Source organism: Canis lupus, chromosome 1, assembly GCF_048164855.1.
Source record: "Canis lupus baileyi chromosome 1, mCanLup2.hap1, whole genome shotgun sequence".
In the NCBI taxonomy this organism is placed as follows: domain Eukaryota; kingdom Metazoa; phylum Chordata; class Mammalia; order Carnivora; family Canidae; genus Canis; species Canis lupus.
Window position 1 is genome coordinate 26,906,215 of NC_132838.1, and position 576,716 is coordinate 27,482,930.

A 576,716-nucleotide genomic window follows, 5' to 3' on the forward strand; every position below is an offset into this window, starting at 1 on the left:
TTGGCTTACATACATGTATAAGATACTTTGTATACAGTGACACTCTAAACTGGCTGTCCCAGTGGACAGTCAGGTAGAAGCAGGCTGGATAGTGGGACTGAGGTAAAGATGATGGATAAACTTTTCATGTATACCCCATGTCAATGTTGGAATTTTGTTTTACTTTACATTTAAGATGCCATAAGATTGCTATGGTATTTTTTAAAGTGAATAATGTGACAAGATAAGTAAAATGCTGTGTGAAGAAATGGTTCTGGAGGAACTTTCTTGGGCAGGAAAGTTTCACCATCTCATATAGTTTCACCCATCAGCGGTGCCTTGAAAATACAAAGTACTCACTTGTGAGATGGTAAAAACAATGAGCTGCACCCAATGCCCCTCAGTTAAAAGTGTTTGCATAAAGCAGGGGATCTGCTGCCCTGCAGGGAGGCAGAGATAAGCAGAGAGTTCTATTCCCAGAAGTGAGATGAGAGACAGAAGTCTAGGGATCATCTCAGAAGGGTGAAAGAAGTCTGGGATATTTGTAGCTTTCTGTGTTTGCTGCTTCTGTATTCTCTGCTTTCCCTCTTGTCAAGAACAACAAACCAGGTGAAAGAGAAAATATCTTGTACCTCTGTGGCAATATGGAGGAAGGCAGCCCTGAGGACCTAGCTGGCTCTGCAGCACATCTTGGTTGGGGAGGGTGTTGATGCTGAGGAAGATGTCAGGAGACAATGGGTTGAGGTGGAAGAAAGGAGAGCACGTTGGGGTCCTGTGGCTTGTTAAAAGGAGGGGAAAATGCCACCCTGGGATAGAGAAAGGGTCCTTGCGTTTAATCGTCCCATGTTTGCCCTCTATCCATGAGGCCCTCGTGATAAATCTTTGTTTTAGACTTGTTAGACTTCTGCTCTCTGGCCCCCTTTTGTGGGTAAGAACTACCACGACCTCACTGCTTTCTGCAACCATCACTCTACTCAGTACCCCTGCTCCAGTCAAGTTCTTCCTCCCCATGAAGCATTATAGACTAACCAGTGGGTCTCCAGGGCTCTCCAGACCACACTTGGGAGAAAGTCTGGCTCCAATGATACATGAGTCGGAAATAAAACACAGTATATCAAGTAGCTGTCCTCACTTATCATATCCAAATGGTGACAGTTACAAGGAAAAAGTACAGAAAACTCAGTAACACAATATACTTGCCTCAAATATGACATCATCTTTCAGGAAAGGCAGCCCCATTTTTGTGATGTATGGGATGTATCTTAGTTAAGTGAGTTCTTTGCCCCTGGGTTTTGAGCTGTGGTATGCCATGGTTGAAAAATGAAAGTGTAATAGGTATTTCCCTGTACCCAGAAATGTGTAACATCTTTTCTCCTAATTTGTGGGGGCAATTTTTGTACAATTTCCTTTCCTACTGGTCAAGAGTAAAGGCACTTCTGTAAAAACTATGAAATTGCATAGTATGGTTATCCTAGGCCATGTTGTCAATAATAATCTGGTTTTTAGAGAAGCTAAAGTTCCCAGCTTTTTTGTTCTATAACATCTAATTTGGACGCATACATGAACGGAATTATTTGTTAAAGTGGGCTTTTTTTCATCAATAACATCAAGGAAAACATGAAATAGTCTAGAGAAATGTATCAGATTTCCACACTGCAACACACAAATGCACAGATTAATTTCCAAGACTGTAGTTTATTTCTGACAATGTATATATATGTATTTGGAGAAGGTATACGAATTTGTCAGTTCATGTGGGGAAGAGAATTTTTCCTCTGCTGGTAGATAAACAACATAAATATCCGAGATCTTGTTAATAGACTACTATGGACTGAATTGTGTCACCTTAAAATTCATACGTGATAGTCCTATTCCCCAATGTGACTATATTTGGAGATAGGGTGTAAGGTGGTAATTACTGTTAAATGAGGTCATAGGGTGTGGTCTTGATATGAAAGGACGAGTGTCCTTATAAGGAGAGACACCAGAGACCTCATGTTTTTCTTCCCCCTCTTTCTCCCTCTTTCCATGGGAGCACAGAGCAAAGGCCATGTGAGTTCACAGCTCTCTGCAAACCAGGAAGAGAGCTCTTCCTGGAAACTGACCCTTCTGGACCTTAATCTGAGACTTCTAGCTGCCAAAACTGTGAGAAAGTACATTTCTGTTGTTAAAGCCACCCCGTCTGTGGCATATTGTTGTGGTAGCCTAATTAGACTAATACACAGGCCAAATATAGTCTGGGAGATAACAGAATCCTGTATGAATCTAACTTCACAGGCATTTTAAAATCTTGTGCATTTTAAGCATTTTGACAACACAAAATATTAGCATTTAATTTTTATTTTAAAATTTGCCTTGTGTAAGTTGAAAGTGTTTAAATATAGCACCTTCTAGATAATCCTCACTCAAGAACAAGTAAGTTTACTACATAATTTACCACCTTTCTTAGCTTCTTTTTAGGGAAGGCATTCTTGGAGAACTATCATAGAGGGCTGCAAAGATCCGAGGTGAATTTTGTGTGGAATACTTTCAGCAATGTTTTGGCAGTAACTCCATGGGGTAACCAAACTAAAGAGCCTACACCTCATTTTTCCCATTTAAAAATATTTTATTTATTTATTTATTTGTTTAATAAATAAACAATTTATTTAGAGAGAGAGTATGGAATATATAGAGAGAGATCACAAGCAGAAGGGGTAGAGGGAGAAGCAGACTTCCCACTGAGTAGGGAGTTCCACGCAGGGCTTGATTCCAGGACCCCGAGATCATGACCTGAATCAAAGACAGATGCTTAACTGACTGAGCTATTTTCCCCATCTATGAGTATTTACTACAATAAGATGAGCCACTGAGAGCTCCAAGAACAGATGCAATCATTCCAAACTTTTGACTGAATGATTTGCTTCTCAGAGCTTTAATAATGCTTTTCAATCTTAGTACAATTCGTTTAGTTCTGTTAGCTCTTTTTATATTCATATTTCTTACATGTAGTAGGTTGTGTCTATATCTTTATCTCAATTTCTACTTTTGCCCCCACATCTGCATCCTCCTCTGCCTCTATGCCTGCATCACATGAAACCATTTCTTAAACCTGTTTTCCTGGGAGTTTCTGGTGTCTATCTTTTACGCATGCCATAACCCTGCTCCTGCTTCATACCTCACTGGATCTGTTGTCTATTTCATCTATAGGAAATTGAAATCTTCAAAATAAAATGCAGTTTGGTGACTTGCCACATATTCTACAAAGTGTGACAAAAGAGGGAGAAATCGGAGGCATAAAGAAGCTTGACTCATACTGTCTCAGAAAATTGTTTTACAGCAGAGCAGCCCTCAGTGGGATGGTTGTTTGATTTTGAAACCCACGTACGTCTTAAACATTAGCTCCATTTTCCAGTTGAGGTTTACATCAATGCATTGCTGATTTGAAAATGCATCGATATCTCTAGACTCATGTTGGAAGCAGCAAAGATCTGGAATCCTTCTTTCCTCTTTGAGGAAAGGGGAGTACTCCTTGTGCACTGGCTGTGACCAATCAAGTTTTGCTTGATGCCAAAAAATTAAACATAGTAAGGCCAGACCCTGTCAGCAACGAGTTGATTGCTTTAAATAAGGGAGATTTCCTGAATGTTTAAATTGAAACTTCGACTTTGATTAAAGCAAAGAGAAGTACCAGGATGGCTTCCTAACTATTTAGTTCCTAAAATTCCTGTGAGGTCTGGAGATGACAAATTCAATTCTGATGTGCTGTGTTTTACACTCTGCAGACTGTAGTAAAAGGGAAAACTAATCAAGCTTGGGTTTCCCATGGGCTGAGCTTTAAAATGTTTTCCTATTTAAAGCCATGGAAATATGTTAAAACCCACATAGGCAGGATGAAGTTTATACAAGGCAAAATCTATGTGACCATGTTTTTGCACAGTGTGCATATTTTGACTTTTCATTATTCTTGGTTTGCTTAATCTTTCATTCTGCTTAAAATTATATTCCTACTGCTTTCTTATTATAAAGATGGGAATTAATAGTTTAAATACATTATGCAAAAATAAATTATATATATTGCAAAATGATTTTATTATCAAGCAGAACACACTAGCTTGAACTTAAAATTTGTATTAAAAAGAAAAATTAGAAAGCTGATGAGTGACTGACCAGCATATAAATATATGGCTACAAACCCAGACATGCCAAGATAAAAATTACAATTTATTTTCAGAGCCACTGTCCTTATTGTGTAATTAAAATATTAAGTACTATGTAAAAATCATCAAATGAAAACCAACAGGCCAGGAGGATTAATGAATCCATATGCCATTCAAACAAGCTAGGCATTTCATACACAAAGTATTGAATTATATATAAAGCACTGTTTGCAAAAAAAAAATCATAATTAAAAGTAGCACTTTCCATTAGAAGATGAAGCGAGGAATTTCCATTCGTGTCTCTATTCCCTTTTAAGCTGGTTACTAGGCTGGATTCTCATTAAGTCTTAATGTCTATGAAGTTACAGGCAAAGCCATAAGAAAGTTAAAAATGTTATATGTGTATGTACGTAGATACACTCTGCCTATCTCTATCATCTATCTATCATCTATCTATCTATCTATCTATCTATCTATCTATCTATCTATCTACATTTTTGGAGGATAGTTGTTTTTAGAATATTAGAAGAATGACTACCCACATTGAAATTTTATGCCATAGGAGAATGGAAATTTCTTCGTAAATATACAGTTACTAGACTTAACCTTTGACTCTTTTCTCAAATTTAACATACAAGTAAACACAATAAAAAATAATTGTCTTGTCAGTCTTCAGAATATAACATACTTAATTTTATGCTTTGGCAAGAATAGTATTCAACTTTTGGAGATATATTAATTCTTTCAGACCATATAACTCAACGATTTACTCTTGCCCACTGAAATGGTGGAGGAGAAATATAGATTCGCTAATCGCTCCCATAGATTCTCTATCATGCCTCTGTTAGATCACAAAGTAGATATATTAGACAATGAACAACAATTTATACATTTAAATAATCAACCTTGGAGTTTTTCCTTTTTGAATGTCAGATTTGGAAGAAGCAAGACAGAGCCAACACTGAATTAAATTGGATGCTTAATTTAGTGGCAGAATCAAACAATTGCTAGCCTTTCTAGAGACAAAGCAGATTAAATGAAAACTCTTTGAAAATGCAAAATTTCTTTGCTAAGCTTAACAAGTGACTAATCTTTTAAAATTTTTACCATGGTTTCCCTGGTAATTTACAGAACATAAGAAGACTGGAAGCTGATTTATTCTTATTTTCAAATTTTATACATGAGGAAATTGAGACCCAGAGACTTGAAATGCATTCTTAGTCCTGCAGCTAATCAGCGGGAGGCCAAGTTCTGGGCTTCCAGCACTGATGTCCGTCACTGTTCATCGCCTCTCTTGCCATGACTGTTCAGCATTCGTCATTAAAACCAGGTAGCACAAGATAAGATAGCGCCTTAAAACATGAAAATCATGATGGAAAATTCAAAATTCTTTTGGAAGAGGTTTTGTTTTTCACGAAAAAAAGTCTTTATCAACAGTTTACATAAAGGGTGGTTGCACAGTTACTACGGGGTTGCCTGTATAATCATTTTACATTTTTCTTAAAAATATAAACGTTCTTAAACAAACAAAAATAAAAGTTCAGTAATAGAAAAATATCATTTTGACAAACCTTTCCACTATAGTTAAGTATAAACTTGGCTCTTGTGGTCTTTGAGGAATTCATACTTGTGTTAGAAGGGAAGTTAAGGACATATTTATGTGAATTCCAAATTAGCTGTTTCAGAAACAAACTATCTTTTCGAAATGAGAATGTTTGAACATACGATTATATATCTGGTTGGTTTTGATCTTTGGAAGTCCGTGGTGAATTGCATTGCATGTTCTCCTCCTGCCAAACTACACCAGGAACTGTTGTTACTGCTGATGAGCAGTTTGACTTTGGAACCATAATATAAATGGTAGTTTAAAGGTCCTTATTTTCTTTATAGGCATGCTCATTTGAATTGATAGGAGTGACTGCACTTCACCCAGAGAACTGGTTGGTGGAATTTTTGGGTTTTGTACACAAATATTATCTGGAGTTGAAAATACTTCAATGACAAAATCATATCAAATGTTTAGGTAATTGGTAAGGAAATATTGTTGAACATTAATTACTTGTTGAATTTAACTGAAGTTTGTTCTCAGATCATTATAATAGTTCAAGCTTTAAATTGGATTATCTTATCTCTTTTCTCAAGAAGTGTGGTTTTTACCATTTGAAGCTTATTTAAATTATATAAAAATTTTCATTACTACTTGGTTCTTCGAACCAGGAGGTCAGAACTGTTAGTTTGATGGCAGCATCTCTGGCTGCATTAAGAATTCTGTAGAGCGATGCTGCCCAGTAAAACAGCCACTAGCCACGTATGACTAGTAAATTCTTGAAAGGTTGCCAGTCCAAATCGAGATATGCTGTGAATGAAAAACACACACTCGATTTCAAAGACTTAGTAGAAAAAAGGAACACAAAATATTTCATTAATTTTTTTAATATTGATTACATTTTGAATTGATAATTTCAAAATATTATGTTAAAACATAGGGTTAAATGAATCTCTTATTTGTCTTTACTTTTTTGTAATGGGGTTACTAGAAAATTAAAAATCATATGTGTAGCTCACATTGTATTTCTGATGGACAGTGATACCTAGAAAATTTTAAATTACATATGTGATTGCTTGATATTTCTATTGGATAGTACTACTGCATGTAATCCATGCGGTAGTCATGAATCTTTGTCACTTCTCCCTTAGCATGTTCTCAGAAAAATGAACTTGGAGTTTAATCATCTGAGCTCCATCTTGGAGTATGCATAGGCATTACATAGAAGTCAGTGGGTACTCTATCCATACTTGAGAGTTGAGTTTTCTTTTCTTAATAGGTCTGTTTTTATTTTTATTTTTTTTTTGATTGAAGATTTTATTTAGGTAGTCCTGAGACGCACCTTAATAGGTCTGTTATTAAGAGAATCATTGAGTTAATTCAGAAGCCAACATCAGTGGTTGCTTAGTCAGTCTTACCTTTCCCCAGATTTTTCTTGATCAATCTATGAGAATTTATTTTTGGTCAAATTAGATAAGTTTTTCTCTGTTTTATTCCCCCCCAAAACAGAACTGGCTTAACAGACCACTGTATGTCATAATAGATTCTCCTATCCTTGGCAAAATTAGAATAATTGTTGCCTCACTTAAAATGGCTGACAGGAAAGGTAAGTTATTTAGCTGCAATCCAACTAGTCCATAGAGAGTCCTCACCCCCTTTTATTTTCAGAAGATGGAGAAGAAGAATCATCACATGACAGTATCTTCTTAGCGGGAAACACAAACCAAGGTAAACTGAGAACCAAATTAAAAAATTATCCCCAATTTGTCCATCCCTTTGAACTTATTGATTCTGAAAGATGATGACTATGAAATAAGATGTAAGATCTTATGGGATATCTTGTCCATCTTTATATTCTTACTAATCCTAGCACCACACCAAATATACTGTAGGAGTTAAGGAAATTGGAACTTACTCCGAAGTATGAGTCAACTTAATGCAAAAAATATCTAAGGGAGATTATTTATAATAGAGTAAAGAAAAGGAACTGAGAGAGAATAGGCACCAAAAGGTGAACTTACTCCTGAAGTGTATTTTTAAACAAACTTTTATGGATATACTGTATTTTCTTTAACTAGCTTTAGTTTGGGTAGAATAAAGAGGTTTCTATGCTGTTTTGAAGCTTGGATTCCTACTTAACCGGAACGCCAGAGCTTCTGTCAGAGCTTTTGCACATGCAAAATTTATCCAGTGTATTATTTGACATAGAGGTTACTCTGTCATTACTAACTTGAGTCTGCCAGAGAAATTTTTTTTTTTTTTTTTGCCAGAGAATTTTTTATGGAAGTGTGTGCTGCCAAAAAAGAAGTGTCTCTTGATTGATTGCCACAGCTGACCTAAAAGCTCAAGGATCACTGTGTAATAACCCTATTATCATATATTAACCACAAAAACCCAAGTCCAAATCGCAGTGAGGGTTTTGTTCAAACCCACAAAACTTTGGAAATCCAGAGCCCAAGAGGATTTTCATCCTTTCTGCAACCCATGACATCTCACAGCCTCTGTGTGAGATTGGGTGTCTGATTTGCAATCTCTGAGAACAGATACAACTGAAAAACCTTTTGAATTAAAGGTTGTCCCATAATCCCAATATTTCCCTCTTTTCCTTTGGTTTCTCCTTTTCAAAAAATCCATTTTATCTTAAAAATGTGAGGCATAATCATATTTCAAGCCATAAAATGATTATACATATAGATTACTGGGAATGTAAGCCAGACCAACAATATGTCATGAAAGTGGTTTATATAATTTCATTTCCTCTTTTATTTTGGTAAATGCCAGTGGAAAAGGGGGGCAGGGAAGAGTGGGAGTGAAAATCTCCATGCTTTTGAAGTATAGGAGAGTCTAGAAGATCGATCGTAATGGCATCTCAAGCCTATATAGTCTGCCATGTATTATTACATTTTTCTTTGTTTTTTAAACTACAGCTGCACTGAAAGGACCTAGGGGGACTCAGAAGGGTTTAAATCAGTAAGACCTCAGATCTGGTTCTTGTATTTTTTGGAAAGAAGTGTCTTGTAACTGGGTCCTCAGTCAATATGGGATTTGAGATATTAATATATTATCTAATATAATAAATATTATATAGTATAATTTATATTTGCTAAATATGTTATATATTGTATTTTATTAATTAAATAATTATAAATATATAATTATATTTTATATTATATATATCTGATAACTAAGCTGATTTCTGAGTCTATGTTCTATTTAGGAATAAAGTGCAAGGACTGTATATTAGTGTTAGTCTAATAACTGTCAAGTAGAAAGTTAGTTATACAATTGTATTTAGGACAGATGAATAAATCATAGAAGCCTCCAGAGACTATTTTTTCTCTCATCTGTCTGCCATTAGGAGTATGGTGTTTTGTTTATTTTGTGTTGTCATTTGGTAGAAAAATCATCTTTCTAGAAGTGAACAAAAGGGCAAGGTCAGTAGCTCTCAGTGAGAAAAGCCAGTTATAGTATGAGATAATGTCAGCAGTACTAGAAAAGGCTCTCCAATTTGGCCAAATTCTTTAATTTGCTGACTAGTGATTGAAACTTTATCACTACTTCATTTCTGTGGATAAAGGCTTTTCTTTCCCTTTTTATAAAGATTTTATTTATTTAGTTATTTAGTTATCTATTTATTTATTTATTTGAGAGATAGAGATATAGCAAAGAGGGGGGAGGAGCAGAGGGAGAGGGACAAGCAGACTCCGTGCTGAGCTCAGAAGTGACTTGGGGCTCTATCTCAAGACCCTGATATCATGACCAGAACAAAAATCAAGAGTCAGAGCTTTACACCCAGGTGCTCCTATGGTTTTCTTTCTTTTGAATGCTCAATACTGTCCTCACCTCCATCATGGGGAGTAAAGTAGGAATGAGTGGGAACCTCCTTACTTATGTTTTCCTTAGGTTTCAATCCTGAGGGAAGGTATTCATGATGTAGAAATGGACAAGAGAAAAACGTCATGCCTCGGAAGGCATGACAGATGGAGTCATGAGAGATTGGTTGCAAATTTTGTGAAGCAGAGTAAGGTCGATCCTAAGGAGAGGTATCTACCAAAACCTCTTTTATAGGCAGGGAGATGGGTTGACCGCAACCATGACATCTCATCCTTATGGAGATAAAATAAGTTATTCTCAGAATGGCATCACATTTTAAGAAGACACAAAGAGATTCAAGTTCCTACCTGAGAAAAGAGAGGGAGGAGAGAGAGCGGGAAGGAGGGGAGAGAGAGAGAGAGTGAGACAGAGAGAAAGAGAAAGAGAAAGAGAAAGAGAAAGAGAAAGAGAAAGAGAAAGAGAAAGAAAGAGAAAGAGAAAGAGAAGAAAGAGAAAGAGAAAGAGAAAGAGAAAGAGAAAGAGAAAGAGAAAGAGCAAGAGAAAGAGAGAGAACCATAGCCTAGATCAACTTGAGAGCAGTAGAATTAAATGGTGAAAATCTACAAAGAAAATTCTGAATGCACGTGCTGGGCTGATGTGTTCAGGTCTCCTTGGAGGTAAAGCCTACATTTTGGTCTTAATTTTTATTTCAAAAGGATAAGGGAGTGTTCATAACCAGCTATGTTTGGCATTGCAGCTTCACACTGTCATCGATGGCACTAAGTATTGGTTAAGTGCCCAAATACCACCAAAGACTCTGTTATTATCTTCCACTCCCTCTAGCTAAAGAGCCAACATTCTGACATATTTACATACTAAATAAACTTTTTTAAAAAGAAAGTTACAATTAGTCAATCTATTTTCAAAGATTAAGTAAAGACATTTAAGGCTGTTAGAGCTAGCCCATTAAAAGGAAAATCTGTTAGATATTAAGATGATTCTTAAATTTATAGAACTCTTGGCTGAGTTTGTGTAGGCAATTATGCAGCAATTTGTTAGCTGTGCCATAGAGTCTCTTTTTCTCCTGTCCGTTACCTACACTCCCTCCCTGGTTATCAGTGGACAACAGATGGGCAGTTATATGGTCCTTGTCTTTGCTGATTTGCTCTTTTGTTGTCAGTTATTCATGGCCTGACAAGGCCTGAACCCTACGTAGGGGACAAGGAAAGAGCTGCATACCTTGGTTCAATGAAATCCTAGCCTTAATTTGCCATCTGATATCCAATTCCCAGCCTTGACAATTGCTTAAGTATACCTATTCAGGTTTAACAAGAAGTGACCATGTGATTTCAAAATCTGTCGTGAAGTTCAGCTAGATCATGGAAAAAAGCAAAAGACAGTTCAGAGTCTATTCTATTATAGGTTACACGAAAGAATACTGAACTTTGTTTGGCAAATAAGCTCTTAGTAAGATTTGCTTCATTGCCAATTTTTCACTAAACAATTAAGCATTACATTTCCAATTATTGATTTGGATGACCTATCTGAAACAAATATTAATGAAATGAGCTCTAATTATCAGTTTCATACCCACCATATGTCTTAAAAATAGACCCTCCATTGTCTTGCCTAGTAATATTATAAATAGTAAGATTTCAGAGGTTGATCTCTTATAGTACTTAGTGTCTATATACAAACTTTGGCATTTAATGGTACTGTTTTATATTATTCTCTTAATAGTTCACATGTCTTGTTTTCCCTATTATGATTACAAATCATCGCAGGTAAGATTCTGTCTTTTATTTCTTTTTCTTCTCTTAATATCCACAGAGACTCAACATACTGCTAAGGACAGAAGTAAGCTCTGGACATGCTCTTGTTCAATGGAATTGAAGGGTTCATCCAGTTTTCATACCTGAAATTGCTCTCCATGACCAGATTTCACTGTGGTATGTGATGCCTTGGTTGTCATTTTGAAATGTTGATCCTCCTCCTCATCCATCAAGACCAACTTATGAATCACCTCTTCTGGACAGCTTTCTCAGACCACTCTGCAGATAATTAGCCACTCCCTCCTCTGTGCTCCACTGTGTTCTGGTGCATGCTTTGATTATTGTGTATACCTCCTCCTCTGTAACTCCCTATTATTCATTTAAATGCTCATTTTCCCTATTTAAATGTGAAACTTTGTGAAAAGAGTCTATATTCTTAGTCCTTCATTGGTCTTGGCACATTACAGGTTCAATAATACATTTAATCAGTAAATAAACATGTATCATAGGGCTAGGTCACCTTTGATAAACTGCTGTTTATGCTTATTGATATGCTTTTAGTGAAAATTCCAGCAGACTTTAAAGGAAATTCCATATGTTGTTTGATAGTTAAAGGTCTGTGTTGAACTTTTGAGTATTTATTTTATGTTGTGCCTTGGCACCAATATCTGTCTACATTTACTTCTTTTTTCTAACATCCCCATGAAACTTGAGTTCCTCAAATTTCTCCTGCCTTTGCCTTCCAGTTCCTGCTTTCTTCACTTGCCCTTTGGGGTTTAAACATTCTCTTTGGACATTTTTATACTTGGAACTTTTGAGGGACTATTTCAAATTCTACTTTATTTTCTGTGCTATCTAGAAAGAATAAAAGAGATCTCTGAAGAAGAGAAAATGATTTGGAACTTTGGAAGTTGTATGAACATCTTAGCTCTCCAGGCTATTTGGGAGAGAAGACTGCTGTGAACAAAGAAAAGTGCGAATGAAAACAGAACTTAGAAACAAATGAAATAGGGGTCATATTCCATGATCAAAAAAGCACCTTCTCCTCCAAAATTATTCTCAGCATGGCACTTTTTGCATCTATTTTATGGAGGTCAGTTGATACACAATTGAATTTTCCAAAAAAATACTTTTCAGCAATACAGAATAATAAGATTTAGTCCCATAGCGGTATCAGTAATCTTGAAAAGCTGTGCAATGTTTTGAGTTTTTCACAAGTTGCCTTTCTTAAAGTAGTTGGATATCTATGCATTAAAAACGAAAATCATGCCTGTGACAAGGACATGGTTCATATCTCCACCTGATAGAAGCTTCTATGCTTCCTTGGAGACAAGGATAGAAACTTATGTTATTCTTAATGAGGTTAAAGCAAGAATGACGGGAAGAACTGAGAGGTCTCTGTGGCGGGGAGAAGGAAGAGAAGTAAATCATCATCTAGACTTGTGACTTTCTGAGCATGGTTCCATTGCTATGTTTGAGGCTTTTTTTTTTTTTTTTTGAGGCTTTATATTATTGATTTTGCTTTCATCAAGTTTCTTTTTTTTATTTAAGTTGTTAAAAGCCTTGTCTCTGGAAATCACAGTTTTTAGATATTTCTTTTTTTTCCTCACATATGTGCTACCTTTTGGGGAAAGATACTTTCTTCTTCAGCCTGTATAGTTTCCCTGTATAGTCTTGAGACATCAAGATACTGTGTATCATTTTATATTTTTGTCTTGCCTAGGGTAGACTTAAACTTTCCTCCCAGGTGAAGTGTATGTACCTTGGGCCCCTGCTGTTGGCTTTGGCAGAACCTGACAGAGCACTGAATCAGTTCCCACCATCCTTGTGGGTGGTTTGCCAACCAGCAATGGTTTTCTTTGTGCATCATACTGGGCTGGATGCCTGAATTCTGCTCTCAGAGATGGGTATGCCTGGAGAAGCAGCATTAAAGCAGCAGCAGACCCAAGTACTCATTCTGGTCCAAAGGCTACTGACTTTTTCTTTAAGTTTGCATTGAAAAGGTTTTTCATTCTCAATCACACAGTTTCTAATGACACTAAAACCAAGAAAAATAAGATAGTGGAGAAAAACTAGTGCTTTCCAGAAATAAAAGAGCTGATCTAGATTAAACATGCATATGTTTCCATTTCCTTAATTTGCTGTAAAGTAGCTGTTAGTTTGGTGAGGAGACTTCTAGGAAGTAAAAAAATGTGGTCAATGGCTTAGAAGGTTTGAAACAGCAGAGGACCCTGTGGCTGCAGAGAGGATGTTTGTTTCTAGGGCTTGCAGGGAGAGAGGAGGCAGGAGGTACAGAGGCCAGACCCTGAGAGGATATATGTCTCCCTCAGCAGTCCAAACTTTGGTGACAAGGAGCCTTTGAACAATTGAAAATGGAAGGAGTTGTGTTGTGGTGGAAAGATTGGGAGCTTTGGAGGGAGCAGGTAAAGAGATAGCCAGATAGTCTACTTAGCTGCATGACCTTGAACAACAACAACAACAAAATCATCTTCAGTTTCCTTATCTGAAAGGTAGATATAATAATAGTGTTAAGAATTTCATATATGCACACAGGCAAAGCATTTGCCCAGAACATGGCACCCAAACACATACAAGCAAATTAATATTTGTCCAAAACAAATGCACACAAATAGGTACTTATTCTCCTTCAATTAGAAATTTGGGTGTTTTGGTCAGGAGAAAGATATGCTTGGCTAATCTGTCCCACGTGAGTTGGGAAAACGCAGGCCAAGAGGTAATACACTTCCTCCTCAACAAAACTAAAAGGCACAGAGAGTGTTCAACATGCACATAAAGAAAAATACCCTAAACTTACACTGGAAAACAGAATGGCAGTTTCACCATTCACTAATTTTCTGGAGACTGAACAAACTGTTGTAAGCAGACTTGCCAGTTGATTCATTTGTTTCAGTGACCTTGATGTAGAATACGTTAATATTTCCCTACTCTGGCCTTATAGCTGGCACTTGCAAGTGACAAGGAACCAAAGGTATGATCAGAAGTACCACCAATGGCAGGTATAGAAATTACCATGTTATAAAGACTTGATTGTGGATACAATGTTCTGGTAATGGTCAAAACTTTTGAAAAGAATTGCACTGAAAATAAAGACGGCCCAGAAAATAAAGACGGCCCACTGGCCAAACAAGTTGGTAGAGTGGAAAAACAGTGTAGGTCCTGGAGGAGCTGACTTCCAGCCAGTATTGCATGTTGTAAGCTTGCATAGATTGGATCACCTATGACCCTCAGTTTCCTCATCTGTAAAATGGTAGAGTTGATCTAAATCACTGAAGTCCACTTCAGGACTAACTGTGTATTTAGTGAGTCTAAATTCATATTTCTAGATTCAATATAGTGTCATCACGCTGACCCTAAGACTTGTCTTCTTCCCCAGAGTCTGATCAGTCACCAAGTCTTGCTCAGCATTTCTGTTAGAAACCCAAGCTTCAGAATCAGAGAGACTGTAATGCAAATCCCAACTCAGTCATACATATCAGCATAGGGAAATTCATCTTTCTCTACATTTCAATGTCATCATCCACAAAGTGGGGCAACAATAGTATTTATAGCATAGCCCCTAGTGTGGATTGAATGAGGTAATGAATGTGAAGTCCTTAGCACAATGCCTGGTGTCAGGTAAATTGTAACTATATTTAAAACATCCTTTCCAAACAGCTCTTGAATGTGGTTCTTCCTCTTTGCCAGGAATACTGAAATCAAATTGGTTTCTTTAACTGTAGTCCAACTGTTTGCCCTGGCTGAGAGGTGATCTTTCAAAAGCACATGACATTACAACCACCATAAGAAAGCCAACAGGGTGATCACAGAAACGGAACAGAAGATGCCTTGAAAATGCTTATGGTATAATGTTAAGTGAAAAGCAGGGCCTGATTTGAACAATTTGAGAGCAAATTTCTTGTGGTCTTATTTAAGGGTGACAGAAGTAAAGGTCTTCTTGGACTTTTCAGGCCATTTTAATGTATCAGGTTGGAGTCGAGTCGGTTATGGTGGGACAGTGTTAGGACCCTTAACAAGGATCCTCTGCACACAGCACTCTGACTTCCTAAATTTTTATTCTGAAACCTAAGACTTGCTTTGTCTTAGAGGAAGATTCATCTGTCTGCGGGGCAGATGTGTGGTTGTTTGACCTCTGCGGCCACTGGCTTTTGGTCAGCTGGGGAGACAGGCTTAGGTAAGGGATGAAAAAGCAGCCCACACCCTGACACTTTGCCATGTGATTTGGAGCACAGCATGAGCTGCTCTGGCACATTGCTAGAGCTTCGCTTCCCTGCGCCTTCCCTGAGATGAGGGAAAAGCAGCTGAAAAAGGAAACTGTGCTCCGAATACAGCATGGGTGATTCCAGTTAGGCACCAGCATTTCCTACTATGAGTCCTGACGTAGTGTCAGAAAAACTAATTGGACTTTTCATTTGGGAGAAGAGTTTCTCTTGCCTGAAAAATATGATGAATCTCTCGCTAATACAAATAAGTAAATAAAAGTTTAGCTTTCATAACTGACCTGCTGGGAGTCTGGTTCATCGTGGAAAAATATTTAGCAGGGCACAGCTATCTCAGAACTCAAGGGGGCAGAGAGCATTAGCGCGACACCCAAGAGAACTGCAAGCTTTTAAACCCCTTTCAATTGCAGGCCAGTGGTAGTGACAGGACCCAGGAGTGGGGAGGGGCCGGGGGCTGTCCAGGCTGATGGGCGTCACATTACAGGGCAGGAGCGACTGGAGAAAGGGAACATTTGGCTCTCATTACAGAACAAAAGGACAAGGTGCTAGAAAACAGAGTGAATCTGGGTCAGAGGTACCTGACTCTCCCACAGGTGCTGTAGTCAATTTGCACACCTCCACTAGGGAGGGAGCATCCCAAAGCTGTCTCCCCACCAACCGTATTTGCCAACAATAACACTTTACCAGGACCACAACTTGTCGAGACCAGCACTGTAGCTGGAGCAGTGGCATGATGAAAATTGTGTTTGCTTAGGGGCAAAGCTCACTGCTGTTGAGAAGTTAGAGGTGTTAGTATGTGATTTTCATGAAAGCTCCTCCAAATATCCTAAATGTTGGTGTGATTTTATTTTTTACAAATCCCCTTTTCATAAATTCTTTGCTTTCTCTTGGAGGGGGTTGGTGAGGAAGGAAAAGACAAAATCTGTGACTCTTCTGAAGAATAGGTATTGATCATAATTCAAGATCTAAACTTAATATTTTCCTTAATTGTGACAGAATTGCAAACAGGTTGACATCGCACCACCTTTTTTTCCTTCCATTTTTTGTTTCTAACTCATCACTCCATTATTTTTTTCTTTCCAACCTGCCTTCTGATGAAGCAGTAATTTGAAAAATCTAGATTTTTGGCAATGTGACAACTGATCAGAGTTTTTAGTGCTCCCTTGACTTCTGGTTATTTCTCCCTTTCCTTCATTTTTCCTTCCTTCTCTTTTGAAATCATCTCCAGGCTTTCGAAGGGAGACTCTTGGATGCCACACTGACAGCAGGTTTGCCAACTTACCGCTCGAAGCTTGTAACTGTATTTTCAGTCATTAAGGACGAAGCCCCAGAAATGTTGGCAGAGGGTATGTTTCATCTGAAACAATATAAAGTATACAATGAGAGAAAAGCAGGCCTCAAGTATTTGCAGGGGTCCTGTTATGTGGTGGTTGTGATGAAAATAAGCTTAGTGACTTTAACAGCTGGCAATTTATTAGCAAACCTGGTTCTACTAAAAAAATATGGAAAATCAGAATTGATGTAGAGTGTTAATCGCAAATCCTTTGTATTAGCGAGACTTCTGTATTGTGTTAACTTTTACTATTGCGGAGAGCAGACATCCTTTGGAGCAAAAGGCTAGGCCAATGAACTTCCTTTGTCAAATAGGGCTCTGTAGGGATCCAGGCCACGTCTGCTTGTAATGTTGGGTGTAGAAGACAAAACATTTTCCTTTAGGCGGATTGGTACACCTGAGGGAGGTGTTCAGGTTTGGCTATTGTCACTACTGAGAATCCCTTCTTAGGGCATTGTGGAGTTGTCCAAGGACAGTTGTGAACTGTCCTTCCAGCTACACTTGTGGTAGCTCTTTCTCTAGGTGCATCATCCTGAAAAGCTTTCCCTTTGGCTGAGTTTTGGACACAGTAATTGAAAACAACACATTTTCCGCTGCCAACTGGAGACACCAGAGCGATCACTCTCTCTTTCTACTTTGGATTTAACAACGTGGCGGTGGATGAGATGGGAGACATGCTCTCAGGGTTCAAAATGAAAAACACCAGAACACAACTGCTATTTTATGAAAGAGGCTGGAATATCGTTAGTAAAAAAATTGCAGATGTGTTTCACAGATGAGGGGGAAGTAGCAGGAGTACTACTACATCGGAAGATAGCATAAGTACAATCTAGTCCTCATTTTTACCAACAGATTACTTCGGGGCTTACTGAGCTTGATTAGGGGGTTTATTTTCACTTTGAAGGGTATCTCTGTGTGTGTGTGTGTGTGTGTGTGTGTGTGTGTGTGTGTGTGGCTGCTGGTGGGGGTGGGGGTGAGGTGGGATTTTGATCTTTTAGGGAAACATAATGGATAGAATCTTGACCTTGGTTCTTTACCTGTAGCTCCACTAAAGGAAACTTGATTAATTATGGAGACAACTACCCTCTCCAATTAGAAATTATCTTTTTGAACTCTTGTGCAAGAAGAGAAACTCAAAAGCATGAATATATTTTAATGGTAGACCACTCCAAATAGACCTGTTTTGTAAAAATTGCAATCATGAATTGTCCACTTTTGCCTTAATTTTGACTCTCCAGAAGATTCGTTTTTTGAACAAAAAGACTGTGGCTTGTTTCACGGGGCTAGGCCACCAGCAGGCGTTCAACAAATGCCTAGTTAGTGAATTAAGTATATGAAAAGAGTGTGAAATGTTACAGATGAAATTTCTATCCCTTCATCTGTCTAAATAAAATTTTCTTTTTTTCTAAATAAAATTTTAAAAGAATCTTTTATACTTTATTTCTTTGACTGAGCCTTTATGTATATTTTAGTGATTATTTTTCAGATAGTTTAATTATGTGTCTAAGTGACACAACTGGTTATTATGGTAAAATAGACACATGCCAAGTTTAAAATCTCTTAAATGATTGTGGCTGATTGTCATCCACAGCAAGTGACACCTAAGAATTGTTCTGTGCTCTGACAGTTCCAACAGTCTTGGAAGAGAGAGGAAAGTATTGCAGGAATAAGAACAATATTTGGGGGGTTTTGTTTGCCTTATACAAAGTGTTTTAAAATATATTTTAAGGTAACTAAATTTTTGTAAAAACGGATGTTTTGGTTCACCTCTGTTGTTGAGCACCCTTTTTATGGGACTTCATAAAAAAATGCTAAATATTCTAATTCCTCATCTATTGCAGATGTTCAGTTCAGGACATTAGAATAATTGTAGTCATTTTATTCTTACTTAGCCTTCATTAAAAGAATGTTGATGAACCTCTTCAAGAGAGGAATAATCTTTTATTTTTAGTTTACGAGTGCATATATAATGTTCACCTTATGCTGGGTGCTGTTTTAAGCACTTTACAAAACTTCACGCATCAAGTTCTTATAACCCTATGAAGTAACCACTTGTATCATCATGCCCATTTTATAGATGAGAAAACCAACGCATGTAGAAGCTAAGTAAATTAGTAAAACTAATGGCCCAGCAGGTAGTAGGTGGACGTGTAGGCTTTGATCCCACGCAGTCTGACATGAGAATCCTTGCCCTACTTCCTCTAAAACACTGTTGTCCAATAGAAATATGTCAGTCATATATGTAATTTAAAATTTCTAGGAGCTACATTAAAGAAGCAAAAAATAACATTGAACTTCCATAATATCTTATGTCATGCAACAGTTCAAGTGAAATGCAGTATTTACCAAAGCAATACTATTGTGTGTAACAAAAATATGTTTTATACGTTTTAAAATTTAAATTCATTTAAATTAAGTTAAATAAAAAAATTCAGTTTCTCCGTAGCACTAGCCATGCTATAGTGCTAGCTATTTCAAGTGGCCAATGGCTACATGCAGTTTACCATAAGGAACAGCCTAGCCATAAAGAACAAACATTCCATAGAAGTGCATTTCTTGGAAATAGCTCCAGAGAACAAAATTAAGGCGAATTGCTTTCAGGAAGTTTTGTTTTCCTTATTACTCCAGGCTCATTACCATGACAGAAGGAAAAGTAAACATGGGTTCTCAATTTCTGACTTATCAGAGGGCTCAACACCTTTGGTTGGCAGGAAGATATCCTCTGATGGGCTTTCTGGTGGATTTGTGTTCTTAAAGGGGCCGTTCCCAACAGTGCTCAGGCTATGGCTTATCCAGGGTGGTGGGGATCTTGTGCCCAGCTGGAAGCACTTCCCTCTTGAGAAGAAACATTAATACCACCAACCACAAATGGAGAAAAGGAGGAGAGGTTTAGCTGTTCTGATTCCCCACTATCCTCAGGCCCACCTTCACCTGGTTTTACCGGTGTTTCCACCATTCACACATTAACAAATATCTGAAATGATCTCAGTATGGTTTTGTAGTCCTTTCTAAATATAGGCATAATCAGTAGAAAAAAATATATTTGGAAGTTGGGGATGTTAAATCAAATATGAGTGACTAGGCTGACAGAGGATAGAAGAAAGAACTTTTGTTTTCTCTTGATCACTAAGAATTAAAAAAATAAATCAAGGTAAGTATATCCTACACTTAATGTGGCAAATCTGCATGCATTTTGCATTTCCTAATATAAATTTAACTTTGCTAGAACTATTAACGTCATTTAAACTGTTTTAATGATAATGGAGACAAACTTTCCATTCAGATAATTTACTATTAAAAGATAAAAGTTTTCATTATTGCATGAAAATAGTTTTGTAAACGGATGTCAATAGTACATCATTATGATTATTTTTATTTTTTTTAAAGATTTTATTTATTTATTCATGAGAGACACAGAGAGAGGCAGAGACATAGGCAGAGGGAGAAGCAGGTTTCATGCAGGGAGCCAACGTGGGACTCGATCCTGGGTCTCCAGGATCACGCCCTGGGCTGCAGGCAGACGCTCAACCACCGAGCCACCCAGGCTGCCCAATTATGATTATTTTTTAAAGTTTTGTTTTGTTTTGTTTTTATTACTGAGGGGAATATTTTTAAATTGTCATTTTTACCTTTTCAATTTTTCATTGGGAAATTCTGTGGAGTGTAATAGAAAGAGAAGGAGGTCTGGGGTTAGCAGACATCGATTTTAATCCAGGAAAGCTGAATTTTAATCCAACTTCTGCCACTTAAAAGCAGTTTCTCTCTAACCTTGAATACTTTACTTAATCTTTGTGAGTCTTTAGTTTCCTGCCCTGTAAATTAAGGACAATAATGCATATTTCTTCAGGCTGTTAGAAAGAGTAAATGAGAAAACATATGTAAAATGCTAAGCCTAGTGCTTGACACATATTAGGAAGCTAATAAATGTTAAATCCTTTTCCATAGTTACATGCACATTCTTTCATATGAATGGATCTCAATTCATCCAATGCCTCAAAATTTTATTAGCAAAAATGCTATTAAAATTGGTTTATGATATCTTCTCTTAAAACTCAAAATTCTTAATTGTGTCCTTTTTTTCCATGAGAAGTTTCAAAATTGTGCCTAAATTAATTATTATAGAGAGCTCGAAACTGATTAAATGGCAAATCATTTAGGCCCTGAATTTTTTACCATTTTCTTTTCTTCTTTCTTTCTTTCTATCTTCCTTCTTTCTATCTTCCTTCTTTCTTTCTTTCTTTCTTTCTTTCTTTCTTTCTTTCTTTCTTTCTTTCTTCCTTCCTTCCTTCCTTCCTTCCTTCTTTTTTCTTTCTTTCTTTCTTTCTTTCTTTCTTTCTTTCTTTCTTTCTTTCATTTCATTTCATTTATTTATTTGAAAGAAAGCAGAGCCAAAGGGGAAAGGGCAGAGTGACACGGAGAAGTGGGCTCCCTACCAGGCAGGGAGCCCAATGCAGGGCTCTATCCCAGGACCCTGGGATCATGACCTGAGCCAAAGTCAGACACTTAACCCACTGAGCCACCCAGGTGCCCCCCGCCCTTTTTTTTTTTTTTTTTTTACCATTTTCTAGAAGAAGGGAAGGCAGAAAGTGAACCAAAAAAGGGGAGAGAGTAAAATCTTAAATGACAGTATAGTAACTGAGTGGTAATATAATGATAATTGAATGAACAGATATTTGCTCTGGATTAAACCCTGCCAAGGGTTCTTCTTCGTAGCCTATCAGTAAGGGCTGGAGAGCCACTGACCTCATGTCACAATGTACACAGTGGGGCTATTTAAAGGCTGCCATTCCATATCCAAGTTTCACTCCCTTTTGACGTCTCTTGCACTGTTCACGTGGCGCCCTTGGCTACACTTCAGCAGATAATTTGTATACTACATAAGAATTTAGAAAAACCCAGACTTAAACTGGGGTAAGAGTCATCGGTGACATTTATGGTTACTGAGCTCTTCCCTATGCCACAATGTAGGTCAGAGGGTGCATCTTTAAGAGAAAAAGACTATTCTTTCAGTGCTACTTCTTTCACACTGATGAGACAATGATTCTAGCCAAATTCAGGCTTGACCTCATTTGTCAAATGATTTTGTCAATAGATTTTTTTTTCTAGATGCTAAACTCTCTCTCTCTCTCTCTCTCTTTAAGTCAGAAATTCAGCATTGAAATTATTTGATCACAGGTAAATTTTTTTTTCAAAGTAAGAACAATGTTTTGTTGATAAGAATTTAATGGGAGGAGGATCCCTGGGTGGCACAGCGGTTTAGCGCCTGCCTTTGGCCCAGGGCGTGATCCTGGAGACCCGGGATCGAATCCCACATCGGGTTCCTGGTGCGTGGAGCCTGCTTCTCCCTCTGCCTATGTCTCTGCCTCTCTCTCTCTCTCTGTGACCATCATAAATAAATAAAAATAAAAAAAAAGAATTTAATGGGAGGAAATTAGATAAATGTATTGAAACCAAAAGAGTGCAGTAAACCCCTTTTAGCTTAATAGATAAAAGAATGTTATGGGGATTTTTTTTTTCCTCCACAGGGATGGAATATGTGTTCTGCTCAGGGCAACCAGCTGTCATGCCACTTCCCAGAACTCGGGGGAAACAGAAACTTGTTTCTGTCCTGTTATTAATGTATGAGGGTGTGCCCGGAGCAAAGAGCGCAGTGCTATGGAGGTGCGGGTAGTTTTATGTATTTGGAAGGGCCTCAAGGAAACATCTTCCTTTGTACTTATTTACTCCAGATTGGGCAGTGCCAGAAATTGGCGCATTCAGCAGCACCAAGGGACGTGGTATGCATGGGGCAAATACCTTCACTGCTGGCACACTGTCAGAAATTGCAAGCTCAGCCAACACCTTTGACCCCACCGTGCAGCTGACAGCACAGTTGGCAGTCTGTAGCTTCCATTTATCCTGGGTCAGCTTCTGAGGCCTCAACCTAAAATCATATAAAGAATTGGGCAGTAACTTCAGAAACAAAAGTGGAATGCTCAATAGTTTGCTTCAGTCCACTTGGGCAGAGAACCATTTATTAAGCTGGTAAAGATGAGCAAATCAGATTCATAGGAGAAGCTGCTCAGGGTAAAGAACTAGGGCATCAGATACCTTATCTAAAGATCCAGATGAGGAAACCACTGCTTTATAACTGTCAACCAGCTGATCGCTTCAGTTGGGAATGCCACACAGTTCAGCGGGAAGACTGTCAACTTTCATAACTTCAGTGTCCAGCACTGTGCCTGGTAATTGGTGCTCACTCAGTGAGCATTTGGGCAATTAATGAGTGAAGCTCATGAGTGCTGACTGTCATTAGGAGCAGGGAGCACACCAATCTTGCGGATGTGATAGGCTGTGGTTCTATAGATAAATCCTGTGACTTAATTCGTTCACTTTGAAATTATAGTCACTGGTATGTCATCTCTAAAGTAATACTATTGAGGGGTGCTTGGGTGGCTCAGTCAGTTAAGCGTCTGACTCTTGATTTCAGCTCAGGTTATGATTTCAGGATCCTGGGATTGAGCCCCTTGTAGGCTCCATCCTCAGCAAGGAGTCTTCTTGAAGATTCTCTCCCTTTGCCCCTACCCCCATTCTCTCCCTAAAAACAAATAATACTATTGATCATAAAATGCATACTCACATACCTACATAGAAGTTCATTTTGCCATCAACTAATTGGACCAGGAGAAAACTTATCTAAGCAAATAATATAGATACATATTATTTATATGTGTATGTGTTTACATACAATTATTTTTTTCTAGTTCATATATACTAAGATGAAATTCCCAAGTCATATTTTCTGAGAACAGGACGGGGAGGAAGGAATTCATATTTTTCTTCCATTCCTAAAGCATATGATATTTGAGTTCTGTGCTTTACAAAAGTTCTTTAACTTCATCTCACAGTGACCATTCCAAGAGAAAAATCAATTCCCTTTTGTAGATGAGGACACTGAGGCTCAGAGAATGTAAAACTTTCTAATTTTACATAGTGAAGAAACATTTGAGCCAAGATGCAACCTGCTATCTTTGATGCTGAAGTCTGTGGGTTTTTCTCTTACCTAAAACTTAAAATGTCATCAATTATAAAGCATTTGAAAATAGACACTGTATAGAAGGAGATAGTCTTCAAGAAGTATATGTTAAAATCAATATAAAAAATTAATTTTTCTATGTGTTGGAAAAGATCACTTAGCAAAATATAATAGATTAAAAAGATCTCTCTCAAGAGATACAAAATATACAAAAATATATACTAATTTGGAATGAACTTATAAGAAAAATGCAGAAACTGGGATCCCTGGGTGGCGCAGCGGTTTGGCGCCTGCCTTTGGCCCAGGGCGCGATCCTGGAGACCCGGGATCGAATCCCACGTCGGGCTCCCGGTGCATGGAGCCTGTGTCTCTGCTTCTCTCTCTCTCTCTCTCTCTCTCTGTGACTATCATTAAAAAAAAAAAAAAAAAAAAAGAAAATGTTTAAAAAAAAAAAAAGAAAAATGCAGAAACTAATGAAAACAAAGCTACAAAGCTTTCCTGAGCAAGAAAATATAAAATCATAAATCTTGGGATAGATTTTGTTTTAGGATAGGAATTTTCAACATTGTAAGTTGTCACTTCTCCCACATGTTGATGTATACATTTAATGAAATCTACCAAAGTCCACAAGTTCTTACTCAGAAATTTGACAACTAATTCTAAAATTCATCTGAAAAAATACATAGAAGAAAGGAGCCAAGATATTTTTTAAAAGAATAGTAATGAGGCACGTTTACATTATCAGATATTAAAATAAATTATAAATCTTATTACTTAGAACACTGTGGTATAGCCACTTGAATTTATAGCAGATCATTGGAAACAAGGAGATGATACATACATGTAAGTAAAATGAATATGATATAGATGAAATTTCGAATCAGTGAAGAAATAATTGATTATGCAAATAATGATGAGGTAATTGCTTTAAAAATGCAAAAATGAGTCAGCTATTAAAAAATTTATGCATGTGGTTTATAGAGCTAACTATAATAACTTAAAGATGAATGTCAAGCTGATCTTGGAATGAAGTGCAAAGGCTGAAAACAAAAGAAAGTATATATAGATTTAGGTAAAAAAATCATAAATAAAAATCAAAGAACAAACTTTGTGGTTTGCATAACAAATTCATGCAACATATTGTGGAGAGATTGTTAAATCTTCAGATTTATAAAGACTTCCTTTTAGGGATGTCTGGGTGGCTCAGCGGTTGAGCGTCTACCTTTGGTTCAGGACATGATCCCAGGATCCGGAATCGAGTCCCACATCAGGCTCCCTGTGAGGAGCCTGCTTCTGCCTCTGCCTATGTCTCTGTCTTTCTCTCTGTACCTCTCATGAATAAATAAGTAAATCTTAAAAAAAAAAAAAAAAAGACTTCCTTTTAAGTAAAAAGAATGAACCTTACAATGGAAAAAAGTGATAGAAAAGGCAAGTCCCAAGAACTATAGGATCAAACTCTAAATCGTCTTTTAAATTTAGAAATAAAAAATATGCTACTTAAAATAAGACATCATTTCCTGCCAATCGAATTCTTTTTCCGGGGGCTTTTTTGCACTTGCAGGTTTGTTCTAGAACTTACCTCCCCTTCTGCTATTGCCCTAAGTCAGCCTGGGCAGAGCTGCCTTTTACTCACTCAGCCTTTGCTGGAGACCTTTTTCTCCCACCCTACCTGAGACATGGAGAACCTTCAGATGCCAGATACTTCTTGGAGCTTCTTGGATGAAAAGGCTATGACTTGTTTCCCTCATCTGATACCTTTTGTTGGAAGAATATTTGCACCATCCTTTTTATTCCCCAGGGGCTTATTAAGTTTTATTGGAACAGCTTTTCATGGATTCTCCAGCTCTTTGATGGACTAAGGTATGATTTTAATAAAGACCTCACCAGAGAGACAAATCCTGGCATTGGAACCCATATGGCACTCAGAATCTGGAATAGCAAATCCCTTTCAAGGATAAGTCTTACTTAGAGGTTACTTTGCTGGAATTTTCTCTTAAGCTTCTTTCAGATAAGCTGAGATGAATCCCAAAGACTCCAGCCTGTCTGATTTGCCCTTAGTGTTGACTTTAGACACTCCCTTCTTTTGGATCATAAACCCTTCAAGTGGAGTTGATTTTTTTCCTTCTCTATGCTTTTAAAATGTCTCTAAGTTTCTCTCATGATCTGGCACTACAGCTACAATTTTATAATGTTCTTTTAAGAGTAAATGTTATAAGTATGGAAAAATGCAAGTTTTATTTCGTGAATTCATAGCCCAGAATTGATCCTTAGCAACACCATTTCCTTGAGCCAAAGATTAAAGTCTGCATTTTGCTTCAATCCAGGAAGGATAAGCAACATGTACAGATACTTTAAATTGAATTAAGGCTTTAGTTTGTTTTTTAAATGCCGAGTTTTGTTAGTCATCTAGCTTTTTGCATTTAAATTATAGCTAAGACTGTTGAACACAAACTCATAGCTTACCCCTGGCATGGAATAATTCCATTGAGGATTTATTTCAAAATAAAATAGAATATTTTCCATATTCACTACCATTATGCTTCCCACAAAACACGTAAAGGATATTTGAGGAAATGTTTCTAATTTTCAGAGTATCTCCTAAAAGCTGGTTTGGACACGGAAAAGAACTAGAGCCATAAATTTTTTAAAGGTGTTTATAGGCAACTACTAATTTATTATAAGTTTACATTTCATATATTAAAATTCTATTATGATGACAAAGTTCTTGACATACATTGTAATATTTATACTTTAAAACAATTCTCATGTGAACTGGGTATTTATTTATTCCCTATGATTTGATTTTTAAAAATTCTCTAAGAGCAAAGATTATGGACCTGTTTGTTTTTCAAGTATTCCTTCCTTGTAATTAGCTGTGCAATTGGTAATGAAGTTATTAAACAAATCAACCAACATGAATTTACTACTACTATTTATTATGTGAAATATTTAATAATAAGAAGTGAAAGTCATTTAAAAGAAAGAATTTTAGTGCATTATACATAATCACTTGAGGAAACAAAACATACACACACAGAAAAGACTATAAGACAACACTGAATGTTAACAAATGACACAGCTGATATTGATTTCAATGGATAAATATCCACACTGAGAAGCAAAAATGATGATGATGATGATGATGATAATCTCTGACACATAGTAGGTGCTTACAAATTGCTTTTGTTTGAATGAATATTTGTTTTATTTATCCAAAAAGTGCCTATTCCATGTCCCTTACCTCATAATAGCCCTGAAAGAGGACTTCATTAGCACTACCTTTTAAAAAGTATTTTATTTATTTATTTGAGAGAGAGAGTTAGAGAGAGTACAAGCAGAGGGAGGGGCAGAAGGAGAGGGAGAGGAAGAAGCAGCTCCTCACTCCAAGGACCAGGGAGCCTGAGGCAGGGCTTGAACCCAGGACCTTGGGATCATGACCTGAGTCAAAAGCAGACTATTCACTGACTGAACCACCCAGGTGCCCCAGTACAATTTTTGTTGAGGAAGAAAATTGATGGCCAGTTCATAGGCTTCAAAGTGGCAGGTAGAAAAGGAAGTTTCATGCTCATATTTGTTTAACTCCATGGTCCATGTTTCCCTTTCCTCATTACATAGTTTCTTGCAGAGGGAACACTGGCATTGTGGCCACTGTGAAAAGGTGGATCTGCCATTGTAGACATGTTTATTTATCAAGCAATTCTTACAGCAAATATCACTGACCACTCACTCTGTGCTACGTACTGAGCAAAACTGGTCAATGGCCTCAGAAAATTTAAAGCCTATTCAAAAGATAACAACAAAAAATGCCACAAAAATTTTACAAAAAATGTAAAATTGAAATTCTGATAGTACCAGAATGAAGATATATATTCAACTAAAGAGCTTATAATAGGTAGATTTGATCTAGTTTCGGGGTTGGGATTCTAACTCTGGAAGGTAAATAAGGTAGATTTGATCTAGTTTGGGGGGTTGGGATCCTAACTCTGGAAGGTAAATAGGTTTAAACTCCATAAATTGGAAAATAAAGAATACTCAAGACCTAGAGGATTTGGAGCAAGAGGGGAAAACGGTGATTAAGAAGGATTAATGATGGCCAGCAAAACTTAAGCTGAGAGAATAAAAAGGATAGTAGTAGAAGATGGAGCTGAGGAAAAAGAGAGGCACAAGATTATTCTGGGTGTTATAAACCATAGGGACTATTGGTCTTCTGAGAGCAATGGCAAGCCAATGAAAAGTTGTAACTGAGGAGTTGTAAGGGTGGAAGGGAAGAAAACATCTGAATAAACGTGGAGTTGGACTGCACGGGGGCAAGTGTGAATTTGAGTAGACCAGAAAGAAGACATTTTGTAGGCCAGCTGAGAGATGACAGTTGCTGGACTATAGAGTTGGTAATAAAGATAAAGAAAAAGGAATTGATATCAGAGCTTATTTAGGAGATAAGTTAGCATACTTTGGTGATAGATTAGATGTGGCAAGGATATTATTGAAAGCTAAGTTTCAAGGATGAATTCAAGCTCTTGGTTTATGTAACTTACTAGATGTTAGTTCCATTCACTGTGACAGGAAACGGTCATGGTTTGGAAGGGAAGATGATGATTTTGGTTTTCAGCATAGAGGATTTGTGATACATTTGAGACTGGCTGGAGACTGTGAAATCATCTGTTGGATAGAGACACATGTAGCTCAAGAAAAGGTCTTAGTTACACAGATAAATTTATGGATAACCTGAGCTGATGCAGTGACTAAGGATATAAGTATAAATGAGATTACCTAGGGAAAGATATAAAATGAGAGGAGCGAAAGACCAGCAACTGAACACTGAGCAAAGATAGTATTTAATGGCCATGTGGAAGAAATGTACTTCTTCAGGAGACAGAGAAGTGACAGAAGGCAGGATAGTAGAATATCTGGGGACCAAAGAAAATGGTATTACAAGAAAAGAGTGGCCCTAATAATGTTGAATGCATTTGCAAGGTCATCTGAAATACTTTGTGCTGAGCCAAAGAAGAAAAGGAAAAGAATTTCTGACTGCCTATTCTCCTGTCCCCACCAAATTGAGGTGGACATCTAAATTCTTCTTTTCTAAAAAAATAAAATAAAAAAAAAATAAAAAAAAATAAATTCTTCTTTTCTTACTTTAAAAAAGTGAGGGGAAGGCAGAGGGACAGAGAGAGAGAGTCAGAAAGACAGAGAGAGAGAAACTAGCCTACTTCTGAATAATTGTTACTTAAGGAGACCTTAATGAGAGCTATTGTATTTACTTCCTCCCACTGTTCCCAACTTTGTCACCACTGGGTTGTTCCACAGAGATAGTACTTAGAAAAGTTATACAATGTTTAATATATTTCTCCAAGGATCACTTACACTATTTAAAATAAGTTGTTGTTGATTATATTTGCAAAACTAACCAAAAATCTGTTGTTAAGTTCTCAAAAGCACAGCCATTTCAGGATGAGAGTTTTGAGGCAAACAAAACTTATAGAAGGCTTCTTAAATTTGCTTTAGTTGGAAAGCCCATGTATATCCTCAAAGAAATTTAAAACTCTTTCCAAACTTCTTTTTTTTTTTTTTTTGGAAAAAAAAAGTATCTTTGACACATTAAAATAGGCAGAAATGTCTTGTAATTTAAGAAAAACCTTTAAATATATGCATCCATTTGGAATTAAAGTGATTTGAGCAAGTGAAAGAATAGACCGTGAGCATCTCATAGAAAGATGATCTGAAAAGTAGAAAAAGTGAAAGGGGATTACTAGATGGGATGACTTTGCAATAGTCCAGGAAAGAAGCATTTGCTGTTCTCCTCATCTAGAGTGGAAGACAGTAGTAGGAAAAACAATAGTTTCTGGAATGAGGTAGAAAAATTAAAATGATGCTGTGACTGAATGGGAGGGGAAGCATAGATATGAGCTTCCACCAATGTTTATTTCTCACTTTCACAAGTGAAAATTTTGTGGAAGAGGAAGCTCAGAGATCCAATAGGCTGTTTTGGGAAACTCTTTAATAAGTTGTAGACCTAGAATTTCTACCTAAGATTTCAAATACAAGTTTTTTTTCTGATATAAAACCATAACAAATGCTCCCAAAAAGAACTAAAACAAGTAATAAGAAGTTTCATGAGAAGTACAGTGCTGTAAAACAAAGCTGATGAACAGAATAAACCAGAACTCTGTTTTCAGATGGAAAAGTAGCTTCTTCTAACAATGTCCTTCCTGTAGAGGCCTCGGTAATCACTGCCAGTCTTTGATGGCAGATGAAGAGAGTGGAGGAGGTCCCTCTCTTTGCAAGTGCTGTGGTCCCAGGTGATCATACTGAAGAAGCATATCCTCACAGCTGAATCAGTTTGGGTCATTGTGTTCACAGTTGCTCATTCCTGGTTCCCAGTGACCTGCCACGCTAAACACATGAAATGATGACCATTGAGTGAATCATGCCCAAGCCCTCAAATTTCTTATCAAAATGTTTCAGGTGGAAAAAAAGAAAGCAACCAAATTTATCATTTGCTTTTTTTTTTTCTTTTTAAGCTAAAGAATAAAGGCTGTCAAGAAGGATAGACATTTTGCAAAGAAGTGGAAAGTGAAGCCTTTAAAGACATTGTTTATACACCCCAAAGAAATCAGCTCTTATTTCAGTCAGGATCACAGAAGACGTGGGTATATTTTATATTTTCTTTTCAGAAGTGTAAAAAAATACTTAAAAGTGTATATATAGACTGAACATAGATTTATTGCCAATGACTTTTGTAAGGCGGGTGGATTGAGGCTGCTAATGTAAGTTTATGAGTACAGCTGGTCCATTTAACGGCAGGTTTATAGGCACACCTCAAGAACTGCCCCGTGTCTGTGGAAGGTATGGTATCAAACAAACTCTGTTGGACATATGGGCCCGTCTATGGGCAATGTACTATAAACCCACCCATAACTACTGCAGCTGTGATCATAAACCTTTTTAGAAAACAACTAGAAAAATCTAACTCAGAAATGTGTGCAGTGTTTCAAAAAGGCAAAGTGGAACATACAACGTGAGTGCCGATGCAGTGGCTTGGGTGAAAATATCACAGGCGCAGGTTAAACCAACAAAACCAACTCCACTCTCACACTGCATTGTGTTCATAAATCTCAATTGAAGGATCAATGGCAATTAATTTTCTGCTTTTAAAATGCTAAGTGCCTGAGACCTCTGGTATTCCACTAAACACCGGGGTTCCTCAAATAAGTAACCAGGATGTCGGTACTTACCTACAATGTTGGTACGGCGTTTTATTACACAGGCATACCTTCAAAGATTTGTCTTCCCTGTAATGAAGATACATTTCAAAGTTGAGACTTTTCATTGGTTAAAAGGGCATTTTGCCTTTTCTCTGACATTTTGAGATATTTATTTTCAAAACTATTTTATGGAAAGGGCCACCAGTGGACCAGCTAAGTGCATTACAAAAACTTATAGAAATACTATGACTGGATTTTTAAATTTTTTTTACAAAACATTGGCAGATGAATGCAAGACTCTTTCTCTCTCCTGAGATCTGCCATGGGGCCACACAAGGTAATAAGAAAACAATTGCATTTAATTTATAACAAATAATAATAGAGCTTTGAAGCTCTATCCATTTTTGTACTTTCATGGTTTCTAATGTTAGGGCTTGCAGAGTAGCTTTTGTTGTTTGGCTAGCAGAATACACAATGATTTCATATTAAGGGAGGACACACACAGAGAAGTATTTTTACCTACTTATTCACTACCAACAAATTGTCATACTGCTTTTCCTTCTTCTGGATTATGTTGACCAGTCTAGTTGGTGATATTGACATCTTTCTTTTCCATTACCTACTTAAAAATATTTTTAAAAATACGTGTAAATATCACTTATGTTTTATTTACTATTATTTGAAAAAAAATAATAGAGAATAAAAATGTGTGTGTGTGTGTATAGCCTTAATTTTGAAACTGACCTGATATCTGTTTTTTCAATCAGTTACTAAACTTATTATTGATTCTACTTAACATACATTTTGAGTTGTGGTGATAACAGTTTTTGGTTAAGTAACATCGCTTGCATTAAAGGAATCTGTTACTGACTTTATTTTTATTTTATTTCCAACGCTATGCTTGAACTCATGACCCTGAGATCAAGACCTGAACTGAGATCAAGAGTCAGACGCTTAACCAACTGAACCAGTAACAGGTATTCCTGACTTTACAGTGTATTATAGTTAAATAGTGGGAATCATTCCTTTTTAAGAGAGGGAATACTTCTTATATTAGACCCAAATTTTTGATATTTACTTCTCCAATTGGCTCCCTTGCTGGACTTGCGGAATAAATAATAAATAAAATAATAAAAAGGCTTTTAAGTTTTCAATTATCATATCATTGAGTTAGTTCATAGACCATTACTGGTTCTTGAATAGAATAAATGAGTGTGGCAAAACTCCCATTTTCTTTAGATGACTGTTTTTTGTTTGTCATATTTTATATTTTGGCCTCTCTGAATCTGGGTGATTAGAAGTCGGGGAGTACATCAATATGTCTATTATTTGGATGTAACTGGATTTCTCAATGAGAGTTAATTTCAAGATGCCTTCCAAAACATCGGGAGAAAGTGTAGACAACTGTCTACTTATGTGTTTCAAATGGAACATCCACTTTAAAATATTGAGAGTCCAAGCAGTTTAACATATTCAAAATTGGCTCTCGTAAAATTGATCATTTGAATAAGATTTTTTAAAAAGTAAGTTATAGAGATTTACATAATTTAAATTACTTTGACATATTTTATTTCATCTACTGTTCACAATAATCATTGGAGGTGTGCAGGTCAGGTACTATGTTCCCTTTTACATAGTAAAAGGCTCAGTAAGGTTAATGGTTTCCCATCAGTCTCACAGCTGGTTAGAGATTTACTTCAGCCCTGAACACAAGTGTTAGGTTCCATGATAAAACTACAATTGAAATTCACATATTGCCTAAGTAGAAGAGGGTCACACTTTTGATAATATTATTGCTATTACATTGGAGAGCTGAAAAGAGAAAGCCTTATAAGGAACAGAATACATGGCAGGTACATTTATTGTAAGAGGGTTACTGGATATTTTGTCTTTTATAGCATTGGCTTGGCAGGGCAGAGTTAAGTCACACCCTGGACAGCTGAAGGGAGGGGCTAAATGAGCCCAAGTGATTGGGTATGGGCCGTCAAGAGGAAATAGACGAAAACACAAGCATCCCAATTTAACCAGAACCAGTGCTATGTGAGTATCAAAATGAACTAGAGCGACTGTAGAATATAACACTAGAATATCTTTCTTTTATTTTTAAAATTTCCTTGTATTATTAAATATATAAAGTGATGTCTCATCATGTTAGCAACCTTGGGCAGAAGATGGAAGTAGAAACTGCATCAGAAGGAACTATTTTATTCAGCCAACCACATCTGTTCAAGTACAACTAGGCATTCCAAAACTCTTTTGTGTTGGTTTAATCGTGCCAGATAGTCTCTGCTAGAGGAGAGGGCAACAAACCACCTCACAAAATATTATCTAATTATCTGAGAGCCTAATCTAGCTTAATTTTTAGATGATTTGGTGATAATAATATTATTTAATACTCTCCAAGTTTACAATTTAATCTTAACTAAATTATTTTAAATATAATACAATAATATAGGTTGCTTCTTTTCTATTTGGATAATATCTTGAAAAATTAATGGTAAATAGTCTCATATATATATATATATTCCTATTCCATGATAAGAATTTTGAATCTAATTCTTAGAAATAAGGAACCATAGAAAATCCTTTTTATTCAACCTATTTTACTATTTTGTTACTTGCTTGCCTTATTATATTGATCAAGTTCCTTATTCCTTTTTTTTCTTCCCAATGTAGTTTGGAAGCCGAATAGCCTATTTCTACTTTATTAAAGATCAATCTTAAAATTTAGCATGTATTGTGCTCGTAAAAAAATTTTATTTTCTCAGAGATTCTTCTTTTTTTTTTTAGATTTATTTATTTATTCATTAGAGACCCACACAGAGACAGAGGCAGAGGGAGAAGCAGTCTCCCCCAGGGAGCCCCAAGCGGGACTCAATCCCGGACCCCAGGATCAGGCCCTGAGCCAAAGGCAGACACTCAATCGCTGAGCCACCCAGGTGCCCCGAGTTTCTCAGAAATTCTAACTTGTCTCCTAGTCAGGAAGGGATCACTGGAAAATTAACTCCAGCATGTCTCCTATATAAAACAGTTATCTAGTATTTTAGTTCTACTTTATGTTTATACTCTCAATCATTTCAAAAATACAAAGGCAGGGGCAATTGGGTGGCTCAGTTGCTTAAGTGTCCAGCTCTTGATTTTGGCTCAGGTCATGATCTCACTGTTGTGAGATCCAGCCCCAAGTCTCCCTGCACTGGGTGTGGAGCCTGCTTAGGATTCTCTGGCTCCCTCTGTCCCCTTCCCCTATTTGCACACACTCTCTCTTTCTAAACAAAACAAATACTACAAATATATGTTTGGTTTCTCTTCTCTTAAAAAAATATAGCCAAATATTTAGAATTACTTGTTGACCAAATTCATTTCACACTATTGCCCCTTGCATTCTCCATATTCCTTCTGGGTTCAATTTCTTTCTTAAAATGCATTTTTACTTATTTTATTCAATGATGATTTTGCAAATGATAAATTGCCTCGTAGTTTTTGTCTCAATATACCTTTAAATCCTCTTCCCTGAAAAACAGTTTTGTTTCCAATTATTTTTATTCAGTACAATGAATTTGTTATTCCATTTTCTTCTGACTTTATTATGGCTCTGGGAAACCCACTAGTAGTCTAATCATATAGTACCTTTATAGATGGTAGATTTTTTCCTTATTTTTCTTAAAGATATTTTCTGGGGTGCCTGGGTGGCACAATCGGTTAAGCTTCTGACCCTTAGTTTTGGCTCAGGTCATGATATCATGGGTAGTGAGATGGAGCCCTATCCTATGTCTGGCTCCCTGCTCAGTGTGGAGTCTGCTTGAGATTCTCTCCCTTTGCTCTTCACCCTACTTTCTCTCTCAATCTCTAACATAGAATAAAATAAATAAATATTTTTTTTAAAGATATTTTCTTTATCTGTGATATTCTGTAATATTGGTACTATTTGTTTAGGTTTGGAGTTATTTTTATTTATCATGCTTAGAACTCAGATTTCTTCAGTGTGAGGACTCAAGTCTTCAACAATTTACAAAAAGAGTCAGGAATTAAATATTTAAATATTCTCTTTCTCCTATTCTCTTTTTTGCCCTCTTCATCTAAAACTTATAGACATGTGTATCTTCTCATCCTATGTTCTGTATTCCTTCATCTTGTTTACATTTTCTGACTCTTACTCCTTATCTCTGCTGTCTTTAGGTTAATATGTTACTTCTCTCTTTTTTAGAAGAAACATAGCTATCTTACAGTTCATAAAATTTTGTTTTGTCAGTGTCTATTATTTGATCCTTTTTCAAATGTGCCAAGGTTTCTTTCATGATGCCCTTTGGTTTCTGTGTAATTTCAACTCTGACTTTTATGCTTTTAATTATTTTTAAAAACACTTATTTTGTATGCTGTGTCAGACTGTTTCTATTATTAATGTTATTGGGGTCTAATTACTCAGTTTGTTATGGTCCCTGAATCTTGGTCATGGGGGATTATATCTCTGGTATTTTGTAATGTTGAATTATAAATCCTAGACCATAGCAGCTACAACAGCTTAGGAATTAAATACTCTGTTGTCAGTTCTCATTTTATTCCTAAGCACTTAGGGAAATCCAATTCTTTTTGTGCATTTCTGCTATCTATCTAAAATAAAAGTTTATTTTATCTTGAATTTCTAGGTGTTGGAGGTAGGAGCGTTTACAGGTTGTTAACACTTCGTTTCATGTGGATGAAAGAGGCATAAACTTGCTTCTTGTAGGCCCTTTAAGAAAATAAATAAAACTAGAAAGGACTATTTCAGGTTCTTGTCTGTTTTTCTATCTGGTTCTCAGACTACTGGATTATGGACTAAAGAGATTATTATAGTCATTATTGAATCTCCAAGACAAAAAAAGAAAAAAGAATAAATTACTCCCAAAGTAAGAATTTGCTCAGGATTTAATGAAACCTCATTCTCACTGTGAAAGAAATAACTAATCTGGTCATTTTTCAGGGTGATTTGAAAAGTTACATTTCAATGAAAAAATTTTGGTGCCATATGTTTGTTCACTGTAGTAATATAAATATTCCATTGGGTGTCATTTTAAATTCCAAATTAGGTCACCTTTCATATTATTGCTAAATGCTTATCCAGATTTAGGGGCCGTTTTGCTTCCTTTCTTGTGTAAACCAGAATCAACCTAATCACGTGAATTATTTCTTTATTAGGAAAAAAAGTAAGATTCATAGTTTTCTGTAATTTTCTTTTTTTGGGATTTATCAGTTTTTCATTCTTCTGTAGCATAATTGAAATAAAACTGTGAAATTACAAAGTTGGCCCAGAAATGGAAGATTTGATTGTTTCCTGCTTATTTTACATCAAAAAATATATTTTATTTTAAGGGGGAAAAGTTTAGAAGGTTTCCTTTTTTTCTTTTTTTAAATTTTATTTATTTATTCATGAGAGAGAGAGAGGCAGAGACATAGGCAGAGGGAGAAGCAGGCTACCTGCGGGGAGCCCGATGTGGGACTTGATCCCAGGACTCTGGGATCACGACGTGAGCCAAAGGCAGATATGCTCGACCACTGAGCCACCCACGTGCCCCAGAAGGTTTTCTATAGTAGAATGACTAATTTAATATACTCTGGGGAAGCAGTAATAGTCATGCCAAGAAATTATGAAAATTTTATAACCTATGGTCTTTGCTTTAGTGGCCCTTCTCTGAATAGCAGAATAACGTTGGAACCACATGAAACATATGGTCTATCACCTGGGTGGCTCAGTGGTTGAGCGTCTGCCTTTGGCTGAGGGCTAATCCCAGAGTTCCGGAATCAAGTCCCACATCAGGCTCCCTGCACAGAGCCTGCTTTTCCCTCTGCCTGTGTCTCTGCCTCTCTCTCTCTCTCTCTCTCTGTGTTTCTCATGAGTAAATAAATAAATCCTAAAAAAAAAAGAAACATATGGTCTATAAGTCAGTGCGGGTGTGTATGCAATATGAAAATACATGTAGTAGGTATATGTACATGAATACACATATATAAGAGACAACTAAAACTAACAATAGAACTATGATTTAAAACAACACTGTAAATCACATGATTATAAAATAAATATTAACGTAAATTTAATTTATATATAAAGTGATTTTATATGTAAATGACTACCCAGAGGAAAAATTACTCATTTTTTATATACTACTCAGCCTAAGTATTCAGAATTCATTTGTACTTTTTTCTTTTTTAGGATTTTATTTATTTACTCATGAGAGACACACACATACACACACAGAGGCAGAGACATAGGCAGAGGGAGAAGCAGGCTCCCTGCAGGAAGCCCAATGTGACTCCATCCCAGGACCCCAGGATCACACCTTGAGCCAAAGGCAGACACTCAACCACTGAGCCACCCAGGTGTCCCTCATTTGTACTTTAAATACAAATCAAAAGAAATTTGCCAAAATTGTATTTCAAAGGAAATATGTTATTATTATTACTGTATTGGTCTTACCTATTTAAAAAAATTGTGCAAGAAAATTTGGTATTCCCACCAGTTCTGCTCAATCCAGTTCTACCTGGATTTAAAAATAAACAAACAGCAGCAGCAACAAAACAAGAAGAGATTCAACTTGCTATAGCAGAAAAACAAGGAACAAAAATTAAGCTTTTGATTTTTAAAACAGGCAATTGAATAAGAACGTGTTTTTCAAATCTGAATAGTCTGGCCTTAAAGATCAGGAACAAGACTATTTTTTCTGAGCTGTAGGATTGATAAAGATGCGTAGGATTGGGAAGAGAAGAAAGATCCAATCAATGGAATGTGGTTGGAGTGATGTCTCCCACTTCCAGGTCTGGTACATAACAACATGCTACTTGGTCCTTCATAGTGTTTCTTTGGTCTGTTGGCAAGATGTAAATGACCAGCCAAGGACTCATGAAAAGGAAAAAGCCAGAGTACTTGAGGAACCACACAGAAAGCTTCCCCCTTACCAGTATAGCTACTTTGCACTTAACACAAGTGAGAGAGTTTGATAGATTTAAGCCACTGGGATTTGAGAGTTTGTTATATTGGCTAGAATCATATAACAAATAAAAATAAGCTAAAATAAGTATCCCAAACCTACATATCCAGCAATCAGAAAGTTATTCGAAAGGCAGATAATTATAAGTTTCAGATATAAAATAATTTATTTTAATACTTTTTGAAGCTCATGTTAATAGCTAAGGTGAAATATATACCCTAAAGATCCCTGGCTTTGAGGAATAATGGCTTGTTCGTTCTTTCTTTCTTTCTTTCTTTCTTTCTTTCTTTCTTTCTTTCTTTCTTCTTTCTTTCTTTCTTTCTTTCTTTCTTTCTTTCTTTCTTCTTCTTTTTCTTTCTTTCTTTCTTTCTTTCTTTCTTTCTTTCTTTCTTTCTTTCTTTCTTCTTCTTTCTTTCTTTCTTTCTCTTTCTTTCTTTCTTTCTTTCTTTCTTCTTTCTTCTTTCTTCTTTCTTTCTTTCTTCTTCTTTCTTTTCCCCTTCTCTTCCTCCCCCTCCTCCCCCTCCTCCTCCTCCTTCCTTCCTTCCTTCTTTTCCTCCTTTTTTGAATAATAAGCTTCTTCTTCTTTTTTTTTTTTTTGAATAATAAGCTTCTTAAAACCACATTTCAAGGTCGAAAATCTAAATAAATTAATTTAGGAAACAGCAGGTGCTCAAAAACTATTTGTTGAATAAATTTTCCAGTAATTGAACTGGACTCTGCTGGGGATTATCAGTCAGAGGATGACAGTGTACATTGCATTAGATACCTATTGCTACATGACAAATTACTCAAATCTGTGCAGCTTAAAATAATACACATTTATTATCTCTCACAGTGTCTGAACTTTGCTGGTGGTTGTGGCTCAAGTGGCTCCTCCATGAGGTTGCAGAGAAGGTGCTGGCCAGGGTTATAATCATCTGCACATTCAGCTGGGGCTGCCAGATTCACTTTCACCCTCTATAAGAGCTGGCAGGCCTTAGCTCTCCTTCACCTCTCCATAACCTCTCCATAGGGCTGCCTCATGACATGACATGAGGGGCTTTCCCCACAGCAAGTAACAAGGGAGAGGGAGAGATGGAAATCGAAAAATAATAGATGATATGTAGAGAGAATCCTGACAAGGAAAGGTCAATCTTTCACATCTTATCCTCAGAAGTGATACACTTCCCTCCTGCCATATTCTATTCTCTTAGCAGACCAACCCTGGCACAATGGAGGAGGGTGATACACAAGGGTCAGGGTATGATGAAGAGGCGGGAATCAGTGGGGCCATCTTGGAGGCTGCCTACAACTTGCACATCAGAACTTCTGAGAGATTTATGAATGGAGATTATCATTGGTATTACCAAAAATGTTAAATAATGTTTATTTCTATATTACAAAGAAACCTATGTTCTTTGTTAAATAAGGGTTTTAAGTAATATAAATGTGTATAAGAACAGCAGATGTTTCTCTCAATGCTTTTCCTTTGTCCTATCTTTCTTCTTTATTTTGTTTAATCCAGAGGCATGTTTCCCCCCAAAGAGCCTTCAACAGACAGAACAGGTCAAAGAAAGATTTTTTGAGGATACTCATAACTCAATTCTCAGTTAATAGAAATCCTAACAGTCCAGGGTTATGTTTTAACTGTCATTGTTCTTCCGAATCATTTAACACAAGGTTTAAAAATGGTAAGAACTCAGTAAATATTTGTTGATTTGAAGTGAATTTAATTCAAAACAGTAACATATATTCTCAGTGTACGAAACAAGAAAATTACATGGAACTTTTTTTATAAGAGTTTTGAAATAAAGCTGTTTTTCAATAAATCCATTAAATAATTGGAAATAAAGAAATCCAGACCCGAAGATATATAGCAAGTCCCCGTTAACTGATGCTAAATTAGCTGAAACGTTTGTACTGTAGTTCCCTAAGGACTTCCAAAGATTTTTGGCCTGAATACAAGGCTCACAAAATACTATCAGCTGGGGACCTAGGGCATGTTTTCTAAAGGGCTGCCTGGTTCCCTATTCATGTAAAACTTTGTTTATCTAAAAGCTTCGTATGTACATTGCCCTACTCTACCACCTTCCTAGCATCTAATGACAGAACAATCTACTTAAATTTTAGTCTTAGTTAACAAATTTTTTTCTAATTTATTGAGGAATAATTGACATACATCACTGGATATGTTTAAAGTGTACAGTAGGATGATTTGATTTACAGATATTGTGGTGTGATTACCATAATATTTAGTTAATACCCAGCATCTCATACAGATCTAATTAAGAAGAAAAATGTCTCCTTCAGATGAGAACTCTTAGGAACTACTCTTTTAACAACTTTTTTGCTTATTTTTCATCACTATTAACTATAGCGGTTATCTGTATCTTATATCCCTAGTACTTACTTATCGTAACTGGAAGTTTGTACCTTTTGACTACCTTCCTGCAATTCCCCTTCAGGTAACACAATTTAAACAATGCCCTAAATGACCTCCTTAAATATTAGTAAGCTGTATTTTTACATTAACCAAACTCAGACCAGAGTATTGTATTCTATATTTGGAACATTTTTATGGAATAAGCTTGAAATAAACTGTGCAATTTATGTATGTCCAATTTCTTGGTGTAATTATTCATAACTAACAAGTGTAAACACTGCAATCAAAATCTTTTTCATAACCGGTATTTATAAGCTTTTATTCTATAATAGGGACCAGTCTATCAATTTATTTTAAAATTTACCCTGGAGAAACAAATATAATGCAAAAACACTTTAATTTCAGAGACATTCTGATAAAGGGATCCCTGTTGCTTAGAAATGGATCTCTTTTGGGGCACCTGGGTTGCTCAGTTGGTTAAGCATCTGACTCTTGATTTTGGCTCAGGACATGATCTCAGGGTTGTGAGATAGAGCCTATGTTGGGCTTCGCACTGCGTATGGATTCATCTTGGGATTCTCTTTTCCCTCTCCCTCTGCCCCTTGCCCTTACCTCTCCAAAAAAAAGAGTTGAGGGAGGGGGAAGAAGTGGATCTCTTGTTTTCTGCTTATCATTCAGGCTTTTTAATTTGAGGTGCATGAAGCATAGATTCACCATGTAATCAACGTCAGTGTGGAATATTTGGGTAGAACTTTGCTGTAGAAATAGTCCCAGTAGTTTGAAAAAACTCCCTCATATCACAAAGGTTCTTGTTATTTTACATCACATAGTTATTGTGATCAGCATGTGATTTGTGTTTTTAATAACATGATCATTATTTTTCCATATGTAGCATGCAACTGTGGGTTGCCAACTCAACAGCTATTTTATTCATATTTCTTACCAATGCAATCCTGATTTTTTTTAGATATTAGGCAATACTGCACCCAGAGAAGATGAGTCCCTTGTCCAAATCCAAAGGATAAATTATGACTATTCAAAGCCAATCCTTGCAATCCATTCTCCTTTGTTGGTGAATTTTATGGGTGAACATATGATCCATTTCTGGCTAATGAGACACAGGGGAAAAAATAGCATAGGGTTTCTGGGAAAACACTTTTTTCCCTGATAACAAGAGAGATGTACAAAGGATAACTTCTTTTTTATTCTTGCTTTTGGATATACTGAGAAGTTATGACTGAAGCTGTTGTAGGCAACATACGATCATGAGAGGAAACAAATTTCCCTCCAGTCCTCTGATCTTTTTAAGCTGCTGAATTAACCAACCTAAAATAATTTACTTCTTGACTTTTTGTTATGTGAGATATGTAAAAAATGCTACTTGGACCTTTACTTGAATATTTCATTATTTGCGCCCCCAAGCATCTTAACTAATGTACCATACTATTAACACTCTGTGTTTCATTCAAGGCATCAGTATTTATGCAGCTAATTTATTTATACCCCTCCTGGTGGTATTTTGCTTGGTTTCATAATTGTTAGTAGTGGCAATTGTGAATGATATGTTATATTCTCCTAAGACTTTTCTGTGTTTATATTTTTATAAAGTAGGCAATATCATCTCCATTTTGCTAATGCCAAAATAGAGGCTTACAAAGTAATCACGTCAGTTACACAGTTGGCAAATAATAGAGCTGAGATTGTATTCTTTCTTTTTCAATGTTTTATTTATTTATTTATTCATAAGAGATGGAGAGACACACACACAGAGAGTGAGAGAGAGAGAGAGGCAGAAGCAGGCTCCACGCAGGGAGCCTGATGTGGGACTCGATCCTGGGACTCCAGGATCACACCCTGGGCCGAAGGCAAGTGTTAAAACCACTGAGCCACTCAGGGATCCCCCTGAGATTGGATTCTTGATGAAAATGTTTAACTTTGAAAACTGTGCTCTCAGACGCTGCACTACACTGCCTCCCTCATGGACCAGGATTCCTGCACTACTACTACTTCCACCATTCTAAACCTTTGGGTTTTTTTTTTTTTTTTTAATTTTTTAAATTTTTTTTAAATTTATTTATGATAGTCACACAGAGAGAGAGAGAGGCAGAGACACAGGCAGAGGGAGAAGCAGGCTCCATGCACCGGGAGCCCGACATGGGATTCGATCCTGGATCCCCAGGATCGTGCCCTGGGCCAAAGGCAGGTGCCAAACCGCTGCACCACCCAGGGATCCCAAACCTTTGGGTTTTTAACTCATTTTTCTTGGTTTTCACTTAATGTTTTCCCAATTGTATTTTCCCATGTTATTAAGAAAATTTTCAAACATACAGCAAAGTTGACATAATTTTGTAGCAAAAACCTATGTACTCAACACCTAGATTCTACCATTAACATTTCACTTGCTTGATCACATATTTATTACATCTTATTGTCACCATTCTCCCTTTTAATTCTCTTCTTTAACTTTAGTACTTTTCTAACATATACACATTTCATTAGCAATGGAATTAATGGTCCCTTGGAAGCTGATTTAATTCTCTAAGATCTGGTGTTTCAAGTAGTCATTGGAGTAAATGATGACTCTCCTTTAATACTATTTTTCTGTTTGTTAAAATAAGAGAGCATTATCACTAATGAATTTTAAAAAATCACCATGATAGCCAGTACAGGTCTGAATCTGTTTGTTTTAGTATAGAGAAGTGTCAGGGGTGCCTCAGTGGTTCAGTTGGTTAAGCAGCTGCCTTATGCTTAGGTCAGGATCCCGGGATCTTGGGATTGAGTCCCTGCATCAGGCTCTCTGCTCAGCAGGGAGTCTGCTTCTCCCTCTCCCTCTGTGCTGTCCCCCTGCCCTCTCAAGTAAATAAATAAAATCTTTTAAAAAAGAGAGAGAGAAGTGTCAGGCGATGTTGCTATAATAGATTAGGGTTGTCTTTCATTTCCAATTATATTTATGCAATGGTAAATAATGGTGTCATTAAATAATCATTGAAATAGACAAATTATTCTTATAATGTTCTTGAAATATTTCTGATTCAGAGTGTTCATGCATGCCTTTTCTAATTTTAAAAGTTTGAAGTGGTTGCTCTCTTGATTTACCAGTGAGAGTCTTCTGTGTGTTTCAGTGTGAGAGGGGGGTAGGTGCGTGTGAGTGAAGCCACAGGCCGCTGTCTGAGGTTCCCCTGTGCCCTCTGCCATGTGTTTCTATTTCTGAACCTCTGGCCAGACTCACTTATGCCAACAGAATAATTCAGTGAAGTTCTTTAATTCAGTTCTCATAGTCCAACTGGGAAATATAAAAGAAACCAGATTTGTAGTTTGGGTCTCCGGCCTCTTCTATTTCCATAGTTTATAAATCCTTGGCTTCTCATGGCTAAATGCCTCAGGTATAGACAAGTAGTGATATTTTTAAAATTTATCTTCATCTTTACTATCTTAGTACAGAAAAAAGGGAAAGGTTCTTTGGGGGGTGTTAAATATTCTATATAATAAAAATAATGAATGTATGTCCCTAAATCCCAACCACTTGATGCATAAGATATTATGATCTGGTTTTTATTTAGTATTTGCTATCTTTTCACCTAGGAGGAAGGAATGCTACTGTTTAATTTTTCTGTGGTTCCTTTGCTTGATATTAATGCATTTCTCAGTGTACATTTTGTTTGCATATTAGAACTATTTTTTTAAAAAGATTTATTTATTTGAGAGAGAGAGCACACACAAGTTGGAAGGGGAGACAGAGGGCGTGAGAGAAGCAGACTCCTCGCTGAACAGGGAGCCTAATGCAGGCTTCATCACAGGACTGAGGATCCTGACTTGAGTGGAAGGCAGACACTTAACCCACTGAGCCACCCAGATGCCCCTAGAACTTTTACTATTCTCTTTCCTTAGAATGCATTTGTTGGCCAATGGCTTGGTTATGACTTATTTTTATTCTTTTTAAATGAATGTTTGTTGAAGTCTTTTGTGTCAGATACAGTCTGGGAAACAGATAAATTGTCTTCAGGCAGCTTATATCTAATCACAGGATTAGCTGCTAATTAATTTATCTTCTCTTTTTATCTAATTTGAAATGGAATTTGTAAAATACGTTTGTCAGTAATATTTTTCTAAAGTTGTGTTTTCCTATCCTTTGTCTCCCCCACCGCTAGATATGTTTGGTCTCCTCTCAAATATTTGATCTGTATGTGAAAATAGGATTTATATATTGCATACTACTTTAAATACTGAGCCCTTAAACATTTCAAGAAACAAGACCTAACCTGCAACAAGTCCTGGGAACGTAAAGTGGAAAACCCATTTTGGCCAAGTATGTTTTTAAAGCAGCATCACTATGATTCTCCAAAGCCTCCCTAAGGAGTGGGTTCTGAGGTTTTCACACATATTCAAGGCTTACTAAAAATGCTAACCCTGCTAAATGAGAAGAATATACTATGAATGTCATCCTCTGAACAACTGCGTTTATCTGAGAGAAGGCAGTCCTGGTGCCTTCTCACTCAGATCTTTGTTCAAAGGTCTCTTTTCAGTCAGGCGTCTTCTGTCTCCCTGTGGTGGTCTTCTCTGTGCCCCTCTGTCCCCTCCCCACCCAGTAGAGTCATCATCTCTCAGATAAATGCCCTGAGGGAAACGGGGCTGAGTGATCTGAGAGTAACAGGAAGGGGACTCACTAGGCTTAGGCTCATCGTTTGTTGCCTGTCTCTCCCTGTGGAATGTGACCTCCAGGCAAGCAGAGACCTTTCTTTTCTCATTTACTGTGGTGTCCCTCGTATCCACCTACAACAGTACCTGGCACGGGAAAATCATGCTATGATTACTGTTGCTATTTTTAACTTCTTGCTGAGGGATACACTCTGCTTTCCTACTTTGCAGAACAGTACAGTACATGGGCTTCTCAGATTTTATCACAGGGTGGACTCACAGCCATGTGGTAACACAGACTGCCTTCAGGTTTAGACAATTGCTTTGTTAGGTTTAGTTGATTAACTATTTCATTGGGATGGAGCCAATGGGTATAATAGAACCAGCAGGTGTTTATTAATAATACAACCTTATTTCCTCTTGCTGTTCAGGACTGCCAACTTCTAAACAGGGAGATACCTGAGCCTTTTGTGTGCCACATGACAGTCTTGTATTTTTTTCACAGGTGTTAAAACAAAACAGGGATAAGCAGATTTTGTAATCTTGTGTGTCCTGAGCCAAGCAGAAGTTGTGCGACCTGTTTTCATGACACAGCTCAGAGTGGCTGGCCAGAAATTAAGTAGAACATCATTGGGGGCAAAACATATTTCCATTTATTTAATTAGATCTGTGACCAAAGATCTATTGAAAGTGGGTGGCAGAGTAATAGAAGATATTTTGAAATCTTCTAGATCTTCACCTTTGCCCAGTTACATCAGGGCTGGTTTTTAGGATTTATGGTATACAACATAATTGTATACCATAATTTGTTAATGGAACCAGACTTTAGGCCTAAAAAAACCTACAATCAGGCTTTCAGGGGGCCCATTTGCATTTCTTTGAGAAATTCGTCTTTTAGACTACTCAGTTTAGGGATCCCTGGGTGGCGCAGAGGTTTGGCGCCTGCCTTTGGCCCAGGGCGCGATCCTGGAGACCCGGGATCGAATCCCACATTGGGCTCCCGGTGCATGGAGCCTGCTTCTCCCTCTGCCTGTGTCTCTGCGCCTCTCTCTCTCTCTGTGTGACTATCATAAATGAATAAAAATTAAAAAAATTTAAAAAAAAGACTACTCAGTTTATAATCAATTATTATCAACAATTGATATAAAATGCACATTTATGGGTTTGCTTTAGTTTCATTTCCTTATTTCTCTTAGACTGAGAGATACACTAATATATACATCTAATCTTTCAATGCTAAAGATAAATTCTAAAAAATTTTTTTCTAGTTCCAGAGGCACCTCTTACAAAACTCGAAAGCTTGATGAATGCAGCATTTGACATGACATAAGATCAGAAATGCTGATTTATAGAACCCTCATTATCTTTTAGGTATTGTTTCAGGTGCTATCTTATTTATATATGTGTGCATATAATACTATATCTTAACTATAATCTAGTCAACACATGGTAAATAAATAAATTGAATCTCAGAGAGGTGTGGTAATTTGTTCAATCACACAGCTTAAAAATTGCAGCCCTAGCGTATAAACATTTTGTATGACTCCCAGATTTCTGCCATTTTCATCACATCAGGGTACTTCTCAGAAGACAAAAATGCTCAAAATTCCTTTTAAAAAAGCATTTGAATATAATTGGTAAGACAAATGACATCAAGCCAAATTTGTATAATAACATGAGGCTCAAAATGGAATCCCAAGTAGTATTTAAGAGAATGGTTCATAGATTCAAAGTGAGAAATTTCAACAAGTACAGGCAAGGCTGACACAGCTTGATGTCTGATGGTAATGGCTGTATTACTGGCAATTTTGTAAAATTTTCTTTGAAGCCGCATCGAATTACAATTTGAAAATGGAGTTCAAGCTTTGGTCCATTTTCTTGGATCTAGAGAAATCTGGGTGCACAAAAGGAAGCTCTGGCCTGGCGAACCTATAAGGGGAAGAATAGAGTGTCCCCTTTTTCCTACCATCCATTATGTTTCAGTGTCTGAGGAATGCAGAACCTGGAACAGATTAAGTAATCCACAGCAGCATGGACTTTGTTCACTTCCCTGCCCTAATCTCTTGGGCAGCCACTCTTTTCCTTCCTTATTCTTACAAGATAAAACAAACCTATTTGGGTCCTTCCGTGTCTCTTCATCTTAACCTCACTAGTATTTTAGCCATTCCCCACATTCCCAGCACCACTTACTACACACCGCACACATGCACACACACACAATTGGAGCAAAATTGAATTTCTATTCTTTATTGTCACTCCTTACCATGTGGGAAGTTTACATTTCATTTTCCTAACAAAGCAAGTTTACTCTGCTAATTAAGGATAGGCAGTGTGAAAGCATAGATGGCTTCTATGAAAAGAAAGAATTTTGATAGCTAAGAAATGAAACTGAAAGTGTGCGTGAATGATGCTTTCAGGAATTTTTTCTGAAGTTATTCATTTATGCCTAGCCAGGTTCGGCTATCATAGCTTCAATTTTGAAATGATGTATGTTCCATACACAAATAATTTACAAATCCAGAAAAAAAAATCATTGGGAAATTATGACTTCTAGGACTAGAGTTGAAACAATGCCAACCCCAGAGTTTTGTAAATTGGGCTCTAAGTGTGAAATCTTTCCAGCTGTTAAATGCATCCCATATCAAATTGTATTCAGGGTTTTTTTTTTTTTAATATTTCCTTCTGTATGAGACCTCCTAAAGACACACATACACATACAGACACACACACAGACACACACACACACACACACACACATATATATACACACATACATATATAAGCTAAAATGGAAATATCCTTTTAATTCTTGGAAGATTATGAGAAAAAGCATATGTAAATTTAGTGTACACATGTCATATTTTTGGATGGCTTGTAGTTTTGTTGTATTTATTTATTTGTTTTTATTTTTTTCTGTATGGCTTTCTTAGTTTTCAGAATAGTTCAAATACAGAATTAACTATCACCTATAATCTGCCCACTTGATTGTTTTAAAAGTTCCAAGCATGGACACTCTGTGATCGACACTAAAAAAGGGATTTGTCTTTGACAGATAGACACTTTTCCCTGTTGATACAGCAGCTCTATGGTGCTGACAAGTCCCTCGGAGGAGGTGATGCTCTCTCCCTTTCCCCTTCAGCTTCAGCTAATTTAGTCCAAATGGAACCCAGTCTTGGGATGCCTGGGTGGCTCAGTGGTTGAGTGCCTGCCTTTGGCCCAAGGTGTGATCCTGGGTCTGGGGATCAAGGTCCATATCAGGCTCCCCGACGGGAACCTGCTTCTTCCTCTGCCTGTGTCTCTGCCTCTCTCTCTCTCTGTCTCTCTCTCTCTCTCTCTCTGTGTTTCTCATGAATACATAAATAAAATCTTTAAAAAAGAAAAAGAACCCAGTCTTGTACTCTCACTTATAGGGTATAACTGATTGTCAGTCCAAATTCTCAAACTACCTTTTCTCTTGAAGAATACAAATTTTAATCTGGGCTGATAAGAAGCATAAGATTCTGTAAACTTTAAAATCTTTGATTTTCTGATAATTATTTTCTATTCACTCACACTTCTGTGGTGAAATACCCCAAAGGGAAGTATGTATTCCCCCAGAAGAATATATGATAATTCTTTCCACCTTACCAGATGCAAAGAAAGAAAGCATAGTGAATGGAAACTTTCCTAGTCACTTGCCTTGTGGATGTTTTCTGACCCGTTCTTAGGGGTCTGTCAAACTCAATGAACTGAAGACATACACGTCTTTAAAAGTATTAACTAAGTCCTTCGATCTTGTACTTATTTTCATCCAATTTACAACCATTGTGATACAAGCATTAACATAAAAATTATTATGAAAGACTGTATAAGCTACTAAGAAATGTTGATTGGCTTATCAAATCATGATTTATTTCTTTTTATAGTTTGCATCTTAGTTCTGTGTTATTTGTGAAATCCTCTTTTTGCCTCTTGTGCCACTTTAATGGCCATTGGGAAACAGTGCTGCTGGGGTCAGGGGAGGTGCCAAGACTACTTCTTTGCTCCTTGTAGAGGATATTGTGTTCTGGCTATAAAAGTAAAATGTATTCCTATGCTCCTAGTGTTTATTTATAATTATAAACAAAAATAATTATCCATGATCTTGCCATCATTAATATTTCAGCAAGTCACTTTCTCTTCTTTCTCCGCCCATTTTTAAAACAGAAATTTTGAAATATGTAACAAATATGAGCAAGTCTTATAAACATAGAGATTTGAAACAATGAACACCGTGAAGTGTTGTCATTATGTAAGTGTTGATTTTGAGTCCTTGCCTTTCATCTTGCTAGTACATATAATTCAGAATTCAGAGATGACCAAACACTCTTATTCATGCACTGAGATGATTTAGTTTATAAGACACTCATGGAGCTTGTCATATTGTAATAATAGATCTATAATAAGCTACGGTTTAAAAGAAGCTATACAGAGATGCCTGGGTGACACAGCCCATTAAGCCTCCAACTCTTGATTTCAGCTCAGGTTGTGATCTCAAGGTTGTGAGACGGAGCCTATGTCTAGCTCTGTGCTCAAAGCAGAGTCCACTTAAGTCTCTGCCCCTGCCCCATGTGCTCTCTCTCCCTGTAAAACAAATAAATAAATCCTTTTTAAAAAATAAACAAAATTAATAAATAAAATTAATAACTATACAGAGGTCTCCACTAAAGAAATCACCCTATATGTATTTATTTTGACATTATATCATCAACATTTATACAAACACAAAAAAACAAAATCACAGCAGATTATCCAGGTTAGATTAATTTACATGTGATAATAGCATTCCTTTCTTTCATTCATCATTCATTTGCTTAACAAATATTGCCTGAATGCTTACTCTGTTCCAGGGACTACCTAAGAGCTTAGTATATGTCAGTAAATAAATTCCTTTATCTTTGTCCTTGGGGGAATTTGCTTCTAGTGAATTCCTCATTTCTATTGTCTAAGCTACTTTATTTTTTTAAAGATTTATTTATTTTTGAAAGGGGGGGGTCAAAAGGAGAGGAAGAGAATCCCAAGCAGACTCCCCACTGAGCTCAGAGCCCCATGTGGGGCTTGTTCCCATGACCCTGATATGACCAGAGCTGAAACCAAGAGTCAGATGCTTAACCAACAGAGTTATCCAGGTGCCTCCAAGCTACTTTAAATAATAGAAATTTTCATTAGCTTTTTGGTAACTCTGGGTCCAAGGGGCACCTGGGGCAAAAGATCTGATCCAAAGAGCTACTGTTTACCCCAATGTCATACAGTAAGCTAAAAATTCTGCCCAGATAGTTGCCTATTTCTATTTTACTTTAAAAATTAATTTCAAGGAGATAATTTTACACCAGTGTAGGCATCAAAGACAGAGACTGGGATAATGAATTTTGAATAATACTCCTGAGGCATTTCAGAGACTAAAAGCTACACAAGCAACTAAATTAGCACATTCTCTGTTTGGTCTTGTGCATGTTTGAAAAACCCTGATCTCTGACAGGTTCATGGAAAAGAAAGATACTATAAGGGCTACTGAACTTGGTTCCCAACTGGAAGGTGATTGATTAGTAAATGAGCCATCCATTGGGAATATCATATAATGAATTTCTTCCCCAAGTGTGTTGCCTCTTCCCAGGCATGCTAAAATGTGGGTGCACACAAACCAGATCTAGTGGAATCTCTTTTCCCTCATAATTTACCTTCTGTGGTCAGCAGAATGATGTCCACGGATGCTCATACCCTAATGGAGCCTGTGATTATTAAGAGAAATAGCAAAAGGGATTTCCAGAGGTAATGGAGGAGAGAATGTATCCTGCATTATCCAAGTGGGTCCAATCTAATCAGGTTAAGTCCTCAAAAGCAGAGAAGCTTCTACTGCTGGAGGTAGGACCTAAGAGAAGGTTAAAGAGTTTGAAGGGTGAAAAGAACTCCCAAGACTGCTGGCTTTGAAAATGAAGGAGAACATGAACAAGGGAATATGGGCAGCCTCTGAAAGCTGAGAATTTTACAACTGCATGCCACTAAATTCTGCCAACAACCTGAGTCTGGAAGAGTCTTCACAAGAGCCTCCAGATAAGAAAAGCCAGGCTAGAGGATTCTTGATTTTGACTTTGTAAGACCCAGAGCAGAGCAATCAGTAAAACTCAGACTTTTGATTCACTCACCAAACTGTAACATAGTAAGTCTGTGTTGTTTTAAGCCACTGAATTTGTGGTAATTTATTATGAGAGCAATAGAAAACAAATACACTGTCCAATGTAATTTAATCAGTCAACACTAGGACTTCAGTCATATTTTTGTTAGAATAAATGTATAAATTATCATATCCTGGGGTTTTGTATTAACATTTTGGTCAATTAGTAATAATTTGGCACTTACACGCTCTTCTGCATTTCCTAAGTAGTTTATCAACATCTTTTGTCCATTAAGTCTTTACCCAGGTACAGAAATAGTATATGCTTGAAGAAGTCCCTGCTTAGTGGTTCTTTGGTGACTGATTCCTCTCATCTATGGCATGGGAGCCTATTTACAATGCTGAGTGCTACCTGGGGCCATCCATGCTGTTACCAAAGGCTTGGCCAACAAGGACCCAAATGAGCTATCTGAAAGGTTTGTATACATATAGCCTGGGTGGGAATTATAGATTTACTGAGAAGCCCCAGTGTGCCAGGCTGAGTTCCTTCTTTCTTACCTAGGACATCCTCAAGTAGGTGACAAGTATAACATAACCAGAAAACCTAGTCATGAAGAAAGTTGACTTGATCAACACCTGAGAGCAAGTCAGGTGAACCAGAGGGGATTTTTACACCTTTGTCTTCAGCCTGATTGTAAATCCAGTAACATGGTGCAAGCCATTTCATCTGTATGATTTCACAATGAAATCTAAACCATCTTTTTTGGAAGACTGCTAAGTATAGTGCCAAAGACATACTTTTTGTGGTTAACTCTCTCAACTTTATGCTCATTCCATTGCTATACAATTCTAAAAATCTGATTCCAAAACAATTACCTTGGCTTCCAGGGAATAATTACTTTAATGATCTTTTAAATATTTTCCCCATAAGATTTGACCCTGCCGTAAATTCTTTATTGCCTATTTATATGGTGATAGGGGATTAGGCAGACACCGTTCTTAAGTCTTTATTGAGCTAAAGGAAAGTGGCCGATAGATGGCCTAAAAATCATGGGGAAATTTTAAGGGGGAATGAAAATTCAATATTTCCAGAACCTACAAAAACAACCAAAGTCAATGATAAAAACAGATGTACTGTGTCAAATTAACAACAGAGGGAATGAGAAAATGTCAATTTTTGCATTGAGACTTAGAGTTGGCAACTTTAGTTGTTTACTGATTATATAGATTTCAAAATAACTTTACTGGTATGTATAAATTAACTAATAAATGAGTAAATTAATAAACTAATAAGATTAAAAGAAAATGAAAGGTGGAACTCTTTTGTACAAAGAGATTTGTCCACTTAAATAGTAGAGATGGAAATCATAAGGACAGAGTTTAAGCCAAAAAAAGTGGATTGTTTCTTATATGTAATATATAAAAATGTCTAACAGTTATGTGTTAAGGAGTAATAAACCAGATAAAGGCTTAATAGTCTTTGTAGTAGCAATTGGTCTTCTAAGTTATATAAAATTTAACCACAATGAATATACAGGTTTTTATGGGAAAAAATTTAAAACCTACTAAACTACTTAAAAGAACACCTGAATAAATAAACGGTATGATATGTTTGTGAATGGGAAAGCTTAACATTTTAAAGATATAAATTCTTCCCAAATTATTCCAAAAGTTCAATACAATTCCAATACAAATTTTAGTAGGTTGTTTTTAAGAACTTGACAAATGATTCTAAAATTAGTTTGAAAAAATACAGGTTTGAGAATTGCTAAATCAGTCTTGAAAAGAAGATTCATTATTGAATCTACATGTGGACTATAGTTCACAGTAAAAAAATGTACCTCTCAGAAGTCTGCTCAATTGACCCATCCCCCAGCTGCTTCACTTTAAAATCCATTGCTGTTTGCACTCAAGGACATACTTGCTCCCTGTCAACTATTAAGCATGGCAGATACTATGGACTAAATGTGTTCCCCAAAATCATAGGTTAAAATCGAATCCCCTGTGTGAAGGCATTGGGAGGAGGGACTTTTGAGAGGTGATTAAGTTGTGAAGCTGGAGTCTTCATGAATGAGATTAGTGTCCTTAAAAGAAGAGACCCTAGAGGCCTTGCTTCCTCTTCTGGTTTCCACCATGTGAGGATACAAGAGAAGATGGCCATCTGCAAACCAGAGAGCAGGCTCTTACCAGACACCTTATATGCTAGCACCATGATCTTGGACTTCCCAGCCTCCAGAACTATGAGAAATGTTTGCTGTTAAAGCCACCCAGTCTATGTTATATTTGTCATGACAGCCTGAATGTTGTAAGACATAAGGGATACTAGGGCATGCCATTACTGGGAGACATCGAATGCTTCTGGTGGCCAACTTTGGTTCCAGGACTCTCAAATAGCCTTGCAAAACTCTCTTTAGAACTACATGGCAGCTTAAGAGCTTTCTTCCTTACTTCTCTTCTGCATTTGAGGTGAGATTGGCATTATAGTTTGGTGGCTCTCCCACTCCCCCATTTTGGCATCTGCTTCTTATGGATCCAGACTTAACACATATTACATAGTTCTTATTTTTTTGAAAAATCAGAATGACATTAGCACAGAAACAAACAGAACAAAGCAGAATAAATCACTCAGAAATTAGTCTGTTTTTACTTGTAGTTGATACATGATTAAAAATTGGTACCACATGGGATGCCTTGGTGGCTCAGCAGTTGAGCATCTGCCTTCTGTTCAGGGCAAGTCACAGGATTGAGTCCCACATTGGGCTTCCTGTTTCTCCCTCTGCCTATGTCTCTGTGTCTTTCGTGAATGAATTTAAAAAATCTTAAGAAAAAAAAAGTGGTACCACAAACTTGTGGGGAAAGAATAGCTTGCTAATTGAATGTATTGAAGGAAATTAGTTCATTACAGAGAGAAAGTTAAAATTGTATGTCTTCTTCACAATGTGTACAAAAATAATTCCAAACTGAATTGAAGACAAAATGTGAAAGAAAAAAATTGTTAGGATACTGAAGTGAGAAAGATTTTACAAAAAAAAAAGACTCCAAAGTCTCAAGTCATAAGAAATGAATCAGTATATCAAAATTAAGAATAAAACAGGTGACAGGCTTAAAGAAGATAATTAGAATATTTAGAAGAACAGATATTAATATCTGATGCGTAGAGAACTTCTGCAAATCTTCTGCAAAGAAGAAAGTGATGGAGAGAGGAGGGAGGAAGAGAAGAGGGAGGAAAATAGGCAAAGTAAATAAATTGGCATGTCACAGAAAGGGAAACTCAAATGGTTAATGAGATGAGATTTTATACCCATCAGATTAAATAAACTAGAAAATCATATAATACTCTTTTGGTAAGATTATGGGCAAGTAAGCACTCTCATGCACCATAGGTTTGAATGTAAGCTAGCTATTCTGGAGAACAACTGACAGCACTCATAAAACTAAGGATTCCGTAGGATCCATTAATACCACTTGAGCATTTCTCTAGCACAGCTCCATATGGAGACATGTTTGAAGATGTTGGTCATAGGATTTGGTGTAGGAAGAGAGTGTTGGAAGCTACCTGAGTTCCAAAAACTAGGGGAATAGATAAATGGTATGTTCAGCAACATTCAGCAACAGTGAGAAACAACAAATTAATAGTACTACTGTGGCTAGATCTTTAAATCACAAACATGATAGAATAAAATTGGAGGGATCCCTGGGTGGCGCAGCGGTTTGGCGCCTGCCTTTGGCCCAGGGCGCGATCCTGGAGACCTGGTATCGAATCCCACGTCAGGCTCCCGGTGCATGGAGCCTGCTTCTCCCTCTGCCTGTGTCTCTGCCTCTCTCTCTCTCTCTCTCTGTGCGACTATCATAAAAAAAAAAAAAGAATAAAATTGGAAATAAAATAAGAATTATTACACAATATCAATCATATGAAGTAAGGGCACACACATACAATAGCTCAATAACACTGGACTCTTATGAGGATCATTACACAGCCAAAGACATATAGCACAACATTAAAGAAGGTGCCTGGGGAGGGGAGAGGAATCTGAAATAAGGAGAAAAATAAAACAGGATGGAAACTTGTGCAAACCAATGACGATGGGTGCCATGTACTAGGAAGTAGAAAAAACTGATTTCCCAGTGCTTGATGTCCAAAGCAGATTTTGGAGTAGGACGAATACGAACAGATTTCCAACAAGCATGTTTTATTCTAGTTAAATCACTCTGAGCATTCTGTCTTCTGTCTTCATGTTTCCAGCCACTATAGCATGCAAACTCTAGGAATTCAATAGAACCAAAACTGTAATGTTAGAGTGCCTTGGACAAGTTTCCTTTTATTCACAAGTTATGACAAATTCAACTAAAAGCAATATGCATTTATTATCACACAGTTTCCATGGGTCAAGAGTCTAGCCATCAGTTTAACTGGGCCCTTTACCCAGGGTCTCTCCAGGCTAACCTCAAACTATCTGTCATGGCTCTGATTTTGTCTAAGGCTCAGGGCTCTCTTCTGAATCATGGTTGGTGGCAGAATTCAACTTGTGGCAGAGGACTGAAGCCCTCAGCATCTAGAGGCCATTGGCCATTTCCTGTCATGTGACTCCTCTGCACATCATGGCAGTTTACTCCTTTAAGGCCAGTAGGAACATCTCTACTGCTCCTGTAGAGTCTCTTTTAAAGGGCTTATCTGCTGAAGTCAGGCCACTTAAGGTAATCTTTCTTTTGATTAACTCAAAGCCACCTGATTAAGGGCCTTAATTTATCTGCAAAATTCCTTTGCAATCTAACATAACCTCTCCACAGTAGTTAAATACCTTTGAGATAGCAAGGCAAATATTCATCCATGCATTTGACACATACTAATGGCCCATCCATTATGTGCTAGGAATGAACAAAATACTTGAGGATGAGGAAGATAAAGATTAACAAAATAAAATAGTTGGCCATAAAGGAGCTCTTATTCTAGTGGTGAAGAGAGATGTGTATTCATTTAATTAAAATAGAGTAAAATAAAATAAGATGGAAAATGGTGGCTGGGGTTTGGAATCTGGCATCAAATTGCCAAATCCTGACTGTTGCTTAGTAACTGTGTGCCTTTGGAAATGTGCTTAAATATGCTATGAAACAAAGTAAGGGAAATAAGGAAGAAGGAAAGAAGGGAGAGGGTAAATGGGGAAAACTTACCTCATCTTTTGTAAAGATTGAATGAGTTAATAGAGTTAAAAAATTAGAATGGCACTTGACACAGCTCTAATAATAGAGGTAACTATAAGGTCTTATGGGAGCACAGAGGAGCAGACAATGATAGCACTTTATGGATTTAAAAAAAAAAAAAGAGGCTCAGTGAGTTAAGTGACTTCTCTTTATTCACAAAATTAGTGAGTTAATAGAACCAGGAACAGAAATGAGTTAACCCTGACACCCAATAGTTTAAGGCATTATACTCAGTAAACAAGGTAATACTGGAGGCCAAGAAAATTAAGGCCATTCCACCTCAAATTTAACGTTAACACAAGTACAGCCATCTCAGGCCCCTGTGAATAAGAGCTGAATTTTACAGGAAAAACTGCAGAACACCCTTGACAGAGATGGTCCCATATCAGAATGAGAACAGAGCTCAGAACGCCCTTGACAGAAAGTCCAGTATTGGAATGAAAACAGAGCTTAAGAAATTCCTCCCCCCCTTCTGAAAGTCCCCTAGACCAGCCCATAGAAACCCAACTGTAACCCCCCTCAGGGTCCAAGTCCCTGCTCCGCTGTGTCGGGTGCACTTGGACCCAAGCTCGAGCCTGTAAATAAACCCTCGTGTCCTCGTATCAGTGTCAGCTCCTTGGTGGTTTTCTCGGATTTGCAATCTTGTGCACAACATTTGGGGGCTCCTCCGGGACCGAGAGGCCCCCAGGACCCCATCCGGAGGGTTTCACGCCTGGTGAGTACTCAACTTTTTCCACCTTTTGTGCGCATAGTCTCTGAGAGCTCTAAACTGTATTTTTACCTGTAGGAATTCCAATCTGTATTAGGTCGACATTGGCTGAGACAGACGTGCTGGCAGGCGATCCACCGGGGGTCTTGGGAGACGTCCCTTGGCCCCGCCTGGAGGACGGGGTCCCCATCTGTAAGGAGGGCCGACTGCCAGCCCTTCGGGTTACTTTCTGTTTTGTCTCCGCGGCCGCACGGGAACGTTTGTCTGTGTTACTGTGTCCTTGTTAACTGTGCATTTGTCTGTGTTACTGTGTCTTTGTTAAGTGTCATAACTGTCTGTGCCTTGGTATGGACTGGGGACATAATGGGGCAGACACAAACCACCCCCCTGTCTCTTATGCTCTCCCACTTCTCCGACGTTAGGGAAAGAGCTCACAATCTGAGCACAGACATAAGGTGGAACTTTCCACCTACCTATTATCTTACAGGTTAAGGCCGTGATCTTCAGGGATAAACCGGACCGCCACCCTGACCAGGGGCCCTACATCCTGGCCTGGCAGGACATGATCGAGAATCCCCCTCCTTGGCTAAAACCATTTTTACACCCCAAAGCAGGACCTACCAAGACTCTAGCCCTGCCAAAGGCCGAGAAGGAGACTGACTCTAAGACTTTTTTTTTTTTTTTTTCCAAAAATCCCCTTTATCTGGTCTTGCAGGATTCCTCCCCAGAGGACCTGATTCTCCCACCGCCCTACCCGACGCCCCCTCGGCCTCCCCCCCCATCAGAGGCACCGGGGGCTGCAGAAGGGGAGCCACCCCTCCCTGATGAGGGAGTCCCTGTGTAGGGGCAGGCAGCGGAGACACGCTGACAGACCCACCGGGCGGCCCCACCCCCTAATGCAGGGCCAGCCAACTCCACCGACCCTCCCCTCCGCCCCATGGGACCCCCGAGGAGACCGGTGGACAGCCAATGTTATATTGGCCGTTCTCCACCAGTGATTTATATAATTGGAAAACCCAGACCTCCTAAACACTGCCTTCCCCTTATCCCACCCTACCTGGGACCACAACTCCAGCTGAAGGTAAGGAGAGACTCCGGGTCCACCGCCAGACTCTAGGGGCAGGTCTCCAGGAGTCCGCGCACAAGCCGACCAATCTGGCCAAGGTATATGTTGTGAGACAGGGTAAGGATGAGAGTCCAGCAGCCTTCTTAGAATCATAGAGGCTTTTAGGCAGTACACACCTATGAACCCAGAAGCCCCAGAAACAAAGGCCGCAATTATCATGGCTTTTGTTAACCAGGCCACTCCAGACTTCAAAAGAAAACAAATGGGATTAAATTCACTGGACATCTAGGTCTTTTCCAAACAGGAAAAAGTGCTGAAACGTGCATTTGAATCTGTTGGTGAACATGCTTTGTACTTAACTGTTTCATAAATTTGCCATCTAAAGAATTCTGGTGTGACAATTCAAAATCGGTTACTCCTTAGTTTTCACTGGAGACTAAGGTTTCTAAGAATGAGAAACTCTGCTAAAATAAGACTGATGACTGAAAGGAAGCAACTCTGTATGTAGGAAAGGAGATATGTAAGAAAGATATAAGGAATGGGAATATATTTTTGTTCAAGGTAAAGAAAAAGAATTTCTAAAATTTTTTAAAAGAAAGCAATTTTGTCCTAAATGAGTCTGTCTGAAAAAAAAATGGCTTGGGACAAATTCTGAATGCAAAGGAAGGTGTAGAAGGTTTTGTGTGTGTGTGTGTGTGTGTGTGTGTAGAAGGTTTGTGAAGGGAAATCCTTAGAAAAGAATTTTAGATATGGTCAGGACAGACTATCAGATATGCGGGGGCAGCCGTAACCACGGAAAGGGAGATCATCTGGGCAGAGCCGTTGGCAGCCGGAACATCGGCTCAATGGGCAGAACTGATCGCACTGGCCAAGGCGCTGGCCATGGGGGAAGGTAAACGAATAAACATCTACACCGACAGCAGGTACGCCTTCGCCACTGCTCACATCCACTGAGCCCCCTACACAGAGAGAGGGCTTCTGACAGCAGAAGGAGAGACTGTTAAAAACAAAACAGAGTTCCTTGAACTCCTGAAGGCCGCAGACTCTAGCAACATCCTGCCAGAGGAACTAGGATGACGACTCCTATCCAAAATGCATCGGAATACTCATATGGGAACAAGAAGGATGGAAGACATCTTACCGAGGTATGGTTTTCCTGTTAGAATTGGATCAGACAACGGACCAGGATTGGTCTCTAAGGTAACACAGGGAGGGGCACTAGTACTTGGGGCAGATTGGAAATTACATTGTGCATATAGGCCCCAGAGCTCAGGACAGGTAGAGAGGATGAACAGAACATTAAAGGAGACCTTAACTAAATTAGCCCCAGAGACTGGTGGGGACTGGGTGACTCTCCTCCCCTTCGCCCTATATAGGGTATGAAACTCCCCACATAAGATGGGACTGACCCCCTATGAGATCATGTTCGGTATTCCTCCACCTATTTTTCCTAATTTAAAACCTGAGGTGCTTGCTGAATTTGATGATCACCAACTCCTTTTCTCTCTCCAAATGTTACAATGAACCCATGAGCAGGTGTGGCCTAAGCTGAGGGCCCTCTACGAGACTGGGCCATCCCCGGGCCCCTATCGATGTCTGCCAGGTGACTGGGTGTATGTCCAGAGATACCAATACCAGACACTTCAACCACACTGGAAGGGACCCTACATCATGATCCTGACCACTCCCACCACTATCGAAGTCGACGGGATTACTCCTTGGGTCCATTACACCCACGTCCAGCCAGCTGATCCACACGCTGTTCTCAAGGACTTTGTTCCAGAATGGAAAAGCCAACCCGACAAGGACAATCCCCTAAAGCTAAGACTACATCATTCTCATGTACCCTGCTAATGTTACTTGTGCTGTATCCCCTCGCGGCTAAAACCAACCCTCATCAACCACTAAATCTAACTTGGCAGATCCTCACCCCGAGTTCTATGGAAATAATCACCCAGCTGTCAGGAATACACCCTAGGGGAACCTGGTGGCCCAATCTAACCTTTGACTTTTGTGACCCAACACTTTTCCGGGGCTGCCACAGCCCCTCGGCTCTCCTTGGCCAAGTACCATGTGCCAGTGTGTGGAGCTTAAGCTCCCTCTGTGCCACTTGCTTTTAGGCATGCCTGGCCCCCTTTCTATCTGACCATAATAAGGTCTCCAAATGTGGAGGCCCCGAGGATTACTACTGTAAAACATGGGGTTGCAACAAACTGGGACATGTTGTTGGCTGTCACAGGTTCCGGACGGCCTTATAAAAATCCAACAAAACACCACAGGCCTCTCATGCTCAGGCATTATGGGAGCAAACTCCCATCTCCTCTGTAACCCGGTCACCATTTCCTTTATGGAGGCTGGGAAACAATACAAATTGGGGAATAAGACTCCTATGGGGACTCTGGCTTTATCTACACGAGCACGATTATGGAGTCCAATTCATGATCAGGCAACTTGAAAAGCCTTTAAGTCAAACTCAAGGGGTAGGCCCCAACCCTGCACTAGTGCCACTAGTGCCATCCCAATCTCAGGCAAAAACAAGGCCACTAGTGGTCAGAACTGCTGTACCCCCTTTAAAATCCTCCTGTAACCCCTCCGATGGGGCTACCCCAGTTCTGACTTGCCTTCCCCTCGACCCCTCTCAGCACCCTCTTTTGACCCTAATGTCCCAGGCTTACAAATTCCTCAACACAACTAAGCCCGCTCTTACCCGATCCTGCTGGCTGTGCTATGACATCCACCCCTTCTTCTATGAGGAATTGCAATAACAGGTTAATATAAAACAACCTTCAGTCCCAATGACTGTAGATGGCAGCAAAAGACTCAAGGACTCACTTTACAATCAATATCAGGTCAGGGGCTCTGTATAGGCACCCCCTCACCCCAATACCAGTCCCTATGTAATGATACCAAATCTATATCCAGCCAGGACTATCACCTACCTCCTCAAAACTGTTGATGGGCATGTTCTACAGGCTTAACCTCCTGTTTTCATGGCTAGACACTCAATCAGACAAAGGGCTTCTGTGTATTAGTTCAACTACTTCCTAAAATTATTTATCACTCAGATGAGCAGGTGCTTCAATGGTTTAATGCAGGCACCCACAAATGAGATAGAAGAGAGCCCATCTCAGCTGTCATCATCGCTATGCTGTTGGGACTTGAGTTAGCAGATGCAGGGACAGGTATAGCCTCACTAGTCGCTCCAGAACTCCACTACGACAGTCTTAAAGCAACAATTGATCTAAACATGGAATGGATAGAAACCTCTATCTCCCACCTCCAAAATTCCCTAACATCCTTGTCCAAGGTTGTCTTTCAAAACAGAAGAGGATTAGACTTAGCCTTCTTACAACAGGGAGGGTTATGTGCTGCCCTAAACGAAGAATGCTGTTTCTACACTGACCACTCAGGGATAGTCCGAGAATCTATGGCAAAGGTCAGGGAAAGTTTGGCTAAATGAAAACAATGATGACTGTGAAGATGATGATAATGATGATGATTAAAATTTGTCAAACCAAGAAAAATTTTCAAAATTATAGCCTCATTTACTTCTTAAAAAAACTGATAAATGTCTTTCATTACAAGATCTCCCAAATTCGTTTTGGGGATCTAGGGAGATAATAATCTTAACAGTTCAAAACATATTTTAAAGGGATCTGTGTGTGCTATCTAAATTCTGCTCCATTGCCCAAAAAACTTACTAAACAAAACAAAAACAATGCCAACTACATGCCCATTTATTCAATATATGATTATTATTCAATATATGATAATGAACAACTATTTTGCACCAGGTATTATGGATACAAAAAGAATAAGACAAATTTATAGCATCTCCAGGCAAGAAAAAATTCCAGCTCTTCACCCAACAGGGGCATTGGCTGCAGTAATAACAAGATTCTAGAGAGATTGCTGGCTGCTTTGAACACCAGGATAGCCTGCAACTGCTTAACTGTCCTCACCTGTGCCTGTCATGGCCCACACTGAAATGAAAAGTTATTACTCGGTATTTTCTGGGATTAGTTTGAGCATCTGTTTATCCTGAGCAGTAGATAGAAAAGAATTGTTACAAGTTAGTGAAGTTTGATCAGCTTAATAAAATCAGCAGTGCAATTCAATTCTACCTACCAGGCCAACTTTTAAATTCATACCCAAATTAATAATAGAAATGTACAGTTAAAAGATGCTTTGATCTTAAGGATTCCAAAGGCTTTGCAAATTTAGGTGGTTGATATTCAAGAATGGAGTTTACACACAGCTGTTTGAAGTAGCAGAACAGCCTGGTAGTATCTTCCACTGAAAGCAGAGTTAGGCTCCTAAAAATTCCACTGGGCCTTGAGGAAAATAGGATTTGGGAAAATAAAAACAATATTCTATGAGCAGTTTTATATTCTTGCAATGAAACAATAATGGTAGTCATTAACCAAGTAGATTATCGAGGAAATCTAACACATTAACTTTTATGAATGATTGGTATGTTATGGTGATTTCTATTTATAATTTACATACCATAAACCTTCATCCTGAATAAAATGTAAGGAAGGTTGTATTATTTTAATACATAAGTATGATTTTTCTACCTACTACTCCACCCAAATATCTATTTAAGGTGTTCATATTACTTGTCATACAAACTGACAGATTTTGAGAATGAAATGAGGGACTTTCAATCATTATGCTAGGGTGACAGATAACTAGGGCTGTCCTAACCAGGACATGTGTCTATCCTCTTATTAGTGGGTTTGTGTTTTTTTTTTTTAATTTTCACAATGTTGACTCCTGCATTCTGGGCTATACTTCCCATATCTCTGAATTCCATCTCCCCTCATCTCAGATTTTTCTCTTTCAGCATTTTTCCTATGGACCTCTGTCCCCTCTCTCATGTAGTCAGTAACTATTTAATAAACTTGTTTCACATATCAGATATTATTCTGATAACTGGAGATACAGATCTTGACCTTTAGATGCTTATATTCCAGCCTTGGAAGGAGGTAAACTTTAACTAACAACATAATTACATGTAATTACAGTTTTGAAGAGCTCTGTGGAGGGAAAAATCATACAGTATCTGAGCTCCCATGATCTGTCATTTTTAAAATATTTTATTTATTTATTCATGAGAGACACACACATACACACACAGAGGCAGAGACATAGGCAGAGGGAGAAGCAGACTCCCTGCAGGGAGCCTGATGTGGGACTCGATCCCAGAACTCTGGGATCACAACCTAAGCCAAAGGCAGACACTCAACCGCTGAGTCACCCAAATGTCCCACCCATGATCTGTCTTAGCTGGGACAGGTATAGCTCTTTCTTTATAGCTGCCATCTAGTTTAAAAACTGGAGAATATATTTGCCATTCCTCATCTCAGTCAATTGTTAGGACCACACTTTTTGTTTTCTGCCATCATCTCCTTCTGCATCCCCTTTCTTGTAATTATTCTTTTACATTTTAAAATTTTTATTTTTTCTTTTTCTAATTATACAGTACAGTATAATTACACTGAACTCTCTTTCTGCTTAGGATGAGATACAAAATTAAGTTAATCAATACTCCAATTTCACACAAATATGTAACAATGCAAGAAAAGATACCTATGCAACTCACAGGTAAGTTTGTAAAGAAGAATTTTAAGAAGCTTGTCTTAATTAATACATTGATACTTGATGCCTTTGTCAATTCCTGGTCTCCTTCAGTCCTTTGCTCTTAATGCCTCTTCCTTATGCTTCCCTATGAGTCAATGTTTCCTATCATTCTGTTCTTAGCCTTCTTCTAACTTATTTTGGTTGGAAAACTCTTCTTCCATGACTTCAAACACCACCTCTCTGTAGATGACTTTGAAAACACTCTCTTCCACTGTCTAGAGAGTTTCCTACAAAGAGCAATTTTGCATATTCAACTGGGTGCCAGGTAGTGTCACAGCTCAATCTACCGAATGCCACAGCTCAAGCACAGTAATCTCCCATCTCGAATTACTGCAATAACCTCTAACTGGCTTCCATGTCTCCAGCCTATCCCCTAGTTGATCTTTCTCAACTGCATCTGTTGTCTTAAAACCATTCTCTGGCTCACCGTTGTTCTTTAATCAAAGTCCGAGATCTTGACATACACTGATATATCCTGAAAAATCTGACCTCTGGTTTTCTCTCTAGACTTGCTTACTATTTCCAATCTTTACCCCCTTCTCTAGCCCTGAAAGAACTCATACTTTCTCTTAATTCCAATACATTGCACATGAATTTCCTTCTTCTGGACATCTTTTTCCTCTTTTAACTGACTTCCACTCATCTCTCAAGGCTCAGTCTCTTGGAAGCTTTCTAGAACCCCAAAGTCTGGACAAGGTGCCTTTGCAATGTGTTTTCATAATAGCTTTTCTGTCTGTTATCATAACCCCATCTTATTCTTGCATTTTATGTTACCCACATTACCTCTTGGTTGTCAGTTGCATCACTGTATGCAATGTAAATACTGCCATAGAAAGGTAAGACTGTATGTAGGCACTCAATAATTATTTGTTTCATATAAGGACCTTGAAAGTGGTTAGACTTTGGTAGGAGCTATGTAAGTCTAAAGAAGGAAGAGTATTAGCAAAGATGTATAGAGAGATTGGAAAATACAAAGCAATTATAGTTATTAGGTCATTCTGAGTAAAACATTAGTTTTTACAGGAAAATGAGAGTGAAGGCTTGAACAGCGGAGATCTTGAATGTCAAATACAGGCATTTGATATTTATTCTCAACTCACTGCTCATTGGATTCACCTGGGAAACTATTTAAATCACCAATACCTGGGCTCCACCTCCAGAGATACTGATTTAATTGTAAACCGAGGCAGATATTCAAGCACAATCATTAAAAAAAAAAAAAAAAAAAACCTTTCTAGGTGAATCCACTACAGTTGAGAACCGTAGATCTAGTAAACAATAGGAACCCACTGAAAAATTTTTTTTTACCATTATCTGGTATGTATTAAATTATTAATAAAAATGTATAAATAAGTGAATATTGATGCTATACATACCAGTTCTCCTTGTTATTGGTTATAAAGATTTGTTCATGTTTTATAAAATAGATTTTTTCATTTAAAAAATGCCACAGAGATCTTATTTCCCTTTACTAGGTAGCACATAATCATTTAACACAAAGCAAGTTGATTATATCTAATGTCCTAAATCTGTTTTTCTTTTTGTGTGAACACAAGTACTTTAAACATGATTTGAACAGTTTTTTTAGAATGTACACTTTTTTCCTCAACACTTGCTAATGTCTAAATGTTTTAGGTAAAATGTACTATTTCTAGTGATGCTCTAAAAGCCCTGGCAATGAAAGAGGTAGAGTGTTAGTGTATTCTAAATGCCACCTTTTCAAATCCTTTACTCATTATGAAATGTTCTCCTAGCTCTATCCTTGGGCCCTAAACTATAGAAAACCTTCCAGTTAAAGCACAGAGAATGATGATAGAATCCCATAACACAGTATCTCCAAAGAGTAATTTGTACCAGCTTCATCTTCATGTTTGACAATCTTGATTTGATCCTGAGATTAATAGAGACTTTAGAACACAATTCATATATTTAGTATATAGCATGAGCTTTGTCATGTTCTTAATTTATAAAAATTATAAATGTATATATATGCTAATCTAAGAATTCCTTGTTGATAGCAGTTACCTCTAAGATACTCTACAGATTTTAGTCTCATTTTGAAAAGGAAGCTAGTAACAGTATACACTGCTTTTCTCAAAATTAATAATTCTCGATTCAATATGGTATTCTTGACAGGCAGGCATGGAAATTACAAGATATAATCACAAAACATGATCAAAGAAGTAGATACAGTCATTTCTTAGATTGAAAGTGTTGCAATGATTACACTATTGCAAAAGTAGAAGGGAATAAGAATTGTCATTATCCAGTGAATTAATATAGTCATTAATCCACTTGAGAAAAAAAATGTGTTTTTCTGAAAATGTCCAGCATTTATGTCCCTGTAAAACATATCCTAATATTGACTCTTTTGCTAGGAACCAAGGATGTAATTTTTCTTTAGTGAGAAGGAAATTGGTTGTAAGAAATTCATATTTAGGGAATAGATTTAAAACCCTTTATTTAAAAAAAAAAAAAAGCCTTATTTTCACCACATTTTCCCTAATTTCCATGCTTTATCTTTTATTTTTTATTATATTTCCAAACATCCAATAAAAAAGAAAAAGATGCAATGGGAAGCTCAGAGCCCACAGTCCAATCTGATTATAAGTAATCAAATAAAAATCAGGTATTTATGCTAGCCAGAGCTGAAGTTTATTGAGAGATTCTCTTAATGTAAGAATTCTGGTTGTCCATTCAGTCATAAATAAAGGCAATAATTATAAACCTTAGGGGGAAGAATAACAGAACATTTTTGAAAATATACTGTTTCATAATCTAATTGAAGATAAAGAAAACTTTTTGTAATGTATGATTATATATAGTTCTGTGTGACTAGTGAATGACGTCTAGAGGGATTGCTCAAGGTTAAAGAAAAACTCTAAGGAATTCTTGCAGCAACATCCTGAAATAAGAGCTCTCACATAATAGATTCACTGTGGTTTCCTACATGAAGCAAGCCTGAACGTGGGGAACACGCAACCTTTAACTCTCCAGGATCAGGGAGAGAATTGGCTCATACATCTGAGTGCTTTTAGCTTTAGTTTACCCTCTGTTTAAAAAAAGAGTTATGAGATTAGCTAAACTTGATCATTTTCCTTTTCCCTTTTGTAATCTCCTGCCTGTACTGTAAGATATATGATGCTTCCTTTTCCCTTCAAATGGAAGCTAAAATGCATTTTCCAGGCATACAATGTTATAGATGCAGTAGAGAATTTGAGTAAGTGATCTGAATCTACAGCATGTACATGTAAGAGTTAAAAGAAGACAAAATCTTTCTCATCATGAAGAATGTGAGTGCAATAAGGATGAGAATGTTCAGTTGTGTATGGGTGGAAAATGGGGAGATTGGTATTTTGGCCTTGAATCCCGAAAGTGGGCATTCATCTACATCTACAGTGGACATTCAACTACAGTTTCTCTGTAGTTTTGACTTGATCATCCTTATCTTTTAACCACTTTACCACGATTATTTTAATAAAGAGCAGCACTCTTTCTACTGATAAGAGCCCTAGTGTTGTGAAGATGGCAGTTTTTCTCAAGTTAGATTATTAATAGTACAAATCCTAGTCAGATTTTCTTGAATTCATAAGCATCCAGAAGAATAAAAAGGGAAGAAATCAAAGAAATTTTTGAAAAAGAAGAATGCTGGGGGACTTGCTCTACTGGCTATTAAAACCATAATATAGAACTATAATAACACAGCAGAGTTTCCTAGGTTCAAGAATCAAAAGGCAGATCAAAGAGATAAGAGATCTAGAGACAAATCTCAATAATTGTAAGTATTTATTACATGGCATAGTTACCATCACAAATAAAAATAAGCAAAAATAATTCTAGGAAACCAAATTAAATCATTTAATAAAACTAAAATTTTAAAATAAAATAAACCACACAGGAAAAAAATTAATGTATGATTCTGTGAGAGCAGGTTAAATACACTAGATCTTAATATTACATCCAAATGAATTTCAGATACGTTATAAAGTAGTGTCAAGAAATAAAACTCACAAAAAGAAATAATTTATATAAATAGTAATCTGAGCCCTGACTTTAGAAAAAAAGGAAGTAACCACCAAGGGAGAAAAAAAATATTCAATATTTTCGAGTGCATAAAGTACCCAAACCATGATATATCAAAACCTATCATAGGCAAAACTAAGGAGTCAGCAATAAACTTGGAAAGCATTTTCAGAAAAATGACACAGGATTATGCCATTACATATAACTCATGCCAATTAGCAAATTTGCCAATAAGATATTGGACCAAAGTTTGAAGATAGAATTTATTGATAGGAATATAGATGTGACTAATGAATACAATAAAACATGTTTGCCTTCACTACCAAATACATTTTAACTACCTATCAACTTAAAATAAGATAGCACCATGACCCAGAGACTAGTGGGGTAGGGGATAAGGAAGGTACAGTGGGATTTCATGCATACCCAACCCTGCCCCCAGACTATCCCTCATAAAAGAGGGGTTTTGTCACCCACCCTTCCTTAGGAGTCCCTAGTCTAAGAATGATAGAAGAATTAGTCAAAGAGAAGAAAGAGACAGCACAGGTGCTATAGTATATGAGCAAGTTTATTTTATGTTGATGTTTCAATGTAGTACTGGGCCTGGAGGAATCGTTTTTTTCATCTCATCTTTTATCAGCAGGATCATGACTCTTTGCAGTAGATCCCTTTCCGACCTCAAAACTATGATGAAGAGGAAAAAAAAAACTAAGATGGTGAAAAAGGAGAACTTTTTTTTTTTTTTTTTTTTAATTCATGAGAGACACACACACACACAGACGCAGAGACACAGACAGAGGGAGAAGCAGGCTCCATGCAGGGAGCCCAACATGGGACTCGATCCTGAGTGTCTAGGATCACGCCCTGGGTTGAAGGCAGTGCTAAACCCCTGAGTCACCCGGGCTGCCCAGGAGAACTTTTTAAAGTCCATCAGCAATAACCTTCCAATGCACAGTTGGTCATTTAGGAGAAAAGTAAAAAGATGTTCTTATCATTTTGTGGGCCACTTCTGTGTGTCACATTTTCTAAGCCAAAGATGATCTTTCTAGCAATGGACTTGTAAGCAAGAGAGGATGGTTAAGAAATTATCAGAGCCTTTCTGAAACAATCACTTATGATGTAAATGAAAAAATGTTGAGGGAGTCTGATACTAATATTGGTCACTTTAATTGTTTCAAGCTTTCTATAAAGCATGTAAGGTAGTAAGAGTTTTAAATTTTTTAAATATATCTTTTTGACCCCTAATTGCACTTCTAAGAATTACTCATTGAACAAACTTTTTTTGTTTTTAAATGCCTCCTTTGTGCTGGATGTTTTACTAGGAGGTTGTGATGGAGCACTTAACAAGGCAGGCCAGGTGTTTGCTCTTACAGGACTTATATTTTCATGGGGCTGGGGGGAAAATAGACAATAAACATGTACATAAATAAACAGACAAGATATTATAGAAAGTGATACATAGAATAAGGAAAATAAATTTGTTAAAGAGTGACAGGGGATTTTCAGGGAAATTATTATTGAAGAGGTGATATATTAGAGTTGTCCAGAGAAAGAGAACCACTAGGATAGAGATCTATCAGCCATCTATCTATCTAATGATCAATTGACCTTATTTTTTTTTTAAGATTTTATTTATTCATTCATGAGAGATGCAGAGGGAGAGGCAGAGACATAGGCAGAGGGAGAAGCAGCCTACCTGTGGGGAGCCCCATGCAAGACTTGATCCTGATCCTGGACCTGAGGATCATGCCTTGAGCTGAAGGCAGACACACTCAACTGTTGAGCCACCCAGGCATACCATCATTTGACCTTCTAAGGAATTGGCTGATATGCATGTGAGGCTATCAAGTCTGAAATCTTCAGGGAAGGTGGGAGACTGAAAACCCAGGGAAGGGTTAATGTTGCAGTCTTGAGTACAGAGGCAATCTGGAGGCAAAATTCCTTTTTTTTTTTTTTTTTTTTCTGGGGACCTCAGTCTTTTCTCTTAAGGCTTTCAACTAATTGGATGAAGTTCACCCATAATGAGATTTAATCTGCTTTACTCAAAATCTAAATGACTTAAATGATAATCACATCTAAAAAAATATCTTCACAGAAACATCTAGACTGATTTTTGACCCAACAACTGGGTGCTGTAATCTAGCCAAGTTGACACATCAAATTAGTCACCATAGGTGGTATTTCAGCCTGACAAGTTAATGACAAGATGTAATCAGCCAAGTGTGGTCCTAGTGGAACAGATGCAGAGATTCTAAGGTAGGAAGGAAAGTTTGGACACAAAAACAAGACCTCTATGCTGGGGTTCCAGTTGCATGCTGGAGCCTCCTCATATTGTCTCCCAAGAGCTAAATATAGGACTCTCTTTCTAACCCCACATTCAGTGATATGATGCTAGCAGCTTGAAATCATTCAGAGAAATCAGCAAATGCCACTAAACAGGGCTTTTGATTACTCCTACTTTTTAAACATTTACTAGCATAGTACTGAAAAATGGAAAGAAAGAGGTAGACTTGGGCCTTAAATGTCATGTTAAAATATTTCTATCTCAATCTAAGTGTGAAGATTGGCACCTTTGAGTCATTCAATGAGTCAAAATGACTCTTACTATATTGATGAGGATGCTAGTGAGAAGGTGATTGAAGCAATCTAGAGAAGAGATGTTGGGGCTTGGGCTAGAGTTATGATAGGCACAAGGAGAGTGGTGGACAGGTTTGTAGGACAAGATTCAGGAGTGCCAACAGGTGGATGTAAGAAGGTGCAAGGAGAGAAGTTCAGAATGATCCTTGGGATATTGACCTAAGCAACTAGGCCCATTTTTGGTCATTTTATGAGATGGGAACACTTGGAAGGGAAAGGTTCAGCAAGGAAGTGGCAGTGTGGGGTGGGGGTAGAAATCAGTTGTAGCTTTGGGTCCATGGATGTTGAGATGCCCACTAGACTGAAATGTCTGAAGTTGTTAAGGGAAAATTTTATGTGAGTTTGGAACTCAGTGGAAAGGTCAGGGTCAGAGATTAAATTTGGAATCATCTCTATGTAGATGCTCACTTTCTTAAGGAAATATTCCAAAATTCAGAGAAAGACTTAAAGATTGGGATAAAAGAAAGACACAAAATGTGTACACTATATGACTAAGAGAGACACAGGAGGTAATAAGTCAACATATTAACAGGTTTGCTATGATTAGTATAATTATAGGTAATTATTCTTAAGAGGTTTTTTTTGTCTTGTTTTTTTTTTTTTTGGTCTTTAAGAAATTCACTACAACAAACAAATCATTCTTGAAACTAAACATACTCTTACTATGTTATCTAGCAATTGTATTTACCCAAATGAGTTGAAAATCCTGTCCACACAAAAACCTGCACACAGTTGTTTATTGCAGTTTTATTCATAATTGTAAAACAATTTAGAAGCAACCAATTTGTCCTTCAGTGGGTGAATGGAAAAATAAACGATGGTACATCTAGACAATAGAATATTACTAAGAACTAAAAAGAAATGAGTTATCAAGCCATAAAAAAGCATGGAGGAACCTTAAATGATATTGCCAAGTGAAAGAAGCCAAGCTAAGAAGGCTACATACTGGATAATTTCAACTATATGAATTCTAGAAAAGGCTAAACTATGGAGACAATAAAAGGATCAGTGGTTGTCAGGAGTTAGAGGGGAGAGAAGGATGAACAGGAGGAGCATGGAGAATTTTTAGGGCAGTGAAACTACTCTATATGGTCCTATAGTGGTGAATGCAAGTCACTCTACATTTGTTCAAACCCATAGAATGTACAACACCCAGGGTGAACCCTAATGTGAGTTATGGACTTTGGTGGTAATGATAAGTCTATGTAGGTTCATTGATTGTAACAAATGTACCACTTTGCTGTGGTATTTTGATAGTAGGAAAGGTTGTATATGTGTGGGGGCAGAGAATATGTGGGAAATTTCTGTACCTTCTTAGTTTTGCTATAAACCTCAAACTGCTCTAGAAACTAAGCCTATTTTTTAAAATAAGAAGAAAGTCTTATTTTTAAATTTTTATTTTTAAAGGAATGTAAAAATATTAGATGCATTAATGATAAAATTAAAATATCAAATATAAGTAACTAAAATCACATCTAGCCATTAGTTAACTTTTCTTTGACCTAAAGAACATGCAGTTATGTAAGTATGCTATTTTTTATTTTGTTTCCCATTACTAAAATAACACATGGCTGTAACAGACAACTTAGAAAGTTAAAAGAATAGAGGGTAATAACAATTCACATATTATTGGATATTTAGTTTTGTTTGATTCTATTTAAATGGAGAATTCAGTAAAATCCAAAGTTTGTGATATATTCCTATCTTTTAATTGTAAAAACTACATGTTATTAGTCCCTTAATGGTGCATTTTTGTCAGAGGTCAAAAAAGGTTCACTGCTTTATGTGGTTTTACATCTTGTGATATAATCTGTAATATTTAGCCGCTATGATACTGCTGTAGTCTAGTGTTTCACTGGAATTTTTCATTTTCACTTCAGTGCCATAAAGCTGCAACCTTGAATTTATTGCAATATTTACATATATGGCAGCTGTTAAAACTACAGTAGTTGAAATACACTTAGGGAATAGTTACCAGGGCAAATGTGTATACACACACACACACACACACACACACACACTTTCATGTAGGTCACTTATTGTAAAGTTGAATTTCTTTATTCTCGTGGCCAAAAGAAAGGGCAGATGCATTGATATTTACGTAATAAATTTACCCAGTTCCCTGATTGCATTCCTTCATTTCTTTAGTCATACCAATATTCATATGAAGAGCCTATTATGTGCCAGGCAGTGAACCAAACACAGCCATCATGGAGAAAAAACACATAAAAGAAAAACAGTATTGCCATATGGGTGTGGGACCCAGGAAATCTAACAAAAATCCCCTACCCCTGGACAAGCAGAGCAGGACTAACTCCATTTTGTGCTACACCCGCCATCTCATGTAAAACCCCCCACACGACCTGCCTATTGTTTAAGGCACTCCCTCACCCTAGGTTAGCTATTAAGCACACCCTTACCAGAAACTAGCACACATAGGAATGTGGGACCTCTGACCTTTAACCACCAAGAAATGAAAACCCCTCTTTTGCCCGCCAAACCTGCGCACCAATTCTAACCAGAATAATAGGCTAGTTCAAATGGTCACTATAGGGTGAATCATAATTCAATTGGCCACCTGTGTGTGGACCGACATGACTGTGCAACTTTCTGCGTATGTTACAATCTCATTGGCCATGGACCCCTATAACACTACTATGCTTCTTAGTCTCGGGATCCAAGTCCCTGCTCCACTGCGTGGGGTATACTTGGACCCAAGCTCGAGCTTGTGATTAAACCCTTGTGTGATTACATCGGTGTCGGCTCCTTGGTGGTTTCTCGGATTCGAAATCTTGGGGACAACAATGGGCAAGAACTGCTGTAAATCCGAGTCCTTTGGAATCACACGGGGGGATGGGAGTAGGTGCCCCTTGCTCTGGGTGTGAGTGGATGGATGCATTTCTCAGGCCCAGGGAATAGCATTTACACCCGTGTAGAGCTGTGAAAGGAGGAAGAACAACAGGAAATAAGCTGCAAAAAGAAGTTTGGATTAGCTTGTGATTAGTCTTGTGTACCGAGCTAAGGAATTTGGAGTTTGTATTGCAGGTCATGAGAAGTCAACAGAGGCTTCTTGGCACTGGAGACTGTCACAATCAGTTTGGCCTGGGGAGCTCATTCTGTAGCAATGTGAGGACAGATTCCACTAGAAAGAAACGTGATCAATGGGGGCTGAGTTCAATGCAAGAGATCAGGAGGGCTGCAACTCTGCCTCAAAGGATGGAGAGCAGTAAATTCATGGATCAGCAAACATAACAACAGTGAATGATTGATTAAAGGGAGAACAGGTGGGGGAGAAAGAAAATAGAGGATCAAATTTTTAAAAAGAAACTTAGTGTAAAAATCAGAGAAATTGGGAAGTAATATGAAGAGGGGTTAGAATGAAATAGATTTTTTTTAAGGATAAGAGAGATTTGAGCATGTGAATTAAGGAGGAGACCCTGGGAACAAAGAGAGTGATATGCTTTTCCAAGTTGAAATCAATGTGTTTGAAATATTTAAAGTTTGCACTTTTCTTAGTAAGAGTGGGAGAAAAAAGGGTTGACAGATCTACCTTCATATAGACTAAATAGATGCTCTGCAAGAAAGGGTAATGGGAATCTGAAGATGGCAAGAAGGAAGGTGCCCATAATGAGATAAATAACTTGCCCTTTCTCTTCTCAGACCAATAAAAGAATTTCCAGGATGAGCATAGAACTCAATCTGAAGCAGAAGAATGTGTTGGGGTCTTTTGGCTTTACAGTGAGATATGCTTGACATTGCCAAGGCAGACAAGTGCTTCCTTTGGTGTATACTTTTCAATAGTGTCATCACTTCAAGGTGATATGCAGACCTTACATAGGACCACTGACCTAAGAGTAAAGACTGTGTTCTAGTCCAGACTCCACCACTTTCAGCAAATATGACTTCCAATAAGCCACCTAACTTTTATTTTGTGAACCTCCAACCTCATTATGTATGAAATGGTGGCATGATCTCCCTGCCTACCTCACTGGGTTTTCTCAATAAGTAATAATGCTAAGAGAAGGGCATTGAGAACTGTCAGTTACCATTCAAATTCAAGATATTCACATGGTCACTGTCATTATTACCTTCACCCAACTAAGACCTTAGGACCAAAAAACCTGAGAGAACTTACCACCAATACATGACTAATTTGATTTTGCTGCTCAAGAATCTTCAACTTGAATGATTCAGTTTTTCCAATCACTAGTCGTATATTGTGTACAGGATAAAATGGGGAAATATGAGACTTCAGGTGTAACTCTTTCCATCACCTCATAGTTCCTTCTACTCATCCAATCTTAACTCTTAACCTGATGGCCCTTGCAACTAGGTCGATATTGCAAAGTAGATTTCATGAAAGAATTTTCAAAATTGTGTGCTCTGCTTTTCAGAGAAAAGGAAAGAGGAAAAAAAAAATGAAGAAGCTCACATTCATACCCAAATCCCTCCCTAACAATTTTCTTAGCACCTCCTATCTGATGGATCACCCCCTTCACTTTCTCAGCTGCAGCCCCATGGCTTTCATGTCAAGCTCTTTCTTATCTCAGTACTGCTCACACCTCCCTGACCAAAAGGTAGGAAACAACAGAACATGACCAATTCCTACCTTCCTTGCCTGGCTTCACAACATCTGATCATCAGCAGATATAAAATGTACTTGTATGTTTCTTCTCTGTCCACTTTCATGTCACCGTAAGCTCTGTAACAATAAGACTTTGTCTTATTTACCATTGTAACCCCTAGCCTGATACATGAAGGGCATTGCTGAATAAATGAATGAATGCAGCCGTGAAATGGATGTATCAGTTTCAAATATCCTGAGTCTTTGGGAGGATTTTAAAAATTAAAAATATAAAGTAGTATAGGGACTGTTGCTCACGGTTAAAAAAAGAAATAAAGAATGCAAAATTCAGGCAATGGATGGGCTTTGAAGAGAGACCACTAGGGGCAGGGCGAGCAAAATAAAGAGCTAGCATAACAGGTAAAACAGTAGGGTCCATTTGGGCCAACTTATCTCCAATCACCTAGGATTTTTCCAGTTTTAAGACTAGAAATCTTAAAAAATCTCTCATCCCATGCAACACTTTGCCCAAGGCAAATTCGGACAGTTCATCACCTTGGCTTTTAAGAGGCCCTCATGAATTTGAATTCTCTATTCACATCTATTACCAATATGACTTGGGGCAAGATATACTTACTCTCTCTGATTTTGGTTTCTCATTTGTAAACATTCATAATTGGGAATGGAAATATCTGGGTCAAAGTTTATAGGGATTTCTTAAAAAGGAATATATAGAAAATACTTTAAACATTTCCTGGTACAGAATGATTGCTGATAAACAGCAAAGGGTATTGTTAATTAAAGTGCCTGGCTTATAATTGGTTTCAATAAATGACAGCTTAACGATGAGGGAGGATGCTAATTCTGGACTATTTTTTGTGACTTGGACAATGAATTTTTTTTAAAGATTTTATTTCTTTATTTGAGAGAGGGACTGTGTGTGTGCAAGTGGGGGGAGGGGCAGAAGCAGAGTTCCTGCTGAGCAGGGAGCCCTCCCCTTGGGACTCAATCCCAGGACCCTGAGATTATGACCTGAGCCAAAGGCAGATGCTTAATGAATTGAGCCACCCAGACTCCCCAGTGACTTTTCATAACAGAATTGTAATATCTCTAAAGGCTTAATAAGGAATGTTTTGTGGCACACTTTTAATATTAAATTTGCCATTCTGTTTGCTGAGCTTTATCATCATTTATTCATTTAGAAGGAAAGATTTTTTTGGTCATAGTCTTTGTTATTTTTTTTAAGACTATGTAATGCATTAACAAAATAAAAAGTAAAAATTACAAGAACATTTATAAAATTTCAGGCATTTTAAAACATTACTTAAATATTTTGTATCTGTCAGTACAAATAATTTACTCAAAGTCATTCAAATAAGATTGGTATAAGCTGGGAATACTATATTTTAGGAAGGCATAACTCTTCTCATCAACAAAAACAAATGTTCCAACTAGTTTTATGAAATAAAAGTTTTTCAAATACTCACTTGGAGTTGATTTGGGAGGGGGGAGTTCTCTTGTCTATTTCTGTTAATGCCCACATGAGTTTTACTAGTTGCAACTGAAATCACAAAAACCAGATCTTGATGCTTAGCTGGCAAAAAGCCAGGTAATGAAATTAATAACATATGCTGAAGAACCCATTTGTAACAATTTTTCCATTAAAAAAAAAAATGAGGCAGCTCAAAGTTATAGACAGGGCTTTTTCCCCCTGCCCCTGCCCCTGCCCCTTTATTTTCTTTTGCCTTTAATATGTCTGAATATTGAAGCCAATGGTTCTTAGTTACTTTCACAATCCACATGACTTGAACATTAAGCAACCCTGTAGCTGTTAGTTTATTTTTGTTGTTTTTGTAAGATTTTTTTTTTTTTTTTTTATAGATCAGAGTTGAATTATTTGAATCTCAGGCAACCACAGATTCTCTCCAATTTGCAATCAAGCCCTGTGCTAGGAACACTTCTTAAGACACCCGTCTCGGTCATGTTGGCTGGTCTCACCTGTCAGCAACCTGTCATGGAAGTTTTCTGCAAGGTAACTCTCAAATCACAGAGCCCATGACCAAAGATATACACATCTCATTTAAGAGAAGAACCTCTGAAGATCTCTCTTAGGACTTCACCCTCAACTTAGGCAGATCCTCAGCAAGCTTGATAATCTAATTTTCAAACATATAATAAATTAGAGGTAACAAATTAGGAGAAAAGAAACAAAAAAACTGATAGTAGCAAAAAGCACTAACTGACAGCTAAGCATGAGTCTGGACATGTTAAAATCAGGCATTGGAAATAAAACAGTGCTATCATTAATAGAATAAGATTTTTACCAGCTTAATAGTATGGGAGAGCATCACAGAATTTCAGGAAATAGTAGGGTCTGAATTATTATTGTCTGGTGATGGTGATAGGTGTTTATTGTAGATACACCTAAGTCATAAGGAAACATGAAGTTCACTATTCACTGTTGAAGAATGGTTATGCATTTTTTCACAGGCATTAAAATAAAGATACATTGTATATGTACCTCTTTATTATAAATCAACTCATATATTATAAACATATTTGTATGATTACGTATGCATAGAACATGATCAGAAGGACACACGACAATAATGGATCTCTGAACAGGGTACTAGAGGATAAACAAGAAAAGAAGGCCTCCACTTCATATAATTCTGCTTTGCTAAAATTTTTGAAAGAAGCACATATACCTTCATAATAAATATATTCAAATATTTTCTAAGAAAGCTAAAGCATTATTACATTTTGACCTATAAAACATTATTTTATCAGTCACTGTAAGCCAGTAAGATCTTGAGGGATAGGGTCAATATTCATCCTTTCAATGCACACACATTGAACCTCTGTTCTGTGCTGTATCTTTGTATGATATCTCTGTTCTATATGCTGGGAGAAAAAAATAAATGTTGCTCAGTCTCTCAAAGGACTGATAATCGGGTAAGAGGCTGAGAAAATAAGAAAAGTGTTATGTGTAGAATGGAAGAAGTAAGGACAGAAAGCCTTTAGAGCTTGAACATCATTTGGCCTTGAACATCATCAATCATGACAGTGATGCTAGGAGGCCATGGAAGCAGGGGAGCATTAGGGAATGGGTGGATAGAAAAGGGGCTTTGCCAAAGGGGTAACAGGGAGGGATGTGAAAACAAATTGCAATGATGTTAGAATGTTACAGAGGTCGGAGTCATCTGCACAGTGGCCCCTTGTGTGGGGCCTAGCTTATTATTCCATTGAAGGTAACAGTAATAAACCCAGATATCGCAAGAAAGTCCTTGACAGTGTATCAGTGGGTTCTCCTTCCACTCACTATGCTCTTTGTAGCCCTACTCCCTCTGCTATAACCAGACACTAGAGCCCTGGAAGGCAGTACCAAGTTAGTGCAAGAGATACGGAAGCATTTAATGAATGCTCTTTTAATATATACATATTTTTAGAAAGCATTGGTAACTTGTAAAGGGTTGATGTTGTAGCTCTGCCAATTATCTTGCAAATAAGACACTTAATATTGCTATCCTCATCATCAGCTAAACTCTTTTGCTTTTCAATCCAGTAATAAATAATGACAAAATTCAACTAAAGATTCTTCTGGTCTAAGAAGGCCACCATATTTGGCTAGAGGGTCTTATGTGCCTATCACCTTATTTCAAAGATAAGACAGAAACGAACTGTCAAAAGCATGCCATCATCCAGAAGTTTCTCCCTACACTGACTTCGGGAGTTGATATGGCTGTACTCTGTGTGTGTGTGGCAGGGCACAGGATGTTGGGGGAAAAAGTGATACTTATTTGAAGGTTGTTACCATAATGAGTCGTAGACCTGTTCATTTTCTCTAATTCAGAGGGGACCATATGCATTTGCTCTGTAGCACAAATTAAAAAACAGCATTTTATGAGTGCTGTCTGTTGTAGTGACAAAAGACTAAACATCACATAGCAAAGATTTTTGGAGGAAATATGCAAGAGTCACTGAGGACATATGGTTGATTTCAGCAAGAAAAATGATATGACAAGAGAAAGGAAATCAGCTGTGTTGTGGCAAGGTGAATGTACAGAAAGAACACAGAAACTGAATGACATTAAAAGTCAGTGAATTGGCCATCCCGAGGTACTTAAGGGGCACAGAAAACTAGGAGTGTGGTGAATGATGTGTCAGTGAACAGTTTATAGACACTGCATGTTACAGCAGGTAACTGAGAGCAAGAGTACCAGGGAGCAAAGAGAGAAGCTGTGCATCACAGAACAAAATAAAATGGAAAGAAGGATCTGTGGCACCAGACTTGGTGGATTGAGGTTATAAAACTCAAAATTGCTTAAATATTTCCATGAGGTCCTTAAAAATCATACTAGAATAACAAAACCTAAGTATGTTTTAAAGCTGTTGAGGAAGAAAAAGTTCATTTACTCTTAACTGGGACATTAATGTAGTGAAAATATAAGCTTGATACATCTGAGATAATAAACCAATAAGGAAGCAAATCAAGGATTCTTGTAAACCAGAAAAAAATCCAGAAACTTGTAAAGATGGGAGGAAAGCCCAAATTTTTCTGTGAGTTTGTGAGATAATAAAAAATGTATGTGTTGATCTCTGTCCCCAGTTTCTGGCACAGAACTCCTAAAATCTTCATTATTTTCTATGTGATGAGAGCACTAGGAGCATTTTTTGTTCTATTCTGTGTGGGCTCCTAGACGGGAGCTGGTCATCACAAAGACCAAGCCATGATTAGAAGCTTGGATTAGAAGCTTGGATTTCCCAGAGAGGGGAGAGGGGCTAGAAATGAAATTCATTGGTCATTCCTACATGAGGAAGCCTCCATAAGATTTTAATAGCAGGGGGTTTGGAGAGCTTCCAGATTGATAACACATCCACAGTGGGATGTTGACACCCTTCAGCTCCACAGAGACAGACCCTCCCAGGGCTTGCCCTATATGTGTCCTTATCTAGCTATTCATCTGTATCCTTTATCATATCCTGTAATGGACTGATGGATGTTAAATGTTTCCCTGAGTTCTGCAAGTTGTTCTAGGAAATTAATTGAGTACGAGGAGGAGGATCATTGGATCTATGGCCAGTTAGTCAGAAGCAGGGATATTAATCTGGCTCAAGACTGGCATCTGAAGTGAGGAACAGATAGTCTTGCAGGACTGAGATTTTAAGCCATGGATCTGACACTATCTCCAGTCAGTAATAGAATCAAGTAAAAGTGTAGGACACCTGGCTGGCATCAAAGAGAATTGCTTGTTGAGGCGGAAAATCCCCACATATTTGGTGGCCAGAAGTGTTGGAAGTAAAGTGTTCTGTGTGATTAGTAAAAGAGACTCACAGGAGAGAAACCCAGAAGGGAAAAATTGGGTTTTTCCTTACACAAATGGAAAAATGGTAGGGTTTTCCTTTCTAGAGTTTTTTCAAAGGAATCTGTAGCACTCAAAGCAAAATCTGTGTAGGAGGACAGAGTGTAGAAAATAAGAAATACAATCAAATAAGGCTTCATTGCCAAAGCAAGAAAGGCCAGGATATTTTCAGTATGTTTTATCTTCCATATTGACAAACACAATATGATGTTCCAAGCACTCTTCATAGTACTCTACAAGCACAGGATCATGGAATCTATACACAGCCTTATGAGATAATTATGCTATAATCTCACTGTCTGTTGCCCTGAAGTAGTTGGTTTCTAGGAAATGCTGGCAAAATCATCACATCTGTCTTCTGGCCTTCTGCTGAGGCCCACATGGCTTCCTCTCACGGCAGGAGCCATATTGGACCTTCCTCGCCTCTGCCAGGAAAATCACACACAGGGGCCTCTGCCTAGCAGACCTTAAATTGGAACCCGGTGGCAAGAGCATCTGGGAAATGTGGGTTCAGGCCTTCAGTTCTTTCAGTAAAAGAAAGAACAAGGAAGGGTGTGGAAGTGGTTGCAAGATGTCAAGAGACACTCAAACACAAGGGAAGCATTTTCGTTTTCTCTATACAAGTTTTTTTTAGAAAGGGAAAACTCTTGTGTGTTCGAATCCTGTGTATTAGAACTATATTTCAGTCTTTCATTCACAGATGTTAAACTCCTTTTTATGTTTCAGAGCTAGTTTTGAAAGGATAATAATATTAGAGAATTTAACATAACATGTCTATATTTGAGAAAGTACACTTAATTGGGGGGTTAAGATTGATCTGTTTCCTAAGAGGCTTTGAGAACAAATAAATATAAAAGTCATTAGATTCAGCATGGATGCCATCAATCTACCACTTAACTGGTGGGAAGCAACCAGTCAATGAAATAAACCAATACAAACATGTAATCCCTACCATTACCAGCAATGGTGGCCTTTGCCCTGTCTCTATTTTTAGCTCCAGCCTCCCAGGGAAAGGTTAGTCATATCAGATACCCAATATTATTGATTTTTGAGGGGGAGGGGGAAGAAGCGTTTGCTCAGTACAATGGAGGCATTTTTTTTCCCACTTTGCCTGAATTCTCTGGTTGTTATTATTTTAAACCATGGCTGCAATTTAATTTTAACAGTTCTTGGTGACTTTGTTGCTTTATCACTCACTGTGCTGAAGCAAAACATAATCTAGGTGTTCGTATATAGGGAGGAATTCAGTGAAGCAAGTACTGTTGCAGATCTCTTTGTGTAAATAAAACAATTAGGAATCTAAGGCAATTCATAAAAGCCAGCCCCCACCACGGTCCACATATAGAAACAGAGGTTGTGCAAAAGCACTGGTACAAAAGTCATTTTGGGTCAGAGAGCATGGCCAAATGGTTCTATAGAACCTAGTCAAGTTTAGTAAGTCTAGGCATCAATGGGAGCACTCTGAGCATGTTCACCTCAGCTGTGTCTTCTGAGGGGCTGAGGGCAGAATGCAAGCATTTTGCTTTTATTATGAATGATGGGCACATATTTGTTAATGTTTACTAAAAATAGTGATAATAACTGTTACGTAATGTTACTTATCAAACACTAAGGAGGAACTATTAGTATCCACATTTTACAGATGCACTCATCTGTGATGTAAATAAGGTAATAAGTTGCCCAAAGTCATAGGTAGAAGTAGTCTGGTTTCAAAGCTCAAGTTCTTAACCAATGTGGTGACATATGGTTCACAACTGTAGTTATTTTGACTGCCTCGGCACACATGAATCATTGGCATATGTGTCCAGGAATATCATTCTTACTAAACAAATTTTTATAAAAGGAGATGATATCAACCACCTTAATCCTTGTTCACAATCCTGTATTAAGGGAGTAAGCTAGCCCTTGTCTTGAGTAATTCCTGTCCTTGTTGGAAACAATTGGCTTCCTATTACAATTTCCAGTTAATTACCAATTACCAATTACAATTAATTAGCCTTTAATGAGACTTTTCTCTAATGACAATTAGAAGATAAATATGAAAAGTCAGTTTAGAGGGACTGGGTAGTTCTTGGGAGCAATATATAATTTTGTTACAAATGACTCTGGCTATGTGACTATAATTTTAATGCAAATCTATCTATATCTATGTAATATGCCAATGGGAAAGCACTAGTTATAGTGCAAAAGATCGGAATCAACATGAATGTTCATTAATAGTTTCCTGGTTAGATAAATGATAGTATGTACTTATAAATGTGCAATTTAAAAATTGGTGGAGAGGTTCCCTTAAGCAACCAATTTTGGCTCAGGTCATCATCTCAGGGTCATGAAATCAAGCCCTGTGTTGGGCTCCACACTGGGTATGGAGCCTACTTAAGATTTTCTCTCCCTCTCCTTCTGTCCCTTCCCACCTCCACTCTCTCTTGCATATGCATGAGTTGTCTCTCTGTCTCTTTCTCTCTCTAAAAAAATAATAATTACATAAAATAAAAATTGGAGGAACTCTATTTTTTTAAAGTTTTTTTTAAATTTTTTATTTATTTATGATAGTCACAGAGAGAGAGAGAGAGAGAGGCAGAGACATAGGCAGAGGGAGAAGCAGGCTCCATGCACTGGGAGCCCGATGTGGGATTACGATCCTGGGTCTCCAGGATCGCGCCCTGGGCCAAAGGCAGGCGCTAAACCGCTGCACCACCCAGGGATCCCAGGAACTCTATGTATTAATGGGAAGCTATTTGAAATATACTGTTAAGGTTTATAGAAATGGATACACTACTCTTTATATAAAAAAGGTAAGAAAATGGAGAAGCTATAAGTGTATTGGCTTACACAGGAATAAAATTTTTTTCTGGAAGGATAAACAGGACAATATCAATAGCATTATCTGTGAGTGATAGAGATGAAGGTGGGGAATAGGATGGGAGAAAGACTCTTCACTACATGTCATTATATCTTTTTTAACGTCTGAACCAATGAAGTATATTCCCTATATTGCAAATTGATTAAAAAATTAAAAGAAGCATTTACTGCATACTTGGGCATGGACCATTCCAGCTAGGCACTATGACTGGGAGGTATAGAAAACACAAGGTTCTCAAAATCTTTATTTGGGTAAACAAAACATATACCACTTAACACTTACTTAGTAAGCAACATGTAAGGAAGCACAAATTAGGACAAGACAAACTGTTGCCCTAAGTGCTAAGGGCATGCAGAGTAATGGCATGCAGAGAATGTGCTGAGTATAATCAGAGATGTCTTCCTGAGGGAATTGAATTGCAGGCCTTGTTGAGAGAACAGAGATATGGTGTCATAAACAGTAAGGCTTTGCACATGCAGCATTATGGTAACTACCATCAAGTGTGGGGAATCACACTAAAGTCGTGAAAGTCATTGAGTAAGATTGAGAGGCTGGTGCCTTGAGGGGGTAGAACACTGGTAGCTCGAGTCTCTCATGACAACAAGAAAAAGGGGCTATATTCATCTTATTTAGGTAGGAATTGAGCTTGGTCTTGGTTTATACTTGTTTTCTACTGGGTTATCTCACCAGATTCTATTATTGTTTGTAATAGCTTTTAATCGACTCTCTTAGATCTTCTGGGTACATATATATGCCATTTACAAAAAGCAATAATTTTACTCCTTTCTTACCAATTTTTTGTGTCTCTGTGTTTTCTTTTTCTATTTTAAATGCATTGCCTGGTAGCTCCAATACAATCTTAAATCATATCGTGGATACTGGGTATCTTTCTTATTCCTAACTTAGAATCATCTAGTTGGCTATTGAGATAGAACATATTTTATTATGTTAAAGTGCAGTATAATTAAGTGCTTAGATTTTAAGTGGTTTTAAACTTAAGAATAGCTGTTGAATTGTGTCAAATGACTTTTCAGCATCTACGGAAATTATTGGATTTTTTTTCTTTTAGATCTATGAATATAATGGATAATTATAATAAACATAATATTGAACCATCCTTGCATTTCTAGAGTTATCCACACTAGATTGTATTCTTTTAAGGCACAGCTATATTCTTCTTGCCGATATTTTACCCAAAAGTTTTATACTGATATTTATAACTGAGAAGTCCATATACTTTTCTGTCAAGGACTGCAGTGGACATACTTCTAAGGTGCCCTGGTGGTGTTTTTACCTTTGTTTAATTACAAGTTATGGATCCAACCAATACAATATGGCCAAGGAGATGGGATATAACTTCCATATTTAAATTATATTATATACATCTTTATCTTCCTAGCAAACTTTTTCTGGAGTCTCTCACTCCATTGGTGGCTTTGAAAAAGCAAGCTCCCATGAATTCTACAGCCACAAAGAAGTGAATTCTTCCAACAACCAAAGTGAGCTTGGAAAGAGATTTTTCTCTTATCAGGCACCCAGATAAGAATGCAGCCCAGCTGATATATTTATGGCAGAGGGCCAAGGTTGGCAGTGCCTGGACTCCTGACCCATGGAAAATATGAGATCATAAATGTGTGTTATTTTTGGTTGCTAAATTTGTGATAATTTATTATGCAGCACAGAAACAAATATAGGGACAATCTTTAACAGGCTTTGTTCTCAAGATACTTTATATTTTCTGGAAAATATTTGGAAGCTTTTCTTTTTTATTTATATTCTAAAACTGATTAGATAACATTATCTTCCATAAGTTTGGTGTAAATCCTCTCTTAATCTGCTTTCATTTGGTTTATTTTGGAAAAAAAGTTCTCTGACAGTTTTCTTTCCTCTTTGTAATTAGATTTTTCTATTTCTTCTGGAGTCAGTTTTGGTAAATTATATTTTCCAATAAAAGTATCCTTTTCATTCAGATTTTTTCATTTATTAGTATGGAACTGGGGAAAATACTATCCTAATTCTCTTAATTTTTTTCCTCCTGAACTTTTAAAAAACTATCTCAGTGAAAGCTTTAATCTAATTTTTCCAACAAAATCAGCTTTTGGATTTATTTATTGTTACCATTATTTATTCGTTGGTTTATTTTCTAACTAATGTCATCTCTGTTAATGCTTTCTAATATTCACTTTTTATTCCTTTTCTTGCAAATTCCATTTTTTAATCTTTGCTGCTTATTGATAAAATATTTAAGACTACAATATTTTCTCTGAACACTATATTTCACATTAGCTATATTTCATATACTCTAATATGAGGTGGTTTAATTATTATCATTTTTTAGACATTTTACAATTTGAGATTAAATATTCCTTTTGAGTGAGCTGTGTTTAGGACTTTCTAATTTCTAGAAAGTGGGGGCATTTTATTGTTGCTTTTGTTAATTTCTAGTTTTACTGCATTGTGATCAGAGGATGTTTCCTGTATTAATTTTACTCTTTGGAGTATACTGAGGTTTTTCTTCTTGCTCAGTGTGATTGGTATATATGAAAGGTTTGTAAACACTTGGAAATAAATGTATTTTTTTTATGTTTATGGTTCAGTACTTGGTATTTATCATTTGACTTCCATTTATTTTTTTAAAGTTTCTGTTTTAATTTCTAGTACAGTTAACATAGAATATTATATTAGTTTCAGGTGTACAATATAGTGAATCAACACTTTCATACAACACTCAGTGCTCATCACAACAATGTTCTCCTTAAGCCACATCACCTACTTGACCCATCCTCCCATCAGCCCCTCCCTCTGGTAACCAACCATCAATTTGTTCTCTATCATTAAGAGACTGTTTCTTGATTTGTCTCTTTTTTCCCCACTCAGTGCTCATCACAACAATGTTCTCCTTAAGCCACATCACCTACTTGACCCATCCTCCCATCAGCCCCTTCCTCTGGTAACCAACCATCAATTTGTTCTCTGTCATTAAGAGACTGTTTCTTGATTTGTCTCTTTTTTCCCCCTTTGCTCATTTGTTTTATTTCTTAAATTCTGCATATGAATGAAATCATATGGTATTTGTCTTTCCCTGCCTGACTTATTTGACTTAGCATTATACTCTCTAGCTCCATCCATATCTTTGCAAATGGCAAGATTTCATTATTTTTTATGGCTGAATAATATTCCATTGTATATACATACCACATCTTCTTTATTCATCCATCTATTGGTCAATACTTGGGGTGATTCCCTATTTTGGCTAATGTGAATAATGCTGCTATAAACACAGGTGTGCATTTATCCCTTTGAATTAGTGTTTTTGCATTCTTTGGATAAATAAGTAGTAGTGTGAGTACTGGATTATAGGGTAATTCATTTTTAACTTTTTGAGGAACCTCTATACTGTCTTCCACAGTGGTGTTTCATGGTTTGCATTCCTACTAACAGCATATGAGTGTTCCTTCATCTCCACATCCTCACCAACATCTCTTGTTTATTGTATTCTAATTTTGCCATTTGAACAGGTGTGAGGTGATAAGTCATTGTAGTTTTGATTTGTGTTTCCCTGATGGTATATGATGGTGAACATCCATGTGTCTGTTAGCCATCTGGATGTCTTCTTTAGAGAAATATCTGTTCCAGTCTTCTGCCCATATTTTAATTGGATTATTTGTTTTGATGAGTTGATGAGTTTTATAAGATCTTTATATATTTTGAATACTTTATTGAATATGTTATTTGAAAATATCTTCTCTAGTTCTTTAGGTTGCCTTTCACTTTTGCTGATTGTTTCCTTCACTGTGCAGAAGTATTTTATTTTGATGTAGTCCTGATAGTTTATTTTTTAGTTTTTTTTTAAGATTTTATTGATTTATTCATAAGAGACACAGAGAGAGAAGCAGAGACACAGGCACAGGCAGAGGGAGAAGCAGGCTCCATGCAGGGAGCCCGACATGGGACTCAATTCTGGGTCTCCAGGATCAGGCCCTGGGCTGAAGGCAGCGCTAAACCTCTGAGCCACCCAACCTGCCCTGATAGTTTATTTTTGCTTTTGTTTCCCTTGTCTCAGGAAACCTAGCTAGAAAAAAGTTGTTATGGATGACACCAGAGAAGTTACTGCCTGTGTTCTCTCCTAGGATTTTTATGGTTTCAGACCCACATTTATGTCTTTAATACATTTTGAGTTTATTTTCGTGTATTGTGTAAGAAAATGGTCCAATTTCATTCTTTTGCATGTGACTATCCAGTTTTCCCAATAGCATTTGAAGAGACGATCCTTTTCTTTTGGATATTCTTTCTTGCTTTGTTGAAGATTAATTGACCATATAGTTGGGAGACTCATTTCTGGACTTTCCATCCTGTTCCCTTACTCTATTTGTCTATTTTTGTGTCAGTACCATACTGTTTTGATTAGTACAGCTTTGTAAAATAATGTGAAGTCTGGAATTGTGATGCTTTCAGCTTTGCTTTTCTTTTGCAAAATTGCTTTGGGTATTTGGAGTCTTTTGTGGTTCCATACAAATTTTAGGATGGTTTGTTCTCATTCTGTGAAAAATGCTATTGGTATTTTGATAGGAATTGCATTAAATGTGTAGATTTCTTTAAGTAGTATGACATTTTAACAATATTTGTTCTTCCAATGCATGAGCACGGAATGTCTTTCCATTTCTTTGTATTGTCTTCAATTTCCTTCATCAATGTTTTATAGTTTTCAGAGGACAGGTCTTTCACCTCTTTGGTTAGGTTTATTCCTAGGTACCTTATTATTTTTGGTGCAATTGTAAATGGAATGTTTTTCTTAATTTCTCTTTCTGCTGCTTCATTATTGGTGTATATAAATGCAATAGACTTTTGTATATTGATTTTGTATCCTGTGACTTTGCTGAATTTGTATACCAATTCTAGTAAATTTTGGTGGAGTCTTTCAGGTTTTCTATATACAGTATTATGTCATCTGCAAACAGTAAACGTTTTACTTCTTTCCGGAGGGGCTCGGGCAGAGGAAGAGGCTCCGTGAGGAGGGGGCTGCGCGGTTCCAGGAGCAGCTCGGAGGGGCTCGGGGGCGGCTCCGCGGAGGGGGCTGCGGGGCGGGAGCGCGAATCCACCAGCGCAGGCTCCGGAGCACAGGGCGCCGGGACACAGCCCAGGATCCCGCCTCCCCCGGGACAGGCAGAGGCCGGGAGGGCCCAGGACAGCAAGGACGCTCCTGCTCCAGCTGAGCAGATCAGCGGCCCCGCCCCAGAGCCTCCAGGCCCTGCAGATGGAGTTCCTGCCGGAGCTGAATCCAGGTTTCCAGAGCTGGCCCCGCCACTGGGGCTGTTCCTCCTGCGGCCTCACGGGGTAAACAACCCCCACTGAGCCCTGCACCAGGCAGGGGCACAGCAGCTCCCCCAAGTGCTAACACCTGAAAATCAGCACAACAGGCCCCTCCCCCAGAAGACCAGCTAGACGGACAACTTCCAGGAGAAGCCAAGGGACTTAAAGTACACAGAATCAGAAGATACTCCCCGGTGGTTCTTTTTTTTTTTTTTTTTTTTTTTTTTTTTTTTGTGTGTGTGTGTTGTTTTGTTTTGCTTTTTGATTTGTTTCCTTCCCCCACCCCTTTTTTTCTCCTTTCTTTTTCTTTCTCTTTTTCTTTTTTTTTTCTGTTTTTTTCTTCCCTTTTTTTTCTCTTTCTCTTTTCTTTCCTTCTTTCTCTCCTCTCTTTTTCTCTTTTTCCCAATACAACTTGCTTTTGGCCACTCTGCACTGAGCAAAATGACTAGAAGGAAAACCTCACCTCAAAAGAAAGAATCAGAAACAGTCCTCTCTCCCACAAAGTTACAAAATCTGGATTACAATTCAATGTCAGAAAGCCAATTCAGAAGCACTATTATAAAGCTACTGGTGGCTCTAGAAAAAAGTATAAAGGACTCAAGAGACTTCATGACTGCAGAATTTAGATCTAATCAGGCAGAAATTAAAAATCAATTGAATGAGATGCAATCCAAACTAGAAGTCCTAACGACGAGGGTTAACGAGGTGGAAGAACGAGTGAGTGACATAGAAGACAAGTTGATGGCAAAGAGGGAAACTGAGGAAAAAAGAGACAAACAATTAAAAGACCATGAAGATAGATTAAGGGAAATAAACGACAGCCTGAGAAAGAAAAACCTACATTTAATTGGGGTTCCCGAGGGCGCCGAAAGGGACAGAGGGCCAGAATATGTATTTGAACAAATTCTAGCTGAAAACTTTCCTAATCTGGGAAGGGAAACAGGCATTCAGATCCAGGAAATAGAGAGATCCCCCCCTAAAATCAATAAAAACCGTTCAACACCTCAACATTTAATAGTGAAGCTTGCAAATTCCAAAGATAAAGAGAAGATCCTTAAAGCAGCAAGAGACAAGAAATCCCTGACTTTTATGGGGAGGAGTATTAGGGTAACAGCAGACCTCTCCACAGAGACCTGGCAGGCCAGAAAGGGCTGGCAGGATATATTCAGGGTCCTAAATGAGAAGAACATGCAACCAAGAATACTTTATCCAGCAAGGCTCTCACTCAAAATGGAAGGAGAGATAAGGAGCTTCCAAGACAGGCAGCAACTAAAAGAATATGTGACCTCCAAACCAGCTCTGCAAGAAATTTTAAGGGGGACTCTTAAAATTCCCCTTTAAGAAGAAGTTCAGTGGAACAGTCCACAAAAACAAGGACTGAATAGATATCATGATGACACTAAACTCATATCTCTCAATAGTAACTCTGAACGTGAACGGGCTTAATGACCCCATCAAAAGGCGCAGGGTTTCAGACTGGATAAAAAAGCAGGACCCATCTATTTGCTGTCTACAAGAGACTCATTTTAGACAGAAGGACACCTACAGCCTGAAAATAAAAGGTTGGAGAACCATTTACCATTCGAATGGTCCTCAAAAGAAAGCAGGGGTAGCCATCCTTATATCAGATAAACTAAAATTTACCCCAAAGACTGTAGTGAGAGATGAAGAGGGACACTATATCATACTTAAAGGATCTATTCAACAAGAGGACTTAACACTCCTCAATATATATGCCCCGAATATGGGAGCTGCCAAATATATCAATCAATTATTAACCAAAGTGAAGAAATACTTAGATAATAATACACTTATACTTGGTGACTTCAATCTAGCTCTTTCTATACTCGATAGGTCTTCTAAGCACAACATCTCCAAAGAAACAAGAGCTTTAAATGATACACTGGACCAGATGGATTTCACAGATATCTACAGAACTTTACATCCAAACTCAACTGAATACACATTCTTCTCAAGTGCACATGGAACTTTCTCCAGAATAGACCACATACTGGGTCAAATCGGGTCTGAACCGGTACCAAAAGATTGGGATTGTCCCCTGCATATTCTCAGACCATAATGCCTTGAAATTAGAACTAAATCACAACAAGAAGTTGGAAGGACCTCAAACACGTGGAGGTTAAGGACCATCCTGCTAAAAGATAAAAGGGTCAACCAGGAAATTAAGGAAGAATTAAAAAGATTCATGGAAACTAATGAGAATGAAGATACAACCGTTCAAAATCTTTGGGATGCAGCAAAAGCAGTCCTAAGGGGGAAATACATCGCAATACAAGCATCCATTCAAAAACTGGAAAGAACTCAAATACAAAAGCTAACCTTACACATAAAGGAGCTAGAGAAAAAACAGCAAATAGATCCTACACCCAAGAGAAGAAGGGAGTTAATAAAGATTCGAGCAGAACTCAACGAAATCGGGACCAGAAGAACTGTGGAACAGATCAACAAAACCAGGAGTTGGTTCTTTGAAAGAATTAATAAGATAGATAAACCATTAGCCAGCCTTATTAAAAAGAAGAGAGAGAAGACTCAAATTAATAAAATCATGAATGAGAAAGGAGAGATCACTACCAACACCAAGGAAATACAAACGATTTTAAAAACATATTATGAACAGCTATACACCAATAAATTAGGCAATCTAGAAGAAATGGACGCATTCCTGGAAAGCCACAAACTACCAAAACTGGAACAGGAAGAAATAGAAAACCTGAACAGGCCAATAACCAGGGAGGAAATTGAAGCAGTCATCACAAACCTCCCAAGACACAAGAGTCCAGGGCCAGATGGCTTCCCAGGGGAATTTTATCAAACGTTTAAAGAAGAAACCATACCTATTCTCCTAAAGCTGTTTGGAAAGATAGAAAGAGATGGAGTACTTCCAAATTCATTCTATGAGGCCAGCATCACCTTAATTCCAAAACCAGACAAAGACCCCACCAAAAAGGAGAAATACAGACCAATATCCCTGATGAACATGGATGCAAAAATTCTCAACAAGATACTGGCCAATAGGATCCAACAGTACATTAAAAAAATTATTCACCATGACCAAGTAGGATTTATCCCTGGGACACAAGGCTGGTTCAACACCCGTAAAACAATCAATGTGATTCATCATATCAGCAAGAGAAAAACCAAGAACCATATGATCCTCTCATTGGATGCAGAGAAAGCATTTGACAAAATACAGCATCCATTCCTGATCAAAACTCTTCAGAGTGTAGGGATAGAGGGAACATTCCTCGACATCTTAAAAGCCATCTATGAAAAACCCACAGCAAATATCATTCTCAATGGGGAAGCACTGGGAGCCTTTCCCCTAAGATCAGGAACAAGACAGGGATGTCCACTCTCACCACTGCTATTCAACATAGTACTGGAAGTCCTAGCCTCAGCAATCAGACAACAAAAAGACATTAAAGGCATTCAAATTGGCAAAGAAGAAGTCAAACTCTCCCTCTTCACTGATGACATGATACTCTACATAGAAAACCCAAAAGTCTCCACCCCAAGATTGCTAGAACTCATACAGCAATTCGGTAGCGTGGCAGGATACAAAATCAATGCCCAGAAGTCAGTGGCATTTCTATACACTAACAATGAGACTGAAGAAAGAGAAATTAAGGAGTCAATCCCATTTACAATTGCACCCAAAAGCATAAGATACCTAGGAATAAACCTAACCAAAGATGTAAAGGATCTATACCCTCAAAACTATAGAACACTTCTGAAAGAAATTGAGGAAGACACAAAGAGATGGAAAAATATTCCATGCTCATGGATTGGCAGAATTAATATTGTGAAAATGTCAATGTTACCCAGGGCAATATACACATTTAATGCAATCCCTATCAAAATACCATGGACTTTCTTCAGAGAGTTAGAACAAATTATTTTAAGATTTGTGTGGAATCAGAAAAGTCCCCGAATAGCCAGGGGAATTTTAAAAAAGAAAACCATATCTGGGGGCATCACAATGCCAGATTTCAGGTTGTACTACAAAGCTGTGGTCATCAAGACAGTGTGGTACTGGCACAAAAACAGACACATAGATCAGTGGAACAGAATAGAGAATCCAGAAGTGGACCCTGAACTTTATGGGCAACTAATATTCGATAAAGGAGGAAAGACTATCCATTGGAAGAAAGACAGTCTCTTCAATAAATGGTGCTGGGAAAATTGGACATCCACATGCAGAAGAATGAAACTAGACCACTCTCTTTCACCATACACAAAGATAAACTCAAAATGGATGAAAGATCTAAATGTGAGACAAGATTCCATCAAAATCCTAGAGAAGAACACAGGCAACACCCTTTTTGAACTCGGCCATAGTAACTTCTTGCAAGATACATCCACGAAGGCAAAAGAAACAAAAGCAAAAATGAACTATTGGGACTTCATCAAGATAAGAAGCTTTTGCACAGCAAAGGATACAGTCAACAAAACTCAAAGACAACCTACAGAATGGGAGAAGATATTTGCAAATGACGTATCAGATAAAGGGCTAGTTTCCAAGATCTATAAAGAACTTATCAAACTCAACACCAAAGAAACAAACAATCCAATCATGAAATGGGCAAAAGACATGAACAGAAATCTCACAGAGGAAGACATAGACATGGCCAACATGCACATGAGAAAATGCTCTGCATCACTTGCCATCAGGGAAATACAAATCAAAACCACAATGAGATACCACCTCACACCAGTGAGAATGGGGAAAATTAACAAGGCAGGAAACAACAAATGTTGGAGAGGATGCGGAGAAAAGGGAACCCTCATACACTGTTGGTGGGAATGTGAACTGGTGCAGCCACTCTGGAAAACTGTGTGGAGGTTCCTCAAACAGTTAAAAATATACCTGCCCTACGACCCAGCAATTGCACTGTTGGGGATTTACCCCAAAGATACAGATGCAATGAAACGCCAGGACACCTGCACCCCGATGTTTCTAGCAGCAATGTCCACAATAGCCAAACTGTGGAAGGAGCCTCGGTGTCCAACGAAAGATGAATGGATAAAGAAGATGTGGTTTATGTATCCAATGGAATATTACTCAGCTATTAGAAATGACAAATACCCACCATTTGCTTCAACGTGGATGGAACTGGAGGGTATTATGCTGAGTGAAGTAAGCCAGTCGGAGAAGGACAAACATTATATGTTCTCATTCATTTGGGGAATATAAATAATAGTGAAAGGGAATATAAGGGAAGGGGGAAGAAATGTGTGGGAAATATCAGAAAGGGAGACAGAACGTAAAGACTGATAACTCTGGGAAACGAATTAGGGGTGGTAGAAGGGGAGGAGGGCGGGGGGTGGGAGTGAATGGGTGACGGGCACTGGGGGTTATTCTGTATGTTAGTAAATTGAACACCAATAAAAAATAAATTAAAAAAAATAAATAAAATCTTTAAATAATAGTCAAAAAAAAAAGTTTTACTTCTTCCTTAACAATTTGGATGCCTATTATTTCTTTTTGTTATCTGATTGCTATGGCTGGGACTTTCAATATTATGTTGAATAAAAGTGGTGAGAGTGGACATCTTTGTCTTGTTCCTGTCCTGGGGGAAAGCCTTCAATTTTTCCCTATGCAGATATTCACTGTGAGTTTCTCATATATGATCTTTACTATGTTGAGTTATATTCCCTCTAAATCTACTTTGCTGAGGGTTCTTATCATGAATGGATGTTGTACTTGTCAAATGCTTTTTCTTCATCTATTGAAATGGTTATATGATTCTTATCCTTTCTCTTAAGGATTATCATTTGATGTCTGACATTAAATATAGCTGTGTAGATAATATGAGAAGTTGGGTTTTTTTTTCTCATTTCTCTCATATTTCCCAGCTGCCCAAAAGATTCATTTTTTTTAGATCTAGTAACTTTGCTAAAAATGTGCAGCTGTTGAACATGTGTAACACATAACTGCTTTTTATATTTAGAATAAAGTGTTTTTGTTTAATGTTTTCTTGAATTTTATCTTTAAATATTCTATCTATCCCATTTCCCTCTTTCATAGATTCCAATTATGCATATGGTGTATCTCCTTTTCCTATTGCCATTGCTGCATTTATTTAAAAAACAATTTATAGCAAAATATTTGTTTAAAATTTAGTCTCTTCCAAGACAATATTTCTTTAACTTGGTAAGTGATTTTGTTAGTGAATTTCACTGTTTGTTTCTTCCTATATGCTTATGGCTTCTCTGCACAGATGTGTGCTAATTCCTGCTTATGGTTTATTATTATGAACTGAGTGTTTGTGGACCTGTTATAAGAAGAGTCTCCTGTTAGTGGGATGGAACAAGACAGGGCTCTACAGTAGCTGCCCTTTGTTTTTGTTTTTGTTTTCTCAGTTACATAGACCCTGTCCTATCCTTAGCTATCACAAACCTAGGCTGCTACCTGCAAATATGGCTTTTTAATTCTTTTCTTTTTGTAAATCCTTCTCTACTCTTTCTGATTTAATCATTCTATTTGGTTAGGGGTGAAGAATAGTGGCTTCTGCCTTCAACCAGCTCACTCTTGTTTCTTCATCCCCTTTTGAAGATACAGACACACCTTTTGACCTTCAGTTATGGTTCTCTCCTCTATGCAGTGTATTTCAGTTACATATTCAGAAATCTGCCAGTGTCATGTTCCTATTCTCCACTGTTCTCCACTCTTTCCTATGTAGCTTCTGCATAAACCCTATCACCTGTGGCAAAATTTAGACATTTTGTGACTTGAAGTGTTGTTAAAAATGGAATTTGTGCTTTTGTTTTTAAATGTCAGTTGTTTTCTTCTTGACTGTACCCAAGAAAAGAGGAGAATCCTGAATATAAGCTGCCACATCCATACCAGAAGTCAAATGCTCCTTGAGCTATTCTGACCAGTAACTTCTAGAGAAGTGATCTTCAACAGAGTAATTATATATTTACTGTATCATGGCAAACATCTGGTTTTCTTTATTTTTTATTTTTTCTGTTCTGCTTTTCTCTCCCTCATACTGTGATTATGATGGGGCCATCCATTTCACTACCATACTTCCTGGATACAAAGATAGGCACATGATTTTACCCCTGTAGGTAAAATACTTAGACCTGTTCAGGCACGTGACACTAATAGTATCAATCAGAGCTCTTTGGGGAGATTATTTAAGAGAGTGGGAAAATGATCTTTCATCTTTCCAGATTTCAAGCTATACAAATCCTACAAGCCTAGTGCTGCTTGGAGGAAAGGCTTGCCTGAGAATGAAGAAATAGAGGGGGAAAAGGACAATTTCTGATAAAATCACCTGAGTGCCTGGATCTAACTATGCCTGAAACCAGTTTCAGTTATTGCTTTATGACCCAATAAGTTCCTTCTGCTGTTTGAGCCAATTTGAATTGAAATTTTGTCGCTGGCAACCCAAGCGGTCATAACAATTCTAGGGTCTTTAAGTTTTTCAGATTTATTATTCATTTATTCTAAACTTTATTTTTATTTCTTTTTTTTTTTTTTTTTTAAATTTTATTTATTTATGATAGTCACACAGAGAGAGAGAGAGAGGCAGAGACACAGGCAGAGGGAGAAGCAGGCTCCATGCACCGGGAGCCTGACGTGGGATTCGATCCTGGGTCTCCAGGATCGCGCCCTGGGCCAAAGGCAGGCGCCAAACCGCTGCGCCACCCAGGGATCCCTTTATTTTTATTTCTAAAATTCAAAACATTTTCCCATAATTTTGATCCATGAATGGCGTATCAAGAGATTTTAATTAAATTATATCTTCAAAAGTGTACTTTATTTTTAAATTTATTTTTATTGCATAATTAAAAATCATTATTTTATTTCTACAATATTAAATATTGCTAGATATTTGCTATGTTAAGACTGCAAACGTTTCTGAAACTTTTTTTGTGAGAATGTCAGATAGTCTGCCTAATATTTTTAATTCTTTTAGTGTGTTTCCTCAAATGTAGCTCAATTTTCAGGGCGTATGTTCAATATTTTGCTACTAATTAAAAGGTAGCTTGGTGACATCATTACTTTCAGAAAGAAGAACATCATACAGCCTTGATTTCCCAGGAGGTAAACTTGCCTTTGCTAGATGCACGATGCCAGACCAGTGGTTATTTTCATGTGATGTTAGAGCCAGATGAAAATATTTGCAACTCTCTGGCCACAAAAGGCTTTAGCAATTGGGAATGCTGAAGGTCTAATGACTGGTAGAAAGTGCCAGCTTCCAAGATTTGAGGATGAAAAGAGACTTGTATAGGAACAGTGTTCTTTATTGAAAAGTAAGATTTACAATTCATATATTTGGTTTTTGGTCATTAAGCAAGGACTTTTCTATGGCCAATGCAAACAAACTTGTACTTCAAAATCAGATAGGTCTTAGATTAACATTATTTCCACTGTCATCATAAGGTATCTCACTAGTAAAAAAAAAAAAAAAAATGCCTTTTCTTTGAAAAGTGACTCCCTGTTAAGCACACTAGCTTTTGCATGATTTGTACATATTTTAATTAAAAATATGTCTAAAATGAAATAGAATTTGACTAATCTATAATATAAAAATTGCATAGAGTACTGACTCTATGCCTAAACTCCCCTACTATATCAGACAATAATCCTTAAAGAAATTATCATTTAAAAAACTTTAATAACATAGTACGCATATATAATAAATGTGAATGTCTTATTCCTTAGAAATATGGAATGCTGAAATAAATGATCATGAAAACAGATTATCTATTATTAATGAAGAAATGCTGTTTTTCACAAATAGAGATAAAAATTAATAATTACAAATTTACATTACACCTTACCTAAAACAAAAAATAGACCTGGTAGTGATGCTAAATTCTGGGAAGTTAAGCTTTCCCAAGCATTCCTCAAATTAGAATGATTGTCCTGAGTCCTACAGCGTAAGTCTGGGCTTGAGCTATGTCTCAGGAGGAACTCACTATGGGGGAAAGGGAGCCCCGGTCTCTCAGCCACCACTCTGTAGCTACTCTTCCTTTCCTGTCTTCAAGGCAAATGGGTATATTGCCTTCCCCCTTACTCCAGACACACCATGGATACTCATATTCTGATTAATTTCTCCTTTGCAGCTGTCCACAGTGTTGAATTTAACTTGGTTTGAATTGATAAATATGTTGGGGCAAGGGAGCATAGGCCATACACAGGAGCACTAGCGTGGCTCAGGGTTTGTCTTGTGCAACATTTTTGGATAATGATATGCATGACTCAGGATTTGGATGGGAGATTATAATAAAAGAAAATATTTACTGGGTGCTAACTGCCAGGCACTGTTATTAGCACTTTACATCTACTTATGCATTAAATTAAAGTACCATCACTAAATAATATAAGATGAGCACTGATATTCTTCCCACTTTACAGAGGAGGTACCTGAGAGGTAAAACAAATTGTCCATCTTCACACAACTAGTAAGTAGTTGATTGGGAATTCAAACCCAGGGAGTTTGGCTTCAGAAAGCAGGCTTTTCATCACTGCATTCTATTTTCTACCATGTGGGGTTTGATTCTCTCACCTATTATATTAAAGGGCTTTTGAGGAGGAGATATTAAGCAATATTTGAGAAAAGAAAAGGACCATTGACCTCTAAAAATAAGGTATCAGGGAACAAGAAAGTGTCACTGAGAAGGAACTGAAAAGTGAATAATGAAAAAATTTGTTTCTTTCTCCCCCTCTTCCATCTCTTCTCTCTCTCTCTCTCTCTACCTCTTTCTCTCTGCACCCTCTTCCCCCTCTTCTAATTCTCTTTCCCTCCCTGTCTCCTCCCTTTCCCCTCTTCTCTTTCTCTCCTTCCCTCTCTCTCTCTTCCCTTCCCATTCTTCTCTCTATATTTCTTTTTTTTTTAAGATTTTATTTATTTATTCATGAGAGACACAGAGAAAGAGAGGCAGAGACACAGGCAGAGGAAGAAGCAGGCTCCACGCAGGGAGCTCGATGTGGGATTCGATCCCAGGACTCCAGGATTACGCCCCGGGGCTGAAGGCAGGCACTAAACCAATGAGCCACCCAGGGATCCCCCTCTCTCTATTTCTCTCTCTCTCTCCCCTTTCTCTGTCTCTCTATCTCCACCACTCCCACCCCTGCTCCCACTTTCCCCTTTGCAATGAGCCTGAAGGTATTAACACAGAGGCAGGTTCAGATGGAGAAGTGAACAGAGAAGAGGCAAAAGATTAAGGCATTATCTTTCACGCTCTTGACAGTGAATTTCAAAAATAAATGATTCAAAGCCCATCAAATCAAACTGAGAAACCAAGCCATGCGGTAAGTCACCAGAGAGGTTAGACTCATATCCACTCAAAGATTTGATTTGAACTCAGAACAAAAATAGCTTCCACAGTCAATAAACACAAAAAACTGAAAATCATCTTAACGCTATATGCAAAGTGTTTCTTATTAAATTTAATGGTCATATATCCAGCCAAATGAATATAATTTAGGAGAAGAGAGTTTTAACACAGAAATTAAGCTTGTGTTAGTTAGACTTATCTTTGTTTAATGTAAACTTCTGACATGAAAACGAACAATTTGTCTTTAACGTTTCACACTCTTGTGTGGTGGAGATGTTCATTTATGTTTTGATCATCAGTATGTCATTGGCCATTTTAATACTGAAAGAATCAGGTGCAATCAGGATGAAAATGATATGTACTACCTTAAATGTATTTTAAGGTAATTCGAGATTCTCCTTTGCTCTGGTGAAGAAAAGAAAAAAAAAATCTTTTGATGTTGCTAACAGTATTCCAGGCGCTTCTAGCAAGCCTAAATGATACAATGGAGTATTCTGAAGAGATGATACTAATATTGTTTTGGGCAGAGCACCTAGGAATGTCTGAATCATCTGCGAGATCAATAATCTCTCTGGGGGAGGTCACTGGGAGGGGTAGTGTACAAGATAATGACTGACCAAAGCAAGAATTAATACTTATTATTAGCTGGCCTAATAGTCTAATGCAGAACTTCAGTGAGTTAATACACAGTCCTTTTCTCTTTAAGGCTTAAAAACAAAGCAGTTCATATGTGAGTTTTGTTTACTTCAACTCTAAAAACCAAACCCAAAACTCAGACCTTAGCACTGCAAAGCATGAAAAGGTAAATCCAAAGCATATCCTTCGGCTCCAGAGAAAAGAGAGAGGGTAACTAAAAGAGAACTTCTTGGACAAGGACAGCTGCCTTGAGTTTGGCCCATTAAAGAATAAATGTTCCCAAGAGAAAGAATGAATAGCCTGAGCTACTTAGAGCAGTCCTAGATTTCTTATCAATCTAGTTGAATAAATGAAACAGATAGCTGCTCAGTGCTATGAAGAAAATAAAGCAGGCTAAGGTGATAGAAAGCAACAGGGTGGTGGTGACTATTTTAGATACTGGAGGCAGAAAGGGAGTCTCTAAGGAAGTGACATTTAAGTAGATACCTAACTCAGCAGGAGGAATTCCAGTAAACATGTGGAGAAGAATATTCCCAGAAGTAGGACTATGGCATATCAAGGCCTTGATACAAAGACAAGCTGGAGTGTTACTGGAGGAGCCAGAGTCCAGTGTGGCTGTAGTGGTCTGAGGGAAGAGAGAATGCTAGAAGATGAGCCAGACGAGGAAGGTAGGGGCCAGATGCAGGGCTTATAGACCTCACAAAAGAGCTTGAAATCAATCATTATGATAACGGAAAGTTGTTGGCAGGCTTTTAAAGGGGGTGTGATAGGAACTTACTCTTTAAAAGATCACTCTGACTGTTCTGCTGAGTATAGATGCTGGGAGGGAAGAATGAGATTCTGAAGACCAATAAGAAGGGAGTTCCTGCATTCATTTTAAAAGATGTTGTGGGGGGCGGGGGTTGGTGCCTGGGTGTCCCAGTCAGCTCAGCATCTGACTCTTGTTTTCAGCTCAAGTAATGATCTGATCAAGGGTTGTGAGACTGACCCTGAGTTGGGCTCCATGCGGCATGGAGCCTGCTTAGGATTCTCTTTCTCCCTCTGCCTCTACCCCACTTGCATGCTCCCTCTCAAATAAATAAATAATGTTGGGGATGTGGACTAGCAGTTCAACGTTCAACTAGAGATGGGGCTGTCTCCCTTGAGAGACAAATTTAGCAAAGAGATGTCAGACCTGTCCCACCAGCATCATTGTGGGGCTGTGTCCCTAGTCTTTGGCCAATTTGTAGCCACAGGGAACCAACGGAATGTCAGTTCAGTCCCCAAAGCCTTTTATAAATGCCTGTTTAATGTCACATCCAGAAGCTTCTGTTAGTGCTCAGCATATAGATATGAACATTCCATCAAAGCACCATTATACGGCACCTCCAGTTATTACCTTCCATTCTGTCTTCACCTTGATTTGTGCTCTGCTCTAATTCTGCCCCAGTTCACTACAAAGGGCTAAACAACAAGCGCCAGATTATAACAGCCCCAGTAACACAATGCCAACATCATGTGTCTGATGTTTCCTGCCACCTTAATCAAATCTAATAGTACAATTCCTTTTGTTACCAAACTCTCACAGATAAAGCCCCTATACCATGAATCAAACCCCTCTTTTCCCACAAATAAATGTAATCCTCCCAAAATGAATCTTCCCTCCCTCAATCACTGAGCAATGAAGGTCTACACTATTAAAGTCTTCATACCAAGGCCACCCACTGCCTGTTCTTCCTCTTCTGTCACGGGAGCCTTTGCAGCAACTTCAGCAAATGACAAAACCAGATCATACCAACTCCAAGCGCCTTCTATTTTTCACTTTTCCAAAATTCTGCAGGATGCAAAGCACTCTTAAGTACACTGCTAATCTAATCCCATATATATTCAATGCTACATACTAAATCGCTCAAGTGTCAATGCCATTATCGAATAGGAATCTTCTACAGTAAGAGCCTGGGATCCACAGATAGCCTATGAAGCTTCTCATCAGGTTCAGAATAAAATCACCCCAGGGGCCGCCATCCCTGTCTAACTTTCCAAAACCATCCTCTGTCACAGTTTTCTCATTTGGCATGTCTGGGAAGTTATAGGGTGGCCAGCATTTCCCACGTTGTCTTAGCAGCCAAGGTCACATGTCCTGAGAACCCCCTCCATTCCAGGCAAACTGGGGCAGACGGTCACCTTACCACAAACTTATTTTGTCTCACACATGCAGGCTGGCTTCTATGCATGGGACATTCTTCTCCAGCTCTCTTGTTCTCATCATTCAGTTTTCTATTCCAATGAATCTTCTCAGAAAGGCACCTCTAACCACATGCATCATTATTGGTAACATTTATCATCATCTGATATTCTTTAATTTTTCCATTTAATTATTTATTGCATGTCTCCTCCTCTAGCATGTATACTCAACCAAGGACATTATCTTCTTTCTTGTTCTATGTACACCTCCAAGAACAGTCCCTGACACACAAGAGTCTTTCCAAACATATTCGTTGAGTGAATGATTTTTTTTATTCTGTTCTAGTCATCATCCTAAACCGTAACATCATAATCATCCGTACCAACACAGATAGCAATTTTATTCATTCATTCAAGAATAAAAATTTCAAAAATCAGCAAACTTTTATGGACCATGGCAAGCCAGCAAGTGGGGGAGTCACAGAATCCATAATGAAACGCTTCACCAGATGGATAAACTCTTTAAGTGGTGCTTCGTGAAAAGGTTGCTTTCCTTCGTTTCCTTTTGGAACTGTTGTGAATCATCTTCGTCACATGAATTAGTGCTTTAATGTGGAAGTACTACCTTCCATGGATATTGTCTCTAGTCCTGCACAGGGCCGAGGGCTCACCCTATCCGTGAACCCGCATTTCTAGCATACTCAGTGCCAAATGTCTAAACCAAGTTCTGGACACTTCCTCAAGTACCCAGGGTTTTTGCTGCTTATTTCTAATTCTAAATCTTCCAAAATGGAATTGGTCCCCTACCTACAGATTTGTTCAGCTCAAGTTACCTTGTCAGGCCATCGAGAAACACCCCCCACCCCCGGTTCTCACGCTCTTGAGCTCCTACCAGAATCCCTATATACTGGGAAGGTAGAGGATTTTCCAATCAAACTCCAAGGAATGTTCGGCTTGAGAGAATGGAGCAGAGAAGTCCTCTTCTACTTTAAATTCCATTCTTCTGTTGCCAGGTCCAAGGCTTGATGACCCAAAGTCCTTCCCAGCAGCGGAGGACTCCCCTCATGTATGATCCTAATTGAAATCAACATCGCCCAGGCCGGCCCTTCCTCAGCCTTACAGATCAATGGACAAGAGGCCGGAGGGGTGGAGAGGTGGGGACCAGGTCCCCTCAGCCCTAGAGGGGTTTCTGGTGACTTCTGCCCGGAAGGTAGGTGGCGGCCCGCCGGGACAGACAGGAACGGCCTATTTTAAAAGAGGCGCCTGGAGCCTGGCGACAGACCGCTTCCCGCGTGCGCTCCCGGAGGGGCCTGAGGGGGCGGCCGTGTCCCGGAGGCCCGCCCGCGGAGCCGCCTCCCGCCCTGCGACCTTCCCGCGGCCGGGGGTGCGCTGAGGGAGGGGTGCACCCACCCCTGCGGGGCCGCCAGGGGTCGGGGGTCGGGGGTCGGGGAGCGCACGAGTTCGCTTCCGGTTCTTTCCGACGTTCCGGCGTTTGTGAGCGCAGGGCGTGCTCCTTGTCCCCGGTCGGAGGAGGGCGCAGACAGCTGCGGAGGCACGGCCCCGCCGCCCGCACCCCTGTGGGGACGGCAGAGATCGGGCTGTGCGGGTCTTCCCACCCCGCAGAGCTCCGGGGTTGCAAGGACTCGGCAGCCCCCGCCCCCTCCGCGTTCCTCTCCTCGGCCTCAGGGGCTTTGGTCTGCGCTGCCAGAAGTGAAACATATTTCCTAATGTGTTTTCTTTCTTTTTTTAATAAAAATATCAAAGGCATACTTATCAGGGGCTGAGGAGGGAGAGCCGCGGCAAAGGCTGCTCTGCAGAGGAACGTGCCGGGTGCCGTGACCCACTCACCCAGGGGCGGCGGAAGATTGATGGCTGGACGGGGGGGGGGGGGCGGGGGGGCCGATGGAGATCAGAGCGCGGCCGGCGGCGCGGAGAGCGGGGCTCCGGCCCGGCCCGGCCCAGCCCGGCCTCGGCCTCGGCCTCGGCCTGCAGCGCGCACAGCGGGGCGGGAGGCGCCGGGCGGGGGGCGGGGCTCCGTGCGGCCGAGCGCGCAGCCCCCCCGCGCCCCCCGCCCCGCCCCTCCCCGGCCCGGCCCGGCCCGGCCCGAGGGCCTGACGTGCAGCCCCGGGAGTCGCCGTCTCCAGGCGGAGGGGACCCGCCGCCGTCCCGGGACCCGCGCGGGGCTCTCGGGCCTGCCCGGCGCGCGGGCGGCGCTGGGAGGCCGGAAGTGCGGGGGCGCTGCCGGTGCGTCCCTCGGTCCCCATCCCCAGGGTCGCAGCCGGAGTTGAGGCTGCTTAGCCGTCGTGCAGCGCTGCGCTCGGACAGAGGCGTTTTTATTTCATTAGGGTGTCGGTTTACAGCCATTAGCCGAGCGGAGCGGCCAGGATGGCAGGCCTCGGGTGCCCTATCGCCAGATCTCTCTTCCATTATTCAGGTCTTTAAAAAAAGAGAGAAAGGGAGGGAGAGCGGCTTTAAAGACATTATGTTTTGTGACTTGTCTCTATCCTCCGGCCCGAACAGTCTAAAATAGGTTTTATTAGAAATCATCATTTAAATTCCTGCCCAGGAGCATATCGATCTTTCGTGGATAATGGTTCCCAGATCACGGAAAGTAGCAGAGAGGGTCTCCAATGGGCCGACATAATGTCAGTGACAATTCATTTTTTTGCCAGTTAGGACGCTGGTTTAATATCCTGAAAAAGGCACTTAACACCACCCTTTCATAACATCTGTCAGGGCCCGTCCAGTGGCTTGTTTCTCACACTGCGGGCTCCCGGGCAGCGTGGGGCCTTGCTCGGAAACATGCTTCTCTCCCAGGCCTCGGAATTCCTCAGCCTCCAGCCACCCCCGCCCCGGGGCCCAGCACTCGCAGACCAGCTGTTACGACTTTCCAGGACACTCCTAAATTTTCTAAATGTGTGCCATATAAAAATAAAATTTAGGACGGTGAGTGCCCAGGAGCTTTGTATGTAAGAATATAACTCATCCCGTGTCTCGGGGTCCATTATCCCCACATTCTTGCACAGCCCTGGCAGCTTCCTCTGGTTTCAGAATACTTCGGCGGGAATCTCGAGACTTAAGATTTGGGTCAAGAGATCATCGTTTCCTTTTTCTGCCTGCAAAGTCTCGTTTTTTATTTGGAAAAAAAAAAAAAAAAAAAAAGAATCCTAAACACAAAAATGTTGAGAGAAAATGTGAACACACCCTTTCCTGGGATTTAGCGATGGTTAAGATAATGGCTCGCTTTCTCACTTTTCTACTCATGCTCACACATTCACACACCACCCCACATAAATTCACACAGACACGCACAAACAGCAGCCACACCTGTGGTGAGTACAGCCTACAGTACAGGCTTGTGCAATCGCTATGGCATACACCTGAAACTAATGCAATATTGTGTGTCAGGTACATTTCAATCAAAAAATAATAAACACACACTCATGTACAAAACCACACTCGGGCTCTGCTGTACACACACACATGCACTCATGCAGTGTTCTCTGAACCATTTGAAAGTAAGTTGCAAACATCCTGACTCCATTTCTAAGTATATCGGTGAGCATTCCCTAAAAACCATATAACAATACCTTATCATATGCAAAAAAAAAACTAATAATAATTTCATGATATACTCTACTATTCACTCCATATTCATATATCTCCAGTTGTCCCCAATGGACTTTTATAGCTATTTTTCCCCCGGTCCAAAATTCAGTCAAGATGGGTACATTGCATCAGGGTGTGCTTTGTTTTTATTTTGTTGATGAGGGGATCCCTGGGTGGCTCAGCGGTTTAGCGCCTGCCTTCGGATGATGATTTGTTTTAAGACTCCAGGTCAGTTGTCTTTTAGAATGCCCCTACATATTTTTGGTAAACTTTGTTATGGAAATATAACATACGATGAGGTACACAAATGGTAAGTGAACTGTTAATTTTTACAAAGTGAACACACTTATATGACTTGCACCTGAATCAAGTTAAGCACAACCTGGATCCATGAACCTCACTCAAGCTGTATCCCAATTATTGCCCTCAGCAAAAAGTTACCCCTACTCTGGCTTCTATCACCATAGATTCATTTTCTCTCCCTTCACTCTCAAACTATGTTCAGTTGATGCACCAGGAGGCACGGGGAGTCTAGCCGGAGTCCTGATGAGATCTTTTAAGGCCATAATTTACAAAAATTAATCTCTCGTGTACTTTAGAGCCCTGGTATAAACCTGTTTTTAAAAACAACTACGCAGGGGCACCTGGGTGGCTCAGTGGTTGAGTGTCTGCCTTTGGCTCAGGTCGTGATTCCGGGGTCCTGGGATCGAGTCCCACATCAGGCTCCCCACAGGGAGCTTGCTTCTCCCTTTGCCTGTGTCTCTGTCTCTCTCTGTGTCTCTCATGAATAAATAAAATCTCTTTAAAAAAAGAAACCAAAAAATAAAAACAACTCTGCAAATGTCTTGATCTGCATGAGCCAGTGAAATAAAAATTTTAAGAACTTGTAATATTATTAGTGTTTTAATATTGTTTCTCAGTTGGATAGCTCATGAAGATATTATATTAGTTGCATTGGATTCCTGGCAAGTTTAAGTTGGAAAAAAAAAAAAAAAAGTAAAACCTTAAGAAACCTGAACCCCAGGTTGCCTTCTAAGTGCTCTTTCCTTACCTTTAGGGAATTAGATAATAAAACAAAAAGATCACTGAATGGAATCCATCATTAAGTTATAACCAAAAAAGTATCACTTAGAGCAATTGGAAATAGATTCCTCATGAGTAAGCAATGAAAGAAATACATAACAGCCTTCAGTTAAAGCTATGGCGTCTCTATTGTGTCTTTTAAAAGTGATATTCTAGGGGCATCTGGGTGGTGCAGTCGATGAAGTGTCCGATTCTTGATTTCAGCTCAGGTCATGATCCCAGGGTTGTGAGATCCGCTCCAGGTCAGGCTCCACACTGGGCACGGAGCCTGCTTAGGATTCTCTCTCTTCCTTCCCTCTTGCCCTCCCCACACTCTCTCTCCCTCTCTAAAAAAAAAAAAATAATAAAATAAAAGCAATATTCTATATTTTTAATAGTTGTGGAATCTCTCCTCTTAATATTTGGGGAGATATGAAGGGATTTTTATACTAAAATTTTAAGTATCAGGGCTAGCTGATTATTTTAAACACCCATTTTATATTCAGGCATTTGTAATCAACCTCTGTCACTGAATTTGACCACAGAGCGATGGTAGTTGCCTCTTTATTGTGGTTCTTTCATTCCCTGGCAAATCCTGTCAGTGTTTTGGCCTGCATATAATCTTATTTTGGAAGCCTCGTTGTAACACATTGGGAAAAAAGCTCAGAGTTGGCTTGGCTTCACTCACAGTCTTTGTTTGAATGCCACAAATTACAGTATTTAAGAAGTGGACTTGAGTCATCATTCTGAAGGAAAAAACAATGACAGACTTCAGATAAAATTGGAGCAGATATTAAGATTTGATGTCACATTCTTACAGGGAGGGTCCTGAAATCTTTAAGGCAATAGGAGTTTAGGAAATAGGGTTTACCTTCTCATTTAAGTCATGGCCTCTTCAATCACATTAGGGAGTTTAACCAATTTCCAATTTAAACTTGATATCAAACACTACAAACTCCGTCCGATCATTACACATTCTCCACACTATCCAACACAAATTTGTTCGTGATGTTTGTAGAAATCCCAGTGTGGCTGCAGTTTTATGAATTGTTGCTTAGCTCTTCGCATTCAAGTCATGCCTCTCTTCTCACTGCCTCAACTGGTAACTGGTTTCCTTAAGAAAGTGAAGAATATGCAATTATTCACTTTTCATGCAAACGCTTAGAAGTACAATTTTCAGTTTTAACTTTGGTTAGGTAAATAACACAACAATTACATCTACTCTTACCATTTCAATATAATTAATTTTTGATTATAAGCAAAAGAAGTTAACAAAAGTACAATACAATAAAAATTATTTAAACTGTTTCAACAAGCCCGAAGTCAAATGCTACTGATAAGCATATGTTTGTACAACTCCTCTAATAGTCGCATGTTGCAATATATTGAAACACTTGCAGAAAACAATGATCTGTAGTTTTTAGTACACAGTGAAACAATTAAGATCTCTAGTGTGATTTCATATTAAATGTGTTTTTGTTTAGCTATTTTATAATAAATATACTTCATTTTAAGACTAGAAATGTGTTAAAAATATAGCGAATGTATTTCCTGACAGATATAATGTTTGTTACTTTTATTATAGATTATTTGCTGTAAAACACTGATGTTCAGTGAAACAATCAGAAAAAGAGAATTGAAAAATGCCACTTCCATTGAATACTGAAACTTACAAAGAGTCTTTCAAATATGAAATTGATGTTAATAAGAATAGCTAATATTTACTTAGAAAATGTTCTCTTAGAAACATATTACTTACTCTTAGAAAATATTAATCTTAGAAAATGTTCATTAATATTTTATTTTATCATCAGAGACATTAAGATAATGTGATTTGACCAAGTTTAGATAGGTAATAGAAACTTTGAAAATCTGTTCATTCAACTAATAGTTCCTGAATGACTACTTTGTGATATACACTGCACCTGGTCTCCAGACTCCTAATCCTTTGATTTTTCTTCTATTCTAGAAGAATGTTTTGGTTGCAAATAATATAATTTCAACTCGGATTGGCCTAAAAAGTAAAAGATACTTAGTTTCTCATGTGACTAAAACAATTCTAGAAGAAGCATGGTTATTTTATCTATTTTATCTCCTGTATTGTTGCTTCATACTTTAGCTGGCTCCCCATAATTTCAAGGATAGGTGCTTTCTCACCTACATTGGGGAGAGGTGAGGGAGTGAGAAAGAAAGAGAATCAAATTGGATTATACACCTAACCCTAGCTCTACCGGGTGGTCATAAAGCCTAAAAAGATTGTTTTGGAAAGAGATATTTGCTATTTCTACAACAAATTTTTCATGAGTTTAGAATAAAACTGTAAGTTAAAATTTAGTCTTGTATAAATGTGGGTTTTTTTGGGGGGGTTGTCAGGTTTTTGTTGTGGTGGTGGTGGAGATGGTAGTGCTGAAAATACAGCAGATCAACCCTTTAGAGTTTCTAAGTCTATAACACAGTATTAATTATAGGCACAGTGTTTATAGTACATCTCTAGAACTTGTTTCGTGTAACTGAAACCTTATGCCTGTTGATCAACAGCTTCCTACTTTCCCTTCTCCCTACGCCTCACAACCATTTACCCTCTATAAGTTTGACCATTTTAGATAACCCATTCAATGGAATCAATGCCCTTCTGTCACTGCCTTACTTCACTTAGTGTAATGTCCTCCGGATTCATCCACGGTTTCACAAAGGGCAAGATTTGCTTCTTCAGTAAGACTGTATGATATGCCATTATAATATATGCTGCATTTTTTATCCATTCATCTGCCAATAGATATTTAGATTTTCATATCTCAGCTATTGTGAATAATGCTGCAGTAAGGGAGTGCAGTTATCTTTCCAAGATTCTGATTTCAATTCTTTTGGATACATACCCAGAAGTTAGATTGCTAGATCATATGGTAGTTCTATGTCTAATTTTTTGACAAATAGCCTGATTTAAAAATAGGGAAACACACTTGAATAGTCATTTTTCCAAAGAAGATGTACAAATGGCCAACAGGTATATGAAAAGATGATCAACATCTCTCATCAGCAGCAAAACACAAGGCAAACTCACAGTGAGGTAAGACCTCACACCTGTTAGGATGGCTATTATAAATAATAATAATAAGTGTTGGAGAGTATGTGAAGAAATTAGAACCCTTGTCCACTGTTGGCAGGGATGTAAAATGATGCAGTTGCTATGGAAAATGGTATGGGGGTTTCTCAAAAAAAAAAAAAAAAGATACTTGTAGTTCTATATGTCTCTTTAATTCAGCTACCTCAAGTACTCATCATGAATATCAAAACAAGCAACAATGGAGATTGAGAGGCATATAAGTGTGGTGTTTGAGTGGGATAAAGTAGAAAGTTAAAAAGGAAGGAGGAGAAGAAGGAAAAGAAAAGAAAAACTATCTGGGCAAACCAAGATAAAGAAGCAATTTGAAGTAAATTCAGAATTTATGGCCATTAAATACTAGAAGCAACAACTGTCATGAAGCCTTCATAGATAAAACCAACAATACTTTCATTTAAATTCAAATCATGGGCCCTGGGTGGCTCAGTGGTTGAGAGTCGGCCTTTGGCTGGGGTCCTGGGATGGAGTCCCACATCAGGCTCCCTGCTCAATGGGGAGACTGCTTCTCCCTCTGCCTGTGTCTCTGCCTCTCTCTGTGTGTCTCTCATGAATAAATAAATAAAATCTTCAAAAAAAAATTCAAGAATCATTATTTTTTTACTTGCTTGTGTTCTAAATCCAATCATAAAAGACAAAACAAAAGAAGAAAAATTGTTGATGTAACCCTACTACACTGAAATACTCATGGGGACCAAACCTCAAGTATACATTTTATGCAAATACTTGCCAGAAAATAAAGATAAATTTTAATGTCATTATCTTTTCCCATCAAAATAAAAATTTCCTTGAAATAAATATATTATTCCATCAAGGGCAAAATTAGTGTAGGAAATATTTCAAGTTAAATTACTTCCCAGCCTTAGATCCTCCAGCTCATTCAATCACTTCATTTTCCTATGTGGGAGAACAACAAGGCATTAACGTGAGAAAATAAAAAGGAGAAAAGACTTTATGCAGAAGGAAGAAAGTGGGGAATCACCATGGAGGACATATCTGAACCACTTTCATTGACCATTTTCATCCAAAGGCATTCTCCAAATTTGAAATATCATCTTAAGTTTCTTGTCATATCCATCCCTGCTCCTGTGATAATTAGGGTCACAGAAACGTAGCGGATCATGAACTTGTTTGATTTTTTTCAACACTATCTTCCAAATACTTTTCTCTAAAAGTAGTTTTGAGGAAGTATTTAAAAAAATGGTGTGGTTTAGTTTTGAAATGTTTTTCTAAATGTTTTCTAAATGTTTTTCTAAAGCAGTATGGTTTAACCGGAGTTTGAATATATCTCATTCTTTAACTCTCTTGCTATTTTGTTTTCAAGCCCAAATATTAGGAACTGTTCTCTCAAAAATTACGAGTAATCTAATCACTGAATTCTGAGGACATTCCTTTACACCCATCCTTCTCACCTTTTTTATTATTGGGGGTCCTCAAATGTGACTGCACACCAGGAGATTCTAATGTGAAACCGACATTGAGATTACTACAGTAGCTGTTCACAGCAGTGATCACCTGTATTCTCCTGAAACTCTTTCCATTTTTTGCTTTGGTAATTATGCCTTTGTTCTTCTGTTCTAATTCTAAATAATTCCATTTCTATTGCTTCCTTTGCAACCCTAAATCTTAATCACATCTGTTTCCTCATCTACACTCAAAGCTTTAAAAATCTTCTTCCATGTCCACATATTCTGTTCTTGCTTCTTTCCAGAATTCCAACTACTATTTCTTATAACCAGCTAGAACTAGCCACCTGGGTATTTTAATAATCTTTCCAATTATGACTTAGCATTCCTTTGCTCATCAAACCCATGCTTTCCTCCTTACTTTCTTGATTTTCCTTTTAAAAAATACTTTAACAATAAGAAAAATAATTTAATAATTTTAAAAAATGGATATCAAAGCCCTGAGAGAGACAACTGAAACAAGAATTTTGAGGGTAGGCCTGAGCATCAGCATTTTTAAAGCCTCTTCAGTGCAGTATCTGGATGGCTCAATTGGTTAGGTGTCTATCTTCAGCTCAGGTCCTGATCTCAGGGTCCTGGGACTGAGCCTTGCTGCAAGGTTCCCTGCTCAGTGGGGAATCTGCATCTCCCTTTCCCTCTGTCCTTCTCCCCTGATTGTGTTCTCTCTCTCTCAATCTCAAATATATAGATAAAATCTTTTATAAAAAAAAATAAAAGCTCTCCAGGAGTTATAATGCAAAAATCGAGAATATTACTAACCAAAATTCAATATTTCATAAACACACTCTGCTTCTACTCATGTTTTTCTTTCATTTAGAACATGACTCCTCCAAATGCCAACGATAGAAATACTACATATTCTCCCAGGAAGTCTATCTCAAACACTCTGTTCTCAAGAACTTTCAGATTCTATTTGCCAAGCATAATTTTTCCCTTTCAAAAATCTAAATAGTACTTTCCAACTTTCCCATTACATAAACCAAGTTATGCCACATATCACAGTAGCCTGTTAATTTATTTTTTCATTGAATGGAAGTTCAAGAAGTAGTTCTCACACTTTTGGATACACAAAACTTTCTGGGAAGGAGTTAAACTATATATTTCTAGGCCAAACCATCCAAAATTCTTATTCAGTAACCTGGGTATTGCTCAGGGTATTGAGATACACATAAGGCAGCTCTGCTGTAGGTGATCCTAGAATCACACCTTGAGAAACATTTGCTCCACCCAGAAATCTGTGTCTTTCTCCTTCTGTTCTGTATATCCAGCAATAGCCTGCATGCTCACTGAATAGCGAATAACTGACTCAACATTGATGCTTGTTTAATAAGATCACCTCTCCTTAGTATAATGAACTTTGAGGCTCTGTCCTTCATGGGTTGACTACATTTCCACAGACCTCAGAACTCTTGGTGAAATGCTTATAAGAAACCAACAAAGATAGTGCCCCTCCAGCCACTCCCTTACTGTGCATCATTCCCTAATGCTATTCCCACAGAAGTGTACTTCCAAAATCATTCAGTCTTATCCATGAAATAAGTTGAGAATTTCTCACAGTGAGAAACACTTGACTTTGTTACCATGCCAAAGTTCTCTGAATGAATCACACTGTCCACAGATTGGAATAGTTCCACCAGTCTGGATTTCATAGTTATTTAAAGCTGAGCAGACAAGAATTGCTCAGCTATGGAAAAGGAACTCACAGACTCTCTGAGGCATAATCAATTGGATTAGGAGTCTCTTCTGAAGCTAGTTCTGTAAGTCTGTCCCTTCTGAATTTTCCTACTCACTAGTCATCTGACCTTTCAAGCTCAATTGCAGAGAAGGTAACTTGCACACAATTCAATAGGTGAACATAATTACAATGCAATTAACAGCAAATTTAATTGTAAAAATGATATTTTGGTGTCAAATCAAAACCTTAAAATTATAGACCTATCTTGCTTTCAGATTCCTTAGAGAGTAACGAAATTGTTTTCTTTTATTTATGCTATAATGCCAAATGCAATGCTATGTTGTTCTTTATATCACCATGGCTTAGTGTGAGAATGTTTTCATTAAGGTAGAAAGCAATAAAGAAGGAAATTTGAAAAAGTTTGGCCAGATTGTATTACCACCCCTTTATCCTCCAGCAGCCTTTTTAATTAAGAAAGAGCAACCATTATACAAAATCAAAGTGGAAAAACCAGGAAGCAGGAAATATTTTTAAAGCACTGTGTTGTTTTAAGATTACCTAAAGAAAATATGACAAAATGAATTAAAATTTAATTATACTATTACTGCTAGAAAGAGGTGCTTTTAAGTTCGTTTTATTTCTTATTAACAGTTTTATAGATTTTTTTCCACTTAAAAAAGTTTTATTTCTTATTAACAGTTTTATAGATTTTTTTCCACTAAAAAAACTTCATTCTAACTGCAATAATGTGAGAACTAGGATACTTGAGCTGTATAAACATCATCTCACTGGGCTCAAAGAGAGACAGAAATCTAGATGATAGAGACTGTAGAATAATTTATTGATGGAAAGTATGATGTAAACCTGTTTCTCCTTTTTATGAAAGATGATTGGATGATTCCTGGGATGATTTTTACCCTCAGGACATCCTTAGAACCGTAACAATAGCTGCTCTTGTGAACCAGCATTTTATATAAACGATTTATGTGTTCACCTTACTGGTCTTGAGATCATACATTTACTGAACAAAAATTTATTGAATTCTGCTGTCTCCTGAGGAGATAGCTGAACAAAGCAGAGTCCCGCCCAGAGCTTACAATCTAATGGAAAACAGGTTAAGGGGACGCCTGGGTGGCTCAATGGTTGAGCATCTACCTTTGGCCCAGGGCGTGATCCTGGGGTCCCGAGATCAAGTCCCACATCGGGCTCCCCACAGGGAGCTTGCTTCTCCCTCTGCCTGTGTCTCTGCCTCTCTCTCTGTGTCTCTCACGAATAAATAAATAAAATCTTTTTAAAAAACAGGTGAAAAGATAAATGAGTAATTTCGATCCTTAGAGAGTATAATCATTTTGTCTTGAATAGGCTATTATGAAATTACAGAAGTGGTAGGGCCTAGTTCCTTGGTGAATTAGGAGAAAATATGACAGAAGTGATTTGAACTGAATGTCACAGAGATAAACAAGTATCTGCTTGACATGTAAAAGAAACCAAGGCAAAAAAAATCAGTGTTTGCCCAAGGAGGAGCTTCAAAAACATGTGATTTCTTGAGGGAACTTCAAGTCATTGAATGATAGGAACACAAGTCATGGGTAGAAGAATTATAGGAGATCGTATCTTAAGAAACACTGTGTCATACCAGGAGTTTGGCTTCTATTAGGCTATGCAGGCTCTGAAGAATTTTAACTGGAGAGGTGACATGATCCCATTTATGTTATTATTTTTTTAAATATCTTTGCTGAGGTTTTTATTGACATAAAATAAACCATTTTTTGCATGAAATTATATGTACTCATAACCACAATCAAAGTAATGAACATACATATCCATCACTCCCAAAATTTCCTTGAGCACTTTTATCATCCTTCCCTCTTCTCTGTCATAACAAAACCTAGGAGACAAATGAACCACTGTCACTATAGATTAACCGTGGCCACTTTCTAGAATTTCGCATGAATAAAATCAGACAGCAAGTACTCATTTTGTCTGGTTTCTTTCATTCAGTGTAATTATTTTGCAATTTGCCAATGTCACACGTATCGATAGCTTACTCCTTTTTATTGCTGAATAGTATTCCATCATATGGACATACGACAATTTGTTTATCCATTGCCTATTGATGAACGTGTGGGTTGTTTCCAATTTGGGTATGCAACAAACAAAGCTATGGATATTCATATCTTTGTGAGGACATATGCTTCCATTGTCTTGAGTAAATATCTAGAAATGTAATGGGTATATTGCATGATAGGTCGTGTTTAACTTTTTAAAAAATTGTCAAATAGTTTTCCAAAGTGATTGTATCATTTTGTATTTACAGCAGTAGAGTATGGAAGTTCCAGTTCCTCTGTATCTTCATCAACATTTGGTGTGGTCAGACCTTACAATTTTAGCAATTATAAGAGGTGTGTAGTGTTATATGCATGTGGTCTGAACATGCATTTCTATAATAACTATTGATATTGAGCCTTTTTTCATGTGCTTATTTGCTACCTATATATACCTTCTTTGATGAAGTGTCTATTCAAATCTTTTGCACTTTTTAATTGAGTTTTTAGTTTCCTTATTTTTATACTTTTAGAGTTCCTTAGATATTCTAGATGCAAGCTTTTTATCAGATATAATTTTCAAATATTTTCTCCCATTGTTTTTCTCCCAGACTTGTTTCGTGAAGAATCAATGTTTTTTAATTTTTATGAAGTTCAGTTTTACCAACTTGTTTTCTATGAATCATGCTTTTATTATTTCTAAGAAATCATTGCCTATTCCAAAAATCACAGAAAAAATTCTAATTTTTTTTAGAAGTTTATACTTTTAAGTTTTATACTTGTATGTGTGATCCACTTTGAGTTCACTTTTGTATGTTGTGCTGGGTGTGGATAGAAGTTCCTTTTGTTTGTTTCACACATGGAGATTCAATTTACCAGCACTATTTGCTGAAGATATTTCCCCTCCAAACTGAATTGCTTTTATGCCTTTGTCAAAAATCAATATTTCAACTTAGCAAACATCTATAGAACACTCTACCCATCAACAGTATAACACGCATTCTTCTCAAGTACACAAAGGACATTCCCCATGATAGACCATACATTAGGCCACAATACAAGTGCCAATAAATTTATAAAAATTTAAACCTCACAAAGTGTCTTCTCTGACTACAATGGAATGAAGCTGGAAATCAATTTTGTAAAATTCACAAATAAGTGGAAATTAAACAACACAGTCTTAAACAATCAATGGGTCAAAGAAGAAATCCCAAAGGAATTTAGGAAATGTTTTAAGATGAATGAAAACAAAAACATACCAAAACCTATGTGATGCAGCAAAAGCAATGATCAGAGGGAAAAGGAAAGCTGTAAATGCCTATATTAAGAAAGAAGAAAGATTTCAAATCAATAATTTAACTTTACATGTTAAGAGGCTTTAGAAAAAGAAGAGCAAATCAAACCCAAAGCTAGCAGAAGGAAGGTAATAATTGACCACAAAATGCTGAAAAGGGGAAACAAAAGTGTCATCATCCTGAGGAAATCTTATTGTAGGATCAAAATAATAATAGATGTGTATCTCCTATGTACATAATAAAGTTGACATTTGTATGTCATTTATTATGAAAGAGACTATGACTTTGGAGAACATAGATTTAACATAACATAACTTGACCTCAAAATTCTACACATGCTGTTTCCATAGTACAGATGTTCACTCTGAGATTGTAGCTTATTACATAATGTACCAATGGGAAAAATATTCATTTCAACAGTACGTGGCCAATGTTATTCACCATAAAATTCTGTCAGAGCCAAAAGTCCCTGAAATATACCTTATTTGTGCATTAAAGGACAGACTGGAGCTTTTAAAGGAAAATTATAACGTTGGATTCAAGAAATTTTCTTTGAAAGAAAAGCATAGAAATTGGTGGACTTTCAACCTCAGAATTTAAGAAAGTGTGATTTTACTCAAAGAACTTTGAATTAACATAAAAATGAAAATTACTCCACAACTGTAGCATATGGGGAGAATTGAACAAAATCCAGTTTTATATGTATAGGAAATCATTTGTTACTATTCAGTTTCTGAGAAGAAAGAAGCAAGTTTGTGTGGCTGATATTACTAAAAAAGCTTAATGATTATCCTGAGACTGTCAGGAAAACCACTGTGAATTGTTATCCTGTCCTGTAAGATTTTGAGACATTTAAAAAATACAAAAACATGCAAAAAGGGGTGAAGTTACATAACAAGGAAACCAAAATTAGTTCCTTCAGCTTTTCTGTGTGCAGTCTCATTCACACAGTAGATTATTCCTAGTTACCAGCATAACACCCGACTACCTCTGCCCTCCACACTGAATTCAAAACATGACTGAGACCCAATGTGGTAAATCACATGATAGTGCTAGCTTGATATTAGGTATCCAGAGAACATCTAATATGAACAGCACAAGGAAACCTAAGAACTGATACAGCCAGAGGGTCAGAGCAACAGCATTTCTAGTAAAAGTCTGAAGGAAAATGGTCTCTGTAATAAACAACTTGATTTCAGAGCCATCAGGCATTCTAGACTTAGAATCTAGAGTCTTTACTATCAAAAACTTTTTAGCATCCATCCACCTTTACATGGATAATCATCTTTTCCCATGAGGTGAGAAGTCATCTTATGGTGTGAATTCTTAAACAAAAATAAAAAGCAAAATATTAAATAACCCATTGTAGAAACTCAGGAAATTCAGGAAGACATAAAGTTAATTAAATCTGGAATGGGAATGCCATAAGATTTAGATAGTATCACATTCATCCCTTTATATAATAACCAGTTGTTGAACACTGTGAGTGTGTGAGATGAAACCAGTTTTCCAGTGAACTTCTCATGTGAGGAGGGAGGCTGAGAATACTGGTCTTGTCTGCATTGAGAATCTGAACCTAGTATAGGATTGGGCTGGAATGGTGACTGGCTATGGAGAATGCAAAACCACAGAGCTGTCCAAAGCATAACTTCTAAAGGGGAGATAAGCACACAGGCAACGACTCAAGACTTAGCAGAGAGATAGGACTACAGCAAGATAGTGCAGGCAAGACCACAAACACGTGACAGAACCAAAGGAAGAGACTTCAGGGATTAGCATGCAGAAGGGAGACTTTCTTTAAAGAGAACTGTCCCATGCAGCAATGCATAAAGACACTAGAAGTCCCTGTTTTTCCAGTTCATTTTTTTTTAACTTTGATTTTTGTGTTATGGAAACCATAGACCTCTTAAAATCTTTTCCATTGACTCCTAAATCAAAATCTTTTGGAAATGGACTCTTATATATTTAATTTTGCCATCCCAGCCACCCACTTGGCATTTTACAAGCAGGAAGGGCCTAATAATTATTTGGTGGCTTCCAATTTAAATTCGTTATACAAATATTGTAGCAGTCCAATATATCCTTGAAACACCTGACTATGACATAATTCCTGGATATCACTGGCAGGTGAGTAATCATAACTACCACTTGCTAGATATGTATTGACCCCAGGGTTTCAGCCTGAGAGATTATGAACACTATTCTGTTCAGCTTGTTCTTCCTCTTGTAAAATCTATATTGAGACTTAAGTCAGCAGTCAGTCACTGATTGAGTTTTCTGCCACCAGAACTAGAAGTTAGTGGTGTCTAAGCCCTTTCTTGCTGAATCCCCAGGATGTAGATTTCTAAATGCATTATGCGGACAATATGCATTTGAAAATCTGCCTCTTTAATATTTTATGATATAAAAAATGTACTTTAAATTATCTTAAAATCGCCAAAAGATTTCCTGCTAGGAAAGACAGAGCTGATGATAGATGACCTTACTGCCTATCATTGACCACAGAAGTTTTCCTAAGAGCTCCATACTTCTGTTGAGGATTTCAACTCATATTTTTCTTTGATATTTATTCTATCTTATTGGATACAAAGCTGAAACTTTAAGATCCCCTAGAAAACATAATTGAATAACTCTAATAGATTTCTATGGCATCAAAATCCTTTATGTTTATATTCAACACAACTCCTCTTCCTTTTTCACAAACACCTCTCCCCAAACATCTACAATAAGTTCTTTGAGGAGGAAAGATGGGCTCACACACAGAAAAAGCTCCTTAAAAAGGGGAATAACAAACCACATATAGGATTGTGCCTTACCTTGGAGCAATGGTGAACATGAAACTCAAGTCAGAATGACCATAAGCACGTATTACAGGAGAGGTCAAAAGTGGTACGTAATTAAACAATCTGCTTAGCTGTGTTTGAATTTAACTCTTTCGTGAAAAAATTAGACCTACTTTTTCTCTTCTATCTTCCATTCCTCATTTCTCTCTCCCAGAATACAAAGACTCCGCCCTGGCATAATGGACAAGTTGGTTTAATTACTGTTTTGTTTTGTTTCTCTGGCCAGTAGATCACAGCTGATAATAGGTATGAAAATGCAAAACCCAACCAAAAATATTCTTTATTATTAATCTCTGAATAAACCTAACGCTTAAGCCTATGTAGCTCTGTATTCTCCCAAATAACCAAGTTCAGAGATATAAGATCACTAACATAGCAGAGTTCATCAGTGACAATGTAGATCTGACTTTAGAATATTCTTCTTTTGCTACTATGTTTCATGAAAAAAGTGTCTGATTATATTTGCTTTAGTAATAACTATATTTGATGATTGCATGATGTTTTACACATTTTTACCCATATAAAAACAAGCTCAAGGGTTTATAAACAGTATTATCATACTGGAATATACATCACAGACAAAATTAATGAAGGTGTGACATGCATCTCCAATGCCACCAAAAAGCATAATAAATCCTGTCATGTCATGTCTTTATTGCTTTCTAGAATGTTAAGACACAGATTTTCATCCAGAATCAAACATTTTCAGAAGTGCTAGCTTATCATAAGGCTTTAATGGAAAACTCTGCTTTTCCTTTCTAGGAAATTATAGTGATTTTTCTTCATTGTTTGCTTGAGATATTTTGGTATATAAAATTATTACTTAAGTTTCAGAAGACCACCAAATGCATGACATTTGAAATTGAGTAGCAGGAAGAATCAAGGGGAAATTGATGAAATTGAAAACTTGAGGGGTGGATGCTTACTGGATTTAGAATTTGTCCTGTGGTGTGATATAGATGCGTTATCTAGACAGAAAAATCTGAAAAATAGATATTAGAACTATCTAAAGGCAAACCACTTTTATGAAAGTTGTCAAGTCTTTTTTTTTTTTTTGAAACCTAAGAATTTGCTTTGACAAAAATCAAATAATTTCTTGAGGATAGCTCTGTCATAATCCAGTTGTCAGTTGATCACAACTTTTTTGTTCTATTCAATAAGTGACAATTTCATTACTTAGGAAGTGATATATCTTTAAGAAACTAAGACCAAGTGTTCTACTAGAACTAAAAACCACTGTATGGACATCTGTGTGAAGTCACAGTACCGGCTGTAAAAATGGTCAAGGAATGCAGTTTTATCATACGCAATGGTAGAGGACCAGGATACCTATGCTGATGGTATTTATAGCAATGCTGTTCAAATAACACATCACAACTACAGTGGCTTTCTCTACAGGAGAGGATGAATTGGAGGAAGAGAAAATCTAAGCTTTACTTCTCTGTGTGATCTGGCAATGTCTTTTTAACTGGGATTTCAAAAACATCTTCAAAGGAAACTTCCTATACTTTCATCCATTTAATCTAAAACATTAATCCAAAAGATCACATTCTGGAAAAATAATCTCCAGGAATCAGTCATTTGAATGTTTTAGTTCTTTTACCAGTTTTTCTGAGGTATGGTGACCCATCCTTAATATACTTAATAGGAAAAAATGGCTGATATATTTTAAGGCAGACTTCACCAAAAGCTAAAATAAACTTTTGAACAAAGACCAAGTTGGACAAGAGCCTTTTTAATTTTGAAAATTTTTGTGGGAATGTCTGGAAATAAAAAATGACAAGTGAATGAGTTGGAAATTACTACAATAATTATACAACTTTGAACTTACCATCATAAATTGTAAATACTTGTTAGAATGCATACTACAGTTTCAACAAAGCAATACTAATGGGCATAATAAATCTTAAACTGGAGCACTCAAGAATTTAAAACAAGCACTAGACCAACCAAAGAAAATATTTTAAATGAGCAATGCTAAATGCATCAGGTCCTTTTCAGGTAGCACAGGTCTCCTGAATCTCATGGTCTGGAGCATACCAGATGGCTTTTGCACATGTTAAAATCCTATTTGTGAGTATTAGTAATGGGGCAAAAAGTAATAATGATATAGAACATTAAGGATGTAATAGAAGTTCTAACACTGTTCTGGCCAATGATATGGGGTAGAAAATTAGGAGGGTGTTTTTAAATGGAAGAGTAGGGAAAAAAGAATTCTAAGACAATGGGGTCTTTATTACAAAATCATCCATACAAAAGTAGTCATTTCTTTTTTTTTAAACCTGCTACAGAAATAAATCTAAATGTTTCAAAATAAATGATGGCATAATTACTAAGTATTGAAAAGTAATAAAATAAATCTATAGTATAGATATTATATATAAATTATTGAGGCAATAAACAAGATTCAAGCATTTGGCATATATAGTGTAGTCATTCATTTCTTTAAAAACATACTTTCTTCTGTGGTCTCTTTGTGCTGCTGACTAGGATACAGAGCAATTGTTTTGAGAATATTAAAATGGACTAATAAAAACTAAAGTCTGCATAGGTTGTCAGCACCTTTTTTATAGATGCAAATAGAGCATAATTATTTGGTCTGTTTGCATTTCCCATTTTCCTTCCTTACCAATATAATGGAATGGCTATTTTATACCATTTAAATCAACTTTAGCTATTTCCCCTCTCAAGCTATGTGTTATGATGAGAAATCTGGCACAGGTCATTGGGGAGGTTTACATAGTTGGCAGACTCAGATGCTCTCTTTAAAGTATGTGTCAGGGGTGGGGGGTGAGGAGTGAGGGCAGTATGCATGGGTGGAATTCATGATGCTGAAAATTTTAGAAAAAAAAAAGGGGAAATGCCTTTGCTAACTCAATCATCTTCTGCTGACAGTAGCCTAGCCTTGGGGAAAAGGAATGCATTTATGTGAATCTTTTCTCTATTAACCTTTAGGCTGATTCAAACGTGGATTTTCCTTTTACTCAACAGGGCACAATGAGCCTGATTTCCTCTTTCTCTCTGGCGGACCTCGGCGGTTCCCATGCCTGATGAATCTATGCAAAACAGCCCTGAAGAATAGCAAGAAGCTCTCCTAGAGCTTCCCACATCAGGTCTTATTTTCAAATGACAGAAAAGAAGAACAAATAGCTTATTTGTTCTTTATACTTTCCCTCAGCTGTAGGGGAAATGCTCAGGGACCCTCTCTAAAATTCTAAATCTCTATATTTCTATACATCTGCAAGTGTACAGAAAGAAGTGCACTTTAATGCCATGAAAGCGATCAGAGTTCAGCAGTATTCTTCCACTGTCTCTTGAGTCTTTCATTTTTAAAAGACTGTATTTTTTAAGACTAATTTTAGGTTCATGGCAAAATTGAGAGAAGAGTACAAAGATTTCTCATATAATTCCTGTATCTACATATGCATAGATCCACTATCAAATATCTCTCCTATTATCAACATTTGTTGCAATTGATGAACCTACTTGACACATCATAATCACCCAGAGTCCACAGTTTACACTAGGATTCACTGTTGGTGCAATCCAGTCTATGGTTTTGGACAAATGGATAATGACATGTATCCATCATCATATCACATAGAATGTTTTCACTGTCCTAAAATCCTTGCTCTTGAGTCCTTTTTATCACCAGCTCAATCCATATATGTCATGGCTCCTTGAATGTTATAGTTCTTAATAAATATATAATGAGTAGATAAGTGAGTCTCTAAAACACCATAACAACGTGCAGGATGACTCAGCAAAGATCAGCTAGGTTACTAACATTATGGTTCAGGACATCTCAGGACAAATGGATCTAAACCTTTTCTCTCTGAAGTACATGAGCTAGGAAGGGTCTTCACTGTGTTCCTGGTACAGTGATTGAGAAATACACAGAATAGGTGGGAGTAGACAGAGTCTTTTTTGTTGTTGGTGTTATTCTTATTTTTTATCTTTATTTTTTAAATTTTATGTTTTTTCTTCTAAATTTTTATTTAGATTCTAGTTAGTTAACATCTAGTATAATACTGGTTTCAGGAGCAGAATTTAATGATTCATCATTTACATATAACACCCAGTGCTCTTCAGCACATGTACCCTCCTTGATGCCCATCACCAATTTAGCTCATCCCCCACCTGCTTTCCCTCCATCAACTCTCAGTTTGTTCTCTATCCTTAGGAGTCTTTTATGGTTTGCCCCTCCCTTCTTTCCCACACCACCCCCCCCCCCCCCACCTTCTCACACGTTCATCTGCTTTGTTTCCTAAATCCCACATATGAGTGAAATCAACATGAAGACTCCTAACTCTGGGAAACGAACTAGGGGTGGTGGAAGGGGAGGAGGGCGGGGGTGGGGGTGAATGGGTGACGGGCACTGAGGGGGGCACTTGACGGGATGAGCACTGAGTGTTATTCTGTATGTTGGCAAATTGAACATCAATAAAAAATAAATTTATTATTAAAAAAAGAAATCATATGGTATTTGTCTTTCTCTCACTGACTTATTTTGCTTAGCATAATATATTCTAGCTCCATCCATTTGTTGCAATCCTGAAAAAAGAAAAGCAAAGAAGAAGGCATCATTATTCTGGACCTCAAGAGATATCACAAAACTGTAGTAATCAACACAGTATGGTACTGGAACGAAAACGGGCACAAAGCTCAATAGAACACAATTGAAAGCCCAGAAAGGGACCCACAACTAATCTTTGACAAAGCAGGAAAGAATATCCAATGGAAAAAAGATTCTTCAACAACTGGCGTAGAGAAAACTGGCAGCAATCTCTTTGATATTGGCTGTAGCAACTTCTTACTAGACACGTCACTGGAAGCAAGGGGAGTGAACAAAGCCTTTAGGAAGCACTTCCATGTGATAGCCCCTCTGGCTGTTGTCAATTCATCACAGTTAATGTCAGGTGGGATGTACTGGATAAGTGGTTGTTATGACTAATGACTTGATGATTACAAAAAATGGGCAAGGGTTTCTAATCAACAGTTTATTATTGTAACCTGTTGAATTTAACTCTAAGCCTTTATTATTTGAGAGATTAGTTCTCAGGAGAATAACAAGGAAGTCACTGGCACTCTATGGGTAGCAGATAACTACAAGTAAAGAAAGCTTTCTCAAACAGTTCAGCGCTGGACCTGTCAGGGAGAGGGCCTGGGAGGGTGCTAGTGGGATGTTGGCAAGTCATTCTCCTCTGAAGTTGTACTATCATCTGCAAGGTTCTTACCATGTGTCATGTCTGAAAAGTCCAGATCATTTTGTCAGAGAATTCTTTGCAAATGATTTTTTTGTCCCATCTTGAATCAAATTAGCAGCTGATTTTTATGAAGCTGTGATTTTGTAAAGTGAAATCCATGTGATGCTGACATCCTTTTCTCAAGGGAATACCCATAAAAAACAAGTATTATTTTTTAAAGATATCTAAAGAGCATCATAATGAAAAAATGATCATAGTTAAAAGTTATTGCTTTATGGGAAGAAATCAGAGAGGGAGACAAACCATGGGAGACTCTTAACTGAGGGGTACTGGGGGCGGGTGTATGTGGGGGATGGGTAACTGGGTGATGGAGGGCGATGTGATGTGTTACAGGCAACTGATGAATTACTGAACTCTACATCTGAAACTAATGATGTTCTATATGTTAGCTAATTGAGTTTAAATAAAAAATAAAAATAAATATACATTTACAATTTAAAAAATAAAAAATAAAAATTATTGCTTTCACATTAATGTTAAAATGTTCCACATTTATTCTTGTTAATGTATTGAGTATTTAACTTAAAAGAAAAAACTGACTTAAGGCCCAGAGTCTCAAATTTTTGTTGTATCAAGATCTTATATGAAATGTCAAAAATTCCATAAACTTCCACATTATATTATTCACGAAACATTTGCTACTCCTTGATTGGGAACCGACATAACTGAAAGACATGAATGAATTCAGGGGTGTTTTCAATTGTCAGTATTTTGCAAATCACAGCAGAAATTCCTTATATGTGAAACTGACATTGCACAAATGTGCAAAATATATTATTCATCCATTCAATAGCAAATGCTTGACTTTATTGAAAAATGTATTTGTAGACGGTCTCTGTAATAGCTTTCTGGCCCACTGGATTTTGTGGCCACAGCTAGGCACCCACTAACTTAGAGAATAAACCAGCTTGTGTAAGAAAGATCTCATTGGTATTTTAGGAGGTCACTAGGTAGCCTTCTGAAGGAATAATATAGGAAATACTCTTTCTGGATAAGCTTCTATGCAGAAGGCTGTAGGTCTGCACAGTGGGGATGGTGAGTAGACCACACTCTGTATGAGCATTTGAAGGCATCAGTCATAGGCTTCTCACCTCATCTATCACTGACAGTTTGCTACCATGACGAAAAAAGCTCACATAAACCTCTGTCCATTTATATCAATTCAAATAATTTGGGGGTTCAATTCATATTTTGGAGAGGATGATTGGAAACATTCTTCACAATAATAAAGCACACACACACACAACACACACACACACCAAGGATTTGGGGTTAGTTCTAGCCTGTTAGTGGGACTAATTAAATTTTACTTCATAAGCTATGTATATGATACTAAAACAAATACCCAAAGGATAAATATATTATCTATGTCACTTTTTTAGAGATTTAGAACACATCTTATACTAAAAATATGAAACATAAAGGTAAGGTTCTCTATAACTACAGATGAAAAAAATCTGATGAAGGGGCTTATTGAAATATAGAATCTCACTGAGGCATTTTGGAAATATCCAATATCCAATAACATGCCTTTAGGTGCATTAGTGACCTAAAATCTGTAGCTAGCAAATATAATAATAAATAAGAAACTTTGACATTGCAGATTTCATGCTTTAGAAGAAGTTTTATGTATTTATATAAGTTTCTATGAATAAGAAAGGATATAGGATAGAGTTTAAGAATTTGAGAATATGATTTATAAGAATAAATATATGCTTGCAAAAAATCCAATAAAAGTAAGAAATACAGACCCAAAAACAGTTTCATTTGGCTCATTTATCATTAAAGTAAAGGTTTTATTAAACTATTAGCCTGAAAAATTGAAGATTAACAAAATTGCAGTATATAATCTTGGCAATTTATCTTCCCTTATAATGGCCATTGTCTCCATAATTAAACTAGCTCACTTGGGAAACTATTCTAACAAAGATATCTAGCATCCATGTAAAGTCTTAGATTTTAGTGAGTATATCAAACACAATTCAATAGCCAGCTATATTAAAAAGCTAACAGGTCAATATAATTTTTCATAGATTTAGAACAGTTATATACTACATGGTACATACTAAATGCATGTGACACTTTGTAATTTATATACAGTAAATCTCCAAGTGCATATAATATTTGCACTTACTTAGTGCGAATTATGAGAAATTTAGATCATGAATACAAATGAGAATTATTCTACAAAAAGTTTTCTAATTTCCATATTTTCCCTCATTTTAAAGTACCTTGTATTAATTTTATATGCATTCTAATACTACATCATACTTGACAATAGTGAAGAGATTCTTGCTTTGCAGGTATGATTTAAAAACATAATCTAGTGGGGGACCTGAGTGGCTCAGTGTTTCAGCGTCTGCCTTTGGCTCAGATCGTGATCTCAGGGTCCTGGGATCAAGTCCTGTATCCGGCTCCCCATAGGGAGCCTGCTTCTCCCTCTGCCTGTGTCTCTGCCTCTCTCTCTGCGTCTCTCATGAATGAATGAATGAATGAATGAATGAATAAATAATATAAGCTAGAAATTGAATTATAATTTTATACCTAAGAAAATAGTGTATTTAAAATTATTAATTGAGACTTTCACTCACTTACTCAACAAATATTTATTAAGTTTCCACATAGTCCAAGTATTTTGTGACTGGAAATATGATTAAGTCATATGCTTATATGGAGTTCAGGTCTTTAAGACATGACAGATACCTCAAGAGAGAAACATAGAGCAAGATAAGTTCTGACACATGTATGTGTGGGGCCTATGTGAACATACCCAAGATGGGTCGTTTTCATACTGATAAATTCTCCACAAGTGCTTGGATTTCCATCAGGGCCTAGGAGTATTAGAAAACGTTCATACCTACAAACACAACTAGAAATGTTTAAGCAAAATGTGAATTGCAACATCAATAAAAAGAAAACGCAGCTGAGTGGGAGAAAAGATTTGTAAACCTGATAAGGGATTAATACCCAAAATACATAAAGAGCTCATACAAGAACTTAATAGTAAAATACAATCTGATTAAAAAATGGTCAGAAGATCTGAATATCCATTTTTCTAAAGAAAGACGTATACATGGCAAACAAGTACATGAAAGGATGCTCAACACCACTAATCATGAAGGAAATGCAAATCAAAGCCACAATAAAATATCACCTCATACCTCCTAGAATGACCATTAAAAAGAGGGAAAAAAAAGACAAGAAATAACAAGTGTTGGTGAGAATGTGCCAAAAAGGGAATGCTTGTGCACTGCTGGTGGGAACGTACATGGGTGCAGCCACTAGAGAAAACAGTATGGAAGTGCTTCGAAAAATTAAAAATAGAACTACCATATTATCCAGTAATTTTACTTCTGATTATTTATGTTGGAAAAAAAAAACTAACTTAAAAAGATATATGCAGGCCCATGTTCACTGCAACTGTTTACAATTGCCAAGATATGGAAACAATATGAGTGTCCATCAATGGATAAATGGATAAAGAAAATGTGATATATATATGTGTGTGTGTGTTTATATGCATATGTGTGTGTGTGTATATATATATATATATATATGAAGAGAGAGAGAGTTGAATACTATTCAACCATAAAAAAAAATGAAATGTTGTAATTTGCAATAACATGGGTGGACCTTGAGGGTATATGTTAAGTGAAATGCCAGAAAAATACTGTATGATCTTATTTACATATAGAATCTAAAACAAAAACAAAAACAAAAAATACACTCATTGATACAGAGAACATACTACTGGTTGCAAAGGGTGGGCAAAATAGATGAAGAGTGTCGAAAGTTACAAAGTTTCAGTTACAAAATAAGTAAGTCATAAGGGTGTAATATATAGCATGGCGACTATAGTTAATAATACTGTATTGCATATTTGAAAGTCACTAAGAGTAAATCTTAAAATTTCTCATCACAAGAAAAAAACAGTGCTGTACCATGTATGGTAACAAATGTTAACTAGACTTAAATGAGGTGATCATTTTGCAATATATGCAAATATCGAATCTTTATGTTATACATCTGAAACTAACATAATGTTATATGTCAACATATGCTATATGTCAATTATACCTCAATAAAGGAAAAAAAATGAATCCCGATTGGGCCAAAGTTAGAGTGGTAGAGAGGAGCCTTTCTTTCTTCCTTCCTTCCTTTCACCTGGGAGCCACTGTTGCAGCTGCTCAAGGCTTTGGAATGTTGTCATTATATAACTTAATACCTGTATTGTAATGGGATTCGTTCCTCTTGCTCAACAGTTGGGGAGAGTGGATTCTATAAGCTATATTTCCAGGAGAGCTGGAAGTAATCCCACTCTCTTATCATTCCCATAGGACAAGACTTCTGGTGTTCTGATTTACATAGGTGGCAGGCCACTGTTGTTCTGCCCATCACTGTGGCCTCAGGCACACCTGTCCTGCTCAGTGCCTACCATTAGGTCTGGTGGAATGCTAGAACACCAATTTATATGTTGTTTTGTCTTTTGCTTTTCTTAGTTTTGGAAGAATGATGAGGTGCCAAAATGCTTAATCAGGTAAAAACAACCAAAAACGTATACATTATACATTGTTAAGGGAAAGACAAAACTTTAAAATAAATAGAATAATGACAGAAAGGAGAAAAAATTAAATTTATTTCACAATAAGCTCTTAACTAAACTTTGATTCAAATTGCAATCCTTAATTAATCGAATTCATTTTCTTTAAATTGCTTTTAGGAGAAATGAGCAAATCATAAGAAGACTTAGAATGCTCCCAAATCTGACTTCCATGGTATGTACTCAACTATATACCTTTATCCTAAATTCCTACATTTCCTCTATCTTCCTTTACAGTTATAGCAATAGAATCATTTGCTACTCAGAACTCTGAGTAATTATAAAATATATATTCATCAAAGAAAAATCATTAGTATTCAGGATTGCAGTGTTTTTATATATATGGTAACATATTTTACAAATATTTTAAGATCCAACATTGAGATCTATCACTAGAATGTTTCACTTCCCAATAATCCCAAACAGTTACAGTTTTATTATATATGGATCTTGTTGAGAATGCAGCAGAAGAATAAGTCCTGATCCATTTTTAAGAATTTATTACTAAAAAAAAAAAAGAATTTATTACTGTGGTATTTCTATTATGATTAGAATCGTACACCTATCACTGGCTTAGAGCTTTTGTTTTTCAGTCCATTTTAGAGGGCAAAGTCAAAATGATGTTTACAGATTTAGGTTACAGAGTTTTGATTCCAAAAATCTACTTTATAAAAGACTGTTCCCTTTATAAATGGATCCATTCATTCAGCACATATTTTTGAGCATTAACTGCCAGGTACTCTTCTATGTGCTCATGATAGATCAGTGAACACAATAAACTAAGGTCCATGGCCTCTGAGACTCACATTCTAGTGGAGTGAGAGAGATAGCAGAACATGATAAATAAGGAAATTACATGTGTGTTAGACGGTGATAGGAGCTATGAAAAAATGTTGGGCTTGAAGGGTGTTAGGCGTCCTGCGGTAGGGAGGAGGGTGAGGAAGGATGATGGATTGGAGTTGCCGACAGGGTGGGCAGAGGGAGCCTTGTAGGGAAGACGGAAAGTGGGCAAAACTTGAAGTAAATGAGTGAACCACATGGATATCTGGACGAGCAGTGTTCTGGGCAGAAGGAAAAGTGGGCCAAATATTTTGCTCTAGCAGGTTCTTAGGGCAGCTTCAACACTTGGCATTCACCTTGATATTGGCTTTCCCTAAAAAGGAAAAAAAAAAAAAAAAGAGTGTCTTTTTCAGAAAGACACCTGCTTTTAGTCACATTGGGTAAAACAGAATCTAAGGATCTCACAAAGGCTATCGCCTTTCACCATTTTCGCTGACTCCTTTATTCCTATGCAAATCAAGCCAAGAAGAATCCATGAGGCACCACCAGGCAAAGATTCAAAGATTCACTTCCCCATGTTGGCTAACCTAGAGACTTCATTTCTCTTAGCATGAATAGCTCCCACCGATAACAGTTAAACCTGCGTGATCTAATTCTTTCAGTTGTTTACAATTACCTCAGATCCAAGCTAAATTTAGAGTCATCAATCCCCACATTGGTATTTTGTTTGTTTTTTTTTAGTTTGCTATTACACAACCTGTTGCAAAAAACTTAGATCTTTGGAAAGAATATGGGGTAATATTCTTTACCAGCTAAAATACAGGATGCTAAAATAAAATAAATAATTGTTTAGTATAAGTATATCCCCAATATTTTATGGGCCATACTTATACTATAAACATATTTTTTGTTTACCTGATATTCAAATTCAAACTTTTATTTGGTAGATCTGGCAACTCTAAGTAGAAATAAAACCAACAGTGTGTTTTTCTTTTACCTGGAGATAAATTGAGATCTGGATTAATTTCTGATTTTGGACATGAGCAAAAATTTCTGAGCTAAGGCTGTTTACAACATATCATGAGACTTCATACCAACTTTGTGTGGACAGCTTTCCATCAGATTCTAAGCTGATACCGATACCATCTGATGGCCTGTATAAGGCCCTTGTTAGCCATCAGGTATGAATGAGTTCCAGTTCCAGCATCTCCCAGCATTGTCTGGAATAAAATCAGCTACTGTCCTCTGAGCTGAAAGGATGCCTTTTTCTTTATTATTACCCAATCTCTTGAAGCATCCAGTCCCTACTTCCTACTCTTTACAACAGTCAGCATACAGTACTTTTTGTTCTAACAGGTGTATAATGATGTATCTGATTACTTATCATGGGCATTTTGTTTTTCAGGGCACTCATAGATTGCCTGTGGAAGGAGCCTGGTCCTACTTCACCATGTACTAAGAGTTTTTAAATCCTTAAACAGAGAGGGTTTCTGCTACATGTGTTTTAGTTTATTGGAGATCCTATGCACCAGGCACACTCTCCTTCTTTGATTGCCTATTTTAACAGCCAAACCAGCTTAGTGCATAAGACAAGAGTCCTTGTTTAAGCCTGGATAAGAACTATTGACTTTCTACCTATTCGATTAAACAATAAAGTTGTACTTACATTTCATTGTGTGTAAGTGAAAACCAATTACTTTGTAACATTATTCTTACCATTCAACAAATATATAAATAAAACCACCTCTCTATCGGAGCAACAATGGTAGAAACATGTCTTTATGACAGTGCAATTTCTACATCCTATGTCTTGAATTTCAGTAAGAGAGATAATACCTGTAGAAATACAAAATCAACGCAGAATAGTGTTGGCATGGGGCAGTCCGAACATTTGTCTCCAGAGGTAGGATGCAATGCTAGGTTAGAGGCTCTATGTTAGTAATCAGACAATATTCATGCTGTGTGGTTCATCATCAATAGATTTTGGGACTTTTTCCAAATGTCTATACATACACAAGGAAATTCATGGTTTTGATTTTTTTTTTTTTTTGAAGAGTAAGGAAATATATCTACTCACTAGTACTTTTACCAAAAATAATGAGTGTAAATCTTTTAGAATCATAAACATATGTAAAATAGGCTTGATTCCACCTCCCAATTTCAGATATACTACTTTTGAGAGTATATACTTAGCCACCCTCCCACCCCACTTAGTTAAGCTTTTGGAAACAATGTGTTGCTACTTTTTGTGAAACCCAACAAGTGCTCAGAGACTTCCTCAAAAAATATATTATAAAATTTTTGCATAGGAAAATTACACATGAAGCATATATACATGTTAAAATCTGCCACCTTTCTTGTGAAGTAGAATATTATTAACACTTAGAAGTCCCATGCATACCCCTGAAAGATATCATTGTTACTTTCCTGAATTTTAAAATTATCACCCTTGTGTTCCTTTATGGTTTTACCACATATGTATGCATCATCCTCCCCCCAAATATTGCTTGGTGTTCTTTATATTTATCTTATCTTTCTTATTAATAGAGTTTGGGTGGTTTTAAAATTTTTATAACTATAACCAATGATGATAAGAATTTTGTGTACATGATTCCTGTGTCCATGTAAAGGTATTTATCTGTCAGTGAAAATGCTCCCAGAGTATGAGCATTTTAAACTCCATTACTAAATGCCAGACTTCCAAAGTTGTTGCATTTATTTTCCCAATGGCAGTTCAGATGAGTTGTCATTGCTCACTATCTCTTGACATTGTCTGACATTTAAAAATTTTGCCATTCTGATGGGTGTAAAATAATATCTCAACTGGATTGCCTGAGTACTAAGGAGATGAGCATCTTTTCCTATGTTTATTTTTCTTCTGATTTTATTTTCCTATGAAATATTTGTTCAAGTCTTTCTCCTTTACCTGGTTATTTGCCTTTTTAAAAAATCAATATGGGGATGCCTGGGTAGCTAAGTTGGTAAGCTACCAACTCTTGATTTTGGCTCAGCACTTGATCTCACTGTCATGAGATGGAGCCCAGGTCATGCTCTGCATTGGGTATAGATTCTGCTTAGGATTCTCTCTCTTATTGCACTGTTGGGGATTTACCCCAAAGATACAAATGCAATGAAACGCCGGGACACCTGCACCCTGATGTTTCTAGCAGCAATGGCCACGATAGCCAAACTGTGGAAGGAGCCTCGGTGTCCAACGAAAGATGAATGGATAAAGAAGATGTGGTTTATGTATACAATGGAATATTACTCAGCTATTAGAAATGACAAATACCCACCATTTGCTTCAACGTGGATGGAACTGGAGGGTATTATGCTGAGTGAAGTAAGTCAGTCGGAGAGGGACAAACATTATATGTTCTCATTCATTTGGGGAATATAAATAATAGTGAAAGGGAAAATAAGGGAAGGGAGAAGAAATGTGTGGGAAATATCAGAAAGGGAGACAGAACGTAAAGACTGCTAACTCTAGGAAACGAACTAGGGGTGGTAGAAGGGGAGGAGGGCGGGGGGTGGGAGTGAATGGGTGACGGGCACTGGGTGTTATTCTGTATGTTAGTAAATTGAACACCAATAAAAAAAAATAAATTAAAAAAAAAAGGGTTCTCTCTCTTCCTCTTCCTCTGCCCCTCCCTCACTCTTTCTCAATAAAGAAATAAAATAAAATTAAAAATCAATATGTAGGAATCCTTTATATATTTTGAGTAACAATCTGTTGGCAAATAAAAATGTTGTAAAAAAATGTTGTGAATTTTTATTACTAGTTTGCAGCTTGTCTTTCCACTTTCTATATGATATTTTTTGATAATAATAATAATGATAGGGAACCCTGGGTGGCGCAGCAGTTTAGCGCCTGCCTTTGGCCCAGGGCGCGATCCTGGAGACCTGGGATCGAGTCCCACATCGGGCTCCCGGCGCATGGAGCCTGCTTCTCCCTCTGCCTATGTCTCTGCCTCTCTCTCTCTCTCTGTGACTATCATAAATAAATAAAAATAAAAATAAAAAATAATGATAATAATGTCTGATTTAATATTATCAAATTTATTAATCTTTTCCTTTTTAGTTTGTGCTTGAAGTGTCTTATTTAAGAGATTCTCCCTTGTTTCAATGTTATAAAGATTTTCACTAATATCTCCTAAAAGTTATCTTAAAAGTTTTGTATTTCATATGCTGTACGTTTATAATTCATCTGGAATTTATTTTCATTTATGGCATAAGTCAGGAATCTTATTTAGTTTTTGTTAACATATGGATAACCCACTGGACTTGTTTCACTTACTAACTTTTTCCCTAGCAATCTGCTGTCCAGTCTTAGTCCTATACAACGTCTCATGAATCCACAAGTCCAGGGAGGTGTCTGTTCTGTGCCATTTGGCACTGTGTTTATCCTTGCCCCACATCACAGTTAAATTATAGATCCTTTTCTATAAGTTATGATCTCTGTTAGTTCTTTATGGGGACAATCTGGACTATTCTAGTCTTTTTGCTCTTCCACATGTATTTTAAAATCAGCTTGGCACTTTAATTGGAGTTAAATATCTTGATTATTTGGAGAGAGCTGATATTCTTCAAAATATTGAGTCTTCCTGCCTATAAGTACAGTAACTCTATTAATCTTTTCTTAATGTCTTAGAGCAAAGTTTATAATTTTCTCTATAATGGTTTTATATATTTTTCACTTGATTTATTCCTAGGTACATTGTATTTTAAGTAATATTATCTTTAAAATTTTATCCTCTATTTTGTTGCTGGTATATAGAAATAAAATTGAATTGAATTACTGCTCTTATATCAGCAAAAGAGCTAAAAAATTAATTCTGTAAATTATTTAGGATTTTCCAGATAGCTGATCATAATCTATGACAACAATGACAATTTACTATTTATTTTCCAATCCTTGGTATTTTGTTTATTTTTCTCACCTAATTATATTTGTGAGGTTTTAAAATTCAGTGTTGACTAAAAGTGATATAGCAAGCATTCTTATTTTGCTCTTTTTCAAAAAGATTTCTTTATTTTAAAGAGAGCATGAGCACAGAGGGGAGGGGCAGAGGGAGATGGAGAGAGGGAATCTCAAGCAGACACTCCCTGCTGAGCAGGGAGCCTAGAGCCCAACCAATGGGGGGGCTCCATCTCAGGAACCTGAGATCATTACCAGAGCTGAAATCAAGTCAGAGGCTCAACTGACTGAGCCACCCAGGCGCCCTTTATTTTGCTCTTGATGTTAGAGAATGTTTAGCATTTTATCATTAGCGATGTTTACTATAGACTATTTTTAGATATTGTATTTACTAGTTTGAGAAAGTTTTTTTTTTTGTTTTTGTTTTTTTTGTTTTTTTTTTTTAGTTTGAGAAAGTTTGCCAAGAGATTTTAGTTTATCTTTTTGTCTTAAAGCAAGAATGATATTGAATTTTGTTAAATGTTGTTTCTAAATGTGAGAGAAGCATATGTTTTTCTTTTAATCTGTAGAGTGGTAAATTACATTAAATAATTTTCTACCATATTAAATTAACATTGCTTTCCTGAGATAAATCCAATTGGTCATAATAAAGACTCTTTTTATACATTATAAATTTCGTATGTTAATCTTTTATTTTTATTTTTCCTTCTATGTTCTCGAGTGACAATGTCCTATAGTTTTCTCTTACTTCCTTCTCTCTTTTTTCAATCAGGGCATTCCTTATAAAATAAGTTTGGAAGTATTCTCTCAATTGTTTGGTCTTTGAGGAGGTGGTAGAAATAACTATCTCTCTTTGAATATTTAGTAACTCATGACTAAAATCACCCTATACTGGGATATTTTCCACTGGGAAGATTTTCTTTTTAAGATTTTATTTATTTATTTGAGAGAGAGAGAGAGACAAAGAGAGTAGGAACAGGGAGGAAGGGCAGAGAGAGAAGGAAAAGCAGACTCTGTTGAGCAGGGAGGCCGACAAAGGCTCTGAGCAGAAGGTAGATGCTTAGATCGACTGAGCCACCCAGACACTCCTCCACTGGGAAGATTTCAAATGACATTAATTTTCTAATATGATAAGACTCATTTGAAGTTGTTTCTTTATACACAGTTTTAGATAATCACATACGTTTCCTAAAAATTTCAATGAAGTATTCAAACTCACTAGCAAAATAATCTCATATCTTTTTATTCTGTACTATGAGTGAAATCATTTTTTAGTTCTAATTTTGCTGTTTCTTCTCCAGTTTGTATATTTATGCATGCATACATGTATCTTCTGTCTACTAGTTTAGACACTCTATGCTCCTTTTCTATTCTATTAGTGCTTACTCCAGAAATTTTTAAATTAATAATTGCCTGAATACACATTTAAGCCATGCATTCCTTTCAAGCAATTCTAAAATTTTAGAATGTGTTCTAAACCCCATTTCTCCAATTTATGTTATTCTTTTATTGTTTTTAATGTTTTTTTAACCTCATAGATGACACAGTTATCATTTTATATAATCGAATTCTGTATAACTCACCCTTACATTTATCACTGTCTTTGCTCACTATTCCTATTTGCACCTCAAGCTTTCCTTTTGGGAACATTTTGTTTTTCTTGAAGTTTATTCTTTAAATGTTCCTGTAGAGAGTGCTGGTTGGTAATAAGCTTCCTTAGTTTGAGTGTAAAATAGTAAAATATTTTTATAGATCTTTTCAAAGATCATGTGGTCTTCTAGATATTTTTATTCCTATTGAGAGATCAGCCTAGTTTTCATTCCTTCATAAGTAATCTCCTTTTCTCAGTACTCTTTGCTTTGAAGGTCTATTCTTTTACTACAAGTTGTCCAAGTATGGATTCCTTTTTATACATCCTGTTTGGGATTCACTGAATCGTCTCCATCTGAACTTTTTTTTCTTTTAATCATTCTAGACAGCTCTTGGACATGATCTCTTTACATATTGTCTTTCCCACATGTTCTCCACTCTCATTCTAGAGTTCCATAGTTATGTGTTTCACCTTCTTGCTGGACCTTATTTGTTTTATTTTTAACTTATCATTACTATTTCCTATCTCTGTTCTACAAATTGGTTAATTTCTTATACATCTTCCCATCTGTAACAACTTGCTTCAGTTATGCAAAATATTTAATTTAGTCTGCTAATGATAATTATTTTTTTCCATTTATAGAGATTCTATTAGTTGAGTTCCCTCCTCCCCCAGATATTCCTGAATGCATGGGATAGTCTCTATTCCTTTGTCATACTCTTTCTACCTTTCTTTTTTTAACACACTGAGCTTATATATTTTATAAGTACATCTGTAGACTTGGTACACTTCATTTTTTTTGAATTGAGATCTCATATTTGTAACATCTTATAGGGATACTTTTTGTGGCCCGAATAAACATGGACTTCCCCAGAGAAAATAACTGTTTCCTTCTGCCAGGTGGCTAGAGGCACTAGCAACCCAGGATCAGTTTATACCAAATTTTTATCTTTAGTGTTTAGACCACACAAATAGAATGAATTCTGGCCCAGAACCTACATAATGCCTTGCCTGTGGTTACAAATTCTCAGGAAAAGCTTTTCTTCCCCTTCTAACTGCAGCCAAATTCTTTAGTGTTTTTTGTTGTGGTGGTGATGGTGGTGGTGGTACTTTTTCTAGTTTATTCTTTACTAATGATGTTGCCTTTTGAAGGTTCTGGCATCATGAGGATGATTATAATTAAACTTCCCACCTTGATTTGTTCATAGCTTTATCATCGATAGCCCACTCACTTGTTCCATTGAAAGAAAGCTTTGGGCCACCAGGGCCTGGCAGATGTCCCCCCCTGGGCAGATATCCAATTTAGTGCTATAACAGATCTCTGGATTTGTGCTTGCTTGTTCTTTTTGGCTTCTATGAATCTGTCTCCTTTATTTCTTGCCAGAATAGTTAAGCATTTAAAAAGATGGATTTTGTTAAATTTTATCCAGCATTTTTAGAATTTTTGTACAAAGAAGTTTGGGATTTTTTGTAAAGATATCTGATCTGCATACTGTCAGCAATAAAAGTCCAGAAACTATCCATGCAAATAATTTAATAAGGCTCTATTTATTCTTAAAAACATCTAAAGGCAGTTTTATATTAATAGTTCAAGAGATAAGAAAAAGGTTGCTAAATCATTGTGCTATGTTGCTTAAATCATAAATATGAAGGTACACTCCATGTCTAAAGTTTATTTTCCTGTAAATATTTTTTCTTATGTTCCATTATGAATTGCTTTTTCAGAAATGTATATGGAACTCAAAATAAAGTCTATTACATGTTCTGATTCCCACATAATTAATAAGAACATATCACCTTATCACAAAAATCAACTCATTTTTCCATCTACTCCTGAGAATTTTTATATTTCAGTCTAGATTTTAAGTGTAGGTAGTGGGAAATTTGATGGAGGGCTAGCAGTGCTGGGGGTAATTGAAGAAGTTAATAATCAACATGTATTCAAAGCTAAAGATTTCAAATCTTCCTAAGGCAATTATTATTTACTTCTGAGTAGGAATAAAACATTCACTATTTTTTGGCATAAATTATAAATTCCTTGCAACTCTACCTTATAATAATCTCCCAGAGGAACTTCCAACATTGAGCTATATATGTGTTACCATTGTATACCCCAACTCTACACAATGAATCAGGATTGACTGTACTTTTTAAGAAAAATTTTCAGTCAAAAATAATGAGGATATCTCAAATGAAAATTAAACACTTCCCAAAGTTTAGGATCAAGAATAGGGCAATAGTTGAAAGGACAGAGTAGTAGAAAATACCACTTTTTCATCCAAGTTTTGTTTTTTTCCCATTCTTATAATAAAACTATTTTGCCAGTTAAACTCATCTAAAGTAATCACATAGGCTTCGCAATTAGTTTTACTTTCTAAGTTAAGATCATTTTTAGTAGATCTTATTATTTCATCAGGAAGCTACCTAAATGCTAAATTAATCTTCCAAAGATGGAAATACACATACTGTAATATTTCATTTTTATGATTTTGTCCGGAAAGATCTGTACTCTGAAAATTCTAAGACACTGTTGAAAGAAACTGAAGAATCCATGAATAAATGGAAAGATATATCATACTCATTGATTAGAAGAATTAATATTATCAAAATGTCTATAATACCCAAAACAATCTATACAATTCAATGCAGTTCCTACAAAATACCAATAGTATTTTTCACACAACTAGAACAAATAAGCCTAAAATTTGTATGGAACTACAAAAGACCCTGAATAGCCAAAGCAGTCTTAAAAAAGAAGAACAAAACTGTAGGTATCACAATCCCAGATTTCAAATTATACTACAAAGCTATAATAATCAAAACAGTATGGTATTGGCACAAAAACAGGCACATTGGTGGAACAGAATAGAGAGCCCAGAAGTAAACCCACATTTAAATGGTCAATTAATATTGACGAAGCAGGCAAGAATATACAGAGGGAAAAGACAATCTCTTCAATAAATGTGCAGCTACATGCACAAAAATGAAACTAGACCACTTTCTTACACCATACACAAAAATAAACTCAAAATGGATTTAAGCTAAATATAAGGCATGAAACCATAAAACTGCTAGGAGAAAACATAGGGAGTAAACTCTTGAACATCAGTCTTATCAATATTTTTCTGGATCTGTCTCCTCAGGCAAGGGAACCAAAATCAAAAATAAACACCTGGAACTACATTAAACTATAAAACTTTTGCACAGAAAAGGAAACAAAAAAGAAAAGAAAGAAAAAGAAAGAAAGAAAGAAAGAAAGAAAGAAAGAAAGAAAGAAAGAAAGAAAGAAAAGAAAAAAAAAAGGAAAGGAAACCAATAACAAAAGAAAGAGGCAACCTCCTAGATGGGCAAAGATATTTTCAAATGATATATCTAATAAAGGGTTAATATTTGAAACATAAAGAACTCTTACAACTCAACATCAAAAAACAAATAATCTAATTTGAAAATGGGCAGAGGACCTAAATGGACATTTTTCCAATGAAAACATACAGATGGCCAAAGATACATGAAAAGAAAATTCACATCATTAACTATCAGGTGGTGCAGTCACTATGAAAAACAATATGGAGTTTCCTCAAAAAATTAAAAATAGAAATACCATACAACCCAAAGAAATTGGGTTGGATATTTACCCAAAGAAAATGAAACTGCTAATTTAAAAAGATATGTGCACCTCTATGATCATTGCAGCATTATTTATAATAGCCAAAATATAAAAGCAACCTAAGTGTCCATTGATAGATAAATGAATAAGGAAGATGTGGTATGTGTATATAATGGAGTATTACTGAGCCATAAAAAGAATTAAATCTTGTCCATGACAACATGGATAGATCTGGAGGGTACTATGCTAAGTGAAATAAATCAGGCAGAGAAAGACAAATGCTGTATGATTTCATTTATATGATATATGGATATGTGAAATCTAAAAAAAAAAACAAAACAAATGAACAAACAGGAAACAGAAACAGACTCAAATATAAAGAACAGAGGGGGTGGGAGAATGGGCAAAATAGATGAAGGGGATTAAGAGGTACAAACTTTCACATATAAAATAAAGAAGTCTCAGGGATGAAAAGTACAACATAAGGAATATAGTCAATATAATATTGTAATTACTTTGTATGATGACCAATAGCCACACTTATTTGGTAATGTATATAATTGTGGAACTTCTATGTTGTACATCTGAAACTAATATAATATTGTATGTCAATTATACTTCATTTTTTTAAAAAAAAACCAATGTGTTTTTTAAAATCATAATTTTTCAAGTTGAATATCTTGGATTTTCCAGATTTATACCATATATATCCTAGATACATACATACATTTTGTATATACACAAAATTATGTATCTATAATATATATTCAAATTCTACTTAATATTTTATAATCTTGTGCTGTATTAATAACTCCTCAAGAGCAATATTAAATAGCCAGAAAAAATTGAGTTATGTGAGATGCCAGATGTGTTAACTAACCTGATTGTGTAATCACTTCACAAGATAAAAAATGTATCAGATCATCATTTGTACATTTTAAACTCACACCATATTATACTTACACACTATTAATTAAATCAATAAATCTGGAAAAAATAATGTCAGGTATAGCAACCCTTCTTGTTATATTTCTAAATCAATGATAATACTTTGTTTCACCAATAAATTAAACATTTTAATTGCATTAAGACATCTTTTTAATCCTAGTTTATCAAAGTTTATTTTTCATCCAAAATGAGTGTAAAATGTTATCAAATGATTTTTTGAAAATTTAAGAAAATTATCATGTATCTTCTCCCTTTGAGTTCTTACTCTGAGGCATTTTAGAAATGGCTATCTAAATTGAAACCATCACTAAATTCTAAATTGAAATCATCATTGTTAGATTGTACTGTAATTTCCTTTAGAACCTAGTCAGTCCCTTCAACTTTTCTTGTCCTCATTTTTAGTTTGATTTTTTTCTAAAAATGATAGTTAAAATTTATTTCCTGCTTGCTATTTTATATGCTTTATCTCATTTAATTCTCACAACCACCCTGAAAGTTAAATACAATTATTGTAAAGTTTGGGAATTAGGGCATGAGGTTCAATGAAAGTAAAAAGCTTACTTCATGTCTAACCACTGGTAACCAGAATTGTATCCTGCCCAAATTTGGGCTCACCCCAAGATGCTGAGCCTAGGATGAGGTCACTGGATGGTAATATTTATTTCAAAGACTTCTTGGACTCATGTGAATATGAACTCCACTGCTCTTACTCGCCAGTGGCCAGACTTCTTATCCCGGCTGTGGTGTGTGCTCCTCACCCATGCCCTCCATCCCATACACACACTCACACAGGAATATCCATAGCTACGGGGAAGAAATACAGGTGAAACCAATTGCTTTTCCCTATGAAGACCAGATAACTATGGAAACACCTGATCAAAGTCCCTGTTCCCATTTTATTTCTTATATCCTCGACTCATTCTTGATCAGCACCTGCTTTTTCTTCTCCTCAATTTCTGCCACCAGACCTAGCTCCTCTTAATCACAGAAGGGGATTCATTCGTACCATATCATAGTACTAAGAAGTACTAACATCCACCAGTTCTTTTTTCCTAATTCTAGAAGTTCCAACATCAGCTACCTTAATATGACATATTCTCTACTTCCAAGTTGAAAATCCAAGTAGAGTTCCAAAAAGCCAGAAGTTGAAGGATTTACCCAAAAGTCCACAAAATTTAGTGGACTAAAAAAGTTTGTTCCATAAAAGTTTGTTCAGGTAAATAAAAGGCAGAGCATAAATAGTTAACTAAATATAAAACTTAGTGTAAATAGTAGATTTGTGGCAGGGAAAGGTAATCTTTTATTATGTCCATCATGTTCATTAAGGTTGGAAGCCATTCCGCGAACCTTTTAAAAAATATTTGTGTCAAAAAATGTTTTTAATTAAAAAAAATTTAAAATTTAAAATTTAAAAATATTTGTGTCTATAGGAAAGTGAATAAAAACACTATCATTATTTAACTTTCTTTGAAAAACAAAATCAAACATGGGAATTGATATATGAATACCTGACTTCTAATTCGAGTGGAATGCAAAAATCTGATTTTCAAACTTGATAAAATACATAGATTTTCTTTGCCTACATTGAGCTTCTAAGAAGACTGTTTCTGTCTTATAGGGTAGGGAGTAGGCCAGGGCAGGGTTGGGTATTGAGGGGAAATCCACAAAGGTAACAGACAGCTGAACAACTTAAAATACAAAGGAAACTCCAGAGGGAAAAAAAAAAACATGTATATATTTCATGTTGATAAACAAATAGCCCCGTTTCTGTCACCTTTACCTTTTTTTTTTTCTTCAGATTTTATCTTTATTCATGAGAGATACAGAAAGAAAGAGGCAGAGACATAGGCAGAGGGAGAGGCAGGATCCCTGCGGGGATCCCAATGGGGGACTCAATCGCTCAATCACTGAGCCACCTTTACATTTTCAGTCATACAAGTATGAAGACTATATGCATTAGGGCCAACATTTCAAGGAGACAGGGTAATTCTCTTCTAGTCCCAAATTATCTGAGAGCACATAATTCTGCTTCAGATCACCAAGCGCAGGAGCTACTTTAATGAGTATTTCCTTCAATTTCTCTTCATATTCATTTCTACAACACTCATAGAGGCTAAGCATCTAGGATAAAGAAAAGTAGTTCTGGTGACAGGTATAGGACCTCAGCATTTTGAAAGTGTCATGTAGAAAATAAAGCATTAGAATGGCAGGACTCTGAAAGGCATCCACCAGTGCAGCAAACAGTACTGGCACCTCTGAGCAAACTTCAGTAGAAGATGCATAACAAGCAATGGCAAATCAAAAGCTTCTATTCAAAGACCTGTGTTCATTCCAACTGTGTTCACTGAAAAAATAGATGCATAAAACCCAAACTTGGCCCTCTAGGTGTTAACAGAGTGCAATTTATAAATCTATTCCCACCTATCTTCAGGTTTGGAAGGGGGAAACTGTTCATGCCATAAAGGGAATCAACAATATCTCATGATGAATTACAGAAACAAAAGCGATAATATCAAGGCTAGCCAAATAATCTCTAGTATTTTCACCAAAGAGCAAATTAGAGAAATAACATTTTTTGCTCTTTGTAATTTAAGAGCAGCTTACCGTTTTGCACAGGTGCACACATCATCTTATCAATATTTTGTAAGTAAATATAACCCTATTAATAATATACATGCTCTAGTTAATTTACAGAAAATATGTACTACCAAAAAGTGAATGTCTTCATATCTTCATGAAATTTGAATTCTTGTATTTTGAAAAAATATATTTTTAAATTGCAAACGAGGAAAAGGTTTGGGGCCCGAAACAAGACAGAACACAGTCAGAGTAGAAATAACAGAGCATATAACCAGGATTTCATTCTGTTAGAGAGAACCCAGTAATCTCTGTCTATTAGTAAGAAGTTCTGTGATCTACACAGGTAGGTCTTTTAGCTTCTCTGGGTCTCCTTGACCAGAAGAACATGGAGTTAGATTAGTTGTATCTCTCTAGCTCTTTCCTTTTAGTGAATTTTATCACCTGCGGGACATCATGCCTTAGCACAGAGAAAACGGCTTAGCCAGAGACAAAGGCTCTGAGTTCCAGTCCCAACTCTGCAGCTAATTTATTTTGTCACGGTAAACGTCCTTAGGCCTTAGCACTTACAAATATAAAATTATGTAGTCGAATTAGATGATTTTTAAGACCCATTAAATGTCTGCCATTTTATATTGATTATGAATAGTTGGAAGTGTATTTCAGGGTACAGTGTGCATTACTGTGAGTCAATAGGGGGAGCTCTCACATTGCCTTTTTAATGAATCCCACAAATAATAGAATTTACATTACCTTTATTGCAAACATTGGGATGGATTATTTCATTACAATCAGGTACTTCTGAACCAGAGGAATCTTATTACCCACCACAGCAATCCACTCAGCTGTGCCTCTTTAACTTAGAGAGCTTTTTCATCATCCATCAAAGAACACATTCGTTAGTCCGTGTAAGCCATTTCAGAAGTTGTTTTGTTTCTGTTTGTCTTCTGGACTCCAGCTCCAGATGAAGTTAAGGTTTATGTTTGATTTGTATTCAAACCTATAAGAGTTAAAAGCAGCAGGAAAGGTTTATGGAGATTACAAAGCAAGAAACCATTTCATTAGGTCTGTGCTTCTGTGGGTTGCATTTGCTACACACACAAGCTGACATGTGTACTTAAATTATTATTGCTCAATTATATATTTCAGGGGTTGGCATCTTCTGTAATATTTTTTTTCTCAGTGTGTTATATGTAATTTACGGCCATAGCTCACGGAATATAAAAGCAGTTCATCATTGAATCTTTGGGAAATTCGCTTTCTTTAATTGAAACAGATCTCTTTTATGTTAATTAGAATATGAAACATGGGTTGTTAACTGTTGGCTTTCAAGTGAAACTCATACATTAATGTTCAGGTAAAATGAAAATGGGACAACGCAGTTTTAATAGTTCTTCAATAAAGTTGTGGTTTATGTTTAGGATGGAATTTTATTGCTTACTGTGATTTATACTTACTTTATCTAAAGGTTCATGGTGGCCAACAAATAACGGCCCATATTTTTTGGCCATTTTTCCCTGAAAACATAACTACATTTTAAAATATGGAAAAGTAATTTATAAGGGAAATGAAAAAAGCTTACATGGAAGATTACATAAAATACATCTGTCTTTTCAAGCCATTGAGATATATAAACAACTCGTTAAAACCTTAAAATGCCAAGAGGAAGGACAAAAGATTCTTTTATTGCAATGAACTTTTGAAAATATTTCTTTCTTTTTTTACTTGAAAGGAGTAAGATTTTACTTCACATCTAAATAAAGTTCCTGATTAAATGTGTGTGCGTGCTTATATTTTTAAATAATATCACTTGAAGGCCATTCTTCAAAGGGATCAGTGATAGAGCAAAAACAAAGGAAAAATAAACATGTTTGGCAGCCAAAATGCTTTTTTTTTTTCAATGCAAGTACAGCCTTTTGTTTTTGACTGCAAAGGTTTTTCTTTTTATGTCAAATGAAATTTTAAGATCACCTCTGAGTTTGGAACCGAATCCTTTACTGCCAAATCTGATTCCAATCCTTAAAATCTGTTTTTGTAATACTGCCAGCAATGCACTAACTTTAAATAGGTAGCCAGACATATTGGCAAAAAAATATACGTGGTTAATCAAATAAAACTATGTAGCAGTTTGGGAACAATCAATCAACTTTCAGAATCTTTTAAGTATGAAGCTGCTATGAAGACATCGTGACTTGCAGTGAAATACTGCGATCAAGCTGCATAAGCAGCTGCTTTTGAATTCATCTCCTTTGTTTTTAAGTTTTCATAGACCTTTCTTAACTATGAATTTTATAAGGTTTGAAAGAAAAAACCTGGCAGGCCTACTAACTTCAGCTAACAAAGCAGCGAGAACCGGTAATACATTGGAGGCTGAGTGCACTCTGAGAACTGCCAGCTTGAACGTATCTGGTTAGCTATTACTGTATGGATTGCACTTGAAATGTCTTCTGATGACTGACATTATTTCATTGAAAAGGAGCGTACGTGTGAAGAGACTGAAACACTTTGTATTGTACTTCATGACTTGATCAGGACTCTTTTCAAAGAAAAGATAGCATTTCCTCAAAACAAGTTCTAATAACATTTTTCATTCTTTACAACATTTACATTTCTGTTACATGAGACAATCATCTGTGTCCTTTAACACAAGCCAATGCCACAAGAACACTACTTATTTAAAAAAAAATGTTTTTGTTTTAAATCAGGAACCAAAATTTCATTGTACAGATGGTTATTTATGAAAACATTCAAGGCCCTGTAGTTAGAATGTTTTCCTACTTTTATTTTTCATGCATTCTTGGTTTTTGTAATCATGAATGTAATTCATTGGAGCTTTATTTATTTATTTTTAAGACTTTGTTTATTTATGCATGAGAGACACAAAGAGAGAGAGGTAGAGACATAGGCAGAGGGAGAAGCAGGCTCCCTGTGGTGAGCCCAATGTGGGACTCGATCCCAGGATCACACCCTGAGCCAAAGGCAGATGATCAACCACTGAGCCACCCAGGTGCCCCAGATCCTGTGCTTACGGATATTAAATACTGGCATTACATCATTAGATCCTGTAATCCTGTCCTTCCCAACTGCATTATAGGGGTAACCCCATTGTGTGCTAACAGTGATTACAAGGAACTCTCCGAGTGATTAGAGTCAGGCCCCAATATTTGCTTCCAGACTGTCCCTTCCCTATTGATACTCTACTACTGATAATAAATCCATTTTAGATTTAAGAAATTCTTTTGAGTGATGTTTGTTCTAACAATTAGATCATTTTCAAGTCTTTGTCTGATAACCTGCTATTCCTGTTAGAGGGAGAAGCAGGCTCCATGCAGGGAGCCCTATATGGGAATCAATCCCAGGACACCCGGGATCATGCCCTGAGCCAAAGGCAGACAACTCAACCACTGAGCCACCCAGGCGCCTCTCATTGGAGTTTTGAAACTTGAAATGCTAGTGAACAATTTGGTTTTCTCAAACCAAAATGTTAGATCTGACCAAATATTAAAGCATTTTTAATATTTCTCAACACTTAAAAAAAATTCCTCCTTCTTATCGGTGGCTGAGGACAATTTTGTTGAGTCTTAATAGTGGCTAGTAATATTAGCTCCTAACATGTTATGTTTCTATGTAAGGCTTCTGTGTGTGTGTGTGCGTGTGTGTGATGGGCTCCCATTTTATTAAACAGCCTTAGTATGTTTTTTTCTCATATGTTTTATTCAATATCCTCAGATTTAGTCGTAGATGAAAATCTAAGGATTATTTCTGAGGTGGAGATGAATATATATTTGGAAAATACACGGCTTACAGTGATAAAGTTTGTTTTTGATCATTGTTCACAAAAGCATTATAACACTAGATGTAATGCTGAATTCAGAGCTAGAGAAAGTCAAAGGGTTGAAGAATAGTTCATCATAAAGACAAGACAAAATAAGAAAAAGACTAAACCAATGGCTTATCCCATACTGTCCCCCACCCAACCCTTGGCGGCCCTAACTCCTTTGTAATCTCTAAGGTCCATGAGAGAAGCCTTCTCTGCCCAGATCTGAACACCCCTTCTTTGTCTCCTCAACGTGGCCACACCTTCCCCAACCATCTCATCTAGGTCAGGAAACCCTCTTTTGCATGCTTAATTCCCCTACTGTTACCTGTATCACTGCACTTGCTAGTTTTATTTATCTTTAAGGTGTATTTCTTTGTCTCCAACTAAATTATAATATGGAAGGTAGAACTGCCAATTATCTTAACAGCCCTAGTGTTCCATGAAAGGCTTGCCGAGGAGTCAAAGGCAGAGAATGCACTGTTAACTCCACTTTCCACCGGAAGACCTAAGTGCTCACAAGTTCAGATGCAGAAGCAATATTGGTCAGTTGGATGAATAAAAAGCTAACTATGTGAAGAGACATGAGGGCCATAAAAGAATGACAGCCCAGTCATTTTAGGATCAGGCAGGAGGTTCAGGCAGGAAACAGTACCTGAGTTACATACAAATCAGGTCTACAAGCTGACCCAGTGCTCAATGCCTGACAGTTTTTACTACGAAGAAACATTAAGCGCAGTATTACCAGAGCTCGAAACTTTTCAAGTAATTGAGAAATTTTGATTTTTTTAATGTGGAATATTCCAGTTTTTAAATTATGGTTTGATTTTTTTAAAGACTTAATTTAGGTACTTTAGAGAAAGAGAGATAGTGAGTGAGTGCTGGGTGATGGGAAGGGGCAGAGGGAGAGGGAGAGGGTACCTCCAGCAGACTCCATGCTGAGCACACTGGGGTTCCATCTCAGAGCTCCCAGATCATGACCAGAGCTGCAACCAAGAGTTGGAGACTTAACGACTGTGCCACCCAGGCACCCCTATGGTTCAATACTTTTTTAAAACACCCTATGAACCAAGAAAATGTGTGAACAAGCCATAGATGGCAAGTGGGCCATTAATGTGGCCTTTAAGCAGAAAAAAAAATGCTGTAAACAACTTTATTGAATTAAAATAGCAATGGAAATCATTAAAAAACCTTCCTACCAAATTGGAAAAATCCATGTAGATGTGTATTTACATTTGTTTATATTTATATTCAAATTTACACTCAATCTTATACATAAAATGAGACTTTATACATGAACTTTTATTTAAATGTAAATGATACATACATTTATATTTGTATTTCTATGTCTGTGGCAGCTTCGGTGGTTAGGGCTCAGAATGCAGAAATGTAAGGTCAGTTTAGCCCTGGATGGCACTGAGAAGAGTACAGTTGTAAAAACGCCGGCCTTATTACTTAGGTTTGAATCCAAATTTGCAGGCAGCTTGTTTTTCTGACCTTTAAAACCACCTCTGAATCTCTGATAAACACAACTAAGCTGAGAAGAAAAGGTATTTACAACACCACCTTTGGATAATTTTAAAGCTGCTCAAGTATTTTTGCAGTGACCGGAGGGGATGGAATGCTGGGAAAGTAACAGCGCTGGAGACAAAGCTGACTGGTTTTATCTCGACTTTTTATATCCAACTGAAGCACACTTCACCTGTGAATAGTGATTATTAAGTTTCTTTCAAGGGAACGGGGCCTATAATTCATGAATGCTGCAGGTGTGAACACCTACAAGCCTTTTCTCTGAGTGAAAGAACGTTAATCATTATTCATGGGTGAGATAGTCCATTTATTCCACCGCAGAGAAAGAATTCCTTTTTCATCTTCTTAAAACATGAGACCTTCAATTTTATAAGCTTCACAACAATAAAAGATTCCCTCTTAGAACTATATTTATTAGGACTTTTCTTACCTCATGCTGTTTTTTAAATATGTGGATTTGTGTAAGTTACTAAAATGTCAGTGAGAAGCTGTGGTTAAAAACAACAATTAACTAATGAATTATTCAATAAAATTTCCAAAAGACATTGGTTATTCTAGACCAACATTTACATCAGTGAACAGAAGTAAATCCTATCAAAATGAAATCCAAGGAATGGTTATATTGGGTTTTATTTGTATCCAATGTTGCTTGAAATAAGGAAATCATTGGCTGGAGCTCAGAAATGTTCTATGTAAAGATTTTAATTTGTTGTGAAAATCAATTGACAGCGTACATTCATAAGTATTCTATTACTTGACAAGGTTTTAGCTAATATTCTGATTCCTTACTTCATACATGTCACCCTTTTTCTATTCATTTTTTTCAAATATATAAAAATACATTTAAAATTTATATGCTTTTGGCATGCCTGGGTGGCTCAGTGGTTGAGCGTCTGCCTTTGGCTCAGGGTGTGACCCTGGAGTCCCGGGACCGAGTCCCACATCGGGCTCCCTGCATGGAGCCTGCTTCTCTCTCTGCTTGTGTCTCTGCCTCTCTCTCTCTCTCTGTGTGTCTCATGAATAAATAAATAAAATCTTAAAATATATATATGCCTTTTTACATAGATATGGCTAGTCTTGTTTTTGTCATCAAGCAATAGAATGTACGTGATATATATTCTTGCAGTTTATGTGGCCAGCAGATTGATCCTGAAAACAAATCAGGTACTTTATGGTTTTAAAGCATTTTTCGGGATGCCTGGGTGGCTCAGCGGTTGAGCATCTGCCTTCAGCCCAGGGCGTGATCCTGGAGACCCAGGATCGAATCCCACATCAGGCTCCCTGCATGGAGCCTGCTTCTCCCTCTGCCTATGTCTCTGCCTGCCTCTTTCTGTGTCTCTCATAAATAAATAAATAAAATCTTTAAAAAAAAATAAAGCATTTTTCATTTGCCTTTAGCACTTTTAAAAATCATGCCAGATTAAAAAAAAAAAAAAAAAAAAAGCTTTACTACCTAACCAGATTATATTCAGAATATATGCTGAGTAGCCAAAGAGATTATTTTCTCCTGATTGAGGTACAGATTATATATGTGATACAATAGAGAAATTCGGTCTTGTCGGCCAATAGTTGCATAAAATTATGTGATGTTGGCAGAGAAACTGTAATTATTAAATTGATGACTATAACAACTAAATGACTACTGTATTCAATTTAATCATGTTATCTACTTATGCAGCAGAACCAAAGCCTAAAATGGGAACTCTTTTTCTTTTGAAACAAAAAGACACTAGAATCCTAAATTTCAGAGAGAAAATAGGGAGATTTTGGTTAATATTCATCCAGAAAGATGGACAAGATTTGTTCTATAGTTTAAATCTACAGAGATTTTATATTGAAACTAATCTCAGTAAGTAGGAAACTCAACTAGATTTTCTTTCTTTCCTTCTTCTTTTTTTTAACCTTATTGGAAAGTTTCTCCAAATATTAGCCAATACACAATTAAAAATTTGGACAATTTTGTGAGAAGATTACAATTCTTTTAGGAGGAGGATAAGAAATTTAGTCACTATAAGTTCAGAAAAATACTCATTTTTCATTTATTGGAAAGACTTGAATCTTAGCCTCTTCTCCCTTGGGCTTGGGGCAAGACATTCATTTAATATTGTTGGGAGAAATGGCCTCCTATATTTTATCAATCATCGGAGTAAAGAATTATAAGGTAATCCTTATGGCCGTGTCCAGCCTAAGGACCTAAAGCCAGAGACAACTCATAAATCATAAACTATCAGCCAATTATTCCAAAATGTGTTTCTATTTGCTAAGCAAATGTGCCCCTTAAAATTTGTAGAGAATTGAATCATCTTCCCCAAAGTCAAAGATAAATCAGGCACTGCAGCCCTACTCATTCATCAACTGTAACATAAATATAATAGCTTCAAGAGCCACCGTAAGTCAAGCTGACCTCTTACTTTCCCCATCTTAGTGGCTTCTTGGGGCCCTTACTGGTTTCTTCCCTAGCTATGTGGTGCTGCTTCTTCACTGCATCCTTGGTGACATGAAACATGTTTACTGCCTCTTGCTTGCCCGCTCTCCTTGGCAGTGTGAACCAAATTTATTTTTAGGTCCTGCCTGTTCTTCAGAATGTCTCAGGCCTTGCCTAGGAGAAGACCACTATCCAGATTGGGGTGCCGTTAGAGCACCCCACCAGCGTGTCTGACGTACACTTTCCCCTTCACTGAGAAACCTCCTTCCCATGAAAAAGCAAATTCAGGAGAAGAAAATGTATTTCCTTGTTACATCTTTCCAAGCTTCATTAAATCCCAACACAAATGAACTGGATTATTAAATTTAAATGCTCAGTCTGTATTTCTCCAGAGTTATAGGAAGAACAGTGCTGAACTGCTTCCCCAACACTTTCTCAAAAGTGAAGTAGAAATTGCTCTCAAATGCTAGTTATAAATGTGTAATCTGAACTCCAGTCACTCCACAGGGCTGCAGAAGAATTTACGATGTGCTAAATATTTCCTTTGTTCTTCCCAGTGGTAGCCTGCTGTAGCAATTAGAAAGCAACTGACTCCACATGTAAACTGCTAGAATTTTCTAAAGAATTGTTGATAACTGTTCAGCAGGCTCAGTGAACAGGATTTTCTTATTGTGCAGAATTCTGATTTTTTAATTTCCTTCCAAGGTTGTGTTTTCTGAAATATATTCTTAAATTTTCTCCCTACTTTCCCTGGTTCCTTTCCATTGCCCCTTACAAGGAAGGAGGAGAGGTCAAGATGACTGCTATAAGCTAGTGGAAGTCCAGATTCTCAGACTCCTAACACTGCAACATTTTTTAAAGCCTTATAAAGGTCCATTGTGTTGCTATCAAAAACACCTCTGACCTCCTCTTTCTTATTTTCATAGAAAGTGACAGCCCAGTCCCATCCTTCATAAAAAGGAAAAAAGAAATCTGCCAATACCATCCTTCTTCAGAAGCCAGACACTATTAATCAGCAGCAGGAGGCAGTATGGCTTCAATTAGCTACATAGTGTACAATAAATTCTCAGTTATTCAATGTGTGTGTGGGGGGGTGGGGGGGCTTACTCAGTGCTGGGCACTTTTTAAAATGCTTTACATGTATTAATTTTATGAGGATGTACTACCGTTATTTTCATTTCAAAATTGAAAAAATTAAAGTATCGAGGAGTTAAATAACTTGCTCAAAATTGTGTAGCTAATTAGAGGCAAGATCAGAAATGGTTTAAAATGAAGCCCTGTGGTTAAGAGGGCAAATGTCTTTGAGAGGCAGTTGGGCAAAATGGTTAAGGACTAGATTGTAGCATTAGTCACTTAGTTGCTACATAATTGCAGGCAAACTCCTGAGTTTCTGTGTGCCTCAGAGTCATCATCTACCAAATGGGATAATACTAGTACCCAACTCACCACAGTTTTCTGAAGATTAAATAGTATTAAGCACTTAAAACTGTGCCAGGCACAGTGTACAATAAGTGTGTATAATAAGAACAATGTAGATGAGTTCTTCCTTTTATTTTCCATACTAATTTTTCTTGGAATAAACCTTGAAAAATAGGGGGAATTAGCCACATCCTTACCTCTAGTCTTTCTATATAACACCACACACTGAGCTCATTACAAGAGATCTGAGATGAATAAGACACTGTATCCAACCTGAAGATTCATAAAAAAGTAGAATGCACATGACAACACATGGATGTGACTTATTCTTTAATAGTCATGCCAATGGGATTATGAACTCCACTATTCAGAAGGGAAGTAGCATGTTTAGGGAAGGCTCCTTGAGGTGTGCTAGACATACCTATGTATTCTGGACATGAGTAAAACTTATCTGGACATGGTAAGTATTGAAGGAAGAGTAGGAGTTAGTCATAAATGAGGCAGAGAAATTCCCAGAGCATGAATTAGCATCGGCAAGGGCAGAGACAGGGGAAAAGGGAAGGTGAATGTAAGCGCTGCTTGGTTACAGTGTACATGTGGATCAGCATATAACACACAGGGGGAAGGAAGGACTAGAGACCTTCAAAGGCTGATTCACACACAGCTGCTGGATCACTCTTGCTAAAGTGAATTCTGTTCCAGACCCTCCTCTATGACAAAGCCTCCAACATTTTCCTACTCTTATAGGTTGACTCGTGCCCCTCTAAAATTTTTATGTTGAAGTCCTTACCCCTAGTACCCCAGAATATGACCTTATTTGGAAATTGGGTAGTTAGAGATACAATTAAGTTAAGATGAAGTCATGTCGGAAGAGGGTGAGCCCCTAATCCAGTATGATTGCTTACAAAAGGAAGAAATGGACACATAGACAGACATACACAGGGAGAATACCATGTAAAGATAAAGACAGGCATTGCATCTACAAGCCAAGGAAAGAAAAGGAATGCTAGGAAACCACCAGAGTCTGGAAGAGAGGCATAAAACAGACTTTCATTCACAGTCTTCAGAAGGAAACAACCCTGTCAACACCTGGATCTTGGACTTCCAGCCTCCAAAACAGAGGCAGTGAATTTCTTCTGTTTAAGCCACCCAGACTGTAGTATTTTGTAATGGCAGCCCTAGCAAACAAATATACTCACCAGTACAACATAAAGACTACATTTCTAATCTTTTTGTTAAGTTTCCTATAATCATTGGTAAAGGTAGTAAAAATTAATAGGGAGGTAACAGGACTGCATGTATACTAGCTCAATTTCTGACATTTTGAACTGATACACCTTCTTCCTGAATCAATGTATGGCACTATAGCACTTACCACTCTTAAAACATATGCTTAATTCTTTTGCAACCTTGCATTTATTCTTGATAACTTCTAACAACTAGAATGTATTTTCTGGGCCCCATAATTATGACTCAGATTTCTACTCATCCTCAAATACCCAGCTGAAATGTCCCTTTCTCCACAAAGCATTTCTCTAATCCCAGCTCTTAAATTTTCTTCTTCTTTATGTGGTCTCATATATTCTGTCTTAAACCAGACAAATAGCAAAACTTCTACTTGTCTTATGCACCTGAAGGGACTGTTAAATCCTTTAGAGCAGGGCCATTGGGTACCTTACTCTTCATTTTTTATATGAATTATTATGGTATTTGACATAAGGTAAGTGATGAGTATTTAAGCATCATTGTACTTTAAATTGAAACTATACCAAACATAATTAGTGATTTATAAAATGGATTTAGTTCTGCATATTGTCATTGTCCTCAAATTACAAGTACGTTCCTCTACTTGACAGTATCCCTCATTCACTGATATTCTGTTGCTTGAACTCTGTAACAGCTATTAATGTCCTTATGTGCTAATTCTATCATCTTTGTCATTGCTGGGTCTGTTTTTATTGATTGATTTTTCTCTCCACTATGGATTGTATTACTCTTCGTCTGCCTGGTAAGTTTTGATTAGATGTCAGACATTATAAATTTTGGGTTTTGGTGCCAGATTTTTTCTTTAGTCTTTATTATAGCATACAGATAAATTTTTGGAATCAGTTTAACATTTGCTGTTAAGCTTTGTTAGGATGGATACAGATCAACCTTTAGTCTCAGGGTAATCTTCTTCACTACTGAGGCCATACCTTCTAAGGATTCTATGACCCATGTACTAGGTCTTTGAATTATTGTTGAGAATACAACCTATTCCCAATTTTACATGACACTTGGGTGGATTTTTCCCAGATATTTCTTTACAGTAGTTCTTTCTTTGAATTCAGGTATTTTCCTCTCATATATTCATATTATTCAGCCAATAATTTAAGGGACACCTCTGTAGACCTCTGGAGTTCTCTTTCTGTCCAGATCCATTTTCTCTGATTCCACCACTCAAATTCTAGCCACCTTAGTTTCCCCAAACTTCCAACTCTCTTTTCTCAATTCAAGAAGACCATTAAGCTCTGTTTAGACTCACTCTCCCTCAACTGTGGTCTGGCATCTCTCTCCCAGCAGAGCCTCACTTCATCTGTTTCCCTTCTCTCAGGAGTCACTGACCTGTATTGCCTGCTATCTAGTGCCTGAAAAACCATAGTTTTAAAGATGAAGTCTGATTTCCTAGTTGTTTAAGGTGGAAAGGTAAATTCAACCCTGATCAGTCTACAATAGCTGATAAAGTCCCTATGCTGTTGTTCTTGTGAACACTAATTAGAAGGTACTATAAAGAGTAAAGCAACTGAGCTAAATGAATTTGCTCTTGTGAGTAAATATATGGTATTATTTATTGCCTCTGAATCTTTCACTTTACTTTTTTCTTAAGGAAGGACTATTTTAAATAAAACATGGTTGAAAGATCAACAAGAGGTGGATAAACACAGCTTTGGAGTTATGGAAATTTATGTTCCAATCTTGATTTCACCCCCCTCAGGTGGCATAACCCATAGCTACTGACATACTCCTGTGCCTCCCTTCTTCAGTTGTAAAGCAGAAGCTAACACAATAATCCCACATGGTTATTATGAGGATTAAGTGTCCATCACATCTCTACAGCTTTTATGATGAAGCTTTATTCTGAGATCCATGCAACAGGGGATCAAAAATTGTATGTGAAGTTCTTATTAAAGTCTACCTCAAAACAGGCACCCGATAAGTTCCCTTCCACATTTCCTTCCCCTCCATATAACAGGAAACTTATTGTATCAGGATGTGGAGGAATTGGAGGTCTAATCTTTGTTAACTTCTGAATTTTGGTGTATTTTCCCAGGCACTTTTTTGCTCGAATTAATAGGTAGATAAACCTGGTTCAACCATTTACCACTCTACATCTCGAATTTGAAAGTTCAAAGTATAATGATGAATTAGTTCATTTTTTCATTTTGACAGGCTTTCTTCATATTCTTCCTAAATTCTTCTTTCAGGCAGCTAGCATATGATTTTGCCTATAGTTGAGCCAGGTTTTCTTTTTCATTTTATTCTCTTTTATTTTGCTGTGTCCTCCTATTCTAACATCCTTCACTGGACTTCCCCAAAGATTCACTTGTGATCTCTATACAATATGCTAATAACTCAATATTCACTGTAATTCTGTCTTTGAAATTCCCACTAGTACCATTTAGTTATCCTTTATCACGGCTTTATTCTCAATGTCTCATTGTTTTCACTGTTACCACACCGTTGTTTTAGTCACAAGGACTCACACATCTTCCTCCAATGTTCTTTTATTTAAATTCTCATGCTGTCGAGCCCTGATGACTACTCCTCTGTGAGACCTCACTCATAGGAAATGCTTTCTCACAAGAAGTAGTTTGGTGGCAAAGTGGAAAGAGTATAGAATGTGCTGACTAGAAATCTGAATTTGAAATGTTTGCTGCACATTGTGACCTGGGGTAAATTCATTAAGCTCTCTTCCTTCAGTTTCCTCATTTGAAAAATAAGGATAATAATAAGCTTTTAGAGTTGTTATAAAAACTAAAATTAGATATCCTATGAAATGCTTATCAGAGTAATCAGCACACAGGAGATACTCAATGACTTCTACTTTTCTTCCATACTCTGTATTTCCAAGTCCCAAAACCTCATGCTTGGGCTTTGGTAATAATTTTCTGATATTTTCTTCACCTTTAAGCTTTTTATTTTATATTTTTATTAGCAGAGTATATTCATCTTGAAGAAGGTTATTGAGGATCAAATGAAGTATATAAAAATTGTTATGTATGTGTATTAGTTAAGATAAATTTTGCCATCAGTAAAAGTAAAAAGAATTAGTTCACATAAGGAAAAGCCCAGAGATGGTGCAAGGCTTCTGGAAGCTTGATTCAGCAAGTTCTTTCTATATCTCTTTTCCTTCAGCAAGTGTTGTTTCATCCAAAGATAGATCCTCTCGTGTCAGAAATTGAGGTCATATGTTTCTTCTTTATCCAATGGGAAAGGGAGATTGGTTTCCTGTGACTTTATGAGACTCCAGCAAAATTTCTTTTGATCTTTTTACTCAGGTTTGGGTCATAAACCCCTCTCCTCAAGCAGTCATTGGCAAAAAAGAGTTGCCTTTAGCTGGATTGGCCCATCACTTGAGTGGAGAAAAATTCTTTACACTGTATTGCTGCTACTCAGTGCAGGAAGGGTAGAAGGGATGCTGGGAGTCAGTCTGAATGTTTACTGTCTATGTTCATAATGGTATAGGCTTATTTTGTCTGTTTTCTTGGTGCTAAAATTCTGCTTAATTCTTGGTGCCTGAAACAGTAAATACTAGCAGGTATATGAGTCATTCAGAAAGTAATTGCTGAGTGAATATCATTATTGGCCCTGGATGACTTCATATCTCTTAGAACCATATTGCTCCTCTAACAGATCTAGTAAATAATTGTTGAATGAATTCCTCATCAAATTCCCCAAATTGTGTGCTTCTAGCTTTTCTACCTATTAGGGCTCACTTTCTTCTCCATGTCTGACTTTTCTCTTTCCCATCACATACTAAGATGGACTCAACTTGATCAGGGTTCATGAATCTTCCACATGCTTTGCTTTTGTGCATTTTTCCAAAGTTGGAATGATTTTCTTGTCCTTAAAACAATATATCTCCCTGAAGGCTTCTAAGATCAAACATTTCCAACTCTAGTCACTGAATCCTAACAAAACTTCAGAATTCTGTCACATTTCCTTTATCTTTTGGAATATTTGTAGGTATTTTTCAGCCTTCTTTTTCTTGTTCAGTCAATAGTTAGCTCTGGAAAACTGTATCTATTTTGGGCAATGTATGACCTACAGGACAGTAGGTATTGATAGGATATTAATATTTGAGTGGCATAGAGATAATTAAGATAAAAAAGATACTATTAAGGCAAATGCTATTTCTTTTAATGTCAAATACATGGAGTATCAAAACTCTAGGGTATTAGATAGACATAAGAAACTTGCCTAACCTTCAGATTTCATACCCCATTTCCAAAGATTCTGATTTAGGTCTAAAGTGGTACTGAAAAATCTGCATTTTTATCAAATGTCTCAAATAAAAATTGGATGAACAACATTTGGCTGAATAGATACTATTCAATCAACCCCTTCTCCTTATATCAATACAAGAATAAAAAAAATAAGGCTTAACTGGGTGATATATGGAATTGTTGAATCACTGTATTGCACACCTGGAAAAAATGTGGTTTAATGTCTAATGCTAAATGAAAGAGTCAATGAACATCCCTGATCCCAAGAGTAACTGCTAATTAGAATTACTGGAGTATTTAATAATATATTTAGAGAAAGTGCAGGGACAGAGAGAGAAGGTACTAGATGGGAAAACTGATTTCTGATTGTGAGGGATTTTGATTGCTATGCTAAGAGGTCTGGATTCTTCTGAAATCAGTGGGGAGTCTTGGAAGGTTTCTGAGCAGGGAATAACACAATATAATTTGTGTGGTAGAAAGCTGACTTTGTCTGTGTATGATGGATTGGCCAGAAAGGAGAAGCTAGAGGCAGAAGAAAATCACATGTGATCAAAACCACAAATGGTTTCTTCAGACCACAGAGACAGTTGAGGTCCCTGGGGCTTAAAGGCCGATGCACCATGAATCAACCTAAGGCAAGTATTGTGAGTGATTGCCTATGATTTCCATGTAGAGACATAGTGATTCATCTCTCTGTGAGGCAAGTGACCACTAGTGGCTGCTTGGTCCAGAAAATAAGGTTCTCAAACCTGAGACACTCTATGCTGGGATTCAAAATACAGAGGCACCCCAAGGATACCCTTTTTCACTTATTTTTTTTTCACCCCCTCCCCCTCCACTTATTAATAATAGAAATTGCAGCTTAAACCTAGACACTTACAAGGAACAGCAGATATTTCACTTTAACAATATGTAATTAGCACATGTTTTAAGAAAAAAAAATTCCTAAGTTGAAAGAATGGCTGAGACATATTGTTTACATGTAGAGTTTATATTGGAATAGAGACCCAATCTCCCAGCTGGCAGCATCAGGGTCAGGTGTGAGGAAAGCCCTGGTACTCTATATTTAGAGCCCAGGAAATAGGCCATTAAGAGTGGCCAGGGAAACAGGCCTTCTCTTTATGATGAAAATATTCTCTGCCTTTGCCACAAATCTCTACTGACACTTCTCTTTCAGCATCTTTCCAAGGAGTTCATTTGCTGGACAAAATGCTAGATGGTAAAACTGGAGACACGAATTAGTTCTTTCCTTTGGAGAGGGCAAAAGGATGAGGGAAATTGAATATGTGCCCAGAAATAAGTCAATAAGAGCCAAAAGTTATCAGGAAGTCTGAGAATATTAAATGGGAAATGAACTAATTTTCCCCTTCCCTTAAATGCTAAAGACAATCTTTTAAAATCTGTATAACTCAAACCAGTGTCAGCTCTTCCCTAGTCCTCAACTTGGAGCTTCCTTCCAACCCAACCCCCATTTTAACCCTTACCTTAGCCTCAGCTTTCCTCACATACACAAGTTCACTTCCAACAAAAAATTAGCAAGAGATTGTAGACTTCATTTTAAGATGAAGCAGGAGAGAATCTATCACTGAACTATCCCCTTTAGACATTTCTGCAATGTCACTACCTCTTGAGCTGCCTGGGAGGTCTCTCCCCCTCTCCCTTTGACTACTGCAGCTGCTCAGTCTCCCCACCCCAAACCCCATTTCTTCAATTGCACTGAGCAATTCTCCACAATCACTCCTGGTTCTTAGCAAGGCAAGGCAAGAGGTCCCAAATTTAAAGGAAGATAATTTTTCTCTTTATTATTTATCTGCATAACCATTGTTTTACCTATATTTCCTTCATTTTTGTTATCAGTGAATAAAAAATTATATGGAATTTAAGTGAGGAGGGCATTATTTTCATAGCTATATTTGCCATAAATGGTGGGAATAAGGGAAACCCAGGATTTATTGTTCACAGGCTCCTTGGTATGTTTACTCCACATGGTCACTGTGTTGGGTGCTGGCATCTTCACACTCAAGAAAGTGCCTATAGGGATCCCTGGGTGGCGCAGCGGTTTGGCGCCTGCCTTTGGCCCAGGGCGCGATCCTGGAGACCCGGGATCGAATCCCACGTCGGGCTCTCGGTGCATGGAGCCTGCTTCTCTCCCTGCCTCTCTCTCTCTCTCTCTCTCTCTCTCTCGCTCTCTCTCTGTGACTACCATAAATAATTAAAAAAAAAAAAAAAAAAGAAAGTGCCTATAAAGAAACAAGCCAAGCCCAGCATCCATAGATCTCATATTCTCAAAATTGATATTTTAATTAAATATTTCACAGAGGGTCCTTAGATGGCTTTCCCACATGGTTCTAAGAACCGTCATGTGAATGTATTACCTTTAAAAATTGTTGAAAACATGATATATTAGAATTTTTCTCCAGGGTTGAATGACTCTTCTCCCCCCACAGCCAGCCATGGTCTGACTATGTACTAACCATGGCAAAAGGGAACATAAGTCCATACTTCAATTGCCCTAGAATGAATTTGTCAAGCCACAAGATAGAGAAGAATCTATCAAGTAGTCTTTTACTTGTGATTTGAAAAATAAACTCAATTCGGCTATGGAATTCAAAACGGAATCAAAGGTAGTAAAGTGACAGGGCTGAGTACATCATTTGTGGGGCCCAGCACAAAATGAAATTTGGGGGCTCCTCATTTGAAAGTAAGGAAAAAGCATTGCTAAAGTTCCTAAAATATAAAGCTTTTTCCTTCTTCTACAGTCTCTCTCTCTCTCTCTCTCAATTTATCATGGTGTTTTTAAAATTTACTTTTAATGTTCTAAGTAAAGAAACATTAAAGTTTTAAATTAACATGAATTTTGCCATTCATCTTTACATGTGACAGTGTCAGGTCTAAGTGCAGACCTAAGATCCTTGACTCTATGTGAAATCACTAAAGTTGCACAATTCATATTTCATAGACTGTATGTGCATATGTATTTCATTCTTACTAGAACAGCAGAAGTGCACCCAAAACACAACTGTATCATTTGTCAATATGCACACATTGTTACCAACAGTCTTTAAGTCTTTACCTTTCCCTTATTGATGGATAAGGAGACACTGAAAGGAGAAGGACTTAGCGGTTGCTCTCTTTCTCTCTTCCTGTCTATGTCATCATTTTTAGCTTAAATGGTTGGCTAATTCAGGGAGATAACCTACGAAAGAAAGGATGTGAGAGAGTTCTTTGGTTGTGATGTTTCTTAGAGCATTAATGTGTTTTTCCGTGCTTGAAGTATGTTCTGGTTCTCAGGGAAAGCACGGCCTCTTGGAGCTGTCAGCACCCTGCTCACTCAGTTGTAGACATAACACATTTAGCTTATACTCAGAGTGTCAAAGAGCTCCCACACTGTGAGTCTCCCAGAATTCTGCACTAATGGAAAGCAAGGAACAGTGGACGCACATAATGAGCATATCTCTACTCCTGAATGCTCAGTTTTCTCATTAGATTTCAGTCGTAAAACACAAGTTCAAAAATAAAATTTAGAATTTCAAAATGGTGAAAATAGAACGTGGACCAACTGTGAGATCCTTTTGGGTGTGGAACCTTACAGATGGCATGCCCAGGAAACCAGTCCTATGCAGTGGCCATGCTATTTATCCCTCCCACCTGACCCTCCGACCTCCCGACCCCCCAACCTCCTGACCCCCTGGGTAGCTTCACTGCTACTGGCACCTACTAGGCCGTCTCCTCAGAATTAGCAATAAAATCCTGCCTTCCCTTTTCTTCTTCATTTCCATGGTTCTCTCCTTTTATTATTTTTATTTTTTAATTTCTATTCTTCACCTCAGAAGCAGGCTCTTCTCATACCGGTTGGCAATCTTAGTCCATCTCTACCTGCAAAAAAAAAAAATGGATTAGAGTGGTTTGAGAGAAAGATCCCCACTCTAACAGACATTCTTCAGGGGATATTTTAGAAATATCAAGTCTAGAATGTTGAAGGTGAAGGGTATGTTATGATGTTTTTGGAGCATATTCTGTGTTAGAAATCACTGTTATAAATACAGGTAATGAGGAACCACAGAAGACTTAAACTAGGAAAGAAAATGTTAAAAAAATAGAAAATGTTTCATTTTAGAAGTCTTTCTGGCATACTGCATAGTCTTAAATTCGGGGAATCTGGACTAAGTCATGAGGACTAGTTAAAAGGAAGCCATTGTAAAATGACAGTTGCCCAAGACTCTAGTTTTGAATGACACTATGATTCTTTGATTTTACTGACATGTAAGGGATAGAAGAGTCAAGAATTAATTAGTCAAAGCTTCAGGACAAGGTGAAACTTTCCGTCAACTAGAAGCCACTGAGGGCAGAAAGGGGACAGAAGGCAGGTAACTCTTTCAAGAACTTGAGAGAAGAGAATGTTTGGGCCAATGGGCTTGATCTTCACAAAGTCAGCTGGCAGCTAGGGCCCTTCATGAAGTTACAGAAGCATGGGGGTGGCATTAGAGTTTGTTGTACTGAAAAATACTGGGAATCCCTTAGAAGTTTCCCAAGGCCAGACCCCTCTGCCCCACTTCCAGGATGAGTTGTACAATGCTTTCCTGCTTTCGAATTTTTCCATAATGGTTCAATCTACAGATGGGAGAAAGTAGGACGAGAAAGCCATTATAATTCTCTGTAAAATCTGCACAAATTCCTAGGTTCTTTCAAGCCTACTTTCCTGCCCAGACAACTGAATCAACTGAATTTTTTGTTCCATCCTTATTAGCACAGAAAGGAATCCTATTAGTTGGCAGAAGCTGTTCCATGTAAGTTCTGACCTTACCCGAGTATTTTTGGTACAGTTTTGAATGTTGTTTTTTGGCTTGAGCCTATCTTCATACAATGGTACAGGGAATTCAGGGGGATTTTCTGGGGATAGTTAACCTGTAGTCAGCTGGTGAAATTGCTTCTTATTTGAATTAAAGCCACATGTGGAAGACTGAGGGTATTGCTGGGCTCTTGTGCATACATTAGGATTTTAAGAAAGTTTAGGTAGTTTGTCTTAAATAACAATGTCAGGGTAAAAGGAAACAAAACTGTGAATGCTTAATGTTTTATTTTATGTCACTTTTTCTTACTGTCAGCATACTGTAAAAACTGCTAGAGAAATATCATATGCCTGCTACCTCATTTGGAAATTCCCATGTGGCAACTCCAAGTTAACATTTGGAAACAAATAAATACAAATAAATCAAGCTTTGAAAGGTAATGTGTCTTTAAATTCTACTTTTAAATGTGTAAGTACGTCTAAGTCTCTCCCCTATAAGTTGAGACTTAAAAACACTTTAAGAAGTTATATTAAGGAGGTAATATAATTAGAAAGACCCAGAACATTCTTTCCTCTAGAGGTAGATATTCTCAAATCTAGAAATAAAATTAAAACACTAGCAAAATAAAATTTTATTTTGTTATTGTCCATTCCATAGAATAAGAAATGAAATGTATGTACTTTTGCAAAGGTTTTCTCAAACTGTGCCCCCAAAGTATGTCAACTCCAGATTGATATTAGAAATTGAATAGTAGGGCAGACCGGGTGGCTCAGTGGTTTAGCACCGCCTTCAGACCAGGGCCTGCTCCTGGGGACCCGGGATCAAGTCCCACATGGGGCTCCCTGCATGGAGCCTGCTTCTCCCTCTGCCTGTGTCTCTGCCTCTCTCTCTCCCTGTGTCTCTCATGAATGAATAAATAATTTTTTTTTAAAAAAAGAAACTGAATAGTAGTTATAATTATTCCAGAGTCAATGCTACTCAAATATTTCAAAAGTCTTTTCAAAATTGCTTTACAAAAGTAATTTTAAGATACAATTTTGACTATACTATATTTAAATTGTTATATTTTTTTACATATATGTACAGGTATTTGGCAAGTCATACAACTATCAAATAAAAGTAGAGTAGTGGATCTCTTTTGTACCACATAGACATCAGTAGCTTGTGACACTACACTTTGTTGATTATAATTGTACTTTGTCAGACATTTTTGAAAATGTCTTATTGTTTTATATCATCAGCACAGACCCTAGCAAAGTACCCTACAAATCTTTAAAGACTGCTAAGCTGATAGGCATTCGCAGACCCCGTCTCTATAAGAATCAGGAGGTCTGATTGACAAGAAAAACTGCCTCTCTCTCTTCTGGCTGTCGCTCTTGCTCTCATTTTCTCTCTCTGTGTCTTTAATGAAGCAGCTGCCCTTCTGAATTTGATCTCATATGGTCCTGTTTGAGGAAAGAAAGGGAAGAAATGAAAATCAGTTCTCACTAATTAGAGGAAAATTGTATGTAAATAATTGAAAGGTCTTTTCATTCTTATGGCTGACATTTCTACCAAGGCCTTAATTGACTGTTGGGTCTAAAGGGTTACATGCTTTTTTTAAGTGACATGTGCTCCTGGCCAAGTACTCGCTGGGACATGCTGAGAGTAGTTTTAGATCACCAGCAGCTCTTGCTATTTTAGTCCGTGTCACTGCTGGAAGTTGTAATTAATTTGGATAATACTAAAAATCATAATTATGACAGTCTGGTATTTTATAAGAATAACTTACATTCAGTCTTGCCAAGAAAGTTATGGAACGTTTAGCAGAAGGGAAAAAAAATCTATACAGTGACAACGAATATCGCACATAGAAGCAGACCACAGAAGCCTTGATAAGACTTAGCTTGTCCTTGTAAGTAATTTGTGGAATATTCCATGCTTGCTAATTAACTGTTCTGTGTTTAAATTGTATTTTCTATCAGTAGTAATGTGTGTTGTATTTGTTTTTGTTTCTAATTCTAAAAGTTCATTCATGGACATTATTTATAGCCAAAGCCAATTTTAAATTATTCTTATACATAGAAATGCTATGTGTGCCCACAGAACACAGAGTTTCATTTTTTCCCTCAATTAATACTTTGAATAAAAAGCCCCCCAAACCTGGCATATTGTTAGATCCCTCTCTCTTGCTCCTGATTTCTTCTTCTTCTAATTCAGTTTTACTTGTAACAGCTAAATTTTCTAACAGGTTTTCTAATTCTTCAAACTAGAAAAAGAGAAAATATGTAAAGAAAAGTTTTGAGGAATTAATAGTGAATGTCTAAGATGCTGAAGTAAGATCTTTTTCTGATTTGTTGTGTCATTTGAATTAAGAACACTGAAAAAATATTTTGCACGTATAAACAAGGTTTTTACAAGCCCTGAAAATTACTCAAGAATTATACTTTTAGTATGTGTCTCTATTGGGTGGTTAACAGATCTTGTAATAAATTATGTTTTAGAAGAATATTTATTTGGAGTCATTGCAGTTATATATGCATGATTAAAGGAGGTGGAATGTAATTTATATGCCGAAGTTTTGTATTTAATATTGATTGTAGTCTGTATCAGCTGTTTGATTTTTGATAAATTATTTTCTTTAAAATTCAGATTCATCCTTAAAATGAGGATAGGAAAAATATTAACCTGATCTACAGAGTTGTAATGAGGACCAAAGAGCACAGGGATATTAAAGTGTACATTTACAGTTTGTATAAACCATTAGTCAAGAATGAGGATTCTAGTCCATAAATGCTTCTTGCTTAATAGTGTTAAGGGGAGAAATGACTAAATAAAAGGAAAAATATATAAGCGAATCCATCTTTTTGTCCTTGCTGAGTTTTCATTGTTATTTTTTTATACTTATTTTAGAAAACTTGGTAAGCAGCAATACTACTTTATTATGACTTTAATGACTAAGCAGCAGTTGTGAGGAGGTAAGGAATGCTGGACTTAAGGACTGTATTCTGTTTTTTCCTATTGCTAACTGGGTAAAGTCAGATAGGAGTCTTTGTACCGCCCCATAGTAACTCTGGTGGTCCATCTACAAAATGGAGCAATAAGTGTGGAAAATATGATCACCCACATAAACTTCTCCTGGCTCTCTTGAACCACAGATGGGCACACTCTTCCAAGGGGTCAGGACTCATCTGCAATGAATACTGGCAGGGGCATGAGTGTCCTGCGTCCTGCTCTCCTCCCTGGTCCCTGATGCTTTTTCTGTTTTCTGTTTGTTCGTTTTTTCTCATTGGATAAACTTTTTTTTTTTTTTGTCCTTTGAGAGAAATTATTTATGGTTTCTTGTTCCATTATTTTTTTTTATGGTAATGTGAGTAGTTTTGTACTCCTAGAAAGTTAGGAAGAGCATTGTACCAGTATACTGTGTATCATAATAGGCTCCAAATGAGAGGGAAATTTGCATTTGTTCTATGGATTAATGTAAAAGTATTTTTGGGGAATCTGATGTTTCTTTCTCCAAAGTGAATTTATATATAGTATTAACTTCAGTTTTAAGAGATACTGCACATACCTGAAAGTACATGTTTTTACTTACATCACTTTTGACTCTTGTTTTTTTTTTTTTTTTTTTTTAAGATTTATTTATTTATTCACGAGAGACACAGAGAGAGAAAGAGGCAGAGACACAGGCAGAGGGAGAAGCAGGCCCCTTGCAGGGAGCCCAATGTGGGACTTGATCCCAGATCCCAGAATCACACCCTGACCAAAGGCAGACATTCAACTGCTGCGCCAACCAGGCTTTCCTGATTCTCCTTTAAAAACTGGTAAAACCCTCTAAATCAAAACTTGATATATTTTAGTGGTAATATGTTATCCTAAAACATGCCTTTGAATCAATGCTTCTCCAGAATACCTTCCAGATTATAAGCACCCCACAACTAAAGGGAAAAAAATAAAAAAAAAACCAAGAAATTAAAATGCTGTGGATTTAGGTTTTTGGTTGACATTGTAGTTCTTACTCCCCCAAACTTTTATTTTTTTCTAAATACTTTAGATTTATAATATGATTTGGGATGGGTTGCCTAGATATTAACTAGATATTAATTTTGGTCTACTTTGTTTTTGAGGCTTGTCCCATAAATATGTCTTAAACAGTCTCAAATAAAATATTTTGAAAGCACACTATCATTAAAAATATATCAGCTAAATTGTTCAAAATTTCCCTTATTTAAAAGTATAATTCATGCTTCTAAGTTCAATATTTCTCTCTATGTTCCATTTTTATTTCCCTCAGATCACACTGCTTTGTGTTTCCTTCTCTCAAGCATACCTACAATAAAGCCATCTGTTGTCCAAGGGGTCATTCCTACATGAATCATGCTCTGTCAAAATTTTGAGGTTATAAATGTTCAGCTAATTGAGCAGTCTGACTAGCTGAATACTTGTAAGTGCTTTATAATATCTTTCAACACTTCAAAACCCTGGCCCATTTAAAACTCCAGAATCCCAGAGCAAAGGGGACAAGTCATTCACATGGATTCTTGCTGATAAAACTGAAACATGTTTATGAATGTCTCAGAACTTGGAATAAAATAAATGTATTTCTACTTTTAAATATTTATGTTTGAGCTCTATTTTATGACAAATCAAGCTGCTGGGAAGTGAAAACTTATTCAACTAGGCAATTATTTTGAGTACTCTGTATTAAACAACTAACTGAACTTGTTTTTCTCACCAAGCTGATGTTTTGGTATCATGGATGCTTACAGTTCCTAAGAAAGAAGTCACTCTCTCTTTCCCTGCATCTTCCAATTACTTTCTTTTCCTTTAAGAGACTGCATAGTGGTGAGATAACTGAAAATGAATGCATAAATGAACACTTGTATAATTACAGCTAGCTCAATCCACTCAGCTGACGTTCTAAGATTTCTGGGGGACTCGTATTTTCATGGTCTCTTCCGGCCTCAAGTGCCAGAGTTCAGGGATTCCAAATCTCACTCCTACATCTCTTCCATCCTTACTGCTCTACATGATTTCAAACATGGAACTCAGCCCTGTTCCTTGATTACCTCCAAAAAAAGCATTTCTAACAAAAAGTATCTGTCTGTGTCCCTGACTTTACTGAAAGTTTGGCAAGACTAGAATAGTTTACTTAGCAATCATACAAGATTTTCAATATTGGTGATTTCTCTACTTAAAAATATGTTGGCCTGCCGCTCTATATCACATGGACTAAACACCTTCTTCTCCCTTTTAGGATAATTTCACTTTCCCTAACCAACCCCAAACTCAGCTCTATGTTTCCCAGTCACATATGAGGACTCACTAAGTGTGCTTCTAAAGCTCTGCTTCAGGTGCTACCCATTCTCTGTCCTTGGCCAGTCTCTGGACAAGGAAGTGAGATATAGAGAAAAGTTTTACTCTACTCTCTGAAGAAATATTCATGCCCAAATCACACACACACACACTCACACACGAGAGTGCATACCACTCCCCACATTCCCATTCCACAGAAGGCAGAATTATCTATAGTCAGTTCCAGTTTTAAGCAAAAATTCCCCTCAAATACATTGATATTAATATTTAAAAGCTCTTAGTTGTTGTAGATATATATTTCAGTGGAAACTTTTAACTTGTTCACCAAACTGGCCCTTGCCTGTCCCCCAGACTTTATTCCACACTAGGCTACACAGGCCTTCTTGCTGTTCTACACAGGGCAAGATCATTCCTTCTACATGACTTTCGTACCTTTCTATCTGTGTGCCTCTCAGCAGAAATGGTTTATTCTCATAAGATATGCCTTTGCCCAAATTTTTCCCTTTTAGAAGTGACCATTCAATCCATAGCAACACCTCCCTTGGCCAAGTCATATTACCCAATAGTCTCCATAAAAATCACTGTCTTGTTTCTTTAAAAGAAATTAATCACACTCGGGAATTATCTTGATTTTGTATTTATGTATTCTCAATTCTCTATCCACGAGGACAGGATCCTTTTCTATATTGTTTACTGCTGCATCTCCAGGATCCAGAAATCTGGGCAATACTCAGTAAAAGCTTCATATATTTTCAAAAATGAATACTTATATCCATTCTTAAAAAATGAAAAAATAAAATTTGCTTAATAACTTTAAAAAGTATGACTTCAACATACTTCAAAAGACATCATATTATTTATCCTGTAGTAGCTAATATTAACTGAGTAATGATTGTAACTATTGTAATAATGAGGACTTCCTGATGCTAAGTTGATGGTAACACCACCATTTACTGTGCTCATATTTAGAATGTAAATGTTCAAATGAAATAGTATTAGCCTGGGAATGAAAACAGCCTCATTAAAGATTAGCATCATGGAATTCTAACCCAATCCTCTCATTTAATATTGTGTCAACTGAGACACAGAAAAAACTATCTTGCCTAATATATATTTTTAAAGATTTTATTTATTTATTCATGGGAGACACAGAGAGAGAGAGAGAGAGAGAGAGACAGAGACAGAGAAGGAGAGACAGAGAGAGAGGCAGAGACACAGGCAGAGAGAGAAGCAGGCTCCACACAGGGAGCCCGACATGGGACTTGATCTCGGGACTCCAGGATCACTCCCTGGGCCGAAGGTGGGTGCCAAACTGCTGAGCCACCTAGGGATCCCCTATTTTGTCTAATATTAATGGCAAATGTAAGTCTGGAATTCAGGTTTCTTGAATCTCAAATAACTAATTTTTCCCCCTAAACCATGTTCCCAGTCCTAATCTAAGAGTAATCTTCATGTTTCCTTTATACAAAGGACGTGAAATTGGATAATTTCTGAGCATTTGCTGTTCAATCACTCGTTTTCTTCCTTCCCCTCTGCTCATCAATTATCCACAACTCGACTGGAAGCAATTGCCTTCAATTCCCACTCATTGTCAAGCTCCTACTCACTGATACCCTGAGTCCCTAACCACTCTCTATGTCTATTACTCAGGGGTAGTTGTGTCATCTGACTGGTCGCTGCTGATCCACAACACAGCAGAATTTACAACTACTGCATCTATGCAAGTTGACAAGTAGGGATGGTTGACCATTTGCATGTGCTTCTCTGGAGCACTTTCTGAGTATCAAAGAATAAGGCATAGCCAATCAAATACAATGTAGTAAGGTAAATTATGACACAATGAAGTTAAAGTTGCATTTATTATAGACCAAAGTTAAAATTAAAGTACCATTGTTAGGACTTTTTTGCTAACAAATGTATGATTTAGAATTAAATTGCCAAAAAAAAAATAATTAAATTGCTTACAATTTAGGGGGTTGTCCTAGGTGTTTCTTCTTTTCTTAGTGGTAATATTTTGTGCTTTCAAGTAAGACAGATTACCCACAAATATATGTATAAGAATATTACAGACTAGAGAAAAATCTTATTCTCAGATGTAAAAGCCCCTAGATGAATCAAGTTTAGTCTACCCTAAATAGATTGCTATCCAATTTATTTTAATACCTCACTAAAAATTATAAAATCTACCAGATAGTTCAAAGTTTTGTGTAGTCTAGTGAAAATTGTTTTTAGAAGGAAACTGGATTAAAGTACATTTTCTGAACAACTATGTGAATTCAGAACCTTTAGTTCTTTTTGTGATTTAAGATTTTCAAATACACTAAATAATTTGTCATTTCTTTAATGTGTTACCCTTGTGCCTGAAGAGGAGTCCTCTAACACTGGTTATACAAATGTAAGGAAAAGAGATAATGATATCTCTTATACATAGACATATTCCCTTACCTTGTTCCTCAATTACTCTCTATAGTATCTGGAGCATTTGGCTAAATCTGCATTGATCTAACCACAGGAAAACAATAAAAAGGTGTAAACAGCATGTGGTAGAATAGGATAAAATTTGGGGGCAAGAAATCTGAGATAAATTTCAGATGAAAACGGAACGATTGAGATTTTTATGTTTATATTATATAATAGTGTTGATCTGGGATCTGTGGACACTCCTGGAACATTCAGGAGGGTTCATACATCTCCAGAATTTTAATGCAAAATTGTGAGTGCGTGTTTTTTGGAAGGCGAGCAATAATCCACAGTTTTCATCATATTTGCAATGGAGGTCTGTGAGCCAAAAAGGCTAAGAGCATAATATTGTTTTAACACATTATCATAGAACAAGCACTATAATGATGGCAAACAATGATTTAATATTAAATTAGCATCTCTCCTCTTCCCATCTCCAGTTGTATTTGACATTTTTTATTCCCCAACTTGGAAATTAATTTCTAGGTTAGGATTGTAAAGCTGAAGTAGATGAGAATAATTTAGTGAAGACTTAGGGAAGAAGGCTTAGGATAGGAAAAAGGTAAGGACCTAAGATTTAGTAGAAAAGAAAACAAAAAGATGATTTGACTAAATGGTAAAAGAATAATGATTTCTATAGGTAGAAAAAATTAATATAATGATAGGAAGCAACTGTTCCTCATCCTCTATTAGTTGTTGTCTTCATTGGTAATGACAGCCAATGTTTATTGATAACTTACCATATGCATTAGATAGTGTTTAAGCATATCTTTTTTTATATCAAGTTCTTACAACAAATCGAAAGGCCATTTTCCCCTTCATTTTCAAACAAGGAAACTATACTCATCCTGGAAGATCAGGAAGGAATTTCAAGAAGAGATGACATTTAACACTGGATTTCCAAAGATCAGTGTGTACATTTTGGGAGTAATGTAGAGTTCAGAATGGAAAGGATTGAGTAGAAGATTGGCAAAGGAACAGAGGAGGAAGAGTAACAGCAAGGTTAGATTTTACTTAGATATGAGAAGACAATTCTTTTGAAAGAGATCTGAACATAGGAAGAGATTAATAAGGAAGGCTTTGATATTTTGTTTTGTAGAGGCCTTCAATAAAAGAGAGTTACATTGAATCAGGATGAGGCTGTACATAAAGGCTGGGGAATGGACACCACATTTTGTGGTGGATTTTTTCCAAGATTCTTCCAGCTTTGGTTCTTCAAAAGCTAAGACTTACATCTCCCTAAGCAAAACAAATATTCAGAATTTAGAAATAGAGCAAGAATGGTAGACCATCTTAAGAAACCTCTTTCCATTGTTTTTTAAGAGATTTTTTTAAAAGAAGATTTTATTTATTTATTTGACAGAGAGAGAGAGAGAGCACACAAGTAGGTAGTGCAGCAGGCAGAGGGAAAGGGAGAAGTTGGCTCCTTGCTGAGCAGAGAGCTTGATTTGGGGCTCAATCCAAGGACCCTGGGATCATGACCTGAACTGAAGGCAATCTCTTAACTGACTGAACCACCCAGGTTCCCCTGTTTTATAAGAGATCTTATCAATGTTTCCAGGACAAGGAGAGTGTGTTGGCCATCTAAGGGGTGGGTATGGTGATACCGAGTCCCTTAAAACAGCAACAATCACCTTTAAAATATGAAATAAGCTCATGGGTAGATCTGAGAACTTATTAAAAATATATGCAAAGAACCAAGAAATTGTAAGCACAGACTTGAATAGATATTCAATAGATATTCGTTCACCAATATTCACAGCAGCATTATTCACAATAGCTAAAAGGTAAAAGTATCTCAAGCATCCACTTATGGATGGCTGAATAAAGTGTCCATTGATAGTATATGCATACAATGGGACATTATTCAAGCTTTAAAAGGAAGAAAATTCCTATGCATGATACAACATGAGTGAACCATAAAGATATCATACTAAATCAAATAAACCAGTCATAAAAGGACCAATAGTATATGGTTCTCCTTATCTAAGGTATTTAGATTCATCAAATTCATAGAGAAAGAAAGTAGAATGTATTTCCTGGTACTGGCAGGGGTGAGTAAGGACTTATTTTTTAATGGGTACAGATATTTTTAATAGGAAGATAAAGATTTTGAAGATGGATGACGGCAATGGTTACACAACAATGTGAATGTACCTCCTGCCACTGAACTGTTTGCTTAAAATTATGAAAATGGTAAATTTTATATTTTGTATATTCTTTCCATTTATCTATCAAAGAGATCAGAGCTTATGTTAGTTTATTTGATATTTCTAAAGCATATTTTTGCTCCTAATTTTTAAATACATATATGCAATTAAATTCTATTCTGGAGAAGGCTAAGTTAAAGATTATGCATTTGTAGAACACAGTAATTAATAGATTTATGTATGTGAGATCAATATAAATGTTTTGCCCTAAATTCCTGTATGTTATATAGCTTAATTTAAGTATGCTTAAAATATTATATGGTTAATATTATGTATCTCTATTATTTATTGAGTACAGTCAACTTAGAATTTCATTATCCAAATTGAAAATGTTTGACATGGTTGATGACTAGTGGCTGATGTGGTAGGAAAATATTTTACCAGGAACTCTTGGCTAGTGGGAAATCCAATAAGATGTATTATCAACACTCTAAAATGGTAGTATAGTCATAGAGTATGCAGTCTAATAGATGGCTAACAATTTGACAAATATCATTTTTAAAAAATTAAATATACTGGAATGTCTCTATAATGTTTTCCAGGGATCTGGGATTTTTTTCAGTGTTACATGATCCTCTTTGGGCCCCTAGCCAGCCCTTTAAAAAATGAACATTAGCTGCAGGAAAATGTTAAATGAAGGCATATTGTGATGAATTTCACTGTCTAGTATTTATTTTAAGGGTTTAACCTAATATACAACAGAGTGAAACTTTGCTTTCTCATACATAATGTATTAAAAAAATTTAGTCCCTTAGAAAACATTACCAACGAGTTACAGTGAATAATAAATCCATATATATATACTTAGAGGTAGGATTTTTTTCAGTACAGTTTATTTTTTCATAGCTGTCTTGAATGGATATTTTAAACTTAAATTGGTTCCATTTCTCCTAAAATAAAGCATCCTTAGAGGAGAAATTTTAAGAGAACAGATGAAATTTCATTACCATGCATGTGGTCACACCTTGTCAGAAGTTAAGTCCTAAATTTCACTGTGATATTGATATTTGCACACATTTAAAGTGACATTATTTGGCAAAAGAACAAGCATCTAGCTTGAGTTAGTGGTGCACATGGTGATGACTAACCACGTACTACAAGGTTAAAACAATTTTTAAAATCACTTGTTAATGTGATAAGACTAGGATCATGTTTTTCCTAGCCTCATTTTCAGTTGGCTTTTTTTGTCCAGCCCAGCCAATAGGTGAATAAAGGTTTGCAATTGACATATACATTCTTTACTCAAATGAAAAGGACACAACGGAGAGGGGGGGCACTCCTTGGTGGCTCAGTTGGTTAAGCATCTTCCTTCCGTTCAGGTCATGATTCCAGGGTCCTGGAATCAAGTCCCATGTTGGGCTACCTGCTCAGCAAGAAGCCTGCTTCTCTCCCTTCCCCTGCTTGTGCTCTCTCACACTCGCTCTCTATCAAATACATAAATAAAATATTTTTAAAAATTCAAAACAGAAAAAGACACAAGGGCAAGATATTAACTAGAAAAGATTAATTGTTTCACACCTTTGTTGACATTGATTCCTTATTTTAAAATTGAATATTGCTTTTGGCATAATTGTACCTACTTTGACTCTAACCCAAGGATTCCACTTACATTGATGGACTAATGGAGGTGATCTTGTTGGAAAAATATATTTCTGGAAGAATTCTGTTTTAGAGAATAATTTATTGCATATAATTATCTTAGAATTTCTCTCCCTTTTTCCTTTCACTCTTCCTCCTGCAAGCCATCATGCAACCAAAAAAAAAAAAAAATCTGTTAAATTGAGTAAATTCCTCTAAATTCTTAGACTTTACCTTCCTTACTATCTTTACACTCCAGTGGTGTTCTTCACAATTAATAAGACTTTTTAAAAAAGATTTTATTTTATTGTTTATTCATGAGAGACAGAGAGAGAGAGAGAGGCAGAGACACAGGCAGAGGGAGGAGCAGGCTCCATGCAGGGAGCCTGATGTGGGACTCGATCCCAGGACTCCAGGATCATGCCCTGGGTCAAAGGCAGGCACTAAACTGCCGAGCCACGCAGGTATCCCTTAATAAGACTTTTGGATATGGAACTTAATAGATATTTATTTAACAGGTTCTATTTTGATTTTTCTCAATAAAAGAAATTATTTTCTTATTTTTTTATGGATTGATATTGTCAATAACTCTTAATAATTATTTAAGACATTTTTAGTTTTGTTTAATCACTTGAAGAATCAAAGCCTGCCATGGTTATTAGTCACTGTGACTATATATTATATTCACTTGTGTGTTCTATTCACCTCATTTTCCTTCTACTCTTTCTTGTTTCCTCCCACCCTCCTAATGCAGAGAAAACTCTGAAATCTTCATCACTGCTCTGCCCCACAGGAGCTGTTCTCTGCTCCATGTGGAATTTAAGCCATGTCCAAGGAAGCAATGGAACCCCCATGCTTACTTAGCCCCACCCAACTGAGTAACTGCCTCAATAAAGGGAACCTGCCCCTCAAATTTCACCTTCTTCTACACCTCTGAAGTCAGGCAATTGTCTCCTCAGCTACACCAAATTATACTTCTACTTGGGCTCTAATTTTATGTACTCAAGTTCAGAAAAGATAAGGCTCATTTCAGGCTTTTCAATTCTCTCGATAGTGACAGTTGTTGACTGTCAGTTGTTGACCTACCTGAGGCTTCCAAAGTATCTATCACAAATTTCATCCATGTTTATGTTGATTAATAGCAGGAGGACAATTCTTTTAGCAGTTACTGTATCACAATCAGAATTGGAAATCCTATAGAATTCTTTAAAAAGTAGTTTTTAAAGTAGTTTTTAGATAAAATTCATGTCATAAAAGTCTATCCTTTAAAGTGTATATTTCAGAGGTTTTTGTTATATTCACAAACTTTTGCAACCATAACCACTACAGAATTTCAAAGCATTTTCAACACCCATCCCCAAAAAAAACTTCATATACATAAGCAGTCACTGACCATTATTCTGTCCCTTTCGCTCCTGGAAACCACTAATATTCTATTTTATGTCTCCATAGATTTGCCTCTTCTAGACTTTTCACTTAAATGTATGCATGCATTTATCTGAAACCATGCAACATGTAGTTCTTTGTGACTGGCCTCTTTCATTTAGCATAATGCTGTCAAGTTTCAACTGTGTCACAGCATTTATTGGTATTTTATTACTTCTTATTGTTAAATAATATTTCGTTGTATGGATATTACATTATTTATCTGTTAGTTGATGGTCATTTGGGCTATTTCCACTTTTTGACTATCATGAATAATGCTGCTGTCAACATTCATGTAGATGTTTTGAATGGATATATGTTTTCATTTCTCTCAGGTACCTACCTAGGAGGAGCATTGCTTGATCAAACAGCACTGCTTAGTTTAACTTTTTAAGAAATTACCAGACTGTTTTCTGAAGAAGGTACACCACTTTATATTCCCACCACAGTATCAGGGTTCCAATTTCTCCACATGCCTGTCAACTCTTGTTACTGTCTTTTTGATTATAGCCATATGATTGAATGTGAAGTGGTATTTCACTGTGGCTTTGATTTGCATTTTCCTGATGGCTAATGAAGTTTGAGCATCTTTTTGTGTGTTCATTGGATTTTTGTATATCTTCTTTGGAGACCTATCTACTCAGATCTTTTGCCTATTTTTAGGTGGGTTGTCTTGTTATGGAGTTTGGGTATTTGTGTATTCTAGATATACAGGTGTATAATTTGCAAATTTTCTTCCATTCTGTATGTAGTCTTGTCACTTTGTTGATGGTATCATTTGTACCACGAAAGTTTTAAATTTGATGATGTCCAGTTTATCTTTAATTGGTGCTGTTGTTATTCAAGCTTTTGGCATCATACATAAGAAACCACTGACAAATTCATGGTCACAAAGATTTCTACCTCTTTTCTTCTAAGAGTTTGTAGTTTTACAAAACTTACATTTGGATCTTTAATCAATTTTGAGTTAATTTTTGTTTATGGTACAAGTTAGGCATATAATATTGTTCTTTCGCATGGGGCTTCTAGTTTTCCCAGCAACTTGTTGAAAAGACTACTCATCCTCCATTGAAATGTCTTGGCACCCTTGTTGAAAATCATCCAGCCAAAATGTGAGGGTCTATTTCTGAACTCTCAATTCTATTCCTTTGGTCTTTATGTCTATATTTATGCCAATACCACACTATCTTGGTTATTGTAGCTTAACAGTAAGTTTTCCAACCAGTAACTGTGTGCCCTCCAAATTTGATCTTTCTCAAGATTATTTGGGCTATTCCGGGTCAAATAATTTTCATATGAATTTTAGCATCAGTTTGTCAATTCCTCAACAACAAACAGCAGCAATTTTCATAGGGATTATGTTGAATCTGCATATCAGCTAATGGACTATTGAAATCTTAATGTTGTCTTTTAATCTGTGAATATGCTGTCTTTCAATTTATTTAGGTCTTCAGTTTTTTTCAACAGTTAGTTTTCAGTGTATACATTTTATGCTTTTTTTGATTAAGCTTACATCTAAGTATTTTATTTTTTATTCTATTGTAAACTGAAGTGTTTTCTTAATTATTTTTTGGTTTGCTCATTGCTACTGTATAGAAATAGAATTGGTTTTGTACATTGGTCTTGTATCCTAAAATCTTGCTTAAATTGATTATTCTGATAGTTTTCAGTGAAATCTTTAGGAATTTCTATGTATAATATCATGTCATCTTCAAATAGACATAGTTTTACTCCTTTTCTAATCTGAAGGCCTTTTATTTCATTTTTTCCCTAATTGCCGTGGCCAGAACCTTGACAACATTGAATAGTAGTAGTATCTTAAAGTTTCCCTATCTCCAGCCCTGCCTCCAGCCCCAGAAAAACTAATCTCTATATTACATTCAGTAAATACGGAATTTATTCAGTAAATATTGAGTGTGCACGATGTACAAGGCACCCTTCTGGGGGTTCTTCTATCCTTGTGTTCATTATAAGCAGTTCTCTTTATAAAACATAAATCTAATTATGACATTCTTCATTTAAAAGTTTTAGTGATGGGGCCTCATTATTATTAGAGAAAGAAGTAACTTCTTACCAGGGCTTATAAGATCCTGCCTTTCCTGGCACAAGTATAAACCTCTAAACTTCTTGTCCTGCCTCTTCCCTCCTGAAACTCTTACCTAGGCAAACAGAATTTATATTAGTTTTTCAAAGCTCACTATGGTTCATCCTCATTCTTTGTGGATTCTGTATTTGTGAACTCACCTACTGGCGAACATCTATTTGTAACGCCAAAATCAATTCTCACAGTGTTTTTGCAGTGATTTGCAGACATGCATGTGCGAAAAGCAGCAAAGAATTTGAGTCACCAGAAGTGCACATTCCCAGTTGAGGTTTGAACAATTGTTCTTTTCATGATCTATCTTATGTGATGTTTTCTCACATTCATTGTGGTGATGGTTTTGCTTTATAAAATGGCCCCCAATTGTAGTGCTAAGGTATTGTCTAGTGTTCTTCAGTGCAAGAAGGCTGTGATGAGCGATATGGAGAAGATATGTGTGTGAGATAAGTTGTATGGAGGCGTAAGTTATAGTTTTCTTGGCTGGGTTCAGTGTTAATAAATCAATAATTCATATCAAAGAAGGTGTCTTTAAACAGAAGCACACATAAAACAGTGTTAGATATTGTTCAGTAGATGAAAATATTGTGACTAGACTTGTGGGAACCTAACTGTATTTTCCCTAGGGGTAATGGTTCAGTATTTGTTAGTTAAGTGTTTGAAGGGACTTTTTAGAATATAACTACCATAAATAACAATAATAATCCTCTATATAAAATGATAATAATGACAATTATAAAAATAGCTAATATTTACTGTCAACTATGTTCCAGGTACTGTGCTAAATAATTTTCAGGAATTAACTTGTTTAATTCTATTATCTCAGGTAATTCATGAAGTAGGTATCATATTGACTCCATTTTTTTTAGATGAGACAAGGCTTTAGGGTTGTTAACAGGCGTCCCCATAAGGCTCATATTCCACCCGCCCCCCACCCCCCACCCCCAGCCCCGTACACCGAATTTAGAGCTAGGTTATCACAGATATTTCTTGAATGATAAATTGCTTTCATGTTGTATTCCATTCGATTTAATTTAGTAAGTACAGTCTTTAATATATTTCTTGGTCGCTTTCATTTTGTTCTTGAATAATAAGAGGAAGAAGCTATAATTTACTAGAACTGTCACTGATCCAGGCTAACCTGCATGTTTAGCAATTTGCAATTTCTGTGTTCAGTTGTGCCATTTTAGAAATCTAGACTTGTTGTTCATTCAAGAATATGTGAGGAACACCTCCTTTGGGGGAACAATGATTATTAAGTACCCGATCAAGTCCTTGGTGACTTCGAAAGTGGCAGATGGCCTCAAAAGATGGTTTTGTCCATCTGTAAATTAGGAGAATTTTAAGCTCCTTATCAATGCAGTGATTCTTTAAAAAAAAAACTTATTCAGGTTCAGGGAAACAGAAGATTCTTGGAAAATGTTAATTTTCAATTATTTTCCCATTAATATTTCAATAATTTGAAGTACTGTCCAAATAGCATAATGAAGAATTGTTTTAGATTTTACTGATAAAGAAAACATGAAGGTTAAGTAATCTTCTGAAGGCATTGGATATAGATATAAATGACACCAAGTTCTCTTCATAAATTTAGAGTTACACAGTATTATTCTCCTATGGTGTTCATGTAACATCACACAAAGTGTCATGAGGCAGAATTATAGTATTTGATTAACACTGGAATTATTTATCTATAAGCCCCTCTGTGATTTGTGATGGAGAAGATGAGGATTACCTTAAGAGGAAGATTATGATAAGCCTCAAAAGGAAGAATGCCTTGAAAACTGGAACCAAAAAATATATGATCTTCAAAGAAAAATTTCATCTCTTACTTAGAATTCTGTTCTAGAGATCTGCTAATTGTAATTGCAGATACTTATAGGGGGAAAGGGTGTTCCAGAAGAATGCTTCTAAGACTCAGGGCCAGGTTAGCCTAGGAAAGGTGGAGTAGCCCTCTCCTAAGTAATAAGAAGTCCCAAACACACATCAGTTGATCAGACTTCACTTCTAAATTCGAAACAGCCTGTTGACTTAAGGATATGTGTTGTATTTCAAACTATGAGGAGCCATGTGTCTTCTTTTAAAAGTGGGGAAATTAGTTGTAGGAAGGAAAAGGCATTACAGGAGTACAGGATTAAAACCCTATAGAGATTAAGCAACATTTTTGTTGAAAGACAAAAGCAAAGTTTTTACTGTCAAGAGGAACAGATAATTCAGAAAGGAAAGAAGTTGAATACCTCCAGTTGACTTTGTAGACCTTGGTTTGAGGCCATCTTTGCTATCTTTGACCAAAAGAAAGAAAGGAATCCCCCAAGATTGAAAACTACTGTGGGAACTGTTGTCTCTCTTGCAAACCAAGAGAGTAACAGGTCCCAGAAAATGAGATGAAAACAAGTGGCTTCTCTACTACATGTTCTCCCCATAGAAATAGTGCTGTTTCAACATGTAGACAAAAATAAACACCGTAAGTATTCCATTATAAGAGCTCAATATTCGCATGGTAATACTGTTAAACATACAAAGAAAAGTCAACATTTTAAACTGGTATTAGAAACATTCAGTAGAATTTAAAATGCAGGACATTTTATACTATTTTATTTATTTCTCAGTTCTCTACCATGTTTTTTAACTTATCAGCAGGATTTCTAAAGAACACATTCTATTTGGGGTGCATGCCATCTCTTTTACTTAAAATTTTTGTGATTTATACTTTGGTTATAATTTCAAATTCTTTGAGGCATTTATGCTTGGGACTGTTTCTATAGTTTATGTTCTTAAAGGTTTGAAGAGAAGTATCAAATAATGGTATATGATGGTTATTCATTGGGTATTTATGGGATAGGTGAATGGATGAACACAGCAAATTATTTTCCCCAAATAAAATTTATCTTTGAAATAACATTATTAATTGAAACTCTTTTGTAATTCAAATATAATATCACATGGTCTTATTGAGAAACCTTCACCATCTGAAATCTGTATAGAATGAATGTTCTATTTGGGTTTAATCCCACTTCCTTCCTCCCATTTTCAGCCTTCTAGTGAATTGTAAATGAAGAACTAAGAAAGACCGTATAAGACCACCAAGGTTTGCAGGGAGAAAGATATACTGTTCTAAATTATTAGGGCAAGTTTAATTAAATTCTACGTCACTTGGAATAACATCAACATTATTTTCGATTAGGTCTAGCCCTGGGAAAATTGTGAAATAAGCAAAGTTGGTTTTCAGATCCTACCCTCCAGCTTTCCATTTTATATCCCAGAATCTCCTTCTCTCTTCTGTTGCCTGCTTGTGCCTGCCCTGATCCAGCCCTTTGAGGTATCCACAGCATGCAGCTGTACCTATGCTAGCTCTCCATCTGGGCATACTGTGCTCATAACTCTTTCAGGTTCTCTGCCATCTTCCCATCCATACCAAAACTTTCTTGACAGGTCTCATCCTGTCATGTATCCACTGTCTGCTTTTCAAGGAGATTGCTAACTAATCTGATCAACCTCACTGATGTCATACTTAGATTAATGTATTGTAGAAGAGATCTTCCTTCATCCTTTTTGAAAAATTATTTTACTGAAGAAATAACATAAGTGCAGAAAAGTACACTAGTCATAAGGGTGCAACTCAATGAAGGCGAGCACACACATGGAACCAGCATCCAAATAAAAAAAATAGAACTTACCAACAGCCCAAAACCCCTTTACCAAGCACTATATTCCTAAGTCTGCACTATTCTAACTTCCAATAAATATTGGTAAAAATATTGTCCATTTTGTACATCACTTGAATTGAATCATACCATACTTACTCTTTTGTGTCTGGCTTCATTCACTCAACATTATGCCTATGCAATTACTCTACATTGTTGCATGTGTTTGTGAATTATTTTCATTGTATATATAGTCCTATCATGTGATGGCGCCACAAGCCACAATTTATTCATTCTACTGTCAATGGTTCCTAGCATTTGGGTAGTTTCCAGTTTGGATATTATGAATAGCCCTATGAATATTCTTCATGTTTTTTGTTTATTGTTTTTGCTTTGTTTTTTTGGTGAACATAGCTTTGTGTTTCTGGAGTGGAATTGCTGGGTCAGAGAATCCATATATATTTAGCATTAGCAGAGACTCACAAAAAGTTTTCCAAAATGGTTAACCAAGATAGTGCTCCCTGTAGCAGAGTGTTAAGAGTTTGGGTTTTTTCCAAATATTCCCCTATATTTGTTACTGATTGCTTTTTCCTTTTAGTTGTTCTTGTGTATCTATAATAATGTCTCACCATAATTTTAATTTGTATTATGTTTATGACAATGGAATTGTACATCTTCTCAGTATTTATTGGTCTTTCTATATACCATTCTTTGCAAAACACATATTAAAGACTTTGGTTGGTTTTCTGTGATTGTCTATTTCCTGCTGATCTATAGAAAAAAATTATATTTGAGAAAGGAGTTCTAATCATTGAAGCATGGATGTAAGTGAAGTGTAGAAAACCTGGGCGAGGTGCCTATACATAGCATTGTTTCTATTTGTCTCAACCCTTGAGCGTAACTTTCTAAAAGGTAACACAGGAATACAAGTCTTGTCTTTAGCCACATAACCACTTGAAACAATATCCTACCTTAGAAAATGGATGACATTTACCATCCGATTTACACATTTATTTTATTTTTCATCTTAAGTTGGGTCTGGGAAAAACCCAGTTTGAAGTCAATATTCTGATGAGTTGACATCAAATATCAAAACCCCAATGGGGAAAAAAATGCAGAAAATGAGAACAAGTGAGAGTGGAAAGGAATAAACATCCTAGTCTTAGCTGTGTATCTCTTGGCCATGGATGCCACTGTGGTAGTGTTATCCCACACATGTGGTCATAGTAACCAGAAGGACAGCATCACTGAAAGACACCCAGAATTAACTAGCCCACAGTATTTGAACCAGCCCAAAGAATTTTCCCATCAGTGTTCCTCCTAAGAGAATGCAAGCAACAATGCAAAGAATAACAATAATGCTGAATTACTAATGCTGTCAGCTGGATTTTCCATTTTCTATGAAATTTCTTACTTAGCCACAGGTCTACTATAAGTTCCTAGGTTTGGCAGTGACATCTTAATTCAATTTGTATAACCCATCAGTCTGTTTGGAAAGTTACACACAAATGCTGGTTACTGACTGACAATTGCAGTTCAGCCTGAATGTTTTTATACGATTCCATAAATGCCACAGTGAGTAACTATCTTTTATTTTCATTTTGGTCTGTTTGTTTTCTTTTCACCAATGATATGTGCTAACCAACACCCTCGACTATAGTGAGCTATCTGCCAGAGTTGTTTGAAGATCCATTGCCAGTCTCATTAATGTCAATTTGAAGCAATACCATGCTCCTTGCTTTGCAGAGTGAGCTTGACTAAGTGACTTGACCTCTCTAAGCCTTTATTTTCTCATCTGTAAAATGGACTAAAAATTGTAGCTATCGTACAGAGTTGTCAGGATTAAAGGAAATTATCCACATAAAACATCTGGAAAGTGCAAAAAAAAAGTTGGTTAATGCTAATACATACTTTACTACATAAAGATTACTACATATTTCTTTAAAGTATATTTCTCTGTATTTTTAACCTTACTAGTATTTTGGTAGTGATTCTTCTTTCCCTACCTGCTCTTTAGCCATTGAACTTTCTGGAAGCAGAGACTAGGAAAAGTAACTTTTTATCTCTACTTTAGACTTGGAGAACTCAATCAATTTACCTGTGGTTATTCTAGTTTATAAGTGCACAGAATTAACAATAAAACTTGGATTCACAGAAGTTTCCAAGTGGTATTAGTGTAAAGATAATGTTTTAAGTACTAAGAATCAGAAGCATCATATTATCAAAAATAACCAAGATGTAAACATAAACCAGCAGCAGGCTCTAAATAGAGCAAGAAATTGACTAAGCATGTCTTTTGTTATTCTCCTTTTGTTTGACTTTCTTCCCTTGGGGTCTGAGGCTCCTCTCTTGAACCATTCTGGTTCCAATTTATCTTCACTGTGCCACTTCTCCCAGACATATGCTTCCCCAGCCATTCAAACACTGTATCTCCCTAGCCCATATCAAAACATCTTTACTATGTGACACAATTAAAGTGTGACCCACTTTGCTATCATCACACCAGAAAAAGAAAGTCCCACTAAGATAGCTTAAAAACATTTGGAACCACCTATCCATAGATATGTCCACATGAACAAGTGAATCTTGGCTTAACTCAAAGAAACCAGTTCTTAATAGTGGAATGTTAGGAATCCTTCACAGAGCTGTCAGTGAGACATTTTAGGAGAAAACAAATGTTCTTAATAGATCATGTCAGTCAAGACTATCAATGACTATATAGCCCTGTGGGCATTCCCAATCCTAATTAAACACATCCACTCATGTGTTATATTCATGTGAGTTTAATTGATTTTTCCCAGTACTTTTTTCACTACGTGTTATTATGTCTACTAACATGACTCACTTCTTCCCCTCCTCCCATCACTTGAAAGTTGTTACAGGACACCATCTGAATAACAGCCATATTCACACACCCATGATAAGCTGGACCTGAAAAGTAATTATCCTAGATTAGCACAGGTCCTCTGATGCTAAATTAGCAGCCAGGACCATGTACGCAGTTGCTCCCTGACCCTCAGTTACTCTTCACAGAAAATCTGCAGAAATACGAGTAGAGTAGTCCTTATGCTATTGGTTTAATTTACTTACCATTTATAGACCTGGCCTCAGTTGGGAAACAGATTTATTTAGTCACTAAGAAATTCATCCAACCTAAGTACATATTAGGCAACAATTAAATGCTTATTCATTGGCTGGCAAACAAGGCAGGGGGAGCAGTAAAATCAATGCAAAAACAGGAGCTGGTCTTTAGAAATAACCACAGAGCTGCATCCCCCTTTTCTGCAAATTAGAAAACTGAACAGAGAGGTTAAATGTCAACAAGTGGTGGCAAAAGTAGACCTGGTACCCAAGACTCTGGATTCCTATGTATTGTTTCTTCCACTATGCTTTCTGGTCTATGTATTCAAAGGCAAAACTAAGGCATAAAACACAGCATGATGCTGAAGCTATAAAGTTTGATCACCCATTGATAGGAAGAGCTGCATATCCCAATTATAGATATACACCTTAAAATATACTTCATTCTCTGACTCTGTGACTGTGTGTTTATGATAGCTTCGACTCTTACAGAGTTTTCATATATGTATTTAATAATTGTTATTTCTAGTTCTAGAAAGAATCACAAATTTGTTTGTTTGCAGCTGGATCAATAACTGGGTGATGAGATAAACCTAAGTGTCCTGGGATGGAAGAGATTTCTATATGAGAGTCATCACCTTGAGTCATTCTGCTTGCTATGTGTGCCAGTAACAATATAATACACGAAGTGTTCAGAACAGGTTCACCAGCGATTCAAGTATAGAAGAAGCTGACTAATGGTGTTACAGGCGATGCCAAGAATCAGAAAATTGAGGAAATCAAGTGTGAAGTGATTAGTCTGGTGTTGGTATGATGTTATTTGTACTGAAATTAAGATTTAAAAGTTGGAAAACTGGAGAGCATGGTGGAAATATTTGGATAAAACACTGAAGTCCACCAATTTGTATAGTGCATATCATATCTTTTTAAAAATTATTCTTTGTTTTGCTTTTTTGTAAAGTATGGATTCATTGCCTAATGCCAGGATACAACAGTTAGTTTCGCACATATTGATGATTCCTATTGGCTCACTAGTTTGAATCCGTGGACTTTAATATTAAGTTACCTTTCATTTTGATTTCAAGGGCATTAATATTTGATTTCAAGGGCTATAAATCATGGTTCAATTAAAACCTGATTTATGTAAACTTTCTAGTAGGAAGCAAAATTGAAACATTCTAATCATTGAGGGAAAATACTCTGGTCCTCTTGCACCTGTTGGAGACTAAATGAGTCCCTCCTAACCTCTTTCTGTATAAAAAAAGACAACTCTGCCAACTAGGAGGCATTGGTTTTGCATCTTTTAGGGAAGTCTGATAAACACATCAGGGATTAGTCACAGCCAGGCACAGGTGGAATTCCCAAAGTGCTCTCTGCTCTACCTAACCATTACACCACTTGCCCTTGCCTTGTGTGTGCTGCCATTTCTATGACTTTTTACAATAACCACTTCAAAATGGAGGATCCTCAGGAATGAAATGAAAGAGTTAAAATGGGCTACATCCAAATGAGAACCCAAAGCATGGAAATTATGGGTTTGGGGAAAATGTTTTCTTGGTTTATTTGATTAACACTTTGCCACTGAGGAGAATTTTCCTTTGAGGTTTCTTATTCTGGATAGTTTTAAATGTAATTGGTTTAAGTGATACTTTACTTAAATATATCTTAAATAGAAATCTGCCACTAACTATAAAATTTTCATGCTCAGTCCAATTGACTTCAAAGTCATCCAAAATGCTTATTCCCAAGTGACACCTATCAATCTCCGACTGTGTTCCTGATGGAGACTGACATCTGAAACCAACAATTAAAGTCACCTAATGCCAGGACTCTTTAAGGACTGAAGGGCTTTGCAGTACCCTATCAAAGAGGCTCATAACCAACTCATACTATGATTGTTTCTTATAAGTGTGGTGGGAGGACTAATTTCTTGACACTCATTTAACATTACAGGAAAATAATTTTCAGAGCCAAAAGGCCATTCTTTGCCAAATCAACACATTCAAAATAGCATGTTTTAATGTAAAACTGAAAGTATCATTAAGGCTTTGACTATTTTTTGTGTATTTTATAATCATCCTGCCCTTGTTCTCTCATTTATTTATGTGAGATTAAAGGATATTAAATTTAAAACTTGCCTTTAAGTAATAGAAGAGCTACAGAGAGGGTAAGAAAGAGGGAGAGGGGCACCTGGGTGGCTCAGCAGTTGAGCGTCTGCCTTTGGCTCAGGGTGTGATCCTCGAGTACCAAGATCGAGTCCCATATCTGGCTTCCTGCAGGGAGCCTGCCTCTCTTTCTGTGCCTCTCATCAATCAATAAATAAAATCCTTAAAAAAAAAAAAAAAGAATGAGGGAGAAAGAGAGAGAGAGAGAGAGAGAAATTAGATACGTTCCCATTCAGATTGAGGTATAACAAAGCAATTATCTTGGTCTGTGATGTAGAAGTCTCAAAACTCATGCAGCCATGACTACCTAAAATCTCAGGAAAGGTGGTTTCAGGGGAACCAAAAAAAATATCATTAGTATTAGTATCATTAGTATTAGGCTCTAAATTTAAGATTGTATTAATTTATTTATGCAACAAACATTACTATTTTCCATGTCCTAAAATGATGCTGAGACTATGAGTTATGGATGATGTCAAAGGAACTCTTGCTGAGAGCGGGAAGTGGACACCTTTACCTATGACTACAACTTGAATCAACATGTAATTCTTTTATCCAACCCTACCTCTTTCCCCTCTACTTCCTACCAGTTAGGCAGCCTCTTATCCTCTTTCTTCACCTGGTGTTCACCCTTAAGAATAAGTTACCAGGACCACATCAAATTGATTAGAAAGATTTAAAGGAATTTTAAAATTTTTTTAAAAGATATTTTATTTATTTATTCATGAGACACACACACACACACACACAGAGGCAGAGACACTGGCAGAGGGAGAATTAGGGTCCTCACAGGGAACCCGAGGCGGAACTCCATCCCAGGACCCCGGGATCACTCCAGGATCCCGAAGGCAGATGCGAAGGGACACCCTAATCTGTAGCGAACTGATGAATCTTAATTTCCTGTTACATAAGCAAAAATAGGGCAGCCCGGGTGGCTCAGCGGTTTAGCTCCACCTTCAGCACAGGGTGTGATCCTGGAGACCCGGGATCGAGTCCCACGTTGGGCTCCCTGCATGGAGCCTGCTTCTCCCTCTCCCTGTGTCTCTGCCTCTCTCTCTCTCTCTCTCTCTCTGTGTGTGTGTGTGTGTGTCTCATGAATAAATAAAATCTTTAAAAAAACAACATAAATAGCATATAAAATTACTGTTAGGAATTTTGGAGAAAGAAGCATACCATTTTTTTGCTATTGCTTTTGTTTTGGGAACTAAATTATTTCTATATCAAAGATTTCATTGTAAATAATAGGTTTTATTTTGACATAGAGAAAAACTGACTTTCAGCTAGAAAACAGAATAGGATAAATGGCACTTTGAAGTTTAGTATCAAACAGGGTACTAACAGAGAATAGATATAATATTTTTGAAGATGAACTAGAGGGAGAAATTTTCAGTTAAATATCTCATTTTTTTGATGGTATTAATCCATTCCCATTTGTAAAATGTCAAGTAAACATTCAGAAGGATATTTTAAGGCCATTGTGCAGGAAGAGATTTATGGATATGAATTTCAGGATGTGAATTGCAAGGCAATTGACTTAGCAAAAAGTACCACTATCACTACTTTGAGATGATGACTTCTAAATTGTAGGTCACAGTCCCAGAGGGATAACTGTTATAATTAGATTATTTATGAAGAAATAGGCCCAAATGCTGGTGAGATATCACAAAGTATTTTGTTACACTATTGATGTTGCTTAGAAATATATTAGAAACATAAGAGAAATGGTTGTTCTATCTTTGCCCAGAATTATGATTCATCAGCATCGGGAATAGGATTGCAGTTTTGGTGACTATACTCCATGAAAAATCTGATGAAATTTTTGGGAAAGTCTAAACAAAAGGCAATTCTGGTTGAGCTTGGTGTTCTTGTCCTTGTTTTATAAGATGATTGGACTCTTCAGTTTGTTCACAAGAAAATTCTTGAGGCCTCTTCATAGAACTTCATCAAGTCATGCAGTTATGAAGAAGCATTTAAGAATATTTTAAAAAGAGAACAATCTTTGCAAGATTGCAACAATCTTTTTTATTAAAGTGTGAACTAACTCATATAAATAATGAGTATTAATAACTGAGGTTTTGGGGTCATCTTAATAGGCAAAATGGCTTATTTGGTAAGCTATTCCACATCCTAGGTTGTTACATAAATTTTAAAATCAAGAAAAGAGCCACAAACATTCACTTTTAAACTGGTGTACCATATTTGAAAGTATAGTTCCATAGGTACTGAGCTGAGTAATCCTTTATGAGTTTCAATATGAAAAATTATTCATCATCACTACTTTAACAGAAATGCTAAGGACATTAAAATAATAGATTTGCTGTTTAATGATTTGAGGGATCTAAATGAAATACAGATTGCAAAATTGAAGAAACAAAACATTTTCTTTTATGTTTGATCATGAAGGGCACTAAGGTACAGTTTGTAGACTTCATAACAAGCAGTAAAGCTAAACTAGGAGTTAATCTAGCTAGTTACCTATAGTATACAGACCACCGATGGCCATGAGAAGCTATTTCTTATAAGCACACTTTAAAGTTACAATGACAGGAAAAAGGAGCTAAATCAAGTTTTTACTTGTTTTGAAATACAACCCTCAATGAGGCATTGTTTGCATATTGAACTAAATGTATAAACAATACGTTGTGGGTTTAATTTGTGAAATGAATGTAAGTCTTGATGAGCTGTGATGTTTGCTATTTGGAAATAGAAAACTACTTTTAATTTTACATTCATTTGAGGATTGACACAAGCATAAGATATTGAGGCTCCCCAAGTTAGCTTGAAGTTTGACATTATTCTAAGCAAGAATTAAAATAATAGCATAAAAACTGATTAAAGGTTATATGGTATAGGTTATGAAGTTTGATGGAAAAACACCTAATGAAAATATTTTTAAATGCTATGATGATAAAACTACAAATTAAATATTTTCAGTTGTTGACAATGGGTTCCTAAAGCCATGCACAACTGTGTCCTCAGTCAAGATTACCACCAGTCCTTCACTGGGTGTTATGCTATGTGTTGGCAAATTGAACTCCAGTTAAAAAAAAAAAAAGATTACCAGTCCTTGTGTGTTGTATATGTACCATACTTTGTTTTCAGTTCGATAGCCTTTTATGTTAAGTATCACAGCAATGTGTTCAAAATGTATTTAGCATTGTTTTGCTACTTAATATAAATATATTGATAAGAAATGTTATCTAATCATAATTAAAATATATTACAAAATATAATTTAATTATAAACTATAATTCAGTAATAGAAGAAATAAATTTGAATATTTATATAATATTGATAAAGCAGTCACATTATCAAACATAAACATCTTTGAGTTTTGTTTTGATACTAAAAATAAAACTGTAAATTCAAGTCATGCTTTACCTCAAAAATAATATGAATTTTAAATTAAAAAACAGTATTTTATGCACACACATAACACTTCTGGTTTGTTCTTATTTGTCAGTTGCAATTTGCTGCTCAATTAATATCCAGCTTCTTATTAATAAAAAGGGTAGGTCACAGTCTCTTGATTCCTGAAATTTGATACCATAATAAATGGATCTAATCATTCCATCTTTGTAGTAATATTTTGAATTATATACTATGGGAAACTTATACCAAAAATTGTTCTATGAGTTTCCAATTTTATACAGAAAATAAAGGGTGCTACAAAGAATTGATCTGAAAAAAAGAGTTGGAAAGAAACTGGGGATACGGGAGTCATAAAAAAAAAAAGCGAACCTTGTCAATTATGTTACTTCTCCATTAGTTGTATATTTTATAAAACTAATATTATATTTAGTGTTCCTGTTCAAAATGTGTCATCCACAGGCACAGTAATACACACATGTTATGCTCAGTAACTTTAATCAGTGTGGGAAGAATTGAGAAACCTCTGTTCCATTTCCATTTCCCCACATTTAATGAGCAAACAAATCACTTAACCTCTCTTCAACCAGAGCTTCATAGCTAGAGAATAAGAAGATTGGGCTACACTATGACCAAACTTACCTATAGGTTTATAAAAGCAGTTATTCTATGACAAGTATTATCTTACTGTTACTGAAAAAAGAAATGAAATCTATTACCTGGAACTTTCAGGTGGGTTGCTGACAAGGGTAGAGTGGGCAAGTTAGAGAAACAGTGGAAGGAATTCATAAAAATGAATATTTTTTTTTAAATGCAAGATTCCTAAGATTCTGGCCCTGGAGATCCTTTTGCCCTATTTTAAGTTACATGATCATTCAAAATAGTATGGACACTTTTAATAGCTATTTATGTATAGGAGGCTTATATGGATAAAAATATGATTAAAAAATAAAAGTGGGTAAGAAAGAAGAAAGATAAGATGGGGCCGTAAGTGGTATAAGACACAAGACTGGAACAAAAGCACATTCCATAGCAACCTATTCATACCTTGCTGGAGATGAAGCCCAAATGTGGCTTTAGACTTTTTAGCAGGAAATCAAAAAGAGAAACTTGATTAGTTACACAATTCTCAGTGCCTTCAAGATGTAAACAGTCTCTAATTCTGATGATACCAAAACTTCTTTATCTTCACACACACACTACACACACACACACACACACACACACACACACCAGCGTGTGATGTCATAAATGAATTCTCAACAAAAGTCTATGAATTAGATGCCATAACTCCTTCTATAGCCTATTGTCACTTTTAGGCTTTCTTTTTTCTCCCCCCTCTTCTCTCTCTCTCTTTTTCTTTTTCTTTTTTAAATTATAGCCATGCCAATTAATACAAAGGCATATTTCATTGAGACCTAGGTAATACAAAAAGGCTTAGACAGTATGTATGTAGTATATTTATTAAAGAACTATCATTGATTTATTCAGCCCGTTTTTCTGTCTTGCCTCCTGAGTGTAAGATTCTACATTAAGCACTCCGAAGGACCCAAAGGTGAATAAACTAAGTAGACTGTTATCCCCATCTAACACGTAACCATGGAGGAGTTCATAAAAGAGCAAAGATCATCTGTGGTGGGGTGGCTGAGAGCAAAGCAAATAGTTCTGGAAAGAGGATGGGACGAGAGAGTGGAAGCTCTGGAATGTGAGGACAAAGGTTTATCTGCTTCCCCCACCCCCCAGTGCCCCTCCACCCCAGCTGCTCTGCCAAAAAAATAAAGTAGTGGCATGAACAGAACTGTGTTGTAAAATGAGTAATCTGATAGAAGTGGGCAAAGGCATTAGAAATGGGAAAATCAATTGTATGGCTATTTAAATAGTCTCTGTGAAAGTAAACGAAGCAGAGATTAAGTTAGCATTAAAAAATACGAAGGAAGGGATAAAGCAAAGCTTATCACATGAGTGAGACCTCTAGGATTCAGCAACTAATTGGATGACCAGGGCTAAGGAATGAAAGGACTCATTTGTACCTCCAGGTGGCTGGGAGGTTATTTGTGCCATTAACAGGTAAGGGAACACGGGGAGAGGAGTATCTTGTTCTGGAAAAGGCTGGAATGAAGAGACAATGGCTTCTGTTTTTCTTGTATTGAATTATGCACATTCCTAGGCATAGACACTCTTCATGATCTAAAGGCCAGGTCTGAATGGTACCTCCTTTATTCCCTCAGATGAAAGCAAACTCTCTCTGTTCTGAACTAAAGTAGTATGCTTGTCGATGTTTCTCTTAAGAGGCTTGACACTTTCTCTCTCTTGTAATAACTATTTTTAAATGCCCTAGTTTCTGCTCTAGACTAGAATTTTCTGGAGGACAGCAACTGTGTCTGGTTCATCTCTGTACCTCCTTACATGGGGTAAGCACGCTTGAATGCTAAGAGCAGATGCTAAGGGACAGCAACAGTTAAGTGGCCAGAATGGATTCAAGGCAAGGATAAGGGAGGAGTTAGAGGGCTGGAGATGACCAAGGCTAGAGTTGAGCCACAGAAGCCAAGGAGAAGAAAGTTCCAATGAGAAGCTTGTCAGTGGGGGCCATTCATCAAAGAACAGGTTTGCAGGGAAGACTGGGGAAAGGATCTGACAGTGAAAGCAGAGGGGCTTAGGAACTTGATATCCTGAAACCCAGGGTGAAAACCAGGCCATGCCACCAGGCTCTGGATTCCCTCAGGACTGACGTCCTAGGTGGCTTCAGTCCTGGCTGTCAGGAATAATGTTTTGGCAATGCGCCAATATGGGGGAAAATTACAAACGTTTATGGGTTGCTTTCTTTTAAAATAGCTTCATAGGCTCAATGGGGGCAAAAGATCCATCGTTATTATTTAGATTGCCTCTTATTTGAAGGTTCAAGAGAAAAGTGCTATGCCATTTTAAGCACTCAACTGTTCAAAAGAGGCAGAAATGAGGAGCAACAGCATGAAGACCTCCCCAGGGCTTTGTCTCACGTGACTGTATAGTACTTTATAGACCACAAAGTTCTTTCACTTGCACTGGTTCACTTCATCTTGAAACAAAGGAATGTGGGCTCATCCTTATATTTCAGAAAGACAAACTCTTATCTGTGTGGTGGATTAATGGAAGAGAGTGTAGAGGAGGAGGATGGCAGTTATGTAGAATCTGGCCTGGGGAGGCAGCAGTGAAAAAGAAATTGAAGGAAAGATAAGGAGACACTGCTAATAAAAACAAACAAACAAACAAACAAACAAAACCTTATCTTGCTGACTCTTTGTATACGGAAGGTAAGAAAGAGAGAGGATGAATTCAAAGTGTAAGAAAGGGTGAGGACGAATTCAAAGTTTAAGAAAGAGTGAGGACGAATTCAAAGTGTTGGGCCTCTATGAAGGTGGTGCCATTAACAAAATTAAATCAAGAAGAGGAGTCAGTGGATGAACCATGCATTCAACTTTGAGTATGTTCAGCTTGAGATGCCCAGATCTTTAGGAAGAAGATTTATGTTCTAAAGTTGCCTACTTACATGAAAAGAAGGGATTATAGAACTGAATGAAATTGAAAAGAAGAGAGGAAATAGAAAAAACTTACTATTTTTTTTTTTAGCAGAATTAAGAGAAAAAAAGGAAACTCCATAGGGACTACAGAAGTATAATCAGGGGATAAACACAGAATCATGGAAGACAAAAGAGGACAAGGCTATTGTAAGTTAGGAGAAGGCTGTCAATACCAAATGCTTCCCGGAAGTCAAGAGTGATGAAGAAGAAATGACCATTAGAAGACCACTGATGATTTTAAGAGAACAGTCTCTGTAAAGAAAAGAGAATGAAGTCAGATTTTTAGAACTTAACAAGGTGGAGAAATAGATGCACTGAGGGCTGACCGCTTATTTTGAGATGGTTGGTAGCAGAATAAAAGAATCAGGTGAACGGGAAAGTCATTTTTAATGTGTGTTGGGGGCAGGGGTGAGAATATAAAGCTAATATCAAAAAATATTGTTTAAAGATATGGTTTCTAAATGTGCTCTAGGGCATAGTGAAAAGAACAGACAATTTTCAGTTGTATTAAAGTATTTCCATTAACAAATATTCAGACTAAATGAGTAGTTGCAATTTAGTAGTTTTTCTAACTTTGAGATTTTATAAAAGAAATAGGAGTAGGACAATGGAGGTAATGGAGTTGACAATGCCAAACACATTACCTTAAAATTTTCAAATTGATTTATTTGACCTTCATAATTTGGGCACTTTGGAATTATAATCGTTAGACTTTGGGGACTTTGGAATTATAATCAGTGGTCATTTTTTATAAGTAGATGAACATCAAGAGGATATGTAATAAAGAGTTGCATAAAAAATCAATTAGATCTTTCCTTATTTGAAATGTAGGTAGTTATAAGCCAATGAAATTAAGAGGACAATCAAGTGATATTGTTCATATATTGATTATTATTATCATTTAGATCTATGCATTTGAAGTACTTGAGAAATCTAGATTGTTACAGTATGCCAAAAGGAACTCTGAATTGAAAATAGAGAAAAAAGTTACATATAAGTTTGTTAGAATATGAAAGTAGCATGAGTTGGTGGGAATTTGCAATGAAGCCAAAACATAAGGCCATAGAAAAAAAAAAATTTTTTTTTGTTCTAGTATGCTTGTAAGACCACACCTGGAACAATGTGTTCAATGTGGGATACGTCTTAACAAAAAATGAACATCTAGGAAACTGGAAATAGTTCAGAGACAAGCAATAAGAATGATTAAGGGCTTGGAGAGATTTTGCTGAAACAAGATTAAAAGGCCTTACACTTGTTTAATGTGGCTCCCAGAGGACTAAAAGTGGGCGTGATATCTGTTTATAAACATCTGAAGGTTGGGTGTAAACGTGAAAGATAGAGCAGAATTGCATAATATGATAAAAGGATTTAACCTGAGAAAAAAATTTCAAGAGAAAATTTAAAAGTAAATATAATGAGTCTGTCTCCCAGAGTGTGCGTTTATTTCCCTTTCTTTAGCGACTTGGCCAAGAATGAGGAAGTTGAGTAGAAAGCCCTACAGAAGAGAATGATCCAACAGGTCCCCTGCAGATCCAATTTCTTCACTTTCACAAGCCAGTAGAAACCTTTTTAAGCTTGATCTGTTTGTATAAAATTACTCAGAATATGTGTTTGTTTACAGATTTTAGTAAACCAGCAGCATAGAGCTTTAGATTCCCAGGCAATTGTGTCTTATTCTCATTTGTTCCCATAATCTGTCTTTGGTAGAGTCCTTGAGCAAAACGGTGTTAAACCTAGTTCATATTGATGCTGCCCTCTGAAAGGTCGTTCTCTCAAAGCTTAAATGGTTTGCTTAGAGTTTACTAAGAAACAATTGAATGACTTTGTTGTTTAAGCATTGTGTCTACTTCCAGCTGGAGTTCAAAGGTATACCAACAGAGTAACTCAAAAGATCTATTTTGGGATTATTTCTATAAGCATCCAGTCTTCTGTTTTCATTTGTTGGTGACTGTAGTGTCTTCTTAAAATTTTTTAGCATAAAGTTTGTTCTGACTGAAGTGATGGAATGGTTTTCCCTTAAGGTTGCTTTGAAATGAAATTAAAATAAAAATTATGTTTTGGATTATGAGCTCCTAGAGGGCTTTGTCTTCTATAAAACCCAGTGCCAAACAGCACTTTGCACACTTGAAAAATAAACAAATAGTAGATGACAACTGCAGAAGCATCCCATCCTGGAGGGGTTGGCTAAATGAATTGCTAATAAGGGAATCTTAGATTTCCACTGATTTTCACTATAAAGCCGCATTCTTTTTTGCTTCCAAACAAATGTCTTTTTCTCAGATTAAGTCGGACATTTATGGATATTCTGAGGGCCTGATTCATGTCATGTAGGATCTGCCAGTGTTTCTGAATCGCTTCCAGAATTTTCCAGCAGATTTCAGAATCTTCCCACCCGTCTTTTCAGGCCCTTTGACCCCCTCTCATTGTTCTACTTTTTTCCTTTCCTCTTCACTGCCTTGTAGAACTTTGTTGCAGTACCGGTCTGGGCCAATAGATGCTGCCACCTCAGGAGGTTAACAGTTGGAATGTTGCTTTTTCAGAGGTTAAGGCCTAAGATGAAGTGTGAGTGTTGAGGGAGCAGAGGGAAGGAGAGGGTAATGGGTAACTGATATAGAGTCTCTTTAGAGAGTAATTTGGTTTTTAATTGCGTGCTTATGAGTTGTTTGAATTTTGCCACAAGATACTAAGAAAAACAATAAAAAAATAAATTAATTTTAAAAAGACACCTCAACTTCAGACTCTTCCAATATATCTCAGGCAAGGAAATCAATAATTGAATTAAAACAGAATTTTAAAGGTAACCCCTCAAAGCATCTTGGATTCAACACTTCTCTATGGTAACGGAAAGGAAAGGCTTGAAAATATGTTTTGGAGAACCTGAGGGACATAAGGAATGTATTTCTTTAAACCAGTGTTTCTCAAACTGATGTGTGAAATAATTTTAGGTAGTATAGAATAAATAATTTTTATTTATATAATACAGATTTATTTGCAAGGTCATTTTCCATTTATGGTAAATTATATTGATTTTCCATTTGTGATGATGATATAAAGTTTCCTTTGTCAGATACAAATAGTTTAAAGAAAAATATTAAGTTAAAATATTACAGATGATCTAGTAATAATTATAAACGTGATATTCAGTAGAAATGCTGGAAATAATGCTTAAATGGGCAATACATTTTACCTATACAACCTCATAATTGTTTCCTATGCTCAATTTTTTATTTCAAACTTGGACTGAAATACGCCATTTTATATCACTCCTTAGTGTCCATGTAATATATGTACATTTAAGACTAGAGGGACTCAAAGATAGTAATAAGAAGTTGAATACTATTATTGTGATGCAATTATAGGTTTTTAAAAATAACTTCTATGAATACATTCTTCTAAAGATGTATAAAATATCACATGGGGAGCAAAGTAAATTGAAAGCAAGGTCAGTGTTGCTGAAAATCTGATTTTAGAAGGGAGTAAAAAGACATGCTAAAAATAATTATATGAACAGTATGCTAAAGTATGAAATTATATTGTATCCAAATTGTGCATCTCCCCACCTTTAGAGGTCAAACTAATATAATATTTTATAACAAAATGAAGTTCAAAAATTGTGGTCTTATGGGGAGAGTATTAAATTCAGCATCGCACTTACTTTTTGCATATTTGGTGTAGTCACTGAAACACACACTGTACTAAAAATATTTACCATTTTTCTGACTACTCCATTAATAATAGCATCACAATGGCTAATAGTGGTCTTTAGCATTACACAGAGGCTGGTTGGAATTTTAGGTCTGCCATTTATCAGGAAGCTGCTAAAAATTCGAAGTCCTTAATTTTCCCACCCGTAAAATGAGGGAAAATAAGATCTGCAAAGTTAATTAACTCTTCCTATTGATATTTCTGTCTTATGTGTATATTAACTGACATCCTCTTCAGGCTTCAGCTCACACTCCAAATCCTTTCTGCACCAAATCCACCACCAGAACGCTTTTCACCTTGAAAAGCAGAAAAGGGAACATGGTGCCTGGCAAGTCTAAGCCTTCAAAATAAATCTACAAGCAAGATCCACACCCAGTGAGAAGTGAGAGCATCAGTGAGTGCCTTTATCAGTTTAAACTTACAACCTCACCTTTTCCATTGCCTGTTCATAATTGTGGGTAATCCCCCACTAATTAAAAAATAAATTGTACCTACAAGAATTCAGTACTGGTTTTTGCTTTTGAACCTGACAGTTTTCGTGTCGGTTGCAAAAGACCAAGATGAAATAAAGAGGGAAATATTTTTCTGACTTTTTACAGAAAAGTATTTAAGTTGACAAAACATTAAAGCTCAATTTTCTTTGAATAGGAGTAAATTTTACTAGTTACCTTGTAATTTCTTCTGCCACATTTAAGGCAATGTGGGGAGGTGCTTGTTAAATTACAGGCTTTGTGGTTAGAGTCCACTGGGTCGTCAAGTTACTTAGGTTTCTTTGGGCCTGGTCTCCTTATCTCTTGTATAACCATCATACAATAACCCCCTTAAAGTCGTGAAAATTAGATGAAGTTACACCTACCAAAAGGGACCGGTATAATGACTGACGATAAATTTTCGGTAAATTAAAACACTTATTATAATCTATGTGACAGTTCAAGAAGATGCTCCTAAAATAGACAAGAGGTTTCAGGGAGAGGCAATTAAATGGATGCAAAATCTATGTGTTGTTTATTGACTACCGTGCCGCAGCCTCTGGTTGTGATATACACGTAGGTGGGTTCGTGCAGAATATTAAATCCTATGTGGGTGCATAATGCATGTGCCGAGGGCTTGGGCATGAAATGTCACTTCAGCAATGTGCCTGGGGAAGCTCTGACGCTGCCTGACCTTTGGACGTCTGGGAGGAATGCCTATACCTGTGCCCAGCGCTGGAAGGGGCCCAGGCCCTTCCCAGCAAAGCCTACCCCCAGACTGCCGACTCGCTCCCAGCGTACATCTTCACGCGAAAGGGTATTTCGTCCCTTCCGACTGGCGTGGGTTGGTTTTTCTTTGACGTCGTTGCAAGCAGGCGAAGTCCCTTCTGCCTTGTCCCTTGGGGTAAGTGGAAAGGAATCCGGCGGGGGCCCGAAGTCGCCTACACCCCGGAGCCGGGCAGCGGCGGAGTGGGAGGCGACTTCGGGCGGCCCCGCAGGAGCAGGTGGGGACGGACGGAGGCTTCCCCGTCCCGGGACCCGAGCGCGGTCGCGGGTCCCTCCCCTCGTCGCGGGCGGCGGGGGCCGGCGCCGGGCCCGTGGGGGCGGGGCGGGGCGGGGGCGGCGCGGAGGGCGCGGAGACTGCTGCGGCGCCACCGGGGACGCCGAGGGTCCCGAGCGGCCCCCGCGCGGGACCGCGGACGATGACAGCAGGCAGGCGGCGAAGTCGACTGAAAAGGAGTCGGTCCCCGCGCGCCGCCGCCCGCCGCGGGGCCCCCCGGCGACCTCCAGTGGCCGCGGGCGCCGGCGGAGGCGTCCCCCGCCCCCCACCCCGCGCGCCAGTGCGAGGCTGCCCGCCGCGCGGCGCACGCTCCGCGGCTCCCGGCTTCCGCGCAGCACTTCGAGCCGGTCCACGCGAAGCCGTCGCTCCCGTCCAGAGGCGGCAGGAGCCGCGGGGAAAGCGGGGCAGAGGCGACAGCAGTGGCCGCGCGCGCGCTCTCCTTTTCTATTCTTCCACTCCCCCCCCCACCTCTTAGTCCGGAGTTTCGGCTCCCCTCCTTTCCTCCTCCCCCTCGGAGCCGGCTTCTCCCCCCGCCCCGTTTCTCCCCCACTGGTGTACGCTGTTTGCCGGGGGGTGGCCGAAGGGGATGTCCTGTTTGCAGCAGAGACACAACGCGAAGGGGAAACTCCGACGCTGGAAGGAACGCGAGTGAATAGCTAAGTCCAGACGCACGGGGCTGCGGCTGGGACAGACACTCGAACTTCAGATCCGAGGCGGTCCGGGCTGCGGGAGGTGAGTGCCCCTGGTCCCCGTCCCGCGGGGCCCGGCTGGCGGGGATCCTGCGAACTGGCTCCCGGGAAGCGCGCGCGGCTCCTCCGGGGGCGCGGAGCTCCGGGAGCGGACGGGCCGTGGGCGCCGATGCCTCGCGGGCGCCGGGAGGCGGACGGAGGGAAGCCCGCCCGCCCGGGGCCCGGGCCGCCGAGGCTGCAGCGGTTCTCCCTGCCCGGGCGGGCACCCCGCGCCCCGGCGGTCCTCTCCCAGGCTGCGGGGCTGCTGCAGGGCCGCGACGGGATGGGGGAGCGCCGCTGCCTGCCGGTGCCCGCCCCCGGCTCGCAGCGTCGCGGGCCGGGGTCTCCCCTACCTTCGTCCCGTGCACTTTGTGATTTCGATGCCCGCCCCCCGACACACACACCTAGACAAGCCTGACGCTGGGATGCTGACCCGGTCCGGCGGAGGGCCCAGGCTCCCGGCGGTTGCCCAGTGCGGGCTGCGTGCGAACGCTCCCTGCATGTGCCTGGCCTCGAGGCAGCAGCCGGCCTTTTAAACCGCGGCCATCCCACGTTAATAGTTTTTATGCGGCGTGGACCGAATGCTTCCTGCGGCTTGCCAGGGTCCCTGAAATTAGAGGCGCCTTGTCAGAGGAGTCTTGTTCATTGGCTCGGGACGCGGTGCCATGGAGGGATTATAGCTTCTCGGAGCGGAGGGAGCTGGCTGCGGGCAGCAGGTCTTCTCTGGGTTTCACGCTCTCTGGGTCTGCGGTGGCCGTGGCGCTGGAAAGGGCTGTTTTCGCGCGGTGACGCGGGAGTCGGAAGGAGACCGCGCGCGCTGCCTGTCTGGTTTTGCGCCACACGCCGCCAGAACTTTGGCTTAGTTTAGTAACGCGTTAAAGATGTTTCTTTCTTTGTAAGGATTGTTTGAACAGTCTGGGAGCTCTAAGGAAACGAGCGCACCGAGCGCCAGGGCAGGGCTGCAGCGAATCCGGAGAGCAGCCCCTGGTTAGGGTGGCAGCGTCTCCCGCCCCACCGCCTCCCCTGCTCCTGGAGGGCTAGTGGGGTTTGTGCTCTGGGCAAGTGTGTGTGTGTGTGTGTGTGTGTGTGTGTGCGCGCGCGCGCGCTGGAGGGTAGTGTTTGGAGACAGTCTCTTGTCACTCGCTCCCCGCGCCTCTCTCCCCTGCACCGGGGAGCCGCGGGTCGTTCAGGAATCCTAACCTGAGGGCAGGGCAGGAAGGTGCAGGTCCCCGGGCTTTCTCCGCTGAGGTGCAGAAGAGCGACGGGGGCGTGTGTTTTGGTTTCCGAGCAGTTCCACGTGGAGCATCTTCGTGTGCGTGTGCGTGTTGTGTACTTGATCTGTGAGGAGGTAACAGGAGTCTGGTGTTCAAACCCAGTGGGCCGTTGGCCATTAATTCGCTTTCCTGGCTGTCATTACAGACACTTCCAAAATCCGATACCCAACAGAACCAACAGGTTAGGTTTCACATTAAGAGCTCATGCTTAACAGTTTTCTTTCTCCCTTACCCCTTTTGGCTTGGCACCCTGGGATCAACGTAATTGATGTAGGGAAACATATCTTCTCGAATATGGCATTTTGTTGTAGTTCTGCGCGGCCGCCTTTTGCAGCCTCCTGCAGTTGTCAGTTTCTGGGCGGGATCCTTTGGGACTTAGGTGGGAGCCTTAGGAGCCTTTAACAACCGCCCGCTCCCCTTGAGCAGCTTCTGAAGTTTCATTTACACGGAGGTGACTGGCAGTATTGAAAGTCGATGATGTTTTTTGTTTGTTTGTTGAGTTGTTTTTGTTTTTATTTTTAAAACTCCCTCAGGACAAGGATTGTACCTTAGTTTTAAGCAGAAATGTTGCTGCTGTTGCTGCTGCTGCTGCTGCTGCTGCTGCTTTTTCTTTTTCTTCTATTATAATGTTTCCTTGTGGCAACAAGGAAAGGGGGAGGGGAGAGAATCCTAAAACAAAATATTTGATACATGTGTGTTTTAGGAAACTGCACTGAAAGGCATTTGTGTGTGTGTGTGTTTTAAATAACATTATCCCAAGAAATAAGTAACAGTAGTAACAAGAGACAGTTTTCTGTGGAGCTAGACTGCCAGAATCTGATTTTTATGGCAACAATACCAAAGGCAGATATAACCGCATCCATTTTTATTGTTATTATAAACCATCAAAATAGTTTATTCCATCCGATTAAAAGTTGTAAGCCATTCGGAGTTAAACCGATTTTTAGCAATAACTGTACAAGAAAGTTAAAGCTTTTGATAGGTACAACTTTGAAAGTAACATAATTAGATTATTTGCAAGCTGCCCTTTTTCTGATTGTTAGGGACATATCCTTGTCTTTCATAACAAGTGAAGGTTTAAAATCAACGTGGTTTACAAAAGCCATTTTCCTTTGTCAATTTCCTGAGAAGAGTACCCTTCAACATTTTAAGCCCATCATAGAGGTGGTTTCACAATTATAACTGAAATAAAAAGATTTATATTTTTATTAGGAAATATTTATTTCCTTGGGTATTAGGAAACTCAATTTCTCTTTTACAAAATGGAAATCTTTGTGTGTATACTCATAGGTAATATTTAAATTGTGTTCAAATTTGAAAATCAAAAAAAATAAGCCCTAAGATTTGTATAAGAAGAAATTGGTTCAGGAACAATCATTGTTCTTCTTCGAAAATACAGAGGATCTGCATTCTGGAGGATCTGTAGAAGCTAACTGAAAAAAAAAAAATTGCCTTTCATAAAAGTTTCTTTTTTGAAGGGAGGCTGACAGATGAGTCGTTTGTCATTTTGCTGTAATTTGTTTTTTCTTCTAAAAAATCTCTTTGAATTAAAAAAGAAAACCCAGTTTCCCGTTTCTAAGAGTTTCCTTTATATTTACGTTGTGATTTGGGGTGTAAATAAATTCTACATACCCATGGGAAATAGAGTGTCCAGTTTCATGTTTTCAGTCTCTGTTGCAAGCTCTAAATGACTGATGCCATGTCTAAAAATATATTTATGTGGCTTGGTATTTCATTTAAAAAATTTATGTGCTGAAATTAATTTATCCAGGATTTTTTGAAAAATAGAATGGGAGAAAAGCCATAGCTGTTGTTACGAACAGTTAGGATGTTGGAAAGCTCACATTCTAAATTTCAAATAATAAAATTATTTTACTCAATGAAACCTCACATTTTTATAGAGAATTCAAGAAGAGGGGAGATAATCCTTTTCAAGACTTAGTGAAGTGTTAAGTAATTTAAGAGCTCAGGTATTTATTATGTTTTTTCATTATCTTTTTTTTTTTCTATTAGGTAAATTCAGGAACACTGAACATTCAGTAAAAACAGGCCCCCTTTATAAGGACTTTATTCACCATAGTTCTGTATTGCAGCTGCTGATCATATTTCACCGAGCTGTTAAAGCACTTAAAACCTAAAATTAGGTACTGTCTGGTTGTAAATATTTCAGATCACTTATTTAAGAAACAAACAGAAAAGCGTGGTATTAAAAACAGAAGACGTCTTGAATCTTTTCACTGAAGAACTGAACAAACCTCTATCAAACACCTACTTATTTCAGTGAGAATATAATCACAGCAGTTTCTTTCTTAAATGGATATTATTTGTACATATTCTAAACTAACCTCTTATAATGTGTCTTCCTATAGAGTATCTTAAAATAAGTGTATTCAGAAATACAGTTGGGGGATTTTATTACAGTGGTTACTGGGGGAATGAAATCAACATGAGAAAGAATGGATGATGTTGCAGTGTACCTGCTTCTCTCTTGAATTTTTCCCAGTGAACTAAGAAACGACATGATCTTTCAGGAATTTATTGAGGAGATGGATGAGATGCAGTGGTGTATTTACATTCAGTTAGATGTGTTTTAATGTGGGGGGCACTGAATATTCATTAATTTGTACATGGAGCCAAACTTGGCATCATTTAGTTTGAACTTGAGTGGAAGAAAATAAGAATCTCGTATTCAAGCACAGTACAAGCAATTTTTGATTGCTTTTAAGAGGTTTGAAGACTTTGTAAACATTACTGTCACCTAATATTGCTCCTGGTACTGCACATTAGTATATACCTTGGTGATACCCCATTTTACTCTTTGTGATCCTTGCGCGTGTCCAGCTATGTTTCTACTAGTAGAGAGGTACTGAAAATGAATACCACTACCCTTACTGCCCTAACTCCTTTTCTGTCTTCCAGAAAAAGAGATGAAATGGATTAATTTAAAAATAGAAACCATTTTGAGTTATCAAAACCACATTTTTATGGTGGTTTAAAATAGTTTCAGAGAGTGCACCTCTGAGTCTCACTGTAACCTTTTCTGTCATTGAAAGGTGCTAATTGATCTTAGGTCACTGACATAATAGTATAGTTTGATATTTGAAACCTTTCAGCATTGGCCTGGCCCTTTTCTCACCCTGAGATTTCAATCCATGGGTGATGAATAACACCATATTAATGTGTCAGGAATTCTAATTTTTTTCTCCATGTGAAACATTTTAATACAACATGATCATATTTTTAAAACTTTTATTTATGGTTAAGTACATTTATTTTGGTGTACTTTTGGGCCATGGGAAAAAGACCTATATTATCATGTTAGGATTTTTTTTTAATCTTATTCATTCACAGGTAGATAATTTTAGATTAAAAATTTTAGGCACAGTTTGATTGCTGTGATCACATTGGAATACTTTGAAAGTGAAGTTGCATTAAACCAATATTGAATAGCTATTTTGAAATTTCACACCTCATGCATATTTTCTTAAGTATATTCATATCTTAAAGAAGTATATTCTAAAGTAGAAATTGTCAGATTCATTTTTATACACTTGTAATTTTTTCTGTGTAAGTCCTCACCATTGTTGTCATCAATCATTACCACTGTCAATCATTATCATCATCATAACACCATAGCTGACATTTCCTGAGGCTTTACGCAGAACACTTTAAGGTGTTTACGTGGATTAGCTTAATTTTATCTTTTCAACTATGCTATAAATTTGTTTCTTTTATTATTACCATTTTACAGGTGAGGAAACTGAGACCCAGTTATGCTCTGGAATGCAGTCAGGATCCCAATCCTGTAGTCTGACTTCAGAGTCCTTATCATTAAGGGTTACAATGGGCAGTTGCTTCCACCAGCCAGATAGAAGTTCATTTCAGGTGGTCTCCAAACAAAAATTTTATTTTTATAATATTAGTTATGTATTTATTCCTAAGGGTATTAGAAAAATACATAAAATTTCATATTAAACCTATACTTTCACAGATAATATTGTGGAAGAAAAGGGCAAAAAAAAGTATTGAAGTAAAGCAAATCAAATTTTAGAAAGTCCCTATTTAAAGAAGCAGATGAAGTAACAGTGAGCAAAGGCTTGGCTGAAATAGCCAAAATCATGAAGGTTGGTGGCAAATGACTGAATTTGGAGAACGCTTCTCAAATGTCAGGAACGTATGACCGATTTTTTTTTTTTTTTTTTTTTTAGTATTTAACTTCTATGTAGAATTTTCCTCTGCTTTTCAAGTCTCATCCATTGGTAGATGCTATCAAGGTTACAGAGTTTTGGTTGCTGTTGTTGTTGTTTCAAGCCTGAATGCTGGTTATGAATCTCAAATCTACACATTTATGTTGAACCAGCTAATAAGAACCGCATAATACATTTCTAGAGGCAAGTTTAAATTATAATGGGGTCACCCATATTTTGGAAATACTTTTAGTTTGCATGGATATCATATCAGACTTTACATTTTTAGGGTTTTCTCCAGGTTAATACTTTTGTTTTGCTGTTGATAATCTGTTTTATAACTTGCATGTCTTTTTTCACTAACACAGTGGCTTTCATTTTTAATTTATTTGTGTATTGAGCCACAGCCCCTTTATTCAAGTGAAAACTGACACTGTGCCCACTGGAGAAATATTCACTGCCCTCCCTGAGTGAAATAGAATGTGGGTGGCCCGTGAATCACTCACTAACGCCCTCCAACCATTGCTGGTTCCCAGAATCTCTGTAAGGGTCTTCTAGTGTGCGAATGTGTGAAAATCACTGCAAAAGGGTCCTTGAAGAAGGGGGTCCGTTCACAGTACCTGCTGTAGTATGTTAACATGTCATCTACTAAGAAACAAAATAAAAATAACTCTCAAATACCGTAAAGTCTCTCTAGTGTAATAGGTGGGCAAAAGGTATGTCTAGTGTAATAGGTGGGTGAGTTATGTTGAATTTCCCTTTTGCAGGTTTTCTGTATTCTCATACTTTGCTTCTAGTAGGTAACTTAAGAATGCAAGCCTCAAAAATTCTGTGAAGAATAGCAGCACTACTAGAATAGCAGCACTACTAAATTTTTTACATGAACTTTCAGGTGTTCAGATGATGCTACTGTTTTTTTTTGTTTTTTGTTTTTTTTTTTACCTTAGTATTACTTGAATATTCTTATCAACCAATCTGCAGCTTTATTTCAGTTTAGGACTTAGAAAATAATAAAAGTAGTCAGTACGTTTCCCGCATAGATGTACAGGTCTGAATGAGGCCCATCACAGTCTTACATACAAGATACTCTTATGAGTATCTTTTTCCCTCAAAGACTTTATGAAGAAATATTAGCAGTGGCCTAAATTGATGTGACCTTAGTTTTTCATGTAAATTATTGCTGCTGTTTCTGTGATTCTTTCCTCTTTTCTTTCTAAAATGAAAGGGACATTTCTAGTGAAGGCTACAATTAAATCATAAAAATTTATATTCATATGCTATTAAGTTTAATTCTACTCACAAAAGCAATAGCATTCGATTTGAAATTCTATACTTAATCAAGTAAGTGTACCACATGCTGGGAGAGCTTATTCTCCAGAAGGTCATATACACAATTCACAGACCTCTGCATATACCCCATGGAGTGATCTATTCATTACAGTTCACCTTTGACTCTGAACTCCCCGATGTTAAAGAATTTGAAAAGACCTAAATGTTCTCAGAGATTGAATACTTCTAACCTAATATGTCCATTGTGTTGAAAGTGATGATGACTTGGGGAGTCAACAGGTTTCTGAATTAGCTAATTCTTTTCACTTAAAAGTTTATATTTAAATGCAAATATATGTTCATGTATGATTATGACTCAAGTAATTCTAGCCAGATTTAATCACAAGTGGGTGAGTCATGTTCAGTTTCCCTTTTGCAGGTTTTCTGTGTTCTCAAACTTTGCTTCTAGAACGTAACTCAAGAATGCAGACCTCAAAAATTCCATCAAGAATGGCAGCACGACTAAATTTTTTACATGAACTTTCAGGTGTTCAGATGATGCTACCGTTTTTCTTTTTTCCTTAGTTGACCCAAAAAGAATTTTAATTAGGTCTGTTTTGTCTCCTTGATCATTGCCTTTAGATTTTCCAGGTTTCATTCATCAAGAGACCTAGCAAAAATCTGGGTACATAGACATGCTTTTTAAGTGCTTTCTTATTTTTAGTGTTGCTAAAGACATGCAAAAATTAGAGTGAGACTGGGATGCCTTGGTGGGTTAGTGGTTGAGCATCTGCCTTTGGCCCGGGGGGCTTGGTCCCGGGGTGCTAGGATCAAGTCCTGCCTCCGGCTCCCTGCATGGAGCCTGCTTCTCCCTGCCTCTCTCTCTCTCTCTCTCTCTGTGTGTGTGTGTGTGTCTCTCATGAATAAATAAATAAAACCTTTAAAAAAAAGTTAGAGTGAGATGAATAGGTTTTCTTTATGTTAATTTTGAAGACTTTGAGGCTGCTAGTCTCTTAAAATAAGTTTTACTTTTTCTTGGCATATACCATTCACAAGGAATGGTTAACAATATTAACTGAATTAACCATGATAACCAAGATCACAGTTTAATTCTCAGATTATCATATTAGCTTTAGGTGGACACATGTCCTATACACACTTGGTCATACTGTCTTTGGTTTAGTCCTGAGGGACCGTCCTGGACTATACTGGAACCATTCCAAAACTCTTCTCTCCATCCCTTGAATGTTCAATCACATTTGTTCACAGTTTTTTTTTCAGGTCACTCCTTGACTTAAAATTCTTCAAGAAATTTTCTCTTGCCTCTAAGATAATTCCAGAATTCTTAGCAGGGAGCACAGGCCCTTCCATGCTGAGAACCTTGCTCAGGTTGCTATTCTCATCTGTTAGCACCTGGTCACAAGAATCTCTAGCTGTATGGAGAACTGCAGTTCTCAGATAAATACACTCTCATCATTTCCACCTCATTTCTTTGTGCATGTGATTCTTTCTACCTGCAAGACATCTCTTCTGCCCCTGAAACTTTATTTTTTACTTCTTTTTCAAGACCACAGACATAAAATGTTACCTCTTCTGGTAAGTTCATCTGTCTTCCAAAGGCCGAGTTGGATGTTTCTTTCCTTTTTGATGCCAAAGCACTCAGTTTCTACCTTTAGCACAGCACTTGCCACATTGACATGTAATAGATTACATGAATTTAGATCTTGCTCTAGACTGAGAATTTACTGGCATTTGTCATTTCCATATCTCCAGTGAGTAGGGGCCAGTAAGTTTCTGTTGAGTGAATGCATAAAGAAAATGGGGATGAGGGGCAGCCCTGGTGGTGCAGTAGTTGAGCGCTGCCTGCAGCCTGGGGTGTGATCCTGAAGACCCGGGATCGAGTCCCATGTCGGGCTTCCTGCATGGAGCCTGCTTTTCCCCCTGCCTGTGTCTCTGCCCCCCCGCCCCCCTCTCTCTGAATAAATAAATAAATCTTAAAAAAAAAATGGGGATGAGAGCTGTGATGGTGGCACTGGGCATCCTCTGCCATGAGATTGGGAAGAGTGGGGATAGCCATGACCGTAAGACTACAGGCCAGCCTTAAGAAGAACCTCAGGGATTTTTGTATTAACCCAGTAGAATTACAGGTCTGAATCCAGGCCCAGCTTATATGTATGTGTGTATGCATGTATTTATTTTCCATATGACTTTACCAGTGAGTAAGCCAAGGATCCTGAAGATCTCTGAAGATACAAGTATTTTATAGCACTTGAAATCCAAGGGACTCAATTCTTTTTATAGCAAGTGGTTAAGTACAAAGAATATGGAGCCAGGCTGCTTGCATTCAAACCCAAGCTTTGATACTAAAGACTCTGGAGTGATAAGCATGTTACTTAAATTGGTTTTGTTTCAGTTTTCTGATATGGAATAGAACATACTTTATAAGTTTCTTCTTAGAATTCAGTGAGTAAATATATGTGAAGTACTTAGAATAGTGTCTGAGTATCAGCTATTATTATTATTATTGTTATTCTCCATTAATCAAAAATTTTCATAAATATTTAGAGCTAGAAGTCATTTTGGAGTCCATAGACTGGGGACTATAAACTTGGTCCAGGTATGAATTTGGCATTCTTGGGTGATCTTGGCAAATCTGAGGCTGTATTTGGAGCCCAAAGAGAAGACATTAGAGGTGCTTGAAACTGAGGTTTGGCCATTTATGTTGCACAGAATTTCTTAACAAATACTTCTACATGTAGTAATCTAGAATTTTGTGAAGGGTTTGATTTATGGAGTTCCTCAACTTCCCTGAGCAATTTTGAGTACATTAAGTAATGGTACTTTTATTTTATAGTCCATATTTAAGTTTCCTCAGTTGCTTTTCTCAGCCTGAAGGTACCAATTAAAATAATTTGTATATTTTTCAATTGACAATAGGTTTGATGAACTTAATGTAAACTTAAGATAACTCTAAATAATGCTATGATTCTTATCTCTGCAGAGACAATAGGGGGTTATAAGCTCCTCTGTTTCTAGAATTTATCACTCCGTCCTTAGATTCAGATATAATGACTATATAGCAGAGTGGGGTTGAGTGAGGAAAGTAAGTTAAAATTATTGGTAAGGCCCTGTTTTTAAGGCTTACCTGGAACTGCCAGATGCATCTGTAATTTAAAAACATATACTAATATTGATGTTATGCTGGAACCTACAATATATGCAGACCAGTATTTCCAATAGTTGATATACAGTGTTTCCCAAAGTTGTGTTTCCCAATAGTTGACATACAGTATTACATTAGTTTCAGGTGTTTTCAACCTCTTATTATTGATGTTTTGGGCTCAATAATTCTTTGTTGGGGGTGTGTGTGTGTGGCTGTCTGCTATATTATGGAGTGTTAAGGAGCATCCCCAGTCCGTACCCACAGCAACACCCCTTCCCCAAGTAATGACAGCATCTCCAGACATGGCCAGACATCTTCTGGAAGCACAATTTTCTCCAGTTGAGACCCCACAACCAAAGCAGATCTTAAGACCACTTGTTAAAGCCAGAAGATTTCCAGGCATCTGTATGAGAGAATTGTTCTACTTCCAGGCAGGCGTGGAGAATCTTTATACCTTCCTCTTAAGTTTAAGTAACAAAATCAAACAACTCTCTTTGGTCTGTGTAGATAGATAAACTTTATATAGAGAGGATTTACAGGTGAGCTTTATACAGATTGACTATTTTCAACATATTTATTTTTCCAGGAATAATATACGAGTGGGGAGAGCAGAATACCTAGAAAACTATATAAGATGTAGATGTTTGTTTGACTCACCTTAATATCTATTTTTTTCTATTTTTAAAATATTATTAGTAGGTACTTTTGATTCATTTAAAAAAAATTTTTTTAAAAATTTATTTATGATAGTCACACAGAGAGAGAGAGAGGCAGAGACATAGGCAGAGGGAGAAGCAGGCTGCATGCACCGGGAGCCCGACGTGGGATTCTATCCCGGGTCTCCAGGATCGCGCCCTGGGCCAAAGGCAGGCGCCAAACCGCAGCGCCACCCAGGGATCCCTTGATTCATTTTTAATAATGACAATTACTTATTTTTCCAAAGATAAATAATTCAGTAATAAGAAACTTTTATTTATAGTCTGTAGCATCAGAAAAAGCAAAGTTGGCTATAATCGCAACTGCCTAAGATTATAATACTTAATAAAATCATTTGTTCATTTGTGATGGAACATCTTCCCATGAAATATGTCTGAGCTTTCAGTTTGTACCACAATTTCAGTATCTTGAGTTCAGTAACATTGGCACAACCTGATGAAACTGAAAATAAAAATATCACATGTAAGCATTCCTGTGATGAATTACCCAATTCAAACTTATGTTCTAGAATTCTTTAGGTTTAATTTTGACAGCCATTTTATCTATGACCTGATCTGTAGTTGACTGTAAGTAAATGTGACTGGTCTGAATACCACCTCTGACCTCTGCCTAGGGTAGGCTTCCATGAAAAAATGTTTGAAGATGACTTAAAGAAGCAAAATGGAAAAGTAGAATGTTAACATAAAATTAGGGAGGATGACTTTACCTACATGAGTTTTGGGTTGAATGTGAAAGTTATTTTGAAGTATGAAACAATTAGTATTCTAAGTATGTGATTGTACTAATACTCGTATGAGGTCTAAACAGTACATAATTTTTTCCATCTCATTAGTAAGTGCAAAGATACCGGAAATTCCACACATATATATTGTCTGATTTAGTGGTTTTATTTATTTATTTTATTTTATTTAAAGATTTTTTATTTATTTATGAGAATGCACAGAGAGGAGAGAGAGAGAGGCAGAGACGCAGGCAGAGGGAGAAGCAGGCTCCATGCACCGGGAGCCCGATGTGGGATTCGATCCCGGGTCTCCAGGATCGCGCCCTGGGCCAAAGGCAGGCGCCAAACCGCTGCGCCACCCAGGGATCCCTGATTTAGTGGTTTTAAATTAGGCAGGTAATCATGTTACCTGGAAGCAGTCAAACTGACATAGGGATTTCACATCATTTACTAACTGATGCTCAAGCAGGCAGGGCAGAGGTACTTAAAAACATACTCTTTCTGTTTATCTCATACCTCTCTTTTCATTTATGCTTTAATTTTTGAAATGTAGTTTTAAGAGGGGAAAGTGGCTACAAAAATACCCTATTGTATGGATCAGAGTGTCTTTCTGTTTTCTAAGAGGAGAGTGACCTTGCACAGCTACTTGTTAGCAGAGAGATAAAGGTTCTGGGCAACCCCGTGACAGGTGGGGGGCCATTCCAGGGGACTTAAGGGACGGTCATAAGTCAGGGGCTTACATTGTGAATCTGCCCCATGCACTGACAAGAAGTCCACAGAAGGCAGAGCAAAACTCAAGTCCATTCAGACATTTCATGCCTGATGTTGAATAAAAAGCCTGTTCATTAGAGAACAGCCAACAAACCAGAGGGTCTATTTTTCCTAAGGAATCCTTGGATTCATAAATTAGGGACTCTCCTCCTCCAAGAATTCAGGTCACATATCTGCTTTCTGATATGTGAAAGCAGAAAGCATTCTTTTTAGAGTGGGTCCTAATGTAAGACTTAGCTATTTTTGTGAATGCTCTATGTTATAAAATACAATTAGGCACTTCCTTTTTTTTTCTCCCTGGGGTACTCTCTCCACCTTTGCCTTCCACTGCTCCAGCTCCCTTCAACTAATTGCCCCTCACTCTTTTGCTGCCTACCTGGACAGAACTCTACTTACTTTTCACGGCTTAGCTCAGATGTCACCTCCTCTGGGAAGCCTTCCCTAAGGTTCATGCAGATTTCATTTTTTTCTCTTTGTAATACACCTTTTGGGGGGCTGTTGATATAAAAGCATATTGTGCTGAGGCTAATTATATGTGAATCGGTCTTCTAGAGAGACCTGGACTCACAGAGGGTAGAGATCCTATCTCTGTGTCTGCAGTGCCAGCACCTGGGCGTTTCGGTAGAAATTCACTAACTGCACTATTCCACGTGTGTCTTCAAAGGGCTCGCATCCGAAGCCAGACAGCTACAAAGAAAATCCTGCTTATAGTTTGGACACTGATTCTTTATTCCTTATAGTTTTGGAAGGAATTTTATTGGTTATTTTTTATGCTAACTTATTTAAAGCATCATTTGTACTAAGGTATTAATTGATTTTCTAGAAGAAGAAAAGATATATCCGGCATGAACTTGAATTTTGAATAAACAAATCAAAAAGACAGATTCTAGTTGAGGTTTATAGTCGTCGTACTTCTACTTCTCTCCAGCAGCAAACTTTGGCCTCTCTGGCTGCTTGCTGCGGAGACACACTTCATGTTATTTTGAGGAATTTCTAACCCTCAGAATTATGGATTTCATCTGAGAGCAAGTGTGTTCTGTATTTGTTTATGTCATTGTTTCAAAATATGGGGTCCAGAAATCCCAGATGTGTCTGTTAAAGTATGTGTGGCCTTTTGGTGAGAGAAGTTAGGTCTTTTTCCAGGCACAATTGAGGAAGGAAAATTTTTTGTTTAGTTTTTAGTGGTTTGTTTTTAGGCATTTTCCACAAAAAGATGAGCAAGACCCTTCAAAACCACCAACTTGCTTATTTAGGGGGAAAAAAACCCTCCTGTGTCCAAAAATAACATTAAATTAAAATTATTGTTTCCAATAGTTTCAAAAATTGTGGCTGTATTTCCTTGTATGAGTCACTTCTGAATGCAGTATGTGATTGCACTACATCATGAGGAGGCGTCTTTGCTCTCTAGTTTAGTGGGTCACATTATTTTCAGAATCACATCAGAAGAGGAATTTACCTCAACTCTATTTTGCAGTAAGGGGTTGAATTAGAGACGTCAAGTGATGTATTCAAAAGGGAGCTAAAAAGAGGACCTCGTCCCAGAGACACCCTGGTGCTCCCAACTTTCTTGTCTTACTTCCTTTATTTTCCTTTGGTTCTGACAAGGAGTTGCAAATCTTGGACGCAGACTACATCTGTGTGTGTCGGCTCCTTGGAGGAGCCTTGGGGAAGTTCTTACGGAGCTGCCGTGCACACAGGGGTAATAATAGCTCCAGAGTGTGCACACAGGGGTAATAATAATACTTGCCTCTTGCCTTGTGGAGTTGTGAGGAATAACTCCGTTCGTATAGGAAAGACCCTGAAAATGTTCAGAATATACTTTATTTTTTTTTTAAATTTTTATTTATTTATGATAGCCACACAGAGAGAGAGAGAGGCAGAGACACAGGCAGAGGGAGAAGCAGGCTCCATGCACCGGGAGCCCGACGTGGGATTCGATCCCGGGTCTCCAGGATCCTGCCCTGGGCCAAAGGCAGGCGCTAAACCGCTGCGCCACCCAGGGATCCCCCCAGAGTATACTTTAAATTGATTTCTTTGAATAACCTGCTGGGTGTATTTAACATTCAAAAAAGGAAACTTGTGCTGCTGAAGCAATATTTTTTTTAAATCCTTTTTTTTAAAGAAAAGAATTCATATGCTTTGTAACATATTAAAACAGATATGAAAAAAAAACCCAGATATGATAGAAACTATTTTGAGGGGAATGACTGGAAGAAAAGAGGCTCCTGGTATGCAGATAAATGGTCTTTATCATGGTCTGATTGGTACCATGAGGTTGCTTATTTAGTATTTATCAGCTGTGTACTTTTGATTTATGTATGTTTTATGGTAATAAAAAGCTAAAAAACACAGATGTATTTAAAGTAAAAAGTGGATGTCCCTCACTTTATTGATTTCCTCCATATTCCACAAATTCGAGTTAATCGTTACACTTTAGTGCACTTCCTTTCAGACTTTTGTTTCTATACATGTGTAAGTGTAAGAACTATGTGAGGTTAAAATTTATTTTTATTTTACACTTGTTTTTATTTTGATACTTTGTATCTTCAATACTTTCCACATCAGTGCATATGATTTTGGATCTCCTATTTAATTAATGTGTATGTTTTATAATTTAACTGTTCTCTTTTTAGTATATATTTAGGTTGCTTGCAGATTTTTACTATTACAAAGAGTGTTGCTGTGGTGGTTTTTATATAACTCTCTGTGTATCTACCCAAAATTCCTGTAGGTAAAACTCTAGACATAGAATTAATAGGTGGAAGAATATGTGTATATTACATAGATTGTGCCAAAACATTTTTTCAAAAAAGTTACAACACCTTGCATCCCTATGATGATGCTTGCCTGTTTCTCATAAAAGCCAAGAACAAAAATTTATGCTTAATTGAACATGGTAATTGTGCTCTGATTCATAAGGAGGCTTATAGTATAGTAAATTCCTTGAGACTCGTACACCAATTGGAAGAGTTCACTGATGAGAGCAAATAATTGTATTAACCCCATGTATAACAAATCTAAGTTATATATAGTTAATATCTCACTTAAGAGTTGTTAGAACTGAGTTATATGAATAATTATTGTATATATTCATACTTCTTTAATTGGTAGGAAGAGAAAAACAGTAACTCATGTTTGTGACATGTTTTCACTTAGTATAAAATATTATAAGAATTATTAGGAGAAATGGCTCTAACTCAGATATTGTTGATGAGAATTTATGAGGAGTTATGTATTATTATTCTATTAAGAGCCAACTATGTGCCAGGCATGATTCTAATCACCTTACTTTTATTACTATAGTTTTTTTTTATTACTATAGTTTTTAACATGTAAGTGAAAGGTATTGACATTGTATTATTAGAAAAGAGGTTACTCCGTTCTGAATATATGTGGATAATTATTACTGTATATCAAAATATTGGTTTTCTTATCAATGTATTAATTTGCAAATCTCTGAAATGTTATAATCTGTTTAATGTGCAAATTAAAGTTAATGTATCAAAGTCCAGAGAATTGCTACTCAAGTCCCGGCTAAAGTCGTATGATACATGAAGTTTAAAATGAAGTGTATTAATCAGTTGACTTTATTCTTAGAGTCTACACTGTAGAAAGTTCTGTGTCCAGAATATTTAGCTCCTACAATTTCTGGTTAATTAAGATTCTGGTTAACCTTTAGTGGTTATCTATTGCATTAAAGGAGTAATCCAATTCAAAATAGCTAACTTATTCCTCTAGCATTGGATAAATATGACTATCAATTTTTGTGGGTTTTTTTCCCGCAGAATTTCCTGTTATTCTAAGGGATTCAATAGGACTTATGCACATAAAACTGAAAATTATATTACTATGGGGAAACTTCTTTGTGCCTTTGAGAAGGAACTCTCTTGCTAACTTAAGTACTATATGTGTGTAGAATAGCTAACATTTTCCTCCCAAGAAATTTCATGTATGCAGTTAAAACACTCTTAAATTGATTAAGGATTTGTTATATATTTCCAGAAGCACTCAAGAGTACTTTTATGGTTATAAGAGTAGAGTGCATTAGAATGCCAGAAACCAGCGAATACGCTAGAGGCCTTCAAAACCATGCCCAACATTCCTGACTGTACCATATAAACATGTGGGGGCAGCCTGGAAAAACAAAACAACTCCCTACCCCCCAAAAATAGGTAAACCTATGATGATAACACTTCAACTGGCTTGAATATTAATTTGACACTTTTTCTGTTAGAAGTAATTTTTATGACTTAGCAAATGGAATGGAGAAGTAATAAATATGACTGGTATTGATTTTTCAGATATCCTTTTACATTAGATTTGACTAGTTACCTTTATACTTTTTGGAAAGCGTATTATGCAACTACCGCAGTATTTTGCCTATTAATCAGGGAAGCTAAAAAAAATTTTATAAATGTTGAATCAATACCGTCACTGCTGTGAGGGAATTGAATTTCAAGCAATATACTCTTTTTATAGGGTGAGAAACTGAAGTATGGAGAAATTACAAGGTTTTCCCAAAGCCATACATTGAGTCATGGCAGGCATGGAAATCTACGATTCCATTTGCTTGATTGAACCTGCAACTTCATGAAACTGAAATTATCTATTTCCTGACTTGTGCCTTAGGAGTGTTTCCTTATTTACCTATTTGTTTATTTGCTAGTCCATTCATTCACTCATTAATTTATACATTATATAGGAGTCCATGTTTTTTCAAGATACAGTCTTGACATAGGGAGTGCAAATAATATTTGAATTTATATATCTTAGATGTTTTCTTCAAAGAAACATTGTATTTTTTTCATGACCATGCAAGAGAAAATAAGGCATTAAACAATAAATTGGACTATCCAAGTGTGTGCCACAGAAGTTCTATGAGAAGCACCTGAAGCCTCTTAAGGAACTAATATAGTTTGGGGCTTGAAGAAGGAGTAGGCTGTGGCCCTAGCGAGGCCTGGAGCACAGAATGATGGCCAGAAGAAACCACACTACCCTTCAAGAGTATGGAAAGGACCAGTGTCCACATCCCTACAATCTCTCACATTTAGTTTGATCAAGAGGGGGCAAATTATTCTGCTTCTCTGTCATTTTCTGGAGTTTCAAGTCTCACACTTTTAATTCTTATTTATTGTGATCTTTTCCTTAATAGTTTAACCAGTTTTTTTCCCAAGCTTTCTTCACTCCCACTTTTTTCCCCCTAAGCTATAAGAGTCATATTTAAAGAAAGTAGTATTTTTCTGGGCCAGACCTCACTTTTCTTTGATTGAACAGCTGGTCCATAAGTAACTTCAAATGAGGAAAGTATCCAGTACCTTCCCCCAGCACCATACCCCTGTAAGAAAGGATCCAAATAATACACCATCTGCCCTCTACCTCTTCTACAGAATTTAGTGACATTTTTTTTTTTTTGGTTGGCTTGTTTATTTTCTTGTTCTTAGCTTGCGGCCCTGAGACTTAGTACTCAGACTTAGCTCCAGCCTTATGGCTCACTAGCTCTTTCCTTGGAAGAGTTCTTTCCCAGGAGGCTCCTCAGGCCTAAGAGCATTTGGAACCCTGGGAGCCTAACCCATAGATTTTACAAACAAGCTCAGGCACATCCAAGTCTTGGGCAAAGTAGACCTTCCAGTAGCTTAAACATTAGTTTTTTTTTCCTTTAATTTTCCCAAAGAATAGTTAGGTCTTCAACAAACCAGCAAACATGGGGATCCCTGGGTGGTTCAGCAGTTTAGCGCCTGCCTTCAGCCCAGGGTGTGATCCTGGAGTCCCCGGATCGAGTTCCACATTGGGCTCCTTGCATGGAGCCTGCTTATGTCTCTGCTTCTCTCTCTGTGTGTCTCTCATAAATAAATAAAAAAAAACTTAAAAAAAAAAAAACACCAGAATCCTAAGGTAATTTGTTCTCACTGCTTTGAAAATTTATTGCCATTAATTTCCATTTCAGCTAATTGGATTTCCTTTTCATTTTTGTCTGGGTATAAATGTGATATTTGGTATACGTTAATGCTGATCTGTAATAATTTAATGTCAATTTATAATTGAATGTTTTAAAAATAATGATGCCCTATGACCTGGTTCATATCTGTCTTCCATTTAATGCATTTCCTAGGCAATTACACATTTCCAGCGATTGTGGCTGAGTGCGTTCTCCCATAATCCCTGTTGGGAAACAAGGACTTTATTTTGTTAAAGATGTGGTCTTATTTTTTTTTAATCTTTTTTTTTTAAGATTTTATTTTATTTATTCATCAGAGAGAGAGAGAGAGAGAGAAAGAGAGAGAGTGAAAGCGAGAGAGGCAGAGACACAGGCAGAGGGAGAAGCCTGCTTCTCTCCATGCAGGGATCCCGACATGGGACTCCATCCCAGGCCTCCAGGATCACGCCCTGGGCTGAAGGCGGCGCTAAACCGCTGAGCCATTGGGGCTGCCCAAAGATGTGGTCTTATTAACTAGGGGTATTTAACTTGAAGTAAAAAGATTTAGGGGTGACGTGAATGATAGCGCTCACTTAATATCTAACAGCCTGCCATATATATATATATTAATATTTTATTTATTTATTCATGATAGAGAGAGAGAGAGAGAGAGAGAGAGAGAGAGGCAGAGACACAGGCAGAGGGAGAAGCAGGCTCCATTCAGGGAGCCTGACATGGGACTTGATCCTGGGACTCCAGGACTGTGCCCTGGGCCAAAGGCAGGCGCTAAACCGCTGAGCCACCCAGGGATCCCCCAGCCTGCCATATATATTAAAGCAGGATTCCGCTTATGCTTTGTGTCTCTGGTGGGTGGAATAGAGTGGAAATTCTGAAAGGTAGATTTAAAAACTAATATACAAGGAAAAATGGAAAGAAGGAAAGAGAGGGAGGTGGTTCTATTACTGGTACTAAGATGTTTCAAATATTCTATCTATAGACACTCATATGATCAATTTGTAAATAAACCACACTTATTTTTGTATTACTCATGACCCCAAGACCAAGAAATAAGATTTTTTAGATTCCATTCATATCCTCTAAGTTTCTCTTGAAGTCAGAACATAGAGTAAGGAAGCACAATATGGAATTGAACAACACCAATTTTATTCGAGATATTGTTTTCTGAAATCTATCTTTACCCTTTAAAATGTTCTTGGATTTTTAGAAGCTATAATGACAGTGTTTTGTTAATGTGATTCTACTTTGAATGCAGTTATGAAGCCAGTGGAATGCTTTTATCCTCTGATGCTAAAGGGGAATTTATTGAGAGGGAAGAAGGTATTCTAATTTTTGTGGATCCAGCCTCAATTAAAACTCTGTAAAAAAAAAATTTCAAGTGTCTGAAGTTTTAGGAAGGCAAGTGACATCATATATAATTAAATCCCTAACTAATATTCACTGTAGACACAATTCAAACAAGTAACTTGGCTCTGGATTAGTCAAATTTTTTGTAAAATTTTATATCTCTTTGTGTTTACTTTGTTATATATTGGGTTCTGTACCACCCACAAAATAAAAAAAAAAAGATGGCTCTAAGTTGTCACACCTTGATTCCTGAGAAATTGGTAATGTGGAAAATTTGAGAGAAAAATGAGTGTTTATGTTGTTATTGTTTGTTGCTATTAATTTCACTTAAGGGTCTGGATACTGAGTATTTTTGTTAATTTATTTACATCTTCTATTTTGCAGATTTGCTATGTAAGTCATTCATTTCTTTTTTAAGATTTCAGGGCATATACTAAGAAAACATTTTGTATAGCTTTTCCCCAAGTTTATGTATTTATTTTTTATAGTGTGATTCCTTCAACTTTCTTTCCTTTCCTTCTGTCTCTTTGTTTTAAGCATACTTACATTTTTCAGATTGTCCTATAATCTTAGATTTTGAATCCCAGTTTCCCTGTTGTTGCATCTGCTGTCTGTATTGTGTTTAGTGTCTTTATGTAGCTTATCATTTTTGATGAATTTGAGAATTTTGATGAATACTCTCAGAATCCTTTCTGTCCTATGGGATAATCTTGCATTTACATCCCCTGGCGTCTAGGGATTTCAAGCCTCTGGATCAGTCTTGATTTTAGTTTTTTGGTTTGAGGTTTCCATACCAGAAATGCAATAACAATTTAGAATTTGCATTTGAGCAAGACTGAGGGTTTGATTTTTTGATTTATCTCAAGTAATTATTTTCTTTTACTCTCTTCCCAAAGATTCCATCATAAGACAGGCTTCCTCACTGAGTCAGATGGTGGGCTGAGTTTTCTAGCCTTCTTTCGATAAAAGAGACAGAATTCTCAGATTTTCTTTTTATACATTGCCACTTTTATTTCCTGCCCATCTCCATCTCCATCGATGAAGATAATGACAACAGAAACAACACACTAACAAAAATATCTTTTCCTCTCATCTTTTCCATATGATACATTTTTCAGGAACCATGGTGTGACACCAGCAAGTTATATTTGCCTTAGGAGTCATATTTATTTCCTATGTCCTTTTGATTTGTCTTTAATGTTATCCTGCATATCCACCTTTTCTCTAGGTGCCTTTCAGCCATCACATCAGTTCAGATTTGCTTGATTTCTTATCTAGATCTCTGTAATGGCCTTCAAGTTGCTCTTTAAATTTGATGACTATTAATCTTGTTTTTCAAAAAATCCAAAGTAGATATGTTGTAATTTTATGACACATCCTATCCTGTGTTCACATTTTAGTGATACCAAAATATAGTAATAATCAAGATTTGTTCACTAATAATCTAGTTTCTCACTCCTGCTTTAATGAATTCAAACTTCTTTTCTGAAAATATTTTCCTTTCTCTTTCACACACCCATCTATAATTCTGTTACCAGAAGCATCAATCTCTCAACACTAAAGAAACTAGTCACAACTTTGATGTTATGTAGAATGGCAAACTGAAAAGCAGTAAATGGTAATAATGTAGTTAAGATGTTCATTTTTATAAACTTAATGTAAGTTCAGAGAATTGGTCAAGGACTGGTGACTTTTGACTACTATCTAAATATATAGGTAGTTAATGCATCTTCTGGAGATCACTGATTAATATAATATTCTTAGTAGAGCAGAGTTAAAATCATTACATTTCCATAAGAAATTGTACTTACTGTACAGTAAAAATGTTAAAATGTTTTAATTCATTATATAGAAGGCAAAATAAAAAAGCAAATATTTTTCTCACTCTGTCATGAGTAATCAAATGGCTTGTATTTTTGAAGTACTGATTTTATTTAATTTCAACAAAATATAATACAATACATAAAATAGGAAGAGAATAATATTTAGAGGCATTCATGACCTATTGTAAGGCCATACCATTATCCAGTGGTAAAACAAGGACTCAGTACAGACTGTTTTATTTAGAGATGTTTATTCGGAATCACTACATTTATATTCCCACTAAGAAAACTATCTTTTGTACCTCTAGGATATCAAGAGGTGAATACTAAGTTTAGGAGCTATGTTTTTTTTTTTTTTTATTTTATTTACGATAGTCACACTCAGAGAGAGAGAGAGAGAGAGAGAGAGAGGCAGAGACACAGGCAGAGAAGCAGGCTCCATGCACCGGGAGCCCGACGTGGGATTCGATCCCGGGTCTCCAGGATCGCGCCCTGGGCCAAAGGCAGGCGCCAAACCGCTGCGCCACCCAGGGATCCCAGGAGCTATGTTTTAAAATTCTTTCAAAGTGTCAAATTTTCCTCAAGAGCGGCATAAAGTCATCAGATGTGTGTTAAGTAATACATAGGGTCAATATATTCTTCATCAGAAAAGTTTCCTAGGTATGGAAGAGAGGTTTATGGCTGAAAAAACAGACTATTGGAGCGAAAAGGCAAAAGTAGTTTTCCTGCCAGGCTACAGGTCAAACAGAGCTAGATGAACCATTACAGGGTACACACACACACACACAAAAAAAGCTCAGCAGAATAATAGTGAAGTTTGGTTGGGAGGAGCAGCAGAGGCAGCACCTGAGCCTGCAGAGTCTGCCCAAGTGTTTGTAGGGGTAACAAGTTGCTCAAGCTCAGATTTCTTTCAGTTGTATCTCTGGGACCATCCAGTTATATGGGTCTGTGTTTCCTAGGATAACTAGCCAACCAGCAGCAATTATCAACACAAACAACATAGAAATACTTGGCTGGCATTGTTTGTCGGAAGTCAAGTGATCATCATTTATAATTCCAGGAAGACTATTGCCAAAAAATGAACCTATCTCTAATGACCCAGGTGATGATCATGAAATTAAGCTGGTGAGAATTATAGCATGAGAAATCAACCCCATTATTATTAAACATTTTGTGTTAAATGTGACTATTTTGCAAAGTTCACGCTCTACAAAACAGTTCAACATAGCTTGGCATCTAGTTTTTAGTTTGGTTTCATGGAAGGCAATTGAAGCTGCACAGAGTGCTCATTACTGTTCACCCAGATCTGTCTCTTGGACACCTTTGCTGTTTTCCTTTTGTGCAAGTAGGGACAAGGGTCACGTGCATAGTCAAAGAATGCGCATGTCCACCTCTGAACAGTTGGCCGCAGGATTAGAGCTGCGTGTTCTTTGTTCTGTTGGCTTTCCTCATGGGCCTGCTGCCTGAGCTGCCGAGACCGGCCAGGGCTTGTCTCTGCTTCACAGACACATCAGTGGCATTGGAGGGCAGTGGAGGTACCTTGCTGTGCAGTATGTGAAAGCAGTGCCCTCTGGACAGTTGGCTCCAGCCATGATATCTGAATGATGTCAGGATATTGTAAGTTGTTAGACTTCCTGTACAATCGCAGTTTTATGTCGGGCAATATGCTTAATAAAAGAGGGAATTTAATTGAACACTGTGAGGATAGCTCATGAAATCCAAGGCAGAATTGAATAGCCAAGCAGCAGGAAGGGCACAGAAACAGTTGAAACTTCAGGAGTAATAAGATCCAGGTCCTTCAGTTTTGCCAGGACTTACTCACCATCCTCTCCTTTGCTGCTCTTTCTGGGTCACCTTCCTTCTGTTGCTCCCTCCCTAACAGACCAGGTTTTTCCACACATCTATAAAGAGTGCCCAAGTTTGTTTGGTTTTATAAGGATTTTTTATATTTATTTATTTATTTATTTATTTATTTATTTATTTATTTATTTATTTAGAGACGGCATGAGCAGGGGTGGGGGGAGAGAGAATCTTAAGCAGACCCCTCACTGAGCGAGGCGCCTGATGTGGGGATCCGTATCATGATCCCGAGATCATGACCTGAGCTGAAATCAAGAGTCAGATAGCAGACTGAGTCCCCCAGGTGCCCCAGGAGTTTTATATCCGAGTGATTTTGCCACTAAAGGAGGACCACCAGCCTGTTACATTCCCAGGCTCACATCCTAAGCGATAGGAAGGAATTGTGATGCATCATTAGATACAAGTAATTTGGTGTAACTGGAAAGAACTGTGTCGTCTAAAGGGTTATGTACTGAATTCCAAATTTGGATCAGTGTAGTTATAATATGGGCTCATGTGGGCAAACACAGTATGTTTTTGGAAATGTATTTGCCCTTTGAAAAATCTAAAAGTGAAGCCATAGATTAGCCATTCTGAATGACAGAATGTAATAGAAGGATACCCTCTCCTGGCCCAGGAAATTTTGCACATGCACATAGATTATTCAGTGCCCCCACCTAAGTTTAAAGGGGGCTTTGTCAATAGTTATGGGTATCTATCCATGCACCTCCCTCCACATCTCTGGATCTGCACTGGGTTTGGGACCGGAGTTTGGGCAGCCATGTAAAATGCGGTCTCATATCTTTCCCTAAGGCATGTGGATCATGGGTAGGTGTTATATTCCTTTCCCCACTCCCTTCTTTGTGTGGCAGCAGAGCCTGTAGTGGGCATATACCGCCCCCCCCCCATCCCCCCCGGAGACTCTGGGGCAGTCCCAGCCTTTGACTGTGAGCTCTGTGCTGTGTGCTGATTGTGTTGGTAGTGCTAAGGATAAGGGAATGGCAAGTACAGTGGAACGGAGCCCAGGGAGAAGGAAGGTGAAGCTCTCCCACTGGGGATAGGCAGAAGGCCCTAGGGAGCAGAGACAGCTGACTAGGGGTTATCTTTCATGGGATTCTTCTAGATACAGCCACAACTTCAGGTAGGACCAATGAAAGAATGTCTGGTTTATCCTAAAGGTAGGGTAAAGCTCTGACTTGTTTTAAGAAAATCCAATTATATCTCTACTGTAAAGCATCTCTCTGGTGGCACTGTGCAAAGTCAAGTCCAGGGAGCAACTCTGGAGAGAAGGTGCTGCTCAGGAGGCCGTGGCTCCCCTCTGGGCAAGGGCCATGGATGGCTTGTGTTGATGTCATGGCAGTGAGGAGAGAAACATGGAGAGATTTGAGTGAACTCTGTGGGATACTGACAGCACTTTGTAACTTAGGGAATTGGACAGGGGTAGGCAAGGAGTCTGTGACAAAGCCCAGGTCTCTGGCTTTAATGGCTGGACAGAGGCTGTGCCATGTGTGCACATCATCCAGAGGTGTAGTATTCCCATGTGCGGCTGTGGTCCTTGTCCCGTGCCAGCCTTGGCACAGAGAGCCGCCCCCTTCACGTTCATGTTTACTCAGCCAGAGGAAAGCAGGCCTGGACAATCTAGTTTTCACTGAAGCTTTTGTTAGAAAGGCAGATCTTGAGGGTGAGGGCTGCATCACACACTCTACAAACTTCTCACATCTCTCTCAACATCTTCTTTTTCCCTTTGCTGTCTCCACCACCTGGACCAGGCCTCAGTACCGTGTTCCATTTCTGAGGATTTTCCTATGACTTGAGAGATGACTCTCATTATATATTTAAACCAGAAGAATTGTTGGTTTTTTAAATTCTAATTGTCTAAGACAGAAGACTTTTGTAGCTCACTTCTAGAGCAGGGTTGAAGAAAATGATATCATCATCCACTCTCTCTGTATACTGAGAACCTGACTGCAGGAGAAATAATCTAACATGAAATGGGTGGGGTTGCTATTATTCCTTTTTGAATTCACCTTTTCTGGGGGAATGGCCTTGAAATAGAGCTGGGAACTAGATTATTGCCTCATAAAACAGCAAGAGGTTATTGTTATTCCTTAATTTTATATCTTTATTATGAGGTAATACTTCTCTTACTTGATTTGAAGAGTGTTCTTGTCTTTTTCTCATATATTTGTGAAAATGAAATGTTAAGAGATTTAGCATAACAACCATTGCTAAATTATGATGTAAAATAATACTGTGTCTGCAATTAGGCTAGGTAGTTTTACTTGGTTCAATAATATAAAATCACTGGGCTCATAATATTTTAGTACCTTAGTGTGTTTGGCAAAAAAAGAAATTCATGTTACCGTAAAGAAGTTAAACTAAGTAGCAATCTCAAATTTAAGGAAACATAAAGCAAAGTATTATGTTGTAACATGGAACATTAATGCAAATAGCTCCCCAACTGGAACGTTAAATAGATTCTCAATGGGCGGTTAACAGAAAAAGGCTGGTTTTTTCTTAAATCTCTTATGTTCCAACATCTTTACTGAAGTCTTAATTTTTAATTTCATTTGAGTTATTACCAGTGTCCTGAGATGGTAGTCCTTCCAGAAAATGATTACTTCTTTCCTAATGATCCATATTCTTAATTTGTTAGCTATCCTTTATGAAACGGATATGACATTTAAACCTTGATGACGTCTTAAAAATCATTTTAGTGTGGTAACTATACATATGTTGTAGGTTGAATTGTATCCCCTAAATTCTAACCCCCTTACCTGTGAATGCGATCTTACATGGAAGTAGTGTCTTGGCAGAAGGAATTAAGTTAAGATGATGTTTTAACTGGATTAGGGTAGATCCTAATCCAATGGCTGGTTACTTATGGGAATAGGAAAGTTTGCACACAGAGGCACACACACAGAAAGCCGAGTCAAGAGACGCATGGGAAGAATATTGTTGACCATAGAAGCAAAGATTGGAGTGATGCATCTACAAGCCAAGGGATGCCAATCTTGTTGGCAACACTAGAAACTAGGAAGAGACTAGGAATGATCTTTTTCTAGAATCTCCAGAAGGAGCATGGACCTGATGGCACCCTAATCTAGGACTTCTTGCTGTCAGAACTATGAGAGAATGAATTTCTATTGGTCAGAGCCACCCAGTTTGTGATACTTTTTAAAAATAGCAGCCTCAGGAATGCTTGGCCAGTCTGTTAACCAGGTAGCGAGGAGAAAATGCCTCTAAAAGAGATGACCTGCACAGTTCCATCTGGTAGGATGGAGGAAGAGTTGATGAGGTGGGCTGGTGTCAGTCTGAGCAAGGTCAGCATCAGCTGCACTTAACTGGGATGCGCCCACACCCAAGGTGAGCCTGACCTTAGTGGTCTTGGTCTCCTTGAAGAGAGGGGGCAGTACGCAGGGCCAAGGATGGGGACGGAGGACTTTAATGATAGGAGGAGCAAGCAAGTGCCCAAGAAGAATCAGGATGAGGATGAAAGACCCAGATTGGATGTGGGGAGCCAGTCCTTAAGGAGCAGGGGAGAGGGGAGATGAAAGACAGCAGAGACGTGAGGCAAGAGGCAGAGCCCTGTTTTCCAATTGCCATTTCTCATGCCCATCCCCAGTACAAAAATAGTGTTGGTAAATCTTGAACTCCCTGCCTACTTAACTTCCTGAGTCGAAATGCATGCTGCCACACCTTTCACAGTGCTTCGTGTTTACCCTTCCTTATCATTTCATATATGCTGTAAAATTGTGCTGTTCTTTTGAGCGATGCTTTTCTGGTCTTGGAGTATACTTAATCAGTGTCATATGGAGACTGTCACATTACATATATACAAGTTACATCACTGTTTTATGACTTTTAACTCTTAGGATTGAAAAAAAAACCTTTAATCTACATGTCTGGGTGTTCTGTCCATAAAACAATTTAAAATTATACTTCTAATTTCGTTTGTGATTTAAAAAAAAAGATTTTATTCACTCATGATAGACACACAGAGAAAGGCAGAGACACACAGGCCAAGGGAGAAGCAGGCTCCCGTCTGAGCAGGGAGTCCAATGCAGGACTCGATCCCAAGACCCCGGGATCATGAACTGAGCCCAAGGCAGATGCTCAACCATTGAGTCACCTAGGTTACACCTCCTTTGTAATTTTTAAAATGTCTTTTATTCTAATAAGGGAATTAATAGGGTTGTTGTAGAAAATAATTGCAACACAGAAAAGAAAGCCATGTCTACCTGGCTTGTAGTAGGGAATGTAAATGAATGGATGTATGTAAAATGGAGCAAAAAACCATCATATGTTGAATTTCAGTAAAATGGGGAAAATGTTTCTGCAGGACACTTACTAGAATACTTTCACTTAAATTATATCTTCAGAGAATTCTGATGTCACTAAAACATTACTTCAAGTGTGAGTTTAGTAGTTTATATCTAATTTATGCCCATAAGAAACACCTTTTTTTACATAAATCTTTTTTAATCTCATATTCTTTTTATTTTTAAAATTACTATTTAAAGGGCCACAACTGTATCATTGCTATTTTAAATTGCACTTTATTTATTAATGAATTTGAATATTGTTTTGTGGTGGTAGACCATTTTTCTGTAGAGGTGTGTGTGCATTTCTGTTTACATTGTAAGAAGGAGCATTAGCCTCTTTTGTTTGATATTTGTGCAGATACTTCTTTTTGTATTTTCATGTATCTTTTAATTTTATTATTTTTTGATGTGTTGTGAGGTGATTCAAGAGGTTGTTTGGCTCTTTTGTTTTATATTCCATTATTTTTATGAAATTCTTTTCCATTTAGGAATTAAAAGAAATTATGTCTATTTTTCTAGAGTTTTTTTACACTTCAGTTTGCCTGGAGATTTTTAAATATATGGTATGGAGTAAAGATGAACTTGTTTTAAATAATTAACTGATGGTCTCACTAGGTTTGTTAATGAATTGTCCTTCCCATATATGTTTGTAATGCCATCTTTATTGTAGTAATGTTATTTTTGTTTCCTATTTAAAGTTGAGCATGTATTTTATGAAACTGAATAATAATCATCTGATAATTCAGACAAAATTTCCTTTATAGCAAGCTATAAGATACACACTGTATTTTCTCATTTCACATGCTTTAGAAAGTGAACAATTAATGCGAACTTTAATTTTTAATCTGCCAATTGCTTAATGGCAGATCTCTTTCAGCAAAATAGTGTATATTAAGTGTTTATTGCAGACTGTGTCTCCAAAATTGTCCTCAGATGTTATTGTTTATTTGTAGTATTCCTTAGTAGCTGTTCATGAATTCCAGTTTTACTGTGATTTTCAAGATCATTAGGTCTATAAAATATGGAGATAATATTAATGAGTTTTGTTCTTTGAAAGTAATCGATTACCCACTATTACATAAATCATAATATGCTTTGGTAATTTGAAAATAAATAAAAAAGATAAATTTTTCAGTTTTTTTCTTTGTTTCCCTCTTTTTGTTTTAGATAGTCCACTTTTAATTGAAAGAAGCTGCTTCTACCTGGGGGTGGCAGGAGAAGTGAGAAAACCACATGGAAGACTCCCAGGACTTAAATGAGCAATCAGTAAGTCTTAATATGGTCTCAAGTTTGCTGACAAAAGTTGTGGCAAAACTACTCAAAATCATACTAAAAGAAATATATTATAAAAATCAAGAGCTTTGTTAAAAAATATATAGAATATATATAAATATATATATTCTGTATCATATTATTATTATTGTATTCTATATTATATTATTATTATATATTCTATGTTACATTATTCTACATTATATATATATGTATATATTCTATATATAAAATGGCCTTGAAATCCCTTCCAAGGCCATAAAACAGACCTTTGGAAATGTATCCGGTTCCTGTTTAATGATGTCACATTTTGAGGACTCCCTTGATCATCTGCTTATAAAGCCAGTGATAGAAAGACTAGGGCATTTAAATCATGCTAATAAGTGTTTTCGATGATCTAAACTGTTTTGCACACCTCCTTTATTTGGTTTTATTCCAAAAGTGCTTTGATAGCGTATATGTTGTTGACTGTCAGAAGCATAACAGGAGAAGGTGTATTACCAGCATGCCTATTGCTCATTTCAAGGATGGCAGCCATAGTCCTCATGTGCCCTCATGGGCTTCCTTATTTTGCTAGTTCTTTGTAGAGTAAAGAACACACAAGATTGGTGGCAGCCACTCTAAGATTCTGATTTTTCAAAGGGAAAGCGTTTATATGGCTTTTGCTCCTAACTCATTTAGTAGTGTCTCCATGGAATGAATTCTTTAATGTGTGGAACTGAAGTCAGCAGGAGGTCTTTCCTCACACTCCCACACTACTGCCAACTGTGGCCCAAGCTCCTCTGGGATCCCACAGACAACTAGTGATACCACGAGTAAGGAGAGGAGACATGGGAGTCTACCAAGTGTGTGCTATGCAGATTGATGCTATTCTTTAGTAGCTTCGATGACCATGACTTGATCTTAGAGTCTACTGTTTCTATTAAGTAACAGAAGACAGTATGTTTGTGTATAATAATGTGGTTCCAGAAAATACTTCTATGATGAACTTAGTTTTGAAATACAGAGGAATATATATGCTCTGGTGTATATATGCCATTTCAAGTTAATTTTTTAAAAAGATTTTTAAATTTATTCATGAGAGACACAAGAGAGAGGCAGAGACACAGGTAGAGGGAGAAGCAGGCTCCCTGCGGGGAGCCCGACTCGATCCTGGGACCCCGAGATCATGCCTGAGCCAAGGCAGACGCTCAACCACTGAGCCACCCAGGTGTCCCAAGTTAATTTATTTTTTAAAATATTTCATTAAAAAGATAATAACCAAGTCATTAATTTACAAACTGACAACAACCATTGTCTAATTTCATTGTATATTATCTTAAATAAAGTAAAATTATTTAATTTTACATGGCAACATTATAGAAAAATGTAACACAAAATATAAAACCATAAAAGTACTAAAAAAAAATCTATCAAATGGTAGAGATGTTCTTCTTCAAAAGTTGCCTGACTAGACAAAGAGCTGTTAGGAGGCAGGGGCTTCAAAGTAGTTATATTTTAAAATGCTGGTTATCATGGTGTGGACGCTAACGTAATGGATGATAGCATGATGATGTCACCCTGCCATTGCATGTTTATGGATCTTGGTGGCCTCAGGTCTGTCAGTGAGACCTTGTACACATCTGAGTGAATAGTGTCATTTAGTGGTGCTGCTTCATGAAAGGGCTGCTGTTGATCTGTTGATCTACACTTTGTTCTAACACACTGAGGCACTGAGCATTTCTTAGTGGTTGGGGTGTGCATGTGCGTGTGCGTGTGCGTGTGTGTGTGTGGTTGGCCAGCTGTCCCTGTTATCCAGAGACTCTGGGGTTGCCTGGGACATGGAACTTTCAGAGCTAACGCAAGTGCTGTCCCTGCAGACTGGCATGGTTGATCTAGTTGTGTGTGCATCCTCAAGAATGAATACTTGTTTTCAGTGTAGTGGAGGTTAAAGAGAATATGTTTTTATGTTTAACATTAGAGTGAGGTTATTACACAAGATGCTTCATAGGACCTTTTACAAAGTGAAACCCAGTATTTGTAAATCCTACATAGTTTCCTCCAGTGTTATTTTAGGGTTATGGCACTCAGCATTTAAATTTTCTTTTTTAAGTTCCTGGTGTTGGTAATGTGCAGCCAGGTTTGGAAACTAGAAATGTAGTGTGACCTTCTGGCTTCTCAGCTCAAACTCAGCTACCGAATTTGTAGTGAGAATGGGGGAGATTTTGAGAAAAGGAAAGAATGCTCTACGCGCCCCCGCTCTCACCACCCTGTCCCCCCCTCCCCACTTTACATTGAACTCTCCACCTGAGGGTTATCATCTCAGAGTCAAACTATGAGCTCCTGATCTGTGGAATGGTTTGATAGGCCATCAAAGAGCATTTACTTCTGGTTAAAACACAGGAAGCTTGTAGTTTGTGTCAAGTGTTAATGACTTGGGGCTTTGATACTACAAACATTGTAAAGCCTTTCTCCTTTAGCGTCCTTAGACTCAGAACATATAGGCAATCTGTGCATCTTGTACACAGACAGAGGGACCCTGGGGATTGTTAATGGCTTGCCCATGATGCCATGGCTAGTAAACGGCAGAGTTGGGACTTCACACAGATCTTCTGACTCCAAGTCCAAAGCTCGTTCCAGAACACCAATATGCCTTAGGGCTTTGGGGTTTTCGTATTTTGACGTTAATCACTATAGAAATGTCAAAAAAATTTGAATCAACCCCTTTACATTGAAATGATTTCTATTTGAGTGACATCTTTAAATGACATTAAATATTACAGAATATGTTTCAAATATTTTGAAAAATGATAGTTAGCCTTTATTAAGATATAGAAAACATAGAATAGAGTTTTAAAAAGTTCATAATAAGATGAAAGAGAATTTGCTCATATCATAGAAGAATTCTTTCTCTAGGCATAGACATAACAGTGGTTGCCAGTTACTGCACATAGAGACTGAATCTAGCATTTTCCATATTCTTTCTCCAATCCTTATTGTCTTGTGGTGTAATTGTTATAGTCACCATTTTACAGATAAGGAAACTATGGCTTGGAGAATATCAAGGTCACACAGCTGTTATGTAGCAGAGATTAGAACTGAACCCACTTTTATCTGGTCCTAAAACCTGTAATGGATTTTGCATGATACAGCATAGTATAGTGGGTAAGGACTTGAGGTGAAATCAGAAATCCCTGATACTTAAATACTTTGTAACCATTAGGAAGGTACTCAAACTCTTCAAGTATAATAAAAATAAGTTATATGAAAGTTATATGAAAGGCTTAGCAATAGAAACTTGGTAAATGTTAGCTGTTGTTACAATTATCTGACATACTCAAATGGTCTTTAAAGAGTATGCATTCATTCTGGCATATCAAATTACCTTCTGGCAGACAGCCCTGCCTGGAGGTACATAGTACATAGGTTTACAATCTCAGCATATGAAAACTGAACTCACAAGCTCTCCTCTCTCAATTTTTCTTCCTTTCTCTTTTACTCCAGTACTTCTCATCTCTGAGGATGCATCCTCAACTATAGAGTAGATTAAGTCAGAATGCAGAGATTTGCCCTTCTTTCCCTCATCCCCATTTCAAACTCCTGTCTATTCTTAATTTTTAATATCTCTCAAAGCTGTTCTCTCTGCTCCAGCTCTTATTTTGGATCTCTGTTTTATCTCTTGACTGTCTTTTTCCGCTTTAAGTTTGCTTCTAGAGTGGTCTTTCTGAAATACATAGCTGATCATGTTGCTGCTCTACTTACTATCCTTCACAGGCCCTGCCTTACCCTCAAGAGAAAGTCCCAAGTGTGCAGTAAAGCACACAGACTCAGTTGCGTATCTGTATCTCTCCAGTATTATTTCTGGCTTCTTTTGGTTCTTGGAATCTTGCAGGTTCTCTGTGCCTTTGCCAGCCCTATAGCCTCTTCCCAGAAGGGCCTCTGTTCCACCCAGGAAGTTTGTAAATCTGGAAGACTCAGGATGGGTTTCACTCCTTCCGACATTGCCCCTGTCCTCCCCAGGCTGCTAGCCACACTGGGTCAGGGGCCTCTCCAATGTGCTGCCCATGGCATTTACCTCTATCCCAGGACTTAGCCCACAGAACTGAAATCTTATCTGTTTATTTACCTCTCTACTGGATTATAAACTATTTAAGAGTAATAGTCTTGTTCATCTTGTATCCTTCTTAGCACAATTCTTGCTGACACTTAATGAATATTTTCTTCAAAAGCTTTTATATATTGTTACATACTAAGGTATGTTATTGAATAGCCTGATGAATTTTAAAAAGCCAAAATGTTATTCTCATAATGGATTACTGACTCATGAATTCATGTTTCACTTACATTTAAAAAAATTTCACATAACATATGATACTCATTTAATAGCATGTAATCAAAACAGAGTTGGCTCTTAAATAATTTTTTTGCATTTTATCTGGATCTTATTTTGCAGTCTGGCTGAAAGCATCTAGGGAATTTTAAGAGGTCAGCAATTAGAGTAAGGTTTAGTTTTCATATCTGTCTGAAATTCCATATTAGAACCTCCTAATTATTTAGGAGTAATTTTACACCAATTATAGCTTACTACAGTCTTTAAGTAAGTGTTGTTAATAGAAATAAATATGAATCTAGGTGATACATAGTGCTATCTGTATTAATAAACCGTGATACTGGGAAATATGTTCTCCGTATTCAAATAAAGGCTGAGCAATATTTATTGTTTTTATAGCTTCTATACTATGCTTACATATTGAGATATTTTGAAGTCCTGTTTTGATGGTAAATATTCACAGATTTTTTTTCTCATCTGATTCATTCATATCAAAGTGAGAGGGACTATTTCCTAAATTTATTGTCAAACTATAAGTTTGGAAAAAAACTACTGCTTGTGAATTTTAAGTACTGTATGTTATGGAGGAAAACATTAGTGGCTGCTGAATAGAGTGAGGGAGAATGAAGAAGTTTTTTTTACTGTAGGATAGCATTTCCTAATATTAGACATTAAGGGCCTGAATATTCCTACATATGTCAACATGTTACACTTAACTTGAATCACTAAACTCCTATTATTGATAATATATTTCACATACATTGGATCCCTATTATATAGATGTCGCAGCAGTATTTTTAGAAGTTCATATATATTTGTAGATACTAATAATATTTATTTATTTTTGCATCAGACCTGCTAACTTAATAATACAAATTAAAATTCTAGAGTTGGGCAGCCCCGGTGGCTCAGCGGTTTAGCGCCGCCTTCAGCCCAGGGCCTGAGCCCGGAGACCCGGGATCGAGTCCCACGTCGGGCTCCCTGCATGGAGCCTGCTTCTGTCTCTGCCTGTATCTCTGCCTCTCTCTCAATCTCTGTCTCTCATGAATAAATAAATAAAATCTTAAAAAAAAAAATTCTAGAGTTAATTTAATGAATTAATCTCTTTTCTCAGTTTTATCTCCCTTAGAATATTAAATGATTTTAGATTATTCCTCAGCTCTCTGTTTTCAGAGATTCTGTGGGTCATTTTTGATAATAGCCACTAGCCCATCTTTAAAACCTGTGCTGTTTTCGAGTCTTTTGGACAGTTTCTAACTGTTGTATGGATGAGTATATTAGTCAAATTATCCTTTAGACAGAGAGCTTCAGAATCACCAATTTGTCAATGTTTCAACACCATGCTATAAAATAATTATTTTGATTACTTTCAGCCTAAATCAGTTTTTCAATTTTGATAATGTGGCATTGTCAAAATCCTGGAATGCCTTCATTTTATTGCTTTTTTCTTAGATACTCAAAATCAATTTGAGCAGCATGCATGCAATGTATTTTATTCTGATCTAACCAAAATCAGATTATTTTTGAGGCTACAAATCCATTAGGAAGAACTTGGCCTTTAAACTGGTTAAGAGAATCATGCTCAAAACATGTATTTTTTGTACCATCCAACTGGAAAGTGTATTTCAGAGTTCAATGGAATTTTGCTTAAAGCTAAATAACTTTCAAAACTGTTGTAACTCCCAGTTGCCAATTATATCTTTACTTTGCAATTATATAATACAGTACCTAGATAATAGATAAATTTAATTTTTAATTTTTTATTGGTTACTAAGGCTTACTCATTTATTTTGCACATTTTCTAACTCTGAATTTCTAAATTTTTGCATGAGTTGATAAGTATTCATAAGAAGATCCCATGAATTATCTTCTATAACCTTCTAAAATTATAATTTAATTTTATTAAAACCTTTCCACAAATTTTAGAATACACTTATATACAGAGAGAGAGCGCTGCATATTGTGCTGAATATGGAGTGTGATTACATGCTCTTGGCCATGATCTAGAGAGTAAATTTTAGGTTTTTCTTCTGTCACATGTGATCAGTTGGTAGCAGTTGCCCCTATTAGGAAGGAACCTAAAGCTATACCTCTTGACTCAATGGGAGGGAAACATTATCAACATAGTGCAATCTGCCATGGACTTGGTAAAGAGGAGGGGTGGCACAGAGCCTCACAACCTGCCAGTCCTGGGCTGGATAGTTGTCAGCAGCTTTGAGCACTTGGTTTGGATGTATAGATGCAAGTAAGAGCTATAATATCTTTAGATAGCAAAGGTTCTAATCTGAATTTACAACTTACATATAGTATTCAGTTGTTTTATAATTCCATCTTAACAATTACAATGAAAATAACTGTTTATGATATAAATGTAACCTATTTCTTTCATGTTTTAATGATTCTGAGAAATGGGAAAATTAATGCAATATAACTTTTGCTGTAAGATATACAGCAAGTAGAAAATGTTGGCTGATGAAAAGAGCTTGCATTCATTGACAGTGCTTTATGTGACTCATCTCATTAGACTGCCCCACATGGCAGGCTCTGTCATAAACACCTAGTCTAAAGAAGAGGACACTGAAGCTGAACTTGAAGATCTTATTCAGGGTTGTGACAGCTAGAATGCTGTGCTGATGGAACGAGAGCTTACATAGCTTTCTTCCAGAATCCATGCTACTAAACATATTATCTTACCTATTTTGATCAACTTAAATGGTTTTCAAACCCTTCAATACATTTGATGTCTTAAAATATGGCTTAAAACTCAACTTGATCTTAGCTCATTCAAAGAAAGAGCAAATGTTTTAAATACCCTGGGTCTTAGTGAGAAATAGAAGTTATTCTATGATGATTACAAATCCACTGTACAATCTTCATTACTAAATATTTTATTTTTAAAGATTTTATTCATTTATTCATGAGAGAGAGAGAGAGAGAGAGAGAGAGAGGCAGAGACATAGGCAGAGGGAAAAGCAGGCTCCATGTAGGGAGCCCGATGTGGGACTCGATCCTGGGACTCCAGGATCATGCCCTGGGCCAAAGGCAGGTGCTAAATTGCTGAGCCACCCAGGTGTCTCTCATTACTATATATTTTAAAGACAGTCATAAGATAGCAGAGTATATGAAAATTAAATGACATTTCAAATTCAATTAAAGAAATATTTAAAGATTCCTTGCTCTCTCTCAGGCACTTTGATAAATGAAAGATTAAAAGATAAATATAATACCATTTCTGTCCTCCAAATTTTGGTTTAGTGTAAGATTGTAAGATGTTATGTCAATTTCTAAAGTTATTTTCTTTTATTTTTGTTTAAAGATTTATTTATTTGAGAGAGAGCATATGTGTGCATGCAAGTAGGGGGAGGGGCAGAGGGAGAGAATCTTCAAGCAGACTCCCCCCTGAGCACCAAGCCTGAGGTGGGCCTTGATCTCACAACCCATGAGATCATGACCTAAACCAAAACCAGGAGTCAGATGCTTACCCAACTGAGCCACCCAGGACGCTGAGTTGTAAAGTTATTTTAAAATGAATTTTGGACAGTGGCAACTAATTTATTCAGTGAGTATTTGTGAAGAAGTGCTATATTTGGAGTGTGGTTTTAGATATTAGAAATCTATGTTAAGTAGAATGGACAAATATTATTCTAGCGAAGTTTATATTCCAGTTGGGGGAGATGAATAGTAAACCAGTAAAGTATGTTAGATAATAATAAGTGTAAGGAGGTAAACCAAATAAAGTAGAGAGAAGGATGGGAAGTTCTGAGGGTAAGGTAGGTGGGTAGGGAAGGCTCCAGTTTTGGAAGAGGAGTCAGGGGGATCTTACCAAGAAAATGGCATTTGTGCAAAGATTTGGAGAAGGTCAAAGAGTGAGGCCTGTGGGTATCTTGGGGAAAGTGGTTTTGGCTAGAGGAACAGCGACTCTGAAACTATGAGGTGGCAGCACACCTGGTATGTTTAAAGGATAGAAAAAGGCTGATGTTGGTGGCTGTGGTGGAGAAAACAAGGTGGACACATAGAAGTAATCAGGTTGGAAGTGTGAGGTGGAGGAGTACAGATTATGTAGGGGTGTTTAGGTCATTTTAAGAGCTTGACCACCTCAGTGACCTGTGAAGCAGGTGGAGGTTTTGAGCTTAGGGACAGCGTGATATGATTTAAGTTTTTAAAGGATCACACTGTCTGCTGTGCTAAGAATGCTAGTATGATGACAGGAATAGAAACTGGGCTATTGAAAGCATCCAGATGTGAAAGAGCAAGATATCAGTAGGGAGGTGATGTGAAGTGGTTGGATTCAGGATGTCTTGAAGGTGAAGCCAGAGGACTTGCTGATGGGTTGGATGTCATTTGTGAGAAGAAGGAGTCAAAGGTGACTTCAGGGTCTTTTTTTTTTTTTAATTTTTATTTATTTATGATAGTCACAGAGAGAGAGAGAGAGGCAGAGATACAGGCAGAGGGAGAAGCAGGCTCCATGCACCGGGAGCCCGACGTGGGATTCGATCCCGGGTCTCCAGGATCGCGCCCTGGACCAAAGGCAGGCGCTAAACTGCTGCACCACCCAGGGATCCCCTTCAGGGTCTTTATCTTGAGCAACGGGAAGGATGGCATGGCATTTACTGAGATGGGTTAACTTAGAAAGAACAGATTGAGGGTAGAAATCCAGGGCTTCAGTTTTAGACACATAAGCAGAAACATTACTGTGTGTTCACCAATTCTGTTTCATACTCCTCTTTTATGGTACATTGGGAACTACACTTTCTAGCCTCCTTACACGTAGATAGGACCATAGGACTAATTTTGACAAATGAAATGCAAAGGGAAGTGATGTGTGTTTCATTTCCAGGTAGAAACAGTGAGAAGCTGCTGTATGATTCTTTGGTCTGTATGTTCCCCTCCCGTGAAGAATGAAGAAGAGGCTTCAGGTCACGATGCAGGAACCCCTCAGATCAGAATGATGCTGGATCGCTGAGACACGGTGTAGAGGACAGACTTCTGAGAGAGTATTGGGCAACTGAGTGCATAGAGCTGTATTAAATTTCGCCTGATATTAGACATGAATAGAAATGTTAGGAAGTCAGTTAGATGTAGCCATTTGGAACTCGGGAAAGGAGGCTAGACTCAAAATAAAAGTTTGGGAGGCTTCAGGGTATCAGTGATATTTAAAGAAATAATATTGGTTGAGATCACCAAGAGAGTAAGCCTAGGTAGAGACAAAAGGACTGAGTTCTGGGGCACACACATTTAGAGGTGAAGGAGACTACAATTTACTTAAGGTGGCTGCTTGATCTTACTACCATAATAGCTGTTAAGTACTGAGTTACACCACACAGTAAGCTTTCTTTTGATGTACTTTCTTTCAAATCTTTCAAAAATCACGTATTATCTCTGCATTACTGGTTACTAGATTGGCCTTTCTCAAAGAAGAGATGTAGCGAAGTAAGTATTGAGATGTCATTCAGTTCTTTGCATTTCGATCCAAGTAACAAAGCCATGAATATTTAGAAATCAATCAACAAATATTTATTATTTTCTGATTGCTCTGTTTGTAGATACGAGGTTTCTAGGCATTACAGATTAGCAAAGAATTGACCTACCTCAGGGTTTCTGTTTTAGCATTATTGACAGTTTGGGCCAGATGGTTCTTTGTGGTGAGAGACTGTCCTGTGCACTGTATAATGTGTAGAAGCATTTCTGTATCTACCCATTAGATGTCAGTAGCATCCACTTCCCTTCCCTACTTTCTCTCTAATGATGATCAAAAATGACCATAGATGTGGATAGATGTCTTCTGGGTGGAGGCAAGAATCACTGGTCTTTGTTATGTCTGCCTTCAGTGAGTTATCTGCTTATGTATTTATTCCCTGCAAAATATTTGAGGAAGTTTATCTGAACATTTACTGTAATACACTATACTAAATTATTGAGGGAACTGGGATGAAAAGGCAAAGACATGATCATACAGAATTTAGGTAAGAAAGCAAAACAACCTTGCCAGGTTTGCAGTGGAGAGTAAGAAGTACTGTGCTATTAGCAGTTTAAGAAAGGTCAAGATCCTTAACTGGATCTTGATGAGAAAATTGTATGGACACAAGAAGACCTATCCTGGCCTGGCAGATAGCAAGAATGAAGACCCAAAAGTGTAAAATATAAGACAATAAGTTCTGTACAAAAACTGTAGATGAATTAGAATTTCAGAATCAGAAGCTTTGTGGGGATGAAGGTGTAGAGCGTTAGGAAATCTAGCTGAGAAATCCTGAGACCAGACTAAAAACAGATCTTTGAAGTCAAGCTTAGGTATTTACATTGTTGCTCCATGTCCAGCCTGATGTTTGTCACTACATGAAATATTGAGATGTGTGAGATACCCTGCTGTCTTTTGGGACTTTTATCTTGGGTATAATGAAAGTTACATGATTTTTGAGGAAAAGAGCAATATACTTAAAATGATATTTTAGGAAAATTAACCAGATGGTGGGAATATTAGGGAAGATGTGAAACTGGGCATGGAAGATGGTTTGAGAGATTTTGAAGCAATTTATGTGCGAGCTAAAAAGGGCTAAACCAGGGGAGGAAACATTTTTGTAAAAGGCAGGACAGGAAATAATTTTGGGTTTTCTGGTGATCAAATCTCTGTACAACTACTCACCTCCACTGGTGGAGTATGAGGGCAGCCATAAACAATGAATACATGGATGGTCATGTTCATAAACAGTGCATACATGGATGGTCATGCATACAAGCTCTAATCAAACTTTATATAAACATATGGCAGACTGTGGCCCATATTTGGTCAACTCCTGGTGTAAACTAATGATGTGACAGTGGAAATAAAGCAAGGAAAGAATCAAGGAAAAGACCTTGACGAGAAAGCCAGAGTTAATAGGAAGGGTGAATGGTGGATGTGGAGAAGGAAAAGGCAAAGATTATTCTGGAGTTTCATGCATAGGAGATACTAGTAAGAGGGTACAGGAGTGTCAGTGACTTAAGGAAAAAGAACGATGTTTTTGAATTTAGCACAGTAGAGAGCATGTCAGATTAGCAATGATAAAGCTCTCTTATACCATGGAGGACATGTCTAGGCCGGCCATGGAGAGCAGAACAGTGTTTTCCTTGAGGTGCTGTATATAGGAGGAAATAATGTCTGGTTTATGAGGATAAACCTAGGAGAATACCATGTTTCTGAAGCAGAAAGTGGAAGATGGATCAGGAGAGACAGAAGAAATAATTAGAGTAACAGAAGGAAGATCAGGATAATACTGTTTTCAGAGCTAAAGACCTAGATAATTTTCAGGAGGAATTGGTCATCGCTTTCTGACATTTCAAGAAGTCAAGCAGAATGGGGACAGAAAAAGGCTCTCAGTGGTTGATTAGAAGGTCATTTGTGGAACTTTGGAATACAGTCTCACTTGAGTTGTGAGAAGAGACATCTCAGAAGCTCAGCTCAGAGAAGAGGAGGAAATAAGAGGAAGCTTGTGTGTTTAAAGAAAAACAGACAGTAATTGAAGGGAGCACCTTTTTCAAACAAGAGGTGGCTTGTGTGTGGTTGATGACAGGGGAGAAATGCATAGTAGGCTCACCTTGTTGCAGAAGTGGTAATGGAGTTCAGTAGAGGTCAGAATTAAGAAGATAACATTGGGAAATGGTAACGAATTCCTGTAATTTTGAATATTCCAAGGTGCTCTCCCTTTGATGGCATTTTTTTTTTTTTTTTAATGTAACGCAGGAGGGAAGTACATTTGTTCAGACAAGATCAGGAAGTGGATGGAAGCATGGTAGGATTAAATACTTAAGTGGTATAAAAAAGATTAGCAATGGCTATTACTTTGAAAAATGGTAGGTGATCTCTTAGAACTCAATACATAGATTTCAATTGAGAGAGGTTTTCAGTTTTCCTTCAGCAAAATAGGTCATTTTGACCAGGACTTAAGACTATGTGTTACCATTTAAAGGTGTTTTTTTTTTTTTTTTTTCCTCTTTGAAACCATTAAAAAGAGAAGAGAAAACAAACACTTTCGTGGTTAATGAAAATGCCTCTCATCTCTGGAAGAAACTGCGCGCTGTGTTTTCTTTGGCTATCAGTATTATCAGCGAAAAGAGCCTATTTATTTAGATGTGATTGTGTCAAATTTGCCAATAGAGTCAGACTGAAAAAGTACATGTCTCAGTGTACATGAAATTCTATACTTTCATATCTTCTTGGGTTGAGGATTGATTTCTCTGTCCAGATTTCTGTAGAATGTATATACCCCTAAAAGAGTTACTATGTTAAGTTCACATTAACTCTCTTGGCAGGATCCAGGAGAACAGGGTAGAAGGTCTGCAGAAACAACAAATGAGTTAAAAGAGGAAGGACAATCATTTCCTACTTTTTGTTTTCATTGCCTACTTACTTTCCTTAGAGCTTTCATTATTCTGCCCAAAGTGCTATAGAGGACACACATGGCCGGCCAGTGGATTATAACTAGATGGTGAGCCCCAGATTCTCAAAGCTAGAACTTAGATCGTCCTCACTTGGGCTTTCTAGTGCTTTATGTATATTAACTCCATTAGTTCTCATGGCTTGATGAGGTGAGTGCTATTATTATCTGCCATTTTATAGAGGGGGGTCACCTGGCTAGTGGGGAAGGGGAGAGCAGGATTTTAACGGCAGCCTGGCTCCTGAGCCAACAATATTAACTGTGAGGTGCATTTGCTGGGAGAATGCCCTATATTTTTTGGTCTTCCACCCTGATTCATGCCTTTAACAACAACAATAAAATTTTGAAATGTTGTAAGTTTTCATACATAAGAAGAAAAAAATTTAAAAAAATTGTGTTCAGTTTTTTTCTAATAGCATTTTCTTTCTAGTAACATTTTTTTATTAAAGATTTTATTTATTCATGAGAAACACACACATACACAGGCAGAGACATAGGCAGAGGGAGATGCAGGCTCCCCGCGAGGAGCCTGATGTGGGACTCCATCCTGGGACTCTGGGCTCACGCTCTGAGCTAAAGGCAGATGCCCAACTGCTGAAGCTACCCAGGCATCCCTCTTTCTATTAATATTTAAGTCACACAAGAAATAATATGAAGGAGTAGACCGAAGATGAAAAAATCAGATGATAAATCTACTGATTTAAAAAGGGGCTTGTAACAAACTTGTGTGGTGACAAATGGTAACTAGACTTACTGTGGTGACTTTCATAATGCATATTGAATCACTGTGTCATACATCTGAAATTGAGTTATTCTTCAATACAAACATGGCTTAGGTGGAATTTGGGGTCTCTGCTGGTTTTTCTACACTAGAATCTGTGGGAAGACTCAAAAGTACACTCACATTTCTTTGGCATTGTATGTCCCCACTTTATCTCCTTTGCCTATTACCATGCTTGATAGGGGAGACCGAGGGCTTGTTCTACAGGTGATGGGATCTTTGGAGGTTACACTGGTCACATCCTTTATTTTACAGATGCAAAAAAAATGCATGTTTAGAGGCTGGAGCACCTTATCAAGCTAAGAGACTGGAGCACCTTATCAAGCTAAGGCCATTACAACACTGTGTAGTGAAATGAGATTTTTCTTTTTCAAACTCAGCACTAAAGTTTGAATACTTTTGTATACAGCTTTTTAACATGTTGAAATTAAAGTCTGCCCCCTGAAAACTGCAGTTGCATTATTGCTTTATTTAGAAACTCAGGAAATAATTGCCTGCCTCTGAGGTTGTATTGAAGTTGGTAGCTTTAGGTCATTTAAGAAAGCTCAAGCAAAGGTGTAAAATACTTTATTTTACATGTTTGTTTTCCTCCTAGTTATTATTTACTGCTCAATCAGCATTAACAGAAGAAAAATAATTTGGCTGCGAAGTTACTTTAGTATAGGATTTCAAAGGACCTTATTAGAGAGAGATGTAATTTCATCCTCTGGGCCTTTTATATAACAGAGTGCATATTTGGGTTACTTCATTTTGACCCGGAATTAAACAATAGATTAAAGCCATGCATAGGAAGTTAAACTGTTTATTCAACAAAGGCTGAAAAATATGGGTGTTTTTTTATATTACTCAGGATATCTTTTATCCTTTATAGCTTTATACCCTTATTTTAGCTAACTCTTGTCTGCCTCAAAATTTTCTTATTTCAAAAATTTTGTAAAATATAGGTATTTGATAATGACCATATATATGATCAGTGGTTGTTAAATGCATAACTTTGACAGGCTGATAGACATTATATCATTATATGTTTTTCTATATTGCTTAACTGTATACAGCTGTACCTTAGTGATGGCATTCAGTAATGAAAAATACAAAGGAAGTGTCACAGGTTGCCACAATGATTCAAGTATCAACATTAAGGGAAGTAAGCTGGAACATCCATAAAATAAAATAAGAAGTAAAATAAAAAGCCTTTACAACTTCAGTTTTGAGAGCATTTACATAAGATGAGAGACAAATAATGTCAGGTACTATTAATTCTGTGTGGCAGTGCCTATGTATCTTTCATGAGACTCTTCCAGTCACCCAAAGATTGACTACTCATGCTTTCTTTAGTACTCTATTTGCATAATAATATTCACATTGATCCGTGTTTGGGATAATTGTTTCCATCCTCACTGTGAGATTGTGAACTTCTTGTTTTTTTTCCGTGAAATAAGGCTTCATTGGCTGGGGTCCCAGCTACAATGAGGTGTTTTTGTTTTGTTTTGTTTTTTTAAGATTTTATTTATTTATTCTTGATAGACACAGAGAGAGGCAGACACACAGGCAGAGGGAGGAGCAGGCTCCACGCTGGGAGCCCGTGGGATTTGATCCCGGGACTCCAGGATCAGGCCCTGGGCTGAAGGCAGATGATAAAACCGCTGAGCTACCCGGGCTGCCCTGTTTTGTTTTGTTTTCATTTTGTTTGTTTAATATCTTAGATTTTGAAAGTCATTCAAAATTAAAGAACTTGCATATTATCCTAGGAAAGTAATTTGTGATTTGCATACCTTTGTGAAAAATCAGAAGTATTTAATATTCAAGTAACTTGTTATCACTGCTCAGTGGTCTTTCTGGAGTGCTCATCTGCTGAGCATTTGTATGGTACTTACGGTAATGATATTTGTTCATTTTGTGGTTGATTCAGACACATTTTGTTGTACCTTAATTACTATGCAGAAGTAAATCCGGAGTCATCAGTGATAATTTCAGATTTTGCGTAATTATTTTAGAGTGTTAAATGAATTTCAAGGGAGTAAACTGCACACTGAACATTTCTGGTTTAATAGGTTTAATATTTGGATGCTACACTAATATTTTCCCTTTGTTTATTTTATTGTTTTTGCCTGTCATTGGAATTGGATGTATGTTTTTTTTTTTTTTCATTTTTGAACAGTTAATGTCAAGCTTGAGATTTAAAGGAATTGATGGAAGGATTTCAGGATATTAGGGTTTGTGCCATGAACATGGCTTGAATGTTAATGTTGGGCTCTTAACCTGGAAGTTGCTTTCCTGTTAGATTCTATTAGGTTGAGTGTGTCAACCTCTATGCAAGGAACTGGGAGGAAAACATAGTCCTAGTACTTGGTTTTCTCTGTTTTTGGGACAAGTAACACATTTAGAAATTGAGAGAGAAGGACAATTTTTGTGTTGTTAATTTTTTTTTTAGATTTTGAAACATTATTATAAAATATCCTTTGATGTCTGGATGTATATTAAAAAAACTCCTAGGAATATAAGTATTTTTAGTTAGGTAGTTTTATCCTTTTTGTAAGTGTTGTCCCTTTGGCACATTCTTTGCTTGTTAAAGCTTAAAGAGACTATAGAGACCAAATTGTCTGACTCTATCATTTCGTAGATGTAATCAGAGTAAATCAAGGATGAGTGACATGAAAGAGGTTGCTCGGGATCCCATAGCTGGTTGGTGGTAGAACGATAATTCAAGCTAGGTCTTTGATCCCCAGGCTAGTCCAGCATAGTTGATTTTTGAATGTTCCAGAGCTCTCAGCTACAACATTTGTTGAAGTTTCTTTTTTTTTTTTTTTAAGATTTTATTTATTTATTCATGAAAGACACAGAGACAAAGAGAGAGAGGCAGAGACACAGGCAGAGGGAGAAGCAGGCTCCATGCAGGGAGCCCGATATGAGACTCAATCCCGGGTCTCCAGGATCACGCCCTGGGCCAAAGGCAGATGCCAAACTGCTGAGCCACCCAGGGATTTCCATTTGTTGAAGTTTTGAGTGTAGGAAACTTTTATTGATGCATTTTTTTTTAAATCACACAAAAATCTTTACTAAAAATTTCAGACTGATTTGAGTCCACATGAATCCCCACCACATTCAATTTCCAGTATTTTATAATACAGAGAAAATGATTAGTCAGGATGTCTCATTCTCATTGATGTCTCAAATATATTGGAGGCTTCTTACACTAAACCCAACTATAGTGCCCTACTGCAGAGAGAATGTGAACTAATTTTAATTGTTTCTGAAGAAAATGTCATCAGTAAGAAGTGAAATGATCTTGAGAAATGATATAATAAGCATTGCAGCAAAAGTGACTAATTCATATTCTGTATTGTCCACATCAAGAACTGTTTAATTAGCATGTTTTCCCTTCCATTTTTATTTCTTTAAGATTCAGAAATCATTACATGCTCAGTGGCAGCAGTGGGTTTTCAAATGTGTTCTGGCACACTTCACAATTACCAACACTGATGCCTTGCTCTTTTTTTCTTTCAATTTGTCTTAGGTTATTTACCCTTATTTTAAAGCAGATTGTGCTATAAACGACCAGGGATGCTTGTTTTGAGAGGAGGGAGACTGTGAATAAACATTCCTATTCATACTTCTTTAGTAGAAAATAAGGAATAGAGAGTTAAGTAATGTAAAAAGCTATTCAGGATTTCTATTTAAATAACTAGTCAACAATTGTAGAAGACATTTTCAGTTGCCTACCAATCATTTACTTCTTCCACATTTTCAGTTGCCTACCTGTCTCTTTTTATTTGTTAACAGAATCCTGATTTTGTTGAGGACCACTCACTGTCCTAGATATCTTATTGGCTGAAGCTAGATTTATGGTAATCTTAGTCTTCTTTGACAGTGATTGGTCTGCTATCGGGCAAGTGACTCAGGGGACTTCTGGGAAAGATCTTATTTCATCTAAATAGAGAGCCACAGGAAGGAGGACTCTTTTTTCTCATGCTGCGTTGCTTATTGCTCTGGAGGCTGTTGCAGCAGAATGTGATGCATTAGCCATTCTCTGACAATGAGGTGATAAGCCTAAGAATGAAAAGCCAAAATGCTAAAGATGGCCAAGCAGAAGGACAGAGAGAACTTACATCCTTGAGGAAATTATTGAGCTGCCAAGCCTGACACATCCTCCTTCCAGGCTGCTTGCTTGTGAGATAATTATATTTATGAATTGAGTTATTCGGTTATATTTGCTAAGCCTTGTGTGTGTGTGGTTTTAGTCCCCAGGTGGAAATGAAAGAAAAAATAGAAGTTTTAGTTCCTGACCTTAAGGATCACATAATCTCATGCTTCTCACAACTAATTTTTTATTTTTTTATTTTTTTTTATTTTTATTTTTTTTATTTATTTATGATAGTCACACAGAGAGAGAGAGGCAGAGACACAGGCAGAAGGAGAAGCAGAGACACAGGCAGAGGGAGAAGCAGGCTCCATGCACCGGGAGCCTGATGTGGGATTCGATCCCGGGTCTCCAGGATCGCGCCCTGGGCCAAAGGCAGGCGCTAAACCGCTGCGCCACCCAGGGATCCCAGTTTTTTAAGTGAAATAAGGATCCTTTTAAAACTAGAGATTGCCTTATTTAATATTTTAATTTTTAAGTTTTTATTGAGGTATATTTTATATATAGCAAACTGTGTGTCTCTGTATTCTGGATGTAAATCCTTTATCAAATATGTACTTTGCAGGTATTTCTTTTTTTCCAGTCTAAGTCATGCATTTTCATGGTCTTAGTAGTTTATTAATTATATAAAGAAAAAACCTTTTATTGCCATCACATTGAATCTGTATATCAGTTGAGGAAAATTGACATCTTAACAATGAATGCTGAGGCTTCTGACCCATTTATATGTCTTCTTTAACTGCTCTCAGTGGTATCTTATAGTTTTCAGCATATAGGTCTTGCACAGCTAGTCAGATTTCTGCCTTAGTCTTTCATATTTTGATGCTATTGTGAGAGTTCTTTGTTTAATTTTCTGATTTTTCATCCCTTATGTATGGAAATAGGTTGACCTTTGTATATTGATCTTTATTATGCAACTTCGCTGAATAATTATTAGATCCAATGTACTCCGTCTTCTGTGTAGACAATCATGTTGTCTGTGAATAGTTTTACATTTTTACTCCTCAAAATGCCTTTTATTTCTCCATTGTCTTATTTCAGTAACTAGGACTTCCATGACGATGCTGAACAGCAACTGATAGAGTAGATCCCACTTATCCCTCTTTATATCAAGTTAAGGATGGAACCTACAGAAGCCCTTAGAAAATCTCAAATGAAACTTCATGGAAGGCTCAGGATTGATTTTGAAAAAATTACTCACATTTTACATTCTCCTCTGTCATATATCATTATATATGAAAACATAAAGTAAAATTTGAAAACTTAACAGTTGAATTCTCACTTGAGCACTGCCTCTCCCTTAACCCCAAACATAGTTGAATCCCATGCTCCAGGAAGAGGTGCTGTATTTAATCCTGTGATTTTTGAGCATGTTTCTTAAACCCTAATTTGAGAAGCAAGATAACATAATAAAATATGAGTCACTTGGAAAACATATCCTAAAAATGCAAAGCAGTATAAAAATGAGTGCAAGTTGTAGAACACTGTACTGAGTTACATTGTAGGCTATGTATTATTTTGTTAATCTTAGGCCTCCACATCTCTATTGTAAGTTTCTTTAAGGCAGGCCAATGCCTCACTCTTTATCTATTACAGCCTGTAGGATGGTGCCTTCTGTAGAATTTATAGAATGCCTTGTTTCACAAGTACTTACTCAACTTGCATATTTGGAGATCACTGGAAATAAGAAAGAATATGATTATACCAAAATGATTAGGGTAGAAACCAGGTTAGAAGAAATAGAAGTGTGAGTTGCGGGTCATGGTTGAACTGGAGGACGGGATGCCTCTGAAATGGAAATGACTATATGTCCATTATGACTGACAAATGATACCAAACAGTGTTTCTCATGGTGGAATCTGTATACCCAGGGGTCTGTAGGTGTGTTTCTTGAGGGAGTGGGGCTAAAGTTCTTTATAAAAACTTCAAAAGTATTATATATTTGAGCAATTACTAAACACATTTTGGGTCCTGTGCATGATCCAGGGACCTTATAACCAAGTATATCTATGAAATTTTAGTACTATGGCTTGCATTTTAAATTATATTTTATTGGTGCCAACTGATCACACAAGTGTCAACATTTATCTGGTTAACCTAATTATTTAATATTTCTCAAATTAGTTTCCATAGATCATACTCTTAAAGGTCTTAGTCCAAGAAACACAGATTCAGGTCAGTGAGCCAAAACAGAGTGGAAGAGACTACAGAGTGGTACCCCAGAGGACTATAACTTCTATACCTTCTATTCTCCTGAATCTTAGAGCTTTCCAAGATCAGCAGGTAGGAACTACTGTGCTCATGAGTCAGTCCATACAGCTTCCTGCTTCTCTGTTCTCCTCTGATCTTCAGCATGGATCTTAGAACAGGAGGGCACGGTCCTCTCCTCGCACTGCTTTGCCTTACACTGCCACATTTTTTTTTGAGTTACTGCTTCCCTATTCCACAAACAATAAGGCAGTTACTACGGTAGATATTTATGAACTCCTGGAGGAGGTTTTAGAGTGAGTACAGTGAAATAAATATGAGAAAGAACTTGAGACTCTCTGTAACACATCACAGTTTATAGAAATTCAGTGGTCATCATTGGTCACTAGCCATCTCTCCCCGGAGGCCTATATTTTGCTCTAGATTCCCGTGGTCTCTCTCTGACTCTTTCTGCATCTCTACATCTTCTCTAGGTATTCTGAATTTCTCTTTGTCCTCAGGATCCTCAAGTTCTCTCACTTTATTTTTGTAGGAATTCAGTTCTGTCTTTGTCATGTCCTCAACCTCTAATCTGTGACCAGAAAACTATGCTATTTTTTATCCAAAAGTCCATTAAAAGATATCAAGGTCTTTACTTATTTAAAAAAAAATATATGCCTTGAAAGGGAATAATGCCATCTTTTATGAGGCCCTATCACCTGTAGCACTACTTTTTTCTTTCTATTATAATCCCCACACAGATATGCATATTGACCTAATAGAGTGTATATAATATACATACACGCATGCATTTTATAAACTTTATTTTCCATTTTTTATATGTAAAATATTTGAGAAATAGGTAAATTTTCTGTTATCGACAATCTCTCAAATGCTTGATGATGGAATACTCTGGTTATAATTTATGAGAGAACAAGAAAAGGCAATAGTATTTTAGGAGGAACACTGACTTAGGGTCATGACTCCCATCACAGACTTCCAATTAACCCTTCCAATTAACATTGCTTGTAGCAGCTAGACTCCCTGAGCCTCCTTCCTCACCTGTGACCTTCCTCCCTGCCTGCCCCACGGTGGGGGCAGAGAGACTGTGCATTCTAAGCCATAAGCTTTTCTGTAAATATTATTGTTATGGCATTGTGGAGATCACCCTCTATCATCACCATCTTCTAAACTAGAAGGGTCTTTTTTTTTCCTGTAAAATATTCACAGGCAGGCTATTCACAAGCAAATCCTTGCAAGTGATTTACATGTACTTGAATTCACAGTGCGGGACCCAGACTATGATTCAGTCCACTAGAGAATAAGAAGAGGATAATTGTTGGTTACTTGCACTGAAATAAACTGCCTATTATTAAAAAAGAAGTCAGTCTTGTCATTTTAAAAAGGACTATTCAACATTGTATTGATTAAACATTTCTTAATTTGGTCACTTATTTGAATATCCAGAATAAATGTTTTCTGCTCTTGTGTAATGTAACTAGACTCTGAAACAGTGTGAGTAAACATTGATCATCCTCCAGAAGATAGTAAGTATAATTCCAAATATATTTAAAGGTTTTTAATGGTTTCAAAGTTAATATTTTAACTTCTTTATTTTATTAAGACTTAATTTTTTTAGTTTTAAGTTCACAAAAAAATTGAGTGGAAGGTACAGAGATTTTCCACATCCCTCCTCCCCGGCACATGCATAGCCTCCCACATCGTTGGCATCCCTCACCACAGAGGATCCATTTATTACAGTTGATGCACCCACATTGCTCATCATAATTACCAGAAGTCCATAGTTTGGAGTCATTATGGTTCACGCTTGGAGTGATACATTCTGTAGTTTTGGACATATATATAATAACATATATCCTTCATAATATCATACAGAGTATTGTCACTGCCCTAGAAGTCTTCTGTGTCCCACTTGTTTGTCTATTTCCTCCTCCTGCTCCCAGCTCCTGGCAACCACTGATCTTTTTACTGTTGCTGTATTTTGTAATTTTCCAGAATGTCATATGATTAGAATCACCTTGTATGTAGCCTTTACAGACTGGTTTCTTTCACTTAGTAATTGCATTTAAGGTTTCTTCATGTTTTTTCATGGCTTGATACTCATTTCTTTTTAGTCCTGAATGATATTTTCTTGTGTAGTTGCATCACAGTATATTTATCCGTTTGCCTGCTGAAGGGCATCTTGGTCGCCTCTAAGTTTTGGTGATTATGAATAAAGCTGCTGTAAACATCTAAATGCAGGTTTTTGTGTGGACATAAGTTTTCAACTCCTTTGGGTAAATACCGAGGGCATTACTGCTGGAAAGTATAGTAAGAATATGTTTAGTTTTGTAAGAAACTGCCATACTGTCTTCCAAAGTGGCTGTACCATTTTTGCATTCTCACTAACAGTGAGTGAGAAAATTTCTCTTGCTCCACATCCTCACCAGCATTTGATGTTAGAAGATTTGATTTTGGGGTTATAAGATTTTGGCCATTCTAATAGGTGTGTAGTGGCATCTTGTTTTAATTTCCATTTCCCTGCTGGCCTGTCCTTATTTTCCATCTGTATTACGTCTTTGGTAAGATGTCTATTAAGGCTTTTGACCTATTTTTTAATCTGCTTGTTTTTAACTTCTTGTTAAGTCAAAGTTTGTAATATTCTGTGCATGGAAGACTTGTTTGAGATCAAAATAGTTTTTAACAAATTACACAAAATTAATATTTGCTTATTGAGCATTTATAATTATAGCCCACAGGGCTTTATATGACATATGATTTTTTACACACATTAAATATTTGAATATACATGTAGTTTTTGTCCTTGAAAAATTGCAATTTTAATTTAGACATTTACATTCCCCTTTTAAAGATGAGACAGTGGAGTCTTAGGTTAAGATTTTGCCCAGATTCACATAGCAAGTGACAAAGACAGGATACAAATCCAAGTCTGCCTGAACCTATGGTTTTTGTTTATTCTGCTAGATTGCATTTATTTACTGATGAATTTATTAAACAAATATTAACTGAGAACTTACTATGTGCTCTAGGCACTGTTACAAGTGCTGAAAATACTACAGTGGGAAAAATACACCTCAAGTTCTCGCTTTCAAATATTTTAAATTCTAGCAAAAGAAAGAAAATATATACATGTGTCCTGCAGTGATAAGTGCTATTGGAAAAAGAGTGTAATAAGTTAGAAAGTAATTAAAAAAGAGGCGTGCATACATTTTTCCATAGGTTGATGATCAAAGAAGTCTCCTTTTGTAAAACTGAGCAGAGGTCTAAAGGAAGTGAAAGGATGAGCCATAGGAGTATATGCTAGAACACCCTTAGATTGAGGGAATGACATGTGCAGTGCTCTGAAGATGGGGACTTGCTTGGCATGGTCATAGAACAAAATGAAGCTATTGTGCCTGAAGCAGAACGAGTCCAGGGGAGGAGATCAGATATGATATCAGAGAGGTGGTGTGGGGCCAGAAATCTGTAGGCCTTGGTCATGAGTTTGGCTTTATACTGAGGAAGATAGTCATTGGAAAGACTTGAGCATATGTTTGACATAGTGTGACTTATATTTTAGATGGGGAATAGACCATAGTACAGCAGGGTAGGATCTGTGAGACTGGTTAGGAGAGTATCACAGTCATTAGATAGGAGATGATGGTGCTTAGACTGGGGTAGTAACTGTGGAAGTGATGAGAAGTGGTAGGGTTCTAAATCTATTTCAAACACAGAACCCAGGATGTGGGGTGAAGGGAAAAGAGAGAGGAGGATCAGTGATGACGACAGTTCTGTCACCCTAAGCACTAAGATAAAATCTTTAAAAGGAAAGATTGGGAAGGAAATCAGGAGCCCAGTGTTTTTATGATGTGGGGTAGGTTTTTTCCTCCCCTAAGTGGCTAAGCATTCTTAGCACATTTATTGGCTTTCCTTCTTTTTCACTTGTAACCTAATATATATCCATATATATCCATTAAAATAGATGTAATTGTGTTGTTTACAGCTTCCATATTACTGGTTTTTATTGATTAATCTTATCAGTTTTTTTGGCAGGTGGGTGTGTATGTTTATCATTGACTATTACTGAAATAGGCATGTTTCAATCTCTCATTGTGATGGTGGATTTATCAGTTTATCTTACAATTCTACTTTGGCTTTATACATGTTAAAGTTATTTTACTGGATCCATGCATATTTAGAATCGTTAATTCTTTCTTTTTTTTTATTTTTATTTATTTATTTTTTAAATATTCTTTTTTAATTTTTATTTATTTATGAAAGTCACAGAGAGAGAAAGAGAGGCAGAGACACAGGCAGAGAGAAGCAGGCTCCATGCACCGGGAGCCCGACGTGGGAATCGATCCTGGGTCTCCAGGATCGTGCCCTAGGCCAAAGGCAGGCGCCAAACCGCTGCGCCACCCAGGGATCCCCGTTAATTCTTTCTGATAAATTCTTTCTTTTGGTTAGTGTTCATGTTCTTGTTTTTGAGCTCATATTGTTTTGAAATTTGTGAGAATCCTATGGGACTTAGATTTAAAATATGTTCCTTCACAGAATTAGAATTTGCTCTTGCCAGATGCCTAGAAGCTCTATCATCTGGGGTTAATTTAAACTAAATTTTGATTTAGGCTTTTTTGGCAATCCGTGTAGCTTGAATTTTGATTCTTAAATTGAGTGATTGAGAACTTGTGGTTAGGAATTCTCCAGAAAGTTTTATCTTATTTTCCCATCCAAGTCAAGGTCAGGATAGGCATGTGGCCCCATCCTAGCCCTCTGCAAGATGGGGCTTTCCCTGCTACATCACTAAGGCAGCCATTCAAGGATTCCACCTTGATGTGAATGTCCCAGATTTTAATATCTCATTCTGTTTGGACTCCTGGCTTTGCCTCATTTAAGCCCGAGATTGAGTCCACTGGGGGCTGACTGACTCCAAGGCAAACCCCAGCCTGTGCTCATTAACCCTTCCAAATTTTCCAGTCTTTATTTTCATCCTCTGAGGAATTCCCTTACTTTCCTGCCATCTCAGCTATGCTTTAAAAGATACTTAAATTTTAATACAGCATTTTTTTGCATGTGCCTTACTAGGAAGAGTTTCTCTAAACATCTAGTCCACAGAAGTTCTTGCTGGTGCACCAAGTTGTAAACACATGAGGGTTGAGACCAAGCCCAGCATTGTGGTGTCTGTTCACCAGCTTTGTGGGGAAGATACATTTAGGCTGCATGAAGATCCTCTTTCCCAACAAACTTTCACTCAGGGGGTTTGCAACGACTAATGATTAGTGCCTGAATTTGCAGTTCTCCGCAGGACTACAAATTGTGATTTTTAAGACCTGTTATTTCTTCCACATGTATTATTTGCCATTTTTCTGTAAAGAAGAGTTTCTCCTCTGACCTATCTACCTTTTTTCTCTGTGGTCTCATGGATTACTTCTAATTAAATATATTTTAATCCTTTATAGTTAAATATTTTTGATGCTATAACTATCCATAATTGGTTAAGTGGCTACCCTTCAAGCCAACTCCTGTGGCTTTTTGACATACCTCACTGAAAGTTTTGGGTCCATCATTACTTTTCAGAGTAAGATATCCCAGGTTTGCTTTGTATTACCCTTCAACTAGATCTGGAGCCAGCCAGTTTTCTCAGGAAACCCTGCTTTTGGTGGGAAATGACATTTGTAAACAAGATCAGAGTTCTAGATGTGCTCATTGCTACTGGAATGTCATTGGGTTTAGGACCTTTCAATGGAAACAATTAGAAAATCTAATTTTTAATATCTTAAGTTTATGCTGATACTCTCAACTTGTACTCTTTGTTCAAAAAAATAAATCTCAGAGATTATGGCATAGTGGTTAATAATCCCTACCTGAAATGTACTGGCTATTTGACTTTAGCCAATTTTTAAAACCACATTGTGTCTTAGATTGCATATTTATAAAGTATTTGTGAAAAATGTATTAATATATGTAAACTCAGAACTGTTCCTGGCTCCCAGTATGCACTTGGCAATTAACCATTTACTAAAAAACAGTGCATTAGACTGTATGGAACTACCACTATTGGATCATTTTTGACGCACAAAAATGATAATTTCATGTGGTTCAACCTAATAAATGTATCAACACCTTCATTTTTTTAGTGCCTTTTAGGGACCAGACACTTAAGAATAAAGACGAGAGTCCCTGCCCTGAAGAAGTTGAGAGATAAGCAATAGAGCCGTAAACGTGGTTTCTCAACGTTTTTATGTAGAGAGAGAGTGAGTCAGGACTCCCGGCGTTATCAGCATCAGAGTGAGGCAAGGGACAAAGTCTGGAAGACTAGAGAATAACAACCGTGGGATTTTAGATTGGACATCCCAAGACTTAAGGTGGGAATTCCTATGGGATATCCTCAGGGAGTAAACCAAAATAAATAAACCATATATGTGCAGTAATGTAAACAGTTATACAAACAAATTCTAATAATCATTAACCTATTTCTATAATATCATAAAAATTAATATATGCATTAGAAACTTACTCTTTTGTTGACTTTCAAAAAATTTTTCATTCCATCTCTGATAGATGACACAAGCCCAATCCCACGGTCATTTTTTTTTTTAATTTTATTTATTTATTCATGAGAGACACAGATAGAGAGAAAGAGGGAGAGACACAGGCAGAGGGAGAAACAGGCTCCATGCAAGGGAGCCCGACGTGCGACTATATCCGGGTCTCCAGGATCAGGCCCTTGGCCGAAGGCGGCGCCAAACCGCTGAGCCACCCGGGCTGCCCATGGTCGTGTTTTTATTATTGAATGGTACTGTTAATATGAAGCTCACATGTACTGATCCTTCACAAAAGCACTGCAAAGAGAAATTTATATGATGAATATTAATAGTCTTCTCATCTCTTATTCAATGTTAATGTAGTGAAAATAACAGAATTAGTACAAACATGTGGCTGAAGATACCTGATTTTCTTTAGGAAGTAGTGTCTTTTACTGGCCAGTATTTAGTTAATCTCCGTATTAGTCACAGGTATTTGTACAAAATGTAACTTGGTTTCTCTTAGGAGTGATGCATTCTTATACTGGCTGCTTCATTTTCAGACATGCTTTGCTTGGGAGAATTGCCAGAATGGAGGAGTATCATAAGTACCTTCTCACGAAATAGCCTTTTAAAATTTTTGATGAACACAATAGATTATTCCCATACTGCTCTGTTTGCTTCTGTATTCTGTATGTCCAATTAATTTTTTCAGTGATTGTAAAATTAAAAGCAAAGTTTTTGCAAAATTCTAAGAAACGTCATCTTGCTGAAGGCCATCTCTTGCTGGGTCTTGACTTTTCTTACCATATGTTTCATATTTTTTCACTTTTGACTATAAAGAGATTGGCATATTCATTTGAGTCATGCTATTGGATAGGATGTGTGTGTGTGTGTTTATGCTCTGAAGAAGGGTTTTGGAACATGTGCAATTATTATAAGAATTTATGAAACCATCTTGATAAGAAACTTTAAATATGTAAACTATTCATTAAAGAACTCTTCAGAGAGAAATTCCTTGAGGAAAACATGATGAATTAACGTTTATCTTTTAAATATTATACTATTGTATCAATAACACATGAGGAAAATGTTAACCACCACTGTCTTTGGCTGGTTAGTTTTTTCCTTTGTGTATATTTTGGATTTTCAGGTTTTCCCTTAGTGCACCAAGACGACTTTTATGACCATCAAGATTTTAGTGGATTCCTGGATGCCTTCAGGGTTCTTTTTTGTTCTTTAATTTTCTGAATAGAGCAATATCCTAATACAAAGTAAATGAAAATAGCTGTACATAAGACAATAATAGCTATGTTACTGCATACCTGGCATCATATTAAATATTTGCATTCTTTTATTTAATCTTAATACAACCATGTAAAGTAGATACTGTTTTTATCTTTGTTATGTGTATGAGGAAAACTGAACCTGGAGGTATTTAATAGCCTGCATTGTGTAAAAGCCAGTAAATGATGGAGCTGTATTTGGACCTGCCTTCAGAATTCAAGTTCTTACCCATTCTCTTATACTTGATTTATCCTGTTGGTTATCATTGATACATTCATTTGTGCAATAGATTTTTGGTCAGTTTGCACTTCATATGAGGAAATTGCTGGACTTCAGAAGCAGACAGATGATTATGATATGTTTGTTGCTCTGAAGGAGCTCACAGTCTACTGGGTTGTAACTATGTGTACATTCATGGAACTCTGAGTACAGAGAGCTATGGGAATGAATACAGAGGAGCATGACCAAGTCGGCTAGGGACAAAGATGGGGGTTAACTTCTTAGAGGAATAATATTAAGACTTAGCTGGCATAAGAGGAGAGGAGGGTATTCCAGAAACTGAAGACATGTGCAAAACGGTGGTTTTGCAGGTGACTCACAGGCCCAAGTTTAAAAGGGTTTGGATGCCTGGTGAAGGAATTTTCATTTTTGTGTGTGTGAACTATGGAGAACCATCAAAAAAGTTTAAGCAGCAATAGAATTATATTTTCTTTCTTTCTTTCTCTTTCTTTCTTTCTCTTTCTTTCTTTCTTTCTTTCTTTCTCTCTTTCTTTCTTTCTTTCTTTCTTTCTTTCTTTCTTTCTTTTTTTTTTTTAAAGATTTTTATTTATTTATTCATGATAGTCACAGAGAGAGAGAGAGAGAGGCAGAGACACAGGCAGAGGGAGAAGCAGGCTCCATGCACCGGGAGCCCGACGTGGGATTCGATCCCGGGTCTCCAGGATCGCGCCCTGGGCCAAAGGCAGGCGCCAAACCGCTGCGCCACCCAGGGATCCCTCTTTCTTTCTTTCTTTCTTTCTTTCTTTCTTTCTTTCTTTCTTTCTTTCTTTCTTTCTTTCTTTCTTCTTTCTCTTTCTTTTTCTTTCTTTCTTTCTTCTTTCTTTCTTTCTTTCTTTCTTTCTTTCTTTCTTTTTTCTTTCTTTCTTTCTTTCTTTCTTTCTTTCTTTCTTTCTTTCTTTCTCTTTTTTTCTTCTTTCTTTCACAAAATTTTCTCTAACAGTTGTGTGGGAGTTTTGTTGGGGAGTTTGCAGTTAGGGAAACCAGACTAAAGACTGTCAGGGCTCCACGGCCCAGGTCTTTCTGGGAACAGGACAGAAATAAAAATATCTGAGCTCCTGAGATTTCAGTTTAATATTAGAGTTGTAGTGCAGTGAGTTGGTTTTTGGAGCCTAGACTATGTATTCTCATGCACCAAAATTAATAACATATTTTACAGCTTATTCACTAAATAGTTGTTTCACAGCTGAGTGAATTTGGACTTTATTCAACCAGAAACCTTGACATTCTAGAAACAAATTGTTCATTTAAAAATGGTCAATTATGCTTGTTTTAATTTTTTAGCCTAGCTGTTAGCTTCTGCAATGAAGTTGAAACTTTAAAGAACATATATCCATACATGTATATATGTATATACATACATACATATATGTATATACATACACACAAGTGCATACATTTACACAGCAACTTACTATTTACTTGTTTATAGTAAATCCCAAATAGCTATAAATTTTAAAAACTAAGATCTTAAATCTTCCTGAACAGATGACAACACTATCACCATATGATGATAATAAGTTTATTAGATCAAAAGTTTATGAAAGTTCTTTTTTTTTAAGATTTTATTTATTTATTTGAGAGAGAGAGAGAGAGCATGAGCTGGGGCTGGGGGGTAGGGGGAGAGGGAGAAGCAGATTCCCCACTAAGCAAGGAGCCCAATATGGGGCTCAATCCTAGGACCCTGGGATCATGACCTGAGTAGAAGGTAGATGGTTAACCAAATTAGCCACCCAGGCACCCTAGAATTTAGAATTAAAAGTCTTCTATAAAGAACTATTATATTGGCTAGACCAGCCACAGAAAAAGATTTATATTATTAGATTGATCCAGAGATCTGCTGTATAGGGACTGGTTAGTAAATGTTTCAGGCTTTGTGGGCCATACATTCTGTATTGCAGTTAAATTCACTCTACTGTTGTTGGGTGGAAGCAGTTCTAACCAATATGTAAATGAGTCAATGTGGCTGTGTCCCAACAAAACTTTATTTTAAAAACAAGAGATAGGATAGATTGGGCCCACAAGGCAGTTTGCAGATTCCCACTGTATAGCTTTGTTTATGTGTTTGCTTTAGATGCTTAATTTTATTACAAGATCCAGGCTTGCACTACACAATTGTTGCATTTGGGCCTAGTACATGCTTAGTATAAGCATATTGGTATTCAGTGTTTTTTCAGTGATTTTTTGTTTTCATAGCAACATAGATTAGTTTTATATTCGGTAGAACTAGACATGTTAATTTTTTTGTTTTGGCTTTTGTATGCTCTTCTGTTTGGAATGAGTGAAGCAGTTCTTCATGGTGATTTGACTATGGTTTGTTGAGTTTAATTATTTCAGATACTCAGACAGACACAGTCCGATTCCATCAAAAGTCCAAGGTGGAGGTGGGTGCCACAGAGCTAGACCAGTGTTTTCCAGCCAATATTTTATAAGATTGGAGAGGCCAATGTTTGTAGGCTCCCTTTCTATTGCTTCCAAGATGGTCACTGTAACCAGGCTCCATTCTTTTATCCTATCTGCCTTTCCCCATTCCTGGGGTCACTTACAGAGATTTTGAATGTTTTACGAGCCATTTACAATTTAGAAACACTAAATTGTTTGAGTTTCTGTAATTGGATAGAAATGTGGAAGGAAGACAGGGAATCCTGTGGCCAGATGAGGAGTGGAGACAGGGGTAGGTTGCAGTTTTAAATATAATTGTCAGGGAAGAGCTCTTTGAGAAGATGACATTTTAGTAAAGACCTGAAAGAGGCAGGGGTCCAATCAGTGAGGGTATCTGGGGGAAAAGCATTCCTGGCAGAGGGAACAGCACATGCCAGGCAGGCCTCAAGATGGAATGTGCCTGACACATTTGAGGAATGTAAGGAGTTACTACAACTGGAGCTGGGTGAGTGAGCGATAGGGGATAAGTTCATAGAGGTACTGTGGTCCAGAGTTTGTAGGTTGTTCTTGGATTATTGCCAAGACTTATAGTGAGATGAAGCACTGGGGGGGTGGGGGAGGGTTGGGTAAACAGTAATAGGTCTGACTGTTTTAGCACGAACACTTTAGCTGCCATTTTGAGAATAGACCAAGTAGGACAAGGTCAGAAGAAGGAAGACCGGTTAGGAAGCCAGCGGGGTAGGAAAGGAGTGGTGAGAAGTGGTCTTTGCAAGGATGAAACAACTTGTAAATCACTTCAAATAGCGCCTGGCACCTGGTAAGGCAACCAGTGAATGCTTAGCTACCATTGGTTGTTAAAACTTGTAATGACATTCGGCAGAGGGGGTTCACAATGCCCTGCATGTGTGGATGAACATAATGAACATGTCCTTTTTTGAAGCTTTGAGTAAGAAAACATATTCTATTATCAGCTGAGACATGGCAGCCTAACCTGTAAACAGCTGCCAGGAAGAGTTAAGCAGAAGGACCAAGGGGACCAAGAAGGTAGTTACTACAATCTGTTGAGCATTCACACTGAGCTGGTGTTGTGTGGGCTCTTTCAATGTGTTTTCTCCTTAATTTTCCCAGTAACCTAACATGGCAGCTATTGTTACACCAGCAATATGCTATGCCTATGCTTTAGATTAGGTTGTTGAGGAAGCTGAGTGTCCTGTTGTAGACCACAGAATTGGTAAGTGGCAGACTCATGTTTGGAAACCATGTCTATCTTTTTCTACTAGGTTAGATTGCCTTCTATCTATTCAAAATTTGAAGTAAATAAAAAGAGGGAGGACATATTCATACTTCTGCCATTATTCATAACTCTTAAAATAATGGTTATCTGCACTTAATAAATGTTATTGTGTGTGTGTGTGTGTGTGAGTGTGCGTATGGGTGTGTGTATTTATTCTTCTAGATGGTGTGTCTCAGATAATCACAGTGAACACAGGGTTAAACAGAAACACTCTGGCAGTTTTAATGATGTTGTGAAATTCTGTGATGTTCTTAGGTCCTTCTCTTTGTCAGATAGTATGTTAACATTGCATGATTATTATCACAGATTACAAAAGCAAGGAGGCTAGAGCAAGGAGAGGTTAAATGGTTAAATGCTTTGGTGAAGACACTTGCCTGGGTTAAGTGGATGAGTTTAGATCAGTACTGAACATATTGGCACCAGATGGAGTAGAATAGGTTTCCTATGGCATAGAGCATCAGAAGGCATGGACATTGGTATATGGTGTTAGAGGGGACCTCGTAGGCAGAGCTCCTCATTTTACATGTAGAGAAAGTGGGTTCTGATAGTGGAATTACTTGCCATGGCCAGTAGCTGGGCAAGCCAATCCTCTCATCTGTGCCTCCCTCCCCCCTCTCCTAGGACCCTGCAGCACTTTAACTTGATCAGCATTTCTCGGGGTGAAAAATATATTCTCCAAGGGGAAAAACAAATACTTCTTTTATACTCTCAAAGCTTCTGAGCAACTTCGTTTTATTGTGGACATTTATTATAAACAGAATCTTTAATTTGAAATCCAGGCTCATATTTTTCTGTCATGTTGTATATTTATCCATACAGATGGTTGGAATGTTCAGAACCTCTTGTTTTTTGCATATTTGTTTATAATATTTAACATTTCAAAAAGTGACACTATCGCTGTTTCAGTAATTACTTTATAAATCAAATGTAAGTGATAAAATATGCCTTATTTATAAACTGCATAAATTTAAATCATAAAAGAGCTGAACTGGACAAAGATTCTCAGTAGGAACTTGAAAAAAGAAGCATCACATGTATTTAATCCGCACTTTCACTGCAACAAAGCAGGGGATGATTTATGTGTAAGAAAAACATTTTTTATTGTTTTTGTAGTGGGGCATTTATTGCACACACAGTAAGTGTTATAGTGAAAACAAATATACAGTTGGGACATTGTGTTTGAATTATCTTCTGTCATGTACTATATAAACCAACAATAGTTTGAAGTGTATTTAAACTACCATATGGGACAAAGCAAAAACCAGTCCGGGATCCAGCACATGATAAATGTGAGCTGAGTTTCGTTAGAAGCCTCCTAGCACGTCTCTGCATCCTGAATCATTTCTTCCACGGTTTGAAAGGATTCCAGCATCCGTCCTAGCTCCCAGAGGTTTTGAGTGTTTTTAATAGATCATGACATTTTTTTTTCTGGCCTCATAAAGAACTAAATCAATGAAGTTAAACATTACTGCATTCAGATTTCCTTTTAGTCTAGAGAGAGAGAGTTCAGGCTTGTGTCTTCAAAGCTTCAGCAGAACACCCCATCTGATGAGAAGTCTTACTGAGATTTGACAGTTGGGAAGGAGCAGTCTTGCTTTTAAGACTTGACCCACCTGAATTGAGAACCTGCTGCCATAGGGATGCATAGCTGTACCCCTGAAGTGCTGTGGGCTGGAGGCATTTCAGACCAGACTACTGATCAAGTGTTCTAACCCACGCCTGACCCGCTTGTAAGCCTGCCTGAGTGTTTTCCTCTCAGGACACTGTGTGTGTTGCATTTATCCTACGTAATGACATCTGCACAAACAGTGATAGTTACTGGGTCCTTACTATGTACCGAGCATGGCCTTAAGCACTTTATATATATGATTTCATTTATTCATTACAGCAGTCTTATGAGGTAGATAGACCTATAATCACCATTCTGTTACTTATGAGGAAGCTGAGTGCACAACTATGTCACTTGCCCAAGGGGACGAGGCGCATAAGTGCTAGCCTTCTAAATCAGCCCTCACAACAATGCAGATGCTGTCTCTGTTTTCTCAGATGATATAACTAGGATCCGAGGAGTTAAGCGGCTCTCCCAAATCATAGATCCAATGCATGGAAAAAGCAGGAATTGGATCCAGGGCTTCTGATTCCAAATTCAGTAATTTTAGATGAAAACATGTTGTCTCACTTTCAATAACTTGATATTTTTGTACCTATAAACTTATAAACTTATATAAACTTATAAACCATATGGATATGGTTTTCTGTAGCTACGAAACTTTCTAGTTGTACTGGAAATGTGCACCCTTAAACAAAATGTAACAAAGAATATGCTCACAAAAGCATCTTAGGTATTGTTTGAAGAGATGTAAGTATAGTTTTCTTACAATATCTGATATAATATAGGTTCATTTAGTAGTCATGCTAAAATATATATTTTTTGCTTTTATTAAAACAATATAATGTCCTTTTATAGACAGTGAAAAAAATTACCAAACCGTAGAAATCAAAGACATTTAAATTGAGATTTAATGGAGATTCTACACTTATTTTTAGGAAATAAATTTCAGTATATTAGAGTTTAAGTGAGTCTGATAATGGTTATATGATGATCCAGAACTGCAGTAATTTCAGACCAGAGCCTTGAAATTATATGATTTTAAAATAAACTAGGCAGTGACATTGCAATAATAAATATTTTTAAAATATTCAAATTTAACTTCTTAGTTATATCTTTATGTGTATATGCAGATGTGATAGAAAAACATAGTGGGGGAAAAAACCATAGTGGGTGTTTTGTTTTGTAAAAAAGTTCTGTTTTAAAGCCCCGCAGAGAAAAAAAAAAAAAAAAAAGATCCCTGCAGACATTTTCAAACAAATCTTTGTTCCCCATTCTGACTAAGGTAGTACTACTCCAAAATAATTAGGAGTAGTTCTCATTAATTTGCTATTAATACTACCATTCTCAAGTTCTTTCCACAATAGTAAACTAGTAAAACCATTTACCATATTAAGATAATGCACTAACATGCATATTTGCTCTGAAACCAGATCTCTTTTTCTGGTTTGAAATGTGCCAAACTTGGAGTTCTCTGGCACAAGGAAGCCAAGTGAGGTTAGCCTGTAGGAAGAAGTCTGCACCATCAAACCCTGTGGTTATATATGGACCTCGAGGGTGAGAGCTTCCTCTTTTTTCTTTGGTTATGATACTGTATCTTTATTGATGAGGAAACTAGCAGGAAGAAGGTTTGGGGATTTGTAGGAGAGTAGGAAAAAGGGAAAAGCCTCTATGATTTGCTGATAATTAGCAAGTCTTAAGCAGAGAAAATCTTCCTTCTGTGTGAGGTTTTATGATAATGAGTAAGGGAGCCACAGAGCCTGGCAAGTAAGTAAGTACATTTTACTTACTTGGTGATTTAAAGTGAAAAGCCTGTGTGAAAACACTGTGCTGTGTTTTGATAATTCCTGCTTTACAGGACCTCCGATAATTTCCACTTCCAGAAGGGAAAAAAACGTTTTTCGTAGCAGAATATTTACTGGTGAACAGGGATTGTAGTGCCTTATTTCTCAACTATATTATCTATTGTCTAATTCTGACTTGAAAACAATTTAACTTTATATAAATAAATATTTGTGACTCTGAAGAATTCATTTATCTCCTATCAGTATGTTACTGCAACATGTGTCTCCTGCTCCCTTCCTTAATCCATTGGTTGTTAAACATAATTTTAATACAGTATGCTAGGAAATAAACTGGTTTGTTTGAATTTTAATATATTTTTTCCAGCTTTGATTGAACCATTAATACCATTGTAAAGCAAAAACGGTAGCATGTAGTTGACATGGAAGATGGCTATCAAGCAATCATTGATAGTTTTCTTTGGACTAATGAACTTAGATGTGGCACTGAGATTTGGCTAATAGTATTTTCATTGATTTCCAGAATTTTGTGATGCTAAAATATATTTAAAGGAATCCTGAAGAAAAAGAAATTTAACAACCCTGAAAAAAAGATGTGAAACATCCCAGATTATAACAAAATCTTGTGATTTAGATGTCTAGTATAGCCAAATTCAAAATTCAAAAATAGATTCTTGAATATGAAAATGTTGGGATGATTAAAAAATCCAATAGCTAGCACTAATTTTGTGGGAAACAACTGCAATTTTTATCTTTGAAATCTCCTTTACTATGTTAGATTTCTAGAAGATCATTTATTTCAAAATTTCCATTTCTTAGAATCTTTTTTTTTTTTTTTTTAAAGTAGGCTTCACTCACAGTATGGAGCCCATCCCGGGGTATGAACTCATGACCTTGAGAGCATGGCCTGAGCTGAGATCAAGAGTCAGACACTGAACTGACTGAGACACTCAGGGGTTCCTTTAGAATCCCTCTTTTGATGACTCTGAAAAGATCTCAGACTTCTTTCTCTACTCATATTTGAAGCTTTATTATTTAGTTGTCTTTTTAGTTCTTCAGACCTAAAGGTAAGTTTTCCTATTTTCCTCTTGCACATTCCCCATGTCCAGTTCATTACCATTTTCAAGGTCTAGTCATTTTATCACCATTATGTGCACAGTCTGTTCCATCTTTCTAACCCTACTGCTGCTTGCATATTTGCCCCTGTCAGGCTGCAATGATTCCTTTTCTGGACTATTATAGTTGTTTCTTGCAAGTATTCCTTCCTTCCCCTCTTTCCTGTGTTTGTGTATTCTTTATACAATGGAATCAGTAAAATTTTTAAAATTTAAGACTAGATCATATCCCCCTGACCCCCAAATGTCTTTAGTAACTTCCTGTGGCACTCATCTAAAAAATCCAAACTCCTTACCATGGCCTGCAGCCTTGTATGATCTGCCTCTAACCCAGTGGAGCCATTGATGGTCATTCAGGAACATTTATAAAACTTGTGTACAAGGCAGGCACTGTGCTGGAACTAATGGACATAGTTGGCAACCAGTTGATAAATAAAAATGAGAGAAGAAAAAGGAAAAAAGTAACATGTGGAACCTGTATGCATGGAACGTACTGTCTAGCGGTAGGGTAAATATTAACCAAATAATCACGTGTAAAAAATCCTGTAGAAATACAACACTGATGATAAATACTATGAAGAAATGGGTTTATGGTTTAATGGAAGCATGTAATAATGAAATCGTTCTGAGAGAACCATGGTTGAGGTTATGAGTAGTAGTTAATTATGTTGAGTGACAGGGTGGGATGTTTGTGCAAGAGTAGAGGGGTGAAGGAGATATAGAGGATGAGTTTTTCAGAACAGAAGAAGAATATGCCAAAAGCTTGTCATGGCAGAGGTGAACCATGGCTGGAAGACATAAGAAATGACCATTTCTGGGCCACCTGGGTAGTGCAGTTGATTGAGTGTCTGACTCTTGGTTTCAGCTCAGGTTGTGATCTCAGGGTCATGAGATTGAGCCCCATGTCAGGGGCCATGCTCAGCGGGAAGTCTGCTTGAGATTCTGTCTGTCTCTGTTCCTTCTCCCCACCCCTAAAATAAATAAGTAAATCTTAAAAAAAAAAACAAAAACAGAAAACAAGGAGTGACCATTTCCGCAGATGGTGGTGGGTTTTATTTATTTTTTATTTTTTAAAATATTTTATTATTTATTCATGAGAGACAGAGAGAGAGAGAGAGAGAGGCAGAGACACAGGCAGAGGAAGAAGAAGGCTCCATGCAGGGAGCCCGATGTGGGACTTGATCTCGGGTCTCCAAGATCAGGCCCTGGACTGAAGGCAGTGCTAAACCACTGAACCACCCGGGCTGCCCGGTGGTGGGTTTTATTTAAGAATCTTCTAATGGATTAAATATAGGGATGATGAGGAAAAGAAGAATTAATGGGTTTTTTATTAAGTGGAAGAATTAATCGGTTTTTCATTAAGTGCTTGGGTAGATATTGGCAGACATAATTAAACATTTGGAGATGTAGGTTCAAGTCTCGGTGGTGCCGCTTACTTGCTGTGTGTAGGAGGGGCAGGGAATAGAGAGACACCAGCCTACCTTAGGCAGATCATTTAATCTTTTGAATTGCAGATTCCTCTTCTTATTTGTATAGCAGACATAATAAAAATAGTTAACTTATTGTGGTGAGAAGAAAATGAAATAATTAAAATACTTTATAAATTATAAATTGATACATATATCAATTTGTATCTCTATATCCATTCTTATCTGTGTCTGCCTATCTGTCTATCTATATATAGGTTACTGTTGTTACTGTTACTTACACATTTCTTTAAGTCCCTTAATATTCATTTCCAGCCATTCTTCAACTAGATTGTCACTTAGCTATTCTTTCTAGATATTCTTTCTCACCATACTGGTGGCATTTGCTCATTGCCTTTTTCTTCACCCAGGGCAAACTGTGCCACTGCAGCTCATCCTTCTCCTTTGCTTCCATCTTTCCTGCCTCTGTTACGTTTATCTTCCTTTCCTGTTTCTTTTGTGTCATCCTCCTCATTTCTTTTTTCTTTTATAAAAAATTAAATATATACATATATAAATATTAAAATTAAATATATAAATACATATTTAAAAATAAATATATATAAATATATACATCTTTTTAAGTTGGCATGGAGTCCAACATGGGGCTTGAACTCATAACCCTGATATTGAGACCTGAGCTGAGGTCAGGTCTTAACCTACTGAGTCACTCAGGCATCCTTTTTTCTTTTTTTCCTTTTTTTTTTTTATTGGGCTGTCATTTTCAGAATATGACTTTCTTTCATTCCCCTGTAGCACTAAGCATACAAATATGCTTTCCTGTGTTTATTTCTATTCCCTTATGGGATAAGGGGTTTAAGATTAAGTATCAAGATACCTAATCTTTTTAAGATCATTCACATTTCTTTATATTTATTTTCATATTTTTTTATCAACTAGATTTTCCTGCTTTAAAACCTCTCCCAAAGCTCATGTCTATAACATTTATTTTATTACTTCTTAAAAGATAGAAGCTAAATATTGAATTTATTGTATGTATAAGTATGTGTGGTATTTATAAATCTGTGTATGTGAGTCCATATGGGTGTAGGAGAGCTCTATTTGTTCCATTTTGTTTTAGAGAGAAGGAGATGCCTCCTTTCTTTTAGAATAGGAGGACATAGTCTCTCTGCCTTTGAAGAAGGGAAGTTATCTTCAAGCCAGGCATATCTCCTTCCTTGGGAATGAGGAATACCTATCTGCCTATGTCTGCTGTCTAGATTGCCCAGAAAAAGTTCTCAGATAGGTGGAAATTGAGGATCTGTGCACATTATTTACTTCTTACTCCAATTCGTATTTAACATTTATTGTCTTTATTTTGGGGGAAAAAATCAATTAGCGTGAAAAATCCTCCATTTTTAATTTTGTCTTCCTACCACAGTTGATCTACAGTATATTTTCTAGGATATTACAGACCTAGATGATGATTAAGTTAATTTAATGAAACATAAAATCTGTGTGAGGTTAATTGTTGCTGTTCCAATAAAGAAATTTACATACTTACTTATTTATTTATTGTTAAAATGTGGTAACCAAGATCCTACTATACAAATACACTTGAGGCTACATAATTTATTTATTTATTTTTTAGAGTTTTTTTTTTAAGATTTATTTATTTATGATAGACATAGAGAGAGAGAGAGAGAGAGAGAGAGAGGCAGAGACACAGGAGGAGGGAGAAGCAGGCTCCATGCAGGGAGCCCGATGTGGGACTCGATCCCGAAGACTCCAGGATTGCGCCCTGGGCCAAAGGCAGGTGCCAAACCGCTGAGCCACCCAGGGATCCCCTATATAATTTATTTTTATTGCAAACTCCCTTTTTCATTCTTTGTTTCACAAAAATCTACAATAATCCTCTGGCTTCTTTTTTTATACAGTTGTTAGATTGAGACTGTTTTCTGTCACCTTCATTCATTTTATTATTATACTTAAGCCAACCTACTGAGGAATAATGTTAGATAATGTATGTGAATTATCTCTCCCTTTCTATGAGGATCTTTGATTTTTAAAAAAGATTTTATTTATTTTAGAGAGATAGAGATCAGGGGAAGGAGCAGAGGGAGTGGGAAAGAATCTCAAGTAGACTCTATGCTGAGTGTGGAGCCCAATGCAGGGCTCAGTCTCTTGACCCTGAGATAATGATCTGAGCCAAAACCAAGTCGGATGCTTAACCAACTGAGCCACTTAAGTGCCACATGTGAGAATCTTTCTGATGTCTTATTTTTCTGAGAGAAGGGTGTTTTGACTTTGATTAGAATGCTAACTTTTCATCTTTCAAAATGCTTTTTATAGAATTGAAAATGTCTAATCCCCAATATAAAGTTACAATTTTAAAGGTATTGCTCAATTTTAAAAAACTTAATTTTTATAAAGCTTGTAGGTTCTGTGCTAATATCTGAATAAACCTATAATATGAGGCATCCTGTGGTTAGAAGAAACATGAAAATGTGAATGTGGCCGAATCATTCATCTGGTATAAATTACTTATGAGTCTCCGATTGCACGTCAAAAATGGAAAGATAAGTTGAGCATTACCAGTTAAATGTCATGCCAGGAGAAAAACATAGGTGAAAACACTAAGTATAAGTAGCACAGTATGAGCCTATGTGTGACTCTATGTTTGTATATAGAAACTTGGGTATTACATGAAAAGCCTGTTAACTTCTGCAAAATTTATATTATTTTACCATTTTCAGCTTTCACCATTATTTTTCATTTTCTTGATTTCGAAAGACTATTTATATATGTACTTAAATGAAACCTAAAGATAAATTTTAATTTGTAGAATAATCAGAAACATCCCATGGTTAAATATTTTTTGTTTTAAGATTAGCCATAGGTGGCTCATTTCCCATAGTGTGAGTGATGGAAAGTTAACTATTCTGGGTATAAATTATGTGAAAATATACATTTACATACATGTTTCTGGTATTCTAATTTATTGAATGGATTAACTCTCTTTCATGGTAATTGAACATATTTTGTTTTGTTTAACACTGTTTTTCATCCAGCTACATAAAGCACATAAGTCTCTATCATAAACTTGCTTTCTGCATGAAAATATTTCAGTTTTCCAAACATATATCCCAACTAAAATTTAGTTAACATAGCAATATTACAATCATTAATCAAAAGCTAATATTTGTAATTAACTTTTATTTTGAATTTACTTGCCTCATCATCCTTAACTGTAAAAAACATTTTTATTTATCTTTTTTATTTTTAAAGATTCATTTATTTATTTTAGACAGAGAGAGTGAAAGAGTGTATGTGCACACAGGTGAATGGAGGAGGGGCAAAGGGAGAGGGTGAGAATCTTAAGCTGACTTGCTTGAGTACCTTGGGAGTTGGTCAGATGACCTGAGGTCATGACCTAAGCTGAAACGAAGAGTCAGATGCTTAAATGACTGAGCCACCTAGGTGGCCAGAAACATTTTTAGCCCATAAAACATTTTATATGGTAAATGAAAGTAATATATAGCTCTTTCACTTGAGCAGTTGATGATGGGAACTATAAATCAATTGGAATATCTAGGTGAAATTAGAATCTGTATGAACCAATATCAGAAATCACTCTGATTTCCCTGGATATCTAATATAGATGTACAGTTTTAGGTGGGGACTGATTTTCTAGCACATCTTTTTTTTTTTTTTTTTTTTTTTTATGATAGTCACAGAGAGAGAGAGAGAGAGAGAGAGGCAGAGACACAGGCAGAGGGAGAAGCAGGCTCCATGCATCGGGAGCCCGACGTGGGATTCGATCTCGGATCTCCAGGATCGCGCCCTGGGCCAAAGGCAGGCGCCAAACCGCTGTGCCACCCAGGGATCCCCTAGCACATCTTTAAAATAGCATTCTCTATAAATCTTTCTTTTCTCCCAGCAACTCTCAGAGAAAAAGACATGCCTAAACTGAGGCGTAATCCACAGTCATGGAAAGGATGAAACATAGTTAATGTAGTCTCTTCAACAATAAAGATCTGTGGTTACTGAAATGGCACAGAATTTCAGTTTTCAGGCCACTGAATTGCACTTGGGCAGCACAGCTGTATAGTTGAAGGAAGCTGCAGATAATACTCAGGAACAGCAACCATAAAATCTGGTTGTTTTTTCTTATATATTATTTTCCCAGTGCTTTTGGAAACTCATCAAGTGTTAAAACTAAGTGTTTTATGCTATATGTTTTTCTCTCCCATTATCACTGCGCTCATTAGGCTTCTAGGGCAATGTTGAATGTGGAAGCCGAGAAGAATCAAGGCCATTCCACTTCAAGTTTAGCGTTAGCACTAGTACAGCCCTCCCAGGCCCCTGTGAGTAAGAGATGAAATTTACATTACTTCAGTTAAAGGAAGAAAACAGCTTACAGCTTAACGTCCTAGAAAGCCCCATATTAGAATAAGAACAGAGCCCACTCCAAGGGCAGGAAGCCCCTATTAGAATAAGAACAGAGCTCAATGCCCTTGAAAGCCCCATATCAAAATGTAAACAGAACTTGAGAAATTCCTCCACCCCTTCTGAAAATCCCCTAGACCAGCCTATAAAAAACTAAGCTAAAACCCAGCTCGGGGTCCAAGTCCCTGCTCAGCTGTGTCGGGTACACTTGGACTCAAGATCGAGCTTGTAAATAAACCTTCCTGTACTTGCAAAAAAAAAAAAAAAAAACAAAAAACAAAAAAAACAACAAAAAAAAAAACTAAGTGTTTTCTGGGAAGGTTGAAGATTTTTCTCTTCTCTTGTGATGATTTCAAGCTTGAGGAGAAACATTTCCTTAATAATAAGAAAACTACATTTTTTTACTTGAGAAAATTACATTAAAAATAATTTTCTGGGATATCATTGATCAAGAAGGAAAAATTTATCTTTGACATTTCATTAGCAGATACACTTAAATTCAGGAAATTGGCTGAAAATTCTCTTCAATAGTGGTAAAGAAGTTTCATGAAACAATTGCCACTGATAGAAAGGTGGAAAGATACTAAATAAAGGTTAGGAATAGAAGTGATTAGGGTGACTGAAGCTAAGTCTTAGGGTCTTGAAATAGAAGTCAACATTCAAACAATGTCTTGACCCAGTCAGAAAGCTCGTGGAATTGAATTATGGCGAAAACATAGTCTAGAGTAATGATCAGGAAGTATATTAATTCTTATTTTAATTCATCTAGAAAGTATTTTTCTTTCTTCCATGGCTAAGATTTGTATTACTTTAAAGGTATTTTGCTTCCCCTAAGAGAAGTTCATTTTGGGAAAAAGTGGCAGGCGTAGTGTAATTTTTAAAAAGGGAGAAATGTAAAATCGACAGCAACAGTGTTTTTTGAAAGTGTCAGTGGAAAGGTGTGGCTAACTAGACAAGCTGTAGGACGACGCAACACACAGTCTGGAGGGCACTTCAGTCCCACAGGGCATCCCCCACACCCTGGCAGACTCAGGGAGTGTCTTTCAGCCCTTGTTCACGTTGCAAGTCCTATGTGAGTTGTATTCTTTTTTTTTTTTTTAAAGGTTATTTTTTTTTTTTTTTTTTTATCTATGATAGTCACAGAGAGAGAAAGAGAGAGAGGCAGAGACATAGGCAGAGGGAGAAGCAGGCTCCATGCACTGGGAGCCCGACGTGGGATTCGATCCCGGGTCTCCAGGATCACGCCCTGGGCCAAAGGCAGGCGCCAAACCGCTGCGCCACCCAGGGATCCCTGTGAGTTGTATTCTTGGTGAAGAGGCTCTCTCTAATTCTTGAGCTGAAAACTTCCTGGTTCTTTCAAAAGCCTAGCAAGTTTACTTTTTCTCATCAAGTAGTTAATATTCATGAAGGCTTATGTAGAGACTTCTTTAATATTATAAGGTGTGCAGATGAACATATAAAAAATGAGCTGCATTAATGTGTTCCCTTAAATTCTTAGGTACAGTGTCTCCAGTATGTATGATTATAGGCCCCAAGGTAAAAATCTTGCAGCCTTAAGTATATAGTTATAACCAATATAGTTCTATGATTAGCGACTTAAATAGGTTTTAGCTTGGGTTATTTTGTTAAGGTAAATGTATACTAGAGCAGATCGTGCTGGGTAGTGAAATTGTTTTCCAGTAGATGTTGATAGATGCTTTTTTAAAAAGATAATTTGATAATTTAGAAAATGAATACTTAAGTGCTTCACTGAAATATTACCTTAGCCTACTAATTCTACCACTGTCATACTCGTTGGTAGTTAGTTACCTTTCCATGGATTTTTTCACTTTACCCTTCTCTGACCCCTCCTTACTTATACATAGCTATTCAGTAATACTGTGCTTTGCCTCCCACTCGTCCCACACCAACAGATACATAGAGTATCTGTCTCCGTATTTTCCTCTCAATTCACTATTTTGATCTGGCTGGCACTGCTTCTCTCTGTCTTGTACAAATGAGTTCAAGGTGCCTGTCAGTGGGGGCTAAACTTCCGACCACTTCTAACTGCCTGTTGATGGCCTTGCTATGTATGCAACATTCAGGCCCTCTGGTAACTCTCCTGTGTGCTACTGGTTTTGTAGCATTTTCTTCTTTTGGTTTGCATAGAAGCCTAGGCTTGCTTGATTTATTTTGGACCACTGGGGCCTTTAAATTCCTTGTTCATTTTGAAACAAGAAGGAAAGTGGCAAAGAGAGACAGAAGTGGAGGTTAGAGGGACAGGGGTTATACTAGATGAATGTCACTACCATTAAGCACCTGCTCAAAACCATATAGCTCCATTCACTCTCTTGGAATATCAAAAGGTCAAAGGCTCTAGGTGTTCAATAAATAGATATTTGTAGGCAGCTTATTGCAATAGCTAATGGCGCACACCTGTTACTACCAAATAACAAGTGACTGCAGAACTTATGATGTTCCAAAGAAGCTCAGCTTTACTTGATCAATTTTGTTACTGTCACCCGCACAGGTAGATGGCTGGAGACGAATTTAGCTGCCAGGCAAACAGTGTCCAAATTGAGTTTACTGTAAGAAATCCAGTTACCAGTTCTGCAGTTATGATATTATTAACAATTTGTGTATGTACTAATAATAACAACGTGTTTCTGTTCTCCTTCTTTGGTTTTATGGTGGAATTATTCTAACTTAATAAAATTCTAAGTTTCTATTTATTATTGTTATTATTGTATCATTATTTAGGATTAGTATGCTTAGATGAATAAACGTAAAAATAATTATAAATCAGTACATATTCAATGTTCTGGAGTCAAACTTTTCTTAAGTATATGAAATAAAAGAGAACAGTATTTTCAGTGATAACCACATAATAGTTTGGTGGGTAGTCATTTGAATTTTTATATGACCATTCTCTTTTTCATCCTCCATCATCCACTTGGCCAGCCAATCATCCATCCATCCATCCAACCATCTTCCATCCATCCATCCATCCATCCATCCATCCATCCATCCATCATTTATCTCATATAAGGATGACGATAGTATTTACCTTGTAATGAAACTTGTTTTTATCATGCAGTTTTGAAGTTAAACATACTTTCATAGAACCTACTTGTATTTGTTTGTTGATCTACAGTTTAGAAAGATGATATATCAGTGCTATATTTCTTAGCATGTAGTTATTCAACTGAATAGTTTTTTTCTGAAGCATGGCAGTTTGTGAACAATTTAAGTCTCTGAATTGTGGTGTAGGTAATGGACCCTTTTGTGGGTGTGTCTGTTTATTGTTTGCTGGCTCCACTGAGGACAGAACTAAAGGGAAAATATATGGAAGGAATTATCATAAATTTAAAAACAGAATTTAAGAACCAAATGGGCAGTGGTGAATGTTTAGAGTTTAAGGTAAAGATTTTTATGGCAGGGAATAAATTTTTAAACTGGTTTGTCTGTGGAGATAAGCAAAAACTAATGTCATTCCCTTTGCTTGTACTAGTTATTTTCACACACTAGTTCCTGGGTGCCTATGTGTTCATCTTCATGCCTTCTCTGTTCTTCCCACCTGATAAAACTTGTACTTAGTTTCTATTTCCAGCTGCTCTTTTTATTCTTCTGTCCATATTTTTCCAGTTCAAAATGGAAATAGATTTTTTAAAATTAAAAATCCAAAGTCTCCTGAACTAATTTAGGTACTTTTGCAGCCAATACTTTAATAAGTACTTTTTAGACATCTAGGATACCTGAGCATGCTCAGTACCTCTATCAATACACTGACAGATGTCTCACAAACTTATTTTGATCTCATAATCCTCATTTTATCTAAATGTTTCTAAATTTGGGTTTCCCTGTGAGTCCTGGACAGTATTTTCTATTTTATTCCTTCACTTTCTGTGGCACTATTCATTTTTATGCAGCCAACACTGTCCTGGTGTGGTCACATGCCTAAAATACCATTTTTCTAAAGTCCATATGAATCTGCACAGTTGTGTCTAAGCAGGAAATTTTCTACAGGGAGCCACATGTACAACATTCTCACTTCCCACACTTGTAGGAGCAGCTCAGAGGCCGTGCCCTCCTTCTGAGTAAGTCCAGTGCATAAGAAACCCCAGCCCTTCCTCCTCTCTACCATCTTCCCTACCAATGTTAGACCCAGGAAGCCTCTCTTCACAGTTCGTGGTAGTCGGGGATTCTTTATCCTCCAGGCTTTACTTTAATCTTTGAGGATATCTATCTTAAGGTGGAGAACTACAAAACTAGAAACAAGTAGGGGATTGTGCTTCTTTGCTTACGTTTAGCAACTGGAATTTAGATATAGTCAGTTGCCATGAAAGTAGGTGAATAAAAATCTTTTTAAGGTTTTGCATTTGTTATTTATTATTTATTTTTTTATGTTGTAACTCTGTTGGGTTCTCTCCATGTTGTGTGATTTTTTAAATTACATTTTTTATTTTAATTCCAGTATAGCTAACATACAGTGTTATATTAGTTTCAGGTGTACAGTATAGTGAATCATGTCAGTTTTTGCTTTGTATGCTTTGAAATGACATTGCTTATGCATACAATTTCATAATTATTGTGTCTTCTTTGGTGGATTTTTTTGGTTCCTGGACAAGGTCCCTTTTTACTCCTATTAAAGCTTTTTTGACTTACAATTTATTTTCTCATACCAGTATTGCTATGTCAGCTTTCTTTTGGTTAATATTTGCTGAATATTCCTCTTTCAATTATCCTGGTCTCATTTTAAGAGCAATTGTTTTGCATGGTGTTGTTTTAGGAATGTCTCTTTCAAACAGATTATGCTTGATTTTTAGATTAGCTCTGACAGTTCTCGTCTTTGAATAGTTTATTGTTTACCTTCATTGTATTTGCAGGTATATTGGTATTTGTGTAGTTTTTTTTGTTTTTTTGTTTGTTTTTAAGTTTTTTGTTTTGCTCCCCTTTCTCTCCTTCCTGCTCTCTTGGATGATTAAGGCTTTCCGAGTTTATTTTATTTTTCTCTGTTTATTTGAAAGCTATACATTATAGTTTTGTTTCTTTGAGATTGCTTTTACTTTTTAAATATAGGGAAATTATTATACATTTTAAAGTCTGACATTAATATATATTTACTTCTTCCTGAACAACATACCATAGCATATTACAAATACTCAATGAATAATTCTCATTGCTAATATTGACTAAGGTTTTGATTTTATTTTTTGATGCAATTGTTATTTTACAGTAAATAGTTAATAAAATTTATAGTATTTAATCTTTTTAAATACTATTGCATCCTTATGCATTCATTTTTCTACATACTGGAGTATATCCCTAAATAACTGATTTGGTGGTGATCTATGGATGGCTTTATTTGTAATTTCATTTTGAATAATACTTTAGCTGGGTATAAAATCCTAAAATAACAGATTTTTTTTTCCTTCTCAGCACTTTAAGGATGTTGTCTGTCTTCTGCCTGGAACACATTAATCAAAAATGTTTTTCAAATAAATGAATGACATCTTTTGTAACTGATAAGAACCCCCCATCAATCTAATGGTTGTTCCTTTCTTACTAATTTGTCTTTCTCTCTTTAGTGGCTTTTGATACTTGCAATTTGGTTGTTTTCAGTTTTACTGTACTGTATCTAGATATGGATTTCATTTTATTTATCCTGCATGATATTCAGAGCAAAGTATCAAGGTGAAGAGTTATATAACTTTATGAAAATTCTTAACTTTTGTATCTCCAAATAATTGTTAACTCTAATCTTTATCTGTAATGTACATATCTTTATCTATAAAGGATACCTATAACCTCTTCTTTTCAACCACTGCTGTCAAGTAAATGGCAAAGTCTCAGTTGCTCTTCATTGTCTGTTTATTTAAACTGTTTTTAATATCCTTTTCAATATTTTAAATTTGTTTCATATTGTTCTTTAAAATTTCTGTCACTTGTTCACAAATGTTTTACTTTTGAGGGAGGAGGAAAGGAATTTTCTTCCTTATTTATCTATTTGAAAATTCTAAACTTATTTCCATAAAAGTAATTTGATGTGGAGAAACAATGTTCAAATTGGTTGTGTTTAAAAATATGTTCTACAGTTTTGGTATGCAGGCTTATTTTGAGTCAGAGAATTTCAACAAAAGTGTTTCCCTTCTTCTAAGCCTGCATTACTTAGAAGCCAAATTCCTTCCTGGACATAAAGGTCACTAAGTCCATGGCTTCTGCTTTCCTTAAAGTTTTTCTCTTTCTTGCCTAAATATTCTAACCATATTTTTAAAAATCTCAATGATAGCTTTGTGACTTTATATTTTCTTATTTTATATATATATATATATATATATATATATATATATATATATATATATCATTGCTGTGGGTTTTGGGCCATATGGTGTATGTCAGTGATTATATGTGTGGAAGAATCTTGATTGGAAATTGAGACTAGACTTAGAAAATAATTACTGAAAAAAAAGAAAAAGGTGAACATTAGTTATTTAGATGAAGCAGCTATATAATTTATTATTTAAACTGAGGCAGCTTTGGAAATGAAAAAAGGAACTATCAGTAGTTATATAGGACAGGAAGTAAATCAAGGTCACTACAGCAAAACAAATATATAATCATTGTGCTATAAAAAGACTATTATCCTTTAATTTTTATATATGAATATTTGTGACTCATTGTCACAGACCATCTTTCCTCTGATGTCTATACTCCACCCAGAATTACAAGATTAATTTTCCTACAAGAAACACATGATTAGTACATAAATATAAAGGCCAAGAGACTTTGAAAACTTGGAGTATAGTGCTTTTCAAATGAAAATATGGTGCATGAATAAATCTGAAGGTAATTTTATTCATTAACTTATTTAACAAACATTTACATTTCTCTCTTTAAGATACATGTAATAATGCATCTCATGATAGTTGAGCCTAAATTCCCAAGGAACAGACACAAAAATGTCAGTATTATGAGCTCATTCTGAGGTACACTCATTTTTGGACACATTACAACTTAAAACTATATCTTAATTGTCATAATTACCAATGAATCTTAGTGAATGTATGTGTGTATATATGTATTTATCCTTATATATATTTACATTTATATATATGAGAGATTCAGGAGCCATATGCATTGCAAATACAGAGTGAACCAGTATACAGAATGTTAATTAAAGCTAGCAGCAAAAAAAATTATGATATTTTACAATTACATTTTAGATTTTTTGTGTACTACATTTTAGATTGACTTATGTACTACATTGTGCTTGCTACCAATTAGGTTGGACAAAATGATTTTTAATGAACCTATTATCTTTGAGGACCTGTGATTGTAATGGTTGTTCTAAATATGAGTATTCCAGTTTCTTATAACAAAATTCATTTTTGTTTTATAAATCTATATCTCTGCATATATATCAGTACAAAACCTGTGTGTGTGTGCGTATGTATGTGTGTCTGTGTGTAAAGATCAAAAACCATGATGAATACAGCTTTAAAAATTTTCAACATAAATTTTCAACATAATTCTGCATTTCTTTTTTTTTAAGAATAAGCTTATGCCATCATATTGGTCAGATAGAAGGAGAGCCATCTCATCTTTTGTTTGTTAGAGAGTTTCAATTATTTAATAAGTGCAAGTAATTAAGACATTAAGAATTAAAGTGGCTCCAAGAGGAGCTCTGAGCCTCTGAACTATACAGTGTTGCCTCAGTTTCTGAGTTTGAGTTTCAACATAAGTGAAAAGGTCCTGCTACTGATTCTTTCAAATTTTTTATAAGATGCAATTTGTTAATATTTTAATCTGTATTAAAGACTGAGATATGAGATAGTATGTAAAATTTGGTTAATAGGAACAGTTACAAAATCCAGACACAGTACCTTTATTTCATGTTAAAATTAGAATTATTAATTATCACCAAAGAGCTTAGTATAAATGTACATTTTTGCATGTATATAACAATTTAATAGTTGATAATGTGGTTCTAAGGGAAGCAAAGATTAGTGTGTGTGTGTGTATGAGAGAGAGAGAGAAAGAGAGAGAGGTGGGCAGGAAGGGGGAGGAATAAAAATGAATGTATTAAAGGGTCAGTACTTTCAAAATTTTGTTTTTCAATAATGAGATTTTATGCACTAATGTAGACAGAAATAATAAAGAATCACCACAGTTATTTCTGTAACATTACAAATGCTTCCAAGTCTCCCCTCAGGTTGTAAGGCAGAGGGGGCATAAACAAAGGGTTCTTCACATGGATCCATAAGGAGCTATATGAGGTTGTATCTGGTATCTGAGTGGCCACTCTTATTTCACAGATAATATAAGAACTTTCTGGTATTAAACTCATCCTCCGCTATTTTTTTTAAATTACCACCTCCATCTGTACAAGTTCAAATATTTTTTAATGTCATCTGCTGCTGCTTTTGAAAATCAGCCTCTCAGGTTTTGAAAGACAACTTGAGAATTGGACACCAGTTCATGCATAATGCATACAGCTTTTCCACTGCTGGCAGAACAGGCTTTCGGCAGCTTCAGATGAGATATACAGTTAAAATCCTTAAATTTGGAAAGGATGTTATTTATGATACAGTGCCTCTCTTTGTGTGACCGAGAATTTGTACTATATCCTGCCACCCCAAAGTAATTCGGAGCAGTATCTGTAACAAGAAGTTTTATTTACAATAACATTTCAACCTCTGTAATTTTGAAGGAAACAGAAGAAATTTTAAATCTTCAAAGATTTTAAGATTCTGTGGGGTTCTGTTGTGTGTATTTGAGACTACTGCCATACAATACTTGGTTCTGGGGATCCCTGGGTGGCTCAGCAGTTTAGTGCCTGCCTTCGGCCCATGCTGTGATCCTGGAGTCCTGGGATCGGGTCCCACATAGGGCTCCCTGCATGGAGCCTGCTTCTCCCTCTGCCTGTGTCTCTGCCTCTCTCTCTCTCTCTGTGTGTGTGTGTATCTCTCATGAATAAGTAAATAAAATCTTAAAAAAAAATACTTGGTTTACCAGCTTTATGTTTTCAAGTATTCAATTGTAGAAGTATTTCTTATGGAGTATGTAATGGTAGTTATTATTTTGGTTTTTATGAATTGCTTTTTCTTTTGATGTAAAATAAATATATGAAAATCCTTCCACTATGTGTCTGAAGTGTTGGGAAAATAAAGGGTGTCTGTGAAAGTAAAAAGATATGAAGCCAGTCCCAGGTTATTTTTCTGGTCCAAACTGGTCCCCAGGATAGTTCAGGGCAGATAGTGGGCCTCAGTAAATATTCGTTGAATGAAAGGTGGCATGAACTTCCTTGAAAATGGATCTTAATAATGATACATTAAAAGAAAGATTTTCAGTAGGATATTAGCTAATCTAAAAATACTAATAAATCCAGTCCCTTCTTTCAACTTTGTTAGTTTTTCCTGGAAAACCACAGAGCATATTTCAGTAATTACTTTGACAGGTAGTTTAATCTCTGAAAGGCAGCTGGCACATTTCTAGAGTGACAGGTTAGTTTATCAGGTCAAGTATTCATTGTGGCAACTAGGCATCCATTCATAAAATGCGTAGAATGTACTCAGTGCAGAATGTACATTTAAGCAGGAATGAGTAGGATTTGTATGGGAAGATGGTTGTGATTCTAAGGAGAAAGAACTCCTAATTCTGTGGACGGTAAACATGTTGACATAGTGGATAGTGGAGAAAAAACAATACATATATATAGAGAGGGAGATAGAATTTAAATATCCTAGCGTATTGATGTGGGCCATTTGGTTAGTATCAGAATTCTGATTGTTTCTAGCCATATTGGTGTGACTCATCTGGTTAGTGTGGGTTAGCTGTCGAGCTTGTATGTTATTTTTATGTTGTTCAAATCTTAAAATTCTAAATTTTCATTGTTTATACTTATTTCCATGTAATAAATTTGCATCTGAAAAGACTGATACTTCTCTAAGGCAGGGGTCTGCAGACTTTATAAAGGACCAGATAGTAAATGATTTAGGCTTTGTTTTTTTTTTTATTTTTTATTTTTTATTTATTTTTTTAAATTTTTTTAAAAATTTTTTATTGGTGTTCAATTTACTAACATACAGAATAACCCACAGTGCCCGTCACCCATTCACTCCCACCCCCCGCCCTCCTCCCCTTCTACCACCCCTAGTTCGTTTCCCAGAGTTAGCAGTCTTTACGTTCTGTCTCCCTTTCTGATATTTCCCACACATTTCTTCTCCCTTCCCTTATATTCCCTTTCACTATTATTTATATTCCCCAAATGAATGAGAACATATAATGTTTGTCCTTCTCCGACTGACTTACTTCACTCAGCATAATACCCTCCAGTTGACTAAATGGCCCCAGTTGCAAGTACTCTGCTCTGGCATTGTAGCAAGGAAACAGCCATAGGCAATGGGTAAAGAAAAGAGTAAGTGTGGCAGTTCACTTCCTGTGAGTTCAGCTGTAGGAAAATTGAAGATAGTCTGTGGAACTCAAAGCCCCACACTTTCTCCACACTTTCCCCTGGAGCCATTAGCTTTTCACACCTGATAAAGTGACCCTCCTCTATGATTACCCACCTGCCTCATGCTTTGTTCTGGTATATAATACTGTATCTACAAGTTCCTGTTTGGTGTTTGTTTGCCTCTTATGCTCATAGACTTTCTCCTAGGAAGACTTGGAGGGGACTTCCATCTTTCTTTGCAAGTTCAGATATGGGAAAGAGTTATACAACATATGCTTGCCCTTCTTTCCTATTTCCTCACTTACGGAGGCAGAGATGCGCAGAGCTGCCTGGTTCCAGAGCCAGTCTTGACTAGGGCTTGATGTATGCTGGTGATCTCAGCCCCTTAAGCTGGCACGTGTGTGATGAGTTCTGCTTCTGTGACTGGTACCTGATAGGGCTGGTAAATGCTAGGCAGGGCTGCAACTGGGCTTTCCTCATGTTCATAGGAGTTTTGATCTGCTGACACCAGGTTATAGCCTGCTTGACTGGACAGGGTGATTCACTCTTTCCAAAGCTCTGGATTATGTTCCTCATACCTTAACTATATAACTGAACTGCTGTTCTTAGTGGGTGGCTAGCCCTCAGTTGACTCCTCTGTTCTTTAAGTGCTGGAGGCACCCTGGTCTCCTGAGATTCTGTCTGGTTTTGTTGCTTAGCCTTTGTCAACTCTCTGTGACTGCCTGAACTAAGCCTCTTTGAATTTTTTTGTTGGCTCCCATATTCTCTGTTTCCTGATGTTGCCAAAGACTCATGTCTCTTTGTTGGCCCTGCGTGAGCTATGTCAAAATAGAGATTATGTTGCTTCATTTTCAGTGTAGTGATAGAAAGTTTAATTTTTTGCTCAACTCCTTAAATTTTAAAGTTATTATTAATTAAATACAAATAAAACTTAGACTAATATTGATTGTAAGGGACATTTTTCAAGGAAATTTAAAATTGGTTCTCAAAGATTTTATAAATAAATTAAAATCAGGGAAAAGATCAGTGAGCTTCCATGTTGGTCATGGTACATAGGAAGCCACATAGGAAGCAATTTGACATTCACAGGAGATAAAAACAAGCTTTCCCACCTACCTCAGTCACGAAGATATACTAGGATGTTCTACTTCTAAATTATATTTTATAATCCTAGGATCAGAGTACTTAATACAGTCCAGTAAGCAGACCTATACAAGAGACTAGTAATTCTTTACATGGTATCAGAAAATTAGGGAAGAAGGTATTGAGTCATAGTAATTGTTTTATTCCAAAATTAGTCTTTAGAGACTGTTTCATATGTATGTAGACTGGAGAGCGAAAAAATGAGATTCCTACAGACCCGTTAGACCATGCCAGTGACAGTTTAGGTGGGATGGAAAGTGGGAAGAATTCATAGATACTTCCAACTGGTTAGTGTTACTTTCATATAGTTCAGGCTGGTAGACTTTTAATAAAGGTCATGATCATTTTCAGAATCAACATAATCCTTTGTGATAAAAGACACTTGTCTTTTATAGTTTTTTAGAGGCATTTAGAGCAGAGGCTAAGAGAATATCAAGGAGTTGGACCATCTGACATTCAGTCTACTTCACTGTGGTAGTAGGAGGTTTTTTATTTCTCTTTGCCTAGTTTTCTCATGCTTAAAATAGTGCTATTAAGAGTAATCAATTTCATAGGGTTGGTTATGTAAGGGTTAAGTGAGATTAATGCACACATGTTATTATTAATACTTGGGAAAAAATACTCTGCTCTACTATTACTAGCTGTATGACTGTGGACAAATTAGCTACATCATCTTTGTTTATATGTCCTTATCTTTTTTTTTTTAAAGATTGTATTTATTTATTCATGAGAAACACAGAGAGAAGCAGAGAGACATAGACAGAGGGAGAAGCAGGCTCCATGCAGGGAGCCCAATGTGGGACTCGATCCAGGGACTCCGGGATCACACCCTGAGCCAAAGGCAGACGCTCAACTGCTAAGCCACCCAGGTGTCCCGAAGTATAGGTAATCTTTTAACACATAATAGGTGCTCAGTAAATGATAGCACTCATTGGCATTCTATAAAGAGAAAAAAATACCTGGCTTAAGTGATTTGTATTTTAGGGAGAAAATTAAAAAAAATAATAAAATCTATCTTCTATATGTCACTTATTTACATTATTTTTTATAGGTTCCTCCAATATAAATATGTTAAAAATGTAGTCACTAATAAAAGACAGTTTAGTGTTTTTAATGGATCAGGAAATAGGTAAGAAATACCAGATATAAATGTGAGATATATATATAAAATTGTTTCTTGAGGTGCCTGGGTGGCTTAGTTGGCTAAAAATCCAGCCCTTGATTTTGGCTCAGATCATGATCTCAGGGTCATGAGATGGAGCCCCACGTTGGGCTCCATGTTAGACATGTAGCCTGCTTAAGATTCTCTCTCCCAGGGCACCTGTGCAACTCAGTTGGTTAAGCATCTGCTTTCAGCCTGGGTCATGATCCTGGGGTCTGGGATCAAGCTCTTTGTGGGGCTCCCTGCTCAGTGGGAAGTCTGCTTGTCCCTCTCTCTCTGCCCGCCCCTCTCGCTTGTGCTCTCTCACGTGTACTCTCTGTCTCTCAAATAAATAAAATCTTTTTTAAAAAAGGTTTTTATTTATTCATGAGAGGCAGAGAGAGAGAGAGAGAGAGAGAGAGAGAGAAAGAGGCAGAGACACAGGTAGAGGGAGAAGCAGGCTCCATGCAGGGAGCCTGACATGGGACACGATCCCCGGTCTCCAGGATCATGCCCTGGGCTAAAGGCGGCGCTAAACTGCTGAGCCACCTGGGCTGCCCGAATAAATAAAATCTTAAAAAAAAATTCTCTGCCTCTGCTCCACAGCCTAGGCTCTCTCTTTCTCTCCCTCTCTCTCTCTCTCTGAAAAACAAATTGTTTCTCAAGACCTAATACTGATGAATTTTAAGATCTTGAAAGTGGATTGCTTTGATAAATCAACAGGTCTGCAGAAGACACTAGACCCTTACAGGTAAGCATTTAGCTTATAAAAATGAATGTTTATGTACAAGTCTCATCTGCTGTCAAATTCAAAACCTTGGAGATTTCATTCAGTTCAATAAATAGAGATCTGCTCAAGTGCAAGGAATTTTCTCTATTCAGTCTATTTTCAAAGTGTCTTTCACTTATTTGTCTACATCTTTAAAAATAGTTTTATACAGCAACCTGTCCTAGATTTTAGAGTGGTGACAATTAATTCTGGTGTATTGTGATTTGATGAGTAGGTCTGTTTATACCATCCAAACTTTCCAAAGTTTTCAAACTTTCTTGAGCTTATTTTTCTGCCATATTTGTTTTCCCAGTATAAATACTGTGTACCCTAAAAGTCTTATTATGTGCTAACAAGTCCATTCCTGGTCTAGAGCCCAAACCTTATTGAGTAACTACAAAATTTTTACAGGCACAGCAAAGAATTAAAAAAATGGCAGCGCTACCCTCTCAGAAATGAGCTGAAATTCTAGCTGAGGAATTTGAAGTCAAATGATAATTTTTTCCCAATTAAAAAAATTTATAGCTATAGAAACTCTTAGCCTGTTTCCTTTGAAAGAACAAGTCACAGAGATCAACAGTAGAAAAATCTTAGAAACATCCAGTCTTGGTTGATTGTTACATATTTTTGTGAGAACTGTGTATGCTCACAGCCAATTTTATGTTGCATTTGTAGTCATAATGTCTTCTTGTGCAACTGTTCCTAGTTCATATTGGTGGAATTAAATGGTTGGTATTTCTTGGAAGGCCTGGTGTTTTCCCACAAACTCCCTGTGTCTTATTTGCTTAAGACCTGCCATCATAGTACAGTATATATCTGCATATAAATTACATAGTTCAAACTATGTAAGGGCTATTTAGGATTCTTTGTGGAAGTGACTGGTGACATGATATCAAAGAATCCCAAAGTGACATGTTTGGGATCAGCTCTAAGGGGGAAAAGACATCAGTTGGCAGAGAAGGAGCCTGGAATGCAAAGGAGTGAATATGACCTATTTGGAGAAAGTGGATCGGTAGGACCAGAGTTGGAAATTGCCCATTTAGTGAAAAATGTGCAGTGTGTAGGAGAGAGAAAAGAAAGAGAGTGGAGAATATCAAGTGATTCAAAGAGGACCTGTATCAGAATTTTCTAACCCTATCAGCTAATTGAAAAATGAAAGAAGGGGATCTCTGGGTGGCGCAGCAATTTGGCAGCAATTTGGCGCCTGCCTTTGGCCCAGGGCGCGATCCTGGAGACTCGGGATCGAATCCCACGTAGGGCTCCCTGCATGGAGCCTGCTTCTCCCTCTGCCTGTGTCTCTTCCTCTCTATCTCTCTCTCTCTGTGTGACTATGAATAAATAAATAAAATCTTAAAAAAAAATGAAAGAAGCTGCCTAAAAATACTGTGCATTGCACTGATAAGATACATCAGGAGTGTCTCCTTGTTAAATGTTAAATCCATACATTGGATAGAAAATAGACTAGATGTCTTCCAAGATATGCTGCAACCTCAGAGATGCTGTGATTCTGTTATTTATATTGCTGATCAATGAACATTGAATATGAAATACTAATACAATTGATTACTCTGTTGTTATAACTCTGTTATAATGAGTTCACTGCAATGATTTTTTTTTAAGTACTAAAGTGATACATTTCTTCATGAGGGAAGATTGTGTCCCATTTCTAACTTGATTTTCTAAATCCCAAGTTAAGAAAAATCTGACCTCTGCTAGAGAAATAAAAATAACAACCACAGCTTCGACTGAGATTTTAATATACAAGTATTTCTTTTTATATTACAATCCTTAAAATAAACTAAGTAGAATATTTAAAAACTATGTATTTGGCTGATAACATTTGAAATGGCCTATATTTTGTCATACACTGTGACATTCATAAAAGCCTAGATTTTTCTCAAGTAAATGAAAAGATGTCTCAAATGTTTTCATTCCCCTGAAAGTCTGCTTTAGTGGATTTCATTTTTTTCTTATGTTGATTTGCCAGGATGTGTATCTTATGCAAAGTGCAGTGAGAGCAGTGTTTATCACGGTGAAGTACTTGGTAACTAGAAGTGCTTAAAAATTATGACTTATGTTAGTTCATGGTAAATTAAAAAACAAAAGCACTGACTTTGTAAGACTTTTTACTGGTTACTTTATATAAAGAAATCAAATAAAATTCTGAAGTTTCGTTCCTAATAGTCTTTATTTTGTTTATTCAAATTCCTTCTTGCATTTGTAATGATTAATACATCCTTCCTCATTGTTATTTTGAAGTTGATATTTTGGATTTTTAATTCTGAGACCCTTTTCTATACTTCTCCTATAAAATGAATAAATTGTATGGATTAAAATTTTTACCAAATGGATATGTTCTTACGACTGACAAAATGATGGCCCAGCGTTTTCAGTGGGCTACAATACCTTTGTGAAAGTATCAGAAATCTTGGAAAAACATGACTTTGGAAAAGGATTATACATATGTGTGATCAATATAATTTATCATTGGCAGAATGGTGGAGCACTATAAATAATTCACTTTTTTAAGACCCGACTGATACCTAGTGAATCCCTGTGTCATCATCAGCATTATTTAAAAGATGGTACAGAAGGTAACATCTGGGAGCCAATTCATCATTTAATTAAATTATCCTGTAATGAAATCTTCTGTAATGAGATTAATTTTAATTATTAATCAGGAGTTGACATGGACACAAGGCATCATGAATAATAAATGAAAGCCTTTGCCTGTTCCATTTCTAAGAAAGGACCTACTTTACTGCAACAGTGCTCTTTATACAGCAGTGCTGAGTCCTCGCAATGTGATGGTCCAAGAAGCTGGCTTGATTTCTCTCTCAGAACCTAGAGAGAGGATAATTGATCAATACAATTTGGATTCCAAATCTATGCATTTCCAGTGTGCTCCAGTGATTTTTAGCTGAAGCAGTTTTCATTTTTAAAAGTATTTTGAAGAAAAAAAAAGTATTTTGAAGAGATCAAAGATTGAAAATACATTTACAAAGTAATCTGAGTTCAGTTCTTAATTCAGGTCTGACAATGTCACCATTTTCCCCAACTTTATGAAATTATAATTGACGTAAAATGTCATGTATGTTTATGGCAGACAATTTGAAGATTTGATACGTGTATATATTGCAAAGTGATAACACCACGAAGGTTCATTAACATATCCATCACCTGACTTGGTTACAATTTTTTATTGTTGTGGTGAGCACACTTAACATCTTTAAAGTATACAGTACACTATTGTTAACTGTAGTCACCTGCTATATGTTAGATCTCCAGAACTTACCTGGTAACTGGAAGTCTATATTCTTTGGAAAATATCATCTTTAATGGCTAAAGATAGTTACCACAGTCACTCTTTGATGTCAATTATAGGCATGTGATTGCGTTCTCTTTCAAATGGGCTGTCAATTCTTGAAAGTCTGTCCATGTGGGGTCCTGGCCTCCTACAAGGCTTTCACCTGTCCTGACAAGATAGGAGACCAGTAGACTGAAGCACAATTCAGTGGGCACTCAGCAGTGCCACAGGAGTACTGGGCCTCCATGTGGTCACCAAAGAGAAGCCTTCCCTGAGACTCTGGCTGTATTTGCTTTGCTCAGGTCTTTTAGCTTTCCTTCTCCTTGGTTGCCTGAAGATAGTCATAAAAAAGAGGAATGAGACCTACCTTTGTAGGCCTAGACACCAGGGAGAGGGACCAATTAACAGGAAAGCAGAGTGAATAGCCTTCAAACAAATAAAACCAAACCTGGATCATCTCATCTCCTTGATTGAACGAAGCTCTTCAGTAGATTCCTAATTTCATTTAGACTAAAATTTTATGTCCTTAATATGGCCACAAGACTCCTACATCTTCTTCAGCTTTCTTTCAGCCCACCCATACCCCCACACTCCCCGCCCCCAACTCATCCTGCTTTTGTACCTGTAATATTGTTTTAGGAGATGGGAGATATCATGAATTTTTCCTAATTTGAGGGTTTCATTGTGCAGTTCCTATGGTCTTCTCCTGGATCTTTTCCAGGTGTTCTCCTAGTCATCCTTTAGGTCTTAGCTTAAATGTTACTTCTTCTGAGAAGCCTTCCCAGATTCCCTGATCTAAGTAATTTATCCTCTCATTTGTTATAGTCTTTCATCACCTGGATTCATTCAATACTGTGTTAAATTATTTTGGACTTACCATGTGCCATGCAGCTTTTGCTTTTCTTCAGATAACTTACTGAAATTTGTCCTTATTTAGTCATTTTCTATGATTATTTATTTATCTGCCCTACTAGACTGGGAGCCCCAAGAAGGCAGGGAGTGTGCAGAAACCTTGCCTAGTACCTGTACAGAATATTCCTTTAATTAATACTTGATACATGAGAACAACAGAGATGAGAAGTTCTTAAGAATTTACTCTATCAGACACTAGGATGGGCTTCCTTAGAGGGCAGTGTACTTTCCATCGGTGGAAATATTAAAAAGAGGATAGATAACTGTGTGAGAGTTTGACAACAGAAAGGGGATTTAAACATCATAAAGGAAATTGATGACCATACATGTTTACTCTAATTCTGTGTGGTGATTTTAAATTCCAGGAAATAATCAAGAATTAATTGCTTACTAATTGACTAAGACATTTTCACTTCTTGGTGGTGGTCTCTTAATATTTAGTCACTTCACATAGAACATTTTTCTCATTTATTCTGTCAGCATTTATTGGGCATACGGAATGAAAATAGAGACTACTGGCTCAGCATTGTAGGCATTGCAGTGTTTAACCCAAATTATCCCCGTGACACTTTTCCCCTTTATTTTCTACCAGTCGTGTTAGCAAGAACACTTTCCTAATATTGTAGAATAGTAATGAATATATAGGAAAGGAAAATTGAATAACATGATAGTTGTAGTGTGTAGTATCGCATTCTATAATCTGATTAGATTGTACTTTGCATTTTGGGTGTCATTAATAGGTAATGACAAAACTTTGCAGAGAATAAAATTATCTGGCCTTCTGAAAAAATTCCGGTATAATTAGGAACTTTACTGGTGGGTATATGTATATGTGTGTGTGTGTGTTTGTGTGTGTGTGTGTGTGTATATATATATATATTATATGTATGTAATATATGTATATATACACTTAAGAACTCTTTCTTTTAAATTGGTAAAATTCCACTGCTCTCAGCTATCTCTCCATCTTGACCACTTAGTGTAATTAAAAAGAGAACAGAAGAAACATTGAACCTCTACACAGTTCTCTAGCCTACTTTGCTGTTTCACTCAGTGACAATGAGTCAGTCGTTAGAAGGATATTTCCTACCCCACTTAATAGCCTTCAACTTAAATATGACAGAAATTTGAATTAGCAGATGCACGTGCTAAAAGCAAAACATCTTTGTTGTTGTTGTTGTTGGTATTCTGGTTTTACAAGCCTGAATTGTCTCTGGTGTGCCTCAAAGGCACGTAGGGACAGAATTCATGGAAGTCTTTCTTCACGCTTCTTGTGTCTAAAAGAAGAGATTCAAGCCCTCTGTGTTTTGCAACCAGAGATTTAAAATAGTCCAGTCCAGAATGGAACATTTTCTTTCAGCATGTTTTGTTTGCTTTCAGGTTGATAGTAATAGACTATCAGAGCAGGATTTATTTATTTATTTTTATTCGTGAGTGGTATCTGGAAATTGCATTAATAATTGTGATTAGCAGTCTCTGCCTGGATATATTTCCCTGCTGCCATGTGTTTATTTAGTTGGCCTGTGTCGCCACGGCTGAACATTTTAGCACAAATTAGAAGTTATATTGTGTTTCAGTAGTTTTCCTACATGAGTGTGCATTGGCCAATCTATTTGATCACTCTTAGCAAGAAACAAACAAACAAACAAACAAACCTTAGTGACTTCCACCAAATTGTTTATAAAATAGTCTGTTTTATTAAGGTTCATTTCATTAAGGCTATATTATATGCTCTGAAGGATGATGAATATTAGCATTCATATTAGAAATAGTGCTTGTAGAGAGAATATTGCAGCATCCATTTATCTTTTGTTGAAAAATTACTTTGCTAAAATTTCAAAATCCAGCCAGTAGAACTCCATACAGATCTAGCCAATAAATAATACACTTTAGCTAATTTTAGGAGTAAGAATGTCATCAAAGCTCTAATTATTTTATATTGCTTTTGCTATGATACGGTGTGTTTGTAAGAGGGAATTCTGTATTCCACAAAAGAAAGGAAAGTGATTTTGCAACATGACTGATGATGTGGTTAGAGGTCTTTCTACATTTCTCTTTCTCAAGGTGTAGCCTGTTGATTCCATATTACTAAAATTACCAAATTTTTTTAAAATGGAGAACTATAGCAGTAGTTCTGCAGTATGCCCTTGTATGCTTAGGGCTTTGCTTTTGTTTTATAGCTAATTATAGATGGATTCAGTAATAAATTCTGGAATCGTTAATTGCTAGTTTATACATTTTTACAGGCACTTACATTCTGTCTCTAGTTAGAAAGATGTATAAAAATAATCAGTTATGGGATCCCTGGGTGGTGCAGCGGTTTGGCGCCTGCCTTTGGCCCAGGGCGCAATCCTGGAGACCTGGGATCGAATCCCACATCGGGCTCCCGGTGCATGGAGCCTGCTTCTCCCTCTGCCTGTGTCTCTGCCTCTTTCTCTCTCTGTGACTATCATAAATAAATAAATTAAAAAAAAATAATAAAAATAATAAAAAAGAAATAAAAGTGTCATCTCATTTAAAAAAAATCAGTTATAAAGATGTATAAAAATAATTAGTAACACTATGCATCAGGTTGAGTTACTAATTTATTCAGCAAGTACTTATTGAGCACCTACTGTGCCTGGTTAAGAAAATAACAGATTCTGTTCTTGCTTTCATGTCGCTTATAGTCAAGTTAGTCAAAGAGGGATAAAGCAAATAACCATGCAAATAGGTGTAAAATCTGTCTTATGTACTGCAAGGCTAGGTAAGTCGTTAAAAGGTTTTGCTGAGAAAGGGATTAATTGAGGACTAAAACTGGTTTATAGGTGCTAAGTAGAAGGAGGTGTTTGGGATGGAAATTCTGGTGGGGGAATATCATGCACATTGTGGAGGAGGGACTGGAATATTGTAGATGGAGCCCTGAGAGCAAAGCAAGCTGTAAGTGGAGGAAAGCTGTCCAGATGAGCAGGGGCCAGAGTACAGGCTCTTGAAAGCTAAGGTTATTTTTTTCCTTATCCTGAGAGCATTAGGAACCCCGTCAAGTGTTAAAATGTGTGTGCAAATGTATACGTGTGCAGGAGAGAGGAAGAGAGGTTGAGAGAAAAGATTTGCTTTTAGAATAGCTGTCTTCGGCTGCCCTGTAGAGCATGGATTAGAAGCATTAAAGGATGTAGAGAATGGGTTAGAGGCATAAAAGATACAGAGTAATGATTGTGATTTTTTGTAACCCAAATGGAAGAAATTAAAACCCATGAATCCATAGTAATACTTAGGGGTGGGATGGTGTGGAGAAAAGCTCTTCTTTATAGAAAAAAATGCCAGCTATTTTAAGTGGAAGGAATGATAAAAAGCCACCAGTTTTGCAATTCCTGATTTAATAACTGATGGGAATATTGTTAAAAGATGCAAAAACCATTACATGAATGTCAGTTGGAGAATGGTATATACATATGACACCAAAGTGATAGCACTAGACTCCAAGTGCTAATTACAGAAGAAAATTGTACTTTCTGTTGGAGGGTTGCCACTCCATCAGAGTGCTTTTACTCATGAGTAGGTTTACTCATGGTGGGACGACAACCTGATATTGGAGGCTTTGCATGTGACGTGATATGAAGTTCCCAGCCTCGCATATGCAGTATTTATGCAAAAGGAAAAAAAGGTTGAACCTTACTATAATCAGACCTCTAGATCTCACTCTGTGTTTGTGGTGAAGGTAAGAATGAAGGATCAATTAAATGACACTATAAGGTGGGATATTCTACAAGACTCCTGGTCTAGATGTTTTAGAAGCTTGGTATCATGGATTAAATAGATAATGAGGTTAATATTAAAATAGATTAAAGAGATTTAACAGAAAGATGTCTTGTAAAATATCTTCATTATGTAGGTTTTTTTAAACTATTAAAAAAGAGACCCTTTTGGTTCTTGGGGTGATTGGATACATTAGAGGATTTTACAGTATTGTTAATACCACAAATAATAATGTGTTCTTAGGAGATGGCATATTTAAGGTTGAAATATCAACCTACTTCCAAATGATTTAAAGCAATTATAACTTAGATCAAAATAAAGACAAGTAAACATGAAAAAAATTGGAAGAATTATCTTATTTAGCAGGAGAATATCTGAGCATTCAGTGCACTATTATTTAAATCATTTTTTATCTGTATAAAATTTTCATAGTAAAAATTTGGAGAGAGAGCAGATGGATAGAAAACTAGGGAGTTAACTTGACTCTGTGTATGCATCTGGTTGCGGGATTTCTAGTACTTGACAAAGTAGATAGAGCTGGTGAGATGATCCTTTACTAATTCAGAAAGTCAATGTAACATCTACATCCCAAATCTTCCAAGTCTTCCAGGTTTTGAATACCTGGAATGTAATCACATCAGGAGTGTAAATGTGTATTTTGTGGTATGAGTCTCAAGCCCTGTATCCCTCCACTGAAAATGTGGGACTTTAGGACTGCTTTGTGCCTGCCACAAATAGAATGTGCTTGACTTAACATGGGAAGAAAGGTTGTGGAATATGGGTCAAGAGGCTCTGATAATACATGATATGATAGCTTTGTACCAGGATGGTGGCGATGAGAAAGAAAAGTGGAAGATGAGAGAGAAAGATAAGTCTTAGAGGTAAAAAATGAATACAGTTAACGTTATATTGTTTGTTTTTTTAAAGATATTATTTATCTATTCATGAGAGATGTAGAGAGGCAGAGACACAAGTAAGAGAAGCAGGCTCCCTGTGGGGAGCCCGATGTGGGACTCGACCCCAGGACCCCGGGATCATGCCCTGAGCAGAAGGCGGATGATACTCAATCACTGAGCCCACCCAGGTGTCCCCATGTTATGTTGTTAATGGGGAGTAATGCAGAGAGGGGTGTAATGGACAACTCCTAGGTGTCTGCCTTGTATAACTGGAAGAATGTTGGAGTCAGGCATGGAGAGTCAGAACATTGAAAGTGGGCAAGTTTAGGAAGAAAGATCTAAGGATTGGTTTTAGACATAGTGGGTTCGAGATATTTTGAGAAAATAGGTGGAAACATCATTTGATTATATTGGGTAGTTAAACATAGTTTGGCTATAAAACAGAGCTTTAGAAAAAAGTACTGTAGTGCATTTCTTTCGTACAAAATAGCACTAATTTTGTGTACTTCCCTAATTGCTCTTGCTTGAAACAGTTTCCAGACAATTAAATGAGGAGTTCTTTCTAATTTTAAGCTTTAAAAAAGTACTTTTCTGTATTTTTATTCTCTATAAAGCTGTATTGTGTAAAAATATTATATAAGCTTTTTTTTTTCAGAATTTCTCCAAATATAAAACTTAACATTAATTCTCTATAAGGATTAGAAAAACAAGGGCACCTGAGTGGCTCAGTTGGTTAAGTGGCTGGTTCTTGACTTTGGCTCAGGTTATGATCTCAGGGTCATGAGATCGAGCCCAGCATCCATCGGGTTTCATGCTCAGTGAGGAGTCAGCTTCAGGATTCTCTATCCCTCTGCTCCTCCCCCACCCCCCACCAAATCAATCAATCAATCAATCTTTTTAAAATAAATAAAAAGCAAAATACCTACTTTATTTATTTTTTTTTGGAAATACCTACTTTAGAGCTTACTTTGTGGGCTATCCAATCATTAGCCAAAAAACTTAACCAAAATGTTACTACGATAAGAGATAGATACTCATTTTAAAAAATCAGAAGAATTCTGAGGAAAAAGTCATTTGTAATTTCACTAGCATTGATACTGATAATTTATGCTCATTTTATTTTTATTTTTTATTTTTTTATTTTTTTAATTTTTTAAAATTTTTTTAAAATTTTTATTTATTTATGATAGTCACACAGAGAGAGAGATAGAGAGGCAGAGACACAGGCAGAGGGAGAAGCAGGCTCCATGCACCGGGAGCCTGACGTGGGATTCGATCCCGGGTCTCCAGGATCACGCCTTGGGCCAAAGGCAGGCGCCAAACCGCTGCGCCACCCAGAGATCCCAATTTATGCTCATTTTAAACTCAAATTATGTGTGTGCTGTATATGCAGTGAGTGAATTTATTCCTTTCGTACTATGAATTTTGCCATATTTATTCAACAAGAGGTAACTGGATGGTTCATCTGAACGTGTATTTATATTCCAGAATGGTTCTTTCCGGAAGGTCTCTACTTAATGTACATTGACAGCAGTTCATAAAAAATAAACCTTTTATTTTTACCTCTAGAAGTCAGGTAGATGTCATGACCATTGCATTTCTCTTACAGCTGTATCTTTAAACAAATGATAGTTTAATGTAAGACCATGGCCTCTGATACAACAGTAATTGTGTTATTCTTTTACTCATTGCCACATTTGTGTCTTAAAATAATTTCTTAGGAAACATTATAGCAGCCACACCTGTAGTGTTTAACTTAAATTTGACATGATAATTGTAAAGGAGGTAACAGTTTTAGTTCTTGCCAAAACCACACAGCATTATATGTGTGCATGCAGATATATTAAGTACTAGTCTCTTCTATGCATTGATTGTCGTGAATCCTTTTTATCACTATCAGAAAACCTCATTAGGTGTTGAAATCAATGCTGGGAACACAGGGTGTGGTAAGGAAAGTGATGTGCTAGATGGATATCAGGAGCCTGGTTCTTTGTAAGCTGGGCCACAGACCTGTCATAGGTCTTTATACAAATCATCATGGATGAAATCGTCATTTGGTGAGAGGTTGTACAGTGTGTAAAGACAACTAGTTACATGGCCAAGAAAAAGAACTGCTTTTTGGACCTCTGCTAAAGTAGCACAAGATATTGAGGTCCATTGGGAGAGACCTAGTTCAGTTTTATTAAGTCTCTGAAGGAGAAAAATTCAGATACAAAGTCCAAATTGCTGGTGGGGTGAGTGGAGCTGTAGCTTCTGAGTATCTAAGCAGTTGCTGTAAACACCAGTGTGTTTTCTGTTTGCCTTTAGAGACCAGCAGGTGTATGATGGTTGCAGTTAAGTCAGACTGGTTTAAATGGCCAGAGGTGGTACAGAGCCATCAGTGGAAGAATATCAGATTTGTTTGTTTTTAGGATTGGGGAAGTATGATTATGTGTGTCTGCAAAGCAGAGATTATCCCTGGAGAGGATATGGAAATATACAAGAGAAATGAGGGGAAAAAGTTATTCTTGCTTATTGGTAAAATTATCATCAGACAGGATAATCAGGGATTACTGGCTGCCTCATGAAACATGACAACCAGAAGGGACCTATAGCCTATATTTTGGGCAGAATGTTCAGTGGAAATGTGGTTTTTGAAGTGATAAGAAGAAGAGCTTATTTAGAGAGGGTCTACTAAGAGGTTAAGCTTTGATGAGTTGATTAATAAGCAGTATGACAAGGTACAGGTCGGTGTTTATAAGAAGCTGATATGGAGAGGAACTTGAGAGGTCATGGACTTGGAGACACTGAAGAATGGTTTCCGGGGGCAAAGAAGGTTAGTGACATGATGTTGAATCATCCGGGATGATGGCCAAGGATGCATTACAAAGATGTGTAAAAATAGTTGCTGAAACCAACAGCCAGGTTTGGAAGATTGATCATGGGATTGGTAAAATTTAGCAACCAGTATAGTTAGAGGTTAGTATAGTGGTGGGAAAGACTTATAAAAGACGGGAATGTGAAGTCACAGTAACAGAATTTGTCATATCTGTTGAAGAGTTATGCCACTCCTCTGCTCCAACTTTCCATTGACTTCCCATGTGACTTGCATTGAAGTCCATTTTTATTGACCCACAGGGCTCGATGTCATCAGGACACCACTCTTGAGGACTTCAATTTTGAATCCTTTCCTCTCACTCCTTTGCAGCTCCTTGGCCTCCTTGCTGTTTTCAGACCCTCAAAGCCCAGTTCTGCTTTTGGGAGTCGAACACACCCATCCCCTGGAAGGCTTTGTATCCCATTTATACTTAGACTTCCTTCTCTCACGTCTGTGAGGTCTCTGTGTAAGTGTCATCTTATGAATCCACCCCAGTCCTCTCTAATCTCTTTTCCAGCTGCAATTTCTCATAAGGGGTTATCACCATCTGACATATCTTATATTTTACTTACTTACTTGTCTGTTTAGCTCCACTAGAATGCAGACATCAACAAAGCAGAGATTTTTGTCTGTTTCATTCATGCTTTATCCTTGAGTGTTGACAGAGTACTTGGAACATGGTAACTTATCCATTTGGTGTTAGTTGAATGAATAAGTGATTGGATGGACATGTGGATGAATTTAGCTTAGATGGTAGTTTAAATTATGAAATTAAATAGTAAAGCAAGGATTGATACTCAGGCCACATTTTAGTCAAAGCCATTATTCTTTCTGTATTACCATGTGAATTAATCTGGATCTCTTCCTGAGAGATATGGACAAATATTAACAGTGGAGCCCTTTGTGGAGAGTCAGGTATAATATTAAACTTTAAATTGAAGCTACACTTAACTTTATTAACTTCCAAATAAAAATAGTCTAATAAATTCTAGTTTGGAGGTGTAGCATTGAACAGAATTTAGAAAATTCTTTTTTGTCATTGAAACAAAGGACTTTTGCAATAGGTGAATAAAAAAACAAAACAAAACCATTGACTCACAAATGACTAGCTAAAGGAGAGCAGGATTTCTAGATAAGCAGAACAAAAAAAAATTTCCACTGTTTCTCACCAACTATGTAGCTAATGGGGATGGTGGCTTTAAGCCAGCTACCACTTAAGGGGGATAAAAGCTTACCATTCAACAAGTGAATAGTTAGTGTGGAATGGATAGCATCTACTGAAATTTGATTTTCAGCTGTCTCCCCAAGTGACTGAATACATTTTTTTTCAACCTGTTTATTACTTTTGTAACATGTCTTCTCATAGTCAAAATCAAGGTTAATTATATGAGAGTATGTGGTTTAATGCTACTGAATTTTCTCAAGAATATCTTGAGGATGGTTTGAAATATGCCAGGACCCTAAATGAGCTGACTGAACCGGGGGCATTAATTCACAATGGTCAGGGCTTAGGGGAAATTTACTGACTATATAGATTGTGAGCTCCAAATCCAGATCATAAAATCTCAGCAAATGAGTTGAAATTGAGACTAGCCTCGATTGGAACTAACACCTGTAGGTTTTTTCTGTGGCAGGGTAGAGTCAGGTGGGTGGTACTATAAAGCCATTTTGGATCTGGGCTGATAAAAATCTAAGGATGAATTCTAGCCAAGTGGTAAGTAAGGTACATAGGCAGTTCCAATCCCCAGAAGGGCTTCATGAAGCCTGAACACATTTTCATCATCCAGGCAAATGTGCTGAATTTCAGGACAATTTTAAGGACCTATCTGAGGCAAAGAGAGACCAATGAAGTCAGCAGGCAAATCAAGGGGCAGGGCATGACTGTTTTATTGTAAGCATCTAAATTTAGGTCCTTTATTACACAGGGTTATCTGATAACAGGGTACATTGCTGCTGTCCATTTTGAGACACCCACTGTAACACATGTGGTTTCTAAGACCTTTCTGAACTTGACTTAAAGCATATGTTGAATTTATCCTTCTTATTATAATTCATTGGCATTTTTATATCTGAGTCTGGCTAGGGTAAACATGTATTGACAAGAAAATTTGTAATTTCTGAAATCTTTATTCAGTATATCTGAATCATCAAGGGGATTTTGGTATAAACTAACCAGCACTGATTTATTTTAATGGCAATTTTCTTACATTTCAGTGCTGGTACATCTTTCCTATGGTAAAGATTTGATTCCTAGTTGTGCATTGTACTAAAAGTTCTGTGTTCTGAATACTATTATCAATAATGATCTTTATGATTTTGGTAGAATGAATTTGTGTGTCATTTATTTTGTAAGTTATAGAGGAATGAGCAGTTGCCATAAATAATGACAGCTTACAGATCAATGGCTATTTTGAGGTCTTTGATTTATTGGTTTTAAAAGTTTCTTCTCAGGAGGTAGAGAGTAAATTGATCTTTGAAATGTTTCATGGACTGTTCTAGATTATGTGCAGATATCCAGGGGGATGAAGGAGGGACCACTTTAAGAAGAGCTTGACCTTAGGCTAACCTAGCAAAAGCTCAATTGTGAAGAGATCCATCAGAACTAAACTGTAGGGGCACCTGGGTGGCTCAGTGGTTGAGCATCTTCTTTTGGCTGATCCCAGGGCGTGATCCCAGGGTCCTGGGATCAAGTCCTGTATGGAGTCCCGCATCGAGCTCCCTGTAAGAGGCTTGCTTCTCCCTCTGCCTGAGTCTCTGCCTCTCTCTGTGTCTCTCATGAATAAATAAAATCTTAAAAAAGAACCAAACTACACATTAGCAGATAGAGTTCCTACATAGCACTCCTCAGCTGAATTTATTGGAATGGGTCTGTGACTTGTCTTTTACTTTAGAGCTGCCGGTTTTCATTTCCAGGTTAACTTGTATACTCTTTTACTCTGTCCCTACTTTGCCCTCCTTGGGTCTCAGCCTTCTTTCTCCATTTCTGTTTTCTCTATATAGCTTGATACTGCACTGGGACTCAGTTTCAGCAGGTATCCTTGGTTGGTATCAGTCTCATTCCTTAGCAGCTAACCCCATCCTAGCCCAACAGTCCCTCCACCCGCACTTAGCCCTCCACCCCACCCCACCCCTAAGTGCCACCATATACACACTGGTTAATTGCATTCTGTCCCCATGCTTTAATGATAACAACATACCATTTTGCCATTTACAATGTATTTATATATTTATATTCTTAATTGAGATAGTGGTTGCTATTTCAAAATAAAAAGGGAAGGGTGATGTGATATTTAAAGGAGAAAGATAATTTTCATTAATACTTGTGCATATCTACATATACTAAGAAAGTGTCCACACTTTATAAATATTTTCTATTACAGGGTAGGAAATCAACTATTATGGACTCTTTCTTATATTTACAAAATTTTATTTTCTTATCAGAAAAATACTCTTCTCAAAGACTTATAATTTGATAGCCATTATTTATCAACGTATTTCATTTACTATTAAAGAAATTGTTACTTTGGCCTTTGTCATACTCTCATATAAAAGTGCCCTGTTGTTCTTGAGAAGAGAAGAGAGAATAGGAGATTCTTCATTCAGTATGAGTACAGATGAAGGTAGCAAAACAGAGCATTATAAGAAAAGATAAGCATGTGTTAAACACTGATTAATATTAGACACAGTTATTTGCCAAGGACATTGAGCTAGAAATCAGGAGACCCAGGCCACTGATTATAGGATATATCTGAACTTAACTCAGGTCCTTGGTTTCTGTATTGAAGTAGATCTGGACCTTATGATTTCAAATATGTATAATAAGGAATGTCCATGCTCCTTTAATTTTGAAAAGATTTCTGATGTTTCTTCTCATTTTTTAAAGATAGTTTTATAAATTTAAGGGTTTAAAGCTATGTTTCAGTTAAGAAGTTTGCTTTTGCTTATGACTATATTAACTTAATTGTATTAATCTTATCTGATTGATCTAGATTTTCAGTTCAACACTCTGATTTTGTTCTATTTTATTTTGTTAATTTTAGGTAGTACACCAATTTAGGGAAGAAAACTGCCTTTAGACAAAGTTGGTATTTAAATAAGATGGCATTTGTTAAATGTCATATATATGTTTATATATTTATTTATAAATTATGTAAATGAAAAATATTTCAATATAGTATTACATATAAATGTGTGCATGTGTACATAACCAATTGTGGATTTTGATAAATATTTTTAATCATATCAAAGTGGCATCTCTTCCTTTACTCATACATTTTCACTTGTTTTGTAACAACATGAATGATCTAAAACTTAACGGCATTTATGTAATATTATACTATATGTCAGTATCATCAAAACTGAGAAACTTACTGGCTTATGTCCTAAAAATGCCACTAATTCCTTGGGTTTTTCCCTTCTCTATTTAATCTGGTTAAATAGATGGCTTCTACTTTGGAAATAAACAGTCTCACTTCTGAAAAAAGACTAGATATTTCTCCAAGTTTCTTTAATTGGATAAGATTATTATCTATTGACTCCCTGTTTTCATAACCATGTGTATATATGGAACTGTGATCTTATATAGCTTTTTAAAATGAATAACATATTTAACTATTTTTTTATATTTAACTATTTTTTAAAGGAAAAAAGTCTAAAGTTGTTTTGTGGAAGAAAGTCATTAAGCATGATTTTTCCATATAGTTTCCTTATAGTTTACTTCAGCTACTATATGAAAACAAAGTGGCAAAGATGAGATATGGATTTTCCCCCTTGGGTCTTAAGAAAGGTTATATTTTTAGCATGGATTATTTGGCCAGTCTCTTTTAACAAACTAAACTTTCCTACAATCTTATGAGGAGTATGGATACTAAATACGACATATATGATATATCTTTGCAAAGACAACATGTAAACAAAGATTTACTGAAGTGTTTTTTGTTTTGTTTTGTTTTGTCCTTTTTTTTTTTTTTTTTTTTTTTTTTTTTTTTTTTTTTTTAGGTTTTGTTTGTTTGAGAGAGAGCTAGAAAGAGCAGGGGGAGGAACAGAGGGAGAGAGATAGGCAGACTCCTCCCTGAGCTCAAGCCCAGGATGGGGCTCAAACTCAGGACCCTAAGATCATGACCAGAGCGGAAACTAAGAGTCAGATGCTTAACTAACTGAGCCACCCAAGCGCCCCATTACTCAAGTTTTTAATTAAAAATGTAAGTCCAAAACCTGTATATTCAACTTTTAACTTTCAAAGATGTTATCAGCTTTGTCAGCTTGATAACTGTTTTGATAACAGTTTGATAACTTATTATCCATCAATGTTTTTAGGAGGTAAGCCAGTAAGTTTCTCAGTTATGATGATATTGATAAAATAACAGTGAAAGGGAATATAAGGGAAGGGAGAAGAAATGTGTGGGAAATATCAGAAAGGGAGACAGAGCATAAAGACTCCTAACTCTGGGAAATGAACTAGGGGTGGTGGAAGGGGAGGAGGGCAGAGGGTGGTGGGGGTGAATGAGTGACAGGCACTGGGGGGGGGGCACTTGACAGGATGAGCACTGGGTGTTATTCTGTATGTTGGTAAATTGAACACCAATAAAAAATAAATTTATTAAAAAAATAAAAAAACAAAAAAAAACAAAAAAGGAAGTAAAATTATGTAAATGCCTTAAAATTTTATATTATTTATGTTTTTATAAAATAACTGAAAGTGGAATACAAACAATATATGTAAAGAGATGATTGACTAGGCTTTCCTATTTCATCATATGTTTTAGTGACAAATAGCAATATACTCATTTTTAGATATTTTAGTTGTATCTTTAAAAGTTAAAATTGAAAATAATTGTAAGTAAAATATGAACTTGTTTAGTTCAGTTATAAAAAAAGTGATTCTGTAATAAAAATAATCTATTCATCATATTATCCCTCAATTTTCAAGGCATTCTTAAATGTGTACTATTTACTTCTGTACAATATGTAATGCTTAAGAGAAGGTAAGGACATCTTTAGAGGAAGGGTGTTTCTAATTCAGAGTTACTCTAACCCTGGTTACTTGGAATGAACAATTTGATAGTATACAGACCCAAAAGAGCTTAAGGGTATAGATTGCCTGGTTGGCCAAAGCTTCCCTTGCTCCCTCTTTCCTCAGTTGAGTGTACTCACTGAAGCCCATCTATGGGGACTGTGTCAGGCTTAGTAATTTGGAGAGGAAACTGCTTTAGGGAAATGATTGCTTGATATGATTGAAACGATTTGTTCATCCATGTGTCTTTTGAACTTCCTAGGTTATGCTTCCAAAGTGCTCCAGAAGTATGAAGTTTATTTTTTTTTTCAATTATAGGTTTAAACAATTTTAATTTTGGTCAGATTTGCACTAAAATTTGATATAGATTACCCCTTCCAAGGGATTGTTGCATAATCTTTCTTAACATATACTTAGAGAATGTACAGTTTGGGCTTGAAGAAGACTAGAAATAAACAATTGAAATAAGTCAGAGAAAGGCTTACTCAGATCAATTACAATTAATAAAATTTTTAATCTCATTGTTAGAAACCTTGTGAACTCAATATTATAGCAGGATATTTTAGAATTATCTCTTTTTTGCTTATTTGTAGAGTTCCTTTTCTCAAAATAATGGCTAATATTTATTGGGTGATTCCTGTGTCACTGGAAACTAAATCCTTTTCATCCTGATTTATTTTAAAACCCTGATTTTATTCTATCTTCTATCCAACTTATCTGCTAGGTATACCCATTTTATGGTGATGGGGCAGTAGTTTGCCCCCCGTCACGTAACTCAAGTGGCTGAGTGTGGATTTTCATCTTCTTAGGCTGACTCTGGGTTCTGAATCTTAACCCCCATGCCATAGTCTGCCCAGTACTACATATGATGCAGAAGGGCTTCTCCTATTTCTACAGTTGTTATAGCTGTTGTTATAGCTTATGGAAATAGAAGTATCATTTTAGCAATGAGGTATGACCAAAATACATTTGCAGTGTCTTTGGTGATATGGTATTGTAATGGTGAGAATACAGCACTTCCTCTAGGGAGCTGATGGTTACTTGAAGATAAACAGTTTAACAAATAATCATGGTGTATTATTATAAGGGTCAAAGAAGAAAGTGACAAATCTGCCATGAGGAGGGCTTTGGAGAAGACCAGATGCTTGAAATAAAGTGGGAGCAAAACACTCCATTCCTTTGTATGACCTTCTCCGGGTAACTTTGGCATTTTATGATGGTCTTTCTATATATCTCTATTCACATGAATGTCTGATCATGGTGTTCATCCCAATCTATACATTTCTCTACACTTTCATTGTAGTTGGTTTTCATTTCCTCTTTATGAGTATTTAAAATGTGTATTTTACTTTATGAGGTTCTTGAGGAAATATAGAGATTATTCTATTTTTCAACCTTTTTACCTCAAAATATAATTGTATTCAACTCTTTCCTTTCCTAACTTGTAAGTGTAAAATGTGTAAACTATACACTTAAAACAGAGACTTATAGTGGTAATGCCATGTGAAATGGTGATTATGCATGTGGCTCCCCCACCCCCTATTTTATAGCTATCATATTTAATAGTAAATACTGACAAGGACAAGGCAGCTGCCCAGATTTGGGACAGGGTGTAGAAATAATCATTGCTAACCCTTACTATGAATTACTCTACACCAAGCCTTGTTGTCAGCATTTTTTATAGATTATCCTATTTACTACCCACAACTTTACACATAGGTAATGATTGTTAGGTTCGTTTTAGAGATGATGACACTGAGACAGAATTAAGTAACTTGTTCAAGGTCATGTGCCTACCTAGTGAGCTGAGGACATCTGATTCTAGTACCTGTTTCTTCTTTTCAATGGGGGCTTCTGGACTTTGAGAGAAATCTATACTTTATGGACTGGTCATAACTTTTGCATTCATTCAATAATGAATGTGGATTTCCTACTCCAGATGAGAGAATTCTTTTTCTGTATGATGATGATGTTTAAATGTTATCACAAGAGGCCTACTATATAGGCCTGAGTAGCTCAGATGGTCAGGTGGGCCCTGTTTATGTCCTGGCTCTGCCATAACTAGTTGTGTGACTTTTACAAAGTCACTTCGTTCTCTAGCACTGAGTATCCTCATTTGCATGGGATATATTTAGTGTTTGACACCTTTAACAATCAATGATACAAGGTGGTTCTAGTATCACTCTTGCTTACACATCATATAAATTGAAGCCTTCACATATATGTAATGAGCACCCTTCTCATCTCTCTCATCTTTCTGCATTGGATATTTCCTTCATGGTCTTATCTAGTCTCTGTATTTTAAAGACCATTTTGATAATGAAGATTCACACATTTTTATCTCCAGCCTCACCTTTCCCCTGGTCTGCAGACATCTAATCCATTGGCAATACTGTTTTCTCTATCTTTAAAATATAATCAGAATATGATCAACTTCCAATATTTTTATTTCTATAAGGCTTGGCCTCAGGGGCTTCTTCTCCATCTGTATGGTTGTAGTGGCCTCCTTGCTTGTCCTCCTGTAGTATATTCTTTCATAGCCCAAAGTGAGCATTTTAAAACTTAAGTCAGATCAGGTCACTCCTCTATTTAAACCTTCCACTGGCTTTCAGTCTCACTCAGCATCAAAGTCACAGTCCTACAGTGGCCTAAAAAGCTCTACCCGGTTGATCAGGCTCTTGGTTTCCACTTTGATATTATCTCCCTACTTCTGTTTTCCTCAGTACTGTACTCTCACCAAATTAGCAGGTTGTGGTCTTTGAATACACCAGGACATCACCCTTAGGGCCTTGGTACTGCATGCTCTGCCTAGAAATCTCCATGACTCATTTCCTTATCCCTTTTAGGGGATGTCATATTAGTCACTCAGTAAACATTTATTGGGCTAATGTATGAATGGGTGAATGAATGAATGTATCTAAATCTTACTTATTAGGAACTTGTATCTTCATTTCGTAATAATTACAAATTAGTGCCAGTTTCTTATTCTGACAGCTAAAGCAAGGTGCCTTGAGGCCCAGGCAATAATGTAAACATGTGAAATGCTTTGGGTGTAAAGCAGTACAGAGTTGTGGGGGCTATGCTGAACCAGAAGATCAAAAAACTAATCTTCATATGAAACTTCCAGTCATTTAGGGGTAAGAGGGTGACAGATAATCATCAGATTAACTCTGAAGAAGCTAATTTTCTGTAGATCTAAGTACTATAATGATGTAAAACAAAATATTCTGGTAGAGAGTGCTAGGGTAGAGGTAGTGACTAATTTATAAAGCAATTAATGAAGATGTCTTTGAGATGGTGACATCTAACCAGAGACCAAACCACCACCAAAAACAAAAAAAAAAACAAAAAGGAAACCATTCAGAAATCTGGGGCAGAGCTTCTAGACAATTGGAAATAAATGAAACTGGAGAGCAAAAAAGAGCTCACTTTTTGTGTTTGGGGAACAGCAAAGAGGATGACTGGTTGGAGTGTAGTCAGTGAAGGAGAAAGCCCAGGAAGGCAAGGTTTAGGAAGTAGGCAGGGACCATGTTTGTTATAATGTAATTATAAAGGTGGCCTTAGATCCCACAGAGTGTAGAGTGGCTTTTATGTTGAAGTGCAGTAAGTAAGAAGGCATTGGATAGTTTTAAGCATAATCTACTTTGTATTTGAAGCAGAGACTTTCATATATTTTTTTAGTTTAGACTCATAGAAATATTTTTGCAGAGCTACTCAACACGCGTGCGCACACACACACACACATTTTTAAGTTTTTTTTTTAATTTTTATTTATTTATGATAGTCACACACACACACACACACAGAGAGGCAGAGACATAGGCAGAAGGAGAAGCAGGCTCCATGCACCGGGAGCCCGACGTGGGATTCGATCCCGGGTCTCCAGGATCGCGCCCTGGGCCAAAGGCAGGCGCCAAACCGCTGCTCCACCCAGGGATCCCCATTTTTAAGTTTTATGAATACATACTTTATTGTACACAGGATACTCTGACACATTCTTTTCTATTCCATTGCTTAAAACAATTCTGGTTTTGATTTTATGACCCAGTAAAGAGTCATCACAACCTGCAGTTTGAAGAACAGTGTTTTAAAGCACTTTTGCATGTAGATGAGTTGTGGCAGTTCAAATATAGAAGGGAGAGCATAGAGAAGGCTTACCTTCTTCAGCAAAGAAGGTAAAATATTCTGTCCTGGACTAGAATTGTCATTGTGCAGGTAGAGAGAAATTTAATGGAGAAGGGCTGAATCTGAAGGAGATTTTTTTAAAATAAAATTTATTGAGATACAAGTTACCTACAATAAAGTGCATGCATTTTAAAGATAGTGTTTGGTGTGTTGTAACAAATGTGTACAGCCATGTGATTGCCACCATAATCAAACTATAGAGTACTTCTTTCACTCCAAGAAGTTCCTCATTCCTCTTTGCAGTAAAAAATCCACCACCCCCAGGCCCAGGCAACCATTTATCTCTTTGTAACTATAGATTAGTTGTACCTTTTCTAGAATTTCATCTGAATGCATTCAAAAAGTGTGGTATCTTTTTGTTTGGCTTCTTTCTCTTAGCATGATGCTCTGGAACTTCACCAAATTCTTGTGGGCATCAGTAATTTGTTCTTTTCTTTGCTGGCATAATATCTAATTGTGTGGCTATACCACATTGTTTATCCATTCAGCAGCTGGTGAACATTTAGCTTGTTTGTAGGTTTGGGGGGGCTATATCTATAAGCTATGAGCATTCATATGCAAATCCTTGTGAGAATATATGGTTTTATTTTTCTTGGGCAAATACTTAGGAGTAGAATTGTTAGGTCATATGGTAAATGTCTATTTACACTTCTACAGATCTGCCAAACTATTTTATGAAATGGTTTTACCATCTTATATTCTTACCAACAATGTCTAAGAGTTCCACATGTTCTACCTTCTTACCAATACAGACAGACATTGTCTTAAGAATTTTAACTTTTCTGCTGGGTGTGTAGTGATAGCTCCTTGTATTTTTCATTAGCAATTCCCTGGTGGTAATGATGTGGAGCATCATTGCAGGTGATATTGACCATTGTGTATCTTTTGTGTGTGTGTGTGTGTGTGTGTGTGTGTGTGTGTGTGTGTGTGAAGTGTATGGTTGGCTCCTTTGCCCATTTATTATTGGATTTTTTATTTTTGGGTAGTAAGAGTTCTTTACACATATTCTGGATGCAAGTCTTTCGTCAAATGCAGGAATTGGTAATATTTTCTCCCAGCTTGTGATTAAAGGTATTAGTTAAGGAGGAGTTACTTCTAAAATCTTATTTTTACCAAATTTGGAAAAGTTTTAACATTTTTATGCAAACATTTTTTGCTCCCTCCCACCTCATTTATACGTGTTTGATTGCTTAATATTGCCCCACAAGTCACTGTGACTCTGTTTCTTTTTTTAAAAAAAATATTTATTTCTCTTTCTGTGTTTTAGTTTGCTATGTTCACTAGTTTGCTGACCTCCTCTATATCAGTGCCAAATCTATTAATCTAATCCACTGACTTTATTTTCATTTTAAATACTCTATGTTTTTAGCTTGAGAAGCTCCATTTTGTAATTTTTTACACAACTGATTTTTGTATTGTATTCCTTTTTTTCATTTAAATTCTCAAAGCATATAGTTTTAATATCGATTTCTCCAAATTATATTGTCTTTGGCACTTCTATTTACATTTCTAATGACTGGTTTTTCTCCTGGTTATATTTTCTTTTCATGGCCAGTAGCGTTTTATGGGATGCTAAACATAATGGATGTGTTACATTGCTGAGGACCCGGGTTTTATTGTCTTCCTATATGGGCTGTTAAACCCTATTTTAGAAAGCCATTAGTTAATTTCCAAGTCAGCTTGAATTTTAGAGCTTGTTTTTAAGTATTGTTAGGTAAGTCTATCGTATCTCTAATCTAGTGTTAGCTTTGCCTTGCCATTTGCTTCAACGTGGATGGAACTGGAGGGTATTATGCTGAGTGAAGTAAGTCAGTCGGAGAAGGACAAACATTATATGTTCTCATTCATTTGGGGAATATAAATAATAGTGAAAGGGAAAATAAGGGAAGGGAGAAGAAATGTGTGGGAATTATCAGAAAGGGAGACAGAACGTAAAGACTGCTAACTCTGGGAAACGAACTAGGGGTGGTAGAAGGGGAGGAGGGCGGGGGGTGGGAGTGAATGGGTGACGGGCACTGGGTGTTATTCTGTATGTTAGTAAATTGAACACCAATAAAAAAAATAAAAAAAAAAAAATAAAGATAAAAAAAAAAAAAAAAAAAAAGGCACATACTTTCAGAGTCTCATCAGAATGTCCCAGACATTCACTGAGGTCTTTCTGTGCCAGCTGGATACCATGCAAGTGTCCTCTAGTTCGCTGTGAATTCTGCATATTGTTAAGACTAGAGCTCATTGGTCATTTTTTTTTGACCTGTCATGTGGAATTTCAAACTTATGCGTGTGCAATTTAGTTTTGATAACTACATAAAGGGGCTCCATGCATATTTCTAGAGCTCTCTGTCTGTTATCCCCAATACCCTACCCCATGAAATTCAGATTTCTTAACCTTCCAGAACTCTGATAGCTGATTTCTTACCTAAGTATCCCTTCCTTGCCTCACAATCCAAAAAAATGATTCTAAACAGAAAACTGTTACTGTTGTAGTGCTCACTCTTTATTTTCCTCCTTTGCTGGATTTCTCTGTTGACTTTGCCTAATGTCTAAAACCAATCATTTTATGTATTTTATCTGGATTTTTAGTTTTATTATGGAGAGGTGGGGAGAGTCTGATACAAGTTCTTTTACATGGTCAGGAGCAGATGTGTATGCGAGATTTTTTTTAAATAATGATTTTCATAGAAAATTCTGAATATATACAAAAGTAGAGAAAGGACCCAAATGAATTCTTAGGCCCATCATGCGTCTTTAATGGTCAGCAACAGATACCAAATTTGTCTGTCCAACCCTCTGCCTACTGCCCTCACCCATCTGAGATTATTTTTAAACCAGTCATGAAGAAGAATTTAAAGAAATGGCAAAACTTAATGCTGTGTTAAAGACAAAAATAACAGAACAAAAATAATGTTTATTGAATCCCTACTTTATTACTTAGTATTTGTTCTTGAGCTATAGATCTAAATTTTTTAATATCAGAAACTTTACAGCTTAATCTTTTTGAAGGCTGCCAAACAAATATTTTTTTAATTAATGAACTTTATTTTTTAAAGCATCTGTAGTTTATTTTTTAGAGCGATTTACAGCAAAACTGAGTGGCATTTAGAGAAGGTGTCCATATCCTCCCTATCCCTGCATATGCATAGCTTCCCACATCCATGCCATGGTGACACTTTTGATAAGAAGTGATGAACCTACATTGACCCATCATTATCACCCAGAGCCAAATGCTTTCTAAATGTACATTTGACTTTTATCTATATTTTTGTTGCTAAAAAAGAATTGCAATTAGCCCTACAGTTTCAATAGTTTATGTACTTTAAGCACTGTTTTGTGTACAAAATGTGTTCTAATTTGGCTAACATTGATAAAATAATCTCACAATTCAGTGGCTGCCATGGGAATGACCCATCAACTCTTGTTCAAAAGGAAGTTTGTATTGAGATTTTTTTTTTTATTATGGTGAATAGTCTGGAGTTTAAAAAGATAAGAATGAAACAACATAGAAATATTTTTAAATAATATACCTAATATTAAATGAAGGAAACTATGCAGTACGTTCATGTGCATTATGATTTGTATTTATTTCATATCATATACATAGGTGGTTTAAAATGTCATATAAACATATAAATATAATATAGATATGTGGAAGATAACTTCAGGGAATCTAGAAAAGTTGCATAATGTCAATAGCTTTTCTGACAGAATAGTGGGAGTATTTTTTCTTTTAAAAAGTTCTTTAATACTGTTTCATCAATAAATAGAAATGAAAACGGATGGAAAAGAAAACGTTTGGAGATTTATAACTAATGAATATAAGTAATGAATGTGACTTAATTTACAAAACTTGATGATCATGGGGTCGGAATTGCAGCTGCATTGAAAGGAGAAAGAGAAAGATAAAGTTGAAGCCAAGTTTAATAAAAGGAAGAGTCTTATAGAGAATGTTTATTTCTGTAACAATGGAGAGAATTTTCCTGAATAATAGATAATAATGTTGTTGTTATTCATTCATTTCTCTATTTCAAGTTTACATAATTTCTCAAGTATTTGTTAATCAGTATTCTATTTCTAACATCTTCCCAGGGAGGAGCACTGGTGTGTGAATGTACCTGCCCTTCTGTGTGGGATATATAGTGAAATTACAGTTCTTTAGTTCTGTTAGGAGTTAGTGTTGAGATGAGTGAAGGTTATCCACTCTTCCCTTCAAACCTTGCTCCTGAATAAAAAAAATGAATGACGTCTCAGCCAGATTCTGCCTTCTGTATAAAAGTTCATTAAATGGGGATCCCTGGGTGGCGCAGCGGTTTGGCGCCTGCCTTTGGCCCAGGGCGCGATCCTGGAGACCCGGGATCGAATCCCACGTCGGGCTCCCGGTGCATGGAGCCTGCTTCTCCCTCTGCCTGTGTCTCTGCCTCTCTCTGTGACTATCATAAAAAAAAAAAAAAAAAAAAAAAGAGTCTCTTAAAAAAAAAAGTTCATTAAATGTTTATTAGCAAGCAAACACAAAAAAACCTGCTTCTATAGTTTGTTCTCTAGGCTCAGAAAAGTTCTAGCTCTATGACTTTAAGTGTTGTGGCCACCACCTGGTATGGAAGCTGCAGTTGATAGAAATGTCAAAATTCCAAAATCAGGATTCTCTCACCTTACTGGCCCGTATCAGACAATCAGTCTTCTATGGTTCATGTCTGAGCTTAAGATTTCTCAAAGAGTTAGTCAAAGACATCTTAAAAGCAAAGGCTGCAGGCCTCTCTGATTTCTATACTCAATTTATGCAAGAGTGGGAAGTGTTGCTAAAATATTTTAGTGAACACTTATTTTGAATAGTTTATTCTCATCTGTGTTAACAATCTTGTTCACGTTCACAGTGCTAGTGAAGAAGCTATTGTTTTCATCAGTGAAAACCCACTTCTGACATTAAATATTCTCATTTTCAGAGTGTTAGTTGTTGATGAATATACAGATACCAGAAGACTTAGTAGCCGCCTCACAGAATGTGAGGTGCTGTTGCATTTTTTTATGAAATGCTTACAATAACCTAAATCATCACTTAATCTAAGTAACCTGCACATGATAGGTAGTACATTTTATGTGCTATAGTATTTTAAGGAAAATTGCAGCCCTCATAACTTTATGATGTTGATAATATTCAAGGCACAGTTATATATGCTTTATAAATCCTTGGCTGCTGCTTCAGTAACAAAATGTTACCTGAATCTTTGAATAAACTTTGTATAACCATAAGTTTCAGAGAGGTAAAGCTGTAATATTTCCAGTACTGAACAAACCACCAGTAATAATAACAGTTATTGTTATAGGTAGTAGTGGTAGTGGTAGTGGTAGATTAAAAAGTCATGGTGTTAATGATAGTCATAATAGAGGAAGATGATCAAGATGAACTCATGTTTCTTTAGTGTTTATACTGTGCCATATACTCCAAGTTCATCACCATATTTATTGAGCAGAATGACTCAGGTACTGTTATTTTATCTTAATATTTCTGATTAAAAATCTCACATTATTGGTAAGCAGCAGAGATGGAACTTGATTCTCTACTTCTAATTCCAAAGTGTGTGCTCTCTTTAATCAGTTTATACTGCCCTTTTTCTGTCAAAATTCTTACAAGGATTCCTATAAATTTCTTAGGGTCATTTCTGGTAGGACTTCTGTAACAAGAATACTTGATAGTTAAAGAATAGTTTAGGGGAAGAAGGGATCTAGAGTTCTTCAGTTTATTTTATTTTATTTTTTTATTTTTTTTATTTTTTATTTTTTTTATTTATTTATGATAGGCACACAGTGAGAGAGAGAGAGGCAGAGACACAGGCAGAGGGAGAAGCAGGCTCCATGCACTGGGAACCCGATGTGGGATTCGATCCCGGGTCTCCAGGATCGCGCCCTGGGCCAAAGGCAGGCGCCAAACCGCTGCGCCACCCAGGGATCCCGAGTTCTTCAGTTTATTAAAAGTTATGCTAAGAGAAAAAATATGAGAAAGTTTATTTCTGTTTATGAAGGCTTTCAGCTTCTGTATGAAGATATGACTCAGATCCATTGAAAATTGGTTAAGATGTAGTTTTGTTTTGTTTTGTTTTGCTTTTGTTTTTAATTCACATGGAGGTTTATGGGAAATCACAGAAACAAGGCTTGTCTGTAGAACCTAAATTTTGTTGAGTATGATCAGTTTCTCATTAAGACTACTGCTGCAAAAAAAAAAATAAATAAAAAAAAATAAAAGACTACTGCTGCAGTTTTTGGATAGTAGAATACCAAATCTATCTTTTGAGTCCATGGACATTCTAATAGAGTTCAGACAGATCATGTTGAAAAAGAGTTCTTTAATAATTACCATTTCCTGGGGATGAACCCAGTCCTACGCTTACTCTTGATGGCTTTTTCCTCAGTGATGACTGTATAAGTAATTGGGTAAGGTCTCTAAATAGCTTTATGTCATTATTTAAATTCAAATATTAAGCTTCCTATGTTGATTTTTTTAATATTATATACTGTAAGAATCCAGATTTTTGAATGTAAAAATGTAAATAAATAAATAAATAAATAAATAGCACACTTTTATTAGAAAAATAATTATCAGTATGATTATATTATACAGTTTCATATTGTCTTAGCTGGAGCTGCCATAACAAATATAGACCAGTAGCTTAAACAATAGTAATTGATTTCTCGTAATTCTATAGGTTGGCAAGTCCAGGATCAAGGTGCCAGCATGGTTGGTTGCTGGTGAGAGCTCTCTTCCTGGCTTGTAGATAGCTGCCTTCTCCCCATATCCTCCCATTGTGGAGAGATAGACAGCAAACTTGCTGGTGTTCCTTTTTGTAAAGGCATTAATCCCCCCTTAGGATTTCATCTAACCTTCTTACCTTTGAAAGGCCCCACCTGCAGATACCATCCCATTGGAGGTTAGGGCTTCAGCATATGAATTTGGAAACATTCAGTTGATAACACATACTGTCAACCTTAAAGTCAAGAGTCATACCACCTATTTGTAGTTTTTCACTCAAATGGAATAATACATGTGTATTATTAAAAATGTTTGACTCAAGTTGTATTGATACATATGTTGATGATAGTTAATGATGACGTTAGGGAAATCAGTGCTTGACCAGAACTCTCTATAGTACTTTTCATAAAATCTTTTTATTTCTGAGGTTATTATTTACTGTTCATAACTGTTACCATAAAAGCTGTACAGAGGATAGTGGGAGTTGACCGCTGCTGAGGTCATAGTGATGCTTGCTCAGTTTCAGGTTTAGAAATGTTAGCTATTGTTATAAAGCCAGCTATTTTGATAGTATGAAGACCAGATGATATAATGAATGTGAAAGAGCTTTGAGAATGATCTTGCTGAAGAATAGCCTACCATCCATTAGCATTCAAAGTGTCAGAGCACTATTCAGAATGGAGGGCACTTGTGATGAGCTCTGGGTGTTATATATAAGTGGTGAATCACTAAATTCTACTCCTGAAACCAGTATTACATTATATGTTAACTAACTAGGATTTAAATAAAAACTTAAAAATTTTTTAAAAAGAATGATGAATATCAGTTAATCCAGTGAGTTTTTTAAATGTAAGAGCTCTATTGTGTTTTAGCATCATAGTAACTAATAGGAAAATGTATGAGAATATAGTAAACTTATATAGTAGTCAACTTAAATATCTATTCTTAGAACTAATGGGTAATGGAGTAGTTTAGGAGAAATTAGTCCCAAACTTTTAATTAGAATCAGGCAGTTAAAAAATAAAAAAAAATAAAAAATAAAAAGAATCAGGCAGTTTTTCTCTCAGATATTTAGACTCAATCATTTATTTAAACCAGAATTGGGATGAAATAGTTATTTTCATTTATAATTCATGATAAACTTGAAAGCTAAATTTTAAAAAAGTTATTTTTTTTTTCTGTATATTTATAGTTACACTACATGTAATGGCCCTAGCTTTTAAGTAGTCTTATTTCTCATTTTTTTCTATTTTGGCTAAACTGAGCCTTTCTGAGTGGAGATAATCCTACTTTAAGAGTTTATTGCCTATTATGAAAGAGCAGAAAAAATTAACTAGTCTTCTGTTTACATATATACTCTACCATTTTCAGTTCCTAGTAAATAAAAGGGAGGACTTTAGTAGTCTTCTAAGACCTATTTTGCAGAAATATCTGAACGTTAAGGTAGGAAAATGAATTTTATAGAAGTAACTTCTTTCCAACCTAATTAAATGATAGTACCTGATCTGTCTAATATCTAATAAAATAATTTTTGAACTGAAGAAATCATTTGGAGAATTCCTAAAATACCTCCCAATGTCTTACCCTGTACATTTGACATAAATGTTGACATAAATCCACACCCCCCCCATCCATGTCATACCGAAAAATCTAAACTCTTTTCCAGTAGTTTTCAAAGGCACAGAACCCTGTTATGCAGAAGCAGCTGTTTTCTTATTAACACTTATTTCTCTTAGGATGCATTCACACAAAATGGAGCTTTTCATCACTGGGGTTGTTTGTTTTGTAAGTAAGACAAGAGTATAAGAGTCTTTCTGATAATTTTGCATGGGGCACAGATTTTGTACTATGGTAGGGCTTACTGTTATTTGATGGACAATAGTGTGTGTATGATATTTATATATTTTATATTTTTTATGTATTTATATATTTAAGACCAATAATTATATTGCACGTGTGTATGTATATATACATAATTGTGTAGATTTTCCATATATATCATTAGGCCCAGTTTGCCCGAAATATTAAGTCTTGCTACTACATGATATTTTCCTCTCAGTATGGTTTGAATAAAAGCAAATGTTAAAGGTAAAACAAACCCTGAGGTGAACCCCTGATAACTTCATTGCTTCTGTTGATTTACTGGTAACTTTATTGAAGTTCTTGCTTCAACACAGCAAAAGTCACTGGTCTGAAATTAATTTGATAGTAAGAAACCAAAATGTTTGTACCTAATCCTTTGAACAGAGCCATCTCCTTAAAGCAGAAGTAGCATAGTACACTGGAGGGTACTGGACTTGTATCAAAGAACCCGAATTTGAATTTGAATTTGAATGAATTTGAATATTATTATTGTGACCATGAGAAAATTACTAAATATCTAAATTTTCAATTATTTTTTTTCTGTGAAATCAAGATAACAACCATCTCACAGGATCAAAGGAGAGCATGAGTAGGTGATTCTAAAAAACTCTGTCTTGTTTTTGAACTGGAAAATGCATCTCTAGAGTACTTCTACATGAAACCCACAGTGGAAAGGAATCATCCATTTTCATTATTTTTTCAGATATCCTAATTTTTACCCATTTAAAGGCCAGACTTTTTTCTAGTTGGATTGTTTTGATTGAGCATTTTTCTAAAAATAATTTCACATATATTTGCTTCTTAAAATGCACAATGTGGCCTTACATTAACATATTCATTCAGTCCGTCGTTAACAAAGTTTTGTAGATGGCTATCCTATGTTGTGCACTCCACCAGGCCCTCTATATAAACTGAAGGAAAAACAGACATAGGTCCAGTTTTTGCAGTCTATGAACTAGTAGGGAGATGGACATTAGATGAAAATGCACCCACATACCTGCAGATTGTGATAAGCACTAAGAAGGAAAATGAGAGTATACTACAAGAGAGGATAGGGCAAAACTGCTTTTAGATGGAGTGATTGAAAAAGATATCTTTGAGAAAATGAAGTTTAAGCTGAGGCCTGAAGGGTAAGAGACAGCCAGTCTTACAGAATGGAGCGAGAGCACCTTGGGGCTGGAAATATGAATGAGAGGCCTTGGTAGGAGAAAGAATCTTTTTTTTTTTTTTTTTTTTTTGAGAAACTGACGGAAGTCCACGGTGGCTGGCATACAGTGTCATGGAGAAGAATTGTCAGACATAAGAATTAGGGAGACAACTGTATAGTTTACAAAGCACATTATAGAAAATAGCTTAAGGCAACCAGCTGAGATACATAAGACATTGGGTTTTTTGTTTGACAAATATAGGCACTGTGATTCTGTGATTGAAGGAGGAAGACTCACCCAAGGTTACTTTGCCAGCAGGTTAGATGAGAGCTCCAGCCTCTGACACCTAGTCCTGGGCTCTTTCTGCTGTGAAGATCTCCTTGCTGAACATTTTCATATTTTCCTGCTGCCCAAGGTCATCATTGTGCAATCATTTAATGAACTGAAACACTAAGAGGCAGTTGGAGTATGGAAGGCCAGTTGTACTTACATAAATGTCTTTTGGATTCTTACTTTGGAATCATAGTTTTCTGTTTTCTCTATTGGATTACTTTCATTTGATGTGAGCTATTCTTTTTTCCTTCCTTCCTTCCTTTTTTTTTTTTAAAGGAGCTGCAATGTAGAAATTAAATATTTAGTTTCTAAGGCATGTGTAAAGTAATATTTAATAGCCTCTGAGTAAGAGTCCATTGGACTGTCCTATACTAATATAATCCATGAACACAGGTGTATAAACTTTGTTATTTTTTCTGACTGTTAGGAAGCAAAGTCTGACTCTTGTTTGGCCCTTGTTTCCTGGTAGAAGTTGTGAGGTTTCAATATTAGATAATTGAGGCAGGTGGTTGGGACCAAAATTGTGTATCTTACAATATTTTGTTTAATAGACCAGGTAGTAATGTATAATTATTCCTCATTGCTGAGTTGATTTTAGTTTGGAAATATTTGCCTATAAAATAAAACTCATTCCTCTGTAGCAGAGAGTAGCATGTTTATTGCCCATTATAAAAGATTTGGGCTCCATAAGCACAGAGTTGTTTTAGCTGTAATTGCAGCCCATTGCATGTCCTGATGTCCTGGAACTGGAACCTGTAGAAATTGGAATTCAGGAACTCTATTAAGAAATGATGATATTTTGCCTTCCACTATTTCTGTGAATATAGAGTCCTTGGTATCTGACCTAGAAGTCTTGTATACTCTGCCAGCCTCTGTGAAATTGTGACAGGCTAACTTATTAGCTTGTAAATAGGGTAAAACCCCAGACCCTCCACAATTTTGGGCAGTTTTAGTGATGAGGTGGGGATGTAGATAGAGACAAGGCTTTATGAAAGAGAAAAGATAAGGACTTCATGGGCAGTCAAAGGGATTTCAGGGAAATCTATGGACATTATTAGTGAACATTTTGACCAACTTATTTGGTCAATTAGGGAAAAAACGGTCCTCCATTTTATGGCCAGTTAATGAGGATGGATTAGTGAGGTAGTTATAATGTAGGTTCAGCGTCAGTTGCTGAAAGATACCCTGCTTGTATGTCACCCTATTTGAGGCATGGGGACTTCCTCATCAATCTCAGGGGAAGCTTCAAATCCACCCCATTGTGACAAATAGTATAATGACCCATCCTGGTCTGGAGGAGGCCTCTGACCCTCTCCAGACAATAGTTTAATTCCATGGCCTAAGCATGAAATGAGGGAAATTTGAAACTATATGGGTAATAACCAAGCAAATGACTAGAACTTTGGTGGTTCACTCAAAATATGAAAGTGTGGGGTGTATAATACTTGTTTAAAATGGCAAAGCCAAAAAAAAAAAAAATGGCAAAGCCTGGTCCATTTTATGGCCTGTCCCTCCTGCCGTCTGTCATACCAATCGTAGGTCCAGGAGGAAACAGTGGAGGGTCTTAGAGTTCTTGCAGTGGGCTGCTATAAGGAAGTTTTTCCCCCTTGGGGAGATTTCTGAGAAGCAACTTTCATGGGGTTGTACCACTTCTGGTTTCCCCATATCCCTGATATAGATACCAGGTATACTTCTTTTGAGTCCAACTGAATGCCTGGCCCATGGAGGCCTTGTGACTCTTCCATCTGATATTTACACTTTGGAGTATATCGGTTCATACTTAGTGAGTAATGGGATAAGAAGGGCCCAGCAGGCCTATATCAATGGAAATGATACGGTCAGGAATGCAACCAGCTTGATACCAGAAGCATCTTAATTTCCCTTGAAAAAATGACAGCTCTCCCTTTAGGGAAAACTTTTATCTCCTGACTCACAGAAGGTTCCTTTAAATTCCTGGGCTTTCTTGTTTGCTGATGGATTGGTGAGGTTAAAACCTTATTTGGTTAGGCTTGGGCTGCAGTGACTGTTCAGCTCACCATCAGCTATGCATAGAATGGATATTGTCTCTCTCAGTGTGCAGAATTCAAGGCAATTCTCCTAGTGCTGGCCAATATTCCTTTTGATGAATCTTGTTGCATAGTTACTGTCTCCAGGAGTGTTGTCAATGATGTATTTGTGGGGTTTGCCACTTGAAAAACTACCAACAGGCAGATTCAAAACATCCTCTGGGGATGCCTGGGTGGCTCAGTGGTTGAGCACCTGCCTTTGGCCCAGAGCATGATCCTGGAGTCCCAGGATTGAGTCCCACATCAAGCTCCCTGCATGGAGCCTGCTTCTCTCTCTGCCTATGTCTCTGCCTCTCTCTCTCTCTCTCTGTGTGTCTCATGTATAAATACATAAAATCTTTAAAAAAAAAATCCTCTGGGGGGCCACAAGTGATGGAAATGGTTAAGCTGTCAGAGTCATTCATGAAGACCTTTAAGGTAAGGGCCTACTCTCTGATAAGAACCAACTGGAATCAAGCTGCTGGTTCAGTTTGCACCAGACTTTTGCCATTGCTGCCTAGATTCATTACAGTACTGAACATGCAGCAGACCCATAGCCAAAGACTGAGTAGGAGGTGAAGCACTCAGCTTCCATGTGGAGTGACTGGTGTGGAATACTGATGACTCATGCTAACAGATGACTTGTTTGTCTCAGTGAGATGGTGGGGAGACACATCTTACAGTGGTTTATCCCTGCCATTCCTGACAGATTGGGTGCATTGGACCTCCTCTTGGGATGTCGATGGTACCTCACTGCTGTGGACAGTTTTCCAGGTTATGGCTTTGCTGGTCTGTTCTAATCAGCCAACTTCAGCCACACTATCGTGGCCCTTGAAATTAATCTAGATAAGTCTGACAGTGGTGTACCTTCTATCGCAGAAACCAGGGCTGATAGGCAAGGTATCCAGTGGCCCTTCTGTGCTCCCTGTCATCCACAAGCATTTTGTATTGTTGAACATTGGAACAGCCTCCGTAAAGTCAACTCAAAAGATATATAACTCTCTGACCTTCTCTGGTCCATATATATTAGTAAAACACTTTGGTTGCTGAATCTAGCTGGTCCCAGTTTTGAATCATGTCTTGACCACTTCCTCAATTACGATAAGGATTGAAGGGGTAAAAGGTTTCAAATTTCATATTTTGAAGATTTGGGATACCATCCTGACTATCCCTAGATGATGAGTCTTTCTTTCTCCTAAGAGCTACCCCAGATCATCCTGTTTGGTCTACCCTCTGGGTGGCAGCATGGTCAAAAGGGGAAAGAGAGGATTCATATTTATATTGGTTCAGCCACTTGAAATTTCTTGTTACTTGATTTAATCATCTTGATTATAATGATATTGATCACTTGAGCTGCTCACTGATCTTCCCTAGATACTGAAATCTCCCTTGATGACCTCTATAAGTTTTCTAAAAATAGCCTGATCCTCTTGCTCTTGACCTTTCTGGATAAAAGATATCCAGAAAGTATGGGATGATTAGAAAAGGATAAAGTAGTGACTGCTGGAACATGACATGATTTTATGGTATGGAGGAAAAGCAATGACTGAATCTGTGGATAGGAAACTTTAGACCTGGGAGGTGCAGTATTCAAAAAAACATTAATGATGTTTTTGATCTTTCATAGACATTCTTGGAACCTTCTTCTTGAAGGAAACTGCCCTAGTGTGGCTCTCTCATACTGTTAGAAGCACCCTAAATTTAAGTGACTTTTGGCTCTGCTATCCCCTGCTAGATGGCTCTGACGTGGTTTGAGTACCATTTGCCCTTACTTGACCAAGGAGTCTTATGGACAACAGAAGAAGGTGGCTCAGCCCCTCCACCCCTCATGCAAAAAATGTATGAACACATTTAGATGCCATCCCCATCTTTTCCATAGCTATTATTCATTCCATGTGACAAATAAATGCCACCGGTTAGTGGTGTGGACAAATAGAGATTGAACTGACTCATTGCCAAAACTGAACTCAGTTATTGGAACTGAACTGGGAATCTTAAGACCTAGAATCCACATTAGAGGCACCATCCACATATATCTCACCAACTGATATGGATCCTACTTGTGGGGTGCTAAATGTTATAAAAAACACTTTCTTTCTGGGGGCTTTATGTACATCTTATAGCTGTACTTGTTTGGAAGACTTTTATGTTAGGGATGTTATGAGAGACATTCAAGTATTTAAGGATTGTAGATCATATACTTGCCAGATGTGGAGCTCTATCCAAAATGAAGCTACTCTTGTTCACTCAGGGAAGTTTTATGGAGGGGTAACTGACTCATTATTTATGTGTGCCCTGTGGACTGTTACCTCTGTCTCCATTTAGAAAAGGTGGTATGAAACTTGTTCCTGATTTTAGCTGAAGTGATCAGTAATACCATCTTGATCCTGGTGGTATTCAGCCCAGGCTCAAATCACTGGCCAGGGTTGTTAAGGATGTTAAGAATTGCCCCAGAGTTCCTATTGTAGGGCTCCTTGATATCTGAAAACTAGGTGGAAAGGTCACTACAGAAACTTAAGGGTAAAGCCACTTGGCTTTCTTAAAGGTTGACTTTAATAGTTTATGAGATTTATTCAGTTGATTTGGCCTAGTACTCTAGGGGACAAGGTTGAGGTTAATTCTTCAGGTTGGTCTAATTCTGCTGCATAGATGAATTTCGATACAGAATTTGAGGAAAAGGAGGACCCAGTGACTCTAGTTTCTGGCTTTATTTATATGGAGAATATTGGACAATAAAGATAGGATTGGTGGAGTAGTAAAGAGCCTTAGCATTAGACATATTAAAGTTTGATAAGGCTGTGAGATATTTATATAGAAATACACATTGGAGAATGCAAGAGTTTGGAACCCAGTTGATGGATCTCAGGAGGTGATGAAAATTTGGAAATCTACAGCATACAGATGGCATTTAAGACTTGAAAACACATGAGTTATCTAGGGAGGAAGTACAGAATTTGAGCGGTTTAGGGATATTCAAGCATTTTGCCAGCCCCCACCTCCATTTGACCACCTTCACTTCTCCAGATTGCCCGCTTGGTTCCTGAATATCCTTGAGTTTGACAGCCTTAACAGAAAAAGAAGGAAGTATAATCAAATGGCAAATATAATTACTGCATTGATTACTATATAGTATTTGTTCTATGATGGCATGGGCATAATTTGCAAAATGTTTATTTTAAAATAGGCTCTTAGGTATTGGTTTTTGTATTCTAATATAGATACCACATCAGTAACCTAGCTAAGGAGGTGGTTATAATTTGTGGTAGCTGTTTAGTTTTGATTCCATATGGGCTTTTCCAAACTAGCAATTTGAGAATTTATTGTACCTACAGACATTTTAAATTGTTTTTCTCTCCCTTCTCTATGATTTTTCGGTTGTCAGAATTATGTGATTGTACTTTTGGTTCTCTTTTGTTTTCCCATGTTGGCTCTGTTTTATCTCTTGATTTTAATATCTTTCCTTGACACTTCTTACAAAGTTATCTTAATGTTGAATCGGACATTAATGAAAAGTGGCAAGAAATGCTATGAAAGAACCTGGAGGTATTTTATAACTTTGGAGAGGGTGGGTACTTGATAGATTACTTGACAACATACAAAAATAATGATGCCATGTAGTGGGGAAAAAAGGAAGAACAAAGAGCCCAAAACCATCTACCTTGTGTTATGATTTTATGGAGAGTGGGTATTCAGGATAAATGTGAAGGATGCACTTGTAAACAGCAGTACCTGATTTTTTTTTTTTTAATTTAAAAAAAGAATTATGTGAGGGGCACCTGGGTGACTCAGTTGGTTGAACATCTAACTCTTAATTTTGGCTTAGGTTACAGTTTCAGGGTCATGGGATTGAGCCCTACATCAGCTCTCCACTTGTCTGGGAGTCCATCCACTGGAGATTCTCTCTCTTCCTCCCACCTTCTGCCCCTCATTGTACTCCCCCCCCCGCTCCCGCTGCGCACTCTCTCTCTCTCTCAAATAAACCTTTTAAAAATGATGTGATTTCTACTAAACCTTTGAGTTGTTGTTAAGATTGAGTAAACTTCATCTCATTTCACATATTACCTTGGGGGATATTCACACATTTGACAAATACCAGTGCAACAACAGCACGATGCAAGCCACTGCTGGGATACATCGGCTACCAGCGGTTCATAAGAATTTCACTTCTATCAGAATGTGGGGCAGGTCCTCACTGACTGCACTTAAATCATGGAAAGGGAGTGTTTTGATGTCAAAGTGCCATTTTCAGTATTTTAGAATAAGAGGGAAATCAAGCATTTACCCGTATCAAGCCTCTACTGGCTTTCAAAGATATCTAGTTCCTTTGATTTTGGCTATTTTATTAACTCAGTTGTACTTACAGGCTACTTCATATAATTGGCATTGATTGACAACTGTCTGCTTGATTTTAAGAGTGGGTAATGGAAAAAATTGTGGTTAAATGAAATATATTTGATAGGTAAAGTCTCAAAAATATATGGTTGCATTGAAAAAATAAAGTTCCATTGACACTTAGAGATGGAAATCTTAGTTCCACAGGAGGAGAAAGGGATACCTAGAAGGGAAAGTTTATTGGGGTCCCTGGGTGGTTCAGTCCTTTGAACATCTGACTCTTGATTTTGGCTTGGGTTGTGATCTCAAGGTTCTTGGATGGAGCCCCGAGTTGGGCTCAGTATTCAGCAGGGGATCTGCTTGAGATACTCTCCCTTTCCTTCTGCTCCCCTCTTCCTGTGCACTCTCTCTCTCTCTCATTCTCTCTCTCTCAAATAAATAAATAAATCTTAAAAAAAAAAAAAAGAAGAAAGGAAGAACAGTTTATCTATTTGTTCCAGTTCATGTAATTAGTTGGTAGCAGTACCTCAGGGCTAGAAGAGCCCCTCAACAATCTGTTCGTAAATATTATTTAAAAAAAATCAATGTAATTTTCTTCCTTAGTTTAAACAATGTAAAATAATGGTACAACAATTACTTTTATGATTTTAGGAACACCTTAATGACCTAATGTCAGCTGAGGTAAAGGTTATATTTTTCATCAGAAAGATTGTAGTTCTTGGTTCTCTTAAAGAGTTTTAACTACAAATGACATTTGTTTTCATGCTCATAGGGAACTAGTTCCCTTATTTATAAAGTTTTCATCACACTGTGCTCACTGACCCTCTTCCTCACTGCTCCCCATGCTCAGATTGGGAAAGATTACCTCTAGCCAGTCTTTAATTCATGAACTGGGCAGCCTGGGTGGCTCAGCGGTTTAGCGCCACCTTCAGCCCAGGGTGTGATCATGGAGACTTGGGATCGAGTCCCACATCATCCTGCATGGAGCCTGCTTCTCCCTCTACCTGTGTCTCTGCCTCTCTCTCTCTCTGTGTGTCTCTCATGAATAAATAAGTAAAATCTTTAAAAAAAAATTCAAGAACTTACTTTGTCCTCCTCAGGGTTTTGATAGTACAGTTCATTGGGTCTCTATTGTAACAAGAATGGACACAGATTTTGCTTCAATGAATGTTTCTTGAGCTCTTCCAAGTTTAGAAAATATTGAATGACCTACAGTCCCTTAAGAAAGTAGCCATTTCATAAGTATAGCTTTTTGAAATTAAAAACTCTAATTTATACCATAGTCCTCTAGAAGCTAGAACTACTTAAGCTTTGGCTGCAAAGATGACAACTTTTAGTGGTCCAACCATACTAGGAACAAAGAACTGAATCTGTCAAAATGAGGTCTCTAAAATAATTGATCAGTACATTTTATTAACTCTAATAGAGCCAGTCAACTCTCTGTCAAGAAAGCATTGTGGCATCAAAACCTGGGCTGAACAGGTGCTGCAGGTGGATTGTTTACACTTATCAAGTGTCTTAGCTACAGCAGCATGAGAGCTGGCTCTATGGGAAGACAGCGCCGTCTTCAGTTCCCCAGGGCACTGGGGTTTCTGCAGAGCTGCCTAAACCCGAAGTAGGTGATGGCTTTTTACTCAGTTCCTCCCTTGAAAATGAAAACTACTCCAAAACAAACGTGCTACATATCATTTAGATTGAGCTGTTTACTCATTGGCTATCGGCCTTTCTTTTGAAAGCTTTGCCTCACTGTGGCATTTAGAGCCACACTGTATAAAGATCAAGAAAAATGGAAGAAATCATCCCAGAATTATGTAGACAAATTGGAGGCAGTAATTCCCCTAATGCCTATAAATGCTACATTGAAATATTGTACAAGGAACTTATCAAATGAGCATAGTCTTTTGAGGTCTATGGGGCATATTTTTAAAGGGCGAAGGGATGAAAGTTCATAATATCATTTTCTCTAAAGAAAACAATTGTTTTTTGTTTTTTTTTAATAAATGAGAAAGAAAAGGAACCTCAGTTCCAGAGAATGGACTTAATTTGCATTACCCTTATCTCTTGAATTTAGCTCTTTGTTTTCATTATATTAGAATTTAACATATCTCTCTTCTTCCTTTGTAAACATAAAAGGCTTTGTGTTAGAAAACATTTTACATAAAATGATAACTTCTGTGCAAATATAATTGTGATCATCCCTTCCTCTACTTCAAAGATACATAAAAAATGAATTAAATAAAAATGCTTGTGATTATCTTCCCATTTTGTCAGCATATGTGTGTGTGCTCAAGGGAAGGAGAAAATGTTGGACTTAATGGAGAAATGTAATAATGAAAGTAAAAATTTACAGGACTTCTTCCTCGACTGAAAAACAAAACAAAACCCAAAGGGAACAAAAACCAAAATGCTGGTTTGGGACAAGTAACAATTTCATGAATCTTTATTTAAATGAGTATCAATCCTTAACTGGTCAAGAGGTATTTCTTCTACAGAGATGTTTTGCTTTAAGAGAAATTAAAATTTGATTTTAGAAAATTTAATTCAGGGATTTCACTCTTTGAATAGCTATACCAGTGAGTTGTGAGGACAGTAGGTTAGTAACCTAGAAATCAGGATAAATGCAGTATGTTTCATGTGTGCCCACTGAAAGACAGTTACTGTCCATGGGAGTGACCTCGGATGGCAAGTCATCTTACTATAAACAGAAGGGCGTGGAGAGCCATTGGCTGGAGCTAAGAGTGTTTACTCTCCAGGTGTCCTCCTAGTTAACCTAAATAACTACACTGCTCCTGGAGCCTGAGGGTTCCTGCCAGAGCACAGTGTTTTTAAGGCTATCGATGTTGGTTAGAGACTATAAACCTTTCAGAGTATTGTGTAATACTCGAACCGGGTTTTATTCTACTCACACTGGAGAGTGGAAATTATTGGCTGTTGAATTTCACACACACACACTTATGCACACACAAAACTTCCAAATAAAACTGTAATTAGTTTCAGGTTTTGGGGACTTTAAACGAGGTAAGTTGTATTTAGCTTTTGATTGAAACATTATAATAATTACTATATTACATGATAAGTCATACGTTTAAATATAGGCAGTTCAATCTCAGAGAAAAATGTTAGTTAAAATAATTTGGATTTTTCACAGTTTTAGCATAAGGATGATAGAAGAAATATGTACATAAAATTGAGCAAGTGGGTCAATATGGAGAAAACACCCAAATTGACTGTAGGATTTAAAAAAATTAACACTATTTAAATGAAAGACTCATTTCTGGATACTTTTTGCTTTGAAATATTGTGCTGAATTTGGACTTTTCATTAGATTTAAAATGTAGTCGTCTCTATGATGACTATATTTTTTTAAGAGAACAAATATTTCCCTATTTTTATGGGAGTTTTTTTCTAAAATGTTAATAGTAAAATCAAGTTTAACTTCTTTAAAAAATCTTAACTTTCTGATTGGTTTTACCTTCATTTGGATGTCCGGTTGAGTGGTACTTTGGTTTAGAACCTTGATGTGGAAGCCTTTAATATGTTTTGGTTTAGATTATTTAAATATATTTTTGTATCTTTGAATCTCATGAAGAAAGAGTGTGAATTGCTGTTTTGCTGCATCAAGGGGCTAAGATGCAGTAAATTGTCAAAATCATTTCAGTATCTAAAAGATTTCTTTCATCTAAGATGACTAAGGAAAGCTTTGTTCTCAATAGTGTTTTATTATTCTTGTGAGAAAAACACAAATCAGGAGGAGAAAATATCCTCTAATCCTAAGTGTCTGTGACCACTGATTTATTGCCACAGTGAGATTGTTTAGGGAACCTATTTGAAGAGAGAGAGGTTGAATTATCACAGCCAATAAGTTTTCCAGTTTGGGTTCCAGGGTCTACTGAGCATCAGTCGGCACTCTCTGGTTTCCTGCTCTGTTCCTGGATTGCAATTAGGATTTTCTGAAATCCTGTCTAATTGAACAGTGATGTTGCACTACCTTATTTTGCTTTTGGAGATCTTGTTTTTTCACCAAAAATTTTCCAAACTACTAAAATATTACTTATCAGAACTGGCAATGATCTATAATGCTTTGTGTTATAACTTCTTAGGAAGAGGAAGAGGGAGGCAAGGGGGGAAGAGGGGAGAGCGAGAGAGGAAGAGAGGGAGGCTAGGAGGGAGGAAGGAAAAGGAAAACAGAAAAGTCAATTTTACAAATCTCTACTTTGATTTTTCTCTTTCTTCCCCTAAGTTCTTAAAAATTACTGTTAGAATTTTCAAAATTGTATGATCTGACTTTTCAAGCTTGCAGCCACCCGCAGAAGGAAGCTGGTTGTGTGTGTCTGGGGGCAGTCTTAAATTTTGCTTTGGGGAAATGGTGCAGCCAATTTTGAAGGTAATGCAGCTGTTGAAGAAATACAAAAGCCAGATGACTTCATAAGTGTGTATTGAGAAAACCAAGATAAATTGTCCTTAGAACCTGCTCTCACAAAGCCATTTTAATTGAGGCCAAAGAGGAAAAAATCGTAAGTATATTTCAATTATTTATTAGGTTTACCTAGAATGAGACCTTCACTACAGATAGACCTAATCTATGATTCCTTTACTCTTTAACCTTTGAGTTTAGCCACTATGTGGATCCATTTTGCTTCAAGACTGCAGAGGGTACTCTATTCCTTATGGTAGATAAAGATTTAGGGCCACAAGCCTATGAAATTACTTGAATAAATCTCACTTCTTGTAGGGAATCAAGTTCTACATTTAAAAGAGGCTTATAATAAATTGCTTAGTTTTTACTTGAACTTATACAGTTAATAGGAAAATTTCTTCTTATTACATATTTGTATGTGTGAAATGTTTTATGTGAAACTTTTATCATATGCTCTTAGCTTTCGAGTAATAAGAAATGTTAATGTAATTTAATTTAATTTGTTAGAAAAGAGACAGCTGGGTGGCTCAGCAGTTGAGAGTCTGCCTTCAGTTCAGGGTGTGATCCCGGTCCTGGGACTCAGTCCCACATAGGACTCCTTGTGCCGGAGCCTGCTTCTCCTTCTGCCTGTGTCTCTGCCTCTCTCTGTGTCTCTCATGAATAAAGAAATAAAATCTTTAATAATAATAATAATTTGTTAGAAAATCTACTCAGAATCTATAATTTGTGTTTCTTAGTGTGTAAAATATGTCACAATGTGTTTTATTAACTCGGCTAATGAGGAATTTCATTTTAGGATGAAAATCTAAGGAAAGGTGATTTATAAGGTTTTTATAACAATGGTTTGCAAGATGGATTTAATATAAAACTATATTTTAAAGCTGAAAAAGTTGCTAAAAATTGTAAAATATATATGATTAAAATAAATAGTGCTACAAATATATATATTTTTTACTATTGTATATAGTTTAGTTTAAAAAATGATGCCAACACCCCAGGATTTCCTCTTTATAAAAGTTGTCATTTAAATGGGAGATCAATAATTTAAAATTTACAAAATTAGAAAATACAGCTCTGTGTATACTTTTTAAAAATCAATATAAAAGTACCAGAAGTATTTATATCAGATATAAATAATCTTCAGATTAATCTATAGATGTATGCCAGAAGTATTTACATCATATGCCCAATTTAAAATTACCTCTAACATTTTATTGTTTACATTCTATCAATTTGTTTCTAAAGTCAAAGGATTTCTCAATTTTCCTTAAGTTACTATGATACCTTTGGACACATTAGGAGAGTTTTTATATATTAACTGAAAATATCTTTTAGAATTTATATATATGTTTCAAACTAAGATTTTACCAGAAGCTTTTACTAAAATTATTACATATAAATTATATAAATACACATTAGTAAACCAGATTATCTCTATATTAGTTATCATTCAAATTGAAAAGGTCAGTTATCAGTTATACCTAATAGACAAACAATGTTAGGTACACCAGAGCATGTTACACTATGATTAATGTTTATGCTGCAAAACAAATGATTGCTAATCTTTGCCTGTGGCTAAATTCTTTTGAAGTCTTATGGCTAAGATGAGCTGAATTTGTTAAGTGGAAGAAGGCTGCATTGTCTGGGGACCTGTTGTGCTTGGCAGATCATGATAAATGGGGAAATTTTTCTTAACCTTGTGGCCAAAACATTCCAATATCTAAAAAAAGGGAGGAGGGAACCCCACAAAGATAAAGAAGGTGTTGCCAAAAACATTAGCAAGACTTGTCTATTTAGGGGAATAAGATCAATTCTTAAGATTATTTTAAAGCATTATTTGTGTGAATTCATAAATTTTCACTTGGATGGAGGGAAATCTAAAGCTAAAAGATTTTTATATTTAATATTGGTGGAATTATTCTTTCCTGGTTCATTGAGAAAATGTATAGAAGAGTCAGCAATGTGAATTTAATTGCAGTAGCTTCTACCAAATTAACATTATGCTCATTAAGAACTAGTTTTTTGTTTAGAATTGAATATTCCATTTTGCTTTTTTGATGTGTTAATACTGTCTCCTTGTGACACCCAGGACTGCAAAGAAACATATAAACATAATGTAGAAAGGAGACCAAGATCTAAGGTTAATATCTCTTAGGTGTTTATAGCACACATTTGTGAGACAAAAAAAAAAAAAAAAATAAGAAGTCCTTTTAAGACTTATCTGTCATATTTAGGTAGAGTATCATGGTTGAACAATCTAGTCTCGTTTCCAAACATGAAGGGAAAAAGAAAACCTTTCATATGTGCTGTAACATGATATGTTAGGGCATCTTATGGTTCCTTTTGTGGCATTTTAAGTACTCTGTTACCTTTGATATAGTCCCTGTTGGGTAATAATGAAAAAACATACCATTAGAAGGAGTTTGAAATTTTTCTGGATATTTCATATAGTGTATGTGGAGTTTATGGCAGGTGACAAAGGACTATGGCATAATTAAGGAGAAAATGTGCTTCCAAATTCTAAGAGCTTATAAGATTTGACATTTGATTTAAAACTTATATGCTGTACATATATAATTATGCTTTACTTCCCTGAGTCATTGTTACTAAATTGGGCTTTAGATACATCCAACCTTGCAATGAACTCTCAAATAATGTGAAAGCTGTTGTGACAGTTGTAGTTGATGAAGAGTTATAGCCTATAAGATTTTTTACTTTTAAAATATAATTCCTCCCCCGGGGGTGATTTTATATAACCTCCCTCCCCCAAACCTGGTCCTGGAAGGCCCCCTGCTTTCAAGGCCAGAAATCAAGCAAGATCTTGCCCATGACAGTCCAGTACTAGAGGGTAAAAATAATTTCTACTTCAGGTTTTTAGTGGTGGATTTTTACTTATTAACGCTCTAACCCTACTATTCTTAGTATACATGTTTATTTTGTTTACTGTTGCAGTTAAAAACGGAGTATGCAATTATATCTTTGTATTTTATCTATGTATAGCAATTAAAGGATATGGCAATTTTTCTTTGAACTAAAGTGGATGCAGATTTCCAGTTATGTTGTAGAGTTCTCTCACTTTTATAATAAATAAATAGCTTGGGCTTTGGAAAAATGATCCTTGGTGTTGCAGAGGAGAAGCTTGCGGAAGCAATGTTACAGAGGTTGAAAAGGGATATGCTAAGAGAAGAGTAAAAAAATATTATGAACTCCATGAGAAGGATTTCAGAAATGTATGCATCTTAGAGATGCTTTCTTAGAGAGTTTTTCAGAAAGAATGACACTTTATAAAAGTAGATTTAGATTATTTATTAATTAGATTTTTATAAAGTCTGTTCCCAAGACCTTAATTTTTTGACTACCATTTGGCAGAATGGCATTTTATTTTATGTTATTTATATTATATTATTTTATTTTGAAAAGACTCTCAGTTTGTATGGGTATATTAAAACAGTGGTATATATTTTTTTAATTTACAAATTTACATGACAACCTTTGTGTTCCAAAAATGTTTTTATGCGTCGTTTTTAGAAATTAAAAAATGAACTGTAACATAGAAAAATGTAAAATAGGTCTTGTTGAGGAATGTGGAGACATTTTTGTTGAAGCTGATTTAGATGGTGTCTAAGTTTGTATTTGTATGGGACTACTAGCAGAATAGCAATTCTATGCTGATCTTTTCAACAAACTATAATTACTTGGTTACATAAATAATCATAGATTATGTCATTAAAGTGTATATCCTGTACTAAGTTCTAGAGTGGTATTAACCTGTGAATATTAAATTTACAAAATGTAGGTATATTCTATTTGACTAATCCAAGTAAATAAATACCTAAAATAATTTTTGGTAAAAGCCTCCATATTTTGTTGAATACTCCAACTATTATTATTTTGGCTCAATTAAAAAAAATATTTATTTATTCATGAGCGACACAGAGAAAGAGGCAGAGACACAGGCAGAGGGAGGAGAAGCAGGCCCCCCTCAGGGGCCCCGATGTGGGATTCAATCCCTGAACTCCATTCCAGGATCATGCCCTGAGCCAAAAGCAGAGCTTAACCACTGAGCCATCCAGGCATCCCAATTTTGGCTCAATTTTTAAAAATTAATTCATATACTTTTATATTTTGTTAGTTATGTTACTACATGCATTCTGAAGTAAAATTTAAAAAAGCATATTTTAATTCATATTTATTTAATGCTACTAACTTGAAAACAAGATGATTTGAGGAAGCCCATGAAAATTATCAGCTATTTCAACTAATTGAAAAAAATTAAATGTTTTAAAGAGGTCATCTAATTAAAATGTATTTTTAATGAGAGCATAAGTTACATTCCAAGAATACAGCTGAAATAATTTTAAGAAATACGTTTTCATTCCATTGTGTAATTTGGAATTCAGATATGACTAACTTCTAAGTATTTGGAAATATGAAAAATGTAATAACAAAGGATATTTCAGGAAGTCTCTTATTTTCACTAAGTCAGAACTTAAGGTAACTGAAGTTAGATACCTATTCTGCTTTATTGGACAATTATTTAACACATTTATCCAATCCAGTCATAAAATACATTTTATAATATGTATATTAAGACAAGACACTGGGCACTGATACATTATAGTAATTGTATATATATTGTTTATTCAGTCAGATTTGCATTTTAGAGCATTTTATTTGAGATACAACCAAAGTTGGCAACCTAAATTTTGTTGTTGACTTATGTCACTTTCTGTGTTTACAAAGAATTTTCCATGCGCTTTCTGTGTTTACAAAGAATTTTCCATGCAATAATCCATAAAATAATTTGCATTTGGAGGACAAATTTTATTTTTATGTCTTTTTATTTCTTTTTTCCTTAAACATACTGCATTCAAATCTAATTTACAGGGATCACTAGGTGGCACAGCGGTTTAACGCCTGCCTTTGGCCCAGGGCGCGATCCTGGAGACCTGGGATCGAATCCCACATCGGGCTCCCGGTGCATGGAGCCTGCTTCTCCCTCTGCCTATGTCTCTGCCTCTCTCTCTCTCTCTCTCTCACTCTCTCTGTGACTATCATAAATAAATAAAAATAAAAAAAAAAAAGAAAATCACATATCAAAAAAAATCTAATTTACATTATATTTCCTACACAGGTTAGTGAAGAAATAAATATTGTCTTACACACCATCCATAAAGATACATATAATGATTTATTCATTATATCAGCAAACTTTCATCTTTGAAGTTTTCACCTTGGGTTTATAGTTGCAGAATTAATTATTATCACTGTATAGTATATTTTAAGACTTAATCACTAAAGTTCATTTCAAAACAAAATGAAGTTACAAAAGAAGTCATTTTAAAATATCATCTATTATTCTATCCTTTATTTTTTAAATTATCTTTAATGTTTTACAATTATAAACAACTAGATTAAGTAGAAAATAATTGGGATAATTGGCTCCAGCTTTTTTAGAAGACGGTGAATGAGATAAAAGAAAATTGTTCTTCCTTGCAATTTTTTTAAATGAGTTAATTCTGTTTTTCCTGAGAAAATTGTAAGTTTCTCAAAGGATGTAGTGATTAGAATATATGAAAAATTTTAAGGTTTTTTTATATATGAATATAATAGTCATAATGAAAAAATTCTAGAGATGATATATTCTGCATATATTTTCCAGACATTAAAATTATTGATTACTCTCAATACTAAATCCCACATTCTTTACAATTCATTTATTAATTTTTTTAAGATTGTATTTATTTATTCATGAGAGACACAGAGAGAGGCAGAGACACAGGCAGAGGGAGAAGCAGGCTCCCTGTGGCTCCTGCGATCCCAGGACCCCAGGATCATGACCTGAGCCAAAGGAGATGCTCAACCACTAAGCCACCTTGGCACCCCTACAATTCATTTAAAAAGAATAGTTTACATTACTAACATACAAACAGCCTAAAAAACTGGAAGAATGAATGGTATTATGAAATTAGAACTACTTTTATAATTGTCTAACTATTGCAATATTATTGAGCAGTGTTCTCTACCCCTTTGTTCTGCTTTCTCTTGGAACTTATTGTTGACATATTCTTTGTTTGCTGTTTACAGATTTATTGCATATCTTCTCCACTAGGATGCAAGATCCATGCAGGCAGGCTTTTGTTTGTCTAAGTCAACTTTGTTCAACAGAAATAGTGTGTAAGCCACATGTGTATTTTAAGTTTTTTAGTAGCTGCCTAAGAAAAATAAAAGCAGGAAATTATTTTATTAATCCAGTATATTTCATTTCTCAATATAAAAAATACTGAGATATTTACATTTTATTCATGTAAAATATCTCCATTTTTTTCATTTCTTTGAAATCCTTTGTGCCTTTTGCACTTATAGCACACCTCAGTTTAGACTAGCTGCATTCCAAGTTTTAAATGACCAAATGTGGCTAGTGGCTACTCTGTTGGACTCCTCAGGTCTGGTTCTTTCCATGCCTAGAATGATACCCAGTGCACTCAATAAAGATCTGTTGAATGAGCCACTCGTGATATTTCAGACATAAAACACCAACAAAATAACAGAAGTTGTTTTTCATGGTAGACTTTTTTTAGAGTTGTTGTAGTGTTGGCAGCAGCATCAAATGCTAGAGATATTTGGATAATTTCTTTTTGCATATATGGACTTTAAATGTTAGTGCTTGATAAAGATAGGTTACTTCAGTAGCCCAATTTAAAAGATTACTTAAATTGTTGATGTGTTACAAGAAGTAACTAGTAGGTTCTTTAAAATTTTTCCCATGGGATGTTTTAACTCTTAGTTTTAAAAAACATACAAAAGCAACTGGCAGATCTAACAGAGAGAGAGAGAGAGAGACTTGATATATAGTATTCAATCAGTTCTGATTCCATCCCTGTCAGTGTAGCTGTAGGACATTGGGCAAGTTGTTTAAACCTCTTTGAGCTCTAGTTTTTAAATAGTATAGCAGGATTTCATCCATCATACCTGTCTTCATAGAGTAAATGAGATTACATATGTACATAGTCCAGCACAGTGAGTGGAAAAAAATAATTGCTTAATAAATGGCAACAATTATCATTAATATAGTAAAAATTCAACTTGCAAATAGGACATTTTAATCTTAAGTTTAAACATTTTAGGTTGTATATTTATGAATTTTAGGTTCTTAATGTACTGGTTAAAATACCTTTATAAATGTGGATCTGAAGTTTCCTACACAACTTGCTTATAGATTAATCTTCCTGGTTCTCAGTATTCTCATCTATGAATTGGGTAAAAATAGTTTCTACTTAAGCTTTGTGCCTGGCATCTCATAAACACTTAAAACTTTTAGCTATCATTCATTCATTCATTCCAAAAATTCAGTGATTTGATATTTTTATGTTAATTACATACTGAATAATTTTTTTAAACATATAATTTGTTTTCATTTCACTTTGATTTTGCATGTAGTTTTATGTTAAGTAGAGTAAAAAAATCACATTAGTGCAGCCTGTTGACTGCATTTAACACTTTTCATCCTTTACCTCTTGGCATATTTTTTGCCCACCTCCTAGTGTGTCTTAGGAAAGCCAGGATTTGGATTTAAATTATGGGCATGAATATCTGCCTCATTTCTTGGCCTGCTTGTTTTGCCTTTTTTCAAAAACAAATTCAAAACTAAATTGGTGATCACTGAAGACAGAAGGTTCTATAGGTTTTGTAAGCATATACTTTCTCCGATAGCATATATACTTCATCAGCCATGATTTAATGAAGTGTTGTTGATCTCTCAGATGGGAGTGTGTGTTCAAATTTAGGTAAAACTGTCCATCTGCCTTCTAGTTCTGTGATCAAGACACAATAAACATACACGTTTCTCAATGATTCATTTAACTTTTTCTCCATCAGTTCAGAAATAAGATAGGGTTTTTTGAAGTATTTTAAGGAAGTTATAAGTTAACATCTTTTTTGGTCTTTGGTATTACCAAATTTTCTTTCCAAGGGCAGATTAAAAGATCAGATCATATTCATCTTTATGTTTTGCTTCAGTTAGTAGCTTATTCTGTCAATTACATTTTAGGAATATCTGTCAAAAACATCCTCTCACCTCTGTCCTCAAGGCTCTTGTCATAATTTAGGTCATCACCATTGGTCACCAATGGATTGAATGTGATTCACTTAGTAAGCTAAGTGAAGTGTCTGAATCCATTGGGGTGCCATATCAAAGCACCACAGACTGGATATATTATAAACAATATAAATTTATTTCTGATGGTTCTGGTTGCTGGAAGTCCAAGATCAAGGCACTAGCATGGTCGTGCAGTGAGAGCCTTGCTTCCTGGATCATAGCCAATGCCTTCTTGCTGTGTTCTGACGTGGTTGAAAGGCTAGGGAGCTCTGTGGGGTCTCTTTCACAAAAGCATCAATCCCATTCATAAAGGCTCCACCCTGATGACCTAGGCACCTGCCAGAGACCCCACCTCATAATCTCTGGGGGTTGGGATTTCAACATATGCCTTCTGGGAGGAAACAAACATTCAGATCATAACAGAGAATATCTACTCAAGGCTAAGGAAGTAGTGATATGCAAGATCAGTGCAAACTTCATGGAGCTGCTTTCATGGAGCTTAACGTCTCTCTCCTGTTGCATTAGACTCTGCAGCCTTCACCTCGTCCCCCTTCCACACTATCTTTTAGATCATCTCTACCGAGGCTGTCTCTTAAAACTTTTCAATGGTCTTGATTGCCCAAAGATTAAATTCTGAATTCTTTGTCATATATAAGGTATTCTTAATAATAGGATTCTGCCGGCAAATCTCATGGTATTGAAATGCCTTTCTCTAAATCTAGTCTTTGAAGACTTTATTTTTGAAGACTCAGTTGAGAGGTCACTTCCTTTGTGGCTCTCCTCATTTTCCTTTGGCTGGGATAGGTTGTCCTCTGAGCATCCATAACACTGCATAGACCTTTCTTACAGCAGTCATGGTACCCTAAATATTATTCTCCCTTCATTTGACCTTGAACAAATGAATGAAACTCCTAAAAAGAATCACTTTGTAGAATTTATAGCTCTGGCAATATTTATAGATAACGAGTATCTGTATCTACTTTAGTCTTTGATCACATACTTATTTAGCATTAGCTACAAATCTGAGACTCAGTGGTTTTTTACTAGACAGTGGGTAATCAGTACATGTGTTCTCTGCCATTATATTATAATTACTACTTTGAGGATAAATTAAAATAATTAGCACTTTCTGGTTAATTATTTGGAGAATGATGCTTTATAAAGCCATGACTATTAAAATAATTTTTGTTTTTAAGCCATAGGAGGCTTGTCTAGTTCTGACTCTTGCTTTGGGAGTATATATTTAATTAGATTAGTTTTTTTTTTTTTTAAGATTTTTCCATTTATTTATGAGAGAGAGAGAGAGAGAGAGGCAGAGGCACAGGCAGAGGGAGAAGCAGGCTCCATGCAGGGAGCCCGACGCGGGACTCGATTCCTGGTCTCCAGGATCACGCCCTGGGGTGAAGGTGGCATTAAACCACTGAGCCACCAGGGCTGCCCGGGAGTATATATTTATTTGCTAGTGTGGTTTGGAGCTTCTTCAGCCAGTCCCAAAGTCCAGTCATCATAGTCTTAAGGATCAGTCTGAGGTGATTCTGCATATTCATTGGGTAGTTCATATAGCTTCTGATGAGGAATCATAGGAAGGAACCAGTGGGAAATAATGATTTTGTTCTGGTATACTTCCCTTATAGCTTTTTTTTTTTTTTTTGCTTTTTTTTTTCTTTTTGGACAATTTTTAGTGGATATAAGACTTTTGTGGGGTTTGTATTAAATTTTGTTTATATTTTAAGAAAAGTCTTCCTTTTTTAAACTTTTCTTTTTTTTCTTTTTAACTAATTGCTCTTGAAAATATTCCTTCATCCTTTCATCTTACAGTGCTGAGTTCCATGTTAAGAGCATAGATGATGTTACAGGATTGGAAAGGGATGATAATCCCCTTGCTCATCAGTTTTATTTTCATATTGTATAAATGTATATACAGGATGCAAAAGAGAGTGTGGTTGATCAAGCAAAATAATTGATTTTCCAGATGATGAAAACGTCTAGGCTTAGAGATGAAAGCAAAAGATATTTGAAAGCATAGGAGTTTTTTGTGTATTTGTTTTTTAAGTATTCTTCTGAGTCAGAGGAGGAAAGAATTACTTGATGAGCTGGAAAGATGATGCTGCATCGTTAAAATTCAAAACTTACTCTTTTTAAAAAGATTTTATTAGAAAGAGAGCACACAGGCCCATACATGAGTGGGGAGAGGGGCAGAGAGAGCAGACTCCCTGCTGAGCAGAGTGCCTAATGCAGGGGTTGATCTCAGGACCCCGAGATCATGGCCTAAGCCAAAGTCAGATGCTTTACTGACTGAGCCACCCGGGCATCCCTCAAAACTTACTCTTAAGTGATGCCATTAGTATCACAGTTGACACTCATGGTGTGTGCCCAATGGTGCATATCCAGTAGACTTTTCACTTTGAAGCTTCATGTTAGAATTTAAAATGCCCCAGATTCCTTAGGTTGCATAAATGGATCCTCACAGTATTAACACCCAGAGAATCTAACAGTGGGCTTGTAAATGTATATTGTTTGTGCTCCACATTCACTAAGGAATTTTTTAATATTTTTAATTTTTTTTCAACTTATTTATTTATGATAGTCACAGAGAGAGAGAGAGACACAGGCAGAGGGAGAAGCAGGCTCCATGCATCGAGAGCCCGACGTGGGACTCGATCCCAGGTCTCTAGGATTGCGCCCTGGGCCAAAGGCAGGCACCAAACTGCTGCGCCACCCAGGGATCCCCCAGGAATTTTAAAAATTGAGTCTACTTTGCATATAATATACATGCATGCATATATATAATGTACATCAAATTGAGTCTACCTTGCGTGTAATGTATATATATTACTTTACTTATATATTGCTTTACTATACATTACATTTACTTATGTACATTACATCCAAAGTACCTTACATTATATATGGACAAATTAAGGCCATTATAATCAGATAAAGTATCTATGCTTGAAATTAAATGTGAAAGACAATGGATTTGTGCTTTACCTTCTTTTAGAGACTGTATGACACACTCTTGTCCAGAAGTGGTTAGCAAGTCCTAGAAGCAAAAGTTACTTTCATTCTTTACCTTTTGTGGGCTAAAAACTGCAAAGTGGAAATATAGTCTGCAAAATATACTGCAAATATTAATGAGAAATCTGTGAGCCATGCTAAAAACTTAATTGATATGCTGAGAAATATATATAAAACATACAGCCACTGGATTCAGAAAATAAAAATTAATATGTGAATATTTTAGCTAACACTGTGCTTTGCCCCCAGAACCTGGTGTTTATTATTGTGACTGTGGTAGGGGACAGAAGTGGTATCAATTGGAAAAACATTTCTTAGTGAATTGAAAACAGTATGGCTTTCTTGTTCCTAAGTGGGAAACCTGGTTCTTTGGTTTCTTTGTTCCTAGTTAAGCTAGTCCCAAGCCACTTCAGCTGAACGTTTTACATACTTATGGAATCTAGGGAAATGCTTTTAGCAGCTGATCATGGGATAATGATGAAATATACTATTTGACACTGCATGCTGCTGCTAGAAAATATGGAGATTTTATAGAGATATTGGTGAGCAGAGCTGTATTCACTTCAACAAGTGTGTGAACCTGAGTGAGGAAGTTATATCTTCCTATGAGAATAACCATCCTTTTTTTTTCTTACAGGTAAAGAAAACGTGCACAGAATCAGACGTTTCGGAAGCTCAGAATTCCAGGTACTGTAAAATAGAGGCTGAGACTCCACTAAGGAAAAATGGCAGTTTGGGAGAACTAACTACTCAGTAGGATGTTGTACTCCAGATGCAATGCAATTTGAAACATTGAGGTTCTTTAAGAACTTTTCTTTATGAAAATTACATTTTACATTGGCTAGTGTACGGTTAATCATAATATGAATAAAAAGGATTCTGGGGCGGGGGGCAGCCCCGGTGGTTCAGTGGTTTAGCGCCACCTTCGGCCTGGGGCGTGATCCTGGAGACCCGGGATCAAGTCCCACGTCATGCTCCCTGCATGGGGCCTGCTTCTCCCTCAGCCTGTGTCTCTCCCTCTCTCTCTCTCTGTCTCTCATGAATAGATAAATAAAATCTTAAAAAGAAAAAAAAGGATTCAGATTGAAGTCAGCTTTAAAGAATGATAGTAGAAACATCCTTTAGAAATACTTGAAAACGCTTTCCTTTGCATTCACTGTGAGCTCAGCTTCATTTATCTTTCTAATCTTTTCTTATAATGTATTCACATCTGACATTTTTCCAGAAACTGAATAACTGGGATCCCTGGGTGGCGCAGTGGTTTAGCGCCTGCCTTTGGCCCAGGGCAGGATCCTGGAGACCCGGGATCAAATCCCATGTCAGGCTCCAGGTGCATGGAGCCCTCTGTCTTTGTCTCTGCCTCTCTCTCTCTCTCTCTGTGTGACTATCATAAATTAAAAAAAAAAAAAAGAAACTGAATAACTTTCTAGTCTATGTTTATCAATAAAATTACAGTATTTCTTTTTTTTCTGATAAAGCATTGCTAGATTTTGAAAATAAAATGCTCTGTCTTTGTCTCTGCCTCTCTCTCTCTCTCTCTCTCTCTGTGTGTGTGTGACTATCATAAATTAAAAAAAAAAGAAACTGAATAACTTTCTAGTCTATGTTTATCAATAAAATTACAGTATTTCTTTTTTTTCTGATAAAGCATTGCTAGATTTTGAAAATAAAATGTTACCAAATTGGAAAAATCAAAATTGCCTTGGCATTCTCCTTTTGGTTATTTGGAGCCTGTAGAAGTGATGCAATAAAGTGATCAGACTGCTACAAACAGGAACTTAGCACCATGTTGTTGTTTGTGCTTAATAGACCAGATATCCAATAGATATTTTCATGCCTACACATTTTTATTTCAAAATCCAGGCTTAAATTTTAAATGGATAAGTAAAAATATTGTAAATACCATTATAGTAATAAACATATCCTAAGTATCATATTAATAATATAACAGCTTATTATGTTAAGTAATTTGTATTCCATAGTGAGGTGAGTCTTGGTTTATTTTGTTCTCCTGGATCCAGTGTATGATGTTAAGTAGTAATTTTCTTGGTGTAATACAGCAATACAGATATAGAGAAAATGTTTATGGGCACCATATATTCTTTTTGGAGAGCAAGTATATATCATGTGTCGTACATGGACAGTTGGAATAACTCTTCATTCGTTTTATGCAGTATGATAACTTATGCAGTTAATTCTGATGCATCTTATATAAAAATGATTATAAATGGTCTTTTCTTTTGGACCATCAAGAGTATATAATATGATACAGGATTTTGTTTTTAAAGATTTTATTTATTTATTCATGAGAATACACAGAGAGGAGAGAGAGAGAGGCAGAGACAGAGGCAGAGGGAGAAGCAGGCTACATGCAGGGAACCTGACGTGGGACTCGATTCCCAGTCTCCAGGATCACGCCCTGGGCTGAAGGTGGCGCTAAACTGCTGAGCCACCTGGGCTGCCGGATACAGGATTTTTGACATTTGTTCTTTCAGGCTTTGGTCTTTGTCCTTTATAATTAGATATCAAAATATAAACAAGTAGCTTATCAGAGCATTAGGAAGTGGATGAACCATTAAAGTTTTTCCTATAAAGCAGAGTAATTCCAGGATGCATGGAGAGAAAGAAAGGTCCACACTCTATTCCTTATGGGCATTTTCTTCCTAATCATTTTGCTGACCTTTCTGAGTGACCTACCTGTGACTTGTTATTTAAGTAATTATAGAGTTTTTGCAAAGCTGATCTTGAGGATTTGTGGGGAAAAAAAAGGCAGTATCATCATCCATATTAATATTTCATGTCAAAATTTTTTACCCTTAAGGCCACTCAGGATTTTTGGACATGGTATTATGCTTAAATTTTAAACAAGCAGAAAGCCACCAAACTGATTATGTTCACAATTGATATCAACAACTTAGAAGAAAAACAGAAAATTTTGAAGTCAGTGTGTTTAAATCAGAATTAGATCATTCTTTTATTTAGCAAATCTCAGCTTATATGGCCTTAAAAGTACAATTTTGTTTCTAAGGTAAGTTGTGGTTATTTTTTAAAGACCATTTAAAATATATTTTATGATTTTATAATATATAATGTATTATTATATTAATATATACTGTATAATACATATTAATTGAAAAATATCTTTACTTACTAGAATCTAGGAGGTGGGTTGTCACAGATTAGCTGCTTCTAAAAGTTTCCTAATTTGTAATATAAATAGGTCAAATTAGGCAAATCTATTTCTAATGACTCTTAGTCTTTGTAATATAAAAACAAACAGTCCTTACTTATTAAAATGCAGGATAGAAAGACCTTCAAGATGACTGAGAATCATGTATTGGTTCAAGGTTGCCTGTACATTTTGATCTTGGCTGGTCTCCTCTCCTAACTTCTGGTGTAAAGGACAATCTCCACACCCTAAAAGTATCAGTAACATAGAGACATGCCTATTCTTGGCTTCTCAATTTATTCATAGGTATTAGGTATTGGAGTGCTAAAACTGGCACTTAGTTAATGCAGTAATGGAATGCCAATAGAATAATAATAGGCTAAATATAATTCTGCACAAAAATGATACAATAACTTACTGAACAGTCAATGAATTCAAGAATGCCAAAAAATTATTTATTAAATGCATGTACTGAGGTTCAGTTTTTATCACCTATTAAACACACCAGCACATACACACACACACACACACACACACACACACACACAAAATGCCTTTATTATAGACACCGGGAAGCATTTCTTTAGCAGTATACATATATGGCTACATTCTTTTATACTCATTAGGAACCACAAACCTTCCTATATTCTCTTTCTCCCTCTCCCTCTTTCCCTCCCTCCCTTTCCTGTGTGTGTGTGTATGTGAGAGAGAGAGGGAGAGAGAGAGAGAGAAATTGATTCAGACAGATTTAAAGCTTGGGGCTAGATAATTCTATTCTAAACAAATTTAAAGTAAAGAATGAAATACTGCATCAGTATAAAGTGCATGCAAGCTACAGACCCAATACCTTATAAAATGCTGTCTCACTTAGAACCTAAAACTAATATAATTCATTTATTTATCTAGCTTTATAGTGTGTTGGTTTTGGATTGGAAAAGATTAGAATAATTGTAGATGGAAAGTGTTTTTACAGTAGGGAAGTAATTAAATTGGTTGGGGAAACTTTGTAAGGAAAATTCTTAGGGTGACATATATGTATCAGCAAATTCTTTGTCTTGCTTGGCTTTCCTCTTTTGGAAAGAAATGTTTGGGCTGCACATGTGACCTGTAGATTGGGGAAAAGAGACTTTACAGACCTATGTAAGAAAGGTAAAAATGTCTTCTTAGAAATAACATTATATGTATATACTAAAAATCAGGTATTAGGGACTACATTTTCTCAGGCTCATAAAACTGTATTGAACTTGATGTCATATGGGAAGGAATATATTATGCTTCATAAAAAATGGACTTTTTTCCCTCTCCTCTGTGTTGCTAATCATGTAATAGTATTGTTGACCTTTGTTCCTAAAACTAATGTTAACCATAAAATGGATAAGAGAGAAAACAAAAATCTGTATTTTTACATACTTTAACTTACCCTAAAAGTGTCTGTTACTGAATAGACCACCCTAAAACATGAATGGAACTATCATTTTATGTTGATTTTTCCCATATGTTGATGGTGAATTTATTTGTGTAGATTTTTGTCTCCTTTGAGTCTTTACTGAAAATACATGGATCTTGTTTAATTGTACTATAATGAATAGATTCTGGACAAGTGAGGCTTATAGAAATTTCTATAAGTCTCATATTTTAACTTTTCTACTTTCAGTTCTTTCTGATAAGGGGTGAGGAAATAATTTATTTCCTTTTTTACTGCATTCTTGACAAATAACCTATATGCAAATATGCTTGTATGTTAAAATAGCCCCCTGATAACCTGAATTATTTCTTTGGTGGAATTTGGTTTCCCTTCACTTTTTCCCCATTTGGATCACTAACTAGTACAGCATTTTCACCAAAGAGAGATCAGGAACACAAAAAGGAAATAAAACTCAAATCCAGCCATTTTGTTTTCTACTTCTTCTGTTAATTAAGGAGTGAATAGAAATAAACATTTCAGTGAAATTGACTGTGTGAAGTGACTTCTAGGAAATATATCTCTTCTTTTTCTCTCAGCTTGCCCACAATACCAACCACCAGAAGATTATAGTAGGGGAATCTAAGGAAGAGTATGACGATATGGAAGTACTCGTGGTACCTATGAGCTAAGATGATAGTTTTTCCATGTGAAGAGTAGAACAGAATGATTCGGTGGGTAATGGTGAGGGTGTACTCTTGCTCACTTCATAGAATGAGAAATTTGGTTTGCTGAGAAATGGGGTTTCCTGAAATCAGCAAAGCCTTGGTCATGTGCTGTGATTTGCCTTAGTGTATATTGACTTTCTAGTTATCAGGAGAAAGGCAAAATGACTCTCCAGCTTTTAAAGAAGCACTGGAATGAATCTCAGTTTGATAACTAATATTTCAGTGAGACTCAGGAATTTGATCTAGTCAGTGTCTATGTATAAAATCTTTGAAAGGCAACAAATTCATATTATGTAGATAATTATAATTTAACAATGTTATATTTAAGGCATTAAATTGTACATATTTATTTGCTAGTAAAATAATTATTGTAATGTTTCCAGAAATCTGAAATGTTTGTTGGTATAGAATTGCCTGTCAAAAATTTAAATGCTGTGTTTTTTTGTAACCGTGAGAAATGAGGACCACTTTGGGAAAACAGGCATTTGTATTTCACTGTGTCAAATCACAGGCCCACCTAGCCCAATATTCTGTCTCTAAAAGCATCAAAATTCATTACTACCAGGTTGCATGTTTTCAAATTTGCAAATTTCAGTAACATAAATTTCTGGCTGTCTAATCCAGGTTTGCAGCCATTTCTTGGACTTAGTTACATTACTAGCAAATGCTGTAGACTATAGTATTTTGGACTGTAGAACTCAGAAAATTACTAATCACAGCACAAAGTAATTATTAATTTCTTCTAGTTGTTTAAAACTGCCTCTTCCAAGATATAAGATACACTTGCCCTGAAAATGATAGATGATTGATAGATATTCTGAGAGTGTGATTTAATTCTCATGTTTGGGAATTTGAAGAGAAAGAACTCAATCTAGATAGAAAATGGTTTAGTTAACCTGAGTCATACTATAGCTTAATTTCTTTCTTTCCAATTGTGCAAGTATTCTATCTCATTTTAAAAGCCTGACCTCATGAGGATGCCTCTCCAATCTCTTCGTCATTTTGGCTAGCATTTACTGGAAGTTTTCTGAGTCCACTTTGCCTTCTCTGATGTGTGTTGACAGATTCCTACAGGTGTGGAAACAGTTGGGATTCTGCGTAAGAATGAAGAATGTGTTCTGTGTTGCTGTCAATTGTATCCTCAGTATCTGGGATATCTTGACCCTTTGGGTCATGGTAGCATATTGAGCTGATTTCCTCAGATGATTGTCTAAGGTATATCTACTAAATTCCTGACAGCAATTAATGATACTTGAAGATTTAAATAACAATCTCAAAAGTTAGATTATTGTTTTCTATGTGTCTTGTTATACAGGTTTCTGATCAGCCTTTTCCTGTAGTTCATTGGGAACTCCTGCTGATGTATCTTTACTGGTCAGCCCAGCTTAGTGTTATTTCTATACTTGTTCATTTTTTGTGTGTATTTCCTCTCCTCTTTCAACATTAAATGAATAAATGAGAGTAAAATAATACATGTTGAAAGGTCCTTATGGGTTGGTACTCACAGAATAGCTTCTTATTTTATGTTTAAAATTGAATAAGACATCTTAAGCCCATTAGGGAAGAAGGATAGACTGTAGTTAAAGGGAAAAGGGCCTCATCAGTGATATTTAATTCACATATACATGCATGTTTTTAGCTTTTGCTTTGTGTCTTCATATCCATAGGTTTTGTTTTCGATCTTTTTGCTTGCTTCCCATTTCATGTTTTTCACATGTAATTTCTGTTCACAACTTTTTTTTTTTTAAAGATTTATTTATTTATTTGTTTGAGAGACAGAGAGAGAGCATGCTTGTGGGTGGTGGGGCAGAGGGAGAGGGAGAGAAGCAGATTCTCCACTAAGTGGGGAGCCCGACACAGGCTTCATCTCAGGACCCTGAGATTGTGACCCAAGCAGAAATCAATTGGGACACCTAACCATTGAGCAACCCAGGTGCCCCTTTGTTCACAAGTTTCTATGTGGCCCACAATGCCTAGCATGCTCTGGTCCCTGCTGCTACTCTGGCTTTGGTTTCAGTCAAGCTTTCCCTAGTGACAGGGTCTGCTCTCACAGATGCCACTCTTCTTCCACAGAGGCTGGAATGCTCCTTCCTCGTTTGTGCTACACTCTTCCTCCCGGCTTTGCTCATCAACTTTATTTCATCTCCTCCTTGTAGGATCTCAGTTCTTCCCTGGAGAGCCCAGTGACCCAGATCCCCTGTCATACAGCTGTGTGGCCCTGCGTGCTTCTCCTTCAGAGGCACCTTGTTTGATTGTTTCATTCTCTATACTATAAGCTCCACAAGGTGAGGGGTCAGATTGGCTTTTCTCTGGTCCCTGTTGTATCATTAGTATACAGTACAGTGCTCTGCACATACCAGGTCCTCAGTACATATCTGTTTAGTGAATAGTAACTTCCAGATACACAAATCTAGTGTGTAATCTCTCCTGGAACATCTCTTGTAACCACAACTCCAGAATACATTTTTATTAGGGATTTTGCTTTGCCATGTCAAACTCCTCTTGTAAAAAAATTAATATGGTTACACTCCCTACCCCAGGATCTTTTCTTTCCAGTGATAATTCTCTCAGCTGTCTCTTGCCTCAGGACTCTAGAGTAATCTCTGACCTCTTTCTCTCTTTCCTTTCCCAAGTCCTTTTGGTCATCAAGTTGTATTTAATTTTCCTCAACTATGTTTGGAATCTCTTTATCTGGCCCTTCCCACTGCCACTGTGAAAGTTCAAGCTGTCTTCACCTTACCTCAGAATTAATACAGCAAATTTCCATGTGGCCCTCTTGGTTCCTGTGGGCCTTGCCATTTTCTGCCAGACTTTCTCAAGTGAGCTTTCCTAATGGCATTTCCCATATGGGGTTGCCCTGTTCATTGATCAGAAAGACAGCATTTAGTAGACATTTAGGGTGTATGCGGAAGTATGAACAAATAATCTTAAAAACAGAATTGTGTGCAGAAGGTAAAAATAAAGACCTACGGTTTTTACCTAGTTGCTGTCTGAAGCAAGAAGCCAGGGACTGTTTGAACCACCTGTTGTCTACTGCCCTGTTGGCCTTGATTCTGATCTGTTAGATATTCATTTAGTCCTATTTTACAGTCTTCCTTTATTTGCAAAGTAACATAAGAATACATGACTCTTCAATGGGTCTCAGAAAGTACATTCCAGACAAAAATATGCCAGTGACATATGTACTTTGATTTTCATTTTTCCCTTCTCCTGTCCTTGTTTTCCTGTATAGACCTTAGAATCAAATAAGATATTTGTGTACTGTGTGGCTTCCTGAAAGCATCCATTTTAGGGCATTACTTGCTTGGTATTTCTACAGATGAACTCATTTCATTAGAGGGTGATAGGAAAACACCCGCAGAGTGCAGCTTGAACCCTGACCACTATGAAGCTGAAGTGTTCAAGAAGAGGTGCACGGAAGGCTTAGGGCTATGGCTGAATGTCAAAGAATAGATAAGACTTAAAGAAATGGGGAAAAGAGAGCCCCAGTGAGGTACAAGAAAGGACTAGAAATTGAAACTGATGGGGATTTTCTTATAGATGGTGAGTAGTCCCACTTGATTCATGTGGGGAAATGGTTAATGAGACTACAAAATAGGTAAATTAGCACTGAATGCTGCCAGCTTATATTCCTAGTGTTTTTTGTTAGGACTCATTGGTTTAGCTACCACTGTGAGGCAGTTTAAGCAGTAAAGAGGAGTTTGGGTTATTTATTTTTTGTCACTTTGTTCCGATGTTAAATAAGGATGTGATATTATAGGGAACCTGAGAAGAGAGGGTTTGCTGGACTTGTAAGATGTGCGAGCAGGGACTGACTGCCTTCCTGGTCATTTCTTGTTCACCCAGGTCCTGGCTGCTTAGCCACTTCCTGTCTTTTCTCTTGATGAGGATTGGCTGATTGGTCTTATTTCCTCTCAAGGTCTCACAGTAAGGGGAAAATGCCCATTGACTCTACTCCTGATATTATAATTTTTACCTCTGTAGGTAAAATCTCTAGATGAGAATCTGTCTCTTTTTCTTTATCTCAGCTCCAAATTTCCAGGGAAGGGAGTGGCATCAAAGGGACAGGTTCACAAAACAGAAACTTGGCTTTCAGGAGCCACCTCTGGGAGCATAGGAAGCAGTGATGAGAAGAGCTTCCAAGAAAAGACTGCTGAGCAGATAGATACCCAACAAGTGCTCTCTACTTTCTACCTCTGCCCAGGCCTGTCTTTCCCCAAGTTCTTCATTTCATATAACCCAGCTTTTCATCTACTCTCCTTCCCTATGACTCAGTGGTTATGACTTTCACTCTTATGGAGACTTGAAGCTTGATTTCACAGGTCAGACATCTATACACTGAAATCAGCAAAGAAGAGATTGCACGAGAGAGCTTGAGGCCTAGTGGCAGCTGTACTTCCAAAGGAGGAGGCACTCCACTCACGTCTTGCTGGAGACCCTTCTTGCAACGTTTGCTCCTCCTGTCCCTGACCCCAGACTGACCAGTTGCTATTCAGTGGGTCCAGTCCTTTTCTGCTCTGAAATGCCATTGCAAATGTAAATGACTTTCTCCACTTCCTCCAGTTGTTACATGATTGTCTGATGAATGCACTTCATTATAGCAGTTTAAATTATTTCTCTCTCTCTGAAGGTAATTTTGCCAAAATGAGTATATAGGTTTGGACTTATGGGAGTTTTTTCCTTTAAAAAAATTGTCAAACGCATTCAAAGAAATACAGTCCGTGACCAATAACCTAGAGTTCAAATTGGAAATTTTGGCAGCCCATCTTTACAAGTATTGGGAAATTACGGATGCATTGCTAATTAGGTAATAACATGATTATATTGTACTTGTGGTGACAGAGTAGCCATGGCACAGGTGCCTGGAGGCAGGAAAGCCAGCTATGAGACTTACTTAAAAGGTCTGAAAGACACTGAGCAAATTGGAATTATTCTGAGGTGACATTATACACTATTTTTTTCATGATTTAATCACATTTTCCAAATTTTCTACGTCATGTATTATTTACATTAAGAACCAATAAACATATTATAAAGCATGAAATAATAGATTCAGCTTAAAATAGGCATGGTGGCAGCAGGAGGGATCTGCTTTTTTCCTGACAGCTTGCATTATTCTCAAAAGATGAGAGAGCACTTGATTTCCCCCCATGTATTAGTGATGAATCCCTGAGAATGGCTGTGGTCCTGGTCAGCCACTCTTACAGTAAACTGAGTTCCTCTGAAGTCTTTATGGTTAATAATATGAAACAGTCTTTCTAGAGACTGTTAGCTGCTTTTAATTAATTTGGTCAGAGAAACAGATCACATAAAGAAGCATTTGTTTAGTGACTTTTATCCAGAGGACCTAAGGAACTAAGACAAGGTTCTACTTTGCATCAGAGTAATCAGAATTATTATGGTTGGAGGCAGTGAGGGTCTCTGAGTTTATACCATGTTGGATGATGATCTGCTTAGGAGTTACTGAACTATACAAATCCTAATGGTTATTCTGGACTTGGGGTATCTTTAATGCAAAGTTTCTAGACTATTGAGTAGAAAATAGAAACTTTTGGAGGGCCCTCTGCATGTTGGGCCAACCTAAGGTGGGAAGAAACAAAATTTTACAGTTTTCTTCTTGGTAGTTCACTTAGAGGGACACTAATTCTTGCCCTTAAAGTGACTTTATGAGCATCTTCTGTGTCAAGCACAAGTCTGGGTCCTTGAGATACTTCAGTGAACAACAGGAACATACATGATGACTTATTTTAGAAGATAATAAATGCTAGGGAACAAAACAGTCTGCAGAGTATTGGGAAAGAGTAGGTTCTAATTTTAAGTTGGGTAATATTTAAGTAAAGACTTGAAGGAGCTGGTAGTAAACCAAGAGTAGGGCTGGGGAACTGCATTCTCGCGCGGATGAGCCACTGCCCAGCCCTTCAGGGGAAACCTGCCCTGCGTGTTCAGGCAACAGCGAGGAGGCTCAAAGGGAGTGAGTCCAGAGTTTCAAATTTAAAGTAGCAAGATTCTAGAAAAAGCTGCTACGTCTGTTATTTACTATATTTTGAAAGTTTACTTAGAATTTTAATCCATTGGAAATAATTTTTTCCTGACCTGTGGGCAGTAATCTCTGACACGCTACTCATCCATCACTGCGGCAGGATGGGCTTGATTCCCTGCCACACCACACACAACCTCTACGACCAGGGCTCTGTCCTGATTACAGGACTTCAAGCTGCTTCACCATCAGGCCTCAAAAGCCTGAAGGCTTTTTTTTAAAGTAATACTCTTAACATTTTAGCTATATATACACGGATGAGGGCTTAGATTTCAAAAATTTGATTCATAAAGACAAAAGATTCTGCCCATTATCTCACAGTTAATCATCACATCTCTGTTGTCTTAGCAACCTACACAGTGTTCTCATTTGCTTTTCAATAAGCCAATGGATGAATGGGTTCTTTGTTCATGTGTTTTATAAATTTCTATCACCTGATACTTGATGTCTTTCTTGGCATGTTACTGTACTAAAGAACTGCCTTTTTATTCTTAAGATTCACGTAACTAAAATTACACTTTACTTTTCCTAAAAATCTAAATTTCAAATGAGAAAATATGCAACCTACGAGTAATTGGACAAAATATATATGAGATTATATTGTAAAAATGATTTCATTTTAATTATAATTAATTTCCAAGACTCAGTGAACTTGGCAAACTGAGTTATCTGACAGACTTCACTTACACAGGCGTATTTGTGAACCATAGGGAAAGAAATAGACCCTACGACAAATCTAGGTGTCATGTAGTCAATTCTCCCAAACTCATAGGCTTGCGTTTCTCAAGTGCTATCTGAGAGCATATTTGCTCTTACATAATTCTAAAGTTTTCAAGTTCACAGCTAGTTAAGGTAGATGTGGGCATTGCTTACATGGCAGAGTGGGCAAATGTGGTGGGTTGCCTGAGTTCAAATTCCAAGTGTTTGACCTTGAGCAAACTGCTTTATTTCTCTGTGCCTCAGATTGTCTCATCTGTAAAGTGGGGACAATGCCATATTGTCCCATTAGGTATATTACCGCTATATTATTGACAAATGACAGTCAAACAATAAAAGGAGACAAAAACAAACATAAATATAAGAATGCAAAATGCTGAGTCATGCTGTCTGTTTAGGTATTAATACTAGAAGCTTTGTATTCTTTAGTAATTCCAGAGGGCATTTGTATGCCTTAGTACTGTATAATCATTCTCACCTTGACTCTCTAAGGAAAATTTATGTTTAACATCATAACACATTGTGGAATTATTTCTGCAGAAAAGGTTCCATATTGAATGTGCCATTGCTTAAAATGGTGCACTTCTCAGCCACCAGATGATTTGACTAAACTCTAATGGCCATTTCTTGAAGGTTCTAGATAGCTGAAGTTTTTTTGAATATTTGGAGAAGTATTTCTTTTTCACATTAATAGGAACAAATCAATGTCCAGATTGTTAAGGGATTTTTTTTTTCAATCCAGTTCAAATACCTAGTGTAGTGCCTGTCACATAGTAGGAAAGGAGTAAATATTTATCATATAGATGAATGAATGAACAAACAGCTAAGTTATTACACTTCTTATATGAAAGTTCTTTTTTTAAAAGATTTTATTTATTTATTCATGAGAGACACATACACGCATAGAGAGGCAGAGACACAGGCAGAGGGAAAAGCAGGCTCCATGCAGGGATCCCGATGTGGGACTTGATCTTGGGACTCTAGGATCATACCCTCAGCTGAAGGCAGATGCTCAACCACTGAGCCACCCAAGCATCCCTATATGAAAGGTTCTTTATGTCTGGACCTACATTATTCTCCTTATGGTATGTCACATGATAACTAAGGTGGCTCAAATATCATTTGTAAATAAGATCAAATCTGAGAGGGGCCTCTAAGCTTTCTGTAGCAAGTTAGGGGGACTCTGTATGCTAGTGTGGCCCAAGTACAGTCCCAATTTACATCCTCTGTTCCAGTATCCCCTCTGGAGCTGGTTAGAGATACCCTACTTCCAAGAAAATCCTAGTTTGCATGCTAAATTTTACAGTTAAACTAACTAAATGCTCATGCCCTTACCAGACTTCCTAGGGGAGAAATGTAACAATCACTCTCTCTTTTCCCATACCTCCCTCCTTTTCTGTTTTCCTTCACTCTGTCTTCCCCTCTTTCTTAGTATGGTTTTTATTAGGGTCATTGCACTTTTGTCTTTAAAGCAACACAATATGTGAAAATTCTTCTTGAAACAAAAAGAAACTGAGGAATAATCATTCTGTTTTTATAGGTTTGACTTAAATAAGGAGCTCCTTTATTGCATTCTGTCATGTGATCAATTGGTAGAAATACTAAGCCTCTCAAAAGTAATACTAACTTTTCAAGACTGCACACGGTCTTGCTACATGAGGTGATGTGATCCTTCATGATTTATCTCTCCTATGTGGCCCATTCTCTCATTTTCTATTATTCTTCTGTTGGAAGATCCAGAGTTCCAACTAATGGGGATGTTAGATATCATGCTAGTGCCTAGGAGAAAGATGATGAATGTGGTTTGGCAGAATGTCGAGGCGGCTGCACCACACCCCGCAGGCAGCAGCTGTCACAGTGAAGGCTGCTGGTTTTAGAAGGGAGCATGGTGTCTGACACTGAGTGGGAGACAAAACAGGCCACTGTAGCTCACACGCTGACTTGACATATTCTTAAACATAATGTTACATATGTGCTCCTGGGGTAGTAATTATCCTAGGTTTTCTTGTAAAGAGAAGTGCTAATAGTAACTATGGTGGAGAGGAAACATGAGGTGCGTGTGTACCATATGACTGGAAGTGTGGGTGACCCACCAGTGTTTCTTTCAAGGAAGATTTGGAAGAGTCCATTTTTTGTTTTACAGAACTGCCTAACACACTGCGGGACTGTCTTAACCTGACTTCTTCCAAATCTAAGTAGCGGCCCCAGTTGAAGTGAGAACCCCAAACTCCCTGGCATGGTTTCAGACATTCCCCAAATACCCAGTGGATGCTTGATTATGGTCAGAGGAGGCTGCTGGATATGCTAAAAGATTATATGTCTCGTGGACCAAGAGAAGTTTAAGAAAGACAAGGCTTAGAAAATGATGCTAGTGAAGCCAGCCTTCCTAGGGACCAGAATGAGTCACTCAACTTTGCTGGAAAAAGTGCTCTCCTCTATAGCCTCTGACAGTTAACCCCAGAATGGCTCTTACAGACACCTGACATTGGAACAAGGGCATCCATGTGAGAGTAGAGACAGCAAAGCACAACCCATCAATACCTTAGAAAAACAACTCAAGGTCAGTATCTCAATAACATCACTTGAGTGTTTAGTTTATGCTGCTTAGACAGAGTCAATAATCTCTACATCCACATTTCAAGGAACATTCCTGACAATGGAGGGTGAGCAGTGTGAGGTGTCAGAATTATTTCCAAAATTCTTATGTGTTCAGTGCCTTTTTACTCTTCCCATTCATTTCCAATCTACCCATTGCATTCCATTGAACAAATTATTGATGTTAAGGCATATGTATTTTTATAAAATTGAATTTTACTTTATGGAGAAGTTTTTTTTCCTTCATACAATGGAAATTAGTGATCATTGAGGAATCTTAGAAATGATTTGCTTTTAAATTTCAATGTCTATTTCTTGATTTGTCATTTGTCATTACTTTAAATAGTAATTGGAGTCTTTAGACTTATTTTGCTTATGTAGATGATATGGTCCCAAATTTCTCACCCTGCATACTTTTGTGTGTCCTTACCCCTATGGTCATGCATTTAGATCCATTTAATTAGAGCAGCTAGGTGGCTGTTAAATGAAATGAGGGAAAAAAAGAGAGGATGGTGCAAAATGTAGGTCTTGTCTTCAGGTTAAGAATCAGATGAATAGAAAAGGAGTGCCTGTTTCCCATCTTTGTAATTCCAGGAGTGACCAAACTGGTTTTACAAACCTTGTGAATTGATTCTGTGTGTGTATGGTAAGGGTGAAGAGGTTGTTGAGATTAATTTATTTGGGGTATTTTGACTTTTTTACTTTCTAAATAGTTTTACTACTGTTCTTAAGGGAACAGAAATTTTATGCAATAGACTTTCATTAAATTGATTTTGATATCCAAATTGAAGCTGGATCAGTTGGTTGAACTCTTTCTGAGCAAGTGTTAGAACAGGTTACTATTTCTTTATATATAGGGAATCTGATTTATTCAGCTGCTACTTTTTTTCTTCACGTACTTTTACCCAGTTGGCCTTTCTTTTGATATTGTCAGTAGTAAGAGTTAGAACTTCTCAGGCTGACATGTGTTTCTTATTTCAAAGTTCTGTCCTAAAACTGCTCCTTTTGCATGCATTCTTTAGAAGGTTTGTTCAAAAACTTTGGGAAGATTCTAAATCAGTAGAGTCCAGAATTTCACTAAAACTGAGGACATTTTGGGGGAATAAATTGTTCACACTGTAGAATGAGAAAGGTCAGTTTCCCGAAGAAAGTTTTGATATGGCTTCTTTGAAAAATAAGGAGGAAAAGAGCCAATTTGCAGTTTAAAATCATATTTTGTAAAATCTTGTCCCCAATTGCAATGGGTAAAATGCACACAAAGATAAGAAACCTGCACAGGGTTCCTTTAGCTGATATGATTGTTATATGATACAGAAAGGTTGGATTCACAAAGCACATAGATGATAGTTAAGTAAGTCTAAGGTAGAACACAACCAACTACATGGTTATTTATCTTTTGGCTACAGTGTGCCTTCCAAAGTCTGTAGTCTTTTGCTTTTCTTTTTAGAATAGTGCCAACTTTAGAGCAGTGCCATACCAGGTTATGCTAAATCCAGGTCAGTATCCAAGGAAATCTGTTCAGTTTGCTAGTGGATTTTCTGGGCAAATTGATACATGCTCAATTCTTTACAGTGTCAGACCACACATATAATGTTATAATTTATTTTTTATGATTGTAATTTGGAACAAATATAAATTATTTCTAATGAAGCAGTAGGGACAGAAGGAAATTACTTTTGTTAAACTAGTATTTCAGTATATTTTTCTCCCTCTTTCAAGTGGACGATAACTACGAGAAACTAATATTCAATATTATTCATTATCTGGTTAGTTCACCACATCAAGATGTTGGTGTGTGGTGCAGAAAGGTGGGGGAGATTAGGGAGTTAAAAACAGGTTGATCTAAGCTGTTGAGAAAAAATGTCAAATGAGGCCACTTATGTTTTAAATCAAGAATATGTTTTCAGTGAAAATATTTTCTAATGATTCACAGGAGAATGTTGTCAACTTTGACTACATCTGCTGAAAATCAAAATATAAATAGTTATATAGCATAGAATTCTGGCAGGAGTCTATGCTGTGACATGAAACAAAGTTCCCATTAAATGGCAATACTTTTGTATTTTTCTGGCTTTAAAAGTAGTTTCCTGACTTTAAAAAATGTTAACAGAATTTTTTTCTCCTCCACATTACATGGATAAATTGGCAACATGCCTGTGTGATTTCCAGAGTAGGTTTCTTAAAATAATTTTGATGGGAAGATAATTGTTTTAACATCAGTATATAAAGCTCCACTATAATTTAAAGGAATTAAGTAAGAGAAAATAATAAGAGGAGGTTTTGTATCATTACTGGGAAACATGGAAGGAATAATTAAGCAGTTGGATCTAAAAATATGGACTAGTATTTCCAAATTTCATAATATTCATCAGATTCCTTGCCTTATTCTGACATTGCTTTTTATGTTTTTGAAATTACACATCATAATAGCAGCATATTACCTACTCATTTCTAAGTTTTTTTGTGCTTCTGTATTCTCTAAAAGTTTTATATAAGTGGCTCCTGGGTGGCTCAGTTGGTTGAGCATCTGCCTTCAGCTCAGGTTATGATACCAGGGTCCCAGGGCCCATCGGGCTCCCTGCTCAGCGGGAAGCCTGCTTTTCCCTCTCCCTCTGCCATTCCCCCAGCTTGTGCTTTCTGATCTCTTTTTCTGTCAAATAAAATCTTAAAAAAGAAAGTTTCATATAAAAATGAAGCATATCTAATCTATATTATGTATAAAACAACATCATTACTAAAATGATGCAGATACTGGTTAGACAATTCCATGCAAGCGCCTTGCATAAACATTCTGTGTTAATATAAGGATTTTTAATTACCAAAATCCATGAAAATACAGTCTGCACCCTGAACGTCATGTTGAAAGCTCTATCACAGTTAAGTCATGGATGATAGTACAAAGTATTTGTTACCCTACCTTCTAACAGTGCTATTTTTAAAATACCCTGGAGATGTTCTAAATTGCGATTTGGGTTCAAACCCACTTCAGATCACATCTGCCCATTTTATGTTAAATTATAGACTTTATCTTACTTAGTGGGCATACATTCTAATCACTTCTAACCTCTATGTAAGAATGCAGTGGTTCATATGGTCAGTTTTGGTTTTTGGATCACACTGAGAGGGTTATAACTGGAGTTCTCTTACTTTGTTCTAACACTCTCTTCTTAGAAAGTAATATCAAACAGTCGACAGACTCTAGACACAAAAAGATCTGAGTTCACATATAATTCCCTTACTTACTAACCTCTAAGTTTCGTAGCCTCTTTACCCCAGAGAATTGGTGCCTTCCTCTTGTGTTGTCATTAAGCCTAAATTAGATGATAGTATGTTCAATGTTTGACACAGAGTAAACATTCCACGAGAGGTGGCTGTTATCTTCTCAGTGTACACAACTGGCCCTGGGGATGTGTGACTTGACCTGATTGCAGCGTGGCAGCAGAATCCAGGACTCAGCCTTCCTAGGAATAAGCAGCTTGAACAGAGGGTCTTTTCCAGCATGCCTCACTCTATTATCAGAAACCTGAAGTTTTAGCAGATACGAAAATGATGCCAGGCAGCCACAGTGCCATGGTATGTGTGTGGGGTGGGAACGGCAAGGACTGAACTGCTTTTTCTGACCTTTGAGAAGTAATCACAGTGAAGTAAGGGAAGGAGAGGGAAGATCTTGGAGCCACCATGTTACGACCAACCATCTCTACTGGCTATGAGAAGATCTTCCTTTACCCACCTGTTGCAAAATTTCTACCAAAGACATGTTTTTTGTTTTTTTTTTTTTTTCAAAATTATCCATATAAGTCTTGGGAGTGGGAGGAATATATTCTTGGGAGAGAGGATTTACATATGGGCATGTACACACACATACACAGGAACATGCACACACGTATATCTTGTTTATACTATTGTGTATTTGTGTGTCTAACATGCACACCTTCCACAGATTGCATTATGATGCAGAAAGATATCTAATGACCGTTCTTAAAACTTCTCCAAAAATATCTTATTAGGGAAAAGTACTTTGGTATATCTGTTAAACTGTTGAGTGGCAGGCTCTTCTTATGTTGTCTTTATTAAATTAGTTACTCATTAGTTAGTAATACCTCTCTGAATATAGCACTTGCCTTTTTTATTCTTTTCAGATTTCTAAAAATGTACCATTCATAAAATAACACAGTATTATGAAAACATTCCAAAGTGGGAATCTACTTAAGTATCTGGAAACTTAAAGTGAAACTAGTTATCAACACAAATGTCAAAATGTGTACTGAAATGGTTTAGTCCATTTTTCCCTTTGCAAATTCATTTTGATGAAGCATTTTGGTGGAAATTTTTAACCATAATTAGGAATCAGATGCTTGCCTCTTTGGTCTCATGATTCAGGGATCAGTGCAATATAAAGATGCCAGCAAGGCATGCCTAGTAGGAGATGTTGCTTCTTTTTAGTCCCTTATGTAAAAATTCTGAGCCATTGCTCAGTACAGTATTTATATATTAGCTCAGTCAATAATAATTAGGATTATGTTAGAATTCAAAACCAGAATAATAGAATGAGTCCATTTGAAAGTATAACAAAATATCATGTTTATAGAGAAATAAGAGAGAGGGTAGCAAGTGACGGGGTCAATGGAATTAGGGAGAATGGGTTGTAGAACTGTTAATTATTTGATACCATTATTAATTGTGAAACTTCTACTACAAATAAATACCTTCTACTGTGTGCTTGAGAAATGGCATTGTGCAGTGGTGAAGCACCTGGGCCCTGGAGACAGACAAACAAAGACCATGGCCTCTGCTTCACCACCTCGGCCTTTCTCTTAACCTCCAGGTGGGTGTCTCTGTTTTGGCACTTCTGTCCTGGGGATCCTGACAGTGCCTGCCATCCAGAGTTGTCATGGGGCTTATATTCATGAAACGAAAGGACTTAGAACAGCACCAGGTGTATTTTTTTTTTGTTTCTGTTGCTATTTTTTATGACTTTTATTTCTGTGCTTATGTGTTTGAGTAACAGGAAGCACTAATAGTATATAGAGTAAATAGCAAAAACAAATAAAAACGTGTTAGGTTAAATAATAATTGGTGTGGTTTTGGTGCACCTGAAAATAAACAGGATTCTGGGTCTCTGGACACAGAAAAGGACAAAAAAGGGTCCTTTCAGACTCTCTTCATTTGTTTATACAGAAAAACAGAAATTGACCTGATGGACAGTGAAAACTATGACATAGCTGACTGCCTTATTTTAGTGATATTTTCTACAGGCTTTAACTTTCAGGCTTTTAACTTTTTCAGATTTAAAGTGAGGTTTGCCAAAAAAGATGGCATTGTTGAGAAACATAAAGACATTGTCTCTTTTCTAATCCTGATGTTATGTAGTGATAAGAGAACAGTTAACATCCTTAGTTACTGAAGCAATGAATCTTTATTCCATTAATTCATTCACATCCATTTAGCCAGTGACACATGAAGATCTATGTTTGTCCCAATCACTGTGCTTCTCCTGAAAAGACAGTCCATACTTTCAATGGGCTTCACAGTAATGGTTCTAAGTTCAATATTTTTCTTAAAACATTCACAACTGTGTTTTTTTAACATTATAAATGTAATGCATTCTAGATCCTCTAGATATAAAGATACATGAGTCACACTAAATAAAATAAGTCATCTATATTTTCAGCTTCTACAGTCTTCTAGTGATAAGAAACAATTCTAGTTGCTGTCATGAATAGTATAGATTTTTCCAAGTATGAAATATTTGAGACTAATAATTAGCTAATATGAGCCTATGAATAATATAAAGTATTTTAATTTCGTTTTGGAAAGTACTTCCGGTTTACATGTGGCCCTGCTTTAATCAGATACCATGAAGTGGTTTGCTTATATCCAGCTTCTAGTCCCCTTGGCTCTTCATGTGAGGAGGAAGAAATGGGAAACCTTGATTCCTTGTTCACTTGATTCAACATCTACTATTACCTTCTATTTTAAAGCTCTCCTCTGACAGTACCTGCTCACTCATTTTTAGTTGCCTTTAGTTATACTATTGTTTCTGTTTGAACATACTTCCTTGGTCCTTCTTGTGGAGAACTCTTGCCTTGTGGAACCCAGTTCCAAAACATCATTTGTTAGTATAAATTCGAGGTGCCTTTCCTACCCATCTCTTTGTTCCCTAGGCTCACCACTGCCATGGCCTTATCATGCTGTATTAAAATATTATCTGACCCCCTGCCACCCTAGCTGGACTTTGGTTGGTAAGGGCTGTATTTTCTATCGCTGTTCCAATGGATTCTTAGCCATCTGCTGGCATATGGAAGTGTGAGTGTCATGAAATATCTAGTAAATATGTGAATGAGTGAATGGATCACCATCATTTTGGCAATCTCTCTTCTGGAATAAAAATTACTTCAGACAGTCTAAATGGTTATAACTGAATATAATGGTTATCTTGGTGGCAAAAAGCACCATTGATCTGAAAAAACTTATGGCTCTCTAGTAACTTATTTATTCTTGCATTTGTCCCAGTTAGGTGACTAATTTGCTTAAGAATCATAAAAATCATCCTCAATATTTTTTATATTCTACCTATCCATAGATGGTAAATTCTCTTCATTCATTAATTCAACACATATTGACTGAATGCAAAGAATGTGCCCCGCACTATTTTAGATGGAGGTACAGCAGGGTATAAAATAAGTGTGAGTTTCCCTTTTGGGGTTTACATTCTAGTAGAGGGAGGCAAACAATAAACAAGATTAATATATAATATAGTGTTTATTATGTGGTGGTTAAGTACTGTGGAAAAAAGCAGGAAAAGAAGAAAGGGAATGTATGGGGACAGAGAGTGATAATTTTGTATTGTATGGCAGGGAAGGCCTTGGAGCATTAGACAGAGGAAATGAGGAGGTCTGCCATACAGATATCTGGGAGAAGAGCTGCAGGCAGCTAGAACTGCATGTGCAGATGTCTACAGGTGAGAGAGCATGTTGTTGTGTTTTAGGAACATTGTGTCTGGCTGGAGAGCAGCGAGAATGGTAGGGATAGGTCATATGATGTGGGCTGGGATGGAGGAGGAAGGCACCTCACTTAAAGTCATGATAGGGGTCTTGCCTTTTGTTCTGAATGAACTGGAAAGGCATTGGAGGGCTGTGATATTAGGATTGAACAATTCAACTTTGTTTTTAATAGAATCACTTTGATTGCTCTGTAGAGTAGTGCTGTAACTGTATATGATGGAAATATTCTGTGACCAGTGCTGTCTTGTATAACAGCTACTAGCTACATATGGCTGTCAAATACTTGAAATGCGGCTAGTGCAACTGAGTAAGTGAATTTGTAATTTCCATTAATTTATATTTAGACAGCTGCATGTAGCTAGTGTTTACTGTATCAGGCAATTTAGATCTAGAGGAAAGCCTAAAGGGAAACCTAATGTTGCTGTCTATGTTAAGTATTTATTAATATTTCATTAATATTTCCATTCATTACTTTAACAGGTGTTATTCAGCATTTAGTATGTGTCAGGCTCTGTCCTACATATTGTAAGGAATAAAAAATTATTAGATGTAGTTTTTGCCCTAAAGAGATTTACAAAATAATAGATATATGACATATACATGAGCAGTGACACAAAAAAAGAGTATCATAAAGACTGACTACTATTGGTCAGAGAAGGAGAGTGAGCAAAGTCAGGGCTTCCTGGAAGGCACGACTTCTAGGCTTGGGAATACCTGAGAAATGTTCCATGCAAACAGAGCCTCCTGTGCAGTGGCATGCATACAAGCATGCTTCTCCATAACTTGTACTCTAGTATCTGTGAAAGCAAGGAAGATAAGATTGGGAAGGAACCTTTGGGTCAGCTTTGGAAAGCCTTTGAAACACTGTATATTTGGTGAATTCTCTTCATTAAAAATGTCCTAGGATGTCAGGATGTTCAGTGCCTTGGTGTTCAACACCCTCTGTTGTCCTCAGCTAAATGCCCATGTGTATTGGTTAGATTGCATCATCAGTACACATCAGATTGCATAGCCTACATGCATCTTCAAATTGGAAGCTATTATTATCAAGTTGTATAAACCAGTTATGTTTTAACAAAGTATATAATTTCTAGGTGTACACAACTATGATTTTTTAATTATAGAGAGTTTCTGGTCAAAATTAAAATAAAATATATGAAATTTGTTTATTTCACTTCTATTATAATTGTCAGAACAGTATAAGTTAGGAAGAAATGCAGAAAATTTTTAATAAGCTTCTTTATAATGACGGAGAAAAGCTGATTGGAGGAATAACATATCTAGGGCATTGATTTTTCCAGACGTTTGAAGGTAAATCACTTATTTGACTTTTATCTTGTATCATCTGTATTTCTCATTAGTAGATTTTTGCATACAGCTGTTGGTATAATATTTATATCTATCTATCTACCTATAAAATACTATAGCCTCAAATTTAGAAAGAAAGGGAAAAAAACCTTTGCTGTCACTTTTTTTGTTAGAGAAAGGATTAATTAAAACTTTTTTTTATTTTAAAGATTTTTATTTATTTATTCACAAGAAACAGAGAAAGAGAGAGAGAGAGAGGCAGAGACACAGGGAGGGAGAAGTGGGCTCCCCACAGGGAGCCTGATGCGGGACTCGGACTCGATCTTGGATTCTGGGATTCTGGGATTCTGGGATCAGGCCCTGAGCCAAAGGCAGACGCTCAACCGCTGAGCCACCCAGGCATCCCTGATTAATACAACTCTTAACTGCTAATTGTTCATGTGATTATTCAGTGTTAGCAACCATAGGTTATCACATGGTTTTATCAACCTACACTGTTAAATAACATCTAGGCATTTTTTAATTGCAGGAAAGGTATTCATCTCAGGAGCTTTATTTAGATCATTCTGGGTTATCTGGTCTTGTTGGTTGTTTGTCAGTGTTTCTTAGACTAGGAGAAGATTGGACTAGATTGGACTACCTCATGGAGGTAGGAAAAGACAGATTCCTGAAGCTCAGACCCTCCCACATCACCAGGACTTTTGTTCTTCTCACTCCCTTCCTGCTCTATAAGCCTGATTTTCCCCCCAGTGGCATCACATTACAGGGAGCTTAACAGAAGCAGTTCACAGGGTGCCAGCTCCCCTGACTCTTGAGTAATCCCAAGACCCCTTATGCCATGGATAAAATTCAATAATAAATCTTCTCAGCTCCAGTGATTTTAGTCTCCTGAATTCAATTAAGTTGAGCCTAGTAGGAATTTGTAAATCAAATAGTGAACTCTATGTAGATTCAAATTCAATTTAGGTCTTCTATGTTTGTTACTGATTTTCTGGAGAAAAAGAAAAAACACTGCTGCTGTTTTCCATTTTTCAGCTTCCTTGTAAAGGTATTTTTTATTGAAACCAAACTCATATTTCTTAAATTCCTAGACCACTATCTATCATGCAATTCAAGTCTATTTTCCAAATGGTAGAGTGCCAGAAAATCAAAAGCTCTTGTTTTGGTTGCCTGATTTTCTTTAGGATTCTTGGAGTATTTGAAAGAGGGGGAAGAAAAACTGACCTATATTAAGAGCTAACCTGGAAAGGGGATTAGGACAAGCTTTAACTAATTTAATAATGCAAACAAAAAAAATAATGCAAACAGTCCCAGAACTATAGTGCATACCTTTAGAGGGTTTCTTCTAGTGTTGGTGCTGCTGTTTGGACTTTGCTAAGGAGTATTTGTTACATACTAAAGATTCAGTGGTTCTTAATAAGCATGTCATGTGTTTGGACCCTTTGGTGAGCAGACCATCTCTCTTCTGTCTTTTCTTGGTGAATGCCCACCTCAAGGTCTGGGTGACGAACTATGCAAGATGTTTCTCCTCCAAGGGAGGACAGCATCTGGCTCCTTGGCAGATCCCATGTGCACTTTTGTTAATGGGCTCAAATTTGCCAGGAAGTCTTTTATGTGGTTATATTACAGATGGACTGTCTGTATAGTCTTGTCTTCCTGAATGATTTGTGTAGAGATGTAAAAAAAAAAAAGGAAAAAAAATCTTTGATTTCTAGAATCTAGATTGAGTGAATCTCAGAAGAAGAAAAATTTTCGAAAAGTCGTCCTTAGAAGAACAATCAAGTTTCAAGTTTAATGGTAGGAAGTATAAATTCTGGAGCCAGATTGACTTAATGTGAAACCTGGATTTATCACTTGCTAGCTGTGAGGTCTTAGATAACTTACTTTACTTCTTAGTGGCTCAGTTTCCCCATCCAAGCATGAGGGGATCACAACAGAGTCTACTTCATATGATTCTGTGAAGATTAAAAGAGTTTATTTTCCAAAGGTGCTAGGGATAGTGCCTGGCATATACCTGGCATTCAGGGAATGTTAGTCATGATGTGAGCTGTCTACCCCTGGTATTCTTAAGGCTGGAGTATGTTCTTGGTTGTATGGATTAAATTCAGCTTTAACTGTCAAGTGGTTTAATGCTATTTTTTATTTTTGATGGGGCTCAGGGAGATGTGTGGTCGTTTCTACTGGAGAGTAGCTTCAGTTCCTTTTTAAGTAGTGAAAAAAGAGTTCACCTTCCACTAACTAGACTTTGATCTTACAAAACCCCTCTTCCAATCTGGATTTTATTATGAGTGAAAACGAAGTTGGTGAGTTTGTCTGTGGTCCTTACATAAGTCCTGGGTCTGTAGCTGCCATGTTATATGGAAAAGGCATGGGTCCTGATGGGCAAAGAAGACATTTGAGGTTGGATTGGCAATATAATTTGGAAACATCTACTGCTCCCAACCAAAATTAAAGTGTTAAAATTTATATTATTTTTTCCAGGGTCATCTTAATGATAGAGGGCTATTAAGCTTTTGAAACACTTGAACCAATACATATCTACTAAAAGTTGAACATAGCAGATTCACTGACATTTGTAATACCAGACCATGACGTTAGTGTCCTTTATGCTATCAACGTCTGTTTATTAAATATATTTCATTAGTTTAGTGAGATGATAGTGGTATGTACCAGAACTTGTCTAAGTGAACAGAAAAATTAACATCCTAGAAAGCCTCCTGTTGAATGTGATATGAATAAAATGCTCATGCAAAAGATACTTCTAAAAGATAAGATTGTGTTATTGGTGTTTTCTTAAATATAAATTACATGCTGCTTTTTCTCCAAGTTTGATTTAAACTTTAGAGTAAACATCAATGTGTGAAGACTCAGCGAGTGAATACACATTTTGAGAAAGTATTATTTAAATTGATGTGTAAATCCAGCTTAATTAAGGCAATTGAGTAATTAATAGTTGGGTCACAAATTTTCAAAAACTGACCACCTACCATAAAAATTAGCAATTTCTCCCAAAGGTAGAAATTACAGTTTGACTGTGAAAGAACTCCTTCTAGATAAAAAAAAAAAAATCCTCTGTATTTTTTTGTCCAACTAAGTCCGTAATTCCTCTATCAATCATGAGCCTTCCTTTTCCCCTTGAAGGCTCCCTACTCTCTTAAGCAGCCTGAAGTCCCTCCTGTTGACCTGGCTTTCCTCCCGTCCTGTAGGCTCCCTGCAGCCCACTTCAAACAGGGCTCAGGTTCCCCAGTGGGCCAGTTAAATGATTACCCCCAGGTGTTGATTCACCCTTGGCATTGTTGGATTTTACCTCCTGCAACCTTGAGTCTTGGGGGAAGGGAAGGGGAGTTAGAAGATCAAAGTAGCGGTGCTCTAGTTGGAGCCTAAGAGCTGGGGTTGGAGCCCTCAGCCTGCCTTCTGCCCCTCCCTGCCCAGCCCCCAAAACGCCTGGATCTTCTGCCCTCTGGAGCCTAATCAGAAGATAGAGTGTGATATGTGACTGAACCATAAACTGTGCAGAGTATTTTTACTTTTGAATACCAGAAGCAAAAAGTTCAGTGCTACATTCTATTTATCTAATTGTATAGTACAATTATAGAAATAAAAGATAACAGATGAGAACTTGATGGTTGATTCATTGTATTTAGAGAACAGAGACTGTTCGCTGCAACATGCCATGGGATAAATAAAGGTGAGTAAAAAACTACCCTGCTCTCAGGCAGCTCAGAGTCGAACAGTTAAGACAATTCTTTTGGAGCAGAACACAGTTGTTACTTGTGTTATAAAAATATGAAACTTTATGAGAGGAGCAAATAAAAATGCAACACAGACATGACTTTTTATCTATAGTCAAAATATTGCTTATTTTTAAAAGAAAATCTAGGAAATATAGAATCCATGAAAATAAAACAAAAATTCTATCAGAGAACTACAGATCGGTATGTATTTTGATGGGTATTTGTAATACTGTATATTCACTTTATTCTTTCTTTTTAAAAAACTTTATATTATGAACATTTTACTATATGATTGAAAGTTACTTGCATAATTATCACATCACAGGATATGACAGTTTGTGTAATCATTTTCCCCATTTTGGGACACTTCTGTTCCTTTCAGTGTTTCCCCTCTTATAAATAATTCATTGAATATATTTATGCATAAGTCTTCTCATATTTCTGATTTTCTTAAAATAAACTTCTAGAAATGGAATTCTAGGTCAAAGGTCATGCATATTTTAAAGCTCTTGAAACATTTTGCCAGATAGTTTTCTATCAAGCTTATGCTATTTTAAAATCAAACCACTAGCGCATAGGAGCTCTTGTCTCGTGCTTGCCAGCACAGCACGGGAAGTACTGTGTTTTTTTAAAAACTACAACTTTTGCTCTTTTGATAAGTAAAAATGGTACTTTTTCAGTTGGGCAATTTTAAAATTTAGTTTTTGAAGTACAATATACACACAGAAGCGTGTCCATATTATAAATGTATACACCACGTAATCAGCATCCAGGGAAGACAAGCAACGTAACCATCTTCCAGCAGACCCACTGTGATCCCTCTGCAGCCATAATCCGTTTTTTTTTTTTTTTTTTTTTTTTTTTACTTGTAATGTCATAGTTTAATGTTATCTGGTTTTACTATGTGTTAGTGGAATTATATGTGCTGTGTACTTTTTTTGTGTCTGGCTTCTTTGGCTTAACTTCTTTATGAAAAGTCATGTGTGGTTGTGTATTGTAGTCTCCATTGATTCTGTCAGTCTGCATCCATTCTGTTAAGTGACCCTAATGTTTCGTGAGACTTGATTAAGTCACGTTGTCTTTTGACCCAACCTGTCATCTCCGAATGATCTTCACTACCTGTCTGGCTCTGGTGTAGGGCCCATGGCTCACCTTTTCAACTAATAGCTTGCCAGTAGTCTTAATTTTCTTTTTTTTTTTTTTACTTTATTTATATTTTTTATTTAATTTTATTAAAAAACATTTTTAGTCTTAATTTTCTATCCCTTTTTCTCTTTATCACACCTGTTAGCAAAAATCAAGACTGCCTACCCTCTCTGCTCACGCACTCAAGGCTTCTGAGTGTTTTCAGACTTAGTTTAATTATTAGCTAGACTGCAGACTAACCAAGAAATCTAAAAGTGCCCAAATTAAAAAAGATAGATGTTTTCTTTTCACATAACCCTGCAGAGGTCAGTAGTGACCCAGGGCTGGTGGTTGGTTCTGCTTTCCTGTGCACTTGGCTGGCACTAGGGGCTGTACAGCAGTCGCTCTGTTTCTCACCATCTCTCCACAGCTTGTAGGGTTAAGAATAAGGAGGATAAACCCAACTGGAAATACACATGTTTCTTAAACTCACTCTTATTAGAGAGAATGCATTCTGTGTACAGGTCTACATGTAAGAAGGTTGTGAAATGCAGGATTGTGGCTGGGTGGCCATGAGCACAATTAAACTCCTTTTTTCTTATGAAAAAAGGAATCCCCAAATACTGGAGCAACTAGAAGTATGCCAGAAAACTTCACCAATTCATTCTTCGTTTTCAGCGAGGCCCTCCATCCTGCCTAGGAATATTCTTAGTTTCACAAATAACTCTCTTTCTCATTTCTGGTAGTATTTATTTGAAACTTGCCTCAGTCTCCTTAAGTTTACTCCATTTCATCTTTGCTTCATATTCCCACATTTGAAGTTTGCCTCCCACCTCATAGATAAATTAAAAATTAAGTTAAAACTGTAGGCCAAAGATTTCCTTTACTTCCTCTTATCTATATCCGTGTACATCTTTTTTTGTCTCTTACCCTTGTTACTTGGACACAAAGTGCCACCGTCCTGTCAAAGGCCAGTTCTTTCCATATACAATGTTCAGGATCCCCACCATTTCAGAGGTTATTGGTAACTTCTTGTGCTAATCCAGCTCATTTTTTAACTATCCTGAGACCATGCCCTTTGGCTTTCTTGCCATCTTTCCATTCTTTCTTTTCTTTTGTCTCTTTTGTTTTCCCCTTTTATGCCTATCACTTAAGTAACAGTCCTTTCCAGGATCTTATCATGTTTGTCTTCTCACTGCCTACCATTGTATTGGGTGACCTAATCTATATGCAGAGCTTGAACACTCCATATGTGCAGGTGAACCTCATGGCTATTTCCAGCACAAGCCTCTCCCTCAGACTTAGTATTGATGCTGGATATCTCTACTTGCCTGTCCTTTGGACACCTTAATCCTCCGTGTCCAAAATTGAACTCATGCACATCTCCAAAATTTCTCCCCTTTCTTTGCTTTCTATCTCAGTGAATCATAGTGCCTTTTTCTGTCACAGAAATCTGGATGTCCAACCTTGATGCTTTCCTCATGCTCTCCTCTCATATTTAATCAATCATAATTTATTTGAAAAATTCACCTCCCCAGAATTTTTAGAATCTATTGAGTTTTGAACTCCTACCTATTATCTGTCACCTAAATATCAGAGTCTCCTAATCATTTCCACGCATCTGGTTTTCTCCTCCAGTCCACTTTTTACATGTTAGCAAGAATGATTTATACAAAATACAAATAAAATTAAGTAATTTCCTATTTAAACCATAGATGGCTCCCCACTGCCTGCAGAACTAATCTACTTTTCTTAGCCAGGCGTATAGGGCCCTTCAGGATCTGAAGCCTGCTGACCTCTGCACCACCTTCTCCCTTCCTGGCCCCTTGTATGTCTATGCTCTGTATGCTCATTCCCGTGTTTGGGCTGTTACATGTGTTCCCACTCTTCCTGGATTACCCTCCCTTCCTTTGTTGAGCTTTTATTTAGATTTTAGAACATAGTTTATGGTTTTCTCTACAAAGAACCTTTCTCTGATCTGTTTCCTCCAGGGCTGCTGGAAATCCTTCTCATATTTTCTCAAATGATTATGTGCTTGCCCTTATTGTAGAGAACTTAGAAAACTATATTGTAATTTTTTAAAATTTATTTTTCTATATGCCTATTAGACTCTGAGCTTCTTAAGGACAGAAATGCTTAGTCTTCCACTCTATCTGTGGATGATATTAAAATCATTTAACAGGAGAAGTAACATTGACATAGCTCCAGCAAAAAGGAGGCCCGTCCCCTTTGTGCCAGACAGTATCTTCTCAATTCACTGGGATCTACCTTATGTTTCTCTCCACCATGGCTTGGAAATTTTCTCTAGAAACAAAGCTGGAGGCCCCACCTGATCTGTCTTCCATCTCTCTCAGATCACTGTTCTACGTTGCCTGATGTTCAGTGTTTTAAGGACCGTTGCTTCATAGATCTTGTTTATTTTTAAGTTGTTTTAGGTGAGATGGTAAATGAGCTCCCCGATAGTCTGCCTTCACTAAAAGCAGAAGTCACATCATGTGTTTTACCTATTTGAGGTAGATTATAAGGAGAATGTGAGTGAGAGATTTAGACATCAATAAACTGGGCTTCAGATAAAATTTCAACAAAATCAAGACCAGATAAAGCTTTATGAGTATTGTATATTATATTAATATCATAGGTAAGCAAAGCGACACATGTGTGGACGTTTCTACATCTATATTTTTGCATTAAGAACAATTAGACTTTTGCATTGGGAGTAAAGGCCCCAAGTCTGACTACTCCAGCTTCTTGGTAAAAAAGCATTTGAACCACATTCCTTAAGGTAAAATTGTATTTTCTCCTTATGTCTCTCTGCTCCCTAAATGCTCTGGCTCACACATGAATGGGAAGGTAGGGAAAAGCACCATATCCATGTAGCATCCAACCTAAATTCACAGAAATGAGTAGAGATGCTGAGGCCCACTTCCCTCTGGTATTATGCCATACAGGTGAGTTTAGGTGCTTGCTTAATACATCCTGCTTATGGGCAGCCCCTGTGGCGCAGCGGTTTAGAGCTGCCTGCAGCCTGGGGTGTGATCCTGGGGACCGTGGATCGAGGCCCACGTCAGGCTCCCTGCATGGAGCCTGCTTTGCACTCTGCCTGTGTCCCTGCCTCTCTCTCTCTCTCTCTCTCTCTCTCTCTCTCTCTCTCTGTGTCAGGCTCCCTGCATGGAGCCTGCTTCGCACTCTGCCTATGTCTCTGCCCCTCTCTCTCTCTCTCTGTGTCTCTATGAATAAATAAATAAAGTCTTTAAAAAAAAATACATGCTGCTCATATGGAGCAGGGTAAAGCAGTGTGTTAATGATAAAGCAGTTTGTTGCTGTTGTTTCTCTCCTGATCATTATGTACTTTGGAACAGTTGTCTTAACTGTTGATTTTTGCATGATATTTTTGATATGTCATTTGAATATTAAATTTAAAATTAAGAATATTAAGTTGGAGACCCAGAAATCATTTAGATCAAATTTACTCATTTTATAGAAAGGGAAGCTGAAGGCCAGAGAGAGTAAATGATTTGCCCCATATTTGGGTTAAGCTTGAAACAGAGCCAAGACTAACTAGACCTTAATTTCTTGGCTCACACTCTATTCTTTTTCTACTTCACTCTGTAACCTGTGTGGTACCTACACACAGGGGAAGGAAAATCATTTTAGGAAGGTGGGTCTGTTGGTAAAATAGGAATAAATGTTTAAGCAAGAAGGTCTGGATAGTACTATGGTGATTTCAGACCTAAAACAGGGGGCCTGGACTAGGCTGTGGTAAGTAGGAACAAAAAGTTTTAAAAAGGTGAGTATGAAGTCTGTTGTAAGGATTAACTCACAGGGCTTATGATGAGTTGGCTAATTAATAGGATTTGCAGGGGATAGAACACATAGGCTGTAGAATGTTGGATGAGTAAGGGTGTGTGTGTGTGTGTGTGTGTGTGTGTGTGTGTGTAAAGCACACACACAAGGCCTTCATGCATATCACAGATACATTCTATACTAGACATTCATAACCAGGCATGTTACTAGTATTAAAACAACCAAAAAATTATTTATTCCTTTAATCTTTATAATAACACAGTAAGTTACTGTCCCAACTATATGGATAAAAGTAAGGTTCTGAGAAGTTAAAGGTTTGCCTAAAATCACAAATTAGTGTGATCTGCTGAGCTGGGATTTGAAGACATACTTCTTGAATTAAAATCTTTATCTACAGGAACCTTTTTAATGGTCCAGAACATATAGAGAGCATTTCTGTTTTTTTTTTTCCTGTCATGGCTGATTCTTAAACATGTATGTCATTATATCCCTTTATCATGCAGTGCATAGTATTCCTGCTCAGAAAACATATGCCTCAGCCCCTCTTCTCTGGTTTTCCAGATTTGTTTTGCCTTTACCATTTTTGCCTGTGTTTGACAGCTAACTCCATGTTGCTTGAGGATGTTCTCCTGCATGGTAGCATTAGTTTTACTGGTGTCCTGTAGTCTTCCTATTTGAGCTTTTCCTCCTTTAGTGATTGCAGAGAAAGCAGTATATGTTCAGAACCTGTGTACTACGTAGCAAAAATCTGTGAAGTTCGTATGGTGGTTGACTGCATTCTTGGAGTTTGTGCACAAAAGCCTGACTCTCCAGGGTGGTGCCTGAATAGCAGCTTGCATTCTTCACAATGTGGGTATGACCGCTGTAGCTGGTCTTTGGACTGTGCTATGTTTATGCTGGACTCTTAGATGTCTTGTAAATCTTTCTCTATTCAGTGCGCAGAGCAGCATCCTGCATATACGAATGGCTCAAGAATATTTGTTGAGTGCATAATTAATGGAAGTTATTATTGTCATTATACTATGGACTTTTGTCCGTGACATTTAACATACTGTACTTGCTGTGGCAGCACGTATATAAAATTAGGATGATACAGAGAGCCCTAACATACACATACATATATATGCAGTGTGTAGAAAACACACATGTAAACTATCCATGCTTATTCTCAATATATTTGAAACACATAATTAATAAGACAGTACAAAGATAAATTGTATGAGGTTTGACACATGAACTTAAGGTTTTGTTCAAAATGAATATTTTCTATTTCAGATTAGCTGGAGAAATGTTGGTACAATAAGGCAACTATAAATAGATTAACCGAATAGATACAATCAGAGATCTACAAATAATTGTGATTTTATAAAATTTAAAGTTTTGGTATTTTCAAGTTAGAATATTGAATACTACTTTCTTTGTATGAAAATAGAGAACATAGTTAAGCTAGAGCAATAATTTCTAGATGTAATTAGAATAATTTCTAATATGTTAATAGAATCACTCTCTGCCTTCTCTCTCTTGTCTCTGGGCCACTGTTCCATGGTCTTATCATATCCACTTGTTATATGGGATGGCCTTTTCCTCTTGGTATAGGGGGTGGAATTATCAAATAGTATTTTAATATTCCTTTGTACTTCCTCAAATTCTTTAATTCCTAATGTGGTTTCAATAAGTGTGGACTTTGCACACCCTCACAAATAACAAAGAAGGGGTAGAATCTGGGAGAAATGTCCAGTAGCATGATTTCCCCTTCCATATACTCATGAACCAACGTGTCATACAGGTCTATACTGTGATAGGGCATGTGCTTACCCAAACGTTATTGGTCCTACATCAAAATGAAATACGTAGTTTGCACACAGATAATCCTCCCTTTTCCCATCATTTGTGTTTTATCAAAGTTCCTCCCTTGTGATATATCCCTTTCCTTCACAAGATGTCAGCGGCCCTGTGTCTTAGGGCTCCTCAGGATATATCTGTATGTACATCATCATTGGGACTTCGAGACAGACACTGCCTACGATCATCTTCTCGTGTGTGATTGTTATGGTGTGTCTTCCTAATTAAACTGTGAATCTTCCTAATTAAACTGTGAATTCTTAACAGGAAATAAATTCTAGCTTACAAAACTTAGTAACCACTAAATGTGCCTCAGATGAAGTAGAGTTCAGATATATAGATTTGTGAGTGAATGAGGCAATTGTGTGTTATCTGAAAATAATCATGCAGATACACCATAAGTACTGTTACCTTTATGTGCACTCTTCTCCGTGGGAAGAGAAGAATCAGACAAACTGAAACATCATACTACCCAAACCCAAAGGATTTCCATGCATTTAAAAAGTAGTGCGAGACAGTCTAACAGTATATTGGCCATGATGGTCTGAGTAGGTGTGATCTCTTTATGCAGTACAAACACCCAGCTTCATCTTATATGTAGAGTACCTTGCATGGGCTCAGCATACAGTGGACACTAAAGAAAGACATTTTTTAAAAAGATTTTATTTATTTACATGACAGAGAGAAAGCACATAAGTAGGAATGGGCAGACAGAGAGGGTGAAACAGGCTTTCCGCTGAGCAGGGGATTGGATTTGGGGCTGCATCCCAGAACCCCAGGATCCTGACCTGAGCTAAAGGCAGATGCTTAACTGACTGAGCCACCCAGGTGCCCCAAAGAAAGATATTATGGATAGTTTGACAGAAACGTCTCATACTCATTACTCCTGCTTGAGGTCCTGTTTAGTGTGTATGTGGGGGAAATAGTGTCAGTGTACACATGGGAAGCACATTTCTAAGATGATCTGCCACAGTGGAGGAGCCATGGGGATGTATTTAGGTAAGTGACTCTGCAGAAGAAAGTTCTAATGAGATCTGTGGTTCTATTCTAGTCTCTAGAGAATCACTAAAACAAAACAAAACAAAACAAAAAACACTCATAACTTAGGGTGTAGGAATTTCTCATAATTTAAGAGGCATTCTTTTGGAAGACAGCTATAACTTCATGCATCATTCATTTTCATTAAGTTAAACCCATGAACAATTATTCAACATCCATAATGGGCGGAAGTGATGGCATGTTGATAACCCAGTGTTAGATAAAGATTGTGGAAGGAAGGGGTGCTTTGTAAATATGAGGTCTCTTTTCTGATTATTATTTTTGTATTATTACAAATAATATCTTGCATTTGCTTAACTTAGTTTTTAAGAATATTAAGGTTTTTTTATTTTAATTCCAGTGTAGTTAACATACAGTGTTGTATTAGTTTCAGGTGTGCAGGATAGTGATTCAACACTTCTGTACATTACCCAGTGCTCATCATGATGAGTGCCCTCCTTCATCCCCATCTCCTATCTCACCAGTCCCCCCCCCTCTCCTCCCCTCCTTTCTGGAAACCATCAGTTTGTGCTCTAAAGTTGAGTCTGTTTCTCAATTTGTCTCTCTGTCACTTTTTAAAAAGGTCTTTGTTCATTTGTTTTGTTTCTTAAATTCCACATATAAGTGAGATCATACGGTATTCATCTTTCTCTGACTGACTTGTATCACTTAGCATTATACTTTCTACCCTCTTACATGTTGCAAATGGCAAAATTTCATTCTTTTTTATGGCTGAGTAACATTCCTCTGTGTGTGTGTGTGTGTGTGTGTGTGTGTGTGTGTGTGTCAAATTAGTATTTTTGTATTCTTTGGATAAATACTCAGTAGTGCCATTTCTAGATTATATGGTAGTTCTATTTTTTATTTTCTTAGGAACTCCCACACTGTTTTCCATGTGGCTGCACCAGTTTACACTCCTACCAAGAGTGCACGAGGACTCCTGTTTCTCCACTTCTTCTCCAACACTTGTTGTTTCTTGTGTTTTTGATTTCAGCCATACTGACAGGTGTGGAGATACCTCATTGAAGTTTTGATTTGCATCTCCCTGATGATGAGTGATGTTGGGCATCTTTTTGTGTCTCAGGTTGGCCATCTATCTGTCTTATTTGGAGAATTATCTGTTCATGTCTTCTTCCCATTTTTTAATTGGATTATTGATTGATTGTTGAGTTCAATAAGTTCTATAGATATTTTGAATACTAACCCTTTATTGGATATATCATTTGTGAATATCTTCTCCCATTCAGTAGGTTGTCTTTTAGTTTTGTTGATTGTTTCCTCTGCTGTGTGGAAGCTTTTTATTTTTTTATAGTCCTAATAGTTTATTTTTTTCTTTAATTTCCCTGGCCTTCGGAGACCTATCTAGAAGAATGTGGTTAATGCTAATGTCAGAATAATTACTGCCTGTGTTCTCTTTTAGGATCTCTATGGTCAGGTCTCACAGTTAGGTCTTAGATTCATTTAGAGCTTATTTGTGTGTGTTATATAAGAAAGTTGTCCAATTTCATGCTTTTGAATGTAGCTATCCAGTTTTCCCAACACCATTTATTGAAAAGACTATCACTATATATTCTTGCCTCTTTTGTTGAAGATTAATTAATCATGGGTCTGTTTCTGGGCTTGCTATTCTGTTCCACTAATCTATGTGTCTGTTTTTATGCCAGTACCGTACTGTTTTGATGACTAGAGCTTTGTAGTCTAGTTTGAAATCTGAAGTTGTGACACCTCCAGCTTTGTACATTTTACAGTTTTAAAAGCATCTTCCCAAACACATGCTCTATGGTTTGTACTCCACCTTCCTTGTTAGGCACAACAAGGACTGTTTTCCTGGTTCCATACATGAGGAAATTGAGGTATAATAGACAGTAAGGAATGACACTCCTTTGGGAAAGAGTGGAGCAGGACTAGAGTCCCAGCCTGCCAGACATGCCATTTTCCTGCCAGGCCACCGAGACTTTTAAAATAGAGAACCCCCAAAGTAGGTGCTTGAGTTTATCTTTTGGTTGAAAAAAGTGTTTGACGGAGGGATGACTTTGATGACGTTGAGAACTTCAGTACTTCTGTAAGCATGAGAAAGATCAGCTGTGCTAAGTTTGTGCTGTGCCAAGGTGACTATAAGCTGGGATACTCACCCTGCAGCCCGACTGCGTTTTGAGCTGTGTGCAAAGGGCAGGACTTAAGGCTAGTGGTGGCAGGAGCCTGTGGGGCCCGACCAGCAGCTTTCTGACTCCCACACTCCGTGTGATGCATGAGCAAGCCCTGCAGTAGTTAAAGAAGTACACTTCTTTGCACACTTCATACGGAATAGGCTACTCTGTACAGCCTTTTCTCTGGCTCACTTTTCTTCTCACTTACTACTTTTTACTGCACCCTGCCCTCAAGTCAAGTTTCCCTGTAGAAAAGAGATGGAGACACTTTTATTTATTTATTTATTTTAAAGATTTTATTTATTTATTCATGAGAGACCGAGAGAGGCAGAGACAGGCAGAGGGAGAAGCAGGCTCCATGCAGGGAGCCCAATCCTGGGTCTCCAGGATCACGCTCCCGGCTGCAGGCGGCGCTAAACCGCTGCACCACCAGGGCTGCCCAATGAAGACACTTTAAAAAAAGAAAACCTAGGGATCCCTGGGTGGTGCAGCGGTTTAGCGCCTGCCTTTGGCCCGGGCGTGATCCTGGAGATGCGTGATCGAATCCCACGTCGGGCTACCGGTGCATGGAGCCTGCTTCTCCCTCAGCCTGTGTCTCTGCCTCTTTCTCTCTCACTGTGTGCCTATCATAAATAAAAAAAAAGAAAACCTGCCTTCCCTTCTTCATCCCTCCATTTGGCTCTTTTGTAGGCTGTACCGCCTCTGCAGGGAAGACAAGGCTCCATCGAGTGCAGCCCTTTAAGAGACAGGTCAGAGTGAGCTTCTGCTTTTCCCTCTGGGCAGATGTGCTCAGCAGAAGAAAGCTCCACCACTGTTCCTACCACATGCTGATTATAATTGCACCTGGAGTCATATTCCCATATAAATGTCATTCAAATTAGCTTAGCTCTTCTATCCAAGAATTCTTGAAAGAACCCAGGAAGAAGAACTGCTCAGACTGCCAGCACATTAATCCACACATGCCAAGGAGTCTAAATAAATCAAGTAACATCTCATTTGGGATGAGGTTTAATATACTGAGTTTGTGGCAAGCCACAATGTTTTGAATTTATTCCACATGCCTAAAATTTGGCTACAATAGGCATTATTTAGCATGGGTTCTCAAGAGTGGCCGAGTTGTTCTTCATTTACTGTCTCTGTCTTCAGGCAGTATTTCTCTGGGTGTCCCCAAAGCTCTACCTCACTTTGATGTGACACAGAGAAATCGAATTGCAAAATACAGAGATTTCTGAAATTGGGTGGTACATTATGGTAAGGGATTGAAACCATGCTTATCTGTTGTTTTGCTTAAAGCTGAATTCGAGCTCAGCTTTAGTTGTAAAAACATTCTCATTTTCAGAAGCTGAACCATGTACATTATCAGTTTAACTGAGACACTTTCCTAGTGTTCATAAATTCATACATGAGATGTGAGTTCAGAAACCTAGTCAGCTGTAATTACCTGTATTATAACTGAACAGTTCACAATTTCCATTATAATGGAGTTTTAAAGGTATGTCTCCAAGCTCTTTTTTGTCTTGACATTTTTTTTAGTAGAAAATATGAAATCGTTTTGGTACCGATCAGTTTGGGGTGAAAGGGAATAAAACTATTTTTTATCCACTTGTATACATTTATATGCACTCCTGATCTGTATGACATTTAACATCAGTTTACATCACTTGTTGTGTATATTCTGTGTGAGTGCTGAGATTACAGACTTTCACAGTTCAGCTTGCCCTCCTAGATTTCTCTCTGCAGTCTCTCTCCCCTTCCCCTTTCCCTGATCCCCCACCTCTCTGACAGTCTCACTGCAAACCCTCTAGTCACTTTACCCTCAGTCCCGAAATCCTTTACCTCTTAACAGCTCCTTTCTCTTCCCCCCTGCCCCCCCCACAAAAAGGGGGGGGGGTAAAAGTAAACACAGACACTGCTGAAGATCCTTATGTATTCCTCTAAGATATGTATTCTCTGTCCTTGAGAAAATACTGTCCTGAATGTAGAAGCTGTTGTTATCATGAATGCATTGTATCTTACTACATATTTATAAATTTAGAAATAATATATAACATGGGCAGTTTTTGAAATCCATGTGAATATAAAACAATATTTGGTTTTGTGGCCTATTTTTCCCCTAAAATTATATTCTGTATCCATATTAATGCATGTAGCTCTAGCTCATTTATTATAAACATTGGATAATGTTCTGTAGCATTTATATAATCCAAATAATCTATGCATCCTTTTTTAGGTGGACATTTAAGTTGTTTCTAATCATTTACTCTTATAAGCAAATAATGTTATGGGATAATTTTTCTGGAGTTGAAACAGAAAAGAGGAATTTGGGGACTTGACGCGTGATGTTTGGTGTACCACAGCAAATGACAGCTAAGCACTTCAGCATTATCCTGTAATACAAGCATTAATAATAGAATTTTAAAGTATCAGAATGTATACATCAATAAAAACATTTTGTGACACTATTAAATATCTAAAACATCTCCATAAAAAAAAATAGCTACAAGTTTTAAAATTACATTACTGTCCCTCTTGCTCTGCTGCTTTCTGGGTGTTTCATTGCCTCCAGACAGAATGCCCGTGGAACTGAGGTTTCTGCCTTGGCCGGCCCCATAAAGGCTTCCCTACCTTCCTTGCTGTGTTTACTGGATGCCTTGGCTCTTCCTTCCCCACTTTGCCACTGTTGGACTGTCCCCATTTCAGAGGAGAGATATGTCTTCACATGTCACTTCTGATCCCTGCTCAGCCATTTTTGGGTGTTTGCGGGGGGGAGTGGGGAAGAGAAAGGAGCTGTTAAGAGGTAAAGGATTTCGGGGGTGACGGTGAAGTGACTGGAAGGTTTGCAGTGAGACTGTCAGTGAGGTGGGGGACCAGGGAAAGGGGAAGGGGAGAGAGACTGAAGAGAGAAATCTAGGAGAGACGAGCTGAACTGTGAAAATCTGTAATCTCAGCACTCACACAGAATACATCAAATGTGTGTTCATTCCTCTCAATGGCACCAGTTATTAGAATTATGGAAAATTGAAAACTGGTCCTGCAGTCATTAGTAGAAACGCAGTTTCTGTTTTGCTAGATATCACAATATTTCTTTCCAAATTAGCTATACCAATTTATATTCCCACCGAAGTATGAGAATTACTTGCTTTACCATATTCTAGCTGACATCTGACCTTCTCTGATTTTGTAATTTTGTTAGTCTGATGGGCTTGATACAATATTTCACTGTTGTTTAAAGCTGCAGTTCCCTGATTACTAGGATTACTTGAGTACTTGACCAGTGCACTTTTTATCATTTTTAAAATGAATTTTATTTTAAAGGTAATATGGTTTTCTAGCATCATGCTTAAAATGTAAAAAGAAAAAAATTAAAATTAACCCATAATCCACCACATAAATATACCTATTATTTTATTTTTAAAAAATACCTTTCTTAAAAAAATAGCTTTCTTAGGTACATTTAACTTGCACATTTAAAGTATTCAGTTTGAAAAAAAAAAAAAGTATTCAGTTTGATGTTTCAACATAGGTTCATGCCAGTGAACCCATCACCACAGCCAAGATACTTAATTTATCCATTGCCCCAAAAGTTTATTCCTACCTCTTTTTTTTTTTTTTTCTACCACACACCTTCTTCCCCACCTCCCGTCTCGTGGGAACCACAGACGTCCTTCCATAATTATTTTCAAATTCCTCCATGTCGTGAGCATCTGTCAATGGATCAGGTCATTCCTTTGTATTGCTGAGCAGTAGTCTACTAGGTGCTGATACCTAGCTTGTCTGTCCATTCACCTTGTAGTGGACATTTGTGTTGTTTCCAGTTACTTAATTGACTGACTATACACAAACACACACACACATATAATGTATAATATGTTATGTAATATATACAACATATATATATACACACAATGTTATTTATAATACAATTTTATTATATATATATATATATATATATATATATATATATATATACTGGGACAGGGTCTGGCATGTATAGTATTCAGTAATTATGTGGTATAAGAAGTAGATATCTTTTGGCAAATTTAAAAGCTAATTAGGAAAACAAAGCAGGCAACCTTAAAAAGTTAAATTGTGGGGCACCTGGGTGGCTCAGCGATTGAGCACCTGCCTTCGGCTCATGTCATGATCCTGGAGTCCGGGATCCAGTCCCATATTGCGCTCCCTACAAGGAGCCTGCTTCTCCCTCTGCCTATGTCTCTGCTTCTCTTTCTGTGTTTCTCATGAATAAATAAAATCTTAAAAAAAAAAAAAAGTTAAAGTGCATGGAGTGATTGAACTGAACTGAAATCCATAATATGCCTCTTTTACCCAAATGCCAAGGGGTCCGTCATCCTTGGAAGTCTTTCCTTTCCCTCAAAGCTATACTATCATCACTTCCCCTTCATTGAAAACAATATCTTCCTTTTTTGTTCCTGTTTTGTTCCATCCTTTTCCCAACCACTGGGTTCTCAGCCTTAGTTATCTCTATGAAATGTCCCTCTCTTCACGTCTGATTCGTTTCCAAGTTCTAGGAATTTAACATCCAACTAAAGTTTTGTTCTTTTGTTTACAACTTGAGGATCAGACATGTAAATACCCCTCAGTGCATCACCCTTTGTGGTGTGTCTACCCATCTCCCACCTCAGCACGCCAGCAGGCTCCCATCTTGCCTCCCTGACTCGTTTTCCCCACCCAGATTCAGTTTCCACATGCTCATCTTTCTAACATATGATCCTGTCCCTGCATCTTTGTGGCTTCCAGATCTCCATTTGCTCCTCTCTGCATGTGGACTGCAATTTGGTCCTCAGCATAGACCTCCAGGAGTTCCTTGCTTTTCACCACCTGCTCCCTGACATCTGTGATGCAGTTATATTTTACTACTTGCAGGTACCTGAACACACTATGCCACTTCCCACATCTGTGCCTTTGAGTCAGCCTGTCCTCCCATCCTCCAGAATTCCTCACTAATTTGGGGGAGAATAACCTCGAACTCAGTTTTGATCCCTTCTTTTATCTCTGCATGCATGGGTGTCTGCACTCACACAAAACCCAGGAAACGAATCATGTCTCATCTATACTGCCGATGTCCACAGCACTGCCCTGCACTGTGCAGTCATTCCATCTCACTTCCTAGACTGTGACCATCATCACAGAGTGTGGAGGCCGTAGTGTTTTTACCACCTTTGAATCTACTAACAACTACAATGGCAAATGTCTAGTAGGTGCTCAATAAATACGTTGGGTCTGAATACAAGTGAGTAACTCAGATTGTGATGCTCAGTACATATGAATAGATGAATGTAAGATTTAAATGTCTGATTATCAAGTTGTAATTTCCCAGCTAAAATATTCTTAATGTCTTTTATCTGTTTTTTATTCCTGTGAAATAACCCATAGCAAAGATTTCAAAGTGAATAGTGATTGCCATATAAGGGAATATTTATTCTTCTCCCCTACCCCATGCTAGAATGCAGTCTCCACAGAAGTCAATTTGTATCCATTTTGTTCATAAAGGAAAACCAAAGGCCTAGGCACCCAGAATTTGTCAAATAAATTAATAAAGATATGGAATTGTGTATGACTTGGTGGAGATTTAAATAATCTCTCTTCAGGGGATCCCTGGGTGGCGCAGCGGTTTGGCGCCTGCCTTTGGCCCAGACCACGATCCTGGAGACCCGGGATCGAATCCCACATCAGGCTCCCGGTGCATGGAGCCTGCTTCTCTCTCTGCCTCCCTCTCTCTCTCTCTCTGTGACTATCATAAATAAAAATAAAAAAAAAATTAAAAACATCTCTCTTCAGGAAAAAAAATAACTTTCAGGAAAATATGAAAAATTTGAGTGATTTCTGAATTTTAAAAATGTGAGATTTCAGAGCTAATTTCTTAAGTGGAATCACAAGGCCAGCAAATAACCATATTCATTTATCTAAAATGTAGTATTTAAATTTTGAATTTTATTTTATTTTATTTTTTAACATTCTTAGTTTATTAATCCTCTCATGAAAAATCTGCACAACCACCACAGGTAAAGCCACTGTAGAATCTTTACTCCTTCTGTTGTCCAATCGCCAGCTCATTTCTTTTTTGCAAGCACCAGCATTGGCTTTTGCAGTCCCCCTTACTTTTCGTCATTCTGTTTTTGTGTTCTTTGCACTGTTTACTTGATGTCTTTTTCTTCTCATACAGGCCATGTCTTGCAAGTCTATGTTTGGGTTCATTTTTCTTTGCGTAATCCAAGGAATCATAAATCATGCCAAAGCCAATTGTCTTGCCACCACCAAAATGGGTTCTGAATCCAAATACAAATATGACATCTGGGTGTGGTCTTGTACACTTTGGCTAGTTTTTCCTGAATTTCTGTCTTAGGTACAACTGTTGCCTTCCCAGGGTGAAGAACATCAATGGCCATCTGTTTCCACTGAAGTAGTTGTTGGTTGGTAATGAACTTCCTGGTCCAGATAGTTACTGTGTCATTCATGATGGCAGCCAAGCTTCAAGGAGGCGGGGAGGAAAAGACTAAATTTTGAATTTTAGAGAAGCTTCTGAAAAGTACGAATTTCTGTACATGACAGTGTCAACTAGCTAATCATATTTCCTGGAATTTTTATGCAGTAATATAAATTGTAATTAACTTAGAATAATCCTACTTCACATTTAGATAGAGCATAAAAATGGTATGGAAATAGTCTATCAGAGTAAAAATAGATGTTGGTTCTTGGATTCAGAGCAGTGTGAGGATACCAAAATTTTGTCATGGCTAAGGTCATTTATAATTTTTAAAATAAGAAAATCATAACTCACACTCTCAAAGTCCTTAGCCTAAAATCTGACATATAGTAGAGGTTTATTAAATATGTGAACTTAAGCCAGTAGAGATTTTTTTTCATTTTTGGCAATGGGAAGGGTATTTAAGAAGGGAAGTGGTGTAGTTATGACTGTATTTTTCATTTGAGAAAAATAATTTGATGATTGTCTGGAGGATGATTTGGAGGAAAAAACAAACAAACAGAAAAACCTGGCAGCTGTTTGTTCATTAATCAGTGAAAGAATAGTTATAGAGCACTTAGCACCAAAGAATGAAGGCGCGAACTGCTGATTCAGTGTGAGAAGTGTATACTATAAAAAACGTTTAGGTGAAGAATTACGAAAACCCAATTTAAGTAGTGATTAGGATAAAAAGGAGTAAATACCTCGGTATCTTTTTAGGCAGAAGCACTGAGGGTATTTGGTGAGCTCTCTAAAGATGGAAGGCTTGAGTATATCACCTAGGATTCTGGTTTAAGGGACCAATCCAATAGTATAGTTCAAGGTAAGAGTTTAAGTAGGTTTAATGGGAATGATGAGCTGAGCTATGGACATATTCTTTTTTCTTTTTAAAGATTTTATTTATTCACGATAGACACACAGAGAGAGACAGAGAGAGAGAGACAGACAGACAGACAGACATAGGCCAAGGGAGAAGCAGGCTCCATGCAGGGAGCCCGATGTGGGACTCGATTCCGGACTCCAGGATCATGCCTGGGCCGAAGGCAGGCACCAAACTGCTGAGCCACCCAGGGATCCCCGCTATGGACGTATTCTATTAGGAGGGTCTCTGTAAATCCCTGTGGAGATGACAGTATAGAATTGTAAATAAGATCCAGTGCTTAGAAGGGACATGTGGGCTGAGGAGGATGGCTTTTGAATTGATCAACAACAACAAAAATAGTTGTCAAAGACACAGATACATGTGGAAATTCCCAGAAGGGTGTTCACCTGAGTGAGATGAGATGTGGGCTGAGGCTGTAAGATTCTGGACATCAAAAGATTAAGAGGACACAAGAATGAGCCACAAAGAAGACTGAAAACTAATGGTCAGATGTGACGTCAAGAAACCGGGAAAGGGTAGTTGTATCAGTAAAAATGGTTTCAAGTGCAGGTAATAGAGAAGCTGACTCACCTAGCTTGAAACAATAAGGTAATTTATTGGATCACATAACCAGAATTCCAGAGGTAAAATGGCCTTGGGTGTGGTTGATCAAGGAGCTCAATAATTTCATCAGAAAACCAGTTCCCTTTGTCTTCTTTTGCTCTGCCATCCAGTCTTGGATTTGCCCTAAGTCTGTTTCTCCTCTGGCAGTAGAATGATGGGTTGTAGGGATCAGGATTATGTGCTTCCTCATTCACATCCAGCCAAAGAAGCAGTTTGGATCTGGAAGCTCTCCTACAAGAGGAGCTTACCACAAGTCTCCAGCAAAAGTACTCCTTGCGTCCCTTTGGCACTATTAAAATAAAAAACAAACAGGGAGCAGCCTTGAAAATTCCCCAAGCAGACAGAACCAGTTTTTCATACAATAAAGCTTGATTTAGCTTATTTTGCAAGGCTAACTTGACCTGGGTCATTTCTTGTTGATACCTCTAGAAATTGTAAGCAACACTTGAACTGTTTCCCAAGGTTGAAATGAGGTAACGGATCAATTCCCTATCATTTAAGAGAATTCTAATATTGTAACCAATCACCGTGAAGAATACAAGCCTTGCTTTTCCACTAGATAAGCCACTTTGTAACAATACACCCTTTAGCCTCACTTCAAGTTTTGGCTTGGGTGCTCCTAGTTTGCAAACTCTCTTTTTTCCTGTGTTCTACTTTATTACTTCAGTGATTCATTGGCTTTTGCTTTGGCTACTTCTGAACCCTTGACAGCACAAATATACCTGATTTAGGATTCCTGAGACAGTCATTAACTTGGGAGAAGAATTAGACTGCCATCTCCTGGAGCTGAGCGTGGATTTAGCTTTCCCCAAGGCACTGCTCTTTGTTGGTGAGAAATGATACCTGAACAAAACTGGAGATTTCTTTTAGGTAAAAGGAAATCGTAAATGGAGAACCCATAACCAAGCAACAGGATCACTCTGAAAGTATGAAGAAAGCCTAAGAGGAAGAAAGTTTCAGGAGAAGTCATTAACATTGTGAAACGCTGGAGAGTCCAAGTGAGACTTGACAAAAAAAATTTCAAAAAGCCCATTAGTAATTAGTAGTTGATGCTAATAACTGTATAGACTCTGGATACTGGTTGAGGTGGAGGGAGGCTGAGGTAAGGAGGGGAGAGGAAGCACTGATGCCAGTTTGAAGACTGAGCTTTGAAAGGAAGAGTAATGACAAGCAGCCAGAGGGGGAAAATAGTAGCAGGAATGTTTTGTTTTGTTTTTGCTTTTTTTTTTTTTTTTTGTAATTATCAATTAAATGTTTTGAAGCCTAGTCAGTAGCTCCTAATCAGCATCTGATGTATGATGTAGGCTCTTCCAGTGCCAGTTGCATAAACTTTGTCAACTTCTCAAGTTCTCGAGTTTTCATCACTTTAAAGAGAGAAAAATAAAGCTGTTTTTTAAAAAATACTACAGTTGGTGAATTTTAGAAATGTTTTAAAGAAAAGAATGTTATTATTTATGTTTTAGGGAAATGCTTATGTTTAGGAGAGACTGTAGATGTTATACGGCACTGAGGCTTCAAAAAGTTTTATTTGAAGACTGAAAATAGAATATTTTTACTTTTTGCCTCAGTGCTTGGTGCTGTGGTCTGAATGCTGGTGTCCCCCTAAAATTGGTGTGTTGAAATCCTAATACCCAAAGATGGTAGTATTAGGAGGTGGTACCTCTGAGAGGTACTGCAGTCTTGAGGATAGAGCCCTTATGAAAGGGGTTAGTGAAAAAAAAGAAAAGAAAAAAAAAAAAAGAAAAAAAAGAAAGGGATTAGTGTCCTTATAAAAGAGGTTCTGGAGAGATCCGTGGCCCTTCCACCATGTGAGGGCACAGTGGAAAAGCACTAGCTATGAGCTAAATAGAGTCTTCACCAGTGAACTCAATGCTGCTGGTGTCTTGATCTTAGATTTCCCGGCCTCCAGAACTGTGAGCAATAAATTTTGGTTGTTTATAAGCTACCCAGCCTGTAGTATTTTGTTATAGCAGCCTAAGACACTTCCTCTTAAAGTTTGTGTTTTGCAAAGAATGCAAGAAAATGTTTCATTTCAGGCAAAACTATGTTTTTGTTAAAATGTTAGAAAGTAATGCCTCTTGCATGCTAGGCACTCATAAAATAATTATTACTTATTCTGTACTTCAAATTTAAGAGTAAAAAAATACAGAGATTCTGCCAAATTATAAAATTCTTCATACTTGAACCGTATTTTTTTATTTATTAGAGTTTTGATTCTAAACACCAATAAAACTATGCCACAGAAGACCAGTAATATTGCAATAAAAGCTAAGTGATTAGGACTAACTAGGTCAGTCAGGTGAAATTCATGAATCATTTAGTCACATAGTCAACAACTGTTAATTGAACAATCACTATGTACCCATACAGTTCTAGCACTGTAGATACAGCAATGAACAAAAACTCCCTTTCTCTCACGGAGCATACATTGTAAACAATTAACAGATAAATTAATATATTATATACTGTGTCAGGGAAGATAATTGCCTTGAAGAAGAATAAAGCTATGTAATGGTATAGGAGACAATTATTGGGTAGGAGTGTTGCTGTTTTATAAGGAGAATGGGAAAGGGCTCTCTGAATAGGAAGGGAAGTGTTTGAGCAGAGAAACAGGAAAAGGAGGATGGCCGGAGGGAACTGTGTTCCACATAAAGGAAATATCAAGTGCAGAGGTCCTGCTCTGTGAGCCTGTTGAGCATGTTTGAAGACCAGTGGTCAGGGCCAGGTAGATGGGATAGAGTAGGCTGGAGGAGGAGCTTCATGAGTGAGGGGACTCACTAGGAGCCAGGATCAGAGAAATGAGGCATTGGAGTATCGTGTGAGGAAGTAGGCCTTCAGACCAGTTAGGAATTTGGGAATTACTCTAAGAAAGATGGGGTGGATGAGGCACTCGGGTAGCTCAGTTGATTGATAGCCTAACTCCTGATTTTGGCTCAGGGCATGATCTCAGGGTTATGAGATCAAGCCCCTGTGCCGAGCTCTCTGCTCAGCGGGGAGTCTGCTTGAGGTTTTCTCTCTCTCTCCCTCTCCTTCCGCCCCTCCCCCCACTCATATGCATGCTTGCTTTCAAATAAATAAATAAAATCTTTAAAGAAAAAAAGAAGGATGAGGTGGCATTAGAAGGTTTTGAAAAGTTTGAGGTGGTTTTGCAAAGCTCTAACTGCCATGGGGAGATGTGCCTATTCTGGGGCAGGTGTGAAATTCAGAGAGTTAAAAATAAATACAACTTCTTTTCCTTTTTAATACATAATAAAAATAAAGTGACCCACATCAGAAATTTATCCAAATATTAGAACTGACAGATCTACTCTAATAAATGGCAAGATCAAGTTGTAATTATAAGCACAGTAAGTTCTCATATAGAAACAACCAAGTAGACCCTAGTCAACCCTTCATTGTGTATGTGTTTGTATTTGGTAAACCTTGCTTCATAGCAGGTAGAATATGGGGCACAGCCAATGCCTCATCGCTGACACATTACAACAGATTACTGAAGTGAGTGTCCTAAAACTTAATAATATTATGACATTTTTATTATAAAGAAATAATTACATTGTAGTATATTTTTTCCAGCTTTTAGGAACTGGGCAAGTGCTTTAAATTTAGAACAATGTGTGCTCCCCTTAAATGTTAATGGTTGGAACACATCTAAGTTTATGCAATATTTAAAAACCTTCTTGGAAGTAAGATTCATGGGATAGTGACCTCAAAGCCTCTCTCATCCTACATTTTATAGGCTAAATAGCAACCTATTTCTCAACTTAGAGGCAGCCATCTGTATTTTTCCAGGCAGAAGTTATAGAATGATTTTACTTTGGAAAATGAGAGAAAAGTAAAGATTGCACGGGAGCCCAACAAAGTATTCAGTGTGCTTGATATATTTTGCCAAGATTTTTGTCAAGAGGGCTGACCATGAACATTATTCTATATCCCCAGCATTTGCAAAGGACCAAACATTTCCTGAGGAAACCTTTAATAGATGAGACATTGAATTCTCTGTAGTCAGTGTAGCCTTCCACCTGGGGAAAAGACAGCCCTGTAATTGAAACCTAGCGTATGCATTGTCATCCCTTCTGCCTGCCTCTCTGGTGCTTTACAAATTAAAAGATCTCTAAGGCTCAGCCTGCTTTCCAGCTGCCAGCCCCTGATAGACATGAGGGAGCCAGAAGGGACCAGGTGGAGCAGTTTTGAGTTGCACTAGACACACAGCACAAGGAGTTTGGCCATATCTTCCCAATGAATATTTATACCAGCCCCATTTCTCATCTTGCTCTTTGGCATGGATCAGAGGGCCGAGTTCCTGCTGATTTCAAGGGCCCTGCATTGTTTTTGGACCTGATCCGTGAAGTATTATGTCAGATGAGAAATGGGCCCCGGGTTCCTATCACTAAGATGGCTGGTTGACTTTTTTTTTAATGGAGACTATCATGTTATAGTGTCATACGGATGGGGCAATAAGGGAGTTCCCTGACGTCTCCTGGCATTCCTGCTCCTTGAATCACACACTCAACTACTGTTTACTATAGAATGGAACTTTAATTGCTTCTGTTTAGAGCCACACAGTACTCTGGTTTGTGTATTGCTGCATTTTCTTCTTTTTCTTAGGGGTTTTATTTTTGTTTGCTAAGGTCAGGCACTTATCACAGGGCTCCCTCATTATATTTCACATTTTGATCCCTTGTGGCAGGTGCTAACTTCCTTGCGCTCAAAGTGAATGGGTTGAGTAACCTCATAAAGATACAGAATGTCTTGGCGTAAAAAAGGAAGAGAGTACAGAATGCCTGTCTGTGGAAGACTCAGTGTTATTTAGAGAGCCCTGTAAACTTGAGAAGATATTTAGAAAACCATCTACACATACACCCATTAACTTTTTCTAGATAGTAGATCATAGACTTATATTCATGTTTCTGATTCTCCATCTGTATTTTTATCTAATACAGTGCGTATCTTATGTGTATTTTATCATCATATTGCTTATGAGAAACCAATTTTTCATTGTTTCTGTAATATGACATAAACTAAGCACAGCAAAATTCTTGTGAATTGTTGATTCTAAAATTATGTTCTTAGATAATTAAATATAAATCATTAGAAAGAGGACTGTGATCATGAGACTCTAATATAAGTTCTCTAAGCAGAAGCCATACAGAATAACCTCAGTCTTTTATGACAGAGGTAGTAGAAAAAAAGAGAAACAAAGGCATGCATTATACTAAGTACATATGGAATTCAACAAGGGGTGTGTCAGAGGCTCTTGATACATTTATGAGCATGGGGGAATGATAGAAAAATATAGACTGAATGCTAGTACTATTTATTAGCTCAATAATTATTCCTGAGGAGTTGTTATAAATCTGGAGATGCACCTCTAGGGTCCTCTTCAAGATCTGTTTGACATTGGCCTTTCCAACATTTTAATGTGTTTCGGTATTGAAGGTATGTGAAGAAAGTTTATTGGTGTCATAGCACAGGGGGAAGTACACTGAACAACAGAATCAGAATCTAATGGGACAAGCTAAAACAATGGACTTGCTCCAACAAGATGGCACTTAGGAGGAACACATGAAAAGCTGTTTACTTGGGTTCCAAATGCCAACTGCATGTGTAGTGACCAAGAGAAGACAGGACTATAAATCCTAACATGGGACAAACACTTAGGGGTATGGTAAGTTGGGTTTCTTCCTGTATTAGATACTGAGGTGTCTGGTAGCAAAGCTAATGTATTCTTCGGGCTCTGCTGATGGGTCTATAGTGAGAGTTGTAAAGCCTCTGCCATATTTTGTGCCTATAAAAGCTCTGGGTCATTGGTGTTTGAAGGGCAGTTATGGGAACGAAGATGTAGACTTGATCCATGTCAGTGAGCTAAACTTCTTCTAAGATCAAAGTTCTAATAGTAAGTGATCTGAAAATGAAATGGGCTGCTTCTTAAGAAAACAGTTTTCTTGTCAACACAAGTTTTCAAAGAGACAAATCAGGCATTTGTTGACAGTGTTGTGGAAGGGATTGTAGTAATATTAAGACCTACTGTATCCTGAATTTTGTGCAGTGTGTGTGTGTGTGTGTGTGTATGATCTTATTTAATTCACATAGTAGCTCTCCAATGGATATTTTATTCTTCAGTGGTGAGCCTAAGGTCCAGTGATGGGTAAATGGTAGAGACGGAGTTTAAACCCCAGATCTGAGTCTACCATGCAGGCTCTTAACACTGCATTCACAGCCTTGAGCATAAAACAGTATTTCTGTATTTGAGGACATTGAATCTCCTTTGAACCTAAAATTGCATAATTTTAGTAGAGGATCATCTTTTTTTCTTGGGGGGGGGGAGCATCTTTATTTTATACAGTCATTCATCCAGTTTGATCCTTATTGGTAGAGTTTTTCTCAGAAAAAGAGTTGATGTGTTTCTGGGTATAATTGATGACATTAACTGTTTTGATTTAGCTTTACTACTTACTGGAGAGAAATCATTTCCTGCTTAATTAACCATGGTTTGTAACTGATCTAACAGAAACTTGAGGTTTATACCATTCAAATAATGCTTAGGAAATTAATTAGATTTTTTTCTTTGTTTACAGATGAAGTGGGGGTGGGGGGCTTTGAAAACTGGCATTTAGAGGTATGTTTCTGTTTTTAAAAAATATTTACATTTCTTTGGTGGGGAAACCATGATTTATCGGGATAATTTGTTAGGATCACAGTAAAGAAAGAGCCAAAGTTGCAGATCTCAAGTGTAGAGCTGAAAGCCCTGGAAAGGAAAGACTGTAAAAGTGTCCAGAGAACAGTGTGTTCATGGCTTTATTTGTAACTCCAGGGCCTGAGGTCACCCTGGCAGACAGGTTACTTGTACTGCAAGCATTCATGCTGGCCCCAGGGACAGGCATGAGGTCACTGGCAAATTGCAAGAACAGCTCCCATTTTGCATGGCCCATTTTCGTGGTACTTTTTGCTAGGGTTCTTCTTCCCCTACATTTCCTCTTTGCTACGGTGGAAGCCAGTTCTGACCATGTCTAGTAAAATGGATTAATGAGGGTCTCCTTCCAGGACTGTGTTCACCTGATCAGCGACACAGTGGGTCTATATCCACTGGAGAGGATCCACACCTCCTAGTCTTACTGCCAAAGAAGAAACTGGCCTAGATTTGCAGCTATGACCAGGGTTTCTCAGATTGTAAACTGAAATGTGTTGGTTTAAGATGGCCTGGCATTGTTACCTGATGGGCTTTTTCCAGAGAGTGGGAACTGGTACTCGGTGGTGACATGCCATGACTTTCATTTGATCTAAGTAGACCAACTTGCTTTATTTTATTTTTTCTTCCACAGTGGCTTTCGATACCCGGTACCCAGGCAAAGCATCTTTTTCCTCACCCCCTAACACACGGGTCCATGGGGAGATCTAACACTGCACATACAGATATGAAAATTTCCACACACATTCACAGTAGAGAACTGATCTTTGTTGCCCCATCACCTATTCTCTTGCCCTCCGGTAGCCTGCAAGCTCTCTGAAGATACTTTATGTATTCCTGGAAATGTTTCTAGAACATAGTAGATGTTCAAGCAGTGTTTTCTGAAGTAGACTACATTTGACTCCAAGTACCTCAAAACACTTCATCTTAATTTTCCCTATCCCTGTTTTATTGTTCATTCATTAGCATTCACGTAGTAGCCTGCAGAATGCTAAGTGTAGTGAATAAAAGCAATGAATAAGATAGAAAATAATCCCTGCCCTAATGGAGCTGAGACTCCTTCTCTGAAGGAGAAGCTAATGTTGTATTCCTACTTTGCAGCTAAGGGGAATTAAGACTTATATTAGAAAAGGAAGCGAACGGCAAAAGCAAAGCCTAAACTCTTTCCTTTTTTTTTAATAAATTTATTTTTATTGGTGTTCAATTTACCAACATACAGAATAACACCCAGTGCTCATCCCGTCAAGTGCCCCCCTCAGTGCCCATCACCCATTCACCCCCACCCCCCACCCTCCTCCCCTTCCACCACCCCTAGTTCGTTTCCCACAGTTAGGAGTCTTTATGTTCTGTCTCCCTTTTTGATATTTCCCACACATTTCTTCTCCCTTCCCTTATATTGCCTTTCACTATTATTTATATTCCCCAAATGAGTGAGAACATATAATGTTTGTCCTTCTCCGATTGACTTATTTCACTCAGCATAATACCCTCCAGTTCCATCCACGTTGAAGCAAATGGTGGGTATTTGTCGTTTCTAATGGCTGAGTAATATTCCATTGTATACATAAACCACATCTTCTTTATCCACTCATCTTTCGATGGACACCGAGGCTCCTTCCACAGTTTGGCTATTGTGGACATTGCTGCTAGAAACATCGGGGTGCAGGTGTCCCGGCGTTTCATTGCATCTGTATCTTTGGGGTAAATCCCCAGCAGTGCAATTGCTGGGTCGTAGGGCAGGTCTATTTTTAACTCTTTGAGGAACCTCCACACAGTTTTCCAGAGTGGCTGCACCAGTTCACATTCCCACCAACAGTGTAAGAGGGTTCCCTTTTCTCCGCATCCTCTCCAACATTTGTTGTTTCCTGCCTTATTAATTTTCCCCATTCTCACTGGTATGAGGTGGTATCTCATTGTGGTTTTGATTTTGTATTTCCCTGATGGCAAGTGATGCAGAGCATTTTCTCATGTGCGTGTTGGCCATGTCTATGTCTTCCTCTGTGAGATTTCTGTGCATGTCTTTTGCCCATTTCATGACTGGATTGTTTGTTTCTTCGGTGTTGAGTTTAATAAGTTCTTTATGGATCTTGGAAACTAGCCCTTTATCTGATATGTCATTTGCAAATATCTTCTCCCATTCTGTAGGTTGTCTTTGAGTTTGTTGACTGTATCCTTTGCTGTGCAAAAGCTTCTTATCTTGATGAAGTCCCAATAGTTCATTTTTGCTTTTGTTTCTTTTGCCTTCGTGGATGTATCTTGCAAGAAGTTACTGTGGCCGAGTTCAAAAAGGGTGTTGCCTGTGTTCTCCTCTAGGATTTTGATGGAATCTTGTCTCACATTTAGATCTTTCATCCATTTTGAGTTTATCTTTGTATATGGTGAAAGAGAGTGGTCTAGTTTCATTCTTCTGCATGTGGATGTCCAATTTTCCCAGCACCATTTATTGAAGAGACTGTCTTTCTTCCAATGGATAGTCTTTCCTCCTTTATCGAATATTAGTTGACCATAAAGTTCAGGGTCCACTTCTGGGTTCTCTGTTATGTTCCATTGATCTATGTGTCTGTTTTTGTGCCAGTACCAGCTGTCTTGATGACCACAGCTTTGTAGTACAACCTGAAATCTGGCATTGTGATGCCTCCAGATATGGTTTTCTTTTTTAAAATTCCCCTGGCTCTTCGGGGACTTTTCTGATTCCACACAAATCTTAAAATAATTTGTTCTAACTCTCTGAAGATAGTCCATGGTATTTTGATAGGGATTGCATTAAACGTGTATATTGCCCTGGGTAACATTGACATTTTCACAATATTAATTCTGCCAATCCATGAGCATGGAATATTTTTCCATCTCTTTGTGTCTTCCTCAATTTCTTTCAGAAGTGTTCTATAGTTTTTAGGGTGTAGATCCTTTACCTCTTTGGTTAGGTTTATTCCTAGGTATCTTATGCTTTTGGATGCAATTGTAAATGGGATTGACTCCTTAATTTCTCTTTCTTCAGTCTCATTGTTAGTGTATAGAAATGCCACTGACTTCTGGGCATTGATTTTGTATCCTGCCACGCTGTCACATTGCTGTATGAGTTCTAGCAATCTTGGGGTGGAGGCTTTTGGGTTTTCTATGTAGAGTATCATGTCATCGGCAAAGAGGGAGAGTTTGACTTCTTTGCCAATTTGAATGCCTTTAATGTCTTTTTGTTGTCTGATTGCTGAAGCTAGGACTTCCAGTACTATGTTGAATAGCAGTGGTGAGAGTGGACATCCCTGTCTTATTCCTGATCTTAGGGGAAAGGCTCTCAGTGCTTCCCCATTGAGAATGATATTTGCTGTGGGCTTTTCGTAGATGGCTTTTAAGATGTTGAGGAATGTTCCCTCTATCCCTACACTCTGAAGAGTTTTGATCAGGAATGGATGCTGTATTTTGTCAAATGCTTTCTCTGCATCTAATGAGAGGATCATATGGTTCTTGGTTTTTCTCTTGCTGGTATGATGAATCACATTGATTGTTTTATGAGTGTTGAACCAGCCTTGTGTCCCGGGGATTAATCCTACTTGGTCATGGTGAATAATTTTCTTAATGTACTGTTGGATCTTATTGGCTAGTATCTTGTTGAGAATTTTTGCATCCATGTTCATCAGAGATATTGGTCTGTAATTCTCCTTTTTGGTGGGGTCTTTGTCTGGTTTTGGAATTAAGGTGATGCTGGCCTCATAGAACGAATTTGGAAGTACTCCATCTCTTTCTATCTTTCCAAACAGCTTTAGTAGAATAGGTAATGTTTCTTCTCTAAATGTTTGATAGAATTCCCCTGGGAAGCCATCTGGCCCTGGACTTTTGTGTCTTGGGAGGTTTTTGATGACTGCTTCAATTTCCTCCCTGGAAACTGTTTCCTTAAATTCATTCTTGTGCTTTGAATATTGACTCAGACAGCGTGAGAGATAGAGCCATATACACATACCATCTACTTTATGCAAAGAGAAGAAGCTGGTAAGGTACGAGAGTGAACGTCCTTGAAAGTATTGGATGCTTTTGCATTTCTTGGGTTATGAAGGATTGATAGACTCTCAGCCTTTGAATGCACAGGCATGTGACCATTACCAGCATCTGTGCAGAAGAATAATTATGGTTTCTGAGTTAGAGTAGACTCTGAAATACACAAATATAAAGCTTGCTCTTCCTTGGGTTTCAAGAGGATATTTCAGCCTGTTAGAAATAAATTCCATCTATGTTACAGAATAATTTCAGAAAAGAACCAAGAAACTAGTTGCAGGTGACCTACAATCCTTTATTTTTTAGTTGAGTTTTTGTGTTTATGGATAAGGTCATGTTTTCATATTGTCCAGATTGATAATAGTCTTCACATGGCCTTATGACATAAGGACCACTAAAAAGGGGTTGAAACAGGCATCCTGAGTGGTAAAGAAGGTCATCTCTCTCTCTTTTTTTTTTAAGATTTTATATATTTTAGGGGGGTGGGGAATGAGCAGGGAGAGCCACAGAGGGAGAGGGAGAAACAAGCTCCACCTGAGCTCAATCCCAGGATACTGGGATCAGGACCTGAGCCACCCAGACACCCCAAGGGTCATCTTTAAGTATGGTAATAACTAGTATAGATTTGGCAGAGTAAATGCTTGTATTGACTTTAGTCATTTTTGAAAAGTATTCAAAAGACTTTATTGCAGGATTCTGCTTTCCTTTTTTTAAAAATTTTTATTTATTTATGATAGTCACACAGAGAGAGAGAGAGGCAGAGACACAGGCAGAGGGAGAAGCAGGCTCCATGCACCGGGAGCCCAACGTGGGGTTCGATCCCGGGTCTCCAGGATCGCGCCCTGGGCCAAAGGCAGGCGCTAAACCGCAGCGCCACCCAGGGGTCCCAAGGATTCTGCATTCCTGATTGTAGTTTCACAGTGTAACAGAATCAAAGTCACTTTAAAAAATGGGAAGCCTGGCGACGCCTGGGTGGCTCAGCGGTTGAGCCCATCTGCCTATGGCTCAGGGCGTGATCCCGGAGTCCTAGGATCAAGTCCCGCATCAGGTTTCCTGCATGGACCCTGCTTCTGCCTGTGTCTCTCATGAATAAATAAAGAAAATCTTTTTTTAAAAAATGGGAAGCCTGCAGTGTGTGACAGAAAGAAGTTGGACTGTGCCATCAGATAGACATGAGGTCAATTCTGGGGCTACTTTCTCTACCTACATGATCTTGGGCATGCTGTGCATCCTCTGTAACCCTCAGTTGCTTCACCTATAAAATATGGGAAGTAAAATGCATATCAGCATGTTACTGTAAATATTAAAGGAGAGAATATATATGAAGTGCCAGGCATAGAATGTGTCATCCTCTGTGTACTTAGTAAAAACTGGTACCGTTAATCATTTTCTGCTGTTAGAGTCTATGGTAAATTTTATATTTTGTATATTCTGTTTTGTATAAAGCAGACTTAAAAGGAATCTGAAGTTTCAGAATTACAGAACGTGCAGAAAGAAGTACAGGAATATTCTTGCTATATAGTTTGTGGTGATAATGCACATCTATTCTCAAAAGGCTCTTTTAACTTTAAGGAATATCAACCCACTGAAGTGAATTCAAGCTAAGGGGAATTATTGTAAAGATTCAGATCATTGCAGTTTGGTTTCCTGGAAACTGGAATGTAAAATACCAAGGCTATTTTTGTTTTGTTTTAAAGGAGCAACATAGTTTTATTCCTTTCTTCAGTGTATGCTCCATCACTTCATTCCTAATTTTCCTTGCTGCTTCATCTTGCATGTGGTCTAAATTGGCTCTGAGCTCATATACTACCTTGCAGCTCCAGCAGTACCACTAACCAGATGCTTCCCCCAGAATCCCTTTGAAATAATCAAAATCCAGATAATAGTTTCTGAGGAAATTTTCCATACTCTGAGTTCATGTTGATCTCTGTTCCATTCAGTGGATATTTGATGTACTTTAATTTTCTTTGCACAAGATCTGCCTTCTTACTTAGATCATAAACTCCTGGAGGGTAGGGCCATGTCTTCACTCAGCAATCCTAACAACTGTGACAGTGCTTTGCATATAATAAGCAATCATTAATTTTTTTGATCTGTTACATTAAAAATATATTGGGTGGGTCCAGTAGGAGATAATAAAGTTCTGAGCATTCATTATTTTCTATAATTAAGCCTGTTCCCAGGAGTGTGCTACAAATAATAGTTTTTTGGGGGGGAATACTACTATTTCCTTCTTTTTAAAATCTGGTTGCTGTAAAGCTTTCTACTTATGCAGTTTTCAGAATTTGGCTATAATGTGCCTAGTATGGTTTTCTTTTCCCTTTTCTCATTTGTTCATTGTATTTCAAGGATCTATGGGTTGGTGTTTCATCACATTTGGAAAAATTTTGGCCATTACTTATTTCAGTATTATTCTTTCATTCTCTTTCTTGCTTCCTGATAATATTGCACAGGTTACTTAAATTAATTCCCCATTCCCCCATTTTTGTCTTGCTATTCCAGTTTGTGCAATTTCTAATGGCCCAGCTTCAGATTTACTGATTCTTTCTTTTCCAGTGTCTAATCTGTTAAATCTATCCAAAGAATATTTTTAATATATTGTAATTTTTTTCTAAAATTTTCATTTTTTAGTTTCCATTTCTTTTCTATATGCAATACATATATACATGTATCTTTATTATATGTACATATTATATACATATGTATTATATGTATATGACTATATACATATTATATACATAAATGTATTATATGTGTATATATAAATATATATGGGACATATATAGGTATATATGTGAAATATATATATGCACACACATCTTGTGTGGGAATGTATCTTTTCCTGTAAATTATTTAATATACTCACAATAATTTTTAAATCCTTGTCTGATAATTTTAAAATCTGTATCAATTTTACTGCATTTTCTCTCTAATACAGTTCACATTTTCATGCTTGTTATGACAAAATATTTATGATATTATGAACATTATATACAAAAACTCTGTTGAAACTGAAGCATAAGGGGATCCCTGGATGGCTCAGTGCTTTAACGCCTGCCTTCAGCCTAGGGCATGATCCTGGAGCCCCGGAATCAAGTCCCACACCAGGCTCCCTGCATGGAATCTGCTTCTCCTTCTACCTGTGTTTCTGCCCCTCTCTCTCTCTCTCTCTCTCTGTGTCTCTCATGAATAAATAAATAAAAATATTTTAAAAATAAAAATAAAGAAACTGAAGCATAGCATTTGTTTTGTTGTGTTTATTTCCCCCCAAAGTCTAAATCCTTGGCTCTGACTAGTGGTTAAGATGAGGGTGTGAACATTTTAGATTCTTCCTAAGAGTTGAGCAGTAAGGGAACTTCAAATCTCTGAACAACCATCATTTTGATATTTCAGTATTTGAATTGGAACAGCATTGACTGAACTTTCAGATATTTTTGGTTCATGTTTCGATTTGGTACTGACAAGGCCTTGTACCTATAATTTAGTAAATTCACTCATTCATTCTAGTATTTTTCATTGTTTTGTTTTTATGGATTTCTCAGGTTTTTTTCTACATGAATAATTGTTACCTGTGAATAGCAGAATTTTTTTTCTTTCTAAACTTTACCCCTTTTATTTATTTATTTTTGTCCTCTTATACTGGCTAAGATTACCAATAAAATGTATTGAAATGGGAAAAACAGATATCCTTGCTTGGTTTTGATCTTAGGGAGAAATAATTCAATATTTTGTCATTAAATATGATTTAAGCTATAGATTTTTCCAGAATGACTTTTACTAGATGTGAGGGGAGTACTTCTTTTCTAGTTTGCTGAGAGTTTGTATCAAGAATGGATGATGAATATTGTCAAATGTTTTTTCTTGTACTCATTGAAATAATAATCTGTTAATATATTGAATTGCATTGTTTGATTTTCAGATGTTAAACTTTGAATTCTTGGGATAAAGCACACTTGGTCTTTACATAGTAGCTTTTTGTTGCTGTATTTTACTTGATATTTTGTTAAATTTTTTCATCTATATTAATGAGAAATACAGATCCACAATTTTTTAGAGAAATTATTTGTCAGGTTTAGATGAGAGTAATCCTTTTCTCATACAATGTAGTGAAATGTGTTCCCTCCTGTTTTTTGAAAGAATTTATAAAAGATTGTTATTTTTCCCTATTAGAATTCACTAAGAAAACCATATGGCCCTGGAATTGGTTTTTTATTTGTTTGTTTTAGGATTCTTTTGGGGGAAAGTGTTTAATTATGAATTTAATTTCTTTAATTGATATAGGACCATTTGGATTTCCTTTTTTTAATTGGATCTGTTTCATGGGTTGTGTCTTTTAATAAGTTTACTGATTTAATCTAAATTATGAATGCTTTGGCATAAGATTGTTCATATTTCCTTATCATCCTTTTAAATATTTTTAGTATCTCTACTGATCTTCTGGATTTGTAAATTGTCTCTATTACTCAGATTTTATATTTCAATGATTTACACTCTTTCTTGTTTCCTTTCTTTCATTTACTATGGGTTTAACTTTTTTTCTTTTTTTTTAAGATTTTATTTATTTATTCATAGAGACAGAGAGAGAGAGAGAGGCAGAGACACAGGCAGAGGGAGAAGCAGGCATCATACAGAGAGCCTGATGTGGGACTCGATCCAGGGTCTCCAGGATCACTCCCTGGGCTGCAGGCAGCGCTAAACCGCTGCGCCACTGGGGCTGCCCTAATTTTTTTTTTTTCTTTCACTGGTTTATTAGGGTAGAAACTTAGATCACAGATTTTAAACCCTTTTCCTTTTCTAGTATCACTTAAAGATCTAAATTGCTATATATAAAGATAATGAGCTAATTGCTCATTAGCCACTGCTTTATTTGCATATAAAAATATTGATATGAAGTCATTTTTTTGTTTTAAAGACTTTAGTTTTTGATCAATTAAAGTTCATAGCACAGCTGAGAGGAGGGTACAGAGATTTCCAATACATCCTCTGCTCCAACACATGTATAGCCGGCTCCATTGTTATTACTCACCAGAACAGTGCATTTATTACCAGGGATGAACCTACACTGACTCATCATTATATTTGTAAGTCTGTAGTTTACTTCAGGGTTGGCTCTTGGTATTGTATATGCAATGGGTTTGGACAATGTATAATGACATATATCTTTCATTACAATACCATATAGAGTATGTTCACTGTCCTAAAATTTTCTATACTCCTGTTTATCCTTGCCTCATCTCTACCTCAGCAAGATAGTTTTGCTTTTCTAGAATATCATATAATTGGAATCATACAATATGTATGACTTTTCAGATTGGCTATTCACTTAGTAATATGCAGTGAAGACTCCTTCATGTACTTTCATGGCTGGAAGGGACATTTGTTTTTAACACTGAGTAATGGCCCATTGACTCTGTATAGTAGAATATATTTAGCTTAGTTTTATAAGTGACTGCCAAACTATCTTCCAAAGTATGTATACCATTTTGTATTTCTACCAGCAAAGTATGAGAGTTCCTGTTGCTCCATATCCTTGCCAGAATTTGATATTGTCAGTATTACAGATTTTGGCCATTCTAGTGAATAGTGAAGTGTTATCTTATTGTTTTAACTTGCATTTCCTTGATGACATGTGATGTGAACTCTCTTTTTATATGCTTATTTGACACCTATATATCTTCTTTGGGTGAAGTGTCTATTGAAATGTTTGGCCCATTTCTTAAGCAGTTGTTTTTCTCTTATTGTTCAGTTTTAAGAGTTCTTTTTTTTTTAAGATTTTATTTATTTATTCATGAGAGACACAGAGAGAGAAAGAGGCAGAGACACAGGCAGAGGGAGAAGCAGGCTCCATGCAGGGAGCCCAACGTGGGACTTGATCCCAGGTCTCCAGGATCACACCCCAGGCTGCAGGCGGCGCTAAACCACTGCACCACCGAGGCTGCCCAGTTTTAAGAGTTATTTATGTATTTTGGATAGCAATCTTTTATCAGATGTGTCTGTTGCAGATATCTTCTTCCAGTCTGTGGTTTGTCTTTGAGTTCTCCTGATACTGACTTTTGAAGAGAGGTTTTTAATTTTTTTATAATTTTTATTTATTTATGATAGTCACACAGAGAGAGAGAGAGAGAGAGAGGCAGAGACACAGGCAGAAGGAGAAGCAGGCTCCATGCACCGGGAGCCCGATGTGGGATTCGATCCCGGGTCTCCAGGATCGCGCCCTGGGCCAAAGGCAGGCGCCAAACCACTGCGCCACCCAGGGATCCCAGGTTTTTAATTTTAATGAAGCCCAGCTTACTAGTACTTTTTTTTTTTTTTCATGGATTCTATCTTTGGTGGTGTAGTTTTAAATACATTTAAAGATTTAATTGATTTAATAAAACTCAAAGTCATGCCCAAGGTCATCTGGGCCTTTTCTTATATTCTGAGAGTTTTATAGTTTTGCATTTTATATGTTGGTCTGTGATCAATTTTGACTTAGTTTTTGTGAAGGGTATAGGGCCTCTGTCTAAACTTATTATTATTATTTTTTTTTGCATTGTGGATGTCTAGTTTTTCCAGCACCGTTTGTTGGAGAAACTGTCTTTGCTCCATTGTATTGTCTGCTACTTTGTCATAGATCAGTTGACTATGTGTGGGTAATTTGATGTGTTTTCATTAGTATTTTGTCCTAATTATTTTCTAAATTCATTGGTGATTTCTTCTTTGACTCATAGGTAACTTAGAATTATGGTGCTTAATTTTCAAGTGTTAATGATTATTTCATGTATTTTACTATCATTGCTTTCTAGTTTAATACAATATAGCTAGATACTCTACTCTTTAAGGTTTAATTTAAAATCTAATGATACTTATTTTATGCTCTACCTTATAGTCCATCTGGTGGCATTCCATGTGCACCTGAAAATAATGTGTATTCTATAATTATTGGGTGTTAGTATACTATAACCATCAATTATAGCATGTTGATGACTTTTGCAATTGGCTATTGTGGAGAAAATGTTACAAAAGCTCCAAGTATGACCATGGACTACTAGTCAGTTTCTTCCTTTAATTCTGTTAGTTTTTGCTTTATATATTTTAAAGCTTGGCTAGGAGACGCATGCTAGGATTGTTATATCCTCCTGAAGAATTTATTGTTTCTCTCTTTTTCTTAATTATCTCTTTGTATCTGGTAATACTCTTCATTTTGTGATAATAGCCAAAACACTTCTCTAACATTTATTATTTACATGTTATACTGTTTTCTGTCCTTTAACCCTGAACCTACTTATGTCTTATCACTGCTCAAGTTCCTAGGAAGCAGACTCTAACATGGAGATTTATGTTCCAGGAGTTTAATGGGTTGTGCTTTCAGTAGTAAGACCTTTGGGGGGATGATAGAAGCATGATTACACTGAAAGACTCTGGTCTTCAATGCAGTTGCAACAAATGTCTCAGTTGATCTTACGGCCACTCTAGATTCAAGTGACCTTCAGGGCAGGTAATACTTTTATATCCCTTCATCACCAGTCAGTAGCTGAGGGCTAACCTCAGAAAGGGTGTGATTTAGGGCAAAATGACTCTCTTTAGTTCAGGACAAGTCTTGGGAAGGACTTTAGTTGAGAAGTGCCAGTTCCTTATACTCCCAGCAGCTATAAGAATGAATTCTTCTGGGACATCTAGGTGGCTCAGTGGTTGAACATCTGCCTTCAGCTTAGAGCGTGATCCCATGGTCCAGGGATCAAGTCCCACATTGGGCTCCTGGCGCGGAGCCTGCTTCTCCTTCTGCTATGTCTCTGCCTCTCTCTGTGGTTCTCATGAATAAATAAATTTTAAAATCTTAAAAAAATGAATATTTCTGCGCAGTACACCATAGTATCAGAGTATGTCTGTATTAAAAAGTACTTCTCTTGTAGATCCCTAATTGGACTACGGTTGTTTGATCCAATCTAACAATCTTTGGCTCTTCATTGGAATGTTTAGTCTGTTGATATTTACTATAATCATTGATATAGTGAGGTTTGAGTATGCTGTCTTGCTACAGGTTTTCTATTTTTCACATATGTTTTTTCCTTTCTCATTTCCTGATCTTTAGGGATAACCCAAATTTTTTTTTTTAAGATTTTATTTATTTATTCATGATAGTCACAGAGAGAGAGAGAGGCAGAGACACAGGCAGAGGGAGAAGCAGGCTCCATGCACCGGGAGCCCGATGTGGGATTCGATCCCGGGTCTCCAGGATCGCGCCCTGGGCCAAAGGCAGGCGCCAAACCGCTGCGCCACCCAGGGATCCGGATAACCCAATTTTTTAAATGTTTTATTTTAATTTTTCTATTGATGTTTTGTTGTATCTATTAGGATTTTATTAATATTTAATGTTAGATATTATTTGATGTATCTTAAATATCTTCTCCAAGTATGTCATAACACCTCATACCAAATGAAAGAACCTTAGAAGAATATAATTTTGCCCCAGTATTTTTTGTGCTATTGACGTATATTTTACTCCTATATCATATTGTAAGTTTCATGATACAATCTTGTGGGCTTTTTTTTTTTTTTGCTTCAATTAGCATTCTTTTGTGAATTAAAAGAAAAACAAAAGATAACCTTTGTATTTGCTTATATATTTATGTTTCTGTCACTCTTCATTCCTCCTTGTAGCTCTGAGTTTTCATTTGGTATCCTTACTTTTGGCAGAAGGTCTTTCTTCAGTATTTTTTAAAGGATAGCTTGTTGGTGATAAATTCTCTCAATTTTTATCTTGTGTGTTTTCCTTCTTTCATTGAAGCATGTGTGGCTTTTTTGGTCCACTGCGAATTTCTGCTTTTCTAGTTTCTGTTTCCAAAAAAGAGTCAGCCTTTGAAGAGTCTCAGTTTTATTTAGGGTCTCAATTCTAGCACATTCCCTGAAACAGACTTAAGTCAAACGTTCTATTCCTAAATAGATATTAAACTCCAGCCCTCAGTCCTTAGGCTCAGTTTTCAGCTCTGGTTCTACAAGGTCAGCTAGAAGTTTCTGTTCTACCTTTGAGTTTATACTTTATTTCTAGCTATTAATTTCTTTATTACTGGTGGCTGAGGATATCAAATTTTAGGTGTTAAATATTTTCAGCGTTTCCACATCTTTATAACAGAGATGGTCAATGTAGGAGGGAGGGTATCCATATCAACTAAATGCTAAGATAACAGAATTGGCTCTCTTCTGTACTTTATTATAGAGGTAGTTATAAGATTACAAATTATGAGGCTAAACTACTATGGAAGCTTTATTTATTTATTAATTTTTAATGGACTGTCATGTTCATCTAATTAACAAAAAAGTCTTAGCTATTGGTCTCAATTCTTACTGTGAGATCGCATATGTGCCCAGTAGAATAATACATGTAGTTTTTAAAGAAATTATTGCTGAAATTTCAGCTTTTGCTCTCCTGTTTCCTGCTCTTACAGGTCTATGGAAATGCAGGACCTTGCAAGTCCTCATCCTCTTGTTGGAAGTGGTGATACTCCTGGTAGCTCCAAACTGGAGAAGGCAAATCTCAGTAGCACATCTGTCACCACAAATGGAACAGGAGGTAAGTATACCACCCCAGAGACAGCTGGAATCACATTCCAATGTTTGCTATAATTACGTTAGGATCTGCTAATAAATAAATTCCTTATTAGCAATAACACAATCAGCATTATAGTCAGGGAATATATGGCTAAAGACTGTCTATTATTCTGTTGATTTTCTTTAAACTTTTGTACCTCCTCTATAGCTGGAAAAATTCAGAAAGAATAGATATCCCTGAAGAGCATTTTGAAGGGTTTTAGCAAAGCTTCCTTTTTGTATTTGCCCCTGTAAATATTCGAAAAAATTTAGAATATGTGGCCAAAAGGATTTGCACTCTGATCTTGTGTGTGTGAGAGAAAGAGAAAGAAGAAATCATACTAGTTTTTGGTTTTATTTTGAATTTCAGGAAAAAGACTACCCGAAATTATTCTTCAAAACATGTTTTCTTAAATGAAATTTAAGAATAGAAAAATATTTGTCTGCTGCATTTTCTTTTCAAAGAGAGTAATACCTAATGTATTTAAAATGAGAAAGTATTTTTCAGATACTTTCTCATTTGATTAACCTATAATTATGCCTCAGCATATGGTAACAGTAACCGTTATTTCAAATATTCTGCCCTACTGATTTTATAAAAGGCATTCAGCTATCAAAAGATATGGTCTTATTTTTGCATCAGCATATATATAGATAACATATATACACGTATTATGTGTAAGCTACTTTTTAAATTATTCACCATCATTTTTAGTCCATAAAAGAAAAATTATATTATTTTTTTAAATTTATAAACTAATCATATTATTAGATAACAACATTTGCCACATCATATTTTCTTTTAAATTTTCAATGAGTATTTATGAAATCAATACACCTCTTTCCATTCATTTTAACATAACTATGCAGTCTAAAATATTTTGCAAGGTTGTGTGCATTGCAATTTGCCTGTATTTAATAATGTTTTACACCAAACCCTTTGTAGATTAACATTTCCTTGTTTATAATTTTCATTTGTCTCTAAACATGCATCTTATAATTTTAGCTAATTAATTATAGGGTTGCAAATTTGTAAGATTGTTTAGTAATGATTTCTGGTATAAGAACATATTTAAACTTGAACTTGGGTACATATAATAAGATTTTTTAAAACTCTGAAATCAAACCTTGGAGTTCACTAATCATCATGTAAATGTGTTTAACTGAACTAAAACAAACCTGATAAAGTGTAAAAGTCATACAGTGCAGTTATCATTCTGGCTCAAAGGTCAGGAACCAGTGCAAGCATTGAAGACTATTCATGTACACTAAGCAGGCATTCCGACAATGAACCCTTATACTGTTCCTGTTCTCAGGGGACAACATGACTGTTTTAAATACTGCAGACTGGTTGCTGAGTTGCAACACTCCCTCTTCCGCAACAAGTATGAGAGACGATGGTACACTGCATGTGTTTGGGTGTGTGGTATTGCCCTCCTGGTTTCCTTTCCGTTGCTATTTCTGTTTGCAGAATATTTCCTTTTCTGTGTGAAGTACTTGTAAAGAAAAAGGAGAAATAAACATGACTTTTTGTTGCTTATAGATAACCACTGACTATGTTTTTTTCTTACCAACTAGTATTCTAATCTTCAATTCCTCAGATCACTAGTATTTTTTCTTAAATTTTCTTACAATGTTGCACCAACAGATGCACCTGTTGTTTTTCTAACTATATGTCCTTTAAGTGGTTAATTCAGAACAGTGGCCATATCAATAAGAGCAGGTGGAACAGATTGTACATCCATAAAAACTCAGTCATCTCCATAATCTACAGACGGTCTTAATTTAAATTCTTAACATGGCAAAAATATATCTGCGATTTTATGGACTTCAATAAATATTCCAGTTAAAGTGCCTAAAGTAAATATAAACATTGAAAAGTCCTTCATTTAAAGAATTATCAGTGTGAAAGCTATATATTTAAATTTTTAAATCAATATTAACTCTTAAAATACTTTTTTTAAATACTTTGAACTATAGATAATTACTGCATTCATAATCATAAAATATATAAAAGTGTAAAAAAAAACTTTCTTTTTTTTAAGGTTTATTTATTAAAGTGAGTGGGAGGAGGGGCAAAAAGGAGGGAGGATCCTCTAGTAGACTCCCCGTTAAGCACAGAGCCCAATGTGGGGCTCAGTCTCAGGACCATAAGACCATGACCTGAGCTGAAACCAAGAGCTGGACAGTCAACTGATTGGGCCATCCAGGTGCCCCATAAATTTCTTTTTTTCTAAATCAAAAGTTAGTACAATATCAGAATTAAAAAATAAAAGCAAAACTATAACACTAACATGGAATCACCCAATATTAAGATTAAAAAGACCTCCCTACCTGTTGGAAATGTGCATTACAAGAGAGCAGTTAGGATAGGCAGTTTGGCTGGGTCTTACTGTATCTCAGATTAAGTTAAAAAATATGGCCAGTGACTGAAGAATACTCCATTATACCCTTTATTTATGTTTTTTATAGTTTTGGCATGAAGTGTTCTTCAGTTCCACACTCAAAAAATACATTTCATACTTTAAAAATGTATTGTTAGAGTTTAGTTTCTCTTAATTCTAACTCAGAGGTCTTTTTCTGTAAAGAGCCAGATAGTAGATATTTTAACCTTTATAGAGCATACCATGTCTGTCTCATCTACTCAGCTCTGTTGCTATAACTCAAAAGCAGCCATAGACAGTGCATAAATGAATGAGATTCATCAGGTTCCAATAAACCTTATTTATGGGTCTCATTATTTAAATCTCATAATTATCATGCCACAAAATATTCTAGTTTTGATCTTTTTTTCTTTTAAAACATTTTGTTTGTAAAAACACATTTTTAGCTCACTGGCTATTGCTCTATTCTAAAATATTCTTGTAGCATGGGCACCTTTACCATAGTCAATATGCACAATCAGTATTTAGTAATTTAGATCTAATCTCAACCAGAAACATTTTTCTAAGTGTTAAGCATCAGATTTTCCTAGTTTTTAGTGTTAGTGTTAAGAGTCACATGGCCATGTGGGGAAAAAAAGACCTGTATGTTAGGAGGAACACACTTACAAGCTGTGTCACCTTGAGCAAATTACTTAACCTCTCTGAGCCTTAATCTCTTTCCATAAAAGGAGGATAATATTATTTCCCTGCCAAAGCTTTTGTCTTAAACAGTGTGTACAAATTGTCTGCCAGTAAAAACCAATCTATTTCCCTTTATCTAATTAGTAATTCAATAATTAGGCAGTAGTTTTTAAGAAAAATGAAAACATGCATATGTTAAAAGACTCTCCAATGTTAGGTCGTATTAAATATTTTTCTGCACTTAGAATGTTCAAACTGGCCAAAGAAGGCAAACTTTAGTAATAAAATGTTAGGTATACTTTGATATTAACAATGTAGTCTAGTGACATATTGATATGAAATTTGTGAATTTATGAATTTTAATGACTTTGGGGTGTTTGTTATGGGTGTATGTTGGGTGCTCATCGCACACACTTAAGGATTTGGTGCATCTCTGTCCCATTGACAGTAAACTGTTTTATTTTTAATTCTGGGTTTTATTGTTTATTATTATAATAAAAGGAAAAAGCAAAAGCTAATTTAGTGCTTTTGAAAATCTTTCCATTAATTTAGAGATTTCAAAAGGATTTTAATTATATAGTTTTAACTAATATGAACAAATTCATGGTATCACCTGACATATTGCATTGGTACTCTATAATATTACATTTTTTCCTTCAAGTTATTTAAAGTGTTTCAACACCTTAGTCCTAATTATATAATTACATCTGGAGATTTATATTGGAAACTAATTTTTCTTTCAAATTTTTGTTGCTTATAAAATTGTTAAAATGTAGAACTGTCAATAAAAGTGAAATAAATTGCAATCATATCCTACCATATAGATCAGTAGTTAACAGACTTTTTTGGTAAAGAGTCAGATAGTAAATATTTTAGGCTTTGCAGGTTATATGGTCTCTGTTGTAACTATTCAGTTCTGCTTTGTTCCACAAAAACAGTCATGGACAATGACCTTGGCTGTGTTAAAATTAAACTTGATCTATGAACAATGAAATTTGAATTTTACAAAATTTTCACATGTTATAGATATGCTCCTTTTGATATTCTCCAACTATTGAAAAATGTAAAAGCCATTCATAGCTCACAGGCTATACAGAAACAGGCCATGGGGAAGATTTGGCATGTGGGATGTAGTTAGCTGACTCTGGATATAGAGCTGTATGTATGCTCTGTATATGTATATTTATGCATATAAATCCATGCCAATCATATGAAAACTTACTTAAAGAAATAAGTAAGATTTTTATTTGCTTACTGGTGTCAAGAGTCATTATCTGTACTTTACAAAAACAGTATCTGTTGGAACTGCTTAGAATAGGATCTAAAAGTGGATTTTCACTTTCCCAATTAAAATGTATCAAGTTAAAAAAAATGTATCAAGTTCCCGTTATATGGCAGGCTCTGTGCTAGGAAATGGGAACCCAATGACCTATAGAATATGATACTAGCCATCAAGGGACCAAAAGTCTAGCAGAGGGAAACAGACAAGAAAGTAATGAGTACATAATGCGTTCAAGGTGGGTGCATAGTAGAGGGAGGGAATATTTGATTCTACATGGGGATTAAGAAAATACTTTAAAGAGAAGGTTTGGGGGAACCTAAATCAGACATTCTGATCAGATTTATAACATTTTCTGTATTTAAAATCTTTTTATCATAGAATAGAATCTTCCAAAATTTTTATTATATTTATTATATAGCTGACTTATGCAAAGAGTTTGCTTCCAGATGTTATGTTTGTACAGTAGAACCACCTATTGTGGCTCTCTGTTCTTTTTAGATTTTGGTGGGGTTTTTTGGAATGAAAGCCATAAATTGCTTCATCAAATTATTTTACAAAATTATTTTCTGGATATTTAGGAGTGAAAGACACTTGGTGCTCATAGATTTTAGATGAATATATTGATTTAGACAAACATAAATCATAGGCTATACTAATTATTAAAACTGGTAGGCAGTACTGCGTGCTCCCTTGCAGTGTTATAAATTGTATCCTTCCTGATCTAACTCCTCCTAAAACTCTTCCTAGAACTTGTGCTGTCAAAAGGAGCTATTGGTGATTTTCTGGTTCAAAAAGAAGTATATCCCAGTTTAAGCACAGATTTTGGAAGATGACATGTACAATGTAAATTACTAGGGTTACCTTCTCTTTCAAGGATTAAATCTGCTTATGTAACTATTGAACATAAACTTTGAATTATTATAATAAACAGACTTTCTTCCCAAATAATTAATATACATTATTGTTGTACTTGAGTTCCAAAGATAATCTGAACAGACAAGATTAAATTTGCTTTGAAAATATGCATAGGAGGGTATAGATGAAGGCTTAGGCACAGCTCACACCTGACAACAATCACTACAATATTGATTTAGTCCATAGATATCAATTATTTTTGAAGGTAAAAAATAAAATCCAATTATGCCAATATATTAAAATTACTATAAATTACTATATTAAAAATATTTTGACTTGTTACTTAACGTTTGGCTTTATGAAAAACATCCAAATTATAAATATATAACTGGGGGGGACGTTGACAATACAAGTATTCTTAAATAATAAATTTTGTACAAAGTTCTGTATATAGTTTCTCATCCCACTTTTAGAGAAACCCTGAATTACTGAATTAACTCTGAACCCTGAATTCCTTATTTTGAACACATAGAATAATAAAACCATAATACTCTTTAACTTAGGACATTAAAATAAGATTTCTACTTTTGAAATCAAGACGTGTTTTTAAGTTTAAGTTTCATTTTGTTGAAAAATATATTTCTCTCTTATAGAAGATTGTCCTTTCCATTTTATAGCATGTAATGATTGTGGACATTGTCCTAATATGTTAAAAGCCCTGTTGAACCTGTGTAAATTTAAGGAAAGTGAAATACAGTGAGAAAAAAAACCATTTGAACATGAAATGAATATACACCAATAATCATTTGGAATGAGGATTTTTATAAATTTTAGAAAATAGTAAGCTGGTTCATTGATGAATATCTTTCCAATAATACCTTGCATGTATTTAACTAAAAACAAAGTTGGCTGCCACTAGAAAAGTATATGGTATATCTAATTTAAAATGCAGAAACAAAACCAAGACAAAAAAAAATGGAATACATTTCAAATGTATTTGGAACCTTTATTGGAAATGACTTGCATTTTTCAAACTTTGTAATTAAAACAGTGTTTTCTTTGTCCTAGTTATGTGTTTTATAAATATTAAGGTACTTACTTGTATTCTATCATCTTTTTAATCAACTAATTATATATGGAATGTCCATTTCACTTCTCAAGTTTTCTGCCCCTAGAAGAGCCAAATTATATATTATGACCTAATGTGATATTTTTTCTTTACAATATCAAACCAAATTAACCTTGCATTCTACTTGGAGATGTCAAGAGATATTTGTTGATATCTACCTAATGTGAGAATAATTTATTTTCCATAGCAACATAATCAAATTGCCTTCTTTTCCTTTTTGTTCTTATCTGCATATGAAAAATAAATTAGGATTAATGTGCAGTTTTCCCCAAAATCCATTTGTTGAATTATAACTTTAGAACCATGCATATTAGTATACTGAGCACATCTTGACACATGCTTTTCTTCATGCTTTTCTTCATATACTTTCTACAGATGCCTTTTCTCAGTAAAATGAAACTTCTTTGTGTGTCTTTGACTAAATGCAGAGATGTTTAAAATTTAATGAGACATGTTTCCAGTATGGTGAATACAACCACCAACTCTGTCTCCCTCTTCTTCTGCTGCTTTTGACCACCTGAAACTTTCAAATGGAGATTATAATCAACATCGATACAAAGTTGGAATCCAGAGTAACAAAACTAATCCTCTAGACTAGTTTTTTAGACCTAGCTCATGTTGTACCTCTTTCTCCTCAATTCACAAGTAAAATATATAATTTTTACACCTGTTTTACAGGTATTTATAGATTTAAGACACATGTAAATAGGAGTTTAGCCAGTATTAGAATTTGGAAGTTTCAGGAGACTGTCCTTTGTATTAGTGTTGCTGAAGGCTTTGGACTATGCTTTTTTGTCAGAAATTGAATGTCAACATCACATCAGAGAGCGCTTCACATCCATGTAGGTCACACTCTGGATCATCTTCATACAGATGAGAGGAATTCTTGATTAGTTAGTGCTTCCTGTGGGACAGTATGGATTAGAATTCGGATTCTGAAACCATACTACCTGGTCTCATATTCTAGCTCTTACTAGCTGTGTGACTGTAGACAAGTTATTTAGGTACTTTGTGCTTCAGTTTCATTATCTGAAGAATTACAATGATAATATTATCTACTTCATGTGATTGTTGTGAGGAAAAAATGAGTTCCTATTTGTAAAGCACAGTAACAGCACCTGGCATGTATTGTCTTTTAAGTGTGTGCTGTTACTATTTGCTTTCAAACTTGCTACCTAATGCCTTTTAAGATATCTCAAAAAAAAAAAAAAGATATTTCATGAGAAAGAAATGGAAAACATACTTTAGTAGCCTGTTCTCATATTTGCAGTTTCATTTATGACAGTTTTCTTAAGTATGCTTGTCTAGAGGATGAGCCCGTTCTTGTCCATCTCTGAGCCTTTGTGAAAAGTCCCTGTGGTGAACATATAACATAAGCCATTTTCATACCTGAAGGCCACTTGTTGCAGTGGAGAGAGTGTGGAGGTGGAGCTAACGACCCTAGTTCAGAGAATAGTTTATCTCCTGCAAAGGAATGTAATGCAAGCTGCCCTTCAGCTTCCTGTTGTATAAGGATGTAGTGGTTCCTATCAATCAGAGCTGTTTTAACAATTAGCTCCATGTCGGTGGTCTAGCACATAGTAAGCTCTTGATAAATAGGTCTGGGGTAGCAAATAATTCTGTAGTGATAAATATAATTAGTCATCAGGTATAACTATCAATGGACTACTATATAAATCACTACTTCAAGTTTGAAGTAACAACTCATTATCATTATACAAGTAACTAGACCTTATTCCTCAGATTATTGTTGCCTATTGAAAAAATAGAGCAACCTTAAGCTTCCCCTTTGCCAGGATAAGTAATCCAAATTGCTTCACTTCTGCCTTCCAGCCTTTACACTTCTCTGAACCTTCAGGCAGATTTTTGTGACATTATTAAGTCCTGGACGCTAGGGTAACCCCAGGGCTTGCTGTGGGCGGGTCCGCTCAGTTCTGTTCCTGTGGAAAGAGCGCTTCATCGTGACCGCATGTTCCTCCAGGAGCTGGTTGCTTCTCTAACAGAGTAGCATCGCTGACGTGCTCGAGGGCGCAGACACTCGGGCCTGCTCTTCTTTCTGCCGTGGTTGCTCACAGTTGGCCAGCCTCCGGCTTTCTTCTTTACGGTTTTCTGTCGCTTCTAAGTTGTTTAACTGTACCGTCCCACTTGTGACCAGGAAATGCCAGAGGTGTTAAGTAGAACATCATTTCGTGTGCTCCCATGCCATTGTGTTCTGTGTAGCAGAGCTTTGCCCACAAAGGGAAAATATGGTGTGACAAACCCAGGTGGTGGCTTTTCTTGGCCCCTCCCCTGCTCCCAAATCTAGTAATGACAATGATGTGCACCAGTGACACAGTGCCCAGGGGAGGATTTGGGCAGAATATACCACTTCGAAGTAGAAAGAACATTTTAAAGACTTTCGGAAGATGTACTTAGTGCTGTAGAAATCATCTCTTTCTCTCTGCTTATCTCTGTGAGCATTAAAAATTATCACACAGTTAAAATAAAATTTAAAAAGCCTACACCTTGGGCAGCCCCCGGTGGCTCAGTGGTTTAGCGCCGCCTTCGGTCCAGGGCCTGATCCTGGAGACCCGGGATCGAGTCCCACATCAGGCTCCCTGCATGGAGCCTGCTTCTTTTCTCCCTCTGCCTGTGTCTCTGCCTCTCTCTCCTTCTCTGTGTCTCTCATGAATAAATAAATTAAATCTAAAAAAAAAAAAACAAAAAAAAAACTCACACCTTCTGACTGTTTAGTATTTCAAGAGCAGAAGTTTATGGAATGCCTCGTTTTCTACCCATCTCAGGAACAGGGCCGTGGTTTCTGTATTTACAGATGCCTCCATTGTACTTTTATGCCATCAATCATTTTTCTTTTTCCAAATGTCTCTTTGGGAAGAATAAAATACAAGCTAGTAGATCTCTATGTTGTGATTTGGATTAAATGTGCCGTGATTCCTTCTTTTCTGTCTTTGGACTGTAATGTCGGAGTGTGCTCAGGTGAGGTACAAATGCAAATATGTGTACTGCTGCTTCCCTTTATAAGGTCAACTGCCTTTAAAAAAACCAGAGCTGAGAGAACTAGCTTAGAGGAATTTAACAGTAAATCCTCTACAACTGCATGTCCATTTTTTAAGAAGCTAAATTAACAACACTCTCTTCATCAACCTCTCAGGTTTTCTCTTGCATGCCCATGGTAGCTCAAAAAGCCACTAGTTGCAACAGTCAGCGTCGTTGATTAAAATCTAGAAATAAAACTCACATGTACTTATTCTTCTATATAGTGTCTCTCCTTGCAGTCAAAACAGAGCCTTTGAACAGCAGTGAAGCGGCCACCACCACCGGAGATGGAGCCCTTGACACTTTTACTGGGTCAGGTAAAGCCTTAAGCTCATGCGTTGCTATGTGCACATTGGGGTACACACCATCTTCCTCATGAATGAACACCATAAATACCAAAGTGGAGTTTTGAGAAGGCGGATTTTTATAAACTTAGCATTAGATTTATTTTTTTTTAGAACTAATTGTCCTAACTGCACATATTTTTAAAAATGATATTTGGAATCATGTTGCTGGATTTTCAGTTGACTTTCTTGTTAGAAATCAGCAGGGCTGGCTCCCTTTGTAATTATTTTATACAGTGTTTAATTTAACAATTAGGTTGTAGTAGTTGGCTTTGTTCCCTTGTCCATTTAAATGGCATAAAAACTCCCTTCTCTCCCAACATTTGAGATGTAAAACTATCCATTTGATTCCTTCTAAATAACCTTGTTTCCTCTCTGGGTTTAAAAAAAATCCTCCTGTGTAAGCAGCTGAGTGACAAGTATTAAAGGTTAATGGGCTGCAGGAGGACACATGCTGGTTGCATTAGAACCCAGCCTGAGAGCACTACTTTCACTCAGTGCTTCAAAGAGAACAATAGCATGTCTTTAAACATCAATCCTTTAAAATATAAATACCTGATAACTCCCAGGTGGGTACAAAGTACATGCATTAATTTGATTTCGTTAAAGATTTTAAGTTACAGTACTCTGTTTAGTTTATTATCTGGCGAAAGAATTTTTTTTAACCTGAAAAGGAATTTGGATAGCACAAAGATAAACAGTAAACCTGGAAGAGTATTTGTGCTAATTACTTCTTGGTTCTGTTATTCTGCTATCATGTTTTATCCATATCCTCACATACAAAGGTCTTACGTGGGTATGCTTTGTGTAAAAAGAGTTGGGGTATGTCCCTGAATATAGTATCATTGGAGCATACATTTGATTTTTGTAGAAACAGATGATCCCCTTTCATTAGTTCACACTGAGTGGAAGCAGTAGCTGTATATTCACATAAATATTAGTATTTTAGACAGAAAGATAATAATTCACTCTGCATTGAGATTCACGTGTGCTAGTCCATATCCTTTATAGCAATTCACTTGCTTTCCAGGAGATAAATGGGTGCCAACTTACTCTAGCCATTTTTATTGCTCATCTACCATAACTCTTATAAACATTCTGCAAAGTGAAGGCATGTGAACACATTTTTAGGAAAAGGAGTGGAATTACTAAGTAATTGCTGGCATACTTAAATTCCATACCACAAGTTTATTGAAAACTAAATGACAAAACTGTAGAATTCCACAAGGAATTTCAGAGGTCTCTGATCTGATTTATAGGCAAGAACACAGAGGTGCAGTTAAGTTAAGGGTGGCGAAGGCCATACAGTCCAGGCCTCATAGCTGGTCACTGGTATGAATGAGTACAGAGCCATGTCCTGATCTGCCCAGGGGTCCTTCTGTAATACCCTATTGGAAAATATGAAAATGGAAAAAGAAGTATCTGTGAGTGGTCATCCTATCTAAAATTCGCTCACATTATCTTTACAAATAGTTTCCCAGTTTTCTCTTACCTAGGGCTGTGCTGTCCCATAGCCATATGTGGCTATTGAAGTTGAAATTATTTAAAATTTGGTCAGCCTATCTAAAATTCACTCACATTATCTTTACAAATAGTTTCCCAGTTTTCTCTTATCTAGGGCTGTGCTGTCCCATAGCCATATGTGGCTATTGAAGTTGAAATTATTTAAAATTTGGTAAAAGTAAAAATTTTCTCTCTAGTCACAGCAGTCACAGTTCAAGTGTTTGAAGCTGCATGTTGTCTTTTAGTGGCTCTCATATTGGACAACGCAGATATAGAACATTCCCAACACCATGGACCAGGTTCTTTTTGACAACAATGTTCTAAGTCAGGGATTCTCAACAGCAACACTATTAAAATTTAGCTTTTTTTCCTTTTTTTATGTGGTAAAGGATCTGCCCTCTGCACTGGAAGATGTTTAGCAGCATCCCTGTCATCTATCCCATAATGACCATAGCTCTCTCTAGTTATGACAACCCAAATTGTCTCCAGACATTTAAAATGTCCCCTTGCAAGCAAAATTCCTACCTTCCCTCACCCTTCACTACCCATCTCCTACCCTATTGAGAGTCTAACCTAAGGTGTCACAGTAATTACAGTAAAACCTTAAAATTGTTTGCATCACCTTCTGAGAATCTGGTCATATTGTATAGAAATTTGTTTTAATTAATTTTCAAGACATTTTGAAAACAAGCAGTTTGCTTACTTTTATCTGCAGAGATGATGGAGTATAATGAGATTTGAGTGCTTTTTGTAATCTCTTGATTAATTAAATGACAATGGGGAATGAAAGGAAAGTCTCCTAAATCTGTACATGGTATTCCAGAAACCATACTGGAGATTAGGCTGCCCTGTGGAGGAACAGATTGTACTTTGGTCAGCATAATCTCAACCCACTTTAGTCCAATTTTGTTGTTTTCAGATATCTGCAGATACATAACTTAGAATAAATATATAAATTTTAGTTAAGGAGCATAAGTTCTCCAAGTTTTGTGTGAACATCTTAGTTTCCCGAGCCAAAGGTTTTGCATCCTATTTAGATGTGAACATATATAGACTGAAATTTTAAATGTTGAGCCTTGATACTGTTATGGGTACATTATTTTAATGTTGTCTAGATTCACTCATTAGAGAGAGGAAGATCGTAATTTATTCAGATTTCAATTCAGGTATATGGAGTTTTTTTCTGAAATAATTTTATCCTTTGGCTTATTTTATAAAAGCTGCTGTGGTGAATGGTTCTTTCATTATTTGATGTCTCTTTGGAAAAGCTCTGTGACTTGCGATCTTGAGAAGAGCTGATTTCTATAAACTCTTGAGTGTGCCAAAGTGATGTTTTCTGTTTGAGACAAAAATACATGGAGTTATGCCTCACTTAACTATATTTTTGCAAAGAAAAAAAAAGATTCACTATTCTGAGTTAATAAATCAGATGGAATTTCCTGGGGAATAACACTATTGCTATTATGTAATACACACTTAATGCCTGTGGGGTGGTAGAAAAAGTGTGTTCTCATTGAAATGATTTGAAAGTTTTAAATGTTAAGCTTTTAATAAATCAGTAGGAAATTAATGGTTCATTCGTCAAATGATTTTCAAATTTATATAGCAAATTCACTTAAATTTTGCTTGGTTAAAATATTTAGAACATGACACCTCAAGTCATATTCATATTTCCAAAATTGATTCATGGTATCCTTGAAAACATACTTTCTGCACTAAACTACTTTCTATGAAAACTATAATATACTTTCCATACCTAGAGCTTACAGGCCAAATAGCATTTAAATACATTAAATTCTATGTGTTTATGAAATGACAGATCACAAGGGTACTTAATAGCATTTGGATATAGAAATATATCATGTTTCATAAAATAGTTAGCAACCTAAACCTGTTTGTCACTTTTACAATTCTAAAAGTTTAGCTCCAGAATTATTATGAACAACTTAGAAAGGACGTAGTACTTTGAAGTATAACTATGATTGATTAGACTAAACTAATTCCAGCACTGCATTGTATACTACTTTAATCTTTTTGAAAAGTGAATGAACAGCAGATGGCCTAATAAAGACACTCTGTGTGCTTGCCCAGTACGGATTGGCTCTGAAGGGACTGCCTCAACACTTTGGAGTCCATGTTTTTGCAATACATCTGTCTTAGTCAAGGCAGATGGTTGAAGGAAAGAGAGACTTCCAAATTTCTGAATGCATTCCAGTTTAGTGCTTCGTGTTAGGACAAAATGTTAATAGGACCTGACTTTCACCTCTAAGTTCTTCTAAAAAGAAAATACTCTCTCTGATAGTTCAAAATATATTTGTAAATATGATTGCTGCTGCATTATACAATTATGTTTCTTAAGATGTGGTGCATTATCACTCATTGATTTCTATGCATATCCTAGTTAGTACTCGAGTATTTTGAACTCTGCATTTTTAATTAATTTCATTGGTAAAATTAAAGGCAATATAAAACTGTAGCATTTTATAATTTCAAAATGAAGTTGGAACCTCACAATTTTCTTGAATTTTTATTGTATTTTTAGTAGAACAAAAATGGAGGAAGAGCGATAATGTTGCTGTCGTATGTGAAATTTAAGACCTAAAACATGAAGTTTGAAAATTTCAAAAATTTACTTTTATGTCATGAAATCTTAATTGTCTATAATCAAAGATAATTATTCATACTTAATACATAAGGATATGCTACTGATTTGAAAAGGTAAAAGAATGGCAGAGAGAAAGGATTTGTGAAAAGATTTCATTTTATGCTTGAGGATTTCTTTTTATGCTCTTAAACCAGACTTGAAGTAGTTCAATTAGAAGAAAATATTTAGGCATCTGTTTCTGTTTAGAAGATAAAATTTTTCTGTTTAGAAAATGAGTGAATTTTTAGAAACATCTCTTTAACATGATAATTTCTTCAAACTGGTTATGTCATTCTAGTGAAACATACTCATGAAGCAACTTTTTTTGCACTGGTTTTTATGTCTTACAGTAATAACAAGTAGTGGTTACAGCCCCAGATCAGCACATCAATACTCCCCACAGCTCTATCCTTCCAAGTAAGTGCTCAATAGATTCTTCCAAATTTGTTAGAATCATTTTTCAAGATTACCTTTATTAATCTGTATTTGCATGACATAACTTCAAATTGGGATACATTTATGTATATGTGTGTTATAGATAGTTCAGTATATGGATGCTGGGATAAATTAGTTGGGTGGATTAGACATATGGATAAATATCCTGTACAAATCTAGAAATACAGATAGACTCATGTTTGTCCAGACAGTTCATTTAATTTTGGATTATATACCTTGAGGAAAGCATCAAGCTCAACCAGAAAACAGAAATTTCTTAATGGAAATTCAAAAATGCTGACTAGCTTAAAAGAAAATCTAAAAAGATTGCATTTTATTTCAAATGTTAACACTTCATAATTCGTTCCATATTACATTATTTTCATTGGATTTCAAGTTCTAAAAAACATAAATGAAGTCAACTTTTTTTTAAAGATTTTATCTATTTACTCATGAGAGACACAGAGAGGCACACATAGGCAGAGGGAGAAGGGGAGAAGCAGGCTCCCTGTGGGGAACCTGATGGAGGACTCAATCCCAGGACCCCGGGATCATGACCTGAGCCAAACAAAGGCAGATGCTCAACCACTGAGCCACCCAGGTGTCCCCAAATGAAGTCAACTTATTGAAGACAGTGGTAGAAATTTTCAAGGTTAACAATATTAGGTATATATCTGAATTTGGTTGCAATCAGCCAGATGTGTTGAGATTTGGAATTCGTAATTCACACACATTTAAATGTTATTTTCTGCAGAAACTACAGTCTCTGCCCTTAAGTACAGACTGGTTTTGGATATCTATTTGAGAACATTCTGTAAAATGTGGCATGATAAAGAGAATGGCATTCCATTTCTTTTCAGGAAGCAGCTGTGTATTTTTTTTCCTTTCTTTTCTTTTTTTTTTCTCCCCCCCCACCCCCTCCTCTCTGGTAGAGTTCTTAGTAGGGCCTTTCATGACTTTTGTGTCTGTCATATAGCATTAGGTCACTCACAGTGACTGGAAGTATGCTCATGAGCATATTAACTGGCCTGTGCTCCACTTCTCTTGTCTGCACCTTAATTGGAATACTATTTCAGATGTAAACAAGAATTATATGCCTGGAAGAGACTTTAGATATAATATCAGATCCAAAGTCTTCATTTTATAGGTGAGGTATAAGCCTTTAGGGAGTTTAAACCATTTGTCCTAAGTCACTAGACAGATTTGTAGCAGAGCTTGGGCTCCGGACACTTGGACTTTTGCCCTTTCCTTGTTGTTATAATTGTATTGTGGATAAAGAAGAGGATTACTTCCTGGGTATTATAAGGTTTCACTGAATCTAAGCTGTTTGAAGTATGCAGTCTTTGTTGCCACAGTAATGCTATTTTTCTGATATTTAGGCCCTATCCACACATTCTTTCTACACCAGCAGCTCAAACAATGTCTGCCTATGCAGGCCAGACTCAATATTCGGGGATGCAGCAGCCGGCCGTCTACACAGCCTACTCACAGACCGGACAGCCCTACAGCCTGCCCACTTACGGTATCTCACATCTCTCTGCTCCTTTGCTTATGAGTGGGTAATCCTGCTGCCTCGTGCTTAGATATTCTAGCATAAGTTACAGCTCAGGAGTAAGGTCATTTTACTAACTAAAAGGTCTGCACATGCATTTCCTAAACAGATCTGGGCGTGATGTTGCCAGGCATCAAAACAGAGAGTGGACTTTCACAGACCCAGTCCCCATTACAGAGTGGGTGCCTCAGTTACAGCCCGGGGTTTTCCACCCCACAGCCAGGCCAGACGCCTTATTCTTACCAGATGCCAGGTAAGTCACCACACAGGAAATATATGGGAGGAGGAATTCTCTGAACAAGACTCCTTGGCTGCAGATTAGGAATATGCCTTCATGAGAATGGTTTTAATTGTTATTGCTGTTCACATCAGGAAAGACAAATAACTAGGGGAAAAAAAAAACATGATGAAAGGAATTGAATATACATCAAGAAACACGACCCATGCCAGATTTCAGTATGTAAGTTGAAGTTGCATAAAACTGGCAGGACGCTAGGTCCAAAACAAAGTAAACTCTGAGCCATGCCAGGCACACATTATGGCATCTACTTAAGCAAGGTTCAAAAATTCATGTCAAGTCCCAGGGTTTTTTTGTCAGTATTCCTTAAGCATATAACGCAGTTTTAATTATATTTATAATTGAATTAGTACTTTTCTTTTTTTTTTTTTTAATTTTTATTTATTTATGATAGTCACACAGAGAGAGAGAGAGAGGCAGAGACAAAGGCAGAGGGAGAAGCAGGCTCCATGCACCGGGAGCCCGACGTGGGATTCGATCCCGGGTCTCCAGGATCGTGCCCTGGGCCAAAGGCAGGCGCTAAACCGCTGCGCCACTCAGGGATCCCGAATTAGTACTTTTCTAGATCCCGTTTACCATTGAATGATTGTGGAGTATTTGTTCATTCCTAATATACCTCTCCTCTATTAATACTATATTTCTTAATAGGAGTGTTCATATAATTTGTACCTCCACCTGAAAAAAATCCTCCTGTATGAGTATTTCATTTTGCTTCTATGTGTGATCATTATTTAGTAATTGCAGAAAGAACTTTAGTGACATAGTAAATACATTAAAAGTTTTTTCTGGGGATCCCTGGGTGGCGCAGCGGTTTGGCGCCTGCCTTTGGCCCAGGGCGCGATCCTGGAGACCCGGGATCGAATCCCACATCAGGCTCCCGGTGCATGGAGCCTGCTTCTCCCTCTGCCTGTGTCTCTGCCTCTCTCTCTCTCTGTGACTATCATAAATAAATAAAAATTAAAAAAAAATAAAAAAAATAAAAATAAAAGTTTTTTCTACCATTTTGTCTATATCATTAGTCATACATTTGGGGTTACATGAACATATTTTAATCAACTAGTGTTGAAATTTTAGTCCATTGACTAAAATGAAATAATTATCTAGACTTTTTTGGCTGAAATAGCAGGTCTCTTTTTACCTAAAATGTAGGTAGAAATATACTTGCATAGATGCTAAAGCCCCAATGAGCCGCACAGCTTCAGTTAAGAGTAAAAGCAACTATGAGTACACTTTCACTTATTCCCCAAAATACTTTTGTATTGGACATTCTGGACCAGGTCAGTTTGTGTTAATTAGATAATATTATTGCAGTTCAGAACATGTTGATAAAACAATCAGCTCTGTCAATAGTCTTTCATTTTACTTCTTTACAAGTACATTCCATAGAACATAATTTTCTTTAAGATTTTTATTTATTTATTCATGAGATACACAGAGAGAGAGAAAGAGAGACAGAGAGAGAGAGAGAGAGAGAGTGAGGCAGAGACACAGGCAGAGGAAGAAGCAGGCTCCATGCAGGGAGCCCAATGTGGGACTCAATCCCAGGTCTCCAGGATCACACCCTGGGCTGAAGGCGGCGCTAAACCGCTGAGCCACCCGTGCTGCCCCATAGAACATATTTTTTTAAAAATCTCTAAATTTATATTTCACTTATTTTTGCCCTAATTTTTAAAAAATAAGTAAAATTCTGACCTTATAGTCAAATTTCATTTTTTAAAAATTTTTTAAAAAGTTTTATTTATTTATTTGAGGAAAACTGTGCAAGAGCAGGGGATGGGGGCAATGTGGGGAGAGAAGGAGAGGGAGAAGCAGACTCCCCACTAAGCAGAGAGCCCAATGCAGGGCTGGATCCCAGGACCCTGAGATCATGATCTGAGCCAAAGACAGTCAGTTAACTGACTTAGCCACCCAGGAGCCCCATAACCTTATAGTCAAATTTTAGAAGGCCCTCAAACCTTATGTGATTGTAGTGAACAGCTCTCCCTTGACGCTGAGCCCTAGTTCACATCTCTCTTGGTTGTAAGAAAAGGACATAGGAGGAAATAAAAGGTTGCTGTAAGCGTCAATTTTTAGTAGGTTCTGTGTTTGTTTCTTAAGCTAATCTCATCCAAATGTTTAACTCAAGTGGTTTCTATGTTCATATGCAGTTGGTATGACCATCTAAAAGTTCCAGTAGCTTCCTAGAAGCACTCTGCCTGCATAGTATTTTATTCTTTGAGAACCTCTGCTCTTTAAACATTTAGCTTTTAAAGTTTAGCTGCTGAATTAAGACCATTCCCATGTACTCTTGAGTCCAACAGACATCTGTACCAAAGACTTTAACTGTTGTCACAAGAGGGATAGAGCTAAGACACATTTTTCTTTATAAATCTCTCTACTTCAAATTGCACATTTTGTTGCCTTAACAAAATTAAAAATATATTTCTCTCCTTGGATTCTGCAAAATGAAGTGTTTTATTATTTTGCAAAGAAATACTTTTTAAATGCAGCTTGTTCTTTATTTCTAGGTTCTAGTTTTGCACCATCATCTACTATTTATGCAAATAATTCAGTTTCCAATTCAACAAATTTTAGCAGTTCACAACAGGTATAGTAACTTTTTTGTATTTAGGCTTTTTGTATTTGTTTCATATCTATGAGGAATACTTTCAGGTTGTCATATAAGTGCATATTTTCCTAGAAAAAAAAGATTTCTGTATTTAAAATTAAGATGGCATTTCAAGGTGGTAAAAATTAGCTATCCAGAATTCTTGGGATCTGTTTTATTCTGGTTATTTTAGGTTTTCTGGTTGCTAAAAATTTGCTCTTTAAACATTTAAGCTCTGATTATTTTAATCATTTGGCATATAATTACACAATGTATTGCATATTTTCTCATGATCTTAAACTGTACTAAACATAATTTTGTTTTTTGGATAAGTTGCTGTGAAGAGATTGAACTACAACCAAGAATTAGGTTATGACTTTTTAAATCCAGAATATTTGTTATTAGACCAAATGCCTCTTGGATTTTTTTTTCTTTTAGTTCTGTGATTCATTTTAATAAATATTTGATTCTTACTGCCTGACAGCTATGATTTTTGCTTTTGTCACTGTACTTGCCTCTAGCAATCCTTAGTCCCTTTCCTAACTATGTTTTCTTAGTATTTTTGTGAGTTCTAAAATCTAATTTGTTAGAGTTATGTGTGGAGCAAGAGTGAATATTGCTGATGAGTGAATATACTGATGCTTCAGAATCTTTTGTCCTTATTCCCTAGTTCTTAGTCATGTTCAAAGTAGTTGAGATAGAAGGATATTTGATTTCCATGGTAGATAATACACTATTTTACTTTAACATAGTTGTTGGACTTTTATATATTCTAAAATCTAAGTTTTATTGCACAGGTGTGCTCTTTGGATTTACTGAAGGAATTATATTACCTTCTTTTAATGTTTATTAATGTAACAAAAGGAAAAATAGAAATTTGATTATTAAGTAGTGTGGAAGAAAAATATTTTAAAAAGATTCATAAAGGACAAGAAAGATTTATGTTATAAAACAGATCCACTACTATCTGATGATTTAAATACAGTGGCTCCAATATAAAACATAACCTGTATTTTGGACCATAGTTGGAATACCAGTCCATTATTTTAGTTAATAGTTATTGAGTAGTTATAATGTATTAGGAACTGGTCTGTATGCTGGGGACATGTTAAGTGAAGATAGGAGTGGATAGAACCTGGTTCCTGCCTCCTGGAGCTTAGCAACTACTGAGATACTACTAGGCATTACTAACCATAAACTTATCAGTAAACACATAAAAAAATATAGAATTGGAAAGCATGAGGAGTTGTAACAGAGTCCTAGTAAAAATATTAATAGAAATCTAATTTTGAGTAGGGAAGATATTGTGGAATGCTTCTCTATGGAAGTGATATTCAGGCCAAATCTTCTAAGGGTTTGGTGAACAAAGAGGGTTGGGGTGTTTTAGACATAGAAAGTAGCATGTACCAAACCTCTGAGAGGTAAAAACCTTGTTGTTCCAAGGAAGTCAAAGAAGGGGAGGGTTTAGTTTGTGCATGAGGGCAGATGGGGAAGCAGATGTATAAACATAGGCCTACCCCTGTGTATGTCAGACTGTGTATTGGTATGTAAGGCTCTGTATGTGTATCCCTCTGTAAGGGATTTCAATTTTATTCCAAGCCCAGTGGGAAGTTATTAAAGGATTTTGAGCAGGAGAATAACATCATACAGCTTATGTTTTGAAAAGATTACTCTGGCTTTCTACACTTTGGAGAAACCTCAACATAGAAATGAGACAAATTAGAAAACCTGTCCACCAGCTCCAACAGGAAGTGAAGGTAGCTTGGACCAGGGTGACCATAGTGGGATGAAGAGAAGAGGAGATCTTTAAGATATGTTGAGTACAAAAAGACATTTTAATCACCAGGAGCCGGCAGTCTGGGCCTTTCCTGTAAGTCCCTCCATCTTCCCATGAGGATGTTAGCAACCTCAGGTAGAGTGTCAGTACACTAATGTCAGAGTCAGTGTCTCTGGGCTCCAGTTCTAGCTCTGAAGCTGTCCCACATTGAACAGATAGATCACTTAACCACACTGTGTCTTCATTCCCCTCAATGCACAGTGGGGTAATAATACCACATAGGAGAGTGTGAGGATTAAATGAGATTGTAAATCCACTTAGAACACTGCCTGACAACCAAGTAAGTACTGTTTTAAATATTTTACTCTGAGAAAGATAGGTTGCTAGGAACTTTGTCTAAGTATTGCTGAGAGGTTTTCTTCCTTAGCTTACAGGTGGTAAAGAGGAACATCAGATCCTGAAGTTAATAGACAAATAGAATTTTAGTTTTCTGCCAGACTAGAATTGGACCAGACAACACGGCAGTTGGGGTGCCAACCCTCCACGCAGTCAAAAATCCATGCATAACCTTTGCTCCAGAACTTAACTAAAATAGCCCACTGTTAACAGGAAGCCTTACAGATAACATAAACAGTTAACACATACTTTATATATTATATGTATTGTATATTGTATTCTTACAGTAAAGTAAGCTAGAAAGTAGAAAATGTTATTAAGAAAACCACAAGGAAGAGAAAATACATTTACAGACTGTACTATATTTACTGGAAAAATCTGCATATGAAAGGAACCATACAATTCAAACCCATGTTGGTCAAGGGTCAACTGTACTTAATCCTTTCTGATAATACACATATTTTCTTATACAGAGAATTTCCCATTTTGGAAACCACATCAGACGTGGACCTTTGTTCCCTTAGGAACATGTATCAGGGAATCAATCCTGACCAAGGATTTGTCATCACTCATAACAACTTGGGCTAAAACATGCTAAATACATTAAATGCCAATTATTGCAACAAATTCTTATTCATTATCTTATTATGTAAAAGGATTTTGAAGGATTACTTAGACCACTTTCAGGGTCTTAGAATTTTTTAATAAAAGGCAGGTTGGAGGAGTTGATCCAATACTTCCTCTTTTTCTCTAGCAAATGAGGCAAACTCAATGTTTGAAAATCTCACTAGAGACTTTAAGTCAAGACCTTAGATGACACATTGCCTATGAAAGGCTGAGTAAAAAAAACTCTTACTCATTTTTTAATTTATTCTTTATTTCATCCATAATTATCAAGAGTATCCCAGAAGGGTAGCAGAAATCACAATGTCCCTATGGAAGATGAGAAGGGCAGCTATACCATCTCCTTGCTGGTGATATTAGGAAATGTGTAAGAACCGGTGCTGTGAATATGACTCATTCCACTTTCTTTTCTCCTCTTCTAGTACATAAGACCTTATGATGTACATCCTTGAATAAGTAATCATGGATAAGTGAGGTATATGAAACCTTTAGGCAGTTTGAGAATTTTGCTGGACCTGATTTGCAAAGCCAGCAGGGTAGTTCATAACTGTGTGCACTCACTAGGATCACCTCAAAATTGTGGACTCCAAAACAAATGGAGCCAAATATTAATCTTTCAGTTATCATAGTGATTGCTCTTCTTTGGAGCACGCTGGAAGTAATTTCTCCCTCAGGCACACATATGTCTCAATTATTATTTCAGGATTACCCATCCTACACAGCCTTTGGCCAAAACCAGTATGCACAGTATTATTCAGCATCAACGTATGGAGCATATATGACATCAAATAACACAGCTGATGGCACATCATCCTCGACCTCAACCTATCAGTTGCAGGAATCTCTCCCAGGACTGACTAGCCAACCAGGTACAGATCTTCATCCAGGTGAAATACTTTTATGTTTTGCTGGGTCTAATAATATTCAGAAAAAGGACATTTTGGAAACAAGGCTGAAAGTTGTCATCTAATTATGCTGATGTTTAATCTATACCAGTACCACTGTATAAGATGAGGCTTTTCTTCTGGCATTTCAGAAAAACCCTTCTTTTAGATGTGGATGGTTAAGAGATTTTAATTTAAAAAAAAAATATATATATATGCACACACACTACACATTCATATATATATATATATATATATATGTAAATATAAATAGGTCAGTGGACTTTTTGCCTTTCTTTTGTAAAGATCTTGACAATACAGAAAAGCTGTAATAATATTATCTTCCTTTAAGCTTGAGAAACTGTTTAGCTCCTTCATCTTTGTGAGTCATCAGTAGCTCCAGCCAGTGAACATTTCCTACATTCCTAGGATTTATAGGATCATTGGTAGGTAGTTTAATATCTTTGTCTGTTTAGAACTTACTTAAAATCCATTGTATTCTTCGTTGTCAGAAGCTTATCTGCAGTGCTACTGGATTTGAATTTGCTGACATAGCTGAAGTATTTAAAGTTAAAAGCAAATTTAATAAAGATTCATTGTAGCCCTATTCAAAATTCCAGCAGGACTTTTTGGAGAAACCATCAAGATGATTCTAAAATTACAAGGAAAGGCAAAGAAACTAGATTAGCTGAAATAATTTTGAAAAATAAAGTTTGGGGACTTTCATTGCCTGATTTCATGAGTTATTATAAAATACAGTTATCAACAATGTGTGGTACTGGCAAAAGAATACATAGGACAATGAAGTAGTAATAAAGAGTCAAGAAATAGACCCAATATGCATACACTGGAAAATGGATCTTTGACAAAGGCGCAAAGTCATTTGGAAAATAAAGGGTTTTTTGTTTGTTTGTTTGCTTGTTTGTTTTCAAAAAAATGGTACTGGAACAATTGGATGTCTGTATGTGAAAATAACAACAATAATAGCAAGAACAAAAAACAAATCCTAAAACAGAATCTTGACTTATAACTCACCAATACAATACACATAGAAGCTAAAACCGTAAACCTTCTAGAAGAAAATAGTGGAAATTTTTGTAGCCTTGTATTTGTAGCCTTGTATTACATAAAGATTTTTTACATAAAGAGTATTATGTAATAATAGTATTATATAATATCGTAGGTACATATGTAGGCATACACGTTATAGGTACAACAATAGAAACACAATCCCTAAAAGAAAAGAAATTAGCCTTCATAAAATCAAGAACTTCTGCTCTTTGAGAGACACTGTTACAAAAATAAAAAGGCAAGCCACAGATTTGGAGGAAATACTCATAAAACGCATATCTGATAAAGGACTTGTATCCAGAATATATAAAGAACTATCAAGATTTGATTTTAAAAAATGAAGTTAAGAATTTTTATGATCACCATTAATATGTTCAAGCTTATATTTCTGCCCTCAGTTATTTGCAAGGTGCAGACTTATCTTTTTTGCTCAGTGTTGGAAGGGCAAGAAACATGGTCACAACACTGCAAATTCTTTCTAACTGGACCAGTGATTCCAAGAAGATTTAAGACCATTTAACAATTATTTATGAGTGCCTATTAGGTTCCAGGTACTGCTGATGTTTCAGTAGTGAATGAGTTCTCTGCATCCCTTTAGCTTCCATTTGACAAGCAGGACAAATACCAAGCAAATAATTAAAATTGTATAGGTGTTGAAAAGGGAAAATGCATCTATAATAGGAGGAATATTAGCAAGATAACTAATTTGAACCAAAAAAAATGATAATGAAGCTGACACTTCAATTAACAGCCAAGAAATGCTCAGGTCATGAATTGATGAATGGTGACATCATTTCTTTTTGGTTGCCTGTTCAGAATAGGGTCTATGACCCCAAGGAAAAACCATTTAGTGTTCTACTAGACTTCATCTTCCTACTTTCAGTTTCTTTCTCCTTATCTTCCCTTTAGATCCTCCTCCTGTGACCGCACAGCCCCCTTGAATTTCTGGTCCTTGCCCCCATAAGGCTCCTGTTTAGGCTTTTCATCTAGCCTCAGCCTTTCCGAGCAGTTGTGTCCTATGCAGGGCCAGGACTAAGGTAGGGTCAGGGAAGCACGGGACACACAATTGAAGGAGACATTCATTTTCACGGCCCTTAAATATTACACCCTTAGTGCCTCAGTCACCTTAAACTCATTTCAGCCTAAATCCCATGTTCTAAATCTGTCCTGATCCTCATTGAGTCAGTACTTGCATTTCATCAAGAATATTACCTCAATTTAAAGATTGTGTGGGGCACCTTTCTGGCACAGACAGTTAAGCATCCCATTCTTAGTTTTGGCTCAAATCATGATCTCAGGATCATGAGATTGAGCCCCATGTTAGGGTCCCTGCTCAGCAAGGAACCTACTAGAGACTCTCTCCCTTTCCCTCTCCCTCTCCTCCCTCCCCACTTGCATGCATGCGTGTGCTCTCTCAAATAAATCAATAAATAAATCTTTGGAAGGAAGGAAGGAGAGAGAGAGAGAGGAAGAAAGAGAGAGAAGGAGGCAGGGAGGGAGGGATGCATGGAAGGGAGGAAAAAGCAAACATGATTTCAGAATACTTGCTTAACAGATAGTGAAGATGTTTTAGCTAAGGAGATATCTTACCACACTGTGAAAGATTTTTCTCAATAGTAAATACATAGAGAAAACAGGTAGGATGACTGTGTTCAAAAACGAAATCACAGAAGTATTTGATCATCAAGATACTGGAGACTGAATGATAGGACCAGGACCAGCAGACGGTTTTTACTAGACGGTTTTACTAGACTAGAACTACCATGAGTGAAAAACATTTGGTTTTCAAATATGATATCTACTGGGTAACACTTTGAATTAAAGGTTGATTTAGCTCTAATTTCATTGTGATCACAAAAGAGTCTCTGCAGGAAGGACACTGATAAATACTTTCCATTAACTGAAGAATAATAAATATTCAGAATAGCTTTTTTGTTTACATTTAAAATACCAAATGCATGTAGATATTCTGAATGTTTGATTTTGGATGTGACACATCCATGTGTAACATTCTCACAGTCACTATCAGAATGCAATTTCTTCAGCTGCCCATTCATTGCTAGCACCAACCAATACAGTTTGACATGTATTTCAGATCTTATCAGATTTTCTGTTGAATCTAAAGAAGTAATTTTTACTTATAACTATATTATTCTATCAACCAAAATTATAACAATGCACATGTCTGGATTTTTAGGGAATTCTGTGACCCCAGACCTTTAGTCAAGGTAGTTTTGAGTTTGATTTTGCCTTTCAAGATCTGGCATGCATCCAAAAAGTCAAAAAGTTTATAACTATGGGATTTTTCTTTGTTATTGATGAAATTTGAGGTACTTAGTTCAAGGGATATGAAAAGTATTTCCCATTGACCAGCTCTGCATTTTGGACAAAATGCAGAGACCTAACAATTAAATCCACAGTTTTTCATAAATCATTTATTTATTCACAGCTCTCATTTTGAAAATAAAAACGTACTTTATATTCTATAGTAGACAGCTAGTGGTTCTGGCTTAGAGATAAACCTAAAGGAAATGAAGTTGTACCTAAATAACCAAAGCTTGGAAGGTGTAGTTATTCATTCTTGTACTGATTAAAGGAGAATTATTCAACCACTATAGTGTTGGCCCAAAAAAAGCCTAGGGCAATTGGTAATGACTGATGTTATTTGGAAATTGCAATAGCATTCAGTTATTGGCTTTACCTTATTAGGCAGTTTGACAATGTATTTAAAGAAACAGTAGTATACTGATTAAGAACAGATATTTGGGTTTGTTACCTTTATAAAGATCTCTTTTTGCCTTTGACCAAAGATAATCTCAGTTATATTAGATTTTTGATTCACATTCAGAAAGTTTGATGGGTGATTAGCACATTAAAATTAGAGATTTTTGTAGTTCCTCCTCTTTTAATGTTTTTAAACATCTTTAAAATGATAATTGGTAATTTGTAACAGTATCATCCTTTACACTGAGACCTTGGCAAACATTACAGTACATTAGCTAATTAAACTTTACAGGTGCTTCAGAAAAGTAAAGGATACAGTAAGATCACTTCACTCTTTGAAAAGAAGCCAGTTTCTTAGGCAGAACTCAGTAGATTTTCCATAGCTTCACAGCATTTCACACAAGGACAGGAAGGAAGACAAAGTGCTCATGCATTTCATTGAAGCTAACAAGAGGATTTAGACAGAAAGGACTGGCCACATTTAACTTCTCTGCCAATTTGCCTTTTCCCTACATGCAGGATTAATGTACCCTTGTGCAATTACCTGAGTGAAATTTGGCAGAGACACTGGAATTAACAGGTTTCTCTTAAAAAAAAAAAAAAAAAAAAGTGTCACCAAATGTTTAATGACCAGTGGAGCTCAAGTTCCTGGTTTTTCCCTTTATCAGAAGAAAGGATAGCACCTTCAAAAGATACAGAGGTCAGAACAGTTTCACCTGGGTAGTTACTATAGGAGCCCAGATAACTCACACACACACTCTTCAGGACCTACTCTTTTACCATGAAGATCTTCCAATGAATTCATTGGCCCTTACTCTCACAAAACTGCTTAAAGTCTATATACTCTTTTGACGGGTAGAAACAGATATAATTTTGACCTCTTTGTAACCCGGAGGATGGAGGATCTGTTGCTATTTGGGAAAGAAAGGGTTGCCTAGTGGTTAAAGCAGGAATTCTGGAATCATATCAGCATTCTGCATAGGAGCTATTTCATCTTGGTAAGTTAATTTAAAATCTTATATGCCTCTGGTTCTTCCATTATTAAAAAAGAATAATGAAGGACCAAATGGACTGGGTTAGAGAGGCATTTAAGTCAGACATATATATGTAAAAAATGTTTTACAGTAAAGAGCTCTGACAAATCAATAAGAAAAAGATAACCCAAATTTTTAATAGGCAAAAGATTTAAAGTTACCTCATAAGAAGAAGATACAAAATGGACAAAAAAATACAAAAAAAAAGGTTTTACATCATTATTCATCAAGAAGTTGCTGATTAAAACTATAATGAGACCAAAATACCCCCACAGTGGTTAATATCAAAAAGACTAGCAATACTAAGTATTGGCAAGGATGTGGAACAACTAAAAATGTTGTTGCTAGTGAGTGAATTAATACAACCACACTTGAAAAAGGATGTCAGTGTCTACGCAAGATGAGCATACCTTTTCCTTCTGGACCAGCAGTCCCACTGCTAAGAATATACCTTAGCAGAATAGGAGCTAATGTCCATTAGACATGTACAAGAATGTTTATAGCAGATTTATTTGTTGTAACTGCCTAAAACTAAAAATAACCTAATATTCACTCACAAAATGGATAAAGTATAGTAAACATATATAATGAAGTTCTATCCCATGAAGGAAAAAGCAAACAACTGCTCCAGGTTACAAAATGGAAGAATCTCACAGCCATAATGAGTAGTGAATAGAGCCAAACACATATTTCAATACACTTTAAGAAAGAAGGCAGTGCATGACACATACTAAGGAAAAATATGGAGCTACTCTTCATAGTTTTCTTAAAAGGATATGCCTCTATGCTCATCAAAACACTTCTGTCCGTATTTTGTCCAAATTCTTAAAACCCTTTTAAGAGGCTTCTGTAACTTGGCAAGAATCAGTGATATCAAATCCTACTTTTATTGAAACCCGGACACTTCCTATGTCTAGCCTTTTCCTTTCTTCTTCCTTCTGCTCTTTAGCAGCTGGCTCTCCAGTTCATTTAATAGCTGAATTGTTCCTGCCAAACTCCTTCTTTATAGATCCAGTCAACAATCAGCCACCCATAACTGATCACAACGGCTTTGGAATTTTGCAAGTTTTTGACCTTTCAGCTCTTGCATTTTTGCAAGAACAAAGCTGCCTCATGATAGTTAACAGCTGAAAATTGATCTGTCATGAGTAGAAAGACAGGTTTTTGTGGGAAGTCATCCAAAATATTTTATAAGCTTACTTAATAAATGGGGCTTAATTTGAATCAGCATTTTATCAGAACAAGAACATTTGACTTGCAGGGCATAGTAACCTTATGAAAATTCTGCTTAAAAAAATAACTAAAAATAGAAAAATTTTTATGTGATTTTTTTTAAGTTGGCATGTGTTTAAATACCTAAAGCCTCATTTAATGCCTGTGCAAATAAGCTGAAAGACAGTTTACTCCAAGATAGGGTGATTGATATTCAGCTGAAACCTCTAGAACATTTTTATTACAGTCTACTCTCACATAGTCGGTAGCAGAAATCTATGATAGGGACTATGCTAACAATGTTTTCAAATAATATTTGAAGCACAAACATGTGGGTTTTTTGTTTTTGTTTTTTTTTTTTTTGCTGTCCTGACATGCCTAATGTTTCCCAAAGAAGATGTTATAATCATTAGAAATAATTACAGGTCAACTTTGTAAAAATGACTATTTATTTAGGACCTCTCAGAAGAAATACGACCTAGATGCTGTCCAGCTTATTCAGATTTGTTAATTTAGATTAATAACTGCTTGGCTGTCCTCATAATAATTTTCTATAATTGTGTGATAAAGCATAATAGTTATAACTTCTTTATATTTAAAAATTGTATAATTTAAATGTAATGTAGTTTGACATCAGACTCGCCTAGAAATGTTTCTGAATATTATTTAAATTAAATTAAACATACATCATTTTACCTCAGTAATTCAGAAAGCAGCTGCTATTACCCATACAGATTCAGAGAACTTGAGTGAAATGCTTCAGGTCCTACAGTAAGTCTGACTCTTATTACTTGTGAGGTTTTACAGCATCTCACTGTGGCTTCGGTTTATTTTAACCTGCTCCCACAGATTTGCCACTGCTCAGTACTTCTTCCTAATAAAATGTTCCATCACCAGCTTTAACACGTGAGACTTTCAGGTACCTATGGGCCATGCAGAAGTCAGTTAGATACAAAATCTGAAACTTCTGTAAGATGTGGCCTCGTTATAGGTATGGACTTATGTATGGGTCATCTCAGAGAAGGTGATTAACCAATGAGAGGGATAGATCACCCAGACGGTGTGGAATAAGTACAGTGACCAAAGGCTGGAACTCTTAAATACCAGCATACAAAGAATGGGAAAAGGAAAATACGTGTCTCCTAGACAGAAAAGGACTGGTAGGAGAGTTTCTAGAGCTAGAAGACCACAAGGTATCAGCTGCCAAGTAATGGCTCTGAGGAGGTGGTGTTTAAGAGGATGAAACATGGTACGGGCATCTAGGAAGATAAGGTCTGTGTCTGTCTATTACATCAGGGACTCTGAGTAAGAATGGTATTATTAGAGTTGGTGAACTGATTATGACAAGTCAGATGTCAGGAAGTAGAGACAGATGTGCTGTCCATTGCTGCAACCGTTGTCCACAAGTGGCTATCGAGCACTTGTAGTATAGCCAGTACAGTTGGAAGTCTGCTGTAAGTGTGAAATGCATAGGAGTTCAAAGACTTAGAATGAAAAAGCGATTATGTAAAACATGTCATTAACAATTTTTTGTTAGTTACATGCTGAAATGATAACTCTATGGTTATATTGGCTCAATACATATGCATAAAATTAAATTCTACATGTTTCTTTATATTTTTTACTGTGGTTTCTAGAAATTTTTAAATTATATATGTGGTTTTATTTGTGGCTCACTTTATATTTCTTTTGGACAGCACTGTTATATACTATTCTTCAAAGAGTATCACTTAAAAAAGGGAAGATAGCAAGCAAATACCTTCTAGGTGGAAATGCAAGGTTAAGGGAAGGACTTTTAAGCTAGTCTGTAGCCCACAGAAAAGCAAGAAGTTGGAAGAAAGTTAAGAGGGTTCAACTAATGGAGCATGATTCCCTAAGTGGGTGAGGTTGGGAGTCTGCTTTGCAGGTGGAGAGATGGGATTGATCCAGAAGATATCTCCTCTTTTGAGCTCTGACATAAGGAGATGCGAACAGATCTCAATTTGGACAAATATGTAGGTGGAGGTAGAGACAGGAAAGGTGAAGACATAATGAGTATAAAACACATTCAGATTTAATAGATTACACAGACTAAAACTATGAGGAATTGTGTGACCTGCAAAATTTTTTATTGAATTAGGTTTTTGTGTATTTGGGTTGATAAATCTTTTTTTGTCATGAGAAACTTTCTATTATATATAATGATTTGTTAAGATAATTCATAACAAAGACTCACACTGATAAAAAAATGAAGTGCTATTCTTGATACATATCATGTTATTTCTAGGAGAGTTTGATACTGTGCAGAGCCCTTCCACACCTATCAAAGATCTTGATGAAAGAACATGCAGGAGTTCTGGGTCAAAATCCCGAGGAAGAGGCCGAAAAAATAATCCCTCCCCGCCTCCTGACAGTGACCTGGAGGTATGCTAACTTACCCTTAAAGAGTGAAATATGTTGTCCTATTTTATTGAATGATATATTCTATACCTCACAGTGCCATAAGGTTTCAACCTTAAAAAAACAAGAAGGATATATCATGAAATGAGTGGATCTTATCATGTAGACATTTCACAGCTCCAAAATTTGATATTTCATCCATTGTAATGGCAAAATTAAAAACTAACAACTTAAAAATGATGCTACTTTACAAATCTTAGGCCTAGATAATTGCATCTTTTGATCCTAATTGGCACAACTTAAAATATAAAAAATAAAGCCATTGTTTGTGGGATAATTTTCTGAGAGACACTCTATTTGGTAGTATTAAGGTAATGAAAGATGTTTATATAGGTCAATAAAATTTGGGGGGTCAATAAAATTTAAAAAGGTAAAGTTAATCTGTATGGAAAGGAAAAGTTGTTTTCTGAAAAGTAGGAAGAATTCCAATCTTTTGATACAGGTTAACATTTTTATATCTGTAAAATTTTCCACTCATCCTATTTTCTGGTTGAGAGCTCTTTTGAGATAAATCAGTGCTAAGCAGGTTGATTTTTTATTATAAAATATCAGGAGAAACTATTCTTAACCATACTGTGTTACTTTTTACACAGCTGCATCCTTTAATTAAGAAAAATACCCAAATTTCCATATCTGGTAAAGTCAAATAATAATCATCGTGCCTCTTCATAAAAGATCACTTCTTTTACCTGAAGGACAGTAGCACATTCCAGTGCATCTAGGAACCAAGCAGATGATATAAATGAGTGAATGGTGCTAGGGAGCCAACAGAATGTGGGGAGCAGGGAGCATTGGCCCAGTCGAAGGAGGCACACCCATCACTGCCATGTGGAATGTCAGTCAGCATTGCTTATATCTTCCAGTTTCCCTGGTGTGGTCAGAGAACCCTGACGTTTTTGTGAAATCTCCTAAAATCATGAAATGTTGATCAGTAATTTGAAATCTTTCTAAATACTGTGCCAACTAAACAGCCCTCATTTCATAGCTTAATCTAACCCAAATTTCTGTTTAGGGATCACTCACTGATTTTTTAAAAATATTTTTAAAAATTTAATCCTTTGCACAAATTGCAGAATCTCATAAATCCATAAGGCAATATTTTAAAATAGCATTTCAAGTACACTTATGTCCTAAGTTCAAATGTGTCTTTTTGGGTATTAACTGCAAGTAAATATTTAGATGAATCCATTCAAATGAGGACATCTGATCTTTAAGCTTTTTATGACTTTTTAAAATCACTTCTCCCCCTCTGATTTTATCACAGTAACATCTGGCAAACTTGGAAAAAAATTAATGGAGTAGTGTAATTTTTTATAAAATGGTATTGAGATAATATCCAACTGCAAAATCAGATGTTTTCAACCTGTAAAGAGATTTCTGTTTTCTTGGAACCTGATAATTCTTTGATACTTGTTTTTTTCTTCAGCGTGTATTTGTCTGGGACTTGGATGAAACCATCATTGTTTTTCACTCATTGCTCACAGGGTCTTATGCCCAGAAATATGGCAAGGTAAGAAATCAAGAAATTTTACCCGAAGACACTTTCTTGGAATTTTATTATGTTCAAGAATCCAGATCAGGGTCATGATCTTAAGGTCCTGAGACTGAGCCCAGTGTCAGGCTCCATGCTCAGTGGGGAATCTGCTTCAGATTTTCTCTCCCTCTGCCCCTTCTCACACTCATGTTCTCTCTCTCTCTCTCTCAAATAAATAAATAAATAAATATTTTTTAAAAATCCAGAGCAATTTAGATACATTAAAGTGTTTTTATTGCAGGCTGTCAAATCTGCTCTTAATTAATTTCCAGTAGCTCATTGTTCTTTAGTGAGAACTGGCAAAATTTATGAAAGTAATGCGAAATTGGATTTTTTTTCTCTTCTTTCATAATGCCTTTGAATTTTCTGCATCAAAAGCAAGCTTATTCCTCTGACCTAATTAGTTATAAAAATTATTGTGTAATTTAAAATGGACTTTCAACATTATAAAATCATCTATTATCCTCTAATAAGGAAACTTTAAGTTGTTTGAATTAATATATCACACCAAATGTTGCTATAGAATGCCAGTTGAAATAAGGAAGTAATCTTTTGTCTGAAAGTTCCTTTGGATTTATGAATAAAAACTTTTTTTTAAAGAATTTTGAATAGCATATAAAAAGCAACTGGAAATAACATCCCCTCACAAACACAAATTCAAAGACAGATGGTCTCATGACTCCTCTCCCTTTCTTCTTGCTATCCTTTTCAGAGTCAGCTAGCTTCTTAGGCCTGTATAGGTGTACGCTGTGTGAGTGCTAGTGTAAAGATAGGCAACTCCAGAATACTTGCAGGGAAATAGTAGTTTAAGCCATTACTGTTTGAGTCTTGTCACTACATAGGCTTCAAAATCTGACCAGAGTCAGCTCAGAACGTGTTGCCCTGCCTTCAGTTACCATACTCAAAGGTATAGCTAATGTTGGTGCTTTTACATATTACACTTATAGAAGTACCTTCCCTGTGTCTTTATACTATTACATCATTCATTAGGATCTCATGTGAGCCCAGCATGCAACTTTTAGCAATTTCATTAAGTTTTGTCTTTTAGTCCAATAATGATGAATTGCACTCACGTATTTCCTACTTGAACTACTCCAGTGTTGCACTCTTGGTGAATCTGCGCCGTATTTGATTTTTGGTGTAAACAATACATGTCACTAAACAAATATGAAAGGTAACAGTTTTGCTTAATGGCCATTTAGAAAAAGGATTTTAGCCCCTTTTTTCACAAACATTGTCAATTAAAACAGTGGTTTCCAAAGCAGGATGTACAAATATGTGCCAGATATATATAAGAAGCTCCACCACAGAAATAAGGAAAAAAAATAATGTGTATATATACACACGCACACACATTTTTGTCTTTCAGTTTGTATTGTTGTATGTTTCCTAATGCACATACATTACAAATACAGGCCTATTCTTATAATTGAACAAATATGTATATAACATATAAATAAATTAACTTGTATAGCAATTTGGGGTGCACATTCAAAATTCTTTTTTTTAGGGCATATTCAAAATTCTACTACTGGTTGAGTATACAGTCTAAAAAGTTTCCAGATAATAATCTAAAGCATTTCTTCTAGAATAGTTTTGACTTATGAGGAGTACACAGTAAATCCTGCTGAACTGATTGCAATATTTTTATATGGCTAACTTTCATGTTACATTAGTGTTTAAAATTATCTAACTTGAACATATGAACTGAATCCAAATAAAGTCTCTTCAAAATAGTCACGATCAGAGGCTATATCTAAACATCCATCCATATTGCTTCCATTGTATCAGATCAGTGGTGAAACTCCCTTTTTGAAATTACCTTTAGATTTTTGGAGTATTTCCTCACTTAAATCTTCAACCTTTTGTGATTGTTAGAAATAGTAAGATCATTTGAACCCAAGGTGATAAATAAGGAGCATGGTCAAAATGTCATTTTATATTTATATATACATATATATGTATATTTATATATATGTATATATGTATTTTTTCTTTTTTGCCAAAAATACCATAAAGTTTCACCCATCCCAGAACTGAGCATGGACTTGCCTTTGAGATAAGAAGGGGTGCCAGTAAAGAGGTAGGGAGGGGTGATGGTGAACCATGAAAAAAAAGCCTGAATAACAAGCTGTCTTTCTTGAGTGACTCAAACTGGTTCCAAGAGCAATTTTAATAGCAGAATTTTTATGCTTCCCTCAGCAATGGTGCATCATTGAAGTAAACCTGTCACTTCCCCAGACAGCTACCTGGACGTGCAGCATTCATCTCACCTACAATTTCCATTATTTTAAAGCACTGTCAGAAACCTTTGTTAGAATTCAAAGGAGGCATTTTCAATACCTACAGTATTAGAGCTTATCAAAAGAGTGGGGCAAAGTGAAGTGAAAGAGGGGAACTAATGTTATTATTGCCCAGAGTATGCCAGGCATTAGGCGTTGCAGCAGTTGTAAGAGACAGGTTTTTCTCCCCATCTCTTAATGAGGAAAAATACTCAGGGAATAAAATATGTACAGATTCATACAGCTTGTCAGTGGCAAGAGGAGTCGTGGGGCCCTGGACCATTTGACCCCAAAGCCCATCTCTTTTCTGCTACAGCACATCACACCACACAGCATAGACAGTCAATTTGCCACGAACACATTATGTGACATATCCTAAGAAGAGTAAGGACAGTTAGTGACGTACTGTGTAGCCAGTTAGGGGAGTTCACCTTAAGTTGAAATAATTCAAATTGTCTTCTCTCAGGTAATTGGGATACTTTTCCATCGAGAGGTAAAACTTAAGAAATGTTTACTAAAATGTATTGTGGTAGAAAGATATTAATGCCTTCTGGCAGTATGGCATGGGGAAAGAATCAGGGACACTACTGAAAGCTTGGGGAAGATAAACTTGCATCTATAGGACACCTACTATGTGGTAGATGGAATGTGTTCGGCATTATACCCGCAGTAGGGATGATGATTAAGACAAGAAACTTCGAGTTACATAACCTTGCTTTGGAAAACCCAGGGCTGATGCTTGCAGCTCTCTGACCTCAGGCAAAGTACTTAACCCCTCAGCTTCAATTTCTGTAAAATGGGAATAGTACTACCTATAGTGAATAAGAACTAAAGACATAACATGTTTAAAGGGCTTAGCAGAACAGTTGGCATGAATTAACATTCAAAAAACCTGTTATTGGTCACTTTGACACATGTTCTCCCATGTAATTTGCTTAGTTACTCTGCTGTACTTCTCGTGATCCAAGTTTGATGGATTCAGAAACCCAGGATTATGAGGGGCTAAGAAACGTGACCAGGGTCACAAAATGCTAAATGCTCCTACATTTGGTCAATCTCATAACAAGTCCTTATAATTTATATGGGTTCTAACAGGAAGGGAACCTGTTGTAATTCACCATGTTGAATAATGTTTTACTCAGGGCAATTTAAAGAAATTAAAGTAAAAATTTGTTTAGGCTCTATTTAATCAAAATGAAAACACCCTTCTTGAAGTCCATGGAAGATAACTTAGATGACCTTATTTATTGAATAATTATTTAAATTTTTCTTTTTTTCTTTTTGTTTTTTATTTACAGTTTTCTAAAAGTCACTTGATCGTTGACATTTTTCTTAATGTCCAAAAGGAAGTTGGTATTGTCTTTTCGCCAGTAAGACATTAGTAACTTGACATATTGGGAAATAGCTAAATAAGGGATGTTGTGTCAGGCCCATCTTTTGAAGCTGGTGACCACACGCAGCTCAGAGGTCATTCAGAGGGGACTGAGAGGACATTGGGCAGCTGAGAGGGCATTGGGCATTGACCACTTAACCACAAACCACAAGTAAAAATGGTGAAACTAGAGTCTGTAGACAGACTGTATTCATCTAGCAAATATTTGCTTAACATAAGACAGACCTGCTTCCTGCTCTAATGCTTACAAACAAACAAACAAATCAATGCTGATAGCCATAACCCCTGTGAAGACAATGAAATTGCATCATGTAGAGTGTGACTGGCGTCTGACCATGGAGGTAACATTGATCCTGACACCTGAGCCAAAAAAAGGAGCTAGCCATGCAGATGTGGGATGAAGGGGAGCGTGTGGATGAGTGTTCCAGGCCGAGAGTACGGGAGGGCCCTGGAATAGGAACAGTCTTCCAGTGTACCAGGAATATAAAGAAGTAGTATGGCTGGGAGGTTGTAAACAAAGGAAGGAAGAACTCAGAGTAAGAACAGAGTGGTGAGCAGGGGTTTATTCTAGGTGCAGTGTGTTTAAGGATTTTTGGCCAAGTAGGGACATGATGGTTTATGATTGGCTGCTCTGCAGTAAGTAAGAAGTGGTACGGGTTTAGGCTGGAGCAGTGTTTCTCGAACTTCCATGTGAGTCACCATAACCCACAAGACTTGTTAAACACAGATGGCTGTGTCCCACCCCCAAGAGTTTCAGATTCTGTAGGTCTGGGTGGGGGCTGAGATTTTGCATTTGGAATAAACCTCCAAGAGAGCTGATGAACCATGCTTTAAGAACCACTCAGATAGAATATTTCCCCAACTTTTTTTCTTGAAAAAGTGAGGCTTAGGACATGTTAATTGATAGTCTTTATGGAAAGGCCCATGACCAAAAAGATGTAGGGAATACTTGGATTTTATGGCATTCAGTGCACATTATGATGGTAGAGGTCTTGAGATGTTTTACAGTTGAGAATCCTTTGTAACTGTGTTTAATTCCTCAGTTCACTAGTGTCTTCAGTAATGACCTTGAGGACTGACTGAAATGAGGTCATTCTAGTGACTGGTTGATAATTCAGAAGGATTTTGCTTTGCTAATAACAAAAGGGACCAGGGCCATTATGACTGGAGAGGAAAGAAAGACACCCTTATGCTACTTAAACGTTGTGTCACCTTGAAATTTTTTTTTAAGATTTATTTATTTATTCATGAGAGACACAGAGACAGAGAGAGAGAGGTGAAGACACAGGCAGAGGGAGAAGCAGGCTCCATGCAGGGAACCTGATGTGGGACTCGATCCCGGGTCTCCAGGCTCATGCCCTGGGCAGGAGGCAGCGCTAAACTGCTGAGCCACCCGGGCTGCCCTTGAAATTGTTAATGTCTTCAGTCCTTTCCATTTGTTAAGTGAATCTTGTTTTCACAATGTGCATTTTTAGAGCGTAACCTTTTTTTTTTATATATATAAAGTGGTTTTGCAGTTCTAGCGGGAGAATCCTTTGGGCACATTTATTACATCACACCAAGTGTCTTTATATAAAACATATGAGGGCAGACCTGCTCTAGGTGAAATAGAGATGTTTAGGGACTAGAGACTTCCTTCACATAGCCAATCCCTTCCCATTTGTTGTCAGTCAACCCAGAAGGGTTTCCTGAGTCCAGGACACTGCTTAGAACAGTCTTTTAGGCAGTTATCCAGGTGAAGGAGCACCAAGCTAGAAGTTAGAAAAGAAGTCCTGTGCCTGGATGTGCCTCAAGCAAGTCATTTAACCCTTGAGCCGTTTTCATCTGAAAATGGTTATAATCTGTTTCCTTCCTGGGATTACTGGATGGATTAAATGAGGTAATGTAAATGCATAAAAGTAGCACTCAGCTCTGAAAATTGTCATCCACCTCCCAAGCCAGAGAAATTTATAAAAATACACATTATTTCTCCCAAATGACAAATGACTAATGGTAGTTATTTCTGGACACACAGAAGGTCAGTGTTTGTATGAAGTGGTATCATAGTGGCCTGATATATAGTGAGCTGGGAGCTAGAAATGTAAGTGCCAGAGATGTAAAATCAGTGTCCTGACATAACCACGTCTACTTACCTATTTATCTTTCTTTTACCAAGAAAAAATAAGTACCATTTTGAATTCTTGCTATGTACCTGACATTTTACTCAGTGTCCTGTTAGATGCATTATCTCCATAACTTTTATCCCCACCTTGTTTGGTTGGTACTGTGTCACAGCTCATAAGTGGTATGGCCAGTCAGAACCCACATCTCTTTGACAAGTTCTTAATCTCTACATTCTTTTGGTTTTGTGTTTTTTCCCCACCACCTATAAAAATAAAATGCATGGAACATAACAATTTAGGAATGCCATTTCACTCATAAATAGCCCTATGTAACTAACTTTTGCATTTTAATTTAAAAAAGAAACTTCTGGAAAATCTTAGTTCCAGTTATAAATAAATAATATTGTGAGTTTCCCAAGGATCTTTCTAAAAACTGATCAATCTTTGTTCTGTTGTCAACACATGCTCTTTTCCCGAGAAGAACAGTTCCTGGATATTTACTATAATGGCAAGCGAGCTATGTGGGTGTTTGAGCCCCGCTGCTTATGAAACTAATGATGGGCTTTATAGCAGAGCACTTGTGGACACATAGCATTTTCAGCCTTGTAAACCTCCAGAACAGCAGTTTATAAATTTGGCAGGACATAGATGAGGAGCCATCTCATCCACTATCTGTTAGAATTTGTGAATATTATTCCTATTCCCTGATTATTTGTAGATATTATTTTACTTGATATGTTGTACTAATTCCTCTTCTTTGAAAGAGAAATAAAAGGAGCTAAATAAATTGTGTTCAAGGATTTGACTCATTTTGGAGCACTAACATGTCATTTACTGTGAAGCCATGATTCTCTAATGTTATTCCATAGTATGGACTATGGAAATAGACCAAGTCGAGAGAAAGACTGAAGGAAAAGTGAACAGTTGGTTAGTTGCTTGTATTGTGAAATTGAAATTCAAACTCTTCCAACTATTTGCTCACTGTAGACAACATTTTATATAAGAGCAGCACTAGAGAAATAATATATCTACCAGGTAAAACCAATTGGTTATTTTTATATTAAAAGTTACATAGAAAGATTTCTGAAATGACACCACTTATATTTTAAATTATGGGATAGTTATACAGATAAGTACTGACTTGTGTGCATGCCAACTAAAGAAGAGCAACATGATTTAAAAGGAAGTAATTCAAATTAATTAGGTGTTGGCATCATGGATTGGAGGCCACCCTAATGGCAACATTAATACTAGTGCAGGTTATCTCCCCTCTGGGCATAATGGCTAGAGCATTCTAGCTTTGAAGGGCTAATGGACCATTTGCTTCAAGGTGGATGGAACTGGAGGGTATCACACTGAGTGAAGTTAAGTCGATCGGAGAAGGACAATCATCATATAGTTTCACTCATATGGGGAATATAAGAAATAATGAAAGGGATTGTAGGGAAAGGAGGGGAACTGAGTGGGAAAAATTAGAGAGGGTGACAAACCATGAGAGACTTCTAACTCTGGGAAATGAACAAGGGGTAGTGGAAGAGGAGGTGGGTGGGAGGACGGGTGACTGGGTGACAGGCACTGAGGAAGGCACTTGACAGGATGAGCATTGGATATTATACTATATGTTGGCAAATAGAACTCCAATAAAAAAATATATATGTATGAAGGGAGAATGGACCTGAGTTCAAATTCTAGCTGTATCTTATACTGTATATATGACCTTGGTAGTTTATTTAAACTTTGTGAGCTTCAGTTGCCTTCTATATAAAAAAAGGAAGAATAAATTAATAATATGATTAGAAGGCTTAACTGAGTTAGTGCATTAAAATTCAGCACAATGCCTACCACAGAATAAACATTCAGTAAGTGTAGCCTACTTTATCTGGTTTCAGGGAAATCCCAATCTTGGGAAACTGAATTTGGGGAAAACTGGATGTTTCCTAAAGAAATTTACATATGTTTATATCTGTTGTTTTATCTCATAGTTTGAGATACTCAGCTCATTGTTGTAGGGAAGTGGAGGGCGACAAGAGTGTGGTACATACAAAGTGAGTGAATGCCAAATTTGCAAGCCTCAAAAATGCTGTAGTGTAGAGAGGTGCTAATCTGTTGATTTTGTCTTATTTGTACGCTGGAATCACTAGAGAGCTTTGACATTACTGATGCATAGATCCCACATCAGAGAATCAGGTATCATTGGTGTAGGGTAAGCAGTGGAATTTTTAAACACTCTCCAGGTGTTTCTTATGTGTGGTCAAGCTTGATAACCTTCTATGTTAGACATCATCACTTCATCCCTGGATGTCACTGTAGCCCCACTGTTGCATAACGCCTCACTATTTGGGCACCTGGGTGGCTCAGTTGGTTAAGTGTCTGACTTATGATTTCATCTCAGGTCATGATCTCAGGACCCTGGGATTGAGTCCCACATTGGGCTCCCTGCTCAATAGAGAGTCTGCTTCTCCCTCTACACCTCCCCCCAGCTAGTGCACGTGCGCGCTCTCTCCCTCTCTCTTTCTCATGCTCTCTCTCTCAATTAAATAAATTCTTTAAAAAAAATAAGGCTTCATTATCCTTATCCTTCTCTTTCTGCACCAGACTCACATTGCAGAAAACCTGGCCCAACTTTCCACCTGCATTTCAACAGCTGATTGTGTCCACAGATCTCCAGTGGGTCCAGCACTCTTGGGTTAATTCACATTTCCAGCTGACTGTTTCAAACCTTCTCCCCCCACTCAGAACTTCACAGCTCCCTCTCAATTCTGCGCAAAACTCGTCCTCACTGAAGAAAACAAACAGAAAGACAAAAAAATTGCTTCATCTTCATACCATAACCATATGCTCCGCCTTCTCTTTGCACCTCCACTCAGGTTTTGAACCAAGGCCTTGTACTGACCCAATAAATTGACTCTTCCAATGATCTTTTTCATGCCTGAGTCTCCAATTCCCTGCTCTTCTGGATTATTCTCTATGCCATATTTCATGTTGTAATGGTCCCATCACCGGAAAAGCCCGAAAGAGCCCATTTTCCAGTTGCAGCCCTCATTTTCTGCCTGTCCCTTAAAATTTGAAGAATGACTCACTTGCCACATTCCCAGTTTATCTTGCTGGGGCCTCTTCCCTGTGTCTGAACCAGTTGAGGACTCTGTCTTTCTCAAAATACTTGTTTCCACTTCACTTCCCTGACCAGGGTCACGGTGCCTCACCCCGCTCCACGCACACGGACTCCTTCTTGCCTCTACATCTGCTCTCTGTCCCCTCTTCTCTGCATAGCTAGTTCCCTTACCCTTTTCACGTTTTTACCCTCAACTGTCACCTCCTGAGAAAGGCCTCCCCTGACCTTTGATTCAGGGAGCCATCACCACCCATCCCCATAGCTTCCTGTATCTGCCAGCCCTGATTCTTTTCACCACCTGACAAGCTATATATTTACGTAGATTTTTGTCCATTTAGTTATCAGGTAACTCATCCAGTAATACTATTAACCCCATAGGGCAGGAACTTTGCTGCTTTGATTCTCTACTCTCTGCCCAGAATTTGAATACGTCTGACACATGGTAGCCACTCTGTGAGCACGTGCTAACTCAATGGATGTTTCTGAGACCGTCCTCCAGTTCCCCCTGAGAATCTTCAAGCCCACTGCCTAAAATTACCCTTCTGATTCATGACAGAGTTTCACTTGATCCCCTGTCATTGAGGAGAAGTGTTCATATACTCTGACACACCCTCTAGCTAGTCCTACCCTAGTTCATAGCACTGCTTGTCGTCTTCCTTCTGTAACGAACTTGTATATCTCCTGCCTCTTTACCCACAAGTCTACAAACGTGCTTCTGGTCCCAAAGGAGTAACTGTTCCAAGAGCTTTAGTTATTTTTGAAAAAACAAAACAAAAACAAAACTCCTAATTTCTTTAAAAATATATAATTGCTGCCTCTCCTGAGGTATTTTTACATTGTGTCTCTAGAGGAGGAATTCCAGCTGATGGCCCAGTGTGGGGCAGAGGCCCAAAGACAGACAGTCTGGCTCCGATTTATGTTCTGTGCTAACATGGCTAATAGGCATTAGTATTTTGATATAGCGAAGTCCTGTGCTTGATCCTGACTTGGTTAAAAACTGGTAACATCTGGCTTAGAATCATACATTTAAGGGCCAAGAGTCGTTTTCTTCATCCTCCCTCTCTCCCTCCTTCCCTTCCTCCCCCCTTCTCTTCCTCTCTCTCTCTAATTCCCTTTCTCTCTCTCCCCCTCCCTCTCTTAAAGTGTCTTGGGGATAGTTTAACTATTTTAATAGAGCAGTACACAGAATAAATTGGCAGAAGTTCAGTTTGCGCCAATGTTAAACTCTGCTGTAGACACTTGGAACCTATTGGAAATGTTGTATGTGTATAATATGTATCAGAGCTTCCACAAAACCCTGTTGGTGCCCTTATTATCCCATCCCCCACCCCCAGCCAACTTTTCACTGTCACTTCATTTCAGACCCTAAACTCAACATGCACTACAGTTAAAAAAGGCAGTAACTCTTGATTCATAAGGTGCCCATAATTCTACAAACATCTCATGAAAATGAGCAAACATCTCTATATAAAATCTGGGTTCAATCCAGAAGTATGTTTAACTCTCTGATGCCTGATAAAACCATGGAATTGCCAGCTCTGGCAGCTCCTTCACAGGAGTTTGGCAAAACAGAGGGTGCCCACCATCATGGAGATCTTGCTAGGACTGCCTCCACCAGCTTGCAGGGCATCTTCCTCAGATTCTTACATCTGTGGGGTCTTTAGTTAGAAAAAAATGTGGTATTATAATCTGCTTAGATTTAACTGTCCCAGTGACTCAGTAAGCTGGGGGGAAGGAAAAATACTTGATATTTGAAAGTAAGCCCTCACTAAACATTCTCGTGGAAACAAGATCACCACTTCTTACAGACATGGTTTTCATTGGCTTATGGCATGACTATCCCTAGCCCATCTGTGTCAAGCCTTTGGCATGGCTGACGCAACACCTCCCTTTCAACAGGCCTTGTTCTCTGGAAACCTTAGTAAAATACAGCTAGTTCACACTCCAGCAAACCTCAAACCTAAACTTTCCCAGTTAACAAATGATATTTTGCCAAATTGCTTACTAAGTCCTGGCTCTCGTAGAGTATGATGTGGAATCACCATAGCCTGAAAAACCAGTGAACAACCCCTTCTAGTGCCATGGGGTTGCATTCCAGTGGCGTGCTCAAATACAGTTTTCATCAGACCAGACGCTATGCTTACTTGTTAGAGAATTCATGTTGGTTTCTTAAAAATTGTATTTGCATGCTTATCAGATATACAAAATGCATTCTTCATGGCTTTGCCTATCATGAGTAGCATAGAGAGTTCTGTACTCCAGAAGCATGGAATCAATGAATGTAACAATCAAAAAGGAACAGTATGTTTTCTCCCAGCCTCATAAATCCGATCTATAAATGCAAAGAATGTGAGACACGAATATAAGAAATTCAGTAATTTTATTTAAAACTTAAAAGAAAAGTTGGCGCATCAGAGGAGAACTGAACCAACCTTGTCTCTAGAAGGAAAACCTTTTAAATAGGATGTTTCTGAATCCCCATCTGAAATATGTATCTTTAGGGCAGTAATCATCAGAAACATAACAGAGTAGTGTAGAGCTTGATTTTATTGTCTTGCATCAGTGAACATTCCTCAAAAGCAGAGAGCGTCACTAATGGAATTATATGTTTTCATGCTATAATTACATTTGATTTTTCCTGATATTTCTATAGACGTTTTGTTCACGGTCCCATGACCAGACAGAATATTTATAAGTCTTCCATCCTCGGCCTATCCACCCCACCCCAAAGAGACAGACACTAGAAATAGGAATTCCTGAACAGAAAAAGACACATGTATAATTTGAAAAAAAAAATAAGTCAGCCTTCAGGGATTTTCTTTCAACAGCAACAAAAGCATGAACACAATAAAAGAAGTAAGGAAAAAGAAGAATTTCATACTGGAAGGTATCAGCAAGAGATCCTTCTGAGTTCCAAGACTCCTTGAGACACAAAGTAGGCACTCCCTGGTTCCTCTATTTCTGTTCTTGCTCTTGAGTATTTGTTAAAGAAAAGGGAATTAATTGATCTTTGGGTATGTTGCTTAGAATGAATGATCCTGTCACTGGAAGACAAATGAATCTAGCAGGCAAGTCTGACCACTGGAAGACATGGTACCAGGTTGCCATCCAGAATGTGAAAAGTGAACACGTTTCTGAAAGGAGAGTCTCTAACTATGAAATTCACAAAAATCTTGAAGGAAGAGATGCGAACAAACAAAATTGTGTTGACATCCAGCATATTCTTACTGTCCTGTCTTCATCTTCTCCCACCCAAGTCTTCACTTTGCTCAGCATACCTCAGTGACTTCTTTCTTTCCTAGCACTCAATTCCTAGTCTCTAAGTTTTAGTCACCACAGACTATGAAGCTGACACTCACTTCAAATATGTTTACTCTAGGGTTTCCTCCTCAAAGCATTATGGAAGGGAGTATAGGCAGAAAACTGGTTGTCACCGTGTAAGAGTGGGATGAGGAAGAGCTTCTCCTGCTAAGTGCAGTAAGTTCAGGAGTACATGTGAATACAGCATGGCCTGTATGTTGGGTTGCATATCCGTATCAAAAATTGAAATAGAGTTAGCAGTAATTTCCCCAAGTTTAAATACATTTTTTTTAAGTGCCATTTACTAGAGCATTGAAAACACAAGTTTGGTTCTCTCTCCTAAAATCCCTACAATCTGGCTCCTGGCCCAGCCACTCAACCCAAATCACCCTCTAAAGTCTTCCAAAATAACTTCTCAGCCAAAACCAACAGTATCCTTCTAGACTTGTCAGCTTTATTCAAAACCATACTCTTCTCCCTGCTAATACCCATTCTGGTCTCAAATTCTGAGGATTTGTCCCTTCTAGGCTTTCTAGTTTCTGTATCTCCAGGGGCACAGCTATTGCAGTACTCCTTTGGAGACCATTTCAACTTTCATCATTTCAAACACAATGTTTGTGCATGAATTATTTCCCTAGCCCTAGCACAAAACTATCCTTACTTTTTGAAATCTTAATGCCTCTTATGCCCAGGCTTTTAACTCTGGTTAATCATGATCAAGTCCCAACTTTGGTCTTGCTTCTCAGTTCCTTGCTGCTAGATACTATCTTGGTTTCTGTAGACAAGAATTAAGTCACTTGCCTCCTTACTAACCCCCTTACATTCATTAAACTTCTAAACATATGTATTTTCTACTCAGATCACTTTTACTGAATTAATGTTCCTTTAGTTATCCTCAAACCTACCCTCTGCATCTCTAGTCAGATGTAGGTTAGACCAAATTATATGCATATTCAAATAAATACTGCCTTTTGGGGACACCAGGGTGGCTCAGTGGTTGAGAGTCTGCCTTCGGCTCAGGTCATGATCCCAGGGTCCTGGGATCAAGTCCCACATCGAGCTCCCTGAATGGAGTCTGCTTCGCTCTCTGCCTGTGTCTCTGTCTCTGTGTCTCTCATGAATAAATAAATAAAATCTTTTTAAAAAATACTGCCTGTCAATCAAAAGGCAATTAATAATTAAGTGGCAGTTTTACCACGTTTCACCAGCTCTTCCTGTCCCATCTTTAGATGCCATTTTCCACTCCCGTCCTGCTGACATCTGGAAGTCCTTCTTTTCTCCCTTTCCTGCTTATTATCTGTTGTTCCACTTTCCATGGAGTACGTATAAACTGGGTCTTGTGAATGAGCTTGCTTCCTTCTTCCTCCTCACAAACATAGAGATGTTTAAGTTGTCTTAATGCGTGTATAAATTCCTGTAAATTCACAGATGCATCTGTATACTTAGTGTGGCTTAGATTACCCTTTGGAAAGGCACCTTTTTAGATCATTGGGGTAAAAATCCATGCAGTCTACCCACTCCCATCACCCACAACCATATGCACTTTTGATATTCTTAATAATAAACTAGTTACTGAAATTTTACCTCATTCCATGTGTATTTTCTTTTCAGGATCCCCCCATGGCTGTAACCCTGGGACTCCGAATGGAGGAAATGATTTTTAATCTTGCTGATACACATTTATTTTTTAATGATTTAGAGGTAAGAGTTTAAAAAAATAGGAATAGTCATATCCCAACTATTATAATGCTTAGATGATTTCTAAATAGGCAGATAAACTCAAGAAATCTGAAAAAAAAATTAGCTCATGGGAATAGTAAAGTTTTTGTCAAGGGGAAAAATGTATAAACAAATACAAACAAAAGCTAAAATGCATTAATGAATTAGACCTATGTACTAGCACCTGTTTAAAAACTACAATATCTCGGAAGAGGAGAAGGTCTGCTTTGCTGTCCCATACAGGACAACCCATTTGGCACCTTTGGAATCAATATTAGCTTTTCCAGGTTACTCACCAGAGTATTATTTAGGTTAAATCACTGGGCAGCAGTCACAGGTACTATTCATGGTGGTAGCATGGGTCATTAAGTTTTTAAGATAATCTGAAGCCTAATTTTAGACCACATTATCATTCCTTATTTCCTCTGCATCTAGATAAAACAGGGTTAGAACTGTTTACATAGCACATCTGACTGGTTGTATTGCATTTATTTTCTTTTGTTCTCATTTATCTTTTCATATCCAACCTGACAGGAAAAGTAAAAACAGTAACAAAATGAAAGGATCCCCTCCCCCAGTAGCCTCAAGAGCGCTGAAAATATGTACTATAATAAGGTATATAATCTGGGTGCTAATGGTCTGAGTTATTAGGCATTCAGATGGTAAAATTTGAAGTAACTGAGTGGCTTGGGCACTGAGCAGTAGTACTTCTTGATCAAGAGCAAGTATAGTGAAATATTTAAGTGTGATATATTTACATTTTTTTAACCTCATGGTTTCACAATGAAATAAAAGTGTTTACAATCATATTATAAATGGGGAGAGAGATTATTATTGCTGAAATCCCACTTTGTGCAGAACTTTCTGTATTGGATTTTCCATTAATTAAATAATAGCCTTTGAAATAAATTTGTTTATCATGTTATCTTGTGGAACAGAAACCCTTGTAGGGTCCAAAAGCATAAAAATCATGTCTAAGGTTACCTGCTAGCTAAGTGGTAAAACCAGGATTTAAAATTCTGAGTCTTTCTGGCTCCAGAGCACATACTTCTGCCTCATACCAAGCTGAAATTAACAGAAGTATGTGAGAAAAAAAAGGAAAGTTAGTGTCTTAAATAAGTTTTAAAAATTGACAAGGTCTTAAATCCAGTTTCAGCGGCATTTGTGACTTATATAAGAGTAAAAATTCTGATTTTTAGTGTATCCCATAAATGTACGTGCTAGAAATCTGGGTAATATCATTTTTTGGTGTTGTTTTCTCTGCAGTGGGTCACTGTTTTTACTGGATAATAAAATCACTGTCTGTTTAAAGAGGTTTTATTTGTTTTCTTTAATGGCCAGTATGAAAGATCAGTATTCTTCGGCAAGTTTTCCAGTTTTAGATAATAAGAAAAAATAATCACCTCTCTAAAACCTGATTTAAATTAATCCTGCTACTTATTAGTAATGTAGTATAGAGCATGACTTCATATATACAGTATAATAGAAAACACTTTTTAATCTTTTTGGAAGATTAAAACTCTGAACTTTTAGAGTTTTTATTTCATTAATTATTTTTGACTAGAAATAAATGAAATAAATGACCTTTTAGCTTTCGTAGCACATTTGAAGCCAGGTGGAATAAATTTACCATCCAACTTTTAACAAGATCATAAAGTGAGAAAGTGAAAATAGCATATGATAAATTTGTGAATACTCTTAGCAAGTTTGACATGAATGTTCTCATATCAGATCATATGGTCAGTTATGATGCTTTAAGAATTTTTATCTTGGATCATATACTATATAAAATAGATTTTTAAAATACCCGACAGGATCTGCGGGAAAAATAGTAACTGAGAAAATATTGGTATTGATTTTCCCTTCTGATTATAGCTTTTTAGTTATGTTTTAAAATGTGATAAAAATTCTATTTGACTCAAGTGCTACAACTTAGTATCCAACAGTACTTTATCAATGAAATGATTATCTGCATACTCTGCATAAATTAAATTCGCATGTGTGTGCACACACATGCATACCACATGTACCCGTGTACATCCAGATAAGTGCCCAAGGGAACTCAAAGGCTTGTTATTGACTTTAGTTAGGTAAATAATCATGAAAACAAAAATCTAAACATTTCAAGATCATTTCAAGATCATTCAGTGCTGTTACATATATATATATATATATATATATACACACACACACACACACACACGTATCTCCACTATCTTTCTGCCTCTAATTTTGAAAGTCAACTTGACTTTTACCCAATTTTTTATTTCAGTAAACTTCTTGTAAGCAAAGATTGTCATGGGCTGCATAACTGGTGTGAAGCTGTCTCTGCTTCTGCTAACAAAGAGGTGATTTCCTCAAGAGAGTAACTCATCGTTAGCCTTTTTATTCCCCCCTCTGTATTTAATCTCTCATAGTTCCTTTTCTTAACTCAGAAATCTAATTTGATACTCACACCCTTTAGTCAATACTGTAACATATGTGGTAGCAGCTGTTCTCACATAATTCCTTAAAAGATACAAATTTAAACCCTAATAGACACTTCTCTGCATCCTGCAGGACTTGCAAAGAAGGCAAATGCTCATACTTCTCCTCCTAAGAAGAGAAGGCTCTCTGTTGAAATCAAAGGTTATTTCAGTTAGAATAACTTCCAGAAAAGAAGGCACTGGGGAGCTCAGGTTCACAAAAGCGAGAGAAGACTGCTATGTGGATTATAACTGATAAAGATCACTGACAACTTTATGGGCACCTTGTAAAACAAAATTATAAAAATATTAAGATTAATAACAGAATTATTCCAAATTTATATGGAAATTTGTTGAAGCCAAGCATTAGACTGTTTTTAGTATTTCAGGTTTTGGTCAAAATCATTTTTGCAAAATGCCTCTGAGTAAAAACTAATTGAAGAACAATTATTTAGAATTTTTTAAAAATGTAAGTGATTGAAGCTCGGGTTTCTTTCACTGGACTGTAATCCTTGGGCAAGAGTCCAAAGTCAATAAGCATAGTTAACTAGGCATAAATTTAATGAGAAGTTCCATTTGGAAAAATCTCAAACATAACTTCAAATATGGAGCTCATGCTCCAATAAGTTTGATACACTGATGTCCTCAGGAGTAAAAAATAAATTTAGGGGCAAAATGTACAAATTAATCATGTGAGTTAATACTTGAAATGTCAGAGGCATTACTCTACAGATTAGGATAAGAAGGTATGAAATGTAGAAATAACTTCTAATTACCAGAGTAATTCCTAAGGATTTCCCCTACTTTTTTTTTGGATATTCATTTATTTATTATAGTTTATTATAAAAGAGAGACATGGAAATTATTTACATAATGAAAGATTTCACAACTTCAGTGGAATAAACAATTTCACATGACGCCACTTTGATAGTGACTTACCTCAGTTTTCATACTTACCAAGAATGTCACCATCTCCAAATAAGAAATAAGTCTTGTTGTCTAGAACCACTCTGCTGCCTCCCTATTCTGAGAGAATTTTATTTCCAATTTTCATGCTAATGATTAAGTTTCTCCACCCTTTCCTTTAGAGCCCAATCCAGAGCCACTACTACTGTTTCTTGCCGTACTTTTTCCTGAGATTTTTCTGGAAGCATAATGCCTCCTTTGATTGAAATTTGGGCTGTGCTCCTTACTACCCATACTTAGTCAAAACGGGGTAAACCCTTTTCAAATGCATGTCTTGCCCTGAGTCCTGCAGCCTCAGCTTGTACCCTGTTCTCTTCCCACTCCCCTCCATCTTGATACAAATATCTTCTTACAGTCCTTACCATATAGAACATTATTTTTAATATAATTGCAACTTTGTGTTAGAAAATTAAATGATTTTGTTGATTTTGTCAAGAACTGTCATTTGTCAAAGATATCTGCCATGTAGTCAACAAAGAATTGCACAACGATAACTGTGTGCCAGATTGTGCCTTAAGCAGGGGTACAGCCAGGTGACCCAGACAACCCCCCCTCAGGGAGCTTCCAGTCACATTAACTTTTTAACTTCCTTACCTGTGAATATTGATAGATATTTATTCTAAAGTTACAAATAATTTATGTAAATCATATGAATCTTTAATTTACCTGGATTTTCAGGTTATAAAATAAAATTGTATTGATTGGGCAACTTTTATATTTTGTATTTGAAAAGAAGCCCGAGTCACCTGGTTCACCCTCAGACTTATACAGGATATAATATACTCAGTGTGGAAAGCTAGAGATATTAAATATTTCACTAACAGATGCTTTCCAGGTCTTAGAAGGAATATAAATAGTAGCTGAAAAGCCCCTGTTTTATGTGGCATTTTCTTGTTACAGTTAATAATTTTTAAAAATTAGTTTTCAGTAGGTTTACAGTCAGGATCTATGAGTACCTGAAATAATTTGAGGGGAGAAAAAGAGTCCCAAAAAGCTAAATCATACTCATCCTAAAATTAGTAAGTACTAGGTATTGTAAATACCTTAGCCAAATTCCATCTTCAGATCACATACTATTTCCCTGGATCTTTACAGATTTGAAGATAGAATAGGATCCTTAAAACAGCCAAGAATTTCATTCTTACCCAAAGAAATGACCATTTGCTCTGAGAACACTGATTTCAGTCAGGTCACGTGTATGGATACATGTACCTTAATGTTTATTCTCCTCTGAGTTTGTAGAACATTGGAAATGGTAAATCTTCATTATTTCCCTTTAATCTGTAAGTATCATTTTCAGCCTCAAGATTTCAAAACTTGAACAGAAAAAAAAGAAGAAGAAAATATTCGATCTCTATGGTTATTAGCTTTTTTCTGTGTTAAAAGACCAGGACCTTAGAATAACATCGGCATGATTCTTCCATGGGACCCCTGGCCAGCAAAAGGCTCAGGAAGTCCCAGAAATCTCACGGGACACCATAACCATCAAGCCCTTCTGTTATTGCTCAACAGATAGCAAATGATAGTCACCACCTCTTATTCAGACCGAATGAGTTCTGTATAACTTCAGATTAGCTTTGTTTCCATACTTAAGTATGCAAAACCTAAATGGCTGAAAGTGAACGCCAGTCATTCTTAACAACAATTCAAAAGATAATTTATTATTTGTAACTTTCAGAGTAAAAAATTTTAAGCTGCTCAGAAGAAATCCACATGCCATATGTTTTCAGATCCCCTTTTATGATACTCTCCTGGATTTTTTTTTTTTTTTAATACTCTTCTGGATTTAAAATAGAAACGGTGCCATTTCCCCAGGATGGCAGTGGGATAGATGGGCAAATGCTGCCGCCTTCTGGCCATGGCCTGATCAGATGGAAAGATGGAAGAATCAAATACCACAAGGGCATCGTTTGAAAAACAAATAACTTTTCCAATGTTTTTAACAGGAGTGTGATCAAGTTCATATAGATGATGTTTCCTCTGATGATAATGGGCAGGACTTAAGGTAAGCCATGGTTTTCAGTATGCTGTTTCCTACAGAAATTCAGCTGTGGAGTTTTGCACATGTAATTATTTCTTTTATTTCTTTTTAATATATTTTGGGTGTTGCAGTACCTACAGTTTTGCAACTGATGGCTTCCATGCAGCTGCAAGTAGTGCAAACCTTTGTTTGCCAACAGGTGTAAGAGGAGGGGTTGACTGGATGAGGAAGTTGGCTTTTCGTTACAGAAGAGTAAAAGAATTATATAACACCTACAAGAACAATGTTGGAGGTATGTGCGGCTCTTTAAATCTAATAAAGATACTTAGAAAGATGTACGTTCCATGTTCCGTATGAGAGACTATGCTTCTATAAAAGAAATTACCAAGAGTTCATGCTGAACTACATGGAGTCAGAATTTTAAGTTTCTTAGTTGAGGTGGGTGGGAGATCTAACAGCAAAATAAAACATGCGGCTCTGCCAGAGGAGTTGGGAATTCTCTGTGCCCAGATGTTTGGTCAAAATTTACAATAGGATACTGAACGTTTACCCCTCTTTTGCAGACACTATTAGGGTAAACCATACAGGGAACTCATCGAGGCAGTGCGAAGACCTGTCGAAAAGCGAGGGCCCCAGTCCTTAAAGCAGAGTTGTTAGTCATCATTACCTTTGTGGAATCCTTTCAGAAATAAAGATAAACACTGCTTTATGTCATTTCAAAGACTTAAACAAGTCTGTTTTATTTTATTTTTTTTAATTGCGTGTTACCTGCCAGTGTAGCTTTTCCCTGGATAGTATTAACTGTTTGGATACTCTGTAGACTGTATCTAAATTATTTTATCTTCATCCATATATTACAGGTGATATTACAACCTGTGACATCAAAACTAAAATCCCGGATATGTTTCTTGATAAAAATAAACTTTGATTATTTCTATTATTAGGATCAATTTTAGGTCAGCAAGATCCTAGGATGAGCTATGAAGTCACATGATGTTTTCTCGCAGGCTTTTCTGTTTGTTTTTCTTTCTGTCTGTCTGTCTTTCTCTCTTTAAAGGATGATTGAAGGGGCAGCCCGGGTAGCTCAGTGGTTTAGCGCTGCCTTCAGCCCAGGGCATGATCCTGGAGACCTGGGATCGAGTCCCACATCAGGCTCCCTGCATGGAGCCTGTTTCTCCCTCTGCCTGTGTCTCTGCCTCTCTCTCTCTCTGTGTCTCTCATGAATAAATAAATAAAATCTTTTAAAAAAATAAAGGATGATTGAAGAGCTTAAATCAGGATCTGAAATTGAATTATAACTAAATATACATATGCATACTATGTATATACATACCATAGAATACAGTATAGTAACATTTTCTTTTTTTTATAAATTTTTTATTGGTGTTCAATTTGCCAACATATGGAATAACACCCAGTAACATTTTCATCTACAGTATATGTATTACACACAACACACACTTAATGGGGGGCAGGGGGCTGTGTGTCTGTTCATCTTGTATCCCCATTATCTAGTGAGCGTTAAGGTGCATAATAGATGCTCAGTAGACAGTAGCTACAAGAGAACAAAAAACATGTGGAACCATAGACAATAGCAATAATATTATTATGGTTTTTAGAACCAAAAGGGATCTTAGAAATAGGAGATCTTCATTTTCAAATGAGAAATAGGCCCCTGCAGGACAGACAACTCTGGTTTCTTAATTTACTCTAATGCTCTAGATAAGACATTTTTGTAAAATCAAACAGGTATTCTGTTTAAATTCAATTGTGGGCAACATGTTTAATTTTAAAATAAATATTCCCTTGAGAATTCTGAAGTAATTTTTATTTAGGCATGGCATTGTTTCCCTCATGAAGGGTATTATTAAAGTTATTTAACAACTAACAAGGTTGCTGGTAAATAATATTATAGCTTTAAAAGTTTAAGAGTTGACATGCAAGTGTCATTTTCTGTGCTCTGGCAGCATCTCTTTATTGAAATAAGGACAAATGAGTTGCCAGAAACTATACCTTTTGATTTTAAAAATCACCCACTTGTATATGTGCTCCTAATATTCTGAAATATGATTTAAATAAGAAACTTTTTTAGCAAATTTTCATGATTTCATTTTATCATAAAACAAGGACTTTTTATTTTTTAACGAAGCTCCATGCCTAGTGTGGAGTCTGATGCGGGACTTAGTCTCACGACCCTGAGATCAAGACCTAAGCTGAAATCAAGAGTCAGATGCTCAACCAACTGAGTCACTGAGGCGCCCTATTAACAAGGCTTTTAAAAAAAAAAAAATCAGTTTGCCTACGTGTTTTCTTATCCCAACATCAGCACAGTTTTAACCATTGTTTTTAACTGTGTCATATGCTTAAGAATTTTAAACACCATTCTTAACTTCTGTTTAAAATGCAGAGTATTGGGCAGGCTGGGTGGCTCCGCGGTTTAGCGCCTGCCTTCAGCCCAGGGCCTGATCCTGGAGACCTGGGATTGAGTCCCGCATCGAGCTCCCTGTATGGAGCCTGCTTCTCCCTCTGCCTGTGTCTCTGCCTCTCTCTCTCTCTGTGTCTCTCATGAATAAATAAATAAAATCTTTAAAAAATAATAGAATGCAGAGTATTTGTGATAGCTTCAGCACTAGTAACTACCTACAATAATATCAGTATTAGTGGTTAAAAATGGTAATGATTGTGATCATTAAGAAATGAAATATTTGGGATCCCTGGGTGGCACAGCGGTTTGGCGCCTGCCTTTGGCCCAGGGCACGATCCTGGAGACCCAGGATCGAATCCCACGTCAGGCTCCCGGTGCATGGAGCCTGCTTCTCCCTCTGCCTGTGTCTCTGCCTCTCTCTCTCTCTCTCTCTCTGTGACTATCCTAAATAAATAAATAAAATATTTAAAAAAAAAAAAAAAGAAATGAAATATTTTCAGACAGCCAGTGTTTGAGATGTGTATCCCTTGGCTGGACAACCCCACCTTCTTCTCCAGACCTATTACATCCCTGTCTTTCAGAGTGTGACCCAGCACAGGAGTGGTCATAGTAGCTCCTCAGGTGATCGGCATCTGCCGTGCCAGATTCTAGGTTCAGTGAGATTAGAGACCAGGACCCACATTTTCACTGTTACTTCCCTAGGGTTTTTTTGACCCAGGACCTAAAATCTAGAAATAAATGTTTGAATGAATAATGAATGAATCAATATCAGTTCTTAAATGAAGGATCTGTATTGATATAAACCTGTCTCTTTCTGTTTCTGATGTGATCTATACTAGACAGAAGGGAGACCAAACCAGGTATTCCTGAAATTTTTCATCTCTTGATTGTACCTTCTCTTTTGGTTGCAGGACTCCTTGGCCCTGCCAAGAGAGATGCGTGGCTGCAGCTAAGGGCAGAGATTGAAGGTCTGACAGATTCCTGGCTAACAAATGCACTTAAATCCTTATCAATTATTAGTACTAGGTAAGTGGAAACTATTGTTTCCGTTCCTATATTTATGGTATTGAAGATGTAGTTGTAATTGTACAACACACATAAAAAGTCCTTAATTACTGGAGTATTTTAGAATTTCAGAGGACCTGACAATTCATTGAATCAGGCGATTTTCAATGTATGGGAGATGATTGGGGGTAGAGGATGGCAGGTGCTGCTTCTCAGAATAACCAGAAGATCCCATGTCTTTACCTTTCTTTCTACGTAACTAATGATCATCTCCACAGGAAGGTCATGTGTCGTGTAATAAAAAAAGAAAAAAAGAAAAAGACAACACCCTGTTGGTGGCAAAGTACAGGAGATGATGAAAAAAAAATACAGTTTACACACAGAGTGCATGGTTTTAAGTGTTTTGGCCCATTTGTAGATAATATGCATAATTTAAATGCAATGAAAGAGCAAGAGAAAGCTCTTTGAAAAACTTGTAACCTTGGTATCTTTTGAACTAAACAGTGAAATACTTACTAGTGGAGATAGTAGAACTGAATAGACTTAAAACTAGTTGAACACCATGTGCCATAAATGCTAGTTCATAAAGTAATGTAAATCTGAAAAGTGTTAGCTAGTTTAGGGTGTGGATGAACCTTTTTACTATCCTATTCTTTAATTTTATTTCTGGGTTAAGTGGATAAATAAAAGCCTGTGTAGCCAACTTGTGGGTAGCACAAATTCAGAGAAAGAGGTAATATTTTGACTGATAGAATTGGGATACAGAAAGCCTTGACAATAAAACTTGTGTACATCAAATCCTGCGTGTGGCATCTAGCTGCAACGTGACCAGCAGATACATTGATATCAGAAAGCATAAGTGGGTGGAATGGAGGTGGGTTGGAAGCTGCAGGTTTCCTGAGTCAGATTGGGGAAGCCAGAACAAAGTACTTCACTCAGATCTGGGCATCACATTCGGGGGGGGGGGGGGGGGGGGGCGGGGGCTATAACACATTGAAACATCTTATGTCCAGGAAAGTAGCCAGAAAGGTTTTAGGCTGAGGATACCATGCAAAAGGAACAGTTGGAGGGAGGAACCAAGGAGTTTAGTCTGAAGGAGGGTCCTATGCAGAACAAGATTACCAATTTCAACTGTTTGAAATGTTAGGCTGAAAATAAATTACATCTCTCTGATCTGTAAAGGAGAATATTAGGATGGATGAGTAGGAATCCTAGGAAGGAAAGTTCTGGCTCACAACTGAAGCTGTTTTAAAATGGGACTTGCTGGTCTGTGGTCTCTGTAACTGGTGATAAGGAGACAGAAGGTCATGGAGGCTAGGATGTGAGGACTCCTGAGTCCCCAAAACTGTGTGTAAAATGTAGTAGAATTCACCTTTCTCTGAGGAGGAAGTCAGCAGCTTTCATTATTTTTAATGGATGTCTCCTAGATGCTTAAAACCCAAAAGTTATTCTGTTGTTATGTAGATCATATATGTGTTATCCATAATATAGAGGGATTATTTTTAGACACATAGCCTTAAAGCAACTACATGTGTGGATTTCTAAAAATATTTTTATTTATTTATTCATGAGAGATACACAGAGAGAGGCAGAGACATAGGCGGAGAAGCAGGCTCCCTGTGGGGAGCCCGATGCAGGACTCCATCCCAGGACCCCGGAATCACGCCCTGAGCTGAAGGCAGACACTCAACCACTGAGCCACCCAGGTGTCCCTACATGTATGATTTTAAGAAAAGTGTAACAAGGAGAGGAAGGGAAAAAAATAAATCATTACACATTGGAGATTTAAGGGCCATGAAATTTGTTAAGTCATCCACATGTAGGGCCATACTGGTAATTTTTGCAAAATGTCCCAAATGTCAGAAGAACAGAAGCTTACATAAAACATGGTTGAATTAATTATATAACTGAGCTTTTAGCTGAGCTGGCATCCTCGCTGTCATTCTTCTCCTATGAATATAGTGAAAGGTCATAATCAAATGCATAGGAAAAATTTCTATGTAAGGCAGCATTATTTAGAAAATTTAGAAATCAGAACCATCTTAATTAAGTGAACTAACTTTAAGAAAATGATGCTGTCGCCACATGTGGTTTTCATGTATTATATTTTATTAGGAAAGGAGGACTGATAGACAATATGACATACATGAATAGGCTTATGATACAAATAAGCAAAACAGTAGAAGAAAAAATTATATATATAGTAGGCTACAATGGGAGAAAATCTATACACAAATTCTGAAAGGAAACAGAAAGTTGAGGGAGCAGTTATCGCTACTCTTTGGATAACTAATTGATGCTTTTCATGTTTTCTTGATATTTGCCCATACTTCACAAATGTATATACATGCAGTCTATAAATGTATGCAGTGTCTGTGATTAAAAGTTACAAAGCGTTATAAATTTAATATAAATATATGCAATGTTTGCAATTCTCAAATCTGTAATGTATAAATATATGCAAGGTCTATAATTTTAAAAAGAAATGGTTAACTCCAAATATCACTCAGTATCAGTGGTAAAGCTAGATTTTAAAATGTTATTTCAATACAGTAATGTGTTTGTGTATGATGCTTAAAAATCTACCATTATTTGAAAAGTTTCTGTCTGATAACAGGCAAATCACTTTCTAGGGCTTTATTGCCTTATCAGCAACACTAAGAATTTCATTGGTGATACTCACTAAATTTCTGCCTCTGGCAGGCTTTGTTTCTTTATCCTGTATAAATGATAACCTCATCATGTCCTTCCAGAAGTCAGAGTTCCCATATCAAAATTAGGTTACCTGTGGAAATAATTTAGAAATGAAAATGTTTTAAAAGGCTGTAATTATAAAAGTTTTATGATTGTTTTGAATAAATTGTAGTTTTTTTTTTTATAAATTTATTTTTATTGGTGTTCAATTTGCCAACGTATAGAATAACACCCAGTGCTCATCCCATAGAATATAAAAAATAGTGAAAGGGAATAAAGGGGAATATAGTTTTTTTTTTACACAGGATCTGTCTTAATAATATGAAGCATAATATTAAGTGTACTGGAGGGTAAGCGTGTACATACGCATGAAAAGCTGGCAGTCAGCTTGCTCTTCTAACTTCTAACCAGGCTTCTGAAAATCAATCAAGAGAATTCTCGGAAATATTTTTGGGACCCTCACTAATACGTATTAAAGGCTTGTGATACAAAATACCAATAGAGAAAGGTCCATACCTATATGCCTTCTCAGCCCCAATTTGACATGTGTGGTTTGAGCCCCTCAAGGCAGGACAACTCAATTTTTCCATAATCCAGAAGGAAGGATCACAATCTGTTCTTTTCAGATGTCACAGTTCCCACTCTCCTGTTGTTTCCTTTTTTTCCCCACAATATTACCATGGAAGAAATGGAAGAAACAGCTGTAAGTTGTAAAATGAGACATTATCACTCTCAGAGCGTAGGTCCTCTGTAAGCAGATTAAAACTGGACCCATTAAATGCGGTTCACTCTTTTATTGTTGAGTAGGAGACTCAGGGATGCCTCTCTTTGGGACTGAAAAAGGGTCCTCTCCATTCTTACTTCTTCAGGATCCCCATTTGTCAGCCCCTTGATTGGAACACTGGATTATTTCTCTCACAAAATCCAAAAACTCCTTTTACCCATCCAGTTGCCTTCTTTCTGCCTGTGTCCAGTACTTTTCCAGGCTCTGATAATGCTGGGACATAGAATCTTACCACCCTAAAAAATACCCCATCTGAATACTTGTAAAACTTAGAGCCAAGCCATCCCTCCAATAACTTTTCCATGATTGCCACTGGCTGAGGTAGGTTTTCTGAAGTTCCACAGAAGCCCGAGGAGTTCTTTATTATAGAACATATTTCTATTACAGGTATCGGTTTACTTTTCTCCTCCTGCCTATCTTATGATCTCGGATGAGGCAGGAACAAAAATGTCTTCATCTGTGACTTCTCTTTGCCAGTTTTCTTCCACTTCTCCCATTTTGGGATGTATTCTTAGTTATGGTGCCTTCCCAGTAGCAGGCACTCAATCAATAACTGATGTTTAAAATAGGTTATCAGGGCCCATTTGTTATGGAATTGAAAGACCACAGTGACCACTTAAAATCTACACCATTAGAAATTATTTCATATTAGAAAACAACTATTCATATTTCCTCCCTATCTTAGGAGTAACTGTGTCAATGTCTTGGTAACGACAACCCAACTGATCCCAGCACTTGCGAAGGTTCTACTCTATAGTTTAGGAGGTGCTTTCCCCATTGAAAATATTTACAGTGCAACTAAAATAGGTAAGAAAATTCTTTCTAACTCTGTATGAAATGCTTTTACATCTGTGTTTGGGTGGATTTTCTTAATATGCTTCTCTGCATGATTTCCTCTTTCATCAGTTTTGCTATTAGAATATCAAGCAAATTTGAATAGGGCTCATATAACAAAGTACGCTGTGACTTATTGTACATTTGCAAATTTTATGAAAACTGTTGCCTAGTGAAATTCTGAATTCAGTATCTGGACAACTCTGTTTACTTATTTATGTATTTGTATGTATACTTCATTACAGCACCTGTTTTCTAAATAATAGAGTGTCTTTGGCCATGGTATTTAATATCTTAATTAGTATGATATATGGTATTACATCTTAGCAGATGCAATAATCTAGATCTAAGATAAAAATACTATGTTGGCATTACAGGGGAGTGCTAGGTGATACAAGTGACAGCCTTGATTCCAGAGAAAAAATTATTTTCATGAATTATAACTTATGAATGGCTGGAAGTCCACATTTCCAAAAATGTCCAATAGTAATCAAAGAACTACAGCTTTGTTTATTTGCTTACTATCTGTCTGCAGATCCCCATTTGTCAGCCCCTTGATTGGAACGCTGGATTATTTCTCTCACAAAAATAATCTCCTCTTTAATCTCCTCTCATAGACTGTCCCTAATAACCTTTCAAAAACAGAGTTTCCTAGCTTCTGCCATCATGAAAGAGTTGAAAGAAAACAGCTCACATATTCCACTGTCTGTCAAGGAAATGCCTGGGCAACAGGTTGTATATTGTGCCCTGAAGGTCAGCAAACTTAGGCTCTGGCACCTTGACAAGAGCTCAGAATCCCAAAATCCCCTACCAAAAATAACTTGCCCTGGGCCTTGCAGAGTTTCGATATTGGCACAGGCAAAAAAAGCCCCCAGTTGCAGCTGGTTCAGGAGTATAAAGAGAGCCTTTATAAGCTTTCATAATGTAAATTCTACATTGTCATAGGTACTACAGTTCAGAGCCCCAATACCAATCCCACTCATTCATTACATAAATGTTATATATATTTATGCTAGCAAGATTAACATATCACACTTTATTTTACATTTTCACAAATCAAATAATTTTACACTAGCATAAACATTTCTTCTAGCAAGGACAATATTCTTTTTTTGGCCAAATTGTTCCTTATATTTAATCTTAAAAAACAATCACTTTTATTTTTCCCCTTGAGCTAGTTTTTTGTTTTGTTTTGTTTTGTTTTTGTTTTTGAATTCTAAACTATCAGATTAAGAAAACATGCAAAAATACCCATGACTGCATGACCATTCTGGGAATGAAATTCAGAAAATTATGCCAGTGTTATAAAATAAAGAACATGTAGAAATGCCACCATGTTATTCCCATAGTGCCAGCAGAGGAAACAGGTGGCACCAGTGCTGTGGCCCAGTCAGACAGCACCCTTAGTTCAATTAATCTGAGCAAACTAGCTCCCAGCCACTTGAAGAAAGGAGTTGTTTATCAAGGTAAACCGACATCTTAGTATTTCCTCTTTCCTTACAGGTGAGCGTTCAGTTTTTTATAATAATATTTCTAGCTGACTGGTGTATACTACTTAAACTAGGTAAAATTGACACACAAAATTAAACAAATAAATGTCAAAACTCATAGTTGCTTATAAAGTTGTTCCAGTATTCTTTTGGTGGTATAAAAGATGCTAACATTTTCTCTGGGTCAAATTCTTAACCCTACTGACTCTTTTGGAGGCTAAAACACATTTGTTTAATAATCTGTCTTGAGTAAAGACTTACAGTATTCAAACATATTTGTTGATTTCATAAACCCAGAGGTTACAAGCTAGTTTAAGTGATTGATGATCAAGAGAAATTAACCTAACACTTTATGAATCTTTAGGTTAATGAATGCAATGTCTGGAAGAATAAGCAGTGCATTGTTTTTCAGGCAAGGAAAGCTGTTTTGAGCGTATAGTGTCCAGATTTGGCACTAACATAACTTATGTTGTGATTGGAGATGGCCGAGATGAGGAGCATGCCGCTAACCAGGTAACTTCACTCTGAACTTTTATCTCATTTATCTTCCAGGAAAAGAAAGTTGCTTTGAACGAATAATGCAAAGGTTTGGCAGAAAAGTAGTATATGTTGTAATTGGGGATGGTGTAGAAGAAGAACAGGCAGCAAAAAAGGTAACCTGTCTCAAACAATGTTGGTGTGACACTTCTAATGCAAGCTTTTGTGTTTGCATTCCTGTAGTTTGGTCCAATGGCAGCTTGACAAATTATTTAAATTTATAGATGCAAAGCAGTAAGAGCATGAGAAGGTCAATACTTACATTCAAATAAACCATTTGGAGTCTAGCATTTTTTGCCTGAAATTTGATAAGAAATGTGCAAAATTTAGTTAAGGACGTGTGTGTATGTGTGTGTGTGTGTGTGTGTGTGTGTGTAATGCACACAGATATAATGATCTTTAAGAAAGATGGGGGAAAATAACCATTTTTAAAAACGTGAAGTTTAACCTGATAGACAAATTTTATGAGCTCTATGGAAATCATGTTAGTGGCTCTGTTCTTATCCTTTTGCTCACCCATTTTTTATGTCAGTGGTCCTTGTGAGTGTCTTGTAGTAAGTGTGCTCCATGATGATAAACACTAAGGATAGATTTAATAGCTGAAGAAAAAACTGTTGCTAGAGAATTTTAAAAATGCTGTTGGAATAACATGTATTATTCAGATCCTTTGGTGCCAACTTGTCATAGAGATTTAGAGGCAGTATGCCTTATATCTAGAATAGTGTTGCCCATTTCAGTGAGCCGTTAGTACTCGATTGAAGCCAAGCAGCTGGCATTGAATATATTCAGAAAATCTCATAGGCCCTAGGTATTTAAATAAGCCTTTTCATCTGGCCCACATTTCTGAAGAAGAAATTAAGGTAGTTAAAAACCATTAAATGGTTGGCCCAAGATCAAAAGAGGAATGATACCAGGATGGTCCTACTATCAGTTGATAGAATACTGAGATCTAATGCTTCCTTCATTGAATGATCACAAAATATCATCTAGCCAGGATAAAAATCATATAATTTATAAGATAAAACAGATTGGTACTTGCTATTTTAAAACAGTGACGTATCAACCTATATTGTTTTACATAGAAGGAATGTTGTCATTATCCTGAGGTGATCTCAAATCATCATCTAATAAAACCTTCACTAAACACTTGCATATGCTGTAGTGTTTACCTGATTTCTGTTTTACAAAATAAATAAATGAGTTTTTAAGAAAGGTTTATATCTATAATAGAAATATTTTAAAAAATGACCTAGGTTTGTAGATAATTCCAATCAAGCAAAGCAAAGAAAGAAGGTTAGAAGGTTTGGTGAAGTGTTAGATAGAATCCATAATTGAAAAATTCATTGCTTTTTCATAACATTAAGATAATTGGTGTAGGCTCTGATTCCCACAGAGCTCTTGGTCTTAATTAGCAGCATCAGGACCCAAGACAGCACACTGGCCCATAGGACATTCTGTATAAGGTCAGAGACGCAGCCTCAAGAAATACAACTTCCACTGCTGACTGCTACTTAAAATCCTCCCCCCCAAAAAAAATCCTCCCAGTTGCACACAGTTGAAGTATCTTTTGAAGTTTGTCAGTGTCCAGAGTCCATGTTGTTTCGATTTTTCATATTGGCACCATCATCACAGTCAACAAGTAGTCAAAGCAGCCACTGCAGCAGACGTTATGCATATCTTTTCAGCTATGTGAAATTCACACACATCTAGGTGAGGGCTAATTTAAATTCACTTTTCTGAACCAGAAAAATTATATGCCTTAGAAAATGAAAATTCAGGGGATCCCTGGGTGGCTCAGCGGTTTTGTGCCTGCCTGAGGCCCAGGGCATAATCCTGGATTCCCAGGATCGAGTCCCATGTCAGGCTCCCTGCATGGAGCCTGCTTCTCCCTCTGCCTCTCTCTCTCTCCCTCTCTCTGTCTCTCATGAATAAATAAATAAATAATCTTTAAAAAATAAAAAAATAAAAAATAATAAAATGAAAATTTACATCTACACCATTTATCCATGGTGTAAGAACAGGACTTGGCATACCAGTTGTTATACCCTCTGCTTTACACCTGAAACTTCAGGAGAAAAAGGCATGACTCCAAGTGGACAAGAACCTTGGTTAGAATGCTATTTCCAAATGGTTGTTTATGTAGGTACAGTTTTGGTGATGGGGAAGGCTTACAATTCTATTTTAAAACACAGGTGGCTGGTTCCTCTAGCATCCAGTATGCATGCTTTTCTTTGGATGTGGCTGTAATCGCATGCGCAGAAATATGAAGTACTATTTTGTTATTATAAATAGATCTGAGCTGAATGAAATAAAAAGAGGTTCTAGGTGAATTTTTGTGCTTAAATTGGACCTAGAAACGTGTTTTGTTTTGCAAATTTAAGAAGAAATTTCAAAGTTTAAGAATTAATGTATAACCACACCCCCTATAGAAATGTTTAATGTGAGCCATTATTGTAATTTTAAGTTTTCTGGAAGCTTCATTTTTTTAAAAAAAGAGGTAGAATTAATTTTAGTAATATATTTTAACCCGATATATCTAAAATATTATTGTCTCAACACCTAATAAATATAATAATTACTAATGTGATGTTTACATTCCAAGTCTTTGAAGTTCAGTATGCATTTTGAACAGGACTTGCCACATTTCAAGTGCTCAATAGACACATGGGGCTGCTGGCTACCATATTGGACAGCAAAGAATCGTAACAATAGTGATGATCATTTTAACTTATATAATGAAATGCATTTCCCATGTTATACATATATATATATATGTATTTCCATTATATAGATAGATATTCCATACACATGTATTCTACAAGATGCCATGAGCTCAAACTTACAAGTAATTCTTTAGTTTTAATTGCTATTATGCATTATTTCTTTTTTTCAATATTGTCCTTAATGGAGTATTTTTAGACATTTTTTTTCCTAATCACACTTTTTCATGAAACTTAACCACACATATACCATATCCTGGTATATCTTTGGAGAGGCTGAAACCATTGTAATGTCTAAGAATATTTTTCCACACAAGAGGCCACTTTTTGTCCCCTTTGGTACATTATCACCCCTATTGTTAATGGATACTGGAGTGCTTTCAGTCCCACACCAGTGATGTAAGTCAATGCTACTAGCTTAAGTTATAACTTACTCCAGACAAGGAAGAAGGTTGACCATCCCCCCATTGTTTTCTACCTTATATAGTTCAGCTTCAAATTATTTTTTACATAGAAAGGAATTTACCCTCTTCCCCTCATAGAGACAAAAGCCTTGGACTTAGGAAGTTTATCATTTTAAAATTTTTGTTTCTAACTGTGATGTGAACCCTGAGGAGTATTGTGGTTAAAAATTGCTTTCCATCAGCCATGGAGGATTTTGATGCTCAACTTGCTTCCCCGGATGCTGATGTTGGCTGTGATTTTCCTGAATAAATTTTAAAGTACTTAAGAAATCTCAGTATTTGCTTTTATAAACATTAAAATCCAGTTCAGATCTATTTCTCTATTATTTTGACCATATGATATTGATGCTACCAAGCCTTCAGATATGATCATGCCTTCCTTGAATTCCCTCACTTGAACGTGGGTGAACCACACGTGTGTACTGCTGCTTCATTGAGACAATAGTTATGATTTCTCTCCATTCCTTCCCCCTCTCTCCTCTGTCCCTCCCTCTGTCAACACACAGCACAACATGCCCTTCTGGAGGATATCAAGTCACTCAGACCTCTTGGCCCTGCATCAAGCACTGGAATTAGAGTATTTGTAACGGTGTTCTCTAGCTGAAGATCCATTTTTTTTTTTTTTATATTTCAAGTACACTGAATTTTTATGTGTGATTCAATGCCTCTGGCTTTACACATATAAATTGTCTTAAAGGATGAAATCATATTTGGAATGAAAATTCCAGAATGAAGAATTCAGATTGCTGAATGGAATTAAACTTTAGTGCTACAGAAAGGAAGCTCTATGGTCTTATATTTACAATACTTTAATGGTTTTAAAAAAAAAATCTGTGGAGGTTGCTAGTACACACCGAATGAGTCCTAACTGGAATTAACAGCTTTAGCAAAGAACTCTTACCCTGGCAAAGCACCAACACATGCTCCGTCTGACAAGGTGGTGTTCAACAACATTCCTCAAAATGGGATATCTTCTCAGCCCTGAGGTTTGAATCTGACTTTAGCCTACCTAGCCCAGAAAATCTGAATTGGAATGCACTCAGACTGTATAAGGACAATCCTATCTAGACCTGTAATTTGTGTAAATTATTGATGAAAATAATTTACTGTGACTTTATTAGCAGCTGACTTTGAAAGTGGATGCAATTTTTCTTTCATTTGTTGGGGAGGGAAGTGGGTGGGCAGTGGGAGTCTAATAATGTCTCTTTTTTAAGTTTGGCAAACAGAATGTTCATACTGATGTGTTGTGCCTTAAAGACAAGACAGCGTTTGTGTGTTACAATGTAACTTTGGTTAAAATTCCTGTAGATAATGAAAAACAAAAAAACCTTTGTGATCATTCTTAAGATGACCAAATTTAAAATTCAAGGTATCAGATCTTAATACTGCATCAGCAAGAAACTGTTGCAATAAGAAAACAATGATAATAAAGGAAAGTCTGTGTTTTATTTGGGTTCTTAATAATTCCAATAATTATATGAGGCAACTATTTATGCATCCAACCATAAGCAGAAGGTTTGGGAAAGACTGTGGGACCTTTACTTAGAAAGTGAGATGTATCTTGAAGTCTCGAGTACCCCTTTCTATAGTTCTGGAGAAAACTAAGAGCCATATTCATGACTACTTACACTATTTTGAGTTTGACTTTTTGATATGTGTAAGTTGTGTAGAGGAAAATAGTCTCATTAAAATCATAGGCAAATAGCACCCAGACTTTCATAGGATATTCCATGGACATGGCTTGAAATTCACATTGAGTGAAGATGGCTGAAAGTAAAGCTAAGGCATTCAGTCCCAATGCCATTGCAAAAATGAAATGTCATCAGTGGTGGAAGGCAAATGCCCCAGATGGCTTCTAAAGAAAGGAGTGAAACAATGAAAATTTTACCTAGAATATCGTCATAAAATAAATTGGCAAGTGAGCCAGATCTTGGCAGCAGTACTAAAATTTCAACTGTGAAATAGTATCTGGTTCTCCACCTTAATGCGTCAATCCAAGGTCTCTCCCTTAGAGACCCATACACCTTAGTTTCTGCCTACCCTGTTCCTGCACAATGGCCTGCATTCATTGCAAGGAGAACCTGTCATCATTGTGTGTGCATGTGTGTTTTTTTCTTGGTGTGTAGCCCATGTTAGGAACATGATACAGGTTCTCCTGTCATTTTGTATGACATGATTTCCCTTGTGGAAACTTAAGACTTCGAGATCTAGGAGTGTTTTAATGGTGTCTGCACCCCTGCACTTCTGTGTTTAAAATGTCATAATGTGGAACCTGGAGTCCAGCTAATAGGCAGCACCTGTAACCAGAGGCTGGTCCATGATAGCTCATCCTCTGAGGCTTCAGTGGCTCCTGCTCAGTGTGCTTTGCACACTGATCACAACATTCACTGTGGAAATATGGTTTTATTTTCCAGGCTGTAAACCTGTCTTTCTTTACTGAATGCTAAGGCCATATTTACGTTGGGCAGAAAGAGCTTGAGATCCAATTTTGCAGATTTTGAGACTGTGATTTTATCACACAAACCTTAAACCTATTCTTTAAATTTAATAACTTTTGGCTCTCTCTTCCCCAACTACTGGTGCAGACAAATTAAAGTTGCAATACTTTTAATAATGATGATAATGCTATTAATAATAAGAATAATCTTACATTTTTATTGGCCTTCAGCTTGAAAATAGCAATTGAAAAAAATCAAAGACCTGCACTGATCATTAGTGATTACATTTTGTGCACTAAAACCTTAAATATTTATTACTGTGAATACAACAATATTATCTGTATAGCCAGTTTCCTTAAATGATAGAACTGTGGCATTACATCTAGATTTTTAATCCTTTTCATGTCAAATGAGCAAGGCTTATAAATGCTGCTAAACCTGCAGGTACAGAAAGGAATACCCTTCACAGGTGAAGAAGGGTTGCCAGTTACATCACCCAGTGCTATTGCTCGCCTATATTTTCTCCCTTGATCGTGTGTTCAGAAGAGGCTGCCAGCATAGAGCCTCAATGCTGGGTTAGCCAACAGACAACAGTGGCTCAGGCCCAAATGGCAACCTCACGGCCGGCCTGTGACTTGGAGCATGCGCAGACTAGAACCCTACCCTTCCTGTGCGAGGAACAGAGATCCTCTTCCTTTCTGGTCTGAAAATACACACACACACACACACACACACACACACACACACACACAAATAAGCCAGCAAGCAAAGAGAACAACCTGTTTGGCAGTTCCCACTTTCTGTTGACATAGAACATTGTGCCTTATTATAAACCAGTTTGAAAAATGTTCTGTCACTGAAATGAGTGTTTGACTGCTTCATGGACAAACTTGGTAAGTCACTAGGAAAGGTAACCACCTTGTATTGCACCTGAAAAATATCAGAGTCGGTGGCCTGGCTACAATATCATAGCATACAAGACAAAGTCACTTTACCCCTACAAAAACTTGTAAATCAAATTCAGAGGCAAAAAAAAAATTATTTTAGAATTATGCAGTTTGAACACAAAAAAGTGGATAACTCTAAAAAATGTTTTTCCTTAGTCTTGGTAAGCTAAGATTCAAAATAGTGTCAACAGCATACTCCAGTTTGAAGTTTTTTTTTTTTCTTTTTAAGCGCATTTGTTTATGATGAGCCTATGTTCTCAGTGAATATGGCATTTAGTATTTCATTCAAAAATAAATCCACGCATCATGAGCCAAAGTTGCATTTTGACTCCTAACTATGGTAGCATTATGGAAATCTCACAGTTAAAGTCAAGGGTTTCTGTTATGTATTAGTAAAGTATAGATTATCGGGGCCTACATAATTTAAAGAAATGTAAATTAATATTAAAAGCTTGTAAAAATATGTACATCTTTACTATTTCTCAATAAATACCTTTGGAAATGTTTTCATTTTCTTCACCCTCCCATGTTGTAGAGTTTTCGTTGTGTGGACTTAGCTCAATTCTAAATAATGTGAAGTTTATATTTAAGTTCCCTGATGTATTCTTACCTTCCCTTGCTTGTGCCTCGATGATGTAATTTGCAGTTAAGACAAGCTGACATGTAACATGGGAGAATGTCACTTATCAAGACTGAAGGAAGGCTGGTGTGCTGAAAGGACATGAGTTGTGCTGGTATTTACATACAAGCAGTCACTTTCAAGTGGGATGCAGAAAGTAGTTACAATTCATTAATGACAAAGTAATACCTTTTAGAATATTTAAAGCAAGTTTTTTTTTTTTTAGATGAAAATGGGACCTGGTTGATAAGTAGCTTCCAAGAGTGATAAAAGGAGTGTTGTTCTTAAAAGGCTTTTAAAAAATTCTATATTTAAATTCAAGTTAGTTAACACATAGTGTATTATTAGTTTCAGGGGTAGAATTTAGTGATTCATCAGTTGCACATAACACCCAGTACTCCTTACATCACATGCCCTCCTTAATGCCCATCTCCCACTTACCTCATTCCCCTACACCCACTCCCCTCCAGCAGCCCTCAGTTTGTTTCCTAAAGTTCAGCATCTCTTATGGTTTGTCTCCCTCTCTATTTCCATCTTATTTTCCCTTCCCTTCCTCTACGTTCATCTGTTTTGTTTCTTAAATTCCACATGTGAGTGAAATTATCTGGTATTTGTCTTTCTCTGCCTTAGTTCATTTAGCATAATACCCTCTAGTTCCATCCACATTGTTGCAAATGGTGAGATTTCATTCTTTTTGATGGCTCAGTGATATTCCATGGTCTTAAATAGCTTTTAACAGTTTTATTACCTCGTGCAGGTATTGATTTATTTGCAAATCTGTTGTCCAGATAAAAACCAAAGGGAGATTTCAGACAGCCCTATTCATAGTGTTTTAAAAGGTTCACCTCCAAATTGAGTAGGTCCCACATGTTCCCCCAGTACTTCTGAAATTTCCCTACTTTACTGTTAAATAGTTTTTAATTCCTAGACTTAAAGTTATCCAACATGGCACATAATTTTATCTTTTGTATTGAATGAGTCACCCACTCAAGGGCAGGGAATTTTTGTCTTACTTTGTTTTGTTCACGTCTGCATAACTTTCCTGCCTAGGAAAGTATCTGGCATATAGTAGATACCCAAAAAAATATTTTTGAAGGAATGTATAAACCATAGGAAAGCACTTGTATGATCGTGGTCTGGAATTAAAGAGATTTTAAAAGGTTGAGCTGGATTTTAAAAGGAAATGTACAGGTAAGTTTGGATGGAACTAATGTAAATGTTTGCAACTTGGCCAGTGTCTGCTGGCCTAATAATTCATGAAAATAAAGAGCAAGGACAGCCATAAGTAAAGACATATTTGGAAAAAGAGTTACATGTGAACTGAAAATAATCATAAAAAAATAAGTTTGCAATGAATCAGTAATTGCTTCCTCTGCCCCCATTACTCTTTTATTAAATAATAATAATCTGCAACATCAATAGCTTTAGTTGACTTAAATTACTTACAGCCACAAAATATCACATAAAAATCAGATCTATTTGCAAAGTCTGTGGGTTTGTGATTCTGAGGCCCAGGAACAAAAAAGAAAGAAATGTTCAATTTCCCTTTGCCAGCAAAAGATAGCCATTATTTAACATCTGTTCATGGTATGTTTTTTTTTTTTTTAATTAGTTATTGGATACAGCAGTATGAAAGAACATATATTCTCATTCATGGGTCACCACTCAAAACTCTCTCAAATCTGATCAAGCCAAAGTCAATTCTGGGGATGTACTGTAGTAAACAAAGATGCTTTCTCAGAGCACCAAGGGGAAAACTTTTCAAGTTCTGACTAAATGCCTGTCATCCAGAAACCTTCCAGGATTGTGTTAGCACACAATTTGAAAAATGTCCAAACATAATGTGCTAATATCTGACAAAGCAAATAACTCTATACAAGCTAGAATATTATTTTCCCTCACCATAAAATACTTCTTTTGAAAGAGAGAGAGAGAATCTTAAGTGGGTTCCATGCCCAGCGCAGAGCCCAATTCGGGGCTTGATCGCAGATCGTAACAATTTTAAGCTGAAATCAAGAGTTGGACATTTAACTAACTGAACCACCCAGGTGCCCCCCTTCATAAAATACCTTTTGATTGGGGCTTGTGAGAACACTGTCTCTGTGCCTAAAGAGTACTGTGTTGTCTTTGTAGTCATAAAATTTTAAATTGTGTCCCTGGTGGCTGCAATGATGATGTCAGTCTAGTTCTCTGTGGAGCCTTCAGTGAAAATACACAAAATTGAATGAGAGCATGTATTGGAGGAAGTAGAGGAGCCATCAAGTAAATCAGTCTCCACAGAACCACAGGACAGGGCTGACTTGACCCTCATGTTCTTAGGCAGTTAGTTAGGGGTGACTCCGAAGATAGCATGTGAAGAGGGCTACAAAGGGTATCACAGGGTGCATGGCTAAGAGTTTGCAGAGGCACTTAACCAGCCCTCAAAGGGAAGACTCCTGGAGAAAATGATTCCCAAGCTAGAACTCAAAGAATAAAATGAAGAAGGCCAGGAACATGAAGCATCTAGACATAGAAGAATTGACAAAGTGGAAAATATATAAAAATGTATAGATAAGAGAGAAAAGTAGAATGGTGTGGTCAGAGAACTAATGCAAATAATTCCTATTTCTGGAACACAGGGTACAGAAAGGCAATAAGAAATGAGACTAGAAAATAAGCAAGGGCCAGATCATGAGGATTTCAATATACCATTTGATTGTATTTTCAATACGCGTTTTGATTTTATCATGGGATCAGTAGGTGGCAAATGCAAGATTGTACACAGAGGATGCATGTGTCTGGATTTATGCTGGGTAACAGTTACTTTGGCCCCACAGTGGACAATGGGGGATCTATGAGGCTGGCAAATGGCCCCAGAGAATTATTGATAGGTTGCTATGCTAGTTGATGGCCATGAATGTGGAGACAAGTACACAGATTTAAAGAGATTAAGATGCTAAGAATAATTAGCATTTAGCAATTATTCTTGCTTCTCCTCATGCCCTCAGGCAAATCCAACCTTACCTCTGAGTTTCTGGTTTGGGAAATGTTGTAGATGTAGTGATCAAGGTATAGATGTAGGGCCATTGACGGAGATGGGAAACACACACACAAAGGATTCTGGTAGTCGTTTCAATTGCTGTTGGTGATGTTAGTTATTGGAGGAAGATACTGAGTCCAGTGATTGGAAATGTTACTTGGGAGGTGGTGGTGGACCTCAGAGTAGAGTTGTCCAGTGGCATGTTGAACTTGCAGCCACTTCCTGGTTGGTTGTTAAACACTGTCATGTCATAACCGGATTACTCTGAAAGCCGTCAGTAAAATCCTAAATTATTTCATCAGATCATATCAGTTAAGTCACTTTAACAGGATTTGCCATTCATGCTACCTTGAGACGGCATTAGTGAAAGCTAGTAATGATGCCAGGGAAGGTAGACTGTGTATGTAAAGTGTACACAGTGGAAAATTATTTGGGGTTACCAGCTGATTTAACGTCCTGCTTTCCCATCTCTTGCCTTACCCCAGTTTCCAGTAAAGATAAAGTAATACTGTATCCGGATTTACAACCCTGAAGTGATTCAAATGCCTCTGTGAACTTCTCATCAGTGTCTTTTGTACAGGCTATCACCAACTTATGTCTGCTTGGAAACAAACATGACATTTCTAATTTATTTGCCAAGCATTGACGACCTATTAGAGAAGGAGCTCTACAACAGAATGACAAGTGATTCAGTCACTTCTTTGACAGATTCATATACTCCAAAAAAATATGTCTTTCATTAAATTATATGTTATGGTGGAATAAACGGTTTCATGACAGTGGGCAGTAATAATGTGTATGTGAATAGAAATGAAAATTCATGCCAAACGCGTACCTATAAAACCATCCTATTTGGCTCATGAAATTACATTTACATCAGTTATGGAAACAGCGGGGTGAGGTGGAGGAGACGTTAGAGAGGGCTCTGGAAAAAAAGGTGGTATATAACACATCATTTCTTAAACTCGCATTTAGAATTTTACAAATGACAAATGTAGTTTCCAAATTTTAAGGACCAGCTGCTTTCCTAAATAAAATCTACTACCACGGATTATTACCACATCTGGCAATAGATGTTGTCAACATGCTTGGCTCAAGAATTGAATTGGTTCTTAAAAAAAGAGAACATTTGTCTTCTGTCTGTCCAAAATAGGACTATTCATTCATGTACCTCCTTCAATCTCTGTGAAGCCTGTATTATTGTTGTTGTAGTTTTACTCCTCTGACCTCAACAGTGACAGACCCAGGTAGAGACAACTGGTACCATTGAAGCAAGATGAGGAACAGGAACATGGAGGACATGGCTAAGCTTTGATTTAATGAGTAGCTTTGGTGGCAGCTCTGAAGTGAGCATGCAGAAGGAGGAAGAGGAAGGAAACTAACATTTGAAAAGACTTCATGAGCTAGGAGCTTACCTCATTTATTTATCACATCTCTATGAGCTGGTATCATTAGTTCTATTCTATAGTTAAAAGTGACCCCCTAAAGTCATATGACTTGTGGGTGGCACAAATAGAATTGGAACTTAGGTCCATCAGGTAGATTGTCTAGACTATAAAGTTATGTTCATTGCATTGTATCTGGCTGTCCATTTCCTGCAATCGAGTTGCTCAGAACTTGTAGAATTATGATCTGAGGAAAAGTGCAATCCACAGCATGCTAGATTGCAAGCAATGGAATTATCTGTAACTCTTTTCTCTACATATGGGCATAAATACCATGCATATACTATCCTGTGTTGTCTCTGTGACAAATGGCCCTGGTGCAGTAAAAATGTTACTTCTGCAGATAAGTAAGCATGGCGCTCAAGCTTAAGGATCACAATCCTATCCAGTTCTGTATGGAAAACCAAGAGATTATTACCCAATCGAAGCTGCTGAGTTGGTTTACATTTAAGCAAAAACATATTTTCTAGATGCCCCCTCTTCAAAAAATTCAAAAATGCTATACCTTTTCCTGGGTATAACATATACATCAACAGCTTTGGGCACAACTGACTTATACTCACCCTGAACTAAAAGCATGGCTCTGAGGAGGTTCTGACCAGAGTGTGGAGTTAGGGAGTTTCTAGAACTACCTAGTGTCAGGCGGACAAATCGGGGGCAGGGTGGAGAGTTGGCTCATACTGAGGACTCAGCATGATTTCAGGAGTATCTGCATAACAGATGTCCAGGAGAAAGTCCCTGGAGGATAGGTGGAGAAAAAGTTTTTAGAAACAATTGGGCTAATTTTGCATCTTTTAAAAAATTCTATAGTGGATGTGCCTTTTTTTAAATTGCAGTAAGATGCATAAAAGATTTCTTAATGATTTTTAAGTGTATAGGCAGTAGTATTAAGTACATCCCTGCTGTGGTGCTACATCTACCATCCTTCCATAGAGCTCCCATGTCTTCCAAAATGAAACTGCACCCACTGAACAATAATCCTCTATTCCCTCTCCCTCCAGCCCCTGGCAGCCAACATTCCACTTCCCATCTGTGAATCTGACTACTTTAGGTACCTCATATAGGCATATAGAATAACCATACAGTATTCATCATTTTATGACAGGCTTATTTCATGTAGCATCAGGTCCTCAAGGTTCACCCATGTCACTGTGTGTGGCAGAATTTCCTTCCTTTTTTATTTGAATTTATGTTCCCTTGTATGGATTCACCACATTTTGTTTATCCATTCATCCACTGGTTAAAACTCAAGTTGCTTCTACCTTTTAGCTACTTCAGCTAACAGGCTGTGAATATGGGTGTACAAATACCTCCTTGAGTCCCTACTTTCAAATCTTTGGGGTATGTACCCAGAAGGGAAATTGTTAGATCATATAGTAATTTTATTTTTAAAGTTATGAGGAACTAACACACTTTTGCATAGCTACTGCACCATTTTACTTTCTAACTAATACTGCACTAGGCCTCCAGTGTCTCCACATCCCCATCATTGTTATAATTATGCATTTAGACTGTAATCATTCTGTTTGTGAGGTGATTCCTCATCGTGGTTTTGCTTTGAATTTCCTTAATGATTAGTGATGTTGAACACTCATGTGCTTATAGGCCATTTGCATATCTTCTTTGGAGAAATGTCTATTGAGCCCTTTGCTCATTTTTTAATTGGGTTGTCTCCTATTTTTGTTGTTGAGTTGTGTTGAATGGTAGAAATTCTTTATTCTGGACATTAAATACTTATTGGAGATATGATTTGCAGATATTTTCTGCCCTTTTTTGGGGGGGGGGGTTGCCTTTTCTATAGTGAACATGAGCTTTTTGTGTATACTCAGTATCTCCTTTTTAGGGAACCACCATACCTGTGGGTATATGGCTTAGCTTTAGCCAATCATATTACATTCTATTTACTATAATAATTTATCTGCCCAAGGATGAGCATAGGATCCAAGCGGCACCTATGAAAACTCACCCCAAGATTTTCCTTCAAGGATGTTGTGAGAGATGCATGTGTTTCTCGATCATAAGCTCTAGCCTGGGCTCATCAGCCTAGAACACCAGGACTATCCTTCCCTCTATATTGAGAGAGAACCAGAATATGAAGCCATTACAGGGGCAAACAAAGCTGAGAGATGGAGCCCTGATGGTATTGTTGGAGCATTGAGTTTCAGTATGTAAGGAGCCAGAACTTCTACTCAACAACCATAGTTGACCTAATTTCATAAGCCAAAACTCTTTTCTTTTTGTTTCTTTTCTTTCTTCTTTAAACTTAGTTAACTTTGGTCTCTGTCACTTGCAGTCAAGAGAGTGGGCACTAATAACCAACTGGAAACCATGATTTCTGGAGCAAACAACCCAAAAACATGCCCTCCATTGATGTTTTGGAGAACAAAAGTTAGAGTGGGTCACTCAAAGTATATAAAGTGGTTTTGGGACTCCTGATTCTCTAGGTCTTCTACTCTTTGCAGTTACACAGTAGCCAACATATACGGGTTCAGCTAGGGATGGAAGGGAGAACTGTTTGTTTTGAAAAAGGAGGCCCCAAATTTCCCACAGTAGATTAAAATTGTTGTTTTCAAATATTACCCCCTCTAAATTATAGTGCCCTGGATGAACCCTGATATCTCACTGTCACCCTACAAATTGGCCATATATCCTGAGGTCCTGGATATCTAGGCCTGGAATCTCAGTACTCCATCTGCCCCCCACCCCCCCTTCACTGGATACTAGATCCTGTGACTCCTTAATTTTTCTTTCTTTGGAAAAAAATTTGGCCTATGGCCCTGACTCATTACTGTGCCACCTAGAGGCATAAATAGGTTCAGTAAAAGGGCACTGCTAAGTCACATAAAGTCTCCAATATTCTGTGTGACCAAAATTAGCATGGCACTTAGGAGTGTATAGATTTCTTCTTTTTTTCGATTTCTCATAACTCTAAAGCACCCATACTGAGAGCTTACTTACTTTGTTTTCTGATCAACCAGAACCTTTTTTTTTTTTAACAGTGGAGTGATAAACCCGAAAGGTAGGAGATTTTATTACAACTGACAGAACCTAGTACCAGAAAACACGTAATGCTAATGAAACAACAAATCATGGGTTTGGCAGTAATGAGGCTGTTGTTTTACTGGGCAGTAATTTAAGCTGGTAGGACTTACTCCCTGAACATGAAGTCAAGGGATAAGATGCCTTCCTAGCCTGAAATCTCCTTCTTTAACTAATGACAGAATTGTACATAGTTAATGAGTGTGTTTTTTGCATTTGTTAAAAAAAAGTCTAGCAGAGTCTAAACACTTAGTTCTGATCATGTTTATTAACTACAAAATGTGAGCTATCTGCCAACTTCAACCATAAAGTGCTCTATCCTAAGGCTGCCTCTCTGTTCACAGGAGAATAGGAAGAAAAGTGTCTTTAAAATAACCAATCCCATCCTGAGAAAACTTTACCATTGCTTTCTCTCTTTGGGATTTTTTTTATTAAAACAAACCAAAGTGAAATAAAACAAATAAATATAAAATGATCCATAATAGTGGAAGCAAGTGGAATTAAAGTAAATTTTCCATTCAAAACGATGTCTAAATAAATGTCCAAATTCATCAGCCTTTCACTGCCTAATAATGTGACATGTTTACAATGTTGAAGGAAATCAGGTGTTTTCATGCTAAATGAAAATAAAATTTATGTGCTGTTCTTACCATATTCTTTGCCTGGTGTTTCTCAGTCTATTCATCATTAAAGGCTGCTCAATAAATACTGTGCAAACTGCTGTAGGGGTTACTGCAGCAGTAACTCAGAATTGGCTATAAACAACCACCAGAGCCTTGGGAAGAGTCAAGAGCTTGACGGGGATTGTTTACTCCCCAATCGCTAAATTGTGAAAAAAGAGACTGACTTGTTGGCCTATTTTCTCTTCATATTTGATACACCAGAAGCAAAGCTTGGACACTTGCACTCTAGCCTAAGAGAAGATCTTTGTCTATCATGTGAGCTGAAGCAGGCAGTAGGTTAAATGGTGTGATTTCAGACACTAAACTTATTCAACTCTATCAGAAACGCTGATAAAGAAAGACTTGTCTACCCTGTGTATGAGTTAGCTATTGCTGTGTAACAAATTACTCCAAAACTTAGCAGCTTAAAACATTAAGCATTTATTACCTCACATGGTGTCAGATCATCAGTCATCTAGGAGCAGCATAACTGAATGATTCTGGCTTAAGGTTTCTCACAAGATCACAGTCAAGCTGTCAGCCAGGACTAGTCATCTCGTAACTCACCTGGCTGGAGAACCTTCTTTCAAGCTCACTTAAGTGATCATTGACCAGAATCAGTTATTTCCTGGCTGTTTACTTCAGGCTTCAGTTCCTTGCCATAAGGACCTCAACAAAAGACTAGTCACAATATGGCAACTTGCCTCATATTGAGAGATCCAAGAAGAAGAGATTGAGTGAGCTAGCAAGACCATGCCCCAAGTGGAAACTACAGCATTACTTAATCTCAGAACTGGCATTTGTTTTGCCATATGCTATTAGTCATACAGGCCAGCCATGAGACAGTGTGAGAGGTGACTACACAGGATGTCAATACCAGGAAGTGTGGATCACTGGGAGGCCATCTTGAATCCTGGCTACCTCATGCTTGGATGAAGATGTCATACAGTTGTTGTGACAGTTGTTATAGATATTTAAAGAGATTTCCTTCTGTAGGGCTTCCTCTAAGGGAAATTAACAACAACAACAACAATATGGTAAGGTAGGGAAAGAAACTCCAAGATGGCATGCCATAGTATCTGGAAGGTACAGTATCCTCAGGCATGGACCACCACAGATGATTTGAGGGTGGTGATAATGTTCCAGAAAAAGTAAGGCTGGTAGTACTACTAAAAACTAAGGTAGGGCTTCTAATCACTATATTGGCCAAGGTTTCCCAGAAGTACTGCTTGGTCAATTTCCAAGCATTTATTAAGTACCCATGCTCCAGGCAGAGCTAGGAGCTAGGGTTATGAAAATGAATAAGACTCAGTCCCTGACATCAGATTGGTCCTGGTGTTGACTCAAGGTGGAGAGCAGGGCAAGGGGACAGACAACAAGATGATTCTAATCTTAGGTGGAAGTTTGAAGAAAGAAGTGTGTTCAGAGGAAGAGGACCTGACTGCCTGGAAAAGAATAGGTGGGTCCTCAATTAGTTCTTGGCAGTCAAGCAAGAGTGCCAGCTAGAGGAGGCCAGAGAAACATGCACAGCCTGAGCAGTGAGTGACACAATTCCCCAGAATATCTCCTGGAGTGAGTTGCCAGATTTAGCAAATACAAATGCAGAAAGACACTCAGATAAATCAGAATTTCAGAGAAAAAAACAATATTTTAGCATAGATGTATTTCAAATATTTCATTATTGTTTCTCTAAAATTCCAATTTAGCTGGGCATCCTGTATTTTATCTAGCAACCACATCCTAAAGAGAACAATGAATATGTGTGGAGCAGTGGAGGTTGAACATAGGGAAGAAGGTAAATAGCAGGGTAAATAGGAAGGATTTTGGAGTCCAAGTTGAGGAGTTTGAACTTCACTAATATAAGGCATGTGCTGGAGAGCTGGTGGGTTTTTAGCTAGGGAATGAATGACATGATCAGATATATTTGCAGGTAACACCACTCTGGTGGCTGTGTATAAAATAGGGGGGCATAATAGGGACCAGAGGCTGAGTCCAAAACAACTTTAGTAGGGCAAGAGAGGCAGCTGTAATCATTTTTGAGGGCAGGAATTGATGGTGGAGCATCTGGTCATTAGGACACATATTTTAAAGGGTGAAAGAAATTTTTCAAAATGCTAGTTGTACATTTGAACTACATAGAAGGTTTTTATTTTAATTTATTGTTATTATTTATTAATTCATGAGAGACACAAAGAGAGAGGCAGAGACAGGCAGAGGGGAGAGTAGGCTCCCTATGAGGAGCATGATGCGGGACTCAATCCCAGGACCCCCGGATCACAATCTGAGCCAAGGGCAGATGCTCAACCACTGAGCCACCCAAGTGCCCTAGGAAGGTTTTAAAAAAATACTAAATCAAAAAACAAAAACAAAAACAAAACAAAAAACTAAATCCTCTCTTGCATTGATTCTGATTCAAATGATTTCATGTGGACCTAGATAATTTTTGTTTTTACTTCTCCAGATATTTTACTGTACATCCAGGATCAACAATTATTAAATAATCCTATCTTTTATTTTTCCAAGTAATGCCTGATTTTCTTTAACCAGTCCACCTGAGCAAAAGCACATTATCAACACCAAGTAGGTTGCCACACCCTTCTTCATAAACCAATGTCTGTCACTTCTGCATGCTTCCAGGGTAGAAAACTGGCTATTCCTGCCCAGGAACATTAAGAGACTGTTTTAATCAATCATTTTCCTAGATATATTATCTTATTCTGTGGTTTAAAAGTAAGAGGGGAACAATGTCAAAGAATTAACTTAGGCCTCATTTAAACACCCACATGTATGAACACCTTCTTTACCCTCCTCTGGTTATTGCCTGACCCAGACCCAGAAATCTCAGGCATGTGACCATAGTAAACACACTGAGTTTCTGCCTAGAGATTGTTCTCTGGAGAAAACATGTTGAAATGTTTAAGTTTGCATAGTTCATTACATATCCTTCAGGAGAACTCCCTGGTTTTCACTAAAGGCACCTTGGTTTTTTCTAGTGTCTACAAGTAACTATTATCACCTACTGTCAATTATTTGGATTGACAATGGAATATGGATGTTCTATAGATCTTTCCAAGTCAAGTGGGTGTTCCATTTCAAGAGAAAAATAGAGGTCATGAGCCTGTTACTTGGTTTTATATCAGCAGCCAAGTCTGCCTTTGACAGAGAGACATTATGGACATTTTCATATTTGTACTTGAGGTGTTTTTTTTTCCCCACTTATAAAAGACTTTTTTCCCAAAATTCCTTAGCAGAAACTCTTAGTTTCTATAAAGTGTGATTCAGTTCACAAACAACTTCACAAAAGCCTTATATGCCAGTATATCCTAGCGTATTTCCTTTTAACTCCTGGTATGATCCCTTTCTTTGCCCCTCAAAAACTGACTTTCCTAAGGTCAAGAGTTGTAATATTTTGTGCCTGCCTAAGTAAGAAAGGAATGAATGATCTGAACACACAAGATTATAACTAGTCACTGAAAACCAAGAGGGGTGCATATCAGACCATAGATTGACCAGATGTTTTGATGTCTAATCAAGCCTGAAAACTAACTTAAATTAAATTTTTTTGTCTCCTTCTTCCCTTTATCATTAGAATTTCTTTCTTTGGAGACACATTTTTTTTTTTTTTTCTGTGATGTCTACATAGGTAAAAGCTGAGGGTAGTAGCTTGAAATATGAGATGACAATCATTGGGAAAATGTCTTAGTGGTTTACTATTGGCAAAGAACTGATCATAAGAACTTTGCTCTCTCAATCTGATTTTAGTGAAAATATGTAAACTAAATTTAAATAGTCTGATGGGGATCCCTGGGTGGCGCAGCGGTTTGGCGCCTGCCTTTGGCCCAGGGCGCGATCCTGGAGACCCGGGATCGAATCCCACATCAGGCTCCCGGCGCATGGAGCCTGCTTCTCCCTCTGCCTGTGTCTCTGCCTCTCTCTTTCTCTCTGTGTGACTATCATAAATTAAAAATAAATAAATAAATAAATAAATAAATAAATAAATAAATAGTCTGATGAAGTTGATACAAAAATGATGTTTAGAAACTGTTTTGGACTGATAGGAAAAATAAAAAAATATGTTTCAAAAAATTAGCATGGAATAATAAAAAAAAAAAAGCACTGAATTAAGAATCAAGAGACCTATTTCCTGATCTTGGTTTTTAGTTCTTTTTTCTTTCTTTTCTCTTCTCTTCTTTTCTTTTTTTTTTTTGAGAAAAAGAGGGAGGTATGGGAAGGGGCAGAGGGAGAGAATCTTCAGTAGGCTCCACGCCCAACACAGAGCCCAACACAGGGCTCCATGTCACTACCCTGAGATCATGACCTGAGACAAAATCAAGAGTTGGATGCTTAACCGACTGAGACACCCAGGCACCCCTCATTCTTTTTTTATGGAGATATCACTGACATATAGAATATTATATTCGTTTCAGGTGTACAAGATAATGATTCATATGTATTGTGAAATAATCACCACAATAATCCTAGTTCACATTCATCACCACACATAGTTATATTTTTTTTTCTTGTGATGCGAACTTTTAAGATCTACTCTCTTAGTAACTTTCAAATATTCAAGACAGTATTGTTAATTTTAGTCATTATGCTGTACATTCCATCCCCAGGACTTACTTATTTTACAACTGGAAATTTGTACTTTTCCACCACTTTCACCCATTTTGCCAATGCCTCACTCTCCACCTCTAGCAACCACCAATTGTTTTCTGTAACTGTGAGTTTGGGTTTTGTTGGTTTTACTTTAGATTTCACATATAAGTGAGACTATATAGTGTTTGTCTTTCCCTGATTTATTTCACTTACCATAATGCCCTCAAGTTTCATAAAAAATATTTTATTCTCTACTCTGTTTTTCAGGAATATTTCTAAAGTAAAACAGGAGGGTTGGAAATGATTGGTTCCAACATTTCTTCCTATTTGGGGATTCTAAGTATTTATAGTTGAATGGAACTTGGAAATGAGCATAATAAAATGAATATGTTACCTCTGTTTGCATTTAAGAACTATTTTGGCATCTGGCATTAAAATCTTACTGATTTATTTATTCAGTGAAAACTTACTGAGTACCTATTATGTGTCAAGCCCTCAACAAGGCACTGGGCCAAAATAGCAAAGGAAGGAAGCCTAATTCCCAAGGGTACTAGGAGACTGGGAAAGGGCACGGTTAGCAGTACAGGCAACTACACTGCCTAGGATAAGTGCTATAATGGGGGCTCCATGGCATGGTGTTTGGAGTTGAATGCTATTTTCAGTTTAATAATTTTTGAAGCAGAACCCTTTTTCAACCGTATTAAAAGAAGAAATTAAAATGGCTTCCAAATCTTACATCACAGTATAAACAAGGTAATGGATTCCAAAAATTGTAAGCCTTCTGTTGATTCAGTGCAGAGAAGGCATATGTACTAAGACATCTGTTTAGATATCCACTTATTAGCAAGCTTTCTGTCAGCCTGGCAGGACCAGCACCACAGCTGAAACACATATAGCCCTAGACATCAGCTGTAAGGGAAGCAAATGGTGCTTTACCAAAAATTACCATAGAATTCGAAGTATCTAAACAGTTTGACAGGCACAACTAATAATTTACAAAAGAAAACCCATAGCACACATACCTAGCCCCCAAGTTCAGTAAGGAACCATCCTGGATTTCTACTGTCTCATTTTGGTACTAGATTTAAAATCTTCTTCATAGAGCGAGACAGTGACACCATGAAAATAAGCAAGGTGAAAAGATCTGTTAGGTATTAGCCAAATTATGGAAGATTGCTAAGATCACACAAATTCAAAATACTTGGCAATACTGGAAATCTTTGTTGTATTCTGCTATTGTTATGAGAAGTTTAAAAATGGGGATGCTTTTTATTTGCAGATTTTCAGAGTAGCCCTGCAGTGAAATAGATGATTTGGCCATTACTGCAGCGGTTTCGTACCTGAGGATAATTAAAGAAAAACTAAAGAAGAGCCTGAGAGTTCTAGAGCTTTGCTAACCAGTAAAGCCTAGAAACTAGTTTTAAGTCCGTTTAATCAATGAATTTCAGTTAAAAGGCAAATACAAGCAGACACCAGAGCTGATTTTCAATTTGCCTAATCAGTGAAATGCAATTTGTTCTGGGAACACATGTCTGAAAACCAACCCAGCCTTACATGTTCAATGCCAGCCACACTAGTGAACGAGCTTGAGCTCGTAAGGCTGAAATCTACCCACTCCTGCCTCTGTCACCAACACAAAACCCTGCTTCCAAGACTGTGGCCACCTCCTCTTGCTTTGGTAACCGACACTACCCAAAACATGTTCTTCCCCAAATCCTTCATAAGATCTTTCTTTGCTCAATAAGACTAGCCACGTTCTCCCTTACTTAAGCAAGCAATTAACTCAACTTTGTGTGTTGGGGACGGAATGTATTGGTCTCTTTCTTTTCCACACTATAAACACATTATTTGAGATTGTAAGATCAATCTTTAAATGGATTTATCACTTCATGCAGATTAGTTTTTCTATATACTGGCCCGTTATGTTAAAACATTTTATTTATTAAGTATGGATTCAGACCCATATGTAAATTCTGCCTACTTCTTTTGCAAGTTTATCTTTACTTACAAATTCTCACTTAATCTGCCCCTAATTCAGCTTGCATTCTCTTTGTTTACTTCGTGACCACCCGTCCACCTTGTTCCCCAAACTATAAACCATGGACTTCGTACTGCCCCCCTGCTCTGCCTTCCCTCTCTCAGCTCATCCATGCCATTCCTGAAATGTTCTTTAAATCTCTGCCTTTGCCTCACTTCTTGGCCCCATCCCTAACTGAAGATTTCAACTCCATTTTGCCAAGATGATTAACAGTATTCAGCTGCCACCTGACTGCTCCCGACATTCCACTGCATCCCCTGTGAGCCAGCTCGCTGGGGTAATAAAGAGCAGAACTCAGCTGGTCTCTCTGCTCTTTGAAAGTCTGTTTGCAAGACTCCAAGATCTCTTAAGAGATCAAGGGGAGACTCTTTAGCTTGACACTGTGGCATCAACACTACCACATCCACCCTCCTTTCAGCCCGTTCTCATTCTGGGTTTCACGTGGATCTCATTTGCTCTTCTTAAACACCCTGTACTCTCATTGCTGACATTAATTAAGTCCTCTTCCTAAAACTCCTTTTTGTCTTCTAAACATTATTATACCCCTATCTCAGGTTGGCAAAATCCCATTCAGACTGAAGTCATCTCTGTGTGCCTTAGAATGCATTCTGCTAGTAGAGCATAGAGGTCAGTGCATTCATGTTCATGGTACAGCACTTCACTCCCCTTGTAGAAGCAGCTTAAGACAAAGGCAAAATTTATATCTCTTTGGGTTCTATTGGTCAGAACACAAGGTAGTATCGAGTAAGATTCCAGGAAATGTCAGTTAGAAAGGATTTCATGGGTGTATGGACTGGTTTCTACTACAGACTTTAATGTGTTTATAGGACTTGTAGAATTTCCCTACTGAAAACGCTTCATCCTGTTAATCCACTTGACCTTGACCTCTCAGCACTGCCTATATTAAGGGCTGTAAGTTTCTGTGAGCAAATGTTATTCTCTGGTTTTGTTTTTCTTTCTGCTTGCTCTCACTGAACTATTCTTATAGAGAGAATGCCAAAGCATTCCAGAATCAACGTTTGCATGTGTTTCCGGAGGAATGTTTCTTGGACTTTCCTGTCTTCACTGGCATTTTAAAGGAATGACTTCTTAGATGGCAACAGAATGGCATGATTGCAGTGTTTGCTTTGGCAATTGCTAGCAATGCTTTGGCAGATTCCACACCTCCTCGTTTGGGAGGGGGGGTTTAAAGAAACCTTTATTGAGCTCTTACTATAAGGATACAAAGACAACTAAAACACACATCTACTCCAAGAGAAGGTTTTCACTCTACTAATGAATGAGCCGTGTGTACAAGCAAACAGGAAAGGCACACAAAGGAGAGCTGGTGCACAGGCCGGAAGAATGTGTTCAGGAAGTGCAGAGAAAAACCAAGAAGGACTTCCCCAGGAGGTGAGGTTTGAGCCTATAAGCATGTGCATATGTACCTGGATCCACATACATGCTGTCTGAAATACACATCCATAGAAGGGTCTGGAGAACCTAATGACGTTCTATTGGAAAAATCTTAGAAAGCTCTGTTAATAATTTTAATTTACTTTTAAAATTTGTTTACCTGAGCCCTTCAAATGCACAATGCTTTTTTGTTTGCTTATTGTTGGCTTGGCTTTGCCAATTCCATACCTCCAATGTACTACCACTATCATACTTTTCTTGGCTTCTTCAGACTAGGGCTTATGTAATATAAGTATGTTATAGACCAAGCAAATATCACTAGCCATCTTGAGGCCACACTTCTAAGAACCTCCAAGTTCTCAGTCTGGACAAGGGGTGGGGCCCTGATAACAGGCCAGTGAAAACAGTAAGATTGAGTAACTCACACAGCATCGTGTAAACATGCTGGTCGCATTCTATAGTGGTGGCAGCCCTTTGAACCCATGTTGCTTGTTGACAGTGCCTTTGTGTCCACTTGACTTTCCATGCCCAGCTCACAGGATCAGCATGGAGTGCTCTAATCCCTCCTGCTGAGCTCAGGCCATTAAATACTAGCCCTACATTTTACAACTTCAACCCTGTGACGGGGAGCTGACCCCAGCTCTGTGCCAGGCACCCAGCAAAACGGGGATTAATCAACTCTGCCCCAGTGTAGCCAAGGCTCTCCAGCTGCTTCTTGCAATTAGACTTGTCATCATTCTCTCAAGAAGCCCCTGTTGATTTTTAAATCCTAATTGGCAGGAGACACCTGTTTCCCAATGGGAAGGGTGGGAGGGGGTCATTCACTTGTTGCAGGCACAGTGGAGAGGCTGAGAAGCCAGATGAACGTGTGCAAGTACTTTTACCTCAAGTCTGTTTGTTTCCATTTAAAACTGTGATTTTTTTTTTCTTTCTCTTTCCTTCTCCCTCCCAACCCCCAACCAACAACAGCACATCCAGAGTCAGGCTAGCCCTTGGGAGGAAGTAAGCATTTGGCTCTGAATTCCTTTTTTGAGTAAGAACTTACCACTGGTTTCTCCCTCAGGTGTCTCCTTAGCCATCCAGCAGCCCCCTCGTGGCATGAGTACTTTTTCCTGGCTCCTTTTCTTGCCAGGATCCTGGCCGTCATTCATTCTGCTATTAAGGTATTTGTTAACTGCCTGCAAGCTGCTTAAGCCCTGTAACCACTTCATGCCTATAAAGAGTGTTAAGTATATTTTTAGTTCCTGTCTTCACTGAGCTTACATTCTAGAGGAAAGCATTAGAACTGCGTGTAATAATACATGTGAAATATTCTTTTCCAATTAACATTTAAGGCAGTGTCCATGAGTAGAAAGATGAAATGACAAAGATTCTCAGAACAGACTTCCTAGAGGCTTGGGCATTTCTTTCTTTCTTTCTTTCTTTCTTTCTTTCTTTCTTTCTTTCTTTCTTTCTTTCTTTCTTTCTTTCTTTCTTTCTTTCTTTCTTTCTTTTTGTAGAAAAGAATATTTTATTGAAACAGTTTCTCAATTAACAATGGACCAAAGCACAATTTGACTCAAAAGTATGGAATGCTTCATGAATTTGCATGTCATCCTTGCGCAGGGACCATGCTAATCTTCTCTGTATCGTTCCAGTTTTAGTATATGTGCTGCTGAAGCAGGCACGGCATTTTGATTTTTGATGAAACCCAGCCACTTTAGAGTTTGTGCATGGATCTAATGCTTGAAGTTGTCCAAATAGTAGCAAGTAATGTCTGATGGAATTCACCAAGACCATTTCTCTTAATTAATACTACTGGATGTTTTCAAATAAGTATTATTATGTAGTAGGCTCTGCTCATTAGGCAAATACATAGGGAATTGTGAATGAAATCACAGGATAGGACATAGAGGAGGCTGTGAATCAGTGCAAAGGGAGAAGCCCTGAAATCACAATTTTCATCTCCATGCCACAAATGTCTATTGAACACCCAGTGTATGCCCAGGCTTTTTCCTAGTGCTAGGATCTCTTTGGGATCACCCCAAGTTTCAACTCAGTTCATAAGCAATGTCCCCTTAACTGAACTTTGCTGATGACTACTGAAGCCCTCTCCCCAACCCTGCCATGTCCTTGTGGGCTTCATGAAATTTGTCAGTCAGGGAAGACTTAGCCTGATGGCAATAGCAGTGGGATGTTCCTTTAAACATAAAACAAGAAATGCAAATACTTCCTCTGCCTTATTTTACTTATTCTACATTCTACCCTATGTCTAGTCTTACATGGTCACTGCTACTGCTGAAAATGTAAAGGGAGTGAAAGACCTGATTATTGCCCTTGAGAGATCTGCATGTTGGGGGATTGATACATATATAGTAAGAACAACTACCTACCTTTGGGCAGTTTTGCATGAGAGTTTAGTTGAAGCCCACTTTCACCCATGAAAACCCTTTAAGGGAATCCATTGTTATTACAAATTCCAAAGTCTCTTAAGATCCTGGTTAAATGGTTCTCAAAATTCAGTGTCCAAAAAGAGTACCCAGGAATCTCATTAAAACACAGATTCCTGAGGCCCCAAATTCAGTGATTCTGATGTTTGGTGAGGTCTGGGAATACACGTTTAGCAAGCACTCCAGATGTCTTTGATGGAAATGGTCTGCCCCCTGCACCTTAGGAGACTATGAGACTCTCCCACCCTTTATATAAGGGAGGTTGTAAATTGAAGAATATAATTACCAAAGAACTACTTTTGCCTCCATAATTTTTCACTTAGAACCCAGTGGATTTCAGTCACGTATGTGGAAATCCTTTTGGGGCTCGTGACTTCCTCCTTGGAGTCCCAGACATGTAACTCCATTCAGAAAGTGGTTGACTTCAATATGTTCTTATCAGGCACATCAGAAAGCCACTCCAGGTCTCCAGCTATTGGTACTGCCTTGGATTTCCATGTTCTTTTCAAAGATAGGGCCCTGCTCTGTCTGTAGTTCAGAGCTCAGCTGTTCAAGAGGAAGACACAGGAGGCTAAAAGCTGCTTTTAGGTGTTTGAAACAAAGGGTGGCTTTGCAGCCCTCCCCCCCCTCCCCCCCCAGCAACAGTGAGCAGCACTAAGAACCCAGAGAATCAGTGATTCATTCTGGAAGAAATAGCTGGCACCCACCTGGGAGGGTGCCACAGGGGCCACTTGCATGATTGGGGTGCTGCCTCAGCTGGAAGGCCGCCTCTGTCCCCAGATGAACTGACAGTTTACAGCTCTTGAGCCGAACTGGGCCTCTCTCACTGTTATGTTTTGCTTTAGGAGTGAAAGCAAACTTGTGACTCGCTTGAGAGTGGAGGGGAGGGATGACTTGGCAGGAGGACAGCCGCCACAGACACGGATGCAATCTAATAAGCAAGCACACGTGTCCTTACAGTAGGCTCCATGGCCAGGCCACTTTATCTTCAGTAATCCCGATCTATGTCCCAGAATCACATTATCTGGCCATGGATCAGACCCCGTGCATTCTTGGCTGGGGGAAGAATGAAACGTGATCTCGAGACAAGATAGGCTCCTGCTCTGCGGAGGCACTGATGTATTTCTCTCCCCAGCAGCACAACACTGAATGTCACACAGCGTCAGAAAAAATCCATCTAACAAGCCTCCGGTAGAGACGCTCAAGCACTGCCTTCCATATATGGAATCCTGCCTCCAGAGTTTAGGATTGCTGACAGGAGCAGATTTGTGTTAAAAATCAAAGAATGTCAGAAAACAAAGCTTCAGGGCACCTGGGGGGATCAGTGGTTGAGCGTCTGCCTTCCGCTCAGGGCATGACCCCGGGGTCCCAGGATCGAATCTCGCATCGGGCTCCCTGCAGGGAGCCTGCTTCTCCCTCTGCCTGCGTCTCTGCCTCTCTCTGTGTCCCTCATGAATAAATAAATCTAAAAACAAGAAAAGAAAAAAGAAAACAAAGTTTCAGTAATAGGCTGCAGTAGCTGACTGTACTTCGGTCAGGGCAGCAGCGATGGTCTTTGGGAAGGCACTGCAGGCTATGGTCCAAGTCACCCGAGGGGCCGTGTACCAGGAAAAGCCTTCAGGACACAGTAAAAGAAAAATCTTTGTGCTTACAGAGTGTGGTGAACGGGACTAGGCCAGGGCTAGACCTCAGGACACTTCTCGATGCTCGTATTAAGCAAGCTCAGTGCAGTGGGCCAGAATCTCTGAGATTTAGGAAGGGTCACTGGGAGGGCAAGCTTCTAGAAGGCTCCAGGCAAAACAGGGCTGAATGAATCCCTGTAGCCACTGATTGGAAAGTGGATGGTGTCAGATCCCGTCATGGGAAAATGAATCATTTCCTTCAGAAAGCCTGACCCCCTTGCTATAAAATCACGTATGTGTCATGTAATCTCTTAAGGCAGCGATAACCCTTTTCCAACTGCACCCTGTTTGCTCTGACTAAAGCTCTGGCTTGTACCACCATGATCCCTTTCCAAAACATAAACTGTCCTTATGCTCACTGTTCACACCAGGGACACATAGGTTGATTGGGTAGGCCCAAGGCTGCATAGAATAGGAGGGGAAACAGTACAGGGTGGCTGGACCTAAGGAATGAACATTATGTTAACTTTATGTGACTACACTTAAGAGTTTTCAATACAGCCATTTTTGTATCTTGAGGTGATACAATTTAAAAGGTTGACCTCCTAGTTAAATCCCAAGTTCCCAAAAGAAACAAAACAAAACAAAACAAAAACCACCTATTTATTTTTAGATTTTGGTCCTGTATTTTCAAGGAAATAATTGCGTCTTTTTGAGGGAAAGAAAAATAACAATGAAATTTATTTTTTACTAAGTGAGCAGTAACCTGGGGTAAAATTTTCAGGTTTGGCAACACGGTTTGTTCCATGGTGAGGACAGGTTTATGAAAAAGGCAGAAATAGTCAAACACTGCCACCTGCTGTCACTTTTCCCATATTTGTTGTGAAATGGAGTTTATTTTGCCTTCGTCACATTAAGGCAGATAATCTGGAGCAGTTGCTTCCAAATTTCAGCAGGTGTCAGAATCACCTGGAGGGCTTTGAACCCATCCCAAGCGTTCTGATGGGGTAGGTCTGGGTGGGGCTGGGGAATTTGCATTTCTGACAAGTTCCCAGGTGATGCTGCGGCCACTGCTGGACCAGCTTCTGATCTATTTAAAAATGCCAGTGGTGCCCTTGGTTGCATACCTAAAGGTTTCCTGACAACAGAACTCAGCTTCTGTAGCTCTGTGAAGATTTACATTGTAACCACTTATTTGAACCTATCCTGTACCCCACATAGGAAGAATAAGGTGGGTGTGAAGGCAAAAGAAACAAAAGCAAAAATGAACTATTGGGACTTCATCAAGATAAGAAGTTTTTGCACAGCAAAGGATACAGTCAACAAAACTCAAAGACAACCTACAGAATGGGAGAAGATATTTGCAAATGACGTGTCAGATAAAGGGCTAGTTTCCAAGATCTATAAAGAACTTATTAAACTCAACACCAAAGAAACAAACAACCAAATCATGAAATGGGCAAAAGACATGAAGAGAAATCTCACAGAGGAAGACATAGACATGGCCAACATGCACATGAGAAAATGCTCTGCATCACTTGCCATCAGGGAAATACAAATCAAAACCACAATGAGATCCCACCTCACCCCAGTGAGAATGGGGAACATTAACAAGGCAGGAAACCACAAATGTTGGAGAGGATGCGGAGAAAAGGGAACCCTCCTGCACTGTTGGTGGGAATGTGAACTGGTGCAGCCACTCTGGAAACTGTGTGGAGGTTCCTCAGAGTTAAAAATAGATCTGCCCTACGACCCAGCAACTGCACTGCTGGGGATTTACCCCAAAGATTCAGATGCAGTGAAACGCCGGGACACCTGCACCCCGATGTTTATAGCAGCGATGTCCACAATAGCCAAACTGTGGAAGGAGCCTCGGTGTCCATCGAAAGATGAATGGATAAAGAAGATGTGGTTTATGTACACAATGGAATATTCCTCAGCCATTAGAAACGACAAATACCCACCATTTGCTTCAACGTGGATGGAACTGGAGGGTATTATGTTCAGTGAAGTAAGTCAATCGGAGAAGGACAAACATTATATGGTCTCATTCATTTGGGGAATATAAATAATAGTGAAAGGGAATAGAAGGGAAGGGAGAAGAAATGGGTAGGAAATATCAGAAAGGGAGACAGAACATGAAGACTCCTAACTCTGGGAAACGAACTAGGGGTGGTGGAAGGGGGTGTGGGGATGAATGGGTGACAGGCACTGAGGGGGGCACTTGATGGGATGAGCACTGGGTGTTATTCTCTATGTTGGCAAATTGAACACCAATAAAAATAAATTTATTATTAAAAAAAAAAGAAAGAAAAAAGAAAGCCAGATCTGAAGGAGTGTGATCAGAGGAGCAATTAATCAGGCATGCAGATTGCTGTCCTTGAAGCTGAATGATTATAACAGAAAATCATGGGATGAACTGGACTACAGGAGATTGTTTATATAAAGAAATAGCTTGGCCTGGAATGTCAAGGACCCGCCCACATGTAAGAAAACTACTTTCAAACCAAATGGATAGTGCTAGTCTTTGAAGGTCTGGGCAGAGTCCCAATTTCTCTGCCTTTCTTTCATATGCCACATGTTAATTTGTCTTCAAGATTCACGTACTCTGAAAAGCAGATGGCCAGGAGTGTGAAATTTTGGTGGTATTAAGTGCTCTCATTTTTGTCATCACCAATGTTTTCAGTAAACCAGAGACATTCATTGAGCAAATCTCTACTTTTGAACTTAGGCAACTAACAAGAAGAGGAATGTGTTTTAACCACTATTTCTTTTATTGTAATAAAAAAATAAACATGTGACATTAAATTTACCATCTTAACAGTTTTTAAGTGTATGGTTCAGCAGTGGTAAGTATATTCACATTGTTTACACCAGCTCTCTAGGACTTTTTCATCTTGTAAAACTGAAACTGTGACCCATCGAATACTAATTCCCCCTCCCTCACTCTTCAACCTTTGTCAACCACCTTTACTTTCTTTTTCTATGATTTTGACCACTTTAGGTATTTCATATGAGTTCATCATATAGCAGTTGTCTTTCTGGACTGGCTTATTTCATTTAGTTTAATTTCCTTGAGGTTCACCCATGTGCGGCCATCCATCACATGTAGCATTGGACAAGATTTCCTTCTTTGTTAAGTCTGCATAACATTCCATTGTAGGTATATTCACATTTTCCTTATTTGTTCATCTGACAATAGATAGATTGGTTGCTTCTACCTCTTGGCTATTCTGAATAATGGTTCAGTGAACATGGACGTACAAATATTTAAGACTCTGCTTTGAATTCTCTTTTGGGTATATACCTAGAAGTGGGATTGTTGAATCATAAGGTTAATTTAAAACAATTTTTATAAGAAACTCTATACTGTTTTTCCTAGGGTGCACCATTTTACATTTTCACTAACAATGTGGAAGGATTCCAATTTCTCCACATCATCACTGATACTCTTTATTGCCCATAACTTTTTTGTTTTGTTTTCTGTTTAGATTATAGTAGTCATGCTAATGGGTATGAGGTGATATTCATTGCAGTTTTGATTTGCTTTCCTCTTATGATAAGCATCTTAGATGCTTGTTGGCCATTTGTGTATCATTTTTGGAGAAATGCTTATTCAAGTTCTTTGTCCTTTTAAAAATTGGGTTATTTGATTTTTTTTTGTTGTTGATGTGTAGTTCTTTATATATTCTGGATGTTAACCTTTATCTGATTTTTTTCCCATTCTATAGGTCTTTTCACTTTGTTAATTGTGTCCTTTGATGAAAAAGTTTTTAAGTTTATTTTTTTAAGATTTTAATTATTTATTCATGAAAGACACAGAAAGAGAGACTTAGGCAGAGGGAGAAGCAGGCTCCATGGAGGAAGCCTGCTGTGGGACTCAATCCTGGGACTCCAGGATCACGCCCTGAGCTGAAGGCAGGTGCTTAACCACTGAGCCACCCAGGTGTCCCAGTTTTTAAGTTTAATGTAGTGTCATTTGTGTATTTTTGCTTCTGTGTCATATCCAAGAAATCATTGCCAGATCCAATGTTATGAAGTATTTCCCCTATATTTTCTTCTAAGAATTTCATTATTTGGGGTCTTTCATTTAGGTTTTTAATCCATTTCAGTTTAATTCTTGTAGAGGATGAGATAAGAGTCCAACTTCATTTTTTGCATGTGGATGCTTAGTTTTCCCAGTACTCTTTGTTAAAGAGACTGTCCTCTCCCTATTGAATAGTCTCAGCATTTTGCCAAAAGTCATTTGATCAGGAGTTCCTGGGTGGTTCAGTCGATAAAGCAAATGGCTGTTGGTTTCAGCTCAGATCATGATCTCAGGGTCCTGGGATCAGGCTGTGTGCTCAGTGGAGAGTCTGCTTGAGATTCTCATGTTCTCCCTCGTCTCTCTCCCACTCTTTTTCTCTCCCCCACCCAAAAATACATGAATAAATGAAGAAATAAATAAATAAAAATAAATAAATACAATCTTTTTAAAAATCATTTGATCATATACATGAGGGTTTATTTATGGACTCTATTCTATTCTCTGCTTTCTATTCTTGTTCTATTCTATTCTAATTTGTCTTTATGTCAGTACCACAATATTCTGATTATTGTAGCTTTGCAATGTACTTTGAAATCAGAAAGTGTGAGTCCTCCAATTTTATTCTTTTTCAAGTGTAAGCCCCCCAATTTTGTTCTTTTTCAAAGTTGTTTTGGCTATTCTGGGTCTTTTAAGATTCTATGTGACTTTTGGATGGACTTTTCCCGCAAAAATAACATTAGGATTTTGATTACATTGAATTTGTAGATTGCTTTCAGTAGGATTGATATCTTGTAAGTATTGTCTTCCAATCCATGAACATGGGATGTCTTTCCCTTTATTTTTATCTTTTAAAATTTCTTATGGCAATATTTTATAGTTTTTCAATGTATAATCTTTGACCTCCTTGTTTATGTTAGTATCCTATAACTTTTCTGACTTCATTTATTAGTTTTTAATAGTATATTTTTTGGTGGAATCTTTAGAGTTTTCTGCACTTATGTTGATGTTATCTGTGGGCTTTTCATATATGGTCTTTGTTATGTTGAGGTGTATGGCTTTTATTCCTAATTTGTTGTGATCTTTTATCATAAAATGGTGTTAAAATTTGCCAAGTGTTTTTTCTGCCTTAATCGAGATGTGTGGTTTTTGCATTTCATTCTGTTAATGTGGTGTATTACATTGAGTGATTTTACTTATGTTGAAATTTCTTAAATTCCAGAGCTTTAATCATTTTTTAAATGAAATGATTCTATTTTTTCCCTTCAAAATGACCTAACAATATATTACCATTGGGGAAACTGGGTAAAGAATAATTGTATATTTCTGTATTATTCCTAACAACTACATGTGAATATATAATGATCTCAAAATAAAACATTTTCTAAACATGACCTCAAGTACATACTATTAAATCAGAGCACATTCAATGAGATCCCATTGTGTCTGGGAAAAAAATAATCGCCATTCTTCTAAGTCAGCAAACGTATTATTACTACAGATGACCCTTGAACAATACAGGTTTGAACTGTGTAGGTACACTTATTTGAGGATTTTTTTTTTCCAAAAAAATATATGCACAGTACAATAAGCATATTTTTCTTTCTTAGGATTTTCTTTTTTTTAAGATTTTATTTATTTATTCATGAGAGGCACACACACAGAGAGAGAGAGAGAGAGAGAGAGGCAGAGACACAGGCAGAGGGAGAAGCAGGCCCCATGCAGGGAGCCTGATGTGGGACTCGATCCCGGGTCTCCAGGACCACACCATGGGCCAAAGACAGGTGCTAAACCACTGGGCCACTGGGGCTGCCCTATTAGGATTTTTGTAATGACATTTTGTTTCCTCAAGCTTATTTTAAGAGTAAATATATAGAGGGGCACCCACGTGGCTCAGTTGGTTAAGCATCCAACTCTTGTTTTTGGCTCAGGTCATGATCTCAGAGTAGTGAGACTGAGCCCTGCATCCAGCTTTGCACTCATGAAATCCGCTGGAGATTCTTTCTCCCCCTTTTCCCTCCCACTCTGTCCCTCCTACCCTCCCACCACTCACACTTGCACACGTGTGTTCTCTCATAAATAAATAAATTAAATAAATAAATAAACTCTTGAAAAAAGGAATACAGTATATAATAATATAACATACAAAATATGTGTTAATCAGCTGTTTATGTTATTGGTAAGGCTTCCAAACAACAGTAGGCTTTTAGTAGTTAAGTTTTGGGGGAGTAAGAAGTTATACATGGATGTCCAACCGTGTGGGAGGTTGGTGCCCTAATCCTTGCATTGTTCAAGGGTCAACTGTACTTTCTAAAAGTTCACTGAATTGTGCCTTTCCACTGCATCTATGAATCTCTTGCTTCCCCTGGTTCTTGTTTTTTCTCAATTTCCTTTTCACTTTTCCTCTCATTCTTGCCTTTCTCCATTTCTTGCTCTCTCATACAGGTGTTCTCATACTCTCATACTATTTTTTTGAAGGATAGGAAATGAAAAGTTTGTTGGTTCTAATCCTACTCTGATTATTGTAGGAATTCTCTATGTCTATGGTCATAAGTGAACCAATATGGAATCTCATCTGACTTTGGGACAGGTTCAAGTGATTATAATATTTTAAATTTTAGCTACATTTCATTTACAGAACTATAATTTCCCAATTTGAAGTCTTTATTAATTGTATATATATTTACTCTGAGACTAGAGAAATTTGTTACAAATGATCCAAAGCCTTAAATAGAAACTGCTACATGGGCAAAATATCAAACACATCTTCAATAATAAAGGCAGACTTCTGTCTCTATTGCAGAGTGTAATTTCTTATGGATTTTCGTCATCTGCTGCAAACTTGTTAGCTCACCAGGGCCCCTGGGGAATCAACACAGTCTAATGGTAAGACCAGAGAGGTCAGATAGAAAAGGGTTCAAATTTTCATGCCATTATTTGTCATCTTTGAGATCTTGGAAACATTTTTTTTTTTTGAAAATTAGTTCTTCATAAATCTATAGTAGACTCATCTCCGTGGTAAATTTGAAAAATGGCCACAAATTCTTTCTTGCCTTAGACCCATATTAACTTTGAATCTCCTTCAATCAAAATTTTTCTCCAAAATTTGGACTGATTTTGTGACTTGCTTTGACCAATGAGACAGTGGAAAAGGTAACATAAGCATAAATTTGCAAAGAACCAAGGCATTGGGACCTGATGGCTTGCTACTCTTGGAATGATGCAGCCACGAGTACAAGTACAAGCCCAAGCCTGCCTGGTAAAGAACGAGAATTTGTGTGAGGAGAAGCTCCAGGCACATCAGCCAGAGCTGGCCCAGACCAAAAAGATTACCCAGCTAAGAGCAGCACAAACAACTATGTGATAAGTTAGTGGTGGTTGTCTGAAATCACTACATTTTAGGGTACCTTGTTAATTTAGCAAAAGTGAACTTACATCATGTTCAACCAAGAAAGTTAAGCTGCTGAAACTGCCTGTGGTAAAGCAATTTGTAGTTCAGAACTTCAGACGGAAAGAGAGAAAGAGTGATATCTGGTAACTTAAGTGAACTTGTGCAAACTCATATAATAAGTATGTTTATAGTCTTTAGAACAACGTCAAAAGTCTCTCCCATCAAGTTACATTTTACATATATTGAACTACTATAATGGGAGTGTCTTAGGGCATTTACTTGCTAGAACATTCTTAGGCTATCCCTCCTCTGAGGCTTTAAGGACACATGTTTTAATTAACTTTGCTTTCATGTAGATCATTGAATACCAAGGAGCATCTATATAAATAGACAATGCTTTAGGGTTTTTTTTTAATGTTGAACCCATCAATTCATGCTTTCAGATCCTACTGTATTCAAAGAGATGCAAAAAAAAAATGTGAATGCTGAAGAAAGAATATGCATTGTTCACCTGTCTTGAAATTATTCCGCATAGCTGTTAGGTATTTCTCAGATCCTTTCCCTAATATATGAAATTATATAGCCTTGATTCAGTCCATAAACTTTATGTCCAAACCTTTAGTTACTTCAAAAGCTACCCAATTGTCATTCTGATAAAGAACTGATTTTGTCATGCCTTCCTTTTTTTTAGGTGTCTGTTCCTGCTTTGCCTTTTATTTTATTTCCCTCTCTTTAAAAATGTTAATCATTCAGTTCCTGTTTTTTTTTTCTCCAAATTATCCACAATGGGAGAGATTTATGTATCCTAGGCTCAAGATTTGCAGTTGAAAAAAAAAGGAATACAAACATAATACTACCAATAATTAGTAGTAGTACTAGTAGAATTATAATGTGACCAACAGTGCTTTCTCAGTGGAACATTTTTTCAAGTTTTGCTTCTTCAACATAGGAGCTTTTCCAAAATGTATTAAACATTATCTAGAACCTTATATTGAAAACTATTCTATGTACATTGACCAATGAAAATGTCAGTTTCACAAGGTATGAGCAAATGTGTTCATGAAGAAGATGTATCCAACATCATTATCATCAAAAATTAACTTATTAAACACTGCTCAAGTGTCAACCATTGTGCTAAGTACCTGACACATACTTCTTGGCCTTACCTCTTAGCAACTGTCCCAGCTATTCCTGGAAAGTTTCAAAGCAAAAGATTAGCTCCTCAATAGAAGAAAATTGCCTCCATAACCCTAACTACTCTTCAAGGATAGATTGTGGTCATTGAAAGCCCATTGTGTTCTGCTCAGAGATTTACTGTGTTTGAGATCCACCAATAGTGGGCCTGCATTTCTGTTAGAAACTAAGACTTGAAAAACTTTTTTGTGACTGAGTGAAAAACTTAGGGCTCTTTGAGTAATAGGGCAGGAAGTAATGCAATAAGATAGAAGAGGTGGTACTGAGAAGGAGTCGGCAGGTACCAAGTGTTGGGGAACTTGAGAAATATAGAGCAGATCCTAGTGATGTGGAGGTCAAAGCAAATAAGGACATTGTCTCCAATATTTCATGGAACAATTAGTTTAAAGGATCTATCTGAATTGTTTTAAATTGCTTTAAAAAGACATAATCAGAAGAACATAGAACAATGTTTTATGTATACATATCTATATATCTATCTAGCCTCAGCCAACACATAATGTTTAAGAGAATTATGCTGCATCCATATGGTGATATATTATGGAACCTTAAAAAAATTACATTTTTAAGCATAAAGAAAAAGGAAAATGCTCACAGCGCAACGTTGTGGAGAAGTAGAATACTAAATTATAAATGCAGAATGAGCCAACTTTTAATAGGGACAATTAAAAGACTACATCAAAATATTATCAGAAATTCTCTCTAGTCAGAGATTATAAAAGGTTATTTTTTCCTTTCATTTTTATATAGTTCTATAATTTTTTACAATGAATATGTTTCACTTCTCTGATATTATAATTTTTAGAATTTAATTCATAAAGTATTTTTATTTAAAAGTAACTTCTAAATAGTACAGAATTCATATTTGGAGAATATATGAATAAATAATAAATATTATAAAAGTGGAGTACAGTAGAATCAAGTAAGGAATCATAAGGAAGCTCAGATTTTAGCATGTCAAAGAATCTAAAATTATCTCATTTATTATGTACTCTCTGGTATAAAAGCCTAGAAAGCCATTAGAATAGTGATCTAGGGTTACAATGAAAATTCCTACGATAGAGATCAGGTCATAACTCTTTGATAATAACAATAAAACAAAACAGGATAAAATAAAAAACATAAATAAAAAATAAGATTAAAATGTTGGTCTAAGTTAGACTGATCTTTAACCACTTAATAAATGTAGTCTAGATCAAGGACTCACAGCCTGAGGAGTTACAAAGTATTATAAATGCTACAAATATGTGTGGTCATCAAGCATTGTCTGTAGCCTGAAAAATACCTCACACACATGCACTATCACTTTCCAAATATATCTAGACAATATGGAGAATAATAAAATACAACCCCATTTAAAAGTGCTTCCAACTTAATTTGGTGATTTGTCATTATGTTCTTAATAATGAGCATCATGTGGGGGTTCAACTACATTTTAAACATTGAATGTTGCATCCTCAAGAAACCAACAGTAAAAACATGCTTTGATACAATCTGGGAAACTGATTATGATTTGAATATCATTTGATACCAAGAAACATTTTTAATTTTGTTAGATGTGATAATGGCATTTTGGTTAAAATTTTTTAAAAAGATTCTTTTAGAGATACACACATATCTTTAGGTGAAATAGCCTGATGTAGAATTTGCTTTAAAATATTTCAGCAAAGAAAACAAGAAAAGAAAAAGGAATAGTCAAGCAAAAGTATCAAAGCTTTAATAATTGTTGAATCTGACTGAGGTTATATAGAGGTTCTCCTGTACTATTCACTATGTTTGCAATTTTTCACTGGTATTTTTTAAAAATAATTTAAATGAGTCATACTCAAATCCTGGCAACTATTGAATTAGATAACAATAGAACAAATGATTTTTTAAGAAAAACAGTTAATGGACAAAAACATTTAATTTTATGTTTTTTAAAGGTCTTATCTCAGTTTTCAGGAGGCCTTTTTCACCTGTTGGTGATTTCTGAAGTAATATCAGGTTGCAAGTCCCATGGCCAAGTAGTCAACTTAGGAGGAATCTATATTGGACTCTTACACCTTGCCCACAGTCAGTGTTCAGGCACAGAGTCAAACATCACAAAATAGCAATAAAAAGTGGTTCCTGATGCACTCTCTAAAGAAGATCACGAATGATAAAAGCCATCACTGTGGAAGAACTGAATGGGTATCTGTTTTATTCCTCAGGTAAAATATTGGTCTCAGAAAACCAGGATTACAACTTTTTAAAGAAAGAAACCAACTTAGAATGATAACAAATTGCCAACAGGCAAATGATTTATAATCTTTGGAAGTAAGACATGGCCCATTTGACCAACTGACTTTGACTCTTAAATTACTGTAGTCACAGAGTTAGTGGGAGCTACAGATTTACCAAGATTGGAAGCCATCTTTCAATTAAAAATGCTTGAACAATTTTGCTGGAAGAAAAAAGGAAAACAACAGTTTTTTTTTTAATTGAATTTGACTACACTACAATTATTACTTGTGCTCACTCAGAAAGATGCCGTGAGTTCTACAAACTTCAGGACAATTAGTATTGTTTTAATAAAGATGAGAAAGATGGGTCTCCCAGAAAGACATAAAGTGAAGTCTGTGATTTTCCATTTCATTCACCCTATCATTAACCTAGGTAACCAACCATCAGGAATCAGCCATCATTCTCAGTGCTGACCACCAAACATCATCGCCCTCACAAAATGTGTTACACTTGAGATGTGAAAAAAATGGATGCATAGTATACTTAAAATTTTCTAAGATGCCCAGTGGCCTCTTTTGAATTCCATTTTATATACTAAACAATATGGAACAATTTATTATGTTTACTTGTTTTTTGTTTTTTATTTTTATTTGTTCAAGCTTCTGATAGGCCAATATAAAACAGAAACTTAAAAGCCTGACAGATGGTTACCCAAACATAAATGGCTGACATGGTCTCAGTTTATGTATACTCCGTTTATTAAAATGTATATCTATCATTCATTAATTCATTTCTTCAGCAAATATTTATAAATCACTTTTTTTTTGACAAGCACATCCTGGACTAGATGCTAAGAATAAAAAAAGGAATTAGTTATAGTCTCTGCTTTTAAGGGGCTCTAATACAAATGGGCTATGTAGACATGAGAACAACTAACACAACTCCAACAGGTAAGTGCCATATTAGAGTCATGAAAAGATGTGGTCTTGTGGGGCACCTGGGTGGTTCAGTCAGTTAACTGTCTGCTTTCGGCCCAAGTCGTGTTCCTGAGGGCCTGAGATGGAGCCCCAAATTGGGGTACCTGCTCAGGGAGGAGTCTGCTTTTCCCTCTCTTCCTTCCATCCTCCCACTCATGCTCTGTTTCATTCTCTCAAATAAATGAAATCATTTAAAACAAAAGAAATGGTCTCAGAGAACATGATGTTCTGTGACCTAACTTCAACTTAATCAAAATAACAATTTCAGGATTCAGAAACCTGAAATGGTACAGGTAGTGCTTACTGACAAAGAGGATACACAGAGGGAGAGGATATATAGTGGAAAAAAGCAAACCAATTTTCAAAGCACTTCACTCCATTGTCCAACCCAAAATTCTGGGCATCTTCAGGCTTTGAACTTGAGTTAGGGATATGAATTTGGTTTGCAGCACATCAGTTCCCAAAACTCTGGCATAGGATTCTAAGAAAAAACAGAAACAAACATAAAACATGGGAGATGAGGAACCCTGGCCCCACAAATTCCTTCCATATTTGCATTTCTCAGGCAGCTTCTCTTTCAGGCCCTGATCCACTTTGGTTTGGATCTCAACCCCTTTTGTTTTCTGTATTTGGATTTTATAACCCAGTCCAGTCCTGGATTGTCTCCTTCATTGCTAACTAAACCCCCCAGGACACTGCATCTGTTATTACCTCTAGGATCCCTCCTCCAGCTGCACCCTAGTGCCAAGTGCAAGCCTGGGGAAACTGCTGGCCAGACTCCACTGGTCTTCTATCATTTATAATAAGATATGGCAATGTCACCATCTCCTCTCTCTAGGCCACCAGACTGAATTATAGCACACACAGGTGAGCTTCAGCATTAGCACACCTTGTCCAGTTCATCTCCTTCTCTACTGTTTGCAGGTGCTCATTCCTGTTGCAGGTGTCCACTGTCTTCAGGATGCTCTCTTGCTCCCTACTTCACCCACTTAATCAGTCTTTCCAACTAACATTTTCTGAACAGGGCCTAACGTTCCTGACCTTTTCAGCCTCCTTGTCTATTTTTTTAAAGCTTAATTTATTTAAGTAATCTCTACACCCAACTTGGGGCTGGAACCCACAACCCTGAGATCAAGAGTCGCATGTTCCTGGGACTGAGCCGGCCAGGTGCCCAGTCTTTGATCCCCATAAAATGAATGCCTCTTCCTCTCAAGAGTCTATTTCTGCTGATAATAGCTCCCAAGTACATTTGAGATAACTTCCAAGGTTCTCAGAAATTTGGGAGAAGAATTTGAGAGTGACTGGAATTCCCACAGAGCAAGAGGAAGCTGATCCTATGTTTACCTGTAAGAGTAAAGAGTGAGCTAAAAGAGGTCCCTTCAGTGGATTCACAAGACTACCTCACCAGTTACTTCCCCAAAGGTACCTCCCTAGAGGAACCTGAACTATTATTAAAATTGGTACAGTCAAGGAAGAAAACCGCATAAACCTTTACTTTTCTCCCCTTGAATTATACTGAAGTTTTAAAAAATCTTCCAACTGGCAATACTTTAAGGGAACACCAGAGGGCGATCCATTTTAACTGTTCGGAGTCCCTCTAAGATCCCATCTCTCAGAATACCAAATCTCACAGATGGATTCATCTAAGACCTAGTCCAATGAAATGAAGTTTCATGCCTTGCAGAGAAAATGCCCAGATGCCCTTCAACATGATTATATCATTTTACAATGAATTTGTGCAAACTGCAGAAATAAGATTATTCTAAGTGATAAAGGGGCAGGACAAACACAACATCCTAAAGAGTGTTTTTACACTTGAGGAAACAAAGGCTTGCTTCATACTGTGCCAGCTCCCTGCTGGGAACAGGCTTCTTTTCTGCAACTTCCAACTTGACAACTATGGTATTGTCACAGAGATCTAGGAGAAGCAATCATTCTCAGGGAAAGAAATTACAGAAAGTATGCATGTTGCCATATAAAAACAAGTATATACACATATATATCTATGTATATATATCATAGCGGATATAAGTATATGTATACACATGTCTATTCGTACACATTGTGAGCCCCTCGAAAGCCGTGATCATGCTCTCAAATATTAATGTCACAGATACTAGTTCATTATTCCTTGACTACTGATTTACAACAGTTGTTCTGGGAAGTGGGGATGAGAGTTTTGGTGACTAAAAGCTTAGCTCCTATTCCCTGCACCCGCAGGGTGTGTCACTGTGGATGGTAGGGCACTGGCTGTCCCAGGGAAGGTTTCTCACACTCGCTCCTTTCAAGTGGCAATCTCAGCTTGCCCTTAAGCTAAAATCTGGCTGCGTGCCCCCAATTCCAGCACACCTGATTTACAGATGCCGCATAAAAATGAAATTTTGGGAAAAAGTACCAGAAGCTGAGTATTTGAAAGCGAATACCTAGTTAGTTAATGAAAATATGTATTTCCCCCTAGTATCACAACAGTGATTTAAAAAAAAACACTAATTGAGTTAGTGGAGTATTTTTTATTTATTTACTTATTTTCAAACCTGGACTTCTTTAAAATCTCCTCATAGAGGGGTACAGCCCTGAATTCCTTAAAACCTCTCTGAAAGATTAGCTAAGACTGTTATCTTTTTTCCCAGATGCCAAAGTTTTATTCTCTGTGAAGCTACATTTAATATTCAGAAAATATCCTGCGATTTGTCATATAGTAACAGTTAAGGGGATGTGCAAAATACAATTGACTCAGCTTATACAAGTAGTTGAAGGGACTTTAACTTGTAAATAAAGTACTCTTAAACCCCAAAATATTTTAAGTAATTTTAAAACATTTTAAAAACTGAGAAAATAACTTATTAAATTCAAATAGCTAGTGATTCCAAATTATTACTAATATTAGCAAAATCACTGGAAGTTTGCCTAAATTAAATCTACAAAAATCTGGGGCAGGGAATACTGTATTCATAATTTCTACAGATGCCAAGGCACAAATATTATTATAGGTAGTCTCGCATTAATATTCAGGTGTACATCAAATATATTGTGAGTCTGGTTCCGGACCACCTCAATAAAGTGAATGAGATAAAATTTTTGGTTTCCTGGTACATACAAAAGTCGTATTTCTGCTATACCATAGTATATTAAGTGTGCAGTAAAAATATATCTAAAAAATATGCACTCTTAAGTAAAAAAGTACTTTATTGCTAAAAAAAAAAAAACGTTTGCCATAATCTGAGCTTCCAGTGAGTTAAAATCTTTTTGCTGGTGGAGGGTCTTGCCTCAAAACTGATGGTTGCTGATTCATTGGGTGGTGGTGGTTCCTGGAGGCTGGGGAGGCTGTGGAAATTTTTAAAAATAAGACAACAAAAAGTTGGCCACATTGTTTGTCTCTTGCTTTCATAAACTAATTCTCTGTAGCAGGTGATGCTATTTGATACCACTGTACCCACAGTAGAACTTCTTTAAAAATTGGAGTCAATCCTCTCAAACCCTGCTGCTGCTTTATCAGCTAAGTGAATGTAATATTCTAAATTCTTCGTTGTCATTTCAACAATCTGCCCAGCATCTTCACCATAAGTAGTTTCCATCTCAAAAAACTACTTTCTTTGCTTACCCATAAGAAGCAGCTCTTCATCCTTCAAGATGAATCAGGAGATTTCAACAATCCAGTTCCATCTCCAGGCTCCATTGCTAATTCCAGTCCTCCTGCTATTCCCACCACATCTGCAGGTACCTCTTCCACTGAAGTCCTGAACTCCTCACAGTCATCCATGAGTGTTGGAATCTACTTCTTCCAAACTCCTATCAATGTTGGTGTTTTAACCTTTTCCCACAAATCACGAATGTTCTAAATGGTATCTAGAATGGTGAATCCTTTCCGGAAGGTTTTCAATGTATTTTTCCCAGATAGAGCAATCACCATCTGTGGGAGCCCTAGCCTTATGGAATGTATTTCTTAAATCCTAAGACTTGAAAGTTGAAATGACTTCTTGATCTATGGGCTGCAGAATGACTGTTGTGTTAACAGACATGAAAACAATAGTAATCTCACTGCACATCCCTATCAAAGCTCTTGGGTGACCAGATGCCTTGTCAGTGAGCAGTAATATTTTGAAAGGAATCTTTTTTCTGATTTTTTTTTCTGACAGTAGGTCTCAATGGTGGGCATAAAATGCTCAGTGAATCGTGTTGTATACAGATGTGCTCCATCCAGGCTTTGTGCAAAGTTCCATTAGAAAGCATGGGCAGAGTAGAATTCACATAATTCTTCAGGGCCTTAGGATTTTCCACAAGGTAAGTGATCATTGGTTTCAACTGTGAGTCCCCAGCTGCATTAGCCCCTAACTAGAGAGCCACCCTGTCCTTTGAAGCTTTGAAGCCAGGCTATTGACTTTCCCTCTCTAGCTATGGAAGTCCTATATGCCATCTTCTTCCAATAGAGTGCTGTTCTGCCTACACTGAAAATCTGTTGTTGAGTGTAGCCACCTTCATGAATGATCTTAGCTAGACCTTCTGGAGAACTTGCTGCAGCTCCTACATCAGCACTTGCTGCTTCTTCACTTTATACTTTTCTGTTATGGAAATGGCTTCTTTCCTTAAACTTCATGAACCAATCTCTGCTGGCTTCAAATATTTCTTCCACAGCTTCCTCACCTCTTTCAGCCTTTGTAGAATTGAAGAGACTTAGGGCCTTGCTCTGGATTAGGCTTTGGCTGAAAGGAATGTTTTGGCTGCTTTGATCTCCTATGCAGACCACTCAAACTTTCTCCCTATCAGCAATAAGGCTGTTTCACTTTCTTAACATCAGTGTGTTCACTGGACTAACACTTTTAATTTCCTTCTAGAATGTTCCCTTTGTATCCACAACTTGGCTAACTGGTGCAAGAGGTAGCCGTGAGGCTTGCTTGGCTTCTGACAGACCTTCCTCACTAAATTTAATCATTTCCAGCTTTTGACTTAAAGTGAGATGTGTGACTCTTCCTTTCACTTGAACACTTAAGAGGCTATTGTAGGGCTATTGATTGACTTAATTTCAATATTGTTGTGTCTTAGGGAATAGGGAAGCCTGAGGAAAGAGATTGGGGAACAGCCAGTTTGTAGAGCAGTCAGACACACACAAAGTCAATTGATTAAGTATGCTGTTCTCTATGGGCACAGTTCATGGTGCCCCACAATAGCAACATCAAAGGTCATTGATCACAGATTACCATAACAAATATAATAATAATGAGTGACTCTGAAAAATTGCAAGAATCACCAAAATGTGATGTAGAGACGCAAAGTGAGCAAAAGCTCTTGGAAAAATGGCTTCTCTATTGAAGATTTACTTAATAACAGGGTTGCCAAAAACTTTCAACTTGTAAAAATAAAGGAATATCTGCAAACCTCGATAAAGCGAATCATAATAAGATAAGGTATACCTATACAACACCCTGTAAGCTAAACAAATCAAATTGCAGCTTCAAAAATTAACTGCACTTGGGATGCTATGGTAGAGACTATATTTTAATGTATCAGGAAGCTTTGATGAGAAAGTTTTGATAAGAAAGATTTGATACTTGCCTAGTTTCCATTCCAGGGCATATTTCTTGCTTATCATTCAGTTTCCCTGAACCTCGTTTTCCAAATCTGAACCAACAATTAGAAAAAGCAAATACAATTAAACAACAGACATACATTAAACTTCATTACCAAAGCAATGTAAGTTATTACATATTATATATAAAAACTTCAAAATATTGAAGTATCTTTAAATCAATGAAATACCCAGTTTTAATAAGATGAAACCAGTACATTCACATATTGCGACTTTAGTAAATGTTCATGTAATTTTGAAAAGTAATTTTGCAGTATAGTTCAAAAGGCAATTTATTCATTCAGAAAATTAAAAAGTAAGTACTAAGTACCTCTAGTGCACTGGTTTGGAGGCTGGCTCGAAATCAATGGCTAGCCTACAGTTAGTTACACACTAGAATTGTCCTCATGTTACTTGCTGTCTGGTATTATTTTATTTTATTTTATTTATTTTAGTTTTTTAATAAATTAATTTTTTATTGGTGTTCAATTTACCAACATACAGAATAACACCCAGTGCTCATCCCGTCAAGTGCCCCCCTCAGTGCCGTCACCCATTCACCCCCACTCCCCACCCCCGCCCTCCTCCCCTTCCACCACCCCTAGTTCATTTCCCAGAGTTAGGAGTCTTTATGTTCATTCTCCCTTTCTGATATCTCCCACACATTTCTTCTCCCTTCCCTTATATTCCCTTTCACTATTATTTATATTCCCCAAATGAGTGAGAACATACACTGTCCTTCTCCGATTGACTTACTTCACTGAGCATAATACCCTCCAGTTCCATCCACGTTGAAGCAAATACTGGGTATTTGTCGTTTCTAATGGCTGAGTAATATTCCATTGTATACATAAACCACAGCTTCTTTATCCATCATCTTTCAATGGACACCGAGGCTCCTTCCACAGTTTGGCTATTGTGGACATTGCTGCTAGAAACATCGGGGTGCAGGTGTCCCGGCGTTTCACTGCATCTGAATCTTTGGGGGAAATCCCCAACAGTGCAATTGCTGGGTCGTAGGGCAGGTCTCTTTTTAACTCTTTGAGGAACCTCCACACAGTTTTCCAGAGTGGCTGCACCAGTTCACATTCCCACCAACAGTGTAAGAGGGTTCCCTTTTCTCTGCATCCTCTCCAACATTTGTTGTTTCCTGCCTTGTTAATGTTCCCCATTCTCACTGGTGTGAGGTGGTATCTCATTGTGGTTTTGATTTGTATTTCCCTGATGGCAAGTGATGCAGAATATTTTCTCATGTGCATGTTGGCCATGTCTATGTCTTCCTCTGTGAGATTTCTCTTCATGTCTTTTGCCCATTTCATGATTGGATTGTTTGTTTCTTCGGAGTTGACTTTAATAAGTTCTTTATAAATTTTGGAAACTAGCCCTTTATATGACACGTCATTTGCAAATATCTTCTCCCATTCTGTAGGTTGTCTTTTAGTTTTGTTGACTGTATCCTTTGCTGTGCAAAAGCTTCTTATCTTGATGAAGTCCCAACAGTTCATTTTTGCTTTTGTTTGTTTTCCTTCGTGGATGTATCTTGCAAGAAGTTACTGTGGCCGAGTTCAAAAAGGGTGTTGCCTGTGTTCTCCTCTAGGATTTTGATGGAATCTTGTCTCACATTTAGATCTTTCATCTATTTTGAGTTTATCTTTGTGTATGGTGAAAGAGAGTGGTCTAGTTTCATTCTTCTGCATGTGGATGTCCAATTTGCCCAGCACCATTTATTGAAGAGACTGTCTTTCTTCCAGTGGATAGTCTTTCCTCCTTTATCGAATATTAGTTGACCATAAAGTTCAGGGTCCACTTCTGGGTTCTCTATTCTGTTCCATTGATCTATGTGTCTGTTTTTGTGCCAGTACCACACTGTCTTGATGACCACAGCTTTGTAGTACAACCTGAAATCTGGCATTGTGATGCCTCCAGCTATGGTTTTCTTTTTTAAAATCCCCCTGGCTATTCGGGGACTTTTCTGATTCCACACAAATCTTAAAATAATTTGTTCTAACTCTCTGAAGAATGTCCATGGTATTTTGATAGGGATTGCATTAAACCTGTAAATTGCTCTGGGTAACATTGACATTTTCACAATATTAATTCTGCCAATCCATGAGCATGGAATATTTTTCCATCTCTTTGTGTCTTCCTCAATTTCTTTCAGAAGTGTTCTATGGTTTTTAGGGTATAGATCCTTTACCTCTTTGGTTAGGTTTATTCCTAGGTATCTTATGCTTTTGGGAGCAATTGTAAATGGGATTGACTCCTTAATTTCTCTTTCTTCAGTCTCATTGTTAGTGTATAGAAATGCCACTGATTTCTGGGCATTGATTTTGTATCCTGCCATGCTACCAAGTTGCTGTATGAGTTCTAGCAATCTTGGGGTGGAGGCTTCTGGGTTTTCTATGTAGAATATCACGTCATCGGCGAAGAGGGAGAGTTTGACTTCTTCTTTGCCAATTTGAATGCCTTTAATGTCTTTTTGTTGTCTGATTGCTGAGGCTAGGACTTCCAGTACTATGTTGAATAGCAGTGGTGAGAGTGGACATCCCTGTCTTGTTCCTGATCTTAGGGGAAAGGCTCCCAGTGCTTCCCCATTGAGAATGATATTTGCTGTGGGCTTTTCGTAGATGGCTTTTAAGATGTTGAGGAATGTTCCCTCTATCCCTACACTCTGAAGAGTTTTGATCAGAAATGGATGCCGTATTTTGTCAAATGCTTTCCCTGCATCTAATGAGAGGATCATATGGTTCTTGGTTTTTTTCTTGCTGATATGATGAATCACATTGATTGTTTTACGGGTGTTGAACCAGCCTTGTGTCCCAGGGATAAATCCTACTTGGTCATGGTGAATAATTTTCTTAATGTACTGTTGGATCTTATTGGCTAGTATCTTTTTGAGAATTTTTGCATCCATGTTCATCAGGGATATTGGTCTGTAATTCTCCTTTTTGGTGGGTTCTTTGTTTGGTTTTGGAATTAAGGTGATGCTGGCCTCATAGAACGAATTTGGAAGTACTCCATCTCTTTCTATCTTTGCAAACAGCTTTAGTAGAATAGGTATGATTTCTTCTTTAATCGTTTGATAGAATTCCCCAGGGAAGCCATCTGGCCCTGGACTCTAGTGTCTTGGGAGGTTTTTGATGACTGCTTCAATTTCCTCCCTGGTTATTGGCCTGTTCAGCTTTTCTATTGCTTCCTGTTCCAGTTTTGGTAGTTTGTGGCTTTCCAGGAATGTGTCCATTTCTTCTAGATTGCCTAATTTATTGGCCTATAACTGCTCATAATATGTTTTTAAAATCGTTTGTATTTCCTTGGTGTTGGTAGTGATCTCTCCTTTCTCTTTCATGATTTTATTAATTTGAGTCTTCTCTCTCTTCTTTTTAATAAGGCTGGCTAATGGTTTATCTATCTTATTAATTCTTTCAGAGAACCAACTCCTGGTTCTGTTGATCTGTTCCACAGTTCTTCTGGTCTCGATTTCGTTGAGTTCTGCTCAAATTTTAATTAACTCTCTTCTTCTGCTGGGTGTAGGGTCCATCTGCTGTTTCTTCTCTAGCTCCTTTATGTGTAAGGTTAGCTTTTGTATTTGAGTTCTTTCCAGTTTTTGAATGGATGCCTGTATTGCGATGTATTTCCCCCTTAGGACTGCTTTTGCTGCATCCCAAAGATTTTAAACGGTTGTATCTTCATTCTCATTAGTTTCCATGAATCTTTTTAATTCCTCCTTAATTTCCTGGTTGACCCTTTCATCTTTTAGCAGGATGGTCCTTAACCTCCACGTGTTTGAGGTCCTTCCAAACTTCTTGTTGTGATTTAGTTCTAATTTCAAGGCATTATGGTCTGAGAATATGCAGGGGACGATCCCAATCTTTTGGTATCGGTTCAGACCCGATTTGTGACCCAGTATGTGGTCTATTCTGGAGAAAGTTCCATGTGTACTTGAGAAGAATGTGTATTCAGTTGAGTTTGGATGTAAAGTTCTGTAGATATCTGTGAAATCCATCTGGTCCAGTGTATCATTTAAAGCTCTCGTTTCTTTGGAGATGTTGTGCTTAGAAGACCTATCAAGGGTAGAAAGAGCTAGGTTGAAGTCACCAAGTATAAGTGTATTATTATCTAAGTATTTCTTCACTTTGGTTATTAATTGGTTTAAATATTTGGCAGCTCCCACATTTGGGGCATATATATTGAGGATTGTTAAGTCCTCTTGTTGGATAGATCCTTTAAGTATGAGATAGTGTCCCTCTTCATCTCTCACTACAGTCTTCGGGATAAATTTTAGTTTATCTGATATAAGGATGGCTACCCCTGCTTTCTTTTGAGGACCATTTGAATGGTAAATGGTTCTCCAAGCTTTTATTTTCAGGCTGTAGGTGTCCTTCTGTCTAAAATGAGTCTCTTGTAGACAGCAAATAGATGGGTCCTGCTTTTTTATCCAGTCTGAAACCCTGCACCTTTTGATGGGGTCATTAAGTCCGTTCATGTTCAGAGTTACTATTGAAAGATATGAGTTTAATGTCATCATAATATCTATTCAGTGTTTGTTTTTGTGGATTGTTCCACTGGACTTTGGAATTTGCAAGCTTCACTATTAAAGGTCGAGGTGTTGAACGGTTTTTATTGATTTTAGGGGGGGATCTCTCTATTTCCTGGATCTGAATGCCTGTTTCCCTTCCCAGATTAGGAAAGTTTTCAGCTATGATTTGTTCAAATACATATTCTGGCCCTCTGGCCCTTTCGGCGCCCTTGGGAACCCCAATTAAACGTAGGTTTTTCTTCCTCAGGCTGTCGTTTATTTCCCTTAATCTATCTTCATGGCCTTTTAATTGTTTGTGTCTTTTTTCCTCAGTTTCCCTCTTTGCCATCAACTTGTCTTCTATGTCACTCACTCGTTCTTCCACCTCGTTAACCCTCGTCGTTAGGACTTCTAGTTTGGATTGCATCTCATTCAATTGATTTTTAATTTCTGCCTGATTGGATCTATTTTCTGCAGTCATGAAGTCTCTTGAGTCCTTCATGCTTTTTTCTAGAGCCACCAGTAGCTGTATAATAGTGCTTCTGAATTGGCTTTCTGACATTGAATTGTAATCCAGATTTTGTAACTCTGTAGGAGAGAGGACTGTTTCTGATTCTTTCTTTTGAGGTGAGGTTTTCCTTCTAGTCATTTTGCTCAGTGCACAGTGGCCAAAAACAAGTTGTATTGGGAAAAGGAGAAAAAGAGAGAGAAAGAAGGAAAGAAAAAAGAAAAAGAAAAAAGAAAAAAGGGAGAAAAAAAGGAAAAAAGAGAAGAAAAAGCAAAAGAAAAAGAAAGAAAGGGGAAAAAAGGGTGGGGGAAGCAATCAGAAATCAAAAAACAAAAAACCCACGGGGGCGTATCTTCTGATTCTGTATACTTTGAGTCCCTTGACTTCCCCTGGAGCTTGTCCGTCTAGCTGGTCTTCTGGGGGAGGGGCCTGTTGTGCTGATTTTCAGGTGTTAGCACTTGGGGGAGCTGCTCTGCCCCTGCCTGGTGCAGGGCTCAGTGGGGGTTGTTTACCCCGTGAGGCCCCAGGAGGAACAGCCCCAGTGGCGGGGCCAGCTCTGGAGCCCTGGAGTCAGCCCCCGCAGTAACTCCGGAGCTCTCGGTCTGCAGGGCCTGGAGGCTCCGGGGCGGGGCCGCTGATCTGCTCAGCTGGGGCAGGAGCGTCCTCGCTGTCCTGGGCCCTCCCGGCCTCTGCCTGTCCCCGCGGGGAGGCCGGATCCTGGGCTGTGTCCCGGCGCCCTGTGCTCCGGGGCCTGCGCTGTTGGATTCGCGCTCCCGCCCCGCAGCCCCCTCCGCGGAGCCGCCCCCGAGCCCCTCCGAGCTGCTCCGGGTCCCGCCGTGCGCACTGCAGCCCTTAGGGAGCTCGGCGCACTCTCCCGGGGCGCAGGTGTCTGTTAGTGTCCCCGGGAGCCCGAGGGCATCCCCGCCCTCCTGGGTCCTGCTCCAGCTCCCCGCGAGCCCCTTTCCGCCCGGGAAGGTCGGTGCAGCTCCTGCTCCTCCGGGACGGGGCTCTCCTGTCCTGGGGACACTCGCCCCGGCCTCAGCCCGGCTCCTCGCGGGGCCCTCCCCCTTGGATGCTTTTTTCTTTCTTTATTTCTTTTTCCCCGTCTTCCTACCTGATAGAAGCGCGAACTCTTCTCACTGTAGCGTTCCAGGTGTTCTCTCTTTAAACCTTAGGCCGAATTCGTAGGTTTTCAGGATGATTTGAAGGTTATCTAGGTAATTTGGTGGGGACAGGTGACTTGGGGACCCTACTCTTCCGCCACCTTGCCCCTCCTCTCTCTGGTATTATTTTAAAGTGAAAGAAAACATCATATACACATGCATATTCTCAACATAATCTAAGTGCCCAATAACTGAAAAGAATAATAAATTTTGGTTTATAGATATAAAACTATATAACCACTAAAATGAGAATTATGAATTAAAAAATTAGAAAAATGCATCAGCATAATATTGTGAATTTAAAAATAGGAACTAATAATATGCCATGCATATAAAGACAAATACATATGGGTAAAGTCTAGATGGAGACGTCAAAATGAAAGAATTAGATGAATTCAGTATTTTATATTATACTCCCCATTATTTTTGTCACAAGGCTTTTATATAATAATTTAAAAGCATTAATAGGGATGCCTGGGTGGCTCAGAGGTTGAGCGTCTGCCTTTCGGCTCAGGGCGTGATCCCAGGATCCAGGATCGAGTCCCACATCGGGCTCCCTGCATGGAGCCTGCTTCTCTCTCTGCCTATGTCTCTGCCTCTCTCTCTCTCTCTCTCTCTCTCTCTCTGTGTGCCTCTCATGAATAAATAAATAAAAATCTTTTAAAAATAAAATAAAAGCATTAATAACTGAGGAAAATAGTATCATGACATCATGGAACTTGCTACGTCTGGCTCACATGACTCTTCTAAACATCTCACGTTTCCCAAACTACATTTTATAAGAGTTATGTATAGTTTTTAAAAATGTATATTTTAATTATTCTTTGGAAATTATTTAATCTATGAGATCTTTTTTGCTACTTATGTTAATCTAAGCATACTTTATATCTCATATTTTTCTTTATACCTCTATTTAATATTCTGGGGTAAAACGAGTTTGAAAAATGCCAAGTTAATAGATGTAAAAATACTTTGAAACTCATAATGTGCTTTGTAAATACAGAATTTTATTACTATAATGCATAGTTCCTTGAATTATCCTTTTTTTTGTTTGTTTATACTAAGAGGATTGACTAAGATTTCTAACTTGAAAAAAAATCTTTCTTCTGTTCCTTCTCTTTATGAGTGAGAAAGATTGACTTCCCCAAAGGAATGTGAAGACACGATTAGTTTATTGTGTTTATTTTTTTTAAAGATTTTATTTATTCATCTGAGAGAGAGCAAGCAAGCAAGCAATAGCTGGGGTTGGGGGGAAGGGCAGAAAGGGACAAGCTCCCCACTGAGCAGGGAGCCCAAGGCAGCATTCCATCCCAGACCTCTGGGATCATGACCTGAGCTCAAAGCAGATGCTTAACTGACTGAGCCACCCAGGCGCCGGGTTTATTGTGTTTAAAGCAGATTTAAGGACTAACTGATAAAGTAAGCCCTTCCATCCTGAGAACAGTGAGCAGTGGGAGATGGTGCCCCAGCATGACCCACACACATCACACACAGTACGACATCGCCTGAACACAGGAGAGCCATGTGGATACCATTCTCTGGTAAAGACAGAACATCTGAAACTAGAAGGGTGTGTGCAAGAAGGGAGTGTGTTGGAGCTGCACACCCCAATCATCAGCATTTGAGAAAGGGAGATGGGACATTTTAGTTCAAGAGAAGATTGAAGTTTTTTCTATTTTGTTTTGTTTTGCTCATTCTTTTTCTCTACAAGAATGGCAGTGATCAATTTATGCTGTACATTACCAAGAAAGTGGGGAGCCAAGTCCCACTAGGCAGTGGGGAGAGAGGAGCCCCCAACACAGCACTAAAGAAGAGGTGGGCAGACTGAGACATGCTCCGGAAGAGGATGCAGGAGAACCTACAATGCAGGAAGCAGTTAGAGTCCCCCTTTCCCATCATTCTTTCATGTCTTGACCTTGTCTGGTTGGGGCAGCTGTGGAATGTTGAAAAGAAGCAGCCAATTTTGCCTTGATGTGAATTTAAAGTGCACACTTAAGTATTTTACCAAATTGTGTGATGTTTGCTAAGTTTTTTTGTATTCTTTTATCATATGGAAGCTGCCTTCCACTCCTTTTTACTGAGAGTTTTGGTAATGAATGACTTTTGGGTTGTATCAAGAGCTTTTCTTGCCTCTGAGATGATACTTTGTCTTTTTAATCTGTTAATATGTAAATTATTTTCATTTTTTTCCTGAAATATATTGTGTGATATTTCAGGCACACTAACAAATATAAAAATGTGTGGCTACCATCAACTGGGAAACAAACTGAGTGTGGCTGAAGGGGAAGTGGATGGGGAGATGGGGTAACTGGGTGACAGGCACTGAGGAGGGCACTTGATGGGATGAGCACTAGGTATTATACTATATGTTGGCCAATTGAATTTAAATAAAAAATAAAAATAAATCTAAAAATAAATTTTAGGGATCCCTGGTGGCTCAGCGATTGGGCGCCTGCCTTCAGTCCAGGGCATGATCCTGGGGGACCTGGGATTGAGTCCCACATCGGGCTCCCTGCGTGGAGCCTGCTTCTCTTTCTGCCTGTGTCTCTGCCTCTCTGTGTGTGTGTCTCTCATAAATAAATAAATAAAGATCTTTAAAAAAATTTAAAAACCAAACAAACAACAGCAGGTTGGTTGATTGCCCCTCCCTGTCTTGTTTTTGACCAGTGATGGTGAAAGTGAGGATGAGATACAGGCCATTCTTTTTTGAGCATTTTGAAACATAAGTCTAAAATCGATACATCCTTGGCCAATTCGACTATTTAAAAGCCTTAAAAATTGTGATTCTCTTAAAATTCTCTTAACAATAATTGCTACCCTCATTTTGGTTTATTACTTCCAACCATTTCTTCACACTATTACTAATTAGAATATATATACCTACATGGTACATTTTGCATGTTTTCATGCTTTATAGAAGTAGTGCCATGCTGGATGTATTCCTTGTGACTCATGATTTTCGCTCAGCATTATATTTTTGAAGTTTATTTATTCATTCATTCATTCATTCATTCATTCATTCATTCATTTTCACTATACAGTAAGCCATATCTCACAATTTTTATTCATTCTTATGTTGTTTATGTTTCCCATTGTCTTTTAAGACAAACTGTTGTCCTAAAATTTGTATTTTCTTTATGTACATGAGTCAGAGGTTTTCTGAGGATATAGGCATGCATGGGGTTTCTGAGTCCTAAGGTACATGTATTTTGCCAAATCCCTACCAAATAGTTTTAACAAGTCATACGTCAAACGGGAATGTAGAGTTTTAATATTGTTCTACATAGTCCACGACAATAAGTATCAAGGTGTTTTCCCAGTCCAATGACTATGCAATTACATATCTTGTTGATTTTTTTAAAACATATCCCAGTTTCCCAGTGAGTATCTTTTCATTTGTTTTTCAGCCATTTCCTGTCCTCTTCCTTCAATGTACCTGGTCATATTTATGTTGTCTATAATAAATAGATTTCACTTGTCTTTCAGAGAAGTTGGTTGGTTCTTGGTTGGTTGATTTTTAAGAGTTATCTATGTGTTTTGTTTATAAATCCTTTGTTGTATACATGCATTAAAAATATCTTTTATCTTTTGTGGTTTGCATTTTTTCCTCTATTCATAGGGCCTGGCATAATACAGAAAATTTAAATTTTGATAGAATTAGTTTGACCTTTTTGTTATAATTTGTGCTTATTATGGTTTATTTAGAAAAAACATTTACATCCTATAATTGTAAACACATTCTTATGTATCTCTCATGTATTTGCTTTGAAAATTTCACTTTTTTCTTTTTTACATTAGATCTTTAATGTACTTGTAATTGTATGTGTATGGGGGAGGAGAGAGAAAGAGAAAGAGAGAGATCATTTTAATTTCTTTTCCTTCTGCAACATTTTTGTCAGTACAGTTTCTTTGCCCACTCATATGCAAAGCTAGCTCACCAGAGCTTGACATTGTCCATATTTCTTATTTTAGTCATTCCAGTAGATGTGTAATGTTATTTCATTGTGTTTTAATTTGTGTCTTCCTAATGGTTAATGATGTGTATCATGTTTTCAGGTGCCCCTGCCTCCTTAATTAAGCATCATTCACGTCTTTGCTGACTGTTTAATTGTTTTGCTTAGTTTCTTTTTTGAATTTTGAGAATTTTTTAATATACTGGTTGAAGTCATTTGTAGATCTATTATTTTCAAATAATAAAATAGATACAAATCCAAATAAATGATAGATATAAATTCAAATATGTTAATATTGCATTAAATATGAATAGATATGTCTCTATATATGCTCTCAACTCAATTGATAAGACAGGAAATAAAGAAAATCAATGATGTAAAAAAATGTTTCCTTCAAAAGATCAACAAGACTGATAATCATCTCACTAAACTGAGAAGGAAAAAAAGGGAAAACACACATTTTCCATGCCCACAATGAAAGAGGATGTGTTCCCACAGACCCTGCAGTTAGTAAAAGAGTAATAAAGGTATTTTACCAACAACCTTATGTATTGTTAATAAAATAAAATAAAATAAAATAAAATAAAATAAAATAAAATAAGATAAAATAAGAGACTAGGCTTGCAAGTCCCCCAAGCAGACAAAACCATTTAAGCCATGTAAGCAAAACTAAATCTAACTATTTCATGAATATAAGAGCAGTTTACCTTAGATTATTTCTTATAAGGGTCTCTGATAATCATAAAAGAAACTTATGTCATCATTCTAAAATGACATAAGATAATCACTATTTAGTAATCTTCTGCCATCTGGAAACCTCTGTCATAGGCAATCCTTATAAAAGTTACCACCTTTCTCATTTTTCACTTTATAAGCCACCCTGTATAATCATGCCTCTAAGTTTTATATCAGTTTTGGGTTTGAAGTATCTCTGTTCACAAGTGATTTATTTCTTGCTCAATAAACTATTCATATCAAAAGTAAACTATCTGAATCTTCTTTCATAAATTTAACATAATCTACATAAATTTAACATAATCTACATAAATTCAATAACTTAGAGAAAGGAAACCAATTTCTTAGAAATTACCAAAACTCAACTCAGATAAAATTACTTGAATAATCCTACTACTATTAACTTGAATTAATAGTCAAAAACTTTCTGCAAAAGACATCTCCTGGCCTAGATGCTTTCACTGGTAGATTCTATCATTTATGAAAAAAATACATCAATTTTTCACAATCTCCTACAGGATACAGAACTTAGCTTCACATTTATACACAAATTAATGCATAATGAATCATACATCCATTTTTATTTCACTTTATTTTTTTTAAGTAGGCTGCACACTAAGCATGGAGCCCAATGCAGGGCTTGAACTCACAACCCTGAAATCAAGAACCTGAGATCAAAACTTGAGCTGAGATCAAGAGGCGGACACAACCCACTGAGCCACCCAGGTGCCCCAATGAATCATGGATTTAAATGTAAAACAAGAAACTATAAAACTTTAGTTTTAATCTTCACTTAGCAATTACTAGAAGTCCTTTCCTGGAAGTCACTTCTCTTTGAACCCATTTCTTTATAAATTGGAAGACCGATATCTCTTAAATCGGTACCCTGAAAATTGTTGCAAATATCAAAACAAAAAAGACATATGCAAACTATTATTATTCTACAATAGTATTCCCTAATCTTTAATCAGATAGTATCCATCAATCAGATATTATTAAAGAAGATATTTTGTGCAGTGGTGAGTGCTCGAGAAATATCACAATTCAGAAAAAGCAAGGTGCCAAATCTAGATTACTAAATTAAGTTTAATGAATAACTATGTGTTTAGAGCAAATTGTTCTGAGCTTGTGTTTAATAAAAATCAAATTTATTTTCTTCTATATTTTATTATGGTTATGTATGCCCTGGTTAGTGTACTCTCATAAAGAGACTTTTATTATTGTGTGCCAGATTTATTACTATGCTCTATGTTTTAGAGAACTTGTTCTTTTGTAGATTTAAAGAAGGAGGCATAAAGTGGTAAAGAAATTTATTCCTAAGAGTCTAGAAAGCTGCAGTTTATTGAAGAAGCAAGAGAATTTAGTTAAAGGATATAGTGAAGAAATGTGAAGGACAATGTTATGCCAATAAATTTGATAATTCAGATGAAATATACAGGTCTAGGTCATGAGTGTAGATTGCATGGTCCCTTTAAATCAATAAGCTTAGGGTATTTAGAATATCCTCCTTTGGTTATGAATAATAGAACCAGAGCAAGGCCATCAGAAAACTAGGTCAGTAGCCAGACAATGCAGTGTGAGTGGAAAATGGTGAGAATGATGGAGAATGGGTCATGAGAGGTTTGCCAAAGCCAGACTTCATCACCACTTCATTCCTAAAAGGGAATTTCTGAGAATTCTGAAAAGTATGCTTTGAATCACACGTCCAAGAGCACAGGTTAGAGATGAGAGTGTTCTCTGTGAGTGAACAGGAGGAAAGAGTGAACTATTTGCCAGCAAAGCAATACTCTTCTAAAATAACTTTTAAAAATTACAAAAAAAGGAAATATTTTTATACTGAGTGACAGAAATATAACATATCAAAATTTGTAGTATATACATAAGGCAATGTTCATGTTACATGCTATACTAGGGGGGGAAAGTTTAAAATCAATTATCGAAGCTTTTACCTTAAGAACCAAGATAAAAGGAGAGCAAATGAAATCCAAAGTTAGTAAAGAAAGGGAATGATAAAGAGTGGAAATCAATGAAATAGAAAACAAACAATAGAAAAAATTAACAAAAACAAAAGTCTGTTTTTGAAAAATGAGTAAAATTAATTAATTCCTAGAAAGAAGATGACCTATATGAGGAATGAAAGAAGAGACATCTCTATGTATCCTACAAAAATTGAGGGTAAAACTTCCAATTCCAGGAAGACGGAGTAGTTGTACATTTCCCTATTTCTCCCACTTTGTAGAACTAAAAACTCTGAAAATTATATATTAAATAAACATTTACATCTACATGGATGGAATTGGAGGGTACTATGCTGAGTGAAGTAAATCAATTGGAGAAAGACAATTATCATTGTCTAAAGGCAATTATCATGTGCGGTTTCTTATATTCTCCATATGAGAGGATCACAGGAAAAGGGAGGGAAAAACTGAGAAGCAATCAGAGAGGGAGACAAACCATGAGAGACTTTTAACTGGGGGAAATAAACTGAGGTGGCTGGAAGGGAGAGGAGTGGGGGGATGGGATAATTGGGTGACGGGCATTAAGGAAGGTATGTGATGTGATGAGCACTGGGTGTTATATGAAATTGATAAATTATTGAACAGTACATCTGTAACTAATGATGTACTATATGTTGTCTAATTTAATTTAAAATTTAAAAAGGAAGAAAAAATAAAAATAAATTTAAAAATAAGCATTAGAAGATTCTGAAAGAAGAAGGCAGATCAATTACAGACTTCAGGACATGAATAATGATCTGTGGGTGAGTTTGCTAACTTTCTTTTTGCCCATTAGTCCTCAGACTGGGTGCTGGAGAAGCCAGAAATGCCAAGGGATGCAAATTCAAACAAAACTCCAAAGTAGCCTGCTCTCCCTGTCCAAGGTCCAGGTAAAGGATGGCCTGGCAAGACAGAAGTGTTCTGGAAAATAACTCCTACTGTATCTAAACATACACGGGACAGCCAATGGTGAAGTACAACCAGTGGTGAACCTGTACTTCCCACCCTCGCCAGAGGCAACAAGATGTCCCACCTCCTCATTGAGGCGGCATCAGAGGCTGAGTAGGCAGCTGGGACTTTCATACTTCTGGGCAGGAATAAAGTCTTTCTTCACTGCCATGTCACTGGAGACCACATGAGGAGCAGGAGCTCCTCTACAAGGCAGTCATAAAGACCCATCCTATGTCCCCTGGTATCATGACAGAGGAGACCTAGTGAAGAAGTGATTGCATCCAGGCTAAACACCCCACCTCTTGGTGTGTCAGCCATGTAAGGAGCAGTGACAAGGCCTCAAGATAGAAGGGGTCAGTAACAAGAAACCCCCATACACACACACATACACACACACACACTTTGAATGTCTAGAGAACCTGAACCTCTACCGTCACTTGGCAGTAATTAGATGGTGTCTACTCCCCTATCTACAGAGAAGTACCAGAGGAAAGTTTAAATAAGATTCAGAGTCTCATAACATAATAACTAAAATCTCTGGATTTCAATAAAAAGTTCCTTGTCGTAGGAAGAACTAGAAAGCTTCCAAATTGAATGAAAAACACAATCTGTATATACCAACATCAATGAGACAGAGATGCTAGAATTATCTGGCAAAGACTAAAGCAGCCATCACAAAAATGCTCCAGTGAGCAATTGTAAACATGCTTGAAACAAATAAAATAATAGAAAGTATCAGGAAAGAAATCAAAAGTGTAAGTATAGAACTAGAAGATCTAAAGATGAACCCATGAAATTTTTAAAAATAAAAAATCTAGTGGAAAAACTCAATCCCATACCCATTACATAGGTATGATTCCATTTAGCATTCTTGAAATGAAAAACTATTGAAATGGAGAAGAGTTAGTGCTTGACAGAGTCTAAGTGGGAAGAGGTAAATAAGTGTGTCTATAAAAGAACAACATGATAGATCCTTGAGGTGATAGAAATTCTCTGTGTCTTGACTCCATAATACCAATATACTATAGGTTGTGATATTATATAATACTTTTCCAAGAGCTAACGATTGGGGGAAATCAGATACAGTATACAGAGGCTCTCTGTATAGTTTCTTATAATAACATGTGAGGCTACTTATCTGAGAATAAACAAATTGATTGAAAAAACAAGGCACTGAAGCTAATAAAATATTAATTTTTAAATGCAATAAAATGAAATTGAAATAAAAATTCATACCAATAAGTTTAATAAGATATAATAAACAAATACCTAGAAAGACAAAATTTGCAATACCTGACATAATAAGATACAGAAAATCTAAATAGGCCTCTATTTTTTTAAACTGAAATTATTATTCTTTTTTTAAATTTTTTTTTTTTTTATGATAGTCACAGAGAGAGAGAGAGAGAGGCAGAGACATAGGCAGAGGGAGAAGCAGGCTCCATGCACCGGGAGCCCGACGTGGGACTCGATCCCGGGTCTCCAGGATCGCGCCCTGGGCCAAAGGCAGGCGCCAAACCGCTGCGCCACCCAGGGATCCCTAAACTGAAATTATAATCAAAAACTTTCCACAACGAAAATTCTACAGTCAGTTGTATTTTTTTGGTTAGTTTGTCGAAACATTTGAGAAATACCAGTGTTACACAAAAAAACTTTTTCAGAAGATAGAGTAGGAAGAAACCCTTCATATCAGCTTATGATGTCAGCATCACTCTGATATCAAAAGCAACTTACGAGCATCATAAGAAACAAAAATTAACAAGTTGAATCCAGTAATATCTGAAAGGATAATGCATAATAACCAAGTGAAGTTTATTCTAGAAATGTAAGGTTGTTATAATATTCCTTTTAATACTTAAACAGAGATACTTCTGTGGTTGAAGCCCGATTCTATGCATCCTTTGGTTGGATATCAGGAACTGGGACTGGATTTCTACTAGACCAGCACCTGCACCCAGAAGTCTTTGAAGAAGGAAGAGGAGGAAGCTAGAGTCCTTTTATGGGAAAACAGCTTCCCTTAGGGGCAGTCATGAAATAGAATCAACTTTTGGAGTCATTTACCCTGGTTTTTAAGAGCGTAAGATGAAATTTTCAAATACAACATCTTTTGAACGTTGTTACCTTCTGCTCTACCTACACATAGTTTAGTCAAGTTCATTGTTTAGAACAATGTGATCATTCCATTTAACAACTTGTTTCTAGTACCTTCCAGTGAGGATTTCTCCCATTACTTCAACCTGTGCTCCACTTGCCTATCAACTGCAAAACCAACTACTACTTGGTAAGTTGGACATATCCTCTCTGAGACACAGCCTAGAAGGGAAATATCAATACTCCTAGTTAGAAGGCCATTGATGTTATAAGTAGCAAAGACATGGAGACTTTTACGATAATTGCTAAGGCTTTATTGTTACAATTCTAGGTTCTCTGTGTCTGCTATTTCATCACAGGATTCAGATATATCTGGGGAGTTGGGGGTCTGAGGGATGGAGAAACCTTGTGGATAAGAACTCATTCTAAGGAAAGAGAAAACAGTTGAGGAGGACAGTGGAGGCTGGAGTATTTTTCATATTAGTCCCTAAGATGGTTCTTCTGTCAAGTTCCTATGATCAAGTGGTATATGTATACAATGGAATATTACTCAGCCATTAGAAATGACAAATACCCACCATTTGCTTTTTTTTTTTTTTTTAATTTTTTCTTATTTATTTATGATAGTCACACAGAGAGATAGAGAGAGACAGAGAAACAGGCAGAGAGAGAAGCAGGCTCCATGCACTGGGAGCCCGACGTGGGATCCGATCCCGGGTCTCCAGGATCGCGCCCTGGGCCAAATGCAGGCGCTAAACCGCTGCGCCACCCAGGGATCCCCCACCATTTGCTTTGATGTGGATGGAACTGGAGGTTATTATGCTGAGTGAAATAAGTCAATCAGAGAAGGACAAACATATGGTCTCATTCATTTGGGGAATATAAAACTTAGTGAAAGGGAATAAAGGGAAAGGAGAGAAAAATGAGTGAAAATATCAGTGAGGGTGACAAAACATGAGAGACACCTAACTCTGGGAAACGAACAAGGGGTAATGGAAAGGGAGGTGGGCAGGGGGTTGGGGTGACTGGATGATGGGCACTGAGGGGGGCACTTGGAGGGATGAGCACTGAGTGTTATGCTATATGTTGGCAAATTGAACTCCAATAAAAAATTTTAAGAAAGTTCCTATGATATAGTGCCATAATAAAAATACAATTGAAATTAGAACATCTATGAGACCTGGCGATAGCCAAGAGCTCTGCTTTATAGTATGTGCAGTTCAGGTCTAGTGAAGAGGACTGTCGTAGCTGCTAAAGCACAGATGGACACGCCACCCCGGATGGATGGAGATAACCAACACCTAGGGGGCAGAGGAAGAGACAGCATCAGATTGCTGCAAGGGTGGCAGGCATCACTTGGCAGCCAGAACTGTAGAACAGAGGTGTGGAGATACCTGTAGAACAGGAAGAGGAACATGCTAGTAGAGAAGCATCCACAAGAGGCATACATGAGCCTCTTTTGAGGGTGGCCCAGGCAACCCCAGAGAAATTTCAAATGGACCAAAGCTCCTGCAATCCTCTAGTTGGAGAGAGTCTGGAAAAAAATATTTTTATAAATTTAGAACTAAAGCTCATGAGTCAGTGAACGGGGATTCCATTTGTATTCCCAACAGTGCCTAGCCCAGTGCCTTGCTCATGATGGTAAGTCAGTAGCTATTTATTGATGAATAATATACTTTCTTGCTCTACAAACTAGGGGAGTGGACTCTAATTCTGGCATTGAAGAGAAACTACAGGAATGTGCTATAAAACACTGAGCCTCCAGTCTGGGAAAGAAAACAGCTACTAAGTTAGAGGGGCTATTTGGAAACAATAACTAAATTATTTTGGCTAGGGATCAGCTGAGTCAATGCCAAATGGACTGGGATTTTGGTTATCATGAATAGAACTACAAGCTGAATTCCATGAGAAGAAATGAGGTTGTTTTGAAAAAGCAACATGAAAAACTAAACAACTTGGTAACTAGAATGCAAGCAAAACATGCTGTTTTTGCTACACAAGAGATTTTGCTGAGAATTTCTTTTTAATTCCCATTCACATAATAAACACTGATGTTTATTTTGAATGGTATGGATAACATGATGAGTGCTCATTTGGTTGTCAATTTGTTTAAATACAAGATGTCTCAATAAAATTTAAATGCACCATTTAGTATTTTCCATAGACAGTTATGTTTTTAGTTGTGAAATATTTTAAGTTTTTGACAACCAAAACTATAAGGTTGCCTATCAATCCAATTGTATAGTGGACATTATGGATCTTTGAGGGGTGGCTTATTCTGCTTTTGAAATTTCCCCAGAATTCCTTTATTGCTGGGTGTCAATTCTATGTACTTGCCTGTATGACTATCTCAATAGTGGGACTGAGTCTTCAGAACACAAAATGCCAAGACAAAAGCTGTAGGATGAGAATGCCAAAAACCAAATGGAAAAATAAATAATAAAAATACTAAAAATTCCACTTTAAAAGCAAAACAATGATTGTTTTTAATTGGATGTAACTTTCAAGTTATTATCTTTTCCCTGAACTATTGCAATAGCCTTTTTACTGTTCTTTCTGCTTCCAGTTTTCGCTCACTGCAATCTCTCATACACTCAACCCTCAAATTATCTTACTGAAGTTCAATTCTGATTGTGTCATTACTCAGCTCATAAACCTTCAAAGACTCCTCATTCTCTGAACAATGGAGTCCAAACTTGAACTTGACCTGGGAATTTAATCTCCAAACTATCTTTCCCATCTGCCTTCTATTTTATGGTCCTTATAGGTGTCAATTTCCTTTATGGCCCTTAGAGTCTAGTCAACTGGAACTACTCCTGCTTTATATGTATACCTTGGATATTCCTATCTATTTGGTCCCCTTGTTTCCAGCACTGGAAGTCTTTGTATATTTATGTTCTATCTAACTTTACAAGCCTAGTTTACATTGCACCTGTATAGATTGAACTGTGTCCCCTCAAAATTCATATTTTAAAGGCCTAGCCCAGAGTGTGACTTCATTTGGAGATAGGGCCATTAGGGAGGTCATTAAGATAAAATGAGGTTATAAGGGTGAGACCCTAATCCTATGGGAGTGATGGTCTTATAAGAAGAGGAAGAGATACCAGAGATCTCTCTTTTTGTCAGCACACACAGAGGAAAAGCCATGTGAGGACACAGTCAGGAAGAGAGTCCTCACCAGAAATCAGCTCTGATAATACCTTGATCATGGAGTTCCAGCCTCTAGAATTATGATAAAATAAATTTCTGCTGTTTAAGTCATTAAGTATGTGTTATTTTGTTATGGCAGTCCAAGGGACTAACACACTACTTCCTGTAATCAAATCCTCTCTGATCATCATCATTTCCCCTCCTCTAGTCTCATGGCATTTTATTTGTATCTTTATATAGATCACTTCCCAGCATTAATTACAGTTATTTATCAATTAATATTAAGCTTCAGACTGAATTTAATTGTTCTCTAATGTAAGAGCAATGGAGTGTACCCTGTTTAGATCTGGTAGGTAGACTTCTTGCTCAAAAAGACCCAGTCTTATTCCATCTTTTGATTTGTCCGGTCTGATATTTCCATCCTGAAGGTCCCCTGATTGTTCAAGATAGCTGCTAAAGCTTAAACCATATGTGTTCCAAGAAACAGGATGTGGAAGGTTCACAAGGAAAAGGACAAAGAGTTCCCCTATCAGTTCCCTTTAGGAAGCCTTCCTAGATATCCCAAACAGCACTCTGTTTACATTTTGTTAACCAGAATCTAATTATATATAACCACTTCCTTATAATGGGTTTGTAGCCATTTAGCTGAATGATAAAGAGATAGTGAATAGTATGTAGCAGTCTTAGCCACTCTTTAAATTCATTTTTATCATCTCTTGAAGACTAAGTTCCTTAAGAGCATGTTAATTATCTCTGTGCATCTTAAATAGTATATAGTACTAAGACTTGTACATATAGGACACTCAAACATATTTGTTGAATGAATGAACTAATCAATATTAATTCACTTGAACTGTACATGAAGACCATTTGGGTAGTAGGTAAACCTTACCCATTTGCCACTACCTGCAGGGAACCTTAAGCGTCTTCATTGTAACACTGTCATTATGTTCTAAATGTTGTATTTTATGCTGTATTTTCTTAAGACTGGGGTTTCCACTCATTTCTTACAAAGGTCAAATAGTTTATCTGTGTAAACTTTTCAAAGGCAGCAAAAATTTTGGTGTGACAGTACTTCCATTTTGTTTTACCTTCTAAAAGATCCTAAGAGCAAACATTTTCTTTTTGAACAAAGGAAATAACTTTGTATACGTCTCAGAGAGAAGACTGTGTCTCCATACCTTTCTATTCTAAATTGAATGATTTCAGCACCATCACACAACCAACCTTCATCTTTTCCCATGGACAATGGTGAGATGGCATGGATAAGATGCTACATCGTTTTGTTTTCTTTAAAAATCTATCCCTCTTCTTTAGGGATGGTGCTGAGTACATCATTTAAGTGCTTTTAAAATTTTCTACTATCTCTTCCTCTGCTTTTTCCTTTTCTTCACCCCACTCCCTCATACTCTAAACCAGCATCAATTATCACAAAGGCTGATGAGGGATGTATGAGATAAGCCTAGATGATGGGGTAGAGATAATGGGAGGGGTAAAGTCCTACTTTCTCAACTCTTGCTCTGTTCCCAACTTATGGAGGTACAGGGACCATCCAGCAGAAGTGAATTCAGAATTGGAACTCGGTGATCATTGCTTGCTACCTCCTTTCCAATATCACTGGACTGAGCCAGTTAGAGGTTGGTTAAGTTGTTGTCTCAATGGGCAAATGGTAGGCCCCGTTAGGCTCTCCTAACCCATAATCTTGCTCAAAAGGGTCCAAGTTTCTATTGGACTTTTCTCTGAAAAGCATCCCTGAAACAGAACACTATCTTGGCCTTATTCCATTGTGTCATTCCCCTGTGAGCACAAGTAGCATCAAAGTATGCATACCTAGTAAGGGATCTCTGTCAGGTCTAGCAGAAACACATAAATAAATAGAGGCACCTCTCTCTGTTTACTCTAACTCCTCCTTTCTCCAATGTATCCAATCAGATCTAAGGTAACTAAAAGATGTTGTTAATAACATAGTATGAGCCACTAATATGCCCATTTCCCCAGGAGTGCAACTGAAGGGTCTTCTGTGAATATGGTAACAAGTGACAAATTGTTCACGTCTATTTTCATGAAACATTTGGACTGCTGAAGTTGTTCTATAACAGTTCATTAAAAGACCCATAAAATATGTAAGTTTACATTCTATAAAAAGATCATCAGGAATTTCTTGGCTGATAGTATTCCTTGTATTAAGCATCTGTTTTCTATTTTCTAAAGGATTGCTGCAGTGGTTGTCCAACTGTATATTAAAGATAGTTGATTTAAGCTGGGCGAAAATGTTGTACTGCTTATTAAAGATTAGTAACCCACCAATGAAGCTTCCTTAGAAGGCAACCAGCAATGTGTATGTAGCACATCTGGTTTCAAAATATTAAAAAATGATAAACACTCACCGATCTAATCCATCTGTTCTCTCCATCTGCATAATTGTCTTATTTTAAAAACTAGGACATGCACTGAACTTGACATTACACAAAGTTGAAGAATTTTGCTCCTCACTGTCTAGGCAGTAGTGAATGATTGAGGTCAATTTCAGAGAAATGTCATGTTTATTATTGCCTATGTAGGCATTCTGGAAAACTCGTTAAAACCCACTTCCAATGTAAAGTAGGCTGTCTTTGACTTGAGGGTGAGGTCAACTGGATAGAATATTTAAAATCCCAGGCTAATGTTTTTGATCAAAGAGTTTCAAGAAATCATTAAACACTATCTAATTTAACACTGTTAATAGTAACTTGCACTTATTAAGTGCTTGATTTGTGCCCAGAACTATGTTACGCATTTTACATGCATTATTTCATTTAGTTTGCATAACAACCCCTACTGACCCCAATGTAGGAAACAAAAATTGAGGCTCCATAGTTAGCAGTTCGCCAAGGCCATGCAGCTAGTGCATGATAAAGCCATGATTCGTGTTTTGGCAACACAATTTCAGTGCCCTCCCTTTCTGCTCTCTGTGATAATGACACACAAAATATCTTTAAATCATCAGTATTCTAAGCCTCAACAGTTCTTTCCTAAAGGTTGTATCCTTCAATGTTAAGAACTCTTTCCCTAACTTGCACCTCATCCACAAACTCATTAAATGATAACATAAATAGTAATGATGATGATAATGAACACTTGTTAGTGCATACTGTTTCAGAGGTTGTTTAAGCTCCTTGCAGATTAACTCACTGAATCCTCAGAGTGATCCTTAAAAGATGGACAATTACTATCCTAACTTTTCAAATGAGGCATGAGAAGTGAGATAACTTGTCCAGTTCAAATAGCCAGAAAATGAAGCTTCCAAGATTTCAACTCAGGAACTCTGGCCCCAAATCTGTTCCAGAAATAATTCCCTGGGCATGTGACAGGAGTCACATGAAGTGGTGGATGTCCACAAGTGAGGAAAACATGGTCTGCTTATTTCAGTTAGCGTATTTCCAAGAATAATCCATGTCGTAGTACATGTCAGAACTTTAGTCTTTCTATGGCTAAATTTCCATTGTATCCACAGACCATATTTTGTTTATCCATTCATCTTGGCCTTTGAGTTGTTTTCATCTTTAGGCTATTGTGAATAAAGCTTCTGTGAACACTGGTTCATGAGTATGTTTACATATATTTTTTACACAACAAAATAATTAGAAAAAGACCATGGTCTGTGTCTTTGGGGGACCCACATATTCATATGAGATGACAGAGATTTGAACTGATAATTAAAGTAATAGGATAGGGACACCTGGGTGGCTCAGTGGTTGAGCCTCTGCCTTTGGCTCAGGGCATGAACCCGGGATCCTGGGATCAATTCCCACATCAGGCTCACTGCAGGGAGCTTGCTTCTCCCTCTGCCTATGTCTCTGCCTCTTTCTCTGTGTCTCTGATGAATAAATAAATAAAATCTTAAAAAATAAAAGTGTGTGCTATATGTGCTATATTGGTAGTATGTGTAAGGTGCTATGTGAACTACAGCATGCCCCATATTCCTTAGCTCGGGATGTAGTGCTCCAAGGAAGACTTCAAAAATGACATTTGGGAAAATTCTTAAAGGATGGTGAGATACTCTCAAGGATAACGGTGGTGGCTAATAGGAGTGGAGGTGAAGAAGTTCAGGAGGGTGGAGAAAGCATTGCAAACAGAGGAATTTCTATGAACAAAGTCTTGAAAACGTGCCTGATCTCAAATGTGATGGTTAATTTTGTGTTGACCTGATTGCACCACAGGGTTCCCAGGTGTTTGGTCCAACGCTATTTTATGAGTATCTGTGATGGAAATTTTAGATGAGAGTAACATCTGAATCTGTAGACTGTGTAAAGCAGATTCCTCTCCCAAAATGGGGTGGGCATCATTCAATCAGCTGAAGGCCTAAACAGAACAAAATACATTACCTTCCCATAAGTAAGAGGAAACTCTTGCATGGCTGCTGAGACATCAGTCTCTTCCTGTCTTTGGACTCTTTTTGAGCCTGCGGGCTTTACGGACTATAATTTATGGCATCACATCTCCTGGTTCTCAGGCCTCTGAACTAAGAGTGGAACAACACCATCAGCTCTCCTAGGCCTCCAGCTTACTGACTACAGATCTTGCGACTTCTTGGCCACCATGAACCTGTGAGCCAATTCCTTGTAATATATCTTTCTGTATAAACGTAATTCTTGTTGGTTTGTTTTCTCGGGAGAACCCTAATACACTGCCAGATTATAACTTGATGTGGTTGTATATGAAAGTGAGTAGAGAGGACGGGAATGCTCTTTCATATTTCTAGAATTAGAAATTTTATACTTCCCTTCGACAATTCTTATTTTTTTTCCATTTTGCTCCCCTTCATAGCTGTTTTTTTAATAATAAATTTATTTTTTATTAGTGTTCAATTTACCAACATACAGAATAACACCCAGTGCTCATCCCGTCAAGTGCCCCCCTCAGTGCCCATCACCCATTCACCCCCACCCCCTGCCCTCCTCCCCTTCCACCACCCCTAGTTCGTTTCCCAGAGTTAGGAGTCTTTATGTTCTGTCTCCCTTTCTGATATTTCCCACACATTTCTTTTCCCTTCCCTTATATTCCCTTTCACTATTATTTATATTCCCCCAAATGAATGAGAACATGCACTGTTTGTCCTTCTCTGATTGACTTACTTCACTCAGCATAATACCCTCCAGTTCCATCCACGTCGAAGCAAATGGTGGGTATTTGTCGTTTCTAATGGCTGAGTAATATTCCATTGTATACATAGACCACATCTTCTTTATCCATTCATCATTCAATGGACACCGAGGCTCCTTCCACAGTTTGGCTATTGTGGACACTGCTGCTAGAAACATCGGGGTGCAGGTGTCCCGGCGTTTCCCTGCATCTGTATCTTTGGGGTAAATCCCCAACAGTGCAATTGCTGGGTCATAGGGCAGGTCTATTTTTAACTCTTTGAGGAACCTCCACACAGTTTTCCAGAGTGGCTGCACCAGTTCACATTCCCACCAACAGTGTAAGAGGGTTCCCTTTTCTCCGCATCCTCTCCAACATTTGTGGCTTCCTGCCCCCTTTGACAATTCTTTCTTTTTTTTAATCTATTATCTGTTTCCAAACTCTGTTGACTCATCTTTGTGGCATTTGGCTCTATCTTAGCATGCATCTCCCCTTCATGCCTGTGTGTGATCCGTGCTTCAGCCATCCTTGGCTATTACTGGCATGTTCCATCATAAGCACTTCCCTCCCTCTGTACACTTGCTCATGCTATCTTGTCTTCCAAGGATCCTTTTCCCCATCTCTGTGTAATTATATCCAACTCATGCGTAAAGTTTGATGAAGTGGTGCAAGCTTATAAAGGTGTAAAATTCTATCTGCCTTGTGTGTTTTTGTTCACTGCTCTATTCACAATGTCTAGGATAGTGATTAGAACATTAGAGTGATAGAGATATAGAGATAAAGATGAGAGAGAGAGAGAGAGATGGAGAGAGAGACATACACACATAGAGAGATACATACATACAGAGACAAAGGCAGAGATAGAGATGAGAAGGGGGAAGAGAGATGGAAAGAGAGACACACATACAGAGATAGACACCTACAGAGAGAGAGAGGTGTTGACTGACAGAATTCAGGACCTAGGATGAGTTGTCAGTGTTCAACTCCACCTCTACCCTTCCTGTTTGGGTGCATGAGCTCAAATTCATTCAGATTTATGTCATTTGCAAACCAAAACAACTCTAGCCAATCCACTATCTATAGAGGTTTAGCCATTAAAACTACTGAAAGACATTTCTTGCAAAACCATTGGTCACAAGGATGAGGATTCAGTATTTCCCAGTGCCTCAGGTTCTTCCCATCCTTTAGGATATGTAAACACTAAATTTCTCCTGTAATCACAGGACCACCTTGAGTGAGGGAGAATTTCTTATCTCTGAATACATTAGAAAAATGCTAAGAACCAAAAGAAATGCCTTGTAGTCAATTTATGAACCAACTACTCTTAAGATAGCCACTACTCTTTCAATTTGATGAAAGCACTGCTTGGGCTCATCATGTTCTATTGAGTCTTCAGTGGTATGTTTCATTATCAGTTTAATAATATGTTTACCAGTGGCTTAAGACAAGTCTCGATATTGCATTGCTCTTGAATCCCATTATATTTGATTCCTTTGTACCTCTAAGAAGAAATAATAGTTTCATCATTTAGGACTTCTTTAATTATACCTTTCCTTTTTAGAATGTAATGAGAGTTTTCAGATATTTTACATTTTTTAAGTGCCAAGCCTCCTTATTAAATGAGGGAAGCCCTTTGGTATTCAAAGAAGGAAACAAAAGCAGAGCAAGGTCCCTAGACCTTGATAACCATGCTGGCTCTAACTGAGGGCTTGAACATGGGAAGACTGATATCCAACTCACAGTTCTTCTTCTCTTCTATATTGCTTTCCTCTTGTTGAAGAACACTTTTACATAAATAATAAAAAAAATCTTTGCAAAGTTTGTTTCAAGCCTATCTCCAGCTAAGTGATTGAAACAACTATCATTAACAAGCCTAAAAAAGGACTTTCTTATTTTTTAAATTTTTCTGTTTTTAAGTTCTTATTTATTTATTTATTTTTAACGATTTTACTTATTCATAAGAGACACACAGAAACAGAAAGAGAGGCAGAGACATAGGCAAAGGGAGAAGCAGGCTCCCCTCAGAGAACCCAGTGAGGGATTTGATCCCAGGACTCCAGGATCACACCCTGAGCGAAAGGCAGATGCTCAACCACTGAGCCACCCAGGCATCGCTTAAGTTCTTATTTAAATTCCAGTTAATATACAGTGTAATATTAGTTTCAGGTGTACAATATAGTGACTCAATACATCCACACAATGCCTGATGTTCATCACAAGTGCACTCCTTAATCCCCATCACCTATCTCACCCATTCCCCCACCTCCATTCTGGCAACCATCAGTTTGTTCTCTATAGTTAAGAGTCCATTTTTTGGTTTACCTCTTCTTTTTTTCTTTTCCTTTTATTCATTTTTTTTGTTTCTTGAATTACACTTAGGATTGAAATACTGTGGTATTTGTCTTTCTCTGACTGACTTATGGGCCCTGACCCTAACCTTAAATCTGGAAAAAAAAAAAAAAAGAAGAGGATGTAACACATATGTGGATCACACACACACACACACACACACACACGTACACATACACACACACATTGGAATATTACTCAGCTGTAAAAAGAATGAAAGCTTGCCATTTGTAATGTCAAGGATGGAGCTAGAGAGAATTATGCTAAGCAAAATCAGAGAAAGACCTTGTGCTTTTTTAATGGAAATACATTAGATCATTTCTAATAATGTTACCAGGTCCCAGGCTCTATAACTACCTAGAGAAAGTCACTAGAGTTCTTTATGCTTTAGAGGGATTTTTCAGGATATAATACTTTCAAATTTTCCTCAACCAAAAAAAATTTATAAATGTTCATTTGTGTTTTCATAAAGCCAATGTGTAAGTATCTCTCAATCTGTGATGCCATTTAATGCAGTGAAAAAGGAAGACTAGAATGATGATACACCTGACTTTATGCTTCAAATTTTACTGATCTCTTTAGAAGTTCATGGGCTTTTTTTTTCCCCATCCACCATTTTTTATTTTTTAATGGAAAAGTAATTCTTTTAGGTGTTGATTGATAAGCTTGATTACCAAATTTATTTCCAAAACTCCAATGAAGCTTTTGCTGTGATAAAAGCAGATAGAAAGAGTCAGAAAGCCCATTTTTATTATTTACATATCATTATTCTTTCCATTCTACTTAGAGAGAAATATGGATCATGATAAATGGTATCTGAAAAAGTTTCAGTCATTTGATTTCAAATGCTAGTTTAGCCACACTTTTACTTATGCTTCCATAACATTGCAAGGTGTAGATAATTGAGCTGTGAAATATTCCTTTTCTCAGAAAACAGTTTGATAGTGGCAAATTCTAAGGGTTTTTTGATAGAGAGAAAAAAAAACACATTATTGATTTTCCTCATTATCTGTTTGCTTATTTCAAAAATATATCTATAATTACTTGTTCAGGTATTAGCTCTTGGAGCAGTTGGAACACAAATGCTTTGTAATAATTGTTAGGAATATTCATCTTTCCTAAGATTAAAAGAAAAATAGCAATATCTTTGTTGCTATTTTTTCTGTCCTGTTACAGCTCTTATTATAAAATTGGCAGCCCTACTAATTTTTGCATCATTTATCTGCAAAATCTATGGTTCTACACACTATATAAATATAGTTCAAAATGTAATATAATGGCCTAAGTCATTTCACAATAGATGCAAAGGGCTATTGTTCCAATGGATTCTGAATGAATTTTATATACAGAGAAAATTCTGCTAGTTTTGACAGGAAGAAATACAGGAGACAAGCTAGAATCTAAGTAGCAATTTCATGAAGAAAAGGACAGGATTTAATCATTTATAGCATAGTAGATACTTAATAAATATTTGTCAGATAAAACATTGAGTGAATGAATGAACAAACAAATGAACCATAGATACACTGTGAAAATGCAAAGTTTCAGGAGTTTACTAGAGAATCCTATTGCTTAGAACAATGCAGGTATACTTCTTTCCAAAAAGCATAAGATTTCCTGCATGGGATGCGAGACAGAATCAACCGAGATGGGATACACCATACCAAATGTGATTTTATATTTTTATTTACATAAGAATTATAAAATATAAATGGATGGCCATTTGGTTTGCGTTGTTTGGGTATTCTCCTCCCTAATAGAACTGGAAAGCATCCTAATAATTCTTTTGGGATTTTGGGTCAATAGGGTTGCTGAGTTTTACTTAAATTAGAAAAAAAGAAGCTCAATGGAAAAATACAAATATAATATCACTACAGGGCTTTTCACTGATGCTTTAGCTATGGGTTGAAAAGGGGAGGTGAGCAGGGGGATAGGTTAAATAGGTGATGGGTAGTAAAGAGGACACTGGTGATCAGTGCTGGGTGTGACATGTAAATGATGAATCACTAAATTCTACTCCTGAAACTAATACTACACTATACGCGAAAACTATCTGGAATTTAAATAAAAACTTGAAACAAAACAAAAACAAGCAAACAAATGACAAAAACCCCAAAAACACTGCAAGAGAAAAGCTGAGATTAGATCTAGGATAAACTGAGTCATGTTTTAATGACTAACTGGAACCTTCAAATTATAGCAACACAAATGCATTTATGTCAATAAATGCTGGATTGGAGTAGACTACACAAGGTGATCACTGTCTGATAGGCCAATTTTACAAACAATTTTGGTTTTTCTTTTACTACAGCAATTGTTATTTTTGCAAAATGATCTTTGAAAAGTAGCATTTTCCTTTTCTTGGTGACTTCACATTAAGAAAACACCCATATTTCTTCCTTAGTTATCACAGAGGAAGGCGGACTTCCTGACTTTAGAGAGAACAAAGTTACAATCTTCTGAATACATGGGTGGTAATTTGAACTTGACCTAACAAAGTCGAGATCACAAGTAGCCTAACTCCCAGAGTTAGAATGCGTACACTACAGGACAGAAATGCTATTTCCTTTCTAAAACTTCAAGGATGGCATACATTAAAAAAAAAAAATCTCTGAAAAGTGAATCAACCACAGTTTTGAAGGCCAATTTCTACTATAGCTTTCTTATTTTCTATCCATTACACAAGTGTTAAACAAAATGTTTGAATGGAACATTTAATAACAAAAGACATTTATGATGTTTACTTAATGCTTTGGACCATTAAGCATCAATGACATGAGTTATTATATGTAATATCTGGCCAAAAATCTTCTGACTAGGCTGTGTTTTACTACTCTTGGAGCTGCCAGCATCCCGATTTGAAAAAAATCTGTGGTCAAATCCTAGTTTTCTCAGAGGATTTGGATTTGAAAATATCTCCTGTTGCCAGAAAGTACCTTTTGAAGTTTACATTAAGATGGATATTTATTTATTTTTTCCCTATAACAATGACAGTGGTTGAGATAAACTGTTTAATTCTAAATAGAAAATACATCTGCTGTGTCTGCATTGTTTGTGGTTGCTGGAGGGGTGACAATTTAAACCAAGTAGCACACATGACATTTTAAGTGAGATGTTGTGTGAGGGCTCACAGCTGGCTGACGTCGTCCTCTCCTGTTCAGATGGGTCCTGTGGGGTGGCTGAAGCCAAAGCCCCTACTATCAAGCCCACTGCAGATGGTCATCCAAGGATGTCTTTTGCTTTCCTTCTTTCTCAAAAAGTGAAAGAGTGGCAAAAGAGAACTCAAAAATCAGTATTTTCCTAATGATACTTACCTGTTGATTTGTAAAAAGAAATTTAGCATATTTTTTCAAACATACTTTCCACCCCAAATCACATTGGTTCTTGATTTGGGAATGCACAGAATATACAGAGAGTAGATAGCCCTTTAATGTCAATTTCTTCTACATACGTTTCATATATTTCATAAAATTTCCAGGAATTTCTTCATACAGTTTTTCATACTTCTTGTTATATATATGCTTAAGAATTTTGCATTTTCCTTGCCATTTTGAGTGAGATCTTGTCCAATATTATATAACATAGCTTTGTGATATTTAGATTATGGCAAGTTAATGCTTTTTGTATTTGTATTATAACTTGTACTTTTACTGATTTTTTAAAATGTTTCTAGTAGGTTTCCAGTTCATGTTCTATAAATATTTTTTGTCATCTATGATCACGCTGCTTTCTCTGCAGTGATCATTATACTCCCTATTTAATTCTCTTGCTTAAGTGAGTATCTAGCATTTCCAAAAATGATATTAAATAGTGATGGTAATAGTGGGCATGTTTGTTTTTTTCCTGATTAAGTAGATATTTTCACCATTAAGCCTGATGCAAGTTTTAGTTTTGTTTATTTGTTTATTTATTTATTTATTCCATTCATGGAAACTTTAGTATTTACCTATAAAAAGTATATTTTTAAGAGATCTGACCACCCATAATACTAGTCACATTTAGTTAAAATATAATAATTCCTTAATATTATTAACTATCCAGTAGACTGATTCCAATTGTCTTATAAACATTAAGCAATTTTAGAGTCAGTACTTAAAGGATCCACATATTGCAACCAGTTAATGTTTCTTGCCTCTTAATTTATAGGTCCACCCACCACCTTTCTTCTTTCTTTCTTCTTTCTTTCTTTCTTTCTTTCTTTCTTTCTTTCTTTCTTTCTTTCTTTCTTCTTTCATTTTGAGTTTTTTTATTGAAGAAATTAATTATTTATCTTATAGAATTTCCCCCAAGGAATTAGATTATTTGTGCTATAGAATTTCTCCAAGCCTATAGAATTTCTCCAAATAATTGCATCTCCATGGTATCATTTAACATGTCTCCCTATTGTTTGTGGTTCCTATATGTTGGTTGTTGGAATTAGACATTTGATCAGACTAAGATTTTATTTATTTATTTATTTATTTATTTATTTATTTATTTATTTATTTATATTTATTTGGCAAAACTGACTGGTGGGTTGTGGTGTGTTCTTCCCTTAGGATACATAAAATATCTGTTTGATGTCTCTTGTGTGCATGTAGGGGACGGTTAGTAGCCGATAATGATCAATGCCTAGATCCATTAGTATATCAATAATGGTAAAGTAGTGTTTTTCTAATTTTATCATTACTGATTTACTTAGTAGCTGCAGTTTTTATGTAAGAATGCATCTTTTTAAATTACAAGGTCAGTTAGGAGCTTTGCCTCAAGACAATTATTGCACTTTGGTATGCAGCAAAAATGATTTATTTGTTTTTCCCATTTCATCACACAGAATATTAAAAAGATGTGCGCTTTAGGGGTGCGATGTAATACAACTAATCATTGTCTTGCTTCAACAAAGAAATGTTAAATGAAATCAGTGTTTCAAAAACTGTGTGTGCTTAGTGTTAAAAAAAATACAATGATGACTGTTATAGTTTGTTACCACTGAGTTGATACCTGCTAGGCTTCACAGTTTTGCCCACTTTTGCTTTTGTTACAGCAGTATCATTGTCAACACACTGACAAAGTTAAATGATACCTTATTATTTATGATATATTATGATAATAGTTTTGACCTTGTGGACCTTGTAAAATGTCTTGGAACTCTTAAAACTACACTTTGAAAAACCACTGTACCAGACTCGAGGTCCCCATTAAACAGAAATATTCTCTTCCATCACTCCTATTCCAGGGCTCAGCTAAAAGGTGAACTATTCAGAGCAACCTTCCCCAGGGCTAGCCACAGTAAAGCATCAATATCTCATCAATATCACCTCTTCCTATTTTAATTCTCTGCAGTCTTTATTACTATCTCATTATTTTCTTGGTTATTTTCTGCACTTTATTTTCTCTCTCCTGCCCTTAGAATGTCAATTATTTGAGAAATGGGTTTATTTTTCTGACTTCATAGTCTTTAGCACATAGTAGGCATTTTAAAAATATTTAGTGAGTGAATGAAAATGTTTTTATATACATAGATAATTTCTAGATTATACCAGTAGTAAGGGTTGCTTGGGGAGAAAGAGACTAAGGGAAGTCAAGAGACCTTGGAGCAAGGAGCAGTAGACCTGGAATAGCTGGAGACCAGGTTTTATGCCCAAAAAACACTTTTATGATTTAACTGTGACTCTTATTTAGCTAATCATCTTTTATTCTCTTTTCAGATTTCATGTTCTATTTAATCACATTTAACATACTGTATTATTTTTACTCATTCCTATACTAGTGTTGATGTAGTATCATGACTCTGAAAACCTGAATGGTAACAAGCTGTCCCATCTGTTATTTTCCTGCTCTTCTTTGAATATCTCTTTATCTACACTCAGGTAGGTACAAGATGATTGCTCAATAAATTCCCATTTCAAAACCCTCAATTTATTCATATCCTGAGAAAAAGCAATCATCACTGAATCATAATCCCAAATTTCATCAAAAGGCAGATGGTGAAGATTCTCTGGCTCACACTGAGAAATAGGTACATACCTGTGTCTATTTCTAGCCAGAGAAACAGGGACATGCCCCAAAACATGGTTGTAGGGAACCTACCCTTGACTATAGAGAGGCTTTCTTAGAAAAAGAGTCAACATAAGCTAGGCAGGGAGCTAAAATGATATTTTCTACAATTTGTAATTCATTTAATCAAAGTTTTTAATAAAAAAATCTTTAAAATTACCTAAATGTTTAATGTTTAGATAAATTAATTTGAATACATTTTGGCAAACTAAACCTGACATTATGCTTGCTACAGATCACAAGCTGAGCAGGATCCATTAATCCATCCCACAGAAAACAAAGTCTTACTTGTAGCCCATTACAATATACCTCAAGACAAGAGGGTTTTGCAAACATCCTATTATTCTCCTATGGTCCTTTTTGATCCATAGAAAACATTTTCCCTTGGGCACCAGAACTCTTCTCCCTATTAGTTTTTATCTCTATTTTTCTATTTCATTTTTTATTCAGTATTCCAGCTCCATCCTGCCATAAGCCTCAGCATCCAGCAAGCATGTCCTGTGTCACATAGCTTCTTAAGTTTTGGTATTCTTAGGGTCCATTGTCCTGGATCCTTTCTGTGCTTAGAAGGTAGCAAATATCAGACAAACCAACCACCCTATTCTGCTGAAGCTGATTGTCTCACAGAACTTATTCTCTTACTTTTCAAGTAAGTGCAAGTACAGGAGTTACTGAAGAAGTCAATAGAAGTGTGCAGAAATTCCTGGACACCTACTGTGACATCCAACAAACCAACTCTGGTTAATGACCCACTGGACATTAATGTTTAAAACTTCTAAAAAAATAAATGCATTATTTAAAGCAGGATGCCATGTGATGATCTGTAAGAATAAAAACTGACACAACAGCAGGTGGCACATTTACCTTCTATGATTCAGTCTATGAAGGCAGTAATTATACATGTTCATTAAGTTAATGAGATTAACTTATTAATCACAGTGATTTCCTAAAGCGGATGCAGTTTTCATCCTGAAACATAAGCAAAGGTGTTAAAAGATACAGAAAAAGCTGCCCCATCTTACCTCTATATTACCATTATCTTACTTAAAAAACCTGTAGCAGGGGAATTATTTAATTCAACTGTCATCCACACTAATTTGTGTTTAACCAAAATACTTCCAACCTACAAATACCTACAAAATATCTACAACCATAAGAGATTAGCAAAGCATAGTTGAACAAGCATTGGATAAAAAAGTCTTAGTTTTGAAACTTGAAACTAAGTTATATGATTTAGGAAAATCCTCTCTGATCTCAGTTCACCTTTGTTACCTTTCTGCATTGTGCACCAAGCAATATCTGCCCTATTCAAGTTGGAAGTGTATTGTAAGGATCAGTAAACAAATGTTATGATAAAATGCCTCAAATCTATAAAAGGTTATATTTGTAAGTCCTTTGGGTGCAGGAGTCTATTTTTGGTCATCTTTACATTTCATCAGAGCTCAGGTGAGGATCTTGACCTCAGTTTAGTTTTGATGAATGTTGAGTAGTGAATTAATTAATCGTTGGCCCTATCATAACTTTCTATATTGTTGTTCAGCATGGAAAACCTTTTAGTGCTGCTAGTCTTATGTCTCTTCGTATTTGCTCCATACTTACTAATTGCTCTCATCTAAGTTCATTTACTTTGTCTATTCTGTTGAGTCATATCAATCATACATCTACCACTTTGGACACTCAGTGGAAGGAGAAAAATATGTTAAGTTTCTATGTAATATAAGGGCACTGATACAAAGGAATTACAAAGTGAGAGAGATTTTAGAATATTAGATGATAGAGAATTGACGTAGCCTAAACATAGATGAAGTCCTTAAGAGAGAGACTAAAGTTTATAAAAGTAAAATCATGGTATTCTTAATGTTGCACATTTTGTCACCAAAAAAGCTATTAATCATGCTACAATCAATTTATCTCTAATATATACTATGCACCATACAGTTTCCCAAAATGTGCTACAATTCAGTCTGTTTGTAATGCCCAAAAGTAGCTGAGGAGGGTGATCTCAGACCAATTTCCTTTATATGAGTGTTGTGTCTCAAACCAACACAACAATTTCCATTATTCCATTCAAATAATTATAACCTTCTTAATGATAAGGTGATATATGTTCAGCCAAAATATCCCATTCATGATTCATGAAGAAAAACATAAATGAGCATTTTGGGTATTTGAACTTATAACTTAAATTATATGTGTCAGTCCCTGTGAGAGGTGCTGGGAATACAGATATTAATGACATGCCAAGTCTCTGTTTTCAGAGTGCAGACTCAAGTGCTGAGAACGACCACCACTTAGTTCAACACTCTGTGTGATACCATGGCAAAAGTTGATTGATCCATCTATATTTAAGACATTTGAAATTTGGAAATTACTTCTGAAAAAAATTATTTCCCATTTACTCAGCTAGTAAGTAGTAGGAATCTGCTTTTGAAGCTAGTCTGCCTGGCTTCAAAATTTAAACTGTAAATTTCTATTTTTTTTTTTTTTGCAATCTCTGATAAAGGAGGCCTATTTTTTAAGGTTCCCACATGATTGATGCTAACACATGTATCTTCACCCAAAGGCCTGCCACTTTCCACATCTCCATTGGAAGGACTGGGGTCATCTCAAAGGGTCATCTCAAACAATCCATAGCTGAGGATTACTAATAAGTAAGAGGCAAAACATTAACATAAGTTTATTTAGAATAACTGAAAATATTTTTAAACTTTTACTTTGGGAAAGCCCTATATAATGAAATATTTCTTTGGCATCATGCTCCACAAATAGAAATAATAAATAAATAATAAAGGAAAATATCAGTAGATCTGACCATGTACAGATCTGAACATTTTAAACATCTATAGGTTAAAATGAATCCATAAACAGAATTGAAATGCAAAGCGCAAAGCAGAAATACATGGCAACATGTACAGCAAACAGATATTAATATATTAAAAGTATGCTTCCGAAATAAGAAAAAGGAAGTAAAAAAATAAAGAATGATAGTAGGAAATTACACAAGAAAATATATGAATGACTGATAAATACTTGGTGGGAAAAAACCTTTGTGTCACTTAGCTAAGAAGGAAGTGAAAATTAAAACCAAAGTGTTTGGAAAATTGATGATACCTATAGTTTACAAAAGCAGTAGAAAAATGGGCAGTCTCATTGCTGTAGGAAACAAAATCTGTATAAGATTCCTGGGCGGCCACTTGGTAGTAAGCATTAATACCTTGAAGATGACCGTTCTAGGAATTTATTTTAAAGCAATTACTAAAGATGGACTTAACAGTTTACCCAATATGGTTAAGTGTAACATGATTATAAAAGTGACAGATCGGGGGAAATGTCCAGCAACAGAGGGACAAGTAATAGATGAACTATGATGTGTCCAGAGGAAAGAATACCTAAACAGCAATAGAAAATGAAGCTGTTTTATTCAAAAAAACAGGAAAGGAAACAGGAAAGCTGTTCACAATAAATTAAGTAAAAAACAAAATAAATTAAGAAAAATCAAGGAAAAATAAAAGGTAACAAAAGACATGTCTAGTTTTATCACAGATGTGTGTACCTGTGCACACACGTGTACAAGGGCATGTGGATATACACGTGTGTGCCTGTACTGGAAAAATCAGTCACCAAAACCACGGCTGGTTATTTATGGGAGCTGGTATAACAGGAACTTTCACTTTTGTCTTTTTGCTTTGATAAGTACAATGAACAACTGTTATCTTTAAGAAATTTTGTCATGTAAGGAATATATCAAATAAGCTACCATATGACTTGATCTATATCACAGATATTTGATGCTTACAAAATAGCTTACCTTGCTCAGTTTCTACTTTCTATGTTGAAATTGTGAAACCTTCCTATTTGTGTTACTGCGGACATTGGTCAAGTTATTAGTCAATGTTTATTACGTGAGAACTGTATACTTAACTCTAAACAAAACATAAAGCTGTGGAGGGAGCTGAAATGAAATGAGAAGCCTGAGGAGCTGCAGTGTGGATGGCCTTTTGGCAGGGGCTGCCCTAGTGGCTGCAATCAGTGGCATATTTATTGCATGGACTCCTGACAAACGGATTTGGATAGCCGTGAGAAGTCTCTTAGGCCTCTGTTGGCAAGTGGGAGCAAGGAGAGAAGACTGAGTGGTGAGAAAATTTCAGGTCACAGCCTGTGTCCCTGTAAGACAGTTGGAATTGGGGTCATATACGAGGTGGCAGCTGGTGTAAGCTGTTAAGATGATGGCTCATTTCTCTATCTGTACATTTTCTATTTTAGTCTGTACATTCACAAATGCTAGAAGCCTCTTGGAAATAGAAGGAAAGGCTCTCATTACGGCAAGAGCTTAGGACTATCTAGAAGAATGAAACCCTATGTTGGCTTCAGGGTCTACTCTAAGTAGAGATTTCTTCCAGAAAAGATTGAAAGTGAAGTGATGAGAATAAAGCAAGTAAAGATTGAAGGCTATTCAAAATCTGGGTGCCCAGCCAGGTGATACTCTTTTCTCTCCTGTTTCCTGCTTAGACCAATCCACCTACTTAATCCCTCTCCCAGATACCTTTTGTTCTTTACACACAAGAAGACCAAGATCCTGTGATTCTAAAACAGCATTTCACAAAGGGTGGTCCCTGGTCCACTGCCTTCTGTGTTACCTGGGAACGTCTTAGAAAGGCACATTCTCAGGTCCAACCCCAGCCATACTAAGGTAGGATTTCTGGGAGTGCAGCCCAGTGCTGTACTTTGACAAACTGTCTGATTCTGATGCATGTTCAAGTTTAAGAACCACAGATCTAGATGAGGCACCTCTCAAAGTTCTCTTGATAAAAGTAAAAAAAAAAAAAAAAAAAGTATCCAAAGGTTTTTTTTTTTTTTTTTAAGATTTATTTATTTATTTTTGATAGACAGAGAGAGAGAGAGAGAGAGAGAGAGAGGCAGAGACACAGGAGGAGGGAGAAGCAGGCTCCATGCCGGGAACCTGACTTGGGACTCAATCCCGGGACTCCAGGATCGCACCCTGGACCAAAGGCAGGTGCTAAACCTCTGAGCCACCCAGGGATCCCCAGGTTTTTAATCTAAAAGTAGTCAAAGACTTTTAATCTAAAAATTGATGTGTAAAGATACCATGTAGCCGCAAAAAGATAGTGAATTTCCAAAAATTTTGTAGGGGGCAGGATTTAATTCCCAGGTTCAAGATTTTTTTTTTTTCAAATTAATGAGTACCATACTGATTTCTATTCAGTATGGTACTCATTAATACAAATACAAAGTTTGTATTTCTGTATGTATGCATACAATGTAGGATTGAAATTATGCAAAATTATACATAAGGATATATGCACATGGAATTTTATTTTAAAGACTGCTTATAATACTGCCATCCATATTTATTCTGAGGTTCTTGTTAAGATGCAGGAAGAGTAGGAAAGTTTCTGAGTACTCTTCCACTCCCCTAGAATGTATTTTGCAACCTTTTCTCCCATCTCTCAAAACTCCCGTACTGTCCTTCTTGTCCTCATTTAGCAAATGACCTTTATTTCCTTCAGAAAGACTCCCAGAAGCTGCCAGAGGATTAGAAGTAAACACTTCGGGGTGTTTTACCAGCTGACGCCTGGGTGGCTCAGCTGTTTAGCATCTGCCTTTGGCTCAGGATGTGATCCTGGGATCTGGGATCGAGTCTCGCATCGGGCTCCTTGCGTGGAGCCTGCTTCTCCCTCTGCCTGTGTCTCCACCTCTCTCTCTCTCTCTCTTTCTTTCTGTGTCTCTCATGAATAGATAAATAAATAATATCTTTTAAAAAATAGAAGTAAACACTCACATGCTCAGACCACTACATCCATCAGCCCCTTTGGCGATACTGCACCCTCTGTTTTTTCCTCTGTGGTGGGTGAACATGTGCTTCAGTGAGATACTCATGTGTGTCGTTTCCCCCGAATCACTAATTAATTGCTCTATCGAGTCACTTCCATTAGCACACAAGCATGTTAGATTTACCATCAAAAAACAAGGTCTTCTTTTTACCTCATACCTCCAAACTTCTCTAGAGACTGCCCCATCTCTTCCCTCTTCCCTTTTATCACACAGCTTGCATACTCACCATCTCCCCTTCTCTCAGATTTTCCTTTTAAGCCACTTTAAGGTGGCTTTCAAGCCAGCTATCCAACCAACACTGTGCTTTGAGGGTCACCCGTGGCCCACATTCCAAGGGAAATGGTCACGTCTCCACCCTTAGATGACTTAAACCCTTACCTTTGACAGTTCCTCGCTCTCTCCATCTCAAAGTGCTTTTCTTCACTTGGCTTCTCTTAGATTCCACTTTCTTTCTGTTTTTTTCCTGCTTCAGTCACCATTGTGTCTTCATTTCCTTTGCTGGACCTTTCTCATCTTCTCCCAGCCTCCAAACACAGAATTAGTCCTCAACCCCCTTTTTTCTCCACCTGCCATGAGTGTACTCAATGCTGCTTTGAGTACACTCTAGGGATGAACACTGAATTTACATCTCTAGCCTGGCCTCCTCTCTGGTCTAGACTTGCCTTCTCAACTTTTTCACTGGGATGTCTACAAGGTCAAAGCCCTCCAGCCAAAGACCACCAACAACACACCACAAGGCCTAGCTGGATAGTTCCAGGCCAGCAACCCAAATGCCAGGGGCTGCTTTTCTCTTTACTTATAGGCATCTCAGACTTGAAATATCCAAAACACGACTCAGGATTTATCCCCCTCCCTGCTTCCCACTAAACCTAGGCCTCTCAAGTCTTCCTCATTAGTAAGTAATGGTTTAAATTATCCTGCTAAAGTCCTTCATGATTCCTCTGCTTGCCATCGAATTCATCAGCAAATTCTGCTGAGGCTATCTTCAAACTATGTCCCAATCCCAAGTTATAATCAGTTCTCACTAAGACTACTGCAAAGGCCTTCTTGTTGGCCTACCTGCTTTCACCCACACACTCTTACATCCTCTTCCCCATACCGCAAACAGAATGAACCAAAGTGCAAACCAGATTTTGTTACTTGTCTGCTTTAAACCTTTGAAGGGCTTCTCATTTCACTTACCATGGAAGTCAAAGGCCATGGCCTATAAGCCTTATGTGGTCTGCATCCACACCAACCCTCAGACCTCATTTCCTCTCTCCTCTTCTCAACTTATTATAGTCCTACTAGCCTCCAACTGCTCCTCAAATACACCACACACATCTGCCCTTCAGGACTTTTGCATTTGCTGTACTATTTGCTCCTATGTTCTCCCAGCCACCTCCACAAGGCTCTCTCTTCTTCATTGAAGCTTCTTCCTCACACCATCTTATCAGAATGGCTTTCCCTGATCACCCCTTTAGTCACTCTTTATTCATTTACTCCCTTCTATTTGCCATAGCCCTCATCATTAACTGACATACTTGGTTTACTGTTTCCTATCTGACTCTTCCCACTAGACTGTAAGCCCCAGGGCAGCCCCGGTGGCCCAGCAGTTTAGCTGCCTTCAGCCTGGGGTGTGATCCTGGAGACCCGGGATCGAGTCACACGGCGGGCTCCCTGCATGAAGCCTGCTTCTCCCTCTGCCTGTGTCTCTGCCTCTCTCTCTCTCTCTCTCTCTGTCATGAATAAATAAATAAAATCTTAAAAAAAAAGAAAAGAACGTAAGCTCCATCTGATTTGGGACTTTCGTGTTTACTGTTCTCCTAAAGCATTGCCTGGCAAAAAGTAGATGCTCAAAGAGTATTTTGGAAATGGGGAAATAGTGAAAGTAGACAGAGCTTAATAAAAGGTCTAAATTGGGATGTCTGGGTGGCTCAGTTGGTTAATCCTCTGCCTTCGGCTCAGGTCACGGTCCTGGGATGGAGCCCCAGGTTAGGTTCCCTGTACAGTGGGGATTCTGTTTCTGCCTCTCCTTCTATACCTTTGCCCCCACTCATGATATCGCTCTTAAATAATTAAGTTATTAAGGAAAAAGAAAGAGAGAGAAAGAGAGAAAGAAAGAAAAAAAGAAAAAAGAAAAAAAGGAAGAAAAAGGCCTAAATAGTGTAGAATCTTAGAGCTGGCCTTTCTTGGATGCACTAGAGAAATAAAACACAAAGTTTGGCACTTTGGGGAAAAGAACCTTTGAATAAAGACAAACAGGAAAGGCAGCGTGGGCAGTGGAGTAGAGTGAGGAGCTACAGCACTACTGAGTACAAAGGTCCTAATGGACAGAGTCAGGATACCAAATTCTCCTGCGCATTGTCCAATGGTCAGGTGAACAGTCTTGGGCCAAGGAGCCATATTCTCCTTGGAACTCATTTCTTCATCAGTAAGATAAGGTTTAAATGATTACTAAGGCAGGGGATTCTCTGATTAAAAAATATTGTACCCAATTCTTTTGTTTATAGGATAATTAGTAGAACTACGTCTTCATCTTCATTTTTCACCCCAGTTTGTTCTCTTCTCCAGTGTCTTATCACCCCTTCCATCTCTTACAAATATTCTGTTACCTTCCATAGATAGCATTGAGATTACCCCTGGCACAAGTTTCCTGATTGTTGAGCCATTTAAAAAGTTGTTTATCTTTTGCCCATATCTGAAGTCCATCATCAGGGCCGGCTGCCATTCCATCGGTAAAATCCCACTCTGCTCACCATGGCCCAGGCCCCTTCTGCCTGCACCTGAATCACTATGGTTATTTCCTCCCCCCAAACAGCTAGAACCTTCTCCTTTTATTCATCCAAATTTAGCAGGTGTAGTCCTTGGCTTGGAATAGTATTCATTGTCTCAATTTTTACCCAACCTCTCCTGTGATCTCTGGCCTTTCCATTCTAATTAATGACTAGCTCTTCCCTTTCATGTTAATCTATTTGCTCAGCAACCTCATTCTGTCTCCTGTCCAGTGAGTTTGGACATATCTCAACATCTCCAACAAGATTTTTCTCTTGCCTCTATGCCTTTTTGCATACCAGCTTCTCATGTCCTTTGGACTAAAAACCATAATAAAGGGGCACCTGGGTAGCTCAATTAGTTGAGTGTCTGACTTTGACTTTGGCTCAGGCCAAGATCTCGGGGTCCTGAGATTGCACTCCGAGTCAAGCTCTGAGCTCAGCAAGAAGTCTGCTTGAGGATTCTCTTGTCCTCTCTCTCTACTCCTCACACTCACTCATGCTCTCTCTCAAATAAATAAATCTTTAAAATAACAATGTAAAGTATCTAGGGAGCCTTAGGTTGTTTTCACTTTTCTATGACTATAGATAAGCAGGATATCTGAGATACTGGCATATTCTTTTGTGCCATGTTCTCATGGAGATGCCTCGATTCTGCTGATGCACTATTCCTGAGGCAAGGGTTCTGTGCTGAGGCTGACAGCCTCGTGCTGGAGCCCCACCTCCCTACATGGTCCTAAACACTGTATTCTCTACTGTAACCCTCTCTCTTCTCCATGCTCCCTCTTTTGCAAGCCCTCCAAGTGTTTTGATGTGCTTAGTTAGGCTCTTGGAAACACAAGCCAGAAAGTGGTTCTGTCTTGCACTGTGTCACAGGACCACCCCTGAGCTGATTATCTACAAAGTAAAGGGAAAGGGGAAAGATAGAAACAAATCAAAATATTATCTAGCCCCAAGAATGGGAGATAGCTTTTGCTGTAAAATATACTTGTATCATATCTGATAATACAAAATTGTCCTTTAAAGAATTTGAGGTAGATACACGGCAGAGATTTTATTTTTTTCCGCTTGAGATAGATATAGTTTGGTTCCCATAAATCCTATATGACATTATGGAAATTTTATCCATTGGTATTTAGCCTAAGTACTTACACTTTGAAAAGATAAGAAGTATCTCCCAGAATAAGCTTAAGAATACATTAAGAGTAAGACTCTTCAAGAAATGGTATTGGGAAAACTGGACACAACATGCATAAGAATGAAACTGGGCCACTTTCCTACACCATACACAAAAATAAATTCAAAATGGTTGAAAGACCTAAATGTGAGACAGGAAACAATCAAAATCCTAGAGGAGAACACAGGCAGCAACCTCAGCCACAGCAGCTTCTTCTTACCAGACATGTTTCCAAAGGCAAGGGAAACAGAAGCAAAAATGAACTATTGGGACTTCATCAAGATAAAAAGCTTCTGCACAGCAGAGGAAACAGTCAACAAAACTAAAAGGCAGCCTATAGAATGGGAGAAGATATTTGAAAATTATATATTATATAATATAATTATATACAATAATATATAATATATATTATTATATAATTTTATATATATATATATATCTCCAAAATCTATAAAGAACTTACCAAACTCAGGGCACCTGGGTGGCTCAGTGGTTGAGCATCTGCCTTTGGCTCAGGTCATGATCCCAGAGTGCTGGGATTGAGTCCTACATCAGGCTCCCCACAGGGAGCCTGCTGCTTCCTCTGTCTGTGTCTCCGCCTCTCTCTGTGTGTCTCTCATGAATAAATAAATAAAATCTTTTAAAAAAAAGAACTTATCAAACTTAACACCCAAAAAACAAATGACTCAGTTTAGACATAGGCAGAAGACATGAATAGACACTTTTACAAAGGAGATATCAGGTGGCTAACAGACTCATGAAAATATGCTCAACATTGCCCATCATCAGAGACATACAAATCAAAATCACAATGAGATACCACTTCGCCCCTGTCAGAATGGCTAAAATTAACAACATAGGAAACAACAGGTGTTGGAGAGGATGTGGAGAAAGCAGAACCCTCTTGCATTGTTGGTGGGAATGCGAACTGGCACAGCCACTCTGGAAAACAGTGTGGAGGTTCCCCAAAAAGTTAAAAATAGAACTACATTACAACCCAGCAATTGCACTATGAGGTATTTACCCAAAGGATTTAAAAATACAGATTCAAAGGGGTACATGTACCCTGATGTTTATAGCAGCATTATAAAGCAATAGCTAAATTATGGAGAGAGCTGAAACGTCTATCAACTGACAAATGGATAAAGAAAATGTGGTATGTATATACAATGGAATATTACTCAGCCATCAAAAAGAATGAAATATTGCCATTTGCAAAGATGTAGATGGACCTACAGTGTATCATGCTAAGCAAAAAGTCAAATACCTTATGACCCATTCATATGTAGAATTTAAGAAAGAAAAGAGATGAACATATGGGAGGGGGCTAAACAAGAAAAATGAGAGAGGGAAACAAACCATGAGAGACTCTTTAAGATAGAGAACAAATAGGGTTGATGGAGGGAAGTGTGTGGCAGATGGGCTGGATGGGTGATGGGTATTAAAGAGGACACATGTTACGATGAGCACTGGGTGCTGTATGTAAGTGATGAATCACTGAATTTTACTCCTGAAACCAATATTGCCCTGTATGTTAACTATTTAGAATTTAAGTACAAATTTGAAAAGAAAAAAAAATACATGTAGGAATTGATTTGTCATAATCCTTTTACATTTCTGAAATGCAGAATAAAAAAAAAACACAGTGAACATTTAAAACATCTGAAGATTAAACTTTATCCTTCTAATTCATAGGGAACTTGTCTGAAATAAGTGGAAATTATGGCTAATGAACCATATAGCCAGAGAACTGGCTTTGGTGAGCTTATCTACATAAACATTTATCTACATAAAACAATATAGAATAAAAAAGTTTTATCCTGAAAGTGAACAAAGTTATAGTCTTCCATTGTATGCAAAAGGCTCTCTACTGAAATGAAGTGGGAAAAAGCATGTGCTTTATCTTTTTATCCTAATTTCTAACTCTGAAAATGGTTTTCAAAGTACTTTTATGTTTTTGTCTCTGTACTCCTTGTAAAAACAATAGTACATCACTTCTCTATGATAATCACATCTGTGGCACAGCTTCAGGAAAGGTCTTAGAAGTTCTATACCTATTACTTGTTCAACACACATGGTTAGCAGATTGACTCATGGGTCCATTCCTTATTTACTAGCTTTAGAAAGGTTTATTGCTGTTCATTTTAAAATAGGGATTGAACTCTTTGTTTCTCTGTCTGACTTCTAAGTAGAAGTCAGTAGACTGAATCAAGATCCTTTTAGGCTTCTCAAATACATTTGGTAAAGAGAGATTTTACTTTTTATGGGCATTCACAAGTTAGTCAGCAAACAGTGTGGTTTCTTTTGTTTTTATTTTTCTCCTGAAGTACTGAAAAGATGGGGTGAGTACACAATCACAGAATCAACCCAATCCACAGCATTTTTTTCATATATACTGGGCCTCAGATCAGCTAATTTATTAAAAATTAAACATAAATGATTGGGAATGGTAATTCCCAAATTGGGAATGGGAAGAAAATTATTTATGTGTTAGTATTTTTGAAAAACGACTCCAGGACAAATGTCCATCTTACCTACTATTATATCACTGGGCCTGGTACTAAGCATGTATGGGAAAAAGAGGTGTATCATAAATATTTGCAGAATGAATTAATAAACAAATGTCCAAATGTGGATGTAAAGCTGCCAAGATGATTGTAGAATGATCTAGAAAAACATTCCTAAGTAAAAAAATAGTTATCTCATGAATTCATTATGGTCCTAGGCGTATTTCTGGTAAAAGGTATCTCCAAGGTGGTGAAGTATGGAGGAATATATGCTATCTGAACACTTGTCAAAAGAAAGCAAGAGAAGCCATATTAATTTCAAACAGAACAGACTTCAGACGAAGGAAAGATATTAAGGTTAGAGAGGGGCATTACACAATGACAAAGGATCAATTGTCCAAAAGGACATAATCTGATGCATCTGACAACAGAGCATCAGCAGGTGCCCCTTCCTTCCTCAGCCCCCAGAGGCACAGACTGTCCTTTAATATTAAAGCAATTAATGAATACTCCATTTGTCTTTCATTATTGAAATATATCTGTACCTTATTTATATTTTAAGCTTAATAGCTTAAACGGGCTGTTAAAGGGGCTCTATGACCGTTTTACTTTTGGTTCTTCCCCCAGCTTTTGAAAACTGTGCCCTGCACACACAGTGAGAACTCCATAAACATTGGTTTAGTGAAGTCCTGTGGATCCCTTCCAAGTTGTCAGAGATCCATATCCAGCATTTGCCTGATTACAGAATGATAAAGAGGCAGTTCTCAGCCATGACCCCTTAGCACAGAGCTTGGCTCCTAAGCATGGTATCTATTCTTATGCAGACTTACTCCTGGCTTTGGTTAGGTTAACCTCTCTGTACCCCCATTTCATCATTTTTAGATGCAAATAATGATGATAATATAATAAATTCTTGTTTTGAGAAAAAAATGTAGGTGCAGGTATAGGTATAGGTCTATGCTACCAATAAAAGTAAATTTCCTTTCCTCTCTCCATTTCTAGACTATAATTCAAAATCCTACAAGGATTGACCAGAGCTGGGAAGACAGAAAACAAAGCTAAGAAATGAAGTGGAAATTTGAATAATATCAAGATCTGCTCTCACCAGCTGCTAGATACAAGAGGTGAAGAATGAGGTTTATGTAGACTTGAGAGTTCAAGGAAAAATAGTAAAGCACTTGGAACTTGAAGAAGACAGAAACTCAGTTACAGACGTGCCCAGGAAATACCAGTTCATTTGCACAGTAACTCCTCATCCTCAGCTTAAAAATCTTGAGAGCAGCTGTGCATTTTCTCTGCTTCCAAAGCTCAGTCCAGCTCCCTCTTGACCCATTGTTCAGTTTGGCAGTTTGCTTCACATTCTGCTTGTACTCTTAGTGGAGAGAGCCTGCCTGTGGAGACGCCAGGCTCCTCCCACTGCAGGGCTTCTGCTGGAAACACCCATGGGGACCCATGCCACTCTGTCCAGCTCTCCATTTTCAGTTCTCCCTTTTTGGCATTCTCCTTACTCTCCAAGAGACTCTTCACCTCTTTTCGAGATTGAAGCAATTATGCTTAACTATCTTTTTTTCTTTCTGTTTTTGTTCCTCTACATTTAATTAATAAGTGTACTGATGTTTGTCTCTGCTATTTAAACTCATCAGTGCTCCTCCATATTTTAGAAAGTGGAATGAGTATTTTCACTTCAGAGATTAAGTCCAAGAAATGGCTATTTTAAAAAAAAATGGGAGTGTTCTAGGAAAATTCCTTTTCCTCAGACTTTATGCCAGAATACTTTTTATTCTTACCATTTTCCTCACTGATCAAGGGATAAAGAAAAGCTATTCATTTCTGGCTGCCTGCATGTTATTGTTATGAATATTCTTATTCTAGTATAAACATGATAATGGGACAAGACAGTGATTAGCTTGTACTATCTTGAACCAGGGCAATGAGGAAGTTTTGAGTGTTAATTTTTAAGAGTTAATTTCCAAATCAGTATATTAATCAAAGGCTTCTTCCAAAGGAACTGAATAAAAATGGAGTCATCCACCAGAAAGCATAGTGTTTGCCCACTTGAAAATTGATCAAGTTATCTAATTAGAAATAATGGAGGAGCATGTTGATCCAGTTAACATGCTGAACAAAATTAATTTGAAAATCTTTCTATGTAACTTCCACAGGAAGCGCATGTATGTCACATGTCTGTGTGTGATCACATGTGCCTGTGATTATATCCTTCTTATTCAAATGTGGTATTATTGATACTATGTGTGTCAAGAGTCAGAAAAACATATTAACTTTCTTTCTATCTATATTGACATTTATAAGGAAGAGCTAACATGACTCTGCTGTCAAGCTATTAAAGCAACTATTTAATCTAATATACAAATTTGATTGCACCCTTCAAAAATTGTTCACCAAAACTCTTTCCTACAAGATAAAATTAAAGCTCCTTAACCCCTCATTTAAAAAATAATCTTTGTGACATAGTTTCTCTCTCAAAACTCATTGTAGCAGATGTATTTGTTCTAATCTAATATTTATTCTCTGCTGTTCTCCCTTAAACCTGTGGTAGAACCTAAAAAGCTAACCTGTCAATTTCCCAACCTCCCTTTGAGCTGTGTCACAGGATACCAAAGAGAGAGTTATAAGCAAAAACAGTGAAGAAACTTCTGAAAAGGTTTTATTCTTCTTAGAAAAAGGAAATAGATACCCTAGTGCCTTCTACTTTTCCCTTCCTTTGTTTCCTGACCTTCACAAAGACAAGATGCCTAGATCTACAGCCGCCATTCTATGACCATGAGGAAAAGGCATTAGAATTGCAGAGATACTGGCCCTGACATAGTTGATCTATTAAAACAAAACTTCCAGATTTATGAGAAAAATTAACCCCTATTTGTTTGGTTAATTTGGGTTCCCTATTATTATTGTAGAATGAAACCTAACCGACATACTCATTTTCTGCCTTTGTTCTTCTCACAAAACTTAATGCTCCAACAATGCTGAAATGTTTATATTTCATCTAACATGTTATAGTTTTTTATGGCCTCATGCCTTCATATATCCTCTGTTCTTCCACCTTATTCACTATTTCCCTCTCCCCTAGCTGTATAGTCTCATCTGGTAAAACCCAGCTTTGATATCACCTCTTCCAGGAAATCTTTCTTTGGAAGCTTTAAGCCAAAAGTAATCATTCTCCCTCCTCTGAGCTTTGTCTTTATTATGAAGATATTTTCATGGTTGAACTTCTCACTTAGTATTATCATTTATTTGTATATCTGGTATCATAAATAGACATGAATAAAGTGTTATGGAATGACATACAAAGTATTAGCTATGGACAGTGCTGAAGAATATAGAAATAAGTCTACCTGAGGCACCTGGGTGGCTGAGTTGGTTAAGTGCCCAACTCTTGATTTTGGCTCAGGTCATGATTGAGCCCCAGGTCTAGCTCCACACTGGGTGGCTTAAGATTTTCTCTCCCCCATCCCTCTGCCCCATCCCTCACTTCTATCCCTCTATTAAAAAGAAGAAAGAAAGAAAGAAAGAAAGAAAGAAAGAAAGAAAGAAAGAAAGAAAGAAAGAAAAGAAAAGAAGAAAAGAAAGAAAAGAAAAGAAAGAAAAGAAAAAAAAGAAAAGAAAAGAAAAGAAAAGAAGAAAAGAAAAGAAAAGAAAAAAAAAAGAAAAGAAAAGAAAGAAAAGAAAAGAAAAGAAAGAAAAGAAAATAAATAAGGCTTCCAGTCAGCTAACAGAGAAGGTCAAGCTTATAAATGACTAACCAGATTCTGTTGGGGTTTCTTTTTTCAATTTTATTTATTTGTTTTAGAGAGAGAGAGAGAGTGGGTATGAGCAGAGGAAGTGGCAAAAGGAAAGGAAGAGAAAGAATTTCAAGCAGATTACATACTGAGTGTGGAGCCCACACGAGGCACAGAGCCTGACATGGGGCTCAGTCCCACAACCCTGAGATCATGACCTGAGCTGAAACCAAGAGTCAACCACTTAACTGACTGACCCACCCAGATGCCCCACAACTAACCAGATTCTAAGACACAATAAAGGCTATCTTAAAGGAAAATGAACATTATGTGAATTCAGCAAAAAGAAGTGTTTTTTAGTTGTGGCACATCCTACTTCTTTAGGATTCTACTGAAAGTGAGAAATAAAGGGAAGAAAATCAGTAGGTAAACAATTTGGTGACTGGCTGGCTGGAGAAAAACTGAGACAGCACAGTAGCTCTTGGGAAGCAAGTGGCCTAATTTGTAAAATGAGGAAATTGTACTAAAGAATTACTAATAGACTTTCTAGCTTTATCCTTGTGCTAATCTAATGTTCTTTGATGAATTTAATCAATTAATATGATCAAATTGGCACTAATATCAGAGTAGTGCTCTTTTAATCTTACTCCTTTGCTTAGGTATAATAAAGAAAAGAAAAAGAAAGTGAGAAAGTAAACAGGTTTTAAAAAGTCACTAGTAAAAGTGAAGAAGAGAAAAAGAGAGAGAGAGAGAGAGAGAGCAAAAAGAGACCTACGTCTGAGACTAGTTTCAACAGAGGCAACCATCTAGGATAAAGTCCCACTCAGTGGTTGTCCAACATTCCACTCTTGGGACCTCTTACATGGCCATTCAAGGAATAGATGCTGCAGCATGATCACCTTTAAACTCTTGAGGGGAGCTAGAGTTCAAGTCACACTCTACATGGTGTGAATAGAGTATGATGATGGTGTAGGATGATGATGATGATGATGATAATGATGAGGAGAAGCACTCCTCATTAAAACTACCACATGACTTACTTTCATCCCAAAGGAACGTTTTCCTAGTTAAGTAGAGTCAAAGTAAGTTCTACCATCCCAGTACTAAGAGGAATTTAACTGAGACTTCCATGAATCTCTCCATTAGTATTGGTTTCAAAAATTCTACCTCTTTCAGATAAAACTCTCAGGAAAAGCTACTGGAGCTTGTTTCCAGAGTTGTGGCACTAAGATGCCACTTGGTCAGAGCATCATTCACATCCTAATTCACATTTCTATTGCAAGGGACATATCTTGTTTAGAAATAATTCTATCATTTGCTTGCAACTACCTGGAAAATGCAATTCCCATTATAGACTAAATCATTTGTAAGAGGGATGAAAAAGTGTCATACTGTTTCCCTTCTTAGCTCTTGGGTAGAAGCTCTTTCCTCTGCCAGGAAACACTTTTTCTCTCTAATCTATCTGTGGACCACCTACATCCTTTTAGTCCCAGTTCAAGGAAGTTCTCCATAGAGAATTCTTCATTTCCATTCTTCTTCTGGAGTTTATCATTCTCTTGTTCAGTAGTAGTACCTTGCGTGAACCTCAATTTTAGCACTGATGACACTATGCTATGTTCATTTATTTACACATCTATCTTTTTTGCAATATGGCAAGTTCCTTGATTGCAGGGTCTGTGTCTGATTGATCTTTGATGTAGAAGTGTCTGAAAAAGTATCTTGTACAAATACTCATTTGATAAAATAATGACATTCATTTTATGAACCCTCTAACAATCTCCAACAAAAAGGCAAAAGAAATACCATTTGCCTAAAGACTCCAGGATTCACGCATTAGATTCTTTGGTGTATAGAATCTTAAGAATAAAAGATCAACATGTATTTATAAAAATAAGATGCCACAAATCATTTGGAGAGGTAACGAATTGTAATGGGAGTTTAACTCATCTATCAAAACTTGTGTAGTCACAAATGGGTCCATTCTGTTGAAGTGTATATTGTAGAAATTAAACTATTCCCTCATCTTTTGATTTTCCTTTCCTCTGCATTAGGCAAGATTTGTATTTGAAACTTAAATATTATCTCCCTTTGACCAGAGTCTTCAATACCACCCACAAATTGTTTAGGCAGCAAATCAAGAGAGTAAACCCTTTTGCATGAAAAACATCAAAATGTGGAACACATAGCTCATAAAATTTCTATAGAACATAACTGTGCGACTCTGTCATGAGTTTTTTCAATTAGATATTATTCATTGTTGAAATTATTATTATTGAAATAGTCCCAAAAGATTGTAATATGATTAGGACCAAAAGAACGAATATTTTAGCAAGTACATTGGCTCCTTATGGAGTAAACTGCTATTCCACAGCCAACTTTTTGTTGTAAACTATGTTAGGCAATAAAATACAAGCTCCCTCCAAAACTGACATGGACCTTCACTATCTTTTTGGATTAAATTATAACATCTTTCAAATGATTTTGGGTATGTGTGTTACTTTATCTTCATTATAAAGAAAAAAATATGGAGATGATCTTGGGAGAAAATTACAGCCTCACCAGGACACAAATGAATTACATATGGCCCATTAAAAGCTGTCAGTTCAATTCAGATAACACTTATTTATTATTAGTTGTTTTAAAAATTTTATAGTTATTTTCCAGATTATTTCATTGCACTTACCCTCATTTAAAATTCTTTTTCTGTGGAGAGCTGACTGGTCTAATTTTTGTTTCCATTACTTTCCTACTGAAAGTTAAGTTAAAACATGATGTTATTTGTCATTTGTCTTCTATATCATTATCATATTTGGGGCAATAGTATTCTCAGAATTGCCAATGAGCTCTATACCACTAATTTGCATGGACTGTGTCGATATATGAATGTTAAGAGAAACAAAATTTACCTTATCAAGATGCATTTATTATGTGGCATTGTGTCCTAAGCCAAAGGGAATCAAACAAAGGACTGTGTCATCCAACTATTCTAATATTTTGGAGAACATCTTAAAGTTTTTGTATATTAGAATTAGTACTTTTGATTTTATTTCACATAATTTAACTATAGAGGTGAATTTATTTGGTGTATGACTTTTCTGGTTTGTGTCAATAGGTTATAGAGATATGCAATATAGAAAATAAGAGATATTTATTGGTCCAAAGCTGTTCTAAGTAATGTGGATTTCTAGAGTTGACAGCATGGTGGTAGGTAAGAAGCACAGGATTTAGAAACAGGCAGGTATCATTTCAAATCTTGAATCTGCAATTTACCAACTATGTAAGGCACAGTTTCCTCACCTACTACATGGAGGTGATAATAAGTACCTTGAAAGATTGTTGCAAGAATCACATTAGATGATATATATGAAAAATTGAGAGCCTATAGTACTTCAATAGATCATAATAGTACTAATGGGAATAATAGTACTAATGGGAATAGGAGCCATAATAGTACTAGTGGGAATAGTGATCATATAGATCCATATGAGTTGATTTTTACCTTTTATCCAGAATTTTGATGTTTCAAGCAAGCACAGCCATTGATTGACTATGCTTTCATGTGAATCTAATTAATCTAATTTGGAAGCAGAAACAATGGTGATGAGGATGCTGCTGCTGTCCTGGTGAAGATGGTGTACTGTGGTGATAATGTGAGAAGATGAAGCTGTGATATGAACACAGTGTGTGTTGGTGACAGTTTAGTATGATGAGAGCATAGCATAATGATGGTTTGGTGTGATGATAATGTGACGTGATAAAGGAGCCACATATGTCAGGAGGTGTTGGTGTCAGATGACAATGATGTAGTATGATGATATTTTGGTGTGATGACTGTATAGTTCTGTTTCTCTCACTGAAATCCGATTGACACAAATTTAGTATGAAGACTGATTCTAATTAAGTTTATGATAATTCATTTTTTTCTCCAAATTCATCTGTTTTCTGCACAGGCCAAACAGATGAGTTGAATGGGAATGTAGGGGGAATTACCATCTCTGCAACTTCCAAGTGATTGATGGTGCTGCTGATCTCTACAATCCTTCCAAGAATGCAGTATTGCTTTTGGTTTACCATTTTTGCAGGTAGAAGCAGTTCCAGTGACTTCTACTCAGTCTTTCCTACTACCTTTCCTGATCTCTCCACAGTTACAGGACAAGTGAGGGAACTCTGCCAGTTGTTGAGTATGTCCCTTCCAATTATCTATTATGGAATCAAGGAAATAACTACAAGATAGGTTCAGGGGGATTCCTGGGTGGCTCAGCAGTATAGTACCTGCCTTTGGCCCAGGGCATGATCCTGGAGACCCAGGATCGAGTCCCACATCAGGCTCCCTGCATGGAGCCTGCTTCTCCCTCTGCCTGTATCCCTGCCTCTCTCTGTGTGTCTCTCATGAATAAATAAATAAAATCTTAAAAAACAATTGATTCAGGGATCCAGTGTGAGACCACCTTCAGCTAAAACCCCATTGATTGGGATCCCTGGGTGGCGCAGCGGTTTGGCGCCTGCCTTTGGCCCAGGGCGCGATCCTGGAGACCCAGGATCGAATCCCACATCAGGCTCCCGGTGCATGGAGCCTGCTTCTCCCTCTGCTTGTGTCTCTGCCTCTCTCTCTCTCTCTCTGTGACTATCATAAATAAATAAAAATTAAAAAAAAAATTTAAAACCCCATTGATTGCCTGACCTCCTTTAGCCCTACTCTGACTTGTAGATCACAGTGATGCCATGAGCAATTGAACGTTTGCATAGTAGTCAGTGGTTTAGTTTTCCCACTTTTATTCTTCTCAAAATATTGGAAGAAAGGGTAGCAAATATTCAGAGAAGCCTAACTTTGAGGATTAAAGGCATGTACTACCCAAATTTAGTATGGAATAGTGTTTGCTCCAGCAAAAAAGACTAGCTCAGATTCTGCACAAGGTTCTGAAATAGGTCTTTCCATCAGTTGATACTGACCTTGAAAAAACGATCCTGAAGCCTATAGTAGTGCCATGCTCAGAGTTATAATGCAGATGATATCCCTAGAAATGTTCTAACCTCTTTGGGTGAGATTCTTGAGATCATTATTCTACATTCAATGCTATAGAGGGCTGTGTCGTAGCCAAATTCCAGAGCCACAATGGAACTGTTTACTCCTTCTCAAAATGTCACATCAACATCAACCCTAGAGAGGAGGTATTCGTTTGTGTACGTTTGAAGGCCTCAGAGCAAGGCCTTCTCCTTGGCTGAAACATTATCAGTTGTTAGTAAATATAAAACTAATAGAGGAAGAAAGGACAAAATTGGATCACAAACAAACACAAAGGGAAAGAAAGAAAGAAAGAAAGAAAGAAAGAAAGAAAGAAAGAAGGAAGAAAGAAAGAAAGAAAAAGAAAGAAAGAAAGAAAGAAAGAAAGAAAGAAAGAAAGAAAGAAAGAAAGAAAGAAAGAAAGGAAGGAAGATAAAAAGTGACAGGAACGAGACTGACATCTATTAAGTATTTAATGTGTGCTGGGCAATAGTCTAGAATCTAGATATTTGCAGATTAACTCATTTAGTCTTCATATTATCCTAGAAATAGGTACTATCACATTCTCCATTTTTAGATCAGGAATCTGGGCACAGAAAAGGGAAGTAGCTTGCAAAATTAGTAGTTTCTTAGTGGTAAATCTGGGATTTGAACTCAGGCAGTCTCAGTTCAGAACCTACACTTTTAAATGTTGTGCTCTACTACCTCTAAATAAAAACCAATAACAGCAAAATGAAGTGGAAAATGGTAAAGAATTAGAGGAATTTATTCAATAAACATTTTATCTGATAAATATTTATTGAGTTGGAAAGACAATATTTATCAAGTTGTTGAAGAAGACACAGCTCCTGTAATCAAAGAACTCACAATTTGGCAGAAGAGAGAAAAACGGAGGAAAACAGAAAATGAATGAGTGCCCTAGAGTACAAGAACCATAGCAGGACTTTACGCTGTGCAAGGCTGTAGGTACACATGTGACAAGTCAGCCTTCTTTATCTGGGGAGCAGGTGGTGGTGTCATTGGTTCTCTAGGAAGCAATGTCTGGTGGCTCAAAGAACCAACTCTAGCAGCAGTGAGAAGGGTGGGCTGTATGAAAGGGAGGCCCCAGAGGAGAATATGTGGAGCCGGTTGTAACAGAGTATATGCAAACTGATGAAGGCCAGAACAAGATCTTTGACAATTGGATTAGAGAGGATGGGAAGAACTGAGATTAGGTTTGGAGGAAGACTTGTCAAAGTTCTTTATCACCCAGTTGCCATTAAGGAGAAGGAACATTATGAGTTGACTCCCCTTTTTCTGACTTGGGCAACATGATGGGGCTGTTAGTGAACATAGAGAGGAAACATAGAGAAAGGAGCAATTTAGAGGAGTTAGAGGAAAGGATGATATAAAGATAGTAAGTTAGACAAAGTTGTGTCTTGTTGAGTTTGAAATCTCTGCAACACTTCGAGGTTAAGATGTCTAGGGAGCCATATGTCAGAGCATACAGATATGACCAACCTGAGTACATTGTGTCACTTACTCCTCTAAAGTAGAAGGATTGCTGAGGGAATGTACTTAATGAGAGAAGATTAGTGGAGGAAAGAACCCCAGAAAACATAGGCAGTGGGAGGGACACAAAGGAGAAAGAGCCTGAAGAGCAGTCAGAAGTAGAGAAAAGAGAATTAACCACTCAAACCAAGGGAAAAGAGTTTCCAATAAGAAGAAATCACTAATTATGTCAAGTGCCACAGAGTAACCCCACAGAATACATAATGAAAAGCATTTATAAAATGTAACTGTTAGGAGATTTTTAGGACCTAGAGCCCAGGTGGAAGGCTTTGGAAGAGAAGGGGTAACAGTGTTCCCAAGGAAGGAGAGGAAGGGATAGGATAAGGATAAAGATGCAGCTGCTAGTGTTTTAAATGGAGAGCAGATGTGTAAAGTTAGCCTATGAATTAGGACATGAGATTTGATGCTGAGATGACTGTGGAATCCGTAACAGTGGGCAATATTTGAAACATCCATCGAAGGAATTTTTAAAGGTTGCTGAGTAACAAAGATGTCCCAGCTGGGACTGAGAAGGATCAATGTCCAGCTACAAACCTGCACTCTAACTACCCTCAGCATCCCTCTGGCCGCAGCCCAGCAGGAACATAAGAGGTTATGATCAGAGGATGGGATATTAGATTTTTAAGAATTCAGAGGTGGAACTTTATGAATGCTCAAATGTAAAGGGAAATAATTAATGAGAAATGTCTATTTTCTGATTATATGTTGAGTTCAACATTTATTGATTATCTACTCTGTGCTCTGTGGAGAATAATTATACAACCAATCACAGGCATTCCTTCAGCACCTACTATGTGCTTGGCATTCCGTTAGGCACCCGGCATTCAAAACTAAATGTCCCCTACCCTTAAGGTGCTTACAGTCTAATAGAGGAATCACACAAGAAAACTGCAAAGGCAGAGCAGTGTGATGGACACTTTGATAGAGGCATGCACAGGATGCTAGGAAATTGTAAAGCATGCAAATCCAAACCCAGACTGGGTAGAGGGAGACAGAAGGAAGATTTCCTGATGCGGCCATGCCTGAAACATAACAAGTGGGAGAGAGTCAGGCAGACTGCTAAACACATGATAAGGCTAAAGAGACAGAGAGCCAGATCATAGCAAGCTTTATAGACTATACTAAGGAATTTGAATTATACCCATTAATTCTCCTTTTCATTTTTTTTGACAAATTACAAGCAAGCATCCACCTCTAAGGATATAGAAGTATAGCCTAAAATGGTTTTTAGTTGTGCCAAGATTCTTTGAGGTCCTATATTTTTAAAAAATGTGAATTTTGATGCCTACTCTAATGTATCAACTTTAATATACCTTGAATTTTTTGCCTTCAAATAAATTCAAGGAGATCATGATCCTCTGGGAGCTTCCTGTCTATAAATTTTTGCCATCGGTAAATAAGAAATCACTGCATTATTTTAAGCAAGACTGTTGCATAATCAGATTTCTGTTTTAGAAAAATAACCTGGCAACACTGTGTTGTATGGTTTGGGAAACCAAGACTAGTGACAGGAAAAGCAATTGGGAGTCGTTGTAATAATCCAGATGAGAAATGATGAATTCCTCACTACTGTCAGTATGAGTAAAAAGGAGGATATGCAATCAACGATTATTAAATAAATAGAGTTTTAATGAATTATGCTGTGAGGAGTGAAAAATTAACATGGCTACCAGAATTCTGGATTGACTGCTGTTCTCTGAAACGGTAGGTAGAGAAAAAAATTCAGAGCCTCAAGATTAGAAAAGACAGTTCTGTTTTGGAATTGAATTTAAGGTTCCCATGGAACATCCATGTGCTGGTGACCAACACACACTTAGACACATATTTGGGAAGACCAAGATATATATGGAAGGTAAAGCTCTGTGAGTAGAGAAGGCAACCCAGACGTACTGCCTTAGAATTTATCAAGTAGTTGGAGAAGTGACCCAAAAATGAGAAATAAAATTGTTATCAAGTAAGTCCGGTAAGTCAGTTCCAACAGAGTGTAAAGTGCTGTGGAGACAGAGAGTTGGAGACTGACTGAATGGAGTGTGCTCCTCAGGGGAGCTGCTACCTGAGCTCAGAGCCAAGTTCAAAGTATTATCCGAAACTGAGAACAAAGCCACAAGCTGTGCCTTCCTTGTCACTTCACCTTGTCTAACTACGAAACCAGCTGCACCTGTGTGGGAAAATGAGGAGGTCGTTTATAAAAGGCCCTTGAGGTGACCTACCTACAAGACCTCGGAAGATGTGAAGGCCACGGAATGAAGTAAGTGTAGTTCCTGCGCATGTGCCGGGTGAGCGTTGCGAGGATGCTCTTCTACAGAAGCAGCCGGGGAGAGTCCCTCCGGCCCCGGAGTCCACGTGCATGCCTGTGTGGGGGGTACAGTTCGGTGACTCTTCCCAAACCCAAAGTTGGAACTTGAGCCATTCCAGAGCGAAAACGGAAGTTTTGAAGAAATGGTTTGAATATAAATATATATTTAATTTCTAGGACATTTTTATAGCTTTAGGGGAAATAGGACACAATATATGAAATTAGGTCTGCCCTGCCTTTGTATGTATATGGCACTTTCCCAAGTACTCCAGGGAAGGAGAGAAGGGAGAAAGAGGGTCAAAAGTGGTCCTTGCCCTACTCTTGTTCCAGCCCCTCAGCCTGCATGTCAGGACTACATTTATGCACCCCTCACCGCCTCCTCCATGCCCCACCCCCGCCCCAGCAACCAGTGATTGGGGGAAGCCTCGGTGAAGGGAAACCCTGTGGGAATGGGAGACGATAGGAAGATCTAAACCTTAAGGAAGGAATGTAGGTCAGAGGCTCCTGGAACTCTCATTTGAACTTTCTTCAGAACGGTTACTTCTCCACTTTGGAACTTGGTGGTGGGTGGAGCCTTTGACCTTACTAGATTCAAAGTAACATAAGTTTAGAAAAATGAAATATCAGTGAAACATGCTTGTAGGTAGAGGAAAAAATATATGTAAACCCCTAAATCTGTAACATCTGACCTGGCAAACTTTACTGCAGCTTTTCATGGTGTTAATTAGAAAAAAAAATTTCTTTAGATTTTTCTCTACTGAACGTCTGTCTTTGTACTCAGAAAACAACAACAACAACAATAACAACAACAACAACAACAGTATAACCTGTTTAAAAAAGAATACTGTAATTGCTACCAAACTTTCCTGTTTACGTTTCTTTACCAAGTCTCTAGTCTCTCTAGCTGATGTCGGAGCCAGACTCAAATGATCTTAACAAATGTTATGTCTCCTGACCAGCCCGGATTAGGTTTGTTCTACACGGGTCACCTGTGAGTCTCTGACTCTAGTTTCCAAAGTCTTAATCTTGGAACTTTCTGAAGGGCCAAGATTTATGTGGCCATAAGCGAAACAGTTCTTCTGGAATGAATAAGATCTAAAAGTTTAGAAATCCTCAGGCTATTCTCTAAACAAAGATGTGGGAAACTATTAATGTTTATATTGAAGATTCCCTAGTGTTGGTTTTCTTTCTTTCTTCCTTTTTTTTTTTCTTTTTGGTCATTATAGGATATGAGTGGTTATATCCTCTGTAAACCCTATATAGTTGCCTCTATGCAGGCTGCCCCTTGCTTGAGACATAAGAGAAGGTAGAGAGGTAACTTCCTACATTAGTTATAAAAGGAGGCCAAATGTTCATACATACATATGTGCACACATGCACACACACACACACACACCTTAATCCTGGTTATAAAAGCAATTCTGAAGAACTAGAAGGAAGAAGAAAGCAAATAAGTTTATTTTTTATAATGTCTGACTAGGCTGACTTGTTCATTAGGCAGTATAGGGATAGGGCCCAGGCTTACCATACTTTTAGGAGCCCACAAAAGAGTTTTAGTTTAAAATTAGAAGCAAAAAAATGAACCTTTGAATTATAGGGAATATTTTAATATATAATATTAATATATTCATCTTTATACCCATGCAGTTACAAATTAGAGTCATTAATACTTTTTTTTTTTTTAATGAGGGAAGCAGCCCACAAAGGCAAAGGGACTAAAAATCATATGGCGGCCAGCATGTCTGTGTTCCATTCAGTTGGCTGTAGAGACCCATTTGAAGGCAGTAGCTGAGCCAAGCCTCTCAGTTTCAGAAGCAGAATACTAATGAAGCCAAGATCTTGGGTTTCATTCCTAAAGAATTCAGTTACTTCAGAGAAGTAAAGAATTCACTTGCTTCAGAGAAAAAATATTCCATAGCAACCAAGCCATCTACCAAATGTATTATTTGGTCACAAAGTGAGATTGGATATAACAAAAATTACATGGCTCAAGCTAACTCACTACTGGGCAGAATGACTAGGAATTCCATGTACTTAAAAAAAATTTAACTTAATTGCAGCATTTACAGTGTTAACAAACCACCATGAAACTCTGTGGTTTGAAAAACCAGCATTGAGTAGCTCATAATTCTCTGGGTCAGGGATTTGGCCCTCATCTGGCTTCCGTGCAGTCAGCTGGCACCTTGGCTGGGACAGGAAGCTTCTCTCACAAGCTGGCAGTCAGCAGACTGCTGGTCAGGGCATCTGGGTCCTCCCCGAAGTGGCCTCTCCTGCTGGCTAGACTGGACTTCCTCATGGAAACAAACTCTGCTTCTGTTGCACTTACCAAGTTCATGGACCAAAGCAATTTGGGTGTTCAAGAACAGCTTCAAGAGATGGAGACACAGACTTTACTTATTTTTGTGTGTATATATATATATTTTATTGGAGTTTGATAACACCCAGTGCTCATCCCGTCAAGATTTTACTTTTTTGATGGGAATCGCTGCAAAGTCATTTTCCAAGGGCTATGTATACGGGGATGGGAAGAATCTATGGCCATTTTTTGCAGTGTCCCCCTTCCTTCAAAATCCTCCGATCAATACTTCTGCCATGCCACCTCCTTGAATTTTTTGTATTCGCGTAATTGTTTTTACAGTGTAAGCTAAAGTTTAGTTTGGTTTCAGAAGGGGAGAGGAAATGAAGAGACCTTTGAAACAAGCCCAGTATTTCCTTTAAAACCACACATTATATTTTTAATGTTTACATCATAGTATAATGAACAAAACTAATTATATATCACACCAGTCTGAGTTGATATCACAGCTTTGTCACTTACTGTGTGACCATGTGGAAGTTACTTATTCACTCCTGAGCATTGCTTTCCTCCTCTGCAAAACAGAGATAATGAGCCTCCCACCCTTGCTGTTGGAGAATGAATGAGAAGCACACAGCCTGCCAAGCACAAGTAGGTACCTAATAGCTGTTACTGTTGGGGTAACATTGATTACATCTGGTAAACTGCTAATTGAAATAAAATAAATTCAACAAATAACTGTGAAGTAAGTTCTGTGCACAAATAAACTCTCCACAGTTAAACTTTATCTCTGTTTTTCACGAGCTTTCTTGATTTTATGTATGCAATGATTATATATTCTGGTTACGTTACTTCCATTGTTAATGTGCAGCCAGCTCTGAAGTAGGATGAGGATGTCTTCCAAGAACCAATGTAGCTTTATTGGGAAGTTTTATAATCAAATCTAACTTATCACACTATAATGCCATACTAATCATTATAATTTAAAACTTTATTTCTCCCATTCATATGTCTGACCACATTCTATTTTTTTCTTTCATTTTTGAAGTTAGTGATTCAAATATAAACTGATCACACCTGTCTCTTTCAAGCTGAATGCATGTACTTTTGTTAATTCCTTGTTTTTAACTGGTGGGTACCAGAGGGGAAGTGGGGAGGGGGGATGCGCTAAATAGGTGATGGGGATTAATGAGTGTACTTATGATGAGTACTGGATGTTGTATGGAATTACTGAATCACTACATTGTACACCTGAGTCTAATATTACACTATATGTTAATTAACTAGAATTTAAATAAAAACTTTTAAAAAAAATCCCTTGCTTTTGATTTAATCTTTTCCACTTTTTATTTATTTATTTATTATTTATTTATTTATTTATTTATTTATTTATTTATTATTTATTCATTCATGATAGAGAGAGAGAGAGAGAGAGAGGGAGAGGGAGGCAGAAGACACAGGAGGAGGGAGAAGCAGGCTCCATGCCGGGAGCCCAATGCGGGACTCCATCCTGGGACTCCAGGATAGCGCCCTGGGCCAAAGGCAGAAGTTAAACCGCTGAGCCACCCAGAGATCCCTCTTTTCCACTTTCTTAATGACATTACCTCAAGTTTTCTTAAGTTTTCATCTTATGATTTCATATTTTAAATAAAGGCCTTCCTATTTCAAGATTCCTAAAAGACAAAATTTCCACTTTCATATCAGTACCTTATATCTTATCTAAACACATTTGCTTGTTTTACACTTATACAATATGTAACCTTACTTAGACTATCACCACTTTTAAGATGCCACATGGATAAAAGCCTTGGACTTTGTTATTATCTGGGCTATGAGTTTACTAATGCAAAGTAATTAGAGGTTATATAATAAATAAAGTATTTTATCAGGAAAGTAAAATGGTTTTCTACTGATATTTACAGTTTTTTAAAAGATTTATTTTTTTCAGAGAGAGAGAAAGAGAGCATGAGCAGGAGGGGCAGAAAGAGAGGGAGAGAGAATTTGAAGGAGACTCTGAGCTTAGTGCAGAGCCGGATGTGGGGCTTGATCCCAGGACTCTGAGATCATAACCTGAGCTGAAAGCAAGAGATGGACATTTAATTGCTTAACCAACTGCACCACTCAGGCACCCCTGCTGATGTTTACATTTTAATGAGATGAAATTTCATGACTTGTAATTTCGAAAGAACATATATGGAATGTATAATGTCTATATTGCTTGCAAGTAGACTATGCAACCACTTGCTTTGTGATGTAGATCAAGTGGCATCCTTATGTATGTTAATTTTCAAACTCTTCCTTTAGGCTTTCTTTAGGAGACATTCCCATTAAAGAAAGAAAGGTAATCTCTTAGAACCTCATTCATTCATCCTGATTTAAAATGAAAATCCTGTTTTTACTTAGAATTTGTAAACATGGAAAGTCAATGACATTTCTGTACTGATTAGGTTTAATGAATTTAATTTAATTCACCTCTTTTATGCTAAAAAGCATGGTATGATATGTGTTTATGTAGATTGCAAATATATATGTAATTTATAAATACATAATTAACATAAATTTTATATTAAGACCAAATTATGTATGTATTTACGCACACACATATTTTCGAGTGTATGTGTGTGTGTGAGTGTGTGTGTGCACAGAATCCTTTGTGTGTGTGTATGTGTGTGTGTGTGCACAGAATCCTAAAGGAATTTATCATCCTGGTGGAGAAAGCTTACTTTTCACTAAATCTCATTAACTGTGCGGGAGGTAGTCAACAAAGTAGAAAAGGTACTCAACAAATATTGGTGGAACAAATTCATGTATTCATAATAAATATTAGGGAAAATAAATAGCTAAGGCCTAAGGGTATATATCTCCATTAGCTAAGTTGTCTATTATAACAGCCTTTGCTTCTGTGTGGACATTTTTATTTGCTGAAGTTCTCTTGAAAAAAGCTTAAGATTGTACTACCTATGAGCTAAATCTAGAAATATTCTCCATCTGGCCTACCTTTAGCACCCACTCCACTCCACTTCTACTACATAATATGTAAGTAACTCTGGGAAGGGAAATGTTTAGACAAACTAAATGATTTGGAAATACTAGCTTCATGGGTGATTACTCTGCAGTGCATTAATGAAATTAACTTGCATTCCAGTGTGCCTTCCAGGTCGCTGGTTTATGAGTATCAGAAACTGCACTCCTGAAAGGCTAGTTGGATGAGGCTAGGTGTGAATCAAGAGAAAAGGTTTTCTCAGCAAGCAACATAACTAGAAAAGAAAGCAGAATTTTGTGGATGACATTTTTAAAATATTCATGAAAATATCAGTTTGGTCATCCATGTATAGAAAATACTAAATAATTAAATGCAAATTTCTCTTAACTGAGTGGATTTCTTTCACACACCTATAAGAAATAAATAATAATAGTTTCTTCAGTCTATATATATGTAGGTGTAAGCTTGTACATGTATATTATACATGTATATTATAGAAAAATTAACACATGATTTTGGAATGTGAAAATTAATAAAGAACTTTTAACCATTAGAATGATCCAATGGGAAAAAAAAAGAATGATCCAGTGAAATAATTTTATATGAGATAAACATCATATCATTCATCAGGAGAGTAGAGATTATGCTTCCCTGTTTTTCTTTAGTAAATTTTAAATCAATCTTTTAATAGATCTGTTAGATGTTGAAACCATAAACTAATTAGAGTTATTACTTGCAAGTTTTCACAATATTGACTGTATTTAGCATAATGTTTTTGTGTTCTATAATAGCAGTTTTAATCAGAAGTTCTCTTTTAATATTTACAACGTGTAAGAGATACATGATTAGCATCCAAAATAAAAAAAGAGCTGCTTCTTGGGGTGTTTGGTTGGCTCCGAAGAGCATGCAACGCTTGATGTTGAGGTTGAGTTCAAGCCCTACACTGAGTTTATAGGTGACTTAAATAAATAAAACTCAAAAACAAGAAGTTCTCTTTTAGACAAAAGTATAATTTTGTTTCCATTTCTTTTCCCTTTAATGTAATCTGCAGAGGAGTGATTTAACAGACTGTGTTATATCCATAAAGAAAATACAATTGTTTCATTGTGACAAAGAGAAATATGTAGAAATATGAAGAGAAAATGATCTAGAAACAAAAATTCACATAAGAATGATATTAGGAGTTGAGAAAAACTAATAAAATCAAAAGAGGATAGAGAGTTTGTAGGTAGTGATATAAGTTCTTGAAATGGTCATAGTTTTTATACTGTTATTGGTAGGGTTTTCCCCTATAGTTTTCTTTGAGGGATGGATTAAAATATACACATATAACTAACTGAATTTTGCTTATTTCCTAATCATTTGCTGTATGATTAATTGTCACATTTCAAAACACTAAGTGTGATGATGTAAAGAGACATTTCCTCAGCAGAAAAGAATGAAATGAATTTTGTGTTTTCCTTGTCAAATTTCAGTCATGTTTTAAAATTTTTTTCAGTTTGTCAAAACCTCAAACTCTAGTCCAAGTGATAATAAACCATTTGATAGCATGTGTCTTTTCATTTCATACATATTTTTACTCCAGAAAACAAACCCATCTAGATTTTTTTTTATATATATATAAAATATTGGGGCTTGCCAAAATTAAATATAACTCCCAATTTAGGGAAAGAAGTGAAATTATTCTTAGCCATACCCATAACTTGGTAATTTAGAAATTTGGAAAAATAATGCCTTTCATCTGTAGCTTCTAAAAGGTGGATATGAAACCAATGGCAATCGGTACCATCAAAACAGTATTTATTGAGTGTATACAAGATGCACCTGACAAATAGGATCTCTAATCAGTATCTCACAGTAGCTGCATTTTACACACAAGGAAACAGAAGCTTGGTAATTAGCCCTTTGCATCAAATCACCTTTGAAAATATGCAAGAACCATTGAAGATATTATTATACTCTTAATCTTCTCCAAGACCATCCATTATGCCTACCATGCATTTCCTCAGCAGATATCCACATCGTGATAGCAATACTGTTTATAGGAAAGCAGTAAAATGGGCATTGAAAGATTTTGTCTCAGTTAGCTGTGTGAACTGGGACAATTAACTTCTCCCAGCTTTGGTTTTCTCACAAAACATCAAGGTTGGTCAAGACAGTTAGTGGCTTATTCCAACTCCAAAAGTTTCCTTACAGGCTTAAATATTTCTTTGGACAGAAACTACTTTTGTAGGAAGAACCAGGGCTCTCACTATCATATTGAGGAAGCTTTTGCTTTAAAAAGACAAAGTCCACACCGAATGGCAGCTGTGCTTCCACACTGTGCTGTAAGGCATTCGCTTTTTTATTTTATTTTATTTTATTTTATTTTATTTTATTTTATTTTATTTATTTTATTTTAGGCATTCACTTTAGCTGATCTGTGTCCTTTGCTTTCTCTCTCTCCTTAAATACGGCACCCATCAAACAAGAAAAAAAGTATACTATTATCGATTAAGGGAGAAAATTAAGTGCCCTAGATTCCTGATTTATTCTGGGGGCTGAAGAGGGTTATGTACATTAAAATGATTTAGCTTTTAAGAGAAAATATTTTAAGAAGTCAATAAGCCAGTATAAACTTAACTTGAATCAGTTATTTTTCTTCTTATGCTTTCCATTTTTACAAGAAATTTAAAATATAAAACGAAAGTTACTCTATCACTTGGGTTATTCGCCTTTATTTGCTATTCTGTGTTCTGATCTGTGTGGGTATAGAATGTCTCCCCACAGTCCAACCGATAAAGCCTTGAAGGATTTTCAAACATTCTGTCTGTACAAGATATTGACTTAGTGTCTGGCTAACAAGTTAGTTTCTGAAACAGAAACAGAATGGGGTGGGGAGGTAGTTGCCTTATCCACAACTCAGGAATATTCTTCTTCTGGCCCTAAATGTGGAGCCCTGGACTTTAACCTAGCTGTGCTTTTTGTCTGATCAGGAGGGGCTATTTATTAGGAGTCATACAAAATAAACACGGAAAGTTCACCATAAAATATGACAACCACTTTAAATAATGTTGACTTAATTAAACTTTAAACTTTATTTATATATTTTATGGCTTTAGTGTGAGCTCTTCTCGGATGTTTACTTCAATGGAAAATCCATCATGTGAGGACCTTGAGAGGAATTAATCCCCCTACCCCTGGCACAGAACTCCGCTCCAACAATTCAGATCTAAATATTTAGTGATGGATGATACATGTTTATGGAACCGAGGGCAGCGTGACATTTAAATGTGAACTGCAGTTTCCATCTTGAACATATGGTTGAAAGGACATTAGGAGCTGCAGTTATGCCAACCAACGGAAGTGAAGGGTTTTTTTTATGCTTGTCTTTTTTCCCCCTTTCACCCATTCCATCTGTTTCTGAGGTCTCTTTAACCAAACTATTCTTACAATCAACTTTCCAGAAAAGAAGTTCTGCTGACTCTGATGCATTTGGTAGTGCATCCCATGGTTAAACTAATAGCCTTGCTGGGTGTCAGCCAAAGGTTACAGGCCTCTCAAAATATTCCTGGAAAAAAAAAAGTTTATCACTAAACTGAAGTTTCTCATTAGTAACCCTGTGGTGTCTAATCAGTGAAATTACATGATTAACTCCTTTGCAGAGTCAGCTTAGGTTGAGGTCTGCAATCCCACAGGAAGTTATTAAAAGTATCACCAAGATAATTCCCTAGCTTTGTACTTGGCCCCTGGGGTAAAGGAAATAGATCATTAGATGAATACTTTATAATAAAGTCATAGATCACTCACAATTATTAAATGACTGTCAAGGAAGGCTATTATTTTAAAAGTTGAGGACAATGTGATTTGAAAAACAAATAAAAACCATGAAAGAATTTACTTCCTTTGTTTTGGAAAAGAAACGGGAAACATGACTGTTTTCTCCCCCATGCTTTTTGAAGTTGATATTTCAATGTCTCTTTTCAAATATAGATGTCTTACCTTGTGCTTTTCCCCCTGAAGTTGTTTAAATGTTCCTTCAACGAAAGAGATAATTATTGTAAGTAAAGTGTACAAAACAAAATATGTTTAAAACAGAATGGGGAAATACCTCGTGAATATGTCTAAGTAATGTGAGAAGATTTTTCTTATACTAGAAGAGACATGGCCATGGACATGGTTAGTAGCCTACTGGAGGTTTATAGAGGTTATTCTAGTCATTCATTTCATTTACAGAATACTCTTTATTAGCCAGGACACTTTGACTATGGTAAAAAATAGAAGACAAGAATACGAATCTTATTAAAAAAAAAAAAAAAACAATACCAGATAGCTCCCATCATTATTCCGAAACCACTACACATTGCAGCTGTTCTTGTAATTTCAGTTGGATATTTGGCTTTTGAAGCTCTGCTCTAGATTCTGAATCTTATTCTGGTTCAGATAGAAACATTTCATATGTCCTCTTATTTTGCTTTTCAAAATATTTCCTGTAACTTTTTTATTAAAAAGAAAACCCTAATTAACAAAGTACATGGTTTCTTCTAAAAACCAATCTCTGACCAGGTTGGGTTTTATAGTAAAGAGTCCCATTGTTACTCAACCAAACCATTTACAAGTTTGAGTTTAATCACTCTGGCACTGGAAACTCATTGGATATTGATGCTTAAAATTGTCAAGTGGACTCAAAGGAAAATGCTTCCTTCATGTGGAAAATCCTGATAGATATAATGCTAAACCTTTTATAAATTTCCAAATGTCAAACTCAATTAATAGAGGGAGCTAAGTATGACATTGTAAAAGATTGATTCCTTTTGGTTTGTTTTTCTGTTTATTTACATTCTCTACGAATTTCTGATTCTTACCCCTCCCCCCAAAAAACCCCTGTCCTAAGATTTCATTAAAAAGGAAATGAATAATGGTTGAAAAAGAAATCCAGACTTTCTGTTCACATGTGGATAGCAATTTCATTGAATAGTTACAAACTTCTACAATATAGATTACTTCAAAATGAGAAATTATGCCAATCAATAGTCTTTTCTCTCCCATTTGAAGTCAATAGAAGCATGAAGTGGATATGTAGGATCCCATAGGTAGAGTAATATTGAAGGCTGATGCAGAGGGAAAGAAATGCATTTACAGATGCTCTATGATGCTTTCATAATTCTTTTACATAGGAGCCTAGTGGGAAATGTGAACACATCTAGTTGCCACAACCAACACCATTTAGAGAAAGCTATAAGAAATGCAGTACTACATAGTACCTATGTAGTAAGTTTTGCTCACTCTTGTCAAGGGTGCTGGCAAGCACGGGCAGCCTCCTACCCAATGCTGTCAACTGTCCATTCACAGAGCCAGCTCCATGATTCAAAGGGAGTTTATGCGGTGTGATCTGAAGACTGCTGAAAGGGTTCTTACCCAAAATGTCTGCTTCCATAGTAAACCATTGCTGGGAATTCCATTCATTTCATTAATATACAAAAATGGGAAAATTCACATTCGTATTCAGGGATGAAAA

At 37.0% G+C, this 576,716-nt stretch overlaps 1 protein-coding gene, 3 long non-coding RNA genes, 1 other non-coding gene and 2 pseudogenes across 17 annotated transcripts; 2 read left to right on the forward strand and 5 right to left on the reverse strand.

Moving 5' to 3' along the window:
* The first annotated feature begins 59,023 nt into the window (after positions 1-59,023).
* On the forward strand, positions 59,024-61,627 carry LOC140632234 (uncharacterized). The gene is made up of 2 exons (XR_012029751.1): positions 59,024-59,248; positions 59,640-61,627. It is a non-coding gene; the product is annotated as an uncharacterized lncRNA (long non-coding RNA).
* Positions 61,628-164,123: 102,496 nt separating this feature from the next.
* On the forward strand, positions 164,124-470,776 carry EYA4 (EYA transcriptional coactivator and phosphatase 4). 11 transcript variants are annotated; one of them, XM_072824123.1, is made up of 20 exons: positions 164,124-164,387; positions 227,874-227,972; positions 337,966-338,015; positions 402,046-402,170; positions 403,504-403,572; positions 411,779-411,871; positions 416,396-416,462; positions 417,860-418,002; positions 418,142-418,285; positions 420,838-420,917; positions 424,418-424,601; positions 432,906-433,042; positions 434,505-434,588; positions 448,413-448,502; positions 453,898-453,956; positions 454,064-454,224; positions 457,269-457,383; positions 461,526-461,647; positions 463,717-463,817; positions 467,392-470,776. In XM_072824123.1, exons 2-20 carry the CDS (start codon positions 227,940-227,942, stop codon positions 467,470-467,472), a joined length of 1,938 nt encoding a protein of 645 aa, XP_072680224.1. In that variant the 5' UTR covers positions 164,124-164,387; positions 227,874-227,939; the 3' UTR covers positions 467,473-470,776. The 11 variants fall into 11 exon arrangements, with proteins under 11 accessions (XP_072680224.1, XP_072680217.1, XP_072680226.1 ...); XM_072824116.1 differs by lacking the exon at positions 164,124-164,387 and adding an exon at positions 198,249-198,454; XM_072824125.1 differs by lacking the exons at positions 164,124-164,387; positions 463,717-463,817 and adding exons at positions 198,921-199,342; positions 463,577-463,677.
* LOC140632293 (uncharacterized) lies at positions 320,174-348,962 on the reverse strand. Of its 3 annotated transcripts, XR_012029814.1 has the most exons (5): positions 348,721-348,962; positions 345,368-345,484; positions 340,480-340,528; positions 337,302-337,353; positions 320,174-320,527 (listed from the first exon to the last, which is right to left on the reverse strand). It is a non-coding gene; the product is annotated as an uncharacterized lncRNA (long non-coding RNA). The 3 variants fall into 3 exon arrangements; XR_012029819.1 differs by lacking the exon at positions 337,302-337,353; XR_012029817.1 differs by lacking the exons at positions 320,174-320,527; positions 337,302-337,353 and adding an exon at positions 339,670-339,838.
* On the reverse strand, positions 379,931-380,454 carry LOC140608480 (small ribosomal subunit protein eS24 pseudogene; annotated as a pseudogene).
* On the reverse strand, positions 414,116-429,306 carry LOC140632303 (uncharacterized). Its single transcript, XR_012029827.1, has 3 exons — positions 428,938-429,306; positions 418,276-418,417; positions 414,116-414,737 (listed from the first exon to the last, which is right to left on the reverse strand). It is a non-coding gene; the product is annotated as an uncharacterized lncRNA (long non-coding RNA).
* LOC140608496 (10 kDa heat shock protein, mitochondrial pseudogene) lies at positions 451,926-452,316 on the reverse strand (annotated as a pseudogene).
* A 17,873-nt stretch (positions 470,777-488,649) lies between the features above and the next one.
* On the reverse strand, positions 488,650-488,756 carry LOC140609156 (U6 spliceosomal RNA). The gene has a single exon (XR_012011104.1). It is a non-coding gene; the product is annotated as a U6 spliceosomal RNA (small nuclear RNA).
* Positions 488,757-576,716: the final 87,960 nt, after the last annotated feature.

Excerpts from the sequence above, each read along its gene's own strand:
- EYA4 (XM_072824123.1), top strand. The coding sequence starts at position 227,940 with ATGGAAGACTCCCAGGACTTAAATGAGCAATCA. Across the intron at positions 227,973-337,965 it reads AGGACTTAAATGAGCAATCA|GTAAAGAAAACGTGCACAGA; the intron begins GTAAGTCTTAAT and ends TTTTTCTTACAG. Across the intron at positions 418,286-420,837 it reads TTATTCTTACCAGATGCCAG|GTTCTAGTTTTGCACCATCA; the intron begins GTAAGTCACCAC and ends CTTTATTTCTAG.